Source organism: Ambystoma mexicanum, chromosome 9 (genome assembly GCF_040938575.1).
Source record: "Ambystoma mexicanum isolate Mex_15411 chromosome 9, UKY_AmexF1_1, whole genome shotgun sequence".
Classification (NCBI taxonomy): domain Eukaryota; kingdom Metazoa; phylum Chordata; class Amphibia; order Caudata; family Ambystomatidae; genus Ambystoma; species Ambystoma mexicanum.
Genome location: NC_090931.1, coordinates 862,845,620 through 863,422,335, shown reverse-complemented (window position 1 = coordinate 863,422,335; position 576,716 = coordinate 862,845,620). Strand labels below are relative to the sequence as shown.

The 576,716-nt window shown below is 45.3% G+C and overlaps 1 protein-coding gene and 1 long non-coding RNA gene across 2 annotated transcripts; both read left to right on the top strand.

The window, feature by feature from the left end:
- The first annotated feature begins 79,442 nt into the window (after positions 1-79,442).
- On the top strand, positions 79,443-83,194 carry LOC138489752 (uncharacterized). Its single transcript, XR_011274879.1, has 3 exons — positions 79,443-79,525; positions 83,017-83,068; positions 83,163-83,194. It is a non-coding gene; the product is annotated as an uncharacterized lncRNA (long non-coding RNA).
- A 226,957-nt stretch (positions 83,195-310,151) lies between these two features.
- Positions 310,152-568,168, top strand: MREG (melanoregulin). Its single transcript, XM_069615943.1, has 5 exons — positions 310,152-310,740; positions 398,797-398,965; positions 530,671-530,761; positions 562,633-562,796; positions 563,959-568,168. Exons 1-5 carry the CDS (start codon positions 310,661-310,663, stop codon positions 564,109-564,111), a joined length of 657 nt encoding a protein of 218 aa, XP_069472044.1. The 5' UTR covers positions 310,152-310,660; the 3' UTR covers positions 564,112-568,168.
- The last annotated feature ends 8,548 nt before the right edge of the window (positions 568,169-576,716 follow it).

The following is a 576,716-nucleotide window of genomic DNA, read 5'->3' as shown; positions in this document are numbered from 1 at the left end:
TTTCCTGTTTCATTTTCATTTAAGTCAAATACTATACAATTCTCCTGCTGACAACACACTGGGCCTCATTACGAGTCCGGCGGTAACTGCAGCGGTAAAACCGCCTGGTTACTGCCAGACTCGTATTACCATTCCACCTCCGTGATTCCCGGAATTACCGGGGCATTACAACCCCGGTTTCCCGGGAATCACGGAGGCAGAATGGTGTTAATCCCCATTCCCATTGAGTCCTATGGGACTCAATGGGAATGGGGATCATGGAAACACCGGCAGCATCTCGTAATGCTGCCGGTGTTTCCTCGTCCGCCTGCAGACGGGCGGTGTTAAACCCGCCAGGTCAGACCTGGCGGGAACATCACCTCCCGCCTGCAGGAGTTGTGATCGCCCGGCATGGAAACAACGGTGGCGGCGGGTTTACCGCCACCGTTGTTTCCATACCGGGCGATTTGTAATGAGGCCGACTGTCTCATTGGAATCATAAGGGTACACAGATTGAATCTTGAAGATCCCTTTGGGTTGAGAATCCAGATACTCTGGCAATAGACCCCGAGTGGATTGTCCAAACCAGAGATATATTGGTTTTTAATTCTAAATGTTGGGATATCCTCCCTTTTCATTATTCTCTGCAGTAGTTTCTCATTAATAAAACTCCTTTCCTGTTCAAGCACCAAAGTGGCTTCTATCATTTTAGAATGGCCATTTATACCAATATGAATCCATGGCTGCTCATCTTCCATATGTATTTCAGCAAGAGTGGTGATGTGCTTTTCTGTGTCTGCTTTAGGGATGTATTCTGTTTGCACTTCTCTTTTAAATAGAAGCGCAATGTGTGTTCATCTATCTCAGTTTGCCATTTCTTCCTAGGATCCAAATAAATCTGCACAGATTGTTTTACTTTTTCACTTTGCATTTTGTCCTGACATATTAAAATAACGGTGACACTAGGTATACAGCTATTCTGGAGGTACACCTCCACTGCATCATTCGATTTGGCAACAGTATGGCATTCCTTTATGCTGCTGTTTTGTCACTTTATTTTGTTAGACCTTAATGTTTTTTTTGTTAAAGACCACAGAACCCCACCATTCACTGCATCAATGAGAGGAGACAATCTTTTCAGGCAATCTGTTCCCATCAAGAATGGAATTTCACAAATAGATGTGAGCAATACCTCCTGTTTAATTCTGTGTTTTCATATTTGTATGTCAACTTCAGTGACACCCTCAATAGGTACCTCCTCACCCGTAAAATTATGTACTGGGCCTTCACTCTGTCTCACTTTGATCTGATTCTGTAGAGATCTCCCTTCATTGATACTTTTTACCAATTCTTTGGACATAATAGTGGCCTGTGCGCCTGTGTCCATCATTGCAAATGTATTGCACTTCTCTTCCACAGTAAAGGGAGCATAATATCTTTCTTCAACTTCCTCTAATACACACAAAAAGTGTGAATTCTTACTGATTTCAGGATTCACTTTTCTCAGACCCTTCTCACTCTTGGCTAAGCACATCGGTAAATGTAAAAACATTTTCCCCCTCTGTTCTGTCCATTTCCATTTGAGCCTTACTCATCTCCCCATATTCAGTGGTCATTTGGAGTGTGGCCACTGTTCGCCCTTTCACCCGGGAATCATCAGAGTTCACACTGCATTTCTCCAACTGAATATGCATATAAACATCACCTGATAAGTTGTCATTTTCTAATTCTGGGCATTTGTGGGTATTTGGCATGATACCAGTCTTTTTAATTTCTTCAAAAATCTGTGGCTCAAATAACTCTTCAGGTGACTGATCTGTACCCTTCTTTTTAGTACTTATTCTTCCGGCCTGTATTTTATTAGCATTTTGATTGTCTAGGGAGGGTGTTCTAACATCCACATCTACTCCCTCATCAATTACTTTATCTGTGCATGACTTCTTTTTTAAATCTGTCTATTTGTTCCTTTGGAATTTCATGTTCTCCTTGTTTTCCTTTTTCATTTGTGCAAATTGGCAACATTTGATTCAACGCTACGTTAAACCAAACCTCTTTTTTAGATGTGTTTGCAATTTCTGCCTCATGTTCATTTGCAGGTATTTTTGTTTTTGAATCATTAAACAGCTCAGAGTCATTATGCAAAACCGGATCAGGGAAATCTGTCTTTTTATCATTGCAAGTGTCATGAATATTTAGTCACTTATTATTAGAAACCACAAGGTCGCTTCTATGACCTTCTGCCCCTTCATTTGATGACTGTTTCATGAAACACACGTGGCTTCATACACCTCTTCAATGACTTTGATGTCTCGCATGAAAATGTACTCGTTATCTGCTTACAGGAGACATGGCTGCGTGAGATTCCGACGAGAGATGGTTTCACATCACTCCTAAATCCATCTTCAAAGAACATAAAAGAACATAAAAGGACAGCCTTACTCAGGTCTTCTAACGATGATTAGAATCACGCAATTGTGGTCAGTGGGTGACTCAGTTAACCCAAATCTTTTTGTTCAAGGTACTCTCATACATAGCAAGATCGATTCATCCAACAAGAGGAAGCATGTACTGATCCTTAATGCGTATTGGAATCCTGAGAAAATCAGCACCAAAAACTTTGTAAAATGAATTATGCTGATTATAGATCAAGCTATGCTGAACTATAACAACTTATTAGTAATTTGCTGCAGCGATTTAAATTGTTCATGGTTTAAGTATGACATCAAATGCCAAATTTACATGCTCACGCCTGATCATGATGTCCCGATCAGAGGACAGTTGTGGTTCACTGGGATGTCAACTCGCAACTGTACGATGTTAAATGGAAATGTGCATGCGATGTACCTTCTCAAGCGACTTGGCACCGAGATGCGAGCCACAGTATACTCAATTATATCTGGGTCTCTCAAAATCTAGTAGGAAAAGTCATGGCATCAAATATTTTGTCGATGAAGCACAGTGATCATAATCCTTTGGGACTTTGTATCATGATGGACTGGGCACCTATGGCTCGAAGCCTAATGTCACTCTTTCAACTAATGCTGGAGGAAATCAGCTTCAAATTAATGCAACTCAAATTCATAATCTTGGCACCAAGCTGGCTACACTTTCTCACCTACAGCAAACTGACTATATACCTCTGTTAAGTGCTCACTATATCACCATGGATGCGGCCCGTACAACTGGGCGCATACATAAACATCATTATAGCACTGTCATCCAAGCAGCCAAAAAAACAATGGGAAAGGACTTAAGACTCTTAAAGCGAAACTTGCCTTGGAAAGATTTGTAAGACGCAATTAAAAATAGAAGATGAGAGTACCGCAACTGGGCTAAATCTCACACAATAATAATTGACCAAAATTGATCAGAATTAATGCCGAAATTACTGGTCACAAAAAATACCAGAGACATTTGGCAGATATTGAACGGCAGTAATACCAAAAGCCCTGGCGTCATCATTAATCCAATTTCCGGGGCTGCCTGGGCAAAGCATTTCATGGCTGTGTTTATGAAGCCTCGTGCAGAACCGATTGTGGTGAGCAACCTGGTAAGTGCACCATGGGCCGTGAAAATGTTGTCGGCAGACATAGAATGAGCAATTAGTGGTTTAAAGAATTGTCGTGCAGCAGGTCCCGACCTGATATCTAATGTGATGCTAAAAAAAGCATCCAAAAGAAGGCTTCTTTCATCGAAATCCTGTTCAATCAAATATCGACCACAAAAATGCTTCCGGATTCATGGTTGACGGCTATTGTTGTGCCGATTTATAAGAAGGGAAGCCAGGAAGACCCTTCCAACTACCGCCCAATTGCGCATCTCGATACCATTAGCAAAATCTTTAGCGCAAACGTGCGACAAAAACTGGCACTGTGGGCACAACAAGCACAGATTTCGGATACACGCCAAAATGGATTCACCAAGGGAGTCGGAGTCAAGGCTAACCTCTTGATTTTAACAACTATAAAACTCGAGGCGATGAGAACAAATCGAAAACTGTTCCTGGCATTCATTGACATGAATATATTTAAGAGACAGAGCTAAGAAAAAAACGGGATGCACAAAACAATCAGGTTCCTAAAAAACCGTATATAAACTTTAATTAAATACACATAAAAAATGTATGATTCACACAACTAATAACAATCATCATTAATTCCTATACATAATATCTGTTAAGATCAACATATAAAAAAACAAGGATTTCATCAATTCCAATCAAATGGTATGGTAACATAAGATGTAAAATACATTCAACAAAAAAATGGCAATGTATCAGTTTCTGATCACTATTCGATAACACAAGTTGTTGTATTCCTGTATACATCCAGGAAGTTGTCTCAACATGTTTATGTTCTTAGGACAAAATCACGAAAATCCAAATTAAAATCATAAACTGGGACAGTGTAGTGTACACATGCAACCTGTGGATTAAAAGAAAAATGGACAGATAAGGAGCTAAATCCATAGCTAAGGTACATCTGTCATATTCCCCAAAGGGTGAATGAGAGGACCGAACGTTGGGATTTCATTACCTTTCGTGGTGCTTGTGGGGGCTCACAACATAAGTAAATTAGGTTGTGGTCAGCTACAAAGTAGCTGAGGACCTTTAATAAATACACGAAAAACCTAAATCAGTGTTTTTCAAATGAGCTCAAAACCGTTGTTTGAGAAATTCTATAGTTACAGGAGCAACTGGTAGGGGGGGTGAGGTTATTAGATAGGCTCACCTGAATGTAATTAAATCTGTAATCAGTTCACAAGGAGAAGAAGAACAGGGACGCGGCCCTTAGTGTGGCTCCTCTTCACAGAGATGGGCCACTAGCATTGGTTCAATATTCTTAGTAAATAGAACTATGTAGTCTCTACGGAAAAAAAGAGAATATAGCCAGTGAGTGAGGAAGACTCAGCAATAGGTGACATATCACCTTAATAGCTTAAAAAAGGGACCCAGAGTCTCAGCACCACCAAAGAGTTTGGGGAAACGCTACATCACCTCGTACTTGATTAGTCTGTGTATAACGAGAAGTCCGAAAAGTGTAGAAGGGAACCACCGCTACTAAAACATCTTGAAGTGGACAAACGGCAACTAGGGTGTTCGAGTGTACCCCTTAACCAACAAGGGTAATGGGGTGCGGTGCGTCGCCCTGTTAAATCATGAAAATAGCTTTAGGCAATCAAAGTTTGTTTGTAGTACTGAACCCCTTATCAGTGTGCCAATAAGAACAATACAAAAGAAAGTGCATTAAAGAGGTGGCTGGCACCCAGGTGTCTAATCCTGATTCTACAGGTGTCGGGCTTACCGCCTTTCAAGTTGGCTGTATCTGACTGTGTGCCAGTCTCATTGTTGAGCCTCACGACATGGAAACATCCACATCAGGCCAGTACACGCGTCTGTATCTGCAGGGGATAAAACATGAGCTTGCATGAAGGATACCCACAGCGTGCGGCACTGGGTTAGTATCTCTGTCATAATGCAAAAATAATTTTAAACAAAACGGTCTCATACACGTACCTCAAGAGCTGGGAGCCGAGCATCCGATCGGTACGCGGATTTCTAAAAATGCAAAAGCTTACAAAGACTCGGCACACTCAGGCGGCGTCTCCAACCAGGGGCTCGTTACACAGGACCTTGTGTATATCTGTCGCTATGGAGATAGTACGAGCAAGCGTCCAAACTCTGAATGTAAATCAGCATAATGGAGGGGTCAATCGGCCATGTTGAAACAGACTCGGGACAAGCATATTCTGATACATTAAAGGTTCCTCTCTATTGACTTATACGTGGCATGAAGCAATATCGCCTAGCCAGTTACGTGTGGGGATCGCTAGGTGGATCCTTAAGAGGATCTATACGTGGTGTTACTGCAGTGCAGGGTGACCGGAGGGTCGCGCTTGATAAACAGGATTACTCAGGCTCAATGCGTCGAGAATAGAAAGAAGAAATTCCTTGACCCTGAAAGGATAGCAGGCAATAATCTATAGTATAAATGTACAGTATTGCTAGACCTTGAATGGATAGCGAAAGGATAGCGGGCAAAAATCTATAGTGTACATAACCAGAAATACACCAGAAATACACCAGCATCCGGACTGGGTTCTACTAGATGTGATTAGAATTGAGGCTCATAACTCACATGGAACTGGCACATCATTTGATTGTCTTCTGCATCATTACAGATTATTCAAATGAACTAGATACATCCTTCAGTGAACCCTAGTCTAACATTAGTGATACTCCGCGTCCATATGTAATTAGTAACATTGAAACCTTTATCTAAAACATACTATGCTAAATGCCCGAAAGATGGTGTTAGTGAACGTATCCACACACCGCTCTCCGCAGTCAAGTACATTAAGTAGAGGTACTCACAATTACTAGTACATAATTCAGTTAGCATAGACGCTGTCTCAGTGTCTATTATGTATCACTCCCCATTCAGCAATTAGAAGGCTAGAAGCATTTCTCATATGTACCAGTCACTAAATCCTGGTTTAACAATTACCAGATCACAGAACTGTTTCTATGCGATCTACTATATGGGATCAAGTACTGAGAAGTAATATCTTAATGTTCCTATTAGGAAAGGTTTCCTAGAACTATTGTGAATACTAAGAGAAGAACTTTCTGACACGCACTTAGTAACTACACACTTAAACCAACTCCATCCAAAAGAGTGTATCTGTTAGCAGATATTTCGACTTTAACCAACATAAGAATAGGACCTTCTTATTGGCGGATTTTATGCCATTCTACAGAGTCATTCATACCTCTAGTCTCGCTCTGTAATCTATAAATAATTTCTTGTTCTTTCCTCAGTAGTCTGTTTTCTAATGTCAGCAGGTTGCCACCTTTAAGTGTCAATAATACAGTCCATGTGAAGTCCTCATATTCAAGCTTGGCCTGGATAAAGTGTTTAACCATCGGGGCGTTTTCGGTTTTATTTTTAAGGCACTTCAGTGTTCCATAATCCATATTTTAACTTTACTAATAGTTTTGCCCACGTACATAAGGCCACATCTGCATCTTATTAAATATACCACATGGTCGGGATTGCAATTTGTTAGATTTTTCTGCACCCATGGTTTGGGCAGTCCTACATCGATCTCTTTACTTTTGGAGGTGAGTTTACAGGCTCAACAGGCTCCACGTGGGTAGTGACCATTTGCAGGTGGCAAGCCCCAGAGTGTGGTTAGATTCGTAGTGTTATTGATTAGCGGTATCAGTCTACTTCCACTTATTCTGTTACCAATGGTGGTGCTTCTTTTATAAGCGAACATAGGCATTGGTAGAGATGTTTTGGAAGTTTCAAAGATTTTCCACTGTTTAGTAATCACGTTTTTGATTTTTAGACTTAGGTCTGTGAATGTGTGAACACACACGATTCTTTCATCCTGGGGTTTCTTGGGTTTCTCTTCTAACAGGGCCTCTCTGTTATTATTGAACGCACGCTTGGCAGCTCTCTTAATCAGTTTTTTAGGGTAACCCCTTTGTTTCAACTTCTTGCTAAGCACTGCTGCTTCAGTTTCATAGGTACTGATGTTAGAACTATTCTTTTTAAGTCGCAAAAATTGGCCAAATGGTAAATTGTCCAATAGGTGTTTGATGTGATGGCTAGTGTATTGAAGCAAGGAGTTCTTATTGGTCGGTTTGTGATAGGGTTTTAATTTCAAAGTCCCAATCGAGTGAAAAATGGTCAGGTCGAGGAAATCAATGGTTTCTCTCCCAATGGTCATCGTGAATTGAAGGTGGGGGTTGAAATTATTCAGCCATGCCAAAAAGTTTGTAGCTAGCTCACTTGTCCCTTCCCATATCACCAGAATGTCATCTATATAGCAGTTCCATTTTTTGATGTTCAATTTAAACGGATTAGTGCTTCTATATATGTTGATTTTCTCGAAGTTTTCTACATATAAATTGGCGACACTCAGGGCCATGGTGGCCCCCATCGCCGTGCCTTCAATTTGTTGGTAATAAGTCCCATTGAACTCAAATAGTTTCTTTTTAGGGCGAGTTCCACACACCATAATATGAAAGAAGTGGGTACTGGATCTTGATCTAGTCTGCTAAGTAGAATTTATTCCACCGCCTTTAGTGTTGCTTGTTGCGGTATATTAGTATAGAGTGACACAATATCGAAACCCATTAGGAGTGAAGTCTTGGGATTGAAATTAAGATTTTCATAGATGTTAATCACATCCCTGGTGTCTTTCAGATACTAGGCCATCTTTTGAACATAACCTTTCAGGTAATGATCTGCAAACGTGGAGAGGGGTTCCAAAACAGAGTTAATCCCTGCCACAATCTGTCTTCTGGGTGGTTTAATTAGAGTGTTATGCACCTTCTGAAGTGTATAAAAAAATCGGGGTGGTTGGTTTAGTATTAATAAGGAAATCAGCCTCTTGTCTGGAAATCCATTCCCGATCTTTAGCCTTGGTGACTTTTTCAGTAATCAGCCTTTGAAGTTCTTTGGTGGGATCTTCTCTGAGTCATCTATAATAGTGACCATTGCCCAGTTGATTTTGACAGTCAGTGATGTCATCAGTCCGTTTGAGCATCACAATTCCGCCGCCCTTGTCTGCCTTTTTAATAAATGATGGCAGGATTGTTGGCCAATGAATTTAGTGCGCCTTGTTCTGCTTTAGTCAAATTTTGAAAGGGCCTTTGATGATTAGACTCTAGAATGGCAACTTCAGCATTATCTCTTTTTTCAAAAATGAGGGATTCCATAGAGAAACTGCAAGCAGGGGGACAGAACATAGAAGGAGTCCGGAGTCCTGTATGATTCACCATTCTGGCGCTGTCTGTATTTGGTTCTTGTGCAAAAAATTCCCGTAAGTGAATCTTTCTTAGTAACTTATTGAATTCCATCCGGAACTCAAAGGGATTGTGTTCTTTCGTCATTACATAGCCTAGTCCTTTATTCAACACTTTGAATTCCGCCTCAGAAGGTTGGTAATCAGAGAGATTAATCAGAAGCGATTCCTGCTCCGGGTTTGTTTTGCTCCCTCGTCCCAGTTGCTGCGGTTCTGGGCCTCGTATAAAAAACAGCCCTGCTTACCTCTTCTATTTCCATTGCCCGATCCTCTTGTTGGTTTTCCTCGTCCTCTGTTAGTCTGTTGTTTCTTCCCGATAGATGTTCCTTCTCCACTCTCATCTGTATCAGTGCTATCACTACTGGTACTATAAGATGTATTTCTAAATCTTACTCGTCTGTTTTTTCTATTAGGCCCATTTCGTTGTAAGGTCTTATTTATATATTCAGCTTTTACATTAGGGAATGCTTTCTCATGTGTAAAGCGAGACAAATCCTTCTTAAGTCGTTGTATTCTTTCATTGTTGTTATTCACTTTGAAATCTTTCATTTCTTTTTCGATCTCCTCTAGCCTTTTCTTATAGGCTTCCAGTGGTATTTGTTTCTTAACATTGTCTTCAATTTTCAACAATTCAGTCTCAATTTTTAATGCCGTTTCCTTGGCTGTATCGATAATCAGTATCAGCCAATCTTGGCCGCACCGATTCGCTATGTAACTCCACTGGTCTCGGAATTTCTCGTTGTCGAGAAAAAGTCTTGGTTCATTCATAACAGTCAAACCATGGGGGAGCGCTTTTTTTGCAGATACTCTAGCATAATTGCTCCATGTAATTCAGTCCGTGTGAGACGTTTCTTTAGTTGCCCCAGTTCATTACATTCATCTGCATTAGGAGTAGAGTCTGCTATATCGTCTTTATTCAAGATAGAGATTGCTGTCATTAGTGTGGTGCATAGTCATCGCTATAGGCTAATATTCTATCTTCTGTCATCATTAGTGATATCTATAAATAATGCAAATACTCAAACAGGGTTTTACCCCAGAATCAAAAGAATTCCCATGACCTCAGCCACTATGAACACTATTAATAAGAGAGGAATCCCGGTAGTTACTTGTCCACCTCAAAGTGGAACCAAATCGCTACTCTCTCTATACACGGGAAGGGGAAAAACATCAATATATTTAAGAGACAGAGCTCAAAAAACGGGTTGCACAAAACAATTAGGTTCCTAAAAAAACGTATATAAACTTTAATTAAATACACAAAGAATGTATGATTCACACAACTAATAACAATCATCATTAATTCCTATACATAATATCTGTTAAGATCAACATATAAAAAAACAAGGATTTCGTCAATTCCAATCGAATGGTAAGGTAACATAAGGTGTAAAATACATTCAACAAAAAACTGGCAATGTATCATTTTCTGATCACTATTCTATAACACAAGTTGTTGTATTCCTGTATACATCCAGGAAGTTGTCTCAACATGTTTCGGTTCTTAGGAAGTTTACTCAGGGAACATTCTCGACAACGAGAAATTCTGAGTCCAGTGGAGTTACAAAGTGAATCGGTGCAGCCGAGATTGGCTGATACTGATTATCGATACAGCCAAGGAAACAGCATTAAAAATTGAGATTGAATTGTTGAAAATTGAAGACAATATTAAGGAACAACTACCACTGGAAGCCTACAAGAAAAGGCTAGATGAGATCGAAAAAGAAATGAAAGATTTCAAAGTGAATAACACCAATGAAAGAATACAACGACTTAAGAAGGATTTGTCTCGCTTTACACATTAGAAAGCGTTCCCTTATGTAAAAGCTGAATATATAAATAAGACTTTACAACAAAATGGGCCTAATAGAAAAAACAGACGAGTAAGATTTAGAAATACATCTTATACTACCAGTAATGAAAGCACTGATACAGATAAGATGGGAGAAGGAACAGCTACTGGGAAGAAACAACAGACTAACAGAGGACGAGGAAAACCAACGAGAGGAACGGGCAATGTGAATAGAAGAGGCAATCAGTGATGTTTTTTATTCCAGGCCCAGAAGCGCAGAAACTGGGACGAGGGAGCAAAACAAACCCGGAGCGGGAATCGCTTCTGATTAATCTCTCTGATTACCAACCCTCTGAGGCGGAATTAAAAGTGTTGAATAAAGGACTAGGCTATGTAACGACGAAAGAACACGATCCTTTTGAGTTCCGGATGCAATTCAATAAGTTCCTAAGAAAGATTCACTTACGGGAATGTTTTGCACAAGAACCAAATACAGACAGCGACAGAATGGTGAATCATACCGGACTCCGGAATCCTTCTACGTTCTGTCGCCCTGCTTGCAGTTTCTCTCCGGAATACCTAATTTTTGAAAAAAAGAGTTAATGCTGAAGTTGCCATTCTAGAGTCTAATCATCAAGGCCCTTTCAAAATTTGACTAAAGCAGAACAAGGCGCACCAAATTCATTGGCCAACAATCCTGCCATCATTATTAAAAAGACAGACAAGTGCGGCGGAATAGTGATGCTCAACCGGACTGATTACTGAAAAAGTCACCAAGGCTAAAGATCGGGAATGGATTTCCAGACAAGAGGCTGATTTCCTTATTAATACTAAACCAACCACCCCGATTTTTTATACACTTCCGAAGGTGCATACGACTCCAATTAAACCGCCCGGAAGACCGATTGTGGCAGGGATTAACTCTGTTTTGGAACCCCTCTCCACGTTTGCAGATCATTACCTGAAAGGTTATGTTCAAAAGATGACCTCGTATCTGAAAGACACCAGGGATGTGATTAACATCTATGAAAATCTTAATTTCAATCCCGAGACTTTACTCCAACTGGGTTTCGATATTGTGTTGCTCTATACGAATATACCGCAACAAGCAACACTAGAGGCGGTGGAAGAAATTCTACTTAGCAGACTAGATCAAGATCCAGTACCACTTCTTTCATATTATGGTGTGTGGAACTCGCCCTAAAAAGAAACCATTTGGAGTTCAATGGGACTTATTACCAACAAGTAGAAGGCACGGCGTTGGGGGGCCACCATGGCCCTGAGTGTCGGCAATTTATATGTAGAAACCTTCGAGAAGATCAATATATATAGCAGCACTAATCTGTTTAAATTAAACATCAAAAAATGGAACCGCTATGTAGATGACATACAGATCATATGGGAAGGGACAAGTGAGCTAGCTACAAACTTTTTGGCATGGCTGAATAATTTGATCCCCCACCTTCAATTCATGCTGACCATTGGGAGAGAAACCATTGATTTCCTAGACCTGACCATTTTTCACTTTAATGGGACTTTGAAATTAAAACCCTATGACAAACTGACCGATAAGAACTCCTTGCTTCAATACACTAGCCATCACATCAAACACCTATGGGACAATTTACCATTTGGCCAATTTTTGCGACTTGAAAGAAATAGTTCTAACACCAGTACATATGAAACTGAAGCAGCAGTGCTTAGCAAGAAGTTGAAACAAAGGTGTTACCCTAAAAAACTGATTAAGAGAGCTGTCAAGCATGCATTCAATAATAACAGAGATGCCCTATTAGAAGGGAAACCCTAGAAACCCCAGGATGAAAGAATCGTGTTTGTTCACACATTCACAGACCTAAGTCTAAAAATCAAAAACGTGATTACTAAACAGTTGAAAATCTTTAGGACTTCCAAAACCTCTCTACCAATGCCTTATGTTTGCTTATAAAAGAAGCAACACAATTGGTAACAGAATAAGTGAAAGTAGACTGAAACCGCTAATCAATAACACTATGAATCTAACAACACTGTGGGGCTTGCCACCTGCAAGCGGCCACTACCCATGTGGAGCCTGTGGAGCCTGTAAACTCACCTCCAAAAGTAAAGAGATCAATGTAGGACTGCCCAAACCATGGGTGCAGAAAAATCTAACAAATTGCAATACCGACCATGTGGTATATTTAATAAGATGCAGATGTGGCCTTATGTATGTGGGCAAAACTATTTGTAAATTTAAAATACGGATTATGGAACACCGAAGCTGCCTTAAAAATAAAACCGAAAACACCCCGATGGTTAAACACTTTATCCAGGCCAAACATGAATATGAGGACTTCACATGGACTGTATTATTGACACTTAAAGGTGGCAACCTGCAGACATTAGAAAATAGACTACTGAGGAAAGAACAAGAAATGATTTATAGATTACAGAACGACACTAGAGGTATGAATGACTCTGAAGAATGGCACAAAATCCGCCAATAAGAAGGTCCTATTCTTATGTTGGTTAAAGTCGAAATATCTGCTAACAGATACACTCTTTTGATGGAGTTGGTTTAAGTGTGTAGTTACTAACTAAGTGCGTGTCAGAAAGTTCTTCTCTTAGTATTCACAATAGTTCTAGGAAACCTTTCCTAATAGGAACATTAAGATATTACTCCTCGGTACTTGATGCCATATAGTAGATCGCATAGAATCAGTTATGTGGTCTGGTAATTGTTAAACCAGGATTTAGTGACTGGTTCATATGAGGCATGCTTCTAGCCTTCTAATTGCTGAATGGGTAGTGATACATAATAGACAACGAGACAGCGTCTACGCTAACTGAATTATGTACTAGTAATTGTGAATACCTCTACTTAATGTACTTGACTACGGAGAGCGGTGTGTGCTTAAGTTGACTAACACCATCTTTCGGGCATTTAGCAAAGCATGTTTTAGATATATGTTTCAATGTTACTAATTACATATGGACGAGGAGTATCACCAATGAAGGATGACTATAGTAGACACTAATGTTAGACTAGGGTTCACTGAAGGATGTATCTAGTTCATTTGAATAATCTGCAATGATCCGGAAGACAATCAAATGATGTGCCAGTTCCATGTGAGTTATGTGCCACAATTCTAATCACATCTAGTAAAACCCAGTCCGGATGCTGGCGTATTTCTGGTTATGTACACTATAGATTTCTGCCCGCTATCCTTTTGCTATCTTTTCAGGGTCTAGCAATACTATATATTTATACTATAGATTATTGCCTGCTATCCTTTCAGGGTCTAGGAATTCCTTCTTTTTAATCCCGATGCATTGAGCCTGAATAAACCTGTTTATCAAGCGCGACCCTCCGGTCACCCTGCACTGCAGTAACACCACGTATAGATCCTCTTAAGGATCCCCCTAGTGAACCCCACACGTAACTGGCTAGGCGATATTGCTTCATGCCGCATATAAGTCAAAGGGGAGGAACCTTTAATATATCAGAATACGCTTGTCCTGAGTCTGTTTCAACATGGCCGATTGACACCTCCATTACGCTGAGTTACGTCGGAGTTTGGACGCTCGCACATACTATCTCCATAGCGACAGATATACACAAGGTCCTGTGTAATGCACCCCTGGTTGGAGACACTGCCTGAGTGTGCCGAGTCTTTGTAAGCTTTTGCATTTTTAGAAATCTGCATACCGATCGGACGCCCTCCTCCCAGCTCTTGAGGTACGTGTTTGAGAGCGTTTTGTTTAAAATTACTTTTGCATCATGACAGAGCTACTAACCCAGTGCCGTACACTGTTGGTATCCTTCACGCAAGCTCATGTTTTATCCCCTACAGACACAGATGCGTGTACTGGCCTATTGTGGATGTTTCCATGCCGTGCGGCTCAACAATGAGACTGGCACACAGTCAGATACAGCCAACTTGAAAGGCGGTAAGCCCAACACCTGTAGAATCCGGATTAGACACCTGGGTGCCGGCCACCTCTTTAATGCAGTTTCTTTTGTATTGTTATTCTTGGCACACTGATAAGGGTTTCAGTACTCCAAACAAACTTTGGTTGCCTAAGGCTATTTTCCTGATTTAACAGGGCGACGCACCTCACCCTATTACCCTTGTTAGTTAAGGGGTACACTCGAACACCCTAGTTGCCATTTGTCCACTTCAAGATGTTTTAGTAGTGGTCGTTCTATTCTACACTTTTCAGACTTCTCGTTATACACAGACTAATCAAGTACGAGGTGGCGTAGCGTTTCCCCACACTCTTTGGTGGTGCTGAGACTCTGTGTCCTTTTTTTTAGGCTATTAGGGTGATATGTTACCTATTGCTGAGTGTTGCTCACTCACTGGCTATATTCTCTTTTTTTTCTGTAGAGATGACATAGTTCTTTTTTACTAAGAATTATCAACCAATGCTAGTGGCCCAGCTCTGTGAAGAGGAGCCACACTAAGGGCTGCGTCCCTGTTCCTCTTCTCCTTCTGAACTGATTACGGATTTATTTACATTCAGGTGAGCCTTTCTAATAACCTCACCCCCCTTCCAGTTCCTCCTGTAACTATAGAATTTCTCGAACAACGGTTTTGAGCTCATTTGAAAAACACTGATTTAGCTTTTTTGTGTCTTTATTACAGGTCCTCAGCTATTTTGTAGCTGACCACAACCTGGTTTACTTACGTTGTAGCCCCCACGAGCACCACGAAAGGTAATAAAAACCCAACTTTCGGTCCTCTCATTCACCCTTTGGGGAATATGACAGATGTACCTTAGCTATGGAATTAGCTCTTTATCTGTCAATTTTTCTTTTAATGCAGAGGTTGCACGTGTACACTACACTGTCCTACTTATGAAACAGTTCATGATTTTAATTTGGATTTTCGTGATTTTGACAAACCTCCTGATGAATGTTCTCTGAGTAAAATTCCTAAGAACAGAAACATGTCGAGACAACTTCCTGGATGTATACAGGAATACAACAACTTGTGTTATCGAATAGTGATCAGAAACTGATATATTGCCACTTTTGTTGAATGTATTTTACACCTTATGTTACCTTACCATTCGACTGGAATTGATGAAATCCTTGTTTTTTTATATGTTGATCTTAACAGATATTATGTATAGGAATTAATGATGATTGTTATTAGTTGTGTCAGTCAAATTCATTATGTGTATGTGCATTTAATTAAAGTTTATATATGTTTTTTAGGAACCTAATTGTTTTGTGCAACCCGTTTTTTTGTGCTCTGTCTCTTAAATATATTGATGTTTTTCCCCTTCCCGTGTATAGACAGAGTAGTCATTTGGTTCCACTTTGAGGTGGACAAGTAACTACCGGGATTCCTCTCTTATTAATAGTATTCATTGACATTAGCAAGCTTTCGATAGCTTAAATCAAGGTAAGCTTTGGTCAAAATTGGTGGCATGGAAGTGCCCGGGAGAGCTACTTGATCCAGTCATGGTGCTCCACGCACACATGTCGATTCGAGTAAGAGTGAACAACCACGGTGAACTATCCGGCTCTTAACAAACTGCCAAAGGCGTTAAAGGGTGCCCACTGGCTGCCGAATTGTTCAAACTGTTTTTGGCTGACCTACCCATCCATCTTAACCAAGTCCAGTGCTTCTCGCCAAAAATAAATAACGTTCCTATAAAGTGTATAATCTATGCAGGTGACCTGGTCATAATGGACTCTACTCAGATCGGTCTTCAGCAGTTGCTTAAGAAACTCCACAAGTATCTCTCATCTAACAATCTTGAGATAAATCCAAGTAAAAAGATGATTCTCACAATCGGTCGCCTGAATAACAAAGACAAGTCATTCAGGTGGTCGGTAGATGGGGAAATTCTTAGCTCTGTCTCCTATATAAGGTATCTAGGAATCCAATTTAACAACTCATTATGCAAACAGCCATGGAAACTCGATCTTAAAACCCGGATGACAAAGTTTGCACTGCAAGGCGCCAAGATCAATAAGGACTATGGGAAATTCTTGTTGGCGCCGGTTTTGATTTACTAGCTTCAAAAGGTAGTGCCTGCCATAGCATTTGGTGCTGAGGCCAGATGGAACAATCGACGAAGGCACTTGGCAGACACTGGAGGGTCTTTTTTGGCATCGTATCTTGAATCGGCCGCAGTCGGCTTCAATGATCATCTTAAGATATGAATTGTCACTAAACTCCCTCTACACCAGAGTTCTGTGGAAATCTCTTGCGGCAATGCAAAAAATACTTGCACCCTCACCGATGCCTGCTTATCAGATCCTTGCAAAAGATAAAAATGGGCAGCAAGCCGGCCTAATAAATTCTTGGGTGCTTCATCTTTACCAAATCTTAGATGCAGCCGACATAAAGACTTCAGAGCTAATACATCGCCCTTAATGCTCAAAGAGAAAGTTTGAGTCTTGGGCATGGATCATCAACCAAGACAAAAGAGCCAGGATACATTCTGCTATTGCCTTAGGTGTAAGTCGACATAAACTTAGCGTGCAACCTTGTTACCTTCTTCACAGTCCTTCACGACACCATAGAGCTCAATTTCTAAGACTGAGAATGAATCTCCTGGAGACGAAAGAAATCTTATGGCAAAGACGCGATTAGGCCGTGAAAGACAATCTCTGTCGCTTTTGCCGGCTTTCTATAGAGTCATCCAAACATCTATTAATTAGTAGTTGTGTAGGCACCAGTAACCAACGTTCCCTATATCTCGGGCAATATGCATAATTCATATTCTGCCTCATGTCCTGTCTCTCGTTTTGTGAGTATTGTCCCCTATGCTGATTCCCATTTTCAGTAAATCGATCCACATACCAGGGTCTGTCCTGGTTACAATATATCATGGTGTTGGGGTCAAATCTGCTCTGTGTCCCCAATGTCTAGGAGGGACTATTACTTCTTTGATCTTGATTTTGTCTCTGATTATTGTTCATACCTGACATGTCGTATCGGTATCCTGCCGGGGCCAGTCTCTTAAGTAACTAGGGCTAATGTAACTCTCCCTATTACTAGGATCGTGTGACTGAAACATTGGTGCAGAGGGCGGAAACCCTCTGTGGAGTACCCCTCTGTTCGGGTGTCACATTATTTTTGCCTGACCTGATCTCCATTACTGTTGCCGAGGATTCTTTAGATTTTGATCTTGTATCTTTCATTTTATCACTCTCTCTACCCTGACAGTAGAGCACTTCATATAGTTTTGTACTTTGGTGCACAATCCATTCAAGGGACGTCTCACGATCAAATGCGCGGACTAATGTCTTTCTGCAAACCATAAAAATAGGCAGTTTTAAACTCATTGGAATTGGTATCAAAAGATACATCAAATCAAGAAAAAGCCCATTTTAAGTCTTGAAGAAATTGGCAAGGGGACGTATTTGTCCCAGCTGTAATCGTGTATGCAACTTTTTTCGCCTCCTGTAATGATTGGAATGGAGAAAAATGACGCCTAATCTCTTTTTCAAATTCTGCCCATGTCATGTTCTGCTGTTCATTTAATCCCCGGATGATGCTCGCTGTGGGAGCATCCAGAGTTAAGTGAACGTATTGTCTGTATTGTTCCTTAGGTATGTATAGAGCTTTAAATATATGGTGCACTGCTTCTAAGTGGTCCTCTATACAGCACTCCCCCTCCTTTTTTGAACGGTTTGATCAGGGCCTTGATTGATTTCATTATCTTGATAGGGCTACTTGGCGCTATATTTGGAATTACATTACTTTGTGGTTCAACCCTTATCTCAGGTGTATGGGATTGGTGGTGACCCCCAATGGGTGTGTCAAACCCCCACAAGGCGCTGCAACCGAGCTCAGACACCGGCACAGCCACTGGGTCACTATCTCCCGTGTAGAGATGGAATTCACCTCAATCCCAATGAATGTGGTGCCCTGTCGTTTGTCCTGGGACCTGAAAGTGCATATCTGCTGTTCCAAATCCTTGCACTTTTTAAGGAGTCGATCTGCCTCCTTACGCAAGTAATTGTTTTTATCACCCATCTTATTAATCACATTTTGCATATCGCTCATTTGCATTTGACATTCATTAAACTCTTTATCTCGCTTGTCTCTTTCTTGAAACATTTTAGCTATCTCTTGTTCAACAGTCTGAAGCTCACCTTCTTTCTCTAAATTCTATTTTTGTAAAACTTGTATTTCCAAAATAGCCTCGTCTTTATCTTGTCTAATGTGACCTGCCAATCCTTTCAAGTGTTTTAATTCTTGTTCAGTCTTCTCAAATAGTTTTTTCCTTTGAGACAATTGACTGTCAAATTCTTTACACTTCGATTGCATGTCTTTTGTACATACCTCCAGTTCTGCTCTCAACCTTTTCTCCTGTTCACTAGCTCCATCTAATTCGATTTTTATTCTGCTAATCAGCTTGGCATCATTTTCTTGCATTCGAAGAGACCTATTTAAAATGAACCATGTTTTGGCACATAGCCGTATCACACAATCTTTCTCTGCAGGTTTGTCAGCGGCATTTAATAATCTCAGAAGACAGACCTGAATTATGTTAACATCTTCAAAAATGTTGTCCAATGGTTCTTTCTGAACTTCCCCATGGATATGGTCATGCCACTTTGTGGCATTATTTGATGACCATGTTCCATATGCATATAATTTTGCCTCCAAATATTTCACCAACTCTGGGAATGTGGCATCAATTTGAGACATTCTGAGATTCACTTTCAGTGTCACACTGCTCTCACAAAATGAGTCCCCTTTAATGCACGTATGTAGTGTGGAACGCACTTGCCACGCCCAGTAGATGCTCTACAGTCCCTTTCCCGGCAAACGCACTATTTCTGTAAGAGATTTTGTCTTATTGGGGTAAATTTGGGATTTGGCGGTATTTTTCTTACCATAAAATATTTGGTGGTAAATTGGCAGTAAACTGGCCTTATATTTAGAGCGGGTTTGGTATCACTGTATTTTAGTGACTATATATTGTTAGCTTGTATTGGTGGTAATTTTAGTGGTATCTTACTTTGTGGTATTTTCAGAATTATCTTATTCCTGTGGTATAGTGGTGAGCATGTTTTCTTTTTTATACTACAACCCCATCATAAAACAAACCTTTCCTTTCTATTAGAATGTCTTTTAGTCCCCTGTAGAGAGCCCCCAGACTTATGACACTTCAGAAAACCCAATGAATTTATTCATAGCGCCACCAATTGTTTGTGGCTGGTATTACTGGTTTATGTATATCCAGTAATCTATGTGTCTAATCTGATACTCCTTCTTTTAAGCATGCAAAGAAAGAATCGCACGCAACGCTTCCACACAACGTTCTACCTTGCTTGCTATTTTAACTACAGTGGTAAATTGGTAAATGCACTACTGCTCTGATATAAACATCACCTCAGTGCTTCTCCTATATAAATGATTCTCAGATGCATGAATGACACCAAAGTCTCTGCTTTTTTTTTGCACTCTGTATTAAATGACAATTACAAACCGCAAAACATCTTACCACATGATTTTTACAGCATCACCTGCAAGATATAAAATAAAAACAGAAACAAGCAGGCATATTTCAAAAAACAAATTTTCTTCAAACACCTTGAACAACTTGAACATAGAGAGACAAATAAACATACAGTATTTTTTTTACTCCCTGCACTACTAGAAAATTGTATCAACACACAATCAGCAATCTATTTTTCCTCACTTGGTACTTACTCAGAAAACCTGCACGACCTTGCTGTCTTCGCAGACCCAGACCCAGTGCCAAACTCCTTTGTATGTGTGGGGATCAGCCAAATGATTAAATTCGTAGCCAGCGCTCAACCCACATGTAGTTGAACAGATATGGCCCCGTCCGTCTCCTGGTCCCAGCAAAAACTGCCACCTCCCTTCTCTTCATTCCTTAAGAAAACTCTGATTCAGCCCTCTGTTGACGTGGCTTATCCACTACAACCCTACCAATCAGAACAACAAGAATGTGCCCTGTGCCAGCCTTTGTTTTTCAAGACAATGAAGACTTCATTTGCAAAGCAACTGTATCATTTTCCTTTCCTGCATTTTACATATTTCTGTATTCCACAAGATGAAGAAAAAAATGCTAGTGTGCACCTCTTCATGGAAAAATTAATTTCAAGCAGTGAACACAAAACATATACTGCATTTCATGCTGCACAGAACTGTATTATAATGTTAGAGAGTTTGAAATTAGTATTTTAGTAAGGCTATTAGTATAGAGTTAATCAGTAATGTATTCTAATGCAGTTTTCACACGATACATCCAATATAAAATTGTGCACCTCTTCATTTTAACCTGGCAGCACACTATGCTAAATGTTTTTTTTTTATTTATTTTTATTACTAAATATTCTGAAAACTTGCCTGCTAGCTGTTACTGGCTGTTACTGAAATAATGCCTGCAGTTTGAAAAACTGGGCCTGGTTGTATTTTTATGCTGCATATTGTATGCTGGAAATAAAATCACATATGTCCTTACAGTCCCTCACCATATATAGGGCAAAGCTATGTGTGTACTTCATCACAATAGTTTTCGCTACTTTCAAAATTGCTTTGGTCATGACCCTAGACGATGGGTCAGATATGTTGATAATGACCACGTTAGTTCAAGGTTTAAATAATAGCCCCGCTAGGACAGACGTTGAGTCACACTGAATCTCATCAACAGACCAGGCGGACTAACAGTAATCATCAGTCCACCTTTAGGTCTGCCTAGATGACCTTTCAGGGCAGTTTTTTGTATCGTCACCCTTCCATCAAGCAATACTTTCTCAGCCAGCCAGATTTCTTGTAGTGCAATAATCTTAAAAAGGTGCATGTTACTCCACAGCCCTGTTTCTTCAAGTAAATGGGAGAATCATCTTGTGTTCCATGTGTATAATAGATCGGTGTCATTGGCTCAGCTGTATCTAATGTGGGTTGAAGGCTATAGGTAACTACTGCCAGTAACCTAAATCATCATTTTAATCTGTAGTAATATTTTCATTATTTAAACCCACATTAGTGCTACCATTGGCATCATCATTAGGATGCTGTGTTGGGTGGCCCAGGGGTAATTTGGAGCCCTTACTTGCTTCAGAGCGAGAACCAGGCTCCACTAATTGTTTGCCAGCTGCACTTATGTTAGTAGGGGTATTACTGTTCAAGACATTCGAATTGGGTACTCTCATTTTCACGGGATGGATATCAACAATATCTCATAAGAAACCCACTCTAAATAATCTGGTTTCATAATTTAAGGTGTTTTCCAAAATTGCATCAGATGTAAACCAAATATTTGCAATACTTGTTTTACTATGTTCGACTTGGTCCACAACTTGAATGTCATCAGAACATATTACATGTAAGCTAATAAATGAATGAAAGATTTGAAGTACAGCAGCTCTATTAAGTGGTGGATAATTTATATCCACCGAGAGGGGGCTTAACTGCAGGGCTTTCTGTACAACCTGAAGGTTGGTTACCGCGTCTGATTTAGACCGACTATTAGACCATGTGTCAGGAAGGCGTGTTTGCCCTTTAGGGGCTTCTATTTCCTTAGTCAATTGAGTCGACCTTCCTTTTAGTTTGGCCCCCGAAAGGGCTCCTAATTCTTTAATAGGAGGTACAACATTTCATCTTGTTTTGGAGCAACTGGAAACAACAGCACCAGTAATTAACTGCCTTGGATCCATTGATAGTGTCTTTTGGAGAGCAGAGATGAGATAAGTAGTAGGTTCAGCATCAGTCAGCATCAGTCGCATTCTGGGGTACAGCAGCCCGGGATAAATCACTGTGATGCACAGCAGTGTTTGACAACTCATTAGCATTAAATTATTTTTTGGCTTCAGGAGTCTTGCGTACATGAATGCCTGCAATAGGTTTATCACAGTTCTTCTTTTTTGATATATTTTTTGATATAGTAGGTCGTTTTTTGCCAGTGCTATTTTTCGGAATAGTGATGGCAGGTATATTAGCCTTAAATGTAAAAAGATGATTGGCCTCCTGCACAATAGCATCAGTATTGGTTCCCTGATCATGAGTTATTTTCCTGTGTTTATTGATGCATTTATGCAGCAACAAGGACTGAATGTCAAGTTTATTTTCCAATTTTCCGCACATAGTTACTAGTGTGGTATGTAAACACTCAAAGGGCTGGAACATTTAATCAGAATTCATACTCACTTGGCTAGAGTCAAGTGGTAACGAATTAGATGAGGCGTCACATGCATTAGCTGCAAAAATACTCTTGTGTTTGTGGGTTGGGACTAATATTAATTACACTATTGCTTGCCTCTTGCAGTCGGTCAGGCATAGAAGATTCTGTATAAGATTGATCAAAAAGGGAGAATCATCATAACGCTTGGCTCTGAGATCATATCGAATAAATCACTCATATATTCAATATCATTATTCAAGGGCAATAGATCAATATTATCTTGAAGATCAATTAGGGTAGTGTTTGCAGCATTATGTATCATCGCCTCAGCACAGATATTTGTACCTACCATGGGTAGTGTAGGTGATGCCATAATATCAGAAGATGGAGGCATTACTACTAAGCCTGGTAGATCTATAGTAGAACAGTCATTGGGCCTCATTACAAGTGCACCGGTCCGGAGTTAACACCGCCGTTAAAACCATACCGGCAATGTTTCCACGTCCGCCCAATCTTGACCCGCGGCCCCGGAAATAGCACCACCCCAAACCGCCACCGCGGAGTCAAGGTTCCCGGAAAGTCCGCCTGCACGGAAACCGCCCCGTCACCGGCAACACGAAACACTGCAAGCATCACAACTAGCGCGGACACGGAAACACCGACAGAAAAATTGCGGCAAAACCGTGATCACGGAGGCGGTACTGCCGCCCCCGCGAACAAGACGTTAAACAGTGCCTGCTGAACTGAATCAGGGCACAGGTGCACCAAATCAGCCCAGCTGGACCCAGCAGCACACTGGGAGCCTACAAAAGGGCCACACCCAGCCAAACACAACACAGAAACATGCGGGCAGCAGCTCTAGTAGCACTGGGACTGGGCCTACTCAACCAACAGGCAGCACTGCACATGATGGCAGTAATGGTGCAGAGGAAGAGGCGGAGGCGGAGGAGGCGTAGGCGCCAACCAGCAAACTCTGCACCCATGGCCAACCCCATTGTCCAGCCGGCACAACCCCGCAGGCAGCCAGCAATACCACGCATCAGGGCCTCACCCTGGAACCTTACCCCCGGACAGATCCACACACTATACCGGCTGGACCGTCCCACAATCCTGTACATCACTGCCATGATCGAGGACATCAGCAGCCACATAGACACCGCCATCCCCCCCTTCCTGAAGGTAGTGTCTGTGCTGCATTTCCTTGGCACTGGCACCTATCAACACACGGTCGGCGAGCTGCACGGCATATCACAACCCTGTTTTTCAAAAATCCTGGTACAGGTAATGGATGGCCTGTTGCGTCATGTGTCGGAACACATAGCCCTACCCCGTACCCTCCCCGAGGTCATTGCCACCAAGTTGGCCTTCCATGCCATAGCAGCCATGCCAAATTGCATAGGTGCAGTCGACTGCACCCACATCGAGCTGACAGTACCACATGCAATTGAGATGGTGTTCCGCAATAGGAAATAGTATCACTCGTTGAATGTACAGATGGTATGTGTTGCCATGCAACTGATCACACACTGCTGCGCAAGTTTCCCAAGCTCAACCCATGACTCAATGGTACTGCGCAATTCCACGTTGCCACGGTACATGGAACGCTATGCTGGACAAAACACCTGACTATTAGGTGAGTACAGCTGACAGTGCTCCGACCTGGTTGAAGTGGTGTGTGTGTCTCCAGGACAATGGGCAATGTGAGTGTGGAGCTGTGACCGCACATGCATCACCGCACCTGCCATCAACCAAATAGACAGCATATCACATACCTCACGAAGCAAGACATGACAGGTCACCACTGTGTGCCCGTACACACCCTGCCACATGACACACACAGCTGATACTTCCATTGTCCCATACACCTTGTGCAACTGCTAACACCCACACACAAATGGAACACTGACCTCCCGATGCACATGATGCCTGTAAATGAGACGTCCTGCATTAACTACTACATCACAGTGGAGTGACTCTGCCATGTGTGCCCAGCACTGCACTATGCCATAATCACAATCAAATGTCACCCCCAGGGCAGAGTACACGTGCACATACATGTGTAGGCCGATATCCAGTTGGCTGCATCCACTGTGATGGCCAATAAACACTTCCAACCACTGCATGGCACATATGCATGATTGAACAATGATACAAGATAGCACAGCATCAGATGAAGACATGATACCACAAACACTGAAATGTCCCCCCATCTACATCCCATGTAGGTGATGCTGGATATGCACTCACGCCATGGCTGATGACACCTGTACGGAGTCCAAGGAACAGGCATGAAGAGGCGTACAATAGGGCACATATCTGCACACGTGGAATGATTGAGAGGACATTCGGACTGCTGAAGGCCCGGTTCCGCTGCTTGAGCAGATCTGGCGGATCACTGCTGTACAGCCCAGTGAAGACGGGTAAAATCACACTGGTATGTGCCATGCTGCACAATATCTGCCTGCGCAGGAACATCCCAATGCCACCAGACGGGGATGAAGAAGATGGAGACGGAGATGGGGATGGGGATGGAGATGGAGATGGAGATGGGGGTGGGAGTGGGAGTGGGAGTGGGGATGGGGATGGGGATGGGATGGCACCACCTCCCCCTGGGGGTCCACTTGATGACCAAAGAGCACGGGATGAACTGATTCACATCTACTTCTGAGACACAGCACATTCACAGCAATGCATGCACATGGTGATGACAATAAATGATTTGTAGTACTGCAAATGAAATGATAGATGTCCATACATGTATGTTTTGAATTCAAATGAAGATGTATTGATGATTTGACAACAGGGAAGGAGGTGCAATGGTTAGGGAAACTGTACACCCGTGCCCACCCACCACCTAAACGTACCCACCTCCACCCAGGCCCCAATGTCCAAACACCCAAAACAACCTCCCCCACCACCCAAACGTACCCTCCCCTCACACCCTTCAAGTCCACATGTGTCCTGCAGTGCCCCGCACACATGCCATCACTTCCGTGTGCGCTTCTGGGCTTGTGCACCCTTGCCCAAGAGCCCCGTTAGCCGACTTGAGCGCCTCCTTGGACTGTCAGTAGTGGAGCTGGATGGGGTGGTGGTATTGGATGGCACCGAGTCAGGTATGGATGGCACACGTGCTATATTTGCCTGTTGCCCAATCAACAGGCTCTCTATGATCCTTGAGGTGTTATCATTGCCCTCCCGCACATGGCGTGCCAGGGTGACAATAGTACTGGCAAAGCGTCCTATTGACCTTGATAGTCGACGCACTGACGTGCTGTAGCACTCCCTCTGCAGGCGAGATTCCTCAAGCTGCCTCTCCACCAGCTGTGTGAGGGTAGCCTGCTGCTCCTCCATCCGCTGCATGCGGGAATTGAGCTCTGCAATAGATGGGGTGGGTGACCTCATGGGACTTCTGAATGATGTGGGGCTAAACTCAAGCTGATGAAAGGATCCCAGGTCATCAAATGTGGCCATCTCCCCCTGTGGCCCAGTATCAGGGTGCTCTGCCTGGGCACTGTTGTCGCTACAGGCCGCTTCAACTGCAGTGCAGCTGCCTTCTGTGTTGGTTCTGGTGACCATGATGGGTTCCTGTGGCACCTGTGTTGGCTCAGGCAGCGTCGAGACGCTGGGGATTTTGGTGGTGGTTGCCGGCACATTTGTTGCTGTTGATACGGGTGCAGTGATGCCGAACTGCTGGCAGCATCCTCTTCTGCAGGGGCGGTGGCTTCAACATGTGCCGGTGCAGTTTGCCTGGCGGGTTGTTCCGTGTCACTGTCACTTGATACAGCTGTGGGGACACAGAGGGCATGCAATTAGTGTTGTGGTGGTGCCTGATGGGTGCATCACATGCATCATACAGGCTGATCATTCAATAGTGTTAGTTTCATGCATATGATTGTTGGGGGTATGCATTGATGTGATGTTGGTTGCCATACGGATCTTGATGGGTCCTTTGGCCCTGTCATGCCATCAACTTATTCTCATATGGCATTCATGTTTGCGCACTTACCAGCATCTGCAGGTGGGCTCACTCCTGCCTCAGCCTCCCCGATCCCATGGATGCCCTCCAGGTGGAGGACACTGCTGCAACGCTCCTCCCATGCTTGCAGCCTCAGTGTGGAAGGGGGTCCTCCACCTGTCCCACTGCTGCGTTGGCGGTGTCTGGAGATCAGGTTCCGAACTCTCAGCCTGAGGTCGTCCCACCGCTTTTGGCAGTCCTTGACGCTCCTCGCAGTCACGCCCACAGCAGTGCACTTGCGTGCTGCTTCCGCCCACACTTCCTTCCTCCGCTGCTGGGTAGGCACGCCGTTGATCGGCGCTGAACAGCATCTCAGCATGCTCAACTATATGCTCCACCAAAACAGTTAGCTCCGCCTCACTGAAGCGCTGTTTGCGCTGCCTCTGAGCTGGAATCCTGGCAGACATGCTGGTGGTCCCTTTTGCCTTCTCACTGTGTGGATTGAGCTTGTGCTGGCTCTGGATGGCAATGGATTGTGCTTTATATGGTCGCCGCCTCTCCGTTTCCGGTTTCGGCGATCATGGTATTTCCGGTTCCGTGTCCGTGGTGATGGAGGCGGACACGGGTTTTGCGCTGCTCATGGCAGCGCTATGTACGTTTCCGTGGCTTTTTCCGTGATGGCAGTGACAACGTTTCCGCGTCCGTGTGGTGCGCGCGACCGACAGCACGTAATCGGATGGTTTTTCCACAATCTTGCGGACACGGAAACTTTGTTTCCGCCATCATGGAATCACTGCGTTGCAGACCTGACAGGTTGTAATGAGGCCCATTATCTGTTTTAGTATGGCCTCCAGAAACATCAGGCAAATCTGACAATATGTCTGACTGCTGTTTCTGTAATATTCCACCTATCAGCTTTGTTCCAAGACAGCTTAAGGATAAATGTAACTAGCTTATAATTTCTTGCGCAGTGATTTCTTCGCCAATGACACTCAGTCTATCTCTCTTTGGGAAGAAAGCTGTCATTTTTTTAATTGGGCTGCTTTTTTTGCCCCAGAAATTACATTCAGCGGATATACACAGCGTGAACGCCTTGTCGGTCCTATAACATCAGAATCTGAGGCTTCAAATCGTGCACCTATGGAGGCATGATTTATATTGCTTCCAGGCGATTGCATCTTTATTTGTATTATAGGCTAATTATGAGCTAATTTCAACATTACGTGGTCACTAAACTAGTTGAGTAAGTTTTCTATTTTTTTTTCTTGAATATATACTAATGTTAAAAATGAAAACTTTGCATAGTCCATATATAAAATTACACAATTACACAGTTACACAATTCGCAGCGCACCATAAAAACAACAATGAACACAGTAGATTCACAAAAAAAAGAAATGGCTTCAATAAGCTTAAATATGCCATCTAAAATACAACATCAAATTCAGACATTGACCATTTGACATGTTCGCATTAAAATGAGGAGTGTTATTTTGTTAGTCCACAAGACGTCCAAGTCGATAAGAAAAATGCTATGCTGTTACAAATAATGCAGACGTGAACCCGTTAAACAAGGCTCTTAACTCGATTGCACGTTATGCTGCTTTAAACATACACCATTAGCCGAGCAGCGCTACACCGTAGTTTAAGGTTATCAGTTCATATTAAAACTACCGAACTACCGAACAACACAGAACAAATGTCTGGTCATTTAAATGCAGTAGCACATATTACACACAGAGAACACCCGTGCAAGAGCGAAGAAAATCCAATTCTCATATGCCGCCTTCAACATTCAGTATTCCTTCTGTATGCCCACAATGCTCAGATTGCGATATGTGGTAATGTTGCCACTGAGGTGCATCGATAACAAGCCCAGTGTGTAACGCCTCACTGGTATACATACATACATACTATACAGTTTTTGTTACCTGAAATGTGGCACTGCAAGAACCATCTGAAACGCTGAACGCGACACAAATGCACTTCCTCAAATGTGCACACGTCCATCTTTTTGAAGATACTGCTGAGAAGAGAGAGGTGGGGCCACAGAATTTAAAGGACCAGCAACGCTGGTGCACTCCTTTTGCAAGCAGAAAATCAGACTCAAGGGCAAAAGCACCTCCAGTCAGCTCTAGTCAGCGATCAGCACTTGCACAAATGCACTTCCTCAATTTGCTGAGAAACCAAGTGAAACAAGGGAGGTCTAAAATGTTCATAGCCTTCGTCGATCTGGTACACGCATTTGACCAGATCGACTGGCAATTGCTGTGGAGAATATTAGAGACAGGAAATTGCCCGCCATCTAAATCTCTGCATAGTGGCATATCATTAAGAGTCCACATAAACAAAACTGGTCTCCTTTCCAACACCATTCCCACTGTGGAAGGAGTTAAACAGGGCTGCCCTATGGCAGCTGCATTATTCAATTTCTTCCTGGCTGACATTAAGAAGACAGATCCAGTTATAAGAGTGTTTCCACCTACAGTTGGTGGAATTTCATTGCCCCGCTTACTCTATGCAGACGACATAGTACTGATGTAACAGACCCCCATGGGTCTGCAACATCAACTGAATAGCCTATCAAATTACATCCAAATGAATCGCTTAGAAATTAACAAAACAAAAACAAAAATCCTAAGCCTAGGCAACTCACATAAAGGCATACATAAGTACGAGTGGGCACTTGAGAAGAAATCCATCGAACAAGTTCACATTTTTAAATATCTGGGTTTTTGGATCAGTGACACTAAAACAGAAGCCCCAATGGTGGCCAAACTGAAAATTAAAACCAAAGTATTGGCCAGCCAAGCACGTGCCATCAACTGTAAATATGGGCGTTTCTCTATTTGTCCTGTACTCTTGTTCTATAAATCTAAGACCATTCCAGCAATCAAGTACAGAGCCGAAGGCATGCCCAACATTCCATCTTCTGTGTGGCCACAGCTTGAAGGCCTCTACAGGAAAAAAGTGTTGAATTTGCCTCTTACAGTACTGATTCAAATAATTCAGCCTGAAATGGGTTTGTCTTCTTTAAAAGCCATTGTCGACTGTAAGAACTTAGCGTTCCTGCGAAAATGTTTTTTACCAAATCGTCCAATGATCGTAGAAATATTGCACAAAGACACCTTGATACTACAAAACTGGCAAAGGCAATCCTGCTCCCTGTTAGAAGAGGTGGGATGTTCATTGAAGGACCTCATTAATAATCTAATGTTGGTAAAACGCAAGTTGCGCGAATTGGACTGGATCCATACTCTTGATGCGGTAGAGAAATATAAATTACCAGCTCACATTTCTCCCGAAAAAAGAAAAATGGATTCAGTGTGTAATAACCTAATGCAGTCACCAGATCAAAAAATGCATGGGCAATTTCTCTGGATTCATTTGAACTTATTACAAATGAATGAGATTCCATACATCCGAGGGCAATCAGACTCTGACAAATGTCAATATTGTAAAGACTCTGTAAGTGTAGAATCCATAAAACATCTGGTCACTGCCTGCCCTGCTTTAGTCAAAAGCCATACGAAACATTTTCCCCACCTTATGTCGGACTTTGAGAGCAAAGACCAGGATCTTTGGTGGTAATATCAGGGAACAAACCAAGCAGTATGATTGCAATGACCAAATTCCTTGCCTTTTCACTTGTTGTATAAAGAACAATGATGATTATTTTATGTCCTTTTGATGTAAATCTAAGCTTCATCTTTGCAGAGTTTTCCTTTTTTTAATAAAAACTGTTTTGCTAAAAATATTTTCAATTAAAGCAAATACAAAATAAAAAATAAAACACTCTCAACATAGAACACATTATTATATGACCCTACTGCAATGTTTTAAAGCATGGAGAGAATAAGAACAATTATTAGGTAACCATGACTCATTTGAAGCTGCATTCAATGTAAATGAAAGCAGTATAACAAATGTCAATTTCAATTAATACAAAAAAAGGTTGGACAATGAACTCCAACAAAAAGGAAGAAGGTCAAGCACAACTAGATGAAGAAACTCCTGAGGGCAGTCAACCTTTTCTTACAAGAAGCCAAGAACTACTTGGAGAGCCACTCATTCTAAATGAAGTAGTAATAGCCATGCCTGAAGTAGAAAATACCATCTATCAATATAAACAATCAGAAGAAAACTTGTCAGTGCTAAAATCAGAACTATGTGATGAGCAATTTAGCATTTATCTAGAAGTGACTAAAGAAATTGAACATGGTTTGAAGCTACTAGCTGTCACAATTATAAACCTCTGCTCCTCTATGTAAGTGGTGAAGCTTGTTCTGGAAAAACATTCTTAATTACAGTCATCAGCAAATTCCACCAAAACATAACAAACAACAACCTTTCACAGGTTTAGCTGCCTACAACATAAGGGGTGTTACTTTACAAAGACTGCTGCTCCTTCCAGTAGAACAGCAAAACAAATTAGAATACTACAAACTATCAACAGAAGCTGCAACTGAAGTACACAGAATTCTGAAACAAATGAAAATGATCCTAATAGATGAAGTAAGCATGGTTTCCAATCTAATGTTGCCTTTAATTCACCTCAGATTGCAAGAAGTCCTAAAAACGGACTATACACAACTCTTTGGAGGAAAACACGTTATTGTTTTGGAGATCTCCTACAGTTAAAACGAGTGAACGGTGAACCTATTTTTTAAAACCTTCGGATACAAACAGTGCCGTAACACACTTGGCAGCATACTGGGAGGGCACGGCACGACACTCCCTATGTGTCAACAAGCAATAGCATGACTAAATAGCTTAGAAAACACAGCTGGATCGGAGAAAATGTTAATGTATTTAAACTGCAGAGTAATTCTGAAACGTAACCTTGACGTCGAGCAAGGTTTAGTCAATGGAGCAATTGGTACAGTTGTTGGCTTCCAGACATATTCACATGACAACAACATTCCGTTTGTCAACATCCACTTTGACAAACTTTGAGAAGTAAAAGGAGAGGATGCTCAACAGCACAATTCCCTCTTTTTAAAGACATGAATGTATGCAGAGAACAATTCTCTCTGTCTCTTGCATATGCAGTCACTATTCACAAATTGCAATGTCTAACCCTAGATCAGGCATTGATTGACATTGTTCTTTTTTTTTGCAAAGGTAGCGGGCGCCCCTCTCTCGAAAGAACAGACTTGATAACCTGTTCAGTGGTTATTAACCACTTGAGAGTTCGCAGCCACTGCTTTTACTCACTGTGCCTTTCACAGATGGGAAATATCCATTTGCATATCAGTCTTTGTCCTGCTCAGGGGCAGTCCAGCACCGAAATGCAATGGCAATTCCAACCTGAACGAGAGTACCACCAGCAACCCCATACACGTGTTTCACCCTTGTTGGGGATCATCAGTGAGGTGAAGCTGATGCCTCTCTAAGCACAGTGAGAGGGAGACCACGTCTGGTTGCCCCCAGGAGACCTAGGGTTACCAATCCCAGGTTCCTTGAAAAATAGTTTTGCAAAGGTAGCGGGCGCCCCTCTCTCGAAAGAACAGACTTGATAACCTGTTCAGTGGTTATTAACCACTTGAGAGTTCGCAGCCACTGCTTTTACTCACTGTGCCTTTCACAGATGGGAAATATCCATTTGCATATCAGTCTTTGTCCTGCTCAGGGGCAGTCCAGCACCGAAATGCAATGGCAATTCCAACCTGAACGAGAGTACCACCAGCAACCCCATACACGTGTTTCACCCTTGTTGGGGATCATCAGTGAGGTGAAGCTGATGCCTCTCTAAGCACAGTGAGAGGGAGACCACGTCTGGTTGCCCCCAGGAGACCTAGGGTTAACAATCCCAGGTTCCTTGAAAAATAGTTTTGCAAAGGTAGCGGGCGCCCCTCTCTCGAAAGAACAGACTTGATAACCTGTTCAGTGGTTATTAACCACTTGAGAGTTCGCAGCCACTGCTTTTACTCACTGTGCCTTTCACAGATGGGAAATATCCATTTGCATATCAGTCTTTGTCCTGCTCAGGGGCAGTCCAGCGCCGAAATGCAATGGCAATTCCAACCTGAACGAGAGTACCACCAGCAACCCCATACACGTGTTTCACCCTTGTTGGGGATCATCAGTGAGGTGAAGCTGATGCCTCTCTAAGCACAGTGAGAGGGAGACCACGTCTGGTTGCCCCCAGGAGACCTAGGGTTACCAATCCCAGGTTCCTTGAAAAATAGTTTTGCAAAGGTAGCGGGCGCCCCTCTCTCGAAAGAACAGACTTGATAACCTGTTCAGTGGTTATTAACCACTTGAGAGTTCGCAGCCACTGCTTTTACTCACTGTGCCTTTCACAGATGGGAAATATCCATTTGCATATCAGTCTTTGTCCTGCTCAGGGGCAGTCCAGCACCGAAATGCAATGGCAATTCCAACCTGAACGAGAGTACCACCAGCAACCCCATACACGTGTTTCACCCTTGTTGGGGATCATCAGTGAGGTGAAGCTGATGCCTCTCTAAGCACAGTGAGAGGGAGACCACGTCTGGTTGCCCCCAGGAGACCTAGGGTTACCAATCCCAGGTTCCTTGAAAAATAGTTTTGCAAAGGTAGCGGGCGCCCCTCTCTCGAAAGAACAGACTTGATAACCTGTTCAGTGGTTATTAACCACTTGAGAGTTCGCAGCCACTGCTTTTACTCACTGTGCCTTTCACAGATGGGAAATATCCATTTGCATATCAGTCTTTGTCCTGCTCAGGGGCAGTCCAGCACCGAAATGCAATGGCAATTCCAACCTGAACGAGAGTACCACCAGCAACCCCATACACGTGTTTCACCCTTGTTGGGGATCATCAGTGAGGTGAAGCTGATGCCTCTCTAAGCACAGTGAGAGGGAGACCACGTCTGGTTGCCCCCAGGAGACCTAGGGTTACCAATCCCAGGTTCCTTGAAAAATAGTTTTGCAAAGGTAGCGGGCGCCCCTCTCTCGAAAGAACAGACTTGATAACCTGTTCAGTGGTTATTAACCACTTGAGAGTTCGCAGCCACTGCTTTTACTCACTGTGCCTTTCACAGATGGGAAATATCCATTTGCATATCAGTCTTTGTCCTGCTCAGGGGCAGTCCAGCACCGAAATGCAATGGCAATTCCAACCTGAACGAGAGTACCACCAGCAACCCCATACACGTGTTTCACCCTTGTTGGGGATCATCAGTGAGGTGAAGCTGATGCCTCTCTAAGCACAGTGAGAGGGAGACCACGTCTGGTTGCCCCCAGGAGACCTAGGGTTACCAATCCCAGGTTCCTTGAAAAATAGTTTTGCAAAGGTAGCGGGCGCCCCTCTCTCGAAAGAACAGACTTGATAACCTGTTCAGTGGTTATTAACCACTTGAGAGTTCGCAGCCACTGCTTTTACTCACTGTGCCTTTCACAGATGGGAAATATCCATTTGCATATCAGTCTTTGTCCTGCTCAGGGGCAGTCCAGCACCGAAATGCAATGGCAATTCCAACCTGAACGAGAGTACCACCAGCAACCCCATACACGTGTTTCACCCTTGTTGGGGATCATCAATGAGGTGAAGCGGGACAAAGACTGATATTCAAATGGATATTTCCCATCTGTGAAGGTACAGTGAGCAAAAAGCAATGGCTGCGAACTCTCAATGTGGTTAATAACCACTGAACAGGTTATCATGCCGTGTTCTTTCGAGAGAGGGGCGCCTGCTACCTTTTTTTGTATTTTTGAAAGGAACTTGGGGTTGGTCGCCCTAGGTTACCTGGGGGCAACCAGACGTGGACTCCCTGCTCACTGTGCTTAGAGAGGCTCAGCTTCACCTCACTGATGATGCCCAACAAGGCTGAAACACGTGTATGGGGTTGCTGATGGTACTCTTGTTCAGAGAGGAATTGCCATAGCATTTCGGTGCTGGACTGCCCTTGTGGGCGGGACAAAGACTGATATGCAAATGGATATTTCCCATCTGTGAAGGTACAGTGAGCAAAAAGCAATGGCTGCGAACTCTCAATGTGGTTAATAACCACTGAACAGGTTATCATGCCTTGTTCTTTCGAGAGAGGGGCGCCTGCTACCTTTTTTTGTATTATTGATTGACATTGGTAGCACAGTTTTTAAAGAAGGTATGTGTTATGTAGCACTTTCACGTCTATGTACACTCAAAGGACTATTTCCACTCAATTTTGATGCAAACAAAGGCAAGGCGGGCATTCCTTGCATCCTAGAGTACAACAGACTATGTGCACTCTACACACCCCATCTAGATATGTACCCTGTTCCTCAAAAAGGTAAAGTTTTAAAAAGAAAAGTAATGCAAACAGAACTTATAAGAGATCTCCCAACAATACCACCAAAGAAACAAAAAACAACTGCTACTCCATCAAGCACTAAAACCACAACACTATCTAGTGCAAACACAACTGCACATCCATTAGAAGGTATAAAGATAAATATTTGTTCTAAAAGAACAAGTGGGGGTCCAGCAAATGACGCAGAGACAGAACTCTGTGGTCCATTTACGTTTTCCAACACAACCGGTATAAATTGCTGTGCAAATGTAGCAATCAATTGCCATTAATTGTTCTAAACATTTACTTGAATAGCTCAGACCAGTTGTGTTTTCAAATGCTTGTCCTTCATAGAAATGCCACAAATAATCCTGACAACACTTACAGTGTCTCAGGAGTAAGGCAAGAATGAGACTACTGTGCAGGAACGGTAACATTCACCATAAACACACAGGAAGATCCACACAAATTTCTAATGTACTTACTGCAAGTATTGGAAACCAAAAACATACCTATAAATGAAATCTTCCAGATTTCATACAAGTGGAAACATACATGTAGTCTCTGCAACCATGCTTCACAAGAGCACATCCCTAATGAATGATTTGTGTATGCATCTATACCAAATTGTGAATCCATTCGATTTGATCAGCTGGTGCAAAATGCAAATCATGCCATATTATGCACTTTTTGCAATACAGACAATTGTCCCACCTTGCACATGAACTCCCCTAGCCAATATTTGATACTAATGCTTTTAAGGTACAACGTAGATGATACCCAAAACAACTGCAAGATTACTAGCTACACACTCAGGCAAGTATTTCTTGGCAAGAAAACCTTCACAACACTAGGCATAATCTACTACACTGGTGCTACAACCATTGCAGGTCACTATACTGCATGCATTAAAAAAAATAAAGATGTGGTTGGTTTGAATGCAACAACACTTCTGTTACTCTAAAACAGAGATGACCAGAAAATCTAACAAATGCCTACTTAATATTCCTTAAACCTATATTTAGTCACTGACCTGTAAAACTATCAACAGTTAGAATACACCAACTGGTACCTAACTGCATGCATAATACTGCAATAGTACGTTTGAATATCAAAGTAGAATACACCAACAGGTATCTAACTGCTTCAAAAATAACATGCAGAACTATAAAACTATCAACACTTAGAATACGCCGACTGGTATCTAACTACATATATACTACTGCAATGCTGCTTTTGAAATGCAAACATTTTTCAATACACCAACAGGTATCTGAATACTTCAAAAATATTTTTACAAAAAAGTACAACAGTACTTTTGAAAAGCAAAATGGTTAGAATACATCAGCAGTTATCGAACTACTTCAAAAAATGCCCTTCAATACACTTCATTGCAAATACACCATCACAATTCTTCCTACTCCAACACTGCCTTTAACAACAAATACACTTATTTGTGAACTTTAAAAATTCCCTTAAGTACTGCACACTTCAAACAAACATACTGTGAAAGTAAAACTCACATAAAGGTAGTTTTAAAAAAAATCCTGTATAGATTTATTTTCCCAATAATAAAGCAAACAGAAACAACAACTGTGCAGAACACACAGTAATGTTGTTTCAAACATAGTACTTAGAATGTACTGATTATGAGGGTCTAAAAAGTTTAGTCACTGACCTGTAGAACTATCAACAGTTAGAATATGCCAACTGCAGATGTGACCGCAATCTTTGGCAGTTTCCACTTCGTTTTCTCCTGAGACAGTCTGTTTGCTGTCTCCATTGTTAGTGGGTGGACCCACTTAACACTTCCTACGGCCGCGGAGCTGACCGCAGAGGTGACCGGACTCTTTGGCAGTCCTTGGTAGAACTAGGAAGAAATGGAAGTTGAAGTTTTTCAGCACGTCCCTAGCACCTTGCCAAAAGGGACCGAGGACAACGAGAGACGGTGCCTGAGAAGCTCCTGCACCCGTCGTGATCGTAAAACACCTCAGCCTCTTGGCACAGGCCGTTCTTCTTCAGTCCCTAGATCGTCTGGTACTGCCCCCCTGCCTCAGCTTCCAGAAATTCTGGAAAATCCGCCCTCATTGAACACAAATTTCCCCACAGAAACTAAACAGCAAAAACGGTGAAGATTTGGCTAACACAAAAAAAGCACTCTACCGTAGCGGTACTTCAAGTTCCAGACTCCACCACCCCCCTCTCCTTACCTGGGTGCTGTGGCCCTGCAGCACCTGTCGGAGTGGAGACGGCGTGGGTTCCGGCTCTGGGTGCTGGTCCAGACACAGGTTTGCATGAAAGCACTATTGGGGTGTGCGGTGGAATGCAGGGGGTCTTGGTGGCGGCCTCGGCCCATGGAGAGGCTACCTGTGGCCGTGGTCCAGATGGGGGGGTTGCCCCGTGCTTCGGAGCTTGGAGATTGTGGCATTCTCGGTGGCGGGGCGGGGACGGCAGTGGGGGCGGCGGTGGGCCCTCGCTCTCTGCTTCCTCCATTCCCTCGCTCCCCTGCTGGATCTGCCTCGGCTTGGACATGGCGGTCTCCTCCTCATGCCGGTCTAGGTCCACGTCGAGAGCTGAGGCGGCTCAGACCTTGGCTCTCCTGGCGGGGCGGGCCCTCTGGAGTCGCCTGACCCTTCACATCAAAGTGATAATGAAAGTACTTTACAATTGGAAAAAGTAGCCGCCGAAACTAACCTCCTGGTCTTTCCACAAGCAACTTCGGAAAAAACCAAAACATCGAAGCAAAGCTTACTGACTATACCATGCAAGAAACAAACCCTAAATAAGTTGGCTTTGGCGCGCCTCCATACAGAATTAACGGAAAGGATAACAATGGAAAATCCTTTTGCACAAGCCATCAAACGATCAGAAAAACACATGAGGGAAATCGCAGCTCCAAAAAGAAAAAAGACAATGCTACTGCACTAAAAAAACTTTTCCCCAAACCTTGTTGTCAAACGCACTAAAGGATTTCTTTAAGAAGCAGTGCAAGCGGAAATACGACTTATCAGCTGAATTATGAGATGCAGAGATACTGGAGGCAGTGCAAGAACCACAGCAAGCTACAAAGGTTCTGAAAACGGGGAAAAATCCAGCTGACAAAATTTCTAAGGCTATTCTTCAGCCTCCATACTTGCGTCCCCCAACAAACGCAGAAGTCTTACCCCTTCCTTCTGACAAGCCGGGCCAGACAAATCGATGTCAAGAGGCAAAGGGTGACTCCATTCTTTCACCAGTAGAGGGAAGGAATGGTAACGCCCATATAAACTGCCCTTTGTCTCCTGGACCCCAAAGACTCATTTCTTCTCAAAACCTTAAGAATGCCAAAGTCAACTCACCCCAAAAAAGCATGAACTGGGTGTCTGACCATGCACCAAAGACCCTGCACCCACCAAACCAGACCTAACAGGTGATTTCAGCACGCCACCTGACACTAGGCTTTCTCCAACTATTCCCCATAAAGGGGTGATGACGCCTCGTCCACAGAGTGACAAAGACACTTCAACTGTGAAACCATCACAAGACCAAAACAACATGCACAATGCTTTAAACTGTGCTCCAGCACAAAATGCTTTGCCAGAAATCCCCATGAGTACTCCACTGAGAAACCAAATATTGAGTGAACTTCCACCTAATGTCCCAAATGAAACGCTGTCATAGAAACCAGACCTACTGACCATAATGTCGCCAGTGATCATCGCGCTGGCACCATTTAGCAAATTATACGAGTCACTAAATGACACTTTAAAAGATCATACAACTGTCAGAGCAATGATGCATACAAACCTCATTTTTCTCGAGGGTTACATCACAGCAATGGAGAAAAAGAAATCAACGATCAAACCTCAGTGATTGAATTAAGACTGATTGCTTCTTTAGTTCAGCGTACAGCTCACAACTTAGAAAAAAAAGAAACGAGGTAGAGATCCAAACCACCCAGAGGAAACTTCATGGCAATCCATCAGAAACCCAGATTCAGCCTAAAGCCCAAAACGATTGAAGAAAGTGTCCTACTTGCTTAGCCCCCTGTGCCACGTCCCCTTCTGCCTCACAGACACAAACGGGCCCTCTAAAGAGACCGCCTGTGTCAAAGACTCAAACCATCAGAGACTCACAAAAGGCCCCTCAAAGTTCACAGTTAAAGGCTACCCGTTCTCTTGCAGAGGGGCAAACGCTACAAACCGAGGCTCCAAGCCGTATCACCATTGAGTCATCCCCCGAATCTTTGAAGTACTAAAAATAAAATCCACCACAGCACCAGGGGAAAGACGACAAGGGACCCTCCACCTTTCAGAAGCAGAGGCCTCAAAAAGGGAAATGAACACTTGTACTCCAAGCGCCCCTCCATTAACTCTATCAAAGAAAACGCAAAAAGATGGGCTCACATCCAACCTTCCAGAGACCCAACATACTCCAATGAACCAGGGCCTGAGCCAGATTAACTCTGCCAAATTACCAATAACAGTTGAAGATTTCCTTGCGGACAAGATCTCGATGAACATAAGCCAGCCTTTCTCCTCAGCAGACGAGGCTCCCAAGGAGGGAGCTCATCTGAAGAGCACCAAGAGTCACAAAAGCAACCTCTCAACTACAAAGAGAGTTCCCTCTCTATAGTGAACAATTTGACCAGAATTCCAGATGCCCCCTTCAAGACCTTAGAAAGTAGATGCAAAAAATTGGGGGCAAAAACAGATTTGACTTCTCCGACCTCGGTCTCTTCTAGATCTAGAAAAGAATCAGATATGCCCAAACATAGACAAAACCTTTCCAACTCTACCGTAAGGACAAAAAGGACTGACTCGCCGATCAGGCAAAAGACGCCGGAAAATGAAAATGAAAGGAAAGCCAAGCCATCCACTTATCGCAGCCCCATAACAAAAATCTTAACAAAACCAAATCTTACTGACCACTTCTCGCCGTGATCCCTCCACCGGCAAGCTTCTGCGGCAAACGAAAGACTTAAACATCCGATTTCCACCCAAAAAGAAATACAAGACCTACACAAATTTTCAAACTGGAGCAAACCAAAGACAACTATGACAAAGTAGTGCTGAACAGGAAACCCGTCCTCAACCTCTTTTCTTTTTCAACAAGACTTTTTATTGAGATTTTGTAAACATACAAAAGCTGTGTACATTATTTCAGTCATAATGCAGGGTGAAACAAATAAACAAGTCCAAAACCTAACCTCAAGAGAGGAAAACAAAACCTGGGGGGATTTATAAGGGGATATTCCAGGAGGGAGGGTAGCTTCAGTCCAAGGCTGAGTAAGTCAAGAGTTGCTTCTGGAATCAGCGGTGGACCGGACTATAGCAGACCAGATCCCGCTCAAGGGTGGAAGCTTCCAGTGTCAAGTTATTACAGCTACGGGATCAAGGGTGAGCGTGCAGGGGGCTCTCTGGGTGCCTCCGGAGGGGGCTTGGTCCATTTTTAGTCATATTTCTCCATCCACCGGAGGGGCAGCGGCTGTTTTACAACTCCAGGAAACTGTTGTGCGTAATCCAAGAATGGGGTCCAAATACTATTAAACTTGCTTCTGTTCCCAAAGCGGAGGGCGGTGATCTTTTCAACCACCACGATGTCCCAACACTTTGCCCACCACATGGGGATTTCTGGGCCCTCGGGGTGTTTCCACAGCCTTGCTATTGAGATTTTTGGCGGCCATAAGCAGGTGGGAGCAGAGGTCCACCAATCGCCCCATCATCAGGAATTGTCCCTCACCAGTGTCGCCCAGCAGGACTATGCCCGGATCCCATGGAATCGATAGGCCGGTAATTAGTTTAATTTGCTCCAGAACCTCTTTCCAAAAACCGGCCCGCTTTCGGGCATGACTACAGGAGGTGGACCAGTGTACCAGTTTCAGTGCAGCCTCTCCAGCAGTGTGTTGGGATTGCTGGGTTAGTTTTATCTAAGACCTCTGGTGTTAAATACCATCTGTAGCGCACCTTGATCACCCCCTCCTTATTTGTGATGCATTTGGAGCTCTTATGGGTCCTCGCCCAGATGCGGTTCCAGCTCACCTCGTCTAGCTCTCTTCCTATGTCTCACTCCCACCTCATCATGTAAGGCTCATTTGGATTGGGGACCCCTCTGTCCAGCAGTAGTGGATATTTTCCCGGCTTGTGGGGTCATTGTCAGGGTTCGTTCCAGCACAGTTAGGTCCCTGCTTCCATGCCTCTTTAACGGGTCATGTGATAGCCAGTGCTGGAGCTGGGCATAGCGGAATTGCTCGGTCTCCGGGACCTAAAATTTCCCTTTGCAGCCGTCGAAGGTGAGCAGGGAGCCGTTCGCGAAGAAGTCTGCGACGTGCTTTAGACCACCCGCCCTCCATCTGGCGAAGTCATTCGGAGCCAATCCTGGAGTAACATCAGGCCCACCGTGTTCCTGCAGCCCCGTTTCCTGGCAGCCTTCTTCCAACTCTCCACCGTGTTTCTGGTTGCCGTGAGGGGCCCAGCATTTGCAGGGTTTCCAGGCCATGCAATGTGTGGAAGGGATTCCAGTGGGTAGCGGCTCCCGTCTTCCTCTAGCTTCAGCCAGCTTGGTCTGTTAAGTCCTGTCTGCCGCTGAGAGCTGAGTCGCCAGGCAGTACCTGTCCATCTCCGAGACCCTCGAGCCCCCAGTTCCAGGACTTCAGAGCATTACCCTTCTGGAGACGTTGGGCTTTTTCCCACCCCAGACAAATTTCATGATATTCGCTTGTAGCTTCTGCATGTCTTTTTTGGGGATGGGGAGCGGGAGAGCTTGGCAGTGGAATAGCAGTCTGGGTACCGGGTTCATTTTTACTGCCGTGATTTTCCCCGTACAGAATATCTCCTATTTTTGCCAGAGGGACACGTCCGTCTGCAGTTCGTTGAACAGAGCCAGAAAGTTCAACTTGTAAGTCCGTTTTATGTTTCTCGGAATCCGGATGCCGAGATAGTCAAGGTGGATTTTAGCCCATGGGATGGGAAACCTGGTCGCCAGGGAGTCCACTAGGGCTTTAGAGATGTTGACACCCAGGGCTGTTGATTTCGAGAGGTTGATGAGGAATCCTGATGCAGCTTTGAAGCTGTCCAGTTCTTGCCTCAGGGCACTAAGAGATGTTTCAGGGTGGGTTAAGGTCAGCAGCACATCATCTGCATATAGGGCCGCTTTGTAAGTTTCATCTTTGACCTTGAGACCGCAAATAAGCAGGTTTTGGCAAATCCTAGTAGCGAATGGCTCCATGGACAGCGCACAGATGAATGGGGTTCAGGGCGCAGCCCTGTCAAGTGCCTCTGGTTATCGCAATCCTGTGTGATTTGGTGCCGTTTATTCTAAGCACTGTGATGGGATGCTGATAGCTAGCTAGCATCCACTTCAGGAATCTTGGCCCGAAGCCGTAGTGCTTTAAAGTTTCTTCCATGTACCCCTAGTTGAGCATGTCAAAGGCTTTGTGGGCATCAAGTGACAGAACTGCCATGACTTCTCCCGTTCTGTTAGCTAATTCGATGACGTTGATGGCGCATCTGGTGTTGTCTAGGGTGTTGCGGCCTGGGATAAATCCTGTTTGGTCCGGATGGATCAGGTCCAGAAGTGACCCTGCGTGCCAAAGGTTTTGAGAAGATTTTCGTGTCAACGTTCATCAGTGCGATGGCTCTGTATGACAAGCAAAGTTCTGGGTTCTTTCCGGGTTTCAAAATCAGAACTGTGACGGATTCCTCCATTGAAGGGGTGGTGCTGCCTGTCAACAAGAAGGTGTTGAAAAGGGATGCCAGATGGGGGGCCAGGATGTGGACATATTTTTTGTAAGATGGGGGTTAACTGATCGTCGGGGCCCAGGGCCATGTTTTTCAGGGAGCAGATGATTTCAGTCACTTCCTCGGTGGAGATGGGGAGTTCCAAATTCAAGCTGCAGGTGTGAGGGGGCCCTTTGAGTGGATTGCAAGTAGACGATCTGTGTCTCCTTCTCTGTGGGGTCCCCAGACATTACGTTCCTGTGGTGTTCAGTCATAATGGCTAGCTTTTCCACTTCCGTGCGGCAGGGCTTGCCGCCTTGGTCTCGAAGAACCAGGATGTTGTTCCTAGAATGCAGCTTCTCAAGTTTATGCACTAGTAGTCAGTTGGCCTTGTTGCTGTTGAGATAATAGTACTGTTTCGTATATGCCAGGGCTCGGGCAGTACGGTCTGACGAGTGCATTTGAGGGCTGCTGTCGCTTTTTGGAGGTCTCTCCTTGCTTTAATCGACTGCTGTTTTTTTAAGGTCCCCTCCTTCTCCACTACCTCTGTCTCCAATTTGGAGAGGTGGATTTGGTGTCTGCGTTTATGTGCCGCTGTGCAGTCGATGGCTATACCCCGAATCACTGGCTTCATGGCGTCCCATACCGTGGCCTACGAGCATCCCTTTGCTGCATTTTCCTTAAAATAGTTTGTAAGGAACTCCGATAGTTTGCGGCTAGAGGCCACATCTGACAGCATGTAGTCTTGTAGCTTCCATGCCCTCTGTGGGGGCGCCGGCAGGCCTTCTGTTCGTAGTCGGGTATTACTGGAGCACGGTCAGAGAGTACCCTCAGGCCGATGTGTATGTCTTCAATGCATGGGAACAGTGCGCTGGACACCAGCAGAAGATCTATTCTTGAAATCCCCCCCCCCTGGACGTGCGAGAAGAATGTGTAGTCTCGGGCGCTGTCGTTCGCTAGTCTCCATGCGTCAATCGTTCCAGTGTTCCTTAGGAATTACGCCATCCCCAGGGCCTGGACAAAGTCAGATCTGGTAGACGGCAGGGTTTTGTTGATTCTAGGGTCCGGAGTGAGGTTGAAATCACCTCCGATCAGCAGACTTCCTTCGGCAAAGGTGGATATTGTCAGGAGGATCTTGCGCAGGAAGAGGTCTTGGGCTTCGTTCAGGCAATAAATTGATGTGATGGTAATTGGGAGTTCAACGAGCAGACTTTTGAGTAATAGGTGACCCCACTGGGGGTGGATGCGTTTTCGACTGAGTATAATTGCGACCCCACCTTTCTTCTGGCCAGAGGAGGCAAAGAAACACTTGAGGTAGCATTGGAAGCTGATCCGTCCTTCGTCGGGAGGCAGCAAGTGTGTCTCTTGCATACACACAATATCCGCTGAGAGCTGGGCCAGACAGTGTTCAACTGATTCGCATTTTCTTGGCAAGTTCAGGCCTTGGATGTTCCATGTGATCATGGTAAGTTCCTTAACCTTGTCCGTCATTTGGGGAAGCTATGTTTGTGGATTCCTTTAGTTGCCCATTCTGGTTTGCCGCCGAAAGTCCAGTAAAGTCACTGGTTGAATTGTTCTTTCTTGACTTTGCTTGGTTCCCCCTCTAATCCCCTCCCCAACCCTCCAAATTAGAACAAAACCAGGGTATCAGGTCCAGCCTTCCACCAACAGGGCCTCCGGCTGGGCCAACGCATCCGACTTGTGTGGAGGCAACTGTGCTTCTTCAGCTAATTGGAGAGTTATAGGCTGCAGGTGTGCGGGCTGTCCATTGCATAAGCTTTCTTTCCAGGTCTGCAACCCGTGTCGCGGGCTCCGAGCTGGCGAGCCCCACGAAAAGCTGACAGAGAGTGGGTCCTGAGGCATTCTGTCAGTTCTTGCCTTTCCTCTTGGCCTTGGATGAGGGGCCTCTGATCCTGCGGTGCCTCTCCACTCGGGTCCAGGAGTGTGCGGAGTCCTGAGATGCGGCCTGCCTGGGGGGGTGAGTCACCATCGGGGTCCTCCTCCCCTGCCACCGGGTTCAGCAGTCTCTCTGCTTCTTTTAGGTTGCGAATGTGACGGGTGGTGCCTTCCCAGACAAAGGACAGGGACGTGGGATATCCCCAGCGATATAGGATCTTCCTTTCTCTGAGCCACTCCGTAACTGGTATCAGGGCCTTCCTTTTCATTAGCGTGATAGCCGTGAGGTCCTGGTATAAGAAGATGGATGCGTCTCTGAAGAGAATGCGGGGTGAGTTCCTAGCTTCTTGCATTATTTCTTCTTTCACTTTGTAATAGTGTAACCTTACTAGTACATCGGGCGGGGTCGACATGTTCGCTCTTGTTCTTGTCCTGTAGACTCTGTCGAGCATCATGGGGGAGTCGTCCGTCAGCGTTGGATCAAGCGAAAGAGGTCGTTGACGTATTGTTCCAGGTCTGCGTCCAGCACAGTGGTCAGGATCCCCCTCAGGCGAATGTTATTACGTCGAGAGCGGTTTTCGGCATCCTCCTGCTTAAGCTCGGGGGCTTCGCAGCTGGCTTCCAATGCTGTGAGTCTATCCGAGCCCCTGTTGATCTCGTAGCCGTGTTCACAGAGGGTTGTTTCCACCTCTGTCGTTCTCACCTCCACCTCTCTGACCTGTTTGTCCAGGACCGTGATCTTTCCCATGACCTCCTCCGTACCCTTTTGGTACTCTTTCATGAGGGCTAACAGTAGATCCTGGAGGTCAGATTTCGTGATCGCCTGCGGGCCTGATCCTGGGTCTGATTCAGTACGAGGAGCTGTAGCTGTAGCTTCAGCGGCTTCGGTGCGGTCCCCCCTCTTGGGTCTTTCCGTGGCTCCAGTCGTCAGAAGTGACCCAATATCAGCCTGTTTGGTGGGTTTTAGGTGCTTTGCCATCTTGGGCGTGATGCTGTTGAGCTGGGCAGGCAAATCAGGTACCTCCTAAGCTGGACTCAAGGGTGGGCGGAATCGCTGTTGGGCGACCGAAGAGGGGTTGCCAGAATTGCACTCCTGTGCCACCGAGGCCTTGCGGTTTGGAGTTTTTCCCTCCCTCACCTTGTGTAGAAGGCGCTACTGGTGAGAGGGTTATATGGCTCCTTAAATCAGCTGGTTCCTTCTGTAAACTCCCTTGGCGGTGTGAGGTCGCAGCATGTGGGCCGGTTGTAAGTCCCTGGGGGTGTTGCAGGGGCCTCAATCAGGCAGGGGCACAGATGTAGGCGAATGTCAGGGGGGGCCTGGGTGGCAGGAGCAGATTGCTAGGGTCGTTCCCAAAAGGGTGTTGCCTGAGCTGTTTCAGCGCCCCTGTCCAGGGCAAGTGTCATTAGGGCAACCGGTTCTGCAGCTGCAGAGCATCCGCAACAAATCAGGGTCCACTGTGGCAGTGCCCTCCAGGCTGTAAGATGTATGCAGGGGTGCGAGGAGGGACAGCCAGCCTATGTAGCAAGCAGAGCCTTACCTCTCATGGAGGGCACAGGGAGAGAGCCTCTGGCGTTTGCTGGTTGTTTGCTGGGGACTGCCATGGATGTCCCGGCCACTGATGGGTGTGCAGAGAAGGGATGTCCAAGGACAGTGCAAGGACTGTATGAGGGGGCTTGTGCCATTGACTTTCTCATCATGTGACCACTTTGACTATTCGCTTCCTTTCAGTTTCTTGGCAACCTAACGAGCACTTGAAACGTTAATGTACTTTTCTTTCACCATCACAAACCGGTCTCCCTTTTCACTCACCGGCAGCGGCTGATACAGTTTATCATTTAGACCTTCTGTTCCGTCAATGCTTCTGGCTCAGCGAGAAAAGCCTCCTTTCAAGTCCTCACGCTGTACATGAAGGAGGTACTGCCGTGACCTTCTGCAGTGGCAGGGAGTTCTCCCTTTGAGATTCTATAGTGACCTTCCCCTCGCAGCTGTTAGGACCATGTTCTTTCCTTCGCCTCCTGGTCCCGTCTGCTCGGCTTCCATATTCGTGTTGCCTTCCTGGGATTTCCTACCCTTCCGTTCTGCTGGTCTAGCTCGCTTCGGTTGACCGCCTTGCCTTGCTCTCCGGGGGCTCTCATGGTGCGCCTTTCGTCCCAGTGAGGAAAGATAACAGGATTCAGGTGCGAGTCATCAAGGTTAGGTGCCTGACTCTGCCTGACCCTGATGTTGAGACATGTCAAATGGACTGGTTGTGTGTAAGTCTGTCTTTCTGTGTGTAGGAAACAGGGGAGGAGGGGCGATAAAGTTCCTAGATAGTACACAGAATGAGGATGTTCTACAGGGAAATTGGTACAGGGATACTGCATCTCTCCTCCGGGTACCCCACTCTCACTCTCAACGGACCCCTCATCCAGGTGATCCTCCTGCACTGGTCCACCCCCAGGGACTGGATCCATTAGCGATAGCCATGCCCCGGCCACCTTGATAACAGATCCCAAGGGATTAGTCGATGAGACACCCTTTGGTTTCTCACAGTATACAAGTTGGATTACCTTAGTGCACTGAAACCATCACAGTGAAACACTTGTGTTCTTAGACTCCAGCCCAGTACGTATGACCAGAATCTAATGAGAGCCAGATAATGTTGAATTGGATCTAAAAACCAATGCTCATCAGTAAATTACAGTTTTAATAAATGGTATGTTACACCTACCACAGCTGTGTTGTGGCCGGCACGGTTGTATTATGTCTTGATAATTATAGGAATTCCCAAACCGAATTCCCAAGAGTTTCTAGTCAGTGTCACATACCTGTGGGGTAACGTATAACATATGGTCAAGTGACCACATCATAATGCATTACGAGTAAAATATATGCTCGTTCAATTGTTACCCACCGCTGTCGGGAGTATCCTTTAAAGATTTCAAATGTGAATGCTGTCAGACAATTATTACGTATCAGGAGTATCTGCAGAAAACCAACAATTGTCCATTAGACTATTGGTCCTTTGCAACTTTTGCTTAACAAAGGTACTGGGACATATTCAAGAGCGCCACTGTAGTGAATAGCTTACCGTCGAGTGCACGAACTGGAAAGGGTAGCGCCTGTTCCCGTAGCAACAGAGATACAAGTCTGTAAAATGGCTGTTTTTAGCCTATAATGTGTACAACATTGTAACGTGATGACATTACTTTTTAGTAGAATGTGATTAAAGAAAACACACAGAGATACGAGCATCATGTAATGCCACTCAGATAAAGTCCTTATCATTTGCATATGCAGCACAAAAATTAGCTTACCATTAAAAGATAACTGTGGAATTGTATATTGCTCATGATGGTCTTGGATGCTCTCTTAGAGAATATTGTAGAATAAATGAAGAGCAGACCTATGCTCTTGACATGAAGCAATTCCATCAAAATAGCATGTTAAATTGTCATACGTATACAGGCTGTATGAGCCCAAGATTGGTTGGTAAATATGAATACTAATAAACCCTGATGTGGGCCAAACCTTGTAGGGAAGATATTATAGTTGGTAATTTCAAAACGGGTCACGCGTTTAGGGAAACATTGCTGTCAAGGAGTGTTCATATAATGTATAATCCGAGATCCATTGAAGTCAACATGGTGTCTAGATAATGTCCAAATTCAATGTTACATCGAGGTCCCACTATTAACAATGTTAACGGACCATACCATGTCTCAGACAACAAATGAACCAATCACCAAGGCATCACCAAGGCATCAATAAATGTCATAACAGTTAGTGTACGTAAATGAGTGGTGTACAGAATCTATAAAACATCAAGCACTCTTTACATTGTGTGCCACTAAATCTTTATTATTACAGAAGAGGAATTAATGAAAATATCTCAGTTAGTCCTGTAGGGTCCATAGCATCTAATTTGTGTATCCAAATTAGATGGCAGCAAGATGTTAGTATTACCTCCTCTAGTAGGCATAGGTACAGTTTCTATCTTAATTGTGCAATAGTGTGTCTCATTTCTGTGAAATGCCTGGCCACGGGTGACTTCTGATTATTTTTTCTAATATTGGACGTGTGTTCAGTTGATCTTGCTAATGGTTTGACCCACATCAAATTTGCCACACGGGCAAATTAGGCCATAAATGAAAAATGTGCAGTCACAAGTTGTGAAATTCTTTAGTAAGATTTTCTGTCTTATATAATCCCTTTTTGGAAAATTGTTACAATGTCCACAATGGAGACATGAAAATGTGCCACATTTTGGTTTACTTAGTTGTGTTTGTCCTGTCTTGTATTGTTTTTCAGCTTTAACTCAGTAATATGCTTTTGGTAACATTTTGATTATGTAATTTGCAGAACCCTAGGGCCGAATGGGATACCAAATGCGATAATTAAAGAACAATGGGAAATGTGGGCTACCATTCTGTTTTGGCTCTTTAAATATGTTGCAATGGAGGGTAAGATTTCAAATTCCGGGAAAAAGGCAATCTCGATCCCTATTCTGAAAAAGGGCAAACGTTTAGAACAAATTAATTATAGAATGTTAGCATTATCAGACACTATTTCAAAAATGTTCTCCATTTGTCTTCTCAAAAAATTGAATATTTGGGTAAAAGAGGTTGCAATCTCGTCTCCCCAAAAAAATGTGACTCAGAAGAGGAATGGGCACATTGTTCAATACATTTGTCTTATTATATTTGATTTGTAATTGCCTCGAGAAAGCCCGAAGCATGGTGTATATATGTTTTATTGATTACACAAAAGCTTTCGATACTGTGTCTAGGAATCTATTATTGGAGAAAATATTGAAATCTGTATTTAATAGATCTATTTTACATCTGGTTCAGCAATGCCATCATGATACGAGTGTCACTGTACGTTTGGACCATAAGGGTACTTTAAATCGGGATATTAGGACAAACTGTGGAGTCAAACAAGGGTGTGTTATGGCCCCTTTGTTATATAAGTTATTTGTGTCAGATATGCCCCAGTGCTTTGGTAAATGTGAAATGTCCCTCAAAATACTAACCATAACCCACTGGCTGGTTAGCCTATGCAGAAGACAGTTATTTTTTATACTACTGCTGTGGGTCTGCAGAGAAGTATAGATGCCCTCGTGAAATATTGAAAGGATAATGACCTTATAATTAACTCTGAAAAGACGAAGTTCTTAATTGTGGTTCAAGAAAAGAGGAAAGCTAAGAAATATGAATGGAGATTGGATGACGCCATGATACAAGTAGTTAAGAAGTATGTATGCTTGGGTGTGCCAATCCATCAGATGGTTGCAGGTTGAACCACTGCGAAACCATGTGGTCTTTGAAAACAATGTGAGCCATTAGATCCTTTGTGGATCATAAAGGTAGTTTCTCCATACCAGCTATGGTCAAATTCTATAAATTCTTTATGGCCTAGATCCCTATTTTGAAAAAGAGGTTAAATGGTTATATCAGCTGGAGGGAAAAATGTGGAGGTATTTAGTAGGGCTGCCTCAATGTGTACCGAATGAAGCCTTAGGGTGTGAATTAGGTTTGTTTTTGCAAGTGACTAGATGGAAAATTAATAAAAGGGAATTTCTATTTGAAATTATTAAATATGGTGAAAGAAGATGTAACAGTACTCACCTGTTTTTCGTCCGTGCCAAAAAATGACAGAAAAAGGCTCTACATTTATTACATTTGAGAATTAAATTCCTGCTTTTCTTAAGGTGATTGATTTTAAAATAGAGCTCCAGATTGAATTGGGAGTTCCAATGAGCGAGTTTGGTCATAAAGCATTCAACCGGGCTAAATGTATGACCATGGATTACCTAGCCACAAAAATGAAATGTAAAGAATATATTAAACAAGGTTTTAGTTTTGTGACATTGAAGAAATACGTGGTTTTTAAGAGTAAAGCTATATGGGATGTTATGCTTAGGCCTAGGATGAATCAACTCCCTACCTTGGAGGTAATTGGAGCCTGGAAAGAGCTACAACGGAAGGCTAGGTTATGCCGACTCTGTGGGGAAAGGTTGGAGTCTAGCCGACACATTCGAACTGAATGTACCAAGATGGTCTCTGTTTATACGAGGGGACCCGAGTTCCTGGTGAATTACCATGAAAGTGTGGTAACGTATCAATTTTGGAGTATGTTATTCTCAGGAGATTATGTGGTGGTTTTAACGTCAGTGTTTTATAGATGGAAAGTGTTTCTGAAATGCATAAGTGAAAATTAACGTAATTATTACTAGCTGTATTTGTATAAAGAACATGATAGAAGTTGTAATTGAAGTTCAAATATGAGGTTTTTATCAGGTGATTGTATATTTTAGTGGATTGTAAATTATGTGAAAAATAGTCATTTTAAAAGATTCCAGATATTTTTTATGTGTCTAAGGTTTGTACGAACTACATTACACAATACAAAAAATTTAAAAATTGCAGATAATGGATTAGAAAAAGGTCAAAGATATTTTCTCCTGATGAAGGGCAGTGCCCAAACTCGTAGAGCACAACATTTCTGTATTTGTGATAATTGTTCTAAATGTTATTTAAACACTGTGATTTGAACAGTATATTGGAATCTGTATTTTAATGGATGCAGTACTGATGAATTGGATCATTGATTACTGTACAATGATAAGAAGTTTTCATAAGAGAGGAAGGAGTGGCTGCAGCAGCAAGTGCCGCTGCAGCCGCAATAAGGTAAGTTGGGGGTTGAGGGCATTAAAAATAAAAAAAAGGGTCTGGGTGTGGGGGGAAGATGGCGGCGGGGGAGCCGGCGATCAGGCGGCTTGGAACACAGGCTTACACTGGCGGTTCAAGCACACAATTTTAGCCACCTTATTAGGTGGCTCCCCTCGCCCGGGTGCTAATGATATGATAATTTATTTGTATCGCGCTCGGCACAAGTGTTTCAGAGAGCGACAAGGCAAGGGAGGGGAAGCAGGGCAGAACAAAACAATGATCTAACTAGGCCCAGTGACATTGAGAACGCCCAAGTGCATCGTTTACTGTATTGATGGCTTTTTCTTGTAATTATACCATGAGATATTTTCACTACCCATGACAGGGTTATTCCGGATCAGTGTGCAGGCATCACTATGAAGGCCTTCTCTCACAATCTTTTACTTGATACTTCTTGTATCCATGTATGTGCATAGGTGGTCTTGTTGACATGCACCTGGAACTGCATTAGTATATATTACTTTGTGTCAATTGATTACTCCCAGGGTGGTGCCCACTACTTTTTCAGTTTCTAGCTCTGAGAATGAAGCCAGACTGCAGGTTCAGCTTTTGCTCGGCTCTACAAGTGAATTCTCTAGCTTCTCCCCAAAACGAAAGATGGAATCGGAAGGGAGGAGGTGTAGCCTGCACAGACAGGAAGAAATCTGGGTTCAAAACCGAGCTTTCCCATTTCATAAATTATCATTTTCCTGGTGAAATCATTTTACTATGGTTAGCATGCAAAAGCATTTCCTCGGACCCAGATCTATAAGAAACCGCAAATATAACTGAAAGATATGCTACATAAATGAATTTCAGTAAGGCTTAGGCCTACTAGATGTACTTGAGAATTTGTATGAGGGGAAAAGGTTGTTATTGAGTTCACTTGTTCTGGAAGTTGGGCCTCATGGGCCAAAGATGATACTTTACCCCAAGGCAAAAGCTGCCAGTCCTCCCTTGTTGTACATCTTGAGGGAGTCTGCCACACTCTGCTTTATTGCTTCACCAGTACTCAACCACCTATACAGGAACAGGTCACACTGGGCCTTTGTAAATGCTTTTTCTGTGACACACCAAGCACAACTCAGTTTTCACAAATGTTGCCATCTCCGGTATTTTCCTCGCTCCATTAGAGGCAGAAGTTGCTTTCCAGCTCAAGGAAAACAAAGTTCCCTGTGTTGTGCTTATTTGTGTTTAGAGCAGAGTTGGTGCTGCAATAGGTTATTTTTAGGCAGCTACCTTGGATTCCTATTTCTCATTAAATCATAGAAACTGAACATATTGTAAGGGAGGTAAGGATGCCAAGATGGCACTTCGTCTCGCACTGCATAAATGCAGGCACCGGCCTAGGTTTCGAGATGCCATACCATCTGTCTTTGAACATTGGCAGAACTCAGGACCAATATCCCTTAAAAGATGATGGAGCAGGTACCTAGACCGGATAGAAGTCAGGGGCATGTCCAGTGCCCAGTAGGCAAACAGTGACATATTCATGTTTCTTTGAAAATATTTTGAATTTAAACTCAACTAAATGGTGCAAAGTTATATCAGATACGTAGGTGCATCTAAAATTTGGTGTCATTAGATAGGGAGTTAGGGCAGATTCTCAGAAAGTGCCACCAGTAAAAAAAGGTGCAAAGGATGTTCAATTTTTCATAGTGGTGATATATTAAAAAAACACAAGTCACCTTATTCTCCAATATGGCCTGCCCGTTTCGGGGAGCTGTGTGCCAGTGCAAAAGATGTGAAGCCAGCCCCCTTGCATACATCAGTGCCAGGCACCTGCCCCTGACACAAATGTCTGAAAGGCTCCTGGCATCCATGTGGCTGTTAAAAACATGTGTGTCAGTGATAGGCCCTTCAATGTCAAATGTCAAAAGCATTTCTCTCCCTGCTTGGGGGCTAGAAATGCTTTTCTGCACATTTTAAAGAGCATACCGGATGCACCTTAAAATACACAGAAACACACCCTGGCTTGTAATAGGGGAGGATAAGGGCATATGAATGTGCGCATCTATTCATCTTGTTGCCAGGGCTCTGCTTTTTTTGGCACAGGCGAAGGCGATGCCCAGCATATCTCATCATTTGTGCCAAAACAAGTTTGGGAACCTACCACTTACTCTCCTCTAATAAAGCATTGTAATCTAGAAGATTAAAATTGACCAGCAGGTCAGAGATTTATTTCAAAGAGTAGGGGTTGCATAGGTGCTTCTTGAGACTGCAAAAGGGAGGACGACGACCTGTATGACTTGAAAGGGGCAAATGTCTATTATAGTACAGATAATTTCAAGGGGAATAGATTCTAACACCAGAGAGAGCCCTTCATTCATCTTGATCAAATAGCTGAAATTGATTTAAAATAGGTCTTCTTGTCAATTTCAATGTGGGTATGTGATCAGATTCAGGGTTTAAGTGGGCCAGTGCTCAGACCCAGCAGTCTGCAAATATTTATTTGAGCCAGAGCTCTGATGGGGCCCCCCAACTGAGTTACATGACCTGATTTCTTCCCCATTGTTATGTAAATGTTTGCCAGCAGATGCCACTGTCATCCACGCTTTGAATCAAAACATCAGTTAAAGACATTTGGAATTAGATTATTTTCAAACACGGAAGGGACATTTCTAAGAGACTATATTATTTGATTGTTGCAACAAAGTGTACTAAATTATTGTTATTAGAATGATTTTAATAAGTACATACAAATCATGGATTTATTTCAAAAGAAATGTGCAAAAATAAAAATAATATATATTTTCTTTTCTGCCGTAATGCTGTGAAGGCTGCACTTTGCACAGGCTGCTGTTTTCCCTCACTTTGGCCATCTATCTGCATTCTTACAGCAGATATTCCATGATGCCATGTTGCTGCCTGCTGGATTAGCCAACCTTGTGGAATTTCTCAAGATGGCCGCTCCTTTTCTTTGTTTGAAAGGCCTTTGGTGAGCCTTCCCTGAATGCTCCCGAGCCCCCATTTGCCAGTGTGAGCCTCATCTCAACCAATTGAGGACTGGCAGGCCCACTCCTAAGGCCCCTGTCTGCTCCCTGTCCGCTACCAGAATGCTACTCTTTCTGCACCCCAGCACCTGTACTTCATGATGCAGCTACCTCACTCATCAAAGATTTCTGGATTGCGTTGACATTCACATCTCCTTACATATGGGTTTGTTACCTCCTTCTGACTCACTCCTAACCACTCGACTTTCACTGTCCCTCTCTGCCTGTTTCTCCCATGTTTACATTTTGAATTGCATTGCTTTTGGTGTGAAAGTCATATCTCGCTGTTTTTGCTTTTTGGTTTAAAAGTAAAATCTCGCTGTTATTGCTTTTTGGTTTAAAAGTAAAATCTCGCTGTTTCACTAACTTGCACTGCACTTGGCCTGCAATTGTTGCTTCTCTGTAACTTGCCGGCCCAGTGATTTCATTGCTCTCTTTTTCCACTCTTAACTGCCCCGCCACAACACTCCCCCTCTGCTTCTCCCTCATTCTCTCGCTACCACTCCCATGGCGCTCTCTGTTTTATCTTTTGCAACTGCTTCTCCATTGACTATCCTTCCCTTCTCACTAAGTCTGGTAAGAAGTAGTTCAAAAAGGATATCTTGGCCTCCAACCCTGGTCTCTCTATCGCTGACACCTATTCCAGCTCTTCCTCCTGACAGACCCTCACCGACATCCTATTTGTCGTTTCTTCACCAGATCTATGGACTCTTCATATGATCTCTGTGCTCTGTCCTGTCTCCTGCTCTCCCATTAATGGTGGCACCCTCTGGGAAATATTCATGGCTCCCTTCGACTCCTCTAAAGTCATCATTAATGTCTACCTTAATGGCACCGTCCAAGGCCCTGAGGCCAATCTCCTCCTCTTTGATAGATGCTTCCCTCACCTCATCAATTTCCTTTCATCTGCTGCTTTCCCCTCTCTCCCCCCTTGGCTACCTTACCCTCTCCTCCCACCTCAGGCTCCTTCTCTTCCGCAGGAAGTACCTCTGATTTGTACCACTCCCAGAAGGTCTTTGAGGCTGGCAACCTTCTTCTTCTTGCTGCTCTCAACTCCTGCTCTGCTGTCAAACACTTCTCTGACATCTGCCACCTCCTGGAAGAACTTGACCTCGAAGCCCTCGGTCTTACAGAGACATGGTTCACGGCCAGCTCTGTCACGAGCTTTGAAACTCTCCTCGCTGATGGCTACAAGATCCTCTCTACACCTTGATCCACCCGGTCTGGAGGGGGTGTAGACCTCATCTTTCCTGAGTGGATTCCTGCCTCTATCATTCCCACGCAGACATACTCCTCTTTTAAATGCCTTTCCTGCAGGCTTTTTCTATCTCCTAGCCACTCTCTCACTGTGTTTACCATCTACTGGCCTCCTGGAAAGATCACCTCTTTTCTCTCTGAGTGGGCAGACCTCTCCTCTTCCCTCCTGTCCTCACCCACTCAACTCCTCCTTCTTGGTGACCTCAATATCCATCTCGACAATCCTTGTTCCTCCCCTTTACTCTTCCGTGACCTCTGTGACTCCCTCTCCCTTTATATCCTCTCCTCTGGCCCGACTCACTCTGCAGAGCACACAATTGATGTCTTGATCTCCTCCGACCTCCCCCTCTCCATCCCTCTGACACTCCTCTCTCCTGGAGCGATCACTCCCTCCTCGCCACTCATCTCTCTCGCTCTCTTCCCCCAGGCCAAGCCTACCCCATCATTGCCACCTACCTTCTCTGACATCTGGTCTATGAAGCGTGTGTCATTGGAGGCTTTCTCCGCCACCTTCTCTCCCGCCCCCCCCCCCACCTTGTGGTGACTCACATCCTGGCACAGCCCTGTCTGTGCTCTACCCTTCTATCTCTGATACTCTAGATGCTCTTGCCCCTGTCATGAGGATCCGTTTGAAGCCCAAAGCCAAGTGCAATTCTTGGTATGATTTAACTTAGCTACATTTAAATGTAAGTGTAGGACGGCTCAGAGGAAATGGAGGGCTTCTTGTTCATCCTCTGACAAACTGGCCTGTTGCCTGCTCCAACGGCAATACCGACTCTGTCCACACCAAGAAGAGACCCCACATCCAAGCCTGTGTCTCTGCGGCATCTAACAACCCGGCTGAACACTTTAATATCTGCAAGGAGCTGGCCAACTCTGCTGCAGTCTCTACCCTTCCTCTCGCCTCCCAGGCCTTTTGCATGGCCCTTGCCTCTCACTTCATCTCAAAAACAAAGGACATCCTGTCCACCCTCTCCTCTCCTCCCCCTCCTCTTCTCTCTCCTTCTGTGAACCCCTACCCTCCCTTAGCCACCCACCCACCCTCTTTCTCTTCCTTTCCTCTTGTCTCCCCTGACAAGGTCGCTAGACAAGTCCAATCTATTGAAAGTCTTGTCAAAGCAGGTTCATCCCTGTTCTTCCAAAACTATCAAGGACCACATTGACACCCTCACTCCTGCCCTGGCCAATATCTGCAACCTCTCCTTTGCCTCAGGAGCCTTCCCCTCCCCTCTGAAGCACTCTCTTGTGCATCCTCTTCTCAAGAAACCTACAGCTGATCCTTCTTGCCCGGCCAACTATCACCCAATTTCCATTACTCCTTTTCTGGGCAAACTCCTGTACAAGCTGTCCATCTCGCAGCTTAACATTCATTCAGATTCTGTTGGCTGTCTCCATGACCATCAGTCTGCCTTTAGAGTTGCCAGAAGCAGGGAAACTGCTCTTCTGAACATCCGAGAAGATCTGCTCTCCAACCATGACTCTAACATTCCCTCTGTCCTCATCCTACTCGATCTCTCTTCTGCCTTCTACGCGGTCATCCATACCATCCTGCTCAACTGTCCCTGTGACAACCTGGGTATCACCGATCAGGCTCTGACCTGGCTGACCTCTTTCCTCTTTAATCGACCCTCCCAGGTCCAACTTGGGTCCTTCCTTTCTTCCATCTCCCTTTCTATCTGCATTGTTCCCCAGGGGTCCAACCTCTCACCCTGGCTCTTTAACCAATACCTTGCAACTCTCGCTCACCGCATTGCCATTTTATGCTCCAATTTTCAGTGCTATGCAGATGACACTCAACTCAGTTTCAGGCTTACCTCGGCCACCTCTTCTCCTTTTCTCATCTCCGACTGCCTATCTGCCATTCAGGATTGGTGTGTCGCCAATGATCTCTCCCTGAATGCCAGAAGGACGAAGATCCTCCTCATCGGCACACCTTCACCCTCCTTTCCTGTCACTCTTTGGCTGGCCTCCCTTGGCCCTCCTCCTACCCCCACCTGCGAGGCTAAGAACCCTGGGGTCATCTTTGACTCCACACTTTCCTTCTCTGCCCACATCTCTGATGTCTCTAAAAAGCCAAACTTCCTACTCCACCCCCTCAGAGGTATTCTGCCTTTTCTCTCCTTCCCCCAGAAGCTCACTGTCTCTCGAGCCCTGGTTTTTTCTAGGTTGGATTATTGCATATCCTCTTTCTAAACCTCCCTGCTTCCACTCATTGCCCTTTGCGTCTTAACCAGAACAGGACTGCGAGACTTGTCCTCAACCTCAAGCCCTGGGATCGTATCTCTCCAGCCCTGAAATCTCTCCATTGGCTCCCAGTGGATGCAAGGATTAAATTCAAGACCCTTTGCATTGTCCGGAAGGTTTTCGGGGGGGGGCTGGGCCTAAAATACCTTCAGCTCTCCCTCCGTAAATACCTTCCCTCACAAGCTCTTCGCTCCTCCACCTCTAACTCCCTCAGGGTGAGTTGTTTTTTCAAAGAATCGAGCTGGGGGTAGATCTCTGTCTTCAGCTGGGGCCTCCTTCTGGAACAGCCTCCCTGCCACTCTGCAACTTGTGGAGAACCATCTCCGGTTCCCGATGCACCTCAAGACCTTCCTCTTTGCTTCTGCCTTCTCTCCTCATATCCTCTGCTAATCTGCTCTGTCTCTGCATCGTGCACCTGGTCACCCTCCGTTTTTCAGGCACAGGCACCTGTACAGGAGGTGTACCCCCACCTCAGCCACCTCACCCATATTGCCTATATGTTGGGAGCCTGGATGTGAGACACGTGCGGTACCAGTGAAAATACGATACCTAGGAGAATCCTGGAGGCAAGGTTCCCATTGAGAAAACCTTTACCTGCAGTCAAAGAAATAGGACGGTTGTTTGAATGAAATCCCAGAAGAAGCAGAACAAATGAATGGTCAAGACGAATGGTGATGTCACACACAGCAGAGCTGACATACCGAGAAAAGATGCAGAGACTAGAGAATGAAGATATTCTATAAGGCATTAAGAAAGTATCAAGATAAGTGACATCTTGGGATCAAGGTGAAAAAGGTTATGCACAGAACTGGTAGAGATATCAAGTCAATTTACACGTGTACAGATGCAAAAGAAACACAAGCAGACAAAGTAATCCTGAGGCTAGCCTTATAGTGAATAGAATGCGGCATGCACCAATATATACATATATGCATAAAGAGTAAAAGATGGATGTTTCCACTACGTGTCATAGCAGAGTTGGACTTCAGAGAGAAGGCCTCATTTCCAGTCGCTGTAAGAAAACACATGAATTAAAAGTGAATCTCGAAAAGGCGAGGCTGGATGAGCCATGAAGCCAAGCCAAGAAGCCAAGGTGTTATCGAGCTGGAGTGAACTGACATTGGATACAAAATCATGTGAAAGAACAAAGCACCTGTTCAGAAGGCATGGACAAAAACAAGACGACAGAGGTCTATTAAAAAAATGGTATTTTAAAGACAGTGAAAGCTCAAAATCATGGTCTTCAGTCACATGGAAGAAGAAGTTGGATGATCAAGATGCTCACACCTAAGCATGAGGGCAGAGCGTGCCTTCACTCCCCTGATTCTCCACAGTACAGAACAAACTCAAGGCCGAGCTTCAAAGCCTAATTGACTACGCTGACCACTGAGGTGATGATAGATTGATATGCTAATTGATGGAAAGCTAGTTTGAAGTCCAATCTGTGTGCTGCTAGACGTAGGGGGAAAGGTACTGACGAAGGTTAGAGTGCCAACCAATTCCAGGGGACCGCGTAATTAAGGGTCCTATAGTTTGTGTAGCCAATGGGACACTGTATTTAGTGACATTCATAGTGGCTATTTTGAAACTCTCCCATACCAGTAAAGAACATATACTTAGAGGTTCACTACGAGCCTATCACAGTTGCCATTAGGTTTTTGTAGTTTGCCACGTAGGATGACGATGGTAATGACGTAGATCAAAGTCAATGATGACAGGTTTTTGATAAATAAGCTCTGTTTTTATGACACTTGTTGAGTAAGAGGATCAAGCAAATTCGTTGATGTTCGTTATGCTCCCTGTTTTAGACAATTGAAAATAAAACAGTTATCCTTTTTGCCAACTAAGTCATATTGATTATTGATGTATGAATAAAATCTGCATCCCCATCCATCTCCAGGGTAATTTCTACTCATTTTAAAGGGCTGAGGTTATTCAGTTCATACCTACTTACCACGCCACCCACCCGCACTCCCTCCTGGCATTCCCTTGCACTTGGGTCTGTATCTGTAACCCTGAAGTGCCTCCCCCCCGTTTTCTGCACTTATCAGACACACCCTGTCTGCAGCCTTAATCCTAGCACTTGCCACTTGCTGGCTGCACTACTGCTGTTTGTGTTTTTATTATTTATTTATGTTATATTTATTTGTATTCCTTTTTGCTCTGCACTTTCCAACTCTCCCACTACCCCCCTCCCTTGCACTCTTTCCCCTTTCCCTCTCCCATGCACTTGCACGTTTTCAATGCCACTGGGCCTAGTGAGATCGTTGTTTGTTCTCCCCTGTTCCGCTCCATTGCCTCGTCGCGCTCTGAAACACTTGTGTACAAGCGCTATACAAATAAAATATCAATATCAATATCAGTGCATGGTGTACAGACCTATTTGAATTTGATGCTCTGTTTCATATTTGGATATATGTATTGTGGTCAATATTTTTAGTAGATTGTATTTCCTTTCATTGCACGTCTGTAAAATCGATTGTGTCTGTTGTGTCACTCCTTTACTTATATCGGCCCCACTTCTTTTACTTGGGGATTTGAATTTCCAGGAGAAGCTAGGCCCAGTCCCAATGATTGCATAATGCCTCGATTTAGTATCCCACTTAAAACACTGATCAGATGTATCAACAATTTGGAACAGGGGAAAATGCTGTTGCTGTCTAAAAATGTAATGAAATGCAAATTCACCTCAAAATTGTATTTAAAAAAAAAAGAACAATTTGTTTTATTTTTTGACAAATTTGGTAGAAAATGAAATTGATGCATGTCAAAGGAATCGATTAATAAAAAATGCAGAGGTTAAAGTTTTGAACTTTGTAATGCTGGGACTAGGTGTATTTTTAACGCTATTTTATTGACTTTCTTGAGTTGTATAACATGACGCTTGCACAACTGCCTCAGAGTACAAAGGTAAGAAAGAGAAGTGGGAGCTGGTGGAAGGGGGGGTGGAGCCAAAGGACGTGTACAAGCCAAATTCGTATTCCTGGAGAAAGGTTAAACATTTATATGTGTACAATAAACTTGTGTCATACATGCCTACTTTAACTTTCTGGCTCTCTGGAGTATTTGGCATCCTTTTGTGAAAGTGAATCCTCCCGAGCATTAATGCAACAGCCAGACAAAGGGTACACCCCAAACAATGAGACTGTACCAACTAGAATATTGCAAAAGTAAACAAAAAACATTAGAACACCATGAATGCCCCAGAATGAATAAATCGTGACAACTGGCAAATACGATTTTAGGTATGGGGCATTAAAAGTGCTCTGCTAAGGGGCCGCGTTAAGTGTTTTGGTAGTAACATATATGTGTAATAGCATTCCTGTTGGTATAGGAGTTTTCAGCTGGAATTTTCAGGGCCAGGCTGGACACGGACGGATAGGACAGGCATTTGGTAGGGATTGCGCCCACGGAAAAAGAATTACTGTTGAAATGAAAGGTTTTGACAGAGCTCAGTTGGGTTGGGAGCAGATCGCAAGCAGTGTGCGGTGACGTTTTGGTGCCTTTTGAGAGATGCTCATAGTGATAAAGGAAACACTCTGAGGGTAAGCAGGTGCTCCTAGGGGTGAAGGGTAGATGTGAGGGCCGTGGTTACTCTCAATCAGTTCCTTTGGGATGAATGCAGAACCATCCCCGATTCTGAGAGTGACCAATAAAGACATTGGGCCTCATTACGAGTTGGGCGCAAAGGGATAACGGGCACCGGTAAGGACACTAGTGCCGGTAATCCCTTTGCGCCCTATTCCGAGTTCCCTTAGCGGGTCCCTTCCTTAACGCCTTGTTTTACCAGGCGTTATGGACGGGACCCGTTAAGGGACTTTAGAGCTAATAACTGTACCGCAATTTGCGGTACCGTTATTAGCGCCTTCCCCCTTCCCATTGAGCCCTATGGGGGCTCAAATGGGAATGGGGAATGGCTTTTTCAATGGGGACTTACGGGTCCTGCAAAGGTCGAATAGACCGGTAAGTCCCCATTGAACCAGGGCGGACTCGGTACCAGTATTGGAGGTAGTCATGGCACAAATAGAGCCATGATTACCTCCATAGTTGGAATGAGGCCCATTGTCCCCAGCTGGGCTCCACTAGGTGCTTGTGGTTACCACTCACAATTCTTTCTTATTTTTATGTAATTCTCCCGATGCAGCTTTCTCAATATACTTGGACATGGTCAATACCATCACCAACTGCAAAATACACATTTCGAGGGTTCCTTTCAGCAGTCAGCGTAGCTGTCAGCAGTAAATTGCAAATGTGCGCCCCTTTCCGTATTCTGATATTCTACAAGGAATAGGAGGAGGTGCGTAACATGTCTTCTAACACTCACCCATGGCTTGGGCTGGAGAAATTATCTAGAATCCAACACAGGGCTCAGGTGTGCACTGGGCGTCTGACAGGCAGACCTGGCCCATCGTCCTGCCCTAGGTTTCAGAACACTTGTCCAAGCAATGCCCTACACGCAGGAGTTCACCCACATCATCTCATCCTCAAGGAGCTGCACTAGCTGCCCTTTCAAGCGTGCACCATGTTGCAGACAACCTGCATCCTCTACAAAGCAGTCACAACCAATACACCACAGTACGTGGCCAAGAAACTGACCATCCCAGGAGGTCAGTGCATCACCAAAAGACATAATATCACCAGGCTGAAAAATCAAAAAGTAATAGGGAACAAATATACAACAGGCCTTTTCCAGCTATGCACCCTTTCTCTGGTACACATTTCCAACATAGATAAGGCTGGTCAACTCTATTCTAGTCTTAATGAAGGAGCAGAAGACTCTACCCTTCAAAGAATATCTCGCCAATTGCTGAAAGCTCTGCTCAACCAGGACCTCCCCCCTTCAGGCTCCCCCCTCCTCTGTTCCACCCTATCCAATTCAGCTCCTCGGCTACCCCATGCACCCTTACTTGTAACCACCTGTGTTTGCCCTGTAAATGCAGTGCTCCATTGTTTCCCAGCTAGGTTTGTTGCATATAAATCCCACTTATAAATGCATGGTTCTAATTTCACTCCACATTGTGCTGAAATCTTACTCCCAACCATCTCTGGTGAGGGTGGGAAGGGGAGACGATCATCCCACACCCACAAGCAGGTCATAATAAGGCAAAGGCCATGAAATGTAATATAAGAGACCAAAGGGGAGGGGGCGGTCTTAGAGTTCTTAGGCAATCACATTATTGCCTGCTTCGTATATGTAGTGCACATGTGGGAACTAACACCATCTGAGATCTTAGTAGCCATATTCAAACATACGTTTAGACAGCATCACAGGTCTAGGCCGCGAACATGAGGAAAGGAATATGTTGCATCCGGGGCACTGATGAGAAAGGTCAGAGCCAAAGGGATGCATAAACCCTTCATTGTCTTAAAAGTTGCCAATCTTTGTGCTCTGGGAAGAATGTGCCCTGCAAGGCCACGGGAGGATGGCTGAGCGTCTTTGTGCGATACAATCCCACGAGAAGGAGGGCACAGGCCTCCGACCCCCACCAGGCTCAATTTGAAGTTATATCACCCAAATGCCCTGGCTTTAAGACCTCACAATTCCAAGGTACCAGTCAGCTCTAGACCACTGATCATAAACCTGTTAGACCCCCGATTGATCAAGCATGATGAGAAAGCAGGGCTTTCTTTTGCCTTCACTTTTGGGTCACATGATTTGTGCTGCGGGGTGCAGGGAGGGATGAAATTAGATCCCAGAATGAGCGTGGAAGACCTTCAAGAGGTGCCAGCTTGTTGTGGATCGAGTGAGGTTTGTGAGTTAGGATGACCTCAGCTTTTTCCCCCGGTTCCCCGTCTGCTTGTACCAGGTGCTTGGGTTGTATGTATTAGTGTCGCCAGGTGTGAGTGCGCCAACCCTATGGTAGTGGTTTCTGAGTGTGTTGAGGTCTGGACTTAATGTCTGCAACTGGTGGAGAGATGACTGTAACACCTTACCAGTCGGTATGAAATATTGTACAAGAAAGTTAATGCCCCCCACACTTGTGCACTCGATGTCCTGTTATGTCAGTAAATTACTTGCACCTAACATTGCATATTTCCTCTGTCTGGGTTTATTTTGTATTAAACCTGGAATATTGCATCATATCCCAAGGAAGCAGAGATTCAATTGTGTAGCACCAATTGCAGCAAACTGGTTTTATTCATGATTGATTGAATGTGGCAGTATGGGATTATGAGTGAATGTTTGAGATACGAATGTTAAACTGATGGAATGAATTTATTACTTTTATGTTTTTATACCATACATACATTAATTATGTGAAATGTGTATTGATTAAAATTTATATTTGAGTGAAGAACCTATGTGTCATCCTGTTCCACTGGGCCACCCTTCTCTAATATAGCTATTGATGGGGCAAGTCGGTAGATTACCTCACACATTTCTCAATAGAGTGGGTTGATAGGATTGCGTTCTTTGAAGAGAAAGGAAGGATCCTGAATATTACAGCGCTGGGACAGATATGTAACGCGGCCAACTGTGGAAGCGTTAGATTTCCCTTATTGGAATGTGTCATTTTAGCATACGGTTACTTCCTTGTTTATTGGAGATGAGCCTTTGGTGACTGTTTATATTTATTGGTCTCTCGTGTGGCAATGCCCTCTTGGGGTTCCTCTGGGCGATGCAGTGGGTCCTGTGGAGAAAATAAACCTCTGCGTGAGGCGATTGTAAAGGGCACCTTACTCGGTATAGAGGCTTTGCAGGCCGGTTTGTGTGATGAGGAAACCTGTTCTGAACTAACATGTGTTCCTTAGCTTGTTTCAGGCTAATTGTTTCCAGGTGGTGCTTCTGAATGTCCAGCGGTGTTTCGCGATATGCGTCTGTAGCCATCTTGGCTAATGCTACTAATCTAGTGTTTGTGTCGGGTGGTGGGTGTTATCACGTTCGGTGGTGGACATCATCTCGTTGTGTTGCAACGTGACATGCTGTCATACCAGTAGCTTGATGGTTGTCATGGTGACAAGTCCTACAGTGTTTGCTATGCAGTCCCCCACAGCCCTCGTTCCAAGGTGGACGGGGTTGGCCGAGTTTGGCCCGTGGGGGATGTGTGTCCTGGGTAGGACTGTGGCCTTTGTAGTTCTGATGTGCAGTGAATCTGGCTGTGAGGAATTCCTGAGTTGGGAGGGGTAGATGCATGGTCTGTTGAATGGGAAAAGTGAAGAGACTTGAGTGTGGGCCATAGGGCTTTTTTTACTTCTTAGTATATGTGCGCCATATTAAACACCCATACTTGTTTTTAGCTCACATGTTCATACATTCCTATGTTGTTAAATCAAGTGCCGATTGCCATTGGCATGTGCCCATGTTTAGTTGCATGTATTCATACAGTTGGAAGTACATCGTGATAATTCATAGGAAAACCTGCATGTCATCTTCCTTGTGAAGGCTGATTAGTGTCCTTTGTTGTTTGGAGATTATTCTGGCTTCTTTTTGTCTGAGGATGAGTTCTCGATTACCAAGTTCGAACATCTTGTTTAATGTGTTTTATTCCCATGAATTTGATTCCTTCCTTACGTTCCATTTGGTGTTTGGTTAACCAGTGTTCTTGGAAGGGACGTCTCTTTTCCGTTCTGTCCATATTCAGGTGCCCTTATTCTTATTCCCGAATGGTGGCGCCAACGTACATTCTGTTACAGACGGAAATGATGATGTAAACAACCTACTTCGTTCTGCAGTTTATCAAATCCTCAATCATTAGTTTTTGCACTGCTTTGGTTACATATGTTTTCACATTGTTAAGAGCGTGCTTACACATTGTGCATGTCAGGCATTTATAAATGCCCATCAATTTTAGTCAGGTTGTTACATCTGATTGTACCTGTATGCTGGTTTTCTTCATAAAACTAGGTCTGAGTTAAGTCTTGAGTCTGGATTCTTGGTGTATACAAAGTCTGGGCAGTCCGTTATGTAGTCGTTCAGGTCCTCATCTAGTCGTAGAATGTGCCAGTGTTTTTTGAAGATTTGTTGTATCTCTTGGTTGTTTCTACCGTACCTGGTAATCATACGGGTTGTTTGTCAGGTTGTGTGTTTCTCTCACATGGTGTTAGTAGGGTGTCCCTTTTCAGCTTGTCTGCCTGCTTTCTGGCATTACCTATGCATACCAGGGAGAAGCCTCTCTCAGTCAATCTGTGCTCTACAGTCATTGCTACCTCCCGATATTGTGTTTCCAAACTGTAGTTTCTTCTCGCTCTCATGAATTCCCCTTTGGGTATGTTGGTGAGAACTTTTTTTTTATGACGGCTTGTTGAGTGTAATGTGTCATTGACCTCACTGGGTTTCCTAAAGATGAGTATCACAATTTCTTCCTCTATAATTTCAATGCTCAGGTCTAAGAATGTGATCTGTTTGTTACTTTTTTCAAATGTCAGTGCTATGCCAAAACTATTCTCATTGACATATTGATTGAAGGCAAGCAGTTCATACTGAGTGCCCTTCCAGATCATGAAGATATCATCAATGTATCTGATCCAAGTGCAGGTTCTGTTAAAAAAAGCCGGGTGAGAGGACACATGTTGTGCCTCATAGACACCCATGAAGAGATTAGCAAGGAGAGGTGCCTAGCTTGCTCCCACTGCTATTCCTTTTGTTCGTCTTTGCATGTCAGTGTTAAAAAGGATGATGTTGCTTTCCAGTGTGAATGCTAAACATTCCTTCAACATGTTCATTTGCATGGCAAAAAATGCAGATTTGTCTCTGAAGTGAAAATCAATTGTGGTCAGTGCCAAACTGTGTTCGATAGAGATATAGAATGCTTTCACATCCATGGTACATAGTAAGTAATGTTTCTCCCATTCAATTTCAATACAAACTCCCTCTGGTGTTAGTACTGTGTCTACGTATATTGATATGTTCTTTGTTAGCCAGCCTTTCCTGCTAACTATGGGACAGACCTCTGGTTGTGTGTCATACTGTTTATGTACTTTTGGTAAGAAGTAAATGGTTGGTATTTTGGGGGTGTTCTAAGATTAGGAATGCCTTTTCATCATCTGTGAGCAATGTTGTCCTGTGCCATTTGTCAATTGGTGCTTGGTATGCTCCGATCATTTTCTTAACACAGTTTGTGTTAATTTTTTCATAGCTGTCTGGGACTTTCAGATGTCTCTCTGCCATTAGTATATAATCTGACTTGTTTAGGACCACTATGTTACCTCCCTTGTCTGCCCCTTTAATCGTAATATCCTCATGTTTCTCAATTCAATGTTACTTGTGTAGCATTGATGACAACGTAGCATTCTGGAAAGCTCTAAAGATGTATGTCTTGTAGTTCTCATATTAGATGAAGTTTCTGGAGTGGTTCTTCTCTCTCCATGCTGTTTTTTAGCGTCTACGTGCCTTTGGCCATAATTTGCGCTTTATAAATGCTATTACATTACTTGTGCACAAGCCAAAACTCTTTGCTTTGACAATGCTTGTTATTTAACAGGACTTCAATGAAGGACATGCAGAGTGCTTATAAATTGAGTGGTTGAAGGCAGTCCTGGTTAAGAAGATTTTGTTACACCAGTAGCGGGTTTACAATTCTAAGTCATTAACTCGCAGAAGACTATTTGAAAAAAAACTGGCAGGCACTTTCAGTGCAAAGTTTGATGGTAAGGCTTAAATAAAAGTAGATCAAAGAGTTCCCACAAGGAGGTGTTTTGGGCGGGCAAGGGCAGGAACTGGGTGGAAATGGCCTTAGGAATTAGCATGGCCATGGGAAGTCAATGGGTGGGCAAATAAGCAAACAACACCAACAAGCTTTGTGCCACACCTCATAATATGCCATTTCTCCCTATCTGTACTCTAATGCAATAGTTTTGTTTTATAGGTGTCGCAACCGACACTTAAGAGCCCAAACAAAATAAATCGGTGGAATCTGCCACACAAATATGCATGTGTCATATTTACAAATATGCGGTGAAGTATGCAAGTCCCTGGTTCACAAAAGGGACTTGTACATCGAGGCGGGCTGGGAAGAGGCCAAGGGAGAAGTTGCCCCCGTGGCTGGCTGGGCTATTATTCCCTGGGCCAGTGCTGAATTATGTAAAGACAAAATCCTTCACAATCCAGTCTGCTTCCAAAGAACTGAATACTGCAAAGCCTGCTCAGTATCTGTGTAGATGTGGTGGAGTACGTGTCTTGATTTCAGCGCTGTTGCAGATGTACCCGGCTGTCCCCCGCACATGAGCTTCCACAGTGAGTGAGATGGAGTAGAGCCGAGTCTGCAGGAGCATATGGATATGGTCCAGCTGCAATGTATGCTTTTAAATGACAGGCTCTGTGACCCTGAATGGTAATTGAGCGGACATTGAGCATATGCTTCAAGGGAAGGACACTGGAGGGCGATGGGTGAGGAAAATAGGATCAATACGACAGAGGTACAAATCTGGAAAGGTATGTCAGCGGTTGGATTGACAGTTGCTGAAATCTGTGGCACAGGTTAAGTGACTGTTGCTGAGATCTGTGCCACACCTGCATGCCACTGCTTCTAATTGGGGGACTGGTTCAACCCTTTCGTTTTTTGAAAAAGTAATGCATGCTTGCTTTGTGAACAAATGTTTTAATTAAGACACCTCTTATGTTTTATCAGGTTGCTTTATAGTGTGACTTGGTGCTTTAAAAAGTGCAGACAATTGTACAGATTAGATTATATTCAAAGTAAATTTTCATTATGATTATAATCTTAGTCTGTACAATTGTGTATACTTTCAGATTTATTTCACCTCGGGATACAGATTAAGAGGCTTCCCTATTATAGATACATTGGTGCTTTGAAAGCCAGATTTATTGAACATTGTACTAGTTCAGCCCTTATACAACAACTTTGCAAAAGGTGTACCGTCACTTCTAATATTGAAGATGGAATATTCCTCTCTGCTCCATAAATTGGAAATTGTAGAACCAAGAAGACAGGGATCAGATCCACACCTTCCGCCCTTCATATGTTATGTGAGCTTTCTTATGCTGTGAGAGGTGGGTAGACAATGACCCTCATTCCAAGTGTGCTGGTATCCCACCGGCAATTCTGGCGGGATGCCACCAAAATGATATTAGTTTACCCCCGCCTGATATCCCCGTATTACTGGGATATTACGGGCGACGGGAATGCCGGTAATTCCCCATTCCATGGAGTCCAATAGGACCCATGGAGGGGATTGCAGCAATTACCGGCACGGGTAGTACCGGCACTACCAGTGTTGGTAATTGGAGCATTTGTTTACTGGTGGGGACCTACTCTACCAGCAGGTCAGGTCTGGAGGTAGATCCGTGGCTCCCACCGGCAAACTTGTGTTTACCCAGTCTGGTAAAAATGCTTTTGGCAGAATTACTGGCAATTTTACCAGCATTTTTTCCAGACTGGGGAAACTGCAATGAGCCCAAGGGTGCCAGTATGGGTTTTGGGTTCTGACCCGGGAAGGCAGGAAGCCAGTTGTGGGTCTTTTGCCATGCCAGCTCACAGGTAGCTCTGAGAATAAAGTGGAAGACTGTGAGAGAAGACCTTCAAAGTGATGACTGCACACTGATCCGGGATAACCCTGTAATGGGTAGAGCTTGGCACTGGGACAGACTCTTGTTACTTAGATGTTGTTCTAAATCAGAACAGAAAGGATTATCTGCCCGGCATGTCGACCATTATGGAAAGATAACCACTTTTGCTTTGCCTCCTGTGCCATGATCAAGATAATTTCTGTTGGTTTTTTTATTGATTTTTTTTTTGCTTTTACATAACAGGCCAGCCTTGCCTTGCTCTGATGAAGGACCCTAAGCGGTGTGAAATGCATTGGCTTTTAGTTTGTCTGCCTGATTGTTGATTTAAAATGTTTTCCTGTGGAACACTGTTATATATTGCTTACCGTATTAATGGCTTTGAGAGATTCTCACTAACCATGACAGGGTTGTCCCGGATCAGTCTCTCAAAATCTTTCACTTGACTCTGTTTATATCCACCTATGTTATGTTATGTTAGTTAGCTTTTATACTGCGCATCTCACTACCATAGTGGTCTTAGTGCACTGAAACCTTGTCCTTACGATTCAACTGTGACCCCACCCAGGGTGCAAAGCAGACCATGGTCTGTGGTGTGAGAAGGAAATGAGGATGGGAATTGTCAAAATCGTAAAAAGTTTGGAGATAGACCAGAAGGCAAAGGTAGCCTGGGGTGGAAAGAATAACATGAGTATTGAGTGGTAGCATTAGCTGGGATGCATGAAAAGTAGTACGGGTTTAGACCAAAACAGTCATGAAAACAGTAAGGAGCTGTCCCTAATGGACAAATCAATTATCCCGTCAGTTAGGAATTCAGTGTGTTGTAGGGTTAATTAAAACCAAGGTTATGGATGTGTGATGTCCTAGAGATGTGCTCAAGAGTTCCTGGATGTTGTGGAGGCTTAGAGACCAAATATTCATATTGTGCCCCTTATGGGGAGTCCTCGAGAGACCTGGTGCTACTGATCCCGCTGACAGAGGTGTCAGAGGCAAGAATTGGCTGTGTGCTGAAAGAAAAGTTGGAGGACACAACGGTTTATATGACAAACAAGTCTCCCCCACCTAGAGCTATACTATGATAGCCTCCCGTGGCTGGGAGAGAATGAGTGTACACACTTAAGTAGCAGGAAGACCTGACCTTGTCCTATACAATAGGGCACCATAGGAAAATTATAAAATGTGATTTACTGTGCCAAGTTCTGGTGTGTGCATAGATGGCCTTGTTGACTTGCACCTGGAACTATATTACTATATATTACTTTGTGTCAATTGATTACTCCCAAGGTGGTGCCCACTTCTTTTTCAGTTTCTAGCTCTGAGAATGAAGCCAGGCCCCTGGTTCAGCTATGGCTTGGCTCTACTAGTGAATTTGCTACCTTCCCCGCCTCTTTACGTTGGCCTAAAACTAAAGATGGGATGGGAGGAGATGCAACCTGCCCAGACACGAAGAAACCTGGACTCAAATCCCAGCTTTCCCATTTAATAAATTATATTATCTTGGTAAAATCATGTTACTATGGTTAGTAAGTGAGAAGGTGTCCTGAGGCCCAGGTCTATAATAACCCACAAACATAACTGAAAAATATGTTGCATAAAAAGAAAGTAATGTCAGTAATGTCTATTATATCTACATGAGAATATGTAAGAGGAGGAACGGTTGGTATTGAGTTCATTTGTTCTGGAAGTTGGGGCCGCTTCACTGTGGGCTTGAGCCGTTGCACCACTTTACATTTTAAGGGAGTCTGCCACACTCTGCATTATTGCTTCACCAGTATCCAACCGGCTATATAGGAGCAGGTCACACTAAGCCTTTGTCAAGGCTTTTTCTGTGACACACCAAGCACAACTCAGTTTTCACAAATGTTGCCGTCTCTGGTATTTTTCTCGCTCCATTAGAGGCGGAAGTTCTTTCCAGCTCAAGGAAAACAAAGTTTCCTGTGTTGTGCTTATTTGTGTTTAGAGCAGAGTTGGTGCTGCAACAGGTTATTATTAGCAGCTACCTTGGATTCCTATTTCCCATTAAATCATTGAAACTGAACATATTGTAAGGGATGTAAGGATGCCAAGATGGCACTTCGTCTCGCACTGCATAAATGCAGGCACCGGCCCTGGTTTCGAGATCCCATACTATCAGGGCCGGTGCTACCACTAGGCAAGGTTAGGCGCTTGCCTTTAATGTTAGAACAGCAAATGACACCAAAGACAATAACCACTTATACATTTTTTTTGTATACATATATTTATTCTTCTCCCTCTCAAGTTGTGAGGCGGGCGGCACTCGCAGCTCTGTCTGCAGCAGCAGGTAGCGCATCAGGCACCGTGAGGTTTGGGTCAGGGCTCGGGTGAGGACATGGGTGTGATGTGGTATGCTGTGCCATGCCGAGGGCCTCAGGCCGCACCTGGACATTAGCGCAGCATGTGCCCTCATGACTAAGGCTCGTGTAAATGTTCTTCTTCTCTTCTGGACGGTTGTCTGGTCTGGACCATCCGTGGCCTGCCTTGCACACTAGCTTCAGCCTGCCACCATTGGGTGAGAGTTCTGCCCCTGCCTGCTGAGAGACTCAGAAAAACGCACAGCACAGGCAGGTGACAGGTGCGCTATTTTTCTAATTGTTCTGCCTCTCGGTCTCGGGTCGGCAATAGACAAACTGGAAACCATACATCAAAAATCTGGTCTGTACTGTACACTGATGTTATTGAATTATTCAATGTACCTGGGGAGTGGAAAATAATGCTTTCTGTGTTTTTTGTTCCAGCCCCATCTTCCTTAGTCCTTAATTGTGTGGTCCCATCTTGGTTGTACTCTGATAGGGCCTTTCTGTCTTTCATCATGGAGACCTAATAAATTAAATAACACTCCCATTTAAATGTACTTTTTCACAAGCACTTGCTATATGGTTTGTTGCTCTGTACAAAACTAGGATTTAAAATCACGGAGCATGGGCTTAGGTGGGAATACTCAGTCAGACTGTGGAAACGAAGCTATGAGCCAGGTCTTACCAGGGTGTATTCAACTAAGGGGAACGAGGCTTAAAAGGAGGCAGAGGAACATCCTGCCTTAAGCCTACAAGTTATCGTGTCTGCAGAAGCAATTAATTTCTAAGAGAAAAGGGGTTGGCAGGAGGGGACTGGTGAGGGCCAGCGCACAGACTGTCGATTTGAGTTAGGTTATTGGGCTGCAGGTGAAGGCACGTAGTGGGCAACCTGCCAAGTTACCCACAGGGTATGATGCACAAATGAAGGTTGTTTGCGATCACACTGCGCACAGAAACTACAAATAAATACAATTTTAGTTGGTTTAATTGAAAAACAGGGCAGCCTGACACGTGTTCCGAGCTTGAAGGCTCTTCTTCTGAGCCTGCATGTCAATTGTACAATTACAATACATTTGCAAAACAATAAAATGGATATTAGTTCATCCAATATATCCAGCACACAAACACACTGACAGGGCACTGTTGATGGTCTGTACAGACCAATTTATCAGCCAATCAAAGTGAATCAGTCGTCATATAAATCAGTAAAAATTACATTATTGACAAAAAAGTATGTTAGAAAAGAATATTGGTAGACCGATTGCGATTGGCGAGTATCCATTAAGGGGTGGGTATGTTGACCGAAAAGGAAGGAGAGAGGTAGGGAAAAGAGAAATGATACAGATAGCTGAGTTAGCATGTAGTCCATTGTTGATCATACATGTACACTTGTGCCAAAAACAAAAGTAAATACCAATTGGTAATGTACATTAAGTTCTTGAGAAACCCATTCAAGTCACTAGGGAGGGACATGAATTTAATGTATAGCATTGCATCAATCAAATAGTGTGTTGTGGTGTGTGAGCCATTTAGTTAGAAAATATATCTCACCTACCAATAGTTGCTGTAAAGCTCTACTAATGAATTTTGACAAATCAAGGGCTCCACTGTAGGTGGAAATATTGCGTATTAGACCAACTATTTACTAAGGGTCAATTATTCAGCATGCATTCTAATGTGTTTTCACAGAACCAAATTTGAACATACCTATAAATCTACAGTTGCAAGTTCAAGGCACTCAATGGATATAATTATTTCGTAAAAAGGCCACGGGTGGTTATAGGTCACAGCATATGTTGAGGTGGCAATCATATATATGGACAAGGAGAGAAGGGGAGAAAAAGACCGCCAATTAGCAACGTGAAAATAATTGAAAGCCTCTAGACGGTCACATGTGCTAAAAAAGCCGCTGATAGGCAGTCATGGTATGCACGAAAGACCCTCTGTTACCTGCGCCTCTGCTTCAATGAAGTTACCGGAGCCAGCCACGATCGGCATTGCTGCTTGTTATAGTTTCAACATAAGGCTAGAAGGAGTATTTGACCGTGGCTTGTGTCGCAATGGGACCGCCATGTTGGATGTATACGCGAGATACATTGCAAGTCAATAATATAAAATCTGCAGATTGATTTGTATTGTGATGATGACGGTTATGCGCAAATTCCGTCCAATTGTATCGACATGGACTCAACGCATACAAAAACGAAACCGCAGGTCAGCCTTCAGCGTGACATTGTGGTCCCTAGAATTGCACTTGCGTCTCAAGAGTTATTGAGAAAACAAAGTGATGGGCGCATTGTACTGCTTTCTGCCGTTGCCGCCTGTAAATGCTCGTTCTAGCCCAGGGGTCCCCAACCTTTTGTGCGCAATGAGCAACATTGGCATATCAAATTGAATGGTGAGCAACATCCATTTTTCGACAGAATATATCGGCGCACAGTTGGCAGACAAATTGTTTGCAACACAAATTAGAAATGTAAGAAAATTAAAACTGCATATAGAACATTTAATTTGCAGTACTTAAATACTTATCTAGACCACGTCTTATTCTAGTCAAGGAAATGTGCAAGGCCTTTAACTTCATTTGACGTTAAGTGGTTGTTTACAAGGAACGTTGAGGAAATTGAGTGGTCAGTAGTACATTTATAGACATATAGGACCAGTCCAGCTGTTCAAAAATAGAGTAGGAGTAAATAAACATTACCAGGGGTTTCAGGTTCCCGAGCAAAATATTAGTGCAAATGTATGGACAGTAAAAATGGCCACAAACTGAGCATGAGATTCTGCCTAGGATTTTATGAGATCTCTAATGGCAAATGGTGCATTCCTAAGCATGCAAGATCGGCAATACTGTTCGACAGTCATTGATGACTGTGTTGTGGATGTTTTTTTTCTTCAGGAATGTTATGAAATGTTACATTTCTTATTGATCAAAGAGTAAGCACAATCCTCTTGAGTTCATTTTCCAATGGCCAGGGTAGGCACCACAAAGAAGATATCTGATAGCCGAGAGGCTGGTTGGCGATGCCTACGCTCGAAAAGGAGGCATTGGAAAGAATTACTAATTCACAAGAAATTAACATATTCTCTTAAAACTGTTGAGCAGTTCAGAGGCCACAAAGGAAAGCGTCAGTTTGTCTGAGTCTTTAGGAGAAACTATCCAGGACAGAGCTATTGGCAAACCGTGCCCCCAAGTTCAGGAGTTCCAGGTTATAGAAAGGGATGCACCATGGTTCGATGCAGAATGTAGAATCTTGAAAAGAAAACTGAACCATGATTTATTGAGGGGTGTGTACACTGCTGGTCAGATTTATAGTTTCAAAATGGCATAAAAAATTGCGGTAAAACAAAAAAAAGAATTTGAGAAAAAAAGTGAAGCTTTTTTGAAGGATACCAAATCGTTTTATGTTTATTGTTGTTGTCAAGACAGGCATTATGCCATCCCCTTAGACAAGTATTTCTTGGAACACCAGCCCCTCAAGGTTATAGGCCAATTCCCTTACTGGACATTGGGGCTTATTGCGAGTTTGGTGGCATCTCAACGGTACCGTTACTGCTACTTGGTCCAGTGGTATCACTGCCAGATTCCAAGTGGTGGTTTGGCGGTGTTAGTCCCCAATTATGGAGTCTGTAGCACTCCAGGGTGGATTCCGTCGGTATTTGATTGATAGAAACATAATGTGGCGGAATTATATTTTATTGGAGTCTGTGACAAATCTGTGGATGCTGTCCCTTCTCCCCTATGGGGGAGACCATTCCCATGTGGCCAGGGTGGTACATCCTCGGTACAATAGTTCCCCTGAGGGTGGTGCACAGGGAGAGAATCACATGGGAGAGGAAACCCCTTCTGGGACTAGGAACAACCCTACCCTGAGAACGCAATATACTCGCCAATCACCAGACCCTAGGACCCCTCCCCCTCCATTTCTATAACCCAAAGAACAACCTCTTCCGTAGATACGTACTGGGACTATGAAGAGCACAACTGACCCAAGGGAGATCAAGGTTAGAAATACTGAGACGAGGAAGAATGGGGAAGAGTTGAAAGATATGTTATTGACAACCATTGAGACGAATAAGCTGCATGGAGGAATGTAGAGTGTTCTGCATAACCAACATGAGCATTCTAGACAACTTGGAATAAGTACTGGGATGAAGAGGAAGAGCGGAGGCATGAAGAGTTCTCCTAAGAACCACAATGAGCAGTCTAGTTGTTGCTGGCTGCTCATTGGTCAATGCATAGTAGAAAAGGATGAGGGACTCAGGAAGAAGTTGTCTAGTCCTTCATGAAGGAGCTGCAGGAGCCAGCACGGTGCAAGAAAGTGCAATGAAGCACACCAGGATGCCAAGAGAGGAGCTGGAAGGACAAGGGCCAGTCCACAGTGGAAGGACCGAAAGGCGAGCTAGCAGAGAGAAGCTGCCGGTGTTCCTGCAGACAGGGAAGCGCGTGAAAGAAAGACCACGCTGTCCTGGGAAAAATTGACACTGCAGTGTTCCTGGGCAGACCAGAGCCCACTACAAAGGGGAGCACTCAGGCTGGCTGGTGGGAAACTAAGACGGTGCAGTCAGCATCTTAATAGTCACAGTACCTGGCAGGCATGTGAACCATGTCTGTCCCCCAACAAGAGAAACTTAAGAGTCTGGGACCCACCAAACGAAAGCAACAGGAGTCCTCTTCCTTGTGGCGGTACTTGGGAGGAAAGGGCTCCAAGTACTCACACACAAAGAAGGTGTCTGGGACCCACTACACGAGAACCACACAAGTCATCTTCCTTGTGGTGGTACATGGGAGAAGAGAGCTCCAAGTACCCTCACGCAAAGAAGGGGGGTTTGGGACCCACTACAGGAGATACACACAAGTCCTCTTCCTCGTGGCGGTACTTGGGAGAAAAGGGCTCCCAGTTCCCAAACATAAAGAGAGGTCTGGGGCACAATCCCATGAGAAGAAGGGAAACCACAGAGTAATTTACTAAGGACCACACTTGGCAGGGAAGTGAACCAAGTTGGCCCAAGCAGAAAGAGAGAAAGGCAGAGATATAGGACCTACAAGAGAAGGAACCAGGGCAAAGGAGTCATTGCCCCTGGCTGTGGTCCAATAAATAGAGAGTTGCCAAGAGAAGGAACCAGGACAAGGGAGTTGTTGCCCAGGTTGCTACGAAGTTTGTGCAACAGAGAAATGTGTAAGAACTTTATGGAACTTTGTTTCACATTTAAGAACTTTGGGTTTGGAACCTGTGTTATTTGGATTTACAACCTATTCTTCTGATTTAAGAAGACATTTTGTTTTTTATAGGTTAGTAAATAGCGTGAGGGATGGAAATAGGCTTCGGATTTGTGACAGACAGTGGACTATTTACTTTAGACAAGACATACTGGCAGTTTCCTTAGTTTTGGTTAAGGATGGGAAACCCCTCTTAGCTTTAGGGAAAGGCAGGTGTTTCCCCAGTCCCCCACCCTTTTCCTTTCAATAAAAGTATATGTCAATCAACATGAGCCCACTGTGTCCGAGTCCTACTTCTACATTCTTACAGGTCACTAATGTTTTTTTAAGTCTTATCCAACGTGATACGCAGACATCTCACCATCTGTCCACAATACAAGATTGTGGAATTATACATTGTTTTCCAACACAAATAAAGGTGACAAGCAGGGATGTCAGTTGGTCCCAATGTATTCCTTTTGGATGTTGATTCTAGTACTTCTCTTAGGAAAGTTAACCCACCCTCCACCTGAAGGGTTCATTTTATAGCATGCACCCTTATGCAGAAGGCACAACTAATTTGGCCTTGCCCCCAGCAGGTCTCCAACAGGGCCTGCTAAACACAAGTTACTATTTTGGGAATTACAGTTTGAAATTACAAATAATAAAAATAAAAATGATGTTGTTCAGGCAAAGGGTGAAACCTTGTAGATAGTTTTTAAATGAATGTAGAGATGAGGGGGCAGTCTCATTTTTATCTGAGCCTACTCTTCTGAAAGAGCAGTGCTTGCGTCAGCAATTTTAATAAGATAGCTGAAAAGGCATCATTAATGATTAAATGGCTTTTTACGTTGTTATTTCAGGTTTGCGGCATTCTGATTGGAGAAGTTGGAGGTATATAAGACAAAGGTCTGCTCCATGATTTTAAGGCCGCAAAATATAGGGTGGTTAGAACTGTAATTTCTTGGAGGGGTTGCAAAATAAATTCCTGGGCCAAATAGCAGGTCTCCCTGCAGATACACCTGCTAGCCCCTTGTGAGCCGAATTGGGGGTGTTCAATTTGAGTGTCAGGCCAGTTAAGAATGTTCCTTATTTTTTAAAAGCACATCTGGGATTTTCTGCTAATCATAAAGTGAATGTCAGTGCAAGTGCGATTGTAGCCTCCCCTGGTGAAGAGAAATACTTGTGGTTATGGGCGGTTGTAAGTCACTGTCCATTTGAATAGGGATGCAATGTAACTACATTTGGTGCATTAAGCCACCTCAAAATAGCTCCAAAAGCAAGAGCGTTTCCGATGGAAAAAAAGTCAGATGTCCAAAATATACACAGGCTGCCCACTTTACCCTTTTATACAGACTTACATACACATATAAAATGGCAAGGAGAAATCTGTCAAATAAGATTCCCAGAATGCAGGAGGCTGGTGGTAATGGTACGTTTAAATGTACCCACTCCTCAATAAATTAAGAAAGTGTGCAGGAGGAAGCACAAAGTGCGCTTGCAAAATAGGAGTCAAAGATTTGGTTCATTTTCTGTTCATTTGCTGTTGTTTCTCTGTTTTGCATAAGCGTGGAATGCATGGGAGCTATGCTATATATAATTAATTGTAATGTTCAGACTTGTATATATAGCAAGTTTGATTGTGTTAAAGTTGCTTTTTTATTTTGGGCTTGTTCTGTGTGAATTGTATGAAAAATAGAAAAATATGAAACGTTTTTAAATGTTGCTGACTTGAAGAAATATAAATATGAATTAGTACTTCAGGTCATTACATGGTAGCCGTTAAAGATCACTTCATTGGGCCTTTGGAGGTTACCTCCTGAGAATTATTTGGGAATGTTATGGCAAATGGTGTGTATTAAAGCTCCAGAAGGCTGTTGCATTGGTGAAAAAGTGTTTAGGAATAAAAATAATACCTTTCTCAATTATTTGGAGCCTATTTACTCTGAGGGATTTTACACAAGACTTAGTGGCAAACATTGGTCAAACCTTTGAGCATTTGATGACCACTTCATAGAGGGGTGTGGTGCTGTTAACTGAGTATTTGAATCAATTAATTGACTTGTTAGTTTAAACCTATTAACAATCAATTAATTGGATTGGAATACAGAGCAAATTAATTATGAAAAATGTGGCATGCATTTACCGTATCTGCCCATTAACCATGTGCTAGATGGGCAGGTTATCAAACGAAGACCATTTTTCCGCTAGGACACTATGTACTAATAAATACAGGAGACACCAAAATGAATATTGTCGATAAATATGCATGGTGGGATCAAACACAAACATCACTTGTACAGAAAGTGTGCATGCACATTATTTAATAAATGAAAGTTGGGTATGCATACCACCTCCTTGTCCATTATGCTCATACTAGTTGTATGAAAGAACAGAATATGCCAATTTTCTCCATGACACAAACATGGTTCAAATATTGTACTCATTAATACATTTGTCAGATGGGCAAAGTAACTGGAGATGACAGGGTTTTAGCAATGACACTACCATAACAAGTAAGGACATTTACTGAAGAAGTATGTACATGGTGGCACCAAACAAATCTTGCATGTATAAAAATAATCCAGCTGGAAACACAGCGGCTCATTGGCCAACATTCTTGCACAGTCCAGGACTCTGTCCTGACTACAGTGCTACTGAGGTCTCATCCATTCAGCACCCCCTTCTAGGCCTTCACACCATGGCCCAGGGCAACTGGCGAGCAACAATTTAGGGTGCCGTGAGCAACATGTTGCTCCCGAGCTACACGTTGGGGATCCCTGTTCTAGCCTTATGTTGAAACTATAACAACCAGCAATGCCGATCGCAGCTGGCTCCAGTAACTTCATTGAAGCAGAGATGCTGGTAAAACAGGGTCTTTTGCGCATACCCCTGACTGCCTATAAGGGGCTTTTTTAGCGCATGTGACCATCTAGACCATGGGTGCACAACATACGGCCCGCGGGCCAGTTGCGGCCCGCCATGCTCTTTTGTCCGGCCCGCGAGGCACAAAGACTTTCCTAATGGAGGGCGGCCCTCGGCCGCCCTCCATTAGGAAAGTCTTTGTTGTCTTCCGGGCCGGACAAAACACTGGCCCTCATTGGCTCAGCACACACACGCACCACATCGCTCCTACGAGCCAAGTAATGCGTGTGTGCTGCACCAATGGAGGGCCAGCACTACGGCTGGCGTGGTCCATAAGGCTTGATGCCGGAAGGCATTTCAGCCTTGGACCACGCCAGCCGTAGTACGAGTCCAGCGTTCCAGCTTACCTGCCGCTTACCTACCTGCCTTCCAGCACGTCTCCGGTAAGTGGTCTGTTTGTGTTTGTGTGTCGGGTCTGTTTTGCTTTGTTTGTGTGTGTATGTTGCGATGTGTGTCGGATGTGTGTCGGATGTTTGGATTTTAATGTTTTTTGTGTGTATGTTGAGATGCGGGGGTGGGGGGGTGTCGGATGTGTGTCGGATGTTTGGATTTGAATGTATTTTGTGTGTATGTTGAGATGCAGGGATGGGGGGGTGTTGGATGTGTGTCGGATGTTTGGATTTTAATGTATTTTGTGTGTATGTTGAGATGCGGGGGTGGGGGGTGTTGGATGTGTGTCGGATGTTTGGATTTTAATGTTTTTTGTGTGTATGTTGGGGTGGGGGGTGTTGGATGTGTGTCGGATGTTTGGATTTGAATGTATTTTGTGTGTATGTTGAGATGCGGGGGTGGGGGGGTGTCGGATGTGTGTCGGATCTGTATGAATGTTTGGATTGTAATATTTTTTGTGTGTATGTTGAGATGCTGGGGTGGTGGGGTGTCGGATGTGTATGAATGTTTGGATCTGAATGTATTTTGTGTGTATGTTGAGATGTGGGGGTGGGGGGGTGTTGGATGTGTGTCGGATGTTTGGATTTGAATGTATTTTGTGTGTATGTTGAGATGCGGGGGTGGGGGGGTGTTGGATGTGTGTCGGATGTTTGGATTTTAATTTTTTGTGTGTATGTTGGGGTGGGGGGGTGTTGGATGTGTGTTGGATGTTTGGATCTGAATGTATTTTGTGTGTATGTTGAGATGCGGGGGTGGGGGGGTGTCGGATGTGTGTCGGATGTTTGGATTTGAATGTATTTTGTGTGTATGTTGAGATGCAGGGGTGGGGGGTGTTGGATGTGTGTGTGGGGTGGGGGTTTGGGTCTGTATGTTTGCATGTTTGAGAGTGTGCTGAGTTGGGGGGTGGGGGTTCGGGTCTGGTTGGGTGCTTGTGTGTGTGTGTTCCTATTTGGGGGGTGGGGGTTTGGAGTTGGGGGGGTGGGGGGTTTGGGTCTGTATGGGTGCATGTTTGTGTGTGTGTGCTGAGTTGGGGGGTGGGGACTCGGGTCTGGTTGGGTGCTTGTGCGTGCTGATTTGGGGGTGGGATGTTTGGGTCTGTATGGGTGCATGTTTGTGTGTGTGTGCTGAGTTGGGGGTGGGGGGTTCGGGTCTGTGTGTGTGCTGAGTTGGGGGGTGGGGGTTTGGGTCTGTATGTTTGCATGTTTGAGAGTGTGCTGAGTTGGGGGGTGGGGGTTCGGGTCTGGTTGGGTGCTTGTGTGTGTGTGCTGATTTGGGGGGTGGGGGTTTCGAGTTGGGGGGCGTGGGGGGTTCGGGTCTGTATGGGTGCATGTTTGTGTGTGTGTGCTGAGTTGGGGGGTGGGGACTCGGGTCTGGTTGGGTGCTTGTGCGTGCTGATTTGGGGGTGGGATGTTTGGGTCTGTATGGGTGCATGTTTGTGTGTGTGTGCTGAGTTGGGGGTGGGGGGTTCGGGTCTGTGTGTGTGCTGATTTGGGGTGGGGGGTCGGGTCTGTATGGGTTCATGTTTGTGTGTGTGCTGATTTGGGGGGTGGGGGTTTGGAGTTGGGGGGGTGGGGGGTTCGGGTCTGTATGGGTGCATGTTTGTGTGTGTGCTGAGTTGGGGGTGGGGGGTTCGGGTCTGGTTGGGTGCTTGTGCATGTGTATGCTGATTTGGGGGGTGGGGGTTTGGAGTTGTGGGGGTTCGGGTCTGTATGGGTGCATGTTTGTGTGTGTGCTGAGTTGGGGATGGGGGGGTCGGGTCTGTATGGGTGCATGTTTGTGTGTGTGCTGAGTTGGGGGGTGGGGGTTTGGGTCTGTATGTTTGCATGTTTGAGAGTGTGCTGAGTTGGGGGGTGGGGGTTCGGGTCTGGTTGGGTGCTTGTGTGTGCGTGCTGATTTGGGGGGTGGGGGTTTGGAGTTGGGGCGGGTGGGGGGTTCGGGTCTGTATGGGTGCATGTTTGAGATTGGATGTGAGGGGGCCATGGGGCATAGTGTTTGGTTGGGGGTGAGGGACATGGGGCATAGTGTTTGGTTGGGGGTGAGGGACATGGGGGATAGTGTTTGGTTGGGGGTGAGGGGGCCATGGGGCATAATGTTTGGTTGGGGGTGAGGGACATGGGGCATAGTGTTTGGTTGGGGGTGAGGGTGCCATGGGGCATAATGTTTGGTTGGGGGTGAGGGAGCCATGGGGCATAATGTTTGGTTGGGGGTGAGGGGGCCAAGGGGCATAGTGTTTGGTTGGGGGTGAGGGACATGGGGCATAGTGTTTCACTCAAAGAGTGAACCCAATAATAAAGCTAAAACAGGCACAGTTGGGAGATGTTCATCTTTGGCTTTTTGAGGAAACCTGACTCAATGAAGGCCATACTTTTCTTGGGCAACCCAAATAGCAAACTGTAGCAGTCCAAAATAACGGCATGTCCAATCTAGGGTCAATAAAATATATATAAGGTAACTAAACATGCGAGATACAATAAGTAAATAGAAATAAATTATAACAATGGAAAATGTGTAGTACAAAATGTAAGTTTGAAATGCAAATAAAAATCGTTACCCCTCAAAAACATTATTTTTCCATGTGTTTAGTAGAAATTGGGGGTTTAAAAGCCTCCTGCCACGCCCCGCCTACCGCCCCGCCCACATTTACTTTTCGGCCCACTATAGCCCTCATGTAAGGTACTTTCGGCCCTCTGTCAAAATCAGTTGTGCACCCCTGATCTAGACGCTTTCAATTATTTTCACTTTGCTAATTAGCAGTCTATTTCTCCCCTTCTCTCCTTGTCCGTATATATGATTGCCACCTCAACATATGCTGTGACCCATAACCACCCGTGGCCTTTAAGAAATAATTATATCCACTTGAGTGCCTTGAACTTGCATCTGCAGGTTTATAGGTATTTTGTATTATGTTTATGGTTTATCATTATGTATGTTTATGTATTATGTATGTTCAAAATTGGTTCTGTGCAAATACATTAGAATGCATACTGAATTATTGACCGTTAGTAAATAGTTGGTCTAATATGCAACATTTCCACCTACAGTGGAGCCCTTGATTTGTCAAAATTCATTAGTAGAGCTTTACAGCAACTATTGGTAAGTGAGATATATTTTCTAACTAAATGGCTCACACAACAAAGCACCACTTGATTGATGCAACGCTATACATTAAATTCATGTCTCTCCCCAGTGACTTGAACGGGTTTCTCAAGAACTTAAGGTACATTACCAATTGGTATTTACTTTTGTTTTTGGCACAAGTGTACATGTATGATCAACAATGGACGACATACTCAATGAGCTATCTTTATAATTTCTCTTTTCCCTACCTACCTCTGTCCTTCCTTTTCGGTCAACGTACTCACCCCTTAATGGATACTCGCCAATCACAAAGTCTACCAATCTCCTTTTATAACATACTTTTTTTGTCAATAATGTCATTTTTACTGATTTATATGACGACTGATTCACTTTGATTGGCTGACAAATTGGTCTGTACAAACCATAAACTGGGCCCTATCGGTGTGTTTGTGTGCTGGATATATTGGATGAACTAATATCCATTTTATTGTTTTGCAAATGTATTTTAATTGTACAATTAACATGCAGCCTCAGAAGAAGAGCCTTCAAGCTCGAAACACGTGTCAGGCTGCCCTGTTTTTCAATTAATGCAACTAAAATGGTATTTATTTGCAGTTTTTGTGTGCAGTGTGATCACAAACAACCTTCATTTGCAATTCATTTCTATGCCACTACTCAAGTGCTTGAAGACGTGTAGTTTATTACATAATATAAAGCCAGTTTTCAAACTTTGTGGCAGGAATGATGATCAAATGAGCTGAAGTAACTTCTCTCTTCTAATGAGTGTGTTGCTGTTCTGGGTCGCTGGATTTTCAGACCGTCCTTCTGTTTGTTAATGTCTATAACTGAGCCTAAATACTCACTGTTTCTGTGTGTCTGTTCACGCACACCATATAACTGTGTTCAGGCACAGGTGGCATGTTGCAAGGCATTTGACAAAACAGGCGACAGTCACCCACTTAACTAGCATTGTATGAATGTGTGATTTTTCAACTGAGGTGAGACGTAGGCAGATGGAGTGCAATTTTGCAACACAGTCTATAATATACCAGATGTATGCAGTAGAGTCCTGGAGCCACATAACTTTATGCTCTTTAAGAATATATTTGTAGGGTGAGACTTGCTCTCTGTACCATGTATGCCCCCTCAGTGAACCATTTATTTGAGCCAAAGAGACATGTGCCTCTGCCTGAACAGTGTGCACAGTCATCCTCACTGATCTGCTGCATGGTCTGTCATTGGGGGGCATAATAACGAGGTGCCTAGCCTTTTCCTATGTTGCATTATAGTGGGTGAATTTCCTTATCATCGCTCTGATAAATGATAAGTGTGGGAATTACTTTATGTTTAGGTTTACTTATTTATTGCCTCGAAACTGCGTCTGTTGCTCACTTCCTCAGCCTCCATTCTAGCACTTCACCCATCATGGTCACATACCTATCACAGCTGGCCGTACTGCCTACCTGCACTTAAAAATGTCCAATGTTGGTTGTCCTTAATCTATGTATGTCCACTTATGCACTGTCCCTGGTGCCCGTTCCATTTACACCCCTGAACAACCTGATCGGAAAGTCCCTCAAACTCACACTATCGTAAGAAGCTCACTGCTTCTAGTCATATCTCATTTCTTATCTACTGTATGTTCTTTTGTGATCAAAAGAGCCTTGTTCCTCCTGTATATAAATACACAGATAAATACATAAATTGGACAAACGTTTCAATGAGCATTATGGCTCAAAGCAAAACTTCTATGTGTCCTTTGTGTCTCCTCTCTTGTAAAGCCCATGTTAGTTATGTTATAACACGAGCGAGAGTTGTTAGATTTGTGTGTTTTCTTTCAGCATAGACATATCTTGTTAAGTCACCTAATATTCCATGACTGCAAATCACATTTTCTTTCACTGTTAATATAATTATTGTGCCATAATACGTAGGCTTACTGAGCTAACATAAAGCTTAGAGACTACTTGCCAATTATTTAATTCGGAAACATTGCATTAATAAAAAATTAAATAGATGTGTTCACCTATAACACACATTTGGTAGTTCTTTCTAACTTAATAGCCAGGCAAGCAAGCAGGAAAATGCAACCATGATCAGAAATAATAGTACATACTTTTGATACCTTAATATTCTTTAGGTTATTATAATTTCTTTCCCAACTTGACCATTGGCAGAGTACATTACCATGCCGAGTCACTGCAGCTGCCAGCCTAACCTGTTGCACAGGGGCCTGGTGAAAGGTCTTTACCCTCTGATGGTTGAATGTGACCTGTTTGAAGTATGTGGGCTGTATCAGAAGCAGTCCATAGTGCCCAGCTCTACCAGGGCACAAATGTTCTCCTTGCACCCATATTGCCAATATCAGCAGAGTATTTATACTGGAGGGTTGGTCCCCTACTCTGTGGAGGACTGGGGAAAACAGGAAAAACCAACAAAATATGTCCCCACAGGTTGTAATCTATCGGTGATGCAGTATACCTATTACCTATGCACACCTTATTTTCTCCGGACAAGAAAAACAGAAAAGAATTTTGCACAAAGCTATTTTAAATTAAACTGAAGGATCATTGCCTTCTGAATGCACCACTCTTTAATTCCAGATAGTGTCCTAGTATTGTCTATCTATTCAAACTCACATCTTGCATGCATATAGTAATACGATTAGTATTATTATTAAAAGATCATTTTCTTTAATTTTGTCACTTAGCCACATATAAGATCTAACCAAACACTTCAAAAAATGTTTTTCATTATTTAATAGAAAGCATAAAGAAATATTTTATACATGAGTCTCAACAGCATTTTATAAAGTATTTAGCAATGTTTTTTTTAAAAAAAGGTATAGGCTCAACTTTAAATACATGACAAATAGCAAGAGTGTTAACCACATCTGCATAAATCATAAACCGTAAAATACAGTAGTAATTGAAAACAAATAAGACAAAACACAAGAGCGGCTCTAAAGCCAAAAAATGCAAGAAGAGAAAGAAAAGAAAAAAACTTTCCATTTAAGCAAAAACACTGAATATCACAGGAATTAAATACTTCTCCTATATCGAGAAGGTGTTTTAAGATTACTCAGTTTCCACCCTATATTTAATTATGGAGGTTCACAAATATATATTCCAGGGGTGCCAAAGGTGGAAAATGTCCATTTATTATTCCTAATAAGGTTTGATAGATGGCTGGTGTTAGTTTAGTTTGTATATTCACACTTGCCAGTTGTTTCTTACAGTACTGCTCGGGTCTACGTATAGGGTCTGGCCTTACTGGTTCAGGCACAAACGCCACCTCTGGGGGCCTATAAAAGGTCAGCCAGATGTGGTCGAATACGTTTAGGCGTGAATATCTAAAACAGAAAATGCCTTCCTCAGGACCAAGGGTCAGAAGTGTAAGACATATACCCCTAGAAAATGAAAAAAGAGGGGGGAGAAAAAAGAATTTGAGAGTAAAAAACAGCCCCAAATGTCTAATAAATGACTCAAAAGTATTCCAATTCCATCCCAAGGTTGTAGAAAAATAGGGGGCCAAGAGGTGACAGATTGGCAGCAAGTAGTCGGTGTGACAACTGAGGATGAAGAAGATGATCAAGAATAGACAGCCAATCCCAGTGTGTGATCATTCAGCTTTCGCTAAAGGATCGTGCTTCAAAACGGTAAAGAAGAAGTATGAACTCATTGTCCAGGGTGAAAGAATAAAAGAATATATAGATAGTTATATAAATAAGAATGTCCACTCTGAGGTTTCCGTAGGGAATCAAATTCTATATGAGGGCAAAGTCGTCTGAGCGGAATGAGCCGTGAGAGACTGTAGAATTGGTGGATGGGAGGAGAACAGGCCATCAGAAGGTATGCCCAAATAAGACTGAGATTCTTTACCTCAAATAGTGTTGGAGTGAATGGATGTAACCACAGTATCACCTAAACCTAGACCACTGACCATAAAATGTTTACACCCCTCTATTGATCACTAATATCATAAGCCATGGTTATCCCGCCTTCAGGAGTGGGTCACATGATTTGTGCATAGAGGTTCAGGGTGGCACCAGAATCATAGCTCAAAACTAAGGTGGAGGACCTTGGGAGTTGCTGATCTGTCTTGCAACGAGTGAAGTGTGTGTGAGTTAGTATTACCTTGGTTCTCCCATTAGCCCATCCCTGTATCTGCCTGGAGCCTTGTTACAATCGTAAGAATAACATTGTGTGTTAGAGTAGCCAATTAATTGTTAGGTCAGCGCACTGCTGATGATGAGCCCAGCAGCACCAAAGTGAACAGAGATGAATAGATGAAGATGGACCAATTGCCTGGCATCCCATATGGAGCAGGCCCTACATCTATAGGCAAAAAAATAGTCATAGGTGCCCCTCTGCAAGAACAAACACGGCTAAATGACCTGTTCTTTGGGAAGGTACCCACTCAAGAACTCGTAGCCACACTTTAGTTCACTGTACCTTTCACAGAAGGGAAATATCAATTTGCATATCAGTCTTTGTCCCGCCCACATGGGCAGTCCAGCACCGAAATGCTATGAAATCTATAGGCCTCTGCCAATCTGTGTTACAGAATTGTACTGTATAGTATGACGTCATTACTGACGCTTTGTGTGTTTATAATCTACTGCACATGCCAACGGACCTCAAAATTTTCCATGGCAGCAGAATTCTTTGCTGATGCATTCCTATTTTTGTACAAATTAATACTTGTTATCCTTGCAAGAGTGTGTTGGCATTTTTCCCTAGCGTGCTGTATTTTTTCTTGTTTGAGCGTGCAACGGCGTGCCTTCATTTGGTGACCCCAACTTGAACCCAGTGACCCTCGCACTAACAGAGGCTTCCAGGCTGCTTGTTACGAGGGGCCGTACCCACCGCCAGCGACCAGTCCCAAAAAATACGTATGTTCCAGAGGTTTACAGGAGCTGTCGTGGCAGAATTCCTGTCTGCTCTTTGAAGCAGGCAGTGGCTCCAGAGAGGGTGCAGGCCAGTGTTGGAACCCTGTGATGAGGAGTTTGGGTGAACACGTTTATGTGAGTATACACTTTCAAGGGATAACAAGTAGGGGAAGAGTAATTGGTAAAGAGTTGGGTTGTGTGTACCTGGAGGGCGAGGTCAGTTTTGTAGTGTGGGTGTGTTTTTATGTTTTTTATTATTATTAATACATTTTTTAAGGAGTATGTTACTGAAAAAGAAAACGGAATTGTAGGGAGCCTCCCAGTGTCAGGGGAGATGGTGGTACCACTTTTATTGTGTAACGGAAGAAGAGAAAATAAATTGGAGCCCTGCATAATTAGTGAGCTCGGGAATAGTAGTGGTTGTTATTTTAGCTTGTTATTTTAGCTTGTTGTTTTTGTGTTTTTAATTGTGCAAGGTGGAGGCCCGAAGAGGGACATTGTGTACATAGCAGTGTGTTTTGGGTGTGCGGAGTGTGAGAGTGGGTGTGCGTGAGGGGGAGGTGAAGCAACGAGGGCTGACAGGGAGGGGGAAACAATATTGATTTTTTTGGTTGCGATTTTTGCAGCATGCACAGCACACGATTAGGAGTGTAAGGACGCTTTATAGTGTATAGATCTCTGCAATGGGAGAGGAGATGCATTTGGAGTGTATGTACAAGACCCTGCCTTGCATTGGGAGAAGATCAAGAAGTATCATAAACAGTGGGTGACAGAAACAAGAGGGGGGGTGCCACATTCCTGGCCACAGCAAGGCACCAATCATTAGGGGATACTGGAGCACATGACTATGTTTTTAGTAGCGAAATGCAAAGGCAAACAGTTTCAGAACAGAAAGGAAATGTTAGAGTTGTGAAAGATGATTGAGGACATAGAAGACTCTAATGAGGGAGCGGCATGGGACACCCATCAAGTGGGCAAGCAGACAGAAGAGGGTGGGACACAACCAGAATAGTACTGGGTACAGTAGCCCGACTTATGTGTTCATCCGGGCAAACGTCCCACCACCCTAATATACCCCCATTTCAGCAACGGCTCCCCCGCAAGAGTGCACAGGATAGAAAGAGTTAGAGAAGAGCTAGAGTCAGTATGAGCAGAGCTAGAGCGGCTGCGTACAACACAGAGTGAGGCAAAAGGGAGCAGCTTAGACGAGTGGAAAGCAGGGGACAATTTGTTCAGATTAGACAGCATGGCAATAAAAGATGTGCATATAGAGAAGAAAGAAGATGAATGAGCATGTAGCACAGGGTATGGAATTGTAAGGCCCAACAGAGGCCAAGGTGGAGATCAGGGAGAGGATGGGTGGAGTATAGTGGATGATGGTGAAGAAGAAGTGCAACAGACCCCCCAAATAAAACCTTGAGTGGAAAGTTTGTGGGTTGAGAGGATACAGAGGTTTGGTCAGAAGGCAGAAGCAAGGCAGAAACAAGGAAAAAGGGAAGGGTAGGCAGAAAAGAAGGAGGAAGGTGGGCTTCCAAATGCCGTTGATCCACAAGGGCATAGGTAGAGCACAGTATGTGCCCTGGGCACAGATGGATAAGACCGATTTGATCAAAGTGCTCGCATTGTTAACAGTGGGGGCGGGGAAGTGGATTTATGCATTTGAGAAATAGGCTGCAGACGTGGGCGTTGCCTTGGATGACATGAACATTTACTAGTGGCGATGGTGGGGGGAGCAGGATGGGGACATATGGGTTAAAGCAGGGTTACCCGGAGTCAGGTTGGACGACGGTGCACATGATGGCACACCATTCAACAAACACAGTGCACATGTGTTGGGCGTGCCTTGGCACACATACCCCGACACCCCTGGCTTACAGTTGGTTATGCAAAACACTATGAGTGATGACGAAGATCCCACGCAGTTAATTAATAAGATTCAGAAGTTGTGGAGAGCGGAGGCGGGGGACCATTGGGACTGATCAATTCCCCTTTTCGTTTTTGTCATCAAAATGGGATTACCAAAAGAGGTGCAGAAGGTACTAGACAAGATAGTGGGCATTGAGTCACAAGGGTGGCCGTAAATCCAGAGTATAATAATATCAGAGTATAATAATACACCACTGCAAACAAATAAGGGAACGAGAAAAGGAAACCACACAGCAGCTACAGGCAAATGAAGCGAAATTGGTACAGAGGAAGTCGGCAAAGATAGCTGTAGAAGGGGCAGTGTCCACTCCAGTGCAGACAGAAGGAATGGGGAGCATGCAGGGATCCGCAGATGTTTGAATAACAGCATTTTGGCCAGAAGGTGGACAAGGGCAGTGGGGGATGTGGACAGAAGTACGCCACCCAGGAGTGGCGGCAAGGAGGTCAGCAGCATGGAAAGGGTTGGTTTAGGGGCGTTGGGGATGCTTTGGAGGTATGGAACCAAAGGGACAGAGCATGGGGTCTTCAACAAACTGCTGAAACTGAAGTGTGGGCATTTGTCATGAGAACATAGGAGCAGGCCAGGGACCGTGTATAACACATACAACACCCATCACCCCAGAACACACAGCAGATGCCGACACCAAGAATGACCTCCATACCTATGAAATGCACAAAGTGTATACAGAGCTCCCACCAGAGACCCCAAGAGCATACCCTCAGCAACAGCAACCACAACAGTACACACAGCAGCAACCCCCACAGCAGCAGTACACACAATAAGTGATTTGTATTTTGTATTTATTTTATTTATAAAGCGCAGCCAGGCCCAGGGGCATACGGGCGCATAAGTTAGATCTGGTTACAGTTGCAATTGAAAGCAGCCAATAAGGGTTACGTTACATTGCAGTTACAGGTGGGTACAAACTTATTCATGCAAATGCATATATACATAGTGTAGTATAAGTACATAAATTACAAAAGTGTGCCAGTGACAGTCGATCATGCTGGGATCAGGCGGTTAGGCTGTCATAGAGTCCATGTTGTGAAGCCAACACTTCGTGTTATGTTTAAATAGGTTAAATGAAGGGCAGGCATCACCTTGGCAATTTGAAGGTTTAAGTTTCCTGATGATGTTTTCAACTTCCCAGATTGAGAGGGGTGAGAAGCTGAAAGGTTTACAAGTTGACTTAAAGGTAGGTGATTTGTTAGGTAATTGTTTGTAGTCCGGGTCAGCAAGTAGCAGGGATTTTTTTGCGTTGATTTTAGATTGTAGGCGAGCTATTTTATCTAATAAAGCCTTCTGAATATTACTACACCATAGTGCATCTGTAACACATTTGTCTATGGGGGCATTGGGGGATTCTAGTTCTTTCAAAATCTTAAAGAGTTCCTTTGTGTTGGATTCCGCTTGTGTAATCCTTTTGTTATGTGTCCTTTTTAGCAATAAAGATGGCTTCTTTGTAACTAGAGGAGGCTAGGGTTAGCTCAGTCTTATTGGATGCTGTGGGATGTTTTTTCCAATGTGACTCTGCGGTTCTCTTAGCTTTGCGTAATTCTCTTAGCTGCGGCGTGAACCAAGTGTTAAGGTGACGCTGTGGTTTAAGTTTCCGCAATTCTAGGGGGGCAATGGTGTTCAGTGCTTTAAGTATAGCCTGGTTGTAGATATCCACTGAGACTGTGGGATCAGCCTCTGAGTCGATATTGTTCAGGATGGGGAGTAGTATGGGTAAGAGTTTGTCAGTTGTAATATCTTTCTTGTTTCTCGTGCTGGTGGCTGGGGCGATGATAGGCGCCAGGTGAGGTGTATTGGCTTTGATAGAGAAGGTTATTATGTGATGATCCGACCAAATGCATGGGTCATTGGATAGAAGGTCAATAGAGCAATTGAGGTGAGTGATCCAGTCCAGTGTTCTGCTTTTGATATGAGTGGGCTCGTGAATAAGGTGCGTGTGACCCAAATCCGATAAGGTGTTAGCTAGGTCATGGGCGTTAGTGTTCTTAGGGTCGTTAAAACCAAGATTAAAGTCCCCAAGTAAGATCGTTTGAGAGTTTGGTTTGGTATCTGTGGTAATGAGTGATGCAATATCCTCTATAAAGGAGGAGATGGGACCTGGTGGTCGGTAAATAAGGTGTAAAGTTGCCGTGTGGTTAGGTGATAGAGGTAGCTTAATCGACAAGGATTCAGCAGAGGGGATTTGAGTGTCCTGGATGATTTTGATGTCGAATGTATTTCTGAATATGATGGCGAGTCCACCTCCCTTCGTTTGAGTGGTGTTTCTGTCGCATCTAATAATAGCATAATCATTAGGTATAGCAAGGGCCAAAGATGGACCGGAGGCAGCATTAAGCCAAGTTTCCGTGACTGCGAGGGGATCGAGCTTTTCGTGAGATATAAAGTCAGCGATGTCGAGAGCATGGGCAGGAAGAGACCTAGCATTCACCAAGGCTGCTTTAATGAGTTTGTTTTTTTGGGAAGACTTTTCAGATGGTATAGGTAGGTCGTGCAAATGGGTATGGGCTAACTTGACTGAGTCAGTGGTCGAATTGGCAGGGTTGTGGTCAGTATGCGAATGTTTCATGCTGCGGGCTCTTAATCTAAAGTTTCTGGTTAAGATGCTAGGGTGGGAAGAGCATGGAAAGGTAGGTGGGCTTGTTCTAGAATTCAATCTAGTGTTTCTAATAGCCGTAGTACAAGGTTGGTTAGGTGTTGGTCTGGTAGCAAAGTGGCATATCCAGAGTGCTGGATCATCCAAATACGGGTTCGCAGGTGTCATGGTGCTAGGCCACGAGGTGAGGGTGGTGGTTAACATGCGTGTGCAGGTGTAAGTGTCTTGACTAGGAAATGGATTAGGTTGACTAGTCCAACGTTTAGCGTAGATATACAGTAGGTGGATGAGAGTAGATAGGCACCAATACATGATGTGGGCAGTGTTGCTAGTAAGCAGGGGTTGCAAATGTGGTCTATTGGCGACCATAGGCACAACACAAGACAATCAAATGTGGTCTGTAGGCGACCATAAGGCACAACACAAATCAATCAAATGTGGTCTGTAGGCGACCATAAGGCACAACACAAATCAATCAAATGTGGTCTGTAGGCGACCATAAGGCACAACACAAATCAATCAAATGTGGTCTGTAGGCGACCATAAGGCACAACACAAATCAATCAAATGTGGTCTGTAGGCGACCATAAGGCACAACACAAATCAATCAAATGTGGTCTTGTGGGCGACCATAAGGCACAACACAAATCAATCAAGTGTGGTCTGTAGGCGACCATAAGGCACAACCCAAATCAATCAAATGTAGTCTGTAGGCGACCATAAGGCACAACACAAATCAATCAAATGTGGTCTGTAGGCGACCATAAGGCACAACACAAATCAATCAAATGTGGTCTGTAGGCGACCATAAGGCACAACACAAATCAATCAAATGTGGTCTGTAGGCGACCATAAGGCACAACACAAATAAATCAAATGTGGTCTTGTAGGCGACCATAAGGCACAACACAAATCAATCAAGTGTGGTCTGTAGGCGACCATAAAGCACAACACCTGATGCAGTGTGGCAGCATCTAAGTCCAGAATAGTACATAAGCTGAAGAGGAGTTAGGCATCGCCTGGGTTCGGGTAGGACACTTAAGCTAATAGTGCAGTAGGGCAGCAACTGAGTTCCGAGCCGTGCCTAAAGCTACAAAGCTAAAGTGTTGTGTGCGAAGACAGCAGTAGTGTGTCAGAGCGCAAATTTAGAAGGCACAAGCTGGTGGGTTAGAATGCTAGGGTACAATTACCAAATGTGGCGGACAAAACAATCATGCTGCCGAAATCTGGAGTGCAGCTGAGAGAGGCATATGGCCTACCTTGCATCTGGCAAGGCACGCGGGCCTCGATCCTGTAGCCTGCTGCTCCTGCAGTGGATGGAGGGAGCTCCTGCTCCTCCAGGATTCAGGTGGAGATGCTGGTCCAGTGAACATACTTTGTGTAAAGGGGAGCAGAGTAAGGCGCTCCGTCGCGCCCCAGGACGCGAACAGGGTGCAAACAGGAGCCTTTATGTGGGCCTTCGTGTGGCCGGCGCTTCCGCCTGCCGGCGGATGTGAGGGGAACAAGTTGCTGCTAGTATCCTAGCAACGAGGCCTCAGCCTCAGTTTCATGCCGCGCTGCGCCCGGCATTGTGAGGTCAGGCGGGAAGGGTCAGGCAGTACGGGATCGAGGAAGCCTACCCGTTGGCACGAAAATTTCGGGGTTGCAGGTGGAGGCAGCGTGACGTTGGGGGATTTAGACCTTACCCCAAGCAGAGCGCTCTTCTGTGGCTCTCGATGCTGCACGGTGCCGTGGGTATACGGGCCGATGCATGTGGTGTGTTGCTGGATGCTGCTGAGCATGAGGAGGGGCTCCTGCCCTCTCCTCACGATGACTCCTGGCGAAGATGACTGGGCTCCAGGGTGCAAACAGGAGCCTTTATGTGGGCCTTCGTGTGGCCGGCGCTTCCGCCTGCCGGCGGATGTGAGGGGAACAAGTTGCTGCTAGTATCCTAGCAACGAGTCCTCAGCCTCAGTTTCATGCCGCGCTGCGCCCGGCATTGTGAGGTCAGGCGGGAAGGGTCAGGCAGTACGGGATCGAGGAAGCCTACCCGTTGGCACGAAAATTTCGGGGTTGCAGGTGGAGGCAGCGTGACGTTGGGGGATTTAGACCTTACCCCAAGCAGAGCGCTCTTCTGTGGCTCTCGATGCTGCACGGTGCCGTGGGTATAAGGGCCGATGCATGTGGTGTGTTGCTGGATGCTGCTGAGCATGAGGAGGGGCTCGTGCCCTCTCCTCACGATGACTCCTGGCGAAGATGACTGGGCTCCAGGGTGCAAACAGGAGCCTTTATGTGGGCCCCAGTATGGAAATGGAAACACGCACACACATAACAAAGTGCCCAATGGCGCTATAGCGCCATACCGAGGAGTGAGTGTGATGGGATGCAACCCTTTCATGTTCCCAGGCTCAAACACATTCCCAGATCAGGACATCCCACAGAAAGCACTTGCACACCCAGTACTATCTATGACAGAGGGCACAGAGATAGGAAACGGACATTTCATTTTTATAGTCAACACAGGTGCCACAAAATCATGCATCAGCGAGGGAGACTTCCTGCTATCAGACCACACTCTTGGCACGCAGGGCTTCTCTGGGGCTGTCTCCATGGTTCCATACACTAAGGGGGTTGATATCAAAATAGGAGGGAAGGTGGTGCGCGCCCCCCTACTATATCCAGAAAGTTCACCAGTGAACTTGCCGGGCAGGGATCTGCTCAGCAGACTCAACATGATAATATCATTCACAGACAGTGCCATGGGGATGTGAGCAATAAGAGCAATGTTAATTATCCATGCAATGGGAGGAGAGGTGGTGGTTCATGGTATCCCCATAGATCTGGACATTTTTGTGTATGGAATCACTGTACTTGTGGAGGCCGTGCCTCAGATTGGCAGAGGGTGCCCACAGACTTTATTTTTCATCCTGTTGTATCTCTTGAAATGGCGGCCGGCAAAATAATACTGTCCCTAGATTTTCAAGGATTGGTGGTTTCAGCAAAGAGGATTGTTGTGATAGGGACTGACCAGCATGGGTGCGAGTGGCACACAGTAGTTTGCATCGATCCAACAATACCTCTGAAACAGGTAAGTGATGTAGAATTGTTTGAAGATAGGCCAGATGACGGAGAGATTGTGTTGGCAGTATGCATACCCTGTGAGATAATGTGCAATACAGAAAAGTTCAGTGTCCCACAATGGTCCTTATGGTCCCACCCCAGTTTGTCAAGGTAGACATAGAGCAAGTGCCTGAGAGACTATGGACGACAAACCCCCATGACGTGGGACTCCTAAAGGGAGTGACCCAAGTATACATTACACTGAAACCAGGAGCAGTACTACCCCGAGTGAAGCAATATCCACTTTCCAGGGAGGGAGAGGAGGGAATAAAGGACTCCATCAGTGCACTATTAAACCAGGGTATAATTGTACCCTCCACCTCCCCATGCAACATGGCTATCTACCCTGTGAAAAAGGTAATGGTGGGCATTTAGAGAATGATTCAGCAGTTATGCCCCCTAAATGACATTGCACAACAAGAATTTCCAGTTATCCTAACCCTGCCACAATCTTGTGTAGCATCCCAATGATGTGATGCATTTTTCAGTGGTTGATGTTGAGAACGCGTTCTTCTCTATACTCTAACACCCAGACTCACAACACCTCACCACTTTCACTCATGGGGGGGGGGAGTATGATTCAAACATATGAGATTACCTCAGGGGTACTGTGAGAGCTGCGGTATTTTTAATAGAATACTACACACAGATTTAGGGAACATTCAAGTGTGCAGCACGATCGTACAGTAAGTGGCCGATCTACTGGTATGCAGCGACATTGAGCAACAATGCAGACAAGACTCAATCTTCATTTTACAGCTTCTGGCCCGCAGGGGTACAAAGTTGACAAGGCAAAACTGCAATAGTGTCTACAAGAGGTTGTATACCTAGGACAGTTGATCTCAGCACATTGCAAATGAATGATACCTGAACGCTCTGCCTCTGTGAACATCACTCCCCAGCCCATGATAGTGAAAGAAATGCAGAAATCCCTGGGGTTGTGAAATTACTGCAGGGCATTGATTCTCGATTATGCAGCATACACGAGGCCACACTTACTCTCAGAGAAGCACAAAAGACTGACAGTAAAATTACAAACTTAAAAAAGTGATCTCGACTGCACCCGTGTTGGCAACCCCAGACTTCAGACAAGAATGTTACTTGTTCTCACTATCTAACGGCCAGTTCATGATTGCTGTGCCGACACAGAAAAGCACAATGGGCCACAAGCCACTGGCTTATTACAGTGGCATGTTCGACTCAGTCATACAGGGCCAGTTTGCTTGTGAACCGGATCTTGCAATGGTGGTATTTGCTATCAAAAAGGTTCTACATTTGTAATGGGCTTTTCAAAAACGCTCTATGTGGAACGTGCAGTATTTGACATTTTACAAAGGTCTAAATCTACCCTGACTACTCAAATAGCGTCTGTGTACAAAATCATTCTGTCCAGCCCAAACATACACATTATACAATGCAAATCAGTGAACCCTGCAACATTCATTACAGAAATGTGCACTGATGAGGATCTGGCCAGCCAAGGCTGTGCAACATACGAGGGTGAGGAGGACGACATCCACTGACAAAGGATAGATGACTCGAGGGGGGAAGGTCCTCTTAGTTGATGGGTCGGTGACAAATGACCAAGTCACGGGCCTCGGGCATATGGGTGCAGCAGTAGTGTGCCTAGTTGAGGGTGAATATGAGACATTCATTTTGAAAAGACTGCCCATGCATCATTCAGCTCAAGCAGCAGAACTCATCGCACTCATTGAAGCACTGCAATCCCCACAGGGGTGCCACGTGACCATTTATTTGGATTTGGCATATGTCACTACAACAGTGCATGCAGTCTTTCAAGATGGAAAAAGAGGACTTCAGGAGGGTGGATGGGTCGCCAGTACAACATGCAGCGCTGTTAGACAAGTTAATATTCGCACTATCCCAGTCTTCTGTAGTGGTGGTCGTTAAATGTGCCGCCTCCACCAATAACACAGATGAGGTATTACTTGGAAACGCTGATGCAGACACCGTGGCCAAATTAGCAGCATATCTCCCAGTGCCAACTGTGGCAGACTATGTTGTCGCAACCCTTGCCCCCGACCAGCCACCCATCTCATACATTGCCCTGCCCAGAGCGCAGATAATCGAGTTACAGAAAAGTACCCCAGAGGAAGAAAAACAACTGTGGGTAAAAGAAGGATGCACACAGTTGCCTACTGATTTGTTGTGGAGGCAGGAGAGTACAGGGAAGACAGTAATGCCCAACAAATCATTGATAACAGTGTTTGACCAACTACATCACTCTTCCCACAACACCAAAGAACACATTGCTGCTGACATACAAGAGGATTGGTTCATTCCAAACATCCAGGAGCATTTAACAAGCATGGTCACCACACGTCAGAGTTTCAGTACAGGGATGACATTAAGAATACTGAGGGGCACTTTTCCCCACCCTACTGGAGCATTCTGCGAGTTGCATATTGACTATGACGACATGGGCGAGAGGTGCGGCGGGTCTCAGTACCTGATCGTTGTCGTCTTCCCCTTCTCACAATGGGTTTAGGCTGGTCCTTGTGCACATCCAGATGCCAAATGCTCAGTCAAATTTCTGGTCCATAAAGTGTTGCCCCTATGGGGTGTTGTGATGTGTTCAGGTCAGATATTGGCACACATTTTTAATTAGTTGGAAAGGAGAGGTTTGTTGCTCCCGGCTATCTTGCTTGTAGTTTGTGAAATAAATATTTCTGACACTTTGGTTAGTATGAATTAATTTGTTTATTGTTCGTTGTTCTTCTGGGTGATTTTTTCCTGAATACATGTGTTTATGAGAAATACTATTTGGAACTTGAAGAGCAAGTTAGGTCAGCCGACACGTGTTTCGACCTTACGGTCGTTCTCAAGGCTGAACAATATTCAATTAGTGACAAGGTAGTGACATATTACATTATTTTCAGCAGTGGTGTTTAAGGTGATGTGCAAACATAGTGATAGGTAGTGACATGACAAAAACACATTGATGTGTCAATATAAAGAAAGTTCGAAAATGGAAGAAAAGGAGGGAGGAAGAGACGAGAGAAGTAAGTAGCTGGTTAAAAATTGTGCTAATGGTAAAATAGATTGAGGTAAATGCCTCTTACCCAGTTGCGGTTTGCTGTGTGCCCACAGTGGGGTTCTGTAATATAAACTGTCCTTTACGGCAGTCCTGGCTCCTGTTGGGCCCTGGGATGAGAAAAAATATATGTATGGGGGGGAGGGGTTGGTGGGAACTTGCAAAATTGATCCCCCCAAGGTGCGTCAATGGTCCCATTTGTCTAGTTTAAGAATTGTTGGCTGTGGTCATTGCACATGAACACGGTGGAAAACATCAAGGGCTTTTCTTGAATAGCCCTTGTGTGTTCCCACCTTGTGGGCGTGTTGGCGGTGGTAATAGCAGTATCATCAAAATATGTAACTTTCAAATGGTTGGCCCCAGGCAGTGAATTGGCTGGGGTTGTTGAAATAGATGGTCCGGGATGTACATCAGGGGCTCTTTTGGGAAGTGCCCCTGTGTGTACCCAGCCATATAGAGCATTGGATTACATTTCCTAGTGTTGGAAAGTGAGAAAGGAAATTATTGAAATAAGCACTTATTGCTAACCATTGCCCATGGGTGGGCAAGGAAGCTTGCTGTCCCTGGGATGGGCTGGGAGGCTTACCTGTATGTTCTGTCTGGCGTCCTAGGCGGTGCTCTGCTGCTTCTGCACACCGCGCTGGGTGCCGCCATTAAGAGCTGTTCGTTTTCTGTTGACTCACGTCAGTCTCGGGCCGCGCATGCGCAAGGTATAGTGTCTTAGCGCTAATCCTGGCGCATGCGTGTCGTAGTACGCGACTTGCGCATGCGCCGCGGATCAGTGAAAGACACTCACCGGGTAAACGTTGTGACTTGGAACGGGGGTGGGTGGTCCTAGTTGTTTACAGAGATTACTGCACTACTTGACATTAAACACTGGATGTGTACACTTTATCACCCCAGGACAACAGGGTTGTGGAGGGCATCAACTGACCCATCATAAATAAGTTGTCCAAGCTTTGCACCAGTTTGAAGAAAGACTGGGTGCACTGCTTACCATTGGCACTGTTAAGTTTGCGCACTCAGCCCAGCAAGGACCATCAATTATCATCCTATGAGGTGGCAACTGGTCATCGCATTCACACACCAATACCTCCCATTAGGAAGGCTTCAGACACACATAAGGCTGCAGCTGTCTCAGGAGACAAATTCAAAGACTATTTAACAACACAAACAGGAGTACTCAAATGTATTTCCTGACAGAATGCACAGCCCAGATCTGAAGACGTGCCAGGGGCCACAACTGACTGCACAACTGACTCTTCACCCACTCAACCGCTGCTGCCAGGAGATCTTGTCTACGTGTGGCCCTTTGTCTGCAGGTGGAATAGCCAAAGATTTAACTGACCTTTTGAGGTCATCTTTTCAACTCCCCTCGCTGTGAAGTTGAAAGGGCTGCGTTATTGGATTCACCTCTCATAGGTTATAAAAGCACCTTCACACGCTGCACCAGCACCTTAAAGACACTGACAGTGAACATCTACCTCATTTTTCCTACTCACTGCCAGCAGTGACCCCCGCCCCATCCTAAACATGTGCATAAGCGCAGCTGCTAGTAGAAGTTATGTTTACATAGGGGAGAGGGTGCACTCTCTCTCTCTCTCTTTCGCTCTATCTCTCCCTCTCACTCTCTCTCTTTCTCTCTGTCTCTCTCTCTCTTCATGTGCATAAAATTTGCCTTTCAGGTTGGTCGAGACGATGGATCCAGCACTCTCAAATCACTTATTGTATAATAGAAAGAAATGTAGTTATAATATTTTGCCCAGGTTTTCATAATCATATATGTGTGCAATGCATTTTATAGTGGGTATATTGGCTATGTCTATGTTTTGTTTATGCATTTATTTAGGGGCGTCTTTTATATTAAAGGGACATATAAAAGAGGAGGGGGTGACATTAAGGATACTGAGGGGCGCTTTTCCCCGCCATACTGGAGAATTCTGCGAGTTGCATATCGACTATGCCGACATGGGCGAGAGGTGCGGCGGGTCTCAGTACCTGATCGTTGTCATCTTCCCCTTCTTTTTTGGAGGTAGCCGACATTCAATTTCACTGTAAATAACAGACAAAATGTAAGCTTAAGCAGGACTCTACACCACTCAGATAGAACGAAAAATGTATTGCCCACAAAGCCAAACTTTATGCATCAACAGGTCAACAATTCTTTTTTTTTAAAACTTTATTTTTATTGGCAATTACAGAGTAATGACCTTCTCATCAGGAAATAGGTCCGCCATGGCTCTATAGCCAAGTCCCTCCCATCTCACTTGAATTGCTCTAGCTCACAATGGGGAATTCCACAGTGGGAGCCATCAGTAATGGGGCCGATCAGTCCCTGTAAGGGTGAATATTGATCGCCATGCTCTCAACGTGGAGGCGGCCGGGTCATGTAGGTAGTCATCTTTATATTGCCAGTCAAGTAAATAATATCTTGAGATCAGTGCATCCAGCTGCAAGCGTTTCTAACTTGACGTGTGTTGGGGGTTGCTCAGTAGTGTACCAAAATGTGTCAAATTGTGCTTGGGCCGCTAGCCAATATCCGATATAATACTAGATGTGGTGCTGCAAACCCCCCTTTCTCTTATGGGAAAGTCATCTCCACCCACCTTTCTGCTCCGGAGTGCCATAAGAATTGTGATAGGAGCCCGTGCAACTTAACGAAGTAGGATTTCCCTGGCCAATCAGGACGATAGCAAATATGTGTAACATCTTGCGTAGTAGCATCATTTTAATCAGAGGACAGGTCAACAATTCTGAACACAAAAAGAACTCACCCCCCGCACTGCATTCTTAGAATATATTGCTAGGTCCTGATTGTTTTCCAAATTTCACACAGCCTTTTACAACATAACTCCTATTGATGTAAATAATAATACAGATATTATTAATAGATATATAGGTGCACCAAGCCTGAAGGGCAAAGTATGATGCATACCATGGGCTTGGGCTTGACGCAATACAAGATGTGCATCAGCCAGAGATGTCTAATAGTTGGTATACGGACATAAGCTCAGTGGGGAGAAATAAAGTAAATGGGTGCTGCTCTGTGTGCTCGTTGATACCACATACGTCAGGGCCACCCAAGGTCCTACTGCCACAGGAAGTACCAATTCTAGAGGCGTAATGCCTAGTACATCTCGTGCTATGCAGGCTCAGGGGCATGTTTCAGGCACACAATGTAAGGCTCGAACTGATCCAGACTGCCTGCAATGCGACAAAACCCACAAAAGGAGTAAATGCCTGAGGAGGCCATTACTGGTCTTAAAAGGACTGGAATATATAAATAACAAATGGCAAGAAACTACAGTGAGCTGCATGGCAGAAGGTCTGGTGGGATACGAAGAAGGGGTTCTGGCCCAAGTTGAAGAAGTGGGTGCACTGTTCTGGACTGAACATATCACAAAGCTAACATGGACTGAAGCAATGGAGAACTCAGTGGAAGTACACACAGAGGAATCATAAGAACTTTGATTTTACAGTGGTGGAACAGTATCTGAAGGAGTCAATGAACATTGCAACAAAACATTGCTCATTCCTGATCTCAAGAAGGGCACTGCAGCAGTGATGGATTACTACTGGGTTTGTGGCCAACAAACGTACTTGCACCTGCCAGCATCATGAAGGGGCTACTCTTGGCTGGCCACGCTAAACTTAGCCTTGCTTGTAATCCCAGAAGTACACTTGCAAGGGGTCTGATACAGACTTTTGTCCCTACCCCCTTCACAGCATCTGAACAAGAAACAAGAAACCTGTTGCCAGCACCAAAGTTTCAGACCTTCCCAGCAAAAGAAAAAATGTGTGACTCGGCGAAGATGGAAAAGATTAAACTATCTGTTCAAGGACTCATCAAGCTTGCTCGAAGAAACACCTGATAAATACCCACTCTTCACAAAAGCAGAAAAATGTTTTGCCTCATTACTATTACCCATGTACAAGCTGCTGCCAATGCTAAATGGCTGAAAATTGTCAGCGGAGAGCTGATCCAGCTGGCTAACAGCACCGAGCAGTGGTTGAACATCATAAAGGTGGAACTCAGCACCTCGAGGATGATGACGCTACAGAACTGCTATGTCCTCCATATGCTGACCGCCATGGAGGGAGGCGTGTGCAAAAAGATAGGGGACTCATGTTGCACGTTTCTGCCTCCTGCAGATGCTGAAAATGGTTCACTGTCAAATATTATAGAACCTGTGTACAACCTGGGCATGCGCATGAAGAAGGAAGCTGGAATACAAGATGAGGGCTGGTTTCATATGACTTTTTCTTGGGCTCCATCATGGCTAGGGGCGATCGTGAAGATGCTGGTTCCCGTCATCGTCTTTATTTTGGTCATTTTTGCATGTGCCAGATGGGACTCCGATGTTGTGCCAAAGCAGTGCCTAGTAGTGCAATGATGATAGTCTCAATTGTGGGGGCACCCAAAGCACTTTGCAGTGCCACAGAAAGTGGTACCCAGACAGATGACCCAAACAAACCATGCGCGGGTGAGATTTACCATCCCTTGCATCCCCCTGGCACTGTCACCACACCCCTACCAGACCTCTAGAACTACACCAAACACTGGGTTGAACTGGATGGGGATAGGGGTTGCATTTACATGACATGTACCCCAGAAGAAAACGCCCTGGGTCAAGCCTGTGAGATGTCTGTAGGGCATGGGTCCCAATTAAGGGCTCACCCCCATACTTAGAGGCTAAAATACTAGAGGATGGAAAATGAAGGAGGAATGATGAAGAATATAGAAGGACTCATGGGCCCCTTGTGGAACCTATTGAGGAGTTTGTTACTATAGAAGTAACAAAAGGGGGGAATGTTGGGAAGGAGAGAGGGTATTCCTCTCCCTAGGCGATACCGAACAAGAACTAGATTCTAATAGAGCACACCAAGGGAGCAGGGGGAGGAGGATGCACACAAAGTGGGGGTGCACGATCACCTTAGTGCATGTATTATAAGCTATGTGGTAGACATGGGTTTGAGTGCCATATAGGCAAGCAGAAGCCATCTTAGAAGTTAGGCCATACCGTGGCGAGCATCACTTTGTACATTAGTATTAGGTCCCTTACATGAGTGCGAACACCGCCCCCTTTCTTGCCAGGGATCAGAAATCCACAACCTCCTCCAGTGTTCAAAGAGTTATAGGCCCTCCTACACTTGGAAGAATTTGCCCTGCAAGGTCATGAGAAGGGAGCAGAGCGCCTCTTGGCAGTACCATCCCATGAAGCAGATAGCAAGGCCCTCCTGCCCCCAATGATCCCCACATGAGAAATATAGCCATGCCATGCTTTCATCCCATGACCCCTGCATGCCACAGCATCACCCAAACCCAGACCACTGACCATAAAACATTTACACCCCTCTATTGATCACTAAAATCAGAATGCAAGGCTATCGCGCCTTCAGGAATGGGTCACATGACTTGTGGTGCAGGATGGCATCAGAATTATAGCTCAAAACTAAGGTGGAGGGCCTTGGGAGTTGCTGACCTGTCTTGGAACAAGTGAAGTGTGTGTGAGTTAGTATGACCTTGGTTCTCCCACGAGCCCATCCCTGTATCTGCCAGGTGCCTTGTTACAATTGTAAGAATAACGTTGTGTGTTAGAGTAGTTAATTAATTGTTAGGTCAGCTCACTGTGGATGATGAGCCCAGCAGCACCCACGTCAACACAGATGAAAAGATGAAGATGGACCAATAGGCTGCCATCCCATATGAAGCAGGCCCTACATCTATAGGCCTCCACCAATCTGTGTTATAGAATTTTACAGTATAGTGTGAAGTTATTAGTGATGCTTTTTGTGCTTATAATCTACTGCACATGCCAACGGACCTCAGAACGTTCCATGGCAGCAGAGTTCTTTGCTGATGCATGCCTATTTTTGTAGACGAAATACTTGTTATCCTTGTAACTGTGTCTTGGGCCTTTTTCCCTAGCCGGCTGTATTTATTCTGGTGTGAGTGTGCAGGGTCGTGCCTTCACTTTCATTGCACGTCTGAAAGCTTGATTGTGTCTGTTTTATCACTCCTTTAATTATATCGGCCCCACTTTTTTTCTAAAGTTAATCAGATGCTTGGGGATTTAAAGTTGCAAGAGACACTGATCAGATGTATCAGCAATCTGGAATTGGAAAGATACATTCCAACAACAGGGGAAATGCTGTTGCTGTCTAAAAATGTAATGAAATGCAAATCACAGACTTGGTTTCACCTCAAAAAGGTATTTGAAAAAAGACCAATTTGTTTTATTTTTTGACGAATTTGGCAGAAAATGAAATTGATGTATGACAAAGGAATCGATTAAAAAAAACGCAGAGGTTAATGTTTTGAACTTTGTAATGCTGGGACTTGGTGTATTTTTAACGCTATTTTATTGACTTTCTTGAGTTGTATAACATGTCGCTTACACATCTGCCTCAGAGTACAAAGGTAAGAAAGAGAAGTGGGAGCAGGTGGAAGGGGGGTAGAGCCAAAGAATGTGTACAAGCCAAATTCGTATTCCTGGAGAAAGGTTAAACATTTATATGTGTACAATAAACTTGTGTCATACATGCCTACTTTAACTTTCTGGCTCTCTGGAGTATTTGGCATCCTTTTGTGAAAGTGCATCCTCCCGAGCATTTTTGCGACAGCCAGACAAAGGGTACACCCCAAACAACGAGACTGTACCAACTAGAATGTTGCAAAAGGAAACAAAAAACAATGAATGGCCCAAAATGAATAAATCGTGACAACTAGCAAATACGATTTTAGGTATAGGGCATTAAAAGTGCTTTGCTAAGAGGCCGCGTTAAGTTCAGTGGCAGTAACACATATGTGTAAGGAGATTTCTGTTGGGAAAGGAGTGTTCAGAGACATATTGGACACCAGAGGGATAGGACAGGCGTGTGGTGGGGATTGTGCTCACGGAAAAAGAATTACCAGGCAATCAAGGAACTGGTCGCACATAACTGAGCTACCTCTTCCATATCTTCAGCATTAACTCTAACTCTAATAGGTTCATTCAACAGTGGCAAGACCAGTATTATATCTTCACCTGCTGCGTCTTGCAGTAGTGCCTCCAAACAAGGTGTATCCCACACATGCGATGCTGACTGCACAGCAGCACTGATAGACAACACATCCAGATCCACAACCTGGCAGCCTCGCTCGTACAGTCAAAGCATTTAGCAACTTAAAACTCCCAGCAAGATGCATGGACATCCCAGGAGGTGGGCAAGCCCAGCATGTGCAAGTAGACTGCACAGAAACTGGCGTGGTAACTTATCTGCTTTGTCTGTTGGGCTCAGGCACAGTTTTCAACTCCCTAAAAGAGTATCCAGCTGCCCCAGCAGCATACAGTGCGTCACAGCACAAAGTAAATATATATACCTTCAAGGATCTAATCCAGCACCCAGGTGGGACGTAAACACTGTGTTACCTCAATACGAGTGAACTAAGGTTGTATCCATCGTCTAACCCTTTGTAGCCAAAGAAAAGGTGGTTTTTTAGAAAACAACCATGATTTTAACCGAAATTCTTATCAAGGTTTTATGTGACTCGTCGTTTGAGCTATGATGTTTTCCAAAGACCTCAGATAAAACCAGGAATATCTTTACATACACTTGATGTGCGCCGGGCACTGGCGTTCTACATGCACCTTGCCCCAGCAGTGTCTTCTTGAATGCATCTGCCATTATCAAACTACAGCACTGCAAACATTTGGTGGACCCCACCTCCACAGCCGCTTTGTAATGAAGGCGCTAATAGGAGCGATGGCTCATCATTTGTAGATTTGACAAAACTATCAACTCATTTCCTCTCAATACAACTCACCTACACCCTATACACAGTATTTGGTTGGTCCAAAAGGATATTATTTCTCCAAGATGCAAACAATCTGTCCTTGTCTTTTAGTCTCATCCTGCACCTAACAGTGTAGTCCCACTTTACAGATGCTATTTTAGATGGTCCCTGAGAATTATGGGACTCATTGACTAAGGATTCTTGCAATATTTTCAAATACCTTTCAAGGTCTCTGGCTCCTTGGGATTCCCTGCCCCAAGCTTCAATTCTTTCAAGTTTCAAACAGAATACAACACAGTTCCTTGTAGGCTTCTCATTACCGAAGCTCATGCCGCTCTGTTTTACAAATAAGTATTCAGCCTTAGTGGGCCTGTCAGGGTTCCCTTCCTCAAGCTTAGGCGCCTTTGATGCAACACACAACAGTTCAGCTTCCAATAACTCTGTAGGCCTTTCAGGGTTCCCTTACCCAATCCTATGCCCCTTTTAATGCAACACACAAATGTTCTGCTTCTCAGGAAGGGACCTTCGTTAATCACAGTTCTTTCAGGGGCAGTATCAGAGACTTTTGAGAGAACCAGGCTCTTTGCTCCTCCTTAGTGCGACCACTCTGGTGAATAACGCCTCGCCTTTTCTTCTATTTTCACAAGTCTCTTAACTTTCTGGTGTTGGTGGTTCCTACACCCCTTTTCACACTTTCCATACCCTTAATACTTTCTTCCCATTTTACTGTGCAACGGTGCACACTTGCACCTGTTTCTGGCTCCTTTTCACTTTACTGTGCATCTTGCACACTCTTTCCTTTTTATCGTGCTCACTCAGTCTCCGGGTAGCACAGACTCTTGATGCCATGTTGATTTTTTTTATTCTGTGCTCAGGATTCTTGTCTGTTGTCTGTACTGTCAGGAGTGCAATGGATTGTGTTTTACTAATAGCCACCGGACAAGTTCCTGTTCCCGCGAACACTATATTTCCAGTCACGGTAATTGTGCACTGTTGTTAATGGTGCCGGTGGCTCTGGGAGTGTGTGTTTCCGGAATTGGAGTCACCAGCACCGAGGATGCCGGTGTTGGCATTTTGGGTGGGGGGGTTGTTGGTATTACTGGCCTACCGGTGCCACCATTTCCGACATGCAGGAATGCATGTGCACGCCAACACAGAATCATCCGGTGTTTCCGGCATCAGAGGTTGACGGACACAGTGGCACTGGTATGCCGGTAAATTGGATTTCTTACCGGCAACCTTGTAATGAGGCCCCATGTATCGACTATCAGGATCTCAATGGAGTTACCACTCGGGACTTGTATCGGATACTCCTCATCAAGAATATATTAGAAGCAGTTTAAGGAGCCGTAATTTTGTCCAAACTAGACCTGCATGGGGGTTTCCATCTCATATGTATGAGGGGATGAGTGGAAGACAGCATTTCAGACCCTGTTTGGACATTATGAGTAGCAAGTTATACCGTTCGGTCTAGTCAAAGTCCCAGCTATATTTTAAAGCTTTATTGATAGACTTTTCTCCAACATGTTGTTTCACTCTGTGATCATCTACCTGAACGATATTTTTTTCCCCACCATCAAACAACAGCATCAGAGGTACTGCACCGACTTCGGAAGTATCAACTCATGGTTAAACCAGAAAAGTGTTTGTTTTCAGTCACATCAGTACCCTATTCAGGGTACATATTGACGGATCAAGGTATCGAGATGGATCAACACATGGCCTCTGCCATAATCAACTGGCCAACCCCAGCTACTGTAAAGGACATCCAACGGTTTCTTGGAATAGCAATTTTCTACCGTAAATTCATCCAAGGCTTCTCTCAGACTGTTCTTCCCATAGCTGCCCTACTGAAGAAGGAAACCCCATTCTGGTGTGGATTGTCGGCAGTGTCTACGTTTCAGTGTCTCAAAACCATGTTCTGCTCAGCTCACATATTTCTAGAGCCCAGTCAGGGGTTACGGTTTATCATAGAAGCTGATGTTGCAGACGGAGCAGTAGGAGCTGTTCTCTAACAAAAGGTGGACAGTCTGGAACACCCTTTTGCCTATCGATCCAAGACCCTGTCTCCAAGTGGGTTCAACTACTCAGTGATAGAAAAATAACTATTGGACATTAAGTTAGCCTGTGAAGAATGGTGCCATCTTTTACAGGGCGCTTGCTTTCCATTTGAAGTACGTACCAACCACCATAATTTACGTAGTCTACAGCAGATGGAATGTCTCAATTCCAGACAAGCCAGGTGGGCCCACCACTTAGCCCCATTCGACTTCTCCATTACATACCTTACAGGCAGCCTAAACACCTTAGCTTATGCCCTCTTGAGATGCCAAGGAACAGGCAACACCCAAGAACCCCCTCAAGAATATTTGTTCTGCAGAAACAGATTAATCTTCACTGTGTCATCCTTTTTAAAAGAGGTCAAGGAAGCTTTGGTCCTTGGGTCTAACCATCTATACAGTGACAAGGAACAGACATATGACAAAAGAGGTCTACTGTTCTATCAATTTTGACTGGTGGTGCCCAACACCTCATTGTAGAGACAGGTACTGGCATGGTGCCATGAAAACAAGTCAGTAGGCCAGAGAGGGTACAACGCCGCCTTGAACCTCATAAAGCACAACCTCTAGTAGCCTACACTTCAACGATCTTACTAGGCTCAGTGACATTGAGAATGCGCAAGTGCATTGGAGAGGGGAAAAGTGCATGGAAGGGGGGAGAAGTGGAAAGTGCGGAACAAAGGAGAAACAAATAAATAAATAAATAATAAAGGCAACAAAACAGTGACAGTGGTAGTGCAGCCATCAAGTGGCAAGTGCTGGGTCTAAGGCAGCAGACAGGGTATGTCTGATAAGTGCAGGAAGAAAAAAGGGGGGTACTGTATGGGTACAGATCCAGGCCCCAGTGCAAGGGGTGGCCCAGAGGCAGTGTGGGAGGGTGGCGGGGTGAGCAGGTTCCTGGGCCTGGAAGACAGAGGGTGGCCAGGTGAACGGTGCAAGAGAGACAGGTCAGCAGGGGAGAGGGGGTACAAATTCAGAGGCAGAGAGGAAGGTCTTGAGGTGCTTCCGGAACCAGAGATGGTTATCTTCAAGTTTCGTAGTGGCAGGGAGGCTGTTCCAGAGGGAGGCCCCAGCCGAAGACAGAGATCAACCCCAGCTTGTTTCTTTGAAAAACGACTGACCCTGAGGGAGTTAGAGGTAGAGGAGCGAAGAGCTCTAGAGGAGAGGTATTTATGGAGGGATAGCTGAAGGTATTTTGGACCCAGGCCCCAGAAAGCCTTGTGGACAATGCAGAGGGTTTTGAATTTAATCCTTACATCCACTGGGAGCCAATGGAGGGATTTCAGAGCTGGAGAGATACAGTCCCAGGGCTTGAGGCCAAGGACAAGTCTCACAGTCCTGTTCTGGATTAGTTGCAGAGGACGGAGAGTAGAGGCAGGTAGATTTAACTTCTGGGCATCAAGAGGAACTTATCTTCCGGTTATCATCTACAGCCTAACAGGCAAACAGATAGACTCAACAGCACCATGGTGTTTTGTTAATTCACAACAGGACAATTGGGTGGATCTTCTCCCTACCGCTGAGTTCTCCTATAACAACTCCCTACCTACTTCCACCAAACTAAGCACGTTTTGATTTTAAAGCATTCTTATTGGTATTTGAAGCACAAACACAGTAATTCAACAATTCACGTGTTGCTGCTTTTCCCATGCATTCATACAAACACTTATTATGAACTTTCAAATAGCACATTAACAAAACAAAACATTGAACTGTCTTCACATTGATGGTCAGCGTTTATTTCTAGTGTTGCTTTTCCCTTTGCTTGGCCGCATGGGGGTATCATTTCTAAGCAACTGTTTTCCCAGCTAGGACGTAGTTTTCCAGGCCAACGCCTTTCTCAAAAAGTCTTGACATTGATGTGACAGTCATCTCCAATGAGACCGACTCATGTTCACAGGGGCTTGTCATCAGACGGGTGAAACGCGTCCCAAATCAATAATTTCCAGGATTCATACATGTTGCTCACATTTTCATCGGACCTAGATACCCCTTCGCCCCATACCTTAGACTCTGCTTCTGCCCAGTGCTCAACGTCCCTTCGCCACCTCACATATTGCGGGCCCTGTTTTGATTTCCATGCCATTGCAATAGTTCACTTGGCCAGTATTCACACCATGTCCATAATTTGACCACATGTTTAAATTTACTCAGTCTGGGTTATGCACCGAGTAAGCATTGCTTAGGTGTCCAATCATATCGCACAATCCCTGCTGCTTTGCAGGCTCGCTCTATTTGGCCCCAGAACCGCTACACCCTTGTACATCCCCAGAACATGTGCATCAACCTTGCCTCTCCCGTGCTGCACTGGCTGCGTGCTGCTGCTAAATTTGGCGATCATGTGTGATTTCATGTAGCTGCGATACAGGACATTTAGTTGGATCAGTCGAAATTGGGCATTTCTAGATACTTCCCAGGTATATACTAGTACTCTCTCCCGATCCTTGTCCCATATATCCACTCCGAAGTCCAGTTCCCACCTCCTCTTCAATGCTGCGCTTCTGGGGTTGGGTCTATCTGTCAATTGACCATATAGTCTGGACACCGGCTTCCTGCCGTCGTACATGTTGTGCATTGGAGTCATTAGGGGGACTGCTGCTTGTTCCTCAGCCCATTTCTTCCATCTCCCCTTCACCACTGCCGAACCTACTGATACCATAAGAACTGCCCTGTAGGTACCCCATCTTTCTCCTGCAGTGATTAAAACTCCCCAAAAGTACCCTCCTCGTGTACATCTCCCCAAGTGTAGATACCCCACCTTTCCCAATGCCTAATCACTGCGAGATCTGTCTTGTCCCTACAGACATCAGCAGCGATTGGGATCTCAGGTGAGTACGGATGTTTGTGTTTTAGTAGTGCCATGGCTCTATTCCCCACCTGTCTACCCAGTATTACGATCATGTGAGCACTCCCCAAGCAGCCCAATGGCACCAACAAGATTTATTTCAGGCGTTTTGGGGCAACCTGCAGCCGTAGTAGCTGTCATTGGTATCAGGCAGGTAGTTGGGGCAAGCTGGGTGGAGGCTTGGCAGGCCTGGCATAGGCACACAAAGAACCCATAACAAATCCCTCCTTTCATTCCTTCCTAGTGTTTGTAGTAACTTCCTGGTTAACACTTTCTGTTGCCTCAACAGGAAGTGCATGATAATTCATGAGCTCTCTAGTGTTTGGGTGTGGCTGGCTATATAAGCCACACCCAGATTCTTCCAGTGCTTCGTGTTGCTTAATGTGAGCTGTATCAGCAACACACTTGCCGTGCTCTGGATCAACCAGCATCTGTTTACCTGCTCCGGATCATTCTGCTTCTGCTTACCTGCTCCGGATCATTCTGCTTCTGCTTACCTGCTCTGGATCATTCTGCTTCTGCTTACCTGCTCTGGATCATCCTGCTTCTGCTTACCTGCTCCAGACCATCCTACTTCTGCTTACCTGCTTCAGATCATTCTGCTTCAGCTTACCCGGTTCTTACTCAACGCCGCAGCTATCTCCAGTCAGGATGGACTTCTACACCGGCACCTGTAAGAACAAAGAAGAACTGCGCATACCCTCCGAATCTGTTACACTCACCTGGTTCCCACAGGGGCGTCGGTCAGACCCAGACAGCTGTGGTCTCCACCCACGTGATGCGTAGTGCAGAGATGACAGTTTGGACTGGCCCGCCTAGTCTCGTCTGCTTGACCCGAAGAAGTATTCTCCTGCAAGTGGAGAAAGGGACTTAGCCACCTGTGGATTTTAGCAAGGGCCCCCTCCCCACTGCTCTCGATCTCCCCACTAGTCACCTCTGATATTCCCTTTTAGTAAGCTCACCTTATGTTTTTTAATGATGAGCTCTCCATCCTGCGTGGCACGCAGGGGCGCGTAGATACCAGTTACTTCACTGGCTTGAAGGTACTGGAAGAGTTCCGGCTATTGACTCTGGGGCTTATAAAGTTCAAAAGAGTTCAAAATGTCCGCTGTTCACTCTTGTTCCATTCCCTTTTTTGAAATGCAGCTGGATCCGAAAGAATATTGCCTGGAGGTGGCTGATGGCATTCAGGTAAGAGTCTGTATTTCCCAACACTGTCCGGTTAAAGTTGCATGTGTTTAACTTGTTGTTTTCTCTCCCTTTATAGGTGCAGCATATGAAGATGTGGCGTGTTAAAGGGTAATACCACCGGAGGTAAATCGGGTAAGTCTATGGTAACGAGATGGTATTTGTCAGCTTCCCGACTCACCTTGTTGTTTCTTTTGTTTTCCCCAGATGCTGGAGTTCGACGTAGAAAAAGATGGAGGCAGTGCTGAGTCGAAAGATGCTGTGGACTGGTGAGTATAATGCGGCGCTGCTGCTGGCGATGCGACGCGTGTTGAAATAAAGTCCTTCCCAGGCTCGGAGACGTGCTGGATCTGGAATCAGGTAAGGAATAGAAATGATGTTCGTGATCTAACCTTTCCTCCTTCTTTTCCCCTTTTTCTAGGAGCTCCGGATTAGAGGTGGGCGTGGCAGAAGACTGGATGCAGGCTTGCAGGCACGGTGAGCGTTACGCTGCAGAATGCAGAATAACACGAAGCGTGTGCTGCTGATCGGGGATGGTTTAAATAGCCTCCAAATTAGTTCCGGGTAAGAAGTTCCCCAGAACCACACCGAGTAAAAAATAGTCCCTGTAGTGAAATAGTCCCATCCAGGCCTCACGTTGGCTTGGATTCAGTTGCAGCATGGTCTGCATGAGGTAAGTAATGTCTATGAGCCTGGCGCCTAAGGAGCAAGGACTGAACCCAAACAGCCCCCAGCCGGGGCTGCTGGGGTTTTGACAAGTATCTGGATGCCTGCTCCCGGGGCTGATGGACTCGATCCGGATGCCTGGGGGTAGGCATCATGACAGCATCTTCCCGCAACGCTGGAATCCAGGTTAGTTGTACGAGCGCACAAACCCCTGTAAAAGAAAGAAAAGACATTATTCATTGCGCTCGCCCCAGTAACGCGTACACTTATTTCATTGCGCTCTCTCTCTCTACGCGGTGCATACTTACCAAAAGCCTCCGTGCAAACTTACCTAACCATCAAGTCTCCAGTAGTGCTGAACCCGGACTCGAGGCGCTAATACCACATAATTTCTCCTGCAAGGGAAAGGGAGAGAAATTACCAGGCGCACTCGAATTCAAGGCGCTGCGCAAACCTACCAGCAGCTACCTTCTATAAGCCGCGCTACTCACCCACAAAAATACTGGCAAACAAAGACAATACGTACAATATTGGACACTCAACATTCTCTGCGCAACGTTCACTTGTGGGAAGGACTTTCTAGCCAGTGAAGAAACTGGCGCCTTGAACTCTCCGGCTCGCTGTGAAGGCATAAAACAGCGTTTGGCATCTGAACTCAGCCTACAGACGTTGGCACCAATCACATGAGTGAATCGCATCCCTGCGAATGCAGGATGGAGTGCACACCCTACTAAAGATCAAGGTAAGCCCATAGTGGGACATCACAGCACACAGTAAAGAGAAGGGAAGGGCCCGGGGCAATCGGGTGAATTCAGGTCTGAGTGTACACCTTGTATTTGACAGGTATCCCTCCGGGGGAAACATGGGAAGTGACGACTCGGGGTCAAGAAAGGCTCGTCCATCGCTCCTGCAGAGACGCAGGTGAGTGTGACAGAACACAAAGCCATCCTCAATACCTCTGCCCGAGTGATGGAAACCTCTGAGGTAGACCAGCTTTCCCTATTGTTAGGTGAACTACGGGCTTAGGTGCATGCAGCCCGCTCAGAGACAAATGCCTTAAGGCGCGAACTGGTAGTCAACATGGACAAAACAGACGATTTGGCAAGACAGCTCCTACAGACCCAAGCTGGTCTAGCACCCGTACCAGGTAGAGTACCACAGGGGCAGCCTACCGTAGCACCTGTAGCCACACCCGTTCAGGTATTGTTTTCAGGCAATATCCCTTTAGCACCCCCGGAAGCTTCTCTGGGGATCCCAAGAAATTTGGAACGTTCATGAATCAATGCCGGCTACATTTCATATGCAAACCAGACACTTTTCTGAACGACCAAGCTAAAGTAGCTTTTGTCCTCTCCTATATAGGAGGGCATGCGGTGGACTGGTCTCTCCCGTTAGTGCTTAGGGACGACCCTTACTGAGCATTTACCCAGGTTTTCATCGTGAACTGGAAAAACTGTTTGCCCATCGAACTCGAGGTCAGGCCCTAGATGATGAGCTGCTCTCTCTGCGACAGGAGGGTCAGGATCTTATCTCATATGTCGCCACATTCAATCGCTTAATAGCCGAATCAGGTTGGCCAGAGGAGAAACGAATAACGTTATTTTATCGAGGACTGAGAGGAGAATTAAAAGATGTCTTGGTGAAAGTAGTTAATCCTCCCAAAGATTGCAGTGAATACATCGACCTAACTGTGCAACTAGACCACTGGTTACAGGATCGCAAGGCCGACTGAACCAGATCAGGGCATAAACCAGTGTATGTCCGACCAAAGGAAGCGTTCCAATTTACAGGCAGATGTAGAGGTCGGTCTGTCGAGCCAGGAACGTAGCACTCAGATCTCACATTTCAGTATTCCTGTGGTTTTGGTAGACCCTTCACAGCCCACCCAAATGCATGGCCTCAAGGCTTTCATAGACAGTGGGCTATTGGGAACTACCTGGACATAAACACCGCAAAGACCTTGGGAGTGGCATTCCACTGTAAGAACACAGCAGAAAGCGCGACAGCTGTGGATGGCACGCAACTCCTTCCGGGACCAGTAACACAGTGTACTTCCACATCACCTTAATCTGCCAAGATGGCCACAGAGAGAGTATTAGATTCAACCTTATCGCTGCACCCCAATTCCAGCTGATTCTTGGGATACCGTGGCTAAAGACGCACAACCCAAAGATAGATTGGCGAGCTCAAACCTTACTCTTTTCCACGGAATGCGCCTCTTGTTACAACAGCAAAGGGATCAAAAGGAAGCCCATTGTTAGCTTCACAGGAAAAGATAGCAGGTTTAGGCTTGGTGGGCACTTCCCAGAGGAATACCAGGAGTTCCAGGATGTGTTCGTGAAGGAGCAAGCTAATACACTACCACCACATCGAGTTTACAACTGCCAGATCGACCTGCAACCAGGGGCACAAGTACCGTGCAGCTGCATTTATCCATTAACCGAGGAAGAAAACACTAATCTACGGACCTACTTGGATCAATACCTGGCCAATTGCTTCATTAGACCATCTAAGTCTCCAGCCGCCTCCCCACTCTTCTTCGTACCAAAGAAAGAGGCGGACTTAAGAACATGTATTGATTACCAGGCCCTAAATCAAGTCACCATAAAAAATAAGTACCCGTTACCTCTGATACCAGTACTCATAGACCAGGTGAGACAAGCAAAGATTTACACCAAGCTAGACTTACGTGGCGCACATCACCTGATACGCATGAAGAAAGGGGACGAGTGGAAGACTGCGTTCCGTACCCACTATAGTTTGTACGAAAACCAGGTCATGCCCTTTGGGCTTTGCAATGCCCCGGCTGCGTTCCAGCATTTTATGAATTATGTGTTACGGGAACTCCTCGATGTCTGCGCAGTCGTCTACAGCGATGACATTCTGACATTCTGATCTACTCCACCACTCCGCAAGAGCACGTAACCCACGTGCGAGCTGTACTCCGCAAACTGCATGAAAAGCAAATGTACGCAAAGCTAGATAAATTGTCCTTCCACGCAGTGCTTTAAGTGGGCCGGGGCCTGCCGGGGCCGGGCCCCGGCAGTCTCCAAAAAGTGGGGCTGAGCCGGGGCCCTGCCGGGGCCCCCCGACCTCATCACGCCATGGCAGGACGCATTATCCCGCCGCGGCCGCAGCCGCGACGGGAGATGCGCCCACCACTTTAACGTCAGGCAAGCTGACAGAAGTGCAAGCCAGGCACACCGTTGCTGTGCCTGGCTGGCACTTCCGTCAGTCACTGTAACTTTCTCTGATGACCCCTCATCTGAGGGGCCATCAGAGGAAGCTAGAGTCCTTTAGTTTTCCCTCGCCAGGTCACTGACCCTCAGCGAACCCGCGGGCTCCATGATCAAATATGCAGATTAGATCACGGAGCCCGCGGGTTCGCAGAGGGTGAAAGACGCCTCAGGGTCTGTGATCTCTGCTCAGAGCAGAGATCACTGAGCTCGAGGCGCCTTTCTCCTTTGGCAAGGCTTTATAAAAGATGCCTTCAACTGTGTACGTTTAAGCCATCTTTTATAAACGTAGAAATATTTCTGTTTATAACAGACTGCTTGAATCGTACACAATTCAAGGCATCTTTTATAAAGCTTTGTCGACGGACAAAGCCACCTTGGGTTTTGTCCGTCCTCAACGCTTTATAAAAGATGCCTACTTTTCAAGCCGTCTTTTATAAACATAGACATATGTTACAAATGTCTATGTTTATAAAAGGCAGCTTGAAAAGTACACAGACCATAGTAAGGTAAGCACACAAGTGTGCGTAATTTACTATGCTTTATGCACTTACAAGCCGCCTTTTATAAACATAGAAATATGTAACATTGCTATGTATATAAAAGAAGGCTTGAAAAGTCACAAACCATAGTAGTACGCAAACAAATATATAAATGCTGAAATACATTTATATATTTGTTTGCGCACCTTACTATGATTTGTGCACTTTTAGGCCACACCCACAATGGAAGCCACGCCCCCAAACGAGGGCCCCCCCTCAATTTCTTACCCCACTTAAAGCACTGCTTCCACGTCACCGAGGTGGAGTTTCTGGGATATGTACTGACACTGCACGGGATCAAGATGGACAATAGAAAAGTGGAGGCAATCCTCACTTGGTCCTCACCCACCTCTGTAAAGGGAGCACAGAGTTTCCTACAGTTTGCAAACTTTTATCGATGCTTCATACCAGGATTCTCACATATTGTACATCCAATAATGTCCTTGCTGCGCAAACACCAAAAGTTCGAATGAACACCAGTGGTGGAAGAAGCTTTCCAAGCTCTCAAGGAAAAATTCACCTCAGCCCCAATACTGCAACACCCACAGCCCGATTTACCGTACATCGTGGAAACGGACGCTTCAAGCATTGCCATGTGGGCCGTATTGTCTCAACAAAATCCTGAAACCTGATGCCTTCATCCCATTGCCTTTTGGTCAAGGAAATTTTCCCCAGCAGAATTAAACTAGGCAATTTATGAGAAAGAACTCCTAGCAATCAAAAGCGCACTGTGTGAATGGCGACATTACTTAATTGGAGCAAAACACACCATCACAATAATAACAGATCATCAGAACTTGCAATACATACGCTCAGCAAAAGTTCAGTCTTCTATGCAGCTCCGTTGGGCCCTATCCTTAATGGAATAGGACTTTGTAATCACCTACCGCCCCAAAGTTAAGAACGGGAAAGCGGATGCATTATCCCGCATTGGCACAGGAGAGGAAGTCTACAATGCCCCTAACCCGGTACAGATCATACCCAGCCATAAAATTCTCGCCTTCTGCATCGGTCCATCTCTGTTAAATACTCTGCAGGAAGCAATAAAAGAAAATATGTCTGAAGAAGACCTACTGGCTTGGGACACGAAGGGAGATCAGTTCCCCATTCAAGACAAACTACCATACTACCAAAAACGCCTCTACGTTCCAACTAAGGATCTGCAACAAGCAATCATATCAGACTACCACGACTCGCTGTTAGAAGCACATCCGGGTATAGCCAAAACCATGAAGAAAGTAAGCAAATCTTATTGGTGGCCAACTTGGCGAGAGGATATTGCCACCTACATAGGCACCTGTGAGGTGTGTGCACAATACAAAACATCCAGGGAAAAACCACCCGGCCTCCTTCAGCCAATCACCATTCCGCCAGCACCCTGGCATACAGTATCAATGGACTTCGTCACTGATCTACCTCCTAACTCAGGTTATAATGCCATCCTCGTAGTAGTGGACCTATTTTCCAAAATGGCCCATTTCATAGCTCTAAAAGGTATTCCCTCAGCTATGACCCTGGCACAGGTTTTTCTAGACCGAATTGTCAAGTTACATGGATTCCCTACCATAATCGTTTCTGACAGAGGCAGCCAATTTGTATCTCATTTTTGGAAAAAATGTTGTGTCCTGGCAAGAGTAGAAGTCCGTATGTCTTCTAGTCACCACCCTTAAACGGACGGCCAAACCGAGCGCACGAACCAGACCATGGAACAGTATTTGCGCTGTCTATTACACCAAACAGGCCAAAGTTGGACAGAAATTCTATGGATGGCGGATTATGCCTACAACAACTCAACACATTCATCAACCCAAGCAACACCCTTCTTTACTATATATGGTCGAAACTCCAGAAGGTCGGTCTATGATCCGCCAGAAAAGATTGAAATGCCCGCAATAAAAAATCTACATGCCAGCATCATGAAAGCAGCCAGAGAAGCCAGCAGGAACCTACAGCAAGCCAAAGAAACAAAGAAAAGAAATGCTGATCGCCATTGACGAAAAGCCCCCGATTATCAAGTGGGAGACTCGGTCTAGCTGGCAACTAGACACAGTGCTTTAAAGGGTCCCAAAAAATGTCAGCCTAGATACATCGGCCTGTATACAATGGAAAAAGTAATTAATCCAGCAGCCATGAGACTGCCGTTACCTCAACATATGCAGGATGAATGCGCATTTCACGTGTCACTATTAAAACCAGCACACCCAGAAACCCAAACTTACACACCTCCTGCACCCATACAAGTGGGTGAAGACGCACCAGAATATGAAATAAAGAACATATTAGATTCCAAACAAGTACGAAAGACCTGTATTATTTGATTGACTGGAAGGGGTACGGACCCCAGGAAAGATCATGGGAACCCAGCACGCACGTGCATGCCCCCCCGATTGGTGCGGAAATTTCATCGGGACCATCCTGAGAAACCAAAGCCCTCATACACACCATTGGGAGGTGTCTTGAGGGGGAAGACTGTCATGGGTATCAGGCAGGTAGTTGGGGCAAGCTGGGTGCAGGCTTGGCAGGCCTGGCATAGGCACACAAAGAACCCATAACAAATCCCTCCTTTCATTCCTTTCTAGTGTTTGTAGTAACTTCCTGGTTACCACTTCCTGTTGCGAAACAGGAAGTGTATGACAATTCATGAGCTCTCTAGTGTTGGGTGTGACTGGTTATATAAGCCACACCCAAGATTCTTCCAGTGTATTTCTATTTGTATTTTATTTATTTTTATAGCGCTCCAGGCCCGAGGGCAACCGGGCGCATATCTTAGAGCAAAAGGTACATGAATGGCATGGAATACAGTTGCAATCAATCAATTACATTCACAAAAGCAGTAAAGTACATAGCAGTGCAGAATGGCAACAGATTGGCAAGGAGGAGAAGATCAGATGGCCTGTGAAGGCAATTGGTCAAATGACGCGGATAGCCAGAGCTTGGCTTTGTGTTTGAATAGGGTAGGAGATGGAAAGGTTCTAATGGTAAGTGGCAGCGTGTTCCAGAGTTTAGCAGCTAGGACTGGGAAGCTAGCACCTCCGGCTGTCTGTAGTTTGTATCTGGGGATCGTAAGGCAATGTGCTTGGGAAGATCTGAGTGACCGTGAAGGTATATACTGAGAGAACCGAGAGGATAGGTAGATGGGGGCCTGGTTGTTTACACATCTGTGAGTATGGGCCAGGGATTTAAGTCATATCCTTTGGGCAACTGAGAGCCAGTGTAGACTCTTCCTGGTTTCAGTGATATGTGCAAATCTAGGAATGTTAAGGGCCGCTCTAATAGCATTATTTTGAGCGATCTGGAGTTTGTTGAGTTTGCGTTGGTTGGTGTCTTGATAAAGTGCATTACAATAATCGAGTTTGGACATAACCAGTGTCCTAGCAAGAATAATGGAGTTCTGAGTGGATAGGAATGGACGGCAGGCTGTGATCAGCTTACATGTGTAAGAAGAGGCAGCGACGACCGCTTTAGTTTGTCTAGTAAGGGAGAGTGTAGAATCGAGGTAGATTCACAGAGTTTTAGTATCTTTGGATACTTTGATAGAGTTGCCATCGATGTTGAAAGTGTTAAACGAGGGGTCAAGCTTATTGAGTCTTTGTTGGGTGCCCAAGATAAGGAGCTCTGTCTTGTCATCATTGAGACAGAGCTCGTGTTGGGCCATCCAGGCTTGGACAACTTGGTAGATGTTATTCAAAGCTTTAGAATCAGCAATGTAGTCACCAGTGATAGGGATGAGAATCTGGGTGTCATCAGCGTAGTTAGTGTAGGTGACACCCAGATAGTCAAGCACATCAAACAAAGGTTTGGTAAATACATTGTAAAGTATAGGGGATACACAAGACCCTTGTGGGACTCCACAGGGGACCGGGGTTGGATCTTCTGATGAGGTAGGTGAGAATACTCTCATATGTCTATTGTCCAGGAAGGAGCTAATCCAATTAGTTGCTTTTCAGAAAAGTGGGCAGGTGATTTCAAATGATGGCAGAGGATTTGCTGATTGACCAAATCGAAAGCTGCTGAGAGATCCAGGAGTAGATGGAGGGCCAGTTTGCCATTGTCTTTTAAATCCTCAATTTGATCTAATAAGGCTGTTTCTGTCCCGTGCTTAGGTCTAAAGCCAGATTATCTTGTGCCTAGTAAATTGTTAGTTTCCAGATACTTCTGTATCTGTAGGTAGGCTGCTCTATCTAATATTTTTAGAAGGAACGGGCCGTGGTGATTGGTCTGTAGTTGGATGGTATCGATGGATCCAGTGTAGGTTTTTTCAGCAAGGGATGACCCAAGCGTCCTTCAGATTGTTGGGGACAATTCCAGAATGAAATGAGGGATTGATGAAGGCGGTAATGAAGGGGGCAAGGTTGTGTGCCGATTCCTTGATGATCGGTGCATGGCAGGAATCACCTTGGCAGTTGGAAGGTTTAAAATTGCTAATGATTTTTTCAACTTCTTGTATGGTGAGAGGTACAAAGCTAAATGGGGGCTGGGTGAAGGTGGTGGTGACCATCTTGAGTGCAGGGAGTTTAGTTTGGGAGGAGGTAAGAAGGGAGTTTTGTTTGGCATTGATTTTGGCTTGTAAGGTGGTTATTGTGGTGAGGAGAGTATTTTGGATATTATTGCACCATGTACTGTCTTTGCTGCATGTGTCTAGGATGAGCGCAGGGGATTCTAATTCTTTGAGAATTTTAAATAACTCCTTCGTGTTGGATTCTGCTTGCGAGATACATTGGAGGTAAGTCTCTTTTTTTTGCTTGTATGATCGCTTCCTTGTAATTAAGGGATGCGATGAAGAGGTTGTCTTTGTTAGTCGCAAATGGAAGACTTTTCCAGAGCGCTTCAGCCTTCCGTTTTTCTTTGCGCAAGAGCTCTAAGCTGCAGGGTAAACCAAGAATTCAAATGGGCTCGTTGTTTAGCTTTCCGTAGTTTGAGAGGTGCTATGGTGTCAATGGCTCTGAGCAATGTTTGGTTAAAGGTGTCCTCTAGGACAATGGGGTTGTTGTGCTGTGAGGCACAATTGTTAAGAATAGGTAGTATGAGGGGGAGTGGTTTGTCCCTAGTGATGTCCTTTTTGTTCCTTGTAGGAATAGGGGGAGCTATATTAGGTTTAGGGCAGGGGTTGGTGGCTGGTATATGAAATATGATGATGTGATGATCGGACCAGGGACAGGCGGAGTTGGAGCTTATCGATGTGTTACAATTTAAATCTACAATCCAATCGAGCGTTCTACCGTTGTTATGGGTCAGTTCGAGAATGTGTTGCTGGAAACCTAAGTTAGAGATGATACTAGCAACCTCGGTGGCCATGAGATCCTTAGGGTCTGATAGGCCAAGGTTGATGTCACCCAGTAGCAGCACTTGGGAATTGGGCTTGGTGGTGTCAGTAAGGATAGATGTAATATCCTCTGTGAAGGAGGTAAGAGGTCCTGGTGGTCTGTAAATAAGGTGTAGTGATGTTGTGTTGGTCGGTGATAGGGATAGTTTAACTGATAAAGATTCGGCAGAGCTAAATTGGGTGTTGGGGATGAGTCTCATATTGATGTTGTCTCTATGTATAAAAGCGACGCTGCCCCCTTTGGAGAGGTTGGATTGGCGGTCATTTCTAAGGATGGAGTAGCCATCTGGAATGGCGAGGGCCAGGAGCGGGCCGGAGGCGGCATGTAGCCAGGTTTCTGTAATGGCGATGAAATCGAGGTTTTGGGCGGTGCTGAGGTCTGTAACATCGAGAGCGTGGGCAGTGAGGGATCTGGCATTGATGAGGGCTCCCTTTAATTCTTTAATAGGGGGGTCACAGGGTGGTCAGGTAGAGTCTGCGTGGTTGGCCGTGGGCTGGAGGTGTGGTGGTGGAGTGTGTTGCGCTTAGCGCACGGTATGTGAGGCAGTCTAGATCTAAGTCTGGCATTCCGGAGTTGGAGTGAGCAAGGTTGATTAGGTGTGGGTTTCGTGGCGAAATGTTTAAGTCACAAGGCAGTTGCATTGAGATAAGGGTTGGTAGAGTAGTCAGTGATGGGGTTAGTTATAATGTTGTGTGTGGGTATGAGGGGGAGAAGAGGTGAGTCAATGGTAATGTGCTGTGGAACATAGTGGGGGGGGAGGAGTACGTACTGGGGTGTTGGTGGAGAATCTCAGCGGTGCCAAAGGATGGTGCACAATGTGCACTGACTAGTTGCCATGTGATGACAAGGTGTGTGAGGAAGATGCTGGCAAAGGACCACAGCAGCATATTGTGACACAGGTGGCCTAACGATTAGATAAGGTAGTGTGCGGTTGCTGTAGCGGCACAAGGTGCATGTTCAGGGGAGTGTAGTAGTACAGTATAGGTCAAAAACAATGCAGTTATACAGTGTGTGTCTAATGGTTCTCAGCGTGCATGCTAGGCAGACATAAACGGGCACATAGTGGCAAAATAGTAAGTAAGATGGCACAAGTCAAATTTGGGTTTGTGTCAGGCTAGTCTTGACACAAAGGTGGTACACAGCGGTGCATGAAGGTACTGAAGCTGAGTGTTAAAGCCGTCAGTAATTATAATCGTACAGCGGTAGCGCGGAAGTTAAAAGGAGACTGGGTAAATCAGGGAGGCAGGCACAAGTGCATTACAGAGCGAGGCGCTCACTATTTTGTTACGGGCCATACTGGTACTAGAATACAAGATATCAGATGCACTTCATGAGTCTTACCAGGCCTGTGGGGTGAGCGGAATGATCGCTCGAATGTTAGATGCTTTCAGTTTCGGCAGCAAAGCGAGGATAAGAAGTTCTGCGGAGCAGCGTCCCGCGCCGTAGCGCAGGTGCAGACAGGGGCAGACAGGAAGGGGCCTTTGTCTAAGTAAGCCTTAGGCGTGGTGGGCCGGCTTCCGCCTCCGGCTTGCCTGGCTGCATATGGTGGTGGGCTCTGGAGGGTTGCTAGGCAACCAAACACGACGTTGAGATCGTGTTGTGGGTGGTGGCCATCTCAGGGGTAGGTGGCTGAAGAAAGTCCTCGTGGCTCGGGGGCAGGATTGGGTGGCAATGTGGCGCAAATAGCCAGGCCACGATGCCTAGGTGCCACGGTGCCTCAGTACACCTCTTTCTGGCAATTATGATTTCAAATGCATCACGGATGCATTACGGCAGTGATCGCTTTGATTCTAGCTGCTCCTGCAGCACGGTGCGACGCCGGCAGCGAGTAGCAGTACATGGCTCTGTTGCAGGGCTCTTGCCCTGATCAAAGTGGAGCTGAGGGGCAGATAGGAAGGGGCCTTTGCCTAAGTGGCCCTTCGGCGTGGTGGGCCGGCTTTCGCCTCCGGCTTGTCTGGCTGCATATGGCGGTGGGCTCTGAGGGGTTGCTAGGCAACCAAATACGACGCTGAGATTGTGTTGTGGGCGGCGGCCATATTAGGGGTAGGTAGATGAAGAAAGTCCTTGTGGCTCGGGGGCAGGATTAGGAGGCAATGTGGCGCAAATGGCCAAGCCACCTTGCTTAGGTGCCACAGTGCCTCAGTACACCTCCTGCTGGCAATTATGATTTCAAATGCATCACGGATGGATTACGGTGGTGATCGCTTCGATTCTAGCTGCTCCTCCAGTGCTTCGTGTTGCTAACTGTGAGCTGTATCAGCAACACACTTGCCGTGCTCTGGATCAGCCAGCATCTGCTTACCTTCTCTGGATCATCCTGTTTCTGCTTACCTGCTCCGGATCATTCTGCTTCTGCTTACCTGCTCCGGATCATCCTGCTTCTGCTTACCTGCCCTGGATCATCCTGCTTCTGCTTACCTGCTCCGGATCATTCAGCTTCAGCTTACCTGGTTCTTACTCCACGCCACAGCTATCTCCAGTCAAGAGGGACTTGTACACCTGCACCTGTAAGAACAAAGAAGAACTGCATTAACACGCGCACATCAGTAACGCTGTGCATACTCACCCAATCTTCCCTGGAACCTGGAATCCAGGATAGTTGTACGAGCGCACAAAGCCCTGTAAAAGAAAGAAGAGACATTATTAATTGCGCTCGCCCCAATAGCGCAGACACTTATTTCACTGTGCTCTCTCTCTCTACATGGTGCATACTTACCAAAAGCCTCCGTGCAAACTTACCTAACCACCAAGTCTCCAGTAGCGCTGAACCCGGACTCGAGGCGCTAATACCACATAATTTCTCCTGCAAGGGAAAGGGAGAGACATTACCAGGTGCGCTCGATTTGAAGGCACTGCGCAAACCTACCAGCAGCTAGCTTCTACACGCAGCGCTACTCACCCACAAAAATACCAGCAAACAAAGACAATGCGGACAATTTTGGACACTCAACATTCTCCACAAAACGTTCACTTGTGGGAAGGACTTTCTAGCCAGTGAAGAAACTGGCGTCTTGAACTCTCGGCCTCGCTGTGAAGGCATAAAACAGCGTTTGGCATCTGAACTCAGCCTACAGACATTGGCACCAATCACATGAGTGAATTGTGCCCATCCTGCATTCGCAGGGACTGCACACCCTACTAAAGATCAAGGTAAGCCCACAGGGGGACATCACAGCACACAGTAAAGAGAAGGGAAGGGCCCAGGGGAATCGGGTGAATTCAGGTCTGAGTGTACACCTTGTAATTGACAGGTATCCCTCCGAGTGAAACAGGGGAAGTGAAGACTCGGGGTCATGGGAGGCTCGTCCATCACCCCTGCAGAGACACAGGTGATTGTGACAGTAGCACAGTCTCTGATTTAGCATCATCTGAGTGCCATCTAGCCACATAACTAAGTTGCGCTGCCAGGTAGTACCTCTCCAAATCTGGCAACTGTATCCCACCTTCTCTATATGTTAAGCACGGTGTGGTAAAGCGACAGTTTGTGAAGGGTGGTACCCCACAGAAACCCCATCAGCAGGACTTCTAATAGGCAAAAGAAAGTGGCCCTGACATAGTAGTGCACATTGTGAAAGTAGTATAAAAATCTCGGCAGAATAATCATTTTGGCAATGACTGCCCTTCCCATCATTGATAACGGTAGTTTAGACCAGAATTTCATAGATTTTCATAAGCCATTCACCACAGCTGCAGTGTTGCTCTCATGCATCATTTCTGGTGTGTGCCTGATATTCACTCCCAGGTATTTGAACGATTCTAGCTGCCATCTGAGTCCGACTTCCGGTTGGTCATCTACGCTCTTTCCCCTTAGGCCCGCCAGTAGGAATATACATGATTTCTCTCTACTGAAACAAATCCCAGACACCCTTGTGTAGTTATCTAGTACGTCTAGTATTACTGGTGCATTCAAGTGCGGGTCTCTCAGGTACAGGAGTACGTCGTCCGCATAAAGCGATATCAAGTGGCATGTCCCTCACACCCAGATTACTGCATCAAAAAATTGCTTCCTAAGGTGGACCACTATCAGCTCTAGTCCTAGCATGTATAACATGGGTGACAGCAGGCATCGTTGTATGGTGCCTCTTTGAATATCCCAGGTCGGGGACACCACCCTCCCTGACAACTCGGTATAAAGAATTCTTATCCATTTTATGAATCGCTCGCCAAATCCAAATTCCCTTAATACTGCTTGCAACCACTCCCAATAAATTGAATCGAATGCGGTTTTTGCTTCTAAGAGATAATTGCGTATTGTGCCCGAGAGTCTACCATTTGTGCCATTACATGTTGCAGTCTCCATAGGTTAACTGCCGTGTTGCGGCCCGATATGAATCCATTTTGATCATTTTGTACCAAACCACCAATAACCACGGATAATCGCGTTGCCAGTATGAATGTCAGTATCTTGATATCGTAATTTAGCATCACTAGTGGTCACAATCATCAGTGGTTTTCCCCAGCTTAGGTAATGGGATCACAAGTGTTTCCCTCATACTCTCCTGTAGCACCCCTTTTTTGTATGCTTCCCTAAATACCTCATGTTACATCAGGTTAAGTGATGGTTAATACGTCTTATAGGATCGGTTCCAGGAGTTTTACTGGTCGATAATGATTCGATTGCCTCACTCACGTCTTCTAGTGAGATGTCCCTCCCTAGTGCCTCGCGTTGTGTCACGCCTATTTTGGGCAAGCCAATTTCCTCCAGTGTACCCAGGATATCTTCCTGGGGAACCTGAGTGTCATGGCCATACAAGTGTGAATAAAATTTGTGAAGGCATTGTTGATTGCCTGCTGTGAGTTGTGCACTGTGCCCACCCTATCTTTTAGTTCCATTGTGCAATGTCTCGGGTGTTCTCTCTTGCACAGCTACGCTAGTAGCCTGCCCAACCTATCTCCTTTAGCATGCGCTCTGGTGGTACCAAACTAAGCCTGTTTTATTGCACATGTGGATGGCACCCCCGTTCTCTACCAATCTCGGTATAACCGCCTTCCAAGATAATACCTTCCGTGGACTCTTTACTGGCCAGTATCACTGAGGCTCACAAGATCGCCTATCAGAACCTAGGAGAAAGTAAGAAGTGACACAAGACCCAAGCAGATAAACACTGAAAGGAGGTACCTGGATGGGAAGTCGGATCCAAGGTCTGGCTATCCACAAGGTTTCTATCAAGATGGGTTTGTCCTTCTAATCTGTCCCCCAGGTGTATTGGACATTGCAAGATCACAGCCAAGGTTAATTCTGTGGCTTTCAGAGTACATCTACCCAGCTCCTTGAATCGTTTACATCCATTTTTTCATTCATCTCTTCTATGTTCTTGGGTACCAGATTCATACACCCGACAAAAGAAGGGATTCCTCACCACTAATTCGATAGAGCCTGAGGAATACGAGGTTTCTCATATTTGTGACTCCAGAATTCGCAAGGGAAGGCTTCAGTACCTAGTGAGTTGGAAGGGATATTAAAAATCTGAGAAACTATTGGGAACCTAGCTCTTACGTCAAGGCCCCTCGCCTTATTATGAAATTCCATTGCTTACATCTGGGCAAACCTGGTACCCCCAGATATAGGAGGGGGCATACGGTCACATCATTCCCTTCCTGGCACTTATGGAGGAGATGGATGTCCAGCCATTAGCATTCTGTTACGTCTTCATGGACCGTGACTTGTCAGTCTAGTGTTTTCCAATATGGCCACTGCCTGTCAAGCAAAACCATTCCGTTCTACAGTTGCGCCATGTTGCACCCCTTTGCCTTCGTTCCTGGGTAGGACGCTTGTCCTGTTACTCTCCTGTGTGTACTCCGCTACTACCCTTTTCTCTGTCCTCCCGCTCTTGTTCTTCATCAGGGGACATAGAAGTCTGTAGCCTTTGTCCCGCTGTCTCTACCCTTGCTCTTTTCTCTGACTGGCTTCTCGCTCTCAGGTCAGTCACCCTTCTCCCCTGGTTTCTTTCGAGTCTCTCTGTGTGGCTCCTGCTTTGGATCTTACGGTTATTTCTTATGCCCTGCCCCTTGCTGCTACCTCTCTCTCAGTTCCTATTCACGCATACTGGTTGGGACAAAGAACAGTTGAAACATACTCCAGAGAAAATTACCTGCAAGAGACCATCCAAACAACACCTCTGGAGTTTTTTGAGCCATCAGGCTTTTTCCCAGTCTGATTGTCCCGAGGTGGGTATCCATGCCTGTGCTGTACTCTCGACAGGCATATTGGCTTACCCTCATGACAGGCCATATCTTTATAAAGAGAGGAAAACTTCAAAGAAGATGAAAGACAAGGAAACACCATGTGTGGAATCCTCTCCACTTTCATCTGAAGGAGACTCGGGTGAGGAACAGGAGCGAATCACTGTCAGTTAGCCAGACTGACACCAGGTGAATATTAATGAAAAAGATCATGATAGATATCTGTTTTGGATGTAAATACTAAATATGGATCCACATAGATTATCTCACTATACAAGTGTACTCTTTATTTTTAAAATTTTGTAGATTAGTGTGGGATTTGGCGCATGAAATGGACGAACAATAGTTCCTGAAAAAGGGAAGAGATCTCCCAAAACATGTAGAGCATATGATTAATGGATTGCTGATTAAAGAATCTTGACCATTGTCCTGTTGAAAATATAATTTTGTAAAACATATTGTGTATACCATTTTATTACATAAATAATCGAGATTGTCTATATGAAATTACAGTGTGAAAATAATTTTTGAATAGACAATGTATGACCATAATTAACTGCTTATATGATCCTAAATCTTGATCGGATCATATCAAATATAGGTGTGCAGGGGACAAATCTGTGGATACCCATTTGTTTGTCTCAATGTGTAAGGAAAAGGGGCCGTAAAATGGCCCGAGGACTATATTTGCAGGTTAAGTGCCAGGGCACTACATTTCCCATAAGACATGGGTTTTTGATGTGCCGGCGCATGTGCACGCTACTTAAACCTCTACTCGGCCCATGCTGCCTGTTGGTGATTGGTGGTGTGGCAGGCACTGGCCAGAGGAGAGCAGGTGGCAGAGTTTATGGACCCAGGCTCAGGCGTTGAGGAGGCATGTTTCCCGGGAAGCCTTTGTCCCTCACGTAGGAGATGGAGCAGATTATGGCAGTTTGACCACTCAATGCTGGAGAATCATTGCCTGTGGAGGTGCCGGCGAGCCCTCCCAGGCCTCAGTTAAGTGAACACTGGGAACCCGGGAGTGTGAGAGTGTTTGTTGAGAAAGTCATTAACTTGTGGCAAGCGCTGTGTGTTGTTCTTACACACGCGCTACTTACCAGCATGCTGCAGAGATCTGAAGCACTGTGTGGTAAGGTGCTTCCACATGCGTTCCGCTGCAGCATATCTCAGGAACTCAATCAGGGCAAGCCGCGGAAAGAGGAATCTTGGGTGTTGAACATTGAATGTTCCCTGCATTGTGATTATAAGAGTGAGGGATGCTATATGTTGTTCGTGGCTGCATGCTCTTGTCAAAACCTGCGGGAAGAAATCTGTTTGATGCATATTGCTCACTCTAAAAGCATTATTTGATAATGACTTCTGCCAGGTGTGGTGGCAGGAGGTTTTGGAGGGACAGCGGGGGTACCATTACTGTTGGCAAGATGTATATGTTGTCTTCCTGCTTATGTCGTTTTCCATATTGTGTGCTACAGCTGTTATCAGGAGTTTTCTTATAACACATCAAACACATCATGTGAGTCGCTGGCTTATGAATGAAAGGTATGGAATACAGGTTCTAGGGGCAATATCCTAATCAAGAAGGGTGGTAGCCTTTCCTCAGGAGTAGTGGTAGTAGGTGTTCTTCACAGTACAGGACTGTGTGTTGTTTTAAGCATGTTTTCGCTTATGTCCCACATACCTATCCAATTCAAGAGCCCTAAACCGTTTTTCTGGTTATCCTAAACACCCCCTACCTATCCACAACCTCTCCCTAACCCTTTTCCCCCCCCATTGGCTGCCTCAAGGTTACCGGTGTTAATGAAAATCAGCAGCCTGTGCCAACCAAGGTGGGAGGGGTCAACTGCATTTGGCTTCCGTGGTGAGGAAGGAGTTGTGAGATACTCCAGTGGTGTGACACAATGACAGCTTGAGAAGCACATTGACTACTGCCTCTGTCCCTTGCTTAGCATGGCACTTGAGATACCTTCTTCAATGCCTATGCTCCTGGTCACTTGGGACCCACATGTACTACTACTGCATTTTTCATTTGCATAGCATATGACTTGATAAAGCATACCGACTGTGCTTGCTACTGGTCACTTGCATGTTCTACTGCCTATTTCCTTTTCAAAGCATGAGACTTGAGATACCATGCTGGCTGGCCCTATGGCTGGTCACTTGTAAATCACATGTACTACTACCTTTTTTTCTTGCACAGCTTGGGACCTGAGATGCCATGTCAAAAACCCCTGATGTCTGGCACTTACGAAGCACAAGCATTAGTGGTTCTTTCCCCTTCGCAGAATGGGACTTGAGATACCTTTCTGACTGCCCCTCTGCTGGTCGCTTCTGAAGCACATGTATTACTACTTCTTCTTTCCCTTGCATAGCATGGGACTTGAGATACTGTAGGAAGAAAAAGCCTGCTTCTTCCTTTTGTCTAATATCTATTTCACCTCTGGATTCTAGTAATGCACCATCAGGTCTAGTACTGTTGCTTTCATTCACAATGTCTATTTACCTCTAAATGCAAAAATGGACAGGCTCCATTCACAATAAAGACTACTGCACACTTTCACAGATAAGGCATTTTATATCTTCAACTTCATCAGCAGAAAACAGTCATATCAGCTATATCACTTGTGAATCGCAAATACAATTATGATAAACATTTATCATTAGGCACATGTGAAAGAAAACACAATTAATCTATGGCATGACATGCCATAGCATATGCATTTTTCTTTGTTGACCTGGGAATCATTTGTTGTGAAAGCAATATAACAGCATTAGGATTTAATTTGTGTTGTCAATCTCTTTATCCTGATTATCACTGAATGGTTGTTAAATTATGACCCCCTCTGTGTGAAAGGTAAAACCCCATCATAGACTTTGAATTCAGGCTACTCCATTAATCCTTTGGTACCTTAAAGAAGGAAGCATTGCCTTTCATGTCCAGTCCGACACTGACAATTACCCTGCAGAAGGGGTCCTAATTAATTGCCTGTCTAGCTATGCTCACCATCCAAATGAGAACACTGTCTCTCAGAAGACCGTCTCTACCATGGCTCGCAAGCTCCCTTCTTGCAGCTAGTGATGCCTCGGCCCGTCTCTTAAAGGACAACGCCTCGGATTCAAACCACAGTCTTCAGAAAACTCCCTTGGCAGCTCCCACTCACAGCTACACCGATAGGCAGCTGAGCATACGATCCTTGTGAAAGCTCCAGCCATGCAGCACAGCCCTCTCACTCCAGGAAATCTGTCACCCCCTTTTCTCTCCCTCTATTTCAATCTCTCATTTATATGACTTCTGTGCATTTTCTTTCATATCTCTGAGCCTTGTTTGTGATGTCACCTCTGGCCACATCATGTGTCAGAACCTTTACAGCACCCATTGCGTCCCCTCTGTGACCTTTAGAGCAGCGTTCAGTTTAGCACAATCTCCCTGTAATATTACATTTCTCACTTCTATCTTTCCTTCCCCATTGCTCTGCACTTGACAAATGTTCAACTACACACTGAAATACTGTACAGCTCATGAACTCCCCAACATATCGCCACTTTTCAGCAGAGGACACTGATCAAAACATGGTGCCTCTGCAGAACCGCTAACCACCAAGGTTAGAAACACACACCCCATTCACCTGCATTCTCTTCTTTTCCATCACTGTCATTCCAGTTGAATTGTTATGTAACTTTATCGTAAGCACCACTAACCGGATTATGATGACAACCATAGACACGCCTATAATTATTAATCCCTTATCTGCCCACTGCAAAGCCTCCCATGTGTGTGCTTCTCCATCTGTCAAACTCAGATCACTCACTGTGATATTATCCTTTTGTATATTCAACTTGATTGTGTGTGCTTCGTTATGTTTCAGAAGATAGTCTATATTAGAGTCCATTAGAAATGTGTTTCTTTGGAATAACTCATGTTTTCTACTCTATCTTCCCATAAATCACCATCTACATTAAACAATGCCAGACCTCCAACTGTTACCACAGTATCCTTAGGTACTGCCATAAAGAACACTTTGTAGAGCAATGGCCTGACAATGAATGACCCGTGACTGAGGAGTGTGACTGTATAATTCATTGCAGATGCACTGACCAAACACATGTGCCTCAATTGAAATGCGCTAACTCTTCAGGTTTTGGATTACCTATTGATACCACACATCCTTCTGTAACACTCTGATCTGTCTGTAACCCACACAGCACACCTGTTGCATCAGGTATGAATGGTTTTCCTGGGACTATGTCATTTTGTTTCTTGAACTTTACACAAGTATCTAACTTTGCAATGAGGTACAAACCCGTCTCCCATGTTTGAAAGACCACCATTCAAAGAGTCACAATTTATATATATTTGTCGTTCTGCCCGAAGCCTACATTATGTACGATTTTGGTTTGATATATCAATTCTGGGGTGATATCTGGAATACTCAGAAGAAACCCAATCTCCATTTTCTCTATATCTATGCACAGGGGAATCACACTTCCCATATCAAAGGTGATTTTCTCTTGCATTGTTTCTATTTCTCTTCGGGTTATCCGTGCCATCATTTGCTGGATGGTATCAGACGACACGAAATACAAAGGAGTATGACCCTGTGTCAATGGATGTAACCCATCTTGAACCTCCTGCACGAATTTAGTTATTAACATTTCCATGGGGTTCACAAAATTAATTTTGCAATATTCCATCTTACTTGGCCATGACATTTATACTATGCTCAAATAGCATGGACTGAACATTCAGGGTTACAATAGTTTGATTTGCATAATGAACCAGTTACTTCTGTTCCACCCTAACTTTGTCAAGTCTTTGTTGCATTATTTTAAAATCTTGGCCTAACTCCTGGGCCTTGTCACCCAATACTTTCACTGACACTGCATTTGCTGTTAGCACGGTTGTCCCCACAATAGCTCCAATTATCGTGACCACAATTGCCGTAATCAGGAATCCTGCCATTCTACGTTCCCTTTTCTTCTTAGCACTTGACGTACTCATGAAAGTCTTGTCGATCTGCGCTAATATCTCTTTTACTGCTCCTTGAGCTCCTTCTCTGTATCTGAATCCACTGTTTCACTTGAGTGGATTTAACATCCGTAAAATTAAGATGTCTTTCTAAAATCAAATCCAGATTTTTATTAGTGTAAATATTTTGATGCAAAAGACGTCTATTGCCAAATATGAACCCGGGAGTATCCCCCCATCACAATACCTGATGCTTGCCCCGGCTCGATCAAAACTTGTCCATATGTCAGTAAGGCCTCTGACCAAGTAACAAGGCATTTCAAAGTCTAATCCTGCTATGCAATTACAGAAGGGGAAATCACATATGTAAATCAGGTTGGTCCGAGCTCCCGAATCAGACTTAGAAAACCTCTGGAACACATACCCATGCATCTGTCGTTTGGCACCATATAAGTGCGCCCAATCCAAATGGATCGTTTGCCCTATGCCCTTGATTGAGACTCATCCATGAACATGGTGCGAGGGGCTGACGACGCTTTAATAAGCAGGATGCTGATATGGCATCGGCTTGCACAGTCCAGGTCTAAATAGATTTTAAGGTACAGTATATCTGGCATTTGATTGATTAAACTACCAAGCCCCCATATGCTTTGTTTTCTTAAAATATATTCGATATAGATTACTTGGCTCAATTCACGCTGTTACAGCTGCTAATGAGGATCGCCTGTATTTGAGTGTTTGGCGAATAGCACACTCCTGGGGTTTGTAGGCCCACAAATAGAAATGGAGAAGATAAAACTGCAAGTCCCATCATGCAAATAGTTTTAGCTTAAAAAACGGGACTGGACAAAAAGAAATTTCGTTGACATTATGCCAATTAACAAAGGTACCTTTCAACAGCAAAAAAAATGGTAACCCAGTTGTACTCGTCTTTCCTTATACTTTGTAAGCTCTCCCACGTTCTACTTTTGTCTCATTCACCCCGAGGCCCCTAAGCCCAAAGTAAAAACGTTTACATTCATGGAAAGAAAGCGGAGGCTGACAAATTGAGTACAATGAAGTGGGGTTTTAATAATATGTATTATAATTAAAGCATAATGAAGGGGGGTATTTGGTATGAGGCACTACATTAAAATATAATTTCGTTATTGACATGGTAGACAATTTCATTTGCAGTAAGTTCAAACTGTCTAAAAATATAATTAGCACCCATGGGGGGTGATCCAGACAATCAGGTATCTTGGAATTGCGGGGTGAATCCCATGACACACGTCCGCATTCAAAGCAACCTGACGGCTGCTCCCCCGCCCCTCCATCTTCCCACCACCCTCCCCGCCCCTCCCCTCCAGTCACTGTTCCCTTCCCTCCCCAGCCACCTACCCCACTCACCTAATTCTTTTGGCAGCGCAACTGCCGCCCCGTTCCAGTCTCCAGGGCCGCCATGGAACTGGACGAGGGGATCCAAATGGAGCCTCGTCTTCCACTCCACAGTGGCCATTTTTTATATGAATGAACGTGACTCAGCGAGTGTGTTCCATACATTTATACAAAATACATTGCTGTCAGCAATAACACCCGATTTGGCCAGCCGGATTGGGTGGTAAAGGCACCGGGGTCCATTGTTAAGGCACTCGCTGCGCTCGGGCCTGTAACTTGGGCGACGGGCCGTTACCACCCGCACTGGCCCGGCGTATTAACTGTAATTGCTTAATTATAACATTGGAGTGTAGCTCGAACAATGAGGCCAAAGCGGGCCTTAACCATTGCTATAAGGCCAGGTCCTGCCTCAAAATCAACCTTTCGCTCACCCTCTTAATGCTGCAGGCTATCCACCTGCACTCCCTGCCAGCTAGTCCTGCCATTTCCTATGAGCGTTTATTCTCTGCAATGCCAGCCGCGACTGCCATTCCCCCTTTTATCCATATGCCAAATGTTGCCACTGAAATCGGTTGTCTCCTTCTGCACTTGCCTGCAGTCCTCTTTTCCGTCTTCTTTTGTGTCTGCCCAGGTCCCATGTCAATCGGCCACTCTCTCTACCACAGCGCTCAAGTCTGGAAAAAAAAAGTGGGGGGGACTCGGACATAAACAATGGGAAGCGACTTCACAGGCAGTGAATTTATCCGAAAGTGAAATATGCATATTGTATTCCTTTGTCTTTCCCAGCTGAAGAAAGTGCACCGGGCAAATACGATAATCGATTTTCCTATGGCATGCTGGTCTAGCATAAATGTTGTGCACCTAAGAATCTGCAACAAAATGTGCCATCTATAGCAAAATGTCAGGTGACGAAATGTTACAGCAATGCTTGTGGTCTTGGGGCTAAGTGTCTAGCCTCACAGTCACGTGACCTGGGTTCCACTCCCGGCCATTCACTGTTTACTTCTAATAGGTGCAGCATTTGGCCCTGCTCTTCTCGCCACATCACAAAGCATCTTCAACACAGCTAATCCCTGAATGCTGTTCGCTTTTTGTTTTGGGGTATTTTGTGGTTCTTAAGCGCCACCTACATGTATAATCTGTTGCATTGTAGTACAGGAGGGAGGGGCTCGTAGGAGGGAGATGACATGTGAGGAGGGACACAGCTTCTGGGGGTTTGTGGTTTCCCCACCCATTGACTGCCCGTGGCCATACTAATCCCTAAAACCAATCCCACCCACTACCACTTGTGCCTGCCATAAACACGTCCTCCTTGGAGCTATTTGAGCTCCCTCGATCAAGCAGGAAGACAAACGTATAGTCTGCCCGTGTTTTTCTAAGCAGTCTGCTGACGGTTACCAGCTTAATTGCAGCTGTAACTGGCTTCTGATGTAATAAAAACGACTTAACCAAGTTTGCCTTCAGCCACTTGATGTATCTCTCTTCCATGAGCTGGCTGAAATCCTGTTAAAAACAAAAACTGTCAAGATGCCTAGCAAATGCCTATCCCATACCTACACAAAGCCCCAAAATGTCGACTTTTCAAATGCTTGTCTTCTTTGCTTTGTCTTTTCATTTTTCCCTTCGGGCCTCACTAATGTTATAATGTTTATGGTGTTACAGCCCGCCATGTCAGGAACGCCTCATTACCGCCCACCCGTAGTCCATATGCAGATAAGAATGGCGTGTAGAAAAATGTGTTGCCGTGTAATATGGTTGTGTATTTCAGAGTTCCCGAGTTTCTGGTCGTTTAGACTGAGCTTGCAAGTAACCATGTGTGTGAAGGACATTCAGTCATTCAGTCCTGAATTTTTGAAAATGCTGGGACTTGTAGTTTTCTCAAATTTAAAATAGCACAGAAAAAACTACAAGTTACGGAATCCAAAGAGGGGTGAGGGGTAGCTGGACTGGACAGCCTTCTTATCCAGGGCCACCGGAATACTGAGAGCTCTAGTTTAGCTGATAAAATACCCCTTTGCGTTCTGGCACCTGCAGTTTAACTATTCACATTTGGAATGTAGGGGGCATCAAGTACCAGCATGCAAAGAGGAGAAAGCCCAAAAGTGAGTAATGTATGAAGATCTCGCACGTGACCACCATGGCCCACTAGGGAAGTATCAATTCCTAAACGGGTTTGCAGCACTGAATACCTGCTGCGCCGCTTGCCCCTCGTCCGGGCAGTCTCCTCTCAGGTTTTGTTTTAAACCTTGTTTTTTTTTTAAAAAAAACCTTGCAGGCAGCGGTGGGGCTCGGCACTGCTTCCAAGATCTATGAGATCTCGATTGCCTGCGGCGTGGGAACACCTGATTTTATTCGTCACGGGAAGCGGCCTAGGTTGGGGGAAGAAACTGTTCAGGGCGACGGCTCACCGGGCCAGTAACACAACAAGCTTGGATCGTAAGGCTGGGCCTGCGGTTTCAGCCATGTGCTCACAGGAATCACCTCGGAGCTTTACAAAGCGCGTCGCCTGCAAGCTCTGGTCTACCTTTGTCAAAGGTGAGCTCATTCATTTCTTAACGTGTGCTGCCCTCGGGGCAGGGGCACACCCGCGATGGTGTCATTATGCAAGTTGCCGATTACAGGCTCGTGATTCTGAAAGGTCTGCAGAGCTGGAGCACAGTCCTGCACAGCTCAAATCACAGCCTTTCTGAGATTAGAGCTGTGTTTTTCAAACTGCATCAGTCTCCCATCTTTTTCGGGAACTTGTACATAGGAGTGTGCCTGCCGCAGCCCACATATTTAACCAGATTCTTATATAGGTCAGCGAGGCTCCGGGGCAATCCCTGAGCTCTTGCAAACCAACTAAAGTTTCCCGCCGTGGCTATACGTCAGAAGTATAGCCAGTCCTGTTTTTTTTTTTTCGTTTGGATTCTGGGACTTGATGTTTTTTTTGTTTTCTTTCTCCTTTGGAAAGTAGAAGAATTACAAGTTACAGAGTTAAAATCGAAACCAGGTGGATGGCCGTCTCATGCATGGCAAGGGTAACCTTGATCGCTCTGTACAGGATTTTCAGCAAGTGTATATTTAGCACATCATATTGTATCATGGTACATACTACACGTGTGGCTGTTCGGCCAAACAAAATGTTATGTAGCAGAATGGGAAGCATTAGGACACACAGGCCATGCAATGCAGAACTCTGCTGTTCTCGCATTCGCGGGTTGCAAAATGTTCCCCTAAAAAAATTGTGCATTGTAATGACTAATCCCCCGCACTAACGTGAGATGGGGGTTTAGATTCTATTAAAGACAAGGAGGCGATTATTATGCATTCAATCTTTACTCTGAAACCACAGCAGCAAAGAAAAACTTTTACAAACAAAAAAGTTGTAAAGAACAGAACTAAACAGAGTTCAATGTCAATGTAAGGGAGCTCCCCAATCCATCATGGAGGACAGGTCAGCCCTGCAGGGGACCAATGAGCAGGGACCCTTCCTTATATAAGTCCATTACTCTAATCACAATTCCTCTTTCTGTAGCTGTCTTGAACCAGACGTCCACTGCACGGATCAGACGATAAACGATGAAGGTAAATCCAGCGAAGCTCTTGCACCATGCACTCCATAACTTGTAACTGCGAGCCACACTCCTGATCAGAACCTCAACTCGTAGCTGTAAGAACAACAAGCAAGAAGGGTGGGTGGTTGGCAAGAACAACAAACCAAAGAATGTTCTCACTTGAACCACCTGTGTACATGCGTATCACAATTGTCATATCATATATCCAGGGTGGGTGGGATAATAATCGCCTCCTTGTCTTTAATAGAATCTAAACCCCCATCTCACGTTGGTGTGGGGGATTAGTCATTCTATGACAAGAGAGGAGGCTCATATTATGCAAGTTCAAAGCCCTTGCATCTCATTAGTACAACATGATCCATACAATGGAGCCAATATAATAAAATAATAGGAAAGGAATTTTTTTAAAAAAAGCTTTCATTAAATCAATCAGCTGACCGCAAGAGAATTGCCCAAGACTAGGTTGCCCAAAAAACGGTCTTATAAGGCATAGTCAGATCCACTGCAAGAAAACAGGAAAAATGTGCCAATTCCAGCGTTCCTTACAGGCCACCAAAACCAACTGTTTAAAAGAGGGGCAAAACATTGAACAAAGTTTTCCTATACTAATTGGTTAGGACAAAACTCATCTGAAATAAACCACTCTGTTGTCCAATCAAACATGTAAAATACGTATATTCATACCATCTTTGGGAACCTAGAAAGCAAACCAAAGAAAATAAGCACCTAGCTCTCCTGGAGATAAAGAAAAGTACCCCATAGGGGTGAAAGTCTTGTAGGTTCCATCCCATGCATTAAAGGAAGAAATCGCATTAGAAACAGGGCATGTCACAGAACTGCACTGGGGAACCAAGAGGGAAAGACAAATCTTCAAAAAGGTAAAATGGGAGTAAAAAGTAATTTTATAAATTTGTAACAGGACAACCCATCCTGAGCAGAGCTGAAAAGCAATAGAATTAACCCACAATTGTCTTCAGACATATGTGTATACTCAGGAGGGATGTCTTCTGGAGGCAGAAGCAGAATGGAAGAGAGGGGCCCCACCTGAGAAGCTAAACCCGTCAAACCACCAACACGGAGACCTGGAGACCTTCAGACCTCCCGAACTCTTGAAGAAGGACTCTGCTACCATGACAAAAGGCAGATATTTACAAACCTGATCCTTATGAGGCCAAACTTGGCAAGGAGAAAAAAATGTATCCGACATCCAATCGCTACCATTATAGTGATCATCTAAATCCCCTTGTAGATATGTCCGGTGCTTGAACCTTGTTCCCTCCTCCCCGGTGATAAATCCCCTAGAGGATCAAAACTAACCGAAGGAGGACACCTACATTTCAAAGTCTTAGCAAGACTCTAAACTGCAAAGAACTGATCACTAAACAGTTAAACTGCAGTTGCACACCAGAAGAGGTCCAACCTATATTTCAGCCAATTTGATGATCCTTGAAGCTCACAGCACCCTGAGCTGGCACCTTACTGCAAAAACAAACTCTTGTGAAAACCCAAAGGTCCACCTGCCATGCAGGTGACTAGGAGAATCAAGTCATTAACTAAATTTATATCCCAGCCCTCTGGGAATCGCAGCGGCAGACACCTTCTGATAGTTAATGTATAGACGCTGGAACGCATCGTGATAGAGGGTCATAATAACGTGGATGGGAGATTAGTATCACTCCCAGACCCCTCTATCCCACCAAGGGATATTGAGCCCTCCCAAAAGAGGAGAAACCTCCCCCACCTTCCAAGGGAAAATCCTTGCAACCCAGAAGAAGGCTACCCTGAGGACCACATTAAAGCCCCGCTTTACACCCTTAAGAGAAATAAATACACTCTAGCACCTCTAACCAATCCCCTGACAGTGGTCAGGCTCCGCTTAACTAATTGAAATACCAGAAATTAGCGCAAAGGAAAGCAACTGACGGGAGGGAAATGCTCAGTGCGAGTCTGCACTGGTCACACGTCAGAACTCCTGTAAAAAGGAAAGCCCATCGGGAGTTACTCCAAGAGGTGTACATCATGATGCAATCTCCCCCAGGGATGGCGAGAAGGGGAATGGGGGGGGGAAGAACTCGGGGATAATTATCAATGCCCCGTAAATGCAAGGTTGAGAAAGAAATCTGGACCACTGTCCCCTCAAACCCTGAGTCACTGTATTCATGAGAGGCTGACTAGCCACTGAGGGAATCAGGGGAAGGAAAAACTAAGCACATTGTCCATAGCAAAACAGTACTTATACAGTACTACGAACCCTCAGGAATACGAGTGGTGCTTAACACTACTACGAACGGTGTCTGGTGTGAGGTGGTCACTTATCGATCTCAGCAGGATAAAAGACTGATTTAGACCTTTCCAAAATTAGGAACCTGTATCAGTAGGGTCAGCACGGATGTGAAAACAGCACTCTATTTGCTGCACTATAGAAAAAAAAATATATATGTATATATGTTTAACTAAAGAGGTTAAGCAACGTTCTTGAGGGTACAGAAGCCTGCTTGTACTCCTCGAGCAGAGGAGAAGTTGCAACACACTTTTAGACGGTTAGCTGAACCATAGGCCAAGCTTTGGGAGGAAAACCATGGGGCAGGCGCCATAAAGTTATTATTTGGCAACTTGTCTATCTGATACATCAAGTGTTTCCAAACACTCCATCCAAGTAAAATATGGTTGCTCAACTTGTCAAGCAACAAAACTGAACAGTTACCCTCAAGCTGACCCTGTCTCCACCAAAATCCAATAGAATAATGAATGTCCAATGGGACAAAAGTAGGGGAAAAACAAGTCCCCACTAAAGAGAGCCTTAAGCCCTGCAGACCTCAATAGAGGCATAACGCATCATCTTTTTTCTTCCTCATGTTGAGAGAAAATACTGTAGCTTAATCAGCACGGGTATTGGGTGGAGCAATTGAGATAGGGGAAGTGAAACCTAAAGAAAGGACTGAGTTGTCCTGAAACTAACTAAGGTAAAGGGTGACAGAATTTTTGATTAAAAGACGAAGGATAACACCAGAGTGATGGTTAGAGAGGAAGGTACAACGTCCCCATATGGGTCTGTGTACAACCACTTCCACACACTCTTTTCTTTAAAGTACTTAATAAATAATATATAATATATAAAATATATCCAAAGAAGAGGGGTTACGCCCTCACAGGGCTCCGAACACCCGGCCCTTATATAAGCTGATACTCACTGAGCTATCCGGGCCACTGACAATTCTGAAAAAAGCAAATGTGTTCCAGTCAACACTTAAACATATTGTTTAGCAAAAGCGTACACTGAGCAAGTGCACCTCAACTGCTCACCCCAGCAGGGTGTGGCAACCAATAGTACACGAGGGAGCACCTCACAGTAGAAACCAGGTGAAACCTGAAACCGAGCAAGTTACTGCACGCCTACAAGAACAAACAATGGCGTCAGCCATATGCAGCACCTAAACAAAGCTGCCGACCTTAAGGGAGGAATACACTGAGCAAGTGCACCTCCAACTGCTCACCCGAGCAGGGCGTGATAATCGGCAGTACACGAGGGGGTAACCTTGCATTAGAATTCAGGCAGAACCTGAAAACGAGCAGGTTATGGTGCACACCAGTTAAGGTAATCACCCAAGTTGCCGACTTGAAGGGAGGAAAACACTGAGCAAGTGTACCTCAAACTGCTCACCGTAGCAGGGTGTGGACCCAGCAGTATACGAGGGGTCCCCTCGCAGAAAACACAGGCAACCTTGCCACCGAGCAGGTGAATGCAGGTTTCCAGGGAAGATAATGACATCTGCCACCAGCAGCACCCAAACAAAAGAAAAACTGTCAAGTTTAAGGGGAGAAAACACTGAGCAAGTGCACCTCCAACTGCTCACCCGAGCAGGGCGTGATAATCGACAGTACACGAGGGGGTAGCCTCGAAATAGAATTCAGGCAGAACCTGTAACCGAGCAGGTTAAGGCCCACCTAAAGTGAAGGCAAATCACCCATGACATGAACCGCGCGTAACATAAAGCTGCACTGTCAGCGCAACAAACTCCCAAATAGGTGGGTCCTCTAAACATAGGGTTAAAACAAAATATCAGTAAAATAAACGATGTATCAAATTTAAAATATATATATATATATATATAACATCTATGTGCACAGAGAACATGGCAGGAAGCGAACCCATGTCTTCCTGCATGGAAAACCTGTGGCTGTACCATTGAGCTATCCTGTTTCTGACTGAAGCAAAAGCTTTAAATATGCTTCCAAACAAGCGACCCACGGCGTCGAGTTATGGTCCAAACATAAATGTGTACATATGTACATATATATACAAATACACACCCACAATATATAAAAATAAATCTGAAAGGAAATGGAAGAAAATTGAAATTTATTGTTCACACACTCACCGGAGTAATGGCTCGAACACCCAACCTTTCAGGTACAGGGCACAACACCTACATACTGAGCCACAGAAACTGGCTTCTTAATCGAGAATCCTGGAGCCCCTTTCGTGCTGGGACTGAAGCTAAAGCTTCCCTCCGACCGGCGCGCAACGGCATATAGAGGGCGTAACTCCCATACCAAAATAAAGAAAGAAAAAGGAAACGCTGCGCTTGCGCACGGGACAGAAAGGGCAGCCTCTCCTCACTTGAATATAGGTATTAACGCTCTTGCGCGCGTAATATGAGAAATAGAGGGCGGCAACGCCCAAACTTAACAATAATAATAATACGTTTTACAGCTCTTGCGCGCGAGAGAAATAGAGGGCGGCAACGCCCAAGTTTTACAGGTCTCACGCGAGAGAAATAAGGGGCGGCAACGCCCAAACTTAACATTTGTAATAAAGCTTTACAGCTCTCTCGCGCGCCCAGGTCTTGAGGAAAAAAACCTCTGACAGACAGGCACGCGTCGAGTCATAGAGCGACGCTCGAAAGTGAAAGAAGCATAATAAATGAATGAAGGTCCGAACTTCTTCCATAGTTATACAAACACTTCACTAAGAAATAAGTAACGGCCACACACGGCCTGCCCACACACTGCGACCAAAGCAGAACATTTTTCCTTTTAAAATGAAAGGTATCCAAACATACTAAATATATAGAATACATTTGTTTAAATTAAGGCCTAAAAGTAACAAGGCCTACTACTGACTAACCAGCAAGGCACAACGAAATAGGAGTGACCTAGCTGTGGATTTCAGCAGCAAAGAAAGAGGAATTGGGATTAGAGAAATGGACTTGTATAAGGAAGGGTCCCTGCTCATTGGTCCCCTGCAGGGCTTGACCTGTCCTCCATGATGGATTGGGGAGCTCCCTTACATTGACATTGAACTCTATTTAGTTCTGTTCTTTACAACGTTTTTGTTTGTAAAAGTTTTTCTTTGCTGCTGTGGTTTCAGAGTAAAGACTGAATGCATAATATGAGCCTCCTGTCTTGTCATAGAATTGCACACCCTGTAAGCTTAATTCTGCACCCCTACCCCCCATTGTAATTTCCTCGACTACACAAATAACAGATAGGATTCACAATGGCATACAAAATGAGAGGCAGGCAAGATAGTTCAGTGGGTTGAGCGCTCGCTGCTGTGATCTGTGTATGATCTGCAGGTCGCAGTTTCGAATCCCAGCAAGGCCAACTCTGTGTTTCATCCTTTTGAGGTCGACAAATGGGTACCAACTCCGGTTGGGTGATATTGTATGTATATGTTTTCTATGTAAATCGCTTAGGCAAAAGTACTATATAAATAACACATCATTGGAACTAGGGGTCAACAACGGGGGCGGGGCCCTGAATTAATATGATCATCACTTCCCACATCTGCTGACTTTCAAGGGTTTTGTTGTGTTAAATATGATCACTGTTACTAAAAAATGTTCAGTGAGTATATGTGTAAAAACCTTGTTAAAGAGACGCAATGATTACAAGTAAAACTGAACCCCCCCAGAAATTTGCCAGTTTTAGTAAGCTAAGCAAGCATAACATGCACCCCCACCATGCACTACTAAGACAACACCCAGGACCTCACTGATGACATCACATATCTGGGACACTTGTTTTTGTTTGCTGACATGATTAGGCTAGTTTTTTTGTTTTTGCTGGCAATGAAGATTTCCAAAATGTAAAAGTTGCTATATAGCTACACATTAACCTTTCTATATGTTCTTATAGTACTTTCTTTAGAGTTTAATCTGACCTCATAGTGCACATACATGGGGCAATGAGCACGCCTAAAACACATGATTAATTTGTGTACATGACAATTAACTCTGTTATTGTCATTTCTTGGTGCTGTTGTTTCATTCTTTCTTACTTTAGTTTCCCTGTATGTGCCTCTAATTTGTATGCATTGTGCATGTTTATATGTATTTATTTCTGACACAAGTGTGTGGTAAGTTTTCAATTGTTACCTATTTATTCCATGATTAACATTACTCAAAACTCTCATAAGGTAGCATTTATCATTTTACTATTGGGAATTACCAGATTAAAAATATTGTACTTCTATGGTGCATGCTGCAACCATTGCCTATATGTGTATATGATAAGGTTCCTCTACTAACAGCAACACTAGAATATAATTATTTATTTTCATGAGAACATTCTTTAATACATTAAGTAGTTCATGATGGTTCTCCCAATAGCCCCTAACATCTTGTTTCCAACATTATAAACTCAACCCAATGGACTGTTTATTAAAATTAATGTAATATATGATGTCATCAATGACATTTGTGATGTCATCTTTCATGTCCTGTATTAGTCTTTGCAGTGCACGGTGGTGGCGTGAATTATGGTTTCCTAGCTTACCATAACTGGCTAATTTCTGGGGTTTTTCAGTTTCACTAGTAACCATAACATCCCTTTTAACAAAGTTTATTTCAGTGAATTTAATGGGTTTCTACCAGTGCACGCTAATTTCCTACAATGTATCAATATCATACTTATCTGAATATAGCAACATTTTTGTCTGATTTACAAAGTTTCACTTGAAATTCTGCCATTTCCCACCTTCCAGCATCATTTTTAACACTTCTGTACATTTTTTGCAACTTTTTCCACTGTTTTTGTGTTTAAAGCCTGCGAACGTCTGACGTCATCAGACTTTTCAGACAGTGCTACATGACCACACGCTCGCGGCATGATGACGTGTCCACAATTCGCAAACGGGTCCGTGCTTTGTTGCTCTAACTGCATTTTCAGATCAAGGAACTTTGAAGCTGGAAATGTACCATTGCATAGCTCCTACACCTATTCTTACTCCTTATCCATTAACAATCTAGCACACAGCACATACTTCGAAGAATATTAGCAAAACTGCTATTTATCTTAAAAATGGCATCCGCTATTGCCATCCCTCCTCCCCAAGAGCCAACACCACCAGCTGGAGGATCTACACAATAAAAAAAGTGCATACTTCAAAAAACAATGAAGAGGAGCAAGAATATGAAGTAGAGGAAGTGCCTATCTCTAGCACCCAGAGAGAATCATGGGTGTGGCAGTTTTTTACCACTGTTGGGAATGCTAAAGCTACCAAAGTGAAATGCACTGAGTGCAACGTTGTACTCAATTGTGGACTACCTGGACAAATCTCCTACGGGAGAACCTCCATGCGCCACCGCACCAATTCCAACCACTGCAATGCTCTCGGAAAGGTTTTTCCTTTCTAAGCAAGTAGTAGGCTGTCTTCCTCCACCTCCTATTCCTCAACCAATACTGTAACCACACAAACTACTTCTGTGGGACACAAAATCCCACCAGCTACCTTGCAAGCAATAAAAGAGGTTGTTGATCCATATCTTTCGAAGACAACAGTCCTCTGGATATACTGCAACACACCACTCTGCAGGGTGGACCAATTTCAAAGTGTTTTTGGAGCTGTAATCAAGGGGCATGAGAAACACTGCCCCCTACCTTAGATGTAACACACACGTAACATCTTTCCCAGTCCACCTGCCCCTCCATATTGGTGGTTGGCACCTCTTCCCTCATTTCCCTCACCACCTTACTTTCTGACCTCTCCTGCGAAAGACCCAACAAAAAAACACCAAATAAAAGGTTGCTTTAGGAACTACCTTTCACAGTTAAGAAATAGAATTAAAAAAATAATCTTATAGACTCCATCTACTTTATATTTTGTAGTAGGTAGTTAGACTCAATAAGATTCTCCAACATTTCCATTAGCATTTTGTGTTACTCTACTGGGAATAATGGACAATTGTACACTAGAGAGAAATATAAAAGGACAGAAACTATTTCCTGTCCCAAATACGTTTCTCTAACATAAAAGAAGACCCATAATCAGTGGGGCTATATAACTATCTGCCGTATCCACAGTCCCTTTTTCAGGCCATGGATCATTGAAAGACCCAGATGGCACGTGCACATCATCGCACAAGGCAGCCCTTCCACCCTTTTTTAATTTGATATTGATAACCTTCCCTCAATGCCTGCTTTCAAACAGTCACACATCCATCCACCAATCTCTTCCAAAAACTGTACATATAACCCTATGACCATATCAAGCTTCCACACATCAACTGCAACTTAACAATCTTCTACAAATCTTTTGCATCTGCATTTCCCTTACTTATACAAATTGTCCACAGTGCTCCTATACATGCACACAAGCATTGTACAGTGAGAAGTGCATAAATAGAAGGGACAGTACAGATGGGCAAGTGCTCATGAGAACCAAGGAGGGAAATGCCAACAGATGCCAAGATGGGACACCACTGGCTAACTACTGGAGCAGAGGGGTCCCATGGGTGGGATGCATCTTAACCGTAAAACCTCTTTTACAATGTTTCCTTCTGTCAATTTAATAGGTTTTTATAAGTGAAAATGTTTCATGGTGTTACATCACTGTATATGTTATTAATAATTCATCTTTTCATACACATGAAAGAACTATGAACCTCATTTAAGAAACATATTTTTTGCAACACATACTTATGTCCGTTGTTATCAGCAACGCATGCTGCGGATGCAAATCATCGTTCAATTACCCATGGAAGAAGGCTCAACTATGACCCGAGCCCAACCAAACCATCACTATTATTCACTGAACCTACCGTGCATCCTAGCTCAGTGTCCACTAGACCCTAAAAATGTAACCAATGGCCATTGCTCATGGCTTGCAGCCATGTCCTGTCTCCAAATCCATGGGGCATGGGCTTCGGCCATGCCGCATTCCCCAATAAGCAAATCAGTGTATACATTTGCGTTTGCTGAGGGCCAGGCCCACTACCCCGATACCAAATGTATATTACTAGTTTTTCTACTTACATTTTTATACTTTGGAAAAATAAAACACAAAATCTATTTTGAAAAACATGCTTTCAGGTCCTTGCTAATGCTCGTCGTACAAGTTTGTTGTAATCTAGTCCATCACTTCAGACTGTAATCGCAAGCATAATATTTTTCCCCATTCAAACCTACCGCTTCGGCCATGCTGCTTGCTCCAATAAGCAAATTACAGTTCACACTTGCTGACAGCCAGGCCCATTTCCCAGACAGGCCCATTTCCCAGACACCAATGTTATATCACTGTGTTGTGTACTTATATTTTCACACTTTCAAAAAAAAAGAACACAGGACATATTTGCAAAACCATGCTTTCAAGTTCTTGCTGATCCTCCTCGTGCATATTTGCTGCAATGCCATCCAGCACTTCAACCTGTACCCAGGAGCAGATATTTTTTTTTCCATTCAAACCTATCCCAATTTTGAAAGAAATAAGCACATAGCCGGTCCCTGGTGGCCATGCCCACTTTAACTCCATTGCTAGTCCCTCATGGTCATGACCAGTAGCCAGATTGTCCGGGTCATGGCCAGACAATCTGGCCACTGTCCATGGCCACAGGCTATACCTCAGTCACCAAAGGTATATCACTATTTTTTGTACCTACATTATGACACTTTTCCAAAAATAAAACATGGGCACATTTGCAAAACCATGCTTTTAAGTCCTTGCCAAAATGTATGTACATAAAATAGTCATATAACTAGCCCCCACTTGGCAGAATTCATTCAGACTTTGCACAAACATTCAAGGTTGGGCCTATAATCTTTCTGAAAGCTTTTGTCAACATTTGAAAAATGGCAACAAAGTTATAAGCCACCTAAACATTTTGAGACCTTCCCTCTAGTTTCCCCCTCTTGATAAAATCCCACCAAAACTTTCAGAAACATTCATATCTAAGTCTATAAAATGTTGCAGACTTTTGTGCAGATTTGACCAATGGCACCACATTTATATGCCTTTAAAATATTTTGGGACCCCCCCCCTTCTAATTTTGTTCCCTCTTGGCAATACAGCACCACACTTTGCATAGCCATTCAGACTCGGGTCTAGAATGAAATTTCATGCAGTTACATTGAGTGGTGTCAAAGTTATAAACCATCCAAAAACTGCTTTTCCCCAACCCTGTAATGCATAAATAGGCATAGTTGTCCCAGACCATCTCGGATGTTCGCGAACATCACAGGACTGCCCGAGGACGTCGGAATTGAAACAATACCTGTTTTTTGGGCATTTTTATGACATATCCCATCCCATCCTCATAACGTCTCACCTCCCCAGAGATTATTTCATTACTTTGACAAGTGCAATGTTGTGTTTTTTAATATGTTTTCACCGTGGTGTTCGCAGACAACGGCAGCTGCTGTGAATCCAACATGCCAGGCATTTCCAAAAATCTGACAGACCAATTCGAGATCTGTCGGCAGACCAAACCCAGATATCACAATTTTTTTGAACCTACTTTTTGGCTGTTCTAAAAAAAACTACTGGACAGATTTACACCAAATTTACAAAAGCATACTTTCGAGATGAAGCCGCCTCTCCGGCCACAAATTTGTTGAAAATCGGTCCAGTAGTTTGGGCTGTAGGTGTAAGCAACTTTTTTTTTACATTACGTCTATGAGGGAAAACCACACATTTTGGGACCCCCCCCCTATAACTTTGCGCACCTCCACGAAACCTCACCAAACTTTGCACAATCAAACTTTCTTTGCAAAGTTTCGTAAGGATTCCTCCAGTGGGTGGTGGGTACAAAGTTATAAGCCTCCCAAAAAGTACTCTTCTATGCATTGAGCAACATAACCATAATTGCACACTATGGTAAATGGCAGCTAATTTTGGTGGCATGAAAGCGATGCTGTGGACAGTGTTTTAACTGGCCATGGTCGGTATCACATGAACCCATTATAGAAATGAAGTGTACAGAGACTGTGAGCTAGGCCTAGTGGTTGTATGGGTGGCTTGGGAAGCCCAGTGTAAAGCAACCATAACTTGCGCCCCCAGCATGTGCCGCTCCTACAGACGCACAGCAATGTACAGTGCAAAGAATTATTTTGTTAAAAGGATGTTACATTTCAGTTATGCAAGTAAAAAAGGTTTTATAATGAGTTATGTGCAGTAACATTATGAGACCCTTTCAGTAGTAAACTGTTGAAATTCAGTGAACACACTTAAGGGATGTTGTAGGTTAAGTTTCTACTTTAGAAACCATGCAAATTCAGTGAAAATAACTGTGATGATATGGCTCAAGTATAAACTCTAAACCAATAGACATTTGTCACTCTTGGTAAGCTACTCCTCTGTAAGTAGCAATTTGCAACCCCCACCGTGCACTGTTTGTAACACCACACAGGACCTAACTGATGACCTCACTGATGAAATCTCCAAACGGTAGATATCCCGACAAAGTGCCAATAGGGAATTTATTTTGGGTATGACAATTAAGAATTAAATGTCCAGGCTTATTAGAAAACTGAGTAAGGTTACACTTTTAGACAAGGTCCATACATTAAGCCCTAGGCATGTGTGTGGGTATAGGAAGTATACTTAAAGAATTGGTACATACAAATCTGATCCACAGTCTGTGATATTTGGTAGTGAAGAAACAATTACAATGAACAAAGCATGAACCTTTGATTAGTGCCAGAGATCATACATATAGGGTGTACAAAGGAAATAATCTGCCTTTGCACTGATGTTCAATGTATGTGCACTATGAGCACATGCCAAATCCTAAAGGATCTAACCTAAGTCTATCACACAACATATGATATGATCGGGAGGCTAGCTTGGGGCCTACATGCTCACCTTGGAAGCAAGATGACACGGAGCAACACAGGTTCGATCCCCGGGTATTAAGCGCGTTATAAATAAGCAATTACAATTACAATATTGCATAACGTGCCTGTACACAAGTGTTTCTAGGCGCACCAAGACAAGTAGGCAGAAACAGAGAGGTCAAAACAACGACCTTACTAGGCCCTGTGTCATTCAGATCGTGCAAGTGCGGGGAAGAGGGAGGGGAGAAGTGCCAGAGGTGGGGTGGAGAAAGGAGGAGTGCAGGTAACTCAATAAGTGCAGTCAGCGCGTGGCTCATAAGTGCAGAAGTGGGGACTGTAGGGTTTCAGGTACAGACCCTTAAAGGCAGGGGAGCCCGGAGGCAGTGCAAGGGCAACTGGACATGCAGGATCCTGGGCCAGCGTTCAGATGGTAAAGCAGAGAAGAGGGCGGAATGTTTGGCAGCGGAGCGAGTGTTGAGAGTAGCGATGTGGAGCAAGTTGGCACATCTGAAAGAATTCCGTGCAAGGGTACAGGCCAGGGGTCCGCCCTGCGGAAGTGTTGCCAGTGCGCGAGGATGGGCAGAGGAGAAAGCAAGAGAAGGCAGGGTAGTTGGAGAGAAAGAAGAAAGTGCCGGAGAGGTCACGGAAGAAGGAGGCAACAGGGTGGCCAGGGAAGCAGCAGGGGATGCCAAAGAGGTGGCGGAGGAAGGAGGCAGCAGTGAGGAGCAAATAGGGCTAGCAGGAGAGGAAAGGAAGCTGATAAGGCACTGTCTCTATCAAAAAGGAGGAGATTGGCCTTTGGGTCCGTGACCAAGATGGTGACATTTAAGTAGACCTTAAAAATGGAAAAAATGGAGAGAACAGAGACCATATGGTGCCTGGGCTAGAGACCAGGATGTGCCTTTTGAGCATCTTCCTGCCAGACATAGTGAGAGGGATAGGATAGTTGGTAGAAAAGCAGTTAGAGAAGATAGGCGAGCGAGAGAGCATCATAGAGGGTGCAGGGAGGAAGAGGGGGGGGGTGAAGAGGGGAGCCTAAGAAGGGAGAGAGGGGTGGAGGCGCTGGGGGGCAGATGGGAGGGAGGACACAAGCAGGGTCGGACTGGGACAAGAAATGGACCTGGATGCCCAAGAAAATGTGGCCCACCCCTCAAAAAAGTGGCCCACCCCTCACCTTATGACCCTTGACCTCTGACATCACCGGAAGTGATTTCATTTGACCCCACCCCAAAGTGACATCCCGGGAAGTGATGAAACACGACCTTTCACCCCTTGACAAAATAGGAAGTGGCATCAAATAGCATTGTTCCGAAGTACATTACGAAAAAAATATATGGTTATGATTTCACTAACGTGCTCTACATTTCATACAAGAATGGATCACCATATGTGTCAATAGCTTTGTGTATAGATCCATATTATCAAATGACTGTGAATGCAAGCAGACGTCCAAGGCCACATGATAATGTTATTGTATCGCACTTACGCTTAAGCTCTTTTTTATAGAACAAATATGCATACAATATCACCCAACCTTTGTTGGTATTCATTTATTGAAATAAGAAGGATGAAAGGCTGAGATGGCCTTGCTGCGATTCGAACCTGCAGATCACACACACATCACAGCAGCACGCGCTCAACCCACTGAGCTATCATATCGGCTATAGTAAAATGAGCAATTCTGTAGTGGATACCATTAAACTGGTAACTGAGAACATCAGACCAGTTAAGTTCATCTGCAGGTCTGGTGAAAAGTTGGCCACATGTCAAGCCTGCATGCATCTACTTTCAGGCTTCAGAGGTTGGCAAAATAGGGAAAGCAGCACACTCACAGGACGTCCCATACTCTGAGCACTCGTTACCTCATACATGCAAACAAAAATCCTGAACAGCATGCCAGGGATATGGGGGAAAGATAATTACAACAAAGCATTCATCGTGGAACAATGAAGTCAATGGCCACTTGATGTGCTATGGTCAAATATTTCTACACTGTACATAAGCTTTTAAGCACAAGGATTTCGTCAAGTGACTGAGGACACCGAGATTAAATGTCTTGTGATGATCGTAACAGAGACAACGGCAGAAAAAAAAAACATTCTATTTGTTTGTTTGTTTATTATTTATAGCGCGCGCCAGACCCGAGGGTAACCGGGCGCGTTGTTCAAGGATACTTTAAACTTTACAGGTTGCGCATGTTTACAAGTAGTGGTTATACATCGTAGAAATTAAATAATGCAGGACAGTAAGGAGAATATACATTGTGCATAATATATACATATAGCATAATATATACAGGAAATATGCAGTAGGAAGATAGAGAGTATATAATTATGTACATAGTACGTCTGTAGAACAGTGGTTATGTTGGTGTAGGGCAGGACTATCGGTCATTTTCTTTGATCCAATTGATACAGTTAGATCTGAAGAGAGCGTAGGATTGGGTAGATCTCAAGCCGGGCGGGAGGGAGTTCCAAAGCTGGGCAGCTTTGACCGGGAAGCTGTTTCCTCCGGCCGTACTTAATTTAAATGGGGGTATCACTAACTGGTTGGAGTATGCTTCTCTGGTGGGTCTAGTGGAGATTTTTCTGTTGAATCTAGCAGCTAGGTATTTGGGTGCTAGATGGTTGATGCTTTTGAAGGTTAGAGAAGCTGTCTTGAGTTTGATTTTGTCCGCTGTGGAGAGCCAGTTGGATTGTCTTCTGGCCTCTGAAATATGCTCCCTTCTTGGAATTCCTAAGGCAGCTCTAAGAGCATTGTTCTGTAGTGTTTGAATTTTTTGCAGCGTATGTTTATTGGCCCCTATATATAGTGTGTTGCAATAGTCCAATTTCGACAGCACTAGTGCTCGAGCAAGGGTTAGGCAGTTGGCAGTGGATAGGTATGGTTTTGCGGCTCTAATCAGCTTGCAGGTATATGCGGTGCTGGATGCCATTGCGCTTACCTGTTTGGTTAGGGTGAGGTGGGAGTCAAGGTAAAACCCTAATGTTTTTACCTCTTTTGCCACCTTGATAGTGTTACCGTCTATGACGAAGGAGGAGTATTCTTCTTTTAATCTATTGATGTTTTGTGTGTTCCCCAGTATGATGAGTTCCGTTTTGTCATCATTCAGGCATAGCCCGTGGGTGGCCATCCATGCCTGAATGATGAGATAAATCTTGTTCACCAAGGCCAAATCTTGTTCATAATCCCCTGAAAGTGGTATGAGAATCTGAGTGTCATCCGCATAGTTAGTGTAGGTGACACCCAGATTATCTAGATCATCGAACAAGGGCTTTGTGAAGATGTTGTACATAGTGGGGGAGACACAAGAACCTTGTGGGACTCCGCATGTGATGGATACAGGGTCAGCAGCAGCAGAAATAGAGAAGACTCTCATAGTTCTACCGGTTAGGAATGATTTGATCCATGCAATGGCATGTGTGGAGAAATGGGCAGCTGTTTCTAGGTGGGCTATTGCTGCAACTTGTGAAAGGCAAAATACATAGCCTGACATGGGTGCTTATTCAACTCTAAAATTGGTCGTTTATCACTAATACATATTTATCACTGATATACCAGCACAGCCACTCCAGGGGGAACCGGCCCCTCAACTTTGCATGCTGTAGCAGTAGGTGAATGATGCATGCATCAAAATGTATGATGCACACATCATGCATGCAAATCAATCATCAAAGCAGGATGAATGATGCCGTTGCAGGTGTTTCTTTTTTTTTCTCAAAAATCTTTTTTTTAAAATGAGTATTATTATTTTTTAAACCGACCCATGCATGGACAGAAACTGCCCCCCACTGGCCAGAGATGATATCGGCCGGGCCACAGGCCGAGGGGCCAATCCGACCCTGGACACAATGGGGGGGACACGAAAGGGAGGGGAGCACAACAAAGAACAACGGACCTGTGAAATCCAATGCAATACAGAACCAACCGCAAGGCACAAAACGCAACAGGGAGTCTAGAGGTAAACAATGTAGACGATGCAATGTGATGATAAAACCCGTAGAGAACAACACAATTTCAAGACCGTAGAGAACACAAAGTCAATGCCCTCAACAAGGCACAATACACAACGGGAACCTAGAAGTAAACAATGTCATGTTAGGCAAATTTGTAGAGCACACGTACACCCAAAGACATTTTGGCGCTATGCAGAGTCCACCCAACAGCACCTACCCTCTGCTACCCTTTAGACGAACAGAAACGTCTTTGAAGATCGGCAGAAGACTAAGTGATCCGCCGTCGCCCGAAGTCGAAGAGAATTCCAACACCTAGCTGCAGCGACAGAAAAAGCATACCCCCAACTCGAGAGAGACGTACATGTGGGACAAAAATAGTATATGACTCGAGAATGCAGGCAATGCAATGTAATGGCAAAAACCATAGAGCACAACTCAATGTCAATACAGTACACAATAGGTCAAAGAGGGGAAGGGGCTAAGATGGGAGAGGAAGGAAGGGAACGCAGGGGGAGGGAAGAGGGGCTCGGGGACCAACAATGCGATGGAGCGCACAGAGCTAGAAGCAAGGGAGAGGGCACGGCCTAAGTTGCGAGGGAGCGCAATGGGCCAAGGTTGTGGCGCAGCCTGATGCGAGGGAGTGCATATGACTAGAGAAGCAAGGGGGAGCATGCGCCCTAAGTTGCAAGGGAGCGCAAGGGGCAAAGGTTGTGCCATTGCGTGAGCCGATATGTGTAACCTCTTTACAAAGTATTTTTAAAGTAGGACCATGGTCATATGATGTCATTGGCGATGCCAAGTGTGATGTCGTCAGTGTTGGTATGAGCAGTGCTTGGTAGTGGCAGTAGTTGAATAGGTTAACATAACTGTAAAATATGTCTATGGTTTTTATATTTGTCTCCAGTGCTTGCATTGGGCCAGATTTTCCCAGATCCTACAAAATATTTCTCCCTGGATTTCGGAAAATCCATTTGCACCCTTTTTTATTTTAGTGCGTTTGGATTGCACTGTGCCACGCTGCCAAAGCCAGTCTTCGAACCTAGCTCATTAGGATCAGGGGTGAGGCACTTACCCACAAGATCACCTGAGCGCCTGATCAGGATCTCTATGAAATCGCGTGTTACGATTGTATTCTGTAGGAAATCGGAAATATTCATGTACAGCTTTTCAGGTTTAAAAGGTGTGTACCTTTTTTACTTTGCTTGCAACATTATAGAAATGCTCCTCCCTGGGGTTATTTTCTAAGTGTTCATAATTAATCTTCTCAGAGGCAATGGTTATAATGAGCAAAGGGTGAAGGTGGTGGGAGCACCCCCCGCACACACATCACATATGGGATTCCACATGAATACATTTCCAACACTATTTTGCAGCACAACCTTAACGTCACTTTAACATTTTTAAATTGCACCACCTATAAGCCGAAACTACTGCTAAGGGGAGATGACATATGAGGAGGGTCAGAATTCGTGTAGGTGTTTGCTTATTTACTCACCCATACACTGCCCAACCATGGGCAGGCTAATCCATATGGCCATTTCCACCCACATCCTGCCTCTCCCCACCCACAACACACCCTTCTGGGAGATATTTTAGCTCGCTTTATCAATCCTTAACATAATTATATATAACATAACATCAAACTGTGTGCTGGAAGCGCCTGCCAGTGTTTCTTCAAAGAGTCTTCTGAGAGTTAATGGTTTAATTGGAGCTGTAAACTGCTATAAAAAAAACATTCTTAACCAGTTCTACCTTCACCCACTTTATTCATCAGCAGTATGCATGTGCTTCACTAAAGGCTTGTTAATAACTAGCATTGGCAAAGCCAACTGCTGTTCGACTTGTGCTGAGGTATTGGGCATTTGCCAGGCACTGCTACTATATGCTCAGGTTGTGAGCAAGATAAGATTTTGATGTGGAGTATTTTACTCCCTTTAAAAAAAAAAAACATTAAAAAAAGTTGGCAGTAAAATTGATTTTTAAGTAAGTATAATTCTCAGTGTGACTAGTTCATAAGCGAGTAAAAAAATGGAAAACGAAATGCTTTGTAATAATAACTCCTTTGCGTATTGTTATTTATGCTCATTAAAAGATGTATTTTTACCTCTGCATATCATGCAGTAAAAATAGCAGTTTCTTTCTTTGGACCCATGTACGCTACTGGTCCAACTCCAAGTCCAATGTGTCTGTTTCCTATTTGTATTCCCTATTTTTCTTTTTTGGGAGAATTTACCTTTATTTAGCGAGTAAAAGTGGGCGATGCACCCCTTATCTGTAGGGCTGTGCTCAGGTGCTACCTTTAATGGCCAGTTAGTACTATTACAGAAGTGCCTGGCAAATGCCTGTCCCATCTCTACACAAGCCAAAACTGTTGGCACTGCCAATGGGGGAGGCGGACGGGGGGTGTATGTCTGCGTGTGTGCAGTGCCTGGTCCCAGCACTGCCTCACTCAGGACTGACAGGTGGAGGTGCTAATGAGCAAAACATAAATTGAGACAGTGTGCAGTAGGTGTGTTTTTCTTCGACTGGCATAGAGGAGATTTAAGGAAGTTAAGTCCTCTGGAATCCTAGAATTCATGCTTAGAAGTTCCAGGCAAGGATGGCAGACCACCAAGTGTGATTACACTGAAGGTAGCTGCTCAGATGTTGTGGTGGGGATCTGGGGGGGAAAAGGTCAAGGGGGAGTTTCCAAGTGGGGAAAAAGAGCTAAGGATGAAGAAATAAGATGTTTAATTGGTAAAAACAACATGGTCTCTGGGTTGCTCTTGACTCCCAATGACGCCTATTCTTAATTTATTCAACTTTTCATCCTTTCCTCGTTTTACCACCCATCTTACGTAGTTCTGGAAAATCCAAGGATCTCATCGACTTTTCTTGGTAACTTACTTTCTTTCATTCTCACTTATTTCATTTCGAGAAACTCTCTTATCTTTCTATAATGACACCTACATAAGGCAGCTGCAGCACTTGTTTGTTCTGTATATAATAGTTTTAATCCCAATTCAATATTTGCTAATTCAAAAGGATTTATATGCAAATAATGTATTGAATTGCCCTTATTGTAGGTTAGTAAAGGGCCATGAAACTTAAAAAAAATGGTGTTTTTCACAGTTAGTAACTTTTGTTTATAATGTTGATTACTATGTAACCCTCTTGCTCTATCTTTATAGCATTGACAGGGCGCGATCTATAAACTTGTCCTTACCATGACACCAGCAATCGGTGTGTGCTACTGTCCTCCACTGAAGATAACACCTACATGAATACCCTTCCAGTCCTGGAAGAATACATTTTTCATCCCCTATTCACTTCAATTCCCACAATCCCATCAATTCAACCTGACAGGGTATATTATCATGGTTGTATTTAGTTGAAGAACAAGGATGTCCATTTCGATCAGAAATTACTTAAAATAACACATTGGCAGAAAGCAAAGGTATTCCGCAGAAGGGGGACTGTACAGTAGTCAGCCAGTTTTAGGGTGTGAACAAAATGGGACATGGACCAGGGACAAAACAAATCAAACAAATGGCTGACTTACTAAAAGCTCTTCAAACTAAAGAGGAGTACAACACATATATCAAATGACATTACTAGGCAGCACTGGAGGGAGTGGTGGGGTCAGGTAGGGAGGATTGGGGAGCGATCGGGAGGAAATCCTTTTTTGGGGATGTAAGTAAATACACTTCACTTACATGTTTACAGGCCAGACTTTGAACAGATCTTTTGGGTGGGTTTTGATTGGGTTGGTCAGCAGGTTCCATCGAAGTGGGGCAAGTCTGGAAAAAGAGCGTAAGAAGAGGGGGCAAGAGGGGCCAGGGACAGTGTGATTGAGCGCAGAGGAGGAGCAAAGGGAACGGATAGCGAATCGACGGAGGTGAAGTCTGACAGATACTGGAGAGCAAGACCATTGAGCTTTGTAGACTAGAAGGAACATGAAAAGGGAGCAGTTGTGCACAGAGAGACAACCAGAATGGTGTTGATAAGTAGAAGTGGGGGAGGTTATGTCTAGGTTGTATAGAATGCAACTTTAAGAAGTTTTAATTCGAGCATCAAAGCTGATGGTACCAATGAATTATTACAGTTGGAGGTCTCTCTGCAAGAGGACCCCCAAGGTTACAAGCCTGTTGGGTGGGAAGTAGCTACGATAGGGGAAGCTAGGGATGGTGTTGGAAGAAAGATGACTTCCTTTTTTGAAGATATCAGCATGGGGCATCGAACAGCCATCCAGTGACTGATTGCAGCAAGACATTTGGTAATCTGACCTGAGATGAATGGGTGAAGGAAGAAAAAGATGTGAGCATAGAAGTGATAGTGAATGCCAAAGGACGCGATAAGCCTTCCTACGGCAGAGGTAGAGGGTGAAATTCAGTGGTCCAAAGACTGATCCTTTGGGGGGAGGATGTTGACACCAAGAGGGGTGGTCTCGGAGGTGTGTGAGGCACAGGAGATTTTGAAGGAGTGACATTCCAGGTAGGTGGCAATCCAGTTGACAGAACATTTTCAAAACTCTTTGTCTTGGAGAATGAAGAGAGAGGAGCAGCGGATCGTGCCAAAAGCGTCAAAGAAGTCCAAAGGGATAGCTATAGAAGAGAATTGGAGTGGTGAGCAACGGAAATCTACTTGTAGACTTGCACGTGCGCAGTCTTGGTGAAGTGTTTACTACGGAAGCCAGATTAACGTGGCTCTCCAATGCCAAGTACCTTTAGTGATATGGTTGAAGACCTTTTGCTCAAAGACATTTTAATAATTGGGGAGAAGGAAAACGGGCATTAGTTGGGTTAGTAGTGGGTCTTGTAGACAGGTGTATAGCTGTTGCAGATTAAGGAGTGTCAGGAGAAGAGTCCAACTGAGAGATTAAAGAGCTCTGAGAGATGAGGGCAGGTGATTGTGACTATGGTCCTTTTTCACAGAAGCATTTTACAATGGCCCAAACCCATTGGAAAACACTCTGTGAATCAGGTCCTAAAAGTACTTGACCGCTTCAGGAGCAAATGGGTTGATAGGAGTGTAGGATGGGTTGGCACTGTGAAGGATAGGTGCTGATACAATACAGTTAGAAGAGAGTTAGTTGAGAGTAGAAATGCTGGGGGAGAGGTGGTGAACAAAGGGAGTGTGGGGGAGGGAGAGTGTGGTGACCTGTGAAAGTGTCATTAGTAGAAGTGTATGAGGCAATGGATATTGGCGTTGGAGGTGTGAGCAAAGCTTGGAGGCTAGATGAAAGTTTGCGGTGGTGATTGCGAAAGAAGATTCAAATTGTGAAGAGGATTTGGCAGATTCCAGTGCAGAGGTGAGGACACCAAAGGACTTTTCATAAGCTTGGAGTAGGGGGGGCGGTCAAGGATTTGTGTCAGCATTGTAGGTCATTGCACCGGTTTCTTTTTTGGGTTTGGATTTCAGTGGTGATACTGCACTGGGGATATGAATGTGTGAATGTGCATGCAAGGGTTCCATGTGATAATGTCCCAGCGAAAAGGGAGTGCGGCAAAAAAGTCACTGCAAAAAGGCTGTGCTTTGCGGGGACATTCTCACTGTGAACCTGCGGGGGACAGCCCTGCAGCCCCTGTTTTTAAATGTAATTTGTTTTTCCCCCACACAAATGGTCGGCATACATATAGTCGCCACAGCCTTTTCCCGGGGCGACATTATGTATGACTACCATTTGGGTGGGGGATTAGCTGATACCCATGCAAGATAGTGTTGGTGAAAGGGAGCTATAATTGCATAGTGAAAGTCAGAAAAAGCACTATTCATGGAAGAGTAATGAAAAGGGGATAGGGACATGAGCGAGGTGGTTTCATCATCTTGATAAGGGACAGAGTCGTGCTTGAATTTTCTCTTGGTGGTTGAAGAGGGGAAAGAAGAAGAAAATGGTGGGTAGACTGAGATGTTAAAGTGAACAATATACTGATCGGAGTGAATAGGGTTCAATGGAGAGGTCAGATGAGGAGAGCGAAGTAGGGAGAAAGACTAGGTCAAGAGTTCCCAATAGAGTGGATAGACTGGTTGTGGCAGTAGTAGAGATCGTGGTCCGATTAGTAGGTGGCTGTGGAGAGCCTGACGAGGTTAGTCCCACCCCCGCCACCAGCATGACAATGTAAATATCAGTGGACAGTGACTCAAGAAGAAGGTTCAGGTTGGAGAAAGAGCTGAGGGCACCATGGTGTTGATAGAGAGACGGAACAGCGAGAGAATTAAGAGTGGAGTTGAATTGTGGAGTAGGAATAGGTGATGTTAGATGGGATTAATGTGCAGTGACAAGGAACCTATTGACAAGAAACCTCACTGCACCAGTCTTCTCAACAGGTCAGGAAGAGTGAAAGAAGGTAGCAGAGTTAGTGTAGGAAGTCGCTAGAGAAGAAGAGTCATGAGGGGAGACACAGGTTTCTGTGATGACAAGAAGTGAAAGTTGAGGGTGATCAGAGTTGAAAGTGGTCAGTGATGTAGGATGACTTGTTGCAGAGGTATTGTGCATTCCAGGCGTCAAGAGTAATGGCAGGTGTGGAGAAGAGCGGGTTTTGTGCGGTAGGTTGAGGGCACAGATGAAGTTGGCATTTCTGAGAGAATGGAAGCACCAGGTTTGAGAGCTATGAGTGCAGGGAGGATAGCTCAGGGGCCACTCGCTCTCCTTGGAAGCAAGGTGACACAGTGCAGCACAGGTTCGATCCCCGTGTCCTTGCTTAGAAACCTCTGGGTATTAAGCACGTTATAAATAGCCAATTACAATTACAGGGGAAGAGGATGGTAATGCGAGAATTGCATGAAAATTACACGTTGTGGCTGAAGGTTAAAAAATAATGACGGATACAATGAAGAATGCAAAGAAGTCAAGGGGCATGATGGAGGGTAGCAGAAATAGCCAAGTGAAGTCGGCAAAGGAAGAGTGCAGCCCAAGTGTGAGAGGGTAGGTGGATGACCGGAAAGGGAAAACTGGAAAGGTTAGCTGGGTAGGAGCAGGTGCAATTGTGATGGCTACAAACAAAACGCAGACTGATCCAAAATAAGGATTTGACTTGGTTATTGGTGGTACCAGCAGCTCCGCATTGAATGCAGAGACATTTAGTCGAATGAGCCCTATGTGTGGAAGCAAGAGATGGGCAAAGGGCAAGCACAGCAAAGTCCAAACATATTTCCTGTTATTCTAGCACTTCTTCGGATTCTCATTTTTGAAGTTTATTTGCTCCTTATAAGTTTATTTGTAGCTGCTGGGCTACCCAACTAGTTACATATTACATTATAAGAGAACCAGACACTTTGGGACTCATTTTGGAGTCCCCCTGCCCACCCCACCCAGAGCGTACATGGATGGGCTAAAAACAGGCGTAACACTGATTTTCATTGTTTGAGGGGGGAGAGTGGAACGAGAGTTAAAATTCCACCTCCTGTTTGCCCTCCACCTTGGAAAAAACAAAAAGAAATTGGTTTTACACCAGCATGAAATGTTGAGCTAAAGAACAAGGATTTTTTTTAATGAACTAAATCGTTTCCTCACAAAACCATAGCAGCGTGGGAGATATTGTTCCCGCTTCCAGAGTGGAAGATGAGGGGGGATTTGTTACCATCTTCCCTCACCAGTCCTGTGTTCCTGGTAAACTTCAATTCGTGAAGCTTTTGAAACTGCAGCTTCTGCTAACCTGCCACTTACTATACATTCACAGATCTGTGCGAAAGTGGTGGCTGGTGAATTATTTTATTGGAGGGGTGTAAATCTTTCCCCCAAATATGCTCAAGTGACAAGTGTAACGAGGGATCCCATCCAAATAAGAGGGGAAGGAGTTTTAGGGGGGGAGGGCGATGTTGATTAAGCCCCCATGAAAATCTTTTCAATTATTGGTCAAAATGGTGCATTTTACAGCACACTAAGTGAAAAAATTGGGTCAAAAGCTAGCCCCTTTACAATTTGTTCTCTAGGCTAACTCCTAAAAAGACTTCGATAGATGAAAGTCACCAAGAGTGCACAAGAGCATTTCCCAACGCATTTCCATGATGATTTTGCCCACAATACATGCCAATAGAAAAACATTTTTCACTATGGCAGTGTCCATATATCTCCATGCTGGCTGCACCAATATATGCCAGTATTCCCATATAAGAATACACTCCTGTTTGCTTTCCACAAAATGCCAGTAATATAATATAATGCTTTAAGAAAGCATGTCCATGCTGGCTCTGCCAATACATGGCAGTAGGACCACCTAAGAATATTTTATTTATTTATTTGGATTCATAAAGCGGCCCGAAGACATCGTGGCGCTGTTACAGAATGTTCACTTAGCGGGTTTTAGGGCAAAACATTAGAAAGCAATAGTACAAAACAGAGAACACAGAAGTAATGAACATTAGTACCCGGGCGAGAGACAATCAGACTGCAACAAGCATTCTGATTGGCTCTCGCCAGGTCCCTACCCGGCCGGGAATCCCTGCGTCGGGATTCCACGTCCTTTGTCCCCGGTGGGGGACGGGGCAGCCCCTCAGCCAATGAGGAGGCTCCAAGCGGGGCCTCCCTGCTCAGAACCTCCCCGCGGCTGAGAGGCTGCCTTCGCCCCCCGCCGGGGACTCGGGTAAGTCTTTCTTATTTTTTTATTTTTTCCCTTCCCGCCCCCTCCCAACTTACCTTCTTGATCCTGCAAAACCCGGCAGGGGCCGAGGGAAGCCTCCAGCCGTGTGGAGACTCAGAGCGGGGCCACTCCCGCTCTCCCAACCCCACTTACTATTTTTTTTATCCTTTTTCGGGAACACTTGTGTTCCCAGCGCGTCTGCTCCCGATGGCCACCATGGAAGTGGAAAACGAACTCCGTTTTCCCTTTCCATCGCGGCGGCCATTTTCTTGGTTGTTTTTTTTCTGTCCCAAAACGCTGCAGCGTTTCGGGACAGAAAAAAATTGCTTTTAGTACCCTGGTCACGCAAATTTTGCGGGCCGGGATACTAATAGCAATAGAACCCTCGTGGCGGGGGCATTATCGACTCTGGTAATGCCCCGGGGCCTTCGGTAATGCCCCCGCCGCTCGGGTCCTATTGCTTAATTGTTAAAGGGTGTTCTGAGGTTACAGAGGAACAGAGTTTGAGACAATATGTTCGGCATTCTAGTTGAAAAGTTCAGTCTTTAGCATTTTTCTGAACACTGTGAGATTCTACGTTTCTTAAGCTGCACGGGAGGGTGTTCCAGGCTTTTGGGGCTAGAACTTCGAAGCTAGTGCCGCCAGATTTGGCTCTGTTAAAAGCTGGGACTGAGAGTAGGTGAGAGTATTGGTCTCGATTTGGTCTGTGGGCTGGAGCCTGGTGTATTCTTTCTGCTAGGTAGGCTGGGGCAGTCTGAGAGAGGCACCTGTGAATGATGGTGAGGGCCTTGAATGTTATATGTTCTTTGATGGTGAGCCAGTGGGCATCTTTCCTCGCCTGGGAGATGTGATCTCTCTTTGGGATACTGAGGCCAGCTCTGAGGGCGTTGTTTTGTGCGGTTTGAAGTTTGTTGATGTTATTTGCGCAAGTGCCTAGAAGTAGAATGTTGCAGTAGTCTAACTTTGCACCAATGGTGGCTCTGGCAATGTTGAGGCAGTTATTTGGCGATAGGTGGGGTTTCACTGCATTTATGATTTTAGTAGTAAGTGCAGCCGATGATGAAATGGCGCTGACTTGCCTTTTCATTGAAAGGGTGGAGTCCAAGTAAACTCCTAGTGTTTTCACTGCAGCAGATGCTGTGATAACAGTGTTCTCAATACTGAAGGAGCTGTATTTATTATCTAGTTTTTTTAAGGACTCTTTGGGGCCTACCAGTAGGATTTCTGTTTTTTCCCCATTTATACATAGGCCATTGGCTTCCATCCAGGCCTGTATGCGAGCATATGTCTTCTGGAGGGTTTTTAGGTCTTGTTCATAGTCACCTGTTATGTGACTAATATATTCCTGCTGGTGTTGCCATTAAATACGCAATGCCTAAATATGACATGTCCCAAACTGGCTGAACCAAAATGCCAGTCTAGCCACATCACACATGCTTGCATTTTCATAGATGCTCAGTAAAAAATACCATGCCAAAGAAATAGCCAGAATGGCTCCACCAAAATGCTATTCTAGGCATGTTGTAACCCCTATCATGCCAGCTTTATCAAAGGTGGGTAGTAATAAATGTCATGCCACATTAAAAAACAAAAAGGATAGACTGGCTGCACAGAAATGCCAGGCTACTCATGTAATAATACTTCTCATGCTTTCATTATCAATGTTGCCCAGTAAAGAATTATGCCATCACAGCATCATTTTTTACTGGACATCTTTGATTGTGGTTGCCTCCCTGGCCTCCATTAACCACATTTCCACGCAACATTCTCTCGCTCGTTCATGCAGCATTCACTCGCTCATTCATACGCGAGGCCAGCACACACCCATGCATCATAAACGCACTCATTCATTAATTCATTCACACGCGCACGCAAACGTACAATACATTTCTCATATCCTCTGCACAGGTCCTGACTCTGATTCTCTAAACATGCCGACAGGAGCCAGGAAGCCTGAGTGGTTCCTGGTTCCTGCACATGCATGCGCAAGAGCCAGAGTGCTGCCTTGCACTGCTCTAGACCCTTTGAATGTGCAGGGAGGTGGGGGGGGGGGGCACCCCAAGCACAATGAAAGGTGCAGTTCCTCAGCCTGCATCCCCAATGGGTCATGCACTCCTGGGGAAGCAAAACAATAAAACTGTCAAAGGGGAAACAACGTTCACACCCTGGGCTCGGATCATCCTGACATCATAACAGGCCGAGCGGTGGTGGACATACCTTTTTTGATAATTTTGTTTTTAAACAACATGGAGAAAGAGCTATAAACAAAACCAGTGGTTCCTCCATGTTTGATTGTAAGGGTGTTACTGAAAGTCTGTCTCGTAAGCCAGAGCCTCCTCATTTGATTAGGTCTTTGATGAGGAAGACAGACGCAGGGTTATTGGATTGTCAAGAATGTTCTGTTGTGCTGTTGCAATTGCAAAATACCCGTACCAACTCTGGTTCGTATCTAACCATATTTTTCAAATTAACATTTTTGGTGTTAAATGTGACAATACATGTGATTGTGGGGACCTGAAGGCTGTCGCGCTAAGACCTGAAGCAATGTGGGTAGGAGTTGAATGTGCCAGTAGCGAAGTACCCGAGTTTTCCCTGGTTCCCCTCAGAGTATTTCTCTCTAAACTGTTTTGAATCTAGAGGTTCAAAAAGGACACATATATATATTAAAAAAATGCGTAGGTTTAGTATCTAGCCATAACTGTTTTGAATATACATACATTTTGCAAAATGTTCATATTTGTGCTGTAATATTTTTTCTCTCATGTAAAATATGGAAATCAGGGCCACTATAATTTGATGGTAGTGTGGTCTGTTTAGAGACCACCCTCCTCTAAGCTCGCAAAGAAAGAGGTATGAATGAGTGGGAACGAACAGGAATTGTGTTAGACTGCGAATATTTTATTGTTGAGAGTCCTGCAACATTGTACAGCCATTTTCACAGATTAAGCACTGCTCTTTTTGCAGTTAAAGTCTACCTCTTAGTTTGACTTGATGGCTTCTTTTTTTTTTTTTAATTTTTTTTTTAATATTGTTCAGGAGATAGCGCGAACGCAGTCCCCCACTACCAGAAATAATGCAGTCGAGTATCCCGCATTTGGGGACATCGCAGGGGTCAGCAAATTCGATGTGCTTCTTTAAACGCAGTAACACTCTATGTGGTCTCCTGCTGAGCTACTGCGCCTCCTGAGCTACTGCGCCTCAAACTAACGTGTACGACCTTGCTATGAGCTGCTTGCTAGTTCATGCCGTGGTGTGAAGTGCAAGGGGCTTCAGGGAATCTCTGCTTAAAGAGGATCATTACGTGTTCCCTTTCTACATTGTGTGTTTCCTTTCTATTTTTTGTAGACTCGAAGGTGAGTCCTTTAATAGTTCACATCGGCCCGCCACTCCTGCACTTCACCCACTCCACGGTCACAAGGCCTAGTGGGACCATCATGCTCCCCATCCATTTTTTGTCTTGTGGCGCCTTGAAACACGTGTGTAAAGGTACCATACAAATGTCCAATAAATATATAAACAAACGGAGAAGTCTAGCTGTGAGCCCAGATTTCAGACTGCATGTTTTCTTGTTGCACATTTAGTTGTCCCGTCTAAGGGATGGGTCTTTGGCAAGTTCTGGCTTTTCAGCTCGCATCGTTTAGATTGTACACTATTTGCAGTTTTATTTTGCCAGCATTAAACACAGGCCTACATATACCAGAATGCAATTTTCTGAGAGACTAAAAGCCGACCAACAGAGCCTCTCACATGTGCCAATTTATGATGTCTTGAAAGTGCATCTGTGAAAAAAGCTGCCCTTGATCCGTTTTTCGAGCAGCATTGTGTCTTATTAATTTGGATGAGGTGAAATCAAGTTGCATTGCCACACAACTGCACACACACGGTAACTTTTTTTTTTTTTTTTTTTTTTTTTTTTTTATTTTGTCATAGCTGATTACATCAACTTTTCAAAATTCTTAGAAAATATGATTGTCGTGACAACATGAATACATAATAGTGAAAAGAGTTAACAATGCATATGATTATTACATTTTCTAAAACGTTCGAACCAGTGATAAAATTTATCAAGTCAAGCTGATAAAATGCTTAAAGTAACCATGATAAAATTAAGTACAATTACCACTATAAAAATCTGCGATTTCCGCAATTCGAAACTGGATTTTGGATTAGGTTATACTTTATGCATCTAACAGTATCTCATCGTGTAGGACGTTTTCTAAAAAGTGCACAATAGCTTTCATGATTGAAAATCTAGTGCTATTGAATAAAATACTCCAAATTTCATTTTCATCCTTCTCCATATACAGATTCAAAAGATTCTTAAAATGTTTTTCTCGAATAACATGCAAATGTGGGCATGATACAATGAGATGTGGCAACGTTTCTTTCATATGTCGGTTTTTGCAGAAGCGGCAAAATTTGAGCTCCACATGAATAGTTTTACGCCTAGCCATAATCTCTCTCGTTAGCCATAAATTTAGCCTCATTCTTAAAAATGTATTACGAATGTTAGCTGAAGGACATTTCAACAAATATCCGGCCGTTTGTCCTAGACGTTTAGGGCAAAAGAGGTTAGGGGCAAAGTCTTTGTACTTTGCGCATAACTCGTAATTTACAATCCAATCCCAGCAAAACAGTTTTTTCTTTGCACCACTTGGGTTTTCTATAAGGAATTGTAAGGAGATGTCAGCTTTAGCTAATGTGTCTATTACCGTGTTTCGCCATTTCGTTGGAAAGGAAGCAGACGATCCAGATAGTTGGCGAGCTACTGTGCTCAGAATATTAACATCAGTAATTCCAAGCAAACTTTTTCGAAAGAAGGCACACATTCTCCATTTTACTCTACTATGTAGTGAGTTCAAACCCAATTCAAATCTTAGCAGGGGCAAAGGAACACAATTTGGGAGTCGCAGTACCTTTTTCCAAAAAGAGGCCTCAAGGTTATTCCATGAGTTGTCATTGGAATATAATTTTGATTCCACACCATAGAGTAAAACGGGCGTCACCTTTTGTTCGTAGAACATCAAAATGTGTTTTAATGTAAATTTTCCGTACTTAAATACGAGGATTTTCGCTTGAGATATGAGAGTTAGCAATTTTGTGTTTAGCATGTGTGTAGCAGCGACTTGAGTGCCAGTATTTTGTAAGCTCACTCCCAAGTACTTGAAATTCGAAACAATTTCCATGATTTGGTGCTGCAAATACCACGGTCCATTATGAGTTCTACGTTTACCCTGGGGCTTGCATACCATGATCTGAGATTTGGACAGGTTTACTGTCAGATGGTTTAGGTCTACATAGTGTGAAAGGGCGGTCAGCAAATTCTGCAAGCCCTTTGGTGTCTGTGAAAGTAAGACCAAGTCATCTGCGTAGAGTAACCACGAGATGCGTTGGCCACCCAATTCCGGGGCATCGTTAATGATATCTCGGAAGCATAGGCCTAAGTCTAATGTAAACAGATTAAATAGAATAGATGCTAATATACATCCCTGCTTGAGTCCAACAGACGTTCGAAAGGGTGTCGATAGTAGGCCTTCCCGTGTGAGACGGACTCGCATAGAAGTATCCGTATGTAATTGGATGATTAACGCCAGAATGGAGCTAGGACAGCCAAATTTTTTTAATTTGTCGAAGAGTAGCGTTCGATCTATTGAATCAAATGCGGCTCGGAAATCTATGAATGCAAAATATAGAGTCTGTTTCTTGGTTAAATATTGTGCTCTCAACATATTGATGGTGATGATGTTGGGAATTGTTCCCAGGCCACTGACAAAGCCAGATTGAAAAGGATCCCGTCTCGAGTGATTTTTGGTCCACTCGTTTAACTCTCGTAAAATGAGTCGACAGAAGATCTTTCCCGTAACATCCAATAGTGAGATGGGTCTATAACTTGCAGGACAAGTACGATCACCCTTTTTGTAGATAGGTACGAGGATCGACTGTTTCCAAGATGTAGGGATTTTTTGAGATTTAATGATAGTTTTAAACATAAGGAATAATATGTCGGCCCAAATCTCCGGGAATTGTTTCAGCTGCATGTTAGACAATCCGTCCGGGCCAGGGGCCCTGGAATTGCTGGCTTGTTTGATTAAGAGCTCTAAGTCTTCTTTAGTGAAGCGTAGATTAAAAGCAGTGTCGTGCTTTAAAAGTGAGACAGATGAAGATGCTTGGTCACTTGTGAATTGGTTAGAATAATAACAAACCCACGTGTTCTCCGAGACATCATTTGTTTGGATTGCCACTTGATGACCTGATGTTATTTGGTTTATAGTATGCCATGAACAGGCTGAATTTTTTGAGGCTAGGGCTACTAGCATGTTTTCCCCATCATCCTGATATAATTTGGCTTTAATGCCTCTAGCCCAATTTCTATATTTTGTTTGGATTTGCGATAGAGCAACCCGACGTAGTTCTAGAGGAAGTGTATTGGCCTTTCTTTTTTCGGCTCGCATTACAGATTTTTTAAGTTTGACCTCAGGGTTGGTGATATGCAAATGCGGAATTTGTTTTTGCTTATGGGTGATGGATCTTGGTTGAAAGAGCTGCATCAGATCATAGTGTACATTTTCAGCCATAGTGTCATTTGTGTTGTTGCTTGTTAGATGGGCATGGTAACACGATCTAAAAGCTTTCAGGGAGTGTTCCGACCACTTTAAGCGGTTTCTTGCCGGGTTTACCACATGTGTCCCTTTAAGATAGATTGATTCAGAATTGGTGGTCATTTTATTGGAACAACAGGTTGTGTGCATGATATTATGATCACTTGCCTGCGATTCTATAATGCAAAAGTCTAAGACCATATCCAGCATCTTTGCATTGACATAAGTAAAGTCGATGATGCTGAGGCTATTATCTCGATGCCATGTCGGTCTTGGTGGAGTGTCATGTGAGAGGGATCCATTTAACATGTAAAGATTATGTGATCTAATAAACATGGTCCACATGTCAAGTCGTTTTTGTTCATTCTTGGCGAAAGGTCCCAGACAGTGTAAATTTAGATCACCTGCTAAGTAGATCAAGTTAACATGCCCATCCATCATGATTAGGTCGAAAGCCTGCGCTAGGGATTCAAAAAAGCTATCATCGGAGATTCTCATATAGTTCCAGTAGATGTTAATGACAGCGCATGTATGGTTAGTACCATTCAGTCTAGACATCTGTATGAACTCATTTGGACAATACCAAGGGGATATTTTTAGACCAGAAGATTGTTTGACTGCGGTTAGTAAACCTGAGGTTGGACGACCCACCCGATGTTTTACTGCGGGAGCTAGACAAATGTCATAATTATTCCAAGAGGGAGTGCTTGTTAGCCAGGTTTCTTGGAGCAGAATTACGTCGAGGTTCAAATCACTTAAAAGAGAATTATTTAATAAATGTCGATTCCCTCTGGAGTTCCAACTAGCGAAATGAAAATTAGATGGTATGGGGGACGTTTGCTATCCTTGTTTAGGTTGGCATTGGCAACTGCAGGGTTGTGCAAGTCGTTCTTGGGGTCGGTTTTTTTGTTGGTTCGAGACAGGCGAAGCACGTATGATAGGTTTGTCTAGTACCTCTGAGGATGGAAGTAATGTAAAACCAAGGTCGGCGATTTGGGATTTCGCCGCCCAAATAGTGTTTACTACCACCCTGGAATTGATCCATAAATTTACTAAAGATTGATTCGAAGCGTCCGGAAATTCGACAAGTTCGATGTCAACCGATCCTATGTCGTCAAGGTCCGGGATTTCATGAAATATCGATAGAACGGACGCCCGATTTAGATTGTACTGTCTGACAGGTGGGGGCTGACAACTGAGAGTTAAGGAATGAATCGCTGGTCGTTTAAAGCGGGTGGCAATTGGTTTTTGTTTATTTGCTAATGTTAATTCATTCGTTTTTTTTCTAGCACCATTGTCTAGATTTAGGATTGGGCCTGGTTGAGGAGTGTTGGAGGTTCCCAAAAGTTTAATTAGTGTTGCTTGCACAAGGGATTCTATATTATCAGAGTGAACTGGGTTTGTCCCGGGTTCCTCAGACCTAAGCTCTTTTGCGGATAACGTCTTCCATATAGGTTGAGAAGAATTGGTTAGGCAAGACCCCGTTGTGTCCGGTAAAGGTGATTTTTTTTAAGATCGATACAACTGCAGGTGCAGGTGTCTGTGCAGCTGGAGTTTCTGGCAGCAAGGTTATATTTTTTGGAACTATTTTTAGAGCCAAATAATCATCAACTGCCTTGTATATTTCTTGACGACGCTGTTCGTAAGGCTCTAGGTTCTGAGCCATGGGAGGTGTGATAGTCATTTCAGTTGTTATGTTAGGTCTGTTATGATCGCCATTGGTCACTGTGCTCCCATTCGTTTCGATGGAGTTATTTTGTGAGAGTTGGTTTGCTACAGTAACCAATTTATTTAAAGGGCTATACGCTAAGACTGGATCAGCAAGGGCCGAGTGTGTTTTAGCTTTTTTGTTTTGCTTTTGCAATGCATATTTTTTTGTAATGGCTTTTGAAGCCACTGCAGCAGGAGTGGTGAAGGTGGGTAATTTGCTAAGAAAGGCTTTAATTTGTGATGGTTGACGAGGACCCATTTTCATGTTTTTTGTTTTCTTGGTCTGTAGTTGTGATGACGATTTTTTTGTGCTAATGTTCTTTGTCTTTTTAGTCTCAAAAAGGGCGTAAGTGGGGATCGTTTTTGGTTCAAGTTCTCTTTCCATGGAGTCCACTATCGGTTCCAGTATGAACGGTAGGGGATGATATTTTTGAACGATTGGATCGTTAAATGATGAAGTCTGTGTAGACACAGGATGGTTGACAATTGTTGTTGTTTTCACATTTTTGAGATGATCCAGTTTGTCAGAGATTATAGACTGGTTTGTGAAAATCTGGTCAAATTGATTTGAGTGTGTCTCCGCCTTTAAAACCAAAACTTCAAAGAGCTTGGCCAAGGCTAAGATAGCATTATTCATCGATGTTAAAGCTATACCTATGTCCACGGACCGAGTGTCATTTAAACACATGTCAGAGACGGTTTTTCCAGTTACCTTTCTAGGGGTGGGAGCAGTGAAGGAAGGATTTGCCACTGAATCAACGGGGCTGGCGTTTGTAAAGAGGGCCGGGGATTTAGATAGGTTTTCAGAGGCCATGTGAGAAAAAGCAGCCAAGGAGCTGTTCTCTAAGTCAATGATAGGAATGTCATGCGGCACATAATTCACAGATGACTTAGAAGTTGAAGTATCACCCACAGTTATTACAGAAATATTACAAACGTTTAGCGGCGGAGCCTCAACACCAGTTAGTACATTTGTTAGTATAGCACTGTCTGAGAGCGAGACATTTTCTTTTGCAAATTTAACAGTTGGAACGGTGACTGTAGTTGGAATACAAGGCTCGCCACTTCGAATTTCACCCATGTGTGTCACAGGCTTTTCTTTATCCATTAAATTTCTCCCACCAGAATTGCTAGTTACGAGATGGTCATCTGAGGATCCTTTTATGTCTATAGGCTCTTTGGTTGGCTGTTGTAACGAAAGCCCTATAGGCTTCCCAATTTGTTGTATTGGATGATCAAAATTATTTATGCCTTTACAAAAGGGGCGAATGTCCATTTTATGGAGTGGCCCTGATTCATCTTGTCTTGTACCTCGGCTACTTACACATGGAGTGGAGCTGAGGCGAGTTCTTTTTGTATGGGCCAACGAAGGAGATTTGATATAGCTGGCGCCATTGGATCTGTGCGCTGCTGTAACTATCGGCATGCCAGACTTTAATGAGTTTATGTGTCGTTTCATAGTTGAATTATGGTCAATATCCAAAACAGGGTGTCAAGATCGAATTCTTAGCACTGTTAGTGTTAACAACTTTCAACGCTTTGCCGCGGTGACCGCGGCGAAGCGGCAAAGCGGGACTTAGACCGGGACTTCGCCGGTGCGCGCGCGCGGTGCGCGCGCGAGTTTCTTTAAATAGCTCCCCCCAATAGGAAGTATACAAGCCAGCGCCAATGCCTACAAGAAAATCATAAGTAATTACTTGTATATTGTCCAAGTAGTGTCCAAGTTGACTGAGTATATTTAAGTAGATCTCAATCAGGGTCACCTTCTGGGAACTGTAGTATCGGCTGGCAGGCAGTTCTGTTCACGGCAGCAGTAGCAAAGCAGTAGCAGCAGAGTCAGTATCCTCGAGCGGCAAAGCGGGACTTAGACCGGGACTTCGCCGGTGGGGTACGTTTGTTTTGCGGGCGGGTGCTTTTTCATTAAATTCTTTGTAATGGTTGTCCCAAAATCTGGTTAAGTCGCTCGTTGTTTCCTAAACTCACACTTTCAAAATAGCGCGAGGATTGCCGAGTAGGGCGTTGGTAACACGGTAACTTAGATCAACTGGTGTTTTTTCAGTTTGAGAAGATTTGCTTTGTAAGGTAACTGGAATACAATGCTTGAAGCAAAAACAGAACTGATTGTTATGCACTTGCTCTGCTAGAGGTAACGCTTTTTGACGGCAGGTGGGAGTGTAGCACTGATTGTTAATGGCCATCCATCACCCAGCTGATGTCTCGCGGCCATGACGCCAGAGCTAAAGGTCAAGGCATTTTGCTCCCAGTTCCTCAGCCACTGTAAAAAGAGAATGTTTTTCTTGCTGCTCGACCGGGAATTAGTTCGCGCCTAAACAGTGTCCCAAGATAGAACTCCAGCTGCCCGATGAAAAGGTAGAGCAGTGCACCTGTTGCATGCAGTGCACTTGGAAAGCCAACAGTGGTGCTTCACCAGCGGTGCGGACAGCTTTGTGTTTATGGGCAAGAGGGTGTCTTCTGAAAGGGCACAGGTTTTGTAAACGGTAATGGTCATTGGCAGCTGGTAAATATATTTAGTGGAGGGACATTACCTTCTCCCTCCAAATTAAGGCGAATTAGCATATTGATGGAGCTGTAAGTAATAGAGTGGGGGCTTTGGGGTGCGGGGGGTTCCCCCGTCCCAGAATAATACTGGGTGCATGCACAATTCTTTAGAAAACCTGGGAAAATACATTTGATCTGTTCTCCAAGGTAACACATCAAAATATCCAATAGATGCCACTTCACTGATATAAAGGAGCATATATTTTTATGATGTCTGTGTCAACAATACTTGCCTGAATTCATACTGTAGATCACTTTGATTTCTTGCCCACAATACATGCTGGCATTGCCAATGCACATCACTTTCATGAAGCTGCACCCTCAGTATGATAAGAACACTTATCAAGCGCAAACAATCACCTTTCAAAAGGCATCCTGGTGCTGAAAAAGATGAAAACCTTATTGCCGTCAGGACAAGATGGCCCTAACTAGGAATAGGAAAGTCTTGAGTTTTTGCCTGAATTCCATATGATTTTCCGTAAGAGTGAGGCGGTTGATAAACCAATACATCCTGAATGTAGGCACATCAAGCAGTCCTGTCTATGATCAGCTTCAAGCTGTAGGGTGAATATACATAGAACCTATCACTGAAAGGCAATGGCCTTAAAATCATAACGAGCCTTGTGCACCAGGCACAATGCTTTGAACTTTGTGCATTGTGAAGAAAATGTAAGGCTGGCAAGGCATGTGATCTACGCCCTAGAAGATACACCAGCATGGTGGCCGCATTCTGGATTAATCTCCATTTCTGGAGCAGCATTTCCACTACAAATAATGTTGATGACCTTGTGGATTCCATGTGTACTGGCATTTCTCCGCTATAAGTAAAGTTCATTAATCGCTATTAAGGTCTGCACTCTGAGCCATCTCTCTGGCTCTGCACATTTCGCATTCTCCCATTTGGGCCCATACGTTTTGTGTTCACTCCCAGCGGTACAGTGTCCCTTTTCACTCCACTGTCTGCCCACCTGCACCCATTCCCACGCCCTGTTTTCGCTCCTTGAAAGGGGCGCCATCTTTTCTGAAGGAGCTCTTGTTTCCCTTTATGTGGCGGTCATCTTTGGATTTTTTTGTCCTTTTGTAATTGCTGACTGTGCTCCGATCATGTTGCATGCAGAGTGCGTCAACTTTAACATTTTAGGATTTTCAGCACCAGGATCCGTACCTCCACTGATTTGGGAGGAATTATAACTCCAGATATTATATTTGGGGGGGGAGCGGCGGGGTCACACGGCCTTGCAGCCAGTAGACGATGTGCTGGGGTGCACCTAATTGTGAGAAACCTTGTCCCATATCATAACTAATACTCTGTGCAAAACGATCCATACTTCTCTCAAGCAAATAAAAATGTGGATATCATTTTTCTACAGACATGTCTGAAGTTGACAAAGTCACTGCATTCCCGCTCAAGGTGTGACCTTTTTCTGTGTCTTTGCTTGGAATTATTGATACTAACATTTAGATATTTGGAATAAGAATCTGTCACGTGTATAGAGCTTTCAGCACATTGCTTTACATACAACACTTTTATATGCAATTATTATTTCCCAAATAGTAAACTAGCACTCATTTGATGACCTCTGAAGAATGAAAGGCTGAGCTGATCGTGCCATGAGTCAAACCTGTGGTCTGCAGACCCCCATTGATCTCAGCAGTCGGCACTTCAATCTGATCTATTTTTCTATGGATGCATGCTTTCAGGTTTTTGTAATTCCTTCACTCCGGGGCCTACTCTTCTTATTAACATACCACCTGTTATTATAGTGCTTTGAAGGAGGAGTAATACATCACTGGGCACTTCTTATAAAGGTGATATTTTTATGTCTTGTATTAAAAAGAACAGGAGAGGGCGGTGGGTAGGTAGCATAATGTTTCTTTTTAACTGCACAGCTGATCACACACACACTTCAGTGCGAATGGAAGTTCAGAGCGTTACACCCTCAACTCTGATATGTGCCAGACTGCATTTTCCAAGTGGAAATCGGGTTGATACATTGAGTGCCATTACATTTGGTATTAATGAATTGGGGGAATTGCAGCTTGGAGCTCCATAAATTAGATTGTGATGCAACATCAACTACTCCAACTGTATGTGGGAAATAGAGATCAAGGTAACAACAACACGAGGAGTATTTGAGCCTGCAAAAAAGAACAGGCACAGAAACCTAAAACGATAAAGTTGTTTAATCTCTTTTTGTCAGACCTACCCCAGGTACTAACATCAGAGATGGGGTGCTCAGTGAAATTAGGCTCAAATATGGGTGGAAGTGCGCTTTACGACTATTACCTCGTCATTATGGACCACACAATCCGTGGTGTTAAAGCCAAATGTATGGCTTTGATTGATTATGTAGCTAAAACTAACCTGGAAATTAACATGTGGAAAACTAAACTAATGGTCATCGCTGGTGGAAGGGCGCACGGGCTCAACACTGAGCTTACTGTATGTATGTTGGAACGAGTTAATAGTTATCCATACCTACGGCTTGAGTTTTCATCTCGTGGTAATTATGATATAATGCTTTGAATGAAGTAAAGAAAGGCCAGGCAGTTCATACGCAATGCTGGACAGTCAGCTGGATATACTCTGGCTGGAATTATAAAACTATACAAGCAATTCCTTATGGACTGGAAGCCCTAGCAATGAGTAATTTGGCATGGTTAGTCATCCTTGAAGGGCGCTTTTAGAGGAAGATCCTGGGCTTGCTGTCGGGACTACAATGGCCCTCCTCAGGTTAGAACTGGGGTTGACATCACTTAGGGCCCATGTTATGATGCCTAGGGGGATGCTTTACATGAAACTAGGAGTCAACCTCGTTGTCCATTAATGCATATTTTGCCTCAGAGCTGGCTGGGGGGGGAGGGTCACATGAAACGAAGGGTAAGAGTTTCCAACGTATAAATGAAGAATGCTTTAGGCAGATTGACTGGAACCCTGATTGCTCCATGGGAACTGATTATGTGACCCTGAAGCAGATTTATGAACACATGTTCGAAAAGTGGGATTGTGTAAGCAATTCCGCATTAGTGAAAACATTGAAAAGTTATAACTGTGTCGGTCACAAATATCTAAGCCCTGAGCAGATCCTTCTAAAATGTCCGAGCCCGTTGGTTAGGGATTTTAGATTGCGACTGCGCATAAACCTGTTATCGTTGCTTACGGTACAGGGAGCTTATTCGTAGATTCCCGTGGAAGAACAGTTCTGTCGTATTTGGAAAAACTGTCAAGTATTTGAGACCGCAACGCACGTTCTGACACAATGCCCTGAAATGTGTCCCTTGTACATGAATGTTCCACCCGATTTCGTGAGCCAGTACGATGCTATAAAATCAGATGCCTTTTGGGCATATTGCATGAATACTGACACGGTGAGTGTCCACATTGCCCTTTACGGAGTATGGGTTCAGGGAGGATTACGGCTGGGGATGTTGAAATTTCCCTACAAGATACTTTTAGAGACATTCGGGTCTATACAGTGGGCCTGACAGAAATAAGCTAATGTTGCTGTTGAGATGACTAGCCTACCAGATATGAAAATATGGACGTAACTATAGTCGTGCCCTATTCTGGGGACGGGGTGTTTGTAACGAGATGAACTAAAGCACTGCTGTAGATAGGGTAAATATGAAATGGCTTAGTGAATATCGTTGGTGTGATAATGATTTTAGTTTGATTTTCTTTATTTTTTATACTGCATTTAGTGTTTTAAAAGGAGATGGGTATATATGAATTATGTAAATAAGATGACCTCAAATGAATTGTGGAAATGTGAAAACGTGATCATGTATGTTGGTTATTGTATTATTGTTTATTTGAAGTATTTTGTAAAAAGTTACATATTTTGTACTAAAAACAAATACAATTATTATTATAATGTTGATTATCGCAGTCATCCCTGTGTTGGGGGTACAGCAGAAGTGGGGTGTTGTAATTGGCCGGGATCGGCCCACTAGCCCGAGCCTAGGCAGGGTGCCCCCCCTTCTTTCATGGAAGATGGTCTCCATGCGTATTGCGCGAGCCAAGTCTCCCATGACAAAACAAGATGGCCCCCCACCATATAAAAGGGACTTCGAAAAAAAGGGCCTATTTCTATAGCTGGTGTCAAGTACTGGATGGGGTCAGTGGGGAGGGAGAGGTATGGCGAGAAGGGTGTGGGAAGTCTTGGGGGAGGAGGAGGTTGTTGGTGGTTTTGGGGGGAATGTGGAGGCATGGGGACACAACTGGGCAGGGCTCACTGTTGCCTCTCCACAATCAAGGTGGCAGCACCCAGAAGAGGGCTTCTGGTGGCTGGCAATATGCGGGTGGTACACTGTGTGTTCTTGCATGCGTGTCCTCCCACCTGATTGGCTGAGCTCCTTACCGTGGGTGCAAATATTTCATATGCTCTGGGTCTGAGGTATCCAGTCTATCAGTCTTACCTAGAGAAACCGAAACCTTGCTCATTAGCTGTACCTTTGCATAAATGGCACATTTGTGGAAGCCAAAACGCACACAAAATGATGAAGGCTTCTGGTATTGTGGTGGAAATGTCATACTGCAGATCACAACTCCATTGTACACAAATTGCAGCTAACTCGCGTGTTCAAGAGGGAACTTGTCAAAAATGTGATGCTTCACACAGTTTATTCACACTGCACAGGACCAGCACCAGGTGTGATGCTGCTCACTGCATAAGGTATCCCGCGTGGGTCAGGAATTCTGAAAGGGCTCATGGGTCACTGCTCCCTATGGCCCCTCCATAGAGACGCCACTGATTTCAGATCAGTTTCCTGGCCTAAAATGGTGTTGTATATTCATGCAGGTGGGTACACTCGCTGTTAATGGCGCAAAGGCCCCGATAAATGCCCTTGCTTTGCTTAGGCTGTTAATGGCCTTGATATACCATTTGTTAAGGTGATTCCAATCGATGATCAATAACAAGATGAACTCAAAAATGGAGTAACTACAAGTGCACGAGAACACCCAGCTTTTTCAAACATGAACGGCAGGGAAGACGCACAGAAACATTCTCAATTGTTATAATACAAAACACAAGCTTTTAAAGGAAACTCACTCGTAAATGGCGTCATGGTTAGTGATAAAAGAACACTTTTATTCACTTGTCATATTGGTTAGTAAGCTATAACGCATACTTTCTATAGGTGAAAGCTACTACTATAGGATTTTCTTTGACTGATAACTCCTCCTAAATTCATCCTACTAAAAAATGTTAACTTTCATACTATTATTTCATTGATTGGCTCTATACTATGATAGCCAACCTAGCGGACGAAGTTGTAATTGGTTGGTAGTTTGCTCATCCAACCTTGTGCACTTTAATGTGATGCCGGGGTGCATGGTCAGGACGTAGAGCTGAATGGGCTGCTGTGGTTCAGTTTGAAAAAGTTACTCCCTTCTCGTTACCAAGCCTGAGACCTTATCTGCCAATTTGTTCGTAGCTGTGACGTGTTGTCCTTGTGTCTGGAAGTACCAAGGGGGCAGCGGGTGCACTATCTATTTGAGCCAGGAATACATTATCACTGTTGCGATCATGTGGAAGAGGACCACTGTTAAGAACTAATTTTCATATATTTATTGAGTTTTCCTTCTTTCCTAGTCTGTGCATGCTGTGCTGTTTGTTTATTAATTAGGAGGCAGATTGGCATGGTTGCTATTTGCGCTTGGAGATCAAGGCTATCTTTACTTTCTCACTGCTACATATGGAAACTTATTAACTGTATAGTTGCATGCTGTGTGCTTCTGGAGAACGTTCTCTAGCGTGGTTCCGATTCCCTGTCAGGGGCCCTTGCTTACTGGCCTTGATGCCTGCGCGCTGTCTGAACATCGTAAGGCTTGGGATTGCGTGCAAAGCAGCTTTGATGTTGAGATTCAGTATTTCAGTTTGAAGGCCTTTCAAAATTCTTTCTAAAATGGCGGTACTCTGGTTCAATCTTCACCATATTAATGTTCTTCATGTCTTGTGTGTTGTATGCCACCGCACGTTATTCCCTACCCATGTATTCTGCAACCTATCCCTACCTACGCCCATCTTTATGCTACTTGAGTAACCCTAACTGTGTATTCTGCAACCTTTCCCTAAACTTGTTCTCACCCTTCTTATGTGGCGCAACCCATTCTACTCTTTATGTTGGTTGCACTATCGTTAATGTTTAATAATCTTTATTATGGTCCTATAATGTCATCCATCTTTAGGTTGTTCTGATGTTTACACACCACTAGTTGATCTTCATTAGTTAGACCACCATAAATCACGGTATGTTTAAATTGATGTCTGGGTTTTCAGAAGATTATCAAAGGTCCGAGAAAATGCACAAATCTGGTGTGGTTGCCTGCAGGCACGTTTGTACACTGAGCTTTTTTCGTGCCCAAAAGAAACCTTTCAAGCACGGGTTTTGCAAGTCTGTAGTATGTGGACTTAACAGCCTCATTACAAGTTTTCCAGTTCAGTATTCATTTTAACGTGCCAGTAATTCTGTTTACCGGCAAAGTACAATCTTGCCGGTGGGGTTAGGGGGACGGCAGAATTATTTCCAGCTAAGAGATGGAGGTAATTCCAGCACCCTACTGGCAAAAATAGCCAGTATTACTGGCAAATCCCCCCACCCTTTCATGGATGGAATGTGGATTTGCCACCCTTACCGGCACTCGTAATCCGGCGGTAATTCCGGCAAACCTGTAATGAGGCTAATTTTCTTCCTTAAACTATGCACTTTGAGCAGTAATGCCAGTAAAAGCTTTGAAGTATTAGTAACACTACAACGTGTACAAATGTTACTTGCAGAAGACCATATGTGTTTGTTTCATTCTAGTAAAAGTAATGGTGTTTTTTTTTTTGTTTTTTGCAATAGTATGTATTATGGATCAATACTGCCTTTTTGGGTTCTGGTAACTACTAAAAGCGGTGTTAATCTTCTGGTGCATGTTTTATAATTTCCATCAAATCCCTTGATGGCATTCTAGATCATAAATAGCTCAGCGACTCGTACTTTAGAATGGTTTTACAGTTGACAAAACTCATATCAGAATAGTAATGACATCTGAGCAACAGTAAAATAATCTAAAAATGGATTACATAACGCCCCATGCAAGCTTGCCTTGTGTGTATACGCCACATATTTGTATTTGTATTTATTTATTTATATTGCGTACCTAACCGGGAGGTAGAAAGGCGCAGAGGCAACAAGAGGTTTGCAAAGCTTGGTTACATACAAGGTACGCGGTCAGGCTGTGGTTACAGTGCTGGACGCGAAAACATGGAAACAATGCATGCCGAGGAGGCATAACTTACAGAGAAGAACAATATAGGCAATATTATATACAAGGAGTGGGTTGTCACATGACCGATGTCTACGTCAAAACAGGTGACAACCTAAATGTACATATTTACAAACATAGTGGTCTGGAGCATCAGGGCAGTAAGAGAGCAGGTGGTCGTTTATATGTCGTGAGTCTTGAGCCAATGGATGGTTTTGGATCTAAATTGGCGGTAGGGAAGGTCCTCCCTACAGGTGGGAGGGAGGGAGTTCCATAATTGTGCTGCATTTACCGGAAAGCTATTTCCTCCTGACATAGTACGTTTAAACCTAGGCACCAGATAATAGGTGGGATAATAAACCTCCTCGCCTGAAGATTAGCAAATTGCAATTGCCTTTGTCTAAGGGTGGTCTGGGGGTCCCTAATTTTAAGGCATACCATCTGGCGTTTATGTCGCGGAATATTTTTGATTTTCTAAAATCGGAACATGAGGACTGGATGTGTGCAGAGTCTAGCCATGTCGGCCCTTTGTCGCCTAGGGCCATTTTGACCAGTAAGCCATCGCGAACAAGCGTGGAAGGCCTGCTAACTAGGAGTTTACGGAACTCTTGGGCGGCCTTGTGCGAGTGTCTGGGTTTCAATGCTTTGAGAGATCCGAGTGCTTCAATTTGGATGAATCCATGTATTACGCTTGAAGGGAAAACTTTGTTCTGGCAGGATTGGTATCTAGCCGGGGTGCATTGGATTAGTGATTTGTTCAATGGTTTACGTTGGATGACGGCTAGGGAATTTCGGTTGAAGTTTGAAATTCCTACTTTTTGTTTGTCGGACTATCGGAAGATCAGGAGGGCGGTGGGGGAGGTGGACTTGGAAAAGAGAATCAACATAGACATGCTTGGATGGATACCTGGAGTGAGTGGATGTGGCCTGGTTAGTTATGTCTATAGACTGGTTGTGTCGAACTATCGGGCTAATGATGCTTTGAGATTGGATTGGAATCGGAGAATTGGTAAGGATATTACTGAGGAGGATTGGACAAGTATTTGTGAGAATGTGAAATTGTGTTCTTTGAATCTAGCTGATAGGTCGCGTCAAATACAGATTTTGAATAGAACATACTGGACACCTGAGAGAATGATGAAAAGAGGGATGAGTGACAGCTCGGAATGTTGGGCGTGTTCACATGAGGAGGGCACCTTGGAGCATATGTTGTGGGGATGTTCGAGGGTGAGAGGTTTGTGGTTCGAGTTTGATCAGATCTGTGAAAAGATTTTGGAGGAGACGGTTCATATGGATTTTAAGACAATTGTACTAGGCTGTGGGGATTTATTGGACGACCTGACTACTTCCCAGAAGAAATGGATCTTTCGTGGGGCAATGGTGGGGAAGAAACTAATTTTGAGACATTGGAAAACGTCTAACCCTATTACTATTGAGGAATGGATTTCAGAAATGCATTCTCTAGCGGATATGGTGAGAGTGTTATATCAGAGAGAGAAGAAAACTACATTATTTAACAAGATTTGGGGTAAATTTCTGCTATTATATTAGACCAGTTCATTGATTGTTTTGTGACTCCTGGGGGGTAGGGGGTTTTTCAGCGGTATATAGTTTTGTTTGCTTTGTTGTCATTACTTTATGATGTAATTTTGTGTACATATTATTTCTATGTTGTGGTATTCTTGAAAATAAATAATTAAAAAAAAAAAAAAACCCTAGGCACCAGAAGGAGATTAGAGTTGGCCATCCTGGAGGGGCGAGAGGAAGTAGGTCTGGTGAATCTGGTGATAAGGCATTGAGGGGCTGCTTGGTGGAGACATTTATGAGTCAGGGACACTGATTTTCAGGAATATTTTGTCTTTAGTGGATAGCCAATTGACGGATCTTCTAGAGTCAGAAATGTGGGCTTTCTTCGGGATGCTGAGGGCCGCTCTTAGGGCATTATTTTGAAGGATCTGTATTTTGTTAGTGATATATTTGTTGCAGCCTACATAAAGTGCGTTGCAATAGTCCAGCTTGGACAAGATCAACACCCTGGCTACTGTGATGCAGTTGGAAGGGGAGAGAAAAGGTTTGGCTGCTCTGAGTTTGCAAGTATACGCTGTGGCGGAGGCCATGGCATTAACTTGTTTTTTGAGGGTGAGAGTAGAATCTAGGTAGAAGCCGAGGGTTTTGACCTCCTTGGCTACCGTGATCTTGTTATTGTCAATTGCAAAGGAGGAGTAATTTTGGTCCAATTTGCTAAGGTTATGTGGCGATCCCAGAATGAGGAGTTCCGTTTTGTCATCATTCACGCATAGACCGTGTGAGGCCATCCATGCCTGAATGATGAGGTACACTCCATTGACGAAGGCCAAATCCTTATCATAATCCCCTGTCAGCGGGATGAGGATCTGGGTATCATCGACATAATTGGTGTAGGTGATACCCAGGCCATCTAGATCATCAAAAAGGGGCTTCGCGAATATGTTAAACAGTGTCGGGGAAACGCATGAACCCTGGGGCACGATGGGCGTAGGGTCGGCTGCTGCTAGAGGTGAGAAGACTCTCATTGTGCAGTTGTTTAGAAAGGATTGGATCCAGTCAGTAGCCTCTTGAGAGAAATGTGCTGCTTTTTGAAGGTGATCACATAAGATCTCATGGTCGACCAGGTCGAAGGCAGCTGATAGATCAAGAAGTAGCAGGAGTGCGGTCCTGCCCTGATCTCTCAGTTCATCTATCTGTGCCTTAAGGTCTATGAGTGCAGTTTCGGTACCATGTTGAGGCCTGAAGCCCGATTGTCTGACTCCTAAGAGCTGGAAGTGCTCGAGGTGGTATTGGATTTGTTGGTATGCTACTTTGTCTATGATTTTAAGAAGGAACGGTACTGTGGTGATGGGGCGGTAATTAGTAGGAGTGGAAGGGTCAAGATTAGGCTTTTTGAGCAAGGGGAGGACCCATGATTGTTTCAGATTGTTGGGTACGGTGCCTGATGTGAATGACGCATTTATTAGTTTGGTAATAAATGGTGCTAGATCACGAGCTGCGTCCTTAATCAATTGTGCAGGACATATGTCCCCATGGCAGTTCGATGGTTTGAGAGAGAGAATGGCCGTTTCTAACTCTTTGGTAGAGACTCTGTGGAAGTTGAATTGGGGAATATGATCCTGGGTGTGCGTCTGTGTAGGGTGAGTCATTTTGGGGGTGAGACTACTAGGCTTGGTAGAAGAGAGAAGGGTATCTTTTTTGGTGTTTATCTTTGTCTTGAGGGAGGAGATTTTGTTGGCTAAGGCATTTTGTATACTCGTGCACCAGTTTTTGTCCTTGAGGCACGAGTCGGGCGCTTGGATGGGAGATTCAACCTCTTTTAGTATAGTAAAGAGTTCTCTGGTGTTAGATTTGGCTTGTAGGATACAGGTGCTATAAGATGTATGTTTGGCCAAGATAATGTCTTTTTTGTATTGGGAGGCTAGTTTACTTAGGTTATTCTTGTTTTTTTCCGGGGGATGTGATCTCCAGATTTTTTCGCAACGTCGCTTTTCCTGTCTGAGGGCTTTGAGATGGGGGGGGGGGAACCAAGAGTTGATGTGTTTACTACGTTTACTCTTTTTGAGTTGCAGTGGGGCTATGACATCAAGAGATGAGAGCATGACTTTGTTGTAAATGTCTACCATCATAGCGGGATCCGTATGGTCCGGGATGGCATTCAAGGTCGGAGCGATCAGTAGGATCAGATTTTCAGGGATAATATTCTTTTTATTTCTCGTCTGGACAGCTGGGGCTATACTATCAATTTGTGTTGGTGTCGCCTCTAGTGTAAACGAGATCAAGTAATGATCTTTCCAAAGCTGTGGAAGTATAGAGGAGATTAGGACTGGGCAGTTGTGCACAGCTAGCCAGTCCAGAGTTCTACCTTTGGTATAAGTAGGCTCCGTGATCTTCTGGGAGAAACCCAGTTCCTCTAGGGTATTATTAATTGTTATAGCATTGGTGTCTGTGGGGTCGTTAAAACCCAGGTTAAGGTCTCCTAGTAAAATACTTTGTGAGGAGTTCTTGAGGTTATTGGATAGGATATTTGTAAGGTCTTCCTCAAATGACCCTAGGGGGCCAGGTGGTCGGTAAATGAGGTTGATGGAGATGGATTGTGTGTTGGATATGGTTAGTTTAGCAGTTAAGGATTCGCAAGATCCTGCATCGGGAGGTGTTTTAATAGTCAGGGGGAATTTAGTTTTAGCTATAATGGCGAGACCTCCACCTCGAGAGGTGGTACGATCAAGTCTTAGTAGGGTATAGTCATCCGGAATGGCTAGCATAATTGCGGGGCCTGCTGTTGGGTGTAACCAGGATTCAGTAACAGCTAGGAAGTCCAGGTCTTCATTGTGGAGTAGGTCGGCAATGTCAGTTGCGTGGGCTACCATGGAGCGGGCATTTATCAGTGCTCCCATGGTCCCAGGTTGTGCTGGTTTAGGCAGAGGTGTTGAAGATTTGTGCATACTTTTCAGGGCACGGGTAGGCTCGCGATAGAGTCTGCTGTTTAGTTGAAGAGGGTGCTGGGAGGAGCTGGGGGGGCTGGTAGTGGCCTTACTGTGAGCTATATTGTTTCGAGGGTCATAGAGCCTTGGGAGCCTTGCACGTAGTTTGAGGTTCCTTTGGATGACAGTGCAGGGTGTGGTGATCATGTTGGTAGGTTTATGCAAGTTAGGTGGGGGATTTGTGTGCAGGTAGATTGAGTGGCATGGTTGGGTACTGGACATTCATGGTATAGAGCAGTAGTCTTAGTGTCACAGTATAGAGCGTGTGGAGATACATTGTATTCGAGTGACTAGCAAACACGTCTAGAGTAGCAGCTGGATTCGAATTATTGGCACACTAGCAGGATAGCATGTAAATGGGGTGACTAGCAAACACATTGAGAGTCTCAGCTAAAATCAAGTGACATACTGACACGCTAACAAGGTAGCTCATACGTAGAATAGTCAGAGGGCAGATTTGAGTTAGCGGCTAGGTAACTAGTAGTTAGTTCTAAGAGCGCCATTGTTTATCTAGAGCCAGGCGCTTACCTTGGCTCCGGTGGTGGTGTAGTTGCAGAGAGATCAGACTGCTCTCTCGCGGCTCGCAGCGGACAGGTCCTTATAGCGGGGACCTTGTTGCAAGGGACCACAGCCGGCTCGTGCCTTCCGGCAGTGCGGGCTGTGTGATCGGAGGACGGGCAGCCAATCAAGCGGATGTCTGGAGTCGTCGGAAGTGGATTGCCTTGCCAGGTGTTGAAGAAGTGGGGAAAAAAGGCATAGTTTCACAACATTTATTTATTTATCAATACCAATAAATGTTCCATTTGTTGTTTTCTAAAAACCTTTATTCTCATATCAAAAATTCATAAAAAATATATAAAATCAAACGTAACAAACAAATATCTGCATCAAGCATTCATACTGATTCACTCCTACCAATCTTTCCACTCTTTGTTTTGTTAACACAGTATATATATCTTTTTGTCTTTTGGCCTCCTACATGGACAGCCTCCTATTTTTGTTTACACAATGATCAAAAAAGTCCTCTATCCACTCCTGTGATGGTACTGCCTGTGTGTTCCTAATCACACAGGCCTATGTCTACACGTGTTTCGGTTGTATTTTCGGGACATCCACATTCGTAGCCCCTTTGATCTTGCAACCTTCTTCAGGACAGAAAATCGGGAGTATCCTTGTTCCCGTAAGCCTGAAGTAGGTTGAGTATCACCACCTAAAATAAAATACAGAATATCAACAGACCTGACTAAGCATCACTCAAACTTTCATATATTCCATTTCATTATTATAAGCTATTCCCTCTTATTCACTTCACATTAAATGTGTGGAAAAAATGATTCTAACAAGTAATCATAGTATCAATATTAATGAGCGATGAACTTCTTAACACCCATTCAATTGATTGTCGGATTTAATCCTATCTGCATCATTGCATAATGGCCACTCTAATCTGTCCACATCAAAAGATGCAAATAAACCCAAACTGAACATAATTTCATTCATGTACTTACTCAAATTAATTTGCTGTATTCAAACATCAATGTATTTAATATGGACTCTTAGAGAGAGGTTCTTCATGGTTTAGGCAGGGCTATCAATTGAAAAATAGCTCCTACAAGGAAAAGGGGATTCATTGATACTCTTCATAATTTATACATAATGAAGTGGAAAAACTATGATTAGTGGTGGATTGAAAATACTTACACCTGTTGTAACGTAAACAGATTGTTTAGCGGCGGGGTGGACGATCTAGAGAAAATCAATCAAAAAATGAAGAAATTGACAAGGACAGACCTACACGGCAAATTAATGCTTGAATATCTCAAGGCGGGAATTATTCCCGAGGGTTTGCAGGTCAGAAACATCCCGCGGATATTTGTGGACAACCCCAAATTCCAGAAGAACTTTAGTGGGGTTGGCAACAGATGTTCACGGGATTGGATTCTTCTGATTGTAGAAACTGCAGAAGAAGAGGCCAAAAAACAGAAAAGAATTGGCAGAACTAGAGAAATTGTTCCTAAATAACAAAAACATCAAAGATGCAAAAAAACTATTGGAAGATTTGGAGACTAAGTTTAAACAACTGAATTTGGACCGAAAAATTATAAAATTACGAAAAAATGTATCCAATTACAGAGAAGAAAGAACCTACCCATACTTGAGAGAGGGGTTCTTCACAGATCTAGCCAAAGCCCAATCCAATAGAAGGAACAATAGATATGTATCTTTCTCCAATACCTCGGGATCTTCCAGTGGTTCAGATCCCTCCCTCAATAACCAACCGGGTCCTAATTCAGGGGGTCGAGGAGGTCCCTCTAGTCAGCGGGGTTTTCCCAGAGGCAATGGCCAAGACAGGGCCACGAATGCGTACCAGGCACTAGCTCACTAATCAGTGAGCCAAGAACAGATCCCTGTTTTCAATCTATCCACAGAGACCTTGAGTGTGGTAGAACTGAGTTTGTTGTGTAGAAGTCTTTCTTTTGTGCTCGCAACAAGAGCGGACAGCTTTGATACGGAAATGGAATTACATAGATTTTTCCATAACATACGATTAAAACATTATTTTGAGATTTTTTAACCAAAACAAAAGAAAGACAACCAATCCACGAATCAAGCCTAATGTGACTGGACTGAAAACCAAATCTGGCTTCAATCCTCCAATATATGCTTGTCCACCGGAAATTGTGACATTTGCGAATCGGGTAACGAAAGAAGTTTTGAAAGCCATCCAAATAAAGAACTACACCCCAGACAACTTGAGTACCTATGAAAGAGAGGCGTTGAGAGTTTTGTGTGATCAAAGAGACATTGCGATCAAACCCGCAGACAAGGGGGGTGGGATAGTGATTATTTCCACAGATGATTATGAAAAAGAATGCACTTGTTTACTGAGTGATGAGAATTCTTACCAAAAACTATTGCTAGATCCAACATCTAGACTAGAAGAAGAAATAAAAAGTTTGACTAGTCACGCAGAAAGTGAAATGTGGATTAGCAGCGAAGAAGGCCGTTTCCTGAGAAAAAGTCACCCCAAAAAGGCAGCTTTTTACACTCTCCCAAAAATTCACAAAAGGATGATTGATCCACCTGGTAGACCAATAGCGGCGGCCATAGACTCCCTCCTGGAACCTCTCTCGGTATACGTGGAATTTTTCCTAAAACCTTTTGTGGCACAAATGCCATCATATGTGAAAGATTCAGGAGATATGATCAGAATAACACAGAACCAGACAATAGAGGCCAACGACATCTTGGTCACAATGGATGTAGAGTCACTCTATACCTCCATTCCCCAGACAGAATGTCTAGAGGTGTTGGGCACAATCCTGAACAAGAGAACAGAACTTTATACCCACCTACAGAGTTTATACAAGAATGTGCACGCATTGCGATGACCGAAAACATTTTTCTGTTTAAACAAACTCTCTTTAAGCAGAGAAAGGGAGTCAGTATGGGGGCAACTTTTGCACCAGACGTTGCAAACTTGTTTATGGCGGATTATGAAGAGAAATATATCCTAGGTGAACACAGTCTTTTGAAACAACAAGGGGGTCTGTACCAGGGCCTTTGGGCCTGGTACAGATACATTGACGATGTATTCTTGATATGGAGAGGAACTAGTGAAACCCTGAATCAATTTCATCAATGGTTAAACACATGTGACAACAACATCACATTTACAATGGAATAGCACAAAACCCAGGTGAGCTTTCTAGATTTACTCATCAAAAAATCACATCAACAGTTGGGAGACCACACTTTTTCGTAAAACCACTGATAAGAATACGTTATTACACTATTCTAGTTTTCACCCAGTGGGTCTGCGCCAGAATTTACACTATGGGCAGTTTTTAAGGATACAGAGAAACTGCACCGAAAAGGATGAATATAAATAACATGCAGAGGATCTGAAGGGAAGGTTACTGAACAGAGGGTATCCAAAGAAATTAGTCAAGGATAATTTGAAAAGAGCCCTGAACAAGAATAGAGACGAATGCCTGGTACCAAAAGAGAAAAAGAAACACAAGAAATTAGTGTGTGTTACAACCTTTAATCCAATAAGCAATGAGATTAAAAGAATTGTGAATCAAAACTGGGATATAATCAAACAACCAGGAAGCCTGTCGAAGAAACCTATCTTCACTTTTAAAAAGAATCAAAATCTGAGACAACGTCTAGTGCATACATACAGAGATTTGACCGTAGAACAAACGATACTGAACCAATGGGGATTACCCCCAGTTCGAGGCCACCACAAATGTGGAAACTGCGTCTCTTGTCCATTATCTGAGACAAGACAAGAGTTCAACCATGGGGCTATAAAATGGAAAATTAACGCACAAACAAACCGCCGCACGAAAAATGCGATCTACATCATTAGATGTCCCTGTAATCTCCTGTATGTGGGCAAAACAACAAGAGAGATTAGACAGCGCATAGGGGAACATCGCAGTTGTATCCGGAATAAGGTAGCTGAAAAACCCCTGGTGGACCACTTTAGTCTCAAACAACATAAAGATACAGATTTGAGATGGTTTGTGTTACAAACCATAAAAATTTCAAAAAGAGGAGGAGACATATCCACCATGCTACACAAATTGGAACAACGAAGGATATATCGTTTAGACAGTGAGGAACGGCCTCAACCTTTCAGTTGAATGGGGAGCACTGATCACAAATTAACGAATGAAATGTGGGGATCGTGCTCTGTTTTGCACTAGAGCATGTCTCAGAATTCGAGACTCAGATCTCTTTTATAACAGTAGGCAGTCAGTGTCAACTTATCCAGGAAGAGAGTTTTTTCTCTCATCTTTGATGGTTACAAATAAAGGAATGAGTCCCTTTTCAGTGTTCACACACGGAAGATGAGCGATAGTCCTCTTTCTGCCTCCATAGATTCGCAAGCATAAATAAACACGCGAGATAGGCACTAAATCGGCGCCGGAAGACGAATGCGACACGGCACGTAGATGGACTCTGCTAGCGGAATGAATCAGGTAAGCAAGAGAGGGCGAATGGCAGTCCGGGAGGAAACGAGGGGAATATAGAACAGAGGGAGTGGGTTCAACACCTAAGAACCTTAAAGATAGGCATTTGACACTTTTTAAACTAACAATAAATGCTCTTTACGGCTAGTATTGAAATGGGAATTAGCAGAGAACTGAAACAGAAAAAAGTGGTGACAAGCTATAACGGAAATGTCTATTTTTGAATAGTTACCTAGAAAGATGTGTGTATCATTACGATATAAGTTTGTAAAAAGGCCAGTTGTTCAGTCAGCTTCCCGTAATCTATTTTTTCAGATCCTGCTGTAGGATCATCACCAGAGTGGTACTTTGTGGCTGCAGGTGGAAAAAAACAACCCCCTGTATAAGAATACGTTACAACAGGTGTAAGTATTTTCAATCCACCACTAATCATAGTTTTTCCACTTCATTATGTATAAATTATGAAGAGTATCAATGAATCCCCTTTTACTTGTAGGAGCTATTTTTCAATTGATAGCCCTGCCTAAACCATGAAGAACCTCTATCTAAGAGTCCATATTAAATACATTGATGTTTGAATACAGCAAATTAATTTGAGTAAGTACATGAATGAAATTATGTTCAGTTTGGGTTTATTTGCATCTTTTGATGTGGACAGATTAGAGTGGCCATTATGCAATGATGCAGATAGGGTTAAATCCGACAATCAATTGAATGGGTGTTAAGAAGTTCATCACTCATTAATATTGATACTATGATTACTTGCTAGAATCATTTTTTCTACACATTTAATGTGACGTGAATAAGCGGGAATAGCTTGTAATAATGAAATGGAATATATGAAAGTTTGAGTAATGTTTAGTCAGGTCTGTTGATATTCTGTATTGTATTTTAGGTGGTGATACTCCCCCTACTTGAGGCTTACGGGAACAAGGATACTCCTGATTTTCTGTCCTGAAGAAGGTTGCAAGATCCAAGGGGCTACGAATGTGGATGTCCCGAAAAGACAACCGAAACACGTGTAGACATAGGCCTGTGTGATAAGGACCACGCAGGCAGTACCATCACAGGAGTGGATAGAGGACTTTTTTGATCATTGTGTAAACAAAAATTGGAGGCTGTCCATGTAGGAGGCCAAAAGACAATAAGATATATATATATACTGTGATAACAAAACAAAGAGTGGAAAGATTGGTAGGAGTGAATCAGTATGAATGCTTGATACAGATATTTGTTTGTTACGGTTGATTTTATATATTTTTTATGAATTTTTGATATGAGAATAAAGATTTTTAGAAATCAACAAATGGAACATTTATTGGTATTGATAAATAAATAAATGTTGTGAATAGCTATTCCTTTTCTGTTGGTCCGATATTATATTATTGTGATTGGTTCTCTACAGTCAGGTGGACAACTTATTCCCCCATCCCTAGTGCAAGTCATCTTCAACAGTTATTTGACACACAACTCATCATTGGCTATCAAACTTTAAGGCTCTTCATTATATGGCCTTCTATAATTGGTTGGCATGCTTGTGCCCTTCTAGAACATTTTTCTCACTAGCAGCACGTAAGCTGGTACCCCAGGTGTCAGTGGGTGGACTTTGACTGTGTCTCCCCACCCAATTACCCAACATCTCTCATCGTCCATGCCTTCTGCCATGGAGATTGCCTTTGAACTTGGCCGTGCAATGTATTCTCGCTCCTGGGAATATATGGGAGTGTGAGCACACTTATCTTAATTCTAGAGCTGCATGCCCAACTTTTATTTCCATACATAGTTCACGTGACGGGAAACCGCAATTTGTCGCTAGCTTTAATTGTATTAAATGATAAAACTTGGCACTCATAGTGTTCTTTCTTTGCACCTTAACAAGGGATGACTCAGCTTCTCACGTTCACTGTTCTTCAAGGATCGAAAACCAGGTCTTGGCTGCTCCAGTCTTTGACACTAGGCCAGACGGCCTTTCACGATCCTTCCTCGATTCCAACTGCTTTCTTGCTGCGACACGACTTTCGGCAATCTTCTCCATGGGCTTAAACTTACTAAATTGTGACACCGAAGTCCAGATTCTATATAATGGCGGCACCGGCTGCAGCCTATTCACTACATATAGCCAGCTTCTAAGATTACTCAGTCTACTTGCGTTGCTGCATCTGTACAATTATAAAATGGCTTGCTTTTTCTGCAGTGCTCTTCACACGTGCAATCTTCACTTAGCATATGAAAGTTTACTGGATTCTCTACTTTGTCATCATATTCCATAAAGTCTATGTGTTATGTTATATATATTTCTAAAGCGCACGTACGCCCGGAGGCATCATGGTGCTGGGTAGAGCAAGAGGCAGGCAGCAGTAAGCAAGAACCTAGTAGAGATGTCTTAAGAGCTCGGTGGAAGGATAGATGATTGTCAACCACACGAAACAACAGTGGAAGGCTGTTCCAGGTTTTTGCAGCGGTAACTGCAAATGCGTGGCTGCGAATGGAAGAAAGTCTAACTCGAGGGACAGAAATCAGAAGAGCAGACTGAGAGCACAAAGGACGAGACGTCGCATAGAGGAGAAATTTAGCCTGGATGTATTCTGTGCCCTGCTTATAGAAGGCACGGTGCACAACACACGTAGATGTAAAGAGAATCTGCTTCTCAATGGGCAGCCAGTGTAGTTGCCGAAGGAGCGGGGTCATGCGGGCTCGAAAAAGGAGGAAAAATTACTGCGTGGACAGCGGCATTTTGCAGTAGCTGGAGGCGGTTGGTGAGGTAGCCTGGCTGACCCAAGTATAGGGAGTTACAGTAATCTGTGGTGCTCAGCACTAAAGCAGCCACCACAGGAGCATGATATTTAGTTGGAACAAAAGGAAGCACCTTACGTAATATACGCAATTATAAGTGTCCGGACTTGCATACGGCACCCACATCGGGTGCCATGTATAGGGAAGATAATATCGCGCCAAGATTTTTGACTGAGACAGCCGGTGTGGGGCAAGTGCCTAGTGAGACTGGCCAGAACTCGGGGGTCCAGAAAGAAAGAGGGCTGGAGGTGCCTAACACCAGCACCTTGGTTCTGGAGCCGTTGAGTTTCAGCCAGTTGGCTGCTATCCACGCGCCAAGATCTTCTAGAAAACTCCTTAGCCGAATACCAATATCTGCCCTAGTGAGGTCCAGTCGGACCAAAATATGTGTATTGTCGGGGTAAGAGTAATATCTGAACCCATGTGACAAAATAAGAAGCAGAAGAGGGTGAATATGCATATTGAATAGAATGGGAGAAAGAGGCGATCCCGGAGGGACCCCGCAAGAGAGCAGCCCAGGAGGAGAACAGCAAGGGGGCAACAATACTGACTGGGTCCGATTAGACAAAAAGGCATGGAACCAGTCAAAGACTTGACCTGAAATGCCAGCATCAGATAGCCGGGCCAGGAGGATGGGGTGGTCAACTATGTTGAACGCGGCAGACAGATCTAACCGCAATACCGCTCCCACCCCGCACTGATCCACTAGCCCAGAGAGATCGTCCATTACAGAGTTCAGGACAGATTTTGCTCCCCTTCCAGCATGGAAACCAGATTGGAAGGGATTGAAAAAGCCTGAGGATTCAGGAATGAAGAAAGAACAGGGGAGACCAAAGCCTCGAGGATCTTCATAGAGAAGGGAAGAAGAGAAATAGCGAGAAAGTTGGCAAGTACCTCGGGGTCAAGGGATGGCTTCTTTAATAGTGGAAGCACGAGTGCATGTTTCAATAGGCTAGGAATCATGCCAGTTTGAAAGGAGTCATTAATTGCTGTGGTAATATGAGGGAGTATCTCGCTAGATACGTCTTTGATCAGAGTTAGCAGAATTGTGTCTGCAAAAGCAGATTTGAGACCATGAATGGCCTACAATTTCTCGAGATCAGAGAACACAGGGAAGGATGACCATTGTGCCATGGAAGCAGGCAGCACAGGGAAGCATGGGCAGTTGGCAGAGGTGCAGGCTTTTTTTTCAATGTCAGTGTGTGTAGTTTCCATTTTAGAGGAAAAGAAAGATGATAGTCAGATAGGGCTTGGGATGGAGTGACCGCCTAGCCTGTTTTAGTCTGGCTGGAAAGAGAGCTGACCAATTCAAAGAGGGCCTTAGGCTTATTAATAGCAGCCTCTACCTTGGACCCAGAAAAAGCCTTTTTAGCTAATAAAATAGCCTTTTGGTAGTCGGACAGCAGGTTGCAAAAAGTGAGCTTTGCAGACGGCAAGTAAGGCGTTCTCCAATTCCTTTCGGCTTGTCTGCAGTCCATTTTGTTTAGCTTAAGTTCTTCAGAGAACCGTGGCTCTGACCTATGCTTAGTTCCTTTAGACAGTCTAAGAGGTGCCATTTTATCAGCCACCTCAGAGAATACATTCTCCACTGAGCTGAGAGTAGAAGGACTGTCAGATGTAAGTTGTTTCAGAAGAGTGATCACAAGCTTGGATTTTGGTACTTTCCGCCAATCATATCTGGGAGAGGCCGGTCTGTGAACCAGAGAGATAGGAGGGTGTTGAGATAAGGAAAATAGAATCAAAAAATGATCGGACCATAACAGAGGGCATGGGGGAGAAATCAGAATAGAAGGTTTAGGACACGAATGAAGTCAAGTATGTTGCCTAATTGATGGGTAGGTTCAGTAATCAACTGTGGAAGTCCCAGATCGTCCATTAATGACAGGAAAGTCATTACCTGATTAGAATTAAAAATGTTGGGTGATGGATTGAAATCACCAGCGACCCAAAGATTAGGGTATTTAATCATAAGCTCTGATATTAATTAAGGAAAAGCAGTACAAAAGGTGGCATCTGCTCCTCGGGGCGGTAGACTACAAGTATAGTATGTGTAGACTTAGGTGAGATAGCAATATGTGCAAGAAGGCAGTCCATCCTAAGGGAGTGGGCTGGTGTACTATACTGAGTTGTGTAGGTGTCTTTATACAGAATTGCAACCCCCGCCACCAGGATGGGAGGCAGGGCGGTCAATATGAACCAAACTGCAGTCAGGAAGCAAGGCTTGTACAATAGAAGGGCCGGAAGATTCCAGAAGCCAAGTTTCAGTGAGTATAAAAAAAATCAAACTGATGGATAGACGCAGGGTCATGACAGTGTGTGGCATGCGATACCAGCGAACGTGCGTTCAGCATTCCCCACTTGAGACTATCAGGAGTGGTGCTGGCAGTAGTCTTGGAGTGAATTGGGAACCCTGGCGGCCAGAGAGTGTCAGATGGCACCATGGAAAGCAGCAGAGAACGAGTAAGAGTGCTTATTTCATATAGCATACCTGTTGTTGTGGTAAGTTTATCATTATGCCCAGCATGCCCGAGCCGTGCACAGGCGGGCTTGCCTTAAGTGCGCCTCCGCCGTGCTGATGGCATGCCCGCTGCACCCGTCCGCTGCATGGGCGTGTGCTCCGGTACATAAATACCTAATAGAGCATCAAGTGGGAGTCGTGGAAGCTCGGCCCCACAGACAAAGAAAGAGGACAGCAAGACAGGCAGTAGTAAATTTAAAAACGCATAGCAATTGTCATCACACAACAGTATAATTCCAATAAAACTAATCACAGCAGCTTAGAAGCGCGGAGTGCTGAAATCCCCAATTAATCTAACTGGTGTAGTTTAAATTGGAGCATACTTATCTTCCTTTCATCTTCATATTCCTTCGGGGATCTCTTCCAAGAGATTGTAATCCCTACAAGGATACATCAGAGAAGGTTTTCTTAGTGGATATCTTTTCTCGAAGACTCTCCGTGGAATAGTTATAACCACTGGTGGTGTGCATGGCATGATTTCAGGCTTCCAGCATCTAGGCAGGAGTGGGGTGGGACTTCCTGCAGAGGCATTTGGCTGCTCCTCTACCGGGTAATGCTTGAAGGGCGGCCTTCTGAGCCAGTTAGGACTCGTTTTTCTGGTCTGTGTGGGCCACTTTTATGTCTTGCTAACCTGTGCAGCTGGTAGTTTTAACCAACAATACTGGTCAGAAGTGGTTAAAAATACACAATTTCTCAAAAAATTTTGCCAAGAAAATGACCTAGCTGCTATTCAAATAGTTTCTCGTGAAACGTCACAAACTATGATTTCTGAATGCAGAGCACTTTTGGAGTCCAAGACTATTTTGTGTCCAAGTCCATCCCTCTCATGTAGCCCACATGACCTGAGGCTGGTGTGACAGGTGTTGATCCGTTGGGGGGAATCTCCCAGATTTTTCAAAATGTTAGGAGCTCTGGTTATGGATTCTGCCATGAAAGTTAGATCTACGCAACAGCATGACTTTCAGAAAGTGTGTGTTTTACAAACTGCTGTTGGGGGTTTTGTACCAAGATGGGCCTGCCGACCATTGCTGCATGATTGAAATTTCTAACAACCACATGCTAGACACCACCTGTATACCTGCTGCTGGGCATGAGTAATTGGCATGCCAGCACCATGTTCAGCTGCAATGGGGCTTCACTTTTAGAAAGTGCCAAGCCACTTTTTGTTGACTAAAACATGTAAATCTGTTTTATGTTTGTTGCCAGATCTCCTACAAAAGTGATAGTCTACAATTTGGAGGGAACGATCGCAATAAGATGCCCCTCCCCGCCCACCAAGAGGATTTATAGCCGACATGTATAGAACTCTTTATTCCACCTATCACATCGGCTGTTTTTGCAATAAAAACGGTAATACCAGGAAAACAATAGTGCAAAGTCTTACCAGCCTTTTGAACAGTATTGGCACACTCCTGACAGTATTTTATTCCAAAGTTAATGAGAAAATGTAAGAAAAGGCTGCAACATGGGCTATCTCAGAGACTGGTCTGAGTCTTAATACTTGGAAAAAATACAAAGTCCTTGGTTGCGCTTTTGCTTAAAGAATGCAATAGAATACTATATTGGGTTTCTTCAATATTGTTTATTTTTAGTTTTTGTGTCAAAAAAATGAAAGAAAAATTATGATATTAAGAAATCAGGTAAGGTACATTGGCCTAACGAAAATTACTTTGACAATCTAGTTCAGAATCACTGGTTGTCAATATTTATAATTCATAATGACAGATCAATTTGATTCCACCAGATTTGACGAAAAATTATAGCATGTACCTTGTTAAGACAATCTAGTTGAGATTCACTGTTTGCCAATGGTGTTGTGGTTTCAAAATCTGATTTAGTTTCTCAGTCTCTAAAGGTTTGTTGCATGTACCTTGAACTGAGTTGCTGAGGAATGTTACGTGTACCCTCGACACGTGTTTCCCTGCTCTGTGTTGCAAGCGGTTCCTCAGGAGGTAAATTGTCAATAGTATTCCTCAGTGTCGGAGAATATATTGTCAATTATGCTCAAATTTGATAAGAAGTTTTGATAGTCTTGATAATGCTTCATATATTGGATAACAATTCAAATAGCCCCTTGCATTATTAGTATGCATGAATTACAACCTACAATTAAAAAGACAGAGCATACAATTGTAGACCATATACGGGCTCAAATGACTCTGGGTTAAATAGTGAAAGGTTATACTCACTTGTTGCTAACGTCTGAAAATGTATAATGAACTGATGGTGTTCAGTCAAAGGATAATAAGGCTTAGCTCTTGATCTCCATTTCTAAATTCCTGGTAGTGAGACACTGTGTGTCTATAAGGTAAAGAAATAGCTCAAGATAATCCTGAAAAAAATCCATATTGGATAGTAGTAGTGGAAAATCTTATTGATACATACAAATTGACCCAAAATAAAAGGAAACTAGTGTGCCCAAAACCTTATTGTGAATGCTTAACTGTTTAGGAGAACGGGTCTGCTGGGGAACATGTAAATGGTCGGATTGCCATGAATTTAGCTTCTAAAATGGCTGCTTTATATAATGACGCAATGACATCACTGCGCTAAAATGACGCAATGACGTCATACGCATTCGTGCGGCGGCCATTTTGGGACTGGTAGCGTGATTCAGGTTGAATCGTGATTAAATTTGATTTCCCTTTATGGGGCGATTGTTTATTAATGGTATAAATGGAATAATATTTAGCTGGTCTGCTATTTTCAATTAACGGTGTCTATAAATCTAAATGGTGTAGGTTTGTGATATAAATGAAGTTATGTTCTGCTTACTGCTAATGTGGGTTCTAATTTTGCAGGCAAGAAGCTGAACTCATATATAGCGCATTGAATGTTGATAAAATACAAATACAGGACAAGCATGGATTATGGTTACAATAGAAGGTGTTATGATGAAACGAAAAACAAATTTACAAGAATTGAAATAGTTCCTGATCAGAGTTCAGGCCCACTTGGCAGGTATCCATAGAACAAATCCATTGTGCTTCGTGTTTCCTTAATAGATGCTCTTTGTTACCACCTCGGGGGGGGGGGGGGTGGCTGTACCTTCTCTATGCCAAAGAATATCAGTTCACCTAGTTGATCTAGGTTATGTTTTGATTGAAAATTAACTGCAAATGGTGATCGTTGATCCTGATTTTTAATGGTTCTTATGTGTTCACCAATCCTATTTTTGAGCGGTCAAATTGTACTGCCTATATATAGGAGATTGCATATGAATCTGATGCCATAGACTACATTTCTGCTGTTGTAGTTTATAAGTTGCTGTATATGGTATATTGTACCATTGGGTTTCGAAATGATGGTTTTAGCATTTTTGTGAGTACTTGCATAGTGAACATTGCCACATTTGTAATTACCTCGTATCGGTTGTTGAAGCCACATTGTTGCTGATGGTGTCTGTAGATTGATTCTTGATCCAAAAATGTGATGGACTTAGTCTGTTTTTTAAGTTCTTGGCTTTTCTGAAGGTACTTGTGGGGTGATCTTCTAATACTGTGTGAAGATCAGAATCCACTCTTAAGATGTTCCAATTTTTGACTAGAATCTTTTGAATTATTAAATTGTTGATACTATACGTAGTGATGAAGTTGAGTCTTCGTTGTGCACTGGGTGTTGCAGCTTTCTTATTTTTGACTTGTAGGAGAGCTTATCTTGTCCTGCTGAGGGTCTTCTGATAACCTTTGGTTACACAATCTTCACTGTAGCCTCTATCGTTGAAATTGTTGATTGTTTGTGATGCAAATTTATACATTCTTCATGAGTAGTGCAGGTCCTCTTAATCTTTAGCTCTCGCTGAAAGGGATGTTTCGGATGGTTGATTGTTGCATGGAGTAAACTGTTGACTGAAGTTGGTTTTTTATATAAGGTTGTGTGAATCATATTGTTATGAATGTAAAGAGTGACATCCAAAAAGTTGATACATGATTGACTGAACTCGTTGGTGAGTTGCAGATTGTAAGTGTTATTATTGAGATATTGAAAATAGTCCTGAAAATCTGCTGCTATTCCATTCCAAATCATAATTATATCATCAATGTAACATGCCCATAAAATAATATTGTTGAACCTAGTGAAAGATGGGTGTCGCCATGCAAGTTCCAACTCATAATACCCCATATAGAGATTTGCATATGCACCCATAGCAGTTCCTTGAGTTTGTTTGTACAGTTTTTGATTGAACATAAATATGTTATGGCGTAGGGTAAAATGCAGCATTTCTAGGATCATTTGATTTTGATCATGGAATGAGATAGATTTGGTTTTGAGGAAATATTCTGTCGTTTGAAGTCCTTTGCTCTGAAGAATGTTCATGTAGAGAGCTGAGACATCCATTGTGATGAGCCAGTAGTTTTGATCCCAGGCTATAGTTTCTAACTGTTGGATGGTATGGGTTGTATCTCTAATCTAAGAGGAGAGTGAGGCGGCTAACTGTTGCAATTGATGATTTTTATATTCTCAAATCCATTCTGTTAGAAAGCCAGTACTATTTATGATCTGTCTACAAGTGGGTGAGTTTGTAAAAGGTTTGTGAATCTTGGGTAAGAAATAGATTGGTGAGATGATGGGAAAAGGTATGTCATGTAGAGATATTATTCATTTGTAAGTAAGGATTGGTCTCTCCAGTGTTGACTCATTAATCTCCAGTCTTCTTTCAATTGTGATAATCGATTTGTCTGAAGTAATTCATAGCAATTGGTGTCTTCAAGATGTTGCATCGCCATTTTTATATTGTTACTGGTGCGAAGTAGTACAATCTTGCCTCCTTCATCTGATGATTTAATTGTAATGTGTGGGTTATCTTGGAGTTCTTTGAGTGCTTTGTTTTGTTCTAGAGTTAAATTGTATTAATACCATTTCTTGGAAAGGTTCCCTTTTCCTTTGAGGTAAATGGTTCTCAATTCATTCTGTGTTGTTTAGAAAAAAAATTCTATGACATTGTCTGCTGGTAAGGATGGCATAAAGGTAGACTTAGGTTTGAGTTTAGTGCTTGTGGCTAGACCCACATCAATGCCTTGCTCTGTGGCAAATCTATCCAAGGTAAATTGGTTGTGTGGGTCTGGTATATTAAGTAGATCTACTGTCTGTTCTACTTGCTGAACAGTTAAATCTGAAGACATTTGTTGGGTGATGGGATGTCTCAGTGGATCAATGTTGGAAAAGAAAATGTAAGTTTCAATTTCCTACAGAAGTGAAGAGGTCTACAGTTGTGGAACAAAAGTCATAGTAGTTGTGAGGACAGAAGTTTAGTCCTTTTGTTAAGTGCTGTGATTAGTGGCATTGAGAGTTTGTCGTTGGTGAGATTGATAACTAAGTTTTTCGTTGAGGTAGAGGGGCCGGGGAGCGTATTTCTACTCCTGGTTTCTGTTTTTTTTTATTACAATTTTTGGATTTGGTTCTTCCGCCTCTACTGCCCATCCTGTTCTTGGATTTGGTGTTATGGTATGGTTTCTGGTGATATATGGTCTTTGGTAATTTCTCATACATTTTTGTTGTTGAAATTCCTCTTAAAAAAGTGCCTGCTTTGGGTAATTGGTTTGGATAAGGAAGGGGCTGTGCTTCCGGATGCTTGCTGTTCCTGTGGTTCCAAATTTGTATCTTCTAGTTCAGAATCGCTGACAGTGTCAGTATCTGATGTTAATGGTGTAGCTGTTGTTTGGTTTGTGAAGTTAATAATTTGTTGCAAGTATATACTCATACCAGGAAAACAAACATTTGAAATGTATAGAATTGTTTGAGCCCAGAAATCGGTGGTAGATTAATAACTAAATAAAAACCATGTCTGTTTTTGTCATGTTTCCTGGGATTATGCAATAATACTAGCCCCGGCCATTTGGTGTCATGGCTTGTGATCTGGGTCTCCAGTGAATCACTCCATTGAGAGCAGGCTTCCTCTGTATTCACGACTGGGAACTTGAGTTTTGGCCAAGACGGACCATTGTGGTGCAACCCAGGAGGTCCATATGATGTCTCTGGGAAAGGGCTGAGATTTGTTCCTCGGAGAACAGGGACAACCCCCCAGGAGGCAGGCAGGAACCAAGGCTTCAAATGCAAGCCTCTGTCAAGAAAATAGGAAGTAGCAGCTAGGAGGGAATTACTGGAGTCTTTTTGATTTAGGCAGACCAAAGAAGCGGGCAGAGTTAGAGTAGCCCAGGAGCTAGCTACAGTCCAGAGAGGGGTCCCACTATCTTGGATTTTGTGTGTGCTCCTAAACTTTCTCTCTCCTTCCTATTTGTTGCAGTCAAAGTACCGTCAGTATGACACCAGGCAGAAGATTCTGGCCACAGAAACCAGGAGTGTACCCCTTACAGAAGGCTAGAAGAGCTCAAATCCATGGTGGAATTGTGCCTATATAAGTGGTAGCGGTGGTGCAGGTGCAACCCTCCCCTAAAGTGGATTCAGATTGTGACTCTTGAAAGATTCCTCTGCAACCTGGTTGGGAGTAGAGTCTGCAAGTCGTCTGAAATAGAAATGAAGACTCAAGTATCCAAGGAAAGAGCAAGCCCCCCAGCCCCCAACACACCATTTCAGTGACTGCTGTTTGTACGAAGGCCTGCCTGCTGAGACACTGGTTCCCAGGTTTCAGCTTGCTGGAAGAGGAGGCCATGCAAGTGCTCTCTGGAAACCTTCCTCGCAGAGAAGGGCAGAATAAGGGTTCACCTTATCCTTTGGGACACTGGACTAGGTCTTGCAGCATCCCAGGGACAATGGAACCGCTCCGAGCTCTGGTTTCTGCATCAAAACACTGGTCCGTCAAGCCAACACTGACACTACATGAATAGGCTACTTTTTATTATTTTTTATTATTGTGTTGCAGTCAATTATTATTAGACTTTTTACATAGTACAAAAGAATGTCACTTTCATCCACATCAATACTAATATTTACAAATCAACAAAATATCGCTAATTGGAATTAAACCGCATAAGACAAAAGAAAAATCAGCACTTTCAACCAGTCCCTCAGGGGTATTCATTACACAGTTCAAACACCTTTCGCTCTTTTATAAGTTCCATTGTCAGAAATGTTTTGTTCCCTGAGGACAATCGGTACCATAAGTCCATACTTTGTAATCATTTTAGATCACTTACAAATTGAGAAAACGCCTGTCTTGCCAGTTCTCATTCAATCAAGATGTGGAACAAAAACGGTTGTGTCTCGAATTTACATATAGAACACACATCATAACACGGTCTTACTCTCAACCTACTTGACAGAACTTCTCCAGTTGGCAGTACATTTAAGCGGAATGGTAGCATAGCATCGCAGCCTCTACTATCCGGAAGCTTGCTCAGATAGCTAGGCAAGACCCCCATTGGTTTATCTACAAATGAGAAACTCCCATGGAGCCTCATAGGCTCATCGACTTGATTGTTCTGATCCAATCTTGCTGATGTAGAGCTCTCTTTACTTTGACCAGATTCAATACTAAATCCTCAAATGATATTTGACAGAATAGTATTCACGTTTCTAGTCAAATCCTTCATGAAAACATTAGCCTGCTTTAGATCTTCCTGATACATGTCCATATACAATTAGATTTCTCTAGGCAATTAAATAAGCTTGTACAGTTGCAAAAGTCTCCACTCCATATGAGCCCTCAAAGACAGTAAACCCGGCTCATAACGAAGCGCGACCATGGGAAGGGACAGGGCAAGCCCAGAGCCTTCTTACATAGCCTGCCCTCCAGACAGGCCCAGTCCAATTTTCACACCTGAGATTCAATGTGCATGCCGTATAGCAAGGTTGGAGTGACTTCCCCTTATAAAATTTGATTAAGGGAACCAATGAGAATAGTCAATTTGTTTTAATGTTCTTCATCTGTGCGACTAGTGGATCTATTTTCGCTCTAAGCCTATCCTCCACCAAGCCCACGTTTGGAAGCGCAGCGAGTCTAAAACCCAGATATGTCGTTTCCAACACTGGTTCAATGATCTTTGGGGATCAATGACCATCTATGCACTATTTGTTTCTTTTTACCATTGCAAAATCTCATTATATAGGACTTTTCAGGATTAATCACTAGATTGTTTGCCAATGCATATTCACGCATAGTCCCCATCAATTGCTGTATTCCCCTGGGAGCTAGATCAATGAGTAAAATCGGCATAGGCTATCCAGCTAATCTTCCGCGTACTGATTTTTGGACTTGCGACAGCATGTTTATCTAGTGTTTCCTTTTAATCTGCCAAGTATAGATTAAAGAGGCAGGGAGCAAGGATGCAACCCTGCCTCACTCCCTTCTCTGTGGGTATTGATCTTGTAAGATGTTCCTGAGAGTCCAATCTAACTTGAATCATGGTGTCTTTATGCAAATAATTGTCAGTAATCCCAAGGGAATTCCCCATGCCTTCAGCTTTCGCCAATTCAGGTTCCCAGTAAATGTGTCGAAGGCCTTACTAAGATCTATTAAAGCCATATAAATTGACAGATTGCCCGCTTGCCATGCACAATCCCTCAGCAAATTCACCACTAACCCATTAAGGGTTGTAGACATGCCTCGCCTAAAACCAATCTCTGCTCTATCCAGAATGCCCATACTCTCTGCCCAACTTTCCAACTCCAACACTACCACACCCGCAAAAATGTTACTATCTGCGTCAAGATGGGCGCTTGGGCGGGTGTTGTTCGGATCTGCTCGGTCACCCTTCTTGTGGATTGGAACGATTACTGTAGACTTCCAGCTCTCCGGACATTGTCTCCTTTCAATTGAATTCTTAAATAAGAGATGCAGTGTCAAAGACCAAGACTCCAATTCAGCTTTTAAAATAGAATTTGATAGCCCATTTGGGCAAGCCGCTCTCGAACTCGAAGATTTTATGATTACATTTCGCACTACCTCAAGTGATACATACTCAGACCATGGGACAGCCAAGTGAGTGGTGACTGCAACTCGCATAAATGTTACCAAACAAAGATCCAATGTGAGAACACCATAGATCTTCCAACACACAATTGGCTTGGTAAGTGGGCTGTAAGGTATTTCCCCCATTTACTAAAGACCAAAGGTTTTGTGTGTTCTTTGTAATGACATTTTCTAACATACGTTACCCGTGGCGTTGACTTTTTAATTACTGATTGGCCCTATTCCAATTACGATATGCTTTAGTCAGGATTTTCTTCTCCCTTTAAAAATGTGCCCATTTCAGTGGTTTCCTTTCTCAAGTCTCTTAATTTCTTTCTCAGTTCTCTTTTCCGGATCCAGGTTGCTTGATCAAACTGATATTTATGATTGGGCACTATTTTTGTTCCACCCATTTGTGGTTTGTCAAACTCCCAAATAAAGTGCCTAAGCCTATCTGGCTGGCATACTATTCTTGTTTGCTTTACCGATTTGGCAATTAATGAGTTTTTTTTAAAATGTTTATTTAACCCATGCCGATTCTGAGGAAACTTTACCAGTCAATTTCCTCCCTTGTTCACCGCAAGGTTTACCTGTTGACAACTTGCATCAGCGTAACCTCCCTCCAACATCCTAAGAGTCAACATATTATGATCGCTTCTCTGGGTGAGTCTTATCCACATCGCAGGGCATCAGTCAAATAGGTCTCTTGACAAGATTATATAGCCAATGACTGATTTTGCCTGGTTTCCCATCCAGGTATAAGCACTTGATGTCTTGAGTCTAGGCAACATGAGTTAAGATCTCCCGCTAATAGGATACTCGTACTCTCTCCCAGACCCAAAAGGTCTGACAGGATTTCAGTCATTTTTTCCAAAAACGCGTTCAGTGTGGAACAGGAGGGGTTGTAGTAGAGATTGACCAATACCATGGTCCTTTTATAATGTTTGAAATTGTGCTCCAATCTAGTGGCTAGGATTCCATAATAAGAATTTACTATTTTTGACACTTGTTATTTTAGAATTCCGTCAGGCAGTTATTAGTTCGCCTGAGGGCGACCACCATTCCTCTTAGTCGCAAGTTGGCTCATTATGGTAAAGCCATCCAACCTAAATTCCGAAAGCAGACACATTTATTGGTACAAGATTAAATCAAGACCCAAAAAAAGACCCAAAAATATCTTCTCTAGTGCCCCCATCAATAAAACTTTCATAACCCCTCGTGTTCCAACACAAAACATTGATAGCTCCGTTCGCTAAAGCAACGCGTTGCTTTCTTCTAATTTCTGAAACCCTTGGGTCAAAATCCCCAGCAACAAAGTCCACACCTTGCTCCTACATTTCCGTGCATCATCATTCACTTTAATCTGCAGCAGCGCTATCTCTTGACCTTTATTTCTTTTACTCCTTTCAGCAAAATTCTGACCCAAAACCCCAATTTCCAACTGTGTCCTTATTTTTGGTTTAATAGTGGAAATTTGGAAACCTTTTTGCAAAAATGCTCCTACTACTAACAACAAAGCATTCACCCTTAGATGCGACTGCAGCCCAATTTCCACTATGTTGGTAATGTTGTCATACGGAAAGAGGATATAGTCTATATCATAGTTTGAAAACAGATACAACGCTGAAACCTATTTAAACAGCTTCAGAATAGACTGCCTATTTAAAATGGATTGCTCTCCTGTGTTAGTGTTAGACAAGTGCTCAAGCCACACATGATGCACAAAAAAGGAATTTGAAAAGTCCTCTTTACTGGTTGCCTCTTCTCCACTGTTTTGCTCTCCACTTTCACGTATGTTCAGTGTAACCTTCATTGGAGGGCTTTGTTGTGAGATCCTCACCTCATGGGCATTTATAGTCTGTGTCAAACTTGCCTGGGATTGTGCTGGCACAGTAATGGGGTTAAGACGCTGAGAGGTCTGAATTTCTATTACCAAACTCGTCTTTGGTTTATTTTTCCCCGTTAGGAAGATCAAAGCCCATCGTTCTGCCGACAATTTGGATTTGTTCAATAAAACACTTTTTAATTGACCTTGATGTGGTTCCAGTTGCCTCCAATCAACCTGGTCAGTGCATAGACGCAAGGCCTTATTTCCTGGTGTTGATGGATATCCTTTTTCTTTTTACTAGCAACGAGATTGCACCCAGTATCTGCTTGAGGAATTGCAAGCTCCTAAATCTCATACACTGAAATTTGTATCAGCAGATATGTCCTGTGCCACCATCCCAGGATAATCGGTTCTGTCCCGACTTTCCCTTGGTGTATTAGTTATTTCTGCCTTTTTTCCGTCTTACTTTATTGAATGCCTTCTCTTTTTCCATTTCGAGTCTGTTCCACCTCCAGTCTTACTTCCTCAGATAAATCCATATTTCCCATCTATTTTCTTGAGCCCTTACATTTTTTCTCCTGCTTTGTTAGTTTTCTTTTCATTCTTCTTCTTTTTCCCATTTCCGCTTTGGGAAACCTCATGGTTTATCCTTTCCATTTCTTCCAGACCTTGGACAATTCCAATCGTTCGAAACCCTTCTCGAACTGAAGCAACTTTACAAGCACTACTGTGCAGTTGGTTCACTGGTGTGGTCATAACAGCCCCAACCACCAGTTCCCTCCCAACTTCCTTATCTAGAGGTTTCCCAAGTGAGTTCTCTAGGATTTCCCCGGTGAGTTTTTCCTCCATAGCATCGGGCGGCTCGACTCTTATTATGTTAGCTGCAAATTGATTCATTATTAGACGATGGTGTAGTTCAGTCATATTTGAAAGACTTTCTACTTTCTGATTTAAGGCCTCCATATAAAATGTGGTTTTTATTTGGTGTAAAACATTCTTATTACAATGTTTCCCCAACCTGCCTGCTAGTGCATTAGTCCCCAGTTTTAATTAACCAGATTGAGTAATGTTTACCAATAGTGTGTCATTTCTGTTCTGGTAGAAATGAACAAAAGAATTCAGCACCACATTCAATGCTGAGATTGTTGGAGTTGTTAATTTTATTCTTTCGTCCATATCCATATCTCTTGATGTTTCATGTAGTCCTCCACCATCTGAATTAACCTGCCCATCCATTGAGTCAAACGTTAGGTGTTCCATTAATATCAAGGCCGGATGACCTGTATGGTCTATTCCCGCCTCACCCATGGGCTTAATTTCACTCAAATCAATTGTGTTGGAATTCCGAGCTTGACTGATGTTCAGTTCTCTCTCCACAAAGGGTAATACTTCTAGAATACTTCTATGCGAGACTCCCAATGCTGGCTCTAAGTAGTCCTGTCTCCCCAGGTTCTTATCCGTTGTAGCTGTAGATCACAGCTTTAGGAAAAAGTCTTTCAGCTTTTTCTGTGATTTACTTCCAGATGCAACTGTCTCTGCACGTTCACAAAGCGGAAAGGGAAGCCGAAGGTTGTGCTCGTCATACACTTGGGCTTTAGTTTCAGTCGTATGTATAGTCTTTGGTGAGTTTGTGGCCCGCAAAGTCGGAAGGGCCATTGCCCCTTCCACCAAGATTGAAGCAGGCACTGCAGTGAGAGTCTCTTGGTTAGAGCTGGTTGCCACTGCCACTGATCCTTTTGGCGTTGATGCTGAGCTATATAGTCATTTTCTACCACTCAAACTGTTAAGCAGTCGCCTTATTTCCATTCACTTGTTTGAAGTGATTTTGATGTTGATTCGCCATAGGAGAGGGCAGGAGTGTTGGTAGGTCTGTTAAAGATCCGGGGCTAGACTAATGTCTGGACTGTCGGGACTCGGACTAGCTAGCCTTTTAGTTGTAACCCCTAAGCTTCTATCCAAGGCTACAACCAAAAGACCCGGGGCTATAGCCCTCTCAGCCCCCTCCCTAGCAACGCCTCTGGGAGAGCGATCTTTTTATCCCTTTTAGCTGTATCAACAGTTTTAAAGAGAAGCTCAACACTCCCATTTTTAATGCAACACTCTCACCACCCAGCACTAGGAGTGGAACTTAAGATGGTGCAGGGACACAAGCCATAAGATCTGAGCGCCACCTGTTTACTCTATACGCTGATGGTGCTTTTTAACGCACTCGTCTGATTTTTCATTTGTTGTTTGTTGTCAAAACCTTCAAACCAAACAGCTGTGTGTCTTCAGTTGGCCTTTCTCCATGGTCCCACTTCTTATCACTGCACAGCTGGGACATGCAACACTAACTTCTGATTTATATCTGTGTGGAAAAAAAAAATAATAAGACAGTGTAGCAAGGTTTCAACCTGACACGTCACTGCACACTGACTGAAGCGGAAAGGTCTCAAAAAAAGTACACACCCGCAGTCGCCCTTACTGATTCCTCACTCGCTGCATTCTTCTAAATTACTATTAGGTGCTTACTTGATCCTTCAATCTCCAACAATCAATACAATTCGCTTTACTTCCACCAGACCACGCGACGTATGCCGCTATGCAAGGCTGATGGGACAAAGCAGCAAACTTAAACCCAGGGAACTTGCCGACCCACAGGCCCACTCGCCGCCAAACCATCACTTGCATTCACTTGCACTGAGCGCGAGCGCATGAGCGTGCAGGGGCCCTTTTAAAAAAAAAAATGTCTGCTGTTGGTAGGTGGCCAAGGCGAATGCCTGCGAGAATCCACACGAGAAATCCAAAGATCAAAGCACTCTCTGCCAAACAGTCACTTGAGTTCACATGCTCACGCTACTTCGTGCCCAGTGCTGTTGCTGCTTGTGAATCGCACTGTGTTGAATCCAGGTGACCCTTAACTCCAAATGCTGACTCTGGATGCTCCCAGGCACCCTGACCACTGCAGTTTAGCTGAAATGACAAGACTGGAAGGCATTTGGAAGTGGTTTTGACTCTATGGCCTGTCCCAAAGTGTTTATGTGACAGTTGAGACTCCACGCGTTACCATTTTATTTAAAAAAAAAAAAAAAATGAAGACCATCTTGGTGAAATTGAACATCACTACTGAAATTGCCTGTCGCCCCCCTTTTTAAAACCCAGACTGGGCCTTTATTGCATAGTCTGCATTCTGCGTGTCCTTTACAGTGGCGGGTTATTAGTGGGGTGTATTCTTACATTAATATTTCGTATTGTTTTAGAAGCTTGATTGGACATGTATTTTAGTACCACAGTACTATTGGGTGCATCTCTGCCAGCCACTTCCCTTCTGGAGAGCATAGCCTGCACTCTGCCTGTGTCACCTTAAGAGGTGAAGGAGGAATCCCATTCAGGATGTACCTTGCTTCAACTTTGATAGGATTGCTCCTGGTGTAGTAGTAGTGTGGGGCTGAGTAGTCACTTTAGTCAATACTCATCCCTCTACTCCTACAGAGCAATAATTCTTTCATCAAAGCTTGTTCTTAAACAAACTTTCAATGCAAGGGAGAGTGAGAGTGTCGAGTTCTATACAGATTGCCCACCCATTTCATATATATCTGCTTGTTTTCATTCAATGATATTTGAAAAACCTATGCTATGTAATTGTTTTTATGTAATTTTAGGAAAAGGCGCATAGCACACATCTGCCATTGGTATTGCTTTGTAGCAATTCGTCTATGTGATGTCTACAAGCATACATGAACAGGCATCCTGTGGCACAGAGGTTACAACTCACATCCATGGACACAAGCATGCATGTGCTGACTGGGAAAGTCACTGTGCTAATAAATTAAATGTTCTCCAGCACACGGTTGGACAAATTACAGCAGACACTGAGTCAGGATGTGTTTTACTGTTCCTGCACATCACTCATTTTGTTGCTGCTTTACTACAGAGGCCCATTGGATTTGTAGACCTAAGAAAGGACATCATGCCAACAGCTGGTGACTAGAGAATGCCAGTATTGGTGAGGTGCAAGCTCTTGATCCACCGCTATGACCCAGAAAGGCTTCATAAGCATACCATTTTGTGGCCTCCCCTGCTCCTGTCGAGGAATCTGATGTCCATTGTGCCATGTCTGCATTTGACCCTCTTTGGGCCATGTGGGTGGAAAGGTTGGTCATGTACTCCATCACAAATAAAGATACTGATAAAGCAGGTATGCAACTCTCTGCTTTTTTAGGCAGGCACTTGCGTCCACATAATATTCAAAACCTAACCTACTTAACAGAGCTATACTTCAGGGACTGCAGCAACAATTGATTCCTATGACATGCCACTATCCAGTCAGGGTGGAATTCATTCTGTGTTGCTCATGGGTGAGACTGTTCAAAAGTCCTCTGGGACCGACCTGTTTTTCGAGAAAATGCTTTAAGTTGGAACATCCCGTGAAATGTCTATTGTGAGAGCTGAGAGCATGAAAGCACTGCTCCACAAGCTAAACTGGTCATTTTGGATGTCCACACAGTGTGAAAAAAGAGTGTGGTATTCAAAAGCAGAAAATGCTGAAAATCGGCCCCTGAACATGCCCAAACAGGCAAATATGGTGGTGGTACATGACTGCGAATGCTCACTAAGGCAAAGGGGCTGATGCATTAATAGGGGTATTGAATGTTCAAAATGTGACCATCTGAACCGATATGGACCCAGCCAGACCATAGGCACGGTCTGCCACCCACATGACTGTTCTCGGAATGTGAGACTGTACCCTGCTTGATGATTCTGATGACCAGGGAATATTTCTTCACCCCGGCCTGGGCAAGCATGCCAAAGATAGATATTATCAACCAAGGTGCCTATTTACAGATAGTGGGCATGGCCCTTCCTTCCATTAGAGACACAGCTGCTTTAGTGAACATCTTGGGTTAATCCCAATTTATTCAACTCCTTGCTAGGACACACCAAATGCTTAGAGAGCACAACTACAGACATGACCAGTTTACTGTGCCTCACACCACCTAAGATTAAATAAGTCCAAGTCTAAAGTGATTTTTCATGACTCCCATAAGTGGGAGACAATACTATGTTTTTAGTTGAATGGTGAGTCCATTGTGGTAGGGGAAAGCTTCATGTACTTGGGAAAAGTTGTTACCCAAACCTTTCTTGGAAAGCACAAATGGAGTTAACAACAAAAAACAGGAGCAATAGCTGGCAGAGCCATCATACATTTTGTACGCAAGCATAGGGATAGATTTGCCCCGGAAATAGAGATAGTCTATCAAGGAAATGTAAGAGGCACAGTAGCCTAAGTGGCAGAATTGTCGGTCCTAGACAAGTCGGCGACCAGTGTTGGTACTTGTCAACGACTTTTTGGGAAAAGGCTTCTACACCTACATGCAGACATAGGCTTTCAGAAACGAGAGAGCAGGGTAGCGGACTGCCTGGCCAGGCATGCCGCTAAAAGGGCAACAGCTCAGACAAGATAGCTTGTAGATTTGGCTTGGCAAGTACATGTTTTCTCAAATTATATCCCTATCTACAGAAAGCAGCTGACAGAGGAGTTTTCATAGCTTGGTCTAGGCTACGTCCAGGACCCTCTGAATCAAGCTCTTGATTCTTACAGACCCTTGTTGTCTAAACTTGAAGCAGCTCAAAAGGCATGAACGAGGAGGCCTGATTAGGCTGAGATGGCAGGTCCAGCCCATGTGGTTTGGGCAGATGTTTTTGTGGTGGGTGAAGAACACCAATCATACTTGTCAAGTCTTGCAAATCGGACGTCTCTTTGCTATTTTTCGAGCAGATGTCTTACCCTTGACCTGCACTGTTAAAAAGTGGAATGGTACATCAAGCTCAATATGGCAAATGTGTGATGCAGGGTTGGAAGACTTATCACATTTTAAGCTTACATACTCAGCCTATGACCCCATACGGGTGTACTGAATTACCCCTCTGTTAAGGAGAGAGTCTTTTGGAAAATCCAAATTCTGCCTTGACTTTGTTCTACTGGGGGACTTTAATCAAGATATCACAAAATCAGCCACAAACTTCATTCATGGCGGCTAGCGAAAGCAAAAAAATAAAATTACCAACCCTTGAGTATTGCGCAGCACACATGGCTTCTTTGGCTTTTGGGTCAGTGAGGTGGATTAGACTACTACTCCTACGCTCTCCCTGGGCAGAACTTGGGGATGCAAATGGGAAGAAAGGTCTGCAAACATATTATATATTTTTTAAGATCTTTGAATTTCTTCTTTCTCTATGTATTAAGTGTTTTACTTATGTTCCTTTTGGCTGCAGCAATAATCATGAAACATTTTAGATACCCTGGGCCTCATTACACGGTAGGCGGTAACCATGGCGCTATCAGCGCCATGGTTGCCGCCGGTATTTTACCATGTCCGCCTTGGTGGATGGCGGAATTACCGCCCTACTCCAATGTGAGCGGGGCGGTAATTCCCCATTCACCAAGGCTCTTCCCCATTCCCATTTTTGCCCCCACAGGGCATAATGGGAATGGGGAAGGTGCTAATTACGGTACCGCAAATTGCGGTACCGTAATTAGCTCCGAGGTCCCTTTGCCGCACCCAACTTTAACGGCTGGTAAAACCAGCCGTTAAAGTCGGGTCCCGCAAAGGGAACTCGTAGTAAGGCGGTAGGGGTTTACCGGTACCGGTGCCCTTACCGGTACCGGTAAACCCCTACCGTGTAATGAGGCCCTATGTATTTTTAGGTATGCGTATGGTTTTAAATTGAAACTGTTTTTTTTCTAGTGTGTATGGGTATTTATCTTGCATTTTATCTTTTATTTAAATGCGGTCAAGAAAGGCCTAACAGCCAAAAGTGTAAATAAAATCAAACTATCAATTTCTTCTGTGACCATCGTTGCCCAACACCGTGAGGATCTATGCCTATGGGAATGGATCTTCAATACCACTACATGGCATGTTCTGCACCAAAATCCTTAAAAATAGCAAATGTTCTTACTGAAAGTTTTACATCCCATCCACCAGCATGGCTACATAGTTCAATATCGACACGTCAGAAGTCCTCACCCAACCCATTTGGCCTACTGGATGTATTGGGACAAACTAGAGATTCTTTGCAACCAAGATGACCTGTACCTTTGCATTTGTTTTATGAAGAACCAAGTTGTACACTGTCAAATCGAGAGTACCATACAACCAGTAGCCATAAAACACTGGAGAATACCATTTCATCTCAGAAGCAAAGTTGAAAAAAGAACTCCCGAAATTGTAAGACTGACTTCGAGTGAGCCGAAGGGCTTATTCCATAGGTATCGCACATTGTCGTGGCTTGCAAGCAAAAATTGCCAGATAAAGTTTGCATATGCATTGCCAGTCACCTATGCAGCATGGTAGTCAAGTGGCGGAGACATTAAACACTCACCATAGACAACATCATTGCTGACACACAGACTGCACAACACTTCACAAATCTGGGATTCCACGACATCCCGATTCCCAAAATGAGAGCACCCTTTCATCTCTTGTGGGTCTCCACCGCTATACAAGAGTCTCCGTTTTGGAGTCACTGCAGAGATTTAAGCCTCGAGATGAGTCATGAATAGGAATCCCTGGAGATCTGTCGGTGAGGAATTCTGATGTTTGCACGCACTCACGACTGCAACAGTGTCAGCAGCACTTCCGAGATCCTGGCCTGACTATACCACCATAAATGTAAATACAATGAAGACAAATTGGGATTATTGAAAATCTCCGGTTTCGTCTTTAACCACCTGGGCATCTCTGCAGGCCTGCACAAAGTTGCAGGCACAAAATATGTTGCTCGGCCTCAGACCTAGACCTATGTATGCAATATCCTTAGAATGGTCATCTATTGGGGGGAAATTCAGCAAGAATGTTTACACCCCAAAAGGACCTATGAGACAATTGATGTGAGTTGCTGAGTCATGGGCGGAATGGGATATTTGCACGCAAATGGCATTCCATGATATGAAGGATGGTATTGCAGCAGACACCACGATGGACCACTTTGATGAAGCAAGACTGACTGAACTGTTGATGGAGGCCAGCCCATGTGGTCTCTGATGCTTATTAATCCCCAAGGCATGGGTGATCCTGTAGTCTATGCTAGTTGAGCATTAGCGCCCCTTGAGACATGATGCTCTCCAATTAAATAATCCATTGTGATGCTTTGGGCTGTAAACACTGCTACAATTAGGTCTACAGCCACTTGTTCAGTCGTAACGGAGCACTCGAGTTTCCAACCCATCTTCAAAGGTTCTGCACTGTACCCTCCGGCATGCATATAGACATGGACCCTCCAGTTGCAAGAGTATGAGAGAGACTCCATCTACCCCACGGTTGCCGACAACCCACAGTACTTAATGTCTTGGCAACCACGAGCTCCCATCAAGCAGGAGGCGTTGGCAACCTTATATATAGAAGAACACATTAGATTCATCATGCAAGACAACACCCAATGGCTTTATTGTTTGAGGAATTGTGACAGTGTCCAAAAAGGCTGAGTATATTTTGTGTGCACTCATTAGTGTCAAGGATTTCTTGAATTGCACACTATGCCTTACAAAAGCATTTTCTTTTCTTGGATTGCGCAAACTGTCTATGACACTAATGCTCTTTTATTGAGGTACTCCCAATTGGTGATCCAGCACAATTTGACGGAGTGGGTAATTCATCTGGCCCATGTAAACTACCAGCGCATAAAAAAGGCAAAGCCCAATTATCGGAGAAGGTGTGATTTCCAGAGTTGAAGCAAGCTTTGGGTTGAATGCCATGGTTGGGACACTGGGCCTCAAAGCAACCCTGCCCCATAAGAGCCAGAGATACTGGATCCAAGCCATAACAATGCTTGAGTGCAGACTTTGGCTTCCTGCCCTGCTTTCAGTGTGCACTACGTACGCACTGAGTGTAAGCAGACATTGTCTTATCAACAGCCACCCACATCTGCTATACCCCAAAATGGAATGGATAATGGCAATACACTGAAAACAGATAATCACCACCTTTTCAAGGAACTGAGTATCGCTGCTTCTGGAACTACTCTGTGCGTGCATTTTACTCCATGCTGGCTACAAGGAAGCAGAGATGCAGAAAGTTTCATTATGAATTTGAAAAGATTTTACAAACCCCCGAAGAGCAATGTAGTCATGGAAAGATCTATGTTGGATCCTATGTGAAATATCGGTCCACTCTGCACGCCTACATGTGAATTGCACCGGCAACCTTCCTGATGTGTTGATCACCCAAATATACAATTTCGACACCATTAGGTACAAAGAAGACTGTCCTTGCACCATGCAGAGGAAAGCACATTCCGCTGGGCTCAGATATCCTATCGAATGTCCCGCTTCACTGCATCTCTGTGTCGGTTTTTGTGGTTGTGTGAACTGAGGATGCACCAATATTTTAATAGTTCTAGTTGAATTCTTTCTGAAAAATTCACAACAAATAACTAAGTATTTCTGGTGCTACAGGTATATGCTCATGGCTATTGAGACACTAATGTAAATGAGCCCAAATTAAAAAAAAAAAGGGTTCAGTGAAGTGACTCACCGAGTGTACCTGTGCACTCTCGGGGATAACTCCCACAAAGTAAACATAAGTGATTATTTATACATATTTTCAATTTGTGATGAATACATGAATTAAACTAAATTGAAAAAATTATTCAACTGTAATTAGTGTACAGCAATTCGCAAGAAATCAAAACAATCTAGTAACTTTTCAGCAATAAATAAGTAACTGTTTTGTATACATTGATACATTTTATTAATTAAACAAACAAGACTGGATGTCCAATAGCTGCAGAGATTCCCAGTTATCTTTGTTTCGAATGATCTGGAAAATGATCTGCTGTTGCACTATACGTTTCGGGATGAATTTTCTCCTTTCGTCAGGTGTGGTAAAGAGATAACATGTTTTCAGTATATTTAATCTAATAACTGATGGCATTAATTTGATTTTATGGGGTTTACTGAGTAAAGAGTCATAGGAGATGAGTGTTAAAATCCTTTTTATTTTAAGTTAAATCAAACCATTTCATACTGTCTCCAAGAGGCAGTTGATATTCAACATTGTAAGAATCCGAGAGAAGAGAGGTGTTATATGAAGGTGACCAGGGAGAATCCAAAAATGGAGGAGGCACCCCGATAACACGGGCAGGGTCCTCCTCCTTCTCCCTCCACCCTGGGTAAGGGGGAGGGCACCGGCTAAAAAGAGCGGCAAAGCATCCAGAAGCCCGCAAATGGCTGACAAAAGAAAGGGGCGGGGGAAGCCCCTTTATAACCGGCTGGCATACTACTGCAGGAAGCATCAAGGCCCTGCAGTAGGACGCCCGCCACGGAGGAAGGAGAGGAACTTTGTTTTCCACCCATCCACCCAACAAGTGGAATGAAGGTAGGACGAGGCCTGGTCATTGACGTTGCAGGACAGTGAGGCAGTGTTTGGGTGACCAATCACAAGAGACAGACTCCGAATGAGCCATGAGAAAGCTGGAAGGGTCTTCGCTCTTCTCGGACCAGTGCTTCTTTGGAGCCTAAGCGGCAGGAGCTTCTGGTGGTAACAATAAGGGCTCAGCTTCCCCCGAAGAAACAACACTCTCCACACCCACGAACACCTGCAAGGGCAGGCGGGGCTCAGGCACAAAGGATTGGGAGAGTCGGGCCTACTGTGCAAGAAATGGGGGAAGCAGGTTGTTGGACACAGAGCAGGCGCCGCACCTTTAGAACTATTTTCACTAATGTGTGCAGTGTTTTTTTTTGATGTTGTGAAAATAAATCTGCGGGCATTTTTTGCCAAATTAAGAACTGTCTCATACTGTACCTTACTAAGGGGAAACGAAATGAACTGAAGAATGTGCAAGGATAAGGGTATGGGTACAAATGGACAAATGCCAGGGTTATCGCAATGCTCAAGCGCCAAAAGAGGGGCAAGCTAAAGCCCAATGGTATTTGTGGGAAATTCAGGAGCCTAATTACTCCTGCTAGAAAAACGAGTGATTGTGATTCCGTATTTTGTATAATATTAATATTGGTCCGGTGTTCTAAATGATATGCTTTAATATTCTAAAACTCACGTCTTATACATGATATAGTACCTGAAGCCGGACGTGGGAAGGAAAGCGGCATGTGAGTGACCTCCCGTCTGACTCAACAATGTTTTTCATATGCGCACCGCCCTCCATCGCACACCAAGGGGCATAATGATGTGGTGCGTGCATTTTACTTGACATAGTTGTAGGACTAAGTCCTTTGTGCACGTAACAGTATCATTGTGGTCTGTCATTGTGATGCATGCAATGATGAACTGGTCTGGTGATTCTAATCTGTACTCCATCCTGAATCAATGTTATATATGCATAATTTTAACACGTGCAGGTTATTATTCAGCCCGGTGGACAATGGTTAAGTGTTTTGTATATATATAATTCTTGCACCAAAACATACAGTTACTGTTACTTTTTTAATTGTGGGCCAGACCCTCTGCTCCCCCCACACATCTGCACCCTAATCCTGGAACCCCCCTCCCCATTTTACCCTCCAACTATAGCCCTTTCATTACATTTTACTGCTGTGAAATGTCCCAGAGTGAAAGGACTGGAGGAAAATGGGAGTGGGGATGTAATACCGTTCTGGAATGCCAAAGATCCCGGCAAAACTGTATGAAGTGCTGATGAAAGACAGGAACATTTGCAATAAGTTCAGTATGCCGTTTGAAGCTGTGCCATTAACAGTAATGGCCAAAGAGGGGGGGCCATGATTACTGCAGAGTATCATTGGCAATAACACAGAGTGTAGCCGCGTTGACACGGTAGGGCCTGAATGGGCAAGGCCCACCCAAAATCTGTTAATGCCCACTCAGCAGCTCTGTGTGGTCATTTACAGATGTTAATGTCATTGAGGTGGGCCCAACTACATTAGATTCAAGCCCCACTTGTTAGACAATCCTGACTACGCCTCTAACAGAGTGCCTCCCACTTCAAGAAAGTAAAGCAAGAAAGAACTGACCAATTGATCCCAACACACCATGTCAGACACTGAAGAGACCGTTACCCAGGACACTCCGTTCACTATCGCAGACCCTGTGATAGATAATAGCCTGTCAAGCAAGATATTCAGAAAGGATGCAGGGGCCCAGGCTGTCCTATCTTGGAAGTAGGGCAGTTTCTAGGGTGGGCAAACTGGGCAACAGCCTTGGGCACAGTTGCTGGGGTGACGCAGAGACAGCCTGCAAAGGATAGCAGCAGAGCCTTTGCCTTTCATCTTTAACATGCAACAGCACTACACAGACAGAAGTAGGGGACCATAGCCTGCCCTTATCCATCTAACCCCCATAATGCAGCCAAAGGCTTAATACGCCGCTGTTTTGTTTTTTTAAAGAAGGCTCTTCTGCATCTCCCTCCTCTGTCACCCCTCACATTAGCATCTCTTTGTGAAAGTAATCATCCTTAAACTTTCCAACAACCTTGGACAGAGTCCCAATTGCTATACAAGGACAATGGCATGTCACAAAAAGGCCTTTTTTGTTGCTTTGCCTGCCTGCAGGATAAGGAGGTTGTGGGGGACAGGTCTGAGAGACAGAACTAAAGGGCCAAATGAAAGCATAACATATAATGAGGAAGGGAAGAATTCCCATTCATGTATGATCTTGTAGCAGCCGCGGTTCATTTTCTTGTGTGTGTGTGTGAGGTTTTATAGGGATCAAATGAGTGATTCCATGTCGGCTAGACACCACTATTGTTTCTTTGGAATATCACTGTTTTCTGGTCTGTTAATGCAATGCAAATAAAAAAAAGACTACACCTCCCAGAATGCAGTGTCTGCCCCATGGAAGTCCATGAATGGATTACAAGGGTTCAGTTGACATGGAGTCACAATACCAAAGAATGTCTGTTTTTTTTGTGCTTTTTAATGGGTGACCAAAACAAACCTTGAAGTGGGGGAGGTGGTAGGGGAAGCAAGGTTGTTACCAATTATGTTCTTGGCTGCCCTTTAAGATTCAGGCAAAATGGCCACAAGTTGAACAAAATGGAGGATAATGGTTTAGAGCTTAAGAGAACTGCCTTTCCTTTCTGGTGGAGTCTTGGTCCCTGGTGTCTGCCCCAATTGATCCGGTCTGTTTGAGCCTTTTGTAGGAATCAAGGTAATTGTGTCCTAGAAACAAGGCCCGATATTGGTTAGGTCCAGTTGATCCTCTTTTGAGTCCTTCTGGTTCATGTATCTGACCGGTTTGGTTATTCTATCCAACTGCTGCTGTTGACTCTGATTGCTGAGGCTTAAGTAGCCTAATGGTGTTTTGTTATCAGACAGAATTTTCACTTTGTTTGTGCTGCACTTTCGCCACTCCAATGACCCTGACTCTTTAGTGAAACTTTTCTTCACGTGTTGCAAACCCATGATGGTGAGGACAATAGGGCAAGGCTCTGGTGTGAGTGGTCACACCGCTAAAGCACATTCGTGGACCCTGGATTCTGCAGTAGTGAATAATTCAAGTTCACCCCACTGATTTTATCTCACAGGTTTTGCCATTGTTCGGGGTTAACGTAGGGATCTCTGGCCTCTTCTAGTTCTGGGCAATCACTCTCTGGGAGGTCGGGCGAGAGAATCCACACTGAGGAACCGTGGAAGAAACCATACTTTGATCGAAACATGTAGTGTATCTGCTCAGATGTTCATCTGCTCAGATGGAGGGGATGGTTTTAACTTGGAGGATGAATCTGAGAATCTGAAACCTGTACCCTCCAGGTAACGGGTGGCACTGGCTCGAGAGTCCTGATGTGCTATGGGGGCATGTGGGGAGTGTCATGGCACTGACTTAAGGGTTGTGTGGAAGGCCCACATTTCCCATCCCAGAAACATTGCTGCAGTGGCACATTAAAGGGGACATACATTTTTACAATTTTAAAATATGTTGTTCCTTCTGTTCATGTTTATTTTCAGCCTATAGTATTTTCCTCTGTCGTACTGTTAACATTTTTGGAAGTGTTTTATTTTGTTGTCCTCCATTTTGTGAGCTCGACTTAAACAGGATTTGACATTAGATGAGGAATTGCAGCCTGCACATCCATTATAGATTCAGAGGTGCAAAGTAAAAGGTGTATTTTCAGCAGGTGCACTAGTAAGTAGTACAATCATTTATTAAGTGCAAACTCATGGATGGAAAAATCAGTTTCAAGGTGATATACACAGTAAACAATAGTGACAATAAATAACAACAACATGTACAATACAATATAAATAAAACTGCAGATCCATCTCCTAGAGCAAAGTAATTTAAGGAACGTAAAAAGAGTGACAATGCTGTTTCAGTCAAAACTAAAACAAATCTGTAGCGGAGCACTCTTCCTAATATAAGTTGACAATCTTTTCCACAAACTAAATCCTGCACCACGCAGGAGTCCGTTTCCATGGGAAGCTTTGCGAAATGTGCCTACTTCGAGCAGGTCCGGAGTACTTGATTTAAGAAAGTATATGGGGGCATATTGCAAAGCCATAGTTAAGTAATCTGGTGCAATGGCATTCGTATGTTTCCAGACTTGTGAAAGAACTCTGACTTAAATCAGGTCTTCGATCCGTAACCAGCCTAATTACAAGTGATGGTGAGAGATATCAAATTTTCCTAATCAAAACATCACTTGTACAGCATGGTTTTGTACTGCTTGCAGCGTTAGCAGTACCTTTTGAAATGCCTATATGCATGGATAGACAGTAATGTAATGTCATGTAATAAGACTTTATGAAGCGTACCTTCACCAGCAAGGTCATCATGGAGCTACCAGGTCAGGGCCTGTACAGCAAAAGGGGCAGAGAAGTAGAACCTATTCGGAAATGAAAAGGTTTGTCTTCAACGCCTGCCGAAAAGAGAGATGGGCTTCAGTGGCCTGCAAAGACAAGGGAGATGTTGCCTCGGAGAGGCCGGGCCAAAGGAGGACGCGCACACACGGAGGTTGGATCACACTTCCTTTATTAACCTTATCTCCACTCCAACTGGCGCTCCGCGCGCCTTCTCCCATAATCCCCTTTCCCTTTCCTCCTCCCGCCGTGTCACTAACTCCGCCCCCACAACGGTGGGGGCAGCACTCTTTAACCCATGAGTGCTGGGCAACATCACCCCCGAACAATATATTCAAACATCGAGATCAACATTCTTCAACAAGTCTTGTGGGTTTTCTTACAGTTCTCCGTGGCCTCTCCTCTTGATCACCTGCCTCTTGCAGTTCCGTGGTCCTCACTTCTCTGCTTGTCCCTCCTGGGTCTCCTCCTGGTGGGACCCACAAGTCGTCCTGCGGCTCTCGGGGCTCTGGAGAGGCCGACCGATATAGCGGCTCTGTTCCTTCTCGTCTGGAGTAGTGTCTGAATTGTTGACAGTTCCTGGTGACAGCTCTGCTTTGATCCTCGGCCGTCACCATCGTGCCTTTCACTGCGGTTACTCTCATGGGACTTGGAGCGAACCGCGGATCTGTCTTTCTGGGTGTCGGTTGCTGGACAAGTACTTCATCTCCAATGTGGAAGTCTTGCATCACTGCGTGACGGCGGGCATCCGTCTCCCGTCTTGCTCTCTCTTTGGCTTCTGCATCCTTTCGGAGCACGTCCATGTCGAGCGGCTCCTCATCGGCAGGGTTGTACGGTATGCGGGTTCGTACTTTGTAGCGAAACATGAGCTCGGCGGGTGTCTTGTTGGTGGCTTCGTGAGGGGTGTTTCTGTAGTCCCGTAGAAGTCAGCACAACGCCTGGTGTGGGTCGACCGCTTCTACTCTGGATCTTTGTCTCGTTTTCTTGATTGATGCCATGAATCGTTCGGCCATCCCATTTGCTTGCGGGTGGCGAGGAGTTATCTTCATGTGTACAAACCCTAGATGTTCTGCTAGTGTTCCGAATTCATGTCCACTGAACGGGGGCCCATTGTCGGATTTGACTGTTTTGGGGATCCCCCACTCGCTGAACACTTCTTCTACCGCCGCTGCTACTTGGGGGAATGCGGTGGTGGTGACCGTTTTGACGATTGGGAAACGTGAGTGTTCATCTATTATGAGCAAAAGGTAATCACCCTCTTCCGTGGGTCCATAGAAGTCCATGGCTACACGTTCCCATGGCCGTTCGGGTATCTGTGTGTGTTGGAGCGGGGGTGGATGTTCCGCGGGGGCGGTGTACTGACAGGCGTGGCAGTTCTTCACCCATTCTTCCACTGCTGCGTCCAGGAATGGGAACCAAACATGGCGCCTCAGCTGCCTCTTGGTGTTTTCTGCTCCTCTGTGACCCTCATGGGCCGTGCTTACTACTTCATTCCTGAGCGTGGCGGGAATGACGATTTTGCACCCTCTGAGGAGGATGTCGTTGTCCTTGACGGCCAATTCGCTGTGTACCCTGGCCAGTCTTTCAATTTCTTGCTTGCACGCTCCTGGGTGTGCCAGCGTTGCTCTATGGTGATCTCTCCATTTGTCGGACGATGTGAGGCTGATGGCGAGTGCCATGGTGGGGTCAGCAGCGGATGCGGCGGCCACTCTCTCCAGGGACAACGCCGGTGGTAGCGAGTTCGACGCTATGTACTGTATATAGGCGACGTCTCCCTCACGGGTCAGTGGGGCCCCCACTGGGTGACGTGACAGGTAGTCAGCGGGGTTAAGGTCGCCCCCGGGACGATGAATGATATCGTAGTCATATTCCTGTAAACGGATTCCCCAGCGCTCTATTCTTGGCGGCATCTTGGTGTGCGGGTTGCCAAACAGCGAGAGCAGGGCTTGGTGGTCCGTTATTAAAGTAAACTTTTTCCCAATGATGAAATCATGGAAGTGTTCACACGCCCAGACGGCGGCTAGGCTCTCTTTTTCCGCCTGGGAGTAGGCCAGTTCTGGGGTGGACAGGGCTCTGCTCGCGTATGCGACCACGTGTCTCGGGTGGACGTCCGCCCCGCTCGTTTCTTTAACCCATGAGTGCTGGGCAACAGGAGAGGCCTTCCATAACAGAGCTGCTGCAACTGAGAAAGAACAGACCACTGCCCGAGACAGCTTAGACCGAGGAACGGTAACCCTAAAGGAGGAAACAGAGCAAAGACACATAAGGAAAAAATGTGGCCTGCAGGTATTCGGGCCGTCTGCCGTTGAAAGCCTGGTGAACCACAAAGAGGGCCTTAAACTTGCGCTTGGCCAGTGTAGTTTTGCCAGAATCGGCGTGGTGGAACAGATTTGGGTGCCCCTACTGCCAAACGAGCAGCAGAGTGTTGCATCACCTGTAGCTTCTGGAGCAGATAGCCTGGCTGAACCAGATACAGAGCTCTGCAGTAATCAAGGGCGCCTGATGGACACAACTAGAGCATGAAGATGAACAGGGAGGTAAGGAAGAACCTTCATAATATCCACAGCTTAAAATGTACTGACTGACACAGTGCACTAATCTGGGGTTGCATAGGAAGGGAGTTGGAACATTTTACCCCAAGATTTGTAGCAGTCAGGGGCTCAGGCCCCATCTCAGGAGGCCAGAAGGCCGAAGACCACCCCAGAGTGGCCGAGGAAGAGCCGACCACCAGCACCTCGGTTTTATCACCATTAATGCAAAGCCAGTTCCTACCCATCCAAAGATGAATTGGCAGAACCGGCAGCATTCCAGGGAGGACGAGACAGACAGATTGAGCCGCACCAAGATCTGCGTATCGTCGCCATAGGAGAACCGACGACAGCCAAAAGAATGAATCAAAAGGGCAAGAGGCTGAATGTACAAACTAAAAAGAAGAGGAGAGAGAGCTGAGCCTTGGGGGAGAGCACAAGTGAGAGACTTTGCAGCTGAAGTGAAAGGAGGGAGGGAGAGAGAGAGACTGGGTTCACCCTAAGAGAAACTATGCGAACCATTCCAGGACCTGGCCTGAGTAGCCAGCTAAGGACAGTCTCCCCAGGCGGATGGCATGGTCGACAGTGTCAAAAGCAGGAGAAAGATCCCACAGGATCTAAGCTAGCATGCCACCCTGATCCACTACTTGCGCCAGTTCATCGGCCACTGCCACAAGAGCTGACTCTGTTCCCAGCCAGGCCGGAATCCAGATTGGAAAGGATCTAGGCTCCCGGAGCCCTCCAGGTAAGTGGAATTTAACGTGCCGCCGACATCACCTGCTGTAGCATTCTGACATCATTCCCGTTAACTGACAGCTTTAATTTTGCCACAATCGTGAGTGAAACTTATAAATTCTAATTTTGCATAGTTTCACTATCCTGAAGTAGTCCATGCATGCCATCATTAGAGGTCATTGTTTCCACACTAATTAGGCCCCCATGCCCTATATCCTAAATTAAAGCCGTCCGGTGACGGGAATGACCTCCTCACATTAGCGGCACGTTAAATTCCACTTTTAGGAGGGCAGCAAACTAACCACAAGCAGAGCACTGCCAACCTGAAAGAAGCCTGCCCTAACAAGGATTATGAAGGTTTAACAAGGTAAGGAGCAAGCTTTTGCAAAACCGAAAAAAGGTTTAAGGCTTTTCACTCCAAATCAGATTATGCCATTCTAAATGTTAAATGTTCTTATTGTAATCAAATGAAGACCGACTCTAATGAGGAGGTGCTGTATTACCTTACAGAGCATATGGTTTACGGCTTCTCTGGGAATTTTCGCTACTAAATGGGATTAAGTTAAATTTAAATGAGTTTAATATATACTCCAATCTAATTGCAGACACACCCAAATAAGGAATACTAAGACGCTATACCTAGTAATGACCCCAGCACACACCTTAGTGTTAAATTAAGTTAAGATTCTGCGAGGCAGCCAAATGGGCAAAGGATTTCTGAAACTACTAATCCTGCAGGTTCACCAGACTAATGCTCAGCCTGACTTATTTACAGATGCACTATGTAAAGCTATTACCAAGAAGATCAACTAAATAACCCATGAGAATCCTGACTCTGAATAACACAAGTTAAACTAAATTAAAGCATGAGTATGCTGCCTCTGTATGTTTAAAAAGGTAGATTGACCAACTTGGTTTTTGCATTCTTTATAAATTGCATCAAAAGATGCAATATTGGGATCACTGTGACAGCATCACTAAGCAGAACCAAAAGATATGATATCTATAAAGTCTTAACATTGGAAAAAATCACAGATTCTGACCTGATTTCTATATGTAAGACTCAACCAGAACTCATCATAGTCTCCAACGTCACTTGCCTTAATGCACCATATACCCATCCTTAATCTAACTAACACTACTCTACTCTATTTTTCCCTCCTGTTCCCCCATTTCCCTACAAACAGAACTACCAAGCTTAGGCATTGAGTATCGGTGGCTCTGATTAGAAAGCACATTTACTATTGCATGATTACTATGAGAGAAAAAGTTCAAAGCACTGGTTATTTGTATTATGTGTAGGAATGTACTAATTGAGTCACACACACAATATTGTATCACACACATTATTACTGTAACTGTGCCTTGAGAAAGCCCGGGTAAGGATGAAACAATTGCACGTGCCTCTGAGCATGTTGGCACCATCGAAAAAATTTCAATTTACTTTGGTTTAGAACCAATCCAATATTACTTATAAAGTCTTAATTGTAGGAACTCTTGCTTTCACTAAAGGGCTCGTCGCAAACAATGACATTTTTAAGTGGCTTGGTAAAACAGTTTCCTGATTTCTTTGCCTGCTCCCCAGATCACAGGGAAACGAAATTAAGGCATCATCTGTCCAAGAGAGCGGTAGAATGGCTTCATCAATAAGGGTGATGTTAAAGTCCAGTGCATACCAAGCAATCTCATCCCGCCAGTATTGGTTGTAGTCGAAGTACTTCTTGGACTACTAAACGTAGTAGTAGCATTGAAGACCAGTATCAGTATTGTGTTGTAGTGGATTTAATACTAGCAGCATTCGTGGTAGACTGTTAGCAGTAGATTTAGTAGTTCTGGTATGTGTATTCCCACTAGTAGTTGTAGTTCTATTATGAATAGTAGTAGTCACAGTATTAGTGGCACTGCTACTACGAGCATCAATTGTGGCACTACTTCAGGTATCGCCATTACTGCTGGTACTACTAGTAGCAGTACTAGTACCAATAGCCTAATATTGTCAGCACTGTTACCTGTACTAGTTCTACTATATTTGCATGGGGTGTTAGTAGTACTAGAAATGGTATTATTACTAAAAGTACTATTTCTTTTAGTAATATTACTGCTACGGGCAGTTGTGCTTCTTTGTTATTACTATTTATATCTACCACTGATGGTACTGGCACTATTACTTCTGTTACTAGTATCACTGCTTCTGATGGGGCAGTGTGTGCAGATAAGTGAGCTTGTTTGTGTAAACGAAAATGAAACCTTTCACTGCACCCCTTTGCTGTTGTAATGGGTCTGCAAAATGCACTTCCTCTCCTCATCCCTCCGATGTTGCTTCGTCTTTAAGCGATTGAAACAGGCTCAACAAATGACAGACAACCATAGCAAGAGCAATGCTTACAAAATGTTAAGAGATAGATGGAATGTTTGATTTCAACAGAGAGCACCTGGGAGATGAAACATGAACATGTAGGAACATGTTATTTTTATAAAAGAATGTATGTCCCCTTGAGCAACCTGTGTGTAACAAGCAGGGCACATACCCCTCCACCAAAACAGTAATCATGTGGGCCTACTCTCAATAGTCTAGCCCAGCCACCAAAAACTTGAAAACCTACTCTCATTTGCTGTTCATTAAAACTAAATGGGACCAAAACGTGGAAGGTACATTGAATAAAAGGTTTGCATTTAAGCAGCTTTCTGGTAGGTTTTATATTAACACTGCCCTTTGGTGTTGATGGCTCCTAGTCGCTGAAAGTCAAGCTGTGAAGTGGCAGCATGTCTGGGCAGGAGGGGTGGAATCTATCTGTGGTCGAGTGCCTGGGCTCAAGGCTGAATTTAAAACCCTGCTGTTATGTTCTCTCTAGGAAGCCCTGCAGGGATTCCAGCATTACAATCAAGCCCTTAATAAAACGAGAGACACAGAGCAGTTGCACTGCACATCTCTTTATTTCAATACATAGGCGCTGTGAGAAACCAGAAGGTGTCTCGCCCACTAATCCCCAGGGATCTGTCATCCAGGTGGCCAGGACACGGCCATTGCTTTTGGATCTAGTTTCTGGGGTTGGAGCAGTGCGGGTGGATCACCTGGGTGAGGGGTCTTCGGGGAGTGGGAGTGGGACACTGGATGGTGAGACACAGTATCCCCTTCCCTATAAGACTGTTGACGAGGAGAGGAAATTACTGACGGGCCCATTGGTCAGTACTCACCCTCAAAAACTAGTAATACAAGATAGCTGCACCATGCGAGGACAGAGTGCAGGATTCACATACTACGGCAAGGATCAATAATCAGGACTCCGTAAATTGGCAAAGGGAAGTCCGTTTAATGATGCATACATCAGTTTATGGAAATCAGCAGCATCACGAACACCTGCCTCACCCCGACTTCCTCCAACATTAGTCCAACAGCCTCTTTTATGGGCAAAATCTGTCATCATTGACGTCTAATTCTACAAAAAATCATCATGCAATACAATTGGTTGGGAAAGGTAACTTATAGGTGCTATATCTGTATATGGAAATAACGCAAGTGGATTGGATAACTCTTATCGGGTGGGCGTCTACGCCCTTCCCTTTACACCACATGTGATTGACGTCACTACAAGTACGACGTCTCATTGGTTACAGTGTCTATAGGACCCTAGATTACATGGTCCCTTGTGATTGGGCAAGTTACACCCCTAAACATAAATCTCCATTTTAATTAGCAGCTTTAGAGTAGACACCCAGGTGCCTAGTGTCCCAAGATTCACCCTTCCTCCCTTCCATCAATCAGTGTTTAAGGGCTGTGTGTCAATTAGTTGGCTGGGTATGGCCTCGGATCTGAAGCCTCATCAGGAAAAGTTATGGCACCCTCTTGTTCTGGATGACATCAGGCGGTGGTACATCTTCGCGCCCGTCTGGTCACGTGTTGGTTCACCGTGAATCTGCTTCAGTTTCCAACCTTTTGTGCATTTAGTTCTGTGTGCGCTTGGCCACCTGCATGGGCCTCTCTTATCATGACCTTCACGGGCGGGCTGGTATTCTCTGTAGTTGAGTCTCGTGAGCTCATGCTCACCTCCCCTTCTCTGGTTGACCTCGATCTTCCCAGCATAAGCTGCTTTGTTGAGTTTCGATTCCGCTCCTTCTCTGGTCTTTGCTGGGTTTCTAAACTCAGCCTGTCAGGCCTTTGGCCGCCTGAGTACATTTCTGCTTTCACAAAATGGAGTCGCACGTGTATATTGTGCAGTATTGAGGTAGATCTATGGTTGGCGCTTGCCGCTCTACTCTTCTACTAAGCATTGCAAGCAGTATCGATTTCTTAGCATCTTGCATTTCAAGCTTATTTACACACATTCAACAGGGTGGTTGCTTCCATCTTGCCTTGTGGCACCATTCTCTTATGTTTTAACAGTGTCTCTCCCCTGCCTCCATTATCATTATCCTTGCAGTTACTAGTACTGGCATTCGTGCTTTCAGTAGCCAAGTCTGTTTGTTCTTGGGGCTGCTCGGGCCCTTGGTTTATTTTCATTGGCCTTCCATTAAGGCTTTAGGGGTCTCCTCGTGGACCGTGTGCAGGTATTCCTCATTCTGTATCAGTGGCTGGTATGGCTGTCTGATAGGGTACTGTGCTGCCCAGGGTTGTCGCGTTATGGCTACTTTAACCGGTATTGATCTCCTTACGTACAAGGGGCAGAGTCCCAGTGCGGCTCTCTGTTGGTTCATTTGCTCCTCATACGTCACGTACCACGGCAAGTACCTTAATGGCAACTCGCAATGGGGGCAGGGGTGCGGGTCATATCTGGGACCTTCTCTACAAGACCTTTACCCCATCCTACCAAGTAGGATATTTAGGAACTCTAACCCTCCTGTTTTTACAACACAAACATTTTCACACGGATAGCCCGCTATGGGAGAAAACAGACTAACACCCGAGCAGTATACCTGACGTGTCTCAATACAATGATCAGGCGAGGTTAGGAAATGACTAGCAATTACTCACACCTGACTGCCATTACACTTCCCCCACACAGATAAAAGGAAGAGCTTGAGAGCACACTCTGAGCGAGGCAAAGCACACGAGGAGCTAGCAGTTTCAAGATGGCAGCTGAGCGAGAGAAAAAAGTCAGCAAAACAGAAGGGGATCGTAAGTAGTGGAGTTCCCTTGACCTTTTCAACAAGGAACCGTTACTTTTCAGAAACCAAGAGAATAGAAAGCGTAGGATCAGGAAACCAGGCTGGAGAATCCTGCATTGTGTGTTGGATATATACCCGGGGTCCTCCTGCATCAATTAAGGTGGGGAGAAGCAACATCCTCTGTGGTACCGTCCATGGCTCAAAGAACAAAGCTGCATCTGTGAAATCGACACAGCCGGTGAGTTGGGGAGAATGATACAAGTTCGGTCTGTGTTGAAGCCAAGGTTGCAAGCATCAATTTTGTAAGGCGAGCACTGGAACGAACATTGTTAAAACGCATGTGATTAGAGACACAAGTAAAGTTGAACTGCTGATGAGTGAGTGAACTTTAAAAGCAAGATACAACACCTTTGACTGAGTGGTCCGGCACCACGTAAGTGTTTAATCAAAGGTCTCTGTAAGGTATCCAGTGTAGAAGTGACTAAAGTGAAAGTGAGAAAGAGGTTAAATCAAAACGAGAACGAGTAATTGTGAATCAAAGTCATCCTACGACTAGTCTAGCAAAATCCCACGCACAGTCGAAAGTCTTTTATTTTGATGTAGTAGAGAAAGTTTGGAAAAGTAGATACATTTGGTCTGAGCCCGGTGGAGGGGGACCCGGGGTGAAGAGTAAATCACCCAAGAAGTTGTATATGTGCAATCCTATTTAAAAAGGAACTTTAATGTTTTGTCATGTTGCATCAGGCCCTCTGAAATAAGAGACTTGAATGGCAAAGAGACTTTGGCACAGAAGGCACTGATGTTGAGGTTTTGAACTGTAGCCTTGTGCTAGAGAAGCGGCAAAGTGCGCTAAGCTCCAGTGTGCTGCCTTGTCCCGTGTTGAAAACGTGGGGAGGGAAGCCAAGGGCTTGAATATCCTGACATATCATTTCTTGAACACTTTTCTTTTACATAACATTGTTTCCCACACTATTTATATTTAGAAGAAAGGATTGGCAATAGGTTTATTAGTATAGGCCCTTTTATTTTGACAGACTCTATTGGGAATGTTATTATTTTTTGATGGGCACAACTTGCTACCATCTTTAGATTTAGGATTAAACACCCTTGTGATCACGCGTCTATCTTACTGTTTGATACCATGCCTACCTGACAGCACAAACTAAACTGTCTCCACTCCGTCACATGACGTGCTTTAAGCAGCAAAACTCTGGAGACAAACATCGACCGGGGACAGGGCAAAGGTGTGCCCCAAAATAGAAACAGGATATTACATTCTCTCACCCCGATATAGAATAACACATGGTCCCCTTATTCCATTTCCTCAATCCATTTTAAAGGGTTTCCGGGTGACTCTCTTCAAAGCTTCTGAGACACTGTTGCTCTGTTCTTTTCATCGCTACAGCTGCCATCAGAGTCTACAACACCGTCCATGTAGTCAGAACCAGATGCTTGTGAATTTACATCATCATCTGGTGTCTCAACATCACGGGTGTCAGTCATCAGTTTTTTAAAGGAGGGGTTTCTGGTGATTCTGCGACCAGGACTCTCAGCTGACTCCATGGATCCTTTGCTGGCTGTCACAGTCGGTGGCTTGGGGGTCAAAAGCAGGTACTTCCTTCTGCCCTTGGGGTTGTCGCACCAGTACTACATCGCCACTTGTAGATCTGCATCTTTGGCTCTTCTTGTCTGCGTACGTCTTCATTTTCATGTTGCTTGTGGCATCCTTTGCTAGTGCTCTTAGATCTGGAACAGGTCAAGAAGCGGGCTCTCCACTCTGTGGAAATCTAGTTTTCAGGACTCTGGTAAACATCAGTTCAAAGGACAGACTCCCATTGAGCTGTGCGGGGTATTTCCGATAGTCTCACAGTAGCGTGCAAATGACTTGCATGAATGATCCTCGTGTGATGGAGCACACTTGGAGCGTGCACTTTAGGTTTGCCATAAAATGCTCAACAGTGCCATTTGCCTGAGGCCACAGGGGTGTAACTTTCCGGTGTTGGAACCCTAGGTATTCAGCAAACATTGCAGACTCATGCCCACTAAATGGAGGAACGTTGTCCGACTTCACTGTTGCTGGAATACCATAGTCAGCAAATATTTTATCAAGTGATGGTATGACAGCATGTGCTGCCATTGAGTGAGCCATGTGTACCTCTGGAAGACAAGACATTTCGTCAATGACTACAAGTACATGTTTGACATGTTTGGACCACTAGCAAATGGCAACCGCTACTTCATCCCACACCTTCTGTGGCATTGATGTCATTTTTAACGGCTCTGGCAATGTTCGTGGGGCTACAGCTTTGCAGATGCTGCAGGTTTCAAGAGCCTTCTGTACTTTAATGTCCATCTGCGAGAACCAAACCTTTGTTCGACGTTCTCATTTGGTAGCGACGATCCCTCTTGTCCTGTGTGAGCTAGAGTGTTTACTCAATCTTGTTGCAGTGATTCAAGAATGACAATTCTGTTCTCCTTCACTGGGAGCCCTGCGTGGTGACCGTTAATATGTCCTTTATTCAGTGAAATGTTCACTTTTGCTCTTCTGACAGGCTTTTGCCACCTTTGCATGATCATGCCATCTTACTGACATTACCATGTCCTTGACTTGAGTCAGCACTCTGTCTTGATGTATTTCCTTTATGATTTCAGGAATAGTTATGCACTTTGCGAGTTCATTGTCTGCTATGTAGTTAATCTATTGATCTGCTGCAGATGACTGAGTTTCTTCTTTCATAGGTAACAGGTATCACGACAATAAGTCCGCTTTGTTGTCTTTTCCAGGCCGGTGAATAATGTCAAACGAGTATTCCTACAATCTAAGCCCCCTGCGTGCAATCGCAGAGGCATTTTAGCATTTGGCTTGCCATGAATGGTTGTAAGTGCCTGGTGATCGGTGATGATAGTACATTTTCTCCCATGCAAAACAAATGATGTTCACAAGCCCCGACTACTGCAAGGCTTTCCTTCTCGGGTTGAGAATATGTGCATTCAGTTGTCGATAGGCTCCTACTCGCGTATGCCACAACCCGGCGAGGTGAGGATGAGCATGGCTTAAACTGTGCCAAGATAATGCCTAAACCCACCTGACCGTGTCTATTATCGGTTCCATTTCCAGGTCGGGGTCATAGAAGGCCATACATGAAGCGGATGCGATGCAGGATTTTATTTCTTTGAAGGTATCCTAGAGACTCAGTTGACAAGGGAAATTCTTGCCCCTCTACTGCGAGGAGGCACAGTGGTGTGCCGACTGATGTAAAATCTTTAATATATATTGTGCAGTAGCTGCCCATGCCCAGAAATGTTTGTACTGCTGAGGTTGAAGTAGGTGTCTGTCTGGCAATAAGAGCTTGCGCTTTGTCTGGATCAGGTTGTAGAGCCTCCCTCGAAAATATGTGGCCAAAGAACTTTAATGTAGGCTTTCTGAATTCACATTTGGCTGCATTTAGTGTCGGATTGGCATCCTCCAGTGCCATGCACACTCGACGCAACATGTCGTCATGCGCTTCTCGAGTTGCACGAAATATTAAAATGTCATCACTTTAGTTCAGACATTGTTGTATGTGCCAAATGACTTGATGTACTTCATTTTTAAGCTGATGATACCCCAAAACAGTCTTTTAGATCGAAATAATCCTAGATGTGTTGTGGAAGCAGTAGTATAGCGAGATGCAGGGTGTAGCTTCAATTGGTGATAACCTTTGTTTAAATTTAATTTGTAGAAGACTTTCGACCCATGTAGAAGATGCATTGTGTCTGTCCTTCTCCAGCATGGGGTTTAGCATGGATTCACTTGCTCATGAATATTCCCCGTCGTCAGGCTGGGAATCCTCGGTAAAGAAAAAATCAGTTTCAATTTCATTTCTGAACTGTCTTTCTCCTAATAACCAATCACTGGTCTCTGGGTCATACTGCCCCCAGCCACTGACTGCCCTCTAACTAAGCCCCTGCTCTGGCAGCCATCTTCAGATTTTTACCGCACGTTCAGGTGTTGGGAGTCCTCATGCCATAGCTCTCGAGCTTTTACTGCGTTTTGCAATTTATTTTTTTTAAAGAGTTTAATCTCATTTTTCGGTCAATTGAGCCTCAAGCTCCACCGTTTCTACTTCCGATTAACGGGGACCTGTTTCGGAATTTTCTACGCCCCTCAAGGGCAAAGTTTTTGTCGAGTTCCACTTCTTGGAGGATTCCAGAAGATCTTTGAGACCTACCCCACGTGGACATGGCCCAGGACAAAGGGAGCACGACACCCGGATCCAAGCTGTTCAGGAGCTGCCCTGGATGCGGGTTGCAGAATGTCTTCAAGGAGGACGAACATTCTAAATGCCTCTACTGCCTTCATGAAGATAAAATGCATGTGGAGAAGGACTGTGCGTTTTGCAAGAACATGTCGGAGCGGACCATGAAGGATCGGTGCATCCGCCTCACCAACTGGCTGGAGGGGAAGAGCCCAGCAGCAGGTGAGAAGAAGAGGTCGGAGCGGTCTTCTAAGTCCTTTGAGGGTGCTCTGGCGATGGGGGGGCCCCACAAAAGGCAAAGCACTGTGAGTCCGCGTGCACCAGGAGCGCCAAACGGTCGGGCTCTTGAGCTGCCAGGCAGGGTTCACTCTCACCGACCCCATCAACCATGAGCCAACGCTCTGGCTCTGAGAAAAGGAAGTCAGAGAACCTGGGTAAGCTTTGGGAGAAGTCCCGGTTGATCCCGACAAAGACAGCCAAAGGGGAGCGAGGCGACGACCCTCCCCCAAAGGTGAAAGCCTCAAGCGCTTCCAAAGTCGTGAGGCCTTGATTCACCCGGCTAAGGCCACTATAGAGGGAGTCGTGTCAGCCCTGGTGAAGCCCGTGGAGGCTACCCCAGTGGAGGCGACCTCGGGGCCCAGAGTTTCCCTGACACCGCGGAGGGAATCCTCTTTTCAACCCATCGATAAGACCCCCGTGAGAAACCTGGTGGAAAAAGAGGGGGTTGCCGGTAGCCATCACGGACACGGATACAGCCTCTGAAGAGGAGCAGGCTGAAGTTGTGAAGATCCTGGACATGAGGTTCGAGGAATTCCGGTACCCCGGGAGGGATCCCCACGAGGCGGACGAAGAAATCGACGGTGGCGCTGACAAGGTTCCCATGGAGGCGGAGGATTCCAATCCCCAACCGTCGCGCCCGTCACAGCCGGTACCTGGGCCACAGGATTACTCGGGAGCAATCTTGATGGCGATCCAGGCCTTGTGTACAGAGATACGGACAAGTTTGCCCTTAGCCCCAGCGGATGCCCCAGCAGAGCCTGGACCGTCAGGAAGCCCTCCAAGCAAGCGGAGGAGAACTCCCAGCCGGCGCAGCCCTCACAGCCTTAATCTCCTTCCCCGGATCCGAGGGATGACATGGGAATGGAGACGGCCACGACGGGGACGGATGACGCCGGTGGTGACGGGATGGGCCTCCCATCACCACCTCCTCGGGCCTCTCCGCCCGACGAAATTGGCTCCTTCTACGCCATGATCAGCAGGGCATCCAAGCTCTTCCAGCTCTGCCCCGTAGAACAGAAGGAGGATGGTTTCCTCTATCAACGGCGTGAGGCCAAGAGGAAGAGGGTCCTCTCGGTCCCATTACATGACATCTGGGACGAGGGGCTGGAGCTCCTGAAGAACCCGTCCATGACCCCTGCCAAGAGAGACCGGTACAAGAAGAAGTACCGGGTCCCGGATTCCGCTCCATGTGACTTTAGGGCGCAGCCAACCCGGGATTCGGTTGTCTCAGCGGCGGCCAAGAAGAAGGCAGTTGTAGCGGCGACCTCCCCGCCGGATGGCGAGGGGAAGAAATTGGACGCCATGGGACAATGGGTCATCTTGTCAGCGGCGACGATGATTAAAGCAGCCAACGCCCTCGCGATTGTGGCCCGCTACGACAGGGAGCTGTGGTTTAAGATCGCTCCTCTGCTGGACTTCCTCCCAGATGACAAGAGGGCTGAGGCCCTGGAGATCCGGCAGGAAGGCGAGGTGGTGTCGGACCACGCCATAACGGTGGCCGCGGACATTGCTGACACCTGCTTCCGCCAGATGGGCAACGGTTTCACCAGTGAGGTTGACTCAAGGCAACCGATTTCCAACAGGACGTGCAAACCAGAGCTTTGGACATGCCTTTCGACGGAAACAACCTGTTTGGCAAGACAGTGGACTAGTCGCTGCAGGCCATCAAGGCCGACACAGAGACGGCGCGGGCCTTGGGAGTTTTGCAGCAACAGCCGTCCTTTCGGAACTCCAGAGACAAGCAAGGTGCCTCCAATGGATTTGGCGGCGGTTCCTCAACGTACAGCCAGGCGGCCCGTTTTTCATCGCAGGAGGCCCACAGAGGACGCGGCAAGTCAGGAGGATCTCGTCGTCAAGGAGGCCAAGGCAGCAAGGGTGCTACTAAGTAGGACTGGACCAGCCGTAGCGTCGGCCCCCCACCTGAGCATCCTGGTGGGAGTCGAAGTTCGTCAGCGTGTGGGAATCCATCTCCACCGACCGATGGGTGCTGGATACCCTGGCCCACGGGCACACTCTCGAGTTTCTAAAAAAGTGCCCCTACATTCCACCCGTGGCCAGGAAGGAAAACCACGTCCCTCAACTACTGCTGGAAGTAAGGGCAATGCTCAAGAAAGGAGCCATCGAGCTTGTCCCAAAGAGACTCCGGGGCCCCGGAGTGTACTCGCGATACTTCCTCATAAGAAAGAAGACCGGCGGCTGGCGACCCATCATGGACCTTCGTCGTTTAAACAAGTACATCAAGTCTCAGAAATTCTGGATGGTCACCCTCCAGCACGTGCTGGGACAGCTGGAGGAAGGGGACTTCCTATTGTTGCTGGACTTGGAGGATGCCTACTTCCACATCCCCATTCTAAGGGGACATCGAAAGTTTCTCAGATTCGTAGTCCAAGGATGGCACTACCAGTTCAAGGCCCTCCCCTTCGGATTGAAGTCGGCGCCTAGGGTATTCTCCAAGTGCCTAGCACCAGTGGTGGCGCGGCTGCGCCTGCAGGGGATCCATGTCTATCCCTACCTGGACGATTGGCTCATCCAAGCAAGGACAAAAGCACTCGCCGTTGAACACACAGCGAAGACCGTCCAGCTGCTCACGGATCTGTGTTTTTCCATCAACTTTGCGAAATCCCAATTGGTTCCGTCACAAGTCGCACTGTTCCTGGGGGCCAGGCTCGACACAGTGGCGCGATTGGCCTCCCCATCGGAGGGAAGGACGAAGGCCATCCTGGGCAAGGTGCAACGGCTGTGGACCATGGACGGGGCCAGGGTAAGGTCCAAGTCCCTCCTCGGCATGATGTCCTCGTGCATCTATCTCGTGCACCTGTGCAGGCTGCGGATGCGTCCACTACAAGAGTTCCTCGACGCCCGTTGGATGCAAGCGGCGGGCAGCTTTGAAGACCGGATCTCACTCAACGAGACCTTTCACCAAGCGATCCGGTGGTGGGGCACCCGCGCGCATCTCGCGGTGGGTATGGACTTCCAGACCCCGGCACATCAGGAGACGGTGACGACAGATGCCTCCCTGGATGGATGGGGGGCGCACACCGGAGATCTCCACGCAAGAGCCCTTTGGCTCCCGGAGGAGAGGTCACTTCACATCAATGTCCTGGAGCTCCGAGCCATGTTCTGGGCCCTCCGGTCCTTCCTTCCGACCCTCAAGGGCAAGGTGGTGAGGATCTTCACCGACAACACAACCACAATGTTCTACATCCGGAAGCAGGGAAGCACCAGATCCCCAGCCCTATCCAAAGAGGCCCAGGATCTGTGGCACTGGGCCGTCGCCCAATGGATGTTTCTGGTACCCTTCCACCTGGCAGGAATAAAGAACACCATTGCCGACTCAGCAGGGAGCTGCGCTCGTGCCGCAAGTGGGAACTGCGGCATGATCAAGTGGATCTGCTATTCCAACGATGGGGCAATCCCCAGATTGACTTATTCGCAACGGCAATGAACACCAAGTGCTGGAGGTTCACCAACAGGTTTCCCCAGCCGGGGGGCATGGGCGATGCCTTCTCATTCCCCTGGGACGGCCTGTTCCTCTATGCGTTCCCGCCATTACCGTTGCTGCTGCGACTCATCAACCAACTCGGACGTTCCCAGTGCAAGATGATCCTCGTTGCACCGGCGTGGCCGAGACAGATCCGCTTCCCGGACCTTCTGAACATGTCGGCATCCCCCACAGTCTAACTGCCGACGGACGCGGATCTCCTCTCCAGAGAAGGAGGTACCATCCTCCATCACGACCCGGTGTCACTGAACTTGCAGGCCTGGCTCCTGCAGCACTAGAATTTGGAGGGTACGATATCCCGGCGGACTGCAAGGAGGTGCTTGCAAAGGCCAGGGCGTCCTCAACTCTCAAGTGCTATGGACACAAATGGAAGAGGTTTTCTGTCTGGTGCCAGGCACAGAAGATTAACCCTCTGTGGATTACGGCCCCTCAAGTGCTGCCGTACTTGCTTTCGCTGGCCAAGGCGGGGCTGGCCCATGCCTCTATCAAGATCCATCTGGCGGCTATCTCCCGCTACACAAGAGCTCCGGGGCGCTCATCCCTGTGGTCCCATCGCCTGGTGAAGGAGTTCATGAAGGGACTGTTCCAATCGTTCCCGCCGGTGAAGGCTCCGGCCCCGGCGTGGGAGCTCAACGTGGTGCTGACCAGGCTCATGGGGCCACCACTCGAGCCTCTGCATTCGGCACCGTTGAAGTATCTGTCATGGAAAACTGCGTTTCTTGTGGCCATCACCTCCGCATGACGAGTGGGAGAGATCCAGGCCCTTTCCTGCAAGCCCCTATACCTGACTTTCCACGAGACGAGGGTGGTGCTGAGGATGCACCCCTCCTTCATGCCCAAGGTGCCGTTGGACTATCTCAACAAGGCCTTGGTGTTTCCTGTTTTCTTCCCATTGGCTTTGTCGCCGGCCGAGAGGACTTTGCACTCGCTGGATGTAGCTAGAGCGCTGAAGTTCTACGTGGACTGCACGAAGAGTTTTCGGAAGACATCACAGCTGTTTGTGAACTTTGGACCTGTGAACCAAGAGAAGGCCCTCTCGAAGGCTTCCATTTCCAGATGTCTCTCCGGCTACATCATGCACTGTCACCCGTTGGCAAACTGACCGTTGCCCGGCCATCCGTGAGCCCATTCGACCAGAACGATCGCTGCTACTACGGCGTTCCTATCTGGTGTACCCCTCCAGGGCTGCTACGTGGAGGTCGACACACACCTTCATGAGATTCTACTGCGTCGACCGGGATTCCAGGGAGGAGTCCAGAGTCGGCCAGGCAGTGCTGCGCAACTTGTTCGCCTGAAGGTGGGCCTGGTGAGGAGGTAAGAGATGCTTAATGTTGAGTTGATGAAATGCTTAATGTTGAGCCTTGCCACCTGCCGTGGTTGTGCATGTGTGTACTGCTATGTATTCTTATATTCATGAGCATGTGAATCCATGCCAGACCCCAAGCTGGAGAAGGAACAAGTTACTTACCTGGAACTGTTGTTCTCCAGCATGGGTCTGGCATGGATTCACATGCGAACCCTCCCGCCTACCCCTCTGTGGCTCTTCACTTGGTCCTACTGCCACTTTACGTGCTACCAAATCCGAAGATGGCTGCCAGAGGAGGGGCTTAGGTAGAGGGCAGTCATTGGCTGGGGGCAGTATGACCCAGAGACCAGCGATTGGTTATTAGGAGAAGGACAGTTCAGAAACGAAACTGAAACTGATTTATTCTTTACCGAGGATTCCCAGCCTGACGACAGGGAATATTCATGAGCATGTGAATCCATGCCAGACCCATGCTGGAGAACAACAGTTAGAGGTAAGGAACTTGTTCCTTCTTGGAGATAAGTGCCTCTCTTTCAATGGCCAGATTTGGGACTATCCTGTCCGCGCATTTTTGGATTTTGGCCACATTTTCTTTTTTGGGCACAGGAACAATGGGGGTGACCCATGGGGTGGGTCCTGTCACATGTTCAGTGATGTCTTGGTTCAATAATGCTTACATTTCATCTTCAAGTTGCTTTCAATATTTAGGGGAATTCCCCGATAATACTGTGCTACTGGTTTGAAGTCAAGTTTGATGTGTAATTTGATCTGTTTTCCCTTGAGTATTCCTAAACCTTTGAATAGCAAGGGGAACGTCTTGATTGCCATGTCTTTGGGGTCTGTGGTGTACGCTGTCATTATTTGGTGCATTATGTGGACTAGCCCCTTTTGCATAGCTGATTTAAAGCTGAGAATGCTGCCTCGTGGCACTTCTCCTTTTACGACAAATATGACCAGCTTTGCAGACTTGTCTTTGTATGCACAATTGGCTTTGAACATACCTTTGTACTCCAATGGTTTGTTAGAACCATAGGGATATATATCTGCCAGCCGGCTATAGTGTCACATTGTTTTTTAGCCTGCGATGTGTCTTCATTTACCACGTTTACCGTGGCTCCAGTGTCAATCAAAAACTCTTGTGCATCACCATTTACTTGGAGCAATAAGAACGGACTATATTCCACTGCTTTGTTCCCAATGGCGTGGACATACCCTTGTTTACGATCAGCGCTTGATGAGGAGTTGTCTTGATATCTGGACGAGGCTGCTACCTATCTTAATTTGTGTCATGCTGACCACCTTCTTTGCACAATCCGGAATGGACTTGTCTTCCTGGTGAGTTTGTTCGCCGGGTGGCTGGAGACCTCCACTGAACAGACGGAGGGCCATCAGCTTGCTGGACATATTTACAGTTTTTGCATTTATTTTCACCTCCACAGCAATCACACGGGTGGCCAATTGCTGGACAGGGACCAACATAGGGAAATTTCTTTCCACACCAGTAGCATTTGCGTTGTTCTGAGTTGGTTGGCTTTTCTGACTATCTCCTCTGGCATATGGGCGATGCAGCTGCTGTGTGTATAATTTTTATGTTGCCTAGAGACTGTCTGTATGGAAAGTGTCAAGTCGGCCCTTGCGACCATAAGGATTTCCTCGAGAGATTGAGTCTTTTGTAGTCCTTGTTTTTTAAATGCATCTGATTTGCAGCCAGCAATTACTTGTGACTTTAATGCTTCCTCCGTTGACTAATGATCAAAGTCACAACATTTGACTTCCTTGCGTAGTCGCATATCAAATGTGTCCAGTGTCTCATCTTTTTCCTGGGTAGATGTGTGAAATATATGTCTCTAATAATCCACGTTTCTTAGTGGTGCAAAATAGGCATTTAATGAATCTATAATTCCTTGGAATGTGTTTGTGGCACTTTCGGGCATCTCGAATATGATGTCCCGTACTACGGGCCCTAGAGAATGCATTAATATTCCTCTCCAGCTTTGTTCTTCTCCGACTCCAGTGGCATCAATATAAATATTAAGTTCCTTTAGCCATCTGCTCCAGCGTGGTGCCAGACTGCTGGTGTTGGATATGTCAATAGGCGGGACAGTCTATAATTGAAGGGATTCCTGCCCTCCCTCCTCTCTATTGAGAGGACAAGAGACCGATGGGGAAGGGGTAGCAGTTGAGAGAACTCCCTCCATTACATTTTGGGAATGTTTTATTGTGTGTCCTCAGTGGAATGTAGCAGCTTGTTGTATTGCCACCCACTCTTATGGTGTTTGTGCCCTTCTTTGTGCATGAAATCACTTGCCTTGGCTCTTGATGTTGAAATAACGTTCCTCTGTGCCTTAAGTGCACCGTTGTAGGAGTGCTGGTGCCGGGCGTGTGAAATATCGTTTTGTTGCCTAATGCGTGGCTTGGGATGCTCCCTCTCCTGGTAGTCATGCAGAATGAAGCTGTCTGTGTAGTCCTGGCAGCAAGTCATGAGACCTGCTTGGCTGCCTACCTCGATCTGCGTGTGGATGGCATGGGGCACACCTAGCTGTCTTTTGCTGGTCTCGGCATGCTGTGAGAGCTGCCACGTGAGCCAACGAGCCCAAGATTGGAGTTCCTGCTCCCGACACGGAGCGCGATCAGCCTCCTAGGCCTGGCGAGTGTGGATCTCGGAGTGTAGTGAAGTGCTAGCCTCTCGACACACACAGGGTCGATGAAACCTTTGTTGCCAGTATTATGTTCTCTCTAGGAAGCCCTGCAGGATTCCAGAATTACAGTCATGGCCTTAATAAAATGAGATACATGGAGCAGCTGCAATGAACGTCCCTTTATTTCAATACATAGGGGCAAACTAAATTGACTCCACCATGTCGCGTGACATGCCTTAAGCGGCAAGGCTCTGGAGACAAACATTGACTGGGGAAAGGTGTGCTCGAAATAGAAACAGGACATTAAACCTGCCCAGCCCATCCCACCGAATCTCATCAGGACATTATACCTGCCCAGCCCACCGAAACTCATCCTAGCATGTTAACCTATATATATATATATATATATATATATATATATATATATATATATATATATATATATATGTCACTGAGTATTAAGCACACACATACACGGTCACCCACCTGCCTTTTGCTGTCTTCTCGCTCAATCACTCTTGGATCCTCGATCTCCATTGTTGTTGCAAATGTTAGGTTCAATGCATGCTGGGAAGCAAACATGGCAACAGCCGTAAACCTAGGACGGCGGTGCTGTTAAAGAAAGAAGACTCACGGAGGCGTTGTTTGTAGGGTACTCGCACAGACTGCCTCCTCGCATCCATAGTCACAATTTTATTTCCTTTACGTCGTGATGCAGTACCCCTTAGCAGCCTTAAGGGAACCACTCGTTAGGTATAACATACCACCCACCAAAATATGAACAACAACAAAGAACATTTTTAGAACAAAGGATCTATCGTACTGTTACACCAGGTGGTACTGGAAAGTCTATGGAACATTAACTGACAAACAATATATTCTTCAAGCCACTTCAGTATGGCACACGTCATCCTTCAAGGGTATCTTGGCATTACTTCTATAAAGTATGGTCTCTGATAACGGCTGAGTATCAATGCCTACACCATCCGAAACACTCTTTTACCTTTTGTTGGACTGGCATGAATTCACTGGTTTCAGAAGTGGGAATATCTGTGGCGGGAATCTTCTTGAAGAAGCTGACATTCCAGGTTATGCTTTGCCCACCATGGATCAATTCACACTACCTTCCATCCAATAGGGTCCCAGTTATGAGCCATCTAGTTGGCCAATGGTGATTTGCTCTCATTGCTTTCCTCTGCGAGAGCTTTTTTGTTGTTGCACGCACTCCTCTTCTCTGCCACCACGCATCTCTGTCTCGAGGCATGATTGGGGATTGCTTCAATTCAAGTATGCATCACCCAATGAGCGCTTCTACAGAAGCAATGCTGGTAGATGAGTGAGGTGTGGCACGGTACTCGGCTAGGAAGTAGTACAGAGCCCTGCAGATGCCCTGTTCTTGACCTCGTGTAATCCTAAATCTCTTGTTAAGGCTATGATTGACCCTCTCAGCATTGCCGTTGGTGAGATGCCATACTGGGGTAATGTGGTGAGAAATTCCTATGTCCTGCAAGAATTCACACCCTTTGTGTGGGCTAGTCCGATTGGACTACATCTTGGAGCCCATGGGTCGCAAAGATCTTCTCCGAAGCCAGTATTACTTTGCCAGCCGAGGTGCTGGCAAATAATTTGACTTCAGGGTATCTTGACCTCTTGCTTATAACTACAAGCAATGACGATCTGTACTTGTGGAGCAGAAGTTTATGCTTGGGTGCTCCCAAGGCTTAGAGTTCCTTAAAGAGGACTGAATCGGTGGAGACTTCGCACCAATCTCATCATTTGATGTGGTGTTGCATTTTCTTTCAGATTAGGAAACTATATCTTCTGGTGAAGTCGCGCCTTAGATTTTATGAAGCACCTTGGTGAGCTAACTCTAGTACTTTCTTTGTAAGGTTCTGTGGTATGACAATGCTTGTGCCTCTTAATAGAAGGCCTTCCGATGATGACAGTTCATGCGTATTTCTGTACATCGCTTGAATTGCGGTATTGAGTCATTTGTTCCATTCCCCTGTTCTGGTAGCCGCCATGAGTTGAAAACATTCACCTTGGTTCAAATCGCTTGTTATCTCTTCGAGACACATGGACTTCGGGGTTGCAGCTTCAGTCACCATGTTCATGCAAAGTTCAGTATCTGGTCCTTCGATGTCAAGTTCGGTTTCATGGAGGCTGGATGTCTCCATCAGAAGTCGGGTTGTCAGTGCGTGGCTTGTACAAGAGAGCAACATCGTACTCGGAGCTGGAACATACATTTTTTGCTGCATGCAGGTGGAGGTTGCGCTGCTCCCGACATGATGGGTATGAGGTGTTTGCGATCGGTCCTAATGGAGATGGGTTTGCAATATATAGTAATGTATGTATCCCTGTAAAACAGCTAGTATGTCTCTCTCAATTGGAGAATACCTCAGTTCCGTGGGGGGGGGGGACTGAGATAGCTTTGCTTTCATAAGTGACTAGCTTGACTTTACCTCTAGAGTTGGTTTTAGTCGTTACAGCACCAAGGTCAACCGGACTGGTGTCTGACAATTTCAGTGAATTTGGCCGTGCCGAAGAACGTCATCCTGATTTCTGACAAGAAGACTTGTTTTTGTTATGAATGCCAGAGAATTTCTAGAGGATTTTTTTCCCTTAACAAACTCAAAACACCCATGTATGACCTGTGCATGTATCTCATCCTCCTAGTTGATGAGGGTGCACCTGAACGCTAGTTGGCAGAGGCGTGCAAGGGAAGCATCCAGAGTCTCATCTTCTTTCTGTTTGGTGTTAGAGTAGGCATCTTTCATAGTTCAGTTGACCAGGGGAGTAAAATAATTGTCAAAATAGATTTTGGCTGCCTGATGAGATTCATCCCCGGGTGTGAGAGTCTTGATGATGTGGTGAACGGCTACGCCAGCCAGGTAAAGAGAGTGTGGATTTCTTAGCAGTATCATCTTTCCTGGTGGCTATTTCTCATATGGTTGATAAGGTGCCATGCTGCGGATATGGGTCTTTGTATGGCCTGTGTCATCAGCCATGACTTTCAGTGTCCTGAAAATGGATGCTTGGGGACCTCAACATTGCTTTGAGATTTGATGAACTAATAAGAAAATAGGGGTCTGATGATATCTGACTGAAGGTAGTGCTGGGGGGGGGGGCATTAAAGGGAGGGCAGAAGTGGGCAGGCCAGGACTGGCTGTGTACAAGCAGAGACACGACTCGTTGTGCACCTACCGGATGCGCATATGAGCCGGGCGTATGCTGCCATGAGACCACACCTGCTGTCGGCAAGTCTAGCTTGCAGTGGATTGGCATCTAGAGGGGTGGATGGGTGAGCCCGCTCTAAACTGTGCTTTATGTTTGAGGTACGGTTTGTGGTGCATGCAGCGACAGACACAAACCTACGATGGCGGTGCTGTTAAATAATGGAGAGGCATGCAGGTGTTTTGTCTGCAGGTTTCTCCCATGGACTGCCGCCTCACATCCAGCATCACCCTTTTATTTCCTTTGTGTCATGAGACAAACACATTAAATTCAAGGCCCTCTACATTGCCCACAAATCCTTACACAAATAAGGAGCCGAATTTCTCCAGTGCAGATCAGCCGCTATCAACCAAGAAGTGCCCGGGAACATACCGAGAGACAAACTCCCACATGCGACATCTGGGAGGCTTTCCTCACGGCACCTAAAACCTTAAAAAACTCCCTCATAACATCCAAAGCCAACTCTTTCAATACAAGGATCACTGAAGCTAGCTCAAGTGCTAAAGAACTTTTTGTCATCCTTAAAGAATGGGTAAACCCTTCCCCCTCGTCCTCCCTAGTCCATCTTGACAATCATTGCTGCTCAACAGTCCAGGCAGGCCTGTCCAATAAAATTGACAAACTTAAAGACAAAATCACTACAAAGAAATAATCTGCTCTTAGCCAAACCATCCACCCTGACACCCCATCCCTCCTACACCCAATCCCTCGCCCCCCCCCCAGTTCCACTTCTCCCCTGTTTCCTTGGAAGAAATCGCCACTACCATCCAACACATCAAACCCTCTAACTGTAGAGCTGATGATTGTCCAGCCCACATAGTCAAACTATTTGCAGCTACCCTAGCACTCACCATAACTGACTTCATTCATGCCTTTCACCTCTAACTTACAATGTTCCTGCATACCTCAAATCAACCTGGGTTTCCCCCATCAACCAGAAACCCTCCCTTGGTCCCACCCTATCCACAAACTACAGACTCATCACTACAGTACCCTTCCTTCTCAAAATCCTAGACTTGCATTGCCTACTTTCAGATTCAAATCTACCTCGAGCAACACCAGCTTCTATGATTCAGACAATCTGGCCTTAGGCCCAAACACTGTACTGAACCAGTACTCTTGGAGCTTAAAATCCAACTTGACAATATCCAAGATTCAGGCAACTTGGGCCATCCTGCTCCTGCTAGATCTCTCCGTAGCGTTCGACCTCGTAGATCATGACGTCTTCTGCCAACACCTCCTGACTTACTATCGCCTCTCCCAGAAGGCCTCCCTTTGGTTCAAATCATTCCTGAGTGAGCACACCTCCAGGGTTTGTATAGGTGATTACACTGCTGACCCCACCCCATGTAGAGTCCCTCAGAGTTTCTGCATTTCCCATGCACTACACTTATAACAAGGGTCTCTTTGATCACCTCGATGCCTTGGGCATTCCCTACACCAATCCTAATTTCAATATCAGGAAGCTATGCCCAGGATGTCAAAATGATTAACCAGCCCTCCAGTGTCATTCAGAAATGTATGGCCTCCCACAACCTTGTCTCGATGACGAGAAAACCTAACTTCTCATTGTGGACTCTTCTCGTCGTTTAAGTACCCTTCATCCTTCCTGCAACTTTCCCATTGACGGAAACGCCAAGTATCTAAGCATGTTAAGACACTTGGTGGTCATCTTGATGCCGAACTCAACATTTCCCGCCACATCAATGCACTAGCTTCTTACACAGCTAAGCTCATTACTCAGAGTAGGAAATTTATTTCTCCAGCAAACTGCCTAACTCTGGCATGAGCCATTATTAGGAGTAAACCTGACTACTGCAATGTGCTCTTCTGAGGTACCTCCTTTAAGAACATTGCCAATTTGCAACTCCTACAAAATAAGGCGCTAAAAGCGGTCCTGGGCCTAAAACTCACCGACCACATAACTGCAATAAGAAGAGAAGTGCACTGGTTACCCATAAAAGCACAAATCAAATTAAAAACATTATCAATCGCTCACTGATGCTTGTACCAGAACGCCCCTTTTACTTTGTCCCCCACATTTCAGCAAAAACAGCATCCCCACAACTCTGTTCTTCCTCCAGCCTTGCTCTTCTCATGCCCAGATACAATCTCAAACGAGCAGGAGGCACCAGCTTCTGTGTCACTATGCCCACCCTGTGGAATGCTCTCCCTGGACACATCAGAAGTGAGCCATCATACCTAGTCTTCAAAAAAACTGTTGAAAACTAGGTTATTCAACAAATATGTATAACTTGTCTATGTAATATCATCAGTGTCTCACTACGTCCTTCCTTACCGAAAATAGTACAAGCGATGGGATACCGCTGCGTTTTCGCGCTACATACATTTAATTAATAAATAAAACCAAGCAACGACCTGCAAAAAGAGATGGGGAAATACTATAAGAGGAATTTCAGAGGATTTCTTTCACGCCTAATTGCAAACCTATGAAACACAATGCATAAGGAAATCAGAACAACAGAAGACATCACCTTCAGAAAATGACTAAAACATGGCTACTAAACTGCCAATTACTAGCCCAAAGGGACAGTAGTAGCAAAAGCAAAGAGGACCAAAAGAAATGCACAAAGGGACAAAAGCAGACAAAAGGGACAACGGCAGCGAAATCAAGGAGGACCGAAAAAACACTCCTCCCTCCTCTGTCATGCGCCACAGATAGAGAGATGGGCAAAGATTAGTCATACCTCACATTAGGCAGATTTGTGAAAGACAAGCCATGCACCCCATTAAATTGAACTATACAGACTAACCATGTGTCACCCCAGAGAGTTAGGGCATATCGGTCCTGCATCACTTCCAGAAGGTTTGTAAAGACCAGCCTTGCATCACTTTAGCTGCCAATCTTACAACGCGCCAAAGCACAATTATACCAAATATTTCTTGTTGAACAACTAGAGACCAATTGGGAGCATCCAATCTGTTGCACTCTGAGGAACCAGTGGGGGAAGGTAGCCCTCTGAGCTCAGAAAGGTGTTTGGGATGGCCAGCGGACCTCAGCCGGAAGTGTTGGAGGTCTGCGCAGCAACCGAATGAGTACTGAGGACATATTTGGAGGTACAGTCGAGAGTAACCAAGGTATTAACTAATCCACCTTACTCCTGCTCCTCCATAATTCCACAACTGCTACACACGACTATGGGCTAAACATAATACACATACACACACCAAGCATTAACTAACATTTGCACTCAACACTTAAGACACTGGACCTACCCTCAAATGGAACATTCTAGTGCACACAATCCATAAAATACCAGCCAAACCACACACAAATGCACTGAAATACACACCAACACAACGCTCTCATGTGTACGAAAAACAACCACGATACTGGACTCCCCCTTATGGATACAACAAACCAGTGCACACGATTAGACTTCATGACTCGCACACCCAACAAAAACACTAGCACCACAAGCAAGGCACTGCGTCTTAGCCTTACAGTTACAACAAGCCGGGGCGCACAACCAACTTGCACACAAGACAACACACACATGCCAGTTTCTCCTGTAGCAGCAAATATGAATTAATAATGACAGTCCAGTAGGTGAGTGGACATTGAATATACACCACAGCCTCTGAGAGACATTGTTGACCAGATGAAGACCTGTTGATAGGATTGGAGTGGAAGTTGCTTATTTAGTGTGTGGGGGTGCCCGCACCCGCCACAGTGAGTGCAGAGAAAATTGTTCACTTCTGTCTGTGTCAATTTTGTTTGCAACGTGGCGGCGGCGGCAATGTGCAGTAAATATATAATCTTGTGTTGTGGCTGGGCCTGCAGACACAGAGGGTGCATCCAATTTCACACAGTTTTCCTTGTGTATACAGCATGGAGCGGGTAGCTTTGCGCACTTTGCATAATCATTTAATGTAGGAGGCTGGCGGGGTGCTAGAGTGGTGGCGCCACCAGCATTAATCTGTGTGCAAACAGTGCAATGTCCGATCTGATCTTCTCTCTGCATATAGTAACTCGCTAGAGTAACAGCATAGTAACGGAATTTATGGGATTTTCATTGCCTGTTTGCCAGCCAATTAAACTAATTCATTATGAGTGTGGGTGGGTGATGAGGAGCGTGCATGCTGCACCTTCTCACTTGAATTAACTGTTGTAGTTGCCCAGGGCGTGGTTGGCAGCACACAGAAAGGTTAGCAGCAGCAGAGCCTGAGCTATGCTGTGTTCACAGTGCAGCCTTGCCTTGCTTGGTGCCGGTGAACGGAGTCTGACTCTGAAACGGTAAGTAGTACTAGTGTGTAGAAGGTTAGAGAACTGTGCCCCCAGCTGGACTATGGACCAGTAGTCCAGCAGCCACAGTACGCCCTCCATTCCCATTATTCTCAGCTCACTCACTCTCTCAAGTTCTTCTGTATCCACCTTGGCACGCACTTCCAGTAATAGGCCCATGTGTACTTGTGAGGAATTAGACCATATGCATGGTGGGTATGTGTAAATGAAGTTGAATGATGGTAGAGCAACCTCCGTAAAATGTGTGGGGCTAATCTACAATCATTTTCCTATGCTCACTGCACAACATAGACATAGACCTGTGTAGTTTGGGTTTACACAGTCTGCAGGCAACATGCTCCCCTGTCCTATTTAGTTGGAATATGACCGCCAAGAGTACATCAAGGCATCTCAGAAAGGGGAAGGTTAAAACCTTGCTCCTGCCATGGCCAGCCTAATTAACTAACAAAGGTTCCATGGATCTGCACTGTCATTTGTTAGCTGCTGGAGGCAGCTTTGCATACTAGTAAGAGTCCTGGTTGCAGGACTAAGAAAAGATAGGAACACCCCAACAACAACCTTTGATATGCACTGTGTCAACCTGAAGCCAGCTCCCACATCACAATATTAAGGGCAGTGACCTGTCATGTCTGGGACTATGTATTTACAGTTGTCTTCCCTGCAGGGGAACCCCATTCAGAAGGTATGAGTATGTGGTTTGGCGGCGACCAAAACTCTGGTCGCGCCACAGCTTCAAGGAAGACCTGCCGCTTTAATCAGGAACCACAGAGAGCTGACCAGTTAACCAGAAATACCCTTTGATCCACAACACAACTTCGCCCCCCTTTATCTTTTCTGTTGCAACAAACTCTGGTTATGGCCTCATGCATACAGGAGATTGTTGGTGGCCCAAGGATTGGTTCATTGAGGTAGGCTTAGCCTACACCAATCACTGTGGCCCATTTGGCTTTGAAAGAAGGCTGAACCACTCCTTTGGGCAGATCATCTGAAGACTTTGCAAGGAGTAACAAGAAGAACTCTGTTTTGGACCCTGGCTGAAGGTACAATCTGCCTAACATCTTCCACCAGTGATTGAAGGCCAGGACCTCCAAGAGGGAAGCAAGATCCCTCCCCTAAACATTTCGCAGGAAACAGAGGGAGATACTGAATCCAGAGGACCCTCCAGCAGCTCCATAACCATGCCCAGCCAGCACACAGTGTACCCTGCTAGGCTCTGCAGTAAGCTATATAGGTGGGGAAGTGCCAGAGTCTCTGAACCAAACGAAAGACAAGGCCGTTGCCTGCAACACTCTCCTCCAGCTTTGGGTCGTCTGCCTTAAAGGACGATACAAGCCCATTGAATTGAAGAATCTAGGTGGAGTGCACTGACCAGCATTAACCCAGTGTCTGGCCAAAGTCAAGCCCCTCAATCTGCAACGGACTGCACTGCTGACTGTTGTCATGCTGCAGTTGCTAATGTCATCGAGACACCGCGACCTGTGCTTCAGACCCACTAACCAGGACTGAGACGATTCCTGACCCAGAGCCATTGTTTTGCATTCTTTTACAGGTTGGGTTGTATTTTGTAGTGTGCTAGAACTGTCAGTTGTGATAATAATAAAGTAGATATTTATATACACCCTTGACTGGACAGTCCCTTTTATCATTGGGCAGTAATTGTATTTTCGCTGTGTTGCAAATAACCAACGATCCACAACCTTGCAGAGGTAAGCCTGATGTTCCGTCCACGTTACCAAAATTGGACAAGGAGGTTTATCATTTGCTTGTGTTTCCAATCCGTTCGGATCCCTTCTGGTGTACTAGAGGTGTGGGGATAATTGATGGTTTAGAAACCGATATTTATCACTGGACCACTGGCGCCCCGGAAGTTGATTCATCACAGTACTCCGTGCGTGAACCCCCAGTGCTGCACATCCCAGCCATTTAACAGTTTATCACTGATTCCTTACTCAATTATACCTCCTTCATTTGAGCCTGTTGAGACAACTACAGCTGTAGTACCACAGGGCAGCCAGAGCTGGGAGGGTTTCGGCCCAGCAGACATCCGAAGCAATGCAATATTTATTCATTGGGTTTGTGTTATCACTTTATACCGGCGTGCAAGCTGCTAAATGCACAGAAGCAGGAAGAATGAATAAAGCACTCGAGCAGGCGATGGAGAGCACAAGCAAGAATGGAAGAATACGGGCCTGGCCCTCATATTGCCAGGAAGAGCGAAGGTAAATGGACGCTATTATAAAAATGGGCCGCGTTTACTGTACAGGCAGACCGCATTGCTTTCAATGTCACTGTTTTTAAATGGGAGAGCTCAATTGATCCAGAGTATGTTTCTCTACATTCTTTTAGCACAAAGAGGCAAATGGGGGTCTTTACCAATACCAAATTTAACTTGTATTGATCCGCATTTTTCGAGGCTGTACTGTGGCAATAATCTCTGCACTTGGGCGACTGGACCGTAGATACACAGCCTGATTTACTAGTGTGTTCCTCATTTTCCAATGTGTTCTAAACGGATGATGGTGATGAGCTGCAGACTCACTCAGGCCACCCGGGATCACAAACGCTAAGAGTCATAGTCGCTCTCGTGATATGATAGGATAACAGAAATGTTTAACAAAGATAGCTTGGAAAGTACACAAACCATAAGATATGCACACAAATATATAAATGCTATATATCTGTGTGCGTACCTTACTACGGTTTATGTACTTATCAAGCCATATTGAAGTGCACAAACCATATTAGTACCCGGCAAGAGTCAAGCAGAATGCAACACGCATTCTGATTGGCTCTCGACGGGTCCTTACCCGGCCGAGAATCGTTCGATTCTCGGCCGGGATTCCAGCCGCCTTGTCCTCGGCAGGGAGGGGTGGCAGCCCCTCAGCTAATGAGGAGGCTGGAAGCAGGGCCATCCCCGCAGCTGAGAGGCTGCCTTCGCACGCCGCCAGCGACTCTGGTAAGGATTAATTATTTTTTTTGATTCCCTTTCCTCCCTCCTCCCCCCAACCCCCACTTACCTTCTTGTTCCTGCGTCCCTGGCGGGTGATGAGGGAAGCCTCCAGCCGTGTGGAGACTCGGGGCAGGGCCATCCCCACTCCGCGCCTCCACATGGTTGGAGGCTTCTCTCGCCGGGGACGCAGGTACGTTTTTTTTTTTTTACTTTTTTTTTTAATTCCCTTCCCACTCCCGCCCTACCAACCCCACTTACCTTCTTTTTAAAAAAAGAATTCGGGAGCGGACGCGCTGACACTTGTTTTCCCAGTGCGTCTGCTCCTGATGGCCGGATGGAAAGGGAGAACAGACTCCATTTTCCCTTTCCCGGCGGCCATTTTCTTGGTCATTTCTTTTTTTTTGTTCTGTCCTGAAATGCTGCAGCGTTTCGGGACAGAAAAAAATGCTTTTAGTGCCCCAGTCACACAGATATTGCAGGCCGGGGTACTAATAGCAATATGACGTTCGCGGCGGGGGCATTACCGACTCAGGTTATGCCCCTGGGCCTTCGTTGACTATGGGCCCCGGGGCATTACCTGAGTCGGTAATGCCCCCGCCGCTCGGGTCATATTGCTTAAGTAAGGCACACAAGTGTAAGCATTTATATATTTATGTGCGTACCTTACTATAATTTGTGTAGTATGCAAGCCATCTTTTATCAACATAGAATGTTACATATTTCTATGTTGATAAAAGATGGCTTGCATACTACACAACCCATGGTAAGGTACACAGTTTGTGTACCTTACTATACCTTACTATGGATTGTGTACATTTTTAAGGCAACGCCCATCCCACAATCCACGCACCCTAATGAGCCACCCCCTCGATTTCTTACCCCACTTAAAGTCCTGGTTATACTCCATGTTTCAAAATACGGGACTCGGTTTACACTCACTGTTCGAGATTGCTGTAATTGGGCTTGCAGTCCCTCCTGCAGATGTGTAGTCTGTTTGACAGGTTTGTTGTAACTATTAAGTCATGGGTACACTGTGTGACTACAAAACACTGCTGGAGCAAGGACTGACGAGCAGATTTCGTTGCGATTTCACTCTGCTTCCTTACACCTCATTCCTTTGTGCCTTCTCCTCTACATGATGGCGGGACTAATAACCGCCTGCCTTTTATATATGCACTCGCTTCCATTTTAGTGGAGTGTGCTTCAGCTCGTGAGCTCGTACATGGTGTACCAGAACAAGCAGGCAATTCTGCTTGTCGATGTCCACAACATGCCTATGCTTACCCTTTGCAATTCCCCGCCTGTTGCTTACTTTCTATAACGTGTGTTGACAACAGACGAACTTGTAATGCTAAGAACGATGTGATACGTTTGTTCGTAAACTTGCTCTATTTGCGGTTCAAGTGATGTAAAGGAGGCCTGCAAACGTCAGTAAATATGTCTGTTTTACATTACTAATTGGAAGTGCCCAAGTAACGCACAGAAGGATCCACTTGCATACCATGTACTGTAAATCAACATTTTGTCACACCTGCTATTTCACTGCTGCTCCCTGTACCTGGCAACTCTCATACCTGCTCAGATAATGTAGCTAAGAACACAGAAACGTCACGGTTGAGTTTAGATGTCATCAAGTGGTTTTGCTCTGGAGGGAAATTTAAAGGTTCATAGTTATGCATTACGGCGACACTTCAAACACATTTTATTTAGAGGTGCACCGTCACAATTCTAACTTACTAACCTTCCAGATGGCTTCTCCACATTTCATCTTCCGTGTCAAAAGGGGGGATCCGGGGGGAGCGCAAAGCGTTTCCCCCCGGGGAGTTTTTGGCGCTGCACACGGCCAGCGAGTGGCCGTGGGGGGCAGAGCGCCTCCCGGGGGTATTTAAGGGCTCAGGGAAGGTTTGGGAGGCAGGCGACGGTTAGGACTTGGTGATTGTCAGTCCTGTCGCCTGCTCCCGAGCTTTCCCTGAGTAGCTGGGCCTTCTGTGCTGCAGGTTAGAGTAGGTGAGAGGGATAGTGTTTAGCAGATTGGGGGGAGGTTAGTTATAGTTAGCTAATAATCTTTTACTTTGCATAAATTGTCTGCTATAGCCGGGGGGTAACGTAGATAAGGTACCCCCCCTCTTACCTTACCTGTCTCCGGTTTCAGTGGTCCGGGAACTTCGGGTGTAGGGGTTTTTTCTTCGGTCACAGCATTTTCGTCCAGTGCTGTAGGGGGCGGGGTTTGGCAGGGTGCAGGGGAACGCAGTCCGTGGGGAGAGAGGGCGGGTTTAGTGGGAGTTTGGGTCTGTGCCTCTTGCCCTCGGGTTGTTGTGGGGTTTATTAAGTGGGGAGCACCTGGTCCCGTGTTGTTCAGCTGGGAGAGGGGAATTCTGTGCGCGGTGTCCGTCGTGTGACAGAGGGGGCAGTGTGCTCCCATCAAAGGGGCCTCGTTCATTTGTTGGTTTGAGGTGCGGTGGTGCTTACACGCCGCTACGGGGCAGTGTGACAAGGAAGCATCTCGGCCCCTATGTTAGTTGGGGTTCTGGTTTTTGGGGATTTCTTTTTCTTGTGGCACTTCTTTGCCAGGGCAGGGGGTTACAGGGGCTAGGGCAGTATCTACGGGGTAAATAAAGGTAAATAAAATAAAATAAAAAAAACTAGTTTCAAAGTTAGTATTTGTCAATTGGGGGATAGGTCCACGGGTAGTTTTTGGCTCGGGGGCTTAGGTTTGGTAGGTTCATTTTCAGGGGGCATATATATTGTAGTGCACAACCAGATTAGTAGTGCACGATGGTGGGCCAGGGAGCCAGCAAGAAGGGTCGGGTTGATGCTAAGGCTCTGAGGGAGGCTTTGGAAATAATTAGTATGGCATCTAGGGCCCAGTTGGAGGGGGCAGTGGAGGAGGTCACTGGCGGAGAGGTCGCGGGGGAGGGGGAGATAAGTGGTGGTAGGCCGCAGCGTAGAGCAGCGGCAGATGGGGCTCTCGCGGCAGTGGTGGCTTGCACCCCATCGGCGGGGAGAGGGGAGGTTTGGGAAACTAGGGGCAGGAAGTTGAGGAAGGAGATAGACAGGAGGGCGTCAGGGGGAGAAATGATTTCGGGTGGGCAGCCATGGAGGGAGGGAGCGAGTAATAGTTCTAGGGAAGATAGGAATTCTCAGATGGAGGTGGCTCAAAGGAATCAGAGTGGAGCCAGTGAAGGGGTGCAAAGGGGGGTGACAGGGCAAAGGGGAAGAGGGGGTAAATACCTGCAGAAGAGTGCAGGTGGGAGAAGGAGGGAGAGGTCACCGTCATTTGAGGAGGTTAGAGTGGGGCGCGGAACGGCCCCCCCGGGTAGGAGGAGTGAGGGCGGAGGGCGCTGCGCAGCCCCCGCTGGTCAGGTGGAGGTAGAGGGTTTCAGTACGGCCCCTCCTCTGTCAGCGCAAGGAGAGCCTAGAGGGCGCAGCACAGCCCCTAGCAATGAGGATTCCAGGGTGAAGGACGGAACGCCTCGCCCGAGAGAAGAGGACCAGGCAGGGGTTTCCACAACCCCGCCGAGAAGACGTCAAAGGAGTGCCGGAGCAGACGCCCCGGGCTCGCAAGAAGATCATCAACTCAACTCGGGCATGAGCTCGCATCCGCAATGGTATTTAAGGGGTGATGAAGTTGGATGGGAGGAATATGTGGGGCAATGGGAAGTGGAAGATTATGGGGAGGAGAGAAGAAGTTTGAGGTGGGATATGGAAAGGGAAGTGCAGGGTGGACGGGGGGGAAGGGGTCACGGGAACTATTGGCTGGGTGAGTGTGCTGACATGTTTTGCCCCGCAGTAGGAGCCCTCTAAGAAAGGAGAGGAGGAGCATCGGTGTGGACGCCAGACCACAGGCGGCAGGTGTGGAAAGAGGTGAGCGGGAAAGGGAATGGTCATCTGCATGGCAGAGAGGGGTCACAAGAAGGGGGACAGGGGATGAAGGGTCTGGACTGCAAGGTGTAAGGAAAGAAGTTGGTGTGCAGGCCATTGGAGCCGCAGGGGTTGAGAAGAGCATTTGCTCAGTGGAGGTCCAAACAGACAAGGTGGTGGAGCCATTGGTGCTCGAAGTGCAAGCTGGAAAAGATGATAAGGAGGTTGAAGTGAAAGGAAAGGAGAAAAAATTGCCATACATGGGGATAACAAAACCATTGGGGGCGCACTTGATGGCAGCGACCAGGGAGAAGATTCAGGCGGGGGAATTTGTGGATGTCTTTAAATTGCTCCATAGGGAAGTGAGAGCAAAGGAGGGGTCTAAGGAGGAAGAGAGGGAACTGGCTTCACGCCCAAGGGTCCCGGTGACTATTGAGAATTGGACGTCAGCGTTTATCATTTATGCCAGTGTGTATTGTGAAAAATTCCCGGAGCGTTGCGTGGCCCTGCTTAAATATATAGATGTAATAAGGAAGGCTTTCACGAGTTTTGGGGGCTTTGCCTGGGTAAGGTATGATGAGGAATTCAGAGCGAGAATGGCAGAGGACAGTCAGGCGGTCTGGTGGGAGATAGACATGGATCTCTGGCTGCAATGGATGGCCCCAACGAGGCCTGCCCCGACATTGCACACAGCAAGTGGGCTGCCTGTGCCTTTCCGGCCCTTTCTTGGTCACCCCGCCCATGAGGGGGCGGGGGAAGGAGGCAGGGGTCAGTCCTCAGCAGCGTGCTGGGGGTATAACAAGGACGGCTGCACAAGGACCCTGTGTAGGTTCAGGCACGAGTGTAGCAAGTGTGGTGGAAAACACCCTCTCACTCAGTGTTTCCAACAGGGAGACAGGGGGAGGGGGAGAGGTTCAGAAAAAGGGGTTGTGGGGAAAAGCTTTTACTCCAATTAAAGTGGGGGTGTTGGAAAAATGGTTGCAATTTTATCCGGATAGGGAAGGGGCTAAGATTTTGAGTGAGGGTTTGGTCAGGGGTTCAGATTAGGTTACCAGGGCCCAAGGGTGCGTTGGTGGGCTGAAAATTTGAAGTCGGCGAGAGAGAATGTTGAGGTGGGAAGACAAAAATTGAACAAGGAAATAGCGGCAGGAAGGATAGTGGGCCCATTTGATGACATGCCGGATGATTTAGTGATATCCCCATTGGGGGTGGTGCCCAAGAAAGCTCCGGGGGAGTTCAGACTGATTCATCATTCGTCATGGCCGGAGGGTATGTCAGTTAATGATTTCATTGCCCCGGAAGAATGTGGGGTTGTGTATGCAAGTGTTGACCAGGCGGTTGAGCTGATAAGGAAGGAAGGGCGAGGGGCCTTCATGGCCAAGTGCGATATCAAGGCGGCTTTCAGTTTATTGCCGGTGCACCCGGAGGATTTTTGGTTGTTGGGCTTGCAGTTTGAGGACCGCATATACATAGACAAAGCATTGCCAATGGGGTGCGCAATTTCCTGTGCTTTGTTTGAGCGGTTCAGCTCTTTTCTACAGTGGGTTTTCTCATTCAGCTCGGGTTGGGAGAGTGTGCTGCACTATCTGGATGATTTTCTGTTCATTAGCGGGGCAAAAAGAGAGGAGGACTGCAAAGAAATGCTAAAGTTGTTTCAGGAATTGATGGAGGAGCTGGGTGTACCCTTATCCGAAGACAAAACAGAAGGGCCGGCAGTGGTGTTAACATTTCTAGGAATTGAACTGGATTCAGTGGCCATGACCTCACGCTTGCCGCACGACAAGGTGAGCAAATTGGTGGTACTGTTGGAGAAAGCGGTGGGGGCCAAGAAAATGATGCTGGTGGAGATGCAGAGATTGGTTGGGCATCTGAATTTTGCATGTAAGGTGGTGGCCCCAGGGCGGACGTTTTGCAGGAACATGGCAAGGGCCATGGCGGGAGCAAAGTGCCCACATCATCGGATAAGAGTATCGGGGGCAGTGAGGGAGGATTGCAGAATTTGGCTGCGCTTTTTGGAGAGTTTCAATGGAGTGTCAATGTGGTTGCAGGGAGACCCGGTGACATGGGAAGTTCAGATATTTTCGTATGCAGCAGGGGCCGGAGGTTTTGGAGTGATTTGGGGGGGAAAGTGGTGTGCGGAGCAGTGGCCAGCGCGGTGGTTGAAGGAAGGGAGGAGTATAGCATTTCTTGAATTTTTTCCATTACTAGTGGCATTGGAGTTGTGGGGGAAGGAGTTGCAAAACAAGAAGGTGAACTTCAATGTTGACAACGAATGCGTGGTCCATGTGGTGAACAGGCAGTCAGCTAGGGATCAGAGGGTGGCAAGACTGATGAGAGAATTTGTTCTGCGTTGCATGGAATGGAATGTGGTGTTTAAGGCAACACATGGGCCGGGGAAGGATAATGGCATCGCTGATGCATTATCTCGTTTTCAATGGCAGAGATTCCATGGATTGGCTCCAGATGCAGATCAGGAGGGGCAGCAGATTCCGGAGGAGCTGTGGAAGATAGGAAGCTGAGAGCGCTGGCTTTGGTGGAGGGTTCATTGGCCTCGGCGTCTAAGAAGTCATACAGGAGGGCCTAGGAGGATTTTATTAGAGGAGGAGCTTGTAGTTGGAAGGGTAGATTGGATGCGGAAGAGCGGAGAAGGGATGATGTCACGAATTTCCTCCTGAGGTGCATGGACAGGGGCTGGTCAAGGGCAACGATAGCGGGAAAGCTAGCAGGGATTGCCTTTTATGGGAAATGGTTTTGGGGTTTTCAGCCAAGTGGGGGGGAAATGGCGAGTAGGATGTTGGAAGGATGGGCAAGGGAGAGTAAGAGGGACAAGGATAAGAGGAGGCCGATATCGGCGGAATTGCTGCAGAGGTTGATTGAGGTGGTGGGGGGAGTTTGCTGGTCGGTATGGGAAGGGGAACTGTTTGCGACTTGTTTTACGTGGTTATTCTTTGGGGCTTTCAGGGTTTCTGAGTTGGTCGGAGGAAAAGGGGGGGTAGGGGGACTGCAATGGGAAGATGTTCAAATTACAGAAGAAGGTTTAGACATCAAGATTAAAAGGTCTAAGACGGATCAGAAGGGAAGGGGCTCTTGGGTTCTGCTGGGTCGAGGGAGCAAGGTTTTATGCCCAGTTCAGGCAGGCAAGGTGTGGAAGGAGCGCTCTGGGGGTAAGTCAGGCTTGGTTTTTCAGCATGCGGATGGATCGCCGGTTTCAGCGGCCCAGGTGCTAGGGGTATTGCGGAAGGCGCTGGTGGCAGTGGGAGAAAAGGCAGAGGATTTTGGGACTCATTCCTTTAGGATGGGCGCAGCATCTGAGGGTACCAGGCTGGGTTTTTCAGAAGACAAGGTGAAAAGATTGGGGCGTTGGAGGTCTGGGAAATACAAGGGGTACGTCAGGGAGTTTGAAAAAGGGGAATGTTGAAGAAAGGTGGAGGAGGACTTTGTGGGCCAACTGTTGTTGTTGAAATATTTTTGACTTGTCAGTGATTTTGTAATTTATTTTTCAGATGCTGCGCGAAAGAAGGGGGAGTTGGCGCAAGTTTGGCTTGTTGGCCATTCAATTGTTAAGTGGGCTGGGAAAGAGGCGGAGAAAAGGGTGTTTGGAAGGCAACTGGGGTGCAGTTACAAGGAAGTGGTGGTGAGATGGCACGGGTTGGGGGGCCTGCGGTGGGATCAGCTGCTTCCTATATTGGCAGGGATGAGGGAACGCTATGGGGTTCCAGAGGTGGTGATTATGCATGCAGGGGAGAATGACCTGATGAGAGATACGGGGGTGGCTCTGCTAAATAAAATGAAGAGGGACTTAGTGTGGGTGCGGGAAATGTGGCCTCAAGCAGTGGTGGTGTGGACTAAGTTGTTGCCGCGAAGAGTTTGGAGGGGAGCGAGAAGTGAGGGAGCAATAGAGCGGGCCAGGAAGGGGATAAACAGAGAAATGGTCAAATTTTGTGCCTCGGTGGCGGTGCAGGTCATGGACCATAAGGAAATAACATATGAGGGTCTCCTTATCTTTAGAGAGGATGGGGTACACTTGTCCGTGTATGGGAATAATCACTACCTGGCGGACTTGGGTTCTTGGCTGGGAGACTGGGTAAAAAGTTTGAGGTAGAAAAAATTGGGGGGGGTGGGGCAGAAAGAACTCCTCGGGGAGGGTTTTTCTGGTGCCGGGGGCATGGCCCCTTTTGATGTGGGGGGAGGGAAGCACAATGGGGGAATGACACTGGAAAGGATGGGGTGGTGCTGTTTGCACAAGCAGGTCTCCCCGGGGGAACAGGTATTGAGCCTGGAGGGGCATGGCCCCTGGGAGAAAGCGGGACGCCTGGAAAAGGGGCAAGGAGACGGTAGGGTCCAAGGGATCATTAGGGAGGAAATGGGTTATTTAATTATTTAATTGTTGGGGGAAAATGAAAATGAAAATGTTTAATTTATTTAATTGGTTGTTAAAATATTTCTTTAGTTTGTTAGGCCATGGAGTCAGTTAAGCGTTTTGATTGTAAGCTTTGGCCTGTCACATTAAAGCGACCTTTTCCACTTTTAAATGAGTCTGGGTTTTTGTGCAGTAAGCCAAAATGCACGAGATTTCATGTGCGAATCACAGTAACATAACCTCACGTGAATGCAGAAAGTATATTTTGATTGGGCTCTGTACTGTGACTTTCCAGCTTGCTTATACAGGAAATGCTTACACACGGTTCCCCTCAATGCAAAAGAGTTGATGCTGTATCCCAAGTGTCTCGCTATGTGTACACAAATGTATCTACATGATGTGTGTATAGTGCTTCCTGCGTCAGGATTGCCGCCTCAAATTACCAGAGGCAGGTGTTATTTTTATTCCAAATCAATGATACTTAATAATGGTGAAATCTGTGAACAATGAAGTATTGGCACTTGCTTGCATTCTGCTTTTTGCAGCCCCAGCCGCCTTCTTAGGCTTCACACATTAGCGGAATTACTGGCCGAGGACTTTCCAGGCACATGTTTGGAAATCTGTGACCCAATTGACTAGATGGGCAAACCAGTGAAATAACAGGCTTGTGCAGCTCATGACCTGATCAGCATTTGTTTAGAGGTTCTCCTCTGTGCCCTATCAAAATTGGAATCTGTCCCTCCCATCGATATCGACTTTCCAGCCCGGCATTGCTAGGGATGCTAATTTATGCCTCAAAAGGCGCTGCTCCACTTTTGTAGCTCGTGAAGAAGTAGATGACGTAAAAGGTAGTTTCACAGGGCATGACACACCGCCAAGGGTTCGATGACTATCTCAGACTGCACTGCAAGAGCATGAGGACATACAATGCACACAAACCAAACGCTGAGATGAGACTTGAGGGCGGCATAACCCACTCGGGCAACGAAAGGTGCTTCCTGCTTAGAAGTATTTAATAAATAGAAAGGAAGGAAACAAACCCCAGTAACATAAACTACACAGGGTAGCAGGCATGCTTAACATTATCGTCATTTACAGTAAAAAGGCTCCATTGCAGAATTGCATTTTACATGGTAATGATGTTACTTATATAGCGGTTTCGCTCAGGTGCTTTACATACAATATCACCCAAACAAAGTTGATACTCCTCGACCTCGGATGAAAGGCTGAGTTGGACTTGCCGGGATTTGAACATGCAAGTCACACACAGATCACAGCATGTGCGGGATGTCTGTTGTTCCTCCTCCCCACACCGTTTTCTAAGTTGACTAAACATCTGTAGCTATTCCCAATACAAGCTGCTGTAAAATACACCATCACACTTGCACACAAAAGAATGTACTTTTTGGTCATGTGTGTGTGGCGTTGGACAGTGAATTGCACATTTTGGAAGCCCTTTTTCCAAAGTTTTCACAGGGGGTAACTTCTTCGACTCACCCCCGGCCCACCTACCCCCTATCCCTTCTGCACTCTCCTTGATGTGCGTCGGGGTAGCTTGCTGCCCTTGCTTCCAAATTCGTCCTGCTACATTTACGCCGCACCACCTTTCAATGTCGCCAGTTGCCACTGTGACCATTGTATATGTTGTATATAGTGCATTCCTCATTGCGTCCAAGGTTCCTTGATTTAAATGTCCATGTCGTTGCTGAATGCCTGCCTCTGAACTCCCCCTGTCACGCCTTTCTCTTCTGCTTTATGTATTCCTCACTCAAACTTTAACCCTTTCTTTACTGCTTACCTTTCCATTGCCCTCTCCTAAAACACGCAGGGCCCTCCCCGGCGCCAAAACCTGCGTCCATAGGATGTCACCTATGTCCTTCCGATCGTGGATGATTTGCGGGGTATCTTAAACCATGTTTGTTTTCTTTGCTGGTTCTACCGCCCAGCCTAGCTGGTGGTTGGCCTTGGAGACTGGCTGTGGATGGAGGCAGGTGTGAATCCTGTTTTGAGAGGCACTGCACAGGGGTCTGCAGTAAACCCTCCCACGGTATACCCCCCCTCCCCCAAACCCCACTCGGTACACGGCTGGCTGCAACTCGCCCTGCTCTGTCACAGATGAGGGAGACTTAGTTTAATTGGCGAGGTATTCTTTGATTCGCTGAGGTCTGTTGCTACCGCGCCATCCCCTGCCCCCCTGCCTATTCTCCGCGTGGAGATATGATTCAGCGCGCAGCACGGGTGGGCGGGAACCGCTCACCCATTGACACCTTTACCAGCTGCCTCCCCAGCAAGATCCGATCTATTTCCGTCCAGAGCCCGATCCACGTCACCCAGCAGATGCGTTCTGCGTGCCAGCCTATTAGAGAACGACTTGGGAATAGTGGGATGGCGTCTTTCCCCGGAATACCTTTCATGATATGAACGACTCCATTCAGGCAATGAAGAGGACTCTTGCTTGCTGACGCGTATCGCACACTACGGGGCCCGCCTTTAGACTTTGACTACGTGTTTGCAGCATTTGAGCGTTGCCCGGATCTCTGTCGTTTACACTTTCTTTGTTCTGATCTGTTACACGGGGTTGGAGTCGGCCGCCATTTATTGGAGTCTGGGGTCTAAAACAACTTAAGGGGTGGCAATTGGCAAGTGATTGCCCAACGGCTTGACATGGTGATCAAATCAAGTACAAATAAATCGAAATAAACAGACAATATGTTTCTGCTTCTCTAAGAAACCAACCAAGAAAGGTTTGCAGGATTCTCGCCCAACAATTAAAAAAAATAAAAATAATGAATGAGTTGAAATGGCGCATTTTACAGCCCATTTTAGATTGGGTACATACCAAACAGTTTGCAGTCCGTTTTGTAAAATAACACATGAAATAATCCAAAAGATGCAAACCACTAACAGTGCACAGGAGCATTTCCAAACACAATTTCTCAATGTCTTTCCACACAATATATGCCAGCATAAAAATCATGTACACGCTGATTGTGACCATACATTTCCAAGCTGGCTGCACATGTAATGAAACAGCCTGCACCCGATGCAGCAGTAGATAACGCCCTGTACACAAGAGGGGGAAACGGAACGACAAAACAACCATCTTACTGGGCCTTGTCATGCAGATGGTGCATGTCCTGGGAAGAGGGAGGGGGGGGGGATGCAGGTAACTCAATAAGTGCTACCAGAGGGTGGCTCTGAGGAGGTGCAGCTGAAAGTGTGACTTGTTAGAGACGTTAGAGATGTGAGGAGAGAAGGAGAGGGTGGAGTTGAAGATGACACCCACGTTCTTAGCCTCGCAGGAAGAAGGCCCAGGGTGGGCCAGAGAGAGAGGGGGAAAGGAGGGAGCAGGTGTCCCGATGAGAGGATCGTAATCTTACTGGCATTAAGGCACAGATCATTGGTGACAAACCATTCCTAAATTGTGGGCACAGTTTGGTATGAGAGAAGGAGCAGAGGTGGCTGAGGGGAGCCTGAAGGAGAGCTGGGTGTCATCCGCATAACACTGAAAGTTAGAGCAGAATGTAGCGATGGAGTGGACAAGAGGTGCCAGGAAGTGGTTGAAAAGCCAGGGAGAAAGGGTAGTCCCCCCAGGGAACACCACAAGTAGAGCGAGTGTGAGAGAGAGAGATCGAAGAGAGGAAAGACGTCAGTTGGACCTGGGAAGGTCAGTCCGTGAGAAAGGAGGTCGACCAGGCCAGCACCTGACCACTCATACCTGGTTGTCAGAGGCGATTGAGCAGAATGTCATGGTTGAACGTATCAAAAGCAGAGGATAAATCGAGGAGAATGAGGACAGAAGGAAGATTAGAATCAAGATTGGAGAGCAGGTGTTCAGGAGAGCAGTTTCCGTGTTTCTGGCAGCTCAGAAGTCAGACTGGTGGTCGTGGAGACATCCAACAGATTCAGTATGCAGATTAAGCTGGAAGATGGCCAGCTTTTCTAGGAATTTCCTCAGGAAAGGACTGTTGGAGATTGGGCGATATTTAGCCAGAGAGGAACGATCGGCAGAGGGTTTCTTAAGAAGTGGGTGCACAAGCGAGTTTTTAATGGGAAAGGGGAAGTTCCATTAGCAAAAGAGTGATTGGAGAAATCGACCAAGTCTGGAGCAAGGGTATCGATGTGGTCCTTGATGGTTCTGGATGACCAGGGGAGAACCTGCTTTGTCGAGAATTTTATAGATCATACTTGTCTAGAAACATCGTCAGAGGTGAACAGGGGAAAGTAGGTGAAAGGAAGGGGAGTAGCGACCTAACAACTGGCCAGGGGTGGTAGAGAAGGGGGAAGTGGAGGTAGAGGAAGAGATAGTGCACAGGATGTCCTGAATTTTAATAGTGAAATGAGAGGCCAGGGCTGTGCAGAGGGCATGTGAGGGGACAGGAGAGGTAGAAACTCCATCAGGCTAGCTCCTTGGAGATTTTGAAAAGTTCGGCCAACTTCTTAGATGCCGCTGAGACGCAAGTTTGGATGAAGACTCTCTTCTTTGAAGGCTCTCTTCTTAGAGAGGACAAAGTCTGTACTGCCTTTGGAGCAGGCGACAGGCCATTTTGTCAAAGGGTGTGCATGAAGCCCTCCACTTCCTCTCAGCTGCCCTACACTTGCGTTTAAGGGTGGCGAGGTCTGAGTCATACCAAGAGTTGCACTTGGATGTGGGCTTCAAACGGATCCTCATGACATGGGTAAGGATGGCAAGGGTGTTGGAGATGGAGAGATGAAGGTTGCAGAGGGCAGTGTCAGAGTGTGAGTCAGCCAAAGGTGTAGGAAGAGGAGAGATAGTAACAGCGAAAACCTCAACTGACACACGCTTCATGGGACGGATGACTGAGCAAGTCGGTGGCTGGGGTCGGTTTGACCTGAGGGGTAGAGGGAGAGAAGGTGGGAGGAAAGGAGAAAGTGGTCACTCCAAGAGAGATGAGTGGTGAGAGGGTCCGAGAGGTCAGAAGAAATCAGAATATTCAGAGTGTGCCCTGCAGAATGAGTCAGGCCAGAGGGATGAATGGAGAGAGAGTCGCAGAGGTTGCGAAGAGCCCCGAAGAGGGGCTAGTAGCATCCAGGTGAATGTTCAGGTCTCAGAGTAGAAGTTGAGAGGTAGAGGCAAGGAGGGGAGGAGGAGAGGTCAGCCCACTTAGAGAGGAAGAGGGCTACCTGGCCAGGCGGCCTGTACATAGTGTCCACACTGAGAGAGGGGGCAGGAGAGACGGAGAGCCCTGCATACCAGGTAGATGGTTGAGTTAGCTGCGTTTTGGTGAAGTATCGTCAGTTGCAGCATCGGTGCGTGATGGATTTCGCTGTTTAAGTCAGGCCCATGGTAAACACCGGGTAATACAGTCTCTCTTGCCTTGCATGTTTCTAGTGGTCCCCTTCCAGCCATTTGGCTTCCAACCGCTACATATGTATGTTTAATGATACAACATTCTTGTATCATTTACAGGTGGACAATATGAATCATGAAGTTCAAGTGGACTATTTTCTACAACATCTATAGCCCAATTAAGGTATGCTTAGTTGTTATTAGATTCTGTACTGTGTCCTTGACTGTGGGCATTATTATTTGTCAGAATACTTCTCTCTTGTATCTGTTATACTGCCATAAAGCTGCTTCCAGGTTCTTGCACATGTGTGCAGGAGCCGCAGCACCCTCTGGTGTATGCCTCAACAGCTCTGAATGTGCAGGGAGGCATAGAAACCCCTCCTCGCACATTCAGAGCTGCAGTACCCCAGCCTGCCTGCCCAATGGACCATGCAAGGCTGGGGAAACATTTCCCAGCCTTGCATGTCCCATTGGACATGCACGCAGGAGTAAGAAGCGTCAAAGGAAAAGCACATTTCCCTTTGACCGTTCACTCAGCACTGGAGCTCTCCCTCTGCTGAAACAAGCACCTGAGGGAGCACTCAGTGTTTTTACTGGGCTGGCTTAGCAGCTCGTCCAAAATAGGTTGGTCGATGCCCCGTCACCCATTATGGATGAGCCACCCTTTGTTTCTCAAAAATATACCACACGGCTCTGAAGTCAGGTTCTACAAATAATATTTGGGGGGGGGGGGTGAATGCCATTTTGCATTTCTGTATATTTGTATTTTGTGTTCTATGTTTAAATTCTAGGTTCACATTAGGGTGACATGACTAACTTCATGTCACTGATATAAAGTCCTCAATTCTGGGTAACAAAAACAGACTGATTTATTAAAACTCCAAATGTATTTAAAAATGTAAGTCCATGTAAACAAACGTCGTCTCTAGCTTAATACCAACAAAATCACTGTTATATGAGCAATATCAATCGGAAAGTAAATCAAAATTTGACTTGCCTACACAAATCTCCTTAATAACAATTCACACAAGTGTTCGATATATTACATGGCCTGCGGTAGCAACCACGTAGTTATGGTTAAGTTGCTAAACCCATAGGAAGAGCACTGTTTGGGCGGCTTATAACTTCGCTCCCCCTGGACGAATCCTCACCAAACTTTGCAAAAAGAAAGTATATGGCCCACTCTGAATTATTTTGCAAAGTTTGGGGAGGTTTGGTCAAGGAGGGGCAAAGTTACGGGGGGGTCCCAAAATTTCTTTTTTCCCCGTAGACTGAATGGAGAAAACTTTGCTCACGCCTACAGCCCAAACCGCTAGATGTATTTTTATCAAATTTGTGGCAGGAGCGGCGGCTTGCTCCGGAAAGCGTGCTTTTGTAAATTTGGTTGAAATCCGTCCAGGAGTTTTTTTTTAAACGACCAAAAAGTAGGTCCAAAAAAATTAATGATATCTAAGTCCGCTCCGTCGACACACTTCCCGGTTCACTCCGACAGGACACCGATTGGCTTAGAGGGCAAGGTGGTGTCCGCGGGCACCAGATGCGCCCGCTGATTGGATGGTGAAAAGTGTTAAGTGCGTCAGATTTTTGAAAACGCCCGCCATCTTGAATTCGTGGACATTGGCTAGTGTCCGTGGACATTGCGGTAAAAACATATTAAAACAAAAAAACACAACATTGCACTTGTCAAACTTATCAAATAATGTCTGGGGAGACGAGGGGGGATTTGGATGGGATGGGATATGGCTACAAGAAGCAAAAAAACAGGTGTTTTTCACCACAAAGGTCTGCAAACACTCCTGAGAAGTTTGCTGTCAAGGGTTTTGACCCATGTTGAATCAATAGACTGTGTAAATGTGGGGATGAGCTGTCGCCGCCCATTATTCTATCCCAGGACAAACTAAATCAATAGACTGGGTGGATGTGGGGATGAGCTATCGCCGCCCACATTCACGCCAGAATAGGAGAACTGCGCAGTTGGCACAAGACCACTCCAAAGATACAACCTTCTTGTGGGGGGTTCCACATCACCACTCTACTGTAAGGATGCCATCAAACAATGTTAAGCAAGGGTCCTATACTATCAAGCAAAAGACCACTCTATTGAAATGCAGTAATTCAAGACAACTCAAAAATGGATGCAGTACCGACAAATTCCCCAAGGTGGTGCTAGCGGTCTAAACTCTGACAGGGAAACTGTATTTAGGAGTTGCAAGAGGGGCAGGGACTTCAAAGCTTGTTGGTTAATTGGAAACCTTAGCCACCTGCTGTTCCCAGAGGCCAAGAGGCTGGGAAACCTTAACACCTCAGAGATTCCCACACCAGGAGGCAGGATATCACATGACCCTGTTGATTGATTGAGGAGAGACTTCCAGGCACCCTGCTGGAGCCCACACAAAAGGCTGTTTCTGTTGAATGGGGTATGTTAATTTTGAGTGTTCCTGTCAACAGCCCTCTGCCAGCAAGGAGAGACATGTGATCACTAACCCACCCAGACTTCTGGAGGCGGACCCAAACATTTTGGGAAGTTGAATTGCAACAAATATATATTTTATAGAAACAGTGATAATGTATTGTAACCAAATGACAGGAATGTACAACTTTGAGAGTTTTAGTTTGAAAAATGCCCTCACGATTTGAGTCCAAACTCCAATTTGTACCATGTTCTGCGGCCAAACCCCGCTAATTATGAATATTGTAGACAATGTGTTTAAGCTAGAGACATGGAAAGTTACTGGGATATATGTGGAAGGGAAATGTACCTTTGTATAATTTTTGATGAAAATCCCATGTTGCGAAACCCATTAAAATCGAAAATAAGTTGCCATTTTTGAATGCAAGCTCCTAGAAACGCCAGAGTCGGGACAGGGACCATCTTTAGTAATATATGATGTGTGTATGTGATGTCAAACAACTGTGTACCTGGGAAATATGTATTTGGATCAGGAATAGGTTTGTGTGCACATTGACCAGGGGAGTGTCCTTTCTGCAGGTCATAAAATGACATCACTCTGACACACTATCCCTTCCCAAATCAGGGACCAAAGAATCTATTGACCTATCAAATCAAGAGAGGGGCAGGTTTAGGGATGCTAGCCTCTCCACCCACTTTCCAAAACACATAAAGAGAGACTGCTGGGACAGGTAGAGACATTCCATTTTCTGCGGGACGCTCTGCCGGGAGACTCCAGACTTCACATCCATCAATCTTCAGATAATTTATTTCAGAGCTTAAAGCAAGGGCCTCAACCCACAAACTGAGAACTCTTCTCAGCAGGCCTCAGCATCCTTAAAATCATTTGCAAACTATTCCACAGCCGGGCGAGCTGTTTGAATTCTTTGCCAAGAACAATTGCCAGAGACCAGACCAGAGATCCAGAGAGACCCAGACCGCTGTGAGCAGAACCGGTGCCTGATTGACCCGCCGAGCAGAGAGAACCGAAGTCCAGTCCAGTTGACCAGATCCGTGACAAGGCCCATTCATTTCAAAATTAGGAGTGAGTATCCGCCAGAACTGTGCAGAACCCAATCTCTTAGTTAAAATAATCTAATTCAAGCTATTTTAACCTAATTAGAACAGCCTCCTAGAAATCGTGTTATCTGTCATTTTTAAAGCTGCACAACTGTCACCTGTCAATTCTGCAGCTGCAAGCTGTCACCTGTCATTTTGATTTTTACTTTAAATCCGAAAATCTACCTTTATTAAATCATACGTATCTCTGGAACCGTTTGTGCTAGGAACGAGATACATCTGAAAGCTTAGAATCTAGGCTTTCCAACGAACCTAGAACCGACTTCCTCCTCCCCATACTTTTTCCGTAATCGTGAGACACGCACTCGCGAAATTTACCGCGATTTGCGATTTGGCCCGATTTCTTCATGTGTAGAAATCAGCAGCTTTTTGCTTTTCTTTGCTAAAATTCGTTTGTAACCTGCTAATCATTCATAGAGTATTGTTAAAGTGAGCCTGAACTAATATAAAGTAGCCATCACCTACCCTGAACCTCTAGAGGGAATTAAAAGCAATTTTAGCACCTTTTCACTTCCTTGCAAACCACATTAAAGGAATTTGCCTGTGTTTAAACTCATCCCTGTTTTCTCTAAGCTTGCTGGGAGAACTGGAACTGTGTATTGCATTATAAAGTGTGATTTGTTGGGATTCTTGAAGACTGTGTGCTCTCCTTCCATTTCTTGTATTGCATAGGGGGGAGTGAATTGTCAAAAGAAAAAGTGATCATATTACCTTTTGCTAAAACTATAAAAAGTTATTTCTGTACTGCATTTTATTCCACCTTCCGTTTCCTCAAACCATATAAAGCTTTCTTTTCCACCTTATTCTTCTGTTCCTATTCATAAGTTACCTCTTGCTGACTAATGCTCATATTCACAAGTGTAATATCATTATCAAATTATTTATAAAAGTGATATATATATATATATATATATACATATATATATATATTGTTTGCATTTTCAAATAAACCTTTTAATTTGCAAAACAAACCTACTTCTTGGCTCAGTGGGGTCAGGGGGATTCTAAGAGGGGGGTGTTATACAAGGGTTGTCATCCAGAGTACTGAACTGGATATAAAAATACATCAATAAGGGTTTCCTCAGCATCCCAGACTAGGCATTGACTTAGCTGTAGTGTTGATTGAATATCGCTTATAGAAGTGGGGGCTCGGAGCCGGGATATTCTGGGTTAGATTTACCACTTGTGCAGATTAATACAGTGTGCCAACTGACCAGATACACATATCTGGTTCGATCACCATGCTGTTTTACACTGTGAAAGCGTTCCCTCAAAGGAACGCTCTAAGGAAACGGTCTGTTTTGCAAAATAAAATACAAACTTCTGTAAGTCAGGAAGGAACTCAAATTCCAGAATGACGACTTTGGTAGATATGAAAATAGCCAGAGAGCACTTCTTACATAAGCTATTTGTGAGAGGTGAGTGGACTCATCAGGACCAAACGGTCTGGTTGTAGGCAATCGAGCAACAGGTCACTGAAACAGGGTCAGATACATGAAGAGATCAGGGTCCATTACATGTGGCCCTGAGTGAATTATACATGGCTCCTAAAGTTAAAGATGAACACGACAAGATGGTTAGGATAGCAGCATATTTGTATCTATATATGGGAGCCATGCAGGACAAATGTGCTGAAGGCCAAGATCTGGCAAATAGGCAACAGATGGCGTTAGAAAAGGCCCAATCTGACCTGGTCTCTTCTGAGCAGAGGCTGCAGAGGAGCCAGGAGTCAGAAAATGATAGTAGGCAGTATATCATTAAAATAAAAGAGGACATGGATATACTGCAACAGGAAAAGACAGACCAGGATATCAGAATTCTGGCTTTGCAGAAGGAGCACCAAGACAGTTTGGACTCCTTACTGCAGAGCCAGAAAAAGCTGGAGCAACAGATCAATTTCAATAGGGCATGCACAGAGAAGGTAGCCACCCTGCAAATCCAACTAGACAGAGAGAAAGAGGAAAGCAATAAATTGTTTTTGAAAGACCTGGATACCCAGGCAGAGTTTGATGAAGAACGCCAGAAAGCTGATGCCTTTCAAAGGCAGAGGGACGACCTGGCGTCACAAATGCAGGCTCTTGGTCAGGAAAGGGATACCTTAGGCCAGGAAGTCTGCCATTTAAAAAGAAAAATTGAAGAAAATCACTTAGCCCTCCAGGGGCTGGGTGACTGTAACGCTCACCTGATTCCCGTAGAGGCGCCGGTCTTGACTGGGCGTATACCGTATCCTCAAAGGTGATGTGTAACACACGGCTGGCTCTTTGGGCTGGACCTCTGTGCACTGTATGCCTGGCTCAAAGGGTAAGATGTCTGCAGATAGAAAATATGGGATTAATGAACTGGGTTGTTGAATGTCTCTCTCTTCTTCCCTTTCTCTTCTCCTGTAGAACCCCAAAGGTTAACGCTCTCACCTTAGGTAAGTGAACGCCGTGCTCTCCATCTGCCTCGAGGCAGGGTGCTGTAACCAGTTTCTTCACTGGATAAGGGGAGCAGGCCTCTTGACTTCAGAGGACTGCTGTCCGTCGTTTACTGCACGAACGGTAAGTTTCGAGTAATTCTAATGTCTTTAAAGTCTTTAGTAATGATGTCTCTTGTTTTGCAGGGTTCCGGCAATGGCGGATGACGGGCTGCAGTGAGTTGAAGATGGAGCCCGTGTGATGAATAGAAGCACCTGGAAGCACGTAAGTAAGCGCTTGTTGCCTGCTTCACGAAGCGCTCTAACTGTCTTTTTATTTTGCAGGTACAACTTCGGAGCGGCTGCAGGGTGCCGGAATACCCACTGGGTTAGATGTGGAAAGGAGTAATGGCACGTGAGTATTAAAGTTCCCCAATGTCTTTAAACGCACCTTGTTTTGTCTTTCAGATGCGGGATGCAGCGCCGAAGGCCTCCGGAGCGTGCGAAGAGTTGGTAAGCTTTTGTCTTTCAGATGCCGGAATGCAGTGTGAAGACCTCCGGAGCGCACGAAGAGTAGGTAAGCCTTTGTCTTTCAGATGCCGGAATGCAGCACGAGGCGTTGGTGACAGCCGATGGACCGGGTAAGTGAAGAGCTGTCACTGAAGACCGTAATGCTAACCTGTTCTTTCTTGTCTTTATAGGTGTTGCTGAAGACTGGATTCAGGATGGTAAGCCCTTTTTCCTTAGGCCCAGGATCAGATGCAGAAGACACGATGAGCGTTCTGCTGCTGAGGATGCAGAATAACGCAAAGCAAGATTCATCCATCGGGTGTGGTTTAAATAGCCTCCAGTAGTGCTTAGGTGTCTCCTTCCACAGCCATGCCTAGGCAAGAAAAGAGTTCCTGTTTTCCAGAAGAGTTCCAGTGTTCTGAATCTAGGGAGTGGCTCCTGCCCCACCCAACAGGAAAAGTAGTTCCAAACAGAAGAGGATCAGAGGCTCAACTGGCAGGCAAGTAAGCAGCATGGTCTGCTGCAGGTAAGTCCACCCAAGCATTATGAGCCCGGCGCTTCCAGCGCTGGGACTGGGCATATTTATGAGCCTGGTGCCACTGGCGCCAGGACTGGGTCCAAAAGGTCCCAATTGGGACTGGTTGGCACTCGGAACCTGGGTTATGGATCTGCTTCCAAGGGAGTTGGGAAAACCCTGACCTTTTGGAAGCAGAGATCATGACAGTGACCTCCAAAAAGAGCATCAGGGCTTGCTAGATCACACCAGGAGGGTGGAGGAGGCTCTGGCAAGAAAGGAGCAGGCCAGTAGGGATGGGACTGAGGAGGTAGCCCTCCTGCAGCAGAGACTGGCCCAGTACTCCAGGACCAATCAGGAGGCACTGAGAGAAAATGAGGCTCTCTGTCAGCACAATGATAGGCTCCAACAACAGGTAGCGATGCAGGAGCGAGTGATAGAGTCTAGTAAGGCCTTAACTGAGGATCTGAAAGCGCAGGCTCTTGCATTGCAACAGGGGACAGGGGCGGAGAGAGATGAGGTTCGCTGGGAAAGAGAAACTCCTGAGCATAACCTCAGAAGCCCTAGTGACAGAGGCCTTCACCTCTACCAGTCCCTGGACTCTGCCACCCCCATGTTCCCTGGCGCACATGAGCACGGGGCCACAGGGATGGTAGATTACTATCCAGCTAAAAGTATGGGGCTCATAGGCCAGTACCACCCAGGAATGGAGGGGCGGGCATCCGGGTATGGGCACCCAAGCACAGTGCAATTTAGTGGGGAACCCCAGGAGAGTAGGCCCGCTAAGGGCATCCTGAAAACCTCTGCCCAGTTAGGTCAGTGGGGGGGATACCCAGCAAATCCTGGTAGCAAGGAGGGATCTGAAGACTCCTCTGAGTGTCACAGGACACAGGAGACCAGGTCCCCACATTCTGCCAGCCATTCCCAGGCTCGCAGAATCCGGGAAAACCTGGGAAATCAGACGGGCACCTCTGGGAGCAGCGCTTCTGAGTCGGAGGATGAATGGACCAGGGTTACCCGAACCAAAAAGGCCAATGGCAAAAAGGGCCTTGCTTAAGGACCCACTGAAACAAATAAAGGCAATAAGGAGTGTCATCACGCCTTATCATAAGAACGCCAAGTATTCTGTTTGGGAACACTTGGAGCTCTATGAGCAAATGATGGAGACTTTCCATTTGAAGGACAGCCGAAGCTGCATTCAATATGTAAAGTGGACCTTCTCACCAGAATACTCCAGTTTCATTGCGGGGCTGGAGGATCAAAACCATTCAAGGTGGTCCACATACAGGGCAGCCATCTTGAAACATTTTTCTGTGCACAGAAATCCTCAAGAGGCTCGCAAGGCAGCCTACAATTTGCAATGTGGGGAGGATCAGGCCCCACAAGAGTTTGTGCAAGAATTAAAGCCTGCTTTTGCGCAGACCACCAGAAGGGTGCGCACGGATAGCAGAGAATTTATCAATACGTTTTTCCATGCCTTAGCCAAATACATAATGACCCAGCTCGTGAGAGATTTTCATGAGAAAAGATCTTTAGACTGGGTCCTTGAACAGGCTACCCGGATCTATGAGGTGCAGAAGCCCATCGAAAATAAAAATAATGTGCCGAAAAACCCCAAAACCAACAGCACCCCTGCTGCTGCCAAGGTGGCAGAGGTAAAGGTTGCCCCAGTTTTAGATTTGGAGATGGGGGGGGCCTAAAAAAACCTGCCTGCACCAAATAATTCACAGCCCAGAAGGCCCTCGGGCCAGTCACAGACAGGAAGTCGAGGAAGTAGTCCCACAAAGGGGGTCCCCCGCTCCCCTGACTATGTAAGTCCCCGCTACAAGGGAAACCGACCAATCCTGGGTTATGTGTGGACTCCTCCAGCCCAAGGGGGGGGGATCCAGCCAAGCACCTAACCCAGGGAACTTCCCTCCCAACTTCCCACAGGAGGGCAGAAATTCTCCAAATCCTGGGCAGAACTTTTTCCCCAGGTATCCACCCAATTTCCAGCCCCAAAATCATCCATCCTTCTTTCCCCAATTCCCTGAGCCCAGATAACCTAATCCGGGAGAGGGGAGGCCAAGGGTGGAGGGGTACCAAAATCTTCCCAACCAGGGGTACTACCAGAGAAGGGATAGCTACCCTTCCCGGGATCAGCCCAGGGGAGAAAATAGAGCCCCGTATCAGCCTGAGCGGGTTTCACAACTTGAGCGCCAGGTCCAAAATATGGCACGGGGTCTGGGTCACATACTGAGGGCTCAACAGAACCCTCAGATGAGCATGCCACCGCATAATGCCCCAAACTCTGGACCTGGTGCTCCAGAACAATGACGGGGGCAGCACCCCGATAACACACCGGTTCCCAGGGAGGAGGCACAAGGGGAAGGGGGGTGTAAAGCCTTGGAGGAAGCTTCCTTCCCAACTTGTAAACAGCCCCTGGAAAACCAGGAACCGGAAACAAAATCTCCTGCCCCTGAAAGCCTGCCTCCCAAGGAGCAGAGGGGGGTAGGAGAAACAAAGGACCCAAACAGACCCACTTTGTGGAGGAGGTACAGGTCTTCCAATTTGAGGGAGAGGGATCCTCAGAAGATCCTGGGAAAAGGATCTTCTCCTTCAGAGATGGGGGAACTCCTCCCAAGGAAAAATGGGTCCCAAGGGATGACATTTCAGACTGGGGAGATGTGGAGACTGAGCTACCGCCGTCCATCATCTCATTCCAGAACCGACAATACCAAAATCCCCTGGTTCAAACCCATCCTGGTGACTGCCTCCAAAAAGGGGGGGCGGCACAGAACCGGAACCAGGGGAACCCACAATGGCTCTGATCTCCAGTTGCCAACTTTTTCTTTCAGATTCCCAAGGCTGTCCACAGAATTCTGCCCAAATCTCTTTGCTAGCAATGTCCAAAACCAGAAAGTTAGCCCACCAGTTGTCCAAAAATGTGCATTATCTGTGACCCCTTGAGGAGAAGGAGGAAGATACTATGCCCCGGTACAAGTACAGGGGCAGGGTACAATTTTGGCACTGGTGGACACTGGATCCCAAGCTACCCTTCTGTCCAAAAGGGCCTTTGAGGAACTAAATGCAGGAAGGAGGGAGAATTACCGTATTCCTCTGACCTCTCTTCCTGGACAACTGCAGAACTTTGACGGGAAGGAAATTCCTGTCGAGGGGACTGCAGATTTGGACATCAAAATTGGGCGACACAAGGTGAAACACCCGGTCATAGTAGTGACTCCAGAGGGCACCCCTTGTCTACTAGGGAATGACCTCCTGAGAAGGTTGTCACCCCTAATAGATTGTGTAAACAAGGTCCCCTGGACCCAGATTAGCCAACCAATAAAATTAAAACAGAGTGTCAACCATGTTAGTTTAAACGGCACCTGCCACATGGTTGAACAAAAATCTGACCAAGTAGAATTTCACTTCCAGAACAACCAAATTCCAGACGTGACAGTAATAGCAGTAGGACAACAGACTGGTGATGGGGGGTCATCTCTATTTATGAAAATCAACCTTCCTTCCAGTTTAAGGTGGTATTCCACACTGGAAGGAAACACCCTGAAATTCTTTACTAATCCACAATCAGAAACTCCCACTCCTATAGTCCAGAAAGATGTGAAATCGGCTCAGAGCCTGGCTGATATTCAGCAAAATGGAGAGCAGTTGTTCATCCCTGTTCAGTTAAATGATGGGAAGGACTCTGTTCTCGCTCGAGTGTGTGTGAACAACGGTAAGAGCTTCATCAGCGAAGCCATGTTCCCCCAACTCCCAAAAGATCCAGCCATTCCCACATTCAAACGGCTAGACAAATGGGAAATGGACCTGGAAGCACCTAATTCCAAACATCTCCTGCCAAGCAGGTGTATGCTCAAAATCTCCATTCGCAACAAGAGCATAGTCCATAATTGTTGGGTCTTGCGAGACGTCACTGCCGCCTTTTACTTAGGCAGTGACATTCTCAATTGCTTTGCCATTAGTTTGGACCTAATAAACTTCAAATCTTGGTCCCGATTAACGGATAATCCCATGGGCTTTGATGATCCGGAAAAAGCATTTAGGTCAGCTCAATTGCTACCTCATGCAGTTGAAATTCAGCTCAAAGAGGAAGTCACCATCCCAGAAAGGACCCGACAATTCGCCCTGGAAGTGAAAGTTAAAAGAGGACAAAAATTGAAAAACCCTGATGCTTATATTCATCTAAATGCTTCTCTCCAACAACAAGGGTTAGGGGTAAACCCAACTCCATTAGTGAACATAGAACATGACACCATTCCAATAGAGGTGGATAACAGCGACTTAAAGAGTATTACTCTAGCCGCAGGCACCATCATTGGAATGGCGGTTGATGACCGACATTTCTCCATTGATTTAGGAAATGAACTGTTAGGACCAATCCCCAAGGACTGTTTTGACAGTGACAGTGACAGTGAGGACAATACAACACCAGACAGGATTTTCACCCGGCATGGGGGGAACTTCCTGGTGTACACTTCTTGCCCTTATGGTAAGGAAGATGTGACTTGTGACTTCAGGAGGGATGAGGTGATTTTCCAGGTCCATGCTGCCTTTCCCACCTGAAGCCTCCAGTCCAAATCAGCACTCTGACCAAGGACTTCTCCACCCAGCTGGAGGAGGCCGCGGAGATAGCCAAACCAGAAGTCTTTCCAGGCTTCAGGCAGATGGTGGAAGAGCGAGTCAACCTAGCTGATGCCTGTGTGACTCTGGAACAGAAGCAAAAGTTGAAACAAGTTTTCTTGGATTTCCAAGATCTCTTTACGGTAGACTCATATGACTGTGGTCGCACCGACATCCACACGACAACAATTCCCATGGACCCTGGCATGACTCCAGTGTTTGTGAAGCAATATCGCTTGCCTCTCGCATCCATGGAGTCCCTTACTGAAATAATTAAGAACCTTGAGTCCCGGGGAATAACCCGTCCAGTCCACAGCACTTTCAATAATCCGGTGTTGGGAATATTGAAGCCAAACGGCCAGTGGAGACTCTGTGCCGACCTTAGGGAGCTCAACAAATGGGTCCATACTTCCCGATGGCCTCTGCCCTACATTGACCAAGGGCTGGCCCAGATTCAAGGGTCACAAGTATTCACTGCAATAGACCTGACCAAGGGATACTGGACCGTGCCTGTCAGTAGGGAGGACCAATACAAACTGGCTTTTACATTTTTCTAGCTTTGCATACAAACGATGTTGGCGGAGCTTGGCGAGGACTGAACGAACATGCTTGATATGATCTTGTTTTGAGGATGAGTAGATCAAGATGTCATCAATGTATACTAAGGAGCAAACGTCAATCGGTTCTCTCAGGACATCATTCATGAAATATTGAAATGCTGCAGGAGCGTTACACAAGCCAAAAGGCATGACTTGATATTCAAACAAGCCATATTTGGTACGGAAAGCGGTTTTACACTCATCTCCGCTTCTGACCTGGACCAGGTGGTATGCTCCCCGAAGGTCTAATTTGGTATAGATCTGGGCATCTTTGACTTGGTCTAGCATTTCCGGGATAAGAGGCCAGGGGTAGCGGTGCTTCACGGTTATCTGGTTTATTGTGCGGTAATCAATACAGGTCCTCAAGTCCCCTTCCTTTTTCGGTACGAAGAACAAAGGTCTGGCTGCTGGGGTTTAGATGAGCAGATAAATCCGTTTGCAAGGTACTGGTCCAAATAGGTTTTCAGGTGAAGGTTTTCTGGCTCGGTAAGAGCGTAGATCCTGCCGCATGGAATCTGGGCCCCAGGAACAAAGTCAATTTGACAATCATAAGGACTATGCGGTGGCAATGTGTTAGCCTGGTCTTTTTGGAATACATCCTGAAAGTCACGATATTCATCTGGCAAAGTATTAGTTACTCACAGGGTAGAGGTTTTAATATTGGAAGTTTTGGAGACACAGGAGTCGGATTCTGGGTCAGGAGAGTAGCAGGTTAGGGAGCAGTTGCTGGAGAAGGTTAATTACCGTGCCCGCCAGTCTATCATAGGGTTGTGAGCAACCAACCATGGCATCCCTAGTTTCAACCGGCATTGAGGTGCCTTTATAAGAGCGAACGAAATACACTCCAGATGCCCATCCTGGCACAGCAAGGTTACTACTGCTGTGCACTGGGTTACTGGTCCGGAGGTGATTTCTGTCCCATCCACGGTCGTCACCTTGTCCCTGGTAGATTTAGAACACAAAGGGAGCCCCATCTCTGCTGCCAACTCTTGATCTATATAGTTCCCAACTGCTCCGCTGTCGATGTGCGCTTCTGCGGCATACATCTTTGATGATCGTTGGTGATTTATTAAGATCACGGGTATCGCAAAGTGTGAGGTCATTGGCTCTTTCTCATCACTCGACAAACTAACCTCTACGGTTGCCGAGCTTGGTAGTTTTCCGACTCCTTAACTTCATCCTATTCTGTGGCCCGACTGTCCTCCTAGGGGTTTAATTGGGCAGTCTTTCAGAAAATGTCCTGGTTTTCCACAATACAAACAAAGTTGCTGTTGTCTTCTTTTTTCCTGCTCTTGTTTTGTTAATGGAGGTCGTAACCCTCCGATCTGCATGGGTTCTACAGTATTGTCTCCCCCCCCCCCCGGTGCATTGTCTTTAGGTCGAACATAAACTATTTGAGAGTCTGCTTTGGACCTGTCTGCTTTCCTGTCCTGCAAGCGATGATCTAGCTGCACGACTAGATTTATGAATTCGGTACACTCTCTGGGGGGTTCAACTACCTGGGCCAAGACATCCTTTAATTTGCCTCGTAAGCCTCGATGGAATAACGTGGTTCTTTTGTTTTCTGGCCACCTGGCTTCAGCAACCAGTCTATTGAACGTTGCAATGTATGTTAACAAGTCTTGGTTTCCCTGCCGGAGGGATAAAAGCTCATTATCCACTGCTTATTCCTGGGTATGCCGAGCAAACAGTGTTTCCATTTCTCTCTGGAACCCCCCATAGTCCTGTAACAAAGGATAGTTATGGGTCACCAATGGCACCGACCAATCCGCTGCACTTCCACTCAAGTATGACTGGATGAAAGCGACCCGAGATTGGTCATTTGGAAATGCCCCAGGGAGACAAAGAAAGTGAAGGCGACACTGATTTATGAATGCTGCATACTTCCGTGGGTCGCCTGAAAATCTTTCTGGTGGTGCCAGGGGAACTGTTCCAGGCAGCGTGATCTGTACTGGTGTGGGGGTATGAGATGGTGGAACAGGATTTTGCATCTATGGATTTCCTCCAGGCAGAGGAGTCTGCCCTGCCTGCAATTGCAAAAATTGTCTGCTGATTTCGTCGGTGCGCTCACTGGTCACTATTAGAGCTCTCCGGAGTGCATTAGTCTCTTGTCGAGCTGAATGAACCTCAGCACGAAGGTCCCCCAACAATTGGGCCAATTGGTCGACTTCTGATGTTTCCATGGCAACCAGGTGGATTATTTATGTGAGGCTTCGCGTTCTGTTACACTCACCTGGTATCCACGGGGACGCCACCCAGCCAGCTGGTCGTTGATGCCCTTCCCAATGATTCCCTGGTGGTCTCGGTGTCAAGGGAATTCCGCCTGGAAAATGAAGACTATATCAGGACTGGGTGACCAAGGTAAATAGTTTAATTCCCCACCTCCTTATGTTTCCAGCCCCTCCAGGTTCTCTTCTCACCTGATTGCTGGAATCTGTGGGCTCTCCATCCTGCTCTCTGGGCAGGGGCGCGTTGGCTTTTTTGGGCGCTGCCGGTCCAGTTGCTTCACTGACTGCAGCCGTTGTAGTGTCTTTCAGGTAGGTCTTATTGCGATTGATGGTGTTGTAATTCTAGCATGCCTTTTGTCTGTTCTAATGTCTCTTTTTATCTCCTCTAGGAGCGCAGAGTGTCCGTTTGTAGAACGGGATGTGCTGGTTCTCACCGGGAGATGATGGCGCGCTATAGCGCTATGATGCGGTGAGGAGGCGCTTTGCGTAGCGCAGCGATGCCTTGTCCTCAATGACCTGTGCTTTTCTCTTTTCGTAGGTCGCAGAGAGTACCCAGCGCAGATGGAGTTTCCGGAGCAGTGCCGGTCGAAAAGCAACCAGCCCGGTAAGTCTTTAAGCGCTTTTATGGTTGTAATGTCTCTGGTACCTCCGTTAATGATGTCTTTCTCCTTTTCTCAGGTCCCTTCGATCCGGGCGGCGAACTCCTCCAGCAGAGCTGCCCAGGAGCTGCGAGCAGAGAAGGATGAAGATTGCAGGTAAGATTCTGCTGCTAACGATGTTCCTTTGTTTTCTGCAGGTCCGGAATTCGCCAGGTTCGAGTGAAAGCTGGACACGGTGAGCGTCACGTTGCTAGAAGCAAAGTAACGCGGAGCGTGTGGTCTTGTTCAGGTGTGGTTTAAATAGCCACTGTAAAGTAGTCCCCAGGCCACCACACCCAAAACACTAGACCCCATAGCTTGGTTCTAGGAACCCAGCTATGTGGATGCCGCCATGTTGGCTGAAAGCCTAAATAAAGTAGTCCCTTAAGCAGATTCCTTTCCTAACTGGTGAGCCTGGCGCCAAAGGCGCCAGGACTGGCCCCAAGAGGGCCTGAAAAGTGGATGTCCGGCTTTATTAATGATCCGAGCCCTGATTCCACCTGGCCAATGGGCTTGCCAGTGGGGATCAGGGCTGAGGGTCATGACAGGTTTGCCCATGGAATTAATGCTGTGGGAGGAGACGTGTGCGGCCATGATAGGCCCCAAAGCCATCGAAGGGGTTGGAGATATGGAGTGCGGGGCAACGTCATCCGTTGATGGAGGTGAGTGTCCAAAGTCAATACTGCCAACGCAAATGTTATGAAGGTCACTGCTAAGGGCTGGGCAAGGTGTCACAGCATGGTCGGCCACACCCCACCCCTTTAAATCATGCCGAAACAAGTGAGACCCAGGCTAGTGCCAGGTGCGAGGCTGTAACCTATATGACACATACCACACAAAGATGCCCATTCCGTGAGGCACACAGGGCAGTTGATGTAAACAGTGTGCATGTGAGCCAGCACAGTACCCGGCCAACATGAGTGACACAGACATATGCATGCATTTGCCACCCTAGCATAGATTAATGTGCCGTTCACCACCCAAATGCCGATAACCCACTAGAATCTGATTGTGATATTGTAGGCATGTCAAAATGCTGGCTCTCAAATCATCACTCATGCCGTCCCTCTCTTCCACCCCCACAGGCAGCGAGCATGACAGCGAGGACCAGGCAACCAACCGGCCTAGCACCTGCAGGGGCCAAGTCAGGGCCCGCCGTCTACCTGCGAACAGGAAAACACCTGGAGGCACACCACCGGCTGCAGCAAGGCCCATGGAGGGTGCACAACCCACACCGCACCCTGCACTGGCGGCAGACACATGCCCTATGCCACGCTCTGAGGAGTCTAGTGTGGCTGGGGAGATAGCAGCCACGGCCCCCCTCGTTGTTGCCGACAGCCCCTTATCCATATGCGGAGCAACTGAGGAGGACACATATGAGATCGTCCACACCCCTGATGGCCAAACCAACCTCCAGGTCTCATATAGTGACTCTGGTGAGAGTGACGCACCTGGGCTTACGGGGCAAGGAGCAACACAGGGACATGCCAGTCCTGTGGCCAGTTCCCTTAGTGAAGCGCCGGAAAGACATGTGAGCCCGATTTCCAGTGGGCCAACAACATCAGCCATTGATGCAGAGCGGGCTCAGCAGCTCACAGGCCTCATCAATGACTTCATGCAAGACAATCGGCAGGCCAGGAAGGAGTGGTGGAGTGAACTGAGGGCACTGGACGAGGTCATTACAGACAGCACAAAACAGCTCTGTGAGGTCCTTGGCCGGATAGCAGATGCACTGGAGGCTGCATCTCCTGCACGACAGCCCCAGCAGGAGGACACACCTTCTTTATGCTCCTCCACCCAGACCAGCCCGCTCCGTCGGTCCCAACGTACAATTCGCTGCCAGGACATACCTCCCCCTGGCTCTGGGAGCACACAGTGACAATGGTGCCATCCACATGTGGCCTATGTGGTCCTTATGGGACTAGTGTATGGTTGTTGTGGTTGGAGGGGGGTGAGAGTGTGTTTGGGAGTTGTGGTGGGAGGGGGAGGGGGGTGAGGGTGTGTTTGGGAGTTGTGGGGAGAGGGGGGAGGGTGGTGGAGGGTTTGTTTTTCACGTTTGAACCTTAAATTTCAATACACCGGTTGTTCATCTAAAAAAACAGAGTGGACATTCATCATTGCGCATGTGTCATTCAATATTGCACAGGGCATAGTGTACATGTATCCCCACAGCCAGTGACTGATGTCCTCACACCCTCTGCCGACTTCTGTGTCAGAAATATTGTCCAATCAATGCTTGCTGCACGGCACGTCCCTCCTGTGCATCGGCACCATGATGCTGTCCTGCCCCTTCTTCCTCCTCCTCCCCTTCATTATCATCAGGTGGTAGCAGTTCTATATCAGGGGCACGTTCCGACGGATGCACATATTGTGCAGCATTACACATGCCATGGGGATATTGTACACCTTCTCATGGCTGTAGATGAGTGCCCCACCCGACCGGCTGAGGCAAAGAAATCGTGCCTTCAACAGGCCAAAGGTCTGCTTAATCACCACACGTGTATGGGTATGGGAACGATTTTAGTCCTCTTCGTGCCTGTTCTGTGGGGTCATGAGCCACGGTGGCAAGGGATAGCCACCATCACATGCATGAGAGGGGAATGAAAGTAAGTGTTTGTACATTCATGGTGGACAACTTAACTAGTCTTACATGGCAGCAGGTGATTTCTGCCCATACGCACATGTCCCTGGATGCATTGACCCCATTTCTTGCCCTGCTATGTGTCCTGTGCAATGGAATGATGGAGGGGGTAGCATCTTCATGATGGTTTATGGTGTGCACTCACATCTTGTAGCATGTGCATTGTATATGCATGCAGCAGTCTTGGGGTAAAATCATTGAGGTAAAATCATTGATGTGCTGTGTTCGGTGAGATTTGGTAGTAGGGAGTGTTGGCTTTAGTCAGTAGCATATTCGTCATTCTGCACTGATCCATACCATGGTGACTTGCAGCACTCCTATGGGTGTGCGGAACCAGTGACACGCTGTGGTATCCCTGTTGGGCTCACCTCAATGCACTCCCAGGGATGACTGTCCTGTGTGGTGATATGCTGGAGGCAGCAACATAGTGCATATGCAGTGCATAGTGCTGGAAGCCCTTACGATGTGTGAGGGCCACCGATGAGTGGTGCATTTGTTGTTGAATTCAGCCAGGTTACCCGTTAGTCATGTAGTGTTAGGTGTCGGCCTTACTTCCTCACTGTGGGATTTGGTAGCCATGTGCCATTTCACTTGCTTTGGGGCACAGTGTTCGTTGAGTTGCACATCGTGCACTGGCTTCAACATTTCACCCAGGTGGAGTATGCATAAGGTGAAGTATGCATCTCCCCCCCCCTTCCCACCAAGGTGGATTATGCATCTCCCCCCCCCCCTTCCCACCCAGGTGGAGTATGCATCCCCCCTTTCCCACCCAGATGGAGTATGCAGCCACCCACCTCATATCCCCGATGCACTACCATGGCCCGGTCAGGCAACTCACCAAGCAGCCAGGCACGTCGTCCAGCATGTCGCTCTGTATAGCGTGGTAGCGTGGAGTCCCGCAGTACCGAAGAGTCATGAGTTGATCCTGGATATCGGGCACAGCAATGTGTGATGATCTTGCAGACGTTACATACCATCTGCACGTTGATGGAGTGGTATTGCTTGCGGCTGCGATCAGCCACCTTTATGGCATTAGGGACCACAATCTTCTCCACATGGGTGCAGTCGAGTGCACTTACACAATTTGGCATGCCTGCCAGTGCTTGGAAGGCAACTTTCCTATCGAATATCTCCTGGGGAGTCCGTGGTAGGGATATGTAGTCCCTTGTGTGCTTGAGGAGGGCATCCAGCACTTGGGTCAGTATCCGGGAAAATAAGGGTTGTGATATGCCATGCATGTGCCCCACTGAGTGCTGGTAGGTGTCTGTGGCAAGGAAGTGCAGGACAGACACTACCTTCAGTAGAGGGGGAATGGCAGTGCGTATTTATATGAGGCTCACTATGTCATTGTGTATCAGGTTCACTACGGTGGTGATGGTGTCACGGTCAAGGCGGTACACGGTGTGGATCTGCTCAGGTGTTAGGTTGAAAGGGGTGGCTCTGATGCGAGGGATTGGGGGCTGCCGGCGTGGTAACGGTGGCTGCACTGGTAGGGCATGCTGGGCCTGTCTCACCCTCCTTCTCCTCCTGTGTCTCCTCTGTGGTGGGGCCTGTTGTTGTTGTTGAGGCCTTGCAAGCAGGGCCTCCTGCGCCAGTAATGCTACCACTATTGGTATCGTCTTGGTGTGGGAGGGGGTGTGGTGTGTGGGTGTGCTCCTTTTGTACTGGCCCTGACTCCATTGCCTCCACCTGTGCTGATTGTGTGCACCTGTGGCACTTGTAAACACTACTCCGGGTTCTTAACACCTTCTCAGAGATGCCGGTATTTTCTCCATGCCAGTAAGGTCTTTTTCGGCATTCAGGAGGCAGTTATTTGCATGTCCACATTACTTGGGATCAGCACCGGGTTATGGCATGCCTCTAATGCCGCGCACGCCCTGAGCGCTATTTACGGCATCGTACTTTACAGTGCCGTAAATAGCGATCTCGTTGGTCAGAATAGCCCGTAGCGATAAGCGATGCCGGTAATCCTTTACCGGCATCGCTTCTACACAATTTCGCTTCTACACAATTTACAATTTTAAAGATTTCTTTTCTTGTACAAAAATTATTTAAGCTCCAGATCTCCATTTGCACCCCCTTTACACTGAAACAAACAGTGAATCCTTAGGGCATACTTAACTTCTATGCATGCTCCTGCTGCTGTGCAGTTGGAGGGCTGCCTGTTACATTTGAGTATCTTTCCGGTGGAACCAACTCTTGTTGCCCTCCACCTTCAGAGCAGTCAGTCGCATAGATCACTGTATGTGGCCCATGGAAATGCTGCTCTCTGTCCCCAGGGAGAGGCTGTGTTTTGTGCTGATTGTCGGTAGTTTTGCCGCTTCCTCCTGTTGTCTGTTGGTGAGAAGACACAACCTGTGATGATATAATCTTAACACTTTTTGTTAATGCTGTAAAGTTTTCCTTTATCTCCTCTCATAAGACAGCTGCGGTCTTGTGTGCATCTGATGTCATATGTGTAGGTCAGAGAGGTGTGTGTAGCCTGCGCCATTTCATGAGGGCTCAAATTGGGGTCCTTCCCTGGCTGGTTTCATATGGAAAATGAAGCCGGTGGGAGGCAAACGAACCATTATTTATTTAACTCTGCACACGGTTAGGATAACCAGGCCTTAAGGACCCCATTAAGCCTCTCCACAATCCTGTTGGCCTACAGGTTGTACACCAAGCACAACCAATGCTTTATTCCTAGCAACAAAGTCACTGATTTCTGTGAACAAGGCATTAAAGAAGTGGACTCTGTTGTCGGATTTTAGAATTTCACGAATTCCCCACCTTGGAAATACCTCTCTCACCAGAAATCTTGCTGCCGATTTAGCACCAGGATGTACGCAGGGACCAACCTCAAGCCACCGGGAGAATGGACAAGCCACAACAAGAAGATATCTGAAGTTACTGCACCTCGTTATCATGTCCACAAAATCGTTGAGGAGCTCCTTGAATGGACCAGAGGGCCTGGGCAAGACCCCCCTCACCAACCTTATGTTATTTCCAGGATTGAACTCCTTGCACACTACACAAATACCTACGAATCTACATACCTGTTCTTGCAAGTTAGGGATAAAGCAGTACTCCTGGAGCTCTACTGCGATTCGTCATCGAGATGTATGTGACTGGTAATGTAGTTGCTATAGAGCCAAAAGAAGCAGCTCTACAAGCATTACTACCTTCCTTGTCTTTTCCTGCCTCCAAAGCAAATCTGTGGGTGAGAGAACTATTCCTCTCTTTTTCCAGAGCTCCTGTTCTTCTCTTGGGGCTTTCCCCTGTACTTCTTTTATCTGAAGTACTAGGAATGCTGTGTACAGGGCTGGTAACTGTACCTGTTGGGAAGACTGCATGCTCTAGGTACAATGTCACTGGGCAACCCATAGTAATGGTTGAAGACTTTTGAATTCCAAAAGCTGCTGCTGCCAGAGCTTGATCACAAGGGAACTGTCCCTGCATCATTGGGTCTAGGAGTCAACTGTAATACGCTAAAGGTTCGTGGCCTAGCGATGTTGGATTAGGACTGCTGTCATCACCTGCCTATTTGAATGGCAAAAACAGAAAGAATGGCTTCATGTAATTTGGGGTTGCCAGGACCGGAGCATTGTTGATCTCAGCCTTGAGTTCCCAAAAGCAAGTCCCCATTTCCTCAGACACTCCATTGGACCTTTCACATTCTGTGTTTCCTTTAGTCCCTGCAATACGGGACTCTCATAACTGGAGTAATCAAAACTCCATGATCTATAATAGTTACAGAGCCACAAAAACTGCAGCATTTGTTTCACTGTGACAGGCTGAGCTGTATTCTGAACTGCTGTGGCTCTCTGGCATTACCTTCCTTTCTGTGGGTGATATTACTTGCCCCAAGTAAACTACCTCTGTCTGATAGTATTGAAATTTCTCTTTGTCAACTTTGTACCCCTTCTCCACGAGCAGGGTGGGGAGAGTTACTGAGTCTCCTTGATACTGCTCCGCTGAAGTGCTGCAGACTACTAAAACATCCACGTACTGAATTACAGTACTGGACACATGGAAATTCCCCAAATCCATCTGAACCACCCTCTTAAAAAAACACTTGGAGATTCGCAGTACCCCTGGGGCAACCTTGTATGTTCGAATCTTTGACGATACATAAACGCTGTGAGGTATTGAGAATCTGGGTGTAAGGTACCAGAGAAAAATGCATTTTTTAAATCCATTACCGCGAAGTACGTCGACCCAGTAGGGAAGTTCGAATATGGTTGCAGGAATCAGTAGCACTGGTAATTCTACCTCCACAATATTATTGAGGGGACGCAAATCCTGGACCATTCTCCAACTGGACCCCTTTGCCATCTTCACAGGATATATAGCCGCATTGCATGGGGACATACAGTGTTGTATTATGCCTTGCTTTAACAATGTCATAATGGTCAAATGAATCCCTTTGTCTGCTTCCTTGGACATGGAGTATTGCTTAACCCGTTGTAATATTGCACCGGGTTTCAATTTTATCCTCGCTCTTCCAACACTCTTTAGCAGCCCCACATCATGAGGATTGCTGGTCAATAAATGGTCTGGCACTTTTCACAAATCCTGCTTCCAAAATGATGATGTATTCTAAACGACAATCATGGTCTGTGATACTTCCCTTTGCTCTATCGCTATCTGGCAAGGCACCCCAATTTCAAAGACCATCTCTCCTGTGTCTTTGAACAATTGCTTGATGGGCAAGTCCCTTAGCTATAAGGTCTGATTGATGCACAGAACTGAGTGCCACTCTCCGCCTTCCTCCTATGTGCCTGAGATAGCCACCCTGAACTTCTTAATCACTATGGCCTATAAGAGAATTATAACAATGGTGCCTGGCGTTACTTCCTGCAGCACATCCAGCTGAAATGAAAACTCAAATGGTGCTCGCCAGACCCGATTTCTGCTTCCCGGGACCCAACTCCACAAAACCATCACCCCATAGAGAAACAATGCTGTATGCACGGAAACCCCCTTAATTGCGCTGTTGCTACAATATTTTTTTAACTAGCTGCTTCCCTTACCGGATACTACCCTGGGGTTGAACATTATTCTTTTTAGAGCTGCCAGAGCACAATGGGACCACTCCAGTGGCGATAGTGCGCGGTATAAATATCAATGAACATATAATAACTTCCTCTGTGAAGGCAATTGACATCCGCAACTTCCTCAGGATGTCCCTTCCTAAATGATTTGCCTGGGTATCTGTAAAATACAACAAAGGGGCTAATACATTTTGATTACCCAACCTAATATGAAGGAAATCTGTTTCCTTAAATATCCCAGCATTTTCTTGTACACCTTTTTGGAGGTTCAATGGCTGGGAGGAAAAGGTTTCTATCTTTCTAAGCAGATGGGTGAGTTCAACCACTGCCCTTTCTTCTCTACATACTGCTAAAATCTACCCCCCACATGCCTACAGCACCTCACCAATGGTATTCCAAGCAGGCAGTCCAGCCAGGTGAATACTTGTGCCTCTGCCGAAGGGGTTCCAGTTAAACACATGTGGAAAATGGCTAATTGGTATTCTCATGCCTTCATCCTGCACTTCTAAGTTCTTAGGATGCTTCCAAAAATTCATTTGGGTTAGGGGTGAGTATTAAGTCTGATATTTCACAGTATATCTAATAAATGACATGGGTGTCGGAGTAATGATGGGCTGTCGCTATTTTATTCTGGTATTGTGGGTTCAAAGCCCTCAAACCCAAGGTATGCATAACCTAGTAAGAACTGGGAAAGGAGGTGGGGCGTTGCCTAGATAGCTCATGGGTAGTGCCCATTATTCCTGGATCTATTTTTCCTCATTGCTCCCCCTAGAGGAATCCTCACCAAACTTTGCAAAAGAAGCATATGGCAGCTCTGAATTTTTCCACGAAGTTGGGTGAGGTTTTGTGTAGGGGGAGCAAAGTTTTATAGGGCGGGTCCCAAAAAGTTTTTTTCCCCATAGACTGAATGGCCAAAAACTTTGTGCAATTTGCGGCAGGAGAGGGGGCTTGGGTCAGAAAGTGTGCTTTTGTGTGTTTGGTGGCAATCAGACCAGTACTTTTGTTGCAAAAAACTGAAATGTATGTCCCAAATAATTAGTGATATCTGGGTCCCATTTCCCGGTGGTTCTGCGGACCGAAGTCTCATTGGCCTGTGGTACGCCGTGCTATCGGCAAACATTGGACGCGGCCGGTGGTTGTTTGGATGGAAGCGTGCTGTGTGTCAAAGGTTTTGGGAAACACTGTCATGGTGTATCGGAGGACAGTGGTGTGGTGTGTGTGCCAAGCCCCTAATGCATTGTGTTCATGGCTGGGCCGCTTGTATGTAATTGTGTGGCCACTAAAAGTACTTATATATGCCTCCGCTCCAGCATCCCTTTACCCTGTTCACCGCACAGTGAAAAATTTGATTGCACTGCAGTGTACAGTGATGCGTTGTGCGTGAATAGTTTTCGATAATGCTGGCATGTTGTTTCCGAGGGCAGTGTGGTGGCGAACGGGCCTGGAAAACATAGTTTACGCCATCTGATGGTGGGAAGAAGGGATGGAAAGCGTGGGGGAGTGAGAAGTGCTGCAAGTGATACAACTCCTTAGAAGATGACAGTGGTGTGCCAGCAGTATCCGGGCATACTACGCAAATTTGCGGTTATCTCAACAGGGAACAATCTTGTGTGGTCATTGCAGGCAGCCTTCGTTATGGCATGCCAGCTGCAGCAGCGATGTCTTTCTGTGATGAGTGTTGGCAGGAACATTTGCAGAGGGGAGTGCATTGCACAAGACATGCACATTTACAGATGGGGTGTACTATGGTGTGCTGTGTGTGGAAAGTTTCTAGCCCTGTTAATGCATGGCTGCAGCCCTTGCACAGAAAAGTATGTCGACTGGTTGAAAGTCGTGCCACATTGTCGCTTTGTCTGTGTGGTTTGGCTGCATTGCACACATTGTTGGTTGCATGGGTGTAGTGATTGGTAGAACATCGTACAGTTGTTGGTGTATGGGTGGAGATCCTGCAGTGACTAGTCGTGTACTGTGGCCACTGGGTGCACTAATGCAATAGTGTAAATATGGATGATGCTACAGTGCAAATGGTTTTTACATGTGCTTGCGTAGTGTGCATTGCACGGATTAGTAAGTGTTGAAGTGAACTTTGCAGTACTGTTTGTTTGTACGTAGTACAGTGTGGAGAGCAGGACCAATGTTGTGATGACTGTGTTGCTTGATTGGCATTATTACAATGGTTTCTGATTGGAAGTGGGTAGTGGTGCCAAATCCTGTGATATGTTTGTGCATTACGGTAAGTGGAACATGGGTGCTTGCATTCCTGCTTTATGGTGCGGAAGGTTGTGTAGAAGTGCTGGTGCCTATGTTGCTTTTCTGAATTGTGGCACATGCCTACATGTTTGCCTGCATAACTTCTTAATGTTGTGGTGGGTGTCTGCAAGTCCTAGACTGTTGGCCATGCACCCAAAAGGCTAAGCCTTCATCACAGCCACCACAATGCAGTGCAGTCATGCACTTGTCAGCGTTCATGCATGTCAGGTTGGTGACATTGTAGAGTTGGTAGAGCAGCAGAAGTGAGCTGCTATGTGTACAATAGCATACAGTGCTCATCATTGCCCTTGTTGCACAATAGGGAGCCACATGGTACCATTTGTGTTTGCTGTGGTTAGACCCTTAGAAGAACCTTGCTTTAGGAAGTGCTGTAAGATATGGCAGCATGAAAGGACTTGCTCAGCAGCACACATGTAAAACATGGCCAATGCACACAGCCTCCTACATACCATTCAACACACCTGCACCCAACAGCGTAGGCTTTCATCACCGCCACTACAACATAATGCAGCCTTGCAGTTGTCACTCTGCATGCATTTGAAGTTGGTGACTTTTACATAATGGTTGTGGAGGACATTGTACACTTGGTAGACCAGTGGAAGAGAGCTGCTATGTCTAAATTAGCCAGTTGGGTACTGTGTCTACTGGGTGCAGTAATGGAATAGTGTAAATATGGAAGAGGTTAAAGGGCCTGGAAACCATAGTTTATGGCATCTGGTGGTGGGAAGAAGGGATAGAAAGGGTGGGCGAGTGAGAAGTGCTGCAAGTGATAGATCTCATTAAAAGAAGACAGTGGTGTGCCAGCGGTATCCGTGCATGGTACTCCAATTTGTGGTTATCTCAACAGGCAAAAATCTTGTGTGGTCATTGCAGGCAGTCTTTGTTATGGCATGCCAGCTGCAGCAGCAATGTCTTTCTGTTATGAATGGTGGCAGGCACATTTGCAGAAGGGGAGTGCATTCCACAAGACATGCACATTTACAGATAGGGTGTACTGTGATGGGCCATGTGTGGTAAGTCTGTAGCCCCTTTAATGCATGGCTGCAGCCCTTGCACAGAAAGGCATGTCCACTGGTTGAAAAGATATGTTTACTGGTTGAAAGTCGGTGCCACATTGTCGCTTTTTGTGTGTGTGGTTTGGCTGCATTGCACACATTGTTGGTTGCATGGGTGTGGTGATTGGTATAATGTTGTACAGTTGTCGGTGTATGGGTGGAGATGCTGCAGTGACCAGTCGTGTACTGTGTCCACTGGGGTGCACTAATGGAATAGTGTAAATATGGAAGAGGTTACGGTGCAACTGGTTCTTACATGTGCTTGCGTAGTGTGCATTGCGCGGATTAGTGAGTGTTGCAGTGCACCATGCAGTACTATGTGTGTGCATGTAGTACAGTGTGGAGAGCAGGTCCAATGTTGTGATGATTGTGTTGTTTGGTTGGCATTATTACAATGGTTTCTGAATGGAAGTGGACAGCGGTGCCAAACCCTGTGGTATGTTTTTGCATTACGGTAAGTGGAACACGTGTGCATGCATTCCTGCTTTAGGGTGCAGAGGTTGGGTAGAGGTGCTGGTGCCTATGTTGCCTTTCTGATTTGTGGCACATGCTTACATGTTCGCCTGCATGGCTTTATTATGTTGTGGTGGTTGTGGGCAAGGCCTAGCCTGCTGGGTACCTTCATGACAGCCACCACAATGTAATGCAGTCATGCACTTGTCAGTCTGCATGCATGTCAGGTTGGTGACTTGTGCGCAATGGTTGTGGAGTACAGTGTAGACTTGGTAGAGGAGCAGATCAGAAGTGAGCTGCTATGCGTACATTAGGATACAGTGCACATCATTGCCCATGTTGCACAATAGGGAGCCACATGTCACCATTTGCGTTTGCTATGGTTAGGCCCTTAGAAAAACCTTGCTTTAGGAAGTGCTGTAAGATATGGCAGCATGAAAGGACGTGCTCAGCAGCACACATGTAAAACATGGCCAATGCACACACCCTCCTAAATACTGTTCACCATACCTGCACCCAACAGCCTAGGGCTTTATAACAGCCACCACAACCTATTGCAGCCATGCAGTTGTCACTCTGCATGCCTTTGAAGTTGGTGACTCTTACACAATGGTTGTGGAGGACATTGTGCACTTGGTCGACCAGCAGAGAAGAGCTGCTATGCATACATTATCATATGGTGTACATCATTGCCCCTGTTGCACAATAGGGCACCACATGCCACCATGTGCATTTCATATGGTTTGCCCCTTATAAGCCCCTTGCTTTTGGGAGTGCTGTAAGATATTGCAGCATGAAAGGCTGTGCTCAGCAGCACACATGTAAACTATGGCTAAGGTACACATGCTCCTGCATTCCGTTCAGCACATCCAATGGACCGTTATGCAGCCATGGATGCAAATATGTGCCCAGGGTGAAAGCTGGCAGGCTCAATTGAAGATGGGGAGTGCAGTGCACATGGCATGAGCATTTAAACATAGCGTGTATGATGGTGTCTGCATGTATTTGAAGTTGGTGACTTTTACACAATGCTTGTGGAGGACATTGTAGATTTGGTACAGAGCTGGTATGCGTACATTAGCATATGGTGCACATCATTGCCCCTGTTGAAAAATAAGGAGCCCCATGCCCCCATGTGCATTTCCTGTGGTGTGGCCCTCACAATCCCCTTGCTTTTGGGAGTGCTGTAAGATATTGCAGTATGAAAGGCCGTGCTCAGCAGCACACATGTAAACTGTGGCTAACATGCATGGGCTCCTACATACTGTTCAGCGTACCCAATGCAACTTTATGAAGCCATGCATGCAAATGTGTGCCCAGGGGGAACACTGGCAAGCTGAATTGCAGATGGGGAGTGCACATGACATGAGTCTTTACCCATAGCCTGCGCTATGGTGTGTTTTCTGTGGGGAGGGCCTAGCGCCTCGCATGCATGGCTGGAGTGGAAAGCGAAAAAAGGAGTCATCCTGCTTTACTGTGCCATGGCCCTCCTTGTACTTGGGGAAGTGTATGTGCCACATTCTGCGTTTTTCACCATGCTGGACAATGGAAATGGGAGCATGGCCTTTGTCCAATCAGTTGCTCAGGGTGTGTGTCACAGGCAAGAGCACCAATAGGGCAAAGGACTCCTCCTGCTTCACTGGGGCGCGGCCCTCGCGGTACTTGGGGGGGGGGGGGGAAAGCATGTGCCACATTCTGTGCTTCTTACCATGCTGGCCAATGGAAATGGGACTGTGGGGAATGGTCAATCGGGTGAGTAGGGTCTGCGTCACAGGAAAGGGCGGCAATCATTTTTTTCCATTAGTTTGTGTAGTGCAGCTGGAAAACATGGCAAGACGCACAGTTTTCGTTGTGGGTGATGCCTTTGTGGAAGATCTGTTCATGTATGCCCTCCAAGAAGGCTTTTGTGGCAATTTCGGTTTGGAGGGAGTGGACGCTTTGTGGTGCAGTGTCGAAGCCTGCTGTTTTGGTGGAGTGCTTGTAGAATGGCGATGCATGGCCTCTTTGGCAACTGTACATGTTGTGGTTGTGCATTTTGGAGCCTTCTTTTTGGGTTCCATGCCTTGTTCCTGTGTGTACCGTCAACTGAAGAAGATGATGAAAGCAGTGCAGCCCATTTTTCCCACTGCCAAGGTGCTTTTCTCATGTATACACCGAGAATAGTGTGGAAGTATTCCAATGATTCCTATAGGCAGCGAGAGGTCGGAAGACGTCTCATCAACAGAAACACGTGTGACTTCTTGAGTGCTGCTGGGATGTTCTCCTGTGAGAATGAGAACATTGGTACTCGATAGATAAACCTTTTTAAAGGAAATGGCATGTCTTTGTCGAACAGTGGCAATGACATTTTGTTTCACAATCTACAGGCTGCACTGAAGACCCTATCGTAAAAATGTGATATGACGTTGAAAACACAAAATTACTTCTAAAACCCACTAAAAATGTGTTTCTATGGAAGCACCTTTTTAAAAAAAAAGGCTCTTTTAAGAGCCTCCACATCTAACAACGTCCCCTACCCTAGTTGAAAGTTATTCCTCCACTCCTGCGCGCGTACAGCACAAAGTCTGCGAATATTGCGCTAGTTGCAGGGTGGCAGGTGTTAGATACACCCCTTTTGCAGATGACAGCCATGGAAAGGGGCCTGTAGAGGCTACGGGATTGGTCAATAAGGTTTTTGGGTGTGGTGTGTATGCACAGAATGCGGTACACAGTGTATTTGTCGACAGAAATCCAGAGGGTGCAGTTATTGCTGTGTGTTTTATGAGCCACAGCGTGTGGATTTTAGGGGAGTTCGAAATACATTGACTGAAAGTTAATGGAAAACACTGTGCAGTGGCTGCTCATTTTGGAACCTATCCTGTGGGTGTGTAGTGCTATGGAGTACCTACAATTAAGTGACTGATTTTAGTTTGTCTGTGTGACACTTTGGTGACACGCAATCTTGCCGATATTAGTCCTTGTGGAGGGAAAATTGCACAGCATGTTACACAAGTTTCAGTGCCATTTGCGATGAAGGAGGCACTTGCCCAGGTCATGCGTTTGTTTCCGATCTCTTGGATAACTTTCTATTGCATTACGCAGACACCAATGTGGCTTGGTCATTTTTTATTTGGTCTGTAAATGGAGAAAGTGCGGTACATTGCGAAGAAGCGTATTTGTGCCTTTGTACGACATGTGCCAATGGCGTACTTCACACATGGGAATATGACGTTTCACAGCACAAACAGTTTTCCCCAGCTATAATGTTCATCTTACTATGCCTGCCATCCTGATTTCTGCACACCCCAAACAGATGGACATGGTGCTCTTCTTGAAAGTAGTGAAAACATTTTGTCGTAAGTGTTGCGCACTGACACTCTTCAAAATGCTGTGCAACACGTAAATAAACCTCTTTCTACAGTGACCCCCTTTCTAACGGATTCAACTACATTGTTTTGCACAGTGCCACGCCTCCCGTCCTGCATCCGTTCCCTGGCAATTTCATTGTTCATCTATAGAAGGTGCTTTCTTTATTTCCCTTTTTTCCTTTCCCAGTTCATTTCCATTTATTATGGTCTTCTGACACACGACACTGAAGGAACGGCAGGAAAGGCCCGGTACAGAAGGGGCAGCACCTCCATGGATACCATAGGGGACGTGCCGAGAGACAGAATTATTGGGTGGTCCTAACCTACATAGGCACCAGTCATTGTCATGCTCCCGGAAGGCCCCTTCCCGCTCACTTCCAAGTACCTTCTCTCTGTAGAGTAGCGCGGTGCAGTACATGCACAATACAATGCCCTTCGCTGGGTAAGGGTCTGTAGCGCAGCATATGGTCTGCAAGGATGTTTGAGCACTCCGCTGCCCTACAGGAGTGCCCCTCTTGTGGCCCGCAGCAGATGTGGCAAATGCTGTACATGAACTGACCCTACGTAATTGTTGGAAGGGCGGTAGACTGCCCACTGGTCCCTGGTGCTTTCATTTCAGTTGTCGTCACATGCAGTACAAACACTTCATGCTATGCCATTAGTCTTAGGAGCAGCATTTATAGAGATGCATACATTCTGGAATACAAGAATGTTTACAACAAAGCAAAACAAAGCTTCATTACATGGAGCAGGAAGCCATTTATTTTGTGCAACCCATGCAGCTACAGTACTTTTCTAACCACCACTAACATTGTTTATGCTCTGCGCACTCTGCTGTTTGCTTACTTGATTTACATGCACTAGCATGTGTGGGACCAAGCCGCACCAGCTTTGCCATTTTTGCAGACTCACTACAAACTGTCCCACCTGCACTTACATGTTTTCTTCAACTGTACGACCCGCAGCCAACCTCTTCACACTGCTCAGTGCAGACACAATGTGTCTGTTCACGGGTCATGGAAAGGCAAGCAGCACATCAATCAAATTAATGCAACATTTAACACACCCACGTTACACTGCAGGTTGCTGTTCCTTGTTTACCAGTCGGCGTCATACAGTCAGGCGTGCTTTAGCTACACATTGGTAGGTTTCCAGAGCCACCCAGGTAGTCGGCAGGAGTACTTGAAATGCGGTAGCCTACCGTATGAATCCGTAGGGCTGGCGAGCGGGGCAGTGTTACCAGCACACAGTGGATGACCTATGGATGGATGTAGGCGTGGAACAGATACACGTGAGCTTCCACAACTATTTAACAGTGCATTAGCAGATGTGGACATGCAGCCACTAATGGAGTCCTACGGATACTTGCAGTGTGATTGCGCATACGCCAACCAGGTGCAGTCTCCTTAGGAAACATCCATATTGCTCATCTGTAGTCATCTCGGCCAGTAGGAGCGGCACAGATTTACCATGCAATAGTAACACGAAAAGAGAAACTACCCAAACACTCACCAACATTTACCATGTACATCTGCAATTGCTAAGATACACCAGCACTGTTCGAAAAAGGAAGGGGTAGCGCAAATGGATACATACACCAGACAATTTGGCCTTTCCACACCTTTAACATGAGGGCAGCCAAGGAATCAGTAACAAACCGTTGTCAACAGGACGTTATGGTTCAGTTGCAGTACCAAACAGCTTTTATCTTTACAGAAAACACTATGTAAAGCAACGTTCTGGTTACAGTGCCCTACTAAAAACCTATGAAATTCACTAACAAAAACATTGTTAAACGGATGTTATGATTAAGTTGCACTAGTAAAAACCTATGTAATTCAATTGACAAACGTTGTTACAAGGACGTTATGGTCAAAGGTAAAACTGGAAAAAAAGAAATTTGCCAGTTATGGTAAACTAAGCAACCATAACTCGTTCCACCAGTGTGTACTGAAAGGACTAACACCCATCACATCAAAGATGCCATCACAAATCTCATTGATGACATCACATGTGTGGCTGCCCCTTTTTCGTTCACTGACATAAGTAGGCCAGGTGCTTTTCTTCACTAACAGTCAGGAAGTAACCATTCAAAAGGTTCTATCTTTGTGTACGGCACCCTTCTCATATGTTCTTGCACTACTTTCCTCAGGGTTCACTCACATCATATGATACATATAGAGGAAGAAGAAAGCGTAAAACACAGCATTCATTTCTGTGCATGAAGGTAATCAGTTGTTATCAACATTTTCTGGTAATACTGCTCCTTGTTTGCTTACTGTATTTTCCCTGTATATGCTCATATTTGTATGCATTGTGGTGTTTGTTTTCTGTTCAGTAGTGAAATTATGTAGTTATTAAGGCAATGGTAGCTACCTCCCACATGTTTCACAGTACCCGAAACGAAAGCATTCATAAGTTCACTTTGTAACATGGGAAGATTTTCAGGATTACTCTTCTAGGGTCATGGTGCAGACAATAGCTACGTGTCCACATGAGTTGGTTCATATACTTTTTTTATTTTTTTTTATTTTGTATTTGGTTTACACACAATAAATCTTTACAAAAACACAAAATATTTTTATACAAAAAGAATGACCAAATAAAATCCTTCACTAAAAATAGAACAATAAAACCTATTTCACATTCATTATTTACAACACCTAAAGTGATAATTAAACCTTGACAATATTGTCAGAAGTTTATATTTTCCACATAGATGACATTTCTTCAATACAACATACTTATAAAGAAATCGTGTCTAATATTCCAAACATAGATCTTTTTAACAAAATACACCACAAAACCCAGTCCCTTCATTAGACCACGCTTACCGTCCACATTCCACCTTGTTAATATTCACTTGCCACTGGCAGTCCACAAATTTCTGATAGAAATTTCACTACTGCCAATTTTAATGCATTCAATTTACCGTAAAACATGTACCACCATAAATCCTCAATATCAACCTTGAATGGATCATAAACAAATCTACCAAAAGCTGCTAGACTTTGGGGGATTAGTGCCTGACACTCCAATAAAAGGTGCTTTAATGATTCTGATGTTTCACTACTATGGCAAAAACGACAGAGAATTCTTTGTTTTGCACCTGTACGAATTTCTAATATTCTCCTGTCAGTAAGACGTTGAATCGAAATCTCAGGTATAAAGCCCTCCTTCTAGGGTATGGAAATTTAACTAGATCTGATTCAGGGGAACCAATTTTCTTTCCTTCATATATGAGATGATTATATATCCCAGATGACCCAACCATTTCCATGGATTTCAACCAGTCCACAAATTGGAGCTTGTTCTTCACTCTCATAGGATTGGAGATCGCATTTTTATGTGTAAGACAAATGGAATCTAGGAACTTCACACAGTCCATTTGTAAATTCAATAACCACTTTGATACCGTAGTGCCCTTTCTTAGTCTGTTACCCATAAGTGCATAGAGAGTATTATCTTTAGACTTGATAAGGTTACGATAAAGGCCCAGTCTTCTCCAACAGATTCTACTATCCAGAGAAAGAAGGCCCAATTCAAAATGGATAGCACACATTGGAACAGCCTTCGGTAAGAAGTATAGAATTCTTCGACATGTTTTTTACTCCAACTTGGCTGGCAGTCGAAGGGTTGGAAAGGGCAAGATTTTGAAACCATATAGGAGTTTAGGCAGAACTTTAAGATTAGAGAACCTAATTAAAGGAGTCACTGAGCATTTGCAATATTTAACAGCAACCTTTTTCATTTGGAAGGTCAGTTTATCCACTTTGTCCAGATGGTAATTCCAGTACATGTGGATTGCAGATCTACTAAAGACTGGAAAGCCTAAATAGCAAAGGGATCTTACTTTGGTTAGAAAACAAGAATTGATCTTCCATTTGAAACTGGTTGTTTTTTTCCTATTTGTGAGGCAGATTACAACGGATTTCTTCTCATTGATGGTAAGGCCATTTCTATCCACATTGGTCGACAGGGCCACCAATTTCCGCTGAAGACCTATCGGAGTAGCATCGATCAAAAGAATGTCATCAGCATAGGCAGTCCAGCATATTTTTTCCCCCTCTATCCTTGGTGAAATTAAGGATGCAAGTGTTAAAGGCTCATCCACATCCGATATATATAGATTGAAGAGTGTGGGTGCAAACAGACACCCTTGTCTCAGGCCATTGCCTGTTTGAATTAGACGTGAGAGATCACCTGACATATTTAGCCGGATCTGGATGGCAAAATCTTCATGTAAGTGTATGAGAATAGTCAGAAGTCCGGATGGTATACCCATTAAAGCCAGCTGTGTCTATAGTCTGACCTGATCTACCTTGTCAAAAGCAAGGGAAAGGTCAATTGAGGCTAGGTATCTAGGAATTGCTGCTTTGTTACATGCCTTCTCCAAAAGGAGACTAAATAGTAATCCACCTATTTCAGTACCCATACCCTTTCGGAAACCAAACTGTTGTACGGACAAGATCTGATTTGTTTCAACCCATTCAGCTATTTTTCGGAGAACTATTCCTTCAAATATTTTAGAGTGTGCGTCAATGATGGAAATTGGATGATAATTATGCGGACACCTTCTATCCCCTTTTTTGTATATAGGAATAATATATGAAACCCTCCAAGATCACAGAATAGAGTGGGTCAATATAATATCGGAGAATAGGATATAGAGTGCCTTTGCCCACAATTCAGGATTTCTCTTAAGCGTACTATTGGTGAGCCCATTAGGGCTATTCTCTGCCTTAATCTGTTTTTCAATATCTTCAATGGTGAAATTACATGTCCAGCTACCCCTCTTGAATACCTCAAGCGAGTTTGTCAGCGCAAATTTCCCCTCATTTAAGGTAGAGAAGTGCGTTGCCCAAACATCCTCTTGTACACAAACAGTTTGTAACATTACCTGTGGATTCTCCAAAGAATGTATTAACATCCAGAACTGTCGGGCAGATGCATCTCTTAGCACCATTAACATGGCAGTATTATCTTTTTCTAACATGTGCATCTTATGATTTTTTTAACCAGATTTTTTTTGCGTGTTTGATTAGATGAATTTCCTTCAGCTTTATAACCTGGTCTAAATTAGATTTCAAAATTGCTCTAATACTACGATTTATACAGTTTTTATTTTTTTTATCTTACCTTTGGGTCATAAACTTGCGCACGCAGATGTCTGGCGCTTCCAGTATTAGTAGATTTTACAGACCTATCCATTAAACATTTAACACAATCGCAGCAGTAGGGAACCGAGAATAGTATTCTAGTAGACAAGGGCGTACAATGATGTTCATAAACAAATACAGCATTCAATTTATCTAGGTTTCCTTTGTGCCATTTGATTCGATTACCCCCACATGCCACCGTTAGAGAAATTGGAAACAAGTCCTGATTTGATGTACCATAGTTCCACTTCAATTTTGCCTCTAAAGTTCTGTTGTCACTCATGTAAGAATCCCCCACACAAAATTCAACACGTGGCCGCAAGTCTGATCGACATGAATATGTGATCGAAAGTAGATTTATATAGCCCATTTGACCATGTGAACTCACTATCAGAGGTATTGAAGACGACATTCATATGGGTAAATCCCCATGAGACAAAAGGTTTAGGCCAGATCTGCCCATGCATGATTTTACGTGTTGCTGCATAAATCGCCCCATCTATCAGCCTGAAATTCCCCATAGACCTAATAGAGGCAGAGCCCATCTTTTTATTCATCCCTATTCCATATCTGATTTCCGAATTAAGATCTCCAACTGCTATAATATCGAGACCTCTGTATTTGAGCAACAGGATCGAAAGGCAGATATTTATAGACAGAATAACATTGTCCAACAAATTTTGCGGTTTCGAATAAATATTCAATACAAAAAAAAATTGAGTGATGTGCATTCATATACTCTAGTACAATTGCCAGAACCCCCCATGTGGTAGCAAAAGATTCCAAAATTCGAGTGACCATTGCTACTTTCACAGCTATTAGAAGGCCTCCAGATGGTCTACCTCAAGGCCCCATCCTAGCAAATTGGTATCTGCAATCGTAGCCATCCAGATGAAGGTGGACTCTCATCCACGTTTCTTGAATACATATCAAGTCCATAGATTTAAATTTGGTACATAACGAATTGGAGGCCAAATAATTTGCCCGTATTGTGTTAAATTTGGGCAACTTAGGTTTCTGGTGTTTGGTTTGAATTTGGGAGATGGACTCTCTCAGAGATAGCACAAGCCATCTCCACTCCTGCTTGTCCCCTCCCTTCATTGGAATATTGACTTCCTTATGAGTCTGCCCCTCCTTCCATGGTGGGTAAGAGATATGCTTTCGATCAAGTAATCCCTTCCATTCTCCCAGCCGTTATTGAAGATAAGTATGTCATACACCATCTTGTTGAACTGTTCAGTCTCCTGTACAATAAGATCAAAAATATTTTGTTACTTCTGAACAATTCGCACATGGTCGAATCACGTTGGGTGGATAAAATCCACCAAGCAGATGTCTGCTGAAGAAATCAGTCTCAATTTTGGGATCTCATTGAACAACGAGAGAACACGTGATCTATGTAGGGAGGAAGGACCTCCAATATCACATAGATTGTATAATAAAATACTTGGATAATCAGGGAAAGCTATTTTCTGCCAAATCATATTACGTAGATCACTGTCCTTAATATGGGTTGGCATGGTTGACTGTTGAAAAATCCTAGCCTCACCCTCCACTGGTTCTTTTGTTTGTAAGCTAACTTGTGAGTTAATGGACTGTTTAGATATGGTCTCTTGTCCCTTTTGCAAGTTTTCCCCCATGCCCAACTGGGTTGTCTGAGTATGTTGTTTCAGATTCATCGATCACTGCATATTTGTGTCAGTGGGTTCATCCACACGCTCATGTGGATACATTCCATTTCTTTCATTTGAATTTTCAAGGGGCCCCTGATTTCTGAGCCTGGATAGATCTGGCAGTAGGTCCATTATGACCTTAACATCCATGCAACCAAAATATTTTGCTTGAATTTCAAGTTTCTTTTCTACAATGTATTGCTCTCCTTAACGTCCCTGCAACTAAGATTGTTTCCTTGAATTTCACAGGTTCTGTTATTCCATAGATTTTTTTCTGCACATGGCCACTACCCACTGTATATTTTAGAACACTACCAGAACATTAGCTATGGCCTTTGGCCATGGCCCGTGGGCATGACCTGTCCATTTTAGAACACTACCAGACCACTAGCCATGACTTTTGGGCATGGCCACTCTATTTTATAACACTTGCAACCCATCACTCAAAGACGTTCATCAATCCCAAACTGATTTTGACCTGTTATGACAGTGGTATTGTGATTAAAATATTGCAGGCTTTGAGAAGTCGCAATGTTTTTAGAAAATGCGCAGTGAGATTAAATTATTTGACGGGGATCACACACACTTTGGTTAAGCAGCATGCTACAAGCCACTTGTTTTATGGCTGGTCTCTTGGTGACTGTTGTGATACATCGCATGACCCCACCTACGCGCATTTAAGCAGCACGGAAAAGGGGGAAAAAATTACCAGCTGCAAGAATAGAATATGCCCTGGAACGTTTCCTCCATAGTGAAAATCAAAAGCTGGCATGCTTGAATTTATGGAATCATGGAAACCTGTGTCTGCAAACTGTTGAACACTCGCATCCCCTGCACTCCTTGTTTGAATGTATAACAATCAATATTTATGGGTGTCAAACCAGTTTCTCAAGAGAAAACATCCAATTGCACACGTTGGAAATTTCATTTTTCAAATGTTTTCAAAAAGATTTTTTGTATCAATCAATATTCATATAAATAATAGGTCAATCCCTTCATGTTGTTGTTGTGGGGTCTGTGATCTACAAGGGTGGATTACATATACGATACAAGAATACAATTCCAACTCAAATACAACAATTGATTCCATACATCAAGGGTTAGTATACAATACTACCATGATGTTTTTACCATAGGTTAAATTGCTAACCAAAACAGTGTTTTACAGATGTTCAGTCGATTTCCAAACATCGTTGATCAGAGCTTTAGAGACAGAAAAAAGGCATATCAGTGTCTTTCCTTATAGCTTCTTACAATCATGGACAGTATGTGTAGATACAACCTTTATACTTGTATATATTCATCTCGGCCACATAACTTGCGCTGTCTTTCGCTTAAGTCTCTTTCCTGTCAGTCTTCGTTGCAGTGGGATATCTAGTTTTTTTTTATCCCAATATCTTTTTACCAAAGGATGTTCAAAAAAGTGTTCTGTCGATGTACTGCGTTTGGCCTATAAACATGTGGGTCAACCCAAACCCATGTGCGCTTCGCTAATTAATTCGATATAAATGGCACGGTTGTGTCACGTAGTGATCCTACGTTTACTTGATGTCCTTGATGGGGATCAACCACTTTAGTTAATCAGTGTGCTACAAGTCACTTGTTTTATGGCTGGTCTATTGGCGACTGTTGTGATGCATCACATGACCACAACTACCCGCATTTAAGCAGCATGGAAAAGGGAAATAAAATGACTAGCTGCAAGAATAACATATGCCCAGGAACGTTTCCCCCATAGCGAAAATCAAAATCTGGCATGCATGAATTTACGGAATAATGGAAACCTGTGTCCACAACTTGCATTGGATTTCCAATTACAATTTGTTTTTACAAAATATGGCGTGCAATTGAATTTTTCTCTTTAGAAAAACAGTTGCCACCCATAAATATTGATTGTTATCAATCCAAACAAGGAGTGCAGGGGATGCGAGTGTTCCACAGTTTGCGGACACCGGTTCCCATGATTCTGTTAGTTGACAGCCCAGTGCCAGGGCTGCTATTTTCTCCCCTGCACCCTCTGACTTATCTTTATATAATTGAGCAATATTGTAGTGCACCTGTATACTATTTATGCACAGTATGTGAACATATATTTTTAAGTGAAATACACAAATGTAGTTCAATTGACCTTCTCCTTAGAAGAAAGTGCGCAAGACAAAATAGCATTGGACTTTTTTTTTTTAAATGTAATGATCACCGGAAAAATAACCTGAGAGAGGAAATCTTCCAATAAATATGCTGGCAAAGTATAAAAGGTGGTCACCTTTTAAACCCAGCAATCTGTCGTGAAATATTCCCCAGAAAACAAAATCCCAATACGAAACAAGTGCTTGTGGTCTTGTGGGTAAGCGTCTGCACTGTGAACATGACAACCTGAGTAAAATCCTTGTAGCCAAATAATTGAGCAAGTTTGCCAACCTCAACAAACCCATGGAGTTGTGTGTGCTCTCTGGAAAAAAAGTAATGCTGTCCACCCACATGTGTCTTTTACTTGTGCCCTGAAAAGTCGCCACAATTGGGGGGGAAACAACTGCACACGTGTCCAGGATTGTAAACTCTCTTGCCACATCGTGGGCAAATACTCATGACTTGCTTGCTGTTCCATCATTTCCCCTCCTCACCCCCATGTCTGGCTTTCAACAACACACTGCTTTATAATGGTAACTTGAAAAGTACACATACCATAGTGTCACTCAATTATATAAGTTCTTACAGAACTATGGTAGGCAAAAAGTGTACAATTGTGGCATTATTCTCCCCCCATCTTGACTGTATATCGGAATGCAATTCAGCAAAAGGCAAAATAAATGGTCTCTGAGTGCAAACCTTTCAAGGACTGACAGTAGCAGGTTTAAAAAAAAATAATGCAAATGCCGTTTGTTATGAGATATTTAAAACTAAGAAAACACACAGCACTAGGGACTGTGGACTGTCTCCCATTCTTGCAGTAACCAGAACCGACCTTGCTTAGTTTCAAGGCGAGGTAGGATCCATCCCCCTTAGCCCATGTTGCTCTAAATGGTCTTGTAAGGTGGGCTCATTTATTGGGCAACATGACCTTAGGGGGCTGAACCCTTCCTCGCTTTGAAGCTAAGCAGGTTTGGTACCAGTTACTACATGGATGGAAAACCAACTGTAGCTGTAAAAATATTGTTTTTTTTATTTGTATTATTGACTGGTAGAATAAAAAAACCAGAATGCTATTCTGCAAAAGGTAAAAAAGTGGTCTCTGAGTGCAAAACTTTCAAGGACTTACAATAGCATGGTTTAAAAAAAGTAATTTGTATGACCATTTGGTTGCCCATCCATGCAGTAACCGTGACTGACCCTGCTTATCTTCAAAGCAGGATTGACCCTGCTTAGCTTCAAAGCAAGGATAGGGCCAGCCCATTTCTCTAAGTGGTCTTGTAACTTTGGCTCATTTATCAGGCAACATGGCCTGAGGGGGCTGACTCCTTACTCACTTTAAAGCTAAGCAGTGCCTGTCCTAGTTACTACATGGATGGGAGACCTGGATGGCTATTGTGTCACTGGTCAATGATTTTTCATCCCCGACGTCACTATAACTATAAAAATATATATTTCTTTAAACAATAACTGTGGGTACTGAACTACACATGCCCTTGGCTATGTGTAGTCCTTTTATAGCCTCGAATCTTGGAAAAATGGTCGAGAATATTGGAAAAACCGCCCAAAAATGCTTTCCTGTCCCCCAGGCCCTCATAAAGTGCCCCCCTCATCTGTGCCAGCACCTCCCACTCCGCACATGGCCCCCACACCCCCCCTGTGGCCTCTCCCTTTCCCCCCACAACACACACTGTTTATGTGATTCAGTTTGCTTTGAGATGTCGGCTATTTGAGGCTATAGCCAGGCTACAGAAAGCTTTGTGTTGCAAACTCAGTCCCTAGATGCCTTCCAACTTCCAAATTGCACTTGGTGCCCTCTAGCCACCCCCACCTCTATCCTGATGGCATTTCTATCTTTTTTGACCTGCAAATGACGTTTTTCCCTACATTTCATTTTTCTATAACCTCGGCTAACTCTCACATCGAGAGAAAAACAAGATGGCGGCTGTTTCATTTCTAAAAACACCCGGTCCTGGTAATTTACCAGAGATATAGCTATCTATTTTTGGGAAGGGCGAACCCTCTTCCCCATCAACTATTTGAGTAACTACTGCACGGAATAACTACAAACAGTATGCTTTTGAATGCTTCATGCCCACGTTGTTTCGGACTTGGTCCAAATCTGTCCAGCAGTTTGAGCTGTGTGCTTTGCCAAATATTGACCTTGTTTGTCTATGGGAAAATGAATGAGGACTAGGCTGCAACTTTGGAGAAAAAAAATGTTTGTCTTCTCAATTACTTTTTCATTGTTTAACGAATCTTTACAAAACATTTCAGAGTGGGGGGGGGCGCGAGTCTGTAATTACTTACGAAATTTCAGAGAAATCTGTTACTCGAATCAAAAGATATTAACAATAGACTTTTAAGAAGTTCCTATGGGAGTCCGACTCAACTATAGGCTGGCTGTTGAAGCCCTATAATAAATATATATATATATATACCATACCATACCTATGCTGCTATTATTATATGCATTTGCACTTTATTCCATTTGCCCGAATGCTGCTATCTGCTTTGTTGACACATACTGCCATTGTCACTTTTGTTTTGCATTTTTGCACATTAATTGGCTGCTAGAATTGCTTTTAATATCATGCTCATCTCATCGGCATTTGTTATGTACATCTATGTCTTGATGCTCCAGATTGATTTCACTGTTCCTTTGATGTGGTTGCTAGACGCTATGTTTACTTCCATTCTATTTTATATAATGGTTTTATTCAATAGTACTGTGTATTTAATACTTTCTCGACTGTGTTTGTGCATCTTTGATTATAATTTTGTACTATTATATTTGGTGGTACCCTGGAACCTTGGTCCTGCCCTACATGGAAGGCGCGCTCTAGTGTCTATTTTATGGTCTATCCAATATCCTTTCATTTTTATGTAATTTGCGCTCGCTTTATTGTAGCGCCACTTGGCCATTCTTTTTGTTCATTTTTTGCCATTACATTCCAATATGGCCGCCGCCTTCCCCGTCTGTGCAGGCACCTATGCTGTTCCAGGGAAATAGTAAAAGGACTATTTTTGGTTAAACTATAAAAGTGCTTTAGTCCTTCTTCTCTTCACGTGAACAAGCACTCAGTTGAGTGTGAAACGTGTTGTGTGTGGGTCGTGCATACTGGCGTCCTGCCTCTGTTTTTGTTGCTGCTTCCCAGCCATTTTTTATGTATTTTTTGTCCATTTCTTTGGTCATATTAAAGTATTTCAAGACCTTAAATTTCTTTTGCGAGCTGTGCTCATTTTGGGTCTTTCTATGAATTTTTTGTCTCCTAGCTGACCGCGGAGAGTGCAGTTCACTTTCTCCTCTTCTTTTGTTTCTATATATATATATATATATATATATATGTATATATATATATATATATATATTACAAAAAGATGTCAGGAAAAAGGTGCAGGTAGACAGAAGAATAACACCTCCAACTTTAGCCAAAAACTTGCCCAAGCACTCATGACCATATACTAAGTTAAAAATGATATTCCTTTATTGTATCAAAAAGTAGTGCAAAACATCATAAAAAACCATACAAGGCAATACCTGGTCAAACCAGGCATATGGCACCACTCACCCCAATGGGTGGAAAAATGCCACGCGTTCCGCTCGACTCACGAGCTTCCTCAGGCTTGTAGTTGTTCCCAACTGGTGTGTTGTGTTTTATATTGACTCATAGACCATGTCATGTGTTTCTCCCATTAGTTGCTCACGCGCCACATGATGCACTGCTCAAATTTCACTACGAAGAACTCTATGGTTCTATATGTCAGAAAATCCGCCATCTAGGAGTGGCTAAGGTCTAGTTGATATAAATTCGCTCTCGCTCAGGCATGTCATGTTTGACTCCCCCTGTGTTTGCTACCCACACGCGCTAGTTCTATTTCAAATCTAGTAGCATTTTATTTTTATAGACTACATCCTATGGTCTATTAGACCTTAGCCACTCCTAGATTGCGGATTTTCCGACATATAGAACCATAGAGTTCTTCGTAGTGAAATTTGAACAGTGCATCATTTGACGCGTGAGCAACTAATGGGAGAAACACATGACATGGCCTATGAGTCAATATAAACACGAGAACACACCAGTTGGGAACAACTACAAGCTTGAGGAAGCTCGCGAGTCGAGCGGAACGCGTGACGTTTTTCCACCTGTTGGGGTGAGTGGTGCCTTATGCCTGGTCTGACCAGGTATTGCCTTGTATGCTTTTTTATGATGTTTTGCACTACTTTTTGATACAATAAAGGAATATAATTTTTAACTTAGTATATGGTCGTGAGTGCTTGGGCAAGTTTTTGGCTAAAGTTGGAGGTGTTATTCAACTGTCTACCTGCACCTTTTTCCTGACATCTTTTTGTAATGTTTAGAGCCCAGCCCGCTCTAGCCCAATAGCACCAGCTCAATAATGAGGCAGAGCGCAGTCTAGGGGCTGACAATTGTTTTCCCATATATATATATATATATATATATATATATATATATATATATATATATAATAAAGTAACTAGGAGGAGGTCTCCTGCATGGGAAGGTGAGCCAGTAGGAGCTGCCACCCAGCGCAGTCACTGGGTGGTTGTGATTAATTCAGACCTTTCTTTGAAAGCCTGTCTTGAGAGCCGGAATTCCCCTCTAGTGCAGGTACTTGGCTGTCCCAAGTACCCTCCCTTCTTTCATTTGAAAGACATGGTACTGTCCATTCTCAGCAGAAAGCCAATGCTTTTCATGATGGTGTACCTGCACTTCTCACCGGTGAGCCGGTACGGTCGCTTAGCGAGTACCTGCACTTCTGTTTCTCTTTAAAACACTGAATCCTCTCGCGTACTGGGGCGCTGTGGGGAGTTGGGCTAGGTGTAATATTGATTACTGGGGAGTAATGCATGCATTCGCTGCTGTTGACGCTCCTATGGGATGTCCCTCTTCAGTGGGTCCAATTGAGATATTTGGTTTCCTCATGTCGTCTGATGTTATGACTTTTACCATGTTCATGCATGCAGTCTTATGAATCCCACAATGCAAACAACAACTATGACTCTGAGCTATTTTGTCCAGCTCTCGATACCTTTCGTCCCATTCACTGTTTCTGTTCTGTGCACTCCTTTCATTAAATGCTGCACTGTGTATCGATTGCTGCTCTGGGATTTACTCACTGAACATAATAAATGACCTCCTACTTTCTTGGATTTCCATTCATTGTGTTCATGCAGATAATTCAACAGCGGTAAGATAGCTCAGCGTGTTGAACACTTGCTGCTGAGATCTGTGTGTGGTCTGCAGGTCGCAGATTCGAAACCCAGCAAGGCCAACTCAGCATTTCATCCTTCCGAGGTCGATGTACGAGTACCAACTTTGGTTGCATGATGTTGTAGGTAGATATGTTCTATGTAAAGCACTTGGGCGTAAGCACTATATAAATGACATCATATGTTCAACTCTCCCAACTTTGGAGACTCGATATTTAATGCCAAATGTTATTATTATTTTTTTTTTTTTTTAAAGCCTGCCACCTAAATGTACTTCACTAGGCAAGGGGAAACCTCAATCTTTGTGTGGCCAAATCGACAGGTTAACTGTTAGCACATGTTGGACTGTATCTGTTTGTATTGACGGTTGGTGCTGTTCTTCTCTGGCGTTCCTGGAGTTGCATTCACTGATGCAGGAGTAGGGTCTCTTGTGCGTGTGTACTCGCGCGCTGCTGCTCTGAGATGTGCAAACACTGCTGCTGCTGCTCTGGGATACGCTCGGAGAACGCTGTCAGGTTGGCCAAGTCCTCTGCTCTCTGTGCGCCTGCGCAGTGCAGTGCGGCGCTGTCTAATTTCTCATGACACAAAGGTTGCAGGTAGTGTGGACAGACGGCCGCGCATTAGAGGAGCAGGCTCTGCAAGGTGCTTCCTTCGGCAGAGAAGTCGCCAGGGAGAGCTCCCTGCCCCTCGGTTACCCGTGGCAGATAGACCCGCCTCCATTCCGGGTGGCGCTGGAGGTCCGGGACGCGGTCTGTGCACCTTGGTCACCAGTTAAATGTTGCTGGGGGTCTCGCTGTCTTCTGGCCGCCTCGGGTGTTTTGAGCCCGGGGGGGATCTCTGGCTGTCTGCTCGAGAGAGGTGTTTGGGTATAAAGTAAGGCGGCACTGTGCTTCTGATGGTCCCTGGCCCCGCGTTTGTATGTGACCTGTGCTCGGGGTCTCTTGCCATTGAAACTGGGGAGTCTGTGCTCCTCTTGCTGTGATTTCCTGACTGCCGCTGTCTCTGACCTGCTGTCCGGGTCTCCACAGGGTCCATGGGGCTGAAGGAGATGTGCTGTGCCTTCGGCTGCTGCTGCTTCAACGATGTGGTTCACGAGAAGGCGCCCCTGGTCGGGTAAGGAGGCTGACACTTCAAGGTGTGGGGTTCTGGGTCGAGGCGGAGCTTTCCGTCAGGTTGACGTTTTCATTTATCGTACTGACCTACCCCCTGGCCCCTTAAGCCACTTGCACCATACCCCGCAGGCACGCTCCATTACTGTAAATCCCCACAGCCCCACTTCCGTACCCACCGTCAACGTACCGCTCAATTCTTTCCCTGATTTAGAGCATCAACACCCAAACTTTCCCACAGATTAACACTCCCGCCTCCAGCCGCTTCTTGCCATCTGTTCAGTACACGCCAACACGACACTCTCTTCCCATGTGCACCACCCGTCAGTCACGCACTGTGTGGTACATCTTCCTGGGCTAACGTGTCCTGCTCCCATAGCAGTAGCTGTCCTTGTTCTGCCGCAGCACTGGGCAGTGCCAGGTCTGCCTGTCCCCCCTCTGAGTGCTTGTCTGTCATTGATGCACATGCTCGTCGGTGTGCACTATCTAGCCTGGTGTGGGAAGGGGCGGCGGCAGGATTGTGCTTTATTAAGCTGTGTGGCCAGTGGCTTGTTTCTCTGCACTGGGTGGTTATTTGTCTTTGCCGCCTGTGATAATTCGTCTCTAGCTCAATAACATCACTTGTCTCGTCTGTTCGTCAAATGGGTTATTCTTGTATTGCTTTTTACACGCATGTACTGCTGTAGCTGATTATCGAGTTGTACCCGCATTTACCAAGAGTTGCAAGGCAGGGATTTGCCGTGATTTTATTTATTTATTTATCTGTAACGCGTTGTAGTCTGCCTTAATCTAAACCTACGTGCACATGCAATAGGATGGTCGACGAGGAAGGTAAGTCTAAACTGCATTCGTCTTCGTTTATCCTACCAGCTTTACATGTATTCCCCTGGTCTCCGACTCTGTCTTTGTTCTCAGAAGCCTAGAAAGCACCCAGGAGCAGTGTCTGCTGGGCCAGAGCTTTCGATTTACTCCAGTAGCTCTCGATAATAGTACCATGTGCCTCCATCACAATACATGGGAAGGGAACCCTGAAGGCTGCAATGACATTTGAGAAGGCAGGAATGTTGCTCCCGTCTGCTCTGCAATAGCCACAAAAATGCTTGGCGGAAAAGAGACAATCTCTGGCCCTCTTAGTAAGAGATGCATGTCCCCTTGTGATGCTGCAGTTTGGGTATGCACACAGGGACGTCATTTCACCAAAATGCCAGGGGTAGCAGAAGTGACATCACATGACCCATGACCCCCTGAAGACATCACAGGAAGTGATGTAATTTGACCGCAACACGAAGTGATACCACGGGAAGCGATGGAACACGACCTTTCACCCGTTAACAAAACAGGAAGTGGCATCACATAGCATTGTACACTACGAAAAATATGGTTACGATATCACTATGTGATGTACATTTCATACAAGAATGGATCGCCATATGCATCGTTAAGATCAGTGTGTATAGGCCCATATTACCAAATTACTGTGACTGCAAGCAGTCGTCCATGGCCAAATAATAATGATGTGTTATTATACAGCACTTACGCTTTAGCGCTTTATATAGAAAAAATATACTCCCAATATCACCCAACCTGTGTTGGTACTCATTTATCGACCTCAGAAGGATGAAAGTTGAGGCGTTTAAGAACAGACTAAATACTCACCCCAGAAGTGTCCCTGAAATAAACCTTTAATGAGTGGAGCAATTATTGTATAGAATTCCAGAAAGACACATTATTTGGTATTCCTATTCTTTCTTATTTAGGGTCAGTGCTGAAAGTGTTAGACTTGTGGCAGTCCTGTTCTTTTTTTTTTTTTTTTTTTTTAAGGGGTCTGCACAATAAAGCCAGCCACTCCAGAAGTGAAGAGCCACATGGTGCTTGCCACAGACCAGGAGCTTGCTTTATAAAAAAAAAACAAATAAACTTTTCTTTTTCTTTCTAAATTTTTTAGAGGTCGCAAGGGAGACCACAGAGGTCGCAAGGGAGACCACAGAGGTCGCAAGGGAGACGTCAGAGGTCACAGTTGCGACCTCTGGCAACCCCCAAATGACGTCCCTGTATGCACAACACATATGCCCCATCTCATTCTTTCTCGCGGAATCTTCAATGGGCCTGTGGTGGCTACTAAAGAGGCTAGATACCAATGTTATGATGTAAATTAATAGCGGCTGCAGCATTTAACTGTAGTCGGTGCTGGTCATTGGTCCGGGTGTCACCGGATGCGAGATCCGGCACCAGATGTGTAGCCGGATCTCAGGATCCGGCCAGAGTCCGCCTCTGCAAAACCCACATTATTTTGAATTAAAAAAAAATTGGAAAAAAAGAAATCGCCCACGACAGCATGCAGAAAGGGGGCGGAGCAGCTTATTGCCGCCATGAGCGCTCTGCTGGCTCTGTTCCCCTGCATCTACACAGCAGGACTTTGATACAGGTCACAGATGCAGGAAAGGCAAACTGTAACTTCCTCTGGTGACCCTGTGCAAGGGGTCAACCGAGGAAGTTACAGTCCTCAGCCACAACCCAGTTTATTTATTTATGCAGTGTTTGTCGGATACATGGACCCAGATTTTTTATTTATGCAATGTTGGTCGGATATCTGTATCCGCCAAACCTTGCATAAATAAATCTACAGGTATTTGACAAACATTGCATGAATAAATAAAAAGCCCTCTTAACATTGAAACTATCACCCAAGATGCAGCCACCCAACTGTTTTCAGATGGGAGCTGTGCTGGGTGTGGGTCAAGGAAAAGAAAACGTTGCTTATGGCGAACAGAAATCACCCTGTTTGAATAGTATCCAAGAGGTCGTTTCTTTTTTTAGTTGTTTTTTTTTTTGTAATAAAATGGGATAGAAATTGTGCATTTTAAAGAATATTTACTCAGCAACACTGGTCAAAACTATTATCCACATATTGAAGTAACTCGTCACCAGTGCCATGGAAGTGGTCTGTAGTGGAATTGATATATAGTTTGGAAAAGAAGCAGCATGAAAGAAATAGCGCCGTTTAAACTATTATTTTAGAAATATGCTTTGATCCGAGGTCGACTGCCAGCTCCGCCCCTTTAAACCCTGCCTTCTCTGGCGCCCCCCCACCCCTAACTCCTCTCCCAGCCCCACCCTTGTGGGATCCCCGACCATTTTTTTTCCCATTTCCAGCACTGACTGTCGTGACTACATGTAACAAAGGCCCATTACAAGATGTGTGAACTTGCCTCACCTTTTTTTGCGGCATGAAGCGTTGGAAAGGAACAAGTGAAAGGGGAGGCACGTTTTCCAAGGGAACTCAAAAGGTTGTCATAAAATCACATTTCACTCTAAGTCTAGTGTTTGTTGAAACTCTACAGTTACAGATGCTATCTATTACACTGAGTTGTCTCTTTAAGAGACATGGACCGAGTCACGTGGTCCGGCCACGTGACGCGTGATGTTGGGGGGAGGGAGTGCCTGAAGGCAGAAAGAAGTTGTAAGAGGAATAAAGAAGACGTATTCCAAACGCTCGGCGTGCCTGTCTTCATTACGCAGGCCCCTCCGGGCCTAACATCTGGCGACGAGTTGTCCTCCAGGGCCGCCGAGTCCTCCTCCTCCTCGCCCACGGCGCCAACCCAGCTCCGCAGTGCACGCCGGGCGCTATCGGACACGACCCGCGAGCGCTCGCCTCCTCCTCCACTCCGGCTCCTACGACACGCCGATCCAGGCCCACCAGCAACGCACTCCTCCGAGGCTCCCACGACACGCAGGAAGGGCGCGTGTACGATCCCTGGAAAAAAAAAAAATAATAATAATTATAAAACGGATCCTCCATGCATGCTACAGCGACAAGCCTGATCCCAGGCCCAGCTCCACGGGGGCTCCAGCGGCAAGCCTGATCCCAGGCCCAACCCAGCACCAGGCCCAGGCACCCACCAGCACGCCTGACCTAGGCCCGGCCACCCACAGCAAGAGACCGACGTCGAGGGTACGACCACCCGCCTGCCACACCATATAGGCTCCGGAGACCGCCAGCGGGACCCCGGTGAAAGGTGGGTGTCACCCTGCGCTGCCCGCCAGCTCACAGCACCTGCCACCAAGGCTACGGTCCCCCAGAGACAGACACACGCAAGTGAACTGCACCACTCACCGCTACAATGAGCGCACCCCAAGATCAGCAGGCCCCGGGCCCCCCTGCCCCAGCGGGGAGCACAGCAACCACGGCATGGCGCATGCCCCCCCCCTTCTCCATGATGCCGCAGGCAGATAAAGGCCCAAGGTGGGTCGAGTGGTTGGAAGATTTCAACACCTTCATTGACGCCGCGGGTGAAGAGAAGTCCCCAAGACTACGCAGCATGTTTCTGAACCTCGCGGGGAACGACATTAAAATACTACTGAAAACCATTCCACCGGCAGAGCAAGCGGACTTCCCAGCCCTTATTGCAGCCCTGAACAGACGGCTGGTGATTGAACCCAACAGGGATTACGAAAGATACATTTTCAATCAGTGCACGCAGAGGGCAGATGAAACGGTCGACGAGTTCATCACCCGCTTACGAATAAAAGATGCGAACTGCCAGTTCCACGCCTTCTCCCTAGACGAAGCCATTAGGTTGAGAGTGATTGAAGGGTGCGTATCCCAAACGCCAAAGAAGCAACTGTTAAAAAAACCCGTCACGATTGATGAAGTCAGCCAGATGGCAAGGATCCTGGAGAAAGTCGAAAAGCAAGTGACGCAGATAACTGGCACCGCCTCCTCCAAGCATGATAACAACGAGGTGATCGCAGCCATGCAGGCCAATAATGCCAGGCCAACAGAGAGAGGACCCAACCTCACCTACTCAACAATTCCGAGAATGCAACGCCAGTGTTACCGCTGTGGAATGCCGTATCCCCATGCAGGGACATGCCCCGCATTGTCCCAGAAATGCGGCAACTGCGGGAGAGAGGGACATTTCCAGTTGGTCTGCAGAGAGGGCAAACCGTTCCCAACCCAAAGACCGCCAGTCGCCCCACAGTTCAAAATACCCTACAGGAATCCACAAAGCCAAGGCTATCCATCGCGCCCCTTTCAACAAAACCCGAGAAGGTATGTCAGGGTAGTTGAAGACGTCTACCCTTCGGAAGAACCCCAAGGCGACGGAGAATATGAACAAATATCCCGCATTAGAGATGAATACGACGGGCCCCCAGCACCCATCTCTCACTACGAGGTGGACCAACAGCACCCCGAAGAGGGAGGTTATCAGTTTGATCACTATCGGCAAGATGAATACGTCAACCTCATCATGGACGAAGGACAAGCACGCGAGGCACCCAAGATACCAATGGAAATAGGAGGCCACCAATTCTGTTTCCTGGTTGACTCAGGAGCTACGGTCAACATAATGGGAGAAAAGGAGTTTCACCAAATTCCCAAGAAACCGGCCTTAGTGCCTACTGAGTCCAAGATATATCAATGGGGCGCCGACACTCCACTACAATCAATTGGCTTCTTCGCCCGTCACCTCATTCACGGCAACCGTGCCATAACGACAAGCATACACGTAATTCGCAGTCCAACGAAAGGAAGGTGCCTCCTCAGCTACAGGACAGCCTCCTCCCTGGGACTCATAGACATACACGTCCGAGATGGTGACAAGATCTACACGTCAGAACCAACCCAAGTAGCGAAAGAGAGCGTGTCAAACGTCCAAGCGGAACCCAGGGAGATGGACTTGATATCAAAAGACACCATCGTGAAAGAATTCCCCCTCATCTGCAAGGGCCTAGGAAAGTTGAAAGGGCCCTCAGTTAAACTACATATTGACCCAGCAGTTCACCCGGTTCCCCAGCACCCGAGGAGAGTCGGGTTCCACCTCCAAGCTGCCGTGTCAGCTGAACTCAAACAGCTCCTAGAAAATGACATAATTGAACCAGCAGTGGGCCCGACCCCGTGGGTCTCCCCACTAGTCATCGTGCCAAAAGAGGGGGGACAGCTCAGACTCTGCGTCGACATGCGCGTCGCCAACACCGCGATCCAGCGTGAGTGACACCCCGGCCCCCGAATCGAGGACATGATCGTCCAAATAAATAAGTCCACCCTTTTCTCAAAACTGGACCTTAACCAGGGTTACCACCAACTGGTACTTCATCCAGAGTCCAGAGGCATAACCACATTCGCCACGCACGATGGCTTATTCCGGTATAAGCGCCTTAACTTTGGCATTTCGTCGGCCGCAGAGATTTTCCATGAAACCATCAGGCAAATCATTCGCCCAATCAGAGGAGCACTTAACTACAGCGACGACATCCTAGTATTTGGCAAGTCGAAGGAGGAACACGATGTAGCTCTCCGCGCTACCTGCAAAGCCATTCAAGACGCTGGACTCGCCCTCAATGTCGACAAATGTCGATTCAGCAAGACCAAGCTGAAGTTCTTTGGCCACATATTCTCCGCGGATGGAATGACACCGGATCCCGACAAATTGGCGACAATCTTCAGCCTACAAGAACCAAGGCAAATAGCGGACATGCGATCGTTTCTGGGGATGGCAGGTTACTGCGCGAGATACATACCCCATTATGCCACAATCACGGAACCGCTCAGGAAACTCCTTCAAAAAGAGATGCTCTTCGCCTGGACGGTAGAATGCCAAGATGCGTTCGACTCCATCAAGCAATACCTAGCGGAAGCCAGAAAACTTGCCTACTTTGACCCCAGCTGGCACACTGAAATCGTGGTCGATGCAAGTCCAGTCGGGCTGGGTGCCATCCTCGCCCAAACAAATGGAACAGACACCCACCCGAGACATGTGGTGGCCTATGCCAGCAGAGCTCTCTCGAAACCTGAGTCCGCGTATTCGCAGGCGGAAAAGGAAAGCCTAGCAGCAGTCTGGGCATGCGAGCATTTCCACAACTTTGTCATAGGAAAACATTTTACCCTAATAACGGACCATCAAGCCCTCCTCTCACTGTTCGGCAACCCACAAACCAAGATGCCACCACGAATTGAACGGTGGGGTATCCGCCTGCAGGAATATGACTATCAGATAATACATTGTCCAGGGGGGGAACACAACCCAGCGGACTACTTGTCGAGACACCCCACGGGAGAAGCCACACAGCGAAAGGGAGATGTAGAATACATCAGCTATGTCACCACAAACGCACTCCCTCCGGCAATTTCACTCGAGACAGTCGCGGAGGCGTCAGCTGCTGATCCGTCCATAGCACTGGCTATCAACCTCACAGAACACAACAGATGGAAGTCATACAGGAAGCTTCTGATGGAACATCCGGACGCGAATCGTGATGAACTGGAAAGGTTGGCAAAAGTTCATACAGAACTAGCCGTCAAGGACAAGTCCATACTCCTCCGAGGGTGCAGAATAATAATCCCAGCAGCCCTACGACCGGACATTATAAAGACGGCCCACGAAGGCCATCGAGGGGCAGACAACACCAAACGGCAACTTCGGTGCCATGTATGGTTCCCATTCCTTGACGCGCTAGTAGACCGATGGGTACGAAACTGCATGGCATGTCAATGCACAGCCAGGGCCGAAGCCCCCGCACCACTACAGTCACTTCAGATCCCCGATCACCCATGGGAAAGAGTGGCAATAGACTTTTACGGGCCCCTTGAGTCTGGCGAGTACCTACTACTGTTCATTGACGAGCACTCTCGCTTCCCAATCGTGAAAAAGTCGCCGTCAACAGCCTTCGCCCACATAGCAGCTGTCTTCGACGAGGTTGTGAGCGAGTGGGGCATACCAGAAGTTATCAAGTCGGATAACGGCCCGCCGTTCTGTGGTCACGAGTTCGCAACTTTCGCCAAGCATCTGGGTTTCAGACACCAGAAGATAACACCAAGATGGCCACAAGCCAACGGGATGGCCGAGAGATTCATGTCATCAATCAAGAAGACCTTACAAAGAGCCAGACTAGAAAATGTTGACCCTCACCAGGCCCTGTGCAGGATGCTTCGGGACTATCGAAACACGCCACACGAGGCCACAAACAGGACGCCGGCTGAGATGATGGTAAAATACCAAGTTCGCACTCGCATCATAAGACACCCCAACAACAAACCGGAAGCAGATCCGGAAGTCCGAGCGCGAGATGCGGAACGGAAGGAACGGGCCCACATCCGAACAGATGAGAAAAGAGGTGCTCGCCCGAAAGAGATCCAGGTAGGAGACGAAGTACTTGTCCAACAGACGATGGTCAAAAAGACTGACCCAAGGTTCTCCCCACCGCCGCTTCTCGTGACGGCCACGAAAGGAACCATGGTAACAGCTGAAAATGAAGAGCGGGAAATAACTCGGAATTGCTCGCAGTTCAAACTCACCACCGCTCAGGGCCAGCAGGAACGAGAGCCCCCTGATCCGGAACCAATGCCTATGGACCCGAGAGACTCGCTGTGGTCACCACCGAGATTTTTAGCTCGCCCAGGAGTGAGGAGAGCGCAAGAGACAGAAGGTGATCCGGGAGAAGCCGCCAACGGTCGACCCCATCGGGTCGTGAAGAAACCGTCGCGCCTAGTTGAAGAATGTTAATGTTGTTGTTGCAAGGACATTTGTCCGGGGGTGATGTTACACTGAGTTGTCTTTTTAAGAGACATGGACCGAGTCACGTGGTCCGGCCACGTGACGCGTGACGTTGGGGGGAGGGAGTGCCTGAAGGCAGAAAGAAGTTGTAAGAGGAATAAAGAAGACGTATTCCAAACGCTCGGCGTGCCTGTCTTCATTACGCAGGCCCCTCCGGGCCTAACACTATCCTACCTAATTAAGAGCAATTTATATTCTGCCGCCTGTTGGGATGGGGTGAGGGTCATTTTGACCTCGTTGAGGGAATGATCAGTGACATTTCCTCCAGTTATTACCGAATAGTTCTCATTTATCATTTTGAAGATGACTGCTTAGGTAATGCCCCTCTCCCCCCTCTTTTGGGAAATCACTTGTATTATGTAATCGCTCTTGTCTGAGTAGTTGGATGGTGATTGGTTGTCTACCTTTGATGTCACTGCGTTGCACTACAAATGCGCGCTACTTTAGCTGGAAATTATTGAACTACTGGAGTCTTGGTTTTACTCCAGTCTGCTTTGCTAGAAGCAGCGAAAGATCATTTGTCAAGGCGTGATCTGCCCACATCCTGATGATCGAGGAAGGGATAACCCTTTTATTTACTGAGCCTTTATTAGGCGCCTATACAACAAATGAGTGTTTCCAGTTGTCATAAGGGGAGTAAATAATATTGGCAAAATCCAGTAAATATACAATCATGGTTCTACTAGGCCTCGTGGCATTCGGACGCGCAAGTGCAGTGAGCAGTAGTGCCGGAGATAGGGGAGCGTGAACAAGGTATGGGCAAGTGCTGATGAGAGCCCGGGAAGGAAGTGCCGAGGGGTACCAGTGGAGGAGGCCACTGGCTAAGTACTGGGGTGGAAGAATCCCAAGGGTGGGGTGCACAGCTGCTAGAGAGGGGGCATGCAAGGGAAGTGCTGGGAAGGGGGGGCTGCTGGTGTCGAATGGGCTGGGGCCTTGTACCCTCTGACATTCATGAAGGTTCAGGCCGCCAGACTCAACGGCAGAGAGGTGATTAGCAAGGAAAGAGGTAGAGAAAAGCATTGTTTTGAGAAGTTTCCGGAACTTAGAGGTCTGGTTCAAGTCTGAGAGGGGCAGGGAGGCTATTCCATAGAGAGGCCCCAGCTGAAGAGAGACCTGCCACCCACTTTATGCTTCGAGAAGCATTTGACAGGCAGAGAGTTGGAGTTAGAGGAGCAGAAGGCTCTGGCAAGGAGGTATTTAGGGAGAGAGAGTTGGAGATGGCATGTTCCCAGGCCCCAGAAAGCCTTGTGGCTGATGCAGAGGACTTAAATTTGATCCCTGTGGCCACCGGGAGTCAGTGGAGAGGTCATAGTGCTGGAGAGATACAGTCCCTGGGCTTGAGGCCAAGGATAGGGCTTGCCCGGAATCCAGATTGGTGTTTATAGAGGCAACCAACGATTTAGGAATGAAGGGTCAATTTCGGGAGGGCCAACTTCCCCAGCAGTTTACCCAGGAAGGGTGGTGGAGATGGGACGATAGATAGCCAGGCAGGAAGGGCCAGTAGACTGCTTTTATAGGAGAAGGTAGACAGGGGAGTGATTGAGGGAAAAGGGGAAGGAGCCAGGGGTGAAAATGTGGTTACAGGAGTCGGTAAGGTCTGGTGCGAGAGAGGAGATGCTGTCCTTAATGGTTCTAGAAGAGCAGGTGAAGCACCTGTTTGGATGAGACCTTCATAGAACAGACTTTAGGGACCTCACTGGGTGTTATGGGCAGGAGGGAGGAGAGTGGTGGGGGGAGCCAAGGGAGGCAAGACTGCAGGAGCAGGAATAGAGGTGGGGTGGTGGAGAGTGAAGACAGGATGTCCTGCGTTTTAGAGGTGAAAGGGAGGCCAAGGCAGTGCAGAGTGCCTGGGAAGGAGGGAGAGAGGTGGAGACTGCCATTGGATTGGCGAGTTCCTTGAAGATTTTGAAAAGTTCTGCTGTGTTGTTAGTGGCTCTAGAGATGTGGGCTTGGATGTGGGCCCTCTTCTTGTAGTGAATAGAAAATCGATATTACCTTTGGAGCGGACGACTGGTCAGTTTGTCTGAGGATGAGCCCAAAGTGTGCCACTTCCGTTCAGCAACTCTGCACTTGCATTTCAGAGATGCCAGAATGGAGTCATACCAGCGGTATTACCCAAATTGTTCAAACACAATTGTTCGAATGACCCAATTGATCGAAAGTCAAGGGTCCGAATTGACCTTTGCACAATTGACCGTATATATATATATATATATATATATATGGGGGTTGCGGGGGGTTTCCCCCCGCAGATATGTAACAATTGACCTTCACAATTCGGTCAATTGTGCAAAGGTCAATTGTGATTCGAACAATTGTAGTTCGAACAATTCGTATACATCCATACCAGCCATTACATTTGGAGGCAGGCTTCAGGCAGATTCTCGTTACTGGGGCAAGGATGTCGAGGTTGTTAGAGATGGAGAGGTGCAGGTTAGCAAGGACAGAGTCGGAGGGAGAGTCGGGAGTAGGGTTGGGAGTGGGGAGGAAGGTGGAAGTAAAAGCAGCAACTGACATTCGCTTCATCAGTTGCATGCCGGCGAAGGATGCTGGCAGTGTGGGTGATGGCTCAGATAGAGGCCAGGGGAGCCCCATGCTGGAGGAGAGAATGGAAAGGGGAGTGATGACCGAGTTGGAGATGGAGCTGTCCCCATAGGTGAGGGCATCCAAAGTGTGTCCAACTGAGTGGGTCGGACTAGATGGAAGAATAGTGAATGAAAGAGAGGGAGACAGTGAGGTCACGGAACAGTGAGGTGGCTGTTTCAGGGGAATTCAGTTGAATATTGAAGTCTCAGAGATGGAGGAGGAGTTTGGAGGAAGAGGTCACGATGGAGGAGGTGAGGTTGGCCCATTCAGAGAGGGAGAGAGATGGGGCAAGGAGGCCTGTAGATGGTAGCGATGGTGAGTGAGAGAGTAGGAGAGACTCCGAGCCTACAGACGAGGCATTCAAATGAAGGGTCATTTTGAGTAGGTATGATTGCAGCAGGGACCCACTCAGGGAAAATCAGGGCCACTCCACCTCTGGGCCTGGATTTGGAGAGGCTTTTGTAGCCCTTAGGAAAGAGAGTGTCAAGAGCAGTGACTGTGCTGGTATTGAACTACATCTCGGTAAGGGCGAGGACATAGAGGTCAAAGTCTTCGAGAAGGTGACAGATATCGGAGCAGTGTTTGACAGCAGAACGAGCATTCAGAGTAGCCAAGTGAACCCGATTACCACTTTTGAATGTTTTTTGGGGAGTGGTACAGATGCATGGTACTCCTGTCAGTGGTGGTGGTGGGGTGGAGAGAGCAGAGGAGGAAGGAGGAGTAGCAGGAGAAGAGAGGAAGTTAATGAGAGAGGGCAGGCACCGGTCAAGAAGGAGAAGACTAGGTTGAGAACCTTGGGCCATGATAGTGCCATTGTGATGGACATTAATGATGCATCTAGAGGATGAGAAGTATGCCAAGCGTACTTCCCATCTAGTGCCACCATTAACGGGTGAGGAGGAGAAAGGGGAGAGAGTGAAGATCAGGTGGGAGGGCACAGAGGTGGGGAGGGAACAGAGAAGAGGATGTCGGTGATGGTCATCTGAAAGTAGCATTGACATAGGTATCAGTAATAGGTAGGCCTGTGTTGGAGGCCAGGCGAGCTCTTTTAAGCTTTTGAGGTAGGAAAGGTGAGAGAGTAGCAGTTAGAATAGATATGGGGCATAGCGAGTGCCTTGTGGCGGTGGGGAGGGAGAGAGATATACCGGGGAGCTGTACAGTGTACGAATAAGCTCACCATGTAGCCTAGCAGCCAGGCAGGCGCAGATGGAGGAGGTGTCTTAATGGAGAAATACTTGAGGAAGCAGAATTTTAGGTACCCAGACTGGGTGTGCACAAAAATGTAGCAGACACAGTCAATGCACAGGTTTAAAAGCACATCTAGATTCAACTTTCCAACAAAGCACTAAAAAGCAGCAGAAAAAGTCAATGTACAGGTTAAAACAGAGCAGGATTCCAGATTCAGGTGGTGAAAAACTGAAAGTAAGCCTCATTAGTCTGAGCAGACAGTTGGAGCATACATAATGTGATGTCAAGACATGGAAGGGGACAATTGCATAGGAATGCTAGCAAAACAGTGCAGGCGTTGTTTAACCAGAAATCGGAATATATATTAAAGACAAGGAATTTGTGGCTAGGGGAGCAAGGTAGTCCAAAGCGTTACTCACAGGAACTCTGCAGGTAGGACCAGGATCAGTAAATGAATGCAAGACTTGAAAATGAAGGGCGGACCAGATAAGGGCTGGAGAAAGGGCTGACATTAGACCAATAGTTATGGGATGTTAGGAGTTCAATGTTCCAGGTGGAGATCGGATTAGGAGAGTGGCAGGCTGCATGTCATGGGCTGCCAGCAGGCTGCAAGACTATGCCAGGAAGTGGGCAGTGAGGAAGAGGAAGTGGGTGCCAAGCCCAAGCGGTGAAACAAGAGTAAGGGGCAATCCGGAGTAGTAGGAGCAGAGGTTTTACCTCAGCAGGCAGATCACCAGCAGAGTGATGGGGTCCCTCCAAGCCCTCCCATGTCTGGACAGGGCCAGACAGGGAGAGACCCTGGCCCTTTTAGGAGGCCCTTTGAGGGGTCCTGGCGATCTCCTGCTGATTCTGGGGCTTGCTGAAAAAGAGGAAGTGCCCAGCCAATCAGCGGGCCGTCCTCTGTGAAGATGATCAGCTGAGTGAGGCGGCCATGATGGAAGGCCCTTGCGGCCCGTTCACAGTGCAGGAAGGCACTGAAATTAGTTTCAGGTTGCGGGAAGGCTAATGAAAGTGCCCAGATGTATCTATGGCCTCTGAGGAAAAGACTTCCTGTGAACATTTTAGAATCCCGCTCCCCCCAGACTGATGCTCATGTACCCCGAGAAGCTTTCCTTATGCTGAAATGACTGTTCTACTTTGAACATGCAGTTTTGCCTTCTGGCACCCCTTTCAACCGCAGTCCTTTAGAAGCACCTTCAAAAACGGAGAATCTGTTAACATCTCTGTGCACACACCTACCTTAGGGAGCTTCCACCTTACGTGCTGCTTGAGGCCAAGTCTTTTACAACAGCTTGTGGCGAGCTCCTCACCCTGGCTATTCCCTTTAGCATGGTCTTGCAAGCCCCAGCTACATCCCGCATTGTCCCTGTGGTGAAATAAGTCCTGATATCTGGCTGCTGAAAAGCAGATGAAGGTTTGGTGCTGCATGGAGAAGGTGTCATAACCTGACCCGTAACCTAGGAGCTCCGATGTGTCCTCATTTTGAGGTTGGGCCATGCACTGTCTTTCTCTCTTTCCTTTCTTTTTCTCTTTCTTTATCCCTTTCCCTTTTCCCCTATTCTTGCTCTCTCCCTTTCGCCCCCCCTTAGCCCCTCCCTCTCTCTTTCTCTTTCCCTTTTCCCCCTTTCTCTCTTTCTCGCTTCCCTCTCTCTTTTTATCTCGTTCTTTCTTTTTCTCTCCTTTGCTCTTTCCCTCTCGCTTTTGTTCTCGTTCTTTCTTTCTCTCTGTACATCGTTTCGATCCATTTGACTGTGCTTTTGCAGGATCACCACAAAGACCATGAGACTACCAACCCAGTTGACCATCTGGCTGTTCGATTGGCTCCCTTGGTGTGTGGACCCCTGGACTGCCGCCCCGCCTGTCATGGCAGAACATCAAGTGGGCTCACTCTATGCCTAACAACCACTGAACGGGGCACACAATAGTGAATACCAGTCTCCAGCTTTGCTAGAGATAATTTGGAGACGACGTTGACTGTTCACGGGTTGACATTCTTAACAATTATTGATTTAGCTGAATATAGGACTCTGGTACTGCTGTAGTTTTGTAACGAACCCACGCATGTTATTGTTTTAACCCCTTAAGTGCTTCACATAGGAAAGCACTGCAGTTCGGAGGTTAAGAACGGTTCCATCTTCAACTATCCAAGAAATGCATTTACCTCTGCCAAGACCACAGTCTTGAAATGCTGTCCAAATAAGCATCACAGTGGCGTCTGCCGGGACACAATTACGTTTACATGGACTCTAGGAACACGATCAAATGTCTCAAAAACGAACGTGTTCCAACCGCAACGAGTACAAACCTCTGAAATCATCAAAGACTGGCAAACCACCTACAAATAGGAGAATCTCTCCTCAAACCCAGTTCTTCAGCACCTAAAACCCAATGATGCAGAGCTTGACCTAAAAAGAAAAAGAAAGCACGCTATTATCGGACCCACCGAGGAAGCATGGGCCTCACTCCAAAAAGGCCAATCAGGAGCTCAAATATAGAATCGGTTCAATGAATCCCTAATCCCATTGAAGCAGAAATGTTGTAATCTGTAAAGAGTCTGGCAGAAAACCAGAAACGTTGCCAAAACCGCCCTGAAACGAGCATGGAGCTGCATTCGTTGCAAAACAAGATTTGCAAACCTGTAAGAACACAGACCTAGTCACCTATTCCAAAGAACCTGCCACAGTGGTTCATGGATTCATCCCTCCAAAGTTTTAGAAATCAAAAATTCCTAAATCCCAAAATCTCTGTGACAGACTCAGCACTTTATTCAGTAAGTAATAACACCCTCCAGCAACACTCAAATGTCAGAACAATTCACCTTCCCGCTAGTAAAGTAAATGAGAACATTCTCGACCTGTTGAAAGACACGAGACCAAGAAAGGACTCTACAAACCAGTGGCCAGCTGCTACCGCAGCAGCACACGCAACTACCATGGCAAAACTAGTAACCATAGTCCTTTATCTTGCTCAACCTCGTTCTACAATAGGATCAGATTCTGCAGGCTCTGAAAATGTCCCCACACCCCTTCACCCAGAGGTATGAAGAAAGGACAGACTCCTCCCCTGCTATATAATAAATGTAGTCAATGAAAAAACTTTGTTAAAGGGATGTTATGGTTAAAAGTAAAACCGAAAAACCTCAGAAATTCATCAGTTATGGTAAGCTAAGCAACCATAACTCGCGCCACTACTTTGCACTAATAAGACTAACACCCAGGACATCAAAGATCACATCACAAATTAGGTTTTTCTATTTTACTTGTAACCATAATGTCCCTTTAACAACGTTTTCTCAGTGAATTTCATGGGTTTTTATAAGTGCATGCTAATTTCCTACAATTTACTAATATCATACTTGATCCAATATAGCAATTTACAAAGTTTCACCTTAGAACTCTGCCATTTCCCACCTTCTAGCATAATTTGTAACACTTCTATACACTTTTTGCAACTTTCTCCACTGTTTTTGTGTTGCGAACCTCTGACTGGTACAAAGAAAGTAGAACTGCTACTGAGAAAGGTTCGTCCTGATTGTTTGTCATTGAATAAAGCATGGCCAATTTGTAATATCAAGGAACCTTAACTGTGTTTACTAATAGATTGTATCTTAGATAGATTGACTCAAAGAAAATGTCCAGAAGGCAAAGCCACATCTACTACAAGGGCTGTGAAGACAAATGACTTGTATTGAAAACACATACTTACAAATATATACAAAGCATTTTTTTCTTATTGATTACAAACAAAAACAAATCATAATATTTACGAAAAAATACTGCAACTTAAACAAAGTGTTCTAGAAAAAGATCCTAAAATGGAACATGTAACGAGAAAAAAGCAAGACAAAGACAAAAAAGTGTTTAGAATGTGCAAGGAATATAGCACATATCTATATTAGTCGACAACTTGTATTCTTTAGAAATATTTTTGTGAAAAAGAATTCCTGGATCGTTCCAGTAGTCTTGGGACTATCTAGTTGGGTAGGTTCTATCTGAATCCCAATGAACAGATGTCTGTTCTGGTGAGTTCTATTGGGACAAAGTGAACCCAACTAGTTATATGAACCTCTGACATCATCGCAGACTTTCCGGACAGTGTCACGTGACCGGGTGCCCCGCGCGGCATGGTGATATGTTCGCAAGCGCGTCCGGTCTGTGCTTCGCGGACAGTTCAGAACTGCCTTTTCAGCTGATCTAGGAACTTTCAAGCTCAAAATGTACCCATTGCACAGCTCCTACACCTATTCTTACTCATTATCCATTAACAGTCTAGTACAGAGCACATACTTGGAAGAATATTAGCAAAGCTCCTATTTATCTTAAAAATGGCATCAGCTATTGCCATCCCTCTTCCCCAAGAGCCGCCACCACCACCGGCTGGAGGACATACACAACAAAAAAAGCACAGCACTTCGAAAGACATTGAAGAGGACCAAGACAATGATGTAAAGGAAGTGCCTACCTCTAGCACCAAGAGAGAATCATTGATTGATTGATTGATATTTTATTTCTATCGCGCTCGTACACAAGTGTTTCATGGGTGTGGCAGTTCTTTAACACTGTTGGGAATGTACCAAAGGCTAAAACTACCAAAGTGAAATGCACTGAGTGCAACGTACTCAGTCACAGACTACCTGGACAGTACTCATACGGGAACAACTCCTTGCAGCGCCACACCAAATCCAACCACTGTAATGCTCTCAGAAAGGCTGTTCCTTTCTTAGCAAGTAGTAGGCTGTCTTCCTCCACCTCATCTTCCTCAACAAATACTGTAACCACACAGCCTGATGTCTGCGGGCATTGGTGCATTATAAATAAATGAATAAATAAGGAGGGCTATGGACCATTATCATCCATTTGCAGCCCCTGAAATGGGGGATAAAGGCCATTAGCACCCCTGGTTCCCAAAGCGGGAACCCAGGGTGCTAAAACATAGATTTGTCTTCCTACAGCAGGACGCCACAGGCTTAGCCCCCACTTGACAAAATCCATTCAGCCTTTACAGAAACATTGAAGGTTGGGTCTATAATCTTTCTCAAAACGTTTGTTCACATTCATCAAATAGCAACAAAGTTATAAGCCATTTAAAAATGTTAAGACCCCCCCCCCCCTCTAATTTTGCCCCCTCTTGAGAAAATCCCACCAAACCTTAGAAAACCATTTATATCTAGATCCAAAATCATTTTGCCAAATGTTGTGCAGATTCGTCAAATGACACCACATTTATATGTCTTTACAAAATTTTGGGATCCCCCCTCTAATTTTGTCCCCTCTTGACAAAATCCCACAAATCTTTGCAAAACCATTCAGGATTAGTTCTAGAATGACATCGCAAAATTACATGCAGCTTCATTGAGTGGCGCAAAAGTTATAAACCAGCCAAAAACTGCTTTTCCTCAACCCTGTAATGCAGAAATAGGTACAGATGTTGTAGGACATCTGCAGTGTCTGCAAACACCATAGGACCGCACCAGGACATCTGCAGTGTTCGCGGACTTTCGGGGGGTGAAACGACCCGTTTTTTTGTCTTCTTGTGTCCATATCCAATCCAATCCTCACCCCCCCCCACATCCCCAGAAATTGTTTGTTGATTTTTACAAGTGAAATGCTGCTTTTTTAAAAATGCACTGCGCTGTCCCCGGACCCCCAAAAATTCTGTGAATCCAAGATGGCGGACGCTTCACGAAAACTGTGAACAGCCAATCAGAGGCCAGTCCACGGACCGAACAGGGAAGTGAGTCCGCGGAGCGGACATAGATATCACTAATTTTTTTGCCTCACGTTTTGGTCATTTAAAAAAAAAACTACTGGACGGATTTACACCAAATTAACAAAAGCATGCTTTCGGGACCAAGCCGCCACTCTTGCCGCAAATTTGGTCAAAATCCGTCCAGCGGTTTGGGCTTTAGGCGTGAGCAAAGTTTTTTCCCATTATGTCTACGGGAAAAAAAAAATGTGGGACCCCCCCCCCTATAACTTTGCCCTCCGGACCAAACCTCACCAAACTTTGCAAAACAATTCAGAGTGGGCCATATCGTTTTTTTACAAAGTTTCGTGGGGATTCGTCCAGGGGGAGCGAAATTATAAGCCACCCAAAAAGTGCTCTTCCTATGGGTTTAGCAACTTAACCATAATTACATGGCCGCTACCACAGGCCATGTAATAATAACTATACCGTTATATATTCAAGGAAAAATATTTAGTTGAAGGGACGTTAAGGCGAGAACTTAATGCAAAAACCCCAGAAAATTCAGCTAAAGCCACCTCAATTTCACGCCCCCTGTTGCGCAGCCTATGACCACAATGATGACATCACAGAGTACATCACTGATGACATCACTCATTACATTAAAACAGTAACCAGCATTATGTACGGCCTTCAGCCATGGTAAGTGTGCATGGCAAAATATATTTGAACACATGAATGTGTACTAATCATGGCTTTTAGTTATGGACAGTGGTCACAACATTGATCCTTGTGCACTGTATATTTTTAAACACTAACAGGCCACCAGCTATAGAATTTGGCATTCACCAGTGACTACAGCTTTCAACCGTGTCCACTGTATATTATATACACTAATCAGCCACTAGCCATGGGCTTTAGCACAATACTGGCCAGTGGCCACAATCTTTGGCATATAAATGGGCCGCTAGACATGGTCTTTGACCTTGAGCAGTTTGTACATATTTTGGCCATTTCCATGTATATTTTAAAATACTAACATGCTACTAGCTATGGCCTTTGGTCGTGCCAACTGTGTATCATATACACTAACCAGCCACTAGCCATGGTCTTCAACACAATGCTAGCCAGTGGTCATGGTCAGAGTATTCCAACTTACGATATGTTATGATATGGCATTTATAAAACACCTATACACAAGTGTTTGAAGGTGCGATGATAATGGGCATACTAATGGGCACTAGCCATGGCAATGGCCTGCAGCTTTCAACGTTGCCCACTGTATATTTTAAAACCATGATGGGTTACTACACATGGCTTTTAACCATGCACATTGGTATTTTGAAAAACGAACTGACCACTAGCTATGCCTTTGGTGATTGCCAGTGACCACAGCCTTTCTCATGGCGAAGTCCACTGCCTAAATTGTTATTCAGTAAATCAAAGCTTTCATGAGATAAGTTATAAATTATGTTTTGTCTATGCCATAATTGATTAAATCAGTTATATACAATGTAATTAGTATTGTCACCAGTGATGCCATCAGTGATGCAATTTGTGATGTCATCAATGTTCTCTTACAACACGTAATTAGTGATGTTGTCAGTGATGTGATTTGTGATGTCATTGTGGTAATAGGCTGTGCAACAGGTGTAGCGAAGTTGAGGTGGCTTTAGCTGAATTTTCAGATTTCTTTGCCTTAAGTTCTCACCTACGTCCCTGCAAGTAAAGTTTTTTTCTTGAATTTCAAGACTTTTCTTATTTCATACAGAATTGACATTAATAATACAGACAATTGGGATAATGATAACCATGAATCATGTGTAGGAAGTAAAATAAAAAAAATGTATATACTGTTGATGAATCAAAAGTTATTGAAGTGTTACAGTAACTGTGTACAAAGACTACACTCAATATATCTTAAAGTAAATCTTTACAAGACTTCTGCCTACATATATATGCATATATTTGTTTTTGTGCTGTTTTCTTTTCTGTCCTGGACATTTAATTTATTAAAGAATATTTTTTGGCTGACATTAATGGTTTGCTGCCTCAGTGTTTTGCCGCGATTCCTGCATGCAAGACCGCTTCCTGGAGTGCCTTCTGCCTTCCCTGCACTCTTGTACAGAGTTTACTATATATATATATATATATATATATTTCTTTTCAATGTTTTTATAGCCGTGGCTACTAGAGATGCATGCACAGCTAAATGTGGCATTAACTGGGGGCACAGGGGATACCCACGGCTTCCACAGGGGATAACCAGAGCTGTAATTAAATGCATAAAATATGTATTTTCTTTAACACACTGTATGGAAAGGATCAAAGAAAGGTCTTTGATCATATATACACTATGTGTTTTTATTATCTATTTTTATAACTGAAAAGTTGGACCTGAAAAGGACCGTTTTGGGGGTAAGGAAAAAAGAGGTAGGAACTGGGAAGGGAAAAACACTAGGATTCATACATATAGATTTTGTACTTTTTTGTGTTTTTTTTCTCGAAAAGAATGGGGTACAATAATTGATACTTAAAAATAAACCTAGCGTTGGCAATTGGCTGTATGTTCTCGAAGAGCTTGTCCAAAGTGTGTAGGGTGCCACCTCTCACCTCGATCAAGTTGTGACAGGTTTTGCGCATCACAATTAAGTTAAATAGATCAGGTGCAGGCAGGATGCACTGAAGTTGGGTGTTAGTTGGTGGAAAATAGCTAGTAATCATATGGGAAGTCTGTGCTGATTTTGCTCCATGCTCTTTGACTTTGTTTCACATGATCCTTCCTATATCATTCATCGTTGAACGCGGGCAAGATGTTGAATTAACGTGGATGTTACCAAGCTTTGCGATGGCTTGTGTGAAGGTCCCCTCCGCAAAACCTTACCACAGAAGCTGCACATGACCTCCTCGATCTCCTTTTTGCTGTGTTGCTCCTTTACGTGGAAATATTGCCAACTGTCAAATTGATTTGTTTGCACATTGCTTCTTACGTGGTGGTAAAGCTGAAGCCACCCACACCACCTCATCATCACTGCTGGTCGTAGGCATTTTAAAATGCAAGACTGTGGAGGAAAAATGAAAACTATAAAAATAGACATCCTAAAAAGGACTTTTAATGTCAAAAAACATTTTTGAAAAATAAGTAAAAATGACAAACTACAAAGCACAAGACAAATGACAAGCTATAGGAAGAAGACAGGTAAAAAAGGAATGGTTAAATGGATAAATCAAGGTACTGCTTTTAAAAGTTCCTGAAGGGTCGCAAAGAAGTTCACCCAATAAGCGGCAAAAACCAATGACCAAAAGCAGGAAAGAAATGCTTAAGAGAGGGCTATAACCTTGGTTATGCGATATAGCCAACCAGAACGTGTTTTCAGTATGCATGGGTATGTCTAGGCACAATTATATGTTCGCAACCTACATTTTTGACCAATCGCCTGAATGAATGAGGAGACACCTCTGCACAGGGTTGTAGCCGTGTCGAGTGAAGGCCCAATCACTTTGAAAGCTGTGTTGACACGGCTTTGTGCCTGTTTTTCGACAGTCAATCGGATCACAGGCTCTGCGCCCTGCTTAGCCGCCTCAACAAACAACTCAATCACACACTGCAGTATATTAACGTGGCTGCGCCCATGCCATATGATGAAATCTGCATGTGTGTAATGGCCCAATCAGAAATCATGCCCTGTTGTATATTGACGTGGCTGCGCCCATGCCCTATGATGAAATCTGCACATGTGTAATGGCCCAATCAGAAATCATGCCCTGTTGATGTGCCTATTCGCCTCGTGCGGCAGTCAATTAGAATGAGTGCTGCGGTTACGCGGCTGCAAAGGACTCTTGGCTGCGTCAATGAAATGACCAATCACCCACTGCAGTGTCAACGCGGCTTTGCCCATGCCACATGATATCTGTGCATACGAAATGGCCCAATCGGACATCATGCCTTGTTGACGTGTCTGAGTCCTCGCACCTCATGTGGCAGCCAATCGGAAAGCGCCCTGCCGTTACGCTCCTGCACATGACTCTTTACCATGTCACATGATGTGACATTGCGGTGGGTTGTTGGCTAGCCGTGGGTAAACACCCCAGCCGTTACTGTTGATAGGCACGATCCTCAATGCACCAATCAGCACCCCCCTTTTTGTAAAGCCAAAGTATGAAATATAAATGGCAAAAGATACAGTAGTGATACAATGGTACTTAAAAAGTGTCAATACAATAAATGACTGCCCATGTGGATGATAAAGAAAATGATGGCTTTTATACTTTCCAAAACTAAGCCACAAAAAGACTATATTTACTAACAAAAATACTAAAATGGCTGACACATTTTGAGTGTAAACTATCGCAGACAAATACAGAATTATAACAGTAACATCAACCAATTACAAACACCAAAACAGACACACACATCATACATACTCTACTCTTACAAATTGCTAAACATTCAAACTGGGAATAATTTTCCTGGAAACAGAGAAAGACTGCATATATTATGGATGGTTTGAAAAGTGTGTGGCTGATCGGAGGCAGTTGGCTGTTTTGGTTACTGGCTTTTTGTGAGAAATGAAATATTAACATGGACCTTGGTTTGAGAGATTTTACAATTGGATTGCGGGGAATCTGTTGGGTCTGAGTTTTTCCAAAATTGTTCAGTCTGAAAAGTACAGGGCAGCCAGACGTCATACTAATTCATTGTGGAGGCAATGATTTGGTGAATGTGCGAGGTAAAACATGTAAGAAAACAACCCTGTTCCATTGCCCCTTGCCCGGGCTCCAAGCTTGCCGAACAGATTCATACCCATTCACCCACAGGTCACAAACCCAGTGGCAGCTGGTGAATTTTTCTGATTAAAGGGGCATAAACATTTCCCACAAATATACCAGAGTAACCGCCGTAGCAAGGGATCCCATACCACCCAAAAGGGATTTCTGGGTGTCAACCTCAACTCCCCCAAGATAAATGTTTTAATAATGGGTTAAAATGGTGCATTATAGCACACTTTCTGAAGAGAATTGTCTAAAAAACATGAGTGTTTTCAATTGTTTTGTTGAGTAACACCAATCTAAAAATGTAATACACGCATGTCACCAACAGTGCACATGAACCTTTATTCTTTAATGTAATGCTTTGCTATTAAAAATGCAATGCCGCAATAAGAAAACCTATCCAAACTGGCTACCCAATGAAGGGAAGTCTTGGCACGCGATACTAAACATATTAAAGTCAAATATGCGATGCCCCAGTCACGCATACCTATGCTGGTTGCACCAAAATGGCAGTCTAGGCATGCTTATACTTATTTTATCACTGATGGCCAGAAAAATATACAATAGCACTGTAAGAATCGGCTAGACTGTCTGCACCCAAATGCCAGTCTGGCCATGTAATTACACTTGTCAGGATTGCTTTATCAGAGATGCCCAATAAAAAAGTCAAGCCACAGTAAGAAATGTCTGATTGCACCAAAATGCTAGTCTAGCCACATAAAATGCTAGTCTAGCCACGTGAGACAATATGCCATTCCACATTAAGAAATGGCCAGACTGGCTGCACCAAAAGGCCAGTCTAGCCAATAACACATCGTGCAGGTTTTATCATGGATTTTGTAAGGAAAGCATGGTATCAAACAGCAAGACCGACAGGAGCGATCACAGTTCAAGACTGTTTATTGAACTTCAATTGGGTTTGAAGAACACCTATCTTATCCTAAATAGTAAGATGGGAGCAAGCTTCGACCATCAAATAACGCAGTTCTATTTGAGCCTGTTAAAATAAAAGGGCCTGTACTAACAAACCTATTGCCAATCCTTACTTCTAAATACAAATAGTGTGGGAAACAATGTTATACAAACGAAAAGTGTTCAAGAAATGATATGTCAGGATATTCAAATCGTTGGCTTCCCTTCCCCACATTTTCAGCACGGGACAAGGTGGCACACTCGAGCTTAGCACACTCTTGGGCTTCTCTAGAACGAGGATGCAGTTCAAAACTTCTGCATCAGTGTTCTGTGCCAAAGTCTCTTTGCCATTCGAAGTCTCTTATTTCAGAGGGCCTGATGCAACATGATAAAACATTAAAGTTCTTTTCTTCTCAGGATTTTAACTTATACACCTTTTCGGGTGATTTATTGTTCACCCCGGATCCACCTCCACCGGGCCCAGACCCACTTTAACACAAAGCCTTCAATTGGTCTCCCTCTGCCGGTCTCTGATCAAATTCATGTACTTATCCAAACTTTCTCTACTTCATCAAGATCGAAGAATTTCGACTGTGTGCTGGATTTTGCTTGATCCGTCGCAGGTCCACTTCGATTCACATTTATTTGTTCTCCTTCAATCAGTCTCCATCCATCGGGTTCGGACCAAATGTATCTACTTTTGTCACTTCTCAGGTGGATACTTTACAGAGACAAAACCCAAAAGAAGTGGGAACCTCAAACAATCACTGGTACCTTGAGGTAAGAACATATAATAATACACGAAAGGTGGCACCAGGAGGGGAGGAGACTCTAAAAAGAAGGGCGAATAGATGCAAATTCAAATAATCATTTTCATTTTATTTTGAATTATATAATACATAGTACTTAGAAAATATTTATTTTACTAATCATACATTCAAACACATTCATTCGAAGTTATTTGCACATCTAAAAGTTATATAAATGTAATAAAGTGCCATAAAAAGAATAATTCATTTCATTGGTACATTTCATTATAAACCTAATTACTGATCATAGTTCATTCCAGAAAAAATATCGACTATTGGTGCTTTAACAGATAGTTCTTTTTTTTCGAAAAAGCTCCCCAGATGGTGAATAGTTTCGACTTGACCAATTTAAGTGTCTTCATCAGGATTGGATGACCATTTAACAGATACTTCTGCAAACCCCATTTGGTTCGCCCAATGGCTAGAGTTCCAGCAGCCTCTGGTAAAGAGCTAAGTGCTGGATATCCTTCTTTCCCAAAGAGTATCTTCCACACTAGTCCTTTGAATAATATCAATTAGCCGTAAGTGCCGATTCTCTTCTTTCATTCAAAAAACGGCCGGCTAACATGGGTTAGAGAGCATCGATATCTCTGTGCTATAAAGCCCCAGAGGTACTCTACTAGAGTCCATGGCTCTGTCCTGGATATCCGTAAGAACGGTACGCCTGTTTCACAACTAGCCGCGTATCTTTCCCACAACGGTAATCTTAGGGTCATCTAACGCCGAGGGTGTTTACGTCCGCCATTTGTGGACCACTGTGGACAAATGGCGGACGTAAACCCCCTCGGCGTTAGATGACCCTAAGATTACCGTTGTGGGAAAGATACGTGGCTAGTTGTGAAACAGGCGTACCGTTCTTACGGATATCCAGGACAGAGCCATGGACTCTAGTAGAGTACCTCTGGGGCTTTATAGCACAGAGATATCGATGCTCTCTAACCCATGTTAGCCGGCCGTTTTTTGAATGAAAGAAGAGAATCGGCACTTACGGCTAATTGATATTATTCAAAGGACTAGTGTGGAAGATACTCTTTGGGAAAGAAGGATATCCAGCACTTAGCTCTTTACCAGAGGCTGCTGGAACTCTAGCCATTGGGCGAACCAAATGGGGTTTGCAGAAGTATCTGTTAAATCTTCATCCAATCCTGATGAAGACACTTAAATTGGTCAAGTCGAAACTATTCACCATCTGGGGAGCTTTTTCGAAAAAAAAGAACTATCTGTTAAAGCACCAATAGTCGATATTTTTTCTGGAATGAACTATGATCAGTAATTAGGTTTATAATGAAATGTACCAATGAAATGAATTATTCTTTTTATGGCACTTTATTACATTTATATAACTTTTAGATGTGCAAATAACTTCGAATGAATGTGTTTGAATGTATGATTAGTAAAATAAATATTTTCTAAGTACTATGTATTATATAATTCAAAATAAAATGAAAATGATTATTTGAATTTGCATCTATTCGCCCTTCTTTTTAGAGTCTCCTCCCCTCCTGGTGCCACCTTTCGTGTATTAGGATACTTTACAGAGACCTTCGATTGAGCACCCATGTGATGCCGGACCACTCTGTCAAGGGTATTGTAGCATGCTTTGAAGTTCAGTCACTCATCAGCTGTTCAACTTTACTTGCATCTCTTATCACACGCGTTTTAACAATGTTCGTTCCAGCGCTCGCCATACAATGTTACTGCTTGGAACCTTGGCTTCAACACAGACCAGTCTTTTATCAGTCTCCCCAACTCACTGAATGTGTTGACTTCACTGAAGCTGCTTTGTTCTTGGAGCCAAGGACGGTACCACGGCGGCTGGTGCTTCTCCTGCCTTGATTATTGACGCGGGAGTGCTCCGGGTAGCTCCGACCCACTATGCAGGATTCTTCAGACTGGTTTCCTGGTCTTGTGCTTTCTATTCTCGAGGTCTCTGGAAAGTAATATTTCTGTGTCGAAAAGATCAAGGGAATTTCCCTCCTTGCTATCCCCTTCGGTTTTGTCATCTTTCCTCTCTTGCTCAGCTGCCATCTCGAAACTGCTGCTTCCTCGTCTGCTTTGCCTCGCTCAGAGTGTGCTCTCATGCTCCGCCTTTTTTCCGTGTGGGGAAGTGTAATGAAAGTCAGGTGTGTGTGTGATGGTCAGTAATTGCCTGACCATTGTATTGGGACACGTCTGGCATACTGCTAGGATATTAGTCTGTCTTTTCTCATAGCGGGCTGTCCATGAGAAAGTATTTGTGTTGTAAAAGGGGGTGGAGGGCATAGTTCCTAAATACCCTATCTTGTAGGATGGGGTAAAGGTGTTAAAAGGAAGGGGATACCGCGTCTCACCATCTGGTGTCCCACTCCTCGAAAACCCCTCACCCAGGTGATCCTCCTGCACTGGTCCAACCTCAGCAAATGAATCCAAACCAGATGGCCATGTTGTGGCCACCTGGATAACATATCCCCAGGGACTAGCGGGTGAAACACCTTCTTTCTCACAATGTCCATTACGATTTAGTGCACCAGTCCACGCCCCACCCTTCCTGCATGTCCCTCTCCCTCCCATCCCCATACTGCAACCTACAAATCAGCTCCTCGGCCCAGAATTACCTCCACGTCCCTCTACCTCCTCCCAGTACTTGTCTAGGGGTCAGGGTGCCTCATACTCTAGTACAGGGACGAGGAACAATAGGGCTAGGAGTAATGAAGATAACCAATAAGTAATCCAGGCACTAAAAACAAGCACACACACCATTCACATTGCACCTATTCACCATACACTCACACATGCACACCAGACACCCATACATCATATACTCACTCACATACATATAGACACACACCTGCGCACACATTTGCACAAAATACATAGTCTTACCTTTTGCAAATCCATTGCTCTGAGGAACGAGGCCTCCAGAACCCCTGTCCACGCTGCAGGAACACTTGTACATGTCCTGTGCTGTCTCCCTGTCATGTGGGGGAGCCCTCTCACTTCAAAAATAAATTATTTCTTTTTGGTCACTTTAACTTCAGAAAAAAAATGATTTCCGTTACGGAACAGAACCATAACAGAAATGGTTTCTTTCTGAAGTGAGAGTGATTTCAAAAAGAAAACCTTTAAGTCTTAGGGGACATCCCCACTCCTCAAGACATGTGGTGGCGGGACCCCACGCATCGTGGTCGACCCGCTATGCTAATGACCTGCAGGTGGCACTAGTTAAATCCCTTATGTATCTGATACAGGAGCATGGGCATTATGTGCCAGCTACAAGACAAACAAAAGTCCTATTCATCTTGACCTTGCATAACAAATACTCAGTGCTCTAGCCAGAACTCCTACATAGGGTGCGACAACCTACCCCATCAGGCAAGTCCTGATCTATGAAATCAAGTTTTGTAAATCTGGTGACTTTGCCCTCCAAAAGTATCCGTGAAAAGGTTTACCCTCCAGAAGTATTTTAATTGCCCTCTAGAATTTAAAAATGCTGTGACCTGCTGTAATATTGGCAAAATCACTGAGGATAAATGCATTCGTTTTACAATAATGGTGACCTTTACAGCAAGGCTCTGAATCTAAAGTTGAAAGTTACTAGGACTAAAAAGTCCCCCCCATCCCCTTATTTTAAGCTACAACAGCGTCTCTTCCTCACCAAGAGTCAATAATTACTTGCCATTGGCTAGGTATGAGTCCACTGTTTGTGGCCTGCTCTACAGTGACTTGACTTGGGCTTAGTAAACATTTTGTTACGGCAACTTTGCATGATGTCTCTTCCTTCCCAGAGTCATGCCCCAAGTCATACCCACGTGGTATGCCATGGTAGCTGCTGCTGGTAGGTACTGCATTGTTTGTGGCCCACTGGGACGGAGTGCGGTTGCGACTTGGAGTTTGTGTGTGGTTCAATGAATAATTGCTAAGGGAGGTCTGTTATAATGGAGAAATCACAGCCCTGCATTTGTACTGATGTGGCGAGTCTGTTGTGGATGTACTGTTAACCACCGATTATCAGGGGACCTTGCATGCAAGTGCTGTACTCAAGCACTTGTGTTGAGACAGCATTTCACGAACCATGGGCACTCATGAGCCGACCAGACGTGTTTTCATGCTGGAGATTTCCTCACCTGCCCCACCCCCACCTCCAGCCACTCCGTCTCCTATGAAGCTCAAGCTAGTAACCATGCATGGGAACCATGCGTTGCGGTTAACCGTGGATACTCTCCTCCGGTTCAGCTTGACAGAAGCAATTGATCTATATATCACAAGGGCCAGGCCCAGATTCAACACGAGATCTGATTGGGTGCACTTAACAATAGTCATTTAGCTTAGGAACCTGTTCATGGTGTTGATTAACACATTAACACATTAACACGTAAAACACTTGAGACCTTTTGAAGCTTGCACAGAGGACTGGGGGACTGTGTTCCTCTGTTGTCTTGCTACCCCTAACTGCCATACCCATTCCACTGCCCCCCCCTCCTCTTCTCTACAGACCGTGCCATGCCCACTTACATTTTTGCATTGGTTTACTCCCTCTGCGATCTCACCTCCATCCTCCTCCCACGTGTAATGGTAGGTGATGGGGGAACTGCCTAGCAATTCCCCTAATTTTGTTATGGGCTAGATTTCTGCTGAGCAGGAAGTGAAAACGCAGCCCCATATCTCCTTCCTTGGAGGGCCTGGGGGGCAAGGGGCAGTCTGAGAAGCAGACCTTGCATGTCGCATGCTGCATAGATCACATAACCTTAACAGACCAACTCCCAGGCTCCTATTGTAGCCATGGCAACGTCTTTTGCCCAGAGATGTGCGTCTTTAATCATTGCATAGAAACGTCGCTTCATGCAATAAGGCTCTATGAATAATTATGTTCACACCTGGGGTTGGGGGGGATGGGATTAGAGGGGTATTTCACCGGTTGATCACTCCCCTTTATAAGCTCTTTGCAGAAGACTGTTGGGGACCAAAGATTTAGAAACTTTGTCCCTCGGACTAGAAACCTTTTTTTCCTATGCTTTCGGAGGAATGATTGCATTTAAACATCGATTCACACAGGACTTCATTTACCGAATCCCTAATTTATGATGCTTGATAGCACAAGAGATTGGCGAGGGCAAGAAATGGTGATCCGTAACGTGTCAAAACCACGCAGAACACCTGGGCTTGTTTTTTGCCTTCTTTAGACTCCCTTTCACACTTGATCCCTAGTTTTGGTCTTTCATTTGTGCGTGCATTTCTGAATTACCGCAGGGCTCCCCTTCCTCATAATTTCTTTCTTCATCTTAACTTGTCTGTTGAATGATCAGATTTCCATAGTGCCAAATAATGGCAGGGCAGCCATAAGGTTCTGCATAGTGACTGCTTTGTTGGCTCCCCCATCCAGAGCAGCATGTGGATAGAGGGAGCGCCACTCTGTGCTGTCGCCCAGGTCTCCTCGCTGATGAGGGCCCCACGGGCACCAGCTGCCACATGTACACCAACTAATAAAGAGTTCGACCTAGAGAGGCTGTGCTGCTTAGGAACGAAGTCGTTTTTAGTTTTGGTAATTATGTGCCACTTGTGCACCACTTACAAGCCAAAATTATTGCCCTGGAATACAGCAAGGACGTAGATGACGTGTGAGGAGGATAACAAAGCTTGAGGGTGTTTGGTCATTTACCCACCCATTGACTGCCCGTGGCCAGACTAACTCCTTTTGGCAATTCCCACCCACTCCCTGCTCCCTCACCCCAAAAACATATCCTCCTGGGATCTCGATGAGCAGGAACATGGAACACTTCGCTGCCAGTGTAATTTCTAAGCAGCCTGATACGTTACTGGCTTAATTGCAGCTGTAAATGTACCACTGGTGTTATTAAAATGTCTTTGCAAAGTGTCCCTTCAGCCTTTTGGTTTAGATTTGGTTCTTTCACTGAAGTCCTGTTAAAAACGAGCATTGACATAGCCACATGTTTTTGCTTTGGCACTGATATACTATGCCCAGATAATCACACCATGTTCCAGCTGTTTGTCATTTTATTTCAGGTACAGCACCATTGTGGCAGTGCCCACCCCCTGCCTAAACAAAAGCCCAAACTGTTGGCTTTGCCAATGTTTGTTCTTGCATGTCCGCGGTGTGGCCCACCCCAGGAGTGAACTGGTCCTCCCTCCTTCGGGGCAGGGCAAATACTTTACTACTTAATACTTATGACAAAGCATTTAAATGGGAAGCGATTTAGAAGTGGTTGTTCATTTGTGTAACCATTGTTTTAAAGAGCAGTTTAGGTTTCGTTGTCGTTGATGTGACTTGCAATAGGGGCAACTTAATTCAGAAAGTCCACACAAAGCACCAGTAACCCAAACGTGCCTTTTTAAAAGATCATTAAAATGTGGCACACACAAAGGGTTTTAAACTGTTTGCTTTATTTCCAAGTGTGCATATTTGACAAATCCAAACAATTACATTTGCTGTGGAATGTGACTTTTCTCTCCATATATTCCCAAAAATGTATTTAGCCAAAACTCAAGCGCTCGGACTCTATTGCACAGCTGGTGCTCAAGGGCAAGGTTGGCCACACCTTTGAAATCCACAAACAACAAATCCCCTATGCGCATGGCACGAGTGCCTCACTAAGGGATTCGAGCGATGCCCGGGCACACGTAGTAAAGTGCTTGATTCAATTTTAATGGTGCAAAATATAGACAAACAGGATTGTTTTAAAACCTATAAAATCCATACGGACCAGATATAGCTAAAAACACCCCATGGGTAAGAAAAACTAATAAAGCCATGCGCATAGGGGATTTGTTGTTTGTCGATATATATATTTGTTGATTTATGTATGTGTGCGTTGATTTATGTATGTGCGTGTATATATATATGTAGAATTATGGGTTTTGGGTAAGGACCACATGCTCTTGTTAACACAATACGTTATGAAAACAGTCCAAATAATTTTTATATATATGTATCTTGATTGAAAGATTTCTTCAAATCACATGGTTTTGCTTAAGAAGAGTGAGTTTTATTCAAGGTTCGGACAGCCGACACGTGTTTCGACCTACGGGTCGTCCTCAAGGCTGTATGGGTCCCATATTGCAAATATTTACACATTATGACAAGACACAATTGAACATGAAAGATAAACTAAATGAAAATGAGTTGTCCAATTCCAGAATGAAATGACATAATAATAAAAAAATAAATGAAAAAAGAAAATATATGAAAAAAAGAGAGAAAACCACAATAAAATAATGAATTGCATGAGGATTAGTGATCAATGACACAACAGAACAGATACCACATACCAGTTGTAGCAGAGGCGGGTTCAAATGAACGAAGGTCAAAGCCATAGAATATTCCAAGGAAAAATATGTGAAGTAAGAAAAAAAACAAGAAAATAAATACAAAATAACAGGTGTCTGTCAAGCATCTGTAAAAAGAACAAAAAAAGGCTCTTTTCAGAGCCAACTTCAAAGGGAAAATGGGGCACACTATTTAAATTTACATTCACCACGCTCAGATTTTCGATATGTCCACGGACATGGCGGTAGTTCGCGGACATGAAAATCACTACGAGGGGGTTAGTATGTCCTATGTTACATGTATATGAAGTCAGGGATATTATGGTTAAGTTGTGCTACTAAAAACCTATGAAATTCAGTAAAAAAACTTTGTTAAAGGGACGTTATGGTTAAGTTGCGCTACTAAAAACCTATGAAATTCAGTGAAAAAACTTTGTTAAAGGGACGTTATGGTTCAAAGTAAAACCGAAACCCCCCTGACATTCAGCAGTTATGGTAACTTAAGCAACCATAACTCGTGCCACCGTGCACTGCTAACACTAACACCCAGGACATCAAAGATGACATCACATGGCTGACTCTCCCTTTTTATCCTTTACTGACATATCGAAGCCACATAGTTTTCTTCAGTAACAGTCAGGAAGTAAAAATTGAAAAGGTACTATATTTGTTGACTTAGGGTCAAGTCACATCATATGAAACATATACATGGCGGAAGACACAGGCTTGAAAGAGAGCAATCCTTTCTGTGCATGAAGATAATCGTTAGGGTTATCAGCACTTTCTCATAGTTTTATTTTTATTACTCTACCTTCCCTGTATATGCTCATATTTGTATACATTATACTCACTCTCCTTTCCTTTGGGTGCAGTCACATCATGTGATACACATACATATGGTAAGTAGCAGCTTTGAAACAGAGCAATAGTTTCTCTGCATAAAGACAATCAGTTAGGTTATGAACTCTTTCTGCTACTACTTCTGCTTTTTTGTTTACTTCACTGTCCCTGTATATACTCATATTTGTATGTGTTGTTTTCTCTTTGTATTTTGTCTGTAATAATTATGTATTAAGTGGGTTTTATTATCTACTTATTACATGTTTCACAGTACGCAAAACTCTAATAAGAAAGCAGTTATCATTTCAGTATTCAACATGGCAAGATTATGAATATGGCACCTTCATCATGTATGCTGCACACACTGCCTATGTTTCTGCATGGTTAGCTTAGTATACTGGATAGAACTTCATAATAGAATGCTATTTATATCAATGCGTTGCTTAATGCACTAATTAGCTCATGATATTTATCCCAATGATCCTTGACAGTTTTTGGTCAGCATTATAAGAATCCCTTGTACAGAGTTTTTATGAAAAGTAAATGCACATGTGATGTCATCAGTGATGTCATCAATGACATTTGTGATGTCATCTTTGATGTCCTGGGTGTTAGTGTTAGCAGTGCACAGTGGCGTGAGTTATGGTTGCTTATGTTACCATAACTGCCGAATTTCAGGGGTTTTTCGGTTTTACTTTGAACCATAACGTCCCTTTAACAAAGTTTTTTCACTGAATGTCATAGGTTTTTAGTAGCGCAACTTAACCATAACGTCCCTTTTTAACAAAGTTTTTTTACTGAATATATATATATATATATATATATATATATATATATATATATATATATATATATATATATATATATATATATTTTCCTTGTTTGTACCCTCCCTCTGTTGTGTTTTTGTAAACAAATTTTCTGTGCCATTTACTCAGACTTTTGGTTATTTATTATGGCATCTCCCGACCTTGGTGTGCGATCCTGCTGCCTTTGGGTGGCTCTCCATATTTGTTCATGCTTTTCTCTAACAATGAAAACAACAAGTAACCTTATCACACACACCTTTTGTCGTGAGTCAGAGTCTTAGAAAGTACATTTACAAAACCCAGGGGCCATGTTTTTACCATTGTGATATTTGTAGTCTTCCAATCAAGATGGGAAAAATAATGCGACAGATCCAGCTTTTTGCTTAATATATTTCTATAAAGAGTTCACTGCAAGAGTGGTTTATTATGATTTATTTACTTTTCAAGCTGACTCTAAAAGAGTTTTGTTGAAAGCCAAACCTGTATTAACTCTTAATTGCCAAGGACGAGTATGCTTGTCCTTTTTGCATAGACTTGTATAATAGCCTGGCACTTATCAGATTTGTGGTTAAGTGCCTGAGTTACACACAGGCCTCAAATCCCCCACCACCTAACTAAAGTGCGATTCCATGGCATATAATTCCAACTGATTTATCTGCCAAAATCTACATGAGGTTCAGTTCATACGGCCCTCTACTAAATGGAAAAAGCCTCAAATATGACCATGCTCCATACATAATAACAGTGACCAGTCATATTATTTTGGACATCACAAAGTTTGTGTGCCTCTTGGCTTACTCCTGGCAGCATCTTTTAATGTTACTATCTATAATTCCCCCCAAAATGAAATATTCCCGTCCCTCTGTGTAAGCTCATTTGCTGAGATGTCACACTGATGTAAATACCTATGCAGATTAGAAGGGCAGCGCATCGTTTGCTACGCAGACCTCCAAAATCCTAGTGCTGCATGGTATTTTCATTCCTCTTTGCACCAGACTACACACCCTTACCTCCTTAAAGCATGGAAACCAGTTGGTAATTGTTGTGCATATAAATAAAGGTTTACTCTTGTTTGCTACTTGAGCAGTGACAACCCCTTATAAGTAAACTGGGCACAGCATGGATAGTTTGGCGAAGCAGTAATGGAGTATTGGAGTCACAATCCTCATTCCCTAGTCTCCATGCTGGTCTCTGCCATTTCGCTATGCAGCACTATGACTTGAAGCGCATGGCAGGGGACGGTAAGAGGAAAGGCTGGCACAACACATCTCCCTTTGGGGACAGAAAGACATGAGGTGAGAGGGTGGCAGGAGGAGAGGGATCTCGACACGTGTTGTGATATTATCTGAACATCGGGTAGCAACGGGCCAGCACCACCACTAGGCCCAGCAAACTAAGATGTCTTCGCACTTGTATCTTTATTCTTTTAACTGACGACCATCCATACTCCGTCAGTTCCCTTGTTTCGCCTGGCCCAAACTCTGCCTATAAACATAACGAGGTGGATTGCCAACGTGACATCTCCCCCTTTCTTAAACACTGAATTACCCATTAACCCATCTCTTTAATTAGTCATGCAGGTTTTATCTTTGCTCTGAGAGGCTGCCCATTTATCTGGCGATCTGGACTTCTTCCGTTGTGTTGTGCTCCAAAACCTCTGTCTCCCATTCTTCATCAGATGCCTCACTGCCTCCTTGATATAAGTCTCCGGAGTGCCATGCACTCCTGTTTCTTCTGGACGTTCTCCATGAATTGTTTTACTCCCGGCACTCTTTAAAGTAAGTTATGTTTCTCATGATTGTCCTCCCTTCCTTGTCTCCTGCGGTGACCATGGTATCTTTTTTCTGAGTGGAGCGACTTACTGAATGGCCGGTGCAAACATGGAGTCTTCCTTTTGATGGTTCGATTGTTTGACCACTACCCGGTCAATAACGTTAAGTGATTCCTCCCGGGCACCACTTGTGGAGTCGGAAATCACTTTCATTTTCTTTTCAGGAGTGTCCTTCTCACAAATCTGCTGGTCACTGTCAGTCTTCTCACCAGGCCATGGGCCTTTTGGTAGTCGAGTTCTGATCTTCCTGCTAAACAAGAGATCCGCTGGGCACATACCTGTGTTGTTGTGGGGTGTGCAGCAGCAATACCTCAGGAGCTGGTACAGTACTTGCTCAAATGACTTGCCAGCAACCTGTGCCACTTGTAGTGCCCGTTGGATATTTCCCATTAACTGTTCCACCATGGCGTTGAGCTGGGGCCAGAGTGGCGTAACCTTCCGGTGTTTGAACCCCATGTACTAGGCAAAAGTTGCAAAGTCTTGACTCGTGAAAGCTGGGCCATTCATTGTTCGGTTTGATGGTCTTCAGGATGCCGTATGATGTAAGGATGCGGTCCAATGCCGGTATGACTGATGTAGCCACTGTGGATGATATAAGTTGTACTTCTGGGAATCTTGAATATTCATCCTGTACCATGAGGACATAGAATGCATCTATGATTGGCCCAGTGAAGTCAATTGTCCGTTCTTCCCATATGCCTGGTGACATTTGTAAAGTGTTGGGCCAGGGGGATCCAGGGCTACTAGACCACAGGTGGTGCAGTTCTTCAGTGTCTCTTCTACTCTTCTGTCCAACCTTGGGAACCAGATCTTTTGAACGTAGTTTCTTAGTGGACACAACTGCCCCATGGCTTTTGTGTGACAAATCAACAACTTGCTCGCGCAACGAAATGGGCAACACAATCTTGCACCCGTTCATAACAATGTTGTCCTCTTTGACCTTCAGGTATTCCTACACCAGGGTCATACACTTGATTTACTCCTTGGTGTCTTGGTGTTTTGTCCTGTCCTTAGTGGGGTCTCATCTTCCCTTTAGTTATGCATCAGGAAATGATGGCCAATGCTGGATCTGCTTCGGATTCCTGTTGGAGCGGTGCCCAGGCAATAGGGAATGGCGTCATGTGATGGATAACGTAATTCAGGTATGCCTCTGCAATCAAATGCTTCAGTCATGTGGGTACTGTGGGATGGTGGAACAGGTAATCCGCTGGATTTGTCTTTTCCTGGTCTGTGTCAGATTTTGAATTTATAGTCTTAGAGTTTGAGCCCCCATCTCACAATTCTCAGTGGCATCCTGGCTTTTGTGTTGCCATATATAGTGAGAAGTTCCTGGTGGTGCAGGATGATTGTGAAGGCTTTCCAGTAGAGAAAAAGGTGAAAATACTTGCATCCCTACACCACCAGCAGGCTCTTCTTCTCGGCCTGCAAGTCTTTTTGTTCGGTGACCGACAAGCTGCGACGAGCATATGACACAATCATTTTCATGTGTGATCTCTTCTTGTCATACTATATCAGACTGGCATCCAGACCCACGAGACTGACATCTGCAGTCACTTTTGGTCTTTAGAGGAGCTGAAGTATGCCATGTCTGCAGCCAAAGAAATGTTTGCTGGTTTGGTTTCAAAGCTCATTTGGCCCTCAAGTCTACTTAAATTCTTACTTGTCCTTCATAAGTTCACACAGTGGGGCATTCACTGTGGCATAATTCTCCAGATATCATGAGCAGTAACTTTCTAAGCCTAAGAAAGATCTCAGATCAGATATGTTGTTCGGCCGTGGAGCTACATTCAATGCGGCCACTTTGTCAGGGTCTAGCCGCATGCCTTGTTTTGAGAAGATTTGGCCAAAGAATTTAAGAATACATTTGCAGAACTCACATTTTTTCTTTGTTTTGGGTAAATCTGGCTGCCTTTAATGCCAGGCAGACATGGTGTAATGTGTCATCATGCTCCCTCATTGTTTTGGCAAACATTAAAATGTCATCGCTGTAATTCAAGCAATTTGGTACGCGCTTGATGACCCTATGAATTGATATTCCGAAATTAAGACTTTTATATCTGTACAGCCCCATGTGGGTTACAAATGTAGTAATGTATCGGGACTCGGGGGTGAGTTCCAGATGATGGTAGCCTTTGTTGAGTGTTAGCTTTGAGACTACTGTCACCCGTTGAGTAGATGGTTCATGACTGTAATTCTGGGGGCCTGATGCCTTTCCCTTTTGGATGGCTTCATTTGGCTGGCTCATGTCTAAGCATAGATTTATGGACCCTTCTGCCATCTTCTTTGGAACAGGCACTATCACGGAGCCCAGGGGTTGAGTCCAGTCGCTGGCTCAATGTTATGATCCAGCAGATGGCAGATGTCCTCCTTCACTTGCTTCTGAATGTTAATTGGTATACCCCTGTAATGCTGGGAGACCAGTCTGATCGATGGATAAATGTGCAGCCGCACTTTGCAACTACGCAGCTTTCCCATCCCTTTGAATAACATGGGGAATGCTTTCACCACATCGCCATCGCCATCTAGAGCAATATATTTCTGTGCTATGATGTGGTATAGGATATACACCGACCCCATTTCTATAGCAGTTTTAAAACCAAGAATGCACCCGCTGTTTGTGTCGGTGGTGAGCATGTGCAACACCACATCGCAGGTTGGCAAACACTGGAGAACATTATGTACACATCGCTGTTTCTTTCACCTGGTTGAAAAACATGTGGTTACCTTTGAAATAATTGTGAGAATAATATCCATCATTTCAATCAACATGCCATTATGACCCATCAAATTAATTCTGTCCCTAAAATGATAAAATATATCCTGGTATCCATCACTATGCTGTACAGAGTGATGTCACATCTAAGGTAGCAAACATAAAATGTATTTGCCAGGGAGTACCCTGCAGTCTATTGAGGGAACTGTGGGTATGTTTATAAATACAAGAGAAATTAAGTTACATATGGTTGAAAAATGCTCTATATAACTATGAAGGGGTTCTATAATCCATGAGAGCATATTGTTCCACACAGTGAATTAGATTTGAAACTAGGTAATTGATAGATGCTGGAATCCTCTGAATCTTAACCTTGAAATATTCATCCCCATCCTTTTAGATCAAATTCTTCACCAACCACCCATCTAATTTCCCTGTTGGAGCCAAATTAAAATCCATAGTTGGTTCTGATTCCAGTGTGTTTTAGCTGGAAACCTGAGCTTAACATACATATGCGTCCTTGCTTCATATCATAACCACGTGGTCCCTTATCGGACGGTTACATTATAATGTCAGGATGTTCACTATATATTATAATATACTTCCCCCATACCAGATAGGATATTGGGAACATGGAGTTGAAGGGCAGGATGGTTCTGCTAATGGGCTTTTGCTTGCTACACTGGTTGGGGTGTGGAGGGCCAGGGAGCAGGTGGTGTTGCGCTGAGCTCCGGAAAATGTGCTGCAAAAGGTTGTATGTGAAGGCAATGCTGATTTCTGAGGTGGGCTACCATGGACCTGCGGGTATGGGGCAGGTCGTGTTGCTGGGGGATGCCACCGCAGCTTTTTGTTTTTAGCCTATATTGAATTTGGTTTGGCTGTGATCTCCTGACACATTAAGGGTGCAGAGCTCCTTGTTTCAAGTATTGTGGGAAGGCAGGCAGCGCACATGGCATCCCGAAGGTCAGGAGACCTCCTTCCACTGCAGGCGCAGTGCTCTGCCAGGGAATGAAACTGGAGCTTCCCCCAATTTGAAGGTAGGCCCTTCTAGCTCGCTCTACCTCACGCTCGAAATTTGCGATTTTTGCATTAATATGCACGGCCGCCTGCGCTGTCAGCAGACCCTTTGATGTAACCCCTGTTTAACTAGAAGCTGCCTCGATCATCAACGCTCACTGGGAAATCCTCCGTGACCAATCTCTCTACATTTTGAGGCCGCCATTCCAAGATGGCCGCCTGGCTCATCTAGGCTCTGCTTCCTCTTGCCAGAGCCTACCTAAGCTGATTGTGGCTTACCATTGGCTGCTTCTCCCCACATCTGAGGCAATCAGCTTCTGGCAGGCGCAAGCCGGCTCTAGCACGAAGGTGTGCACAAAGGCAGATCCCCCGTCCTAGCCTGTCATTGCCTGCTCACTTGCTACTTGCCGGGACCCCTGCCCGTTGCCTGATCACAAAGAAACCCTAAGGTACTGTACGAACGCATCTTCCTGATAGACTTTCACTTCACTCATGTCCTGCTTTGCAATTTGACTACGCCAACCCACCATTACTCCTACTAATGACAATATCATCTAAAGACTTGCATTAGATAAGCTGTATACTGCTGCATACATGTTCTACCCGATTTGCCATGGTAATTGTATCGCTGACCAGTATTATAATTGGCCTGCACATCTCGAGACACTGTACTAGCACGTTCCACTGGTTTACACTTTGCGAAGCTCCATGTCTACTTTAATGATGCATGTTTAATCTTTTACTCGCACCGGAGCCCGATGCTAATGCTTGCACGTTGCTCCCAGACATGTGCACTGATTCCGCGCTAATCCTCTAGTGTATATTGCATATGTGATTCATGCACCGACAGTCCAGCACGGCTAAGGTCTCTTAACTCCTCCACTTGTGTGCATAGACCTACCACGCATCGGCCATTATTCTTTGCACCTCCACCTCTTAGCAAATGCCATCTATTACATTGCTCTAAACGTTATCAAGTGCCTGCGCCTGATGCTTGAAGGTATTGCAAGAGTCTGCTCGTTGCCCCATGCTCTAATAACTGCTTATGTTTGTTAATATACTACTCACCCTCAGCATGTAAGATATCTATGCTTGCTAGTCTGTAATACTACTTAGTGGCTACTACACTTTAAGTAGTTTTGTATGTGAGTATCTATGCTTGCTAGTCTGTAATACTACTTAGTGGCTACTACACTTTAAGTAGTTTTGTATGTGAGTATTTGCAGCCCAAGGTATTAAACTGTGCTATGTATCTTGCTCCTAGCACTGAGCACTGCCCTAACATCGCACGAATAGCCTCTCTGCTTGCATATTAGGGTGTTAACCTTATGACACATTCTAGCCATGCACTTTAGACTATAGCGTCATTCCCAAAGTTTGTTGAGCCCTTGCTGCTTCTTAGCTGAGAGTGCACATGTATACATTATGTTGCTGCACCACTCACTGGGTTCGCTGCCTCGTTTGTTTAGCTTAGCCCTACTTCAAGGATTCAACTGATTATATTGACCACTGTGCGCAGTGCTTGCTCTTACTACTCTGCATTTGTGTCCTGCCACCTCGACCACTTGCTCATACCGTCACGATACAATTAACACTATTTCCAACACTCGATCCTTGCGTGCTGTGCTGTGCCTCGCTGCACCACATTAGTCCTAGCTGTTTGAGCTTTGATCTTATTCGTAGAGTCAGTGGGCTCCCACTGTCAACTACCGCTGGCTGGTGTGACCTATCTTGCACCTAAGGTGTCCTGCACTACCATCATGCTCTTTAGGGCGTTCCATATTCTGTACTACATCTTGGCCTTACAGGCAGCCAGTATTGCGCACATACCCACCGTGATAACACCCACACTTCGCCCACGGGCGAAACTCACTCAGCCATTTGATAGTCTGATTCATCTTAGCCCCCGCCACCAGATACTGTCCAGTGTGATCCCTACAATGGGCTCCGTGACCACCACAACCGGTGTACACTACATCAGCAACCACACCAACCAATACCTTAATGACCCTGCTCTCTGGTTGGAACACTTCGCTAGGAAACCCACCCCGAATCAACCTTGCTCCCTTTCTCTCAGAAACAAGAGATTAGGCACTAGACTCTGCCGACTACATACCCGCAGGAACAACTCCAAGCAAACCTTACACACACCACCTTGCTCACCCTCTCCTACCGCTACTTGTAAATCCACTACTACAGCGGTTAAACCGCCTCTGATCAAGGGCTCCCTTATCAACGCCAGATCTCTTCCAGCTCATGCATTAGACATTGTAGACCTCATCACAACCTCAGATCTTGACTTTATTGCTATATCTGAAACTTGTCTACATGCCGCATCTGGACCTTCACTGCCCTTGGCCTTACCACCAGACTACGGCATCACGCGAGCTGACCGCATCACTGCCCAATCCAGAGGCGGTGGAGTGGCCTTCATTCATAAAAACTCTCTTGGTCTAAGAGTGTCGACCAACTCCAAACTTGAGTCATCTGAATTACTGTCTGTCAAACTATCACTATGCCCAATCAAACTGCCACCCTCCACCTTATCTACAAGCCCCCAGGTCCTGCACCCTCCTTTGTTGGCGAAATATCCACCCTCCTCCTCGACAAACTAAATCCAACTCGCAAATTATCATCCTAGTTGACCTTAATCTGGGACTTGGTGACCCGAAAGATCCCACTGCTTTGGATCTGGAGAACGTACTAACCGACTTCAGCTTCACCTTGCACATTCAAGAACCTACTCATACCAAAAGCAGGACCCTTGACTGGTTAGCCGGTTCCACTGCAATATTAATGTCCTCTCCAATACTCCCTGCTTATGGTCTGACCACCACATCATCACCTTTAATATTGAAGCATCCCCTTGTGTCCCGACTCTGATAGCTCCAGCCCTCCCCACTAGAAATAAAAGGGACATAACCAAGGAGAAACTTCTCCCATTGCTACTCCCATCTCTTAATGCTGCCTCAGACTCCTGTACTGATCCTACTTCCCTAGCAGACACCTACAACCTTAGTATTCTCACAGCTATAGAATCTATTGCCCCCATCAAACTCGGGAAGGCTAAACCACGTGCACATCTCAACTCCTGGTTCACACCACAGTTACGAGTGCTCCGCAAAGCTAAACGCTGTGCTGAAAATCGCTGGAAAAGCCACTCTTCTGATGAGCATAAAGACGGTTTCTTCCTTGCATCCCTCACCTACAAAGAAGCCATTATCACTGCGAAAAATGAGTCCCTTAATAACCGTATCCTGCAAGCTGACTCTAACACAAAGGAACCTTTTAAGATCCTAAAAGAGCTAGAAACTCCAAATGCCGCCCCCCCCGACACCTGCACTAAAGATAGTAAATGGTGTGCCAACATTCAGTCAGCCTTACTGAATAAAATCGCTATGCTACAATCCAAAATTAAAGACAAACAAGACTGTGTGAAGCTGGCCAACCGTCCTCCCACCTCTGTAAGGGCCCTCCCTCTAGACTCGTCTAATATTAAACCTTTTGCCTTCTCACCGCTCACCATTGCTGAGGTAGAAAACATCATCTTGAGAATCAAACCATCTAATTGCCAAGGTGATCCATGCCCCGCTCCCATCATTAAGGAATCCGCCCACGATTTGGACCCATTCATCACGTCCTTTATCAACTCCTCCTTTAAAACAGGTATTGTCCCTGACAACCTCAAGGACGCATGGGTGATCCTATTGCTTAAAAAAACATCCTTTGACCCAAGCATACCCACTAACTTCAGACCCATAACCACTGTCCCGTTCTTGCTTAAATTTTTAGACCGTGCAGCATACCTACAGATCCAAGATTACTTGGAATCCAATAATCTTCTAGGACTACGACAATCTGGATTCTGCCCTAGACATGGGACTGAAACGGCTCTGATAGATCTAAAAACCCAAATTGAGGTCTTGAAGGACAAGGGCAAACTAGCAATGTTACTTCTCCTCGACCTCTCTGCGGCTTTCGATCTGGTCAACCACCAAATCTTATGCAGGCACCTTCACTCTGCTGCCCACTTCTCGACCTCAGCCACGGCGTGGATCAAATCCTTTCTGAGTAATAGATCCATGAGGTTCTTCTCCCCTTCCGCAGCTACGGACCCCTCTCCAATTCACTGTGGCGTTCCTCAGGGATCTTGCATGTCACCTACTCTCTATAACGTCTTCACTAAACCGCTCTTTGATGTACTTGATTATCTGGGTGTCTCCTACACAAACTATGCTGACGACACCCAGATACTCATTCCTATCACTGGAGACTATTTAGTTGACACCAAAGCCCTTAACGACGTCTACCTGGTCATCCAGGCCTGGATGGCCCAACACCAACTATGCCTCAATGACGACAAAACGGAGCTCCATATCCTGGGCTCCTCGTAACGCCTTAGCAAACTAGAGCCTTCCTACCAGTCATTTATCATAGATGGCAATACCATCCAAGTCTCGAAAGACACAAAAACCTTAGGCTTTTACCTTGACGCCACTCTATCCTTATCTCGACAAATAAATGCAGTCAGGTCAGCCTCTGCATACACTTGTAAACTCATTGCAGCCTGTTTCTGACCACTCCAAATAGTGTCACACTAGCCAGAACCCTCATTATGTCTAAAATTGACTATTGTAGTGCCCTCTACTTAGGAACCAGCCAAGGGAATCAGAATACAGTACAATTCACCCAGAACAACGCTATCAGAGCAGCCCTAAAGATCCCTCGAAACCACCACATCTTCGAATCCAGAACTAACCTACAGTGGCTACCTGTCAAGTAGAGAATCTCACTGAAAACACTTGACTCACGCACAAATGCCTGGCTAACAAGGCCCCCCCTTACCTCTGCAGTCGGCTGTCCTGCCTTTCTTCCACCCCACCTCAAAGAACCGCCCAGACCCATTGTCTATTGATCCCTAGGTTCAAACTCCAAAAAGCGGGGGGCACGAGCTTCCCTGTTCTAGCCTCCCAAGTTGTGGAATGCCCTCCCTGTCACCATGAGATCTGAAGACTCATTTAACACCTTCAAGTCCAAAACGAAATCATGGCTCTTCAACCAGAACTGAGACATGCTCTGCACACCATAGCCTCACAAGCACCGGCCCATTGATCCTGCTTTTGTACATTCTTGTCTTTATGTCTCATGTCAACATTTGCTTTGTAAATTATGTATATAGCTATGCTCTCTTATTATCCTTGTTTATAAGTATGTATGTATGTATGTATATATATATGCTCTGTATGTAACTTTGCACAAGTTGCGCCCTGATGCTTCTGGGCCTGATGGTGCGCGTTTCAAATAAAACAAATACTTCTGGGTACCGCCACAAACCTTTCGTGTTTATAGTTTTGCAAAGGCAGCCCTTCAGTGGGCTGTGGGCTGCCTACCCCAAGCTTGCAGGTTTTGGATAAAAATGCAGTCTTCAGGATGGAGCTGCAGGCCGTGCTGCCAGAAGCCACATCCTGCCTGTTTTTTAGTTTTTCATTTTTACACTAATGGGACCGGCAAAGGGTGCCTGCCCCTTCTTTACACTGAGTTGAAGATGGGATAACCGAGAGCGGGCTAGGGTCAGTGATGGGAGCTGGCACTTGGAGTAGCTTGCTCGTTAAGGTGGGAGAAGCCCGACATTGCGAACTACTGTAACTTACCTGGTTGTAGACTAGTCATGCAGATTTCGTTATTGCAGCTGTTCACCATCACTCTGCTCAGGGAAGGAAAGCCCGGTACAAATGATTTCCTCAGCCTCCAAGATACTGATCGGGAAAGGTTGTGCGCATCAGCATCATTAAGGCCGATGAGACTTCCTGTACCCATTTACCAGCCAATGCATCGTTGTGAGGGGTGGGACAAGAAGTTGGTGTAGCGGGGTTGGAGGTGGTAACACTCCAAATGGTTGGATGAGGTCACCTTCAGAGACTTTGTGGGGCCAGCGCAAACATACTTGCATGGGTCTCCTTCATGTTCTCTTCTTGCCATAACCTGACATAAACCTGACTTTGGCCTAACATCGCATATTTTAGCATAACAAGGCAAAACACCTCTAGAAATAATGTCTTGCATGGATTTAATCAAATACACGTGATCTCTTTGTTTCAAAAGTCAAAAAGGTTGCCTGATGTTATGGGGTGGTTAGCTGGGAAATGTATGGAAACCATACCCAGCCTTTTAAAGCATTCAACCTCCAAGCCTTACCAGCCTAATCTCTCGACACACAACTACAACACTAAACACAATGGAACGTACACCACCCCCACGACCTGCAGTTACGCAAAATCTCCCACAGCACAATAACCCACCACACACACAGACCAGAACTCTCCACTCTCTTTAAATACCACCCTGCCTGACACCACACACAATCACGCAAATTATTGACCTTACTGGTACAGACTACTGGCAAAACATCTACAACATACATACCCAGCAGAACCCTACCTTTTCAGTACACCATGCATCAACATTGCAAAAAAGCACACCTCTTGCAGATCTTTCAGATCTAACTACTGCCATTTTCATGCTCCTTTTGTAATATACAAGACCGGATAGTTGTGGAACAGGGCACAGCACAGAGATGTCCTCGTTCTTCTGTGGGCTAGTGCGCAGCCTGGCCCAGGCAGCTCTGTTGACTGACTGGAGGCAGCAGCAGAGAAAATACCGGCCTTAAAAATCTCCTCCCTTTTACTCCATTATACTTTCAGCAGAGGCCCAATAAAAAATAAATGTGATAATGTCGGCATACAATAGCAATTGTTTGTCACGAAATTCCAGATTGTAATGCATAATTTTAAGAGAACTTGAGTACTGACGAAAAAGCTAAAACTCGGTCAAAAAAGCAGACAAAAGCTTTAAAAATGGAGTTTTATTTTGAGACTATAATCGTCTTGGAAGAAAGTACAGGTTTGCTAGTTGACTGGAGTTCTTTTTGTGTACTTTCAGTTGGAAATGTACCATCACAGTTGCCTAATTCGCGTATAAGAAAAGTGGCTGCTCTTTAAAGAGAGAGGTTGAAAAAAAACAGTAATTGCCCGGCCTTTCCTAAGCTGCTGGCTGTGCACTAGCAAGAGAGCACAGAAGAGCAAAACTAAAAATCCCCAGTACACAAACCCCTGCCTTGTGAGGCACCCAAAGAAAAGGTGTGTCATGTGCTGCAGGTCCGTTGCAAAGGGGGAACCCTTAATTATGTTGTCCCAGAAAATGTGAAAGCAGTAAATTCAATGGCCATTTCGCCATGCTACCCCCAACAAAAAAAGGACCGCAAACGGGCAGAAACCAATAACTGCATCCAACTTCGGGAGGATAGCTCAGGCGCTGCGTGCTCGCCTTGGAAGCAAGACGACGCGGAGCACCACAGGTTCGATCCCCGGGTCCGCGCTTAGAAACCTCTGGGTATTAAGCGTGTTATGAATATCCTATCATATCATATAACCTCGACAGCACCACTAAAAGCAATCAACTTTAAAAGCCATTTCACTCATTAGAAGCCCTCTGTCCCTCCACCAGTGGTACTGCGCTGCTGTATAAAATGCCAGGCCCAATCCCGGCACACAGCTGCTGTAAAGCTTTCTGCTGCTCTTGAGCTAGGTTTGCGCTATAAGCAATAACATACATTCTATGACAAGACTGGAGGCGAGCATTATGCTTCATCTTCACTTTATTCTACTCTTCACAGCAGTTCAACAAACACAATAAAACTCTTGAAAAGTGTCCAACAACAAAACCTTTCTCTTAACACACTACAAAGACCATGAGCCTCTGCAGTCCAAGCTCCTTCAGTCAACCACAACCCACTTCCTGTGCATGGGCTCCTCCTCTTCTTTTACTGCTCTTCAAGCAGATAAGTACCATATTTTTCCTCTCCGTGTGTCTGTGGGGATTGACTGGAGAGAGTGGTTATTGGGACAGCTAATAGCTTTACCAGTACAGGGTTGTGCGCTAATAGGCGAGCAGAGGTTGTTTCTGCCTCTATAGGCAGTGTTCAGAGAGTACACGCGGGCGGCGCGTCAGGCACTGTAGGTGTTTGGTGTTAGGGTACGGCGACCTCGTCGCAGGGTCCCACAGGTGAGTAGCGTTCCCGAGGGGACGCAGTTGAGTAGGCTCGCGAGGCGGCGACCCCGTGTCGCATTACCGGCACTTCGGGGGTGCGGCCGGCCTCGCGAGCGTCGCAGCGAGCTCATTGCTGCTCGCGCAACGGCCCCCTCCTTCGGGGGGAGGAGCCATCACACGCGAGCGCGGGACGCGCCGATCGCAGCGAGAGCCCCCACGCTACGCTCGGGAGGACGAGCGAATAGCGCTCCCGCGAGCGAGCCCCCACCCGCGGGTGGGAGGAGCCAATCGCGAGTTCTGCCTCGCGCGGAAGCCGATCGTCGTTTCGAAGCGACAGTATTGAGGGAAAGGCTTTGAGAGGGAGAGATCACAGCTTTAGCTGTAACACATTAAGCGATCCCTCGGTCGCAGCGCTTCAGAACAACAGCTGAGTGAGATCAGCTGGAGGAGAGGGGCAGTGAGAAGCCCTGTACACAGGAAAGACAGCGCATTGAAGCGAGGTGTCTCGCAGCTGGCCAGAAGGCAAAGGAGGTCGGTGCAGCCACAAAAAAGAAAAGAAAAAAAAAAAAAAAATTCTATAGCAGTGCATCTAAGGGAGCAGGGGCGTGCTAAGACACCTGTGGCAGGTATTTTGGGCACAGAGCACAACAGCATAATGTCGGAGTTCGAGTGGAGCGAGGAGGAACAGAATGAGGACCTCGCTGCCAGGTTTAAGAAAGTGCTGGGTACCTCCCTAGTAGATGCAGTGGCGGAAGGGGTCAGGCCCCTGCAGAAGAGACTGGAGTCGTTGGAAGCGTGGCTATCCCAACCCAGTACAAGCACCAAGACCTGGAAAAGCACGCCCGCAGAACCCTCAGAAGAGGGGAGTAAGGGGAGTAAGACAGCCCTTAAGAGAAAATTCTCCGACGACCCCCGGGGCTCTTTGGAAGGGGCAGAAGACAAGGCCCCAGAGGTGGTTGACGCGTTTGCGAAGTTGAAGGAGGCTTATATGCAGCGTCAAACAGTGCCACACCTCTTGACCCCATCTCCAGGGGAAGAAAACGCTGGAGAAGACCCAAGCTCGGAAGAAGAGCTGGTAGAGGATCGGACCTCGCAGGGAGACGAGGAAGTAGCAGAAGACGACTGGGCCATCCCGAGCGGGGGAAAGAAGGTACGAAAAGAGAAACATCTCCTGGAGCCCCAGGACGATATGTTCGACCCAGACAGTATCCGCAACCCAAGGTCCTCCGAATGGCAGCCATGTCCCCGGGTGACGCAATATATGGCAGTGAGATTGCGCAAGGCGCTAGATAAAGAAGTAAGACAGCGCCTTCGGGCTGAGTGTCCACGCCCGGACCTTCCAGGAAAGGTAGCTGAGGCCCCCGAACTCGACCCAAAGATGTTGACCTTTGTTTCGAAATCAGTCAAGGACCCGCGCAAGGGCATCGATAGATCCTGGAGAAGCTGCCAGGAAAAAGTTTTGGAGCTGGCCGGTCTGCTGGCGAAGATTATGGACCTCGCAGAGAGGGCAAAGGATACCGGGGAAGAGGTGGACCCCGAGGCTCTCGCTGGCTGGGCCCAGAGGGCAGTCTGCCTTCTTGGGAACGCTAACTGCGCCATTGCGTCAGAGCGGCGGAGAGGTCTCCTTCTGAAGATAGACTCTAAGCTTAGTGATTTGGCTTCTTATGAAGCGGGAGAAGGAGCTCAGGGTCTCCTGTTTGGTGAGACATTTGGGAAGGAGATGGGGCGCTTTGTCGGAACGTATGCGTCCTTAGAGAAGGCCCAGGCATCGATCCGCAGGATCTTCCCGAGTAGAGTTTTTGGCGGGACCGGCCGTTTCAGGGGTCGAGCAGCCGGTCGCGGCCAAGGGGGAAGAAGATCCCAAACATCCAGAGCCCAGTACTGGGAGAACAAGGGCCAAGACACCTTTTTCCGTCCAGAGGGAGGTTCCCGAGAGGACGCAGATCCAGAGGATCAGGGCGAGGCCAAGGTTTTACACCAGGTGAGAGCGAAGGAGTATCCCCCCGTAGGGGGGAGGACGCGCATGTTTTTGGAAAATTGGCGCGCGCTTTCAAGCGATTCCTGGGTATTGCAGACCGTCAGAGGTTTGCTCCTAGATTTTGTAGAAAACCCAGTACAGTTCAGCAGACCCCATAGGCAGAAGCTGGCGCAAGCAGAGCAAGCATGCTTAGACAGCGAGTTAGCGCAATTAGTGCGCAAGCGAGCAATAGAGAAGTGCGAGTCAGCTCCAAGGTTTGTGAGCAACATGTTCCTGGTCCGCAGGAAGGAGAAAGTGCGACCAGTTATAAATCTCAAAGAGCTCAACGGATGGATTGTATACCGACATTTCAAGATGGAGGGTATCCATCAGCTAAGGGATTCCCTGAGAGAGGGAGACTGGTTGACGCGTCTCGACTTGAAGGACGCATACCTGACAATCCCAGTTCTCAAGGAGTACAGATCATTCCTAGCTTTTCACTGGCAGGGGCAGTTCTGGCAATTCAAGACGATGCCATTCGGTCTTGCATCAACTCCTTGGGCTTTCACGAAGCTGATGAAGCCGGTAGCGGCGGCAATCAGAGAGAAGGGAGTGAGGATGATATTTATCTGTACGATCTCTTACTCTTAGCAGAGGATCGGGCGGTGCTGGTTTATCAGACACAGTGGGTGCAGGACCTTCTGGGATCACTAGGGTTTCTGGTGAATACAGAGAAGTCCGACACCACGCCAGCACAAAGGTTAGATTTCCTGGGGTTTGTGCTAGATACCAGGAAAGCGACGCTAGAACTCCCACCTCGAAAGATAAAAGATATCAAGAGGGAGATCAGGGCATGCTTAGAGAAGCAGCAGGTATCACTCAGGACTTTGGCGCGGATAGTGGGGTTGCTGGCAGCATCTATCCAGGCCATATTTCCGGGCCCGTTGCATTACAGAGCGCTGCAGAGGTTGAAGATCAGACACCTCCAGCAGGGGTTGAAGTATCATCAGTCGGTACCCCTAGATTCGGAATCCATTACGGAACTAGAATGGTGGTTGAGGAATATGGACGCGTGGAATGGGCGAGCCATATTCAGAGACAGTCCGGATCTGATCGTAGAATCAGATGCCAGCCGGAAGGGCTGGGGAGCCAGATGTGGGTCTTTGCAGACCGGAGGCAAGTGGAGCGAAGAGGAACTTCGCCTTCATATAAATTGTCTGGAGCTCGTTTGCGATCAAGGCATTCACGAGAGACAGAGTAAAATCTTGTGTCCTGTTGAAGATGGACAACATATCGGCTGTACGATATATCAACCACCTAGGGGGGGACAAGGTCCAAGATGTTAGCGGAGCTAGCAAAGGATTTGTGGCACTTCTGCCTAGAATCGAAGACGTCAGTGACAGCAGAATATCTACCAGGCGCCCTGAATTCGGTGGCGGACTGGAACTCGCGGTATCTGACGGACTCCAACGACTGGAGACTAGATCCAGTAGTCTTTCGAGAATTGAACGCGAGATGGGGCCCGGTGCACATAGACCTATTTGCCTCCCGGCTCAACGCTCAGACAAGGAATTACTTCAGCTGGAGGTTAGACCCAGGAGCACAAGGAACAGATGCCTTCCTGCAGGAGTGGTCCGGAGGCACACACTACGCTTTCCCTCCCTTTGTAATGCTGAACAGAGTTCTAGCGAAATGTCGGAGGGAGAAGGCGGAGCTCGTGATAGTTGTGCCCGGGTGGAAGTCCCAGGTATGGTTCCCGACGCTGATGGAGTTAGTGACGGACATACCCAGGGTACTACCAGAAGGAGAGCGACTACTCACGGACCCAGTTGGGTCATCTCATCCTCTGAGAGTGAGAGGGACACTCCCGTTAGTCGCGTGCAGAATATCAGGAGACGCTGGGCGCTGCCAGGAATTTCAAAGCAAGCTGCGGAGCTTATCGCTGAATCCTTGGCGCCATCCACTAGGAGGAGCTATGACGCAGCTTGGGCTAGGTGGTCCAGCTGGTGTAAGAACAGAGGTGTTCATCCCATTTCAGCTCCTGTAGTGGAAATTTTGAACTTCTTAGCGCATTTGTTGCAGGACGGAAGATCCTTCCGTACTATAGGGGTATACAGATCGGCCATTTCAGCAGGCCATTTGCCGATTGAAGGAGCGCCGGCAGGAGAACACCCTGCAGTAGTAAGGCTCATTAGAGGAGCAAAGTTTAAAGTGCCACCGGAGCCCAGATATAGCTCAACGTGGGACGTAGCGGTAGTGCTACCATTACTAGCGGATTGGCCATCAGATAGGTATCTCTCACTCAAGCAGCTACCAGGCAAGCTAGCTATGCTATTGTGCTTGGTATCCTCAAACGAGTGTCGGACGTGAGAGCGTTGGAGGTGTCCAGGAGGTCGTTCGGGCCGGAGGGAGTGACTTTCTCGATAGAGAAGAGAACTAAGACAGGGACCACCTCGGTACATTATCCCTATTTTCCGAGTAATGTGAAATGGTGCGTTGCACGTTGCATTAAGGAATAAGAGAGCAGGACGGCGGAATATAGAGCAGTAGGTACCACGCAGCTTCTGATAGCTCGTAGGAAGCCTTTTCACGCAGTAACTACTGCAACTATCGCGAGATGGGACAAAGAGATTATTCAGGCTGCAGGAGTGATAGTGAGCATGTATGGCGCTCATTCTGTGAGAGGGGCAATGGCCTCGAGAGCCAAAAGGGCCGGTGTATCTTTAAGGGAAATAATGTTAGCAGCAGACTGGTCGTGTGAACGCACGTTTAAAGAGTTTTATTTTAAACCAACAGAGAATGTAGCAGTTACGGTGTTGGGGAGCTTTGAACAAGCATAATGCTCGCCTCCAGTCTTGTCATAGAATGTAGATTACCCCTGCTAGCTGCGCAGGGAGTATTAATTCTATTAAAGACTAGGAGGCGAGCATTAAATTCCCACCCGAGTATTGTACTGTCGATTTACATTTGTATTGCTCTTGTGATAGTAAATACAACACGTAGACACCACCCTAAAGACTTTCTATTTGTTTTGATTATTAGGGGAAGACCAGAAGAGTAACTGAAGACAAAGGAATCTAGAAGGCCGAGTTTTTCGGCAGTTGAGTGATCAAGTTAATGAAGGCTTCGCGCCGTTAGCGAGGAACAGTTATGGAAGTTATATGGACATTCAGAGCAAGTAAAAGCAGAGGAGGAGCCCATGCACAGGAAGTGGGTTGTGGCTGATTGAAGGAGCTTGGACTGCAGAGGCTCATGGTCTTTGTAGTGTGTTAAGAGAAAAGTTTTGTTGTTGGACACTTTTCATGAGTTTTATTGTGTTTGTTGAACTGCTGTGAAGAGTAGAATAAAGTGAAGATGAAGCATAATGCTCGCCTCCTAGTCTTTAATAGAATTAATACTCCCTGCGCAGCTAGCAGGGGTAATCTACATTATTTCCACCAGTGGCCTAAATATTGAGATCATTTTGTGTTGAGATCTTAATCTTTCCCAATGCCTTTAAAAAAAACTGTCCTCCAAGCAATAGGAAATAATTTCCAAAGGAGCTCATCTAGTTACACTCTAGACCCTGCCTTGTTTGGACTGGATTTGTTTCTGGAGAGTGTCGGTGCCAAAATATGCATGTTTCTGTAAACGTGGATACTCGTTTCCTGAGTCAGCTTCTGAGCTGCGCTTACGACAGATGTGCTCTTTTGACCTCTGTGCTAAGCTGCAGCCTGCTAACCAAAGCATGGTGCGCGCACACACACACACCACACACACATACAACACTTGCAGACAGATGTTTTCATGGGTGGTCAAATGGGACACGTGCCCAGGATCACCATCCTGAAGGGAAAGGGAGGCATTTGTCCTCCACCTTGGAAGGGGGCCCACACACCGTGAAAATCTTGATACAAAATCAGTGGAGTGCCGCAGGAGTGTTTCCCGTGTTGTCTGAGCTGTGCAACAGTCTGTCATTGCTGCTAACTGTTAGAGGAGCTAATATACAAAACGTTGTCTCCCTAGCAGAACGCTGCAGTAGTGTTTACTGTGTTCTCTGAGCTGTGTTGTCTGAGCCATGTAGCTAATCTACAATACCGCGTCTCTCTAGCAGAGCATTGCAGGGTGCTGCATGAGCGTTTCCTGTGTTCCCTGGGCCTCCGTGGTGTAGGTGTGACTCCAGTTTGGTCCCAGGGGACTCCCAAGTCGCTCTACCTCCGGTAAGATTACAGTCTGACCTAAAATGAGAGTCCTCTGCTGGGAAAAAGAAAGGAAATGTAGAAGATAGGGGTTTGTTTTGACTCTTGATTTCACCTGTATCTTGAACCTCTGCTCTCTCGGTTGCACTGATGGTAGCTGTTGTCCCATAAGGAACATGGCAAGTGACACCTACCTCAGATAACATGACTCAAGACTCTGCAATGTCCCAAAGTCTTCCTCAAACAGGACACGAAGCACAGCGCCAAGAGGATGGCCGGCCATAATCCGTTAACGAGCAGGAATCTTTAGCTACTGCTCCTCTATCGCACCCCTTTCAAATAAATTGAAAGATGCAGACACCTGGCTGCAACACTCTGAAGTGGGTACTGAATGTATCGCACTGTCAAAAGTGTTGACATCCCAAACAAACCCCTCCTAGCATAGAACCACAGCTTCTTTCGCTCTCTAAAATCCACAAAGATATACAAACAACTTTGAACAATGACATGGAAATTGTAACCGCAAGGAGTAGAGGGCTTGATTTAACGGATGCTGAAATACTAGAAGGTGATTTATCACCATCCATTGAGAAGGAAGCATCAATTTCAGTGATTGATTTAATGGACATTGAGACAGTAAAAGACAGTAGTTCCTCTTCTGGGGGTTGAGGGTGGTGCCGGGACTCATTTTAAACTAATTGCACGCGACTAGCACGTGGGCTTCAATTGGGCTGTTTGCTGTTGGAGAGACTACGCAGCCTGATTCCTCATACGTCTCAAGAGAAAACTGGGTATTAAGATTCAACTCGTTATTATGCAAGAACTCTAAAGGAATCCTTATATAATTTAACGTATTAGGTTGGAAATATGGATCATTAATATGCTGTTTTAAAAAAAAATTACTAGGCCACGCCCCTTTTCTTTCAGCATCCATAAAAAGTCCAGCGTGCGCGCTCCTGCACGCGTGCGACTAGCAAGTGGGCTGTTTGCTGTTCGCTGCTCGTCGCGCAGTCGAGCAGTGATTTTGCGCCCCGTCTCAGTTTGAGCATAAATATGTTGAGTAATGCTTGGTAAACTGAATGGAGAGGTTTGCTAATTAAGGATGGCCACCACCCCCAAACAAACAGAAGCGGTATGCTAATGCAGTAAGTACTGTTGTTACCAGACGTGCTAGCATGGCGCTGGCGACTGCAACGCCCATACCCGTATCGTCTGATACGGGTGACGATGTTGTGGAAAGTGCTCAAACGGCTCTCTCAGATTTTGGTGCTAGCTTAGCCGTGCATATTGATGAAAGCTTAATGCACTCTCAATGTTTGTTTGAAGACGGTATAAAACATGCTGTAATTGTAGAGGATGAAAATGAAGTAAAATGAATGAATCATTTGCTGACACTCCCCCGATTTTGAGTACGTGGGAGATTGCCTTGTTAAGTTTGACGCAACATTTGAACACTATTAATGAAGAACATGAACGATATGAGGCTAATAGCAATAGTCAAATTCCTAGAAATGAAAAAGACTTGGTACATGCAAGTATTCATGGTGTGATGTTTATTGAACTAAAAAAAAAATCGACATTACTAGATGAGTTTATTCTAGCTTTGGGAGCTCTGCCAGCGTTGTGCCGAACACTAATGGTCGAATGGAACGATGGGGCCAGCAAGCCTGTTAATATAGATGCAAGGTATCAAACAGAATTGAGATCTACAGGAGAAAGTGCTAAACAGCATGAACTAGTGTCGGCCAATGTCGTAGTGGTTAAGGAACCTATACACATTATAGAAAAAGAACTAGTGCTGTTAACTGCTGCCATCGACATTACAGACGTGAGAGGAGATGCTGGATCTACCTCGAATTTAAGTGAAGACACAGAAAGCTCTAAGTTAACTAAAAATAAAGAAAAAAAAAACTAACAGAGCGAGAAAGTAAATCAGTGCTAAGGGCGGGGGTCCTAATATGTCATCACGCAAGTTTATGAGAGGAGTGGTCATGTGTGACGACGTAGCAGACTTCCAGTCAGAAAGGGAAAAAAGCGAGCAAGAGGAAATTCGAGCTGCACCTAAGAAACCTAAACAAAAAACAAATGTCATTTTACCTGCTATGGATCACAAAATACCTCACATCCAAAATGATTACACTGAAGGGTCTTTAAAGCTATCAGAAGTACTAAAACACAAAGATGTCTCTGACAGGATTGATAAAAACCTACGAATTTTAGAAAGGGGGATAGCAGATCTCTTTGACCTCTTTAAAAGTCCTGAAGCTACCTCGAGGGAAAACGCGCCGATTTCGGCAGGTACCACCCTGACTACTATAAACCACAAGATAAATGACCAATATTTACTGTTCTTAGACGACTCATTTTTAAATGTGGATCACAATAAAACGGAGAATAATAATCAGAAATGTATTTTGCCGGCCAATACTGATAGTGATAACCCCCTTAAGGATGTAAATTGCTTGGGAAATAATTTACCTTCATCAAACAAAGCACTAGGTAAAAGTGAGAAAGACAGTATTAAGAACATGTCTTAACAAGAACTGAATGAGGCAATACATAAGATACTCACAAAGAAACTCTCCTTGGTTATAGATAATACCAACCCAAGAGAAGTGGCGGTAGAGGCCACTCCAGTGGTAAAACAACTTCCTAAAGTATATAATCTGAAAGAGTTAAAAAAACATTCTAGGGAAAAATCTTTCTGAGTATGTGGAGAAAGAAAGCAGTGAGTATGTTAAATCAGTAAAGTTCACCAATATTGATTACAGTATAGATAATCAGGAAAATCTTACACCACCTGTCTTCCCAAATGAGCCAAGCCTAATAATGCATTATGTCTTTGATGAAGGGGGACCCAGAGCCTTGAACAGACCGTGCATTCTGAACCTGTTTGGGGATATCCCAGAACTGAGTCTGATTTCTTCAACAGATATACAACTAGTGGATTATATGCACAAATCAAGATATGATTATGTGGATTATGTGCAGCTGATTATTAACTGGCCATTGTTTAGAGCCTTGATTCTGAAAGAAGCTGGTTCCCTCCAAAAAAAAGGCTTTGATGTAATGACTTTCCCACATAAGTATTATAAAAAAAACAGACTATATAAGATCAAAGATTAGCGTGCAAAATGAAATCAGATACCCTGATGAAAGGTCTGTGCAAGGTGAAGGGTCCGTAGTAGTGAATGAAGCCAGGGCATGTCTAAAGACATGCAAGAATGGAGAACCATGGCTTCCTCACTGAGAGTATCAATAGAAATGTTAACATCAACCCAGAAACCACTTTAGTCTAGTGTCTTCCTTTCAACTTGTTTCCTGGAATACCAGGGGACACAAACAGCTGCTAAAAGATGATGTAGATTGCATCAAGCTGAAAGAGTTTGATGTTATTATGCTACAGGAAACATGGGCCATAGGTAACTTGTACTTGGACGGTTATACCACAAAGGGGTTACCGGCCAAAAATAGGGCTCTTTGGTAGACCAAGTGGTGGGCTCATGATTGCTTACAAAATAGATGTCAATATAGTGTTTGAGCTTTGTTCAATGGTGTCGGATTGTGCTATAATAGCTGGTTTCCTTTTACGCTCTAAAGAATCTAGAACTCACATTCTGTTGTGTAATATATATTGGAATGTCTGCACAAAGCATAATGAAAACCTTGGTGATTTATTTGAAAACTTAAATGTTGTGTTTGATAACTGGCTAGACCTTCATCCTTCTGGTTTTATCATCTTGGGTGGTGATTTGAATGCTGATTGTAATATATCTAAATATGAACTGATGGTGTATAGCATAGGACTTCGCATTAGCAATGACAAAAAAAATTGAGGAAGCAAGTGGCTCAACTTTGCTAAAAGCAGGAATTTTATGTTAGTTTTTAATAATAAAGCTACGTGGCAGGCTTGTGGCAAGTGTTCTATACTTGACTATATCTTCCTGAGTGATCAGGACATACTGAGATGCAATAATCTAGTCGTGGTACCTTCTACATACAGTGATCATGCAATGCTTTGTTTAGATCTTCCATGGACTAAGACCCAAGTTAACGATCTACACTTCCCAATTCAGATTGTAACAATGGAAAGTGTGTAAAGTGGTCCAGACACAAGTTGAAAATATTCGACGGAATGTTGTCCCAAGATTATGCATATTCTTCCTATGAATTAAAATGTACTAATTACTCAGTGGAACTTTATACTGAGTATATAGACGACATTATAGTATGAAGCAAAGTATTGAATAATGGCAAACATCGCAAACATAAACAACATAAGCACACTTTTAATGGAGTAGTGAAATTAAAGTAAAAGGTCCTTCGGTATACGATTAGATCTATCCAGAAAGCATCTGGCGGGTCTCTTGAGGGAAAAACGAAGATCAAGGTAGGCAAGCAGAATTATAAAAATGGGCACAAAAGCATTAAGGCCCTTATAAGTCAAAATTATGGCGAATTAATGTTGAAATCTATGAACACATCCAATCCACACAAATACTGGGCGATTATTAATAATGACCAAGGTGACCAACATCAGCTGCAAACGAATCCTATTGACTCTATTGCATGGCAGAAGCATTTTAGTTCTATCTACACAAAATCAGCTGTGTCTTGGTATAACGATAAATGCTGGCTTCTGGATATCACTGAATTTAATATCCTGAGACATATAAAAAAATCTAAATCCACTTCCACACCGGGACCCAATCTTCTTTAATTTGCAAACTTGAAAAGTGATCCATCTATCTGGTCAGAACTCATGACAGTACCTTTTCAGGATATATGCAATAAAAAAAAAATTCCAGTAGTGTGGAAAATGTCTTGTGTTACTGATCTTCAAAAAGGGGAACAGGATGAGTCCTCTTAACTATAGACCTATTACCCTATTAAACGTGGAATCCAAAATATTTACGTCCATTGTGGTGGAAAAACGTACGGTTTGGATAGATGAAAAGTCAGTCTTAGACGTCAGACAGATTGGATTTAGATGATGCATTGGCACTGATGCGGGAGGGTCTCTTGCTGCATCATATATTGAACTCAGTTAAACTTAAAATGCTCGACCATCTGTATGTAGCATCGATGGATTTGACGTCAGCCTTTGACTTAGTGGATAGACCCACATTATGGAAAACACTACTGTCACTGGGAATAGATAACAGGCTATTAAATGTAATCATTAATCTATATTAAGAAACAGTTATGAGGGTTAGGCTAAATAACAAAGGCCTTTTATCCGATATCAAAAAATACTTCTAATGGCCTGAAACAAGGTTGTAGGCTTGCAGCCACCTTATTTAATCTGTATGTGGCTGAAGCAGGAAAAAAACTAATTTCGAGCGGGTTAATTGGTTTAAAGGTAGGCGGAATTATGATATGCTGGATTGCCTATGCTGATGACTTTTTACTGATTGATGGTTCAAAAACAGGCTTACAAAGACTAATCAATGATTTTGGTGAATACATATTAGAAAGGAAACTAAAAATCAATCCAACCAAAACAGTTATCTTTTATTCTGGTTGCAAAAAGGAGAAATCTACGTGTCTATGTAGTGGTACCAAAATAAAGTGCCAAATGGCACTAAGATTCTTGGGTTATTTTGTATATAATTCTCACTCGAATGCGCTAGCAAAACACACATTGATACTAAAAGCAAAAAGGCCTTATATCAAATTAAAGCCATTGAAAGAAGATTTGGAAAATTCACTCTTGCACCCTGTATTCAATTTTATAGGTTGAAAATCATTCCAATTTTAACTTACGGGATAGAATTCTTGCCAGAATCCATGGTGCTTTTTTTTAAACAGCTGGAAGCCATAATATGGCGCAAGATTTTATTTTTCATACCAAGTTGTATACCCTTTGAAAAGAGGCGATATGAGTTGGGTTTAACATCGATTGTCTGCATTATGAACATCAAAAAATTATAATTGTTGAGAAAATGTTTAATGCCAAAAAGCGATTATTTGTACTATTACTTGAAAGTAGACCAGAAGAGTAACTATATGGTGACCCTAACCGAGTCTTGTAAAAAAACACTGACAAGTGTGGGCTTGTCCTTGCAGACCATGATAAGCAAGTAAGAGAAAGTAAAAGAAACTGTAAAAGCATATGATTAGCTAGAGAATAATGTCATATTGTTGAACTCAAAAATGTATGTACAAGTGGTATCTTTCTGGAAATGGTGCCCAAAACCAGAGAACTATTTGTTTAAATACCCTTCTAGGATGTTTAGAAATAGGACGATGAGTTTTCGATTTAACATCCTCAACTGTAATGAAATACTAATAGTCAGAAGACTCAATGCTCCTGGTGGTGTTGGTTGTAGATTCTGCAAACAACCAGAGGTTAAAGAATCACTGTTGCATTTGTTTCTAACGTCGATAGAGATAAATTATGGTCTGATATATTACAGGGTAATTCAACATTTTTGAATTTGAAAGTACTTACTTCCTAAACACCATATGTTTCCTAGAATGAATTCTTGGGATGGCTAATTGTCTAGCTAGCTACTACGAATGTGACTGTGAATGTTATAAGATCAAGAAAGCATAATACACAATATGGAATATAGACAAGATGTAGAAAGTATGCTGTGAGGACCTTTCTGAATGATATGGTTGTATGTTTACGATTAATTACTAGTTTGAGGTGAAAGCCATCTGTATAGTCCATGCATTGAAATAAGCTGCTATAATGAAATTTTTTTTTAGAGAAGTTTTGTTTATGTTGTTACTATTTTAGAGGTTTTATATATATATTTGTTAATATTAGTGGATGTAAATATGTGATTTGTTTTCGTAAATATCTGAAATTTTGTAAGAAAATGTTGCTAAATTGTAAAAGGTTTATATAAACCAAACAATAAAAGAAATAATAATCATTTTAAACAAAATGGCTCAGGGGGAAGTATTGGATACTGTTGGTTCACCCTCCTCAAAAGTCCCTTTACAAGCCCCCTGGCATGGCCTCTCTCACTCAATCCCAAGTGTCAATGATTTTGGCTATTCTACCGTCTTCACCTGAAATCACACTGATGACACAGAAGCCTATAATTCAGGCTGCCCAACAGGTATTCTTTTCACAAAACATTGACAGGGTCTCCTCCCCCTTAGCATCACATTTAGTCAGGGATATTGCTCTTAACAAAGAGAGACTGAAGCAAAAAGAAAACCCCACTAAACTTGATTTTATGGCCAACTCTTTGGATTCTCATTTGATACAACAAACACAAATGTCATGCATGATCAGAGAAAAAGCACCTCTCGGGACATATTAAGATACAGTGCGAGAGATGCAGACAGAGTAACCGAATCTGAGGAATTCCCTGATATTCCTCCTAGATTGATCCCATTACCATCACCTTTTATACTCTATCCCTCTAAAATTCATCCAACTCCATCTTGTTTGTCTTCATCATCCCTTGATGATTCAATTTTTTCCTCAAAACTATACAGGGGCCAGCAAATCCTCTAAACTCCACTGCGCTTCAAACTAATAGCAAAGTTATGTCAGCATTAATCATCTCTCTGGATCCATTTTTAAAATTTTCCGAAACAATCAATGAAAATATCGAAGCTCAAGCGACTTTATTAGCCATGATACACTCAAAAATGATATATGTAGAATTATTCGTTACTTCATTGCAAACAAGAGTCGACCACGAAGAAGCAATTTCCTCTCGGCTACAAAAGAAGCTCCAGGAATCACTTGAATTGGAACATGCCACCATAAAAAGTATATTAGGATCACTGTTGGAGGTCTTAAAGGGAAAAGAAAAGTAGTCATGGCCAGAGACTTATTGATTTGGACCACCACCCAGCAGATCGCAACTTAAAAGCAAAAAGAAGTGAACCTAACATTCTGCGCCTTTGGTCTCTAAGGCTACTTGGTTTACAAACTGTGCTGCTTCCCAGTGTTCTTCCAGTTGAAGAACGGTAACCCTCAAATGGAAAGACATCAGATCTTGATAGAGTACCTTGTAGTCTGTCGTTGAGTATAACGGAAGTGGCAAAATTAAATCTAACCAAACCTGAAGATGAAGAGACACTCCTTACTCACACGACGATTGATGGAATGCGGGGGAAAAACAACTTTACTGGACAATTCTCATCCTATATTTCAAAAGAGAAGGAAAAGAAGATTGCTTAACAAGAGCATTAAAGAGGGACTGGAAATAAGGAAAACAAAAAACACCCAGCAAGTGAAAAGAGGTAAATCTAATGACATGAGGATGTTCCTGCGTAACCTACCAACCTCCCCACCCCCTTCGTCCCCAAAGTTAATGGCAAGCAAAATAAAGTCATTGGCACGTCCCGAATGCCCTGTGCAGCTTCAAAATGTAAACCACAAAAACTAAATATTGACAAAGCTCTAGTGAGGGATGATCGAGATGAAGCAGACATTCTGGACTTTTCAGCCTACAGGGTGGATGATGGACCGGAAGAAATGGGGAGTTTGGATACAAAAGAACAAGGACTGAATTCGTCTGAGATGGAGACAGAGGAACGAAATGGAAGTTGCTTCATCTGATGACAACTCGCCTTTCCTCACCTGAGCACGAACACTGTTGGCTGTAGACTTGAAATTTAGGATGACGAATAGTCAGAAATTGGGTAATGGAAGGATTACAAACTCTGTCATTAATAGAAAAGAGACCCAGGGCAATTCTAATTTTTTCATACATAATGAAACGGTTACTAGCATAATCTCTGATAAGAAAGAGCTTGGGATAACATTCTGCTCTTGGAACGTCTCTTACCAACATAAGCTGGTTTAGTTTTAAACTAGAATAATGTTCCAACACCTCCCCTTACTACGGTTCATTAACACAAATCATATAAAGATTGTAGAATCTGTCAACGAGTCCCAACTAGATAAGGTGATTCTCCACCTGAATTCAAATTTAGTTAAAGTGTCAACATGCGGTCTATAACTCAAAATCCACAAGAAACCACTAAGTTAGTTGTAAAAAGGAAATCACAGACGCCGCAAACTACCACAGGCCTAAACCTTGGGTGAGTATGAAGTTTGCGAACTGCGGCTGTTGAGGAGGATTTGAATGTTTCCAACTTAAATCAAAACCGCCTTTTAAAGGTTACCTTTAGCTGCACAAATAGATTGGACCAAAAGGTGAGAGAAGAGCATGGAATCCCTGATAGGGCACTTCAAGTTGACCAGTGGTCCTGGATGGCAGAGGCCCTCACTCGATCCAATAAAAAACAAGAGGTACCTAAAGGACGCGACAGGGTTATTGGCCCATGGAACACTTGTGGCTTTACTCATTTGTTCACTGACTGTGAAGTTAATTTCGAAAATGTTGATGTGTTATGCTTGCAGTAAACCTGGCTGCAATCTACACCCATTCTTGACCACTACAGTTTATATCTAAACCCAGATTATAAGGGTGCCAGGGGTAGACCCTATTCAGAACTCCTTACACTAGTGAGAAACTGGTTAGGCTAGTTGCAGTTACAACTTGGAGCTTGAACCCATTTAACCGAGCTATCGTATCAGAGATACTGGAGAGTCAGAGAATTCAAAATTGGGGCTAATTCTCAATCTGTATTAAAATCCCAATGTGATGACGTCCAACAACTATATTGATTTTGTGATCCACCTCATTGACAAATACAGTATTGAAGCCCATTTATTGTTATATGTGGGGACTTAAACATCCCCTTTATCGATAAAAATGGTCAGATTATCACGGAGTTTGATATGTTTACTAAAAGGGGCCATGAAAGAGCAGCAAGATGGTCTAAGGCAATGCAGATTACAGATTTGTATATGTTAAATGGGCAAGCCAAGGTCTCTATTCTTAGTTAATTCGCTTGGTCTAACAATGCCCAATTTGGAGTTCTAGATTATTTTTTCTTTTCAGGAAACATGATTAATGACGTTAAAACTCTGGAGTTGATTGAAATGGAAAAGGGTGATCACTTCTTATTAAGATTGCTTTGGAGTGTGAAAACAAAAGTAAGGCCAAAACGATGGTCAGCAAAACTTTCACAAGGCAGAAATAGGCTGTGCATGGATACAGAAGATGTAACTACCTTATTGGCTAAATACAATAAAAAACTGTAAAGACATCAACTAGAAGTGAACTATGTTACGCTATTGCTTGACTTTACCATGACTATAAAAGGGGAAGAAACCGATCTTCTCTCCCAAACATAGTTAGAATAAAGAGATTGTAATAGCAAAAAACAGCTATGGATAGACTTACGAGTAATAAATCATACAAAGAATGCATTGAAAGTAGAATTGTTAAGGAAGAGAAAAAAAATCAAAATTGGTTAATTTCTCATAGAGCTCAAATGTTACAGAATGAAGAGTAATTGATGTGCCATAGAAAAAAAGACTCCAGACAAATTTGGCAGATGAATAATAAAACTACCCCTCAATCAGTGCTCCTGACAAATGTTGTCACAGAGGAGAATTGGATTACGTTTTTGGGAAAACTGGTTGGCCCTATGGGTGAGATTAAGAACTTGCCATTAAAGAAAGCAAAAAGGACATGGACATTCCCAGTGATAACACTACCTTGCCATTTTATTTTATTTTAAAAGCAATTCCGTCCAGAGCCGTGTCCTGGCGGCCTTATGAACAGCATGATTAAAGAGGCCCCTGCTGCGCAGATACCTTTTTTTTAATATCCCTTAACTTTTTTGCCAAGTGATGTGATTAGGGGATGTCCTAGAGGTCAGCAATAATAGTTCCCATATTCAAGAGAGGCAATAGGGCAGATCCTAACAACTATTGCCCTGCCCTCTTGGATGTTTTGTGTTATTTGCAGCGGTGAGCCTGCTATACCTGCAAAACTGGGTTAACAGCGTGGATAGGCGGGATCCTCGTCAAACAGGTTTTATGAAAGGTGGTGGGAACTCATTTGAACTTGTTTCTTCTAAACCTCCTGAAGCTGAAAGCAATTGAAAGTGGCTCAAAAATGTATTTGCCTTCTATTGACGTGAAGAAAGATTTCAACAGTATTGACTAAAAAATGTTATGATCCAAGCTTAAGGCCTGGGACTGCCCAATTGACTTACTGCTGGAAATTAAGGCCTTGTATATATCTACGCAGGTACAGATGAGTCTAATTTCCCGTGGCCTATTGACTAAGGAGATCAGCACCTATAGAGGGCTGAAGCAGGGATGTCTGCTGGCTCAAATTCTATTTAACTTATTTTTATCGGATTTGAATGAGACTTTGAAATTAGATTGGGCCTTCCCCCCCTTAAAAGTGATGGGGTCAGGGTTTGGCCAGGATTCTTTATGCTGAATAACTAGTTCCGAATTGATCAGACCCCTACAGGCCTACAATGAAGGCTAAGTCGCCTAAAACAAAATGTGGTTAAAAATAGTGTAGAGATTAATACCGACAAAACATTTCGACTTTACAAGCAGCAACTTCTCTTTAGATGGTTTTTGGGTCGAGATGAACTGACTCTAGTAAATAGAATGACTTACGTGGGTACGTGTATAAACTCTAGCATAAATGATAATCCTCGATAACTGGAGTTAAGAGCCAAAATTAAAAGTTTGACCACCCAGGGTATGTTGATACACAAATAATAGGAACTCTTTCTGTTGACCTTCTACAAATCCAAAGTGATCCCAATTCTAATTTATGGAGCCCAGGCCTCTTTAAAACTTTCACGGAAAATTTGGGCCTTGCTGGAGGTCACATTTTGAAGGAGGGTATTACATCAGCCGAGGGGAGTACTTACATCCGTTATTAGACATGAATTAGGTTTAAAATCTATGTATACAGTAACGTCATGGAAATCTGTCATTGTATCGGAAATGCACCATGTCTGTGTCCCTTCTCCCTTACCATATACGGATATTGGATAATGTGAAGGGAAGTTTTGGCTTTTTTGTACAATGGAAATCAAGGTGTTTGGATATTTAAGAACACTTAGAAACCACACAGGAATTGTTAGAGACTAATCCGGGGTCTATCGAGCAGAAACTATGGCAACAGGATTGGATACTGACAGATTTCACCAGAAACAAATATAGGTTACACGCAAACTTAGGAAAATAAAATGCTTAATTAAAATTCCAAGCCCCTTATACCAATTTATGAGATTTCGTATGAATTTATATCCCACAAAGCAAATTTTATTGGTTCATAAACAAGAAGTCGTGGACTTTAGATGTAGATTTTGCGCCGCAGAGAGAGAAGTGGAAACCCTAAAACACATTCTACTATTCTGCACAGGTTTGACCTCGCTGAGAACTAGATATCTAGGGAACTTCATTGAAGAGAGGAAATCCTATAATGCAGAAGAATGGTGGTCTTTATTTTTAACTGGAGAACATTTTTCAATAATTTCCGGGGTGATAAAATTTTGAAATGAAATCTTTAGCCACAAATAACATGAATTTGTTGTTGATAATATTGTGACATGGATACCAAAGCTATTAATATCTAGATGTTTACTGAGAATGGTAGATTTTTCTTATGTATTTTAGAAAAATACATATAGATGTTGATGATGCAGTTTTTTTCGGGATGAATGTATAGATACAGGTTTGTAATAAACCAAATGTCTTAATACATTTTAAAAAACAATCTGTATGCGTTACTATCTTGGACATTGTGCTTGGGTTCCTGGGGTATGAAAACGTGCCTTCAGGCAGAGGAGAGGCACCCTACGAGAAAACAAACCTTAAAGGATGATGGATGGAACAGTATGATGGGTGATGGACACCATACAGGACAAAAAAAACGGGTGTGTTGACATCATACACACTCACCAGTACTCGCACATGACCTCACACATACATTGTCATTCGCGCATGACATCACACACCAACATACACACACATACTGGCACTCTCATGTGACATCACACAAACACCAGCACTCGCACATGACATCACACACCGGCACATGACATACACACACCCTAACACACACAAACACACCCGCACTTGCACATGACATCACACACACTGGCACTTTCACATGTCATGCACACACACATCATGCGCACAAACCGTGCAACTCGCAGTCAGTACATGTGACACATTCCTAGAAGTCTGGGTATAGAGGTATCTGTTCCTAAGAGAGTGTGGACAGAATGATTGCTGCACAGTTTGCCCCTTCTATGGGCAAAGTCTCCTCTCACAATAGGCGCAGGCATTTATAAAATCTTTCAAGCAATGGGTGGGGCTCAAGCACTCCTTCCAAGATCTGCGTGATATCGAGCTCCCAGAGTTGTGCCCCGTGGTTTCCGTCCTCTGCAAGAGTCCTTATTGGGCTGATACAAGATCCTGTCAGTTGGAGTGGGGCTGTTTTCTTAGCCATGTTGTAAAAATCAGGACCAGTTATCAGATTAGTGCACCTCAATGATTGTGAATGTATACATGCATGCACAAGTCTCCTACGGATGTGCTTCTCAGTGTGTTTTGCTGTGTGTCATAGTAGGATTTCCCACAGAGTGCACTGTGTTAGGGCAAGTGGATGGAGTGGGTCTCTCACACAGGCTGCATCTCGGTGCTAAAGCATTACTTCCTTCAGGTGGTTATTCAGTATGCCAATATTTGAAAAGAGATTTGCTAGTGTGAAGAGACAAGATGCTGTAGGTGCACTTCTGCACTCACTGCAAGTAAACCTGCCGCTGATCTGTCTGTTCAGAGTGATCGGGTGGAGGGGAACTGAGAACTTGGTTTACCTTATTTCTTTTTGGAGGCAATTAAGGTTGTAGTGTGTGGTGTTCAGCCCAGGAATTGATAAAGACTATAAAATCATCATCCCAGTTTCCCTCTTGCTTGTTCCCTGTCATGCCCCTTCCCCCCCTTCCTTCCTGCTCATCTGTTAACCTTGAAGCAGTTGTGAGGAATTCGACCATCCGCATGGAGAGAGTGCGCTCGCCTGGGATTTTTGATTTTTTTAATAATGAGAATGAATGATGGGAGATCAACCTCTGTGGACTGTGTGAGGCCATTCCGCACACAGTGTACCTGCTTCCCGCACAAAACACATAGTCACATGTACTCTGCGAAGACACAGCCTACAGGCGCCATCTTCCCCTGTCATATTCATTTGGAATGTGACAGCCCGTGGTAACTCAAAGCACCTCAAGGAGGGGGAAGGCACACCTTCCTCCAGCATGGGTAGCCTAGTTTAAATATCAAAGGCTCCATGGATCTTCTTTTCTTTTGTCCTCCGGCTGGTGGCAGTGCGTGCTAACGAGATAATTGAGGCAAGCCTGCTGAGTGGGCTTGGTTGCCGAAGAGACAACAGGAAGGCAGAACTAACACCCCTTTGGTGTGCAATGTTTCAATTTGAAGCTAGTTCCCACCTCTCTGTATGAAAGGCAGTGAATGGCCTGTCTGGGTCCAGCAGTTACCACAGGTGTCCCTGCAGAGCACATCCCTTTCAGAGGGACAAAATATGTGATTTGGGAGAGACAGGATAGTCTGCTCCAGCACATACTTCAAGGGAAGCCTGCACTTTATTCAAGAGTCACAGAGGGCTCAGTTAACCGTCGAGACCTTTTGATCTACAACAGACAGGAAGATGGGTGGGACTTGGGTATATGTTGTCACCCCTTGTCTGTCCTGTTGCCAAGCACCCTGGTCCTGACCTTGTGCATAACAGAAGATTGTTGGTGGGGAACCAGGATTGGTTCATTAAGGTAGGCTTAGTTTGCAGCAATCACTGGGGCACATTTGGCTTTAAAAGAGGGCTGACACCGTCAGTTAGCAGATCATCTGAAGACTTCAAAAGGAGTAAGGACTCATTTGAACCCAAGCTGAAGGTACAGTCTACCTTACATCTTCCGCCAGTGAAGGAAGGACAGGAGTTCCAAGAGGGAAAAAAGATTCCTCCCTTAAACATCTCCCAAGGAACAGAGGGTGATACCGGACTCAGAGGACCTGTCCAGCAGGTCCAGAACCGGCAACCAGCCAGCGCACAGCGTGCCCTGCTAGGTTCTGTCCGCAAGCTTCCTAGTTGGGGAAGTGCCGTAGAGTCTCTGGACAAAGGACGCAGCCGTTGCCTGCAATCACTCTCCTGAGCTTTGGGCCATGCACCATGAAAGAACACGAGCCCTGCAAAGAAGCTGGGAGGAGTGCCACGCAAGCATCATCTGCCGTCCATATTTAAGGACATTTTTTCGAGACAGTCGAGTCCTCAAACTGCATCTGGCTTTCTTCGCTACCTGTTGTCATGCCACAGTCACAAGAGCCATCCGAGCCGCCTTGACCAGCATTCCAGATCCGCCAACCATCACAGAGACAACTATTCTTGGCCCTGAGCCGCCGTGGCGTACAGCCTACAGACGTCCGTTCAACCTCGCTTGCTGAACTGCCTGTCGCCTGGTACCTGCAGCTGCCTCCCGCCACTAGCTCTGTCTCAAGGGCTGTTAAGCGCCCTGGAACTGCCTCAACACTGTTGAACAGCAAGAACGTCTTCAGCACCTGGTACATTGTGTTTCTGCCCCCCTGGTCCTTCTCTGAAGGCCCCCAGAGGCAGTTACGACCCTTTGCCCCCTTGGTACTGAAACCAAAAAACCTTGGACTGTAAGACTACCCTCCTGTCAGTTTCCAGGGTGCATCCCTTTCCTTCTACACTCTGTATTCCTTTTACCTGGTGGGTTGTATTTTGTAGTGTGCTAATACTGTCTGTTTTAGCAATAATAAAGTAGATATTTTTATACAACCTTCACTGGACAGTCCCTTTTATCATTCGCTAATAATTGTATTTCCGCTGTGTTGCAACTAACCAATAATCCACGACCTTGCGGAGATGAGCCTGCCGTTCCGTCCATTTTACTAAAATTGGACAAGGAGGTCTTATAATTCACTTGTATTCCAATCTGTTCGGATGCACTCTGGTGTACTAGAGGTGTGGGGTTGATTGATGGTTTAGAAACCGATATTCATCCCTTCACCACTGGTGCCCCCGGAAGTTAATTCATCCCAGCAGTTCCTCCCTGTTTATCTTACAATTAAAATAGGATCGCAGGGAGAGTGCCTATATAAGCCACAACCTAAAAACGGACTGCAATTGATTTCTAAAATATATTATAGATCATAAAATTGCCATAATGTAGTGATTAATGGAGCACTTCTAAGTGCTATAATAATCTCTGTTGCAACCCATTTGTTGTACCTTATACTGATTCATTCATGTACATTCCCCGACCTTTCTTCCTCTCCACTCAGGGCTGTTGATTGTGTTGGATTTACTATGCCCTGTGTAGCAAAAGACATGCAAACCCTATATATATTGAAAACCTCAACAACAAAAAAAGAAAAGCTCCAAATGTATTTTCCCCATTCCGATTACAGCCTAAATATGCCAGAATGCAAAGTAATGCGAACCTAGAGAATCCCCACTGTTTTTCAACACAAAGGGATATAATGTCAGTGGTTTCAAGTCATTGTAGGGGAAACGGATCCTAGAGATACTGTGAAAACATAAAAATTGATGAGGCTGGGAAGCCCAAAAGAAACACACCAACACAGGTTACAAAGGACATACAAGTGCTTTATTAAAAAGCTACAACAGTTACCAAAGTCAATTGACAAACGGATAGCTATTCGGCTCTCAGAGTAACGTAACGAACTTCAACGAGGGTTCGATGCATTAGTAGAGAGACTGTACATTCGGAATACTTGGGTTTTTATATCCTTTATCCAGCCCTTGACCAACCCCCTCGCGGGTTAACCATTCTTGGGATCAGGCCTAGGGTTCCTTGCCAGGTCACTCCTATAATATATGCATTTTGATCAGTTCCGCTGATACAGTTGTTCATTTACACATAGGTCAGTAATAGGACAAGGTCTCAGTTCGCGACCCCGACAAGTGGCCTGCAGGCATATTAATTATTCGTGTGTGCGGAGGTCACAACGGCCAGAATCTCACTCAGAATGTCATTCAGCCTCCATTTTGATGTTCAGGGTGACTTCCACATTACAAGAGAACCTAAAATGGCGGCTAAATCCAAGATGGCGACTTACATTACTTTTCGTTAAGGTCAAGACCTTGCCGCGGAGTCTATTTACATGATATTTTAGACAACTTGGTGTAGGCCAATACACATTCAATTACTGCGATAGGAGGCATAATATTATTTCAATTCCAACAATACTGCAATGTTCACATTTGATTAAAGACTAGACAATTCATTTAAAGCCTAGATGAGTTGCTGTGGAATTTGACTCAAGGTATGCAATCCCTTAATTTTGTTGGTTTAGGTGAGGGTTCGTTGAGGTTCAGGGGATGGGGTTCAGGGGCTCGGTGAGATTCGGGGATGGGGGAGCAAGGCTATCTGTGCCCCGGGCCCCCAAAACCATGAAGATGGCCCTGCTTGCAGACAGGATCACTGAAGGAGTATGGCAGATGGATTCTGAAAACTGTACATCCTGTATACTGAAATACAAAAGATGAAAAACACAACTCTTAAAGAATGGGTAAAGAAAAACTAGGAAAAACTTGATGAAATAACATCATCAGAAGAAGAACTAAAAAACAACCCGAATAAGGTAAAAACTAAATTGGAAAGATGGGATTGGAAAACAACATTAGACAAAGCAGCGGGATATAAACTGACATCCCATCTCCCCTCGACGACCAGAGGATTGAATTAAACAAGGACGTGCATGGGAAAATTCATCAACAAAGAGCTATGCAGGACATTCATGAGGGCTCGACTTAACCTTTTAATGACCAACGAAATATGGGCTATCAGAGGAATTTCACTAATCTAATTTTGTGAGCTACCGGACCAAATCGAAACTGTTAGGCACTTACTCCTGTCTTGTGATGGCCTAACTAAAGAAAGACACATCCATATGGGCCACCTGTTCAAAGACCTCACATTTTATAAGGAAGAGGAGTGGTGGAACCGCTTGATAGAAGGAGAAAGACCAAGAGATGTGATTGCTGTGACACAGTTCCTACAAAAAATAGACTTTCAAAAGCAGGAAAAGAACTGACTGAAATGACAAAGGGTGGAAGTGGGAGTGAGCCCCAAATCCCTAAATGTCAAACTGTAAGACAATGAAAACATGCCTTCTGGTAATTAGCAAGGCCTTTAATGGACCAGGAATAAGATGTATTTTAAAGATGTAAAATTGTAGAAATTGCTCACGCAATGAAATAAAAAAAACTGTACATGTCACTTCCCCCACCCCCTTGCCAGGGCTCATGTCTGCTGGTAGCACTGTAGGCGGCCTCCTAGAACGTGTCTTGTTAAAGCACAGGCCCTGCTCCATGTGCATGCATTACCATCAAGGGAAAGGGGGGGAGGGGTACAGGTAAATGATCTTTCCCAAGACTTGTAAGCATTCAGATCCGTAAGTGCTACGAGGAGGAGGAGGACGAGGGGGAGTGTAAGTGCTCGGAGTCTAGGTTTCGAGTAAGTGCAATAGAAGCAGAGTATGCAAAAGTGTAAGGCAGGAGGAGGAGGAAGAGCAGTGCTCACATGTCGACTCAGCCTAGTCAGGTGCACCAAGACCCATGCAAGATAAGTGCATGTGGGAAAGTGGTTAACAGGGTTGAACTGGAAACCAAAAGTGGCCATGGAAATGTTTTTCATAATGGACCTATGTTACACAATGTGAGGAGGCCCAGCCCCTCAAAGAGGAGCAGAAAACAAGAATCTCCTCACAAAAGAGGTCCATGGTGCAGAGGCCCACTGGGACATCGCCAGAGTTCCCCATAAACCAGTCCAGTCCTGATGGTTAATGGTAGGGAACATGCACTGCAGATGAGGAGGCGAGAAGACATGAGGAGTACAGAGTTGATAAGCATGCCAAAGTGGGCTGTAGAGTATGACCGCAAGTCCCAGATTCACTGAAAAGTCTCTGTTCCTTTTTTTTATAGTTTTCAACATGCATAGAGGAGAGGAGAACGGTCGGTGGGAGTTATTGGTGGGACATTAATACCTGCATGTGTTTTAATCACACATTAGGTATTCAAATCAAATCTTTATTTCCAAGACATATCTTCCTAGAACAAACCATGAGCTATAACTCCAAATGCAGAACGCAGGCTATTGCAGTAAAAAAAAAAAACATTCTTAACATTGTTACTAATGGGAATTAAATTAAATCCAAAGCCAAAACAAGCATTGGCAATGCCAAAAGTTTGGCATTTTGTGTCGTCATGGGAAATTCATTCACCATGCATTTGCAGTCAGTTATTAGGTCTCTTCTGCAGCTCTCTTGGCTTATATCAGAGGCAGGTGTAAGTGGGTGTGCTCCTGCTCCGTCCCACTGCTGTTAATATTTGAAGGACTACATCTCCCAGTGTGCCTGTGCAGTTGTATTTTTTTTTAAAACCAGTTTGTGCCGGTGTGTGCACGAGCGTACACAGGCATCTGGCGCAGAGGGCTAGTTGAGTTTGTGGCTTCACAGAGACCTTTAGGTAACCCTTTGCTCTCTGTTCAGTGGATTATGCCTTTCCCTGTTCAAGACCTATCCTATAGCTCTCATTAATCCCATGATGAGGAATCTGGAGCTTAATTCTGTTTCAAAAGTATCAAGTCACCCTGCTTCCCAAGGTGCATTCAGTATTGTGAACCCTTATCATTGAGTCACAGTTCTGTTGCTGCTGCGGCTTGTTGTTTAGACTCTCCATCTTGGCCACTATTAGCTCCTGTTTTTCGACACGGAGGTCTTAAAGATTGATGCCGCTTGTGCGACGGACAGCAATTCTTTACTTTGAATTGATACTATTGACCATCTCGCCTCCGCAACTTGTATAAACCTCAATGATACCAACGCCTGCTTATTATCTTCTGCACGTATTGATGATACCACTCAGACTGAAATCTCACCTGCTTTGCCTTCTCCCTTTGATGGCCTTTCACCAACTCGCAACCATTTGTGCTCATCCTTAGACTTACAGAATGGTTTCTCTACTGCAGTTTATGGGGGGTGTTTGTTTGTCTAGTTATTCCCGGAGCTGGTGGAGACCTCCAGAAGCTATATCAACCTGGGTCAAATACTATCTACTACTCTGTGCACTCACTTCGCTGTGTCGTATGAAATACTCGATCGCTGGTGAAATATTCTACAGAGTTAGTTGATTATATGATCTCTGAAAATCTTGATCTTGTTGCTGAATCTTGGCTACACTCGGGTGCCTCCCATTCTGCTGCAATGGCTAGACCTTGAGAGTATACAATCTTGCTTGAAGATCGCACTATTGCTAAGGGAGGGGACCGTGACCATGTTGATATTCATAAAACTCTGTCTTTGCTCTTGGATTTTTGTGAAACATTACATATTAAACTTAAGACTGATGCCAACTCTACCTTGAATATTATTCTGTTGTACCGTCTACCGCAACTTATGCTTTGTTTTGTATCAAAACGTTCTGCATTGTTGGCTTCCTATATGAAACTGCATTCTAAACCCGTGACACTGCTGACAATGACGCGATTGCTCTTGATTCTATGCTTGTCGGTTTGTGTTTTTCACAACCTGTTCACCTACCTACACATAAAGAGGGGAATACTCTTGACTGAATTGCATTTAATATCTCAATCAGCCAAGTCTCTACTTCTATTTGTGGTGATAAACAAAAATGGACCTCAGTGTTGAGGTTGGAAGGATACTACCAACACACTGTTTCCATACAAAAAATGAATTTATTACAGAGAACAACAAATGCCTATGCTGTTTGCTTATAAAACCCACAATAAGTCACACACAATTGACATCAAGTTAATTCCACCATACATACACATACTCACTGACGCACATCCGATATCAACTTTACAATACTCCTGGGTTATCCCTTAACTGGAGCCCTCTTATAAAACCACAAAGAAATGTTCAATTCTTCACACCCATATAGACTAAGGGCCTCATTACACGTTGTGCGCTAAAAACCGCATATTAGCGGCATGGCGCTATTAACGTGTCCGCCCTCGTAAGAGGGCGCTAATTACGTACCATTACGAGTACGCGGACACGAGCATAGCGCCATGCCGGTAATGACCCTACCGCCATGCCGCAAAAGTCCCAAAAAAGTCCCTTACCGGCTTTGACGAAAGTGCAGATAGCACCTCCGCCCTCACGCTACATGCAAATTGCGGTGACCGCCATTAGCGGTCACCGCTATTAGCGGTGACCGTAAAATTGCGGAACCGGAAATAGCGTCATCGCGCCGGAACGGGAAAGAGCCCGGCGGCCATCTTTAAAAACACAATCCATTGCCATCCTCTGCCCCCTGGACCTCTATTGATTCGTGAGCCGTGCCAAACAATTGTGGACACCTGCATCATGCCTAAGGCACTCAAGAAATCAACTGACAGGCAGCGCAAAGAAAAATACACCAATGAGGAATTGGTGATGTTGACACAGACCCTTGCGGAGAATGCTGAGGTGGTCTTCGCGAATGACATGCGCCGGCCAACCCTGTTGAGGAAGAAAGCCATCTGGGAGGAGGTCGCTGCCAAAGTCAGTGCAGTGGGCACCAGCACGCGCACTGTGCGCGAATGCAGGAAGAGGTGGGACGACCTCAGGCTGCGGGTGAGGGGCATCCTGGCTGAGAACCACCGTATTGCCAGTGCTGGTGGAGATGGATCCCCAATCCGGATGAAGGAATGGGAGGAGACGTGCGCTAACATGATTGCCGTCGAGTCAATAGAGGGAGTAGGCAGCATGGAGCTCGGCGTGGGTACCACTTCTGATGGAGGTGAGTGTACACATGACAGGATGCGATGTGAATGTACTGTACCCCCCATATGTGAGCACAGACTCCTCTCATGCATGGACACACATCCACACATGCATCCATCCCTCACCATGCCTGTGTCAGACCCACACACACACACACATGCACACAACACCACAGACAAGTCCCAAACACAACCATGCATGGATGAGGCACTGAACTGGCACATCACCTGCATCCACAACCACTAAGTCCCAATTGCCACAACTGCATCATTCATGTAATCTGCATCAAGTATATTGAAACGCAACCAATGCCATCCCCCCTCTCGTCCCTGACAGGCTCAAATACAGATGGGGAGGATGCCGCTGATGCAACACAGGCAACAGCTACATGCAAGAGGCCAAGGGCACAGGAGCCGGCGGATACCCCAACAACATCAAGGGGCAAGGGGGGCAGGCCCCACCAGACGAGTGCCAAACTCCGTCGGAGTGCCACTGCCACGGCAGTACTAGCTGCACCACCAACTGCGGCCCCACCACCGGTGGTGAACCCACCCGCACCGATGCCAGCCACCGAGGGCCCACCATCAGCTGCGGCAAGCTCCACTGGTGAGGCAGCCGCCACTGCCCCCCTATCCGATCTGGAGGACACCCTAGACCAGGCCATGGAGATGCACACCCCAAGCCCCCCTGGATCACCAGAGCCAGTGCCATTCCAGACCCCTGCGTCTGATTCCACAGTTGAGGACACCAACCCTGCAATCATGTCCCCCATGTTGGCATCACCTGCTGTAGTGGATGCATCCGAGGGCACAGCCTCAAGTGCACAGTCACCCAGCACTGGCCTCAAATTGACCACCATCCTGCAGCGCCAACAAGAGCTGTCTGTGCTGGTTGGCCAGCATGTTGAGGAGGCTGCCAATCGCAGTGAGAACATCGTGGAGGCGTTGAGGCACTCCACAGAGCGGATGGACGCCAACACCAACAGGCTGTGCGATGAGATAGGGAGGCTCAGGGAGGTCCTGGTACGCATGGCTGACACTATGGACCGCCACATTTCCCAACAAGGCCAGTCTGCCCCATCCTCATCTTCTGGGTCGAGACAAACAAGCCCCCTCCGTCGCTCAATGCGCACCACCAGGCGCACATCTGCCAGCCCTCTGAATCCCCCCGAGGACTATTGAAAATAGGGGGTCGATAGAGATCCCTATGTGTGCATAGGCCAGGGCAAACTTGGCAAACACATGAGGGACTGTTGGGGGGGGGGGGGGGGGGGTTGGGAAGGGTGTTATGGGTCTGTTGTGGGGGTGGGGGGAAGGGTGTTATGGGTCTGTTGTGGGGGTGGGGGGGAAGGGTGGTGGGATGTTTTGGGACTTGCACTTTCACACCTTAATGTTACTCAATACACTGGTTTCTGATCTAAACACTGGCTTGGACAACTTCATTGTGTGTGTGTACTTTATTGGGGACAGGGTAGGGTCCATTGTGTGCTCGAAAACATACACCAGTGCATTACTCCCCATTACCATGTGACAGTACGAAAACATGTTCCTCAGAATATTTGGTTGATCAGATGCTGTCTCACAGCACGTCCCTCCTGCCCATCCCCTCTTGCAAGACCTGCATCCCCTTCACCTCCGTCCTCATCACCATCATCATCCTCATCAGGTGCTTCTATTTCAACGTCGGGGGGCAGTGGCACATTCCGTCTGATACACATATTGTGCAGCATGACACATGCCATGGTGATCTTGGCCACCTTCTCATGTCCATACAGGAGAGCACCACCAGACCTGCTAATGCACCTAAAACGTGACTTCAAAAGTCCAAAAGTCTGCTCGATCACGATGCGGGTACGGGTATGTGCACGATTGTATTCCTCCTCGTGCCTGTTCTGTGGGTTCCGTACAGGTGTGAGGAGCCAGGTCTTCAGGGGATAGCCCGCATCACCTGTATGGGGGAATGAACAGGGTCCTGTTACTGTTCACCTCAAGAGCGGCCTGTTCACATCACACTAATTGACATTGCATTGTGATTCAAGTACTGAATTGACAGCATACATGCAGATGGTCTGTGTGGCAGCAAGGTGAAAGGGGGAGGTTGACCCTGCAAGTAGTAATGCAACATTAATGCCTCCAACAGTATTTGACATGTCCTGGGTGAGGCCAGGTCTTAGGTGTCCCTGTCCCAGGCAAATTTGGTACCACACTGCGAGTGTACTGACATCCTGACACCAATGTGGCCATGCTGTGAGGCATCACTTCAGTGGTGCTATAGGTGTGTGGTTCAGTGCTATGTCTAGGGGTGATCTCTTTGCATGCATTCAAGTGCGCATTGCTGGATTGATGTTGTGCTGCACTGATTGTGTATTACTATCTTGACGCCATGTTGCAGATTCGTGTGAAATGTGGCGTGGTAGGATGTTCAATGTGGATGGGTGTGTGATATTTAGCAACCTGCATTGTTGTCGATGTTGTGCAGCTTCAAATTGCATGTGGGTTCTTCTCAAGTACATCGTGGCCTTCCCGGATGCACATTGGTGTACATCTGTATGTCCATTTCTCCTACGGACGACAGTCAACACCCAGTTGCAGTATGTATCTCCCCCCCCCAATCACTCCCAGTTGCAGTATGTTTCTCTCCCCCCCCCCCCAATCACGTTGCCATGTGCTTGCCCTGCTACTCACCGAGTAGCCACAAACGTTGTCCGGGGTGTCGCTCCATGTAGCGTGGGATAGTTGAGTTCCGCAGGACCATGGAATCATGTGTTGATCCTGGAAATCTGGCACAGCAATGTGTGATTAATTTGTTGGCGTCACATACCATTTGGACATTGATAGAGTGGAATTGCTTCCTGTTTCGGTACACTACTTCATTGTGATGTGGGACCACCAATTCCACATGTGTACAGTCGATGGCCCCAATGCAACTTGGGATGCCTGCCAGTGAATAGAAGCCAACTTTTGTGTTTGCAATCTCCTGGGCAGTCCGTGGCATGGATATGTGTTCAGGTGCATGCTTCAGGAGTGCATCGAGTACCTGGTTCAGCGTGCGTGAGAATACTGGTTGTGAGATGCCATGCATGTGTCCCACTGTATGCTGGTAGGTGCCTGTGGCCAGAAAGTGGAGCACACTCACCACCTTCAGTAGCGGGGGGATGGCAGTTCTGATGTCTATGAGGCTCACAATGTCGTCGTGGATCATGTCCACGATGCTGGTGATGGTAACCCTGTCCAGACGGTACAGGGTGTTTATCTGCTCAGGGGTTAGGTTGAATGGACTGGCTCTGATCCTGGGGATTGGTGGGTGCCTCTGTGGTATGAATAGGTGCCGTTGTGGTGCTTGCTGTGCCTGTCTTGCCCTCCTCCTCCTCCTCCTGCGTCTCCTTTGTGCTGCCTGTTGTAGTATCAGCTGCGCTGCAATGAGGTCCCCGAGGCCATGTATTGCTGCCAGTATTGGAACCATCTTTGTGTGGGAAGGGGTGTGGGAAGGGGTGTGGTGTGCTCCTTTTGAGCTGCCACAGTCTCCATTGCCTCCACCTGTGCTGATTGTGTCCACCTGTGGCAGGTGGGAACACTGCTCATTCCTCTTAACGGGTGGTCCGCGATGCCGGTATTAGCACCATGGCGGTAAGGGGTTTGGGTGGATTTACCATGCCGCTATTAGCATGTCCACTGGCCTTGTGATGCTGTGCTAATAGCGGCATGGCGTAATTTAAGGGATGGAGGGTCGCGCGCACACGGCCTGCCCGCTATTAGTGGCACCGTAATTTGCGATGCCGCTAATAGCGGTGTGCCGGGTCGTGATCCGCATGGGGATTTAACGTTACCGGTATTCCATTACCGGTAACGTTAAATCCCTACCGCCATCCGTGTAATGAGGCCCTAAGTGTGTATATCTGTTCAATAGCAACAAAGAGCTTATTATCATAGTCTACTCTGGTTTCGGTCAGCATAGAGGGCTTTCAAATTTAGCCTTGCATTATTCCGACCTTCTTCAGGACATATGCGGGGCGTGGATGTCACCTCACCCTTGCAACATAATCCAGTGCAAGATGGCTTCCGACAAAAACTCTCCAATCTCAACTTGTGGGGGTAGTGCAAACTGTGGAACTAATCCTAGGTGCTCCAATGATATGGTCCAATTTCATAGAAGCTTCTGATTGTGCAGTCTAGGTTACCAGAGTGTCTCGGTGTCCACCATCCGGGATGGCCCATCGCTGATTTCACAATCGTGCATTTGATGTGTACTATGGAACCATGTATTCCTGAAATTGCAGTGTGTTTGCCTCTATTAGTGACTGCCAGTGTGTCTCGCTATCCCCAATAACTGATGGCGCCTTGTGCTTGATTCATTCAGCTTGTCTGACAGCGCATCTCTGCCGAGAATGCAGCAGGTCGGGAGGCCACAGTAGAGAGCAGTACACGGGTTTGACTCTATAACGGTCACCGTGTGAACGAATCATAAGCACCAGGTGCCACCCGTTATTGGGGATAGTAGGACACACTCACCAAGAGGCTGATGCCTTTTTTCCTCATTTGTCAGAGATTCTAACATGGGACCTCGCAAACGTAATACTCTTATTTACTCATGTTAGATCGATTCTGTACCAAATTGTGTGTCCTGGTGTTTGGGAGGACACGTTGACAGAAGAGGGGCCGCGGATGCACTAAAAAAAATACGAGTGGATCATGACATGCAACATAGGGAAGATGCCGGAAACCCCTAGCGATTCCCATCATGTGCAGGTGAAGCAGGGTTAAGGCATTGAGACTAATCTGCAGATTACATCCCCTGCCACCAGCCAAGGGGCATTCTTTATGTCCTGTTTATATTGAGGATTCTCTGTTCTCGTTCTACGTTCTTGCAGTTGGGCAAGGAAATCCTTTGAAGTTCTCTCATGTATTTGTAGAGGAGCAGTTGCATACCTCTGCAGGAAACCCCCTCCTCCCATATCTTGGAGACCTGAGACCGTGCTGTTTGACACAAGCTGTTGTGCCAATACTGCAGCGTGTGTTTTAAAGAAGATACCCACTGAGACAACCCTACCGAATGTATCCCCAAAGTAATGACAACCTAAGGGAGGAACTCCCGGAAGGAATATGAGAACGAGCAGAGAAAAGAAGCTAGTGACATCATACAAAATATGTACGACGTCCGAGATACTGACTAAAGAGTATGTATAGATCCTAAACAAACTAATGAGGAAGTAAAGAATCAAGTGAACTTTAAATACAAAGAAGAAGATTACACATGCACGAAGTGCAGGAGAAAATCAACCGTTCAATAAATGTACAGTTGCTGAAACGCAAGGTAGATTAAGTTGTCATAGAAGCTTGCTATACATAATGAATAGAATGCAGGCAAAGCCACCATTATATAGAAGCTGGACATCGGTATCATGAATTTAGTAAGCCAGGACCCATGAAGTGGGAAGGGAAAACTGTGTTGCAGCAAGAATAAGGATAATCATGGAGTTGCAAGACGGAGCTGTCTGGCTTGGAGTGGTCGGCTATCTAAATGAGCGAACATGCGCAGGATGAATCATGCCTTGTTAAGGTGCAAAGAAAGAACACCAAGAGTGTCAAGTTTAATTTATTTAGAGCATTTAAAACCTGCAAAATTGAACAAATCATGGTCTCCTGTCACATGAGCTAAGGATGAAAATAGAGTTCGAATTTGGAGTCCCAGAACGTGACAGTGAGTGCTGTCACTCGCATGCATTCTAAAGACAAGAATACTTTGCAAGGACAAGTTCAAAGACAATCTTCATGGCAGAAGGCATGTGCAAGGAGAGATGCTTGTGCCATGTCTGGAACATTTGGTTCACTTAGCAGCACGTAAGCCCAGACCCAGACCCAGGTCCAAGGAGATGGGGCATGACACTACCTCCCCACTCAGTTGGCAAGAGATTAGCAATATTGCTCTTGGGCAGTATTCTCAATGAAGACCAACAATTAGCAGTATTTACCTCAGGCTGGATTAGCACCCATTATATATTGGACATTGAATTGATTATGTATTCATTATGTCTCCACTTCTTCATCTTCAATAGATATAGCCTCTCTCCCCCTCGGGTATAGCCCCACCACCCAACAGCCCTTCACGCACATATTCCCCCTTCTATCCACCCACCCACCATCTGCAGAGACATATTTCCATACTCCATTGACACGCCTCCCTCAAACCTTACAGACCATCTCTGCCCTCCTCTTGCCCTCACGAGCACATATCCACTCGCCATCATCTCCACATGCACATCTCACTTAAGCCACCCAACCATTTCCACAGACTCCTCCCCTCAATTCCCCCTACTCCTGAAAGGCAGCCGGGTCCCCTTGCTCGATCCACTGCGAATCTGCACACAGACATGGTACCACTGTCTAGCCCCCTCTCCTCCCCAATGGCACAGCACCCACCCTACCTCATGAATGCATTCCTCCTTGCAGTCACACACCTATCCTCCATCCAGCCCCCCCAAACTGAACAGACATGGCACCTTCCATTGATGCTCCCGCAAACACATATCCACCGACCAGAGGTGATTACACCCATGTGAAGTGCTTTTTCTCGAGGGCGAGTTTGTAATCTTTGGAACCCTCTAATTTAATAAAATAGACAAGCGTGAAATGTTTCACAGAGTGTATGGAATCTCGTACAAACCCGTTTCCCTAATTGGGCCATTTTTTGGACCACTGCATCTGCCGGCTCTATCCTAAGAGCAGGTGTGGTGGATGCACATGCTCCTAGGCCCAGGTCATTTACAAGAGAGACGGACTGACTGAGAGACTGACTGACTGAGAGACCTAGAGACTGATGGTAGGGGGGGAGAATGACTGACTGACTAAGAGACCTAGAGACTCACTGAAGGGCGAGGCTCACTTGGGGGAGTGGGAACTGAAAGACTGTCTTTCAGTTGCTCTGCTCCCTCACTCAAAGGCTGACGGAGTGAGTCAGAGGTGTTTGATTCCCCTACACCCCACTATTTTGACCTCGAACCCTCCCACCCCTAGTAGCTGTATTTTAAAACTCGTTTTCTTATTTGTGCCCCGCCACGTTGGGTAAACTTGCTTAAAGTGCTTTCGCTGTGAAGAGCATATGACGGCCATAAAGTGCTGATGCATTTTCTGAGCTGCATTCCCTATGTTTGGCGGGAGCCTCTTTAAGAATATGCTCTGTAATGTCTAATATTGCTTACTTTTTTTTAAATGGTCCGTCACTTGGATTTCCTCATCTTAAATATGGAACGGGTGGTCGTGTTACCTGTAGCGTGGGGTGCTCTCTTGCCCCACCCAAGCGTTTTAAACGGTGCGCGTGGTAAACCTGTATTCCTCGTAGAGCCATAATTGAACTGCTGTGCCTGGCTTTTAAAATGTATGTGAGGCGGACCCAGAAATACTCGCAGGGCCACTTTTATAGTAAGACGGGTGATGCTGGGTAGCCATCAGCGCAACACGTGGGGCCATTGTAAAGTGTAGACATGAGGCACTCCTCGCTTGGCTTCTTGTTCTCACTCCTCTTATAACCCGGAAAAAGGGGAACAAAGAGCATAACACAGACCCCAATGGAAGAGCGGTAGAGGTTTTGATGATCACCTCCCCACCCCCACTCCCAATCCCCTTTGAAAATGAGAGGCTGCGACAGTGCAATTGTTCACTTCTTTCTTGACCGCATCCAGGCTGGACTCCTGTGTCCCTGTGGCTGCCGCTCACCGGCTCTGGTGCTCAAACTCTGCTAACAATATTTAGTAATAGAAGCTTTAGAGGAGAAAGGATTTTCTTCCTGAACCAAAAGAATACAAGAAACCCCAAGAATGGGGTGGGGCCTTCGAATCCTTCCTGTGGTCTAGAGCTCTTGCCTAGAGTGTGCCTGAGGAGAGACAGAGTGCCCATTATTGCACTCCCACTCTTGGAGTGAGACCACATCACACTGACCTTACAGCAAGCTCTAATGATCTATACTTGGAAAATGTGCAGTCCTGTGCTGCTTCCAGCCCTGCTGCCAGTGCCCACTCTCCTCTCGTTGCCAAAGGGGATCTGCGTCAACCTAGAGAGCCAGTATAGCGCCTTCCTGTAAGCGCCCTCTTTTGGTATTGCTGAACAGTGTAGGGCACCCGTTTTGTCATCCAGGAGTGATGTTTTCCTATGAGAAGAATGCCCTTAGCTGGGTCTCTGAATACGCCATGAATGGTTTGAGCCACTACTGCAGGGGTCTCCAACCTTTGGCACACTCAGATTGTCTTTTTCACTACAACTGCCATCAGCCTTACCCAGCACAGCCAAGGGAGACGGATCATGGGAGCGGTAGTTCAAAACACCTCGACCTGCAGGCTGCCGACCCCTGCTCTATTAAAATGTCCAATGTTGGTACACGTAGTGCCTCGATGATGGCATAGGGGTACCCCATAAAGTGAAGAATTGTGCTTTTAATTGCCAATTAGTTAAACTAAAAGGTCCCACAAGGAAGAATTCCCTTGCTCCCCCCCTATTCTCTGGTTCTCATGACCATTCGAGAGGTTTCCCACTGGCCTTATCCCAACCATTCCAGCCTGTGTGAGGATGTTTGACTCGTGGCTGACCTCAACTGGACAGATGGACATTTTTATAATTGTGGTTTGCCACTATCACCATTGGTAAACATTAGCATTATTTGCAATGAGGGATTCCTGGTTAAAGTTCCCATATTGAAAATCTGTCAACTTGAATCTTCTTAATTTTCTACGTCAATTCACATTTTAAGTGAAAAGGTTTAAACTAAATTGCATTCATAGGGACTGGAAAACTGCAAATCTATAAAACGGCAGTAGCTCTGCAACTGCACCTCTAACTCACAGGCAGGGACGTCATTTCACCAAAATGCCAGGGGTAGTGGAAGTGACATCACATGACCCTTGACCTCTGATGACCTCATAGGAGGTGATGTCATTCGACCCCACCCCAAAGTGACCTCATGGGAATCAATTGAACACGACCTTTCACCCCTTGGTAAAACAGTAAGTGGCATCACATAGCATTGTTTCTAAGTGCACTACAAAAAATATGATTACGACATCACTGTAAAGTGATATACGTTTATACAAGAATGGATCACCATATGTATCATTAATATCAGCACGTATAGGCCCATATTACCAAATTACTGTGAATGAAAGCAGACGTCCAAGGTCAAAACGGTGATGATGTGCTATTATATAGCACTTGAACGCTTCATATAATGTTAAATTATGTTATTTTGCATTTATATAGCGCCTTATATACCATTGGTATGGTCTGAAGGCGCTGGTAGGTTGAACGCCCTTGGGAACCGAAGTAATAATAATGATTATAGATAATGATAATGATGTGTTATTTATATATAGTGCCTTAATCCAAAGCGTGTTACAGAGAACATATTTACATACAATATCACCCAACTGAAATTGATACTCATTTATCCACCTCCGAAGGGTGAAAGGCTGAGTTGGCCTTGCCAGGATTTGAACCTGCGACCTGCAGATCACATATATATAGAACATACATACAATATCACCCAACATGTGTTGGTACTCATTTATCAAACTCAGCAGGATGGAAGGCTAAATTGACCTTGCAGGGAGTCCAACTTGCAACCAACCTGCAGATCACACACACATTGCAGCAGCAAACGCTCAACCCACAGAGCTATCTTAAAGGCTATAGCTATCAGAAAACCAGCCACTCCAGAAACAAAGAGCCACATGCTGCTGGCTACAGCCCAGGAGCCTCAATTTAATTAAAAAAAAAACGTTTTTTTTTTTTTTTTTTTTTTTAGGGGTAGCAAGGGAGACCTCGCGGTGGCGACCCCTAAATGACGTCCCTGCTCGCAGGCTCGCTTTGCTGTTTATCCGGGGCTATTTTACTTGTTATACATATTCAGCCATGGCCTGCCTTGTCTTCTAATGCATCTTCATTGCGTCTGTTGGGTCAGCAAGAGGTGTACCGCCCCACCAGCTTCTAGAGCAGAACTGATTTCTGGCTACGCTCCCTCCAAACTAAAACTAGGTTTTCATTCGTGCTGACTGTTCTCTTTTCCAGGCTCCTTACTGCAGGATGAGTCAAAGGCGCTGACTTCGTATATGCCCAAAATAAAGCAAAAACGGAATTTCTACTGATATGATGTAATTCCTGCGTTTACTTCCTCCCGCGTAGGTTTGTAAAGTCCAGCGTGTTTTCGAGGGGAGGAAAATTCCCATTTAACTCAATGTCTGAAACTTGTCATGGCCCGTGCATTTTGAGCAGGCTTGCAGGCTTTATGGGAAGCTTGGGGGAATTTAAGTACATCCGGATCACTTTTTCATAGCAAACCTGCTAAATCTTAAGTAGTCATTGTTGGAGAAAGGAGACTGTTAATTTACACACGTTTTGCACCTGTTGATTATTGAGGCCCCTATATGTGGGCGTGCGCTGCAGTGCTTGAGCAGGTGTGGACTGGCCTGCATTGATATCCAGATTTTACGTTTGATAATCGGAGAGAAATACAGTGTTGCTAGTGGCTATGATGTCGTTTCTCAGGGTGAACTCTAATAACCCGTGAATCTCCTGCATCTTGGGTGGCTTCTGTGTGGGTGGATTGTCCACTTTAGCATTTCAATCCTTCAATAGCATCCGACTTTCAAGTGCTAGGACCACAGTGTAAATCTCTTGCGGTCTTGATGGCCCCAACACAGTGGAAACCATGGAAACGGGATGTTAGTGTGTCTTGGGTAGATGGGAGGTGGGCATCGTTCTCCTTTGAGTATTCCGGTGTATCCTGGTGTTCAAGAACCGCCACACCCATCTCGCCCGTTCACGTCTCGACCGCAGACCTTACTACACCGACTACTCCTCTGGGTACATGTAGGCTACTGATTCTGCTGGCACTAGTCCTGCTGGGACATTAATGGATGCATTCACCACCATGCATGTTCCCAAGCACTCCTATTGTTACTAGTGGCTCATTCTTGGCCGCTCCTCTGGCATGCTTGTCCCAGATTATGGTTACCTCTGCTAAGGAATACACAAATGCTGCCTTGCTGAGGTATTTAAAAAGACTCTCCGATATCTCTCCTAACCATCGGGCCCCCCTAACTGTAAACTCCATGCCACCCTCTTCATACTATTTGTGGTGCACGACTTGCACCGTTTTGGTAGCTCTTCTGTGCACCATCTCGAACCTGTTGTAATCGTTTGGATTGATCCAATCTCTGTTCCCAAATTCCTTAACTCTTCCTTCGCGCCTTCCCTTCATCGAACGTACTCTGCAGTCCAGGAGACGGGGTGTATTGTGACTGCCTGCCCGCAGACAGTGTTCACATCGGCCCTGCCCCTCCACCCGAGCCGTGTTTGCCTTTCTTGTAGACCTGGTAGTGACGTTTGGTATGACCCAATCAAATCTTGCTTTGGTATTGTTTTATGGGCAAGGTGAACTCCGACCTCTTTTTGCATGCTATGATATTGTCTCTGTTTGGTCTTGCCAGTCTGCCATGATTGCCTGCTTTATAATGCGCGTAAATCTCCCTTCACTTAGTTATGCTGACGTTCACCTGCTTGTTTTCCGTCCCCTCTTTTGCTGCTGTCTGACATGGCATTGCCCTTTACCACTGAATGACTCGGCACACAGCCCAGATCTACGTTCATCCCCGTCTTTATTCCTACATTATATGACTGTAATACTTCTACTATTACTCCCATGATTCCTCACCATTCACTATGCTGGCTAGGCCTGATGGGTGCTGTAGTCCAAAACATCTATAGAGGCAAAGGTAGCGGACCCCTGCTCTACTCCACTGGTCCGTGTACTGGCACCGGTGACGCTCCATCTGTAGCCTCCTACTACTGCAATAACTACTCCCAGTTTAAAGTTTCTTAATTTGCTCTGGTCTTCTGTGGCCTCTTGGCACCATGTGCCATTATCTAAACCCCATTTGACTCGTTTGACATGTGGTACAGTGTATGATTTACAGAAAGAAAAACGGAGTCCATGACATCCCTTTTGCCCAAAATACTCAGACGTTCTTCAAATGCTATGTAGTTTGAGATGGATTTCTAAGAATAATAAAATCATTGCAGTTTTCCTTTCTGATTCTTTTTCTTTGTCTTACCGAGGCTCCTCTGCATAGCATAATGATTAAGAACTCTGCTGTACAGAATGCCCATGGCTACTTGTAAAATGCCTTAGTTTGGCTGATTGGTGGCACAGTCGCCACCATCGATTGATGCCAGTGTTGCATCATTTCTGGGCTGCATCTCCTTCATGCAAAGGGTTGCGGCCCTGGAAGACACATTGAGTAGGCACTGCCGGAGGCAGTGTGATCCTTTATGTGAACGAGAGCCACGTGCTGCAGCCGTGATGGCATTTTTTCCACTTGCTGTCAAGCTTCACAACACCAATGCGAGTACCTGGGCATTTGATGCCAATTGCTAGTTTATGAAAGCATCACCTGTCATGATTCAAGAGGACCAGAGCAAATAATGGCAGTGACTAGGCAAGTGATGGCAAATTGTTAATACCTTGCAAATGGCCTTATTGTGCCAAGACAACACCAAACCTATTAGCTTTGACAGCGCTTATTGAATATAATGCCATGTTTGGCTTTCTGTCCTCTGGCACATCACCCATCGCCAGAGGCTTCTCAGAAGTCTTCCAGTGGCTGCTCGACTCTTCAGTTAATCATATATATATATATGGATATATAGATATATAGATATGTATATATATATATATATTTTAGACTAAATGACAAAACCTGGGAAATGCGAAATTGCTTTGTATCTGTTTCAGCTGAGAGCAATGATGCATACTTAAAAAAATAAAGGTGACGTACAAATTGAGTACTTGAGTTCTTGATATTCAAGAACGCGAGCTGAGTCTGCATATTTGAGTTTGTATTGTTTATTTAAAAAAAGTAAACTATGCATAATTCAACTGCTTGCTCCCCAAACACAGCCAGGAAATGGCGCACCCCACAATGACTCCTCACTTGAGTCCTACAGGCTACAGCTCAGCAGAGGCCATGATAGATCTGGAAACAAAAAGCAGCTCGAATAGCTTTGTGTTTTATCTGGATGATTGTATAGTGTGCCTACTTACAACATAGTTGTTTCAGATCGCAAGCAGTAGGGAAAACTTGAGGGGAGGGGCAGGGCGGAACGGGGTAGTGCCATCAGACGACCCTAGCTTTACACAGGGGGCACGCAGCGCTGCTCCGTAGACATCGTCTTCATTTTCTCTTCTCACACTTTCTTTGCAGCAACAACAGTCCCTACCCCTCGTACACACTGGGAGGAGGAGCCCTGAGGGTGGATGATGACAAGAATCTGTGGAGCTCGCCCGGTGACCTGTCGCACATGGAGGCCGATGATGACCGTGTACTTCAGAACTTCATAGAGACCAGGAAACAGCTGGAAAAAGATTCTGAGGTAAGACTTGCACTGTCTACACAAGTGTCATGCGTGGGCTCTCACAGGCGGGATGGACCTGCTACACCCGGCAGTCTTCCAACTTACAGCGGCGATTGGAGCCGTTTTCTGTTCATATTTGATTGTGCAGTTGAGGGGGTCTGTCCCATTGCTTACTGTGGTAAGGGAGAGACCACAGGCAGGAGATGTTGACATGGGGCATGTGCTCAAGATCTCACGGGGAGGAAATACTCCTCCATAGTTTGCACTGTGGAACCAACACCACATGCACACCAAGGTGTTTTCAGAAATGCATTACTTAAAGGGATGTAAAGTGAGCACACAGGAGCTCTGTATGATTAACACTGAAGCGTACCAAGCTACGCAGCGACAAACCAACCATCATCTGTGTTGGTTGTGGTGCCCATGGAAACGCCAACTAAACAGGGTGGAACAAGTAATACATGGTTTTGCTAAACAAGGAGCAAAGTGGTTGTAGTTCTCACAAGACACGGAAAACGCAGACAAGCATACACCTATAGGGCCTGATTCATGGAAGTGTTTTGTAATGGCACAATCCCCTAGGAAAAAGTTCCATAGGCAGACACTCTACACCCAAAAACAGGAAACCAAGGAATTGGAGCAGGAAGTATAACGAGAACAACTCTCCCACCATCCTCCTCACCCAGGGAAAGAATGGATCCAGGAAAAAGAACAGAGCACAAGCACCTAACCCTTCCCACATATCGGAAAGGAGAAGGAAACTAGAACTGGAAACCGGAATACTCTGGAAGGAGGGCAGGCCCAGAAAGTGCGTATTCACTGAATCAGAACTTGGTCACATTTAAGAGTACACAGTAAAAAATACAGAGGTTCCCTAACACAGTAGCCCTGGCCCAAGAGCAAGACTGCTGAACTTTACATGTTTTGGAGAAACCAGGCTCATGCATCAATATTGGGTGATAATAAACTGGCATCTTTATTTGTTGTCTGCACACCAAGGAAAACCACATCCTACACGTAACGGGACCTGATGGCTCTAAAATGATCAACCCGTTAGACCCCTTACCTTTATATTTCACTGGTCACCTGACAGAATTGAAACCTAAGAACATTCTAGAATCAGCACTAGGCCTTTCAGCACACTCCTCCCATTTCCTGCTAAAAACAATGAACTCTCATTTATTTTCAGTCCCTTTTTAGTGTCTATTTGCTGGTATGCCTCCATATGACGATTTCCAGTTTTCTGATTCCTGCAGAGGGGATTTGGACACCCACCCCCATGACGATTCCTGGCTGGCAATGAGCAGTTTATATTGTCCATTCAGGCCTAAAGTGGTTTTAAGCCATCACGTGAGTGCCTTCAACCTTGGCACACACCATTGTGAGCAGCACTTTTTGGTTCATTTTACAGAGCGCATGCTCAATCAAGTGCGTAGGGGAACAAGTCGGGCTAAAGTAAACATAATATCTTAAAAAGTCTGCAAAAAAGAAAACCCTACAAAGCACAACAAACACAAAAAATCAGCAACTGTGAACGGGTGCGCCGGTCACAAGAGAAACACTGCATGCACCCTAGGGGTAGTCGTGAAAGAATAGGGAGCAGAGTGTGGATATTTCTCGCTTGAAATGTTAAGCTACTGATCTTGTCTCGCATTGGTTACCAGGCTCCAGGCCCACCACAGCTTCCTTGTTGTTGTACCATCAGGTGAGACAGTTACTTCTCTGTCTCTCTCTCATTCCCAACCTTTGCTTCTCAACCCGTTAGTGCACCAGCCTTCCCGTGTCTTGCAAGCGACTCATTCGCTCTCCATTCTATTGCTTGCTCCGGGGTCTAGCGTTTCTGATCCACTCTAAGATTCTTTCTTCTCTCTGATTCAAAGTTCTTCTTGGTTTTATGTATATCATCCAAAATAAAAGGGGTGTGTCGCTGTTCTTTGACTGTAGTTCAAACGAGATCCTGCATTACCTGAAAACCAAAGAGATTGAAGGAATGTCACTGTTCAGTGAATTCAAAACAGAAGTAACAGTCTTTCCAATTCCCATGTGGGCAGAAACCGTGTTCTGGGCAGCAAGTTCCTTATTGGCATGGGAGTCCTTGTACCCCAAAGGGGAGTCACTCCCAGTGAGGTCCGACTTGCCCAGACCCCTAGGGAGGATCTTACTGAGCAGGCTCACCTCCCTAGCCTCAAAGGAGGTGGCCCCCCTCTGAGGAGAGCAACAAGTACCCTGGATTCATCACACTGATTAAATTAAGGTGTCACTAGCACTGGCCTCTGAGAATCACTGCCAGGTGGGTCAGGTGGACAAAAGCTGGAGTGAATTTATGAACTTGTAAACTACGCACGAGCGTTGATGAAATATTAAAATCTGCCAAATGAATTCTAATCATTGATGCACAATTTTTGTTTTGTTTTCTACTGTGTTGTTTTCTACTTGCTATAGTTCAATAGCAGAGACTTATCCCAAGAGCCACTCTGGCAAGGGTCCCTACTTAGTGTCCCACGCCCCTTTCCTCCGTAGGTAAGTAGAGGCACCATGTAGCTTTTGTAATGTACGTTGGTACAAGGACGAAGGGAGATATTAGACTATCTTCTGGTTGATTGTGTCCCTCTACTCTTAACAGGTAGAACGGTTTTCTCACTCCAACCCAGGCACATGTGTTGGGTGTCCCCAGTAAGACGAGGCTATAGTACAGTTTCACTCTGGGCATAGAGAGAATGTGGTCCACGTTTGGACTCTGTTTATTAGCTTAGAGTGAAACCACAAGCATTTCAACATTGATCAAACGGGTGAGAGTTCTTTTGCTGAGAGCGAACAAGGCAAAATAACCCGTTCTGTGGGTTCTGACGCACTAAGGATGGTTCACGGTCGACCTTTAGTTCACAATGATTACCTAGATAGACATTGCACCTTGCTGATGACACCCACTAAACAAACGTGTGTCTGGAGTTGGTGTTCATACTACGGTTCAGAGCAAAATTGTCCAGCATTTTGGTGCTAGATTGGCAATTGTGGACACTTCCGAGTGGGGCCCCATCGAGAGAACAGCAAGTAGTAGAAGTGTAGCAAAAAAGTAGTTGTTCTGTGACCTCGGCAGGGGAAGAGTTGGCGGGAGCTTGTTACAATGATGTGTCAAGGGGTTGTGGCCAGGGCAGGTTGACGGGCAAGTGGATGGAAGGGGGACAAAAAGATGCTCCCCTGTATTACTTTTTATTGTTCTTTCTGTCCCTCAGGGGTAGGCCTGAAAGTGAGGATGGTCACCCACAAGAAATTACTGGAGGGCTTCGGAAATGACACAAGCCCCTAGAAGTAATAGAATGACATGGATTGCCTGTAAGCAAACTCTGCCAAAAAAAAACCTGGCTGCGTTTACTTCCATCCTATTCATCCGGTTGCATCGTGTTTTTGTTTTGGGGTGCTGTGGTGGGCAGGGGGAGGGTGTGCGTTACTGCATGCTTTTGTTTGTTCAACCATTAGGAAAGAAATCGGTGTGTGTGCACAGGCGGTGCTTGTTTACAGGCCGCGTTTCATTGCTTGCTGTTTCCTGCTTTTATGATTACCTTCAGCTGCTGGCGATGACGGGCAGGCCCCTTCACTGAACATCAAACATGTGATCACTTCTTGTGCAACTGCTTAGGATCATAAGCAGGGGAATTTTCCCTGACTCGCCCTGGCCTTGAGCTCCCACGAGGCTTAAGATTGTCGTGTATAGGGGGAAGGAATGCAGAGAGTAACTTGCACAGGCTGGTATCAGTCAAGCTAATCAGTTGTAATCATGCACACGGTCTGAAAGCTGCTGCCCCGGATGACAAGCAGATTGCTTTGTGTGCCTCTTATTGTGATCTGCAAATACATATGAAATGCAGAGGTATGTGGTAAAAGATGGGTCCTGTGTGTGCCTGGACTTATTTGAATTCTTGGATTAAGGCGCTATATAAAACAATAAAAACAAATATTTATGTTGGCTACAAATCGTGGCATAAAGCCTCGATCCAGTGCCGACAAAAAAAAATAATTGTATCGAGGCACTTTTTATATTACAGCCACCTGGACGTCTGATTTCATGGGGATAACCATTTTATAAAACAGGGCATCCTGAAAGGCCATTATACAAATCTGTAAATAATGTTCTGATGACAGGCTAGTTGTGACATCACGGCTGACCTGCAATTGAAAACATGACGTTGCTAATGCTTTGTAATCAGTTGTTGCACTTCGGTTGTGATGTCACAATGCCTGCTGCTTGGTCCAGCACAGTGCAGAATTCCAGCTGCCACTGTGTTATATATAGTCTTGTACTTTGTCACTGGCCTGGAGTGATTGCCAATAGAATGTGATGTATGATGCAGCCAGGAGAATGTTGAGTGCATCAGTGTATGAATGTTCTGAGTGAGAGAGTTGGGGGCCTGAGCTGGAGTGAGTGGATGGCCGGTGGGTCTTCTCCTTCATGTGTACTGTACTACCTATCCCTGTCCTTGTCCTGTCATCCAGACTACTGTAAATACCTGAGAGTAACTGGAACTGTACATATTGTACCAATAAAGCATACCTGGACCAACATCAGTCTCCACAGCTGGTCTGTGTGTCCCTTGTGACTAATAAGAGACTTTATTACATTGGCGACGAGAGTTAAAGAACCCAGGAATATGGACAATTACAACTTAAAAGGACAGAGTGCAACTGAGGAGCTGCAGCTACAAAAATGTACAGTAAGGAGAGCTGTGGGGGGGAAGCAGCCTAAGAGTGACCCACCGTTCCCCCAAAGACTCAAAAATAAACATCCTGCCAGCTCCAGGGTTGAAAATGTATATGTGCCACTGGACTCTGGGAGGGAGGTCCCCAGCAACCAATAATTTCCCCAGAGTTCCCTCATATAAATGTGCACTAAAAGGAAGAATATGCCCCAGAGATCTTAGTGGGGACAAAAAGGGCCCTGCTAGCTGAGGATTGGCCTTTTGCAGGAGCCCCGTTCAAATTAATAAGTAAAAAGATAACTCTCAGCATAGGAGTTGGGGGCAGTGTGTGTCAATGAAATGCAATAACTTCATGGGAGCATTTTACAGTTTCATTGACCACCCTGTACATTCTGCAAACCACCGGGTGGCGCCAGAGCTCCGTGCACTCAGAATACTAACTGTGAAAATGAATACATAAGGTCAGAGGAGGGGGGAGGACGAAGTGAAACTTACGCTTTCCTTTTATTGGCATTTTTTTTGTGTAAAGCACTCACTGCTGCCCTGAGCAGAACCCTGCATCATTTTCAAAAGCTGCTAGCTGTTGCCCAGCAACACACACACAGCATTAGCAATCTTCATTCTCTCAATGGCTACTCTGACTTTCCGGGACTAATCACTCACTATCTTGGTCCATTGTGACATCACAACTGAACATTCCATCAGGTCTTCCCTGAACCAGCCGACCTGTGCTCCCAGCCCATTGTGAGGTCACAATCTGTACTAAGGACCATCCATACACTGAAGCCTAAAGACTCTGCAGTACAGATACACCTGGGCATTCTCTGAATCTCTGATTTTATCCAAGATCCTGCCTGTATTTCAAAAAAATGCTCCGTGAAAGGACGGTTGACAGCACAGGCCCAGTGAGGTCTGTCCTCCTCCAGCCCTTCTAATGAATGATGACGTGTGTTAACATTCAGTGGGTGATGGTGATCCATGGAATGCGGAACGAACAATGAAAGGAAGTGATGTCAGTTTCGTTTCTTCATGTTAAATGGATTGATGGAGAAAACACTTGCTGCCGTGTGCGTACTTTAAGGAAGCTTTAGTTGGGAACTGAAAGGAACATTTTGCAAGACATTTTCTTTATTATTATATACATCAATGGAACTAAAGGCACAACGTGAGCAAGCAGCATACTTGTGAAATAAGCTACGAGAAACCCCTTCCCTTGGCATCATTATTTTGGATTGAATTATGTTTGGCAATAATGCAAACGTGACAATTTACATTTTTTTTCTTTATTTTAATTTTATTTTTTCTTAATGAATCTGGAAAAGCCACCATGGACTTATGCAACACTTATCAATATAAATGGAAAAACGAATTTAAATTTTTTTTAAGCACAAAGTAATAATCATATTTTTTTTATTTTCTCAAATTTCCACCATCACCAAGAAATGTTTATATACTGAATAATGTATGTTATGGTTATGGTGTTAAGGGTCTGATTTACCCTTTGGAGAGTTGTTGAACAAAACATTAGTTACATTGGATACCCTGCAATTGACTTTGGGCCATTGTCTTGCTCAGTTTGTGTGATGTTGTGGCCCACTGTTATGTGTTCCATCCCGGCCATGACACACGTGTTGTAGTTCATGGTCGTGGTGCAGGGTATTCCTGTTAATGTGTACTAATCAAATAGTCTTGGAGATATTTGAAGCCAGGTGAGAATTTTAAAATTCCTCCAGAGCCACAAAGAAAAATGTGGCGGTATGTATACTCTTTTGTGAGGTATATGTTATATGCGTACGCTCTAATGTGAGATGCTTAAGTGGCCAACCGACTGCATAGGGTTGCGCCATGAAAGAGTTGGGCAGCTGACTGAATAAGGGTTGCACCATAAAGAGTTTGGCCAACTGACTGAACAAGGGTTGTGCCTAAAAAAAAAAAAAAAAAAGATTTTTTTTTTTTTATTGCCGGCAAATGTACATTCTGTATATATATAGTGCGCACTTTTGCATTAGTTACTGTTAAGCATTCACCATTGTTCCTTTAGCAATAGTTTTAAGCTTAAGACCTCCGGTGCGGCCAGGAGCACCTCATCTGTTACATGTAGTTCATCTGTGTGAGATTCTGGTTGTGTTTAGATTGATGAGTGGGCGAGTGATGTGTATAGTGATGTGTATTTGGCTGACCTTCCTCCACCCGAATGAAAGGATGATGTTTGTGTGTATGAACCTGATATGAAAGGGAGATGTCACGCGTGGGTACTTCCGGTATGAAAGGGAGATGTTATGTTGTGGTTTAATCTGGTAAGAAAGGGAGATGTTATATATAGTCTTGTACTTTGTCACTGGCCTGGAGTGATTGCCAATAGAATGTGATGTATGATGCAGCCAGGAGAATGTTGAGTGCATCAGTGTATGAATGTTCTGAGTGAGAGAGTTGGGGGCCTGAGCTGGAGTGAGTGGATGGCCGGTGGGTCTTCTCCTTCATGTGTACTGTACTACCTATCCCTGTCCTTGTCCTGTCATCCAGACTACTGTAAATACCTGAGAGTAACTGGAACTGTACATATTGTACCAATAAAGCATACCTGGACCAACATCAGTCTCCACAGCTGGTCTGTGTGTCCCTTGTGACTAATAAGAGACTTTATTACACACTGCTGCACTTAATTGAAGCTGTAACAAGCTTTACAAACTCCTTTCTTGTAAAATCGCTTTCTGTGACACTTTACGGCCATTAACTGATGGGGAACTGTGTTTATGGTGGCGTGCCTATGTTTGTTCACTGCTGGAGTCCCACACGAGAGCCATAAAACCGAAACTTTTTGACATGCAATTCATGAAACTGCTTAAACTATGTTTTCTGCAACACGCTACAAGCTGCTTTTTTTGTTTTTTGTTATCCCAAACAGATTATGCATTGATTATATGTATTAGCAATTTGAAGGTAGAGATGACAGTATGGCTATGTATTATAAGGAATAAAACATCCCCTACCGTCCCTAAAAAGGATGTTGCAAGTTCCCCGGCAGTTCTGAGAGCTTATAATGGACCTTCCGTCTCGTTCCTCTATTTGGTCACAGAACTCCTTGGTGACTTGCGATGTCCACATAACGTTTGATGGGAGGTCCTTTATCCTATTTATTGTGCATCTTGTGTTGAAGTGTGCCGCAGGGAATACAGTATCCTGTTGGTTTTTGTGTTGCGGTGCAAGTTCAAGTGCAGCGGATTTGGGGGCTGGGTGAAGGGTGTTTGGGAATGAAGGGAGATGATCAATGCTCTGTATACCAGAGCAAATTTAGCGGGATGTTTTTAAATACAGAGCAAAAACGTGAAACTTTTCTGCCCCTCCTTCTCAATGGGATGAAAGCAAAGTGAAACGGTGGGAAATGTCCCACATCGTGTAACACTGTTGGATATCTTCTGTACTGTGGCAAATCGACCCACACTGGTCTCAAAGCACCTCCTGGAAGTTTGTGTGTGTTGGCCCCCCACCAGGGGTATCCGGACCGCAGCCTGTGAAGGACAGGAAAAAGGGAAGGGAGTGAAGTGGTGAGGAAAAAGTGGTACAGATAAAGACTTCAAAAGGGGCTGGCGAAAGTTAACGAAGAAGGATATTGTTTTTAATAGCTCAGGTGCACCTTGATCCAGCCCAAGTGGATTATATATCAGGATTGCAGTGGTCAAGAGAGTAAGTTCTAAGTTGTCTGAGGGGGGACACTATTTACCAGAGGGCAGCTTCGGAGAGAGAAATGGCTATTGCTAGTTGCCGTGGAGAATCTGGGAGTCAATGGGAACCCGTGTTATGGTCTACCTTGCTATTGCTAGTTACCATGGAGAATCTGGGAGTCCATGGGGAACCCGTGTTATGGTCTACCTTGCTATGGTTAGTTACCGTGGAGAATCTAGGAGTCAATTGGAAACCCGTGTTATAGTCTACCTTGAGCGGCTGAATTCCGGTAGATTCTGCCCACTTTTCTTCACGACAGGAAAAGGTGGATCAAAGAGAGTTCCATTGGCAAAGTCAGTCTCCCGGTTTGGTGTTCCCTATTGCTGGCCTTGCCTGGGATGCATGGGGACATTTTGGGATCCACAGCAGGCATTGGTTCCCACCCCTTTTACCACTATATGTAGAGAACGGCATGAATGCAGTGCACCCAGTCTGACCTGTGGATGTGTTTGCAGTTGGGCCCTTTCTACCGGATTCTCCAGCCTGTTTAGAATGAGGTGACATTTGTGATCGATGTTATTGCATTCCTACATGTTCAGTGTTTTACCGTTGCATGGGGCCATACCAGCATGCCGCCTCCTGTGCACAGGGAAGGAGAAGAAACTTACTGTTTCTGCTGCATTGTTGCACATTTCAGGATGGGTAGATGCTGAGCTTTCATGCAAGGTGCTTTCTGTGATCGATCACGAGCGACACGTGTACAATTGTATACAGAATGCAGTCTTCTACTGTAACCATCATAACAGAGTTGTTTACAAAGATTTACAATGAATGGTGGTGCAGTTTGCTGCCATTTAGTCCAAAATGCATACCAATGGCACTTCCTGAGCCTAAATTAAAGCTATGAGTCTTGTATGCAACCTATAACAAATTAACCTGTGCAGTGAATAACCAAAACGGAGACTAATGCATGCATGTCAGTAACAAACAAACATGTCAGCCTATGCCCAGAGGCCTACTTGAAGGAAACTAAAGACCCCCTCCCCGCCATCCCCTCCTGCATGTTCACAGCCAGAGAAATCACTTACTTACCTTGTGTTTAGTTTGAGAAGTGGTCTTCGGGAGTGCCCCGGTGTCGGCACCAAATTCCTGTAACACTACACCGGACATAGATCTGTGCTCAGAAATGTGCCACCGAACCACAACAAATGCTATCCAGTTCTGCTGTCCCAGAATCACAGTAACTAAAAATAACTAAAGAGGCCCTCCAGTAACACCACACCTACAAAACTAATGCACCAGTGGCATAAACAGACCGAACAGTTGTTAAATGCGTCTATGTCAGGCTGCATGTTGATGATCTATAGAATAGACACCCAAAGTAGATCACAGTAGACCTACAAGACTTGAGCCAAGAATCCACTGTGTGAAAAGGCGTGTCTAGTAGACTTGGCAAGAGGGGAAGGGGAGGCTCACCACAATGCTGCCCAGTGCCAGTCTTAGCTCTGGGGAGGAAGGCAACTATTCACACAATCACTGTACAGGTACAGTTAACTGCTAGTTAGTCATACACAACCTAAATGACCCTCCAACAAAAGTGTTGCCTTATGCTTCTGGATATCACCAGATGTCCGTGATGAGCCGCCTATCTAAGACGAGGGGACAGACAGAAAGTGGCTCGCCCTATCACTAATAGAAGCAAACACTAAAAATACTCCAGGACACATTGCGCTGTACCCCAGAGTGCTTAAAGTCTAGCAGGACATCTGATTACTTTAATTTCCCTGCTTTTTGAACTCGTTTCCATTAAAACAAATGAAACACATTCACAAACTTGTGTACTTAGTCTTATATACATGGACACTTGTAGGGGATCAAGGACGATTATGCTCGTCCTTTTTGCATAGACTTGCATAATAGCCTGGCAGTTAAGGGGTTACATGAATGGAAAAACCCGAGAAAAAAATATTGGCTGACTGGTTTCAATGGTGTGTGTTAGAGCAGCCACTTTCTTCAGGGCCTGTGGTGCTGCAGTTTGCACCTGGCAGAACTGCTTGATAGAAGGCAGGGGCCGTACCCCAACGCGTATCCCCACGCGGTATCCCAGCGCACAGCAGCGGATTGCCTCTTAGACACTGGATTCTTTATTAATCCAGAATATCGTGAGAACAAGCTTGTCTTGTTTCTGCCTTTGCACATACAAACAAGTGTGCATATTTTCTATGCAGTGATAGTAAGGGACGAGTGTGCATTAGTGGTAAACCGTATGTGGCTTGCTGAATCCAGGACTGATTGTTCAAGGTGCAGCTGTTTATTCCTTTAGAGGAGGGTTTGAATTAGATAATGTACTGGGAATGCTCCTCCTGTGCTCGAGACCTGTGGGAAGAACATTCAGGAAGAAGTTGGTTCATATGGTCTCCATAAAGAGGAGAGGGGGCCATCGCTGCATCCGACTGTCCCCTTCCTTAGTGCAGGATCCCCAGTGGGGTGGTCTGGGCCCCCACATCCACTAGCTCAGTGTGGTACCTGGTCGCGTTCACCACCCCTTCTCTGTCCCCAAGGTAAGGCAGGTGGTGGGTACACGGCAACACACACACTCGCGTACATGTGGCGATGGTATGGCATCATCATGTCAATCAAGGGGGACTGCCTCCCACATACGGGTGGGCAGGTTATGGTGTAGATAATCAAAAGGAAGGTGCTGCAGTATGTGTCCTTGGGTAGCTTTCACTAGTAAGGCATGGAGGAGCTCCTAAACCTATATCAGACCTAAAACGTGACACAAGTTTGTTTTACATATAAAAAAACATCTCAACTTTATTTAAAATGTTTATACACAATAATATGTTTTCATAAACCCTAAACAATTAATAAAACCATAATCTAATAGAAAAATAGCAAACAATAGCAGCATGCATACACACATTGTACAATACAAATCCACCGTTATATCAATTCTGAATTCTGCACTAAGAGCCCTTTTTTTTTAAATGTTTGTGTCTTTGTGTCAGATTATGGTTTCATCCATTTTTTAGGGTTTTATGGAAATATATAATTGTGTGGAAAACTTTGTAATGCAATTGAGATTGCTTTTTTTTATATATGTAAACCAAACTGTCTAATATAGGTTTAGGATCTACTCCATGTCTTTCCTGTGAACGCTACCCAAGGGCACACACTGCATCGCCGTGCATTGATCTCTGCGATTCCCCATCGTGGGGTTGGCCGCTGTGAGATTAGCGCGGGCAGGGGATGGAATCACGCACGGCTGTTTCTCTAATAAACCGCAGCTGCATCATCCGGTGATGATTACTGAGCGCCTTGTGCTCAACAAAGGGCCTCTCAGACACGAACGCAACCTCCCAAAGCGAACATGCAACACGGAACGGTGTGGCTCTGAGCCTGCCGCCTGAATTCAATCAGTTTCCCGATAAAATATGCCTTCCTTTTAAGGAAAAACATGGGGGTGGAAGTTTGGTTCCATGGGTTTGTCCTCTTTTTATTTAGTGTTGACACGTCTGCCAAATCCGTTTGTGTCTACAAATGCAGCAATGTTTCAACTTTTGTGCCCTCGTAAAAAGGATGAATTTGAAGCATAACTTTGAGAAGGGAGATTAGTTCTCCTGCACGCTGCGGGCTGTTTTAATTGCAAAAGTAAGGTAATAGCCTGGCATTACCGTGCTTAATCCGGCCTTTTCTTGCATTCCGCAACAGTTTCCGCACGCATGATGGCGTCTGAGCTGTGCATCCGAAGTCTTAGGCTCAGAATATCATTGCTGTAGGGTCCTGAGATCAGGGGTGATTGTGCACACCAGACACCACACATGTTGTTTTTTATTTTAGTTTGGCCTATATATATTTATTTATTACATGTGTTGATGGCGCTCAGACCGGGAAGTATCACGGCACTAGCATAACTACTGAAGAAGCTAATCATTTTATTTTTTATTTTGTGTATATAGGTTCGCTGGCAATCCAGTCTTATACCAGGTGCACAGGCCATTTCCTAGTTATTAGTTTAGTTTGTTTATTTGCATAGTGTGGCTGAACCCTGAGGTAACTGGGCGCATTGAATTAGGAGCAGCAATGTTACAGAGGTTGCACATACAGAGAGTGACATAGTGAAATGCAATACAATGGTTAGACAAGATGACCAGGTTACAGTGTGGTACAAAATGTTGACATTTGCAGGATAAGCGTGGCAGGTAACCTACCAGTTAATATCTATTAGATGCATGTGCTAACTATAGATTGATAAGGCTAGGTGCAGGTAACAGTCTATTGCTGTGTTGTAAGCAATTCTTTAACTTTAGCTCGGAATGACCAGAATGAGGTGTCAGCTTTGACTGTCATGGGTAAGGCATTCCAAGATTTGGCTGCTAGCACAGGAAAGCTATTACTATCACATACTCAAAAAACACAATTATTATGCGTGTATTGCCATGATAAATAGACAGTGGTATTTACATTGTATGCCACTAGTTCTATCAATTAATAGTTTTTGCAAGTAAATCCCTCTTTCTCCTTCCATGCGCCAGATTTGACCACGCTCCACCTTTTGCAGTGAAAACCACGGGTACTCCTATCATTTGCCGTCCGCTTGCGTCCTCACCCAGGGTTTGGCATCGAATGTCCTACTCTCACACTTGACAGGCATTGTCATCAGTATTCTACATACACCACATATACTACCATATACCCTCAGTAGTGAACTTGTATGCAAGGTTCCTAAACCATATGCCATGTTTTACCATCATATCTCCAGCGCCTCTGACAATGTAACCGGTATTTGCCACCAGGTTTTACCCAGTGGTACTCGAGCCATTTCACATCCCATTGGCACATACCCACCAAGAATTGGGTACCCAAAACGTACACAAGGGGTGATTTACTAGTGAAAATTGTGCATTACTGTGAATTTTGAAGACAGCCTTGAAGACGGATGCCTATAGCTAAAACCTTTTGACCCCACCATACATGAACTTCTATATTTGTCAATTTATCACAACCAAAATGAGGTTCCTGAAATGGTTTTCAATTTTATTTCTATCTGTGTGCTTGTTGAGAGAGTAGCATAATTAGTACTCTTTAAGGAACAAAAGTAAATTAGTGCATGTTAAGTACATTATACCAGTGCATTGGCTAAGGATTGATAGACTATCCTACTCAGTTTAGTGTATACCCACTAAAGCATAACAGAATTTGGCAATGATGTGCTTATTTGAATTGGGCAGTTTGCATTGTGCCTAGTTAACACGCCCTAACCAAATCACATTTTGTCCATTAGCACATTACCAGTATGCTGAGTTAGCACATCATTACACACTGTTTACTCAATGGGTGTGAAAGAGTGGTGAATCAAATTAAATGCAGAAATAGCTGTAAAGTCAGATGAACCTGTCGGGTTCCTGTAACATTTCTCCCAGTTTCTATGGTGGAGTCAACTTTAGGCTGCTGCAGCTGTTTCAGTACTGGTGCAGGGGCACGTGGGGTGCGTGGATGGGTCTTTGCTGTGTGCACCACCTGCATATGTGCTCTGCGTTTCGGCCATGGATGCTGTGACTGAGTCCCGTGTCTTGGGCTAGAGGAAGGGACTGTGTGCACCGCAGGGCCAAAGACCCGCACCGGCTGCATGATGCAGGTACGGGGAGAGAAGTACCTGGACGATCCCCAGGCTGATGTGATGGTGCAAATGGGGCAAAGGTCATGTCATGCACCACCCCTAAAACGTGAACGTAAATGCAACATAAGGGAGCTCAGTTAAATTAATGATTTTGGGCCTTTTGTCAATCTGCTTTCAATAGGCCTGAATGCAAGCAACAGACTAACACAAGTAGAATAGGGACTAGTGTCTTATTATGTTGCTGTTAGAATATAAACGCAAGTAGAATAGAAGTATTTTGCGACACTGTAGGTAGTTGTGCCACATTGAGGGAGTAGGGTTGCAGCATACACTGAGAAGACCACGAAGAAATATAGGGTACTGATTACACTGAGAACATTACTAAAACATACATACACGAAGAAACAGTATTCCTGATCCATAAATGTTGGACTGAGCAAAGGTTCTGCCTTTTTGCAGCAAAGGCCTTATGTGAAATGGCCCAACGTGCTATTTGGGAGCCGCCACACCGTGGTGCTTGGATTTGTTGAACTTTATGGAAAGCCCTTTTCTCGCCTGAAGGTATGAGGCAGCCAAGGTTACAGTGGAAGGGAGTACAAGATAGTGCTCAATGGAGCAGGCATATTGTTCCCATGGCACAAGAACAGATAGGTAGGAATTATTTTTGGTCCAAACAGTAATTGAATAAACACACATAAGACTTGATTGCCAGGTGTATGGTGCCTCAAGAAGATATACTGCCAAAATACCAAACTTAAGATGTATTCAAAGTGCCCTCTATGGCCAAGCAGTGCAACTACACTCTGTATTAAATACAGTAAAATAGAAGGAAATATCCCGACAGACAGAGCCCTATAAAGACTGTTATTCATCCTGAGACCCAATTATGATTATGCACCTGCTTTGACAGCGAGTATCGAGACAACATTTGCTAACTAAAATATTCAAGGTTAGGAAAGCAGTCTGTGACAAATGAGATCCTGGCATGGGAAATTAGATGCAAGCATCTTTTGCTCGTGGAAACGGGGGTTTGATTTCTCCATTCCCAGAAACGGTAAATGAAATAATAATTGGATTGTCTAGGATAGTTGCAACATTTGAGGCCACCTTAAAATGTCCTATCCAATGGAAGAGAAGTATTCTTATCACTGTCAGCATGAAGTGTGCCAACCAACTAGATCATGTGGTAGTGATGTTATTCTAATGAAGACTATCTTTTAGGGGTTAAACCTGGGTGGGGTTGAAGATAATGGACTAGCCAATGGTAGATTCCAAGGTATGGGGATCTATGAGTGTCTTGATAAGCATAGCCAATTATGTTAGAAAATGTTGCATGATATCTTTTGTAACTAAGCAAGTTTTGCGGTTTTGCACCTTATCATACTCAACCTGATGCAGGCTCGTTGAGTTTTTTGGATTGTGTTTGTCTCCTGGCTGACACTTTGTTTGTTAATAAAGTAAGTAAAGCAATTTTTTCTTGCATCTATCACACTCCTATTTTTGTTAATGGACTGGTTTGTCATGCATTAATATGCTTTCTTTGGTGTCCACGCCCCCTAGCCGCAGAAGGGGGCCGCTTTCAGTGGATGAGAAAGGTCCTCATACATGTCTGCATAGTTTTTCTACTGCTCCCATTAAGAGAGAATTTACAAGTAAACCCAAGGGAGCTGGCACTATCGTCATCCAGAGGGTTCCTGGTAATTCCCTTGCAAGATCTACCATGTGACCCTTTCAAATAGGACTTAAAGTTTTTGCTGAAGAAAAGGATGTCCTCAACACTCAACAATGATTCCAAGGAACAAACCTGGGAGATCGTGAAACTGTGATTTCCTGTGGACTGTTGAGTAAGTTGTGGAATGGTTTCATCAAACAAAACTGAAGGTTGATGGCGGAAGGTTTTTAATTCATCATAACCACCGGCATTGCTCTGGGTAATCCTATCTTTCTCAGCCTGCCATTCCATTAATGAAAGGGAAAGAACATATGTAAATAGGAATTGGTCTTTCCCCAAAAGGAGTAGTCCATTCCAAAACTGCTAGATTACATCACTTCTGCATGAGGCCACAAGCAATCTCAGACATGCCTAATGAGTCCGAAACAAATCTGGTTCAGTTGAACCAAAGCCCTTTTTTTATGTGTACAATAAAATCCCTTGAATGGTGAATCTTGGCTTTCTGTCATCCTGTTCCCAGCGCCAGCGACAGTACTTAATGTATGCATGCAAGTGCTGCAGTACCCTGGATGTGCACAGTTACGCAAATGCTACTCTAGCAGCACACATGGTGGCCCTCACAGCATTACTACCTTGCAGGCAGATTTTCTGTTTGTGCCAGATGCAACTGTCCTATGCAAACTCTGACTTCCCCCGAGCCCCCTGGGTACACTTATTCAAATGGTCGGTTAGATCAAATATAATTGGAATCAACATATTGAAATGAATTGGATATTCTGATATTTTAGTCAAGAAAGGGAAGGATTTATTGTATGAAATGTAGCCCCGTTACACTATTTACTTGGAGGTAAAAGATCGCATTCTGTCACCTGGCTTTGGGAAAGTGAGGGTCTTTAAAAGTTGGAGTCAGTTGAACCTTCAGTTACTGGGGTTGATTTTGACCTTTTGAGGCATAGACTGCTGTCTAGCTTCCAGTCCTTTCTGGATTTTGGCTAGGCATGTCCTGTTCTGTTGGAGATTTGTGCCATTTTCTTAGAGGATCATGATTTGCTTGTCACCGGCATACCTTTGCAGAGGCACGGATTAAGCATTGTCTTTGGTTTGTTTACACTTACAGTGGCTATCGTGAGAGTACCAACCATTCTGGAACTCTGCTGATTGTTGGTTTGTGCATTAAGCTGCATTGCCAGAATTGCACTTGCTTCTAGAAATAGTGCACCATCTGAATGGCATACATCAGATCCTTTTGTTCTGCATGTTCTGCAGATAGTGTCAGGAGCGGTGAGGGGTGGGGGGTGAAGTGGGATGTCATGATAAAGTGTTGTATGCTACTGGCAAGACGAGTGAGATTTGAGCTCCCTACTAGTTCTTATCTAGCACGTTCAAAAGTCTTGCTGGTGGGTTCCATACTCGTGGGAGGTCTGAATCAAGAAAGAAGATTCTGAAAATTATTATTGTTTTTACTATATGTTTACAGTTGTAGATTGTCTTACTATCCAATGACGTTGGCTTCTTTTGGGAAATTTGACGTTGGGCAGTAATTGTAGAGTCATTTATATCTGCATTATGGTTTTTAAAAAATAGGTATCGTCCTCTTTTTCGAGTTAACCCAGCATTGTACTGAATTCCAGGCATCAGTTGAAGGAGGCTGTTAAAGTGATGTGAGAATTAGAATGTACCCGTTTTACCAAGCTCATTGGGGCATGTAGGAGAGTGTGACGAACCCAAGGGTGTCGTCCTTTTGCCTTTAAGGAGTAGCCCTCCTGATGCGGTTAAAACAGAACCCTATCATGAAGTTCTTACAACCTCTCCGCCTTGAGTTATACATAAATCCAATGTACCTATGTAGAATTGAACCAGGTACATACATATAATACTGCAAAGAAGGTCTGAGAAAATCCAATGGAGGACAACTATATACCATGTTAGATGGGGAGGACCCAAAGAGATAACCAGGATAGACTGAAAAACTGAACCCACGGTCTAGTCTTGTCTCCAGAGTCACAACCCGTTATCCAATAAAAATGACAAAATGGACGGTATGGTTGTAGAAGTCACAGAAGCAGAAGCTGTGGAAGCAGAGCAAACAGAACGCAGAGAACCGGTGGAAGTGAAGGAACACTGGGAGGCGAACCAAGGGACATCTGACCGGTCCACAGCCTCTGGAGAAAATGGAAGACCGGTGGAATTACACGGAAGGTGTACAGCATGGGAACGTGTCAATGGAGAGGTGGGACAGCCGTGAGCAAACAGAATATGGACTCAGCGAGAATTGGTTTGCACTGAGACACCATCAACATGAACAGACGCAGGGGAGCTCTGCGACAGAGGAGGTGGTCAGCTCGAGTCCTTAGCGGTGGGACAGCTCTGACCGAAGGAAACATGGGGGAACACTGCGGCATCCATCCTTAGGGTGCCGAGTGGTAACAATGCTGTGAGACCAATGAAAGCGTTTAGAACGTACGTGCCTGGGGAAACCGATTCCAAGCTCAGGAAGGTTTTGTGGCTGGAGAGGTGAGGTAGAACAGGCCCCCAAAGAGGGAGTCTCAGAACTTTGGCCCTCTAGAACATCCCTGCATGAAGAACTGCAGTGGAAACAACAAGCAGGAGAGTAAATCCAGACTAGCGTGAAAGTAATAAAGGCTAATAAGGACACTACTCATCCTCATGCCAGTAACACTTGGCGAATCCAATCCAAGGCTACTGAGAAGACAAAAGTAATTGGGGGAACAGAAGAAATCCCCATTGTAGTAAAGTGGAAAAGACCTGGGGGAAGAGGATTGTCCCTCTTGGCATCTTGGGAATGGTACAGTATTCGTATATATTGGAAGTGGTATGAAGCTGACTACCTCTGAAAAGCAAGTGAAAGTCAACTAATAGTTTATTTTGTGCACTGTTGGAAACTTGGTTATAGTGGAACCTTCTTTGTTTCTGAACTTTTTATTGAAACTTTTTTGTAAAAACCTGCAAGTGAACAGCTGACAGACAATCCGCTTTTATTTTACTTGATATTCAGTTTAGAGTGTGAGGGTCCGATTAGGATTTGGACACAGGGCGACAAACTTTATTTTGGACATACTGACACAGACACTAGTTAGTTTTGTTGAGGCAGGGAAACCCCTCTTAGAATTGGGGTAAGTTATGACCTTCCTCCAATCTCCGTTTTGGTTGGCAAATAAGTCTTTGTCAACCACCATACCACTCTTGTGTCCGAGTTTTACTCCCGATCCCTCAAAAGCGAAAAGAGCATTGTGATTGGTGTGCAGTATTCAAATTGAATGGATGGTCAGAGATCAGTTGGGGGATGTCATGGCAGGGATTTAGGTGTGAATCATGCTTTTTTGCAGTATTGGTGTGGTTATCGGATCATTGGCCATCTGCTAGCTTTTGGGATGGAATGCTGGAGTGTTCATTGATTGCATTGAGAAATGTCTTTGAAAATCCAAATTAGTTCTGCTATTTTGATTGCGGTGTCGATCATTCAGTTATACTTAAATGCCTATTTCTTCTGTTTAGGTTTTGGAATCTCCATTCTTGGATCATTGGTGCCTACATAGCAAATTGTTTTTTGCCACGTTCCATTTACATTTATTTTATATCAACTAGCACTTTTTGAGCCACTTATTGGAACCTTTCAGAGCACTTTTGAATTTCCTTGGTACATTTTCAGGTAGTGGTATTTTGAAAGGCGGGGGGGGGGGTCCAACATAATTCACATGAGAAGGCAAAGAAGTTGGCAAATTGTTCTTGCAGAATATTTTTGTCTATGGTAAATCATATTGGTTTTAGTTGGCTTGGTGTCTGTCCAAAATGGTTACATGGATGTTAAATTATGGATCATAATGGACTTAAGGGAACATTGCATCCCAGATAGGGCCATCGTTGTGGGTTGGGCCATTGACTAGTTGCATAAATCCCCTGGTCCCTTTTCTGTTTAGAAATTATTCTGGTTTGTTTTCATGAATTTACGTCCACAGGGCTCCCATTTTCAGTATTATATTTGCTGTGGTTTTATAGATTATGCAGAAGGTTGAACCACGAATCTAGGATGGAATTGTTGCATCCTCTGGAGCAGTATCCTTTTAATATGATGATGACTATGCATTTTACTGATAGAAAAGTGTAGTGGTACAATTTTACGTGAGATCCGTGCACTGTAGTTCTTTAGGGGATTTCACTGTTAACCTGGCTTGAAAGTTTTCCTTTAAGCAGAGTTGGTAGTATTTAAGAGAATGAGATTTCACTGCGTCTGGGGAAAAGATTGATTGAGGTCTCAAAGGACACTGTGTATTTATGATACATTTTAAATGGCAGAGTGGGTGTTGACTAGGCAAACCACCATATAGGTTTCAAATGTGCTTGTTTGTCATCCCAGTGGCTTTGCTAGATTGCAAGTTTTCCATTACTATTTGCTATTTCTAAGGATTCACATGTAGACTAAAATAAGTCAAGGCTCATATTTCTCGCTGCTAACCGGACAGATTCACCAAAAATGGGATCTCTTCAATGATTTGTTCACTACTAAATAATCTTCACTCTTCTTAAGATTCTGGGGTAGGTTGTTGCGTAGGCACGCAGCTGCCACAAAAAAGCTTGAATTGCTCCTAGTCTTGGTTGTCAATGCGGTGCCCTTTGAGTGGGGTTCCAGACAGAACAGAGTAGGTCATTCCTGCTATTTTGAGGTGGTTTTTGTTTTTGTTTCTGTGGCTGAGATTGTTCCAGATGTTTTGGTAGAGGTGAGTGAATTTGGCCCATTGTAGTTTTTGGGATGCTAGTGGTGGGAGAGAGGGTATGGGGTAGGCAATGGCATTGGTGTATCGCTACCTTGCATTATTTTAGTTTGTGCTTAGTTGGTTACCAGTTTCATTGGTCCTTCCTTCCCTGAACATTGACAGACATGGTGGGAACAGGGGAGTCTTGTGAAGGAACAGTTGTGTGCTGGCAGCTGCATGCTGATTAGGCAATCTGACTGGGACACTTTCTCTTTCTGTAGTGGCGGAAGTCTGCTGTCTGTTTCTAGGAATCAATGCAGTTGCTGTTTGGAAATGGCGATCAGTGTTGCATGCCGAGTATTGCTGAGTGAGAAGAGAGAAGGTATTCGGATCTATGCATGTCTGCAGAACAATCAGTGACTAAAGCTATGATAGTGAAAAGACGAAGTTGCACTAGGAACAATTTTTAGTGATGCAGAATTTTACCAGCGTCAGTTGCCGAATTTAATACTTCCAGTTGCAGCAAAACCATGCAGAAATGCATGTTAATTGAACATTTGGTAGAAAATGCAACTTTGTGTGTTAAATCTGATTACCCCTATCCACTCACCCATGCCTCTTCTGCCCACCACTCTGGCAGTCTTGCTTATGTCAGGGGTGGGGCTCCCTGCCCTCCTCCCCCCGGCCCAGTTTGTTAACCTTTTAAATTCGGTAAATCCGGAGTCTGTCTTTAGTATTTTTTTTAATTAATAATTGTATTATGAACAACACTTAGAAATCACTGCTACCTCTTAAAACATGAGTGTTCTGAGCACTTCCTGAGTCGTCCTCACCTGCGCAGCCAACCCACATATCAAACAGTGCCAACTCACCTCAAATCTACACAGCAAGCCTTGATTGATGGATTGTAGTCCACCACACTTGACAAAGGGAGGTTACGTTGAGTTACCACAGCGGGACTACATTCAAAGCGGACTGTGGTTGTCCAGCGCACGTTTGGGTTCTGTGCGCACAGTCGAGCTTCTCTTTGGGCACAGTGGTGGTCGAGTGGAATATCATTCAGTGGGAAAAATTGAATCTTGTTCATGACGCTATGAAAATCGCATTCAATGGACACAAAGTAAGTTTGTTTCAATGGACCAAATCGACGTTTCCTTCAGTAGGCGCAATGTTTTGGGTACGAAGGAAGCTTCATTCAACGGGCACAATCGAGATGTGTTTATGGGTAGAAATAGAGTTTGAATGGCTGAAATACACAATGAAGGTCACATTCAACGAGTACCAATGGTCAAAAACAGGTCACAATTGTCCATCACTAGGCCTGACGAATGTCCTATTTAAGATCAAGGTCACATAAAAGGGAAACGGTGTGCCCTTTTCAGTGGCCACTCGTGGTCTAAAACACAACGGCGGTCCAAGTGGGAACCCGTGTTGAAAGGCAGTGGAGTTATCCCCCAAAAGGTACAAATCAAGTCCCATTTTATTGGCACAATGAAGACTGCACTGTGTCCTCCAGGGTTACAGGGCACGTGGCCAGCACATTCATTGGGCACAATGGGTGTCCTTCTCAATGGAGAGTGCTTGCATAGCACATTGCAGCCTGATTTTTATATACCTAGTTAGCACAGCCTTTCTCAGATTTCATTATATCCAGTAAGCATAACAATGATGTTTTTAATTAAGCCCACATAGGTTATGATACAAAATTCATTATATCAAATTAAAACATCAAGGCCTGATTCCATTACGACCATTTCTACACCATGTATGTCAAACGCTGAATATGTTCAATTCAAAGAGCAAGGCTAAATTTCATTTCCTCAAGTAAACTCCCAACCTCCAGTTTCCGTTATGCCCAGTAAGCATAGCAACCTCACTTTCCATTATTTCTACTTCATACTGCTTCTATTATGCCTAAAAACACTGAATGAACAGAACACATCGCAAAAAGTGCAGCGAGTATAGTTTGCCTTATGACCAGTTAACATTGAATGGCTATAATGAATTCTCCACAATTAGCACAGTGAGACCAGATCGGCCCAGTCCTAGAGAATGCCATCTGCGGGATGGGCTCTCCTGTTTTTCTTTTTCTGACATTGTAAGAACAAAGTGAAGGTGTACTTGACACTCCAATGAACCTTTTAAGTGCCTAGGGCATCTGAAAACAGACTTGTTTTTGACAGGTGAGAGCCCTTTGGAGTATATTTCCCGCAAGGGGCTTGGCGGGTAAGTGATCCGTTTCCATAGCGAGTGACGCCGCCTAAAAGCATGCGAGTTGACGTGTGGGACTTTGCAGAATGTGTGCTTTGCCAACAAAAACTCTTTCCACCTATGCTTGACCGTTAAGTGGAGTGGGTGGTTGCAAAGTGTGCTGGCTCCTGGCCAAAGGAGTTACTGACTTAATTCTTGACATTCTTATACGGGATACATGCAATAGTTCTGCTGTTCACAGTTCAAATGCCCACCACCAGCTGCAGGCCGAAATGGCAGTATTTCAGTAACTGCTGAACCCATATGCATGCATTGTTATTGGCCGACCCCTTACCCGAAATTATTTGGCTCACACAATGTTGGCAAGTGTTGGCAATAAAAGGCCCTAGGATTTTATTGTATAGATATGGTTATGGAGATAACAATAATCACATATCATAATGATAACATACTTTTGGGCGCCGGGTCCTGAGTTTACCCCCTCTGGCCCGTGCCGCCTTCTCATCTCCCACGACTTGTAGTGGGCATCGTACAGTGCCTTGTACCTCTTTTCCTTTGTTCTTCTCCCTTCTTTTGTAGGGTGGGAGGGTTCTGTGGTAAAGAAGCAAAGGTTGGAAGACACTGAGTAAACAGTGAACCTCCTGTTTGTTTGGGTCCCCGTTCAGGGTCCACAAACTGATTGTGTTTTCCTAGAGCATGTTGCTCTTATTTATAAGACCCAGGGGGGCCCTGGGTCTTTGATGTGTATAGTAGTGGGGGCTGGTTCAACCCCCGGCCGGGTAGCCGACTGTCTGGCACCCCGGGGGGGTCAGGTCTTTGAACCTGGGCCCTCCCTGACTGTTGGTTTCCTTAGGTGCTTAGCACCTTGCTGCTTGGAGGAAGGGTGAGGTGATTGTTCACACCTCACCCTTCCTCAGCTTTGTGTGGCAGAGACTGCGTGTCTCTGCAGCTGGGGAGGGGAGAGGAGCAGACAGGGGAGTTGTGCTGCCCCTCTCTTGGCCTGCTGATGGTAACAGCAGTTACCCCACCTCGCCTTGGGCGGCCCTGCGGCATTGCCCATAACTGCTGAACCCATATGCATGCATTGTTATTAGCCGACCCCTTACCCAGAATTATTTGGCTCACACAATGTTGGCAAGTGTTGGCAATAAAAGGCCGTAGGATTTTATTGTACAGATATGGTTATGGAGATGACAATAATCACATATCATAATAACATATTTTTGGGCACCGGGTCCTGAGGAAACCCCCTCTGGCCCGTGCCGCCACACACTGGCTGTTGACGGCTGCCTGTGTTCCCCCGAAAGTATCTCCTAGTGACAACCCCTGGAGGCTAGAGTTGCTGAGATTTCTCGAAAGAAATGTTCCATGCCCTGGTTTGATAAATGAGTGCCGTCTTTGAGAAAAAGGTCCGGGTCACCCAGTGTAATGGCCGGGTGCTTTATGAAGCCCAGTCCTCTTGCTGTACAGAATTTCTCTAGGCCCCTGTTGAGTTTTCTTCTAGAAATGTCTACAGATTTGTAGCAGTTGGCCCCTTGCCATTTCTTTCTGGGCAGAATGGCCGAGAAGTATGTTTCTGTTCCCCTCCAGTTGTGAGAAATGCCTGCTAGGGAGGAGCAAATGTACTCGAATAAATTTCTCCTTCCAATGGAAACCAGGTCATTGCCCCCTAGGTGTATAATCAGAAATTCTGGCGGGTATCTGTATGCGACCAGCTCCGCTAGTGTTTCATGGATATCGGCCCATTTTAGGCTTCTGTATCCCCACCATGAGACAATGGTGTTTCTGAAGGGTGGACCTTCTTTGGTCTGTTCTGCCCATCGGCCCGTCCTGAAGATAAATGAGTGGCCAACTATCCATGCTGATCGGAGTGGGGTCCTCCCTTCACCTGTTGTTTCTGCAGGGGGGGGAGAAAGAAAAGTGAGGGAGGGTGGCTATATTAGCTGTGGTCTGATGTATCTTTTGTAGCAATCTGACTTCCATCCCCCTATGTTTTTTAGCTGTTGAGGTGCTAGGCCTCCTTGCCATGCTGAGGTGGTGGCACCTATTCTGAAGGAGTGGGTGCCAAAACCCGTGGGGTCCCATCCTGCTTTGCTGATTGTTTTCAATTGTACCCCTTTAAATTGGTAGCGGCTTAGTGCCGAGGCGTCCTTGTGGATTAGAACCCCCCCCCCACCTTGGGCCTTTGCGTGTAATAAAGGTTGGTGATACATACCGGGCAGTTTGCTGCCTCATCAATACAACAAATGTTGATGGTTCTTTTGGCCCCAGTTTTTGACTATTGGATTTCTATGCTGACGCTCTCCTGTCTAACCCTGACCTCCATGACATCCAAGCCGTTTGTGGCCTTGGTGCTGGAGGCGATAAGTTCTCCAACCCGGAAGGCCCCGAAGTAGGCCAGTAAAAATGCTCTTTTGAATAATATGATCTGTATGGATGCCAGCATATGGCTTCCAGCTGGCTTGCTATTTGTACCAGTTTGTTGAAGTCAAGAGGGCGGCGGGTGTCCACCTGGGGGCCCTCTATTCTGCCCCATCCTTTCATTGCGTAGGAAATGAGGGTGTTCTGGGTGGGGTCTGAATCACACCGTATTTTTGAGAAATATGAGATTGCAACTGGGTGTCTTTTTGCCCAGTCTCTCTTAAAGCCCTGCTCATGCACCCATTTAAAAAATATTTCTATGACTTTAATCGTTATGAAATCTACATGGTTTAAATCTGTGGCTCTAAATACTGTTTGTAAGCACTTATTGTACTGTGATGCGGTAGTGCTTGCCAGTGCTTTCTCTACCATCTCTGTTAGGAACCCTGGGCCAGGGTTCGTGATTCCTATGGGCAGTGGGTTGTTGGCACCCGTTTTTGAGGTGCCTGGTTCTTGTTGGGCATCCTGGCCTGGGCTCCCTGGCGCTGGCGTTGATGTCATTATGTTGTTGGCACCCGTTTTTGAGGTGCCTGGTTCTTGTTGGGCATCCCGGCCTGGGCGCGCTGGCGTTGATGCCATTATTCTTGATTTCCCATTATTGCCCAGCATTCCGCTGGTCTTGGCGTCATCTGCTCCTGGGTGTGTGGTGCTAGCTCCCGGAATCTTGGCCACTGAAAGCGAGATAAAGCATCTGCAATGTTATTATCCGCCCCCGAGATGTGCTTTGCTTTGACCACAATGTTTTCTTGTAGTGTGACTGCTGTGATGACTCGTAGGACTTTCAGCACTAAAGGGCATTTGGTAGACTTTCTGTTTATGGAGCCTACTACGGCCATGTTGTCGCACCAGACCAAGAGTTCCGTGTTAGCTAGCTGCCTGCCCCAGATGTGTAAGGTTAGCCAAATGGGAAATATTTCTAGGAGGGTGATGTTTTTTGTCCACCCTGCCAGTTGCCATGAGTTGGGCCAGTTTCCTGCCACCCATTCTGAGTCTAGTATGGCTCCATACCCCTTGCTCCTGGCTGCATCAGTGAAAAGGACCCTATTTGTCTGTGTGTTCAAAGGCATTCGCCAAAGTGAGGTCCTGTTGAAATCATTAAGGAAATTCCCCCAAATTTCCAGATCTTGTTTCACCTCTGTGCCTAGCTGGATGTGTAGGTGGGGTTTGGTGTATGATTTGATTTTTAGCTCCAGACTTCTGGAAAATACCCTCCCCTGAGAGACTTTTCTGGCTGAGAAGTTGAGTCTACCTGCTAATGATTGAATTTCTTTTACTGTGCCCTTGTCTTTTGTTGTCAGGCCTTGTATTTTCTCCAGGAGTTCTGCTATTTTTGTTTTCGGGATTTTGCATAAGCCCCTTGCAGAGTCTATTTCAATACCCAGGAAAATTATGTTGGTGGCTGGTTTGGTTGTTTTTTCCGTTGCTAGAGGTATGCCCCAATGTGAGGACATTCCTTCTAGTTTCGCCAGGGGCCTGCTGCATTCTTCTGAATTTGCTGGTCCCATTACCATGAAATCATCGAGGTAATGTACTATTTTGGTCCCTGGTCTCTGTTTTTGGAAAGCCCACTGAAAAAAGGAGCTGAATTGCTCAAATAGGGCGCAGGATACTGTGCACTCCATGGGGAGGCACCTGACTACATAGAATTTGTTGTTAAAAGTAAAACCTAGCCATTGCTGAGAATCTGGATGGACTGGCAATAGTCTAAAAGCGGATTGGATGTCCAGTTTGGCCATCATGGCATTCCTGCCACGTTCCTGTATGAGTCTTACCGCCTCTTGGAAGTGTGTTTAGGATACCGCGGATTCCGTGTGTGGAATGCCGTTGTTTAGAGATTGGCCTTTGGGGTAGGATAAATGATGGATTAACCTAATTTTCCCAGGTTCCTTTTTTGGGACCAATCCTATTGGTGATATTAAGTAATCTTTGAGGGGCATGTGGTCCCAGGGTCCTGCAATCCTGTTTAGTAGTAGTTCATTCTTGATTTTGCTCTCCACCATCTGTGGATTGTCCCTGGCTGATTTCAGGTTGATCGGGACATTCTGCGACCCTGTGCCTTTGAAAGGGATGATGAAACCCTTGGTGAAACCGTGCCATATTGCCTTGCTGGTTTCCCTGTCTGGGTAATTCCTGAGTGCTTCTCTAAAACTCTAAAATTGTTTGGGTTGATGGGGGGGAGGGGGTTTGCCTGGTGCTAAGACTGGGGTTGGTGGGGAGGGGTTGGTGCTAATCTTTTGAATTTTTGGCTGGCAGTCTGGTGCAGTTGTTTGCTGTGTGGTCACCGTTGCAGTTTGTCCAAGTGTGTTTGTACCAGCATTCCTTCCCCCATGTGCACAGGTTTTTTTTCCAAAATTCCTGCATGGAATGTTGGCTTTTGGGGAGTGGTTTTTGTTCTGCCTGTGGGCATTAGACTTAGCCGCCCCTGGCTGATTGTTTCCGAAAGGGCTGTTCCCCCCTTTTTGTGTTTTTCATTGTCAGAAACTCTGGGGCCCTGCACATTTTTGCTATTTTTGGAGGTTGATTGTGCGGCCTCTTCCTCTAATGGAGGCTCGGCGTTTAGCATGTATAAGTCATTCTGGACCTCGTCCCATTCTATGGCTGGCCTCTCAGACATGCTCCTCCTAAATCTAATATCATATGCCAGCCAGGTCTTCCCTTTTTGAGCGATTTTTACTTCTTATTTTATCCATGTATGCCCATAGTTTTCTGCCATCATCGGGGAATTTTTCTTCATATATCGTTGCCAAGATGGCAAAGGCCTGCAGCCAGTTGTCCCAGTTCTGTTCTACTTGGGCGTTTCTGGCTATGGCTTTTTCCTCTATCATTTTGGGATCCCTAAAAGCATCTTTCCCTTTTCGTTGGGCTTCTATAAGTGAAAAGATTTCAATGAACTCTTTGGCCCAGATGGCCTCTTTGATTGTGTTGTCAATGTTCCATGCTAGGCATCTTTTGTATCTATTTAGTATTTCAGTCTGGAAGGATTTCAATTTTAAGTCTAATTGGGCATTGCAGATCATTGCTATGTCTGTTGAGTTGTTGCTGCTTACCCCTGTCTGCTCCAGGGTGTCTGTAATGGGGGTTGCCCATGCTTTTAAAGCACCTGTTGGGTCTGTTGTTGCTGCTGTTGGTGCAGTGGCTGCTGTTGTTGTTGCTGGCACCTGTGGCATCGGTGTTGCTGGGACCAGTGCTGTTGGGGTTGTTGTTTGTGGGGGGGTCACTATTATGTCGGGTTCTAGAGGTATGCTGGGGTTTATGGGCCCAGTTCCCCTCGTGGGGGTTAATTGTTTACCTCTGATTTCGAGCAATAATTGTTGCATTTCAGACGTTTTCGCATAATTTTGCCAGTATTTCTTTTTTTAAAAAAAATCTTTATTGAATATAGTTGAATAAACAACTTTTTCAATATTCAAAGAAATTCATTTAGAAATTACATATACACAAGAACCAATCAAACAGTATAAAATACATTTTGTTAGATATATAATAAAATTGACAGATAACAACAACTAAGATAAAACCATGAATATCTAATTCAATTAAGAACAAGTTTGGAACAATTGGGATAGGCCGAAATTATGAGAGAGAGACTTAACTAAGACTAACTTATAAGATATTCACTACCACACTGTAAACAAGAGCATATATCAAATTCCCAATGCTATTTTAACTTAATAATATCAATAAGTCTCATCATTGAACGACATGATAATTTCCATAAATTGTAGATAGGCCCATCTCAAATTTAGTTTAACTTTTCCTATACTTGCAGACAGCACCAAGTTTTAGTCGCCCTCATAGCTCTATACCTCGGATGATAGACATTTGAGTTTCAACATGATTGCCTCCAACTCCAAAAAATTATGAGTGGCAATGCGGATACTTATTGATTTGGTGGATAGTAAGACAGACCACCGAGTTTCAGAAGATAACTCACTAAAATAAGGTAAATGGGATTCAAAATATTTCATTCTTAGTGCAGTTAACGCAGGACATTCTGAGATAATGTGTTGGAGTGTTTCTTTAATTGCCAAGATCTTACAGAACGTACAATAGTTTTTGTTTGCCGGCAACAACTTCCTTCTAACCAAAACGTCTCGAGTTGGAAAAAGGTTAAATCGCAGGCGTAAAATAGTTGTTCTAATTTGCGTAGAGGGGGATTGATTTAAGTATGAGGCCAATACCCCACGAGTTTTATGTTCAAAGGCCAGCATTCCAAAATCTTTATATGACAGGCACATCATTCTTGTTTGGATCCAGTCACATCTAAATAGTTTCTCTTTTGCCTTTGTCGGATTATCAATGAGCATTTTCAAAGACAGATCAAACCCCGCTAAAATGTTGAATATCTGTGCCATCCATGTTATGACAAAATGGTGATTCGAAGTTAACATATAGGATGACAAAATGGCCAGTATATTATCAGATTTGTCATAAGCAAGGCATTTTCGAAACAAGGCACATAACCTCCAATGGTATTCTGCATTCAAGGACGTCAAACCCAATTCAAATCTTAGCCATGGTCCTGGAACGCATTGAGGGAGTTGTAAAACACTTCGCCAATATTTTGCCTCTAATTTATGCAAGGTGTCTCGACTGACAATTTTTTTGGTCTCAAGACCATGTAGTATAGTTGGTACTACTTTTTGCCTCCAATAGGTTATGGCTGGACTAATGGTAAACTTTCCGAATTTGTGCAAAATAATTTTTGTCTGGGATATGGCAGACATGATCTTATGATCTAAGGACCTTGAGTGCGAGTCGACAGGTACTGAGCCATCAAACAAAATTCCCAAATATAAATATGTTGGAACTACTTCGACAATCCTATTGTCTATTTTCCAGTCAAATTGCGTTCGTTTGGTGGATTTTGGAGCATAAACCACAACTTGTGTTTTGCTTAGATTGATTACCAATTCATTACATTTCAAAAACTCATGTAGTGCGGCAAGTAATTTTTGTAGGCCTATCGGTGTTTTCGAAACCAACACTAAATCATCGACGTACCACAAAGCTTTGATAGGAACACCATTCATTTTAGGGGAGTCTGAGACTACATGATGGAAGGTCTGTTTCACATCTTGTATGAAAAAGTTGAAGATGGTAGAGGCCAGTACACAGCCTTGTTTCAACCCTCGAAAGTTCGAAATTGCCACAGACAAAAGACCTGAGACAGTTAATCGGACCATGATGGAAGTGGATGAATGTAACGCATATATGATGTCACACAGAGTTTTAGGACAATTAGCCAGAAATAATTTGTCCATCAGTTTGGTTCTGGAGACGGAATCGAAAGCTGTATGAAGATCAACAAAAGCAAAATATAGTGGTTGTTTAGTTGCTTGGGACTTTAATGCATTAAGGGTTAGTAAATTGACTGACGTACCCAGCCCGGCTACAAATCCCGTTTGACAGGGATCCCGCCGCTTGTTGATCTCAGTCCACCGGGAAAAATCTCGCAGTACAAGTCTAGCAAAGATTTTCCCTGGGGCGTCAAGCAGGGCAATGGGTCGATAGCTTGACGGGGATTCCCTATCGCCCGTTTTGAAAATTGGAACAAGCAGCGAGGTCTGCCATGATGCTGGGATTTTTTTGGAACGTATAATCTGATGGAATAGATTGTTCAGTATCATCGCCCATTCAGATGGGCTCTGTTTGAACATGAAATTATTTAACCCGTCAGGCCCTGCAGCACGTGAGGAGGAGGACTTTTTGATAAGGTTTTCAATAATGTTTGGTGTGCATTCCAAGACCCAATGGTTCAGAGGAGTAGGTGTATAAACAAAATTAGCATAACTATGGTCAGAATATAATTTTGAGAAATGCTCAAACCACTGAAGTTGAGTAACTCCACACAGTTGAAGGTTCGATTGAGCTTGGGATGTCGCACTGTTAAGTAATGTCCATATTTGAGCAGAGTTTTTATTGCTTGTAGCAGCCAAGAAGGCTTCACCATCACGCTGATATAAAATTGCCTTTCAAGACCGACACCAGTTTCGATATTGACATTTAATTCTCTGTCTATTATGTTGTCGTATGCTTATAGGTAATCCGAGTGTGGCTCTTAACGCCTTCCTATAGGTGCGTTTTGCTTGTTGTAAAATTTGATCAAATTGATGTTTGTGTGTATGAGAATTGCGCATTCCATCAACATACACAGAACCAAAACTTGGAAGGCTATCTGCATAAAAGTCCTTCTTTGATAGATATAACCCCTGAGTAGCAAGATTAAGATCATGCAAAGAGGCAGCAGTCCATCTAAAACGTGTCATTGCAGCATTTACACTTAAATTTTGCCAGTATTTTGTTTCCTTTTCTTACGCCTTCTGTCACCTTCCTACTCTTTGATCGTGTTGTGTCGTCATCTTGACTGGGTGGTAAGGGTGCACCTTCCTTTGGTAGGCCATACATATTTTCCCTGACCCATGCCCAGCTATAGTGTTCCGCCGCCTCGATGGCTGCTAGTAGGTGAGGTGATTTGGGCTTTTGTGCCGGTGTTGGGGGTTCCTGTGATTTTCGTTTGGGACCCATGTTTCTTTTTAGCCTGTTTGATCACAAGGGAGAACCATTTTTCTTAAATGACTGGCTGTTGTATTTGAAAAGGGTTCTTGTGGGCTTGTAAGGCTGTTGCCCGTGTTGGGAAACTGGTAGATGTTGCCCAAACAAATATAAGGCTTAAGTTTAGTCAAAGGCCTTCCCCCCCCCAGCGCTGCCCTGTTTTTGAGTCTCCGTGCTGTTGCCCCTGCTTGCTCCCCAAGTTTACTGTCACATCTGATTTAGTGGCTAATAACCTTTCTTTGTGCCCGGGTTCAATATCAGGGTACAAATTATGCTCTGTTGTTCTTTGTACATCAGTCGCGTATTAAAGATATGTACTGACACTTTAGGCGATTGTGTGTTGCTTATTATTACCCAGGTCTTTCTCCAATGCCCCTAATTTGTGTAAGTTCAATCAGCGAACAATTATGCCAGTTGTTGGCCTGGACCTTAGTAATGCATTTGTATAATGCTGGAATGCCTTAGGTATCTGTGCGCTGCTTATTAATGCCCGGGGACCCGTTTCCTTGTCTGCTCTGGCTTCTTTAGAACGCAAAGTTTTCCCCGCGGCCTGGGATTAGAATTGCAACATTCCGTTCTGTAATTGACACACAGCGTGCGTTCTGAGTCTACCGGTGGATCAGCTTCTTGACGGCTGCTAGTGGATGTATAATACTAGTGCACGCATTGAAACAGTAACATTCATTTTTTCTTCGCAACCCGGCCTAGCGGCTCACCTGAAAGCGACAGCTGAAATTGACGCCGCCTTCGCCGGGCTGCTCTGTTGTTCCTCCTTCCTTCCTTCCTTCGGGCTGGGCTGGAGTCCTGCTTCCACACGGCACGTTCCTGGGGACTCACTTCTGTTTATCCAATGTTCGCCGCTCGCTTCTCGGGCTGTGATGATCTGAACAGCACAATGTTCAAAGAGGGAAAAAGACGCTGCAAATACAACAAACTTCTTAGAGTTTGATAAAGAAGCAAAAGTTGGAAGACACTGAGTAAACAGTGAACCTCCTGTTTCTTTGCGTCCCCATTCAGGGTCCACAAACTGATTGTGTTTTCTTAGAGCATGTTGCTTTTATTTATAAGACCCAGGGGGGTCCTGGGTCTTTGATGTGTACAGTAGTGGGGTCTGGTTCAGCCCCCGGCCGGCTAGCCGACTGTCTGGCCCCCTGTGGGGAGCAGGTCTTTGAACCTGGGCCCTGCCTGACTGTTGGTTTCCTTAGGTGCTTAGCTCCTTGCTGCTTGGAGGAAGGGTGAGGTGATTGTTCACACCTCACCCTTCCTCAGCTTTGTGTGGCAGAGGCTGCGTGTCTCTGCAGCAGGGGAGGGGAGAGGAGCAGACAGGGGGGGGTTGGGCTGTCCCTCTCCTGGCCTGCTGATGGTAACAACAGTTACCCTGCCTCGCCTTGGGCGGCCCTGCGGCATTGCCCAAAACCTTTACATGCAGTCTGGAATGTGCAGAAACAATGTGGCGATCTCATGATCCTGTTAATGTTTGTTTAGATATCTGTTGGCATCTCTGACCGGATCAGTACCAAAGGAAGATTGGACTAGGAAAGTGTGACATCGATCAGGAGAACTGCTGGGCCCAAAATGGCTCCTCAGAGTAGTGAGGTTTAGAAGGTGCATGCAAAACTCTATTGCTATTTCCAAAGTTCTGTCGCACCAGGTGTCAAATCTCTAACAACCCAAGAAGTAGTTGCTAGGCGCTCTTACATATATATCCAAAGGAATATGTTGTGATATTTACAGAAACAAATTTCTTGTGGTATTAGTTTTAACAGAAATTAGACACCAGCTGTCTTGATCCCAGCCTGAGATGGCTTTTTTACTACCAAGCGATAAGTTCACACTCCTCTTTGTGTAAAGCAGGACTTCCAATAGCTGGACTGAACTCGAACCAGACTCTTGGAGCCTGTACTGCAGGAGGCGATTAGGGCAAGGGGTAGTACTTGCAGCCAGGACCATATATTTTCTTCAAGGCAGGATATAAGAGGAGCTCAGGCATACTGGGTGCTCAGGGACAGCGAGGATCCCTTCAACCATTTCGGAAGTCCCAAAGCCCTCAGCATCTTGCACCAAGCACTACACCAGAAGCAAGCCACCTCGGAATTCCTGCAGAAAAGGGATGATACTCCAGGAAGGAAATGTTCTCATTAGTTCCTAGAGGAATTGATAGGATTAAAGAATAAATACGGTACGAATGACCCACTCTGTTAGGTATTGACTAAATTTTTCAGGACTCCAAACTTCTTCCATAGGCGTGAAGATGGCATATTAAGAAGGGACAGCAGGAATGGGGGCTAAGTGGTGGGGGTAAAGCCGCTGCTCTGTTTCTTAGAATCCCAGGGGATTTCTGCTGGAAGAACAAAGGACCTTGCCTAGAGCTTGGGACCCAAGACCCTAAAATACAGAGGGAGACGGTGTGCCTGTAGATGCCTAAAAAGATTTTGACATGTGCGGAAATTGAAGAAGAGAACTCCACTTCGGTGGTGCTCAGGAGAATAATTGCACTATGCCAGAAGTTCAGAGGTCTCCCTTCTGACAACTGCTGCCCAGTAAAGCCAAATGACATTCAAGTCAGTTTCAAGCTGTCAAACTAGCAAGTCTCCATGCAAAGAATGGCCACCTATGCCATTGCTATTCACTTCGCATGGTCAAACCATCGATCCAGCCAACTACTTTGAACACATCTCCACCCAGACAGTGCACCGTCAGGCCAATTTGCATTTTTTGAGACTATTAGACTGAATCCCGCTTCACACTGTTACACCATCTAGCAATTGATCGAGCCTGACTAACTTCCCATCGCAAAGACACTTTTGCAGTGACAGAGTTCCATCGAGGCACCTGGTCGAAGGCTTTGCCTCAGTAACAGAGTACCGTTGAGTGACAGCTGTAACCCCTGCATGTACCATGAAGTTCTCATGACTGCATGTACCATGAAATTCTCATGCCCCACAAAAATGAAGTACCGTAGAGAACTACTGGACTAGGTGACAGTTGCAGGTGCCTTAGGTTCCCTGAGCACCCTAGTGACTAGCTACATCACCTCAGCTCTACCTTAACCGTAAGGAAGAGTCTCAAAAAATGTTTGTCTTTTTTCCTTTTGACTATTTAAGTGCCTATTTTTAATTTCCATCCTGTAGTATGGTTGTCAATATATTATTCTAATTTTATTAGATTTGGTGTCTCATACTGCGCTAGGCTAGTGATATTTCTTCAAAGCTACAGACTTGCTTGGTCATTTCTTTCATTTTAGCACTTAGTGTTGTGGTTCTTCGGATGATTCCTTTGCTGTCCTACCTTTCCAGAGAGTATGACCTGCTCCCATTGGATGCTACCAAAGTCGAAGGAGGTAGATCATCTACTTTTGTCTGTGTAACCTTTGAAACAGCTATGAACCAAGTTCTGGTATTGGCAGGCTAGGTGTAGGGCAGAGACGCCTTTGTCCCAAATGCCTTTATTCATTTTTGCCTGTATAGGATTTCATCCCACCCATTCAGCAATGTAAAATCAGATTACATTATGCTGTATGAGCACTGTTAAACTGGATTTTATTATGCCTAGTGGGACTTTGCAAGATTCTAAAATATTGATGAAAAGAAAATTAGGATCTACCATACCATTGAGAATAATACCCACACATAATTTTGTAACTGCACAAAAGCAAATCTCCAATCAATTAAACAGACACATCACATGGAGTGTTTGGGTATATTCTCTGAGTGAAAAAAGCACCTACACAATCGGGATGCGCACCTTTTAGCAATAGATTATGCCACTTCATGGACACATATACAAGCAAGCTACCAACATAGTCTGTGCAAATTTATGCTAGCCACATCAAGTATGCAAGCGTATATTTTTGTGTGTGTGTGTGTATATTTATATATATATAATATAAAAAAACACGGCCCGCGGTAGCAGCCGTGTAGATATGGCTAAATTGCTAAACTCATAGGAAGAGCACTTTTTTGGCGGCGGCTTATAACCTCATTCCCCCTGGAGGAATCCTCACCAAACAGTATGTGACCGGCTCTGAATTTTTCGGGCAAGTTGGGTGAGGTTTTGTGCAGGGAGGGCAAAGTTATAGTGGGGGTCCCAAATTTTTTTTTTTTTTTTTCCTTCCTTCCTAGACTGAATGCGGAAAAACTTTGTGCACGGCTACAGCCCGAACGGCTGGATGGATTTTCACCAAATTTGCAGCAGGAGTGGGGGCTTGGGTCAGAAAGCGTGCTTTTGTGTGTTTGGTGTAAAACGGACCAGTACCTTTGTTGCAAAGGACTGAAATGTACGTCCCCAAAAATGTGTGCTATCTGGGTCCACTCCGCGGACCCATTTTCCTGTTCGCTCCATGGACCGAAGTCTCATTGGCCTGCGGTACGCCATGCTGTCTGTGAAAATTGGACGAGGCCGCTGATTGGCTAGAAGGAAACGTGCTGTGTGTCAAAGGTTTTGGGAAACTCCGCCATAGTGTATCAGAGGACAGTGTTGTGGTGTGTGTGCCAAGCCCCTAATGCATTGTGTTCATGGCTGGGCATCTTGTATGTAACTGTGTGGCCACTAAAAGTACTCATATCTGCCTCTGCTCCGGTGTCCCTTTTCCCTGTTTGCTCCATGGTGAAAAATGTGATTGCACTGCAGTGTACGGTGACGTGTTGTGCGTGAATAGTGTTTGATAACGCTGGCATGTTGTTTCTGAGTCCGAGGGCAGTGCGGTGGCGAACGGGCCTGGAAAACACAGTTTACGGCATCTGGTGGTTGGAGAAGGGATGGAAAGGGTGGGGGAGTGAGAAGTGCTGCAAGTGACACATCTCATTAGAAGAAGATGGTGGTGTGCCAGCGGTATCCGTGCATAGTACGCCAATTTGCGGTTATCTCAACAGGCAAAAATCTTGTGTGGTCATTGCAGGCAGCCTTCGTTATGGCATGCCAGCTGCAGCGGCAGTGTCTTTCTGTGATGAATGGTGGCAGACACATTTGCAGAAGGGGAGTGCATTCCAAGACTTGCACATTTACAGATAGGGTGTACTATGGTGTGGTGTGTGTGCTAAGTCCATAGCCCCTTTAATGCATGGCTGCATCCCTTGCACAGAAAAGTATGTCTACTGGTTGAAAAGGTATGTCCATTGGTTGAAAGTCGGTGCCACATTGTTGCTTTGTGTGTGTGGTTTAGCTGCATTGCACACATTGTTGGTTGCATGGGTGTGGTGATTGGTAGAGCATCGTACAGTTGTCGGGTGTATGGGTGAAGATGCGGCAGTGACCAGCCGTGTACTGTGTCCACTGGGTGCACTAATGGAATGGTGTAAATATGGAAGAGGTTACGGTGCAACTGGTTCTAACATTTGCTTGTGTAGTGTGCATTGCGTGGATTAGTAAGTATTGCAGTGCACTATGCAGTACTGCTTGTGTGCACATAGTACAGTGTGGAGAGCAGGACCAATGTTGCGGCTATTGTGGTGTTTGTTTGGCATTCTTACAATCGTTTCAGAATGGAAGTGGGTAGCTGTGCCAAATCCTGTGGTATGTTTGTGCATTACGGTAAGTGGAACATGTGTGCATGAATTCCTGCTTTAGGGTCCGGAGGTTGGGTATGAGTGCTGGTGCCTATGTTGGCTTTCTGATTTGTGGCAGATGCCTACATGTTCATCTGCATGGCTTTGGTCTGTTGTGGTGGGTGTGGGCAAGTCCTAGACTGTTGGGTGTATGGCCAAAGGTCATAGGACGTAGGCCATGCACCCAGCAGGCTAGGTCTTCATGACAGCCACCACAATGTAATGCAGTCATGCACTTGTCAGTCCGAATGCATGTCAGGTTGGAGACTTGTACGCAATGGTTGTGGAGGACATTGTAGACTTGGTAGAGCAGCAGAAGTGAGCTGCTATGCGTACATGCATACAGTGTACATCATTGCCCGTGTTGCACAATAGGGAGCCACATGTCACCATTTGCTTTTGCTATGGTTAGGCCGTTAGAAGACCCTTGCGTTAGGAAGTGCTGTAAGCTCAGCAGCACACATGTAAAACATCGCCAATGCACACAGCCTCCTACATACCGTTCACCACAACTGCACCCAATAGCATAGGCCTTTATAACAGCCACGACAACCTATTGCAGCCATGCAGTTGTTACTCTGCATGCATTTGAAGTTGGTGACTTTTACACAGTGGTTTTGGAGGACATTGTGCACTTGGCCAACCAGTGGAAGAGAGCTGCTATGCGTAAATTAGCATATGGTGTACATAATTGCCCCTGTTGCACAATAGACCGCCACATGCCACCATGTGCATTTCATATGGTTTGCCCCTTGCTTTACGGAGTGCTTTAAGATATTGCAGCATGAAAGGACGTGTTCAGCAGAACACATGTAACCTATGGCTAATATATACGGCTTTCTACATACCGTTCAGCACACCCAGTGGAGCGTTATGCAGCCATGGATGCAAATATGTGCCCAGGGTGAAAGCTGTCAGGCTTAATTGATGATGATGAGGAGTGCAGTGCACATGGCATGAGCATTTAAACATAGCGTGTTCGATGGTGTCTGCATGCATTTGAAGTTGGTAACTTTTACACAATGGTTGTGGAGGACATTGTAGACTTGGTACAGCAGCAGAAGTGAGCTGGTATGCCTACAGTAGCATACAGTGTACATCATTGCCCCTGTTGAACAATAGGGAGCCTCATGCCACCATGTGCATTTCCAATGGTTTGGCCCTTATATAATCCCCTTGCTTTTGAGAGTGCTGTATTTTGCAGCATGAAAGCCCGTGCTCAGCAGCACACATGTAAACTATTGCTAACGTACACTGGCTCCGATATTCCGTTCAGCGCACCCAATGCAACGTTGGCAGGCTGAATTGCAGATGGGGAGTGCAGTGCATATGACATGAGCATTTACCCATAGCCCGTACTTTGGTGGGTTTTCTGTGGGAAGGGACGAGCGCCTTGCGTGCATGGCTAAAGCAGAAAGCACAAAAGGGAGTCCTCCAGTTTTACTGTGCCGTGGCCCTCCTTGTACTTGAGGAAACGTACGTGCCACATTCTGTGCTTCTCACCACGCTGGCCAATGGAAATGGGACTAAGGCCTTTGGCCAATCAGGTGCTCATGGTAAGCGTCATAGGGAAGAGCACCAATAGGGAGAAGGACTCCTCCTGCTCCACTGGGCGCAGTGCCCTCGCGGTACTTTGGGAAAGGCACGTGCCACATTCTGCACTTTTGACCATTGTGGCTAATGGCAATGGGACTGTGGGGAATGTCCAAACAGGTGCGCAGGGTGAGCATCACAGGAAAGGGTGGAAATCATTTTTTCCATTAGTTTGTGCAGTGCGGCTGGCAAACATGGCAAGACGCACAGTTTTCGTCGTGGGTGATGCGTTTTTGGAAGATCTGTTCGTGTATGCCCTCCAAGAAGGCTTTTGTGGCAATTTTGGTTTGGAGGGAGTGGACGCTTTGTGGTGCAGTGTCGAAGCATGCTGTTTCGGCGGAGTGCTTGTAGAATGTTGACACATGGCCTCTTTGGCAACTGTACATGTTGTGCTTGTTCACTATGGAGCCTTCCTTTTGGGTTCAATGGCTTGTTACCGTGTGCACCATCAACTGAAGAAGATGATGAAAGCAGTACGGCGCATTTTTCCCACTGGCAAGGTGTTTTTCTCATGTATACCCCTGAGAATAGTGTGGAAGTATTCAAATGATTCCTGTCACCAGCCAGAGGCTGGAAGGGGTCTCATCAACAGAAGCATGTGCGACTTCTTGAGTGCTGCTTGGATGTTCTCCTATGAGAATGTGAACATTGGTACTCGATATATAAACCTTTTCCGAATATATTTTTTTATTGGTTTTATACATACATTGCATCAACTGTTTGCGAATACATAAAGAGCGCTGCGCGCAGCGCGATTGAGTTTAGAGGTGCAAGTAGTAAAACAACAAGGACAATGTCCTTCATAACAAAACAACAATCATAACAGGTCAGAGGGCAGTTCATGGGTCGAAGCAAGCGTTTAGTCTAGCCCTGATGGGCAGTGATGGATTGCATGTGGGCGGAAAGGGATCCTAGTATGGGCTTTAGGTACTGAGTCGTTCTTAGATTGCGGTGAGCGATAGATTATTCGGGCATCGGAGCATCATTCCTGGGTTCATTAGCAGTCCGGACCCTGGGCCAATCTGTACCTCTGCTCTGCTTTGTCCCCTTTGTGTTTATTTGGTTTTGTCCATCCATTGTAGGGAGGGGGGTTGTCGTGCCGGACCTGGGAATTTCTGGGTGAAGTCCAAAAAGGGAGCCCATGTTTGGGAGAATTTGTCTCTGTTTCCGAACCGAAGGGCCGTAATTTTTTCCGCTGCAATTATGTCCCAGCATTTTGTCCACCACATTTGTACTGCCGGGCCCTCTGGGTCTTTCCACAGCCTAGCTATGGAGATTTTTGCGGCCGTTAACAGGTGGGAGCATAGCTCTGCTCTGTGCCCGGAGAGGGGGAATTGGCCCTCCCCGCTTGATCCCAATAGAACGATGCCCGGGTCCCATGGGATAGTAAGTCCTGTGATTTTATTGATGTGATCCAGCACTGTTTTCCAGAATTGAGTAGCCTTGGGACATGACCAGAACAGATGAAAGAGTGTGACTTTGTCCGGGCATCCTCTCCAGCAAGCCGGGGGAATTGTGGGGTTGCATTTATTGAGTGTCTCCGGGGTCCAATACCACCTGAAGCATACCTTAAATGCCCCTTCCTTGTTGGAGACGCATTTTGAGCTTCTGTTTGCTCTTGCCCAGATGTGGTTCCACTCCTCCACCTCGATAGGCCTCCCAATGTCGTTTTCCCACTTCAGCATATATGGCTCTTTGCGGGATGGGTCTGTTCTGTCCAAGAGCTTGTAGAGGATGGAGATTCTGCCCTTTGGCGGGGACCCTGTGAGGGCGAGTTCCAGGGCGGTGAGGGCTCTGCTTCCGTGACGTTTCATCTCCCTGCTCGAGAGCCAGTGGCGGAGCTGGGAGTATCTGAATCTCTCGCTCTCCGGCACATCGAATTTCGCCTTGCAGGCCTCAAAGTCTAGGGGGTTTCCTTCCTCGTAAAAATCTTGTATTCTCTCCAGACCTCCATTTTTCCAGCTCCTAAAATTCCTGGGGTTAGAGCCCGGGGTAAATTCTGGGTTTCCCCAGACCGGGGTGAGTGGGCCCGTCGTGCCGCGAAGGTTCCACAATCGCGCCGCTTTCTTCCAGCTCCTTACTGTATTTTCAGTTGCCGCCAGGTGGCAGCGAGGTTATTGGACTTGGACTCCAGGCCTCCTCCAGCTCCAACCAGCGAGGCTTAGATGTGGCGGGGAGCCAAGCGAACGCCGATGAGAGCTGAGCGGCCAGCACATATCTTGCAGCATCGGGCGCTCCCAGACCTCCCGTCTTCCGACCCCGGAGCATGACCCTCCGCGGGATGCGTGGCTGTTTCCCCTCCCAGATGTAACTCATGATATTCTTTTGTAGCTTCTGGATCTCTTGTTTCGGGATTGTGGTGGGTATGGCAGCACATTGGTAAAGGAGTCTAGGGATGAGGTTCATCTTCAAGGCCGTGATTCTTCCGAACCATGAGATCTCCTGCTTTTGCCAGCGTATGAGATCGCCTCTGAGTTCTTTCAGGAGTGCCGGAAAGTTGGCTTTATATAATCTACTGGAAGCGCCGAGAAGCTGGACCCCCAGATACGGGAGGTTCTTTTTGGCCCAAGGGATCTGATATTCTTTCTCCAGGCCTGATACTAGCTGGCTAGGTAGATTGATGCTTAATGCTGTAGACTTGGTAAGGTTAACCTTAAAGCCAGAGGCTTCCCCGAATTCTAGTAGTTCCTTCCATAGGGCCTTCATGGATTCCTCTGGTTTGGTTAAGGTGAGGAGGACATCATCGGCGTAAAGGGCGGCTTTATATGTTTGGGACTGATTGCCAGACCTTGGATCCTTGCATTGTGGCGAACTCTGATCGCGAATGGCTCCATGGAGAGGGCGAATACCAGAGGGGACAGGGGACAACCCTGTCTAGTGCCTCTTGAGATTTTGATCATTTCGGACCTGACTCCATTCATTCTGAGGCTGGTGGAGGGGTGCTGGTAGTTTGCTAATGTCCATTTTATGAAGTTTGGGCCGAAGCCGAAATGTGAGAGTGAGTTTCGGATGTAGCCCCAGTCAAGCATATCAAAAGCTTTGTGTGCGTCCAAGGATAGTATCATCAGTGCCTGCCCCCTTCTATTGGCAGATTCGATGACGTTGATGGTTCTTCTTATGTTATCATGGGTACTGCGGCCGGGTATGAATCCCGTCTGGTCCGGGTGGATAATAGACGGAAGCAAGGGGGCCAACCTGTTCGCTAGGGTTTTGGTAAAAATCTTTGCGTCATAGTTCAGAAGGGAGATAGGTCTGTAGGAGGCGCGCTGGCTCCGGTCCTTTCCAGGCTTCGGCAGTAGTACCGTTATTGATTCTTCCATAGAGGGGGTGGTCGTGCCTGAGGATAGGAATGAGTTGAATAGGGTGGCCAGGTGGGGAGATAGGGTGTATGAACATTTTTTATAGAATTGGGCGGTAAGCCCATCTGGACCAGGGGTTGAATTTTTCAGTTTGGTTATGGTTTCACTAACTTCTTCTGCCGAGAAGGGGGCCTCCAGGGCCTCGAGTTGCGGGCATGGGACGGCTATTTGCGCTTCGGCTAGGTATTTGGCTTGTGCTGCTTCGGACGTGGGGACCCCCGACATAATCGTTCTGTGATGAGAAGCCATGATTTCCATTTTCTCTTTGATGGAGTAACGAAGAGTCCCTTGTGCATCCGCGAGGCTATGGATGAGGTTTCTTGTTTGTAGCTTTTTTAATTTGTGGACCAGGAGCCGGTTTGCTTTGTTGCTGTGCACATAATAAAACTGTTTGGTGTATGTTAGAGCCCTGGCCGTTTTGTCGGCCAGATGCATTTCTAGGGAACGTTTCGCCCTCTGGAGCATGTGGCTAGCTTTCCTGTTCGGGCCTCGTTTAAGGATTTCCGCTTCTGCCACCTCTACTTCAAGTGCGTCTTGTTGTAGCTTGCCAAGACGTCTGAGTCGAGCTGTGCAGTCGTTTGCCGTGCCCCTAATGACAGGTTTCATGGCGTCCCAAATCGTGGCCAACGAGGAGTCTTTGGTGGTATTTTCCCTGAAATAATTTTTAAGGGTTTCCGCAATTTCCGTTCTGATTGCGATGTCCGATAGAATGTGCTCTTGCAGTTTCCATTGCCTCTGGGGCGGCTCCGGGAGGCATGATACCCTCAGGTTCAATGTGACTGGAGCATGATCCGAGAGGGCTCTGAGCCCGATTTGGATGGATTCGACGCAGGGAATGAGGGCGCTTGAGATGAGAAGAAGATCGATCCGTGAGTGACCCAGGTGCACATGGGAGAAAAAAGTGTAGTCCCTTTTTCCCCTGTTGGCCAATCTCCACACATCTATGGTGTCGGTTTCCCTTAAGAATTCTGCCATGGCCAGGGCCTTGCTAAAATCCTCTTTCGATGGAGGGAGCGATTTATCCAGGTTTGGGTCGGGGGTCAAGTTGAAGTCGCCCCCTATAAATACGCAACCTTCAGTGAAGGCAGCAAGTGTTGGTAGGAGGTTCCGAAGGAATTTGCTTTGCCCAGTGTTTGGGCAGTATATAGCGGCGATGGTGATGGGAAGTTCTACCAAGAGGCCTTTTAGCAGGAGATAATGACCCTCGGGGTCCCGTTTGGTGGTTATATTGGTTAATGGTAAGTCCCGGCTTAGCAGGATGGCAACCCCTCTCTTTTTGAGATCCGCTGAGGCGAAGAATCTTTTGGTGTAGCGTTGAAAGGTTATGCGGCTTTCGTCGCTTCTGAGAAGATGAGTCTCCTGCAAGCAAATTATGTCGGGTGCCAGTTGGGCAAGCCTGTGCTCCACGGACTTTCTTTTCCGGGGGGAGTTCAGACCCTGGACGTTCCAGGTCAAGATTGAGAGTTCCTTATCCGGCTGAGGCATTGTTGGGTGGGTTTGATAACAACTTTATGCTGCATCTTTTGGATTGTGGAGCTGGAGCCCCCTCAGAACTGATAGGACCCTTCGCCGCTGCCTTGGGGCTACCGAGCAGGGAGGAGGGCGCTCCGACAGCTTGTATTTTTGACCTTCGTTTCCCCCACGCCTCCCGCTCGAGCCCAGCTCCAGCTCCCCTTTTCCCCCTGACCAAGGAGAACCAACAACATAAACTAAAACATAACTTAAAACAGCAAGCAAATAAAGGTATCCAGGCCAGCCTTCTACCAAGAGGGCTGTCGGCTGGGCCACAGACGCCATCTGTGTCGGAGACCAAGGGGTCTCATGCTGTAGTGGTGAAGATCTTGTAGCTCAAGAGAGCGCTCTGCAGACTGCCTCGGCCCACAAGCTTGTAAGGTTAGAGGATCGTTCAACAGCAACCCAGATGGGCCAGATAATTGTGAGGCTATAGGATTGACATCTAGACTCCCAGAGGGCGGACAGGCGGCCGCTGCAGGGCCCCGGAGAGGATAAGCTTGGAACTGGGGCGTTCGGGCTCTCAATGGGTGTTGGTGTTTTTCCCCTTTGCAAGAGGGCCGCGCATCCTGCGTCGCCCGACCACCCGGGACCAGGGGCGAAGAGCCCCCCCCTCAGCCCCTTCGGGAGAGCGGGCCGGGCCCCTTGGGACCTCCTCCTCCGAGTCCGGGTTCATAAATGCTGCCGCTTCCCGTGGAGATGGAATTTGCTGAGTCTTACCCTCCCAAGTGAAGGAGAGGCCTGAAGGGAAGCTCCAGCGGTAGGGGATCTTGCGTTCTCGTAGCCAATCAGTCATGGGTTTGAGAGCTCTTCGTTTGGCTAGGGTAGAAGCAGCTAAGTCCTGAAACAGGGCAATCTCCGAGTCGCGGAAGTGGATCTGACCCATGGCCCTGGCCTCCTGCATGATCTCCTCCTTGAGCTTATAGAAATGAACCCTGACCAGGACATCAGCCGCCCCGCTGGGCCTCTGCCTGGGTCTAGCCCTGTGTACTCTGTCCAGCTCCAGGGGGGAGTTATCTGGGAGGGTGATAATGTGGCGGAGGAGATCGGAAACATAGGATGAGAGATCCTTCTCCGGGACTGCAGCCGGGATCCCCCAGATTCTGATGTTATTCCGCCTCGAGCGGTTTTCGGAATCCTCTTGTCTAGCTTCCAGCGCCTCGCACCTGCACTCCAGGGCCCTAACCCTGTCCGCCCCTCTCTGATCTCAAAGTTCTGCTCACACAATGTAGTCTCAATCTCCTCGGTTCTTGCTTCCACCTCCCCCACTCTCTTATCCAACTGGGCAATTTGGGTCTTAACTTCTTCAGTGCCCTTCTGGAATTCCCTGGTGAGGGCCGATAGAAGGTCATGGAGGTCTGCTTTCATGACCGCCTGTGATGCTTGGTCCTCGGGGAGGCCGTTCCCCACCCCAGCGTCAATGCGTTCACCCCTCTTGCTTTTTTCCCCCCCAATAGGCATAGTTAATAGTGTAGAAATATCCGTCTGCTTGGCGGCTTTACCCAATTTGGACATGGCAGCCTGAAGCCGCCCCTGCAGCTAAGACAGAGGCGGAGGGGCAACCAGCCAGGCCCAGAGGGCAGCAGAGCGTCCAGGCAGGGCGGGATGCGGCAGGTGCCGCCTTACCTTGTGGCAGTAGCTTAGGAAGGCTGCCTCCCCTCTCTGTAGGTGAGCCAGAAGCGTGTGGCGAGAGGGAGTCCAGGGGCTCAGAGGCGTGGAGCAGAAGCTGAGGGGAGCCCCGGCGCAGACTCAACCTGCAGGGTTGGGAGCGTGGAGAGACCCCCGGAACCGGGTCTCCCAACTGCTGCCTCAGGGCACCGAGGGGGGGGACCTTGTTGTGCCTCCAATGCTGTGCGAGGAGGGGGGTCGTCAGTTGCCAGGTTCACCTTGCTTCCGGAGATGAGCCCGCCCCCTGGGAGGTATGCTGTATGATGGGGGCCTTCGTGGCCCCGAGGCGAGTGGGCCCCGTCCACACTGCAGCGGGCAGATCCAGGCGCCGGCGTGGCTGAAAGTTGGCGAGGAAAGGGTGGGAGCTGTTGAGGAGCCGGATCCCTCCGATAGCGGTGGCCGGAGGATGAAGCAGGAGGGGGCACGGTGAGTAGCGAATTGGTTGCAGCCCCTGGGCGGCTGTTAGATTGCGGCTTCTGTCCGGGCTCACAGCCGGAGGCCCCCCGGAACGTTCCGCGAGGTTGCCGGCCTGGAGGCCGGGTCCCCAGATGACCCGCCGCGACTAGCTGTCCTCCGGATCGGCTCGATTTGCTGCTGGACTGCCCCCACAGGAGACCGGAGGCAGACGGGAGCTGCCGATGTAATTATCCGGGAGGAGGGAGGAGGTAGGCGGGGAGGCCCCCGGACACCCAGCCCCCCGCTCAGGCACCACGGTCCAGGCCGAGTAGTCAGGGTGCGGGGCTGGTATGCAACTGCGGGCCGCCGATCCCGCCGATCTCCGATCCCTGGAGCAGGAGAGGTGGGGGAGGGGCTCCGAGAGCCGGACTCCCCGTCGGGTGCAGCCGGGCCCCAGAAGGGAGCCGGCGAGCCTCAGGGGTGATGTGGCCAAGTCACTGAATCCCGCCAGCCCAGTCCCGCCTCCGGGGTGCTCCAACACCAGCCCCCCGGCCCCGAACCTAGCGCTGGGCTGGGGAAGAGGCCGCCATCTTGTTCCGTCCCTCGCACCCTCTTGCTGTGTCGCAGGCGGCGGATCTATGCAATCCGCATCGGTGGGGCTTCGTTATGCAGCCCAGGCATGCCGCAGCATCTCAGCTTTCGATCGCTGTCGAGTGGATCGAGTAGATCTGGCGTTCACGCAGGCATTTTCAGTGGCGACGTGACACCAGCCGGGAGCTCTCACAGAGCACGTCCGACTGCCATGGCTCCACGCCACGCCCCCGATATATAAACCTTTTCAAAGGAAATGGCATGTCTTTGTTGAAGAGTGGCAATGACATTTTGTTTCACAATCCACAGGCTGCACTGAAGACCCTATTGTAAGAATGTGAGCTGATGTTGAAAACACAAAATTACTTATAGATACTGCAAAAAAAGGTGTTTCTATGGAAGTACCTTTTTAAAAAAAAAAGGAAAAAAAGGCTCTTTTAAGAGCCGCCAAAACTAAGGAGGTCCCCTATCCTGGTTGAAAGTAATTCCTCCAATCCGGTGCTCGCACTTCACAAAAAGGCAGCAAATATTGCGATAGTTGCAGGATGCCACATGTTAGATATGCCCCTTTTGCAGATGACTGCCATAGAAATGGACCTGTAGAGGCTACGGGATTGGTCAATAAGGTTTCTGGGTGTGGTGTATACGCACAGACTGTGGTACACAGTGTATTTGTCGACAGAAATGCAGAGGGTGCAGTTATGGTGGTGTGTTTCACGAGCCACAGCGTGCATGATTTAGGGGATTTCGCTTTCAGTAAATGTATTTCGAATGGAAAACACTGTGCAGTGGCTGCTCATTTTGGAATCTATCATGTGGATGTGTAGTGCTATGGAGTACCTAGAATGAAGTGCCTAATTTTGGTTTGTCTGTGTGACACTTTGGTGACACGCAATCATGCCGATATTGTTGTTCATTGTGGAGGGAAAATTGCACAGCATGTTACACGAGTTTCAGTGCCGTTTGCGATGAAGGAGGAACTTGCCCAGGTCATGCATTTGTTTCGGATCTCTTGTATAACTTTCTATAGCATTATGCAGACACCGATGTGGCTGCATCATTCTTTATTTGGCCCGCAAATGGAGAAAGTGCGGTGCATTGCGAAGAAGTGTATTTGTGCCTTTGCAAGACATGTGCCAATGGTGTACTTCACACATGGGAATATGACGTTTCACAGCACAAACAATTTTCCCCAGCTATAACGTTCATCTTACTATGCCTGTCATCCCGATTTCTGCACATCCCATCCAAATTGCCTTGGTGCTCTTCTTGAAAGTAGTGAAACATTTTTGTAGTTAGTGTTGCACACTGACACTCTTCAAAATGCTCTGCAACACATAAAGAAACCTCTTTCTACAGCGACCCCCCCTTCTAACCGATTCAACTACATTGTTTTGCACAGCAAAACACCTCCCGCCCTGCATCCGTTCATTGGTAATTCCATTGTTCATCTCTAAAAGGTGCTTTCTTTATTTTCCATTTTCCTTTCCCAGTTCATTTCCATTTATTATGGTCTTTTGACACACGCCACAGAAGGAACAGCAGGAAAAGCCTGGTTCAGAAGGGGCAGCAGCTGCATGGATACCATAGGGGACGTGCCGAGAGACACAATTATTGGGTGGCCCTCACCCATATAAGCGCCAGGCATTGTCATGCTCCTGGAAGGACCCTTCCCACTCACTTCCAAGTACCTTCCCTCTGTAGAGTAGCGCGTTGAAGTACATGCACAATACAATGCCCTTTGCCGGGTAAGGGTCTGTAGGACGGCATATGGTCTGCAAGGATATTTTAGAGCTTCGCTGTCCTACAGGAGTGCCCCTCTTGTTGCCCGCAGCAGATGTGGCAAATGCTGTACATGAAATTATCCTCCGTAATTGTAGGAAGGGCGACTGCCCACTGGTCCCTTGTGCTTTCATTTCATTTGTCGTCACATGCAGTACAAACACTTTATGCTACGCCATTAGTCTTAGGAGTAACATTCACGGAGATGCATACATTCTGGAATACAAGAATGTTTACAACAGCGGGAAACACAGCTTCATTTCGTTGAGCAGGAAGCAATTTATTTTTCGCGACCCATGCAGCTACAGTACTTTTCTAACCACTGCCAACATTGTTTGCACTCTGCACATTTTGCTGTTTGCTTACTTGCCTTAACATGCACTAGTCTGTGTGTGACCAAGCTGCACCACCTTTGCCATTTTGCAGACTCACTACAGACTGTCCCACCTGCAGTTACATGTTTTCTTCAACTGTACGTCCCGCAGGCGACCTCTTGACACTTTCCGTCACACTGCTCAGTGCAGACACGATGTGTCTGTTTCACAGGTCATGGAAAGGCAAGTAGCACATCAATCAAATTAAAGTGACATTTAACACACCCACATTACAATGCAGGTTGCTGTTTCTTGTTTACCAGTGGGTGTCATACAGTCAGGCGTGCTTTAGCCACACATTGGTAGGTTTGCAGAGCCACTCGTGTGGCAGGAGTACTTGAAATGCAGTAGCCTACCGTATGCATCCCCAGGGCTGGTGACAGGGGCGGTGTTACCAGCACACAGTGGATGATCTATGCATGGGTATGGGTGTGGAATGCATACACGTGCGCTTTCCCAACTATTTAAAAGTGCATTAGAAGATGCAGACATGCGGCCACTAATGGAGTCCTATGGATACTTGCTGTGTGATTGCACATACGCCGACCAGGTGCAGTCTCCCTAGGAAACGTCCATATTGCTCATCTGTAGTCATCTCAGCCAGTACAGTGTGGCACAGATTCACCATGCAATGTTAACACAAAAAGAGAAACTAATCAAACACTCACCAACATTTACAATGTACATCTGTAATTGCACTATTACCCCAACACTATTCGGAAAAAGAAGGGGTAGCGCAAATGGATACATACACAAGACAATTTGGCCTTTCCAAACCTTTATCATGAGGGCAGCCAAGGAATCGGTAACAAACCGTTGTCAACGGGACGTTATGGTTCCGTTGCAGTTCCAAACAGCTATTATCTTTACAGAAAACTCTACACTAAAGCAATGGTCTGGTTACAGTGCCCTACTAAAAAGCTATGAAATTCACTAAAACTTTGTTAAAGGGAGGTTATGGTTAAGTTGCACTAGTAAAAACCTATGCAATGGACAAACTTTGTTACAGAGACAATAGGGTTACATGTAAAACCGAGAAAAAAAACGAAATTCGCCAGTTATGGTAAGCTAAGCAACCATAACTCGTGTCACCAGTGTGCACTGCAAGGACTAACACCCATGACATCAAAGAGGCCATCACAAATCTCATTGATGACATCACTGATCACCAGACCGAACAAAAAGAAAATAATTTATGGCTGACCTCGCTTTTGCACAAAGGAATGGCCCAGTATTGTCTGGAGCCTTCCTCAGACTAATACCAGAGGAGAAAGGAAGAAGCAAGGAGGGGCATTGTTTTCATTAAACATGGACTACTCTGCTGGGAAGAGATCACTACTAGTCATCGGAGGGTCGTACTTGAGATTGCATGTGCTCAACTGACTGCCGGACTCCTAGGAACATCAAAAACCCAAAGTAGGGTAATTGATAGATTCTACTAGCCAGGGATATTTTCTGTCATTAAAACGTCTGTCCAAGCTTGTCCATTATGCCAGAAGACTGACCATCAAAAACCTTCTCCAGTCACCCTCCAATCATTGCCCATCATAGAGGAACCATTTTGCCGGATAGGCATGGACATCGTAGGACACCTGTAGTCCTCTAAACTGGGAAACTTGTGTATACTTGTCATTTTAGATTATGCCGTCCATTATCCTGAGTCTTTCCCTATGTGAAGCACCCCCACACAACAAATATTGAAACATCTAATCCCCTTTTCATCACGGGTTGGCTTCCTCCGAGAAATTCTCACTGACCAAGGCACAACGTTCATGAGCAAGGTCCTGGCAGAGGTGAAGGAAATCCTTCAAATTAAAACCCTCAGAACATATGTATACCACCCAAAGACAGATGGCATTGTCAAACAGTTAAACCAAATCCTAAAAAGGATTCTAAACAAATTGGTTGAAGCCGACAGGGAAAAACTGGGACGTGATGGTACCCTGGGCCCTGTTTGCTGTAAGAAAAGCACCCCAAAGTTTGCTCGGATTTTCAGCCTTTGAATATCTATATGAAAGAGATCCCAGAGAGATTCTAGACATGTTGAGAGTAACGTGAGAAGGGAGTGAACAAGCTATTTTGATGTTGTATCAAACAGTTTAAAGAATTAAAGAACATATGGCACTGGTAAGAGACATAGTAAATGTCAACCTTACTAAGGCCAAAGAAAAACATTTTTTTTTTTTTTAAACTTTGTTTATTGAGGGGAACAGTTCTCATAAACAGTACAGTATAGCATATGTATAATATTGACAATGGCATATATCTGTGGCAATAAGACCTAAGGCGACGGGGTAGGTGTTACATCGGCATCAGGCATCAAATCACATAAATACAAACTTAGTAGGGACCAAATATCTTTAGGACGACAGGGTGTCGGGACTGATAAAACAAAGAGTTCCTCGTCATCGTTCACAATACACAAGTCTTTCAGGAAATTGGATCGGGTAGGCCCTGCAGTGGATTTCCAACATTTAAGGAGGCAGCGTTTGGCAATAATACATGAGATGTTAAATAGTCTCCTTGTGGTCTCCTTCACCTTCCCAATGTCACCAAGCAGGTATTTTAGGGGGGACAGGGCGGCTGGGATCGCTGTTATCTCCTCAAGGAGCTCAGCCACTTCTCGCCAAAAGTTTGTGATAACAGGGCACGGCCAGTACATATGATAAGCCCCAGCATCAGGAGCACCACATTTCAAACATGTCCCTGTGCAACCCTCCACAAACTTAGCCAGTCTGAGCAGGGAGTAATGTAGCTGGTTCAGTATTTTAAATTGGATCAGTCGGAGTCCAGAGTTCATGGAGACCGATTTGGTGAGTTGACAATATCGGGCCCATCTCACGTCATCGATCTGAGTACCCACATCCCGCTCCCAGGTTTCTCTGATAGTGTTTCGTGAGGGGGAGTGTGATTGCACCAGGGTGTATAGCGACGAGATTCCCTTACCATGACCGTCCGTCGTCGCCATGGCTCTGATACACTCATGTACCTGGGGTTCTACCGGGAAGGAAGGCCAATGGGCAGCAAAAGCGGTTCTCATACGATAGTATTGAAGATGTTTAAGCTGACCCCCTCCCACCGCCCCCGTGAAATCTGCAAGTTCACAAAACGTGCCATCAGGGAACATATTTCGTAACCTGAAGAGTTTATTCGGGTCCCAGGTTCGCTGTAGGGCCCTGTCGAAGGTCGGGGAAACACTGGAGAAGTTCCACAGGGGTATATCTGGGTTATAGGGGACCTCCAGGCCAATCCTTTTATAGACCCTGGACCACGCCCGTGTAGTGACGTATACCGGGTCGAAAGGGCAGTTGTTACTATAGGTGGGGTTCAAAAGGACCGAAAGTATATCATTAGCGCAGACTGCATGCTTTTCGAGAAGAATGTGTGGGGCTGTGTCCTCGGGGTCAAAGCAATGCTTTACGAATTGTGCCTGTGCTGCTATGCAATACAATTCAAAATCAGGGGCCGCAATACCACCCTGTGAGTATGGCTCCACCATTTTATCCCACCCCAACCTAGCAGTCTTACCGTTCCAAATTAAGGAAGATGCCAATGACCTAAGTTTGACAAAAAAGGGTTTACCGGGCCAGATTGGGATGTTATTGAAGAGATACAGGAGTTTGGGTAATACTACCATTTTAAGTAGGGCCACTCGGCCGTATAGGGACAGAGGGAGATTAGCCTATAGGTGGAGCTTGGTCGAAAGGGTGAGAAGTAGTTCGCCGTGATTGTGTGAGTGCAGCAGCTGTCTATCTCTAGCCACCATTATTCCCAGGTATCTTACCAGCGTGGGTGCAGGCTTAAACCCTGTAATGCAAGATAGTTCACCCATATTAGGGGTCAAAGGAAAGATTTCAGATTTGGGGACATTGATTTTATATCCCGAGTATTCCGAGAACTTGTGTATGTCAGCCATAATGTGTTGCACCTTCTCATGTGGGTCCCGGACATACAACAGTGTATTATCCGCCTACAGAGATATGATCTGGGGAGGGACATTCATCCTAAGTCCTCTATGCGAGTGGTGTTGACGAATATATTCCGCCATTGGTTCAATAGTGAGGGCAAACAGAATGGGGGAAAATGGACAGCCCTGCCTAGTCCCCTGTGCAGATGGAAAGAAGGGGACAGGGTGTTATTGGTTAGGACCTTGGCAGATGGTTGAGTATATAGCAGCCAAACACATTTAATAAAATACGGTCAAAGTCCAAACCTCTCGAGTACAAGGAAGAGGTATGTCCAGGAGACGGAATCAAAGGCCTTTTCGGCATCGAGGGCCACTACGGCCGCTCTTGCCCCCGGGTCTACCTGCGCCAGCACATTGAACAGTCGTCGAAGGTTTAAAGTCGTGGATCTAGTTGGTATGAAGCCAGCTTGAGCAGGGTGGACCAGGATTGGCATGTACGGAAGAAGCCTGGTGGCCAGTACTTTAGCGAAGATTTTCGCATCGGTATTGATTAGGGAGAGGGGTCTATAGGAGGCCATATCTTGTGCTGGTCTACGTGGCTTCAGAAGGACCGTAATAACTGCCTCACGCATCGAGTCTGGAAGGACACCACAATTCATGGCCTCGTCCCATACTTTCAGTAACAGTGGTGCCAATACGCCTTGAAATTCCTTGTAAAGTTCGCCAGTCAGGCCAACCGAGCCAGGGGCGCGGCCACCAGATAAAGATTTAATGGCCTTGTTTAGTTCTTCAATAGTCACGGGTTGATCTAAAATGTTTTGCGTCGTTTCAGTGAGTGTTGGGAGATTAAGGGAGTCTAGATATCCGAACGTGTCTTCCCTGGTTTTAACATCGTGATCGGAATATAAAGCGGAGTAAAAATCAGCAAAAGTAGTGTTGATATCGCATTCTTTATTGACCGTGACCACAGCCGGGTTCTGGATACTAGCGATTGGATTAAGGTGCCTATCTGTTTTAAGCATGTTGGCCAGAAATCTCCCCGCCCTACTGCTCTCCCCGTATCTGCGGGCCTTAGCCGGGGCAGCCATGTACAAAACTTCCCTATTGGTTAGTTCATTAAATTGCTTAAGGGAAGCGTGGATCTTAGACAGGGTTTCCTTGTTCAATGTGGCACTATATTCCGTCTGTAGTGTATCTATTGCGGCTTCCGCCACATCCAGTTCCCTCCTCACCGCTCTCAGCATACCTGTAGATTTATCCATTATAGTACCCCGGACCCAAACCTTGTATGCCTCCCACAGGATAGCATAGGTGCTCACAGAACCCTCGTTCAACTCCAAAAACACCTCGATTTCAGTATGTAATGCCTCACAGATATTGGGGTCCCTAAGGATTGCAGAGGGCATCCTCCACCTTCTAGCAGGAGTTGGGGAGTCACCCAGGCTGATGTCCAGTGTTATCGGCGAGTGGTCTGAGAGCGTGCGGGGGTGTATTGCACAGTCATTGATCTCAGCGGAGAGGGACAAGCTAATAAACCAATAATCTATACGGGAGTGGGAGTCGTGAACAGATGAGTAGAAAGTGAATTTCTTCTCAAGTAGAAACAACGTGCGCCATGCGTCAATTATGTTAGTCTGTTCCATCATCTGTTTAACGGCAAGAGCCGCTTTGGACGGGGCCCTGGGGACGTAGATGAGCGGTCCAAGGAATGATCGAGGATCATATTGAAATCTCTGCCCCATATTATTTGCGCCTCTATCGATGTGGATATCATGTCAAGGATTGCGCGATAAAATAGCGGGTCATCAATATTAGGACCATATGTATTAATCAACAGGATTTGCCGTCCCGCCACCTCCGCCCATACTAACACGTATCTACCCAAAGGGTCTATCTTACTAGCAAGATGCCTGAAGCACAGCTTGGAGTGTATAAGTGTTAGGACTCCCCTGGATTGTGTTGAATATTTTGTGAAGTACCTATGAGGGCCCCACCGTGGAAGGAATTTATTGTTGATACTCCCCATCGCATGTGTCTCCTGTATCAGAAGGATATGGGGATCATGGCGTGTAATCTATGCAGCAGTTTTCCTTGCCTTGACTGGGTTGTTGAGACCCTGAATGTTCCAAGAAAGTAGTTGAATGTTCAACCCACCCTTAGCCTGCGCCATAGCTGCCTATCAAAGGGGGCATTTGCCAAGCATGGCGCCACTGTCTCAAGTTTTGGAAGAGTCTCGCTGAAGAACAGTCCCCTGGTTTTAACTTTATAACATCCCCAACCATGCCTGGCAGAGCACCTGGACAAACTCTTACCCGTTTCCCCTTCCAACCCGCATCATCAACCCCAACCCGATGATGTATCCCATCAACCATAACTTGGGAAGTCTCCTGGGGGTGTGAGCTGTACTCATGTGACCGAACACCATGTGGGGGGGCTCAAGGCCCTAGAACAATATATGGTGGACAGGGCCACCTTGCCGTCGACGGGTTATCAAACTTATGGTAAGGCAGTGTAGGGCAAGTCCCTTCAGCCAGCATGGTCCTCCTGTTTCGGCAGGTTACGGTTAGCTTCCCGGTTCCCCTGGGGAAGGGAGATTGAGGTCTCGACATACATCATAGCCTCCGTAGGATTGTCAAAAAAGTATGCGCGGCCTCCGTGTTGGATGCGCATTTTAGCCGGGAAGACAAGCGCATATGGGATCTGGCGTAGTCTCAGCTGTCTCTTGACCGGTTCGTAGGATCTTCTCAGTGTCTGCACATTGGTCGAAAAGTTCGGATATATGTGTATCCTGTTTCCTTCGTAATACAGGGATCCTTTTTCTCTGGAAAGCCTCAGGATAGCGTCTCTATCTCTATAATTCAGAAGTCGGGCAATGATCGTGCGGGGCGGCGCTCCAGGTTTAGGAGGGGAGGCCAGGGTGCGATGGGCCCGCTCCACAAGGAAATGATCAGAGAAAGCATCGGGGCCCAGGAGGGATTTCAGGAGGTTTTCCACATGGCGCTCCATGTAGCCCTTACCGAAGGATTCGGCTACTCCGACCAGGCGGATATTGTTTCTCCTGGAGCGAGATACCAAGTCCTCGCACTTGTTCAGGGTTTTCTGCAGGTCTCCCTTCAACTGGGAGATATCACGGCTATGTTGTGCTATCGAGTCCTCATTAACTCCAATCCTGTTCTCCGCCTCCGTAGTGCGAGCACTTTCCTTATCAACCCTAGCCTTCAAAGAGCTGATCGTGGCCCCTATGTCGTCCAGTTTGCTGTTCACCTCCAGGAATCCACTTTGGACCATCGTTAGTAGTTTGTCCACTCTCACATCCATTGGAGACTCCAGCTGGCTGCCCGAGGGCTCAGCAGGTGTCTCGGCAGGCCCATGCGGCTGGGAGCTGGCAAAGGAGTCCATCGGACCAGTTTTCTTGGAGCCCATACTTTTCTTCTCGCTGCGGCCCATGTGTCGACTCTGTTGGGTTGCGTTGCGTCTGCCCACGCTCTGGGGCCCAGTGATGGGTAGTGGTTGGCGATCATTGGCACGTAGGAGTGTGGCGTATACCGCCTATGAGTATATAAGAGAAAGGCACCAGGGCACCCACCTTATGATGTTATCGGCAGGGCCCAGCGAGTGAACACAACCGGCCCGCTGGCGTCGACAAGGCCCGACCCGGCGGTCAGTCAAGGATCAATCCGCGGGGCAGAAGCGGCACAGGGAACGGGATGACAATCCCGACGAAAAGAGCAATGTTCCGTCCGGACCAGGCGTGCGGTGTATACCCAGGAGAAGGATCGAGGGCCAACAGGATATATCCACTGGCAACTCAGAGAGGCGCGGAGCGCGGCCCCTCCCCCTTCCGGCCTGTGCACGAGCCAGCAACCCCGGCCGTCGCGTGATTTCTCCTGGAGCCGTGGGCCGGATACGCCTCTGCCGCGTTCACGGTATAAGTTTGCAGTCCGATTTCTCAGGATTGAGCCGGCGTTTCTACATGAAAATCGGTGGAGTGATGCTCAGGCTCTCCACCGCCGAATTCAGGTGTTTATTGGCGTGCAGGCGGCCCCGAACAGAATTCATTTATAATAGGATATGTTACGGGCTGGAGCTCTCCCCTCAGGTGGTCATCTCCGGCGTGCGCAACAGCGCCCCCCCCAACAGAAGGGGTTGTTTGAAAAAAAGGCCATCTATCGCGCCTTTTCCATTGGACAAAAAGCCCTTGTCCTGCTTCCCACTTCTGAAAACAAACTGTTGTCCCACTGGTATGGCCCTTATGAAATCTTGCCGCAAACTGGACCATGTAATTACCGGGTCTACCAACTGGACAGAGGGTTAAAAATTCAAATATATCAAATACGTTTTCTGAGGGAGTGGAGGCAAGACCCAGTGGAGTCTACATCTGTGGTAATAGCTGTCTATTAACAGAGAAAGGTAATAATCTAAATCTCATTTCCAATGACCTCCCTAGTCAACAATAAGACCTTCAGGATCTACTGATCCAATTTCCTGACGTATTTAAATCCGAGCCTCGAAGAGTAAAAGATGTATATTTTCAGATTCACAACCCTTTAGGAAAGATCATGCACATAAGACCTTAACAGATCCCGAAGCCTGAGGGGAAATTATCATTCAGGTAATGGAGAAGATTATGGCAGATGATATAATAGAAACATCCCAGAGCCCATGGTCTTTGCCAATAGTCCTGGTCTCTAAACCAGATCAATCATGGTGGTTTTATATCAACATTTGCAAGGTAAACCCAGTTCGATAATTACCCGATGCCAAGAATTAACAATCTCATGGATCGAAGGGGCTCCGCTAAATATATTTCCACTATTGATCTGACCAAGGCCCACTGGCAGGCCCCTCTGAACCCTGAGGATAAGGAAAAGCAGCCTTCTCCACCCCTAGAGGATTATTTCACTTCAAGGTTCTTCCCTTTGCGATTCACACAGCTCCAGCGACTTTCCCAAGGTTAATGCACCAAGTCCTTTAACCTTATCTGTGCTTCTTTGGGGCCATCTTTGACATTGTGATACATAGTAATTCATGGGAGGAACATAGGACACATCTATATATTGATCGCTACAGCCCTACGCAAGGTCGAATTAACTGCTAACCCAAAGAAATGCCACCTTGCCCAGTCAGCAGTAAAGTACCTAGGCTTGTTTGTGGGCAACGGCAAATCAGTCCAAAATACCCATACACCAAAAATCAAGAGAGACGGAAGAGCTTTTTTAGGACTTGTAGGGTATTATGGAAGGGTCCAAATAACCAGACAAACTCAAGTAGATGGCAAGTTGCTGTTTTATTAGCAATTATCTAAAACAGGGACTGTACAACGAACATCAACAGACACATGCTCATTCTCTCAGCCATTTCCACAAAAAATAAAATGATATACTTAGTTATGCGTCAGAATGATGTCATGCTACATGGCAATAGTGACAAACCAATCAAGGGTTGGGATTGGTTAAGGGACACATCTAGATATACAATGATATAGGGGCTAAGATTGTTAGTGGCTGTCCGATATCAGGTGGACAACTTATGCCTACCTCTTCATACGTGTCATTTGCGAAAATCAGTTACACAGTGTTTCATTGGTTTCTTAAGCTATAAGGTTGTTTGTTATAAAGACTAATGCAATTGGTTTGGCATGCTTGTGCCATGTCTGGTACATTCGGTTAAATTAGCAGTACATAAGCCAAGACCGAGGTGCAAGTAGATAGGACATGACACTTCCCTATCACCCAATTAGCCCAGCAGCTCTCATCTCGTTGTAATTGGTCTTGCAGAGTATTCTTGTTGTGGGATTGCAAACCCCATTTTCATCCTCAACTCACGTGACAAGAGACCATGAATCTGCTCATTTTGCAGGCTTTTGAATGTTTTAAGTGAATTAAGACTTGGCATCCGTTGTGTTCTTTCTTGCACCTTAAGGTGAGAGGAGTCATACTCCACACACACGTTCTTCAGCGTAGATAGCTGACCTCGACTTCTCAGTTCTTGACTTCAGGCCAGACAGCCTCCCAACGCAGCTTCAATAACCTGCTATTCTACTGCGTCAGTCTTTCATACTTTCTCCGTGATTCTTTGGCTTACTTATTTCATGATACAAATGTCCAGTTTCTGTACAATGGTGGCTCTGCCTGCATTCTATTTACTTCTTATAGCTAGCCTATATGATGACTTGATCTAGCTTGCGTTTCAGCGTATGTACATTCTTCATGCTTCTGATTTCTGCAGAACCTTTTACTGTGTAATTTTCTTCTTTTACACTTTAATGTTCATGTAATTCTTTACTTGTCATTTCTCCTTTAGGAGCCATAGATCGTGTTCATTTAGTGTTTCAGGATGTGGTGCACTCTTTCTTATGGCGTCATCCATCCATTTTCTTAGCTCTTTCTCATATTCCTTCAGCGAGTTCCACCTGTAGGCTGTCATCAACTTGAGGGTACATTCAATATGGTTGTTTTAATGGATACCGTCTTCCATACGCTCGCTGTACTATTGGTATAGTAATTGAGGTTAGACAGGGCATGATCTCAAGGCCCCAATAAAGGTGAGGTAGAGGATAGGATCTCCTGCGGATTTGTACATCTGCTCCTCTACATTACCCCCACTGGTTGAGTCCTCGACCACCTCCTCAAGTTTTCCTGCTTCTTTGAATCTTTCCTTGAAGAAATGTTTCTTTGGTATCCATATCTTCATCACCCCATTCAGGGTGCCCACATTTTTAATGTGTTTGTCCACACTCCAGGTCATGCAACTACATTCTCTATTTGGGGTACAGAAGACCCAACATCCAATGTAATTCTTAGGATCTCTTGGGTACAGGAACTTTGTTTCATCAGGTGCCACAATTCTGGCTTTTATGCGGTCTCTGATGGTACTTTCAGTCTGAGCATTCTCCTGTTTTACCATTCACATCAATCTTTATTCCTACTGCTTTCTTAGCTGTTTTCTGGCATTGTCCAATTATTATCCTTGTAACACAGAATCCAAACATAATCATCACCAATATTGCTCCAAGGAACTTGAATATACTCGCCATCCAATCAGGAATCCATGAAAACCGGTATGAGAACAAATCATCATCTTCAATAGCCTCTGTTGCCTCCTCCATTTTCGTGTGCAATTCTGTCAACATGGTTATAGCATCCATCAAAGTCCCGTTCCCAACATCATGAGATGATGTGAATGTACAGCAAGAAGGCCCGATCTTGGCACAAAAACTTCCTTCGATTGCTGTAATCATGTCAAGGTCATATCTGTTCTGAAGGGTCATCAATCTTATGGCCCTCAATTCTTCCTTTATGGCGTAGAATCCTTTTATAGTGGTATTTATTGTAACACCTCCCACCTGGTAATCTGTAGCCATTTGGCATTCACTACTGTTTGGAGTCCAGGCATGAATATAGATGTCATTATCATAGCAGTCTTGCTGAAAAACGTGTGTTCATCAGGAGTGACTTAATAAGCCTTTATTGATTTTTGATGAGAAATTGTTCTCTCTTTTCATCTGCCGGAGTGCAAGTGACCTTCTTTTTCTCAGGTGCTCATCCACTTTTGGAAATCCTTAGATATTCAGGTCACTCTAGGGAATCACCAAGGCTGGAACATGGATGAGTTTGATGGAACATACTCCTCCCCAGTTCCTGGGCAACTTCATATATGCCCTGGATCCACAGGCCCAATATCAATCCAATAGGACAGCAGTCCCTCTCTTCATTCCTGGGATGTCAATTATTTATTTATTTATTATTTATTTATTTATTTATTTACATTTGTAAAGCACCTGGCAGCTCACAGGCATCGTGGCGCTGTTTCAAGAATGTTACTTAGTTACATGGGTAAAGGTAGGATCATAGGATCTACATTGTTACAGGCAGTGATACAAAGCTTATAAGTTATACATTTTTACAGGCAGTGTTCCAATGGTCATAAGCTTGCAGGTTGGCATGATGAGTGGATGGCTTATGCGAACAGCAGGGTTTTTAATGTTTTTCTGAAAACAATGTGGGATTCAATGCCTCTGATGGCGGGAGGAAGCAGGTTCCAGTTAGTCGCCGCTAGAACTGGAAGCTAGAGCCTCCTGCTCTAATCCTGAGGCTTTTGGGAATGGCGAGACGGTTGGTTTGGTTAGATCTAGCAGGTCTGCTTGACGGGGGCGCAGAGAATCTTTGCGCGAGGTAGCAAGGTGCTGTGTCGTGGCGACACTTGTGGGTCAATGCAAGGGACTTGAAGAGGATGCGTTCTTTAACTGGCAGCCAGTGGACGGATTTTCTGGTGGCCGAGATGTGGTCTCTTTTGGAGATCCCTGTGGCAGCTCTGAGGGCATTGTTCTGCACTGTTTGAAGTTTCTTGATGTTCTTTGATGATGTGCCTAGTAGGAGTGCGTTGCAGTAGTCTAGGTGAGATCCTGTGATTGCTCTAGCAATGGTGAGGGAGTTTTGTTGCGTTAGGAATGGCCTGGCAGCAGTGATAAGTTTTGAGTGGTAGGATGCCACTGATGAAATGGCATTCACCTGTCTTGTCATGGTGAGGTTAGAATCCAGGTAAGCTCCCAGTGTTTTGACTGACTGGGATACAGGAATACGAGAGCTGTCTATGAGGAAGGAGTCATATTGGGGACCCATTGTTTTGATTGTGGATGGAGAGCCGATGATAAGAAGTTCAGTCTTTTCGCTGTTGAGGCAGAGCCAGTTTTTGGTCATCCAGGTCTGGATAGTGGTGTAAATGGAGTTGAGGGTTTTGAGGTCTGCTTCATAGTCACCTGACAAGGGAATGAGGACCTGCGTATCGTCTGCATAGTTAGTGTATGAAATACCCATCAGATCAAGGTATTTGAATAGGGATCTTGTGAAGAGGTTGTACAGGGTTGGAGGGATGCAGGACCCTTGAGGAACCCCACACTTCATTAGATGTGGGTGTGCACAGGCTTGGTCTGAAAAGACTTTCATTGCTCTCCCACTGTGAAAGGATGCAGTCCACGCAGTGGCATTTGGAGAGAAATTGCCAGCCGTTGAAAGGTGGTGGCAAAGGGTCTCATGGTCCACTAGATCAAATGCTGCTGAGAGGTCGAGGAGTAGGAGGAGGGCAGGTTTGCCCACATCTCTGAGGTCATCAATTTGGTTTTTGAGATCCAATAATGCGGTTTCTGTGCCATGGTTGGGTCGAAAGCCCGACTGTCAGAGACCAAGCAGATGATGCGTTTCTAGGTATTTTTGGACTTGGGTGTATGCTGCTTTATCCAGAATCTTCAGTAGGAAGGGGACTGTCATGATGGGCCTGTAGTTCGTAGGTGATTTAGGATTGAGTGTGGGTTTCTTCAGCAGTGGGGGCACCCAGGCTTCTTTGAGGCAGGAGGGAACTTGGTTTGATTGGAACGAGGCGTTGATGAAGGCAGTGACGAACGGTGCTAGAGTTGTGGTGCTGTCCTTGATGAGCTGGGCAGGGCATGAGTCCCCCCTTACAGTTGGAAGGCTTGATTGAGTTTAGTAGGGTAAGGACTTCCCCTTCTGTCATCCCTTGGAGTGAGAAGGCTGGAATTTCAGTGTGGGAGTTCTGGTGAAGATTGGAGAGTTGTAGCGTTAGGGCTTTTTGGTGGCTGATGATTTTGTTTTGGAGGGTGTTCAGTTTGTTGAGCATGGCTTCTTGAATACCATTGCACCATTCTTTGTCTTTGTTTATGGGGTTGGCAGGGGATGTAGGGGTCTCTAGTTCTCTAAAGATGGTGAAGATTTCTTTGGACCCAGATTTCGCGTTGGCTATCTTGGAGTTGAAGGAATTCACTTTGGCTGTGATGATGGTGGATTTATATTGTTTAGCAATGTTTTTAAAAGTGAGTTTGGTGTCGTCATTGGGTTTCGTTTGCCACGCAGTGAGAGCTGAACGTTTTTGCGGGCGTAGTTTCAGGAGATCCTGGGTATACCACGAGTTTGTTTGCTCAATAGGTTTGGCTTTTCTTTGCTTGAGGGGAGCAATTGTGTCAATGGCTTTAGCAATGATGAGGTTGTAGGTGGTTGCAAGGGTGTCTGGATTATTAGTAAATGGGTGCTCGAGTTCTGGAACCTGGAGATGTGGGAGTAGCCTTTCCTTAGTGAGTTGTTTGGCGCTCGTGGTGAGAGCAGGTGTCAGAGTCCCTTGGCTGGTGGTTGGGATTTTCGCATAATTAAGATTGAAGTGTACCACCGTGTGGTCTGACATGGGGATGGTGGTGACAACAGGACTAGAAAGTGGACAGTTGTGTTGAGCGATCCAATCCAGTGTGCGACCTTTATTATGGGTTGGTTCTGACACTGCTTGTTTGAAGCCGAGTGTCGCTAGGTTGTTGTTGAGGGAGGAGGCATTCCCGTCTGAGGGGTCATTGAGGCCGAGATTCATGTCCCCAAGGAGGATGGACATGGTGGATTTCTGGAGGTTGTTGCTGAGGATGTGCAGGAGTGCTTCTTGGAAGTCTGTCGCTGGACCTGGTGGGCGGTAGGTGAGATGAGCGGTAATGGTGCAGCATTCACAATAGCAGGGGAGGTGCTCATAGCACGATTAACATTAGCAGGAGTGGCAGAACTAGCATGAATAACATTAGCCAGAGTGCCATGATTCACTTTTGCAAAAGAGGCACTCGCAGCATGATTCACAATGGCAGGAGTGGCAAACATAGCATGATTAGCATTGGCAAACATAGCATGATTAACATTGGCAAGGGTAGCATGATTCACTTTTGCACGGGAGGCGCTCCTAGCATGATTAACATTGGCAAGGGTAGCATGATTCACTTTTTGCAAGGGAGGCGCTCCTAGTATGATTAACATTGGCAAGGGTTCGCATGATTCACTTTTGCATGGGAGGCGCTCCTAGCATGATGGACAATAGCCAGAGTGGCAAACATAGCATGATTGACATTAGCAGGAGTGGGAGGGCAAGCATGAACATCATTAACTGTGGGGGGGTACCCAAAGAGTTCTGTCGGGTGCTTGAGGTCTTGGCTGCCGACCGAGCATTCATAGTGGTTTTTGGTAGTTTGTGACGGTCTGCTGAGTGGAATAGCCTGTTGCTTGTGGGGAGCAACAGTTTATCAATGCTGGGCGACAGGCAGGATGCGGCTTTCGACCTGCGTTGAATATTTTGGCGTATGGCATGGGTGCTCACGTCATTGGAGATGGTGGGTGGGCCAAGTGAGGAAGGGGCACGGAGGAGATGGTGAGCGAGGGGGGGCATTACTGGACTCCATGGGGAGGTCAGGATATGGGTAGTAGTGGATGGGATGATAAGCCGGGTGCATAGGCGCTCGTTTCTGAGGCTGGGAGACAAGGATAGGCTAGGCACGCGCTAGCATGACAGTGAGCTGCAGAGGAGAGGGGCTTATACCTGAAGGCTTGGAGCGCACCCTCGAGCAGCAGAGAGCAGATGAGAGCTCTTGAGTTGGCCTTATCCTCAGGCCTTCACCTCGCGGCTTTGCCTGTCGGTCGCCTACCACTACCTTTAAAGCAGTAGGGAAGGGGCTGGCAGGCTCCACGGGCCTATGGGGACCTCGGGCAGCGGCGGTGATTTTCCGGCGGCAATGCTTGTTGCCATATGTTGCTACAGCGATGGGGCGGCCATCTTGGTGAGACCAGCAGACTCCTCGTGTGCCGTATCAGCCAAATTTCGAGTTTCTCCAGATGTGGGCAACGATGGCCCTTTCCGCGCAGTGCTGATGACGGAAGGTGCTGTATTCCTGCTTCAGGGCTGCTCGTGCTCTCGCAGCAGAGCAGATGAGAGCTCTTGAGTTGGCCTTATCCTCAGGTCTTCGCCTCGCGGCTTTGTGTTCTTGCACCCTTTATTTTCTCCAACTTGGACTTTACCATTGCTTCGAAAGCACATTGTCGCATTAATCAATGGGACTACAGCCATTGGTCCTGATTCGTCGTCCACCCATGTCAGCAGTTTAGAGTTCTTGGGCCATGACTTTAGACACTCATTGTTCACCATGTGCACTGGTTCCTTCCTTAGTAGATGAGCTACACAGGACATCATCCCATTTTCCCATCCTTTGGTCATAATCACTCGTCCATAGATCAACAGCTGTGGGTGCTCCCAGCATCCAGTCATTCCAGTTCTTTCAGTTTTGTCAGAGCAATTAATCCCCTTAATTTCTTCAACTATTACTGTGTCTTGTCCCATGGATGGATACACGAGCATCTTGCCTCTCCATCAAGGCTACTTTTCCATTTGTGTTGTCTTGATATAATCATCCTGGTATGGGAATGACTGTCTTGATCACCATCTCAGAGTTGCCCAGCTCCCTTGGAACTGTCCTCTGGTAGTACATGCTGCTAGGTGGCTGAGGCACTTGGCATCATGTGCCGAAATATCTTTTGAAGTGAATGTTCTTACTGTACTTGTGGCATAGGGGATGAGAGAGCAGACATAGCAGCTTTCATCAGATGCTCTCTCCCCCACCTTTTTCATATGTTGGTACCACATATTATTCCCCAGGTGAGTTGAATTATAAAGATATGTATTTATCCCCTGGTTATCTTCTTCTGCATCCCTCCTATGTCATTTGTCATGCCCAAATAGGTCAAAGAAATTATTATCATTTGCACTGTAAGGAACTCATGGTGGCAACAGTAAAGACAGACACAAGTGATCACAGTTCAAGGGTTTTTATTAAACTGTAAATGCGGGTTGCAAAGACACCTAATCTTAACCTAAATCTAAGATGGGAGCAAGCTACGACCATCAAATAATAAGGATGTCCTAGTGACGTCTTGTCAAATAAAAGGGCCTATGCAAGAAAAACCTATTGCCAATCCCTACAACTAAATACAAAAGAGTGTGGGATACTATTCACAAGAAAGAAAAGTGTTCACAAATGATAAGTCAGGATGTTGTAATGGGGGGGTCTCCCTTACCCACATTCTGAGCACGGGACAAGGCGGGACTCATGAGCACAGCACCCTTGGATCCCCCTCTTCCGGGCTCAGACCCTTCTTGAATGTTTGCCTCCTTCCGTTGGGTTCACTACATCCTTTTCCAGTGTGTGATGGTTTCTTCCATTGGGTTCACTATGGCCTTTTCTGTAGGGTGATGGCTTTTTAGGCCTGAATCCCCCTCTCCCAGGCTCAGACCCTTCTCAAATGTTAGCCTCCCTCCGTCGAGTTCACTATGGCTTTCCTCAAATCAACTTCACCTGTGGCATTCACAAATCTCAATGTCTTTTTAAACAGTTCACTGTGGATATCTCTGTGTCGTGTTCACCTTTGTCAACACACTGTTCTTAGGGACCTTAGGCTTTGCCCCTTTCTATCGGCATCCCTCCGTCGAGTTCACTCTTGCCAACTTTTACCAATCACACAATTTCTTCTACTTTCTTACTATGCAGGATTCACTTCCCTTAGCTTTACAATCTTCTGATGGTCAAAAACATTCGACTTTACAGAGGATTTTGCTAGACCGCTGTATGACCACTTTGACCTATTTCTCACCCCATTCCCAAGGTCTTCTGGGAACTGCAGTTTCAATGATAGTTTAATCGCCCAGAGTTTCTCGAGTGAGCACCCACGTGGTGCTGGACTCCTCTGCAGCTGATTTTCCCCTCTCGTATTAACAGTTCTTTGTGCATTTCTTCAATGAGCTGTTTGCTATTTTTGTTCAACACAGTTTGCTTTCTAATCAGCGCTCCCTTCGACTCACTGGCTGCGATGAACCGCTTGCCTTTTCTTTTTTCTGGAATCAAGGACAGTACCACGGTAGCAGGTGCCTCTCCTTGGCTTGGTTATCAGCGGAGGACAGCCCTGTGTACCGTTGACATCTGTGATAAGCAGAAGTAAAGTATGCTTTATGCTCAACACAAGCCCTATTTGTTCAAACAGCTCATTGACAAAATGTGGCCCATTATCTGACCTCAGTATTTCAACGCACCCCATCTTGGAAATACTTCACATACTAGAAACTTTGCTCCACAGGTGGCATTGGGATCTCTACAATTACCTGCCATGATCCATTGAGAAAAGGGACACACCACCACTAATGTATATCTATATCCATTAAATGTCTGCAGCATATCAACTTAGTCAATTTGCAAATGCTGAAACGGGTCATTTGGATGGGGTATTACTCCTCTGATTGTTCTTAGTGTATGCCCAGCTGTAAACTTCTGACAGATGATGCAATTTACAAAGAACTGTGCAACGTGTTCCAATAGATTGGGAACAAACCAGTACTTTGCGATGGTGGCAGCAAGACTTTCTCAGGTTATATGCGCGGGGTAATGCAGCTGCTGAAGTGTGACTTTCAGTAATGTCACTGGCATTATTGGCTTTCCAGTGCTTTCTTATCTCCATAATGCATCTGTGGGGGATAATGAACACCCCCCCCCACATCTAAATAGCTCCTGCTCTTCTTGTGGGGCTCTATCCTGTACCTGTATTAGTTGCGTATTGACAGCATATTAAATCCCTCTCGTACCAGCATGCTTCTAACCAATACTTCTGTAGGATTTTCAGTGTCGAAACTCAAAATTTCTGCGGAATATGCAATCCTTTTGGCTTCTACATCTGTGGCTTTGTTTCTGCGAGAGATAGTCTGTTTAGTATGCGCTGCACATTTTATGACCACTATAGCTACTGGGAGTTGTAGTGCCTTAATGAGCCTGCCCAATTGAGACGCATGTTGCACTGGAGTGCAGTCTATGCAGAGATAACCCCTCCTTTTCCAGCGCAATAGCCCAATGTGTATGGTTGAAGTCACATAGGGGAAGTCACTGTACACTGTCACTTCCTGATGCTTGTGTTTCTCGAGCGCAACAATAAGAGCTACCAATTCTGCCACCTGCGCTGAATCTGTTTAATCTGTGTCTTGAAACTCTGCATGCTGAATGCCTCTCCCCACTAGTTTGGTTCATTTTTGATGACCCATCAATAAAGAGAATCTCCCCTCCTGCTAAAGCATTTTCTTTTACATTGTAACGCTCACCTGACTCCCACGGAGGCGCTGGCCTGGTTCCCGCTGCTGTGACCTCTTCTAAGGTGATGCGCAGGGTTCAGAAGACGGACTGGACCGGGCCCCCAAATCTGGCTTGTCTGGATCGCAGAAGTATCCTTCTGTAGGCGAAAATAGGGGATTAACTGTCTGCGGGGTAATGCAATCGGCCTCCCACTTTCCCCTCTCACCCTCCTCGAAACCCTTCTGTGATTCCTCGGAGCGTCTCACCTTAGGGTCTGGAAGGACGAGCTCTCCATCCTGCTTCTGAAGCAGGGGCGCGTTGGTATCCAGTTACTTCACTGGATTTTCGGATTGGTGAGAACCAAACTCGCTTGGTTTCCAGGTAAGTTTTTTTGATAAGAGGTTCCCCTTGTGTCCATGCATTAATGTACTAATGCTAGTGTCTTTTTCTCCATAGGGGCCGGGGTACGGAATGCCGGGGAACAGGCACCGACCCGAGATGAGAGGTGAAATCCTTGTAGAAATCAGGTAAGTCTTTAATGAGCGTTTTTTTGGTAATGTCTTTTCATTCGCTCATTAACGCTGATGTCTCTTTTTCCCCTTAGGGGCAGGGGTCCGGAAATGCCAGGATGCGGCGCGGACCCGAAATGAAGAGGGAATGAATCGACAGGTAAGTCTTAACATGGAGATTTAGCTTTCCTTATTCCCTTCCCTCTCTCACCTTTTGTTCTTGCCTTTTTCTCCCTAGGCGCTGGGGCGTGACTGCGAATCCGGATGATCGCTGCTGAACATGGAGGCGCCCTGTAAAGGTGAGTGGAAAGCGGCGCTGCAGCGATCAACGCGATGAGCTTTTAAATAAAAGTCTTCCTTTTCAGGATTGTCGGCGAGATGTCTCCGGGATGCGGATTTAGCAGGTAAGGACTTTTCCTTCTTCTGTTCTCTTCTTCTCTTCCTTTGCAGGTGATCCAAGATGCTGGCAGGCGTGGCAGAAGTCAGGATGCAGGAGCAGACACGGTGAGCGTCCAGCTGCTAGATACAGAACAACGCGAAGCACGTGTGGCTGTTCGGGTGGGGTTTAAATAGCCTTGGAAGAAGTTCCAGGTATGTATCCTTCCTCCAATCAGGTATGTATCCTTCCCTGACCACGCCCGGATGGTAAATTAGTCCCACAGGTAAAGTAGTTCCTTTCAGGCCTCAAGGAGGCCGGGATCCTGCAGCATGGTCTGCATCAGGTAAGTGCACCCAAGCACTCCCATAATGAGCCTGGCGCCTATGGCGCCAGGACTGATGTCTTTTATGAGCCTGGCACCATAGGCGCCAGGACACTGTCCAAAGGGCCCCTATATGGGGTTGCAGGGTCCTTCCTTGGGGACTGGATGTCCGCTTTCGGGGACGCAGGGCTTGAACCGGCTCCCCGGGAGTGGGCATCATGACAGCACACCCCCCCTCCCCCCCCCCCCCCCCAAGGCCCCTCCCAAGGTTGTTCCCTCCGGGGGTTTTGGTTTGTCTGGGAAGAGTCGGTGGAATTTCCTGACTAATCGAGGTGCATGCACATGGTCGCTGGGTTCCCACGACCTCTCCTGAGGTCCGTACCACTTCCAATCAATTAGGTAGAACAGTAGTTTTGACCTAAACATTTTTGAGTCTAAAATGTTCTTCACTTCGAATTCGGGATCCCCATCTATTAGAATAGGTTCTGGAGGTTTGAGTAGTCGGGTTCCGGGTACCACTGGTTTCAGAAGTGACACATGAAAAACAGGGTGAATTCGCATACTAGCTGGTAAATCAAGTTTAACAGCCACTGGGTTAATTATTGCCGTAATAGAATAAGGTCCCAGATATTTTGGGTTAAAGGTTCGAGGCCCTTTGAGTGGTAAATGTCTGGTAGCTAGCCACACTTGATCCCCAATCTGATACGGAGGTGCTTCACTCCGATGTAGATCAGCATTCTCCTTGTATTTTCTCTTGGCTTGTTGTAAATGCGTAGTTGCCTCTTTGAAGCCTTGGGTAATTGTAGAATGCAGATGTTCTACTGCAGGCATTCTGAGGTTCTGAGGTGAGTCAAGGTTTGAGGTTCGAGGGTGATGCCCAAACAAAGTATAAAAAGGACTGTGGCCAGTTCTAGAGTGTACCGAATTGTTATATGCGTATTCGGCTATCCAAAGAATGTCTTTCCAGTTGCTTTCAGATTGCTGTAACATACACCGTAAGTATTGCTCAAGGGTCTGATTTGTCCTCTCGGTCTGACCATCGGTCTGAGGGTGGTGACTGGTCGATAATCTTACGTCGATCTGCGCCATTTGACAACATTTGCGCCAGAAGTGGGAAATGAATTGGCTTCCCCGTCAGAGATTAGTATAGATGGGAATTCATGTAGCCGAACAATATTTTCGAGGAATTCTTTGGCTAGGACAGAAGCTGAAGGTAAACCTTTCAAAGGAATAAAGTGGGCCATTTTGGAAAACAAATCCACAATTACCAGAATAGTATTGTACCCCGAACAAGGAGGCAGGTCCGTAATAAAATCCATTGATAGGGTGTGCCAGGGTGCTGGCGGTATGTCTAGAGGTTGAAGGAGACCGGCTGGTCTTTTCTTTTGACTTTTATTTTGGCCGCAAACACCACAGGACATCACAAAAGATTTAACATCTTTTCGCCAAGAGGGCCACCAAAATTGTTGTTTCACCTTTTCCTCTGTCTTGGCAATACCGGGGTGTCCCTCTATTAATGTATCATGATAACTGGAAATAACTAGTTTGTGTAATTCCTTATGTGGCAGGAATAAGCGTCCTTGGAAATAAGGTAAACCATTATCTATGGTAAAGTCTGATCCCTTTTGTATCCAATCCTGTAAGGTTGTACGGTCCAGGAGTTTTCACTCTGGCTTGAATGTCTTCAAGCGTCTGTAACGAAGTCATGCCTAGAATCCTCTGTTCGGGAATTATTGGTACTGGCTCTGAGTTTGTATCAGATTCTCCCATTCCAATTCGGGATAAGGCGTCTGCTTTGCCATTCTTGCAGCCAGGTCGATAGGTAATCACAAAATCAAATTCAGCGAAAAACAAAGCCCATCGGAGCTGCCGTGATGACTGAGACTTGGCGGTTTTCAAATACTGTAAATTCCGGTGATCAGTGATCACTGTGATGGTATGTCGAGCGCCAAGCAGATAACGCCACCAGGCTTTGAAACCGGACTTAATGGCTAACAGTTCTTTGTCAGTGATTGCATAATTAACCTTGGGTGCTGAGAATTTTCTGGACCAAAATGCTACGGGATGCAGTTGGTTGGTTTCGGATCTCTTTGGGACAGGACAGCTCCCATGGCTAGGCTGGATGCGTCAGTCTCGACGACATAAGGGAGATCTGGACGCGGGTGTTTCAATATAGGTGCAGAGGTAAACTTAGCCTTTAAATCCTGAAAGGCCTGCTCGGCTTCTTCAGACCATTCAAAACGTTTATTTTTCCTCAAGAGTGCAGTAATGGGTTGTACCACGCGTGAAAATTCCGGGATAAACCTGCGATAGAAATTGGCAAAGCCGAGCATGCTTTGAACCCCTTTTACAGAGCTAGGTGATGGCCATTTGAGGATGGCATCCACTTTTCTTGAGTCCATTCGGACTCCTTTGGGTGTCAGGATGAAACCTAGAAACTCGACTTCTGTGGTATGGAAAACACATTTCTCCAATTTAGCAAATAGTTTGTGTTGGCGCAGTTTTTCAAGTACTGCCCTGACGTGTTTTCTGTGATCAGATTCCAAAGAGGAGTACACCAGAATGTCATCGATATATACGACAACACAAACATCGATGAGTTCCCGAAGGACATCATTCATGAAGTATTGGAAGGCAGCCGGCGCGTTACACAATCCGAAAGGCATCACCTGGTACTCGAATTATCCGTATTTAGTACGGAAGGCAGTTTTCCATTCGTCGCCTTCTTTAACTCGTACCAGATGATAAGCCCCCCGGAGATCTAACTTGGTGTATATGCAAGCGTCCTTCACCTGGTCAAGGAGTTCAGGGATCAGAGTCAGAGGATAACGGTTTTTAACCGTTATCTGGTTCAATGCACGGTAATCGATACAAGTTCTAAGGTCGCCTTCTTTTTTGGGCACGAAGAACAAAGCCGAGGATGCCGGTGACTTTGACGGGCAAATAAAATCGTTAGCTAGGTATTGATCCAAATATTGTCTCAAATGCATGTTTTCAGGTTTGGTAAGGGCATAAATCCTGCTACAAGGGGGTTGTGCAGCGGGCACCAGATCGATTTGGCAATCGTACGATCTGTGAGGAGGTAACGTGTTGGCCTGTTCCTTTTGGAAGACGTCCTGAAAGTCTTGGTATTCCGGAGGTAGTTGCATGGAGGCAGAGGTTACAGTTGCTAGATTAATCTTCAGGTTTTCTGGGTAGCAGGTTTGTGTACAATCCGGGAAGGTTATTCTCTTAGCTCGCCAATCAATTCGAGGATTATGTGTCTCTAACCAAGGGATTCCAAGAATAACCTGAAACTGTGGAGCCTTGATTACATCAAACACAACACCCTCCCGATGGCCGTCGGGACCAATAAGAGTCACCTCAGTAGTGGAATGTGTTACCGGTTCAGAGGCAATTTCAGTTCCATCGACTGTGGTGATGACATCTTTGCTGGTTTTAGGTTGAGAGGGAGGTTAATCCTAGAGACCAATTCACGATCCACATAGTTTCCAATAGCCCCACTATCGATGTATGCCTTTATTGCATGCAACCGCTTAGGCTGTTCTGGATCTACGAGAACCATTGGCACAATGAAATGCGAGGTCTGAGAGTTAGTTTTCAAGCTCGGCAAGCGGACCCCTGCGCTTGTCGGGCGGAGTCGTTTCCCGAAACAGAGTCTTCATGGTTTTTATCAGCGGCTCCTACCGCCTTTCGGGCGGTTTTGCCGGGCAATCTCGTAGAAAGTGTCCAGAATTCCCACAATAAAGACATAATTTTAACTGCCGCCTCCTTTCACGTTCCTTTTGAGTTAAGGGACCTTTAACCCCTCCAATTTGCATAGGCTCAGAGACATCAACTCCCTTGGGATTAGCATGGGTCTTGACCAACACCCGGGTCTCAAACCTGGACCGATCTGCTTTTCTGTTTTGAAGTCTGTGATCCAATTGGACCACTAAGTCTATATACTCTGTGCATTCTTGGGGCGGATTTACAACTTGGGCCAAGACATCTTTAAGTTCTCCGCGTAGGCCTCGATAAAACAACGTGACTCTTTTATCCTCTGGCCATCCCGTTTCCACAATTAGTCTATTAAAGGTTGCAATATAGGATAGGAGGTCCTGATTGCCCTGTCGCAGGGATAGAAATTCGTCATCCAGAGCCTGCCCCTGAGAGTGTCTAGCAAATAACCTTTCCATGCTTGCTTGAAACCCTTGAAAATCACGGAGAAACGGGTCATCTTGAGTAACCAGTGGAACTGACCAATCGGCAGCGCAGCCGCTGAGATATGACAATACAAAGGCTACCTTGGTCTGATCATTAGGGAAGGCCCCAGGTCTGCATAGGAAGTGCAATTGACACTGATTCATGAATACGGCGAATCGTTTGGGGTCCCCAGAAAAGCGTTCGGGTGGGGCCAGCGGCATGTTTCCAGGTAGATTAATCTGCACAGGGTTACTGGAAACCACAGGAGCGGGGTTCCCTCCGGAACCGGGTAGAGGAGTTTGCCCAGCTTGACCTTGCAAAAGCTGTCTGGCCAGGTCATCAGTTCTTTCCTTTGATATTATTAATTCCCTCCTGAGGGCATTAGTCTCTTGATGAGCGGCATGTACTTCGGCCCGTAATTCCCCCAGTAATTGGGCCAACTGATCAGTCTCAGAACTTTCCATAGCGCCTGGGTGGGAATTTGTAGGAAGGCTTCGCGTTCTATAACGCTCACCTGACTCCCACGGAGGCGCTGGCCTGGTTCGCGCTGCTGTGACCTCTTCTAAGGTGATGCGCAGGGTTCGGAAGACGGACTGGACCGGGCCCCCAAATCTGGCTTGTCTGGCTCGCAGAAGTATCCTTCTGCAGGCGAAAATAGGGGATTAACTGTCTGCAGGGTAATGCAATCGGCCTCCCACTTTCCCCTCTCACCCTCCTCGAAACCCTTCTGTGATTCCTCGTAGCGTCTCACCTTAGGGTCTGGAAGGACGAGCTCTCCATCCTGCTTCTGATACAGGGGCGCGTTGGTATCCAGTTACTTCACTGGATTTTTCGGATTGGTGAGAACCAAACTTGCTTGGTTTCCAGGTAAGTTTTTTTGATAAGAGGCTCCCCTTGTGTCCATGCATTAATGTACTAATGCTAGTGTCTTTTTCCCCATAGGGGCCGGGGTACGGAATGCCGAGGAACAGGCACCGGCCCGAGATGAGAGGTGAAATCCTTGTAGAAATCAGGTAAGTCTTTAATGAGCGTTTTTTTGGTAATGTCTTTTCATTCGCTCATTAACGCTGATGTCTCTTTTTCCCCTTAGGGGCCGGGGTCCGGAAATGCCAGGATGCGGCGCGGACCCGAAATGAAGAGGGAATGAATCAACAGGTAAGTCTTAACATGGAAATTTAGCTTTCCTTATTCCCTTCTCTCTCTCACCTTTTGTTCTTGTCTTTTTCTCCCTAGGCGCTGGGGCGTGACTGCGAATCTGGATGATCACTGCTGAACATGGAGGTGCCCTGTAATGGTGAGTGGAATGCGGCGCTGCAGCGATCGACGCGATGAGCTTTTAAATAAAAGTCTTCCTTTTCAGGATTGTCGACGAGATGTCTCCGGGATGCCGATTTAGCAGGTAAGGACTTTTCCTTCTTCTGTTCTCTTCTTCTCTTCCTTTGCAGGTGATCCAAGATGCTGGCAGGCGTGGCAGAAGTCAGGATGCAGGAGCAGACACGGTGAGCGTCCAGCTGCTAGATGCAGAACAACGTGAAGCACGTGTGGCTGTTCGGGTGGGGTTTAAATAGCCTTGGAGGAAGTTCCAGGTATGTATCCTTCCTCCAATCAGGTATGTATCCTTCCCCGACCACGCCCGGATGGTAAATTAGTCCCACAGGTAAAGTAGTTCCTTTCAGGCCTCAAGGAGGCCGGGATCCTGCAGCATGGTCTGCATCAGGTAAGTGCACCCAAGCACTCCCAAAGGGCCCCTATATGGGGTTGCTGGGTCCTTCCTTGGGGACTGGATGTCCGCTTTCGGGGACACAGGGCTTGAACCGGCTCCCCGGGAGCGGGCATCATGACACACATTGGGTAAATTATCATAAAATTCAACATAATTAGCACAGTCATGCACATGATCACCTTCTTTCACAGGTTCTGCTATAAACATGGCTGGGTTCACTATTTTACACCTTACAATTTTAATTGATGGATTAGAAATCATCACTTCATAACCAGAAGCTCTTTGTGTCATCAATGTACCTTTGTGTTTCTCTAAAATGGCAAATAAGGCATGATCCACGTATAATGTCATGGCACAGCCCATGGTAATACTTGTGGACTTCTCATTTGCAAATGCGGCAGCAGCCAAAGATTGTTCACATGGGAAATGTCCTTTCATGGCTTGATATAAAATCCCATTGTAATATGTCAAAGGTTTATACCCTAGTGTTGTTCTTTGTGTGAGTACTGCTATCATTACTGACCCATTATTGTGTGAAAAAAAATACAATGTTTCACTATAATTGCGGATTCCCAAAACTGGAGCTGTACAAATTGCTTTTTTAAATTCAGCAAATCCTTTCTCCATTTCTTCAGTCCATTCTATATTTTCCTTACCAACTTGTTCTTTCTTAAGTGCTTGTAGCAGCAATTTGTGTATGTGCTGTAGTTGAAAACCCAGGCCTTTCAATAATTGCATAATCCCAGAAATGCCTGCATTTGCCTCCCTGTATTTGACTTTGGTGTCTTCATGATTGCCTCAACTCTATCAGGTGTCACTTTCTTTTGTTCATGTGAAATTAACTGACCTATGTACAATACCTCTTCCTGGCAATACTGTAATTTCTCCTCATCTACTTTGTATCCTTTGTTTGCCAATATAGTTGGGACCCTATTAAAGATTGACAGAGGCTCACAGTACCCTTGAGGTAAATGAGTATGTTTTACTCTATTTTGTCCGAACGTAAAGGAAGTAAGGTCTTGTAAGTCTTTGTACAACAGGATCGAGTAAAACAAATGTTTCAAATTGATCACCGTGAAGAACTTGGCTTCAGCTGGGATGCTACACAATATTGTCGCAGGATTCTGACCTAATTGAAACTCTGCTTCTACAATCTGCTTACCTGGATCCTGGATAAATCTCCACAACTTTCCCTTAGATTTCTTAATCTGATACACCGCAGTATTGCACAGGGACTCTGATGGCACTGGGATTCCCTGATTCATCAATGCTGAAATAGTCTTAAATATGCCTTCATCAGCTTCTCGAGACATAGGGCACTTCTTCAATCAGGGTAAATTTGCTCCAGGCTTAAGTTTTATTTTAACCTACCCTATTCCCTTCAATAGGCCTACGTCATATGGGCCCATATTCCAAAGGACACTTGGCACATTTTCTATGTCTTCTTGAAAAAATGCTGGTCTTTACCGCATCAGTGCCATTCGCTGTGGGACTTCCCTTTTCTCAATCTTTGTCCAGTATGTAATGCTTATAAAAATCACTACCTCATCATCTATACATTCATCTCTGAACATATATTCATCTGTTCTATCAGCTAATCTGTAACTTTCTTCAAGAGCTATCACTGTTCTCCATGATCTGCCTTCTTCATCTTCTCCTTCAAGCACTCCTATTTGCCCTTGTGCTACAGCTTCTTCCAGTTCTATAAGAATAGTCTGCCCTTCTTCCACACCCATAGGTGTTTGTTTATTTATTTGTATTGCGCACCAGACCCAAGGGTAACGGGGCATAGAGGTTACAAAGAAGTTCATATCCTAGGATACAGAAAATAAATACACATGGCAAAGAGAAGAATAAGGTAGGGAGGTAAAAGAAGGTAGCAGTAACGAAGATTGTCACAAAACAGAAAATAAAAGCATACACATGAGTAATCTGTCTAAGACCTAGTAGAAGCATATTTAAAGACTATTTACAAATGTGGTGTAGGTAGTAAGTCTTAGAGGTCTGTTGTCTTAAGCCAGTTGATCCAGTTATGTTTAAAGTTCTGGTATGGTTGATACGCTCGGAGGGAAGGTGCCATGGAATTCCAAAGCTGAGCAGCTTTGACAGTAAAGCTACTGCCGCCAACCTTAGATAATTTGAACCTAGGAATAGAGAGGCAGTTGGTGTTAAGTCTGGAGGGCCTAATTGAAGTCCTTCTGTGGAATCTCTCAGAGATATATCCTGGGCGCGGCATTATTCGGTAATTTGTGAGTGAGTGAAGCGGTTTTGAGCCGGAATTTGTCGTTGGTAGAGAGCCAATTTTTTTGTTGCCTAATCTCAGAGATATGTTCTCTCCTGGGTACACTGAGGGCTGCTCTGAGGGCATAGTTTTGCAGTGTTTGGATTCTCTTAATAATGTACTTGTTGGAGCCGATGTAGGGGGTGTTACAGTAGTCCTATCTAGACAGGATGATGGGTCTAGCCAAGATGATGCAACTGTTGTTAGAGAGAAAGGGTTTGACCATTCTAATAACTTTACATGTATAAGCAGTAGTGGAGGCCATTGAGTTGACTTGTTTAGTGAAGGTGAGAGTGGAGTCGAGGTAAAAGCCTAAGGTTTTTACCTCATTGGCAACTTTGATGAGGTTGCCATCAATTATGAAGGAGGTATATTCATGGTCTAGTTTTCTGAGGTTTGTGGGAGTGCCCAGGATGATAAGCTCTGTTTTGTAAGCATTCAGGCATAGACCGTGAGTTGCCATTCATGCCAGGATGATGAGATAAACTCTAATCAGCAAGGCCAAATCCTTGCCGCAATCCCCAGAAAGTGGGAGGAGAATCTGTGTATCATCTGCATGGTTAGTGTAGGTGATACCCAGAAGGTCCAGATCATCGAAAAGGGGCTTAGTGAATATGTTATACAAGGTGGGTGAGACACACAATCCCTGGGGCACTCTGCAGGTGATTGGAATGTGGTCAGCAGCTGCTGAGGGGGAGATGTCCCTCATGGTCCTATGGCTTAAGAGCGACTCAATCCAAGTTATGGCCCCCTTGGAGGGAGAATTGTGCAGCTGAGTCTAGATGGCTGCATTAGACTTTATGGTCCACAAGGTCAAATGCAGCCAATAGGTCGAGGAGAAGGAGGGCTGATTTCCATTTGTCCCTTAGCTCGTTGATTTGTGCCTTTAGGTCAACAAGTGCAGTTTCTGTTCATGTTGGGTACGGAAGCCTGCTTGGCGAGCTCCTAGCAAGTGGTGTAGTTCAAAGTATTTCTGAATTTGAAGATCGGCAACCTTGTCCAAAATTTTTAAGAGAAAAATTACTATTGTGATAGGCCGGTAATTAGTTGGAATTTATAGGTCTAGAGTTTGTTTTTTTAGCAGTGGGAGCACCCGCGCTTGTTTGAGGTTGCTAGGGATGGTACCAGAAGCGAAGGAGGCATTGATAAGCTTTGCTATGATAAATCCCTTGCTGCATCCTTGATATGTCGGGCTGGACAGTGGTCACCCTGGCAATTAGAGGGTTTGACTGATAGTATGACTTTTTCCACCTCGAGAGTAGACATTTTGGAAAAGTTAAAGCGAGTAGGTGGGATCTGAAGGGGAATGGAGGTGATGTTAGGTGGGGTTGAGGTGGTTGGAGATGGGTTTAAGGTGGTTAGAGATGCTTTTATTTTGGGCAATTTTGTTTTGGAGGGTGGCTAGCGCATGCTGGATGTCGAAGCACCATGTTTTGTCTTTAGAAAAGGTGTCCGGCGTAGGGGTAAGGGTCTCTCGTCTTTTAGGATCGTGAATAGTTCCTTCAAACTGGAGTTAGCTTGTCCAATGCAGTTATTATAGGATTCACGTTTGGCCAGGCAGATTTCTTTTTTGTAGAGAGATGAGATATTAGTGAATTTAGTTCTATTTTCTTCTGTGGGGAGTAGTCTCCAGGAGGCTTCGTAGTTTTTTTTTTAGCCGTAAGTCTTTTAGGTGTGGGGTGAACCACGAGTTTAGGTGAGCTTTAGGCCTACTTTGTCTCATTTTAAGCACAGCAAAGGTATCTAAGGTTGTTGTCATGATTTTCTTATACTCCTCGACAAGCTTGCTGGGATCAGTACTGTCTGGTAGAGCGTTAAGAGTCGGGAGAATAAGAGGAATAAGTCTATCCGCTGTAATATTCTTTTTATTCTTGGTTAGGGTAGGTGGAGCGGTGGGAATGGGTATGGGTAAAGGTTTGGTGGTTTCTAGTTTAAATGACACAAGATGGTGGTCAGTCCAGGCTTGTGAGGTGATGGAGGTGAGAATGCTGTTGCAATTATAGTCCGCCACCCAGTCTAGAGTTTTCCCTTTATTGCGAGTAGGCACATTGATTTTTTGGTTAAGGCCTAGTTCAGACAGGATGTTGGCAGTAGTAATGGAATGTTTGTCTTGTGGGTCATTAAAGCCCAGTTTAAGGTCACCTAGTAGGAGTACTTGTGAAGTATTTTTAAGGTTATTTGAGAGAATGGTGGAGATATCCTCCTCGAATGTTCCAATAGGGCCAGGCTGTCTATAAATAAGGTGAATGGTGAGGGTCTGGGATTTGGCTAGTGGTAATTTAATTGTGAGAACTTCATAGGATTGTATGTTATGGGATGGGGCTAATCTCATGGATAAGTTAGATTTGAAGATGATAGCAATACCTCCACCTCTGGCCTCTTGTCTGTCCTCTCTTAGAATCGTGTAGCCGTCACGAACAGTTAACGTGAGCATAGCGCCTGCCGCAGCATGCAGTCAGGATTCAATGATGGCGAGATAGTCGAGTTTTTCTGCCAGAATAAAATAGGCAATCTCTGTGGCGTGTGCGACTAAAGATATGGCGTTTATCAGTGCCCCCTTGAGAGGTGAGATAAGGTGTTTTGGGGCAGATAAAGGAGAGATGTTAGTGGCTATACATTTAGGATGTTTGGCGGATCAGTGTTTAAGTGTAGTGGGATGGGGTGAACTGTTGTCAATAGGTTTGACCCCCATTGTAGTTTGGCTGGGGAGAGGATGAATTTTCTTAGGATCTGAGTTGGACATAAATCTGGCTGGGGGTTCAATAATTCAGCCAATCTTGAGCAGAGTCTGGTGTTTCTATGGTCTAAATTGCAGGGTCTGCTTACCAACAAGTCATTTGTAAGTTTGCTGGGCTGGGGTAACCGTGGTAGAGCGTCTATGAGCATTCTAAGGTTGGTTGTGGTGCACAGGGAATCGCAATAAGTGGAAGGTCTAGCAGAGCTCATTAATATGGTTAGTGTAAGTAGTGAGCCTAAGGCGCTGATGTTGAGACCGGTTGTGAGCATAATGAAGTGGGAGGGAACTAGATGTGATAAAATACTATGTGGTTCAGAAATCTTCAGAAGTCATAACAATAGCTAAAGTACATAGAGTGGGGCGCTAAGCTGCTGGCATGGAGTGCTATACAGTGAAAAGGCACTCAAGTAACATCAGTGGGTTAAGGTGCATTCAGTAGAGCGCTAGTCTCCTAATATGCAAAGCTATTCAAGACTATGCAGTACTATGTGGTACAATAGGACTATCAAAACTATGCGGTACAGTAGAACATGAAGCTATGCAAAACTATGCAGAAGTATGCAGTGCAGTAGAACATGAAACTATGCAAAACTATGCAGTACAGTAGAACATGAAACTATGCAAAACTATGCAGTACAGTAGAACATGGGAAGGTATTAGAGTACCACCAGTGATTACAGGAGCATTCAGTGGAACTCTATGCTGGTAAATGCAATATTATGCAGTACAGGGGTGTGCAGGCTGTGCAGAGCAGGAAAGCATGAGAGAGCACTCAGATAGCAACAACGATTTCTGGTGCCTTTAGTGTAACACGGGCTACTAATGTACAAGGCAGTGCAGTACAAGGATCAAGGGATGGGATTCAAATAACCTCACTGAGTATAGACATTCAGTAGAGCGCTGGGCTGCTGACGTGACTAACGCAGGCAATACATGACTGACTATGCATTTCAGAAATCACAGGACAGTGCTAGAATTGCATCATAAGGTCCGGTGCATTCAGTGGAATACTGAGCGAATAATGTACAGAGTATATTATAAAGTAAACAATGATATGCAATACAAGAGTCAGGGAAGGCATTCAAGTAACATCACTGAGCTATAGACCTTCAGTAGAGCGCTAGGTTGCTGGTGAGACTGACTATGCAATTTAGAAATCATAGGAAAGTGCTAGAATAGCATCAACCGGTAAGCTGCATTCATTGGAATACTGAGCGTGTAATATACAGAGTTAGGCAGTTCGGTCGTCATGTGGACCCGTTCAAGTGACGTAGGAGGCACGCTAGCACATGTGCGTATGCGAGTGGAGTTAGGTTGGTTTCAATTTATCATGTTCATATTATATACATGTGAACAAATGGGTGATGTCACTTTATGTAACTTTGCAGTATATGCTGATTCTGATCGGGATGATGGGGTCAAGTAGATGCACACAGTGCCAGGAAAGGGTTAATGCTTGTGTGGGCTATAGATGGGCATGTGCGCTAAGCCCATATTATGGTGAAAGGACAGTTATAATGGTCTACTTGTGGTCTAAATAAAAATTCATCAGGTATCCTCACAATCTTTCCCACTGATACAGGTAGCCATGTTAATAAAATGCTCACCCCACACATGAATACTTCTGGAGCTACTGGAACTCCTCGTAGAGCCACTTGTCCTTGCAATGCCAGTATAAACTCTCCGACATTTAAATAGTTTATTCCTGGAGTAGAGAACACTATTCCTTGATCAGTGAATGAAATCATCATGTTATGTTTTGTCATTAAATCTGTTCTCAGAATGTAAACTGACATTTGTCGCAAATATAACAAGGGGACAGACGTGTCACATTCCCATATAGAAACAGGCAGTTTATCAGTAAAAGGAACTGAATTTGTATTTCAGAGAACCCTTGAACATTCGTGGCAATACCTGACATTGGGTATATTCCTCCCTTATACAAGAGTGAGTGTCCCTGATGTTTACAATAAAAGAAAAAGATTTGCCTCCTATCATCGCATCGACCCTTGTTTCCTCTTGTGGGTCTGGTGTTACTGATAGTACCGAACACATCAAGTCACCCTTTGAGCTGTCCTATTGAGGGTACAAATGTGTCCCTGTCCCCGTAAAAGGGTTCCATCCTACCACAGTGACACCCCCTTTCCTAGGTGTTATTATTTCTTCTGTGTTCGCATTCTGTTGTGTCTGCATTGGTGCTTGTTGCGATTGCCCTTGCGCTGGGTACATTTGCACTGACCCTGTTGCTGCACCTGCTGTGCTTGTGGCACCTCTGTCTGATAGGATGTGTGATCCTGGGCAAAACCCTCTCGCGTTTGTGTACTTTATGGCAGAGGATAAGCTCTTCCCCCCACCACCGCTTGAGGATTGTCCTTTTTGTTGCAGGTTTCCTCGGCTTCTACATACACATGCAATATGCCCTGTTATCACACAATTCCAACACACTAAGGGTTGCCCTCTGGCCAACCCACCATTATATCCTCCCTGAGTATTCTGACTTTCACCCTGGGTATTTTGCAATCCACCTTGTTTTTTAAAAAAAATCCACCTTGGGTGTTAGGACTTTCATCTCCTCTTCCTCTGAAGCCTCTGGAACCCTTTCCTCGTGTCCAAAACCCATACCCACTTTGATCCACTGGGTGCACATTAGTCACCTGCAATGTACCTGTTATTTCTTGCATTCCACCTCTTTCTCCACTTCTCAAGTCTGCCCCTTCTCTAGCAAATTTTGACAATTTCATCTGAACTAACTTTGCTTCATCAATTTTTCTGTTCTCAACATTCTCTCTGTTATTCTCTTTTAATAATCGGCAATGATGCACAATAGTTCCACTCCTACTTGTTTTTTCATTTGTCTCTGTACTTGGTCTGGCAATCCCTGACACAAAATATGATAGAACAGTGCCAGTTTTTTTCCCATGGCTCACGCGTTTCAAGCAGCCTTTTCTCTTTAATATCCTGAATATAAGCAATGGGGTCTTCATCTTCTTTCATTTTACGTGTCATGATTGTACCCATATCTGATGTATAAGGATACTGTACCCTGAGAGCTCTCTAAACATCTGCCCTACAATTATTAAATGGTGCTCTATCATGCCCTGTTTTGTGCTGTCACACCCAGATATCCCGCTCATCTCCAAATGTCATCAGCTCTCTCTCCAAGAATAGCTGCCAATAGACCTTTAATGTCCCCGATGGCCAACATATTTCCCTGTCATTTTCTCTAATTCGTGTATCCACTTCCCAGCCCCTGGAGTCAAAATAGGTAATTTGCATTTTAAGTTACCTTATCCATTTGAGGCCATGGAATATATTGCGGTCTTGCTCCCTCCCTTCTCAAGCACGGGGAACTTGAGAACCCCATCCAATAATTGGGCCCATTATTTTTTTACCCAATGCAGGGGTAATTGTCCCTATTTATCTTTTTGTTGGTAATGACCTTAAACTACTCACATAAGGTGGCGATTCTCCTCACTCAATACACGATCGTCTTTGGGGAAGATCAGGATATGGTGTAGGAGCTGGTGTTCTTTCCTTAGTGTGTTCCAGATCTGACAATCTTACTTCTTCATCCAAGTTTTCACTTCCTAAGAGGGCGCACATACCCTCCCCTCCTACCTCTCAGCCAACTCCTTCTTCATCTGACATTGCTCTACCCCAACTGTTGTGACTATCATCCTCCTCTTCTCTGCCTAAATTTAATCGACTCAAAGACAGTGTTCTGCGTTCATCACTGAACATGTTTTCCTCCTCATCCCGTGGTTTAGGTATCAGGGATCATTTGCCGCTCTCTTGAGAACTCGCTGTACTGCCTCATCTGCTGATATAATTTATCGAGCCTCTCTCCAATACTTTGTGCATCATATCTGTCCTCTTCATGTGCTACTTTAGGTATTTCTTGAGTCATAGCTCTCATTGGGAAAACTTTGTTTACCGTTTCCCATTGCCCCTGTATTTCGTCACTTGGACTTATTCATTCTTACCACCTTGTATTCTGTTTTATTTCTTCTTCCACTTCCCTTCGCTTTCTCACATCCCTTCTTGCCCTTTTTTATTATTTGTTTTTTGGTGCACATGCACCTTTACAAATATGTTGTGAATGACATACAACAATTATACACTTTTAAGTAAACAAAAACAAAAATACATTACGACTTAATGCTGGTGTACATTTTTGATATGACACTGAACATAATAAAAGGAACACTGTTGATAGTATCATTTCAACAAATAAGAAATGGCAAATAAACAAACAGTTGTGGGCTTAAAAACAGTAGTTTAGATTCAACTGCCATAATCATATATTCAGGAAAAGAAGAGAAGAGCTAGGAAGAACAAAGAAAATGAAAAAAACAGAAAGAAAGAGGAAAAGAAGGAATAAAGAATGAGGGAATAAAACAGAACAGAAAAAACAAGAAAAGTGAAAAGCACTTATAGCTAAGAAAGAGATAGGGAATTATTGACCACATAACACATAGAATAGAGTGTGAGTAGCAAGAGAAGACAAAGAAGAAATACATCATAAAACCCCAGTGAGATAAAAACACTGATTCAAGTTGGTTAAAACATTGCAAAATAGCAACCTTTAATCAGAATCACCACAAATAAGACTTTTAACTAGAATTAGTTCAATCCCACTGTGAGTTTTGCTAAAGTTCTAAAACTGTCAGTCTTTTCAGTAATTTCTTTCCCATGTACGCAGTGTGCACATATCTTATGTGGTCATGTGTTGTAATACTGCCTTTGACAATGATCCCCTAGTGGACATGGCATAAACATTTTATCAGCTGTGCCCTTTAACACAATAATAACAATACACATTAACAACCCCTGTGTTCACCTTCTCAGTTCCCTACAAATATTTATATTAAGAGGTATCCTTTGTTCTCCTCCAATTATATTACCCCGCAAGACGTCCCCTTCCACTGTCCTGATCATGTGTATTCTCTCTTAATATTCTGACTGGAATTTGAGACGTCTTCTATCTCCCTTGAAATAGGATTACCTAGGGGTTCCTTTATTCACACAATAGTTCCTGTTAGCCACGTATTTTCCTAAAATATAACAATCCCGCCCCTTTATATTGCCATTTCCCTTAGTCTACTTACATCCATTTAATCTACCCGAGGCCTTCGGTATCGACTCCTCCTCCGATCTGACCACTTTGCCTTACGTCTGCCAAGTGCCCATGGATACCAAGCAGGGATTTCTTCAAAGAGGGACCTTCCCACCATCTCGATTCTTCTTGCTAGTTTATATCTATGGGCCGCTCTCCACAGGAAACTCCACGATCTTCCAGCTAATGGCAGAGGATGTCCGATCGTCGGAAACTCTGAAGTCAAACTAGTTTAGATCTGAAACCATCCGCACCGCTACCACATGAGTTTATCGCCCTTGGAACGTGCATTTATGGCTGAATGGGATTACACCAGAATAATTCTGAGTCCAAATAACCAGACAAATTCAAGATGATGGGAAGTTTCTGTTTTATTAGCAATTATCTAAAACGGGGAGTGTACAACGAACATCAATGGACGTACACTCATTCTGTCAGCGATTTCCACAAAAAATACAATGATATACTTCTTTATGCAGCAGAATGACATCATGCTATGTCGCAATATTGAAAAACCTACGTTGGGATTAGTCGAGGGACACATCTAGATGTTCTACAATCATATAGGGGTTAGGTTTGTTATTGGCTGTCCGATATCAGAGGGACAACGTATGCCTACCTCTTTATACGTGTCATTTTATGAAAAATCAGCTACACAGTATTTCATTGATTTCTTAAGCTATAAGGTTGTTTGTTATATGGACTAATGCAATTAGTTTGGCGTGCTTGTGCCATGTCTGGAATGTTTGGTTCAATTAGAAGCAGGTAAGCCAAGACCCAGGTGCCAGTATACAGGACATGAGGCTGCCCTACCACGCAATTAGCCCAGCATCTCATCACCCATGCCTTCTGCCATGAGATTCTCTTTGTACTTGACCTTGCAGAGTATTCTCGCCCTGGGATTGCAAGCTCCATTTCCAGCCTCGACTCATATAACAAGAGACCATGATTCTGCTCATTCTGCAGGCTTTTAAATGTTTTAAATGAATTAAGACTTGGCAACCTCATTCTCCGCACACACCTTCTTCAGCGTAGATAGGTGACCTCGACTTCTCAGTTCTTGATTTCAGGCCAGACAGCCTCCCAACACAGCTTCAATAACCTGCTATTCTACTGTGACACAGTCTTTCATTCTTTCCCCGTGATTCTTTGGCTTACTTATTTCATGATGCCAATGTCCAGTTTATGTACAATGGCAGTTCTGCCTGCATTCTATTTAGTACTTATAGCTACCCTATATGATGACTTGACTATCCTGCATTTCAGCATCTGTACATTCTTAATGCTTCTGATTTCTGCAGAAAAACGTATTGTGCAATCTTCTTTTTTTACACTTTAAGGTTTGGGTGATTCTTTGTTTCATACTTTCTCCTCTAGGATCCATACATTGGGTTCATTTAGTGTTTCAGGGCGTCGTGCACTCTTTCTTATGGCATTGTCAGTCCCTTTTCTTAGCTCTTTCTGATATTCATTCGGGGATCTTCTCCTGTAGGCTGTCATCAACTCGAGGGTACATTTGATTTGGTTGTCTTAATGGATACTGTCTTCCAATTGCTCGCTGTACTATTGGTGCAGTAGCTGAGGTTAGACAGGCCATGATCTCATGGCTCCAGTACAGGGGAAGTACGGGGTAGGATCGCCTCCGGATATGTATGTCTGATCCTCTACAACTTCCTGCTTGACTAAGTCAAAAACGCAGAACCACAGAAAATTAAATGGGGGAGGGGGAGAGATCAGGCTTGCTTTGAGTCCCTGAAAACAATTCTATGTAGTGAGCCTGTTCTTAAAGTAGCTAACTTTAACAAGGAATTTGTTTTACAAACCAATGCCTCCAAGTAGGCCTAGGGGCATTACTGTCCCAGATTTATGATGGGATAGAACACCCAGTGCTGTTCATCAGCAGAAAACTTTTCCCAAGGGAAAGAAACTATGCCACAAATGAGTTGGAGACCTTAGCAATCAAATAGGCTGTAGGACATCTCCGGTAGTACCTCCAAAAGGGAGAAAGGCCCCCTGTGGGTGGTGCTCTGCGGGTGGATCTTATGGGGAGGGAAAACCCATTGAAGGTTGTGACAATCCCGGGAGTACACAGTATTCTTTTAACCCTCCCACTCTCCTTATCAGACTTCCCCTCATCTAATTCCTGAGACCCCTATGTATTTCTATTACCCATCCCAAGCAGAGACCATTAACACCAGAACAATCTCTAAGGTAGTTAGTAATAATACTGGGACAAGGAAGATACAAAGAACAATGAAGATTACCCCCAATGAGAACTAACAGCGACGGTCTAGTTATTCAAGAACCCCGATTGGTCGGCTGTGGTTCAAAACCACAGATGAAAGAGAATAATGGTGTCTTGAGCATCTCGCCATGGACTGGGAGCATGGCAGGCAATCTGAAGGAGGGCAGACCGAAAAAGGCTGACTGCATTCAGGAGAGAGACGTACCTGTGGAAGCTTCACAAAGCAGGAGGCACACCATAGTTGATAGAAGACTCTCACCAGCAAACACTGACAAAGCAGCAGAAGATCCTGGGAGATTTGCTTACAACCCGACGACAAAAGCCAAGACCCTGCAGGTACTGGGGTGGCTCAGCCTAGGGATTTGGATACCTAGAAGAGGGTCTGGACCCTACTAAACAGCAAATAAGGGTACAAACATGGGTGAGACACACACAAACAGAATAGGAATGAAGTGTGAATATTTGGAACATTCTACATGGAAAGTCAACCAGGTGAAGGGGGTCTGGGACATCACATCCCGAACAGCGAGGAACGAAAATACGAACTTGCTAATAGTGAATGGAACGTACAGACCGTGCCAGAACACCGACTGTGGGTCAGTGAGCGTGCATATAACGATTGAAAGACACTGAACTTACCCTTTGGCAGGAGAGTGAACTAAGTGGGTATTGGAAACAGGGTCTCAGACACACAACACATCTTGGAAAAGGCATCCAGGCTGCTGATCTTCGTCCCAGTGCCTGGAAGCCTGGTCTGCTCACAAGGTCTGGCACCCTCAACACAGCTTGGAAAAGTGCATCTGTACTGTTATTCATCATCTCAGTACAGACGAGTCAGGTCTGCTTATAATGGTCTGGGGTCTCTGGAGGGGGGGGGCGAGAGGTAGGAAGGGAGTCAAACCCTTTAACTTCAGTGAACTTTGTTTGTTTTCCAAACCTTTGGAACTGCAAAGCAGGGCTGCAGGTGGGCATCCAAGAGACCTTTTTCCCTGTTCACCTTTTGAGTCTAGCTTGTTAGGGATAGTTTAGGATTTGAGCACAGGACGGTGGATTTAAAGTTGGACATCCTGACACAGACCGTTTCATTCGTTTGTTTTGTTGAAGCAGGGAAACCCCTCCTAGAGCTGGGGCTAGTTAGGATTTCATCCCTCCACCCCCGTTTTTACTTTCAATAAAAGTATATGGCACCCCTGTGTCCGACTCTTACTCCTACACCCTCAGGAAAAGTATGTCCCCTTTGAGGTGCCAGTGGTTTCGGATGGATTCTTCATCAAGGCAGAGACATTGTGCGCAGGGACTAGTCAATAGATGTACAAGTAACGTGGTATTCAGCTATCGTTTCAGCCCCTATTGATGATGTAATTTGGGCCACATATTTGTTTTTGATGTTTGTAAATAAAGTTAACACAGTGACAGATGCTTTATGATCAAAAATGTACTATAGCTTGAGAATATTGAAATGTGAAAGGTACTTTTAAAGGGCTCGAAATGTGCACCCCCGTCAACCTTTGCCTAGTGATAGTTGGCACTTGGCCAGTATGAAATGGTGTGCTGGGTATGAGGAGAATTGAAGTGATGAGTGACTTTTTATGGCTAGCTAGTAGCTTGCACCGTGAAATGTTTACCCCTTAAGGTAACCAAAAAATCTGCACTGTTAATCTCCACCCAATTATGTGACAGCAACATGCATGTATTCAGATGAGCTAAAGCTTCAGGGGCTTAAAACACATTACATGACTGGAGAAGAGAAAAAATAGATACATACACATAGTTAAAGGCAAAGACACAAAGGTGTTTGCTGTACACTGTACCTATGCTGAGTATTTGAAACTATAAGCGTGCCTTGCTTTATAAAAAAGTTACTTGTGTAAGCGCACATCAACTTTAATTTATTTTTATTGTTTGCTGTTGATGCCTGAATGAATGATTGTTGTATGCTTAGCTTGTAATAGGCAGCACCAAATATCCATTTTGATGCTAGGTGGTCACAGTCCAGCCCCAAGTACTTAAATTGACATCCACCAGCACCTCCTGGTTTGACTAAAGGAAACAAAGGAATAATGGCTGGAAGTTTATGAATTAATCTTAACCTCTGGCTTTTCTCTGGCCAACCCCTCAGACCATCGTTCTTCAGCCTGCCAAGCTGTAAAATAAAGGGAAAAGACCATACGCAAATCAGTCTTGGTCCCACAACAAATGGGGCAGTCTGTACTAAACTGCTTGGCCACATCCCATCTGCATGAGACCTCAAGCCACCCCAGACATGTTTTGGACTCATTGGGTGTTATCAGTGGTGAAGATTAATTCAAAACCTTCCACTCATCGCTTCATAGTTTGACTTCAATGTGAGAGAGGGTAGGCCAAGATGTGGGTCCCCTGCTTGCTACACCATGGCTGCACCTCACTGATGGGTCTCATCAAGACCAAAACATGTTTGCGGTTGCTTGTGTTTCCCTGTGGAGGTGACGTGGCTTAGAAGTTCAGTCTGGACTGCTCCCGTTGGTGATGGTACCTAACTGATTTGCATTTGACTGGTCCCTTTTGGCACTTGAGCAGATGGGATAAAACTAGTGGGGTTAGGTTGCCCAGAGCTATGCCAGTTGTTAAGATTAATTGAAAGCCTTCCAATTAATCACTTTTCGGTTTTAGTTTGCCACCAACACCTCCTGTCATTTCAGCTACAAGCTGCCAGTCTGGAAACTGTTCTATCTTCTGATTTGAAAAAAGGTGCAGATGCATGTTAGCAGGCATCTAAAGTAATAATGGAGAGATGTTTAAAATAATTGATGCATGAACAGTCTTAATCGAATTCCATTTGTAAATTCATATAACAATTTGGGTTGATGAAAGCAAGCACATTACAACATTAGACAACATTAGCTCATCTTAGATAATGCTGTGCATAGACAGAAGCAAAGTGTATTGGATGAATTATTTTTTTTAAAAAAAGTAATACTCCCCAAAACTCTGTAGCAGAAGGGAGCTCCAACAAGTACCTGCATTGCAGACTCTGCAATAACCTGATAGTTGGTTGATCTTTTACTACAACGAAGAAATATTGTATCAGGGAGAACATTACCTGTGAACGAGAATTAGCTATTTTTTAAATAATTAATTGTAGTTGTGGTCTGAACTGAATCAGCAAGAGAGGTGGATTCAAGTGATAGAATATAGAAGTGATACCATGAAAAGGGACAGTAAAACAATCCCAGTGCAACATCTGTAACCTATGAGCATCCAAAGTACTATATGAAATACCAAGGGATTGACCTTAAACTAAAAGCTAGAGGTGGTGATGGAACTTCCGCTGCTCAGTTGAGATTTATTTTGGATAGCCAAATGTGGAACCCTTCAACCGGTGGGACTCAATTATGCACATGGACAGATAATTGGCAACATTTTTGTTGTCATATCACTGACATGCTAACATTTGAGAAATCACATTTACGAGATCTAACTCTTTGATGCGTGTATGATCTTCTCTCCATCATTATGTATCCTCTCTTCTTGATTCTTTCCTGTGACCTGGCTCACAAAAATTGGAATCAGCCATTTTTCAATTGACACTTTGGATTGCCGAACTTGGTTACACCTTATTGAACTTTGTACATTGCTACAAGTGTTATGGACAGTCGTCCAACAAAAACAAAAGTAGCCATTGTGCAAACCTATCATAATTGAAGTGTCCATATTTCCTTCCAGCTTTCCTTTCTATAGAATGTGGCTCTTTGTAGGCGTTTGGGGGGGCCTCTGGGAGTAAGTGAGGGTTTTGCCCTCCAGTTTTAGTGGGCATGGTTTTAACATGCTTAGGCTCACAAGTGCACTCTGCCACTGTGGAAGAATTAAAAGCCTGATCACTGCCGGGCTCTACTCCTGGTCTTTAAATATTTTGGATGAAAGGACAAGTGTTCATGCTCTGAGACTGCAGTGGTGGTGAATTTGCAAAGTATAAAAACTTGGTAGCATAAAGGCAAACATGTTTCTGGTGCTTTGAATCTCACAAATTCACATTTCTTACATACAGCCCTGCCCAAATGGTTTCATTCAAAGGGTTTCCAGGCGTGCAAGCTGCACGGATCACCATTGCTCTTTTCCATGTTCAGTTCGTTTTGGAGCACATTCACTTCAGTTTTACGCCTGCCGCTCCACTTTGGCTGGCTGGTTAGTTGGCTGCCTAGCTGAGGGGACTCTCCGTGCTGCTCTTTGGGTGCACTGATGTTCATGTTGTTGACTTGCAAGCTAAAGTTTTCCCTCCCTGCCCCTTAGGGTTGTTCTTAGTGTGACATGAAGTGATGTGCAAGCAACAAAGTGTGCCATAGACTTTGTGACGAATCTGACCTTTTAATCCCTTCGCCTCCCTTTGAGGCTAAGGAGATGAGCCTGCCCGCTCAGTAAAAGCCTCCTTAGCAGTTTGGGAAAGTTGCACATCACCTGGAGTGACTCCCCTCAAAGGGCCAAGAACTCCCATTCCCATGGGGAATTCCCTATACCTAAGGCATTATCTGCAAACATGCAAATCCGAAAAGCTAATTTTGCATTTAGCTGTGGAACCTCAAATAATATTGGAAGTGCCTTTGGATGTTTGGCTCAAGACAATGCTGGTCTCTCCATGGGCTTGACAGCTGAACATAATGTGTCCCTTTTTGGTCACAGAATGAGAATAAAGGCACGGTCTCCATTGAATAGAGGCGAAAAAGCAATATGCAGAGGCAAGCCTCCGAGGTGAGCATGTCACTGAGGTGGGGAGCCGACTGTGGGATTGAGAGAAAGAGGGCAGCTGACACGGCAGAGAGATGCACAGAGTCAGTGAGGAAAGGGCAAAATAACGAACGCCTTGTCAGGTGGCGCAACCATGCAACAGACGTGGTGGGCCTGATAACTGCTGCCAAAACCAGGATGTGAGGGAGGAACAAATCCTCCTCTCTCAACGCAAGAGCCGGGAAAACCAGAAACTCTGAAACGAGTGGAACACATAACACGTAAACGAGTGGAACACGTATCGTGTACAGACTGGAAGATCAGAAGGCCACAGAGAACGCCACCTCTACGGAGCAGACACCCCCTCACTGGAGCAACCCCAGCATCATACAAGGTACCCTGGTTGCTCAGAGTGGGGGAGGGGAGTTGGAGAGAAGAGTGAGCGAAAGGGGAGGAATGGAAGGATTACCCCAACTCCATAGCAGGGGTATAAAGGCCCAGAGAGAGAGGGAGATCAAGAACCCAGTAAAAATAAGAGTTACAGGAGCCCAAGAAACCCAAACAATATAATCAACCAAAGGGCTCATAGAAACTCACAAGAACTACGAGGGGCACATGGAGAGAGGATTTACTAGTACCCCAGTGAGATAAGTGAGGCTTTGGGACATAGAGATCCAAGGGAACTAGAGTGGCCCAATAACACTAGGGAAGACAAGATTTGAGGGGAGCACAGGCCCACCCAAGACATGAAGCAAGTGGGGAGAAACCCACCAAAGAGGTGGAGAGGAATCGGGGAAATATCCCTCCACCTAAGGCAACTTGGTAATTTGGTCTTTTTAGGAACTTGAGACTTTGGAAAACTTTAGGAACTTTTTGGGGACCTAAATTAATTGGATCTAGAACCAGGAAGGATTCCTGAAAGCCCCAAGCGATAACGGGACGAACAACTCTGAGGGTAGGGTGGGCACACTGCCCAGTTTTTCTTTTATGTTTTCTGACTGGTAGTGCCAGTTTAGAGGATAGGGTAGGACAGGGGGCTATTTCTTTACTTTAACTATTGAAGAGCACCTTAGCATAGTTTGTTGGGAAGTACAATTTTAACAATAACGCTAGAAAGGAGTTTTCTTTTTAGTTAAATAAAACTTGTTGACATGTCATCCGGTCCTAGCCCTCCTCCTGGCTTGCCACAATTTATAGCAATCAAAGCATAGTAACATAATGAAGGAGAATGATGCCAGAATGTCCCTCCATACAGAAGAACAGACCTCTGGCCCTTTTCACGCCACTCGCCCTGATTATCACATACATACTTGCACCTTTCACACAGTCTAATAAACTCACCCTTCATAGGTAGCTCAAGCTGTATTTTACCACTACTTACAGATGCTTTTGTATTACTATAGGCCCACGTAAGGCACCACCTCTTCTTACACGGCCCTTAATTAAGGGTTGTAATATACTAGTTTGGCTACTCAATGGCCATCCATTTAGTTACCAACAACATTAAACTTTTTTATAAGCAGTCTGTTGTAGACTATGCCACTATTGGCTCAGGCCTGGCAGTCACAGAATTCACATCCTGGAGTGTGACCTGGGGGACAGCCTATAGATATGCCCAGGCAAATTCAGGAAGCCCCTCACGTGTCCAACATAACAATTAAAATCTGCCTTGGAAACCGTACACAACTACCACAATACCATAGGACATATCCCTTCTGCAGAACTGAGGTCTACCTAATGGGAATAAAAAGACCCAATCTATCACAAAACATTCTAACCTGTCTGCAGCCATCTCTTCCTGTATTTGTAGCATCTTCCCTGCTTTCCCATCCTCTGATCTTCCCCTTGGTCTTCTTCTTTCATCTAACAGACCCCTGCACACACTCCCCTCTCCACACTCCTCTCTCTCATACACACTCTGGACCCTCTCTTTCGCATGCTTTCACTCACACACTCGCCCTTTCTCACACTCTCGTGCTCTCTCCCTTGATCGCTCTCTCCCTCAAACACTCGCACACACTTCCTCACGCTCTTTTCCTCATGCTCTATCTTGCTCTCTCCCCCACACACTCACACTTTCACACGCACACTTTCTCACACATGCACATTTTCACCCTACCTTCTCGCATACTCTCGCTCACACTCGCTCTCACACACTTGCTCTCTCACACACTCGCTCTCATGCTCACACTCACTCTCACGTACACACTGTCGCTCTCTCATTCACACACTCTCGCTCTCTCATTTGCACACTCTAGCTCTCTCAAACGCACAAACCCTCACTCTCTCGCACACACCCTCACTCTCTCGCACACACCCTCACTCTCTCTCGCACACACCCTTTCTCTCTCGCACACACCCTCTCTCTCGCACACACCCTCTCTCTCGCACACACCCTCTCTCTCTCGCACATACCCCCCTCTCTCTCTCTTGCACACCCCCTCTCTCTAGCACACCCCCCCTCTCTAGCACACCCCCTCTCTCTAGCACACCCCCTCTCTCTTGCACACACCCTTACTCTCTTGCACACCCTCTCTCTCGTGCACACCCTCTCTCTCTCGTGCACACTCACTCTCACACACACACTCGCTCTCTCACACACACTCGCTCTCGCTCGCGCTTTCTCACTCTCTCACACACTCTCGTTCTCTCTCTCACACACTCTCGTTCTCTCTCTCACACACTCTCGTTCTCTCTCTCACACACTCTCGTTCTCTCTCTCACACACACTCTCGTTCTCTCTCACACACACTCTCGTTCTCTCTCTCACACACTCTCGTTCTCTCTCACACTCTCGTTCTCTCTCACACAATCATCTCGTTCTCTCTCACACACTCTCGTTCTCACTCTCTCACACACACTTGCTCTCTCACACACACACACTCTCTCACACACACTTGCTCTCTCACACACTCGCTCTCTCACACACACTCGTTCTCTCTCTCGCACACACCCTCTCTCTCTCTCTCGCACACCCCCTCTCTCGCACACACCCTCTCTCTCTCTCGCACACCCCCTCTCTCTCTCTCGCACACCCCCTCTCTCTCTCTTGCACACCCCCTCTCTCTCTCTTGCACACCCCCTCTCTCTCTCTTGCACACCCCCTCTCTCTCTTGCACACCCCCTCTCTCTTGCACACCCCCCCTCTCTCTCTTGCACACCCCCTCTCTCTCTCTTGCACACCCCCTCTCTCTTGCACACCCCCTCTCTCTTGCACACCCCCTCTCTCTTGCACACCCCCTCTCTCTTGCACACCCCCTCTCTCGCACACACCCCCTCTCTCGCACACCCCCTCTCTCTTGCACGCACCCTTACTCTCTTGCACGCACCCTTACTCTCTTGCACGCACCCTTACTCTCTTGCACGCACCCTTACTCTCTTGCACGCACCCTTACTCTCTTGCACGCACCCTTACTCTCTTGCACGCACCCTTACTCTCTTGCACGCACCCTTACTCTCTTGCACGCACCCTTACTCTCTTGCACGCACCCTTACTCTCTTGCACGCACCCTTACTCTCTTGCACGCACCCTTACTCTCTTGCACGCACCCTTACTCTCTTGCACGCACCCTTACTCTCTTGCACGCACCCTTACTCTCTCGCACGCACCCTCACTCTCTCTCACACACCCTGATTCTCTCGCACGCACCCTGACTCTCTTGCACGCACCCTCTCTCTCTTGCACGCACCCTCTCTCTCTTGCATGCACCCTCTCTCTCTTGTGCACACTCACTCTCACACACACACTCGCTCTCTCTCGTGCTTTCTCACTCTCTCTCACACACTCTCGTTCTCTCTCACACTCTCGTTCTCTCTCTCTTACACACTCACTCTCTCACAAACACTTGCTCTCTCTCACTCACACACGCACTCTCTCACACACACTCTCTTACACACACTTGCTCTCTCTTACACACACTTGCTCTCTCTTACACACACTTGCTCTCTCACACACTCGCACTCTCTCGCACACACACTCGCTCTCTCTCGCGCACACACTCGCTCTCTCTCGCACTAGCGCTCTGGCTCTCACACTAGCGCTCTGGCTCTCACACTAGCGTTCTCTCACACTCGCGCTCTCTCTCTTCTCACACACACACACACACACTCTCTCAACATACCAAGTTTTCTTGCCATCTGTGAAATTGAGTCCTGTGTTTAGAAATGTTTCTCTAGTGGGTTGTTTTTTCTTACAAAAGACTCTGGAAGAGAGCCAAACACTGTTCTCCCATGCAGTGAGCATGTAAAGGCTTCTGTCTTGGAGTCCTGCGCATTAGAGGCAGCTGAACTCATCCTGGCCTGCAGCATCTGGTTTGCATTTCACCATCTGGGCAGGACCCATTGCGTGTCTTATTGGGTGGACCCTGGAATGTTGCATGATTGTCTGTGGTTATCCTCCGAAAAATGATGTAGCTCTGCCAAAACATGCCTCAGATGGTTTGAGGAAGCCTGTTAATTCACTAAAGGATGCCAGAACCAAATGTCTCTGGAACCCCACCTACATAAAAACCTATATTTTGATGGGAGCTGGACCGGTGTCCTTTTTGTAAATTATCCTGCATACCACAGCATCTTGGCAGATCGTGCTTCAGAGGCCATAGGACAGTGATTAATGCAGCTGGCTGGAGACCGAGTACGGCCATGCTCCCAAGACTTTATCTACAATTTCTATATATTTTTTAATTACTACACATTAGCGGCTTATATCTTGCAACTTTCTTAAGTTAATGGGGCAATGGTGTAATAACAGGAAGTTTCCAACCCATCGGGAAATGTTTTTCTAGGTAACCTTTAAAGTAAAGGTCTTCTAAAGTTTAAACTGAGAACTTTAATCCGTGGTGGCTGGCCGAATTGGGTGGAGGTGGTTTTGCCCTAGAAACCAGTACATGACTGACAGGCGGCCTAATTCATGGATATTGCGTCTTTGTAGTGTGGGTGTATACAGGGAATGCCTGGCTGGGTGCAGGTTTTTCCACTGCTTTTAGGGGCAATGGTTTCCAGGTTTTGGGCAAACGGTAGCATGGCGCTAACATTTTGTTTTGTTAGTTCAATTCATTGAACCTTTCAACTTTTACAAAAGAAACAATAAAATCATCATCAAATCCAACATATTCTAAACCAATTAAAACCAGTATGTATCTACAAAAGATAAATTAAATGCCCTTAAATACAATCTAACATTGCCCTAAAACAATAGAGCATTGAATATGTAATTGCACCAACATATGTACACAGAAATGTAATTGTTGTGCAACAGTAAAAAGAAAGTAAGAATAACGCCATATATTTCTTAATAGGATTGCTTATTTAGTCATTTTCAGATTTAAACAATTCATTCAGAAATTGAACAGTAGCATTTTGTACAGACAGGTTAGAAGTGGAGGCGCTAACATTGAAGTACTCCCTCTGTGCATTCATGTGCAGGGAGAGTGTGAGATAGGAGAAAAGGTCTCATGGAGGGTGACGGTTGGAGCATGTATATTTGTATTACAGTTCACTGCTGTCCAATTTAGGGTTACTCTGGTGATGAAAACATGTTTTAGAAGGCAATTGCCATGTGTATCGAGCAGCACCTTAAGCATACACATGTGTTTAACAGCACAAGATTCACATATTTTGTGGCACTGGGTTTAATGGGGCAATGCTGAAACTATATTGTGGGACAATTTCAGTATGGACACTTAGCTTAGAGTAGCAATGCTGGCCTAAACAGTGGCTCTATTGGTGGGCCTTTCTGGCTGTTAATGGCCCACATCCCAGGATAATGGACCTAATGAAGCAAAGGCATTATGGCCATTAGCACCCCTGGGGTGCATGTGAAATGGCAAGAAAGTAGTTGGGCGAAGAAAAATGGGATGTGGAAAGGCTCTGGCATGGAAGGCACGCAAACAGGCGGTATGCCATGTTTTGGCACAGCCGTGTTCTGCACCAGCTGTTTTGGCACAGCACAGAGCCTCTCTGGTGCACTCTGTTAGCAGCAGCCAGCAGGGAGCTATCTGTTCTGGGAATTGCACAGCAAATGGCAATATCCCAGCTCAGAGACCTGTATCCGCGGGGATGTTACTGTTTCGTTAAATATATTGTCACCCTAAGCACTAATAAATGCAGTGCTTTGGACAACAGTATATTAAAACCGAATGCCACACTCCGAATGTACCGCCTGCGTGAGGGATAGGAAAGGGCAAAGACGAGCATGATTAGGTATGATGAGAGGCAAGTAAAGTGCTGGACCTGAATTCAGGATGTGGACCGCCAAACGAGAGATAAGACGAGGGTTCGAGTACAGTGGCTAGGTGAGGAGTGGCAAGTGGTGTTGGGAGATTTTTCAGTTTTATGCTTAATCCCCTCTCCTAGTGACACCCCTCGCACATTTTGTTGGAATTCTGGACCTTTTTCTTTCTGTCCTGAATGCGGGGAGCCTTTTTCTGTTCATTCATTCTTATATGCTCTCACTTTATGGGAACTCTGTTCTTTGTGTTGTACCTTTTTCTATGGAGTATGCTTTCCTCCACATCTCTTTAAAGGCATCTGTGCTTAACTTTTGCAGCACACTGCTCCTTATGTGCAGTGTTGCTGGGAATCCTTTGGGTTCCCCTTTGAGCTTTGTTGACTATCCTTAAAAGCTACTGTTCTTAAGGATGGATTGATTGATTGATATTTTATTTCTATTGCGCTCATACACAAGTGTTTCAGAGCGCGACCAGGCAGGGAAAGGGAACAGGGGAGAACAAAAACAACGATCTTACTAGGCCCACTGACATTGAGAACGTGCAGGGTAGAGGGAGAAGGGGGAGAAGTGCATGGAAGGGGGAACAAAAGGAGAGTGCGGAGCAAGAAGGAAAAAAAAACAAAAATAATAATAAAATAATAAATAAAAAGGCAACAAACAACGGGAGTGGGGTTTATGGCAACAGGCCGTGTAGGTCTGAAAGTGCAGGAAGAAAAGGGGAGGGCTGTATGGGTACAGATACAGACCCCAGTGCAGGGGGTGGCCCGGAGGCAGTGCGCGAGGGTGGCAAGATGAGCAGGTACCTGGGCCCAGAGGACAGAGGGTGGCCAGGTGCATGGTGCCGAGGGAGAGTAGAATCAACAAGGGAGAGGGGAGGAGAAGGCAGAAGCAAAGAGGAAGGTTTTGAGGTGCTTCCGGAACCGGGGATGGTTCTCCTCAAGTTTTAGAGTGGCAGGGAGGCTGTTCCAGTGGGAGGCCCTAGCCGAAGACAGAGATCTACCCCCAGCTCGTTTCTTTGAGAAATGACTGACCCTGAGGGAGTTAGAGGTAGAGGAGCGGAGTGCTCGAGATGGGAGGTATTTGCAGAGGGATAGCTGAAGGTATGTTGGACCCAGGCCCCAGAAAGCCTTGTGGACAATGCAGAGGGTTTTGAATTAAATCCTTGCATCCACTGAGAGCCAATTGAGAGATTTCAGAGCTGGAGAGATACGATCCCAGGGCTTGAGGCCAAGGACAAGTCTCGCAGTCCTGTTCTGGATAAGTTGTAAAGGGCGGAGAGTAGAGGCAGGTAGATTAAGAAAGGTAGATATGATGTATCCTCCTTAAAATGTTAACCTATGAGAGATTAGCACACACCACTGTATGTGGAGTGCTAAGGTGGATACCTAGTATCCCCTTTCTCTCTGCTCCTGTGATGTTTTAGTCACAGTGACAACCCCAGCATTTAACGTGTAGTTGTCCTTTGTTAGCCCTTCTACCATTCTGGGAGGGGAGGTCTGTGTGTGGGTTTTGCCTTTGGCTGGAACCCTTGGGTGCCACCCCTCCCCCAGGCTGCAGTGTCTGTGACCTAGGACAAGTGTCCAGACGAGGCGTATCCACTGTCCAAGGTACTCTGTGTGTTCTGGATAATAAGTCTGGACATGTCGCTGCCCTGCTGTGTGAAGTGCAGCATGAGGGAGGACATCTGCTTCTGACTGGATCAGCTGGTGCCTGCTGCTCCGTGCCCGTCCCACCTGGAGAGCCGGGGAGCTGCTGATAGCCTTGTCATTGCCACTGCAGTATCGGTGTTGGGAGCTGTGCCTCTGCCATCTGGCCCCTCCCCCAACCTTGGAGACCTAGAAGTAATGATAGCTGCTACCAGGGCAACACCCTGGGGAACTCTTGACAAGTCTCTGCGCTGCTGTCTGCGGTGGGCCATGGATGGTAGTTGTGTGTCTTCCTTTCTCCTCTGTATTCCCGCCTTGTAGCACTATGCTGCCCATCTCCACTCTCTTGCATACCTCCCCCTGCAGTACCTCTATCTTACCGTACCGTCACCAGGCTTCCCCTCATTTTGGCATCTAGACCACCTATGTTGAATGGTTGATATCTTATTTCCATCCTGGCACTTGCAGTCCCACTTTGCTTCTGTTTCCTCATTTCTCTACTCCTGTTAGCTTTCCTTGTTTTTCATGGCTTTAACCATCCCCCCATTACTCATCTCACCTGCCCTACTTTGCATTCATGCTCCTGGAACCTGTCCAATCCTACCTATCCACCTTGTTTACATCACCCCATCCACCTAGCTCTCTCTCAATGCTTTACAGACACCTGGATCTCCCCAATCAACACTGCTACCCCTGCTACTCTTGCTACCACTTCTAAGCCCTTCAAACATACACCTGGCCAATCTGGCCGAGGGGTTGGTATTCTTTATTACCTTCTTTCTCGCTGTGCTCTTCGTCTCTTGATCTTCCTACATTCTCATCCTTTGAGTACCAGTACTTCTTCTCTGAAGGTCCTTTTTCTGTGGCCTTCCTTTTGCTCTACTGCACCCCTGGCCATGATACCTCCTTTTGTGTGAACCTTCATGGACTTCTTTAGGTTCTTTTGCTTCTTGATACTACTCCTTATTCTCCCTGGAGACTTCAACCTCTATCTTTCTTCTACTCCCTGTTCTGTCCCACTCATCTCCATAGTCAACAGTTCTATATTCAGTCCGCTCTCCTCCCTCTCACATCTCTGGTTCCTCTCTTGATTACATTTTTTCATCTCCACTTTTGACCACTTCTATCACTGCTCTCCCAATCTACTCTGCTGATCACCATCTTTTTTCCTTTTCTATAATTCCTACTTGCTACCTTCCTGCTCTTCCGCCAACTAACTGAATTCTTTGTTTTGATCTTCGTGCCTTTGACTCCTCTGTTCATTTCTACATGTATGTCTTCCCTCCCTTACAGGATTTTGCCTCTCTTCCTGCTAACTCTGCTACCTCCTCTTTTTTCCTTCCTTGCCGTGTCAGTTGACTCTCTACATCCGGCAACTCCATTGTCTCCTATTCAGGAGCCTCCTCAGCTTTGGCTCGCTTACTAACTCCTCTCTCTATGCCGTGATCTTCGCAGAGCAGAACATTGCTGGCCCAAGTGTTTTGCAGCATCTGACTTTGCTACCCTCTCCTCTCTTCACTTTGCCCTAGACACGGGTATTCTCTCAACAAAAAAATCCAATTACTCTCACCTTCTTATTCCTATTCTTCTCAACCTTGTCATCCCTTCCAAACTTTCTCACATTCTCTCTCCCGTCTCTACTGACCCTGATCGTTCCACATCCCTTTCTGCTAATGGCCAAGCCCTGTACTTCACTTCCAAGGTTACTCTTCTCCGTAACACTACTCAATCCACTCTATCTTCACCATTTGTCTTCTTTGCCCCCACCCTCTGCCTTCCTTTCCCCTATCTCTGAATATGATACTGCTGCTTTGCTGGCCAAGGCACACTTTACCTCTGCTCCCCTAAATCCTGTTCCATCTGCTATTATCCTAAAGGTCTACTCTCTTTTTCTTCCCTTTCCCACTGCTCTTTTCAATACTTCTCTCTCGACCACTGTTTTTCTTTCTCCATTCAAACATGGCACTATTCTTAAAATCCACTCTGAACCCTTCTCTTCCTTCTAGTTTCCATCCCTTCTCCCATATCTTTCTAAACTCCTTGAACATGGACTATTCTCAAATCTCATCCTTTATTTCCCTGGACTCTCTGCTTCCTGATTTTCAATCTAGCCTTCGCACTCACCACTCCACTTAGACTGTTTTACTCTCGGTCTGTAATTCTCTTCTCTCTGCATGCTATACTAAACACTCCTCTTTTAATTCTCCCTGATCTATGAGCCGCTTGTTGATCACTCAATTCTTCTTTCCTCTTTCTTCACTGGATTTCTCTGGCCCTGTAAATTGGTTTAAATCTTATATTTCTGATCATACCTACTCTGTTTCTTGGGCAGGCAATGCCTCTCCATCTCTTCCTCTCTCTCACTGGGCCCCACCAAGACTCTGTCCTGGGTCCCCTCCTTTTTCACTCTACACTTGCCTTTTGCTGCTTTTATCTCTTCAGTTGGTCTTTCCCACCATCTCTATGTAGCAGACACACATTTTCTATCCTTCTCATCTTCTTTCATCCTGCTTATTGGCCATTCAATCTTGGTATTAAACTCCTTCGAAACTGAGGTTCTATTCTTTTGTGAATCTTCTATCCCCTCTCCCCCAGTTTCTATTTGCTTTGTTCCCTCTAATCTACCTATGTCTTCTACTGCTCGTAATCTTGGCATTTGCTTGGATTCCCCACTTTCTTTCATTTACCACATCTCCTCTCCTGTTCTTGTAGAGCACACCTTTTCAATATCTTAATAGCGAGATCTTTTCTTTCCTTTCATGCTACTAAACTTCTAATTTCCTCCTTCATCTTTTCATTACTTTTCTATTGCTCATCCCTGATCTTTGGTCTCCCTTCCTCCAGTTTAAGTCCACTTAATTCAATATTAAATTCCTCGATCCGTCTTATTTTCCTTATCCTCTTGTGATTCTATCTCTCCTATTCTTTCGTCTTTGCGCTGACTTCCATTCCACTCTCGGCTCAAGTGGAACCCTCTCTGCCTAGTCTTTAAATGTCTCTATAATCTCTGCCCTCCACCCCTGGTCTCTCTTAAATTATATCTTTCTATTCTCCAACCCGATCTCTACACTCCTCTTTCTCATTACTTTCCCTGACCCCCCCCACCCCCATGCACTCAGTCCCATTTTCATTCCTTTGTTCTCTTAGCCCGACTCCACTGGAACAACCTGGCCCATCAGTCTCTCCCCTCCTACTCTGTTTCAAATCCACTTTAAAGATCATCTCTTATCCTCCTAATTGTTTTGACCTGCTTCCTCCATGTTGACATTTTATGTACCGTTTTTTTCCTGTGCAGCACTTTGGTGTAAGGTTCTATAAAAATATGAAATCAATACAAAATAATAATTCCACTTTCACAATCAGAAAAAAGGACGGTGCCCAAACTCACCAGCAGGGTAGATCCCACTGGTTGTAGGAATAAACTGTTCCAAGTGGTCGAATACCTGTATTAGACCCACCCGATGAAGTGAATGAGTGTAAAAAAAAAAAAAAGAAATTATCATTTTCCCCGATTGCTGGATGTTGCAAAGTCCAAGGTCAGGGTTGAGGGGGGCTTTTGGCTGCAGTGACCAGGTAACACAGGGCAAACCAGTGGGACATTGCTGTTCCTTTGGGGCTCCACGGCTCTTCGAGGTTAGATCCCTCCCCTGGTTAGTCCTGGTCTTCCACAACCTTTATATGGAAGAAAGCTCCATGCAGTTCTTGGTGCTTTTTTGTGGTCACCAAGGTCTTGCAGTAATCAACACCTTGTCCCAAACTGCCTATGGAGCTTTTCAACAATTTTTGTCAAATTAGTCCACAACTTCAGGACTCCTGTGGGTACACATCTAACCACATGGAAACGGCCTGGAAGTTCCACAAGAGTCTTCTGATGCTCTGTGTATCCTAATGCTGGTGCTCAACTATGTCTTTTGAGAGATTTTTGGCATTGAGCCTGCTGGTCTCTGGAACCCTCCACCAGCACACACTGAGTCTCTGGCAAGTTCTTCTGCAATAGGCAGTCCATCTCTTCAACTAAGTCCAAACCCACTGGTGCCACGTGTCAATTTGGGAGTTCACTGCCCCAACTCTGGTAACAGGTTTCAGAATTGTTCAGGCTTGAGTTCAGGAAAAAGATGCAGGAGTCTGGCCAGCGCCTACTTGATTCTTCAAATTCCAAAAATGTTCTAAATATGGTGGTTCCCAGCACATGATTTCTTCAACTAGTCCTGGGTGGTTGAGGACCAATCCTAATATCTAGGACTCATAGCCTATCCACATTTTTCAGCAAAGTAACACCTGTGTTGCAAGGCCTTGTGTGTGACAAAGTGCATATGTGTGGATAGAAGACTGACTGTCTCATATTTGTAAGCTTTATATGAATACAATTAATTATTAATTGACTATAGTGTTGTGGAAGTATGGTTATGTCTTAGACTTTGTGTCATGTTTTCTTACCACAGTCAGGCCTGGTTGCTACTACAATGCCCCCACCACCTAACCAAGATGGCTGGGGACTTCAATTTATAGTAGTTGTATCCCCCTCACCATGTGCACTCTTAAACCTCCCCACCCCCTTCAGAAATGGTTAAAGGCATCTCTCACTGCAGAGTTTCTCCCATACACCTCCATTTTTTTATTCAAAGGCAGGCTATTTCTGATGTGGACAGAAAGAGGGGACTCCTTCTGGCCTTTGGAGTATTCACATCTGGGAGGCCCCCCGAGTACAATTGTAATCATTCTTCTCCCAGAAGGTGTGATTCTCCCACCCTCTCTCCTCCCCATCCCCAAGACTGCTCCTCTCCTGGGAAAGGAAGGTTCCATGGTGGAAACCAAGGGAAGTGTGATTAATCCTGAGGGTTGTCAACTGACTGCAGTTGGATTCCCCGGAACCTAATTAACTTCGACACAGAAGGATTCATTAGGGCTGATGCAAGATAGTTATACTTGTCAAAACCTTAGGGTCAAATAAGGAATTTAATAGACCCAGATTAAAATGGAGTCCAAAATCTAAAAGATGTTTCCAAGCCAGCTGGAGAAACTAATTACATTTTAGAATATCCGATTTGATAAGGTTTTACAGGCCTAGGGATTAAGCCAGCCATATGCCAGATACCAGCAGCACGTGTTTGTGACTATGGCAGAGGGACAGATCTCTCTGTCCCCAACTGTTTCTAATTATAACTGCTCTGGGTCAGTATACCCTATTGCAAGTGGTATATGTAGGGGACACTTACAGGACACATTGCCTATGCCCCCTGACTAAATGGGTAATGGAAATAAACTCAGGATTTGTAAAAGTACAAAACACATGAGGCTGAAGCACAGCATGTCTTGGGTTTCAAGGTATATGTTGTGGTCACACAGGGGTGCAAAATACATCCCTAAAAACAAAAAATCTAGGGAATTCAGAGCCCAAGATGGAATATATTACAGAGTGCATGATGCCGGTTGTAAGCAAAATTGCTTTGGAAAATGAGTAGATGGCACCCTTTGCTAATAAGACGAAGAACCAGGAACTATCTCCCACTCATCGCATTTCTCAGGCACAGATCTATTTAGATATGGCACATTGGGATTTTAGGCAACACGGGCCATGTCTCTACTACCTGACTTCAATGGAGCCTTGTGGATTAGTTGTTCCAACAAGTGTGAAACCCGTGTCGACTCATAGGAATTTGGGACTAGAATTTGAATAATGTACAATTGAAACTGCAATCATCTTGTTCTTAAAAATAATAAATAAATGCTAAAAGTCCAATTTTTGCTAGCAAGCAAAAAGCTTAATTTTAACGACACTGCTGTTTTTACATACAGGTTAACATCCATGATTTTGAGGGCTGTTACAAAATACGGATGTCCTTTTCCTCCTGCTACTCTTGAATGGTTTAGATTTGTTTTCATTGTAAGCTGATGACCTTGGTCTCTGGTTTATAAATCTATTTCAGAGATTGCCAAAGAAAGTGAAAAGATCAGCACCTCTCCCTGAATACCAATTTAGCTTGACAAGACCTTGGTGTGGTAAAAATCTGTCCTGCCTTATGCAGTTTTGGGGGGAAATGGATTTGTATAGTGCTCACTGCCCTGGCTTTTGGGGGGGGAGTAGGAGAACCCCCTTACAATTTAAGGGCAAATAGACCCTGGTAGCTTCAAGTGGCATAAGGACAGTTTCATGATTGTGGAGATCATCATTTTGAAACATCAAAATTTGCTCAGGATTTAAATCAAATCATTCAGGAAATTCAACATAATGTCAAAAATTCTGGCAAATCTGTTTCTGAACATGGATAAAGATAATTAAAATGGTGATACTTCAAATGTTTCTGTATGCACTACACACATATTTCAGAATATATCAGAATAAAATTGGATTACTAACTGCTTTCAAAATAGATTAAAATAATTTGAAAGGGGAGGAGTCAGAAAATGTGGATGATAAAATGGTCCAAATGGAAAAGATGTCTTTAAGTAGCCATTGTTGGGTCTACTGAAAAAAAACGAATTGAAGACTGGAAAGTCTTCTTGGAATTGGGGCAGCAGTCCCCAAGTGCAGTGAGGCCAGGCAGAGTCGGGCATGTTGCACTAACAATTTACACCTGACACTTATTAGCACTCCCTGTGAAACTAAAAGGTGGCGTGCACCGGCACACTTTGAACGAGGCTGGGTACACGAAGGAACAACTCTTCTGAGGCTGATGAGGACCGGACAGTGGAAGCTGGAAGACCAATGGGCTGATCAACAGTTAAGAGGAACAAGAGAAAGCCAGGCAAGATGTCCATGCTTTCGGGAAGCTGTGACTGTTCAAAAAGCAAAGCCGAGCAAACAGAGGAAAGAAACATTCAGGATGCCAAAAAGTGGCCCACGACCCTACCGGGTGAATGGCAGAGTTGGGGAGGAGCAGAGGAGGCATTTGTTACGGCCTTGAGCTCCAAGAAAAGATGAAAGACATCCAATTAACATGAACAGTGAGTTATGGAGGGGAACAAAAGTCTGGTTGATGTTGAAGGGAAAGTGACTGTAATTTTGCAAGTTGAAGGTTGCATGTGTGCTGATAAAACGCCATTGAAGAGAACCATTGTTAAAAGAAAAGGATACAAAGTAGGAGAGTGGTCCTGCAAGGTGAAATTGCACATTCAAAAGTCTCTGTGAAATGTTATGAATTGTGAAAGATGTTATAGCAGAGATCAAAGGAAAGAAAGTTGAGCAAGTGCAAAGAAAGCAATATGTTAACTGTGAATATGACAAGAGGGCAAAAGCAAAACATAAGAACTTTGGAAAAAAGGTAAGTAAGAAAGAGAATAATAACTACAAGTACTAAGAGGTATTGGTGCTGCAAAAGAAGAATGGGAACTGAACACATACCAAGGGAGGCATTGGGGGGGAATAGATACCAAGAGGGTATTGGTGTTACGTATGAACTTTTGAAAAGGGCAAGAAGGCAGACTAAAGAGGGAGAATCATGAGTGCCAAGAGGTATTGGTGCCACCAGATGAATATTGATTGTGAAAGGAAGGATTGTTGAAAGAGATGTCAAAATGGTTGTGCAGACGTCTATGGAAATTCCTTGCAGTTTTGAATGTCTTCGGCAGTGAAAAAGATAGCTTAGATAAAACATGGGGAAAGGTGTAAGAGGATTCAATTCAACACTACAGCTAAGTCAACGCCTAGTCTATAATACTGAATGAAAACCCTTATTGATATATCTTTAGGTCCAGTTCATGCGTTCTGGATGACTACCCTTGTATAACACCCCTCTCTTGGAATCCCCCTGACCCCACTGAGCCAAGAAGTAATTCTGTTTTGCAAGTTTAAAAGGTTTATTTGATAAATTAAAATATATATCACACTTTTTAATAAATTAATAATTGAATATCACACTTAATCGGATATGGTAAATATTAACAACGGAGAATCTGGCACTAGCACACTTCTTTAATCACTAATGAGTTGACATGAAATGGATAAGGGAGCACACTGGTAATTAGGAACAAAAGTATAACGTGGTAGAGGATGCTTTATGTAAGCTCAGGTGGATGCAATATTCAATGAATGCAGTACAGAAAATACGCAATATGATTCAACCAGACAATGTAATCACTTTTCTCGGGCTATTCCCTCCCCCCCTCTCTATGCAATGCAAGGAAATGGAAGGAAAACACACAGTCCTCAGAAATGCAATCAACTGTAATTCAGTTCAATCCCAGCAAGCTTACAGAAAACAGATAGGAGTTTTGAAAACACAGGCAATGCTTGGATATGTGCTGGCAATGAATGAGAAATATGCTAAATTTGCTTTTAATTCCCTTATAGAGGTTCAGGGTGAGTGGTATCTAGTTAATATTAGTCCAGGCTCACACTAGCAATGATGCAGGGATAGTTAGCAGGTTAAACGAATTTCTGGCCAATGGAAAGCAAACAGCAGCAGTTTTTACATGTGAAGAAATTGCAAATCGCGGTAAAATTCGCGGATGCGCCGAGCGCTATTACAAAGGAACCGCAAGGACTATCTCTACCGTTTTGGGGTCCTAGAAAAGCCTGGGATCTCAGCTTCCAAATGAAAGTTATTGCAAGTCTCTAGCCCAAACGGTTGCGGAGATATGAGTAATTTAGTAAAGGTCGTTTTTGGTTTTGTAAATTTTAAACGCACACTTTTTCAAAATGACAAGTGACAAATTTTTGCAGCTAGAATGACAGGTGACAGCTAGGAGGCAGTTCTACTTAGGTTAAATAGATTGAATTAGATGAATTTAAACTAAGAGATGTGTTCTGAGTTTTGCTAAGTACTCACAAGAGATTTTGAACAGGAAAGCGACTTGGTCACGGACTTCAGTCTGGTCAGGCCTTTCCGGGTTCTGCTCACAGCGCCTGGCCTCTGGAACTGCTCACAGGGGTCTGGTCTCTGCTAGGCACCGGTTCTTTGGGTCTCTCTGCTCTGGATAGATTGAAGTCTCTAGTTTGGCTTTCTGGAGTTTGATGGAGGTAAGTATGGATTTTTCCGGCAGAGCTTTCAGCGGCAGATGAAAAATGAATGTCTCTATGTGTCCTGACTGTCTGCTTTTATGTGTTTAGAATGTGGGTGTGTTCTAGCATCACTGACCCTACCTCTCTCTCAGCTTCTAATTGGTCAAACTTCCATTTCTTACTTGATTGGGGGAATGAAATGAAGTGTCATCATGATGAGGTCTGTTTATGATACAGAGAACCCACCCCTGTCAACTTTACACACAATCTATATCTGACCTAAAAACATATTTGCACAGGTACACATTTGTTTAAAATTACATATACATGGTGTGGCTGAATTTAGCCATGTCTATGTCCAAATCTGCTCATTCTCGGAGCTTGCATTCAAAGAGTGTACATAATTGACTTTTTAACTGCTTTTTCAATTTCCGACATGGACCCAACTTTACATACATGTGTGCAGGGGGTAGGGACATTAACTGATGAAGTTTCAGATTTTTAACATGCACACATTTAGAGTAATATCCACTTTTCCGCTAAAACCCCCCTGAACATACCACCGGTTCCTACCACGTCTTAAACTGTGGGCAGAAAAATCACAAGAATTATGGTATCATTTATAAAATTTTCACATGTCCGCTCTATGAGTTATTCATCTTTTTAAAGTTATGTTCTGGCTCCAAAGGGGTGTGGTTTACCCTCAGCACAAGGTTGAATTTCTGGTTCTTTCCAGTTCTGCCAAGCCAGCTTGCTCTCACAGGCAGTGCTCCTCCCAGCTTCTCCAGGAGGAAGCCACTTTTTACGACGTCTGTAATAAAAAACCTTTGCCTGAGTGGAGAGGGCTTTGTTCACTCTCTGGCAGAGCACAGCTAATTCAATTATCAGATAGATGGCATATCCTTCTTGTGGGCAGCAAAAGGAAGGTTGGCCTGGGAACACAGTGGTGACTCAAGTTTCACTCCTGATGGGTAGTTGCTAGGCAAAATCAAGTTCCTTAAGCCAGACCTTCAGCTAACTTTTTGTTGCTTTTAAAATAACTTGTAATTTTACACATGCAGCTAGAATGCTGATTCTAAGTGCAAAACTATGACATTTCAACAGTTACAAAGGCATGTGACACCAAACATAGGTCACTCATTTAATCTAAACATTTTCGATTTTAGTGTCTTTAAATCCAGTGCAACTTAAACTGCTGCAATCCACAGCTCAGCCAGTCTTGTTATAAACCTTGTCTTATGATCTTCATTTCCCAGATTCTGTAGGCACACAAAACTCCATTCTGCCAATGTCTGCTGGTGTTCAGTAAATATTTTGCACATGTTGCACTGTTAGAAATAGGCATTTTGACTTGCCTTCAGAAACACACAGAGTGGTTTTAAAACGCCGGCTTTTGGATAGTGGTGAGTACTGGTACTGCACCCATTTTTGGGATTTAAGAAATGAATTCCCCACAATTCTAGGTTGCATTTGGCAATCAGCATTGCCATTCCCAATGGTTTCAGACTACTGTGCGGGTAGTCCAATGGTGGTTTTAAAGCGCTTTGAAGCTAACCGGCGCTACTGTTTTTCCTTTGGCAACCCATTTCCCTCATGGCAACCCGGCCTTTCATTCTCGCACTGGTGGGTGGCAAGTGAGGCAACCATTTTGGTGGGCGCACAAACTGCGCAGCTTTCCTGGATTTCAGCGCACATGTGGGTTTTCCGCCATCTTGAATTTTCTAAGCCCACAGCACCAAATGTTGCAGCATGATAGCTTAAACGTGGGTCAGGACACCCAACAAGTCCCCCCCACGCGACTGCACTTTGAATTTGAGTCGATGGGGAGTCGCGTGCACAAGGGTTTTGACCCATGCACCGGTCTGTCCGCATAATCTTCTTCCTCTTCTGTAGATGGCACAGTTCAGCATCTTCTTCTCCATCCGGTACTGATCGATCGGTTCTCCTCGCCGGTCCTGATGGGAGTATTGGGCGGTCCACTGGGCGCATTGGATCTCCGTTCCCGGTCTCCGGATCGTCCTTCTTGGTCATCCTTCATGGTTTCATCTCTCCTAGGATGATAAAGCAAAAGCGGCAATATCTACTCATAGGCGATTTTTCCACCACTGTTGAGATAGTGGGGCAGCATATGCATTTCATCGTAACGAAATATTACATTCTTATTTTGAAAAAAAAAACAGCATCACTAGAGACAGTTTCATGTAAATCACAATATTTTAGAGACTAGATGTGGTAGGTTTTATGATTGGAACTGAATTAGTCTGATACAGTACCCGCTAGGATTCCAGAGGATTCCTCCAGTTGTTGCAGAGTGTGCCTGGGATGGCAACATTTCAACTGGTTTATGTGGACCCACTTGTCTTCCCCCTCTGCCGAACCACCTTTGGGGATGCGGATCTTGTAGGCCACAGGGGAGATCTTATCGACGATCTCAAAGGGTCCCTTCCATGTAGGCAAAAATTTGCGCTGCTTGGCCTGGTTCCTTTGGAAGTTGTATAGATAGACCCGGTCTCCCACCTGATATTCCTTCCTGGAAGTCTTCAGGTCATAGTGGGTCTTCATGCTATCAGCCGATCTTTCTAGATTCCGCTGAGCATAAGCAAAAGCATGTTGAAGGTGTTTCCTTAAATTCTCTACATACTCATGAGTAGTGGAGGCATTTATCAGTGTCTGCTCTTGGGTCCTATAGAGCAAATGCTGAGGAAGCACCATCTTGCGCCCAGTCATCAACTCAAATGGTGACATTTTGGTTGCAGATGAAGGGGTAGATCTGATAGCCATTAGGACCAGAGGTAATCGGATATCCCAACTTGGCCCAGAATCTGCCACAAACTTCTTTAATATGCTCACAATTGTCCGGTTATATCTCTCTACTGCCCCAGAAGAAGCTGGCCGGTAAGCAATATGCAACTTCCTTTTGACCCCCAGTATCTCCCACATCTTTGTCATTACTTCACTGGTGAAGTGGCTACCTCTGTCTGACTCAATCCTTTGAGGTAGACCAAAACGGGAAAAGATGTGGTTAATCATCAAGGCAGCTGCAGTTTCTGCCTTGCAGTTTGGGGCTGGGAGACATTCCACCCACTTGGTAAACAAGCATGTCACAGTCAACATGTACTTATTCCCCCTAGCCGAGCGAATCACAGGGCCTACAAAGTCGATTTGTAAATCTGACCATGGCAGTGTCATTCCCCTCTTTTGTAAAGGCGCCCGGTGTGTGAGGGATGATGGCTGAAATTGTGCACACACAAGGCAACCCTTCAGGTACTGGTCGAGGTCCTGCCCCATGTGTGGCCAGTATGCAACCTCTCTTAAGATTTCCAATGTTGTGTGAAACCCCCTATGACCGGCAGTGGCCGCATCATGGGCGTGACTTAACATCAGGCTTCAGAATGAGGTAGGAACCACCCACTGATCGTGGCCAGCTTTGGATTTCCTTACCAACAAACCGTCTTGGATCCGGAACATTTTTGGACATTTCATCAACACTCTTAGGTCCTCTTTCCCAATGTAATCGGTATCCGTCAGGGGAAAGTTCTCAGGGTCCTCAAGGTGCTGGTAAAATTTACCAATAATTGGATCCCCCTTCTGAGCAGTAATCAAATCAGCATCAGGGGTCTCCTTACTCCATTGTGCAATTGAAAGGTCGTTGTTAGCATTTGTCTGGGACCTAGTGATAGCAGTGACCTGGATTTCCCCCAACAGGGACTCAATCTCAATTAGATCCCCTTGGATGGCCCCGGTTTTGGCCAGCTGATCAGCTAAGTCATTTCCAGTTTTGTCTGGTCCCTCTACTTTGGAATGACCCTTGATCTTCTTCCAATAGATGGTCATCCCATTCGAGGTGACCAGATCATCAATGTTTTGGATCAACTTCCCATGTTTCAAGGGTTTGTTGTTAGCACATAACATGCCTCTGGTTTTCCAATTAACCAGGTGCTCCACGAACCCGTTCCGTACATAATCCGAATCTGTGATTATGACCAGTTCGTGGAGTTGATGTTGGACAGCAGTGAGGATGGCCTGATGCACAGCCATCAATTCTGCCACCTGACTACTTCGGGGACCAATTTTGTATCCAGCGGAGGGTTCTGGGGACTCATTCACCCATGCATTCCCTACGCCGGCCACCAGTTCTTTCTCCCCGTTGTTGTCGACATGGTAAGAGCATCCATCCACATACACAGTGGGCATTCCCTCACACTTGTCTTCTTCAAAGACTTTGTGGGGGGAATTAAGGTATGCCTCCATGTTGTCCTTTATTTTTAGACTTTCGTCGTCGAGACAGTTTTCTCTGGCACAATCATGCAAGTCAGCCAGACCTTGCGCGAGGGGACTCTTCTTGTTTTGGCCATATCTGACCTCCACAGGAAAGCCTTGCATTGACAGAATCCAGGAAGTAATTCGGGAATTACTCACATTTCCGGCCCGGATTCTGTCACTTTGGAGATATTGCAGAGGCTGGTGTGGAGTCTCCACTATGATGTGTTCCCCCTGGATAAACGGGCGGTAATTCTTCAATGCCCACACCGTTGCCAGGAGTGCCTTCTCACAATCGTTGAATTTTTCCTCCACAGAGGATAAAGTTTTGCTCGCATAGGAGATTACTTTATTGACCTTGTCATGCTTTTGGTATAACACTGCCGTCAAGCACGTATCAGAGAACCCCGTCTCCAGGAAGAACTCCTTGTTTCTGACAGGGTAAGCTAGGCAAGGCGCTTGTGAGAGGCTTCTTTTGAGTTGTTTTACCGCCTCGGCTTGTTCTGGACCCCATTCCCACTTGACCCCCCCCTTCAGGAGATGAATCAGGGGTCTGGTGATCTCTGCATAGCCCTCAATGAACTTTCTGCTGTAATTAGTCAGTCCAAGGAGGCTCCTTAGTTCCCGCAGAGTTGTGGGGTCTTTCAGTTTCTGAAGTGCTTCCACTTTCTTTTCCTGGGGACAGAGGCCCTGAGGAGTAATCTCATGCCCCAAGAAATTAACACGGGTTCTACACCACTGTGCTTTCTGAAAGGAAAGTTTTGCTCCGGCGGCCCTCAACTGTGTCAGAACATAACGGATCTCTGCTATGTGTTCCTCCACAGATGAACTTTTGATGAGGACATCATCTACATAAGCCAGGTTACCCCTCGTACCCAGGTCGGGCATGGCCTTATGTAGGAAAATATTGAACTCATTACCGGAGTTAAGGTATCCGAAGGGAGTCCGGGTCCATGTGTACTGCTGGCCCCCAAAGGTAAAAGCCAGCTTGTATTGGTCCTCCCTACTGACAGGCACGGTCCAGTATCCATTGGTCAGGTCTATTGCAGTGAATACCTGTGACCCCTGAATCTGGGCCAGCCCTTGGTCAATGTAGGGAAGAGGCCATCGGGAAGTGTGGACCCGTTTGTTGAGCTCCCTGAGGTCAGCGCAGAGTCTCCACTGGCCGTTTGGCTTCAATATTCCCAGCACCGGATTATTGAAGGTGCTGTGGACTGGACGGATTATTCCCCGGGACTCAAGGTTCTTAATTATTTCAGTAAGGGACTCCATTGATGCGAGAGGCAAGCGATATTGCTTCACAAACACAGGAGTCATGCCAGGGTCCGTGGGGATTGTTGTTGTGTGGATGTCAGTGCGACCACAGTCATATGAGTCTACCGCAAAGAGATCTTGGAAATCCAAGAAGACTTGTTTCAACTTTTGCTTTTGTTCCAGAGTCACACAGGCATCAGCTAGGTTGACTCTCTCTTCCACCATCTGCCTGAAGCCTGGAAAGACTTCTGGTTTGGCTATCTCCGCGGCCTCCTCCAGCTGGGTGGAGAAGTCCCTGGTCAGAGTGCTGATTTGGACCGGAGGCTTCAGGTGGGAAAGGCAGCCTTCATGAACCTGGAAAATCACCTCATCCCTCCTGAAGTCACACGTCACATCTTCCTTACCATACGGGCAGGAAGTGTACACCAGGAAGTTCCCCCCATGCCGGGTAAAAATCCTGTCTGGTGTTGTATTGTCCTCACTGTCACTGTCAACACAGTCCTTGGGGATTGGTCCTAACAGTTCATTTACAAGATCAATGGAGAAATGTTGGTCATCAACCGCCATTCCAATAATGGTGCCTGCGGCTAGAGTAATACTCTTTAAGTCGCTGTTATCCACCTCTATTGGAATGGTGTCATGTTCTATGTTGACTAATGGTGTTGGGTTTACCCCCAACCCTTGCTGTTGGAGAGAAGCATTTAGATGTATGTAAGCATCAGGGTTTTTCAACTCTTGTCCCCTTTTAACTTTCACTTCCAGGGAGAATTGTCGGGTCCTTTCTGGGATGGTGACCTCCTCTTTAATCTGGATTTCAACTGCATAAGGTAGCAATTGAGCTGACCTAAATGCTTTTTCTGGATCATCAAAGCCCATGGGATTATCCGCTAATCGGGACCAAGCTTTGAAGTTTATTAGGTCCAAACTAATGGCAAAGCGATTGAGAATGTCACTGCCTAAGTAAAAGGCGGCAGTGACGTCTCGCACGACCCAACAATTATGGACTATGCTCTTGTTGCCAATGGAGATTTTGAGCATACACCTGCTTGGCAGGAGATGTTTTGAATTGGGTGCTTCCAGGTCCATTTCCCATTTGTCTATCAGTTTGAAGGTGGGAATGGCTGGATCTTTTGGGAGTTGGCGGAACATGGCTTCGCTGATGAAGCTCTTACCGTTGTTCACACACACTCGAGCGAGAACAGAGTCCTTCCCATCATTTAACTGAACAGGGATGAACAACTGCTCTCCAATTTGCTGAATATCAGCCAGGCTCTGAGCTGATTTCACATCTTTCTGGACTATAGGAGTGGGAGTTTCTGATTGTGGATTAGTATAGAATTTCAGAGTGTTTCCTTCCAGCGTGGAATACCACTTTAGACTGGAAGGAAGGTTGATTTTCAGAAATAGAGAGGACCCCCCATCACCAGTCTGTTGTCCTACTGCTATTACTGTCACGTCTGGAATTTGGTTGTTCTGGAAGTGAAATTCTACTTGGTCAGATTTTTGTTCAACCATGTGGCATGTGCCGTTTAAACTAACATGGTTGACACTCTGTTTTAATTTTATTGGTCGGCTAGTCTGGGTCCAGAGGACCTTGTTTACGCAATCTATTAGGGGTGACAACCTTCTCAGGAGGTCATTCCCTAGTAAACAAGGGGTGCCCTCTGGGGTCACGACTATGACCGGGTGCTTCAACTTATGTCGCCCAATTTTTATGTCCAAATCTGCGGTCCCCTCAATGGGAATTTCCTTCCCGTCAAAGTTCTGCAGTTGTCCAGGAAGAGAGGTGAGAGGAATTTGGTAATTCTCGCCCCTTCCTGCATTCAGTTCATCAAAGGCCCTTCTGGACAGAAGGGTAGCTTGAGATCCAGTGTCCACCAGCGCTGAGATTGTACCCTGCCCCTGTACTTGTACCGGGGCATAATATCTTCCCTCCTTCTCCTCAAGGGGGCACAGATAATGCACATTTTTGGACAACTGGTGGGCTAACTTTCTGGTTTTGGACATCGCTAGCGAGGAGATTTGGGCAGAATTCTGTGGAGAGTCTTGGGAATCTGAAAGAAAAAATTTGCAACTGGAGATCAGAGCCATTGTGGGTTCCCCTGGCTCCGTTTCTGGGCCGCCCCCCCCTTTTTGGAGGCAGTCGCCAGGATGGGTTTGAACCAGGGGATTTTCTTGCTGTTGGTTCTGGGATGAGATGGTGGGCGGCGGTAGCTCAGTCTCCACATCTCCCCAGTCTGGATTTGCATTCCTAGGGACCCATTTTTCTTTGGGAGGAGTTCCCCCCTCTCTGAAGGAGAAGATCCTTTTCCCAGGATCCTCTGAGGATCCCTCTCCCTCAAATTGGAAGATCTGTACCTCCTCCTCAAACTGAGTCTGTTTGGGTCTTTTGTTTCTCCTACCCCCCCTCTGCTCCTTAGGAGGCAGACTTTCAGGGGCAAGAGATTTTGTTTCCGGTTCCTGGGTTTCCAGGGGCTGTTTACAAGTGAGGAAGGAAGCTACCTCCAAGGCTTTACACCCCCCTTCCCTTTGTGCCTCCTCCCTGGGAACCGGTGATTTATCGGGGTGCTGCCCCCGTCATTGTTCTGGAGCACCAGGTCCAGAGTTGGGTGCGTTCTGCGCCGGCATGCTGATCTGAGGGTTCTGCTGTGCCCTCAGTATATGACCCATATCCCGCGCCATGTTTTGAACCTGGCGCTCTAACTGGGAAACCCGCTCAGGCTGATACGGGGCCCTGTTTTCTCCCCTGGGCTGATCCCGGGAAGGGTAGCTGTCCCTCCTCTGGTAGTACCCCTGGTTGGGAAGATTTTGGTACCCCTCCACCCTTGGCCTCCCCTCTCCCGGATTCAGTGGTCTGGGCTCAGGGAATTGAGGAAAGAAGGATGGATGATTTTGGGGTTGGAAGTCGGGTGGATATCTGGGGAAAAAGTTCTGCCCAGGGTTTGGTAAATTTCTGCCCTCCTGTGGGAAGTTTGGAGGGAAGTTCCCTGGGTTAGGTGCTTGTCTGGATCCCCCCCCTTGGGCTGGAGGAGTCCACACATAACCCAGGATGGGTCGATTACCTTTGTAGCGAGGACTTACATAGTCAGGAGAGCGAGGGACCCCATTTGTGGGGCTGCCTCCCTGGCTCCCTGTCTGCGACTGGCCCGAGGACCTTCTGGGCCTAGCATTATTAGGTGCAGGTAGGTTTTTAGGCCCCCCCATCTCCAAATCCAAAACGGGGGTGACCTTTACCTCTGCCACCTTGGCAGCAGCAGGGGTGCTGTTGGCTTTGGGGTTTTTCTGGGCATTGCTTTTATTTTCTATGGGCTTCTGCACCTCATAGATCCGGGTAGCCTGTTCAATGACCCAGTCTAAAGATCTTTTCTCGTGAAAATCCCTCACGAGCTGGGTCATGATATATTTGGGCAAGGCATGGAAAAACGTGTTTATAAATTCACGGCTATCCGTGCGCACCCTTCTTGTGGTCTGTGCAAAAGCCCGCTTTAACTCCTGCACAAATTCTTGTGGGGCCTGATCCTCCCCACATTGCAAATTGTAGGCTGCCTTGCGAGCCTCTTGAGGATTTCTGTGAACAGAAAAATGTTTCAGGATGGCCGCCTTATAGGTGGACCATCTTAAATGATTTTGGTCCTCCAGCCCCGCAAAGAAACTGGAGTATTCCGGGGAGAAGGTCCACTTTACATATTGAATGCAGCTTTGGCTGTCCTTCAAATGGAAAGTCTCCATCATTTGTTCAAACAACTCTAAGTGCTCCCAAACAGAATACTTAGCGTTCTTATGGTAAGGCGTGATGACGCTCCTGATCGCCTTAATCTGCTTTAAGGGGTCCTTGAGCAAGGCCCTTTTTGCCTTATTGGCCTTTTTGGTTCGGGTAACCCTTGTCCATTCTTCGTCGGACTCAGAGGCACTGCTCCCAGAGGTTCCCGTCTGTTCTTCCAGGTTTTCCCGGATTCTGCGAGCCTGGGAATGGCTGGCAGAATGTGGGGACCTGGTCTCCTGTGTCCTGCGCAGTTCAGAGGAGTCTTCAGATTCCTCCTTGCTGTCAGGATTTGATGGGTACCCCCTCCACTGACCTAACTGGGCAGAGGTTTTCAGGATGCCCTTAATGGGCCTACTCTCCTGGGGTTCCCCACTGAACTGTATTGTACTTGGGTGCCCATACCCGGATGCCCACCCCTCCATTCCTGGATGGTACTGGCCTATGAGCCCCATACTCTTAGCTGGATAGTAATCTGCCATCCCTGTGGCCCTGTGCTCATGTGCGCCAGGGGACACGGGGGTGGTAGAGTCCAGGGACTGGGGAAGATGAAGGCCCCTGGTGTTAGGGCTCCTGCGGTTATGGTCAGGAGTCTCTCTTTCCCAGCGGACCTCATCTCTATCCGCCCCTGCTCCCTGTTGCAATGCAAGAGCCTGCATTTGTGCTTTCAGTTCCTCTGTTAAGGCCTTACTCGACTCTATCAGTTTCTCCTGCATCGCTACCTGTTGCTGGAGCCTATCATTGTGTTGACAGAGGGCCTCATTTTCCCTCTGTGCTTCCTGGTTGGTCCTGGAGAACTGGGCCAGTCTTTGCTGCAGGAGGGTTACCTCCTGAGCTGTGTCCCTATTGGCCTGCTCCTTTCTTGCTAGAGCATCCTCCACCCTTCTGGTGTGCTCTACCAAGTTCTGGTTTTCTTTTTGGAGGTCACCCAGCCCCTGGTGGGCCAGGTGATTTTCTTCCATTTTCCTTTTTAAATGGCAGACTTCCTGGCCTAAGGCGTCTCTTTCCTGACTAAGAGCCTGCATTTGTGCCGCCAGGTCGTCCCTTTGCCGTTGAAGGGCACCAGCTTTTTGGCGCTCCTCATCAAACTCTGCCTGGGTATCCAGGTCTTTCAAGATCAGCTTGTTGCTCTCTACCTTCACTCTATCTAGATGACTTTGCAGGGTGGCTACCTGCTCCGTGCATGCCCTGTTAAAGTCTAATTGTTGCTCCAGCTTTTTCTGGCTCTGCAGTAAGGAGTCCAAACTGTCTTGGTGCTCCTTCTGTAGGGCCAGAAATCTGGTATCCTGTTCTGACTTTTCCTTTTGCAGCACATCCATATCCTCCTTTATTTTAGTGATGTACCGTCTGCTGTCATTTTCTGACTCCTGGCTCCTCTGCAGCCTCTGCTCAGAAGAGTCCAGATCAGATTGGACCTTCTCTAACACCATCTGTTGCCTATTTGCCAGATTTTGGCTTTCCGCACATCTATCCTGCATGTCTCCCATATATAGGTACAGGTATGCTGCTATCCTGGCGATCTTATTGTGTTCCTCTTTGGCTTTAGGAGCCATATATAGTTCACTCAGGGCCACATGTAAGGGACCCTGATCTCTATATATATCTGACCCTGTTTCAGTGACCTGTTGTGTGATGGCCTGCAACCACACATCCTGGCCCTGTTCGGTCCATTCACCTCTCACAAATAGCTTATGCAAGAGGTGCTCTCTGGCTATTTTCATGTCTACTAAGGTCGTCATTCTAGAGATTGGTCTCTGTCCTGACTTACAGAAGTTTGTATTTTATTTTTGCAGAACAGAACTTTTCTTGGAGTGTCCCTTTTGAGGAATGCTTCACAGCGTAATGCAGCGTGGTGATCCGACTGGATGTATGTATCCCGTCAGTTAGCACACTGTATTAATCTGCACAAATGGTAAATCTAACCCAACGTCTCGGCTCGAGCCCCCACTTTGTAAGAGGATTCAATTCAACACTACAGCTAAGTCAACGCCTAGTCTATAATACTGAATGAAAACCCTTATTGATATATCTTTAGGTCCAGTTCATGCGTTCTGGATGACTACCCTTGTATAACACCCCTCTCTTGGAATCCCCCTGACCCCACTGAGCCAAGAAGTAATTCTGTTTTGCAAGTTTAAAAGGTTTATTTGATCAATTAAAATATATATCACACTTTTTAATAAATTAATAATTGAATATCACACTTAATCGGATATGGTAAATATTAACAACGGAGAATCTGGCACTAGCACACTTCTTTAATCACTAATGAGTTGACATGAAATGGATAAGGGAGCACACTGGTAATTAGGAACAAAAGTATAACGTGGTAGAGGATGCTTTATGTAAGCTCAGGTGGATGCAATATTCAATGAATGCAGTACAGAAAATACGCAATATGATTCAACCAGACAATGTAATCACTTTTCTCGGGCTATTCCCTCCCCCCCTCTCTATGCAATGCAAGGAAATGGAAGGAAAACACACAGTCCTCAGAAATGCAATCAACTGTAATTCAGTTCAATCCCAGCAAGCTTACAGAAAACAGATAGGAGTTTTGAAAACACAGGCAATGCTTGGATATGTGCTGGCAATGAATGAGAAATATGCTAAATTTGCTTTTAATTCCCTTATAGAGGTTCAGGGTGAGTGGTATCTAGTTAATATTAGTCCAGGCTCACACTAGCAATGATGCAGGGATAGTTAGCAGGTTAAACGAATTTCTGGCCAATGGAAAGCAAACAGCAGCAGTTTTTACATGTGAAGAAATTGCAAATCGCGGTAAAATTCGCGGATGCGCCGAGCGCTATTACAAAGGAACCGCAAGGACTATCTCTACCGTTTTGGGGTCCTAGAAAAGCCTGGGATCTCAGCTTCCAAATGAAAGTTATTGCAAGTCTCTAGCCCAAACGGTTGCGGAGATATGAGTAATTTAGTAAAGGTCGTTTTTGGTTTTGTAAATTTTAAACGCACACTTTTTCAAAATGACAAGTGACAAATTTTTGCAGCTAGAATGACAGGTGACAGCTAGGAGGCAGTTCTACTTAGGTTAAATAGATTGAATTAGATGAATTTAAACTAAGAGATGTGTTCTGAGTTTTGCTAAGTACTCACAAGAGATTTTGAACAGGAAAGCGACTTGGTCACGGACTTCAGTCTGGTCAGGCCTTTCCGGGTTCTGCTCACAGCGCCTGGCCTCTGGAACTGCTCACAGGGGTCTGGTCTCTGCTAGGCACCGGTTCTTTGGGTCTCTCTGCTCTGGATAGATTGAAGTCTCTAGTTTGGCTTTCTGGAGTTTGATGGAGGTAAGTATGGATTTTTCCGGCAGAGCTTTCAGCGGCAGATGAAAAATGAATGTCTCTATGTGTCCTGACTGTCTGCTTTTATGTGTTTAGAATGTGGGTGTGTTCTAGCATCACTGACCCTACCTCTCTCTCAGCTTCTAATTGGTCAAACTTCCATTTCTTACTTGATTGGGGGAATGAAATGAAGTGTCATCATGATGAGGTCTGTTTATGATACAGAGAACCCACCCCTGTCAACTTTACACACAATCTATATCTGACCTAAAAACATATTTGCACAGGTACACATTTGTTTAAAATTACATATACATGGTGTGGCTGAATTTAGCCATGTCTATGTCCAAATCTGCTCATTCTCGGAGCTTGCATTCAAAGAGTGTACATAATTGACTTTTTAACTGCTTTTTCAATTTCCGACATGGACCCAACTTTACATACATGTGTGCAGGGGGTAGGGACATTAACTGATGAAGTTTCAGATTTTTAACATGCACACATTTAGAGTAATATCCACTTTTCCGCTAAAACCCCCCTGAACATACCACCGGTTCCTACCACGTCTTAAACTGTGGGCAGAAAAATCACAAGAATTATGGTATCATTTATAAAATTTTCACATGTCCGCTCTATGAGTTATTCATCTTTTTAAAGTTATGTTCTGGCTCCAAAGGGGTGTGGTTTACCCTCAGCACAAGGTTGAATTTCTGGTTCTTTCCAGTTCTGCCAAGCCAGCTTGCTCTCACAGGCAGTGCTCCTCCCAGCTTCTCCAGGAGGAAGCCACTTTTTACGACGTCTGTAATAAAAAACCTTTGCCTGAGTGGAGAGGGCTTTGTTCACTCTCTGGCAGAGCACAGCTAATTCAATTATCAGATAGATGGCATATCCTTCTTGTGGGCAGCAAAAGGAAGGTTGGCCTGGGAACACAGTGGTGACTCAAGTTTCACTCCTGATGGGTAGTTGCTAGGCAAAATCAAGTTCCTTAAGCCAGACCTTCAGCTAACTTTTTGTTGCTTTTAAAATAACTTGTAATTTTACACATGCAGCTAGAATGCTGATTCTAAGTGCAAAACTATGACATTTCAACAGTTACAAAGGCATGTGACACCAAACATAGGTCACTCATTTAATCTAAACATTTTCGATTTTAGTGTCTTTAAATCCAGTGCAACTTAAACTGCTGCAATCCACAGCTCAGCCAGTCTTGTTATAAACCTTGTCTTATGATCTTCATTTCCCAGATTCTGTAGGCACACAAAACTCCATTCTGCCAATGTCTGCTGGTGTTCAGTAAATATTTTGCACATGTTGCACTGTTAGAAATAGGCATTTTGACTTGCCTTCAGAAACACACAGAGTGGTTTTAAAACGCCGGCTTTTGGATAGTGGTGAGTACTGGTACTGCACCCATTTTTGGGATTTAAGAAATGAATTCCCCACAATTCTAGGTTGCATTTGGCAATCAGCATTGCCATTCCCAATGGTTTCAGACTACTGTGCGGGTAGTCCAATGGTGGTTTTAAAGCGCTTTGAAGCTAACCGGCGCTACTGTTTTTCCTTTGGCAACCCATTTCCCTCATGGCAACCCGGCCTTTCATTCTCGCACTGGTGGGTGGCAAGTGAGGCAACCATTTTGGTGGGCGCACAAACTGCGCAGCTTTCCTGGATTTCAGCGCACATGTGGGTTTTCCGCCATCTTGAATTTTCTAAGCCCACAGCACCAAATGTTGCAGCATGATAGCTTAAACGTGGGTCAGGACACCCAACAAAGGAACCCCCCACGAAGGGAAGACAGGCTGCAGCCCGGCAGAGGGAAGTCTGTACAGAACTGTGAGAAATTGAGAAAACATGTGAACTGAGTATTGATGGCAAGGTGCGCAACGCCTAAAGAAAGTGATTGAACTATCGGAAATTGGAACCCAAAGATTGAAATGTTGAAATTGTACCAGTAAGCCAAATTGTGCAAGACTGAGAGAACTGTGCCATTCACCTATCCTTTTGTTTTCAAAAGACTCTCTAGACCCCATGGGATTGAACCTGGGGACAGGAGAGGGTACTGAAGCCATTCTGACATTTCTTTTTTGAGACACTATTTTCGTTTTGTATTCCCTTTACACATTTTGTTATTCTGAGAAGGAGTGCAAAGTTAGGTTTTCGTGGTCTGGGCCTATGTTGACCAGACTGACTTGGACGTATTGTTTAATGGTCGAGATTACTCCCATTTTAGAGTTAGGGCCAGTTAGGGATTCTACCATTCCAGGCCAAACATTGAATAAATGTTTTCAAAACTTTTATCCATTGTCTCTTCTGCTCAATTCCATGCCTTCCTCACACAATCATCAGGGTATTGAAATCAATAGAGAGCAGGTTTATAGACCAAGCTGTGAAAAGCTACTGGTTGCAAGACAATCAACAAATTAATGCTGTATAAATCCTTCTATGTCAAAAGGTCTGCATCCTTTATAGAAGACAGTTCCTCACAGGGGCACGTTCATCCTTTGCACAATCATTGACCTTGCCAACAATGTCATCTGGCACTTAGTCTAGCAAAGTAATTCAAACAGACAGCATTGTGAAAGGCATTCCCCCTCACGCCTAGCACATGATCTTAAGAAATCCATAACAGGACAGAACCCAGGGTCCCGAGTTCCAGATCACCAACACTAAAGCCTGTACATTCCTTAACCCAACAGGTGGGGGGCATCTTCAAGTCAAAATCTTATGACAGCAGCAGTTCCTAGAAGGAGGTTTCAGACTTGATTAAAGATGTAATATAACTTGTCATTACAAAATCGTCCAAGAATCCAAAAACGAGAACCAAGGGAGGTATTAAGAAGCAAATGCCTTACATGTCTTTGGGCAAAAATGGTTCTTCAGCTTATAAGGTCAGTGTACTTGAAAGTGATTGGATGAGGTCCCATTCTTGGAAGCAGTTGGGAGAATGACTTTATTTTCACTGGTTGCAGAGGCAGTAACTTTCTGGGTTTTCCGATTAGGAAATGTGGTGCCCTCCCAACATTACTCTGTATGGACATTCACCTGGTCTTCAGAAATGTAAACCCTGGACATGGAAAACCCCTTCTTTGAGCATAAACGTTACTTGCAGCCTCCAATTTTACTCCTGGCTGGCGTCAGCCTTTTCCTGTCACAAATCATGAATTTTAACATGTTACCTTCTCAACAAGGGCTTCCTTGCCTTTTAATTCCCCCAAGAAGTGAAAGAAACCGGGTGAACATGAGGGAGACTGGATATTAAAGTATGGACGTTTTGCAGCTAATTAGCAAATGTATCCTTGGTGATAGTGAAGAGGAGTGGAAATGTGCCAGCTGCCCATCAGCGGGAGTTCTGCTGCCCAAGTAGCCAGTCTATCAAAACCGCCCTCCACGCCACTTTGAAAATTGCCCCTGCTCTCTACCAAACGTATCGAAGAAGATTCTTTGCCATCTTCTACGACTGTTCTCGCCTGTTGATACCCATTGACCATAGATGGGCATGATGGACCGAATACACAGACAGCTAATTTACCAGAAAAAAGAGCAAACAAAAATAAAATGGGGATGAAACTAGATGGAGAACTTTCACAATACTTACGATTAAATATTCTGAGGCATCCTTTGCCTTCACTCTCTCCTTCACCCCTCAGTAATTCCTAATCCCACTTGTATTCTCCCGAGAAGAGTTGTCCATAATAGTTTGCTCTGAGTCCACATTCAAATTCTTTGTTGTCTTTATAATTTGTTGCTTGATCAAAATTTCTAAAAGACCTATTTTAAACTTAATCTTCCTTCCTTTAATAATCCATCTATGTGTGAGGTGGTTCTCCCTAGGGGTGGGGGCAGCAACCTGTACAAGTCCTTAGTCACGGATATTCCACCTTACCACACACATGTGTGAATGCGAACCCAAGGGGGAATTATCTAGGTTTATCCCTTTTATCCTTTTTTTGTTTTTTTTAGTCCAGCCCTGGTGGCTAGGCATCCTAAGGTTGCCCTAGTTTAAATAAACAGACACAGCCTCGGGTGCTTTGGATAGTGTAAAACTCCTTATTCATATTACAGTAATAGACCAAACAGGTATGCCATTAGATATGCCCATTACACAGGGCATTTACAGTGAACTCTGGTTCAGTTGATGCAGACATTAAGGATGCATTCTTACATTTCCTCTGATAGTTGTAGTTCTTTTTTCTTGTGATCCCAGTGTGGGTAATGGGAGGGACAGGACCCGTCACAGTGGATAAACCATTATTCCAGTGTGTACTCTTATGAGTTAGATAAGTCTTATTGGAGAACTGCTGTCACAGTCCATGTCCCCACACATCAGGTGCAGACCAACCTGCCTGGACTTCGACTTTCATGAGGGCCTTGAAGGCCCCAAAGACTCTCTCAGGGGCCTCCTGGACTTTGTCCTGGCGCCGTTGGCGCCATGCTTATGCTGCCATTACCGACATGGCAAGTTTCAAACAAGGTAAAGCACGTGTGGGCCAATCTGAGGCAGGCTGAAAGGACTACTTGCCTACGGAACTATTTACTGGGTGTGGTTGCTGGGACTACTTAACCTGGGGACTACTTTTCTGAAGCTATATAAACCACGCTTTTAGTACAGAACACGCTTCGCGTTATTCTGCACTCCTGCAGAGTAACGCTCACCATGTCTGTTACCTTCAGCTACAACTCCAGTCCAGTTCCTTCTCGAGCAACCTGCAAAGGAAGAAAAGGCATCAGGTTAGCCGTGCTGACCAAGGATCCACATCCCTAACCAGTGCCTTGTTCGTACCTACCTGAGAGGTGCTCTTCCTGGCGAACCAACAAACCTCCATTCCACGACCGCTCCATCGTTTGCCCATCACGCCGGAGTCGCCGCACCTGTCGGACGAAAAGAAGAAACATCAGGTTAGCGCAAATTGGGAAAAACACCATTCAAAAAAACAGTTAACTCAGCGACATACTCACCTGAAGGCCGCTCCTACTAGCGCTTCGCTGATCTTCGTCAAGCGGTTATACAGCACCTGCAAAATAAGAGAGCAGCAGGTCAGTCGCACAGAAGAGTCATATCACAGAACGCTGGTGGGAACTTACCTTTTCTTGGAAAAACAACCTTAAGTTCTACAAACTTTCGCATCAGTAAGAAACCTACAAAGGAAAGACAACAAAGGGAAAACCTGAACAATTTGAACTCTTGGGCTAACCATTTTAATGGTAAAGACTTACTCATTGAGTCAACGTTATCTGGGACTCGACCGGATCAGTGAAGTAACTGGATCCTAGAACTCTACGTGCCCCTGCATACAGATGCAGGACGGAGAGCCTGCCATCCATAAAGCAAAGGCGCACCATTGTGGGGGCACAGATACAGAGAAGACACGTGAGCCATTTAACCGCAGACCTGCCAGTCTCGTTCGGCGCCCCTGTGGCGACCAGGTGAGCATAACTACCTAACTGTATTCCCTTTAGAGGGAGTATCTTAGCGCCTCATCCTTCACATATGGTAAGTAACCACTGTTTCACAGGGATGGGGAGCCTTTGCGAGTAAGATTTTTCACATTTTATAAATAAACCACTCTTTCATCTCAGTGGGAGCATTTGTAAGCTCGATTCTTCACATTTAGTAAATAAACACCTCACTTCAGAAAAGGCAAATGTGAGCAGGATTTGTCACGTTTGATAAATAAACAATTCTTTCACTGTATAGCGCTTCCCAGCAGCTGCCGGCAACCATCTATGCCCCCTTATACTGCATAGACACCCATCAAGTAATCCACTAGATCCTGAGAGAGAGCATCCCTCATACGAGCCACTCAGTAGACCGGGCAAGTATTGGCTGTTACCTAGTTCCCCCCCCGCCACCCCTGAACCACCCACTCTGAGCTTGATCCCCGGCTTAGGAGCAAAAAAAGGAGGGGATATAAGGGAGCAAAGTCTGGCGTAGTTCCTTGCCAATAGCTCTTTTCTGACACGTGCTGACAGACTCAGACTGATTAACCTCCCACATACCGCAGTACCCACAGTGAGGCCTAAGCTGACGCCCCTACCCGTGAGGCATTCTCTAATCCTTCACCTACCCAGCTCGGCTCTCATGAACCCGCACCTGAACTGACATATACAATGCTCTGCTAATCAATATCCCCCTATGCTTTCTGATGTTCTCTTAGGTCATGCTGTGACAGGAAATTGACATATGCTACAAAATCTTAAAATACTTCCAGACAGTTCTACGTTTCTATCTTCATCATGCCCAACAGGGGGGCCGACTTCACAAAACCTTTCCTCTTCTACCTCCTGCCATGGAGAGGGAAACCGACAGACTCACGTCTGTCACCGCCTGTCCCATCGACTGACAAGAGCACCAACGGGAGCTAACAGACCGCACTGGTCTGCTTCCCTACAAAGCCACTAGTTTCCTCGATCCCGGGGAGGCGAGAGAGCAAGCAGGGCTGGTTCTGCTTTCCGGGGACCTCTTCAGCACGGAGGGCCGGGGACGCCCTGCGTGCTCATCAAAGGACGCCCTCTCGCACATCGCCGCCTCTATAACAATACAAGGTCCTGTCCCCCAGGACGGGAGACGGTGACAGGATTTTATATACAATCACCTTATACACGCTCCCAGTCCCCCGTACCAAGTCCCCTGGGATTCAGTTAGGGAAATACCTGCAAACATAAAAACAGGACTGACATTATTCACATAAGTTCACCCTCCATTCATTAAAATGAAACCCCCATCCTGGAATGTGGGGGTTTACATACGCAAAGCCAGGCATTTCTGAATGCAAATAAAAAAAGGCCAAGCAGGCCCTGTTGGTGCCACTGTAGTCATTGATGGATATTTAGCATTAGGTAATCTGTGCTTGAAAATACACCAAACTTCCTTGGACCACAGGTTATCCAGACACCAGCATTTTCTTTCATCTGATGTTGATGGGGGTGAGGGGTGGCGGAGCGCTAGATTGAAGTAACATCAGTAACCCCAAGGTGCATTGAGGGATGGTATGCTGATGGTTGGAACCACTATTAAGCTTTGAAAGTATAAAAAGAAGCCTTTATTTTTGAAGCAGTTTGCAGGGCACGTAACATCTGCTGCCGAGATGGAGACTTGGCTTTCGACAATGGAAATCGGTGTGGGCGATTCTCTAGATAGAGGGCAGTGGTGTTAAGTGCAGGAACTGACATTATGGGTGAGCCCTTGGAAAGCCCAACATGCCCTGAAAGTGTAATTTTCGGTAGCATCTTTGGTTTTGGAAGAGACTGTGATTTCATAGATTATTGGTGTTTGTACCGTTTGTATTAGCTGGAATAGTCAGGAAATCCTGGTGCATTTTGTTTGGTTTCCTTCACCTTTTACAGTTGATTTCCCCTTAAGCTGGCAAGATGGTTTAGTAGGGTGAATTACTGTCTGCATGCATGTGTGTTTACGTGTATGTGTGTGTTTCTGTCCAAGTAAAAAAGGAGCTTGGCAATTAGAAATTTGGTTATGAACTCCTGTCAAATGCCTTGATGGACCCACAAAACCTAATGCACTTATTCTCCCGGGAGGATAACTCAGCGGCAATGTGCTTGCCTTGGAAGCAAGATGACACAAAGCAATACAGGTTCGATCCCGGGTCCGTGCTTAGAAACCTCTGGGTATTTAAGTGCATTATAAGTACGCAACTAAGACAAAAAACAATTATGCAACTAAAAAAATAAATTAAAAAAAAACAATTCCTGTAACACTGCCTCGATGCCCGAGGGCTGTAGAAATGTAAAATAAATAAAAAGTAAAAAATAAAGGCATCCGTTGTCATTGGTGTCTAGACTCCACCACACTGATGAACCCCACTCCAGGTCAGACGTGAATGTGGTGTTTTCATCCTTGAGAGCTGTATGGCTTGGATATTGTGAGGAATCGGTAATGATTCCCCCCAAAACCCTGGCCTGGGACCCTTCTCATGTGGCCAGGGAAAGGCAGACACTTCCTGATCCCGAATTTGGGGATGGTGTTCTGCAGGAGGATCACGTGGGAATGGGGGGGGACAGGCCAGGAAGACTGGGTAATCCCCCCGTTTAACTTTCTCCATAACCCCACACTTTAAATGGCTGTTTGCCAAACAGAAGAAGACAAAAGGTCCCATAATCCAATAAGTACTGGGATGAGGAAGAGGACTGAAGAGGCATTTTGTAGCAGTAGACCTGCAATTGAGCCTGAAAGCCCACACCTGAGGGTGGGGAAGGGAAACCTTCTACCGTTAATGGTTCTTCAAAGTTGATGCAACCTACATTGCCAAATCCAAAGGGAAGAAGGGAGAAGTGTGTCCTAAAGGCAATTCTAGGTGGTTGTTTGTTGTAGACAGACAAGGGAGGCAAAGAGGCTGCCCCTATGGAAAAGTAAGGTTCAGAGGAAGAGTGCCTTGTTTACTTGAAGGTGTGGAAGTAACAAAGTGAATCTTGTCACAACGGAAAACTATTTAGTGTCACAAAGTACTGAAGCTGTGGTGGTGTGTTTGGTTGTCAGTAGATTTGAGACCTCAGTAGCACAATTGAAGGTGGAATACTATGTGGCAGGGGAGTAGACCCTTCTGGTTAACTCTTGTAAAAGTTGCTCAAAGTTGAAAGTTGCTGAAGTGGAGGTAGAAGTGCTGTGAAGCTATCCTGACAAAGATGCATACTGTGACTCCTAATCTTGTAGAGATATACTAAGTGCTAACCAAGAACTGTGTTCCATTAGCATTTGCCTAAATTGTATTTACTTTAATCTAACAAAGAACTGCTGTATTTCTTCTTGGACAACTGGAAGTTGTGGCAAAGCATTGTGGTTGGGAATGACATTGATGCTATTTTGAGAAAGTCGAAAGTCTTTATTTCACCAAGAATAGAAGCTTTCCTGTTTGAACGCTGGTTAACATAACTTTATCTTGGCATTGAAGGAGCCAACAACTAAACTGAGACTGTTACACAGATTTCCCCGTTTCCTTTGTGTTGAACATTGCAGCTGAGTTTACCTTGAAACCTGAGGAAAGGGAGTTCACCCAGGTTATCAAGAGAGACTGTGAATATCATTGTTGATGTTGCAATGAATTGCCATGTATTTCTTTATGTATTTGATGTTTAATTGTGATGGCCAGATATCCTCTGTTAGAGGGTTTTCCTGTAGTTTTTATAGGTAGCGAAATTCTCATCAGAGCAGGGATAGTGAGGCATTTGATAACCTGTATGATTTAATAAAATGGCATATTTGTACAAATCATCCCAAAGTGGTCTGCCTCGCAATATTTACAATGTTCTAACATTGAGATAAAAAAGCAAGATTTCCAGCTACTTCACATACCCAAAATGCATTGTTTTGTGGCTCTGAATTGGAGCTTCCACGGATGGCTTTGTGCCTTGTGTGCCTTGTTGACTGACCTACTCTACTAATTCCAGGTGTTTATAGTTCTGTACCTTCTTTGATTTTCCTGGGCCCAATTGTTTTCCACTCTTATTTCCTTTAATGTAAACTGGATGTCAGGATCCTCTATTGCTTATAAATTGGGGTGGTTTACCATATAATGACAGCCAAAAGACATGCCTTGGAAAAAAAAAAAGAATATGGGTTTCACTTAGAATGTGTGGCGTTATTTGGCGAGCATGGAGAGTTTAATCCAGCAATAGATTTGTAATTTTATTCTAGCATTTATGCTGCAGTCTTCTGTGTCAGTTTCCCAAATGTTAATACTGATGTCAACTAAAACCAGCGGCCATTTAATATGAGGGTACAGCGTGCCATTCTTTCTAGTTTCAGTACCATCATTTTCTGGGTCTGACGTCACCATCACTTTATTGGTGGCCTAATGCAAATTTTAACTCTGGTATTAGTGTCATGGTGTTCAATTCTTCTACTTCAGTCTAACGTGCTGCCAATGTCGAGGGCTCCGCCTGGTCTTTTTTTTTTTGCCCTTCCCAAAGAGTGTCTGATCTAAAAGTTCATTGGAAGTATTTGGTGTTTTTGTGCCCATTTGTCAAGGTGCCAGTCCCCTAAGTTCTAGTGTTCAAGTTATTAGTACCTCTGTTGCCAGTAGTTGTGTTAGTAAAATAACCTACTAGAAGGGTTGTGAGTTTGTTTCCAGGCCCCCCTTAGATTCAGGGTCTCTTTCCCAGTGTTCCTAGTGCCCCTCAGTGATGAAATTGCCAGGTCTCATTGCCACCAGGTGCTCATTACCTATGCCATCAGTGTTTAGTGCCAGGTTCTATGGTGCCCCTTAGTGCATGTGTGATCTCCATTGTCACTGCCTGTGTACACAGAGCCCCTTTGAACTAGGGTCCTATTCCTGGTGCACAATCCCTATCATAGCTCTCTGTGTTCAATGTTAGCATCCCAAATCCAGTCCTCGTTCCCTCTTGGAGCCAGGCTTCCATACCCCATTTATAACTGCATATCAGTGGGCAGTTGGCCATTTCCCAACCAGAGAAACATGGCATAGTTATACGTTCTACCACAACCAAAACCCCTGTGCCGTTGCGGTCATTTAGTGGCAGAGACCTCTGTGGATTCTTACCCGGGCTGTTAGCTTACATCCATAGCCATGCCCCCAGTGCCCTCTATCCCCCGGGACACTTACAGTTCCTCATTGTTCTCTACTATCAGCACGCCTGGTTCACCTACCATCCATTTGTTTTGGAATCTCTAAGGTTATGATATGTGTTAATCTCTGATGCTAACAGTGCCTTAGTGCCCAGAGGTGACTGTCAGTATTGTTCGTACAGGGACCTCCGTTACCTACAACATGAGCAGATTGCCACCTGCAACAAGCAACAGTTGCACAGGGGACTCCCCTCAACCCTAGGAGCAGCTCTGGCCTCACCTAACCTCGATCTCCGCATTATAGGCAGGTCGACATTGAATGGGTGTTTTCTGGGGGGGGCAGTGTCACTTGTAGCCTCTCCTCGCACAGCATTCCATGAACTGAAGTAGTGTTTTTTGTTCCCATCTGCAGGATTGGCAGAAGCTGAACTATGACATCTATGCCCTCCGGCAAGCACGACGGGAAGTGAGGAACCGGTGGAAAAGGATACTAGAGGATTTGGGTATTTTCTGTGCTTTCGTTTTCAGTTTTATGTTCTCGATGAGCAAAACCAACTCAGTAATTTGGCATTCAAATAGTCAACACAGATATTTTCCAACACAACTGTATTATAGTTATTGTCACTCGGTCCAGACTCTTGACTGGGGTGGCCCCCAGGTGTTGCATTGTTAGGACTGATTTTCTAAACTCTGGCCTGGTGGACTGATGTATAGAAGGCTAACCTATATTGTGACAGGGACAACTCTGTGGAGCTGTAGCCAAGCCAGTTCAGGTAGTTTTGACAGGCGATCTAGGCTTAGTACTTCAGCGGTGGTGAGCTTGTAAAGGGTCCACAATGAGTTCACAAAGTGAGAATCACAGATTAAACTTAAAAATACAATGATCATTTATTGGCCAAACACACTATAGAAAAATGACTACAGGCATGTAGTTATCACACAACACTAGCAAAATAGATTACATATATACTTCACTCATCAGAGAGCATAATACATATCACAAACTCCTGCAAAGGAAAGGTAAGGTTATTATTATGAACTCAAGGTCCACAGAGAATGATCCCTAACTAAAAATGTCCAGCCATAGGCTATCTGGGGCTTTTTGCCCAATAGTTTGGGTAACGTTACACAGATTCTTTGAGGCAGGAAAAAATGCAGGTAGGGTCTCTGGGGTCCAGTGAAGGGTTCTAATTGTTAGAGTACAAGTTAAACTAGCTAACAAAAGTAGCCCCAACTTTCAGAATTCTTGTGCAAGCGAGCACTGGCAAAGCCAATATTGTTATAATAAAGTTTATTATAAACTCATAGACTTAGAATGGGAGTTTAGAGGTAGTTAAGAATCACTGTAACTTCCACCCCGTACTCTGATTCTTCCCCAGACTTGGCAGGACAAGGCAAGAGGGTCTGAGGTTGCTTTTCCTGCCGATAGTCTCATTCCTCGATTTGCAGGGGTTGCAGGTTCTAGCTGATCTCCGGTTGCTGTCTTTTACTGTTGCAAGGACTCTCGAATGAAGAATGGAGCAAAACTTGATACAGGACCCCTTTCCAGACTGGACTCGGGTCAGGTAAGTGATTTCGGATGGTGGTCACCACAGCATGGCAACGCAAAGGGACTCAACTGCCGCAGTCTGACTTTTCTATCTCGGGTCCCATGGAAGCTAGGACACCAACATTTCGCAGAGATGAGTCTTCTAGGCCCAGCTGAATATTCCCAAAGTTCCAGGTCAAAACCTCGGAACAGTGACGTCCAAAGCACAGTAGCCCAAACCCAGAGCTGGTCAGCCACAGGAAAGGGCCCCGGACACTTCCGAAGGCTCTTCTTAGCATGGTACCGAGCAGACATCAGGAATGGATGTTCCCTCCACTCCCAGGGTTGCAGCTCCTTCTCAGGACTGCTAAAGATCAACAGGAAGACAGGGCTTTCAAGGACAGCAGCAGAAATTGGTAGCCAGGCCTCCTTCCGACAGGTGTCCGGTTTCTTTGCAGGTCTCACAGCTGGATAGGAGTCTTGGTTCCTTCATGTTTCTCCAGGATCTCTGAGGAATGGGTGCAGCGGTCCTCTTCTCATCCTAAAAGGCAGGTAAGAGCAGCTTCCCTTACTAGCCAATGACAGAACTAGTCCACAGACACACACACCTCAGCAGTGCTCCAATCAGGACCACTGGCCAGACCACTCATGCATATGACTCAGTCACACTGAAACCAGTTAATGGATTGGGACCAGACAGTCCCAGCCCACATTCTGCCAGCAAACACACAAAGTCTGCCAAAAGCTCCTGCTTTCCCGGGCACTGGAAGTCCTTATAATGATTTTACTGGCCTCTAAGGCCAGGATGAAGGCTAAAGAACAAGATGGCCAAAGGACAAGCGAAAAACCACGTGGCAAGCCATGTTTGGACACTAGTCACAGTTAGTAGCTAAACATGGTAAGGCTAAAACGAAAGTCCCAAAAAAGTGGGAAAAGGTCACTGCTGCCACCAGTTTATCCTTTTAGCACACCTAGAGTAACCAAAAATCCTCTGAGTGTTAGTCTAGGGAAAACAAAGTGTACCCCATTGTACTGCAGTGTAAGCTGCATTGTACAATGATAAAAGTTAAAAAGTTACCACAAGTGATACGAAGTAACCAAACGTAATAACACAGTAACACGACTAAGGCAACTGTTTGCCAATACTGACAGCCCGAAGGACATGTCATTTTCCCCATGACACATCTGCAAAGGCCAGCGTAGTGAAGCTTAAGGCCTCACTGTACTGCAAAAAGAGCAGGACAATATCCAAAATTAAAAAAAATGTTGGGGGTTCAATAAAGATGGAGGGAAAGGTGCTGCAAAGAGAACTCTTTCCTAACATGCATGAAGTACGAAGTACAAAGACACATACACACACACACATATATCATGTATTAGGATAATGGGGTGGCAAAACAGATTCCAGGGGTAACCAGTATCCCCACAACCCCCGGCCCCAGGCCACTCAGTGGACATGCCTATGGATGACTTTCCAATGATGGGTTCACTCTCCCATGTACTCCTCCTGTGTGGTCTAATCGACCAACGTCTTTCACAAGGAGACAACAAAAAACAGTCCTCAAATTCTCGCAGGGGTAGCCAACAGCAAAAAGAACACATTTAAACAACTCCAAACAAACATCTCTCTAAAGTCTTTCCTATCCATTCTCTGGGCCTTGCCCTGGCAATTGGTTTCAGGTTCGAGGGTCTTTTTTATATCTCAGGCTCTCGACTCGCCCCTTACACTTTGGTTGAACCTCTTTCGTGTTGGTATATTTTGTTGGTGGCATGCAGTGGGGAGCCCTCCTCCTGTGATCTTATGTCTGGAGTAATAATAGTCCATTATGGCAGTGCCAAGAGTTGAGTGGTGAGTCTTCCTTTCGTCAAAGGCTCATGGTCCCGAGCAAACTGGAGGCTAGGTTCTCGGTTTCCCACTGGTGTCTCACTAGGCTTTTGGCCAAGTCCCCGAACTCTGGGTCCTGGCTTTTCAGCTCAACAGTCCACTTTCTCCTCTGCGTCTCTCCACATGCTTGTACGTATTGGACCTCATCTTCTCTCTCTCCTCTGTTATTCACCTGCCCCTCTGCTGCTCACTCCTCCACCTTTTTTGCATCTTCAGGATTTGCCCTTCTTCCTCTGCTTTAATTCCGTCCCTTCTCTCATCTCCTCCCTTATCTCCTCTCGCCTTCCTCCTCTCTCCCCAACTCCTACCCTCCTCTTCTTGCTTCATCCGCTTTGTCCACCAGCCTCTCCCGATTTGCCTAAATGGATAGGAATTAAAGATGGATCGATACTCCAGCGCAAAAGCAATGCAATGTGTCAGAAGGAATCCCGCCATGATGGAAGAGACTGAGATCTCCACTAATAGACCTCAGGGAAAACTGCAACCATGCATTCAAATGTAACAAAACCGTCCATTGAAGTTACAAAATTCCTCACGCTGAGGCTAGAGTCCTCAATATCGCCCACTCACGGGCCCCCAGTTCATCAGCGTTAGCAGCCAAGGGTTGCAATGAAGTGGAACCACTGATAAGCTGCAGGCCAAGAGAGTGCTTCGTGCTAGAGTCGCGTGTCCTATTAAGCACTGTAACACGTGCTCTTGTCATGTAATTTAATGTTACTTATTAATGTATCAACCTCAGCAGAATGAAGGGCTGAGTTGTGCATGTCTGGATGTTGACCTAAATAGATATCATGGGCCAGTGCTTAACTGGCCAACCTATCTCACTGGCCCATATTTCTTGGAAATAAAATTGATTGATGAAAAATGTCCCCAGAGGGAATCGATGTATCGGCATGCATTGTGGCTTTGGGACTCCCAACCCCCCCCCCCCCCCACCCCCACAGCTCCTATTATCTGCTGCGTCCACGGCTTGTGTCGGGTCCGGACGTGCACAAAGCAAAATAAGCGGAATTCTAAAAGACATTTTCACTCCAGGCCAATTAAGCCGTTATTCACTGTATGTAGCTAATGCTGCCCTGTAGCAGTGCGGACACAGCTGCCTGGAAGTAAGGAAGGTGTCCCACGATGGCATCTGCAAAATCCTCTCAAGCACTGGAGAAGGGTGGGCACAGCATGGCATGAGACCACAGGATCATGAGTTGATGGCACATGAAACAACGCACAGAAGAAAAAAAAATCACAGCCCCCTACTCGGTGGACTGAGGCGATGCCTCTCTTCCGGCCATTGCTGCAGTGGACCTTAAGACCTGAGCCAGACATATACTATGCAAACGGGGTGGGCCATCAGCCGCGGCCTCTGGAGACTAGGCAAGGCATCGGCGAACCAATAACACGCTGCCACCTCTGCCGGGCACACAACACGATGGTATAGCCCCGAGCCTCTCTGCAATATACTGGACTGTGATTTTTCTTGTGTCGACGCAGGCAGGTGAAGCGTGAACTCTGGTTGCACCCTTACCAGAAAGTGCTCAGGAGGCGGAATCGGAAACTGAGAAGGGCTTGGACACAAATACTCTGTACAGGGAGCATGCGCTCGCGCACTACCTCCTAGGTTTATTTTGGAAACCGCCCATCAGCTTGGAAAGCACCCTGTCGTCAGACCCGTGCCAGGTCGAATCCAAATACATGCCTTTAATCTCCGGATTTGAAGATGCGCAGAGGATTTCCTATTCACTGGCCTATCCGACACGCCCTTTCCACACTGGTCGAAAGGTTACCCAATCAGCAGAAGGCAACCGCCTTTACTCGGAAGAAGGGGCCTGAGTACCACACTAATAATCCAAAAGCCTACTTGTGCAGTAGTACATCTTGCGTCACAATCTAACTGGGGGTACCGTAGGCTACACGACGGTAGTCCTGATCAGCCTGTCATCTGCGCAGATGTAGGGCAAAGGTCAAGTAGTGATCAGCTCATACACCCAATCACACAGCCTGATTCTTATTTAGAACCCATTAGCACAGCTGTGTGGTGCTGTAAATAAGTGTTTTTACCCTTAGCTCCACTTTAATGGTATTGCATTCATCAATCTTGAACTGTATGCTTAAGGGTGAACGCTGCAAGTGCTCAAATAGAACAATGTACTCTTACTATCCGAGTCCTGGCATCCTTGTTGCGGCAGTGATCTGGTTCCTGCTTCCTCGGGACACACATCATAGGGGTGTTACCCACGGATTGGGCTTCCAACCCGCTATGTCGTTCTCCCTACAAAGGCACCCAAAATACAAGGGACACATCAACTCAGGAGTACTCAATTACTTACTGGTAATCCTTGTGAAAGGTTGAACAAGAAAAGGATGGGTACCCCGCTGAAGCAAGGTCCACCCTTACATAGGCAACTACATTAGTATACCACCCGGTTGTAGATGAGCTGCATGGATTGGAGTACATAATTTCGTATGATGGAACACACCCCTCTCCTGAAGAGACTGGAGCCTACGGATGTAGCGAACCTGGCTTTACAGTGGATTTCACAGGGATTGATCATCCACCACCGCCCTGCCCCGATTTCCCCTGTAATTCCACACTATGACCGTGCGCTGCGGGTGTGAAGGTGGAGGTGCTTAGATGTACTGCAATGTACAGTGGTTCTAAGGAAACTAATATCAACCACTCGGCGGCGCGGACCACCTGTGTGGAGTCCTGAGCTGAGCCCAGTCCCTCACCAGTCAACTGCCAGCAGCCGTTTAGGCACTCAGAGATGGTAACGAAAATCACAAGATGAGATAATGTGGAGCAGGAAGATCGGACCCGAATTTTCAAAAGTGCTCGCTTTCCATCGGACTGGTGTGCCGTGACGGAAGAAGCTTCACCGCCGGGTAAGACTTTTCTGTTGAAACTAGTAACGGCCGAAAAATTGATTCTACTTCCCAATGCCCCTTTTAACAACCTCTAAAATAAAGTGTCAGCAGGATTTAAAGAAATTGCAACGTACTCAACCAGAGTTGAAAGTGTAGTAGAGGATTCCAATTTAAATAACACATCAGCCCGGACCCCAAACTGCTCCTTTGCTGTGTCGGAAAAAGTGCTGGCGGGACTTTAATTGAACCCTGACACAGATAAAGGGGCTCGGGGGGGGTAGGAGAGGGATGGACTGTTAGGAAAGATTTCATAATTGTAGGTAATTTTCCTTCCATGTGGCAACCCCCAAACATTTTGCTGTTGTTTTAAACCCTGATCTAGACTTTGCCAGAGAAGCGCAGCCATACGCCGCTCTCCTCTGGGCTGTCGCTCAATTCTTACAGGGAAACTGACATGCCCTTAAAACAGTCCGTACCCAAAGACTTTGTTTCCCTTAGTCCTTTCCTCATGTTGCAGCTTTTGAGCAACATGAAACAAGAGTGCACCGTAACTTACATTACCGCGCTCTTGGGTCTCTAGTCATTCCAAAGGCCCTAGAAACTCTCGCTGGACTTATTATGAAATGTGCAAGTGTGTCACGGACGGGACTGGTGGCAGCTATTGTTTCTTTGTGTTTTGAACCCCTTTTTGCCATGTTAACCGTGCTTCCCGCGTTTGGCCCAAATGGGTGGCCTGGCCTCCAAAATGGCCATGACATGAGGTTCTTTGTCCTGTCTGCTGACCGTCTTGCCCCTTCACCTTCACCCAGGTCGAGCCGACCCGGGGCAGTTCTTATTTGGACATGCACTTTCCCACGAAACACAACGCTTTCGCGGGCTTCTGCATGCCTTGTGTGTGCCTCCAGGATGTGGGCTGGGATGTCTGTTCCCAATACACATCCTGGGTGCCAGAGAGTCTAGAGTATCCTGAATGCCTGGGACCACCGTGGTCCGTGATAGTTCCACATATGGTGTGAGTGTTTGTGAGCGGATCTCCCATTGGGCCCTCTCTGTTTTGGCGCAAAGGGAACTTTGGATAAGAGGAGGCTGAAAACACCACTACCATGTCGATCTCCTGAGTTCTCACGAACAAAGGATAAGGAGCCAAGCATCCTGCAACTAAGAAGCTGAGTCGAGGAATCGCTGGTGACCCGCTGAAGGTTTGGCACCCTGCACTGCTGTCGTCCTGCGAGACCACTCAGCTTCTGATCGTACGAGAAGGTCTGCAAAGGCGCTTCGACCCTTTAGAATAGTGGGAACAACTATCCTCGGCACCTTCACCAAATCCTGTACGTAAGCCTTCGGAAGCATCCCTGGGCCATCCAGTGGACTGACCAGCCTACACAGGAACCTTGTTGTCACCGCCGTCTGGCTTACTGCTAATCACGTGTCCTCGGCACTCTCACACGATTCGTACACTTGGCGTTCCCAGGTCTGAAGTGAGACGTGTGCTTTGGGACCGGAATACACGTGGTTGCCAAGTTGCCCTGCTGTGGTAACAAACCTGTGCGTGTTCGCTGCATCTGGGACACCCTCGACCCTGACTCCTGCTGTCGCAGAATCTACATGGCGTCGAGACGTCCCTCTGATCGCATCTGAACCTGCCAGTACCAAAACTGAACCGGGTCTGCCTGCATCGGGGACCGGTGAGTAGTCAATACCCTAACCGGTCGCTCTCCCGCAGGAGCCTGTGGCTTTCCATTGCTGTTGTAAACAGCAAACCCTTTCCCGCACTCACGCCATGCTTCTGCCCCCAAGTGGAGACCTTGCCTGAGTCACTGGGATTTGTTCACCATCTTTTCGTCCACCTTTCTGAACTGCTTGATTTCCCTGAAGAGACTCTCCTTTGCCCATTGGCACCCGCGTGTGCAGGTACTTTTGAGCGAGCACAAGGCTCCACTCTTCGTAGGGCTTGGACTTCCTTCTAGTTAGGTGGCCTCTGATGTCGAACTGGGTCTAATGATTACTTGCACTGCCTGTTTTCCTCCCCATCTAGGTGGTCTGCATATTTCGTGCTTCTAACTCTTTAGACCCTTCGGTCTTGTATATATATTGTATTGATTGTGATGTGTTGGTTTACTGGAGTTTTACCGTGATTCTTTACTATGGTCGATGTTACAAAGGCCTTGTAATAAATGTGTCTATATTTTTAATATAACACCTGTCTGGAGTAATTTGTAAGCGTCCTTGCTTTGTGTGCTCATTGCAGGCTTTCAGTCACCCTCACCCCTCTTGAGACCTAGTCTTGACCGCCGCCATCGCTACCCTGATTGGTCTGGATTGTCCAGAGGTTACCCTGTTCCAAGAAACTAGGCTGGCCTTCTGAACCTCTGCCCCTCCAGGACGGAGTTCAGAAATCCATCTTAACAAATTGGTGTACAGCGGTAGGATACGACTGAAGGTATCCAGTGTTGCGCACGAGTGAGGGCATTTCAAGTTATTCCTAACAGGACACATAGTGAATTGTCATAGTATAACCTTTTAAAGGCCATAGTCCTTTCTAACAGTATGGAAACAAGTACCTTGTTAACTTTAAATGCTTCTAAATCCGAAACATTGAAAAAGATGTGTGCTGAAAGAGGTGTCTCCTCGCAAGGCACAAAAATGGAAATGATCCAAAGAATCATGGCGTGGAAAGAAGCTCAGCTTAGCGCTATAGCTTCAGAGGACAGTGCAGAAGGCGGTGGGGCTGCTCTCACTGGTAGAACTGACAGTTCTGCCGCTGCACTGGTCCACCGCGACCATGAGGACAGGGTGGATGAAATGTCCAATGTTTCCTCTGCCAGTGCTCATGGGGAGGCCATACTTGAATTCAAGAAGCAAGAACTGCTGCTTAGGCAGAAGGAGCTTGATTTCAATATGGCCAAACTAAAAATCAAACGGGCAGAAAAACAGAGACGGGGATCACCAGTTGGAACTGGCCAAGCTTCAAGTTGCCAATGGATCCAAGGGTCCTGGACACGGGTCCTGGACACGGGTCTGGGGCCTCCTCTCATCCAAGGTTTCCAAAAGATCTGCTCAGTGTGTATGAGGAAAAGAATTACATTATGGACTGGCTGAATACATTTGAGTATGCATGTGAAGTTCAACAAGTTGACAATGCTGATAAAATTGCCTGGTTACTTAGCAGACTGCCCCATTCTGGCTGCAGTGCCATTATGGAAATGTCGTAGGCTGAGTGAGCAGATTTTGCAATGTTGAAGCAAACTCTCATTTTGAAGTTTGGAAAGACTCCTGCCCAATATTTAAAACGAATCCGAGAATATAAGAAAAAAGAAGGTGGTACTTGGGTATCTTATGTAACCGAATCCTTAAAAAACTTGACTGGCTGGGTCGAAGGTTATAAGGTTTCTAACTTTTGAAGGTATAAGTCTGGTCATGCTGGAACATATTTTTGCATCTTCTTCCCCTGAGCTTAAGCAGCATTTGGCAGATTCAAAGTAGATAGATCCTAAGAAGCTTGCCATTGCAGCAGATTTATGGGTGTCACATCGACTGTCCCATAAGGACAAGACTCATCCTGGTAAGCAGGAGGAAGGGAAAAAGTCCAAAGATAAGGAGGGTGGGGAAACTGATAAATCTTCTTCCCAAAAGGGCCACAAAAAGAAAAATAAGGGTAAGACGCAAGAGAACTCACAGGGTAGTGGAGGTCAGCCTCCGAAACAGAACTCTGGTTAAGGTAAGCCTCCCTATGTAAACCGACCCAATGGATTGTGTTTTGCTTGCAGAGCAACTGACCACTTGAAGGGGCATCCAAGATGTAAGGTCAAAAACCTTAGGGGTCCACTCTGCTGATCTGGCCTTCTCCTCCTACGAGGAAGAAGAGATTACCGGAGCATCCTTCTCCTCAGACTGCTTCCCCAGTGGGATAGAAACTCAGGTCGTTTTAGTTTCCCTGGGTTCCTGGGAGCCTAAAGTCGCAGAGGCTTATGCTAGGATTCCAGATAACACCAAGCACTACTTTAAAGACAGTGTGCTGATCAATGGAGTAGATATTTCAGCTCTTAGGGATAGTGGGGGCAGTCGAACTGTAGTGGATTCTACCTTGGTAGACTCAGAGGAAGTTGCCAGAGCTACTCCGATGCCCACTAAGTTGGCTGACGGCCCACCTCTCATGTTCCCAGTAATACCTGTATATCTTACTATCAATGGTACAGCAGTCAGGATTCCAGTGAGCATTCAGAGAAGCGTCCCAGGAAAGGTCTTGTTGGGCAATGATCTCCGAGCTTTAGGGCTCGTGGGAGACACTGCTGACAGATCCTGCACAAGGTCTCAAACAAGGACAGCACTGACCGAGATCAGTGAGCTGCCCCGCCAAAGGGGAAACCCAAGGCTAAAGGCGTCAGAAAACCAAAACGAGGGAAAGAAAATATTCCCCCGAACTCACCTACCACTGCGGTGGAGGAAGTTTGTCAGTCGCCCGGACCTGACGAGGAGGCGGCGATGCCTGAAGTATTTGACCCCAATGACCATCCTGAACTAAACGACTTGTTACTAGAAGGTGGTCCTGACAGGGAAGAATTCAGTAAAGGCCAACGTGAGTGCCCATCTCTGGAAGGCCTAAGGAGACAGGCCTGTTCCCAGCTTGAGGGTGAACCTCCTGGGAAGCATTGTAACGCTCACCTGGCTCCCACAGAGGCGCTGACCTGGTCTGGATTGCTGTGACCTCTTCAAGTGTGATGCGCAGGATTCGATACACCGACTGAACTGGACCCCCAAATCTGGCTTGTCTGGCCCGTAGAAAAATCTTTCTGTAGGTGGAGAAAGGGGATTAACTGACTGCAGAGTATTGTGATTGCTTCCCACCTCCCCTTTGCTCTTCTCTGACCACCTCCGAAATCCCCAATCAAGGCTCACCTTAATGTTTGAATGGATGAGCTCTCCATCCTGCTTCTGGTGCAGGGGCGCGCAAGGCGAAATGCCGTAAGTATGCAGTTTAAAAAGTTCCAGAGTAGAGTCTTCTCTTTGTTTGCTTTTCTTAACCTGCGATCTGTCCTTATTTTCAGGTGCAGAGCGGAAGTGATGCTTCGAGGTATATTGCCAGAGATAATCTCAGGTGAGTGCGTGATAAAATGATCCCTTTAAATGTCTTTGAATCCCTCTAGTAATGTCTTTCTTTTTTCCCCTTAGGTGCCGGGGTGCGGTACCAGGCCAAGAAGTGGGGCCGACCTGAAATGAGGAGTGGTTCCGTCAAATATGGCCAGGTTAGTCTTGTGACAGAAAATCAGGCTTTCCTCATTTGTTCCTCCTGCTCACCTTTTGTCTCTTCTTCTCCCCTGCAGGTGCAGAGATGTGGCGGAATGCCCAGAAGGTCGCGGTGGATAGTGAAGAGCCCACGAGGCAGGTGAGTGATGCGCGGCGCTGCAACAAGTAGCGCGATGCTTTTAAAGAATGTCTATCTTCAGGATCGCTGGCGTGATGGTTCCGGACACAGGTAGGAAGTTAGATTAAGTTCTTGGTTTTCACCTTTTCTCTTCCCTTCCTTCCTTTCAGGTATCCCAAGATCGAGGCAGGCGTGGCTGGAGGCAAGATGCAGGAGCAGGCACGGTGAGTGTTCAGCTGCTAGATGCAGAGCAACGCGAAGCACGTGTGGCAGTCCGGGCGTGGTTTAAATAGCCTTGGAAGAAGTTCCAGGTAAGTATTCTTCCACGGTCCCCACCCAAGTAAAATAGTTCCTTTGATAAAATAGTCCCTCCTAAGCCTCATTTGGCTTGAGGCTTCATGCAGCATGGTCTGCGTCAGGTAAGTGCACCAAACGCCCTCGTTTATGAGCCTGGCGCCTATGGCGCCAGGACTGTTGTCCAACATGAGCCTGGCGCCAAAGGCGCCAGGACAAAGACCCCCTATTAAGGGCCGCTGGGCTTTTACCCGAGGGCATGATGCCTGCTCCCGGGGGTGCTGGGCCTGTCCTGGTGCTCCGGGGGTAGGCATCATGACAAGCATCGGATTTATTGGGAAGGTGAACTCCTCTATAGTGATCCCACAGAGTCTACAGAAGGAGACCATAGGAGGTTGGTGGTTCCCCTTGCTGTAAGACCCTTCCTCCTGCAGTTGGCGCATGAAGTGCCCCTTGCTGGTCACCTTGGTATTAAGAGGACCAAGCAAAGTTTATCCATGCACTTCTACTGGCCCAAGATGGGGGTGCAAGTAGAAAGTCACTGCAGGAGTTGTGCCTCCTGCCAGTTATCTGGTAAGAGCGGTTCAACAATCCAAGCTCCATTGGTACCACTCCCAGTTGTGGGAATACCATTCGAATGGGTAGGGATCGACATTGTTGGTCCCCTTGACCCACAAACATCCTCAGGCAATAGGTTTATCCTGGTGCTGGTCGACCATGCTACCAGATACCCTGACGCCATCCCATTAAAAACTGTAACTGCCAAGTCAGTTGCAAAAGCATTACTTGGCCTCTTTACTAGGGTTGGCTTCCCTAAAGAAGTTGTGTCTGACAGAGGCAGCAACTTTATGTCGAAGTATATGCAGGCTATGTGGAAAGAATGCAGGGTCACCTACAAGTTCTCTTCCACATACCACCCCCAGACCAATGGTCTGGTGGAACGGTTCAACAGAATGTTAAAGAGTATGATTGGGACTCTGGAAGAGCCTCAAAGAAGAAAATGGGATCTTCTTTTACCATGCTTACTGTTTGCCTACCGATAGGTACCACAGGAGGGTGTTGACTTCTGCCCCTTCAAACTTCTGTTTGGTCACCCGGTAGGGGGACCCTTAGCCATAGTCAAGGAGGGATGGGAGATGCCCACTCCCCCATTACTACCAACGTAGTAGACTATGTGTTAGGGCTCAGAAAACGGATGGTACTCCTGATGGGTCTGGCTAGTGACAAGTTGAAGGCAGGACAAGCCCTGGTGAAACATTGGTATGACCAGAAAGCTTCCCTCATCAACTTCACACCTGGTCAGCAAGTCCTGATCATGAATCCCATAAGGCCTAGAGCTTTACAGGATAAATGGTCAGGCCCTTACACAGTGGTGGAGCCCCTGGGTGAGGTCAACTATTTAGTGGACCTTGGAAGGTCTGGACAGGCTCCAAAATTGTTCCATGTAAATAGGCTGAAGGCTTTCGTCCCAAGAGTCGAAATCGCAGCACTACTACTGGCTTCAGATGTTGAGGAAGAGGAGTCTGAACCTCTCCCCGACCTGTTCCAAATCGGTCCTTCAGATAGCTCCTTTGAGGGTGTCCGAGTGGCCCCTCATCTGACTTCTGATTAGCAGGCTGAGGTGAAAAGTTTGCTTAGGCAATTTTCCCCCCTGTTTTCGCAGTCCCCTGGTTTGACACCTTGGTGCAAACATAACATAGACACGGGAGACAGCGTACCTACCAAAAGTAGAGGATACAGAATGTCAGACAAAGTACGGTCTTACATTAAGACAGAGGTCAACAAAATGTTACATCTTGGGGTGATTGAACCCTCTAGTAGTCCTTGGTCCAGCCCTGTGGTTTTGGTTCCAAAGGCAGGTACTTCTGAATTGAGGTTCTGCGTGGATTACAGGGCTCTGAATGCTGTCACCAAGACAGATGCACACCCCTTGTCTTGAACAGATGAGCTGGTGGATACCTTCTGTGCCTCCAAGTACCTCAGCACGTTTGACCTCACTACAGGCTATTGGCAAATAGCCCTCACAGAAAATGCCAAGGAGAAGACAGCATTCTCAACTCCAGAAGGTCCTTACCAGTTCAAGGTAATGACTTTTGGGTTGAAGAATGCACCTGCCACTTTTCAGAGGCTTGTGAATCATGTGTTGAATGGGTTGGATGAATTCTGTCTTGCATATCTGGACGATATAGCAGTTTTCAGTGCCACCTGGGAAGACCATGTGAAACACCTTGGGATTGTGTTACAGGCTCTTCAGAAAGCCCACTTGACCATAAAGGCCAGTAGATGCCAGATTGGACAAGGCTCAGTGGTTTACCTTGGACATGAAGTAGGTGGAAGGAGGATACAGCCTCTACCCAGTAAAGTACAAGCAGTACAAGACTGGCCTACCCCCACTACACAGACCCAAGTGAGAGCCTTCTTAGGACTCACAGGGTATTACCGCAACTTCATGGCAGTCTATGGTACCATAGCTGCCCCTCTGACTGCTCTCACCACTCCGAAGAAACCCAAGAAGGTAACATGGACTAAAGAGTGTGAGAAGGCCTTCAGTGGCTTAAAAGACTCCATGTGCCAGGCCCCTGTTCTCGGGGCCCCTGATTACCAAAGACCTTTTATTGTGCAGACAGATGCCTCTGACACTGGGATAGGAGCTGTACTATCACAAGTAGATGACAAGGGTAAGGAACACCCTATTGGTTTCATTAGTCGCCAGCTTAAGGACAGAGAGCTCAGATGGTCCACAGTAGAGAAAGGATGTTTCTCTGTTGTGTGGGCCCTACCTCTATGGGACCCACTTCACTGTGCAAACTGACCATAAGCCCTTAAAGTGGCTAATGAACATGAAGGGAGAGAATCCAAAGTTGCTTAGGTGGTCCATAAGTCTGCAAGGCTTTGACTTCACTATTGAGCATAGGCCAGGTGTCCAACATAGCAATGCTAATGGGTTGTCCAGAATGTTTAACCGACCTGAACAAGAAACTCATCCAGGGGTGGATTAGTTCCCTCTGCCCTTAGTCTGGGAGGGGCGAGTTTTAGGAAAGATTTCATAATTGTAGGTAATTTTCCTTCCATGTGGCAACCCCCAAACCTTTTGCTGTTGTTTTACACCCTGATCTAGACTTTTCCAGAGAAGCGCAGCCTTACGCCGCACTTCTCTGGGCTTTCGCTCAATTCTTGTGGGGAAACTGACATGCCCTTAAGACAGTCAGTACCGGGAGACTTTGTTTCCCTTAGTCCTTTCCTCATGTTGCAGCTTTTGAGCAACATGAAACAAGAGTGCACCGTAACTTACATTACCGCGCTCTTGGGTCTCTAGTCATTCCAAAGGCCCTAGAAACTCTCGCTGGACTTATTACGAAATGTGCAAGTGTGTCACGGACGGGACTGTTGGCAGCTATCGTTTCTTTGTGTTTTGAACACCTTTTTGCGATGTTAACCGTGCTTCCCACGTTTGGCCCAAATGGGTGGCCTGGCCTCCAAAATGGCCATGCCACGAGGTTCTTTGTCCTGTCCGCTGACCGTCTTGCCCCTTCACCTTCACCCAGGTCGAGCCGACCCGGGGTAGTCCTTATTTGGTCATGCACTTTCCCACAAAACACAACGCTTTCGTGGGCTTCTGCATGCCTTGTGTGTGCCTCCAGGATGTGGGCTGGGATGTCTGTTCCCAATACACATCCTGGGTGCCAGAGAGTCTTGAGTGTCCTGAATGCCTGGGACCACCGTGGTCCGTGATAGGTCCACGTATGGTGTGAGTGTTTGTGAGCGGATCTCCCATTGGGCTCTCTCCGTTTTGGCGCAAAGGGAACTTTGGATAAGAGGAGGCTGAAAACACCACTACCATGTCGATCTCCTGAGTTCTCATGAACAAAGGATAAGGAGCCAAGTATCCTGCAACTAAGAAGCTGAGGTTTGGCAACCTGCATGCTGTCGTCCTGCGAGAACACTCGGCCTCTGTAAAGGTGCTTCGATCATTTAGAATAGTGGGAACAACTATTCTCGGCACCTTCACCAAATCCTGTACGTAAGCCTTCGGAAGCGTCCCTGGGCCATCCAGTGGACTGACCAGCCTACAAAGGAACCTTGCTCTGTCACCGCCGTCTGGCTTACTACTAATCCCGTGTCCTCGGCACTCACACGATTCGTACACTTGGCGTTCCCAGGTCTGAAGTGAGACCTGTGCTTTGGGACCGGAATACACACGGTTGCCGAGTTGCCCTGCTGTGGTAACAAACCTGTGTGTGTTCGCTGCATCTGGGACACCCTCGACCCTGACTCCTGCTGTCGCAGAATCTACACGGCGTCGAGATGTCCCTCTGATCGCATCTGAACCTGCCAGTACCGAAACTGAACCGGAGAAGCCTGGGTCTGCCTGCTTCGGGGACCGGCGAGTAGTCGCCCTCCCGCAGGACCCTGTGGCTTTCCATCGCTGTTGTAAACAGCAAACCCTTTCCCGCACTCACGCCCTGCTTCTGCCCCCAAGTGGAGGCCTTGCCTGAGTCACAGGGATTTGTTCACCATCTTTTTGTCCACCTTTCTGAACTGCCTGATTTCCCTGAAGAGACTCTCCTTTGCCCGTTGGCACCCACGTGTGCAGGAACTTTTGAGCACAAGGCTCCACTCTTCGTAGGGCTCGGACTTCCTTCTAGTTAGGTGGCCTCCGATGTCGAACTGGGTCTAACGATTACTTGCACTGCCTGTTTTCCTCCCCATCTAGGTGGTCTGCATATTTCGTGCTTCTAACTCTTTAGACCCCTCGGTCTTGTATATATACTGTATTGATTGTGATGTGTTGGTTTACTGGAGTTTTACCGTGATTCTTTACTATGATCGATGTTACAAAGGCCTTGTAATAAATGTGTCTATATTTTTAATATAACACCTGTCTAGAGTAATTTGTAAGCGTCCTTGCTTTGTGTGCTCATTGTGTGTTTTCAGTCACCCTCACCCATCTTGAGATCTAGTCTTGACCGCCGCCATCGCTACCCTGATTGGTCTGGCTTGTCCAGAGGTTACCCTGTTCCAAGAAACTAGGCTGGCCTTCTGAACCTCCACCCCTCCAGGATGGAGTTCAGAAATCCATCTTAACATGGACAAACCAACAGAGTATGCTTAACTTCCAATTTTCACAGACTGTGCTACCAGCAACCACACCCTTTATTTTTTCAGGCAAAAAAGTAACAGTGGAAGTTGTGATACATCAGAGTGTGGAAACGGAAAGACCTTTCTGAACTCTGATAGATACTGTGTGTTCGGATGTGAAAAGACCTGATGCTTCCTCCATAAAGGACGAAGAACAGCATCCAGGGAGCCTTATGGGGTCGAGGGGACAGTGGGCCTCCTGGATGGGACACATTTACAAGATATTGCCAGAAAAAACTTGTTTGCCACACTTCCTGTTGACATTAAACGAGACGGACTACAGCTGTCCGCTAGGAAGTGGGGGGCAAAAAGAGCTGTGCTAACACAGAGAGACACAACACCGACACCACTAAAAATGTCAGGGGGATTCGAGGGGGGTCGGTAACACTACACTCTATACCAAAAAATCCCCTTAACCTGAACCAGGCAGCAGATAAGAGGGCGGAAGCAGGCAAGGATCCTGTCTTTGTTGAGAAAATCAGACGTTGACCTGCTGGAGGGTATAGTGGGAGCCGAGGCACCTTTCCTTATGACGCCCTCAGCAGACAACCACTTTTTTTAAAGCAGTAGCTAGCATGGACACACGCCTGTACAGGAAAAAGCCAAAGTTGACCTAGTACCTGTATACGCATTCTGGAGGAAACCCTGCCGGCAGCTTTAAGGAACAGCCTGACATTAATGGCAGGGACTTGCTGGAACGTGAGTTGATATCTGTAAGGAGAAGTGTAGCTGTGTATCTTTGCAGAAGGATAGCGAAAGAATCAGGAGAATGATCAAGTTAGTTGACTCCGGGTGTATGCCTCCATGGGGAACGCATATTACCAGATTGGAATTAATAAATGATGGAAAGAACAGCGCGACCTCCAACCCGAAGGATGGTGTGGAGATGAACATGACTCTGCAAAAACCCTTTAAATCTAACCTGGAAGACCTATGAAAGGAGTTGCCTTTGGCAAGAGGAGAGGAACAGAGCAAGGTTGGTAGGAGTCCCCGAATGGCTTCTCCTTTACGGAGTGATTCCACTTCATCATCATCTTTAAGCTCCATGGACGCAGGCTGAATCAACCCAGGATAAAAAGCAGGAAAAAAGAGGTCTTCCCTGTCGAAATGCACTGTTTCTCCTGATCCTTTCAGCCAAGTGTCTGCACTGACCATTACCATGGCTCCTTTCTTAAAATTGTGCATCCATTAACAATACTTTGAAGGATCAAACAACTTTAATGGCTATGTTACCCTCCAAGATTATCTACATTGAATGTTTTATTGCAGCTGGAAAAGCTGCAGTGGACGGATTCTGATTTCGAGAGACAACGGACGATTTAAGGACCCTAACAACTCCTGGCAAACATCAGGAAGTTGAACCACACACGATAGAACAAGGTCCTTCTGAACTTGCAAGCCCATAGATCCTTCCGTCCATGGCAAGTAGTAATGGGGTAACTGATCTGCCGCCTACCATCTGTTCAATCTTAATTTTGAGTACTTCGGCAGAAATGGAGTCTGCTGTTTTAGATCGTTCTATCTTGAATATTACAGGGGAGAGCAAAACTGAGACGGAAAACGGTACAAAAACTATTACATTGAACTCTGACTCAATATTTGGACGAACGTGAAAAAGAAGAGTTTTAATGAGTGACAAATAAAAACAACAAAGACACCCACCAGTGGTCAAGCCAAATGATTCAAGGGCCTTTTTGAGGAATCTGTCACTGCCTCCAACTGATAAGAACTAGAGAGCTAGGTCCACTCTCAAAAATCATTAAAAAACGAACCAGAAAGCCATTGATCAGGATACTCAAAAGCCAAGTGACGCCTGTCTGGAGGACAAAGTCCTAAATACACTGCTAAATCTATCTACTTTCTTGCTTGAAGAAGAAATAGAGGAAAGCAACGTTGTGCAAGCTGCCAATGTTCCTTGTGCAGCGAAACATCTCTTGCCTCTGATGACTTTTACTACTAGTAACATCACTCAAGTTAGACCATTCCTCACATTCGTGGAAAAGATAACTATAGTAGATGACACATTTAGAACTAGTGGAAAAACGGGAGAGGAAGTCTCCAATCCACGTGATTCCAGATCAAAGATGGGTTTTCAGCAGGCTTTGGTAGTCGCAAAGTTAGTGCTGGAAGAAACAGAAGATAGCCACAACGCCGAGACCGCCAACATCTATTTAACAGTGCACCAACCTTTGCCTCCGATGACTGTCAATTACTGATATCACTCAAGCAAGATCCTTCCTCACACTGGCAAAAAAGAGGGCTATACTAGATGCTAAATTTAGAGCTAGTGGAAAAATGGGGGAGGAAGTAACCATTTGACAGGAGGCAGTGTCCAAGATGGGTTTGCAGCGGCCAATGGCAGCTTCAGAGCTAATGCTGCCAGTGGTGTACAACGAAAAACCAACACCTCCTGTTGAGGATGGTGTATCGAGGAACTCGATTGACTTTAGACCCAGGGAGGAAAAGAGTCTGGTCACCAATTTTACCTACAATAAAAATCGGAGTCAAGTGTTTGGCTGGCTCAATATCACCAAGGCAGATTACGAAAAGAATGTCTACATAAAATCTCCTACGAGATACTATCTGCGGTGTCTCAGTTAGGAACGAGTGGTGGACAGAGCGGATAACTTCATTTTAAACCGGCAAAATGTGTTAATACTCTTCCACTGTGTTCCCAACCTGCAGAAAATTAACACTGAAGACATATCTGTGATCACTTTTGTACAAGAAGATCACATGGATTTGGTCTATATCCATCTACACTCGATCATAGTGAAACAACTACTAACTCCAGCTGTGAGTCTCCAAATGTTAGGGTTTGACCTTATGACCTTGAGCAAACCAGTAAACAAGGATATTCTGCAAAGCACTACGAATATCCTTTCTGTGCCTAATAATAGAGATCGGGACTCGCAAGGATTTCCTTCTCTACGACCTTAGTAGATGTACGGAAGGTGGGGACTTCTGTTGAAAAGACAGTCGTGAGCCGGTGTGTTGGACCTGTGGAAGATGGAGACGACAGACACCAACCATTTTGGGACCTTGTCTTGACCATCAACCAACAAGGTACTGAAGGTCACTAGAGGGACGCTGAATTAAAAAAAGGCTTCCAGGGCCAGCAGAGGAGGAATTGTGGTCATGGCTCCTAGAAGCCTTAATGGGCATCCATAACCATTACCTGAGAGAACCCAACACAAAAAAACATCTGGTACTAGCCTCTTGGAATACACACAGCTTTTTTCGCACTTGTTGGAGAGGGTGACATAAAGTGGAATACTTTTGACTTCCTATGTTTTCAAGAGACCTGCTGCTTTTCTTATTCCAGCGGTGGGAGGTGGATTAGGACGGACAAGAGGAGGTCTCTTGACACTAATTGAAAATGGAAATGGTCTGGAAGTGGTCAACTCGGTTAGTGTGTGTATGTATATATATATATATATATATATATATTACACAGTCACGGTAGTGGCTGTGTAGTTATGGTTAAGTTGCTGTTTCCATAGGAAGAGCACTTTTTGGGCGGCTTATAACTTCTCTCCCCCTGGACGAATCCTCACCAAACCTTGCAACAAAAAGTATATGGCCCACTCTGAATTAGTCGGGGGGGGGGGGGTCCCAAAATGTTTTTTTTCCCTATAGACTGAATGGGGGAAAACTTTGCGCACGTCTACAGGCCAAACCGCTGGACTGATTTGCACCAAATTTGAGTCAGGGGCTTGGGCGTGAAAGCGTGCTTTTGCAAATGTTTTGGCAATCCATCCAGTAGTTCCCTTAAAAACGATCAAAAAGTATGTCTCTAAAAATTAGTGTTATCTATGTCTGCTCTGCGGTCACACGTTCCTGTTCGCTCTGTGGAGAACATTGCAATTGGCTATTCCATGGCGTGCTGCCCGTGACCATGTTGCGCTTTCACCGATTGGTTGTGGCACAGCGTGAAGTGCGTCGTAATCTTTCGATACGTCCGCCATGTTTACTTCATTTTCTGTTGAACGCGAACATCGGCGCTAACATACCTAACCGAAGAAGGCACCAATGCACTTATAACACTTATTGAACGCTGTTGCGAAAAGTGAGCGTTAATGAGACATGGTAGTAGAAAGTCAAACATTGAAGTATTCTTGTTAGCACTGTCATACGGTAAAGTGGGACTTGCTACTCATTGTACGAAATGAACTTACTGCGCCCATTTTACAATACAGAAACAACATTACTGCGGTCAGACTGGTGGGAATCTGAGGCAGCCAACTGCTCTATTTTGTACACAGAGCCCTTCTGCACGTGTACGCCAGTAGCGGTTCTCATAAATAGACGCTGATATGTTGTTGCAAAATGAGAATGTATTTGCATTCGGAGTGAAGGCCAGTGCATTTTCTCTTTTCAACACGAGCTCAGTACGGCCGCATATTTTCCGACACCCATAAGGGTCCCTTGTTTTTTAACCTTGAGGTACAGGGAAATATTAGAAAGAATGTAGGGAGTAACAGTTTGAAAAACATATCGTTTGATAAGGTTATGCTTCAAAAACATTTGCACCGACCATGAGAAATTAGTTCCCGAACAGGCAGTCTTCCACATACACTAGTGTCTGACTACAGCGAACGCAATGGAGGTGCTTCACATCATGTAAGTGTATTTTTGCCGCCTATATACGCAATTGACGTTATTTTTTAGTTTGTAAAAAAAAAAATTATTTTCCCTAATGTTTTACAAGTTTTATGTGCCGTAGCAATGTTTTTCCTATTATGGACATTGCACATTGTCGCCGTTTGTAGTGTGCCACTAAATTTCTCCAAATTAAAATAATATTTAATAAAAAAGGTATGTTTTAGACTTTTTTTTTGTGCACAGGTTGTGCAGTGATACGTTTTATTTCCCCTTCCACTGCGCAGTTACTTCCAAACAAAAATTGTATTATTAATAACAACGTTCCAGCTTTCTGTGCCGTTCAATTTATTTTTCCAATTATGGACATTGCACATTGTCGCCGTCGCTAGGGTCCCACTACATTTCCTCCTATTGAATAAATGTTTTACTGAAAATGTTATGTAATACAACTGTGGTTTATCCAAAGATTGCGTATTTATACATCTGTTAATTCACATTTTCTCCTCAGATACTTCCTTCCCTATTGTGATTGTCACGGATTACAGATGCCAAGTGAAGGGTTCTTTAACCGTCAAATGAAACTGTTCATAACCGGCTGTCTGAGCATCATAATTCACTGGGATGATCGTGTGGGCCCTCTGTGTCCCTACACTGCTGTCGCTATATGAAGTAACATTCCATCCTTTCTGGTGGTGTAGATCACAGCGGTTGACGTCGTCTTGCACATCAATGTGGGAGGAAAACGACTATTGTAGCTGCAACACTTACTTTCTGTGTGTGGAAAAAAACAACGTGACCTTTAACGTTGTCATTGTCGACCAAAGAGACAAACTTAATACTTCCATGGAAAATTGAAAAATGCCATCTTTCGCACAGTTCATTGTGAAACAAAACTACTTTACTACTTGCATTGGGCGATGATTTCGCTCACTTTATTGTGAAATAAAACTACTGGACACATTTTTAAATGTTAATGTTTTCTTTACAAATGTACTCTCTGTTTTCACAGTGTGGCATGCTACGTTGCAGGTCGTAATGTGTTCTTTTGTAGGTGCTACATCATGGCACGTACGTCCATATGGACGCATTTGTTTAAGCTGCCAAGGAACGTTATGGAGAAAGGTACTCCATACCACTTGCATTAGCTACGGGAGGGTCAGGCCCATCTCATATGCATTAGTGCCGTCAGGCCAATTTCTGTCACCGTCGGCCCAATTTCTGTCACCCAGATGCCCTATGCACAGAAATGTTTGTACAATAATATATGGTTACACCCTCCTAATACACATATCTTCACACCTTCCCACCTGTGTCACTTACACAATTATGTATCGAAAGGTGAGTGGTAATGGTGTTGCATCCAGTATTTCTGATGTCATTGCGCTTCGCATCACAGAGTTTGTTTGGCATTTTATGTCAACGTAAGTACACTACTCCTTTGCTGTTTTTACGCACATTTTTACAGAAAAAAATTAGTACATGTACAACACATGTATGTAAAGGTCATTGACAACGACTGAAAAGCTTTGTGTTGTGCATGTGATAGTCTTTTCATATTTAAAGGTACAGCTTCTGTCTCTGAGGGGTAGCCTCTATGAATGGGTAGTGCCACAATGTCGGGGATATGGCTACTGGCCTTTATTTCAAGGGAGAAAACATTGCATTGAGGTCGCCATGTCCACCAGGGACTGCCTTTCTGGTAAACGTCTTGCTCATAACCACACATTTATCAAGGAACACAAATGTGGTGCTGCCATAACGGTAACACAGTTTCTTTTTTGCTTTCTGCAGCCTTCAATGGAAAGCGAAGAAGGCTTTCCATCCAATGCCCGTCTTCCCTTTGTATGGTGGCCATCTTGAAAAAGGATTTGTTTTCTTCAGCCGGGAACGCTGGAGGCATTCCGGTTGAAGACAATTAAAATCCTCTTTCTTGGTACCACGAATTACTGCTGTAAAATCTCGATTGCCAATGGCATTCATCCCCCACTCTTTGGGGAGCAATGGGGGTGAATGATCCAGAAACGTCGGTATGCACTCTTGCTTATATTGTGTTGCACACTTGCATTGTGCAGTTCTGTGCCGCACATTTTGCAGTTAGAAGTTCTTACAAGAATACCCAATGTACTTTCGCACCATCAACCAGTTACACATGTCATTGTGAAGTGTGTATGACTGTTCGAACACGCCCCCATGCTGTATGTCAGCATATGATAATGTGGAATTCTTTGAAAGTTGGGCAGTTACTTCAAATGTTCCTTTACAGTCATATGCGTACGTGTTACTATTAGAACCCTGATAAATGTACTTGAAAATGTTTGTTAAAGTAATGTTATGCACTGCTAACACCCAGAACATGAAAGCTGTCCTCTGAAATGTCACTGATGACATCACTGATGACATCACATGTTTACCCTATTTGTTTTCGTTGCCTGCTATATATATATATATATATAAGTACATTCAGTAAGAAAAACTTTGTTAAAGGGATGTTATACTTCAGTGAAACCAAAAAACACTGCCCATTTCCCCATTAGGTAAGGTAAGCAACCATAACTGCCCGCACCACTGTGCATTGCTAACACTAACACCCAGGACAACAAAGATGACATCACAAATAGGCTAAACATGTGATGTCGTCAGTGATGTCATCAGTGACATTTCAGAGGACAGCTTTCATGTTCTGGGTGTTAGTGTTAGCAGTGCACAGTGGCGATGGCAAGTAAGGGGGCTCACTCTGCCATAACTGGCGAATTTCAGGGGTTTTTCGTTTTTAATTTGACCACAATGAGGAGTGCAAACATTTTATTTTTTTAGTGAAGTGCACAGGTTTTTCGTAGGGCAGTTTAACCATAACGTCCCCTCAACAAAGTGTTTTTTGTGTATATATATATATATATATATATATATAATATCGAACAGTGCTTCATATTATAGGTCACCAAATCATTTGGTATATTCACGTAGGAAGCACTTAACTATAATCAATATATTCTGTTACCCGTTATCACTAAATGTAGCAGAAATGACCAAGAAGATCTCGGAAGTAATGGATGATGCATATAAGCTGGATGATCCTTCAATAATTTTATGTGATGATATTAATTTTTCCTGTCTAACCACACATGGAAACGTAATAGAAAAGACTCTAATGTATCAAATCCTTCAAAACAGAGAGGACTACTATGGATTTATTTATTTATGATTTAGTATTTATAAAGCGCACAGCAGCCAAGGGGCATCGGATGGACTTAATGGACAGTAGAGATCTCCATATAGTAAACTGGTACTTTGAAGGCAATACACCTTGCCACCCCACCTGGGTATGGGGAGAGCAATGTTCTGTAATTAACTATATATTTGTCTCTGGAGATTTGATGGGGAACATAGATTCTTTCGAAATCCTGTCGACTGACGCTGGCGATCACAATCTACTAAATATTTGCTGGATCGCGGGGGATGAAAAATCTACTGTCATGACTACAGAGCTAGAGCCTGTTAATAATGGGTGCCATTTAAAAATGCTAGAAAGAGACGTGGGACTGGTGACCCAATACACCAAGAAAAAATCTTTAGGACGACGACTAACCGGTGAACCGGTACTAGATAATACCCTAATTCTGCAAACATGTTTTATTAAGAACGATGCAGGGTGTATTAACACAAGAAGACATCAACATGTCTATGACAAACAAGTAGTAGACAAAAGACGGGAACTGAGGAGAGCTATTTATCATATCAAACCACTCTAACAACAAATATGGCCACTGAAATTAAGAGGCTATGAAATCAACATAAAAGCAGGCTTATCTGACACATGTTTGCCATAAGCAAAAACCAACTGAGAGAAATCTGTGAAATGTATGAAATCTACTGGAAATCTGCAGAAACTCCCACAGATCAATGCATAGCTGATGTTGGATGGATAAAACACTTTTGTATTCTGACTCTTGTCCAGGAGAACTAGACCATAAAACACTATCTGGATGGTCCATAGTATAGAACTCTGAAGATTTAGTCAACCTAATGAAAGGGGCAAATGCTTCCTGGGCTCCAGGACCTGATGGTCTATCGAATGTGGTCTGAAAACAAAACCCTGAACTATGGGCTACACTGATCTGCTCAATACTAGAAAACATAGTAAGCGCCCGGAATATACCTACAACATGGAGGCGGGCGATCGTTGTACCAATATTCAAAAGTGGCAACAGGGTCAACCCTAACAACTATCATCCCATTGTACTCTTGGATGTCATTAGTAAATTGTATGCCTCACTTCTTTTAAAGAGGCCAAACATCTGTTCCCAAGGGGAAGGCCGCCTAGCTCCATTTCAGACAGGATTTGTTAGGGGTCTGGGGACAACTCCTCCCATTCTGCTCTGTGTTGAAAGACAAAGCCCTGAGAAAGATCTATAAAATCTACCTGGCATTTGTTGTTTTAGCTAAAGCTTTCGATAGTATTAACGGGCAGAATTTGTGATCTAAATTGGCAGGCTGGAAGTGCCCTGAAGATTTGGTTGATCAGTTGAAAGCTCTTCACATGGATACCACCTTGAGAGTGTGATTAAACATGGGGGGCTTATTGACAGTGGAAATACCCTTGTGTCTGGGTGTCAAACAAGGCTGCCCTTTTATCTGATCTGGGGTCCTATATAGAAAAACTAGATGTTTTTCTCCAAAAATCAGTGGAGTTACTGTAGGTTGTTTGCTATACGCTGACAACTTAATTTTGCTAGATAATGCTGTAATAGGGCTTCAGAGACAGCTGACAAGACTGGAAGAATATGCTCTAGAAAACGACCTGCAAATCAATACAGGAAGAACTAAGTTCTTGATCCTCGAAAAATGTCAACGTAGGAAAGAAACACTGTACAAATTGCACCGGAAAACGTCAGTAGAAGATCAGGTAAATTCCTTTAAATATTTAGGGATCCGCATCAGTAGGAGTATGGTGGTAAGCTCCCAACATAGCCGTGTAAAAGGGAAAAGCGGAAATGCTTGCAAATCAAGCACTAATATTGAAGAACATTTTTTGTACATACTCAATGCTTACAATACTTTACAGACTAAAGGTGGTGGCCTCATTAATGTATGGCTTGGACGCTCTGCTGTTCTTCCCTAAAAAACACTGAGAGGCCCCAGAATGCACTTTCTGGAAAAAGGTTCTGTGCCTTACAAAATCTATTCCCATTCAGGTCATCAGAAGGGAGTTAGGGTTAATTTCATTGAAAGCAATGGTTGATTGGAAGTCTTTGCCTCTCTTTGGGAAATGTCTCACGAGTCCACCGCACCAATCTTGACTTCAATTTGAAAAAAAGAGATTGAAGGTGAAATAGCAGTGGAAATAGCAGTCTAGTAGTCTGGTGGGTGACCACTTGTACAGAGCTACTGTACCACCTTAACGCCTCTGTGGCAGATTAGTTACGCAACCCAAGTAAGGTCAAGCAGAAACTGTGGGAGACTGATTGGATCCTCACTCATGCTGAGGCAGATAAATACAAATTCTTATCTAATGAAAAACAAGCTTTGGGGAATACTCTGGAATATCTAAAGACATTTCCAAATCCTTACTATAGATCGCAGCTCACGAGGATCAGACTTAACCTACATAGAAATAAGGAAGTGTTATCAGTAAGAATGCCCATCCAGCCCAAGTACATAACATGAAGGGGTAATTGGAAAAATTACAACACACGTTTCTTTTTGTTCCGCCTTAACCCTGCTTTGGACAAAGTGTTTTAAATGCTTTTGGAAGAACACATCTACTTTATCAGCAGAAGAATGGTGCTCAATACTGTTGAGGTAGGTAAAGACTTCTCCAACTATTGTAGCATTCACATTTTTAAATGATGTATTGGAAAATATTGATTAAGTGTGAAACGCTGCTGCTCATTAATGCTTGGACATCTGATTGTTTGTTGAACTTTGTATCGTAAATGGTTTGTTTCATTTGCTAAAAGTTTGCAATAAACTATAATGCAATAACAAAAATAATAAAATATATATGTATAGTCTCCCTTTGATAAAGTTAGTCGGTAGTCCCAGCATGCGCTTATAGAACTATGCTCATGACCCACAATCCATCAAATTCTTGAACCTGACTAAAACAATGTTTATTTTCAGACTAATCTTGGGCGCTCCTCTTTCTGCCACTAGATCCTGGCACCTGCACGACTCCAGCCAATCAAGTAAAACGTTTAGAAGTCATGCTTGATGCATGCCTTGCACACACTGCCCAAGTGTTGAAAGTTGTTTAAGCTGGCTTGTTGGCATCTGTCAACATTGAGATTAATCTTCTGGCTCCTGGAACAGTAACAAAGCACCTTACCCCTTATTGCTATTATGCTGTGTAGGATTGACTATAAAAATAGCCTCTCTTGGACTTCCAGATTACCTTCTTGCCCACCTTCAACAACTACTAGGCGCTGCTACCTGTTCTACTACAGACATGGGGTGCAGAGATGACATCACCCCCATCCTCCAATCCTTACAGTTTCTCCTGGTTTTCTCCCGAGTCAATTTCAACTTGTTGCAACATATGTACTAGATGCCCAGTCTTGGCTTTCTAATTAACCAAGCCCCATCTAGAAGACTAACATCTTCTTAGGTTTTTCGACTTGTTCTCCCAAATATAAGTGGTCCTAGATGGATGGCAGGCCATTTTTTTCCTAGCCTCTAGGCTGTGGAACCCATTGTCCTTATCCTTGAGGGAAATCTTCCAGTTTGTAGGCATTAGAATTCCTTTTATAAACTATCTCTTTTTGTCATGCTTTGACCTTTAGGACCGCTACCTGTTAAGACTGGGCCAATTGGACTGCTGTCAACCTCTCCACAAGGCCATTTGGAGTAATAGAGCAATTTCTAAAATCCTGCACATCACCTAACACAGGAACTGGCGCGGACTCCTGCTGATGTTGATTAATGCACAGTTATTTGGAGCTGGTAACTCATTGCCAAAAGAGTGCTTGGATTATCACCAACCTGCTTCTACCAGTTCCTGTTTTTTAAATCTAACCCAAACAAGGCAAAAAACAACAAATGACAAAACTCATTTATAACATCTTCTCAGAGTTCTGTCGGGAGAAGGGGACACTGACACCTGTCGCTAGTAGAGACCAACAAAACAGGCAGTATAAGTGGATTCTTGGAGTTTATATAGTATATACTTGTTTACAGCTCACTGCTGCAAGACAGAAACATAGTTTCATGACCTCTTATGAGTGGCAAGGTGTTGATGAGGGAAGATTGAGAAGAGTAGAACTAAGAACTTGAACAGTTGGATATGACAGTCTGAGTTCAGAATGTATGACCGAATAGATGAAACTTCTTGTTTGATCTGAATGCGGAGTAAGGTTCTTCATGATAAAGGAAAGAGATGTCCCGAGCAATGAGGCGTGCACAACACAATGGCAGCCTCCTTGGTGTTTAGAGAATCATGGGATGGACAGGCGCATGGAGCAGGAAGAATGGAGTCCTGGTCAGGTGGTGTGTTCTAATCCACTATTGAAAGTAGCTGTGGCCAGATTGGTATATAACACTATGGATAAGGGAGAGGATCTTAAAGGTGATACAGGATTATACTGGGAGCCCATGTAGTTGTTTCATTTGTTGCGAGGTGCAATTGTATGGCTTGACATTGAAGATTGTCCTGACAGCCCTCTTCTGGGCTGATTGAACTTTGATATTTGAAGACTAGGGTTGAACTCTATAGTGGGAATGTACATATTCCAGTCTGGAAATGATGATTTATTTGATGAGAGATAGGTGTGTTGGTGTTCAAGAGTATGTTGAAGGCCCGTGAAGACCTACTCCCTAACCTTGATTCTAACCCCCCCTCTGTCCTCATCCTACTTAATCTCTCTTCTGCCTTTGACACGGTCAACCATGCCATCCTCCTCAACTGGCTCCATGCTAATCTGGGTATCACTGATCAGGCTCTGGCCTAGCTGACTTCTTTCCTCTCTGACTGACCCTCCCAAGTCCAACTTGGGTCCTTCCCCTCCTCTATCTCTCACTCCACCTCTGGTGTTCCCCAAGGGTCTAACCTTTCTCCCTGGTTGTTCAACCAATACCTGGCACCTCTCGCCCACTGGATTGCTGCTCTCTGCTCCAACTTCCAATGCTATGCGGAGGAAACCCAGTTTGCCTTCAGGCTCCCCTCTGCCGCCTCTTCTCCTTCTCTCAACCCTGACTGTCTATCTGCAATCCAAGAGTGGTGCGCTGCCAATGATCTCTGCCTGAATGCCAGTAAGACGGAGATCCTACTCTTTGGCACACCTGCACCCCTCTTTCCCGGCCAGCCTCTTTTGGCTCTCTTCCTGCTCCCACCTTTAAGGCTAACAACCTCAGGGTTATCATCGACTCCACACTCTCCTTCTCTACTCACATTTCTGATGTACCTAAGAAGTCAAGCTACCAACTGCACCTCCTCAGAGGTATTCTTCCTTTCCTTGCCTTCCCCAAGAAGCTCACTGTCTCCAGAGCGCTGGTTCTCTCCAGGGGCGTTGCTAGGGGGGGGCTAACGGGGCTATAGCCCCTGATCTTTTGGTTGTAGCCCCGGATAGAATCTCAGGAGCTACAACCAAAAGACTAGCTAGCCCCCAGTCCCAACAATACCAACATCAGCGTATCCCCGGGTCTTTTCCAGACCAAGCAACTCCCCTGGTTCTCTCTAAGCTTGACTACTGTAACAGCCTCTTTTTAAATCATCCTGCCTCTACTCTCCGTCCTCTGCAACTTATCCAGATCAGGACTGCGAGTCGTGTCCTTGGCCTCAAACCCAGGGATCGTGTCTCTCCAGCTCTGAAATCTCTCATTGGATCCCAGTGGCTGCGAGGATCAAATTCAAGACCCTTTGCGTTGTCCACAAGACCTTCTGGGGCCTGGGACCAAAATATCTCCAGCTTTTTCTTCATAAATATCTTCCTTCTCAAGCTCTTTGCTCCTCCACCTCCAACTCCTTGAAGGTCAGCCACTTTTCCAAGAAACGGGGTGGTGGCAGTTCTCTCTTCGGCCGCCGCCTCCCTCTGGAACAGCCTTCCTACCTCTCTGAAACTGAGGAGAACCACCTCTGGTTCCGGAAGCAGCTCAAGACTTTCCTCTTTGCTTCTGCCTTTTATCTTCCACTTTCCTGCTGATCTCCTGTCTGTTACTGCAATGGTTACATGGCTATCCTCTGAACCACTGATCCAGGTCCCTGTCCTCCCAGTTGCACACCTGCACTGCCTTCTGGCAACCCTGCACTTGGGACTGTATCTGCAACCCTACAGTCCCCCTTACCTGCACTTATCTAACACTTGTCCACACTTAACCCCTGCACTGACACCTGCTGGCTGCACTTCCTTTTTCTATGTCTTTATCCTATGTCTTGCATTTCTCCTCCTCCCCTTGCACTTTTTCCCTCTTCCCTCTCCCCTGCACTTTCGCGATCTCAATGTCACTTGGCCTAGTAAGATCGTTGTCTTATCCTCCCTTGATCCCCTCTCTTGCCTCGTTGCGCCTTGAAACACTTGTGTATAGGCGCGCTATAGATGAAACATCATATCATATTCTGTTGTGACAGTCTGAAATTTAAGTAGCATGATTTAACCATTCAGTGATCCATCTTTGAAGCAAGATTTTGTCATCAAGGAGCTCACCAAGGATACAGATGGTGGTAGCTGGAGAGGATAAAGGTCCTAAATTACTAAACGAAATGAAAGATTGGAGTGGTAAAGGAAGCGGAGGATAAGAATTTCAGTTGTATTTATATTTAGGATGGGTTTGTTATGGTTCTTCCAGGTTTAGATGGCTTTCAAGCAATCAGGAAGTGAATGCAGGATCGGATGAGGTTTGTGAGAGCAGCATGATTGTGTTCAGGAGTGTTTAGCCACTAGTTTGGTGTTATAAGCATACATCTGGTATTCTGGGTGAAGCTTCAGATGACATCCACTAGGTGTCATAGTTGAGCATTGAAAAGTAATGGGAAGCTGAAGATCTTTGGGCACCGCCACAGTCAAGATTATGGTTATTGCAGAGAAAAGTATTGTGCTTAATGAACAGGGAAGAGTGGGAGATTAAATATTTTTCCATTTAAGGCTGGATCCTGAAATTCTTTAACTTGGGTAGCAGCTAAATAACAGCTGTTATTACCAACTCATTTAAAACCGGGGTTACACACGTGCATACAGTATCACAATATAGTGACCACTTCTAGTCTGGACACGAGTTGTGATATCCTCCCACGTAGTGGTGTCTTTGATCAGTGCACGGAGTACTAGTTAAGCCCTTGGACATATGGGTTGCTCTCATTTGGATAATGGATCTAGTTCGTCTCTTGAAGTGCGAGTGGTTTTCTCCTACAGTTGTAGGCATCTACACACATTTGGCGAGGATGAATACAGTGAATAATCTCTGGCCTAAATCAGACTATATGCCCATAACTAGAGACCATTTTGTGTTCAACTAGGACAGTACCCACTGAGTTTCCCATTTGATGTACAAAACCACGTCCCGGAGGCCAAGGCTGGAGTCACCTAGAGGCTGAAGCCAATGTGCAGTGGAAGGACATCCACCCACATGCAGGTTTCTTGTTAATCATGCACAAGCAAACCCCAACATAGTACCTCTTCATGATAATGAGGAGTTGTGGAGGGGAGAGTTTGTGGAATATGTTGACAATTTTCCTTTATTTCACTTTTGACGATTCAACTCATCCTGGTTACAGGTTTCCAGAAGGAAGCTGAGACTTTGCTGTCGGTTACAAAATTGAGTACCATCAGCGATTCTCAGAATATGAAGAAGGCAAAGGAAATGCTGCAAAGAGTAACCAGTGAGACTGACATAGTTCCTGCAGTTTGGGGACTGCCCAACAGATACCTCTTTGTAATGGTAAGTTTTTCCATTTGTCCCAATTTCTTCACAACTCAAATGGATGAGGGATAGCTCTTAAATACCTCACCTTCTATGTAGTAGGTTGTCTTCAAGTCCATCTGGCTGTTGTATCCGACCTGTCTCTGTAAGAGTGTTGATTACCTCTAATGGTTATGATTTGTTCTAAGCGGATTAATCTACCTATCTACCGTGTTATACTATTATTTAACCGCACAGCCCACAGATATCCCTGATGCATCTGAAATGACTTAAAAAGTTAGTAAGTGGCAAGTCAACACGGTAGCCACCAAACGCCTAGGAGGCCAACTCACCATGGTGGTTTGGCTCCATATTCTGGTATTTTTAGGTTTGGTAATGGTTGGGGGTTCATGGAGGTGGTTATGAGTGCTTGCCCTCATACAAATGACATGGAAATGGCAGGAAATCTGATACGTGGAGTTGGCCCCCTACGAGTTGTATTGGAACCTTTTGACACACCCTTTATGCTGGGTACCAGTCTCGGGAGGATAGCTCAGGGGCAACATGCTCATGTTGGAAGCAAGACGATGCACAGCAACACAGGTTTGATTCCCGGGTCCGCGCTTAGATACCTCTGGGTATTAAGCATGTTATAAATAACCCATTACAATTATAACCGGCGCATATGCTGAAATTTAGTGGGAGGGTTTCAGAGCATTTGAAAGAGTTGTGTAGTACCTTTCCTGCAATAAAACTGGGAATTGCAGATGAAGGTGCAAGTGTCATGGCAGATTTACATGTCTGTTTCATATCAGGGGTTGCTGCATGTGTGGACCGAGGTAAATATGCAAAGCTCTGTGTGGTCTTAGTTGGACGACACATAGCTTTAGCTCTCTCCTGAATGCATTGATTGACCAAGTATCATATTGATGAAGAGGTAATAGTTAATGGGAATATGTGATGGACAGGATTACGGTCTGCTATTAGGCAAAGTGTTCTGTACCCATCCCATGTTGTTAGCAGCTGCACAACTAATGTTCGTTTATAGGACTAAATGAAGATGCATGACGACTTCTGAAGAGAAGTGGAAGTCCTGTGTAGTAACCCAATATGTTATTCGTGGACCGGGCTCCTGTGTGTTTCTTTTCTGAGGATTCTACCTTGTACTGTTACTAGCCCTCTTGTCTTATTATTTCCTCAGGATCGTCTGATCGCCTTGGACGCTGTTGAGGACTTCTTCCAGCTCGCGCTCAGGAAATACCCCAAGAGTCAATGTGACAGTTGCCCTGAAGACCTGTCACAAGACCCTCCAGAATACCATTCGCTGCCCCAGGACTGTGAGCGAAACCCTTGAAGGATGCCCCAATGCCCTGCTTTCTACATCATTGAAGATGTTTCAACAATCCTGACAGAGATGAACTAGCTTCCCAAAGTTGAAATCCAAATTTATTTAGTGTGATGTGAGTCTCAAATATTGCACGATTTTGAAGTTTTAGCTGGCCCAGACCTAGTGTATAAAACCTTGTCGGAATAACAATTGCAAACATCGGAGCAAGAAGAGGATGGAACTGGATGCTGGTTTATGCAAAGAGAATATTGTGTCTGTGAGACATGCTCCTTTATGGTTGTCTGCTACAAGTGGCTGAAATGAAATTATACGGCCCTGCATCCTGAAACTTCAAATTGGAAATTCTTGCACCTCCCATCAGATGAGTGTATGAAGGAGGACTTTTTTTAAGCCTTCAATTGGGGAGGAAGTGAACACACCCCAAAACATTATGGGCTTCTAGTGGAAGTGTTCAGGAAGATGTTAACGATTTGTGCTGTAATACAAGATTCCCAGTGCCATCAAATCCTTAAAATAATGACTAGCATGATTAGCACCATGGCCTCCTCATCCTATCTATGGGACTGTTCAAATTGCCATTTTCCTGTTACTCGATAGCCCCATGTAGTGCTATTCAGACCGCAATGGTGCCTGACTTTGCCTAAGTATTGGCTTAAATCATCATTCAACCACATGACTGTTTCATCAGTTTTTATGGCTTCCTCTAAAATATCATGCTTTAAAAGGTCCTAGTTGTTAAGAGATTCTTTCAGTGTAATTCTTGTTCAAGCATTGCAAATCCCTGTGTCTTCCTTCTCTGTGTTCTCCCACTCCTAACTTTACAGACTTTTCTTGAATCATATATTGAAATCATGGTTTTAAATTTCCCTTTTCGTTATCAAATGCTTGATTTTGCTGCTGCTGAATTTAATCTCCAACCTGAATACCGCCAAATGCTATTTGTTAGCAGACATTTGGGTGTAATTCCTTCTCATGTTTTATAAGCTGTTAACATTGATTTCTGGTCCCCATACTGCTATGGTCACAATGCGGGCGCCGGACATGAATGTGTATTTGGGGACCCAGCTTTCTTGTGAATGGTGAAGTAATCAATATCTCGGGCATCCTGCAGCCTTGCCAATGCTTTCCACACTCCTCCTCCCCTGTTCTCATTGTAATCTTTTGTATCTCCTAAGCTTCTGCCACTTAATAAGCCCAATGAGCAGAAGGACGTGCTGTGTAGTGTTTTAACCCCACTCAAATCTATTAAGTAGATGTTATGCTTCACCAACTATTACACTCACTCTGCAGCTGTGATCGGTCAACATTGAGAAGTATCAATTGGGAGTTCTCTTTGCCTTTAACCACCATCTCAGTGTGTTATTCTGAACTAAATTGTGTTGACGTGGAAGTTCTGATAGTCACTAGGTTCTGCCAAATGTGAAATGTAGTGCCCATCGGTCTCAAGTAAGACATACTGCAGATGCCACAGGTGGGTGCATGGCAATCATGTGTGGGTTCTCCACCTTCAACAAGAAGCAGACCCGCAGTTGGTGGAAGCTGCGCCATATCTTACATGCAACATGAGGAGCGGAACCATTCTCACCTCTTGCAATTCCCTTGAGTAGTAGGTCAGTCTTTGGAAGGTTTCCTACAACTTTCCATGAGGCATAGGTGCACATATTTAAGGTGAGCCACCTCTTCCATCCTTTATAAGAAGTAGACCAGTTCTTTGGAAGGTGTTCACCAATTTCCATCAATGTTAGATCAACTATTTCGAGGATATGTCACCTCTTTCACCCATTGAGGGACAGACCAGCTCATGGGTGTGGAACCCCTACTATAGTCCATAAGAGCAGTTCAGCTGTTTGGAAAGTGCTGAAGATGCTCGGATTCCCCAGAGGAAAAGCAGCTGCTTCAACTTTGTTACCACTCTATCCCCTGCCATGAACAGGTATGCTTACTTAGGTTGACTATCCTAGGAAATGGGAGATGCCCGCTCTACAAGGCGCTTGACATCTTTTATCGTCGTGAGGCCCGGCGCTCATCTGTTCTATGGAAATAGGGCTATCTCTTTTATCACCACATTAATACGCTCACTAAAAGGTGCTTGAAATAGACCAGTTCAGGGTAAGATCCCACCAGCTTTCCTTTGAATCTTTTACCACCTGCTCCCCACGAGGAGTCTCCAACCTGCTACAGACCCCTTCTAGTCTGTAACATACTAGAAATGAGCGAGTGGCCCCAACACAGTTTTCGATGACCATTGACGCAATTCAGAGCTATGTTGCGACCATGCACCTTATGCAAAAATAGACCTCTAACCTAGGTAGTTGTGCAGAAAACGGATGGTATGAGAGAAACATTAACAATTTTCCTAGGAAGAGCAGGTTGGCCTGTTGTCTACTGCTGAAATGTTTGACCTCCTTGCAAGATTTCCACTATAAACCCGTTTTTTGATTTACTACCAAATTCCTCTTGGATCAAAGACCCCTTGAATGAATTGTATAACAAATAAATGGCATGTGCATGTTAGTCATCTATTGGTTCATGATGTTGTTTAACCTTTAAAACTACTTAACATCTTTGGGGGCAAAGTCACTCTCTGGCTCTATTGTGTGGTGAGGTGAGCTATATTCTCGTTGCCTTTCTATTACCAGGAAAGTTCAAGAGGCCAACGAAATTGCCAGTCCCAGTACAACCAAAATACGTCCTATTATATCAACTCTCATTTAGAGGGGACTGGCTGCTGCGAGTTACAAAATTCTTCTAGGGAAACAAGCTTCCATCTCCTTCGATGAAGCACAAACGTGAAGGTTCACTGAAAATGCAAAGCATTTCAGGATGCAATATAACTGTAGAAGCAAAGTAACGATTTTATTTTGAGTACTACGGTGCCATGGGTCTGTCCTAAAGCTGTGTTCTGTAGAGATCAGAAGGGGCTGACATGGAACATGGAAGTTCAGATCTATAACCTGGCCTCGTACAAGCCGTTAACTGATCCACACTGGGAGCTTTCGTGTATTTATAAACCAAGATGCCAAACCGAAGACCGCGTGGCCTTAAACAGTTGACTAATTCCTTCTTAATGAGAACGCTGTCTTCCCTCTGGCACTGGTCACCTGCCTCCCCCATATCTTCTTCAACCTACACAAATCCTGTCTGCCGCTGTGAACCAAATGGCAAAGAGATAGCCATTGCGGAAGACTCTTCCACAAAACACTGGTAAACCCACCCCAGTGATCCTTCGCAAAAGTAGCCTGGTCGATGCCATCTCAACATAGTCCGCAGTTCAGCCCAGGATCAGCATATATTCTCGTAATGCCCATGTGCAGAAGGGAAGCATGGAGTTCTTCAATCTACTCTGACTTCACAAGTTGCCAGGGATCTTGCCAAAGTCTCTAAAGAAGTGCAAAAGGCCAGAATTCCACCCACTCTGCCTCTGGGTTGGGAACAGTCCAAAACCATACTAGCAGTGGTATGCAACAAACATGTTGAGACAAACAGAAATACACTTCAAAATGTAAACATTTTAAACAATGTGTTAAAAAAATTGCTGGTCCAACTTCAACAAAGGTTTTTATAGGGTTAATGCCAAGGTCATTGATGGAGTCCATGTGCCCGTCTCCCACATTGACGTGTGAAGTGTTTAGTGGCGCCTAGCTGATCCGCTTGCATGGCCCCTGCTTGCCAGAAAGGAAAATCATCTTAAACTGTGTAAAATGTCAAAAGTTAAAGAAACGGAATGCTGTTGTAAAGCATTTTATTGCCAATTTTATCATGCGTTTTCCTGATCTCAGAGTGCCATTACATGTATTTTTATTTCTCCTTCGTGTGTTGTTCTTTTGCGGATCCATTGCTGGCAGTGGAAGTGCAGAGTTAATAGGAAATAAATCATGTGCTTTGTATTTTGAGTTTGTTTTAGGTGGATTAAAATGCAATATCAACTTTTCTGCGTATGGGTATTCAAATGGAAAGGAGATTTCCGTGGCATGCGCTTGACTGTTCTGGAGTAAGAGGTGCTAGTGTAAAAATTGTCAAGTATACTATTTTATAAAAATAAAATAAGAAAATGTCCTCATCAGTAATGTATAATGTACGTATGCTTTTACATTCCCTAGAAAGTGTTTGTTTAAAATGAATAAGGCATCAAATGTACTCACACAAAATGTGTGTGAAGTTATGGCAATAGCTGTACTGCAGGGACACAGAACTAGATGCTTGCGAGTAATGCACTTTCGACGGATGTCATTTGCATATTTGATCCACTTGCAGAAACGTGTAGGATAAGTGCACACAGAGCGGCTGCATGGCATCGGGAGAAAAGTGCTGTACATTTGACTACAAGATACAGAAGGGAGTTTTATGCCAGACTTCCTTTACGTGAAACTTCTAGCAGCAAAGTTACTGTAAACATTCCCATGAAACTAACTACATTTCCCAGGAAACACTCGCAAATATTGTAGTTCTTTCCTCCAATATTCCTTTGAGCCAAGCCCCTTATCAGATGTCTTTTGACTTTTTACAACTTGGTCCAACGTTGCTGCTTCTAGCAGGATAAGTAGCTTTAGTTTTGTGTTCCTGAGATTGCATGAAGTTCAGTAATTATCGTTAGTCTGATTGTGCTTAATGTAACGAGGATGTTTTTGTTGTGCGATATTGACACTGCTCTATGTAGTATTCTTGACGCAGGAGGCGCATAATGGCTTTACTCTGCTGACCTCTGACCCCATTGCCATGCGTATCGTCTCCCTCTTCTTTATTTTTCTGGCTATATTCCTAGACGCTGCTTCCATGCGGTCATCTGCACCTGGTGAATGAATGCAACTATTGGCTGCAGAGGTGTTGCTAGGTCTGGAAAATATCTGGGGCTATGCTAATGTCGGGACGGTTTGGACTCTGGGCTAGCTAGCGTGTTGGTTGTAGACCCTGAGTTTCTATCCGGGGCTACAAGCAAAAGACCCAGGGCTATAGCCCTCTAAGCCCGCCCCCCCCCCCCACCCTAGCAGCGCCTCTAATTGACTGCCTCTTTACCTGTCGAGGCGGCTGCCGTAGTGTCCTATTGCACACGTCCACCGCTCTTATCCATGTGCACAGATGCTCGGGAGTCGATCTTCAGGGACCATTAGGAATGTGTGGGCTCTTTCGGGTTCTTCTTCGCTTGCATTTCATCATCCTGAGTCACGAGTACCAAAATCATTGAGTCACAGAAACACCCGGCCTGGTCCTTTCCTCTTGTCATGATGCTCGATAGCTGAGGCAGTACAATTTAGTCAATTTTAGTCAGGTTTGAGCTTCTGACAAGTCTGCCCAGGAATACGTTTACAGTCCAGACATGGAAACGTAGTTGGTGGAGGCTTTACTGGGGCCTTTAATCACACTGTGCAATTTCTGGCGGGTAATTTGCCCTGCTATTACTGTGGGTGTGTCAGTTGATCTGTAATTCATATTGGTACTGCAAGTGTCGCTATTTGATTAGCCGATTGTTGTGTCTTGGTTCTTTGGACCCTTATCTTCCTCTGCTGTAGTCGGGTGTTTGCACCTGCCTGCCTGTCATTGGGCATGAAAGACAACCAATAATGTCCACCTCTGAATGGTTTGAGGAGAGTGTCAAGAGAGTTATTAAGGAACTTCCACGATTTCCCCAATGCTTATCTGGAGAGGGGAGGGGTCTTCCCTGATGGACCCCTCGCAGAGAAGTGAATGTTGGGTGATTATGTGAATAGGACAGTCTTTCTAGAGGCGTCCAAGGTAATCAAACCAATGAGGGCAGATTGGGTGGCGTCCATGGAGGAACTCTGGATGAGATCCAAGATTAGGCTCAATAGTTCCTAATCTGGTCTCACTAGTGAACAAAAATGTCTCTAACCCGGTTAGAGCTCGTTTGAGGAAGAGGGTAGCAACTCGTCCTGGAAGTCATGCGTCACCATCCACACATGTCCTCTTGTCTCGCTCTGGAGATTGATATGTAAGAGGCGACGTTTGCTCTAGAACATCTCAATGGAGCATTGTCTGCAGCAGGATGCCATGCCTTGTGCTCTATACCATCAGGGGAATACACTGTGGGGGACCTAGATAAGATCCTTGATGAAGACGGAAAGGAGATTACCATGTTCTTGGAATAGGAATGTGAAGAGCAGCTCCTCAAAAATCCCGATCAAAAATGTCTAGTCAAACGGTTCTACCATAGAGCCTTGTTTACCTGATGATGAGCAGGCTTCATCTTCAATTTTCAAGCCTCGGACTTCTACACCTAGTTGACTGAGTCGTATCCCTCAGCCAGAGTGGCAGGATGCATGCCCTTGCGGCTCTGGAAATTACTGGGTAAGTAGGTATAATTCTGACTCAATGTTGAATCCCCAAGCTGATCACTCCAGAGATCGACCCTAAGGTACTCTCGTTCATTGCACGAGCCGTAAGGCTGTTGGTAAGGGTGCAGATGTGCTAGACGACTTGCCAAAAGAAGGTCCCATATCTCTCTGCTCGTCTAGCCAAGAAAAAGGTCCTACCAGGGAAGGTTCAAGGTACTGGCTTCTGGTGAACTTGACAGTGCTAGCTAGCCGCATGCGCGCAGAAGTGAGCTTGATGGGCAAGGCCAGCAGGGCCATATCAGCAAAATGACTCAGGAATGTCCTTCTGAAGATTGATCCCAGACTCAGCGAGATGGGTCATACTGAGGGTCAGCCAAAAGCACTCCGATTTAACTTTCAGGATCCTTTTGCCCACAAAATGAAGCACATTTGTCAGGAGTCAAATCCCCTGGAGAATGCTTAGGCTAATATTCAGAAAGTCTTGCCAATAAGGTTTTCAACAAATCTAGCTGTGATAGGACTACTCAAAGTGGCATCTTAGTCATCGTGGTCACCAAAGCAAAGAGCAATGATGGAGGTCAACAAATCGGAAGTTCATCATTGATGCAGGTGACTGCGAGTACCAATCTGGTGCCCCCATTAGGGGTCAAAGCAGCTTCTTCTGTGGACAATTGGCAGGAGGGTTCAGTAATACCTGGGTCTTGGAGACAGTTCAAGGTTTGAGGCAGGAATTTCTCAACTGGCTATTAAGGCAAGTTCACCCATCCCAGTCCAATTCTCCCAAAAATGCACAGAAGTCATTGCCATGGGGGTTGCAACCTTACCAGTGAAATGGGCTCATAATGGTGCTGCCCCAGTGTCTGAGGGCTTTATCAAACAACCAGGTTCTGATTCACAGGTAGTGAAAAGTGAGTCTTATCAACTTGAAAAGGTTTAACATGTGGTTAGTTTACAGCCATCTCAAGGTGGATGACCTCCATCCTTTGAGGAAGATCCTGCAATCAGGGAATAAAGATGTTGATTTTACAGTGCCTGTCCTCCCCGCTTACAGGAGGTTACTGCAATTTCTATGAGGCGGCAAGGTATGCGAGTTCAAATCTCACCTTCAGACTTTCCTCACTTCCCTGGTGGTTAATTACATTACTGAGATTAGTGGCGGCTTTCCAAAGGAGTCCATCTTTTTTTTTTCGGATTGTTCTTCTGGTTGAAATGACATTCGTGTTTCAGGATGAGTTTGTTCTCTTGCAAACTGTCAGTTTGGCCACGGGACTCCCCCGCCCCCCAAATGGATGCTTCCTTATCAATTGGGAGATGTCAGACCTGTTGCCAGTGTGTATCATATTGGTGGTTTTCACTATGGGCACAGAGAGCTTCTCTTCAGCTTCCTCTTTCAAATGCAATTACGAAGGAGATTGCATCAGCTTTATGAATGGGCTGCATCCCTCAGAGTTGATGAAGCCAGTAGGCCTTTTGTCCTCCCCAATCCAAGACCTCTTTCCCAGGACTCTTCACTATAGGGGCCTCCAGATGCTGAAGATTCAACACTTGTGGAATAGGCTTGCCCACACGCAGATGGTGCTGCTGAATCTGGAAGCCAAGACAGATCTCCAATGGTGGTTGGAAAACGTTGATGCTTGGAACAGTGGTGCCAATTTGAGTCTGCACCAGAGTCATTTTGGAGTCAAATGCTAGCAGGACGGGCTGTGGAGTGAGATGTAGACACGTCTCGCCTGGAGGGTGTATGCCCCTAAAAGGATTAGCCTTTCATATAAACTGCTTGGTGGTTTTAGTGTGTTCTTTCACTGTCCTGTCTCTTAGGAATATTGTGAACTGCTGTGTACTTTAGTGAATGGGTGATATCTCAGCCATTAGCGTGTCAGTCCACTGAGCAGTACCAGGTCCCAGAATCTGGTGTAAATTACTTTTGGCACTTTTTCAAGGGGATTGGGATATCTCTCAAGCTGGAAAAGCTTCTGAGTTAGTCCAAACTAGTTTCAGATTGGAACTCCATGGATCTATGTATCTGACGCGTTTTGCTGGATGTCTATTATGCACTTTCTTGTTGGCATTTCATCTGTCTGTCAGAACCCAAAGATTTACAGTTGGAGCTCAGACACCCTAGGAGCTGGTAAGGATGCAGTTCTGCATGTGTGTAGTCCTTCCACAGACCAAGCTTTTCCCCACCTTCACCCTGACAGCCAGGCTGCCGCTGAGATTCATTCTTACGGCAGGGACCCCATTCTGGCCCTTGAAAGCTTGGTTTCTGAATTATGTGGAATTTTCCACAGATTTTACAGTTAAGCTTCCTTAGTCTCTGCATGAGTCTGATGGGGAGCTTCCACCCTTTTATCCTATTGAAATCCCTGCAACTTAATACCTGGTGGATTCCGGTGATCACTGGTGCGCCCAACTCGCTAGTGCATCAGGGTTCACTTCTTCACCTGTATCCCTGGCACGCTCAGCCAGGTCCTACTATGCTATGGGCCTGATGATGTTCAGCAGTTTCTCCTGGCAACTCCTACAGGAGCTATCCATACCCTTCGTCCGTTCCTTCGTGGTTTTAGTAATAAAGGTGATCATTTTTGGGTCTAATTCAAGGTCTTCGACCACCTTGCCTGCCCTCATGCGCATGTCTAATGGCTTTCTGATCCTTTGTGCCATATAGGTGACGGTTGCCGGTCCAAAGACTTGGGGTTTCTGATCCCATGCGGGTTGAACAGATATCGCTCTGTGAAGGATCTCCAGGTTCTTCTCTTTCCTGGACTTTTTATCGCCCACAGCGGCTGGTATCTCCTCTTGCGGCTTACTGTCCTCCTCTTGCGGCTTACTGTCCTCCTCTTGCGAAGTAGCCATAGCTTCGGGGGTCTCTCTGCCAGTGTCCTGCATCTGTGTCACCAATATTATCCCCTGGAATGCGGTTGAGTAGGATTGGAACCGCTGATCTCTGGAGCTAAGTGTCCTTCAGCTTTCCAAAGGAATCAGCAACCTCTGGGTCATGGTGTTCAACCCCATAGCGTTGACCCGTGAGAGTAGAAGAAAGTTTCATCTTCCAGGTCGTGTTACTCCCCTGAATGCTCTTCTCCTGAGTGGCAGCCTTTGTGGGTGTGCTCAAGCTATTTTTTTGGGTGCTTTTATTTTTCTTCCCCAGGTTAGGTTCTAGGGTGGCCAGCCTTTCTTGTAGTGGCTTCACCCCCTCTGCCACTGCTTCCACCAAGGAATTGCCAAGCACCTGCTTAAAACTGGCCACCAGGTCGCTCTCTGTCTGCTCTTCCTCACTTCACTCTGACAAGCCGGTCAAGTGGCACAGCGAGTAGAGCACTCGCTTTGACATCGGTGCAGGTTTGAATCCCGGCAGGGCCAAACTCAGCCTTTCATCCTTCCGAGGTCGATAAATGAGCACCACACACCGTGGGTAATAATACGCAGCACTCAGATACCTGAGGGTTCGTAGCGCTTTATAAATGCCAAATTATTATTATTATTATTATTATTATGATGCTGGGATCGAGGAGGCCAAGTGTAGGTGCTGTGTGCCAATGCTTGGACTTTGATATGATATGTCATTTATAACACGCCTGTACACAAGTGTTTCCAGTCCCAAATGAGCCCTTCCGCTGAAATATATTGGTGCAGGGCTGATGGACTGAGTTGCACCCACAGTAGTATCACTGCTTTTACTCTGCACTAACAGTTTTCCTTGTATTTCTGTTGGTGGAAGGTATTACTGCCAACTAGTGCTGCTTGTGCATTACTGCTTTAAATTCGTGAGGGGGTTGCCTTTTACTTATTGAGCCCCTTGGCGTGTCTGGCGAATGGATAGGACACTCTGGGAGTAAAGTGCAGTGAGGAACCGCTCAAACCGAGCTCCGAAGTCAGGTTGCTGCTGTGTGAGCATTTTCTGTTAACGTATGCGCTCTACACAAGGTACAAGCTCCGGAGCCACTTGCTTTGAGCTCCTAGCGTCCTCGCTCTGTGCAAGCATTTCTCCCCGTGTTGGTTGCTGAGCCGTATCTGCATTGCATAAGCGACATGCAGACTCCTCCCCGAGGCAGGGGGGCCCGGCCACTCCGAGCCTTACTCACTGGCTCCGCTGAGCATGACCGAGCGGTTCCCTGAGCGTGCTTGTAATAAAGCACGGATCCTGCTCGGTGCCTACAGCAACTCTCTCCCTAGGACTGGGAAGTCGGGTCTGTGGTGGGCGTTCACCCACGCTGCGCTGTGATCGCGCGCTGAGCCATGCAATAACGCATAATGCGTGGGGCCAATAAAGACACATGTCGAACTGCAGCAGATAATGCTAGATGTTCACGTGCCTCCTAAACTTGATTAAATGGTCAATGTAAAGTATTAAATATCAATCAATCGGCACAATCACACACTCTTTAGTACAGATATTACTTATCTTGCTGAAGATCAGCTAAAGAAGAGGAGGAGCCATAGGCAGGAAGTAGCTAGAGGGCTACAGAGACAGGAAGTGTGAAGGACTACAGAAATGGAACAGAAAATAGGGAAATATAGTTGCAAAAATTAAAAAAGGGAACCGTTTGTTCATTTTCAGTGTATTAAGTGTTGAAACAGCAGAAGAGTAACCTCTGGTCTTGATATCGAATGAAGTAATGGTCAATTGGATAGAAGCTCAGATATTGTATGTAGCATCAAAACTGAGTGAAGGTGTGTCCTAATGAATATTCTCTATGCTCATACGCCATGGTGGAACTATTTACGCACAAATAAGCGAATAATATTCTATGGTTTAAGATGTAATGTGGGTGTTCAAAAAAAATCTGGTGGCCATAGCCAATAAAGCGTTCCATTTGAAGCAATAGTTATTCTTAAAACAGTGGTGATAGCAGGTAAGTATGATGAGACGTGGTAAGTTCCCCCACGGGAACATCTGTGGTTAGGTATCTCCAGCTAACAAATATTGAAGGTTTTTACCCTGATTGACATATTATTCCTACTAATCTGTGTTGAGTATTGTTAATAAAGCAATATTGTTATTGTAAATAAACTTCCTGGGAATATTGCTAGATGGTATTCTGACCAATAGGGATGTCTGGTGGTTCGAGTTGCTTTGTTGGTCTTGAGTAAGCTTTTGAAATACCACAATTCTGTGTGAGGATGGTTGCCTGTGGTCAATGAACAGGCACACACGTCAACTAAAAAATGTATTCGGGAACATGAACAAAGTGTGGGGATGGTGATAAAGGGGAGTGAAAGATGGTGTGAATTCTTCTGATTCCCAGGATAAAACATCTGTCTCAAAGTTCAACCGACGATCGCTCCTGGGTGCCACCATAGTCTGGTTCCGGTGAATCTGCACCCTGCTTCTCGTCGGGACCACCTGGCAAGACCAAATATCCTCACACTTAGGGGGCCTGTGCCCGCTTCTGCTTTTCTGATGGTCTTTCTTTGGCTGGTCGGGCAGGCTGAAGTCTGAATGGGCGGCAGGCCAGGTAAAGAAGGTAGGAGAGTTCCAACTGATCTATTTTGCTTCTGTCTCCTTGCTTTTCTTTGCTCCTTCATGCACTCACTGCTTCGCTCTTCTTTGTGGTACCATTATGACATCTTCCCTCTTTCTCTTCACCTCCTCAGCCCCTGCCTTCCTTATTCACCCCTTTGTGCTCTCACACTTTCTTTGTCACTTCTCATGCCAACCGCCTCCTGCTGTTCAGACCTGAAGGACAAAGGAACAGAACCCCCTGGTTCTCTAACTTTAGGTAAGCTCCCTGAATGTGTTTCACCCCCCTCTCCCAATAGCCCATGCCTACCATAACCACTCATTGCTAATCATGCAATGCACCAGCAACATCATGGACACAGCATTGTAGCAATTTCACCCACTTCACCACATACCCCCATTCAATCACTCCCCACTACATGAAAACTGATGCTCGCCAATGTTGTCCGCTCAACAATCCATGCAGGAGACATTGCTGACCTCATCACCACACATGATTTGGATGCCATTTTAATTTCTGAGAGCTGGATGACATCCCCCTCCACCCACATTGTACATGTCCTGATCCCCAAAGGCTGCAGAATTCGACGAGACAGTCCAAACACAGCAGGCGTAGGCTTCACCATCATCCACAATGCATCGGGTCCATGCACCGGACTGCATGTCCTTATTAGCTGTTTTGAAAACCTTTCCTGACAATTTCCGCTCTCCCTTCCGGACAGTCACTTCATCTCCACTACAGACCACCCAAGCCCAACACCTCCTTTATAGAATGGCACAATATTTGTCTCTATGGCCCTCATTACAAGTTCGGCGGTAACCATGCCGCTATTGGTGGCATGGCTGCCGCCGAAATTGCC

Bases quoted from the DNA above. Each gene is read 5' to 3' on its own strand.
- MREG (XM_069615943.1), top strand. From the start codon at position 310,661: ATGGGGCTGAAGGAGATGTGCTGTGCCTTCGGCTGCTGCTGCTTCAAC. The intron at 530,762-562,632 runs GTATTTTCTGTG...TCCTGGTTACAG, and splicing joins AAGGATACTAGAGGATTTGG to GTTTCCAGAAGGAAGCTGAG. The intron at 562,797-563,958 runs GTAAGTTTTTCC...TTATTTCCTCAG, and splicing joins ACAGATACCTCTTTGTAATG to GATCGTCTGATCGCCTTGGA.